This window comes from Numida meleagris, chromosome 5 (assembly GCF_002078875.1).
Source record: "Numida meleagris isolate 19003 breed g44 Domestic line chromosome 5, NumMel1.0, whole genome shotgun sequence".
Lineage (NCBI taxonomy): Eukaryota > Metazoa > Chordata > Aves > Galliformes > Numididae > Numida > Numida meleagris.
In genome coordinates, this window is record NC_034413.1 from 17,082,437 (window position 1) to 17,659,152 (window position 576,716).

A 576,716-nucleotide genomic window follows, 5' to 3' on the forward strand; every position below is an offset into this window, starting at 1 on the left:
TTGCTGCAGCTTTTAGCAATATGGTGTAAAATGCATTAGCTTAAATTCCAGTGTGTATTTAGGTTACATCTGGCGGGATGGCAACATAAGGGAAAGTGCTCTGTGAGGACTTGCCTCTTGAGATGAGTTAAGGATGATGCATGAGGGAAGGCTGCCTATGTCAGGCTCCCAGCATGAGGACTCCAGTAAGGCACTTCCCACTCCCACTGCCTGGGCTGTGTGGCTGTTACTGTGCCATCAAGCCACTCAGTGTTCTCTTGAACTTAGACCTTCCAGGCAGCATCAAAGCATGCAATCAGATCTCACCCTTTAATCTTAATGCTCTCACTCCAAAGCCCAATTTTCAAAAACAGTGTGAGCACTTAGGAGAGTAAGTCCCAATGAAAATGAATGTGACAGCAGCACTAGATGTCTTTGGCACTTCCAGAGCTGTATCTTGACTTCTGCTTGTACAGTATAGCCAGGAAAACCCTTTTATGCCATAGGTGACAGTCTACCTGCAGAGCACAGCTCCTCCAGCTCCTAGAAAACCTTCAGTTCTGAACAAGACAATGCCAAAACAGAACAGATCTCATGTTAGAGATAGACTAGCTCTGAGCAGGAGACTAAAGAAATTCCTTGCTACCAATATTCCCCTCATTTTTACAGCTCAGGAAGGAGAAGGCACTGGCAATGAATGACTCCAGATCCATGCATTAGCATAGCAGAGCCAACTCCTCTCAGCACCCTTCAACATGACAATCTTCAAATTATATACAACTCCTTTTATTTCATTCTCTGCAAATTCTGATGAGTCCAGGAGCAGAAACACATCAGAAAGACTTTTTTTTTCTGTCAGAGATTTCAGAGGGAAATGTGAGATGCATCTATTCTGTTGTGGCAGGAGAAGATTAAGACATTGTCTTTAGATCTACACTGAGAAGTGTATACCCTTTTCCTGAGGGAAAAAAATAGAAAGATGGTATAGTTGTTGGAGATTAACAGATTAGATATTGCTGCTGTAATAAGATACCATGGAGTTCAAGAGAGATGGTATGTGTGCTCAGAGGAATGAGGGAATCTTTGTAAATGCTGATATGCTGTAAATAAATAAATGAAGTATTAATCATCACTGCCATCAAACTCTGGGAGAAATCTATCTTTGTATTATTTGGATGATACTTTGTGATTAGTTCAATCCTGCCATTTTTAGAAATTATTAGTCTTTTATAGCAGGTCTGAAACTCTATGCCAACGAGACTGTGATTTCAATGCATATTAATGGGACAAATGGGGGAGGGGAGAGGAAGTTGATACCATTCCCTCATAGAGCAGAATACTAAATAAGAAGGTTCCAGCTGTGCAACAGGAAAGTTAAAATGGTTTGTTTGGATCATTAATATTGCAATGAAAACTAATTAAACCTAGAGCTACAAGGAGGAGCTCATTAGAGATTTGAATAGAGGCAGCTCTCAGCAGCCTCTTGTTTTAGCAGTTTCTTTTATCACACCAAGTGGGATAGCAAAAGCTCAACAAACAGACAGGGGATAGTCTGAAGAGCTGAGGAGTATGGATGCCCAGTCCAGGAGCTGCAAATCTAAGAGGTAACTGACTGCTGCACGTCTTATGTGGAAAACTCTATGTAAGTTTTGGAGCTCTGTAGGATGCAGCAAGCCCTTCTGCTCAGTCTATCCCCACTCAAAATACTGCTCTCAGCTCTACGTGGAAGCCCAGTAATATGGGCTTATATGAACTTCCTCCTTAGACATTTGTCTCAGGAATGAACACTGCTCAGATTGGCCCTCCCTAAATCTGCCTTACTGCCTCAAATAACCACATCAGCCCCAACTAAGCTATTGCTTATCCATCAGAAGTGCTGGAAACAGTGCCTATATTTCACCTCAGTAAAGGCTGCAAGGAGGAAAGGATGACCTCTTAACATCACTCATAAAAGACTTTGGATGGGAAGGTTCTTACAGGGGAAAGACACGTTACAATTTTAGTAATGTTGCCTAAATGTTGCAATGACCTGGGGAATTTTACTATACTTAAGTCATAGAGGAAACTAAATAAGATACTAAACCAGTGATACTAGACTGCACATATGTAACTCAGATTAGAATTTTACTTGGTAGGTTGGATAACCAAATGCCAAAAAAAAAAAAGAAAGAAAAACAAACAGGAAATGAACCCTTTCCTCCCTTAACATCACTGTCAGACCATTTGAACATAGGGATCATTGAAAACTCCATGATTTTCAAGTGATAATCTTCCCATACACTGAGGTGCTGACTCAGGGATTTATTAATTTTCTTCACCATTGAGCATCATGGAAATAAACTCTGAACACTCTGCTGTATTCACTGCTAGGAGACAGTACAACCAAAGGGGTTGGTAGGAAAACCAGAATAAAAAACACCACCACCACCAGGAACATCAACAACAAATGCCCAGAAAGACATAAAATGGATAATTTATACCAAAGAGCCCAAGAAATGAAAATGGAGCCAAGCAAATATGCAAGAGATCAGCTCCAGCCCAACCTGCATTTCCAGGCAGGTGTTAACAAGGCATGGACCAGCTAGCTACCCAAGGAGCAGAAAAAAAGAATAAAATCCCAAGTGATTGTCCTTGAACACAGCAGTCATGACCTGAATTTAGATGCATGGACGCACACTGAGCCAGATTTATACAAAAATCAGTGTTAGAGATCTAAGAAAATGTAATCTGTACTGTTTCCACTTCTCTGGGTAAGAAATAGGTGAGTTTGTAATGATGGCATTTTTGCCTTTCAGTGGTTTGTAACCCTGAGAACCTAATTCCACTTTCTATTTTCCCCTCTCTGATGCTGTCCCTCAACCAAAGTCCTCAACAGCATAGTTTTGGAGTGAGTAATACCCAAGCTTGAGTGACTGCAGTAACCTCACATTCCCTTTTCTGGTGCAGCTTGCATAGTACAAATTCACATACTTCAAACTCAGCCCTCAAATTCTTCACATAGTGCTTCTGCTCCTTCCACCCTAGACATCAGCATCTTAGAATGACCTCATGTTGCCTCCAAACCGTTGCATCTGATGTACTCTTGAATGAAAACAATGGTGACAAATAAGGAGGAAGGAAAACAAGAAGCCTGTCACAGCCATGGGCTTGATTTCCACATAGCAAAGACGACCAGAGAACACACTGCTTCATGGAAGTTGTAACCAGTGATCACCTTGTATTTTTGTACATTACATAAGAGCTTTTAAGGACTTCTTCAAATAAATCTATGTATCAGAATGCCAAATTTTAAGTGGAAAAGGGGCAGCTGGTGACACCATGTAGGCTATCTACAGATGGACAACATAGAGGAATGGTATCTGCCCAAATCTGGTGTGCTTCAAGGACTTAGTGGGAAAGGAAGTCTTGTTCAGATCCCTCCCATAAGATTAATTTGTGTTGTGATGCAGGAAGAAACTAGTAATGTAGTCAAAGTTGAATGCTTTGGCTGTCATTCGATCACGCATAGTGATGATTTTACTAGCAAAGCGACTGTGCACTGAGATGCTGTTTCTGCTTATTGCTTATCATTAACACTGTCTCCATGGGAAAGATCTCAGGCCTCATCTGTCAGACAGACAGCACTGGTTAGATTCTCTAACCCCATTTAAACATCTAAATCCTAATGTAGCCACATAAATTCCCACCAAAGGAGCTAAAATAGTTCTTCACTTACCTAACTATTCATAAGTGGCTAAAGAAAACAGGGAGGTAGCTAGGAACAAACATATGTCTCATTTCAGGCATTATGATTTGGTGCCCTTCTTCCTTGTTTGTTCATTAACATCTTTCCACTCACTTTTCTTGGCACACCAGAACAAGGCAGGCACCACAGATTTTTGGGAAGCTTCTGCCAGGGCCTGAAAGCTTTCAGCTTTCCACAGCACCAGGCAGAAGTGCAAAATGACTGTCTTCACAGACAATGTATTTGAAGGGAATGTGCATGGAAATGAATGATGAATTTTTTTTAATTTTATTTTAACTTGGTGTTTATGAAGATTGCCTAATGACTTGTAGTGCTTTTCAGTGTTTGTTAAATGCAAAAGGAGAAAAATCACATAATTCCAATCCCAAAGAAAGGCAATTGGCTTGTTTATGCCTATTGTATTCCATTAAAGAGGCAATATCTGCTTTGTCTCAAGAGAAGCCCCAGCTTATTTATGCCTAGTGCTAGGGCAAATTAATATTAGTTAGCACCAAAATTGGATGCAGTTAAGTGTAATGCCATGTCACCAGCATTGCTCAAATTATAAACAAAATAAGTGACAATTACTTTGAGGCAGAAGTGGGTTGTTTAAGTAGCTCTACTGTACGTCCATTCACAGCTTGCCTCCAACAAGAGGATTTCTAGTGTAAAATGCAATGATTGTACATTTGAGGTACAATCTAAGCATACTTGTTGGTTTATAAGAGCCAGTTTGCTATCCACTGGTCATCACTGCCTTTTATTAGTGGTGTGATATCACACCATTCCCTTATCATTTGGTACATAGCTAGAGATGGTCAGGATTTTTAAAGTCTTTTTATCATTAAAAAAATAAAAAAGACCCAAGCTAAACTTTGCTACTCAGAAACTTGCTACTCAGTATCACACACTTTGTGCACCCTTTTTTGATAGCTGAATTCACTAGCCAAAAAAAACATCCCAGGATGCATCAAATTTTTTGCTGTGCCAGTGCAATGCATCATTCTGTCCTCTGGTTACAGCACATCATGAGAATGCAACTCAGTTGGTGAACCAGCCAAGAGGAGATAACAGGGATATGAAGAACCTGAATCACAACGCGGATTGGGCACATCATCTACATTCTCAAAGAGGAACAACTGGTGTTTTTCAGGGATTCACTTCTGAAAGAAGCTCAACTTTTCCATGTTTTATTGAAATATTTCTTCTATTGGAAACCCTATTTGACAGCTAAGAACAGAAAATGTTTCATCCAGAGCAACGTCACATTCCTTAGTGAGTCATTTGGAAGAATTAAATTGCAGGCACTTGGTCATAAAAAACTGACTTCTGCCCGGGCTAAAAGCAGCAATGGATTCCTAGATTTTTCCATACATTGCATAGCCGCTAAAGTTGCAAAGCTACTCTGAGAGAGCTTCATGTACTTATATTGCTGCATACCTGTAGAAGCAGGTAGTAGCTATAAGCAGTTTGTTATGATACCCTTTCTATTTCCTGAAAGTGTGTATTACTGAATGTGTCACTTTTATATTTAAATACACCCTTAAATTTCCTAGATCACCTGTTTTAGTTTGCCAAGCGATAATGTCAGCCATGCTCACTTAAACATATTCTCACCTTAATGAAGTTCTGGATTTCAGAATAGGTAGGCAAACTACAGATAGTTTTTTCCTACCATGTTTGAGATACATAAGGACAGCTGTGCTTTCTGAGAGGTACCTGTGTACAATGGGGGACGGCAGTCAGCACAATTTTTACAAGAAATCAACAATATCTCACCGAAAGGTATATTTGCTCCCCAAAGCCTCTGTCTTCAGAACCAGATGCCATGCCTTTGACACCATCACTCTTGAAATACTAATAAGCTACTTTGTCAGTACACAGCAAAATGCTACATCCCCCATTCACCAGTCAGCGCAGCAGGTGAACTTTTTGCTACCCACAGAGGCCAGCAAATGCAGATTCTTTCAGATCAGTGTGGGGAGAAGCCAGGGAGGAAATCCTCGTTCCCTACCCTTTCTCGGCAAAACAACGAGCCTCTTCATTCACATGCTTTCCTGGATGTCAGCTGTTGCAGGGAAAGAAATGGTATCTCTAGCTGCATTAGCAAAAGTGCTTAAATTAAGGTGGGTTTATCACAGCTGAGTCTACATTTGCTTTTTGTCCTGATTTTAAAATATTGGAACTAAAGGCAAGTTTCTGTCATTATAGTTAGAAGATTCACTATGAAAACAGTTGAATCAGCGTAAAAGCACTTGAGTTCCATAAAACATCTCTTTTGCTCCAGAGGTGTAAGCTACATGTTGATAAACACAGACATACTGTAACAAATGCAGATTTTCCAGGGCAAAAGGAGGCTCTGAGGGCCATACTTAACCCTCTGCCATTTCTCTCTCATTCCCCTGCAGTGTCACTGACAAGTCTCATGTGCCCATCTTTTCCTTGGTTCTTTGATCTGCCGTACATCAGCACAACAGGGCCTGCTGCATGACCTAACACAGCTCTCATTGCACTTGATGAGACTGTGACCATGAGCTGCACAAATCCTCTCCTGCTTCCCAGCTGCCTCATCTCCTCCAACACCACAACAATCCTGTCCTGGGCCAGATTCAAAGGAACTATTTTTCTTTCCAGACACCAACAGCACTAAACCAAGAAAACATGCATGTATAGACTGGAGCAAAGTACCAAGTCACCTCCACTATAGCTACTGAAATCAAGAGCAAGTCTGTCACCTCTGCCACCTTCTGCTCCCATCTACCTCCCTTGGTTCTTCCCTTCAAAACCTAACTGATTCATTAAAAGTGTTATTACAGGTGGACAATTTTATTCAGTCATCCTCTTATAGTACATCCTAAAGAAGGATGATCAGTAACTTTAAAAACTACTGATATCTAACAAATCTTAAGAAGCTGCATCATTAGAATGCATCAAGAGAAGGTAAAGCTCTAAAAACCAAGAACTCTGACTGCAGTGGGTGTCTTATCTGGCTCATTTCACATCTTATTTAAAAAGATAAGTACAGATATATAAAAACATAGGTGTTTTAGAAAAAACAACAGTGGAAGTACTCAGTTTTAGGCTGCGGTATCATTATCTTCATCTTATTTGACTTCCTTATTTCTTTTCTGAGCACCCTTTGGTTTACCATTAACACAGCTATTTACTTTTATCTTCTGGCTAAAGATTGTGCACTGCTTTCCAAGTTAGCAGTAAAATGAACAGGCTGATTTTCAGAAGTAGAGAGTACCTCTTGGAGAGCAGAAAACGTTGCTCCCTGTACCTGTACGGCAGCAGCAGTTTAGGGTGAGCAGGACACAGCTGAACATGGCTGGGAGATGCCTCGCAGTCCTGCACTTCTGCAAAGCATGAAACTCTAAAGACAATATGCAAAGAAAAAAACCCCCAAGATCTCCTCTGTAGTAGAACCACATACTGTTTGAAGTGGGCTAATCTAAATCTTCTGCCTTGACTTGACTTCTGCCTAGTTTACTCCAAATCTATGGTGGTTTAATTTCCTATGAAGTATAACTTCAGCTCCAGATTTCCAGAGCCTCTATTGTTTGGCCTTTTTTTCAGTGACTGCCATGCTCTTGCAAGTATTTAGCCCATTTTACCCCAGTGGTTTCATTTCAGCAAAGTCTAGCACGCCTGTCCTTCTCTGCTTATACAAAGTACAAGTGGAGAGGACATGCAAGAATTTTGGATGGGAACTGGGCATACTTCACCCTTTCTTTCTCTAGCTATGAGTTTTCCCCAGACTATTTACTTTGGCCCCCCACCACGCACACCACCTGCAAAGAGCAAACACAGCCATTTTCAGAGGCTGCTTAGAAACTTTCCGAGTTATCATCATACACTTCAAAGGTATTTTAAGACACAGATGGGTGTATCAGAATGTGCAACGACGACAAAGCTGGGCTGCCTGGGATGTTTTGTTTGTGTCGTATGAAAACCTACACAGGAAAAATTCCAGCAATGCTTTATCAACACAGAGCCCTCCAGCAACTGAAACACACTTGATAACCAGAGGAGCAAACACTAGCAGCCAGTGAGTACTGGAGCCTTCATTTAAGGTCACTCAAGCAGATGCTCATTGCTAGAAAGCCAAGCTCACCCCCAAAGACCTGCCCTGCAAAGAATATCTTACTACAAACGCTACATAACATCGTATTGCAAAACCTCTTTAAGTGTATGGAAATCCACGTGGCCGAAGAAGAAGGACCCCTTTCTCCCTGAGCAGACTCAATCCCCGTCCAGAGCTGACCTTTACAGAAGAGATGCTAGCTGAAGACAGTGGAAACTAAACAAGCAGACACCTCCCTTCCCAAGCCAACATAGCTCTCTAATAGTGTTGGATCAAGCGGTGAAGGACATCTGCCTGTGATGGGGCTCAGTGGTGCAGAAGGGCCCTCACAATGCTGCTGTGCTGCGTACTCAGCCACAGGAGCTGTCTCAGTTGCTAAAGTGCCTGCTTATGCGTATCAGCAGATTTGTTGGGATTATACAAGTTTGTTCTGTGTTTGGCACAGAGGTTGGACAATAAATAAGGCCTGTTACTCCAACTGCATGAAGGGAAGAAAGAGATATGCTGAACAACTGCCTTCTTACTCTGCCTCATTCACCATCTGTTTCAAATGAGGAGAGGATTTGTTCTTGAAGTCACGTGGGAACAGGAGATGGAAAAGGGGACAGGAAAGACTGTATTACTAAAGACAGTTATGGAAACGTGCAGCACATTAACATTTATTATTCCTGATGTTTCCCATAGCAGCAAAAAATACCATTTCCAAAAAGTTTGTCTGAGGGAAATAAAGTTCTTCTAATGCAATTTTTCATGCTGTGTTTTTTTTTGTTGTTGTTGTTTGGTGTTTTTAATAAAGAGAGAAAAATACAAATTAGATTTTCTGGCTTTGTAACACCATCTGTTCAAGCATCATCAGGGTTAGACTGCTGATTTTTCCATAGTGCAATATCTTCTACTCACTACAAGAAATACATTTATACAATAGAGAAGGACATACAGGCAAAAAAGCAATACATTATCCATGTGGGAGAACACATTCTTTAGACAACCAAGCCTAAAGTATTGCAGGATATCTCCAAGAGGTTGTTTTGAGCCAGGATCCGTAGAACCTCTACGGATCAACAACAGGACTGATACGATCACAGTGTTGCATATGTGTGCTCATCAGATCTCCTAAAGATATCTGAACTCACTGAACTACTTCAACCAAATTTGAGATTTAAAATATTTTTATAGTTGATGAAGTTCCTGTAGATTTAAAAGAAAATTCCCACCTGCTGGCCCGCTGAAAGATGGGAAAAATAAACTCTTCCATGAGAAAAAGCAAATCAGATCAGGTGGTCTGAAGTTACTACTAAAATATTAGTTGCTTCTATTAAAAATAAAACAAGATCAAACTACAAAAACAAGCAGAGCCTCTGTCTCCATTGACTACTACTGGCAAGCCTGCTTTTGGAGAAACACAGGCTAACTTTTAGTCTTCTCAAGTCCTTTAACTTGGTGAACTTTTGCCCCGTCTGTTCCCACACATCCCTCCCAGTGACTCACAGACTGCTCTAAGACAGGATTCTGACCTCTTTCCTATTTCCTCTTTCCTTAGCCCAGTCATCCCAAGCACCCTCTTGCCTGTAGATTCTCACAACTAACTGACAGGCCAGCTGGTGGCATTATGAATAGCCTTAAAGACCATTTCTTAGTAATCTTTCCACCTAAATAAACTACTTCATACTAGACTATTTGTCTCCAACTTTCATAAACATGCTATGCAACAAGCTCCACATTGGAATAGGGTTGTCTAAAGACAAATAGGGCTACAAGTTTCTGTAAAATCTTTCCACTAAGCTGTGGGCTACAAATACATGAAGCTGTGCTCTATGCTTCAGGGTCACCAAAGGTCATCCTAAGAACAAATCTGTTGGCCTAGATGCACTACCTGGAGATTGATACCTCTCCTAGCATTTTTTTTTTTTTTTTTTAGTTGTTCAAAACCAGAAAGGAGTTGAAATCCTTTGGTCTAAAGTATCACCTGGTCACCCAGGATCCAAAACCTTGCTTATGGCAGTAGTAAGAGTCTAAAACTCAGTCTAGAATGAATTTGACTGTTTTAATGCACCTTTCAAGCAAACAGATTAGCCACATAGTTTTCTACGTTGATTTGCCAATCCAAATTTGTGTGTTTGCCCACCCGCATTTTATTCCATCTCCTAATGCACTAGTTGAGAGGTGTTAACCCAAAAGACATACAACTTCCCAAAGAGATGCACAGGTACTTTCCTTCACCATAGAAAAAGAAAAAGAATTCTTCCCTGCTGCAGCATAATACAGATCAATCTGGTTTAGAAATGCAAAAAATCCCCTCTGCTGAGAAACAAGGAATAATGACACATAGATGCAGATCAATTGATTAAATAATCCAAATCCACTTGGTATAGAAGAAAAAGTTAGGAAATTCTATACACACAGTTCTACAAACTTATAAGAATTGAGCAAGATCTGGTGCAGGACATATGCAAATTGAAGACTGCAAAGATGAGCTGTGAACAGCTTTGACATTTTCTTTCATGGTGCTGCATGAAATAAACTTGAGAACACTTGTCCCAAGGCTCTTTTTTTTTTTTGCCTCCTTGCACCTCTCTGTGTTGGTAGTAGCGCTAAGCCATAGCATCCCTCAAGAAAAATAAAGAAAAAGTATTTTTAAAAGTACAAGCATGTTCCCTCATATTGAAGAGGAAACAGAGGAGGAGAAAAGAGGAGTAAGATGAAACGTTGAATGGTTTCATGTAGTATTCCTTAATGCCAAGGGAAGAAAGCACTAAATAACTGGTGCAGGCGTGTTTCCCTTTGTTAACACACCCAACATCTGTGATTCTGTTGCTTGCTGAGACATGGAATCCCTTCCAGTTGTCCCAGCAGCTCAGAGTCCTGACAGAGGAGGAGATGGAGAAAATAGCAAAGGAAGAGCAGCTGTGAGTTTTCAAGCATGGTTTCAATTTGTTCTGGATGCCCATAGCAAAAGACCCTCAATTTTTTGGCAGTAACCAGCCTGAACATGTTTTCCTTGATTTGTTCCATGATGTGAAATGGCACGTTAATGACAGCATACCCACATACACCAGATATCCCTGAGATTGCCTAAGATTCTGTGATACCCATCAAGCCAAGTACACAAAACTTTACATCCTTTTCTTCCTAAAATGACGCCAAGAATTAAGCAGACACACTGAAAACAGACTTTGAGCCTTAAGACTGGATGCATGCAATTATGTTCTCTTAGCAACTCTTAGTGAGAGTACAAAAGAATCAGACCAGTGAATCATTTCACCCCGTTTCTGCCTGCAGTGACCAACACAGAGGATGCTATCAATGGTGACATAGACCAGTTGGTGACAGAACACCCTGGTTATCCCCTAAGTTTACTTTCAACTGCACACTTTGGGATTGACATGCACCCCACTACATTGGAGTTCCTTATTTCACTTCAAAAGGTTGGACTGCCATTACTCAAAGAGCATTATTTTCTGTTTAATTTGTTCCGCTGGAATTCTTCATTTCACATTCACTGTCTCTCCAACCTTGCTCATTTCTTTCAGATTCCTTCATTCGTGCTGCCTTACAGTTACAGGTCTTTATATTGTTGCCATACTGAAAGTAACCTGAATTTCCTTCTCTCTTCCTAACACTTTAGTCTGCTACTTTCTTTGCCCAGTAAGGACTTAATAACCCCAAATCAAGCAGATAATCCTATCCCAAGCAACTAAAACCAATGAGAAAACTGGCCCTGCCACGTGGGTAAAGGCTTTGTAGAAAGTGCTCCTAAACACTCAAATCCTTTTTTCAGTTCAGCATCTTCACAGACACAAACAATGCTATAGCAGTTAAAACAAAAAGGGAGCAAGCACTTGCGTACCTAGGCTCTAGGAGTCTTTTAAGAAGGTCCACTTCTGAACTCACTGCAACTGCCCTGGACTTCCCACAGTCATTGGCTCTTGCACTGACCTTACCGTGCCCTGTTTTTTTTCTGGTTTTTATACATCAGAACAAATTCAGCATAGAATCAAAGTTTGACAGAAGGACAGAGATGGAACCTCAGATGGAAGAGAAGGAACAGCACTTTAGTGTGCCTCTAATTACAGCCACCATGACAGTTCATATGTGCAGCAATAAAAATAACCATAAACCTACCTAATCATTAAAATAAAGTAAACAGCTCCTCTCTGTATCATCATACACAGGTACTGGAGTTGCTAATAAACCAGGAAGAGCACTGAGGCACTGGAGGTGCATCTTCCCTATCTCCACAGTTTCTTAAACAACTTTAGAGGCATATTTTTATTAAGTATATGCAAGGCAGATGATCTTAAACCTCAAAAAGAGTCTGTATAATAATTGTGTGCTCTTCTAATGCTCTCCAAAGACCTATTCAGAGTCCATTCTGAAAGACAATAATATATCAAGAACTTCTGCAAACTTCCTTCTAATGAACACATGCCAATTTGAGACCAAGAATTCTGGCCTCAGAGGACAAAATAACCACTGCTCTTCGTCTCTGGGTGTTTTGCTACTTTATTTCAGAGTGATTCAAAATCTAATTAAATTTCTAAACTCTAATGAAATTACAGAAGAAAAATCATTTAGGATTATATTATATACAATTACTCACAGCTGAAAATTACAGTTAGCCTCTTTCACCAGGATAGGGTCTCCTGAGAAATCCTTGTTATTCATATAACATATAAATCTGACACTACTCCCACTATTTACAGGTCAAAGGTAAAAGCAGAATTAATTAAACATATATATCCTGCCCAGTGGCCAAGTGGCAGAGATGGGTAACAGAGGGCTGGTAATGATGATTATGCTTGAAACTACATTTCCCAGTTTGGTCAAGAATTGGAATAAACCTACTCCAAAGTAGGAGATTATTAAGTCTGGCTTATTCTGATCAGTGCCCTTCCTCACTAGAAGTATGCTCTGAATGGCAATAGTAAAGCATACATGCTCAGCAGCGTGCAGCCAGCCAACCAAGCTATCTGAAACATTTTGTGGACAACTGGCAACAGGATAAACCAAGCAGCTTTAGAGAGTTCAGCCAAACACTCACATTTAAATGCTTAGTTTATTCTCTGAAGTAAGAGACCAGTGAGCTAGGCCAGTGGAAAAAAGAAAGCAAGAGGGTTAACATTCATGTTATTTATTCCTTCCATAAGAGGTTCTCAGGAACTTAAGAGCATGGGATCATTTGCTGATGACGTACAAAAACACTGAGAATTTCTAATTAGGATCCTGATATCTTTTACCTCCATCCAGGGTGGAGAATTTTGTTTGGTTTCAGAGTTTCCAACTCCCAGATAAAACCATGAACTGTGAGAGAACAGCAGTGAATTACACGTGTGCATAGCTACACACTCACCATGGATCAAACTATTAACAAATACTGTGGTTACGGGTACCGCATTCAATCAGTTCTACTTACGCTTCACAAAGCAAAGTAAGCCATGAATTACTGCCACCTGAGAGAATTCATGTGTCATCTTTGTTTGTATTTCTAGTGCCTTAAGATCCATACCTGTTGCCTAATACTGTGTTTTCCTTATCCTTTCACGAACACCTGAAAGCCATGAATGTGATTCTTCACTCATATCTTGTCAGATCAACTAAACACTGCCCGTCTGCAGCCATTTTTCTGCCAAGGTGGCCATACACATGCAATCACCAGCATTCGTTATGGCCTACAACGGCCCCATTAAAAACAGACTTCTGGAAGGAAGGCTTTACAGCTGTAATTTTCTCAGCAAAAAAGATGTTTCATCTAGCCTTTAGATGAAAGATTCTGCTGAGACACTACCTCACAAAGAGGAGGAAAAGAAAACATCCAAGAGGTTTTCTCTTAAAACTTTGCACTCGGGTTGTGATTCAGATTATTTTGATTGGCAGCTACATGAGATGAAGATACTAGACAGCAAAAGATTAACCAAAAGCAGAAAGGTATATCAAGAATCAACAGGTAAAAGCAACATGGATACTCTCCATAGACTGCAGGGTGAGTTGGGGAGCAGGCAATTAGGAAGAGACCCATGTTTTTTGTGTCCTTCATCTCTAAGGAATGGACCTGAAGTGACTTCAGAAGTATGAGGTCATTTAACAAAATGTGTTAATATTTAGTTACATGTTTTACCATCATTCAATTTTGCAACAGGTTAACGTGTTTGAAAATGTGAATTTTCATGAAGAAAAAAAATATTTTTTCCACCATGGTCCAACAAATAAACTTTACTCTTATCAGAGACATCATCAACCAATAAGTTGCTGTTTTTCAGTTCCTACCATGTCTGGACATTTTTCTAAGGTAGAAGTGGCACTGATGGGTTTCTTTTCCTGGAACTCACTTGTAACGTATTTGCAGCTGCGGTTAGTTTTTTCCACTCTGTGTTCAGCCAAGTACTCTTCTCCTCAAAATATTATAGTGGCATAAATGTTGACTTAAAATACATAAAAATAAACAGGCTGGCAACAGAAGGTTCTCCTTCTAAGGCAGAAAAGCCACTTGCATCAAACTAGACTTAGAAGATTTCAGCGGACCAATCTACTCTGGTTGGACTTTTCCAGTGCTGTAAAAATAAATGTTAGCATTTAAAACTCCCCTAGAAACCAAATAGCTGAATGTAGCTCTGTTCATCTTCCCCAGAGTATATTTATTATTATTGTTTATATATTGAACTTAAGCCCAAAAAGAGAACTTGTTTGCAAGTTTAACTACGCAGGATGTGACTGTTACTTCCCTATAAGCCACGTGACCTGGCTTTTTTTTTTTTTTTTAATCTCTCCCCTCACTTCAGAAGAACTAAATTCAGAAAATTTGGCTGAAATTGCTCTGTTGTCAAAACTTCACAATGACCTCACTAACAAGCTGGATACCAGTCCTAATGACATTTCTTCTTCTCTTACGTAAGTGATCTATTTTATTTCTTTTCCATCCCTTTAGAGAGGTGTTTTTTCCCCTGCCTTTGTGGGCTTATTTATTTCCCAGTCTGACTGCATGTATGTTGTTTAAGAATTTGTTTAGAACTCTGATCCTTAGGGAAGGAACTTATGTTGGGACAGGGTAGAATTTTGCTGGGTTTTCTAGCAAAAATTTCCTAGCTTGAATGCTAAGGGATCATCCAGAAGACATCCTGAAGTTAAACGCATGCATCTTTGCAGATGAGATGGCAAAGCTGCTGAGCATCCTGTTTGGCATAATGCAGGAAAGTAGTTCAGTGGAATATAGGAAGAAATTGATCCACGTGCATGCTACCTGCAAGCCACTTTTGGTCTCCATGTCTCTCACTTCTAGGATGTTGAAGCTCCTGCCTCAGGATGACACTTCTATAACTTTCAAGCCAGTGCAGGGCTTCATCATCCTCACAACCTGCCACTTGCTTCATGGTTCCTCAGCTACATTTTGTGCAGGGAAGAAGTGAGACACACAGATAGGAAGTGTCAGCAGAACTCACGTTAACATTGGGGCTGAGGTGGACTACCAGAGAGGAAGGACCTGGCAGCAACTCCAGGACAGAAGTTTACGTGTTAAGTTACTGCGATCTCCAAGACATTAGGTAAGGGGGCAGGCACCCTCTGGTGGCAAAAACCTCATTGTCATCAAATAGGCACCCCATGCCACTCTACTTCAAGCAGAAATTCACAGAAAATCACCTGTCCTTGGGGAATCCCACAGGTAGTTTTCCCCACCTGAGGCATACAGAGCAGCCTAGCACTCACTGGAGACATGCTCCTACCTCTGCAAGCAACGCTATCCGTAGGTCTAAAGAAGCGCTCTATCCTTTTATCATCTTTCTCAGTATATGTAGAAGTTTGTCACTTTCACTACCATTTTGTTGGATTTTAAAGTCCTGTGCACCTTCCTATGGATGCTCCCAAGAGCCCAGAGGAATGAGGCTGTTTGTCATAAAGGACACGAGTAACCAGCTGTGCTTATAGATGTGAAGAGAATGTCAGTAGCAATTACTCTCTATTACCAACTAGCTATTGCTCAACAAACAAATGGTGCAAGTCCCATTAATACAGCCGAATTTCCCCAGAGCAAGGAGATGCAGACTCAACAGCTCTTGCAACAGCAAGACATGCAAAAACCACTTGGCAATAGATACAGAGAAAATGCACTGACACGCTTCCAAGTGTTACACAGAAAGGCACAGGCAATGCCATACCTGTGGGCCTTAGATAGAGGGGAACCTGTAAAGGACTAGAGGTGTTTCTGTCCGCTTGTAGGAGGGACTCTTATCCTCATCTGCTTCTGCGGAAGAGGACAGAGGAAGGAAACCATTTACATGGATGTCAACAGTGCCCACCTTACAAAATTTAGATACAGCTTAGAATTTTGCTGCAACAAATACCAGCCAAAGTACCTTTTTTCTTTTTTAAATAATGGTGTAACACAATGGAAAGTGCAGCAATGACAGCAGAGTAGCAAGGTCCCAGGCTACAGCAAGCTAGGATTCACTCAAATACAGCAGCAGGGGGGCACAGAAATAAAGAAAAGAAGCTGTTTACCTTCAGAAGGCCTCAGGTATGCAAGGATCTGCAGCAAGATACCCTTGCCTCCACTGCCAACCCTTAAATGAGGTCTGGGAAGGGGTGGATCCTGGCTCTACCCCTTCTGATCACTCAGGTGCATTGCATGCACCTAGGCTCCTCTGGGTTGGCCCTGCCTTCCCACCAGGTGCTCAATCACTGCTTCAGGCCATGATTTAGCATTTCTGCTACAAATAGTTTTCAGGAATTGTTTTCAATGGAGTCATTGCCTGTAACACCTTCGTTGAAGTCATTCCCTATTTGACTCTCAAGTTGCTCAGAGACACACTGTGAGACCTTTTATTCCACCTCACCTCTGACCTTCCCAGGCATTTTTTTTCTTCCCCCTTTGCTGCTCCAAAGGGGGCCGGCGCTGAACCCTTGGCTACTTCAATGCCACATGGCCAACCACTACCTGCTGCAATGAGAGGGAGGAGGAAGAAAGTCACATGGAAACAGGAGGCAAGAGAAGGGAGTGAGGAAAGAGATGTGCATCAAGAGAGACAAAGTGCATGTTTCTATTACAGCAGGTTACAGGAGATTCAGGCCCACTCACAGTGTGGGGTGTATATATATATATATACATATATATATATATGTATGTATATGGGTTCATCACCTGTTTGGCTGCTCTACCTCTAGAGAGGTAAATCAAATCATGGCTCCTGGTTTAACCACAAGACGCAACATCAACACAATCAGAATCATAGAACAGCAGAACACTCACTCTTCAAAAGCAAAAGGTATTTAAGGAGCATCCAGTAAATGATATTAAATGTTAATTAAAATCATATTGAAAGTATGAATTGAAAACACCCTCGTTAGTCCTGTGGGTTTTCAGAGATTTCCCTCCCTCCTTTTTTAAAAGGAAACTAATAATTAAATCTCAATATATTAAACTGACCTACATAAAATATTCCATGTAAAATATTATTTCTGCCATAAAACACATAATCTGTCACTGGTTTAATTCCATTAGAAAGCATACATTAAGGTCTATGTATTATGACCATTAGGATAATAAAAGTAATACAATATAACTTTTATTATGTTTGAATTTGAAACATTTTTCATATGAGCACAAGGAATAATTAGAGAGGTGGAAGAAAGGTGGCTTTTTTTTAAAATTATTTTTAATTTATAATGAAATAAATTCACAGGCAAGAGCAAAGAGACTAAAAGAGACTGGCTTTTAATCTGGAAAACCAGGAGCTTTGCTTTTTACACCCACAACGTAGTCTTAGTTTTATTTATTTAAATTTTCTTTCCTTTATAACTTTGATTTTGGTCACATTAAACAAACGTCTTTGTGGTCATATCCACAAATGAATTCCTCACCCCTCCCAACTCCCATCTCAAAGCATCATGGGATTTTTGAAGAGAAAATGTTTCGTTTCTGTCTGTATAAAATAAGTTTCCAGGCATTTTGATTATGAAGAACCGTTTGGGGGAAAAAGGACCTTCAGCTGAGAATTACTGCTCCCAAAAGACATTTGGTTTAAAATGCAAGGTTTTTTTTTTTTTTTTTTAAAAGGTTCTCTCCATAACTTTGAAGCTTCATCCATAATTTAAGAATATTTGGGATTAGAAATGTGACTAAGATCAGTAAATAAAAGCAAATCTGTTCAGAGCCACCCAATAGATCAGATTTTTCTGACATAATGGCAGAACCCCCAGAGCTCAAGAGAGATTTTCAGCTATCTGAAATGCAGACTGAAGGTGGATTCTTTAAAGGGACCAAAATGGCTGGTTGTGTGACTTTGGGGAGAAGAGGATTAATCTTCAAGTTCAAAAATGATCCTATTTCTAACATTCATTTTGCTGGAGAAGAAATGAAAGCACAGCCACCAAACCTAAAGAAGGCAGAATGACTGATACACCATTCTCAGTTTTAGCCCAAGTAGATATAGATTTTTTTCTTTTTAAGGTCCTAACAGGCTAATTTACATTTCAGATTTTTGGAGAGCAAAGGTCTATGCTTCTGGAAACTCAGAGGAAATAGGTGAGTTTGTGGAGAGATTTTTCACTTCCAGACAGGAAAGCAAAAAACTACATATAACAAAAAGGAATATATGTAGAAGAATTCACATTCTTTTTATGTACAGAAAATCATACTCTGCTTATGTGCTTGTACTTTGCCTAGCACAGCAAAGTCTTGCCATGGGACTGTGGCCTTAAAAGTTGTTTAATATAATGAGCAAAGGGAGGTCAGAGCCAGGAGTAGCACAGATCCTGCATACAGGCAACCCCTCAGCCTGATAGATGAAGGTGGACCCCTATGTACATATACTGATAAAAAACTCACAATATGCTTTGTAGTTTACACTTAAAAAAACACACACACAAAAAAAACCAAAAAAAAAATTGTCTTCCTAGCAAGGACTTACTGGCAGAACAGTTGAGTTGGGCAGGATGCTGGGGTTGGGTGGGGGAGATGGAGCTGTGCATGTGCAGGTAGGGGAGGCAGAAATATGGGTGTGGGAGTACAGAGTGGGCAGTGGGGATTGTGGAATCCACTTTGGGGAAAAAGTTAGAGTCGTAGCTATAAAACTCAGCTGAGAGCTGGACACACCAAAGGCTAAACCTGTTCATTAGCATTAAACTGCACTGAGCCCCTTAGCCAACTGGTTCGCACGGCCTCATGCTGAGCACGGGCAGTCTGTTAAGCTAGCATTCTCTGCTAACTGGTCTGGCTCAGCTTTGCCAGCCCCTTCTGAAGAAGAGAAAACCAATAAAATAACCAAACAACAACAACAAAAAAAATAATTTTAACTTTGCAACTTTGTGTTACCATATCTGAAACGGTTATTTTTATTAATTATTGGTGTGTATTCACAGGTTTGTTTTCAATTTTTGCAGATTTCACGTATCTTATTATAGGAGTTACTCTGGGAGCCTTTCTAGCAATTGGTTTTATAGTAGTAATAATTTGCATGATCAAAAAACAAATGCTTGACCATGTCTCCAGAGGTAAGAGAAAATACTCCTAATTTCTTATTCAGAGTTCTAGATTTCCTTGTGTTCTGGTACAGCAGATCTGAGCTTTGCTATTAGGAATTGCACTTGTGTTGCAACTCCGGTTTTCCTCTGATGAACTATTTTTAAAGTGTCTGAAGTGCTAGGGACCATAGAAGTGCAGATTCACATTTCAATGTAACTAACTAAGCTATTCAACCTAGTAAGAGAAATAGGATTCACTACACCTTACTGCCTGGGTATCTTTTTGAATAATGAATTTTTAAAACAAAATTCTACCTATTCAACATAAGTTAGAGTCTATTGGATTTGTAGGATGGACAGGAGTACAAGAGTGGATTTCAAAAAGCACCTTTGCACCTCAGGTTGCATGCAAAGCACGAGCTCTGTGTAGTCCATTTTTCAAAACAAAGGAATTCCCCTAAACTTAGCAAATTTCCACCACATTAAAAAAAAAAATGAATTCATTAATGATGTCAATCAGAGAAATGTAGTGAGAGAATTCAGTGCAACCACGCTGCTACAGCATAGGATTGGAAACCACCCATTCATCCGCTGTATCCAGAAGCACTTCCTTCTGTGGCTATATCTTCACATTAGCCTTCATGTGATAAACAAGAAGTGATGTCCCAGCATCCCAAGCTGTATAACTCTACTAATTCAGCAGTTTACCATGACCCAGTACTCCAACAGCAGTCACAGCCTCTTGCTTAATAAAAAGGAGAGCAGAGCAGTCTTAACTCTCAAGCACGGAGCGAAGTAGACCGAGCTCCCTGAGCCTAGTCTATTGGTCTCCATCACAGCATAGATTCTATGCCATTTACAGTAAATGCTGATCTCTTAAAGAATATTTTTGCAAACAGACTCCCCAGGTACCCCACGAGGACACAAGTGATTGTGCAATGCCACTTCCTGAAAGACAAATGGCCAATGTTTTCTTTATTGGCAGTACACAGTGGTCCTAAGGGGAAACTACTTCCTCCTAATTCTTATCAAGCACCTACCCTTGAAGTTGTTCCTCATTACACTCTGAGGATGTACTACAAACTCAAAATAGCTAAAATAAAAACCAAAATAATTTTGAGAAAACTGTCATGAGAGATTCCAGCTGGAAGAACTGAGAAAGGCTTTAGGAATATTACGCGGCACTACTAATATCAAAGAGTTTTGCCTCAGAAAGGATAGCTGGATCTTTCCCTAAATCACCACCTGTTCTTGTTGCATCCTCACCACTTCTGATCAGGCCTATCACCACTCTATTCCTGGTTTCTTAACTAACCCTGTTTTCCTGTTCTCTCTTTAGAGTCAGATGGCAAAATGGATAGAAGGTAAGAGTCATTGCTCCCAGGGTTTTCTGAGGTGCAGTGTGATATGTAAACTGTAGTAACTAACTCCGCTCTCTTTATGCATGATGCTTCCCCACAGCTGTGATTTGAAAGATAACACAACATAGACACAGGTCTCTAGAGGACCATGCTACCCAGTACATCTAGTGGAGCAGCATGGAAAAGGGAAATCCCATTTAACAGGGGTTTGACATGTAAGAACTAGGAAACAAAACCTCAGCGAGATGAGATTCCTTTTAAAAAGAAAACCCCTCAAAATGCTTTTGATCCTGCCTATTTATTTTGTACTATATATTATAATAGCAAGTTCCAATCTCCAACCCTCCAAAACAACAACAACAAAAAAAAAAAAAAGAAAAAAAAAACTATTGAATGAATTACTAGATGAAAGCCAAAGGCCTTGTTTCAAGGGTTCTGAAGTTGGATTCTCTTCGGCATTGGTAAAATTTTTCCGTATTTTCTGTTTTTACTATACTGATATATTTTCATGAGTGCTTTAGATTAAAATTATATATATATATATAATATATATAATATATAATTATATATATATAACTCAGCTCAAATGGCTTTGTCCAAAGCTTCCCAGTCACTATGACTGGACCAGTTCTGAGATCTCCCTTTACCCCAGGCTCTTACAGATCAATTCATGCAGTGATCATTTTGGAAGGGATGCATTTTTACCCTTTACCTTCTCTCCTCCTACCCAGAACCAGAAAGTCCACTGTAGGTTTTGAGCACCTAATGGGCTCACAGATACAAGAGGCAATGCCAGACTGCTTAGGAGATGATTGCTCCTTATCTGAGGTCATTCAGTAGGGCGGAGATGTACAGAGTGGGGAATGTAGCCTGCAAGTTGTTTGCTGGGTCACAGTAATGTACAGGAGTAAATGATTTTTTGTGTTTCTCCAAGACATTTTATATGTAAGTAGAAAAGAGATCACATAAATTAATCAGCATTCTCATGAAGTGAAAGCAACAGCTGTTCTCAGTGACCTAAGAAAAGCCTTTTAGCCTCTCTCAGAGAGGTGGATAGGAGTGCTAACAGGCACATCCCCATCACAGCCATTCCTCACAGAGGCCATACAACATATGCAGACACTCAGCTGAAGATCAAGGCAAGGACATTCTTAGAGAACTAAGTACTTCAGTGTTTTGCTTGAAAGAGAAAGGCCCCAGCCTCTCCCAGGGAGATGCTTTCACAGACTAACCCAGCTAACTCACAAAACCCATTTCCTTTCACATCACAGAGCATTCAATCTGTTTTCTTGCAAGGCACTCACAGTTTCAGTCTATCAACCTAAAACAAATTAGGACTACTGTACAGCCAGAAGACAGAACAGGGAGCACCTAGTAAGCTGTTTCTGGTGTGCTAAGGACAGTATGGACAGCAGTGAATGGGGAGGAGCAGGGGAGAGAGAAAACTAAAGCAAAACAGAAACCACAGACACCAGAGTCTAGGGAAGGAAAAGACAAGGAGAGATGTATCTGGATGAGATACAGATGGCATGATCTATGAACTGTTCCACACTGGATTTTGTTTAACTACCATATGGATGTCTATTTTGTATGATATCTCCTTCAGAGACAGTATGAGCATCCATGATACCTTCCCTCTGATCTTTCTAGGGAAAGCGACTGACTTTGTCGTGGCAGCAAAATTTAGAAGCCTTAATGATGAGCTTACACTGACCTCTCAGATGATTTATCGTCCCAGCCCACAAGCAGTTGCTAAAAGGTAGAAGTTCCCAGTTGCACATTAAAATTCTGGTCTTCAGGCTGGAAACAGGATGCAATACATACAAGTTTTCTGCCTTTGAGCCATTGACGCTGACCAGTGAGAGAAGATGTAATTCCACAGTACGTGGGGGCAAAACTATGTATGCTGAAGACGATGTTTTTCTGTTAAGTGGAAAACAACTAGAAATCCACTGCCTCTTCTTAGTTGTACTTTAATTCTATTGTAGCACTGAGTAATTTACTAATGCCTTTGTTCTTGTTCACTTCAAGGCACCTATGTACTACTCCTTAGTGGATTTTAAAGAAGTTCTATAAAACAGATGCTAATCTGAGGAAACAATATAGGCTTTTACTGGTCTTGAGGAAACCATTGTTTTGTAATGTAAAAGAGTCAGTACATAATGAGAGCCTCAGTAGCTAACAAATACATAATTCATTCTTGTTTACCTACTATAGCAATGGAGTACCACAACTGATAAAACAATGCTGCAGATGATGCAAATGTGTACATTAGGCTCTAAGGAGCTGACGAGGAGGATATGAGTGAGAAAATCAACAACAGTATTATCTGTGAAATGCAGCTACTCTTGAGATAGCACAATTTTTTAGCAAGTACATATTGTGGTTTGTTTTATAAACAAATCTATGCTATTCCACATCTCATCTTATGCAGAACCAACTTGTTTTTTGCACCACCATTCTTCAGTACAAACTATCTAGTCACAAACAATCAAAGGGAAATACAGCATACAAAATCCAATGTCTTTTTTCATCTTTTCTCCTACTGTTTAGAGGAGGACCTTTCCAGAGGACTCTCATCCATATTGGCATCTCTTCTTTGTAGGACCCAACTTGAACCAAAGAATGGTGGAATACGCCATGTTTTAGATTTCAACATTCATCATTTAAGCGGTTGAGGATGTTTGTATATCTCTGAAAGCAAGATGTAAGGGAGGGAGCTGTTCCTAACAACTTGAAAAATGAAAAAAAATGCAAACAAACAAAAAAGCCCACAACACATAAACACCACAACCCCTCTGACCTGAAAACATCAATTTCCTGAAAACTGCATTGAAATATCACAGCATCAACAAAGTAGGAAAAGACCTCCAAGATCATCTAGTCAACAGCCCACAAATACTACTCACATTGAATACTTACATTGTAAATGCTACAGTATTACAAGTACTGTGAATTTCCACAAGAGTAACCAAGCTATATGTTCATTTTATTAAATTTATTTTTTCCTGTAGGTCAAAGGGATAAATTCCCATTTACTCAGGTTAATGGAGACATGATAATCAGATCTAACCTAATTTTCACTACTTGCTCCAATAGTCTAAGGACTCTAATTCATGGCATTTCTAGGCCAGTGGCTTGTCCTGGAAAACCCTTTTGATGAAGCAAAGTCCTCTACCAGAAATTACTTACTCCTAGATTTATTCTAATCAATCACACAGCCATCCTGAGTGATAATCAGTGTATCACCCCTTTAGGACTGGAGAGGAGAACTGGCATATCATCTGCAGACAATTTTCTACTTGATCACTGATGACTGCTCAGGGAAAATAAAAACAAAAAAACCCACCACCTTAATCCAACTGACAGCGTACTTGCTGAATTCATGTTCAACAAAATTTTGTTTTAAATTTCACACTATTATACCCATAAGTGCCTCAAGCCACCCAAATGACTGTGATATACTCAGGTGGATGTCATCCAGAGCAGCGCCATCATGGCCAAACTTACACCAGTCAAAGGAATGCAGAGAATCTTCTCTCATGTTAGAGCCCTGGAACTGAACTTAAGAGAAAACATTGCAAGGTCATGTTTTAAACGAAATCAGATGGCATTCTCATGTGTCACTTTTCATGCTTTCCGAAACCATTAAAGGAGAAGTGTTTCTAGCTCCAAACGATACCAGAAGTTCACTGTGAAATAACTAACACTGTTTACCACTTTATTAAGTCAGGCATATTACATCATGACTTAAACAATCAATTCATAATGGGATGCCCTTAAACTCAATGGAATATTTACTAACACCTGAGAAGACAAAGAGCCTTGAGGCAAGATGCTGTCAACTAACAAAACAGTAATTTAGATGTCAACTGACAATTATTTAATGTCCTTTTTTTAATTAATAGCTCATGTCAGTTTCAAATACCATCTCGGTGTAAGCTTAGTAAATTATAATGCCTAAAATTTCATGCAAGTTTAATGTATTAATAAAAATGTCTGGGCACATTTAATGCTAGCAATATTTTGAGTTAACTACAGTGCATGGCAGCCAGATTTATTCTGACAGAAGGACACAAAGAAAAAGGCATACAGAGACAAGGAGAAGGATGGAGAGACAGAGGACGTGTAGTAAAAAGGAAAAGGCACACATTTGAGCCTGCTGAAATAGCTAAAATAATCTGTTGCCTCAACACATTCTCGGCAGCAACGTATATTAAAACTCCTCATGCAGATCAGTGGATTCTACAGGCTCCCATGTAAATCACTCAGCATAAGATCAGGTTTTAAACGCAATGCACAAGTCATTCTGATATGTTAGGGAGGAGCTTCAGAGCTGCACACACCAAGTACCAAGCATATTGGTGATTTTCTGTTGCTGCCCAAAGTAGCATCTAGATGTTCTCTTGAGTTTTCCACTTGATTTCTTCCAAGTGGCTGACTTTTCTTTCCATTGCTGTACTTTTCTTGTGAAACTCATGGTATGCATGTCAGAGGATTCTTTAGACAAAATGCAGAGGTCTTGAAACTAAACTAAGTACATCTTTTAATCTCTTTTTTGAATAGAAACACAGCTCGGCTAAATTCTATCATCCTTGCATTATTCTCAGCTGGTGGAGCTCTTCCAGTGGGTTGTAGCAGACCATGCCTGTTGATAGGAAAAGTCCTCTTCTTTCCTTGTTTTGACTACACAATATCTGTGCACTCCAGGCATGAGCAATGCACCTTCCTAGTCACTACAGATTTTCATAAATAATAGTAATGTCAATAAGCAATTTCCAGGCAGTAACATACTTAATGACTATAATTAGAAGCAGCTCCATGAAAAACAGTTCTCCTTTCTTCCTACACCCTCATGAAACAGGCATAAGGTGTCTTTCACCAGCAACAAATAACCTAGAGCGGCACATGATGACACTGTGTAGTCCCCACATGCATGAAAGCTCACTACAGCTCAGAAATGCAGGATGCTGGTTTGCAGCCCACAACCAGTTGCATCTCCAGCTGAAAGGTGTTTGTCTAGGAGGCAAGGTTTAATTATAGCCACATTTAGTTTCAGCCAACCCAGTTTCACTGAATAAAGGGAGCCTGCAGGGTTGGGCCTGCTATCCTCTTGTGCTGAACATCCCTGTTTATCAGAGGCAAATTACAATTGCAGAGTGCAACAAGTGTTTTGTACAAACGCTATGCATCTCTCCAGGCTGCTGGCAATCTGTGAAGGGCCGGCAGCTGAGCAAACTCTTGAAGCTCCTGTGAAATGATAACCTTTGAGGCTGAGACAGAGTTCCAAGTCACGGCTCATTGCTTCCATCTAACCTCCCTCTCTGAAACCAAGGAGAAACAATCATTGCATCTTGAAAGCCTCTGTTCTCTATGTTGTTCAACTCTAAAAATATTGCTATGGATTGAACAGGAGGGGAAATCATCCACTTGGAAAATATAAACATCAGAGATGGATGGCACTGCAAAGACTGTTTTTGGACAATGAAGCACAAGTCTGAAAGTTGAGCTGCAGTTCCCTCCAGAAGCTTATAGAACTGTCCAGGCCTATACATTTGGGTTAAGAATCTTTCTCCCATTTTATCATGTTTGGGCTTGTATTCAGTGGACAGGCAGAAATAATGAACATTAACAAAAGCTGATCTAAGTTTCAGAGCTTCCCATCAGATTTAGAGTCACAGAGAAAGAAAAACATTCTATTTTCAAGTGGAGAACAGTTCTTAGTTTTCTTTTGATCTAAGTAGTCCAGACTGGTCTGTAATACCTCAAACTGCAGAATGCATCGTTTGCCAAACAGGAAGACAATCAAGTAGACATGAGTCATACCACTGATACTATTAGCTGAAGTCTGAGCTCAAAAACTAAACTGGTGACCTTGTTTTAATGCTAGGGTACTTTAGAAAGTCTCAAGGAGGACTCCTTTGGAAAATAGGGCCAAAATTCACAAATCAAAATCTTTAAGTAAAAATGCATTTAAAAAGAAGAGACCTCCTCCTTATCTAAATGCATCACAGGGAATGGTGGTGCACAGGGAAAAAGGATTAAAATCTAGAACGCGGGCTGTGCAGGACCTTGGCATTGAAATGCCTTGCAGTGTCTCGGCCCCTGGATCAGCTATCCACGTGTAACACTATATGTCCAGCCTGCAGCCAGGGAGGGATACTGTCTCAGCCACTCTACTATCCATTGAAATCATATCTGCTTAAGATGCAAACACATACTGCTGCGTACTATAGGCAAGTTTACAGGAAAAAGTTCTTGAAATAGCAAGATACCAAAAATACATCTGCAAAGGAATTCTCTTTTGTAGTTACTAATCAGAGTATCTAAGCTTTCTTCTCTACAGAAGATTTTTAAATGAAGATAGGAGGAAACAGGGACTGCTATTGGTTGTTTTAAGCCACGATAGAGCAAGTTTTGTGAATTTTAATTACTTTTCAGTGAAGCAATTTCCTCCTGTGGAAACATGTCAGCCTTGGAGGTGGATGTTTTCTCTGAACTAATCTGATGTTAAGAGGACATATTTCCCAGTAGTAAGGTGTTACCTGGTATAAGGCTAGTTCGTTCTCAATGTTTCATTCAAGCTGTGCCTTGTTCAGGATTTGTTCAGACCTCTGTGTGGATGCTGCCATTCAGTGCTATAGTTCCTCCCTACAGGAGCTATCACCACTTCAAAGAAGCTTTCTCATGCACATTTATGGAGCATCTTGTAACAACAGAAATGAGGAATCAAAGGGAAAAGAATTACCTGTAACTTGCATCTCTGTTCTCTTTAAATTACCAGTCATCCAGGCAACTCCAGCTTCCCTGGAGTCACTGAGGTGCCTGCACCTACCCTTGCTTTCTTAAAAAAAAAGTTTCTCCTTTCCTCTGCAAGGAATATTAATTTTAAACTATGATGGTCAGTGTCTTTTCTTGGGTCTGGAGAAAATGAATCATTCAATAGAATCTTTGACACCTCTATGGTAAAAGATCAGAAAGCTTTCTCTTAACATTCCTTAGCTATATATACCTTGAACTGTTCTATCACCACTCACATTTTCTCCAGAAGACTTTTTCAAATTCTTCCAACTAATGCATTCTCCAAAGAGCACAATCATCAAGTCAACAGGGTTTTCATAAACGATTAGAGGCTTACAAATAAAGGAAAACAAAGCCAGCAAAGACATAGCCTCCGCAACCTAAATCAACTTTGCAAAGAAGGCGTCTGCTTTACCAAATCAATAAAAAATGATTCTCTGTGGTCTGCTTAGATGGCAGAGTTTCCCTCTGCATCGTCACCATGACAAAATATCAGCAGTGAACATCTACTGGGGGAACACGAGTGGAAGACAACTTGGAGAGTTACAGTCCACTCAGGCAGGAGTGTTTTGGCACTTTGCTAAGAACCAGTACAAACCTGCACAAGATGAGACCAGCCCAGCCAATACACTGGAGCAGGTCTGATTCTTTGCTCAGTGCTAGGGATTGGTGAGTGGCTGATAGACTGAAGGTTGCATTCATTGCAGCAATTCTTTGGAACAAAAAACAACAAAAAAATCATGTGCTCTCAATATGCACTCTGGGAACTGAGGTTAATGAAAAATGTTTAAAAGCTATCTAAAACTATAATTATGCATGTTATTGTCTGTAAACATATAGAAACAGACAAAGATGGTCTAAGCAAATCCGTATGTATTTGTGTAATTATATTTACAAAAGAAGGGCAAATAATCCTAGCAAAAATGGCTGTCTCAACTTCTTGCAAATACATATTTGCAGAAACTGTAAATACCCATTCTCTGTTAAGGCAATGGTCACCAACAAATGGAGAAATGAACTGGCTTTTCTACCTGGTTCTGTAACTATCCTGTCTAGCAGAAGGTTGCTCTTCTGAACAACCTTGGCAAGTTACTTTTGCTCAGGCTACCCTTTAAATAAAATGAAATTAATCTTTATAATTACACACTTCAAAACCAAGGACACTGAGCTTTGCACTGTGCTGGGAACACCAGGCTTTAAAAAGCAGTGCTAAGACAATTGGTAAGCACTCTCAGGCCCTCAGTGCCTTTCAGCACTATTCCTGAAACCAGCAAATACTTCATATACCGACACACAAACACAGAGGCAGTATTATATATACACATACATATTGCCCAGACTGTTAGGGTTCATTAAATCCCATTCCAGGATACTTTACCGATGCCAGCTATTAGCCTGATGGGCAGAGCCACACTTCTGGCTATTTTTTGCTCCTTCCTGGCCACTTTCCACATTCTCTAGAAGAGCATCTGCCCCAAGATGCCTGTGCTCTCATCAGATCTGGGGGCTGCATTTGCAGTTGACCTTTCTACAGCTGCCAAACAGACAGGAATCCTTATTCCTTCCTCCTCTTCTGCACAACTGTTCAAGGCTAGTCTTTAATAGCTCTAAATCATTTGATTGTAAGAGCTAGTCCCAAACCTGCCGAGTCAGGAGAATGCTTTCCTGGTAATATTCAGACACCTGTTGGAGGCAATTCCTTCCACAGCCATCGTGGTCTTTGCTGGCAAACCCACTGGCACGACTGACTCCAGCACTAAGCAATTCTGCCTTGCCCAGGAACTGATGCAAACCTGGATCAAAGTTAACAAGTGGAAGACCACACTCTGGGCTGCTGCCAACACTCACCTGGGGCAACTCCTGCCCTAGCTGCTGCAGGGCAGAGGGCTCCCAGGGAGCACCTACCCAGCACCCAGGCTAAGTCTGTCTTTCTTCTGATCATTGTATACAAACACTCACCTCTGTACTTCAGATGTATTTTGTATGAGGCCTCACTGGGTACCACAGCTTTGCAGCCTGGTGTCTGAGCACTAAAAGAAAAGAGCAAGTGTCACAAAACATAACTCTGACTTCTGCCTTGCAGGCTGCAGGTGCCTGGGGGCTATTTCTGAGGGGTTCACAGGGCCTAAAGGCTTTTCACTTTGGTTTAAATTGGGCTTAAATACCCTTCACAGATGCCCACAGCTTCAATAGAAAATTTGTATGGACTTGTAAATAGAAAGAGACAGAAAACCACTGGATGAAATGTAACTAGTATTTTCACTGCATAAAAACACAACACCTGACCCACTCCCTAGTTTGATTAACCGGCACAGAAGAGATGGAGGAGAGTGGTGGAACCAGGAGCAGCTATCCTTTAGTTAGCAGTGCTGCCTTACAAGTCCTTGTGAACTGATTCCTGGGAGCTTCCACTGCTCCCTGGAGGAGAGCACGGTTTGAGTGTGAGCTGTTCCCAAAGGATGGTCCCATCTCAGAGAAGTCCTGCTCTGCTCCCCACTCCCTCCCAACACAGCTGTGTGCTCTGCTCAGGGAACCAGACCAGCTGCAAATCTGCATGGCATAGCAACAATCACTTTCAGCGAGATCAGGCTGTTCAAGGATGGCCAGCACAAGGGAAGCGATGAAATTCTACAGCCAATGTGCTGGGGAAGGCTGGATCACCTTTTTGTGCACCAGCTGGCACTGCCAATTGTGGGAAAGCAGCCTGAGAGCATCAGCAAGAAAGCCATTCTCTGTAAGTGACTTACCGAGTACACGGGACAACTCAGAGAAGAGCATCATCCTGTTGAGCAGTCTTCTCTGCTCATCCCCTGTGCAGATAATTCAAGTTATTTAGGACTGAGCTGCCAATCTCTTTAGAACAGCACTGGAAGACAGTGCCTGTGCCAGCAGCTCCCTGCCACCTCCCCCCAAACACAGGCAGGGGATGGGATCAGGTGAGCATCCCTAAACCTAACCCACTGCTGATTCACTCCAGTTAGCTCAGATCACTTTGCACTGGTCTCATTCTGCATTAATCAGCTGCCGTGGCCAGAAGAAGAGGAGTATTATTCCTTTTCTTGTAATGGCTACAGTTGCAGACAGGCAGAAATTTGTCTAACTTGCTCACATAGTAAATTTTGTGTCTTTTTGTGAGTGTGTGAAGAAATTTTGACAAGTTCGTAAACACTGCAGACATGAGGTCCCCAGTGGTGTTCTCAAGTCTCTCTCCTCTCCAGAAAGATCTGGCACAAGCTGTTAAGAACAAGCTGAAAAATACTGGTGTTTAACTGTGATATCCCAGACCACAGCAGAGCAGTGTCCCTGCCTGGAATTACTTTGTCTGCAGAGTGCCAGCCCGGTGAAGGCAAAAGAGATAAGCTCCAGGAACCTGTGGGCTCTGTATGTTCTTCCATGGACTTCATGCCCATTTCAAGCTAGAAGGTTGCAGATCAGCTCTTAGCTGTTTCTTGCAGACACAAATGGTTGGAACAGGAAATTTCACATTAACAGAAAATTTCAGCACAGCTTCCAAAACGACACATGCGATTAAAATTTTTGTCAGAGAAGGAAAAAGTTTGAGGCATGTTACAAGAAACCCATCCCTGGCTGCCTGATGTCCTGTGAGGTATTTCTTTAGCAAAATCATCAGAAAATGCTTAAGTAGTATTGAAGGAGGGGGACTGAATGCCATCTCCCCACTGAATCACAAGATCTAAGAATATAAACAGCTGAGGGCTGCAAGGCATGATGAGATCTTACTTCCAAGCACTGACACTAGATGGAGTAAAGCTGAATAAAAGATTGAGAGCAATGAAGGAAAGAAAAAGGAGGTTCCTGCATTTCAAGCTGCAGACATGTTGATGTTTTGCATATTTATTTTGAGGAATGCACCAAAAGTCATGATTAATATCTCACTTGCTTCTTTGCAGGTCAAACGTGGGATCAAGCCAGAACAGGTGTGTTTCTGTGTGCACATGGGGCTGGGTAACATCTGTCTGGTTCCTACTGACACCTAGGGAGCCCAGGTCTACCCTGTGTGGGCTGTGACAAGCCATTCAGCTGCCTCAACCTCCTGCATCCCAGCTGCACACCTGGGATTCCTCAACATAAGGCACAGTGCAAGGCTGCTTGCATTATGGCTCGACTGTGCTGCAGAGCAGCTGCTCCGCATGAGCAGCGAGCTCTTGGTGCTGCAGCAACTTTGGGTTACGTGAGCTGATCCTCACTGACATGAGAAGCAGCCCCAGTGGCAATAATGCAAAGCGATTCTCTTAGCAGGATGCTGCTCTGAAGTGCATTGCACGTCCCTGCCTAGCAGCAAAGGGAGCATCCAGAAGTCACACCTCAGCCAGGATCTTGCATTCATTCTGTTAGCTCACTGAGGGAAAACAAGTACCTCCAAAGAGGCAAAGACATATCTAGGAAAGAAAAGAACAAGTGGGAAGGACTTCACAAATGCAATTACAGCCCCAGTAATAATAATTCTGTAGAAATCCTGTAATTTTTCTGTGTAGCACCCAGATCAGCTTTTATAATGATGCTATGGATCATTTTTAGATCAACCAACACCAGAAAGTTATCGTTAACCTGTAATGTTTTCTTTTCTTTTTTTCAGAGATGACACCAATACACCAGAACAGCAAAGTACAAATAAGCAATAATCCTTTTGCCATTGACAGTTACCTGGTCTGAGAATCAATGGATGTCTCTCGTGCACAAACAGAAGTGTCACTAGCAGTAATTCCTTTCTTTGTTCTTTAACTGAAAGGCTAATTGATTGATTACAGGAAGAGCTTACAGTGCATGCTTACTTCCACCACCTGCAGCATAAAGCCTGCAATCCCCAGCAGCATGCACAAGAAGGAAATGTACGAGGAAAATAAACAAGATGAGCTCTGCTCATTAACAGATCCTGTTTAGTATGTGACAAGTGTATGATTGATTTCTAAAATCAATACAGGGTAATCAAAAAGCTAGCAATACATTTCAGCTGCAGAATTCATAGCCGCATGCACATTTCAAATCAGGTTGAAGTAACTTAAAATTCATTCATTTGAGGTTGAAGTAAGACAGGAAAAATGATTTGTGTTAATATGAAAACATTTCATTCACACTAAAGTTATATGTTTTTTTAACTTTAGAATCAATATCTTTTGTTTAACTTTAGATGGTAATGTTAATTGCAGCTATTTTAAATGAATTGTGGTCAATTACAAACAAATGTTTTTCAAATTTTGCTTTTAGAAAATTGAAATTAAGATATTGTTATATACCCAAAACAAAAACTTTCCAGACATCTGAAATGTTCCATTTCAGCTTTATACAAACAAGCCAATCTACCACTTCCAAAATCCACCCATCTTCATTTTTTTTCAATATAAAACAATGCACTAAATTCAATCTGAATTCATGAATAGTTTCAGTCTCCCATCTCCTCCATTCTTGTTCTAGCCTTGTATATTCTGTTCAATTTGTTTTCATCAACACAGCTTTACTTGGTTCTAGTTACAGCCTTCTTACAGTGAAAGCAAGAAGAAGAAAGAAGGGCAACTGCTAGACTCAACTCCAGCTTGGAAAGTCTGTATCTTATGAAAAAGTGTGACTTGAAAAACTCATGGATACCAGGTGCCCCCTGTAATAATGTGTTAATAAGTAATTGACTTCCAGACTGTGAACAGCCACAATCAGCCCCAGGTGTTATAGGCAGAGCTGGTGCCCTGAGTCAGGGGTTTAGACTCAAAACGCTGTCAGAGCAGACATATCAAAATTATGATTCTATGAAGAAGATATTGTACTAATTCTAATTGAAACTGAAATTATTTGGATGTATTTTTGTTATGCCCTTAGCAAGCCAGGTAATTTTTCCGAATGTACACAGGGAACCCTATTACCTGGATTGTAATTTTTCTGCATGTTTTGAACAAGAAAATGTAAGGTTTATTTCAGAGAAAAGTGATCTATTGGAATAATTTCCCTGGATTCCCTAGGTGTCTGTTACCCACTTCAGTACCAGTGCAGTTCATTAGTAGCATTTGCTAATGGATAAACTAAAGCAGTAATGTGATACTTGCAAGTAATTGTGCGTGTGTACATGTGTAAGTGAATAAACCATCTTGTAAGGTATCCGTTAATTGATTTGCTTCCTTTAGTACCATTTTAATTAAGACTTGGAAAAGAAGAGAGCATGTGGTCAGGGAGGGAAGCTACTACCTTCCCTTATTTGTGTGAACAAATTTTTATTTTGCATAATTTCAGTACTCGACAGGAAATAAAGATGAAAATAAACAAAAAAGGGTAAGTTACAAGCAGTAGGGGAAAAAGGCCTGGAGAATTACAGTTCATAACATTGATCAGGCAAAGGCACTGGATTGGAAAATACATAAATCTGCTCCGTGTGATGTAAGGGAAGAGCCAGATTCAACTCCTCCCAAACAGAAAGGACAGCAAATTTCCTGACAATGAAAACAGTTGAAATCTGAATTTTCCTTGGTCTCTCACTCTCAAGGCTATAATTGAAGAATCAGAACATTTTAGTCAAGTATTTTTGCTACTTACAACCACACTTACATGCAAAATAATAAGATTATTACAAATCCTTTTACTAGCTATTCCCAAATGGGAAAACACAAACAAAGGAAACCTACCAAACCTGCTTAATAAAAAGATGTTTATACTCACCTACAAAGAGAAATATAAATGGACTGTGAATTAAAGAAAGGATGAAGAAGTGTAGCACTGTATGACAACATAGACCAGGTCTGGAATACTGAGTACCTGTTAATGCAGAATCATAGAATCATTAAGATTGGAAAGCACCTCTAAGGTCCTCTAGTCCAACTGTTGACACATCCCCACGATGCCCACTAACCATGTGCCTCAGTGCCACATCTCCACATCTCCTCAACACCTCCAGGGACAGTGACTCCTCCGCTTCCCTGGGCAGCCTGTGCCAGTGTATTGCCACTCTTTCTGAGAAGAAATTTGTTCTAATATTCAACCTGAACCTCCCCTTTCACAACTTAAGGCCATTACCTCTCATCCTAAGAAGAAACAAACAGTTCCAGTGGAGGTTCCAAACTTACAAATATCACACTCTACACACAAGGAGTATTAGAAATCAAACCTTGGTCAGAATAGAAGTTCACCTTCTCCAGCAGCCTCTTTGCCACAGTGGCTAGTAACAAATGTCTGCATGAAGTCTAACCACTGCAATCACATGCCTCTACTTTCCTAGAAGATACTACAGGCCTCCAGCATGCTTCTGCTCAGCATCACTAAGGCAAAAGAGATGCTGTTGAGTTTAATATCTTTAGATGTACTTTCCATACTCAGAAGCAGTGGATTCCATAGAAAATATATATACTAAAAAAACAGAGGCTTTTGCCCTCACTGTCATTATGTCAGTGAATTTGCATGGTTCCTACTCTCACAGCGTGAAAGCAATTCCCATACTCCTAAGAAGGCATGTTCACAATTTATAGAGAGGGGAAATGAGACATGGAGGTTCCAAAGTGCTGTGCCAAAGGCCAATGCAGCCTCAGCAGAGCAGAGAATACAGACAATTTCCAAGTCCAACGTGGGAGACCTAATTATTATTATGAGACCATCATTCTTCTTTACTGCTGCCTCCAAGAAAAATACCACTTTTGGAACGGTTAGGTGTTAAGTATTTCACCTTATTGAATATTATTGGTCTCAATTCTCATATTTCAGGCTTTAAGCTCTCGAAGATCCCTATGCCTTCATTCACAGCTGTATCAAACACTAACACCAAAGTCAGTGGTATTGCTCTGGGGTTGAATGCACTGTGTAATACAAACAAGCCCAAATGCTTCACAGGCGACTGGCACAGTGCACAAGTCCTGTCTTCTGCATTCAGTTATAAAAATATCTTCCCTCCTACAAGTCATGCAGTGCTTGCAGGAGGCCAGCGATGTTTCATCTGCGTTCCTTACACTGCTGCTGGCAGCACTCTGTCCTCATGCAGGAAATCCATGAGGCCTTTCACTTTACAGATCAGATTCCACCCATCGCTATCAGAAATCTTTCTAAGTCAATGAGCAATTAAAATAATTACCTTTAATCATATTCTTCAATTACTCCACAGTACCAAGGGAAGACTCACAGGACAGGGACCAGATGCGAAGACATTCTGCTGTGATTAAAACTAGCTGAGTTGTTCCAATGATGATAAAAAACTGACAATTTACCCCCCTGGGAGCAACCCCTGTATGTTTTAAGCTGTCTCATATTTAAAGACATCAGAGTAGCTCAAAAGAATGAATGGAAACCTGTGGGGACCTCTTCAAAAGAGGTGCCACCTTGAAAGGAATTAAAGCACAAAACTGCTGCATACTCACAGGATGAGCAAAGCAGTTGCCAGTGATGGGCGGGCTGGTTGGTGAATCTATCCTCATCCTCCAGGTGTCTCCAGCAGCTCTCTGTCTCTGGGGGCTCGCTGTCCTTACTCCGGCCTCTATATGGGACAGTACTGGTGACATTTTGTCCTGGGGGTAGTGGCAGGTTGGCAGAACAGTCAAGAGACTTGGCCTGGGGATGCCAGGGGAATTGTTTTTTGATAAGCAAACTGAGAACAGAAAGGAGAACTAAATATAAAAAAGAGACCTGACTGGTGCTGGGGAGGTAGAGAAAGTGACTGCAGAGGAACAGACATAATACGTAAAAGCAACAACTCAAGGCAGTGTTGTAACCAATTCAGAACCAACAGAGAAAGCAGATTGCTGCCAATAGACACTATTTAATTTGAAGTTTTATACTAGCTGATACTTTACTTGAGACATCAGGTCTTCAAGGTGTGTGGTTGTGGGAAAGTCCCCTCTAAGTTAAAATACACCATGCTCTTGGGCTTGTAAAGAATAGCTGGAAGCTCTGATCTCTGCTGTAACATACAAGCTCAGAAACTGGGAAACCAACAGTAACATTAGTAATTAATAGTAATAATAATAATAATAATAATAATAATAATAATAAATCAACCAAACACAAAACTTCTAAATTGACGGGGCTATTTTGTGCCTGCTCACAGAGATTTGAATTCTCAGAGTTACAAACGCAAGCTCAGTAAATGGCAGGCTCATACCAGCTTGCTACTGGAGAGGCAGTCACTTCCCAGTGACACGGACCCTCAAGAAGTTGCTGTCCTACAAAGAGCAGAAGTGCTTTTGGACTTCAGTGTCAAAAACATCTGTGCCCAGACAGACCAGCCCACACTGGGCTGCGAGCCTGCAACTTGTTGCACGGTGAGTGTCCCACCTTGGCTCTTCTCTGCTCAGTAATGGAGCTTGAGCCGCAGTGGCACCCCAGCGACATTCACTAAAACTGGGCAGTCCCAGAGCAGACACTGAAACCTTCTCTTAAAGGAGAATTCATGCAGTGTAGCCACCAGCAGTGCCTAAGGTAGATTTTGCTGAGAGATTTATATGTGTATCGCATTCAGAGCTTGTCATGGCTACAGCTGGTTTTAATCCTTCTGTTGAGTTTAGTGGGAGCCAGATGAAGATGTGACTGCACCATTTGTGTGAGACATAGATGTCTTCCCACCGTGACTAAGGAAAAATAGAAACCTCATTTTGTGGCCTTGATTATTCATGAAGTATAAACCAGTCATCGGCCTAGTGGCACCCAGCTTTTTAGATACCTTCCTTGGGGATGCTATTGATCTGAAACAGGAAGGAGCTAAGGGTGGCTGCTGCCACTGCATGACTTGTCTTCAGCAGGACCAAAGAAAGCATCCACAGCTCAGGGTGAATCCAGAATCAGAATCAGGCTCAGACCAAATAACAGCTGCTAGTTCCCTGATCCCAAGCCTTCCTACTGACTTATTTATTATTTCCTCCTGCGTAATTTGTCATAATCTCTGACTCGTCAGGCCAATTAATCATGCTTCAGAAAAAATGAGATTTCTCACAAGGAGATTATCTGTCTCTGACAAACAAGGGATAATTCAATTAGTTTCCTTTTCTAAACATTTATTAACTGGTTTTGGTAAATTAGTCCTTTTTGTAATTTAGCTATAATTTAAGAAGATTTAATATGTCATTAGGCACACAAAATTCTGTGTTAATATAAGATTATGGCTGAGATTTTAATTGCCCCAGAGTCAGGAACTGTATACATAAATGGCCTGATTCCCACATGGAAGCAGCTGATAGGAGCTACACAGTGCTCTGCAGAAATTCTCCTTAAAATCCCTTTTTCCACGAGATAAGCACATGCTTAAGAACTCTGGAGGATGGGATGCTTTCTCTGACTTGGGTAAGAACTGTCAGAGAGAGAAATATTTGTGTATTTGTTTGCAGATCTTCTGCATACTACAGAGTTTCATAGTACACATGGACTTAACTCCCCTCACAGTTCTCAAAGATGCTATTTCCCTAGGAAAAACCTAGTATCTAACCAGCAGCTGATGGTGGCCTGTCAGCTGAGAATGTCCTCTGTTTCATTCCAGAGGAGAACGTCAAAGGGAGCTATATGTTTTTTAGTCATTTTGGATGCTTCCAATTGATACAATGTCATGGCATTAAAGTCAACGTCACTTCATACTGAGGGTAAAAATCAGTCTCTTGCATGCTGGAGGAAGTCAAGAGCAAATCAAAGCACCTGAGTCGTGTGGGAATTATAAAGCATACGACGAGAATCAGATCCAGCGTTAAAGCAATGCTGACTACTTTTTCACAGCAGGGTCACACTGACTTTCTCCAAACTGAAAGCATAGAGTCTGCTGAGGCAGATTCATCCCTGCACCTTGTGGGCTGCAGCCTGGCTGTGGCATGGGTGCGGAGCTTCACACCTAGTCACTGGAGCTGCTGAACTCAGGGCACACCCACTGGGAATCTGCCCTCAGCACATCCTTCCAGATGTCATGTTCGAAAGTGGGAACCCACTATGAAGTGATCGGATTTCTGGAATCTTCCCTTCCAGAGAATTTTGGCCAAGGCAACCTCCTGCCATCATCTTCTGACTATGCTGGCCCTTGTCAGAACTTGACAGAAGGACAGAGGCCCCCAAGGCAGCTCCATTCCAGTCATTTTCACAAAGTCAAGCAGCTGGAAAATGCTCATTCTTCTCTACAGAGTGGATCCTAGTGTCTAAGAAGACACAAAACCCTGTTTGAAGATTTTTCCAAGGCTGGGGTACTCTTTAGATCACTCTTTATAGATTACTCGGCACCTAACTATAGCCACAGCCTTATTTAGCTAAAAAGCCAAGTAAGCACACAACACAAACCTGTTAGGAACCGGACTTCATTAGTTCTGTTGCTCCCAAGACAAATCCGCTTACACTTGAAACACACAGAACACACAGAAGGAAAATGGCCACGATTTAAGTTCAGCCTATCAGGCTGCCATAGCCAACGCATGCCAATTCCATGGTAAGCCACATTTAAGAAAATGGAGTTTTTTACTGCAGGCAGCTGCCTTTCTGACTCCCCATTTGGAATGACTAGTACTCATTTCCAGTTGAAATGACTATGAAAAGCCCCAAAGCAGCATGATCTGATTCTCTACCTGTTTTGAAAACAGACATTGCTAGCACAGCAGGAGAGCATACACCCCTGGCAAAAAGCCAGACATTGTAAGCACCCTGCCATCACACCCTTGTTTAGGGAAAATAAAAACTTTCCTTAATTTTGTTTTATGGTTAACATACTCCAGGAGTCATTGGGTGGCATGCTGTGCACTAGTTTAAAGCCATAAATTTGTATTTGAAATAAACTGTATAAAACCGAGGCTTTTTCATGTGTTGTTTCAAGTGGCAATAGGAGGCATGATTCTCAAGTGGTAATAGCAGGCACTCAGCTACACCAACAAAGACTGGGAGTAACTTGATGTAATTACTGCAGGAAAGAGTAATGCAGACAGAAGGAGAGAGAGCCCACGTATTTTTTAATTTAAAATGTTCCTAGATTTAACTACAACCCCAAACTCAATAATTATTACCACTAAGGGATCTGTTAGGCAAGGACTGCTCTGGAGAAAGCCCAGCTGACCTCAATGGGAATTGTGCCTGAGTAAACTTCCCATTGGAGCATGCAATACTTCTCATATGCTCATACTCATGAGCATTAGCAGAACTCTGTATCCAAAAACTATTTCATTAACTCTCAAAGGTGTCATTAGCAGCAGGGGCAAAGCTTTAAAAACTATCAGGACAGATTCTCTCTGCCCCTTTTTGGACGGAGCAGTGTCCATTAACACTCCACAAGAAGCTGGATGAATGCACAGCCCTGACCTGCCGGGTGCATTAAGCTCTCTTAATTTTTCTCGTCATCAATGCCACTGCAGGGCACAGAGAAGATGGGTGGAAAGGTAAATACCCTGGGGAAAACGGAGTGTTCACAGCACATGTGGGGCTGTGATGGTAGGAGATGTGCAGAAGGAAATGTTTGGCTTGACAGAGGTTCGTGCAGAGTAATGCCGACAAGTTTGGACATCACATTTACAGTCTGTCAGACTTCCAGGCTTGGCATTATCTCAGGACAACATACAGTATCAAGGGAGAACTGAACCAGAAAACTATTCTGCATGAATGCAGAAAAGCGTGAGTAAACTCTCTTCCAGTGAAAACAAACCTTGGAGAAGTCCTGCACAGTCTCCGCAGCTACAAACAATTTTTGCTCTCAGAAGGATACTGGGCAGAAAGTCAATTTATTTCTGATAGAAGTTGGATACAAAATCGAGGTTTTTAATAGTATTCAATTAAGATAGCCAAGATGCGCACAATGGAAATGGATTGCAGAAACTCAGAGTACTGCAGAACATATGAGCAAGATGTTTTTAATGCAAGAGAACAAAATGGATAAAAGGCAAAAGAGTTTGCAACTGCTCTAAGACTTGACAGTTGGATTCTTTTTCTGACAGAGGGAGGAAGGGAGCTGGCTAACCAGGTCCCTGATAAGAGAACATTTCTTCATCGGTGTATAAGACACGCATACACACACACTCAGAGACAGACTCACAAAAGACCCAGATATAAAATCTGGCAAAACATCTGGAATCTGCCAAGCAAAGGAAGTCACCCAGACTTGACTAAAGCTTAAAGAGTGCAGACTGCTCAGATACAGCAGCCATGAGAGTATATAAAAAACACTCCTAAGTTAAGAAATCAAGACAGCCTGCGCGTGGATCTGCAAGACCAAAACATCAGTACGTGACAGCACACAAGCCACAACCACGCCCAGAGCACAAAACAATGTGAGAGCCACAATTCTCAATGAGCTTGCAAGAAAAACCTGGCAAGTTCAATGACAGCAACACCAACACTGCTGCTGCTGCAGAAGTATGAGCAGCATGGCTACAGACTGGGACTCAGCTGCCAGCTGTGGGATGCTTACTAATTTTGTCAGTGATGTGCAAATCAATGAATGCCAGGAATGTTGTTCGCACTACAATGATAATAAAAAAAATCAAAGGTGGGGCCCCAGTAAAGCACTGTATGAATTAGATGTATGGACAGTTAACCTGGAAACAAGATGATTTTCAAAGGCTTGATGAAGAAGGAAAATCTTACTGAAGATTTTAATATGGCAAGTCTGAACAAGACAGAACATTCATTGGGCAAGGAGTGATCAAAATAGCTAGAGGAGACATTAAGGGCACCTTTCAGAAAATTAGGAGGCTCCCAAGAAGTGCTGCACAGAGCAGAAGGGACACGATTGCTTCAAGACAGGCCCCCAGGAAAGCTACTCTGGGAACACGGGGAAGAAGAACCAACCTGGCTGTTGAACATCTGTCTGGTTGCTGCAGTGGGAAAACACACAGAACTCCTGGAAAGGTAGAAATTCCCTGAACACATGCTGATATAACAGAAATCATAGTATGGCTCAGGGAATTATCATTTTTAAATTTAAATCTTAAATGGGCTTTTGCACATTTTATTAATCCATAGAATGTGCAGCATTTAAAAAAGGAAATATCCTAGCTAGAAAGAACTACAGATGTAAGTAATTAGTGGCACATTGCTCACATTTCATCGTAAAACAGATGTTTGTATTATTTTAATTACAATGACTAATATAACATATGCCTTTTATATATAATGTTTTCTATGAGTCAGTCCTTTAAGTATGTTTCAATTTTATTTACTTTCCTAAGTTCAGTGTTGGAGAAGGATAGTATAGTTGTTACATGCTAACTGTTCAAAAAACCAGAAAAAGTCTCTGTGCATTATTGGAAACCTGTGTTTTGGTGGTATGCATTTGCAATTGGTAAGAATGTTATGATCTCCAGCTTCACTCAAATGACTTCTTCTTAATGATAATGTTTCCTTATCCCAGGGATAGGCCACAAACAATTATGGAACCTTTTGGAGCCACCATTGTGTGCTGTGACTTTTAAAAGATAGTATCACACTTCCCTTTTTTCCCCGCAATCTCTTTCTTTAGAGTGATGTTCAAATACATTCCTTTTTGAAAGCCACTTGTGTATGTCACGGCCCATATTATGGTTATTTGCAGCGGTCATTTTACACTGCAGCTAACTTTTCAGTTAAATTGTTAACTGCTTTTGCACCGACTGTCAGAGAGAAGTCTATTTAAAATATAAATAAATCAGACCATAGAATCATGGCAGACATTCAACAAGCTACAAATAAACCTCATGTGTCAACCAGGCAGAATTCAGGTGTGTTCACTCACCTTCCCTTTTTAATACTAGAAGTTCCCTAGGTTCAGATAAGACTTCCGTAAAAGATCAACATGATGTGTGTTGTGAATCCCAGCGAAGGAGACAAATCCTGCCGCTGTCCAGTTGTGTCTGCATGGCCATGCAGGCACACACACACTTTTGAGCCCCACCCATTACCTTGGTGAGGTCAGCCCCAAGCATGGGGCACCCAGCTTACCCCCTCCAGCAACCACTTTCCCAACTGGAAGAATTCTACTCAACATTGCAGATAATGTACATTTTGATAAAATTATTGCTCCAAGTAAAAGCATTGCTTTTTGAAATGTAATCCCACAGACCCATAGAATGCCACAGAGAGGTATTGGCTATATTTACCAAGCAATCCTTACCCTTACCAAGGGAATATTAATTTGGAGAGCCTGAAGTATTTTAACCAAAAAGTGATGCATTTCTATTGGTATTATAAGTTTCACCTGTCTGACACCCTTTCCCTTCCCTTTCCTCCTGTCAGATCCCCAAAATAAAAAATTGATGAAGTACTGTCATGGACCATCTTCTCAAGTATGTTGTAATCACCATGGTGACAAGTTAGCAAATGGCATTCTTCTGTCCCCAAACTCCCAAAGTGTCAGCAAATGCCTTCACCCTGCTGTGAAAACTACCAGTCAATAGAGATGTAAGATAATGTAAGGATAACTACAAGCCTATGTGCATAAGCTCAAGTGCATCAGCTCATCTACTGCTCTCAGCACTGCTATTGTAACATTTGCTGGTATCTTCCTGAAGTTTTTCATACCTGACCTTTTTATAATTTCACATTTCGGTTCAGATTAATATATCACTCATCACTGCACTCAGCCATTGCTTATGGTACTTTTCGTCAGCAATCTCCATCACAACCCTCCACTCCTACTATTAACAACTTTGACAGATTTTAACCATCAGAACAAAAATGTTCTATATGTGGGCTTTCCAGCAGGAGCTGTTTTCTTTTCTGACTGAGCAAATATTAGTCATCTGTTTGAAAAACAGGGAGCTTTGCCAGAATCTGACTTTAAATCAACACAATAAACTTCTAATCTCTTCATAGGTGGGAAAAAAATCAATAGTTACATTTCCAGGGAATAATCTGGCGTTCAGAACTGTCTTAAACAAGTAGCAGAGAATCATTTATACAGGTTTTCTGTCATTTAGAGAGTGAAGAGGAAAGCTCCCTTTTGTACTTGCACAGAGGAATTTTGCAGATGCTTGCTTGTGATTCTGCCCACGTCCCTGCTGCCCTGCACAGACATTGTTCCACGTAGCCATGGAGCCAGCAAACCAGGCAGGACACAGCCAAAAGGGAGCTGGCTGTTGCTTCATCACATTACAATCACTGCGTTGGCTGGGTCACGATCTCTTCCCCCAGGCACTGCCAGTAGTTCAGTGCCTTTCTACAGCCCTCTGCTGAGGCACTTCTCTCCACGCTGCAGGAGGTACATGAGGATCTTTCACCTATTGCTTTGTCATATGAGGAGAAGAAAGCAAGAAAAAAGGATCTGGTTCTTTTTTGTTTTTAATATGTGGTCCAAATTTGAGAATTTATGCAAGGTTACTTTCGAGACAGAAGAAATGCAAGCTAATTTTGTGACATGGCAACCCTATATCTTATCCAAGTGGCCACAACACTCCTAAGAAAAATGTTTGGTTAAGGGATTTATCCAAGAATACGGTATGTTCAGTATGCAAAATGTGGCTCCTCTCATGCTCTCTGCAAAGAATCATTTAACAAATAGCACCTAAACTTCTGTACTTTTAAAAATGACAGATAAAGAAATTATTTTCCTCCTTATTTTTACCTTTAAAGGAAAGATGGTGAAGAACACAATATTCAGCAACTCACAGCTATGTGAAGGATATGCCTTACTACAGCATCATTTTATTTTTATCTTAAAGGCAGATACTATATATCCCCATCTACAACATGCAAAAGACTATTTCTTAAAACATATTCAGTATTTGAAGGATATGAAACTCAATCATTTTCTTTATTCAAAGCTGTGCCAAAAATTCTTTAGACAGATCACTGTAGAAACACGAGCAAGGTAATTTTTTAAGCAGTTCATGGGCCTGCTGGATATTTGGATGGGATTTCTTCAGTATTTCACTTCTCAATGGAAAATATAACCACGTGTCTCATCTGTAACTCCTCCTGAAGCTCAGAAGCCCAAGTCTGGCCACTGCTGAACCGCAGATAGCATGCAAAATTTGTCTGGAGCTTACGGCTTGAACTATCCCTGGTAAAGATCTTTACTGAGAGATTTCTTTATGAGACAGTATGGTTTCATTTCTGATTTAAAGTGTAGAGAATTTGTTTTCAAGTTAGCAGCTGCCAAAGTGTAGCAACCCCATTCCTGATGAGAGAGCAAAAGGCAAGCACATCTTCCAGGGACATTCCTGAGGTTAGAGAAGGATTCCCTGCTTTTCTGACAACAAACTGTGCTGTGGGTACGTGTGTGGGTACTTTGCTTCCAGGCTGGAATGTTTTAAAAAATGCAAAACAGACTTATTATCCAAATCTAATAGAAGCAAAAACACAGGAGAGTCTAGGAGGAGATGGTAGAAAATGGAGATAAGAGAGGAAGGAGCTATCTATGTCTGAATGGGGCAGAGCTGAAATGTTGTTATTCCTTGAGATGTGAAGAGATGAAGAGCCTTTTCTATTGTATGTTCAAGGGCTTAGTATTTTTGCTAAGGGAGAAAACAGAGAGAAAACATGAGACAGAACCAAAGAAGAAGAGGCTAGTAAAGCCCTCTGGATCTCATTCAGTTCAACATCCTTCTGAAAAGCTGCTTGGCCACTCTTAAACTATTTCTGACAGATGTTTGTGTAATCTACATCTAAACTCTCCCATAAGGAGGGCCCCTAAGCTTTCCATTCCAGCCTTTAACTAACCTTGTGGTTAGAAAATATTTTCTGCTATCTAATCTTCCTTCCTGTAATTTAGATCCATATTTCCTCATTCGCCTATCAGTGGACATGGAGGGTTGTTTACTCCCTCTTTTTGCAAGAGCCCCCAAATACCCAAAGATTTATTATACCTCCCAGTCTCCACTGAGCAATCCAACTTTACAGCATTTCCTCACAGGCCATGTTTGCTAGAACTGTGACCTTCCTTGAATAATGCATATGTTTTTTCCCAGCTGTGAGCTTCAGGTCTTTCCAAAGGTGAGAAAGCAGTTTCTAAAGTTCCAGTAGTAGTTTGGTTCCATTTGTTAGACTATGAGCTTCATAGCCAATTTTCCAGGCTTCTTGGAAGGGGCAGATTCTCATGTATCCTAGCTGTCTAGGTAGGAAGAATAATAACTAAAACATAGCGAAAAAAATGTAGTAGCAGTTAGAAGTAATACTTGAGCAGTTTTCGTTCATCTCTCATCTACCTCTTCACCACAATCCACCTTGTGCAAAACCAGCATTCCATAGTCATTCATTTCCCTGCCAGACACTAACTCTGACTTCATCCTCAGTGTGTGGTGGGGTAAGGCCAGATCAGAAATGCCACGAGCAGGCAAGGGGAGCACTTTACTGTGGTATTTCTGGCCTGAGCAGCAGCTGGCAGGCTACGGAACTGATGTGGAGACCTTTATTCTTAAGACTCATCCATGCTAAATTTAATAATTTGGGAAATTCTTTGCAGAAAATGTGGAATGTTTAAGATAATAAATCCAGATATAACCAGACAAATGCTAGACATGTACACCATACCTTCTGATATGAGTTCACCACTTTTGTTATGTGACTTACCATACAAGCTGTGTAGCACCAGTTGAGAGCAGTGGCTGTTTGAGAGTCTCCATGTGGGTTCAGTGCCTCTTCCAGGATCCATTTAACCTCAGAAAGTTTTCCCTCCACAAGCATTGTGCTTTACTGCTACCAAGGCCACATCCAGCATCACTCTGAGCTGCCCTGGTCAGGGAGGACGGGTACACTGGCAAACCTCACCTTGCTTGATGTTGACACAACATCTTGCCAAGGAAGTAAGTGCTGCAAATCATTTGAAGCTGAAAAAGTCACTTTGGAACACAGTACTGTGTGCCTGCCCTGTCCATACTACTCTTCTCGAAGCATTTGCTGACAGCCAGAGACAGAAAGAGGGTGCTGAGCTGGGTGGATCACTGCTCAGTTCTGGGAGAGCCATTCTTACCCTCTTCCATGTGATGAAGAAGTCACAAGACATCTCATAGAGTGAAGATCCAAGACAAGTTTTAAAAATGCTACTAGCACAAGACATGCAGAAGGCACAGACCAAATCCCACAAGGCAACAGATATCACCAACAAGCCATGTCACACTCCACCAGACTCAGTCACATCACTTACTGGGGAGGCAGATGAGCCAAAGCAGAGGCTATCACAGTGCAGCACCAGGGCAGCTCTCTGACCATGCAGCTCTGGGGTCTGCACCTCTTGAAGCCAGGCAGACTGGGATGAGCAGGCTCCCAGTGGGCAGGTCAGAGAAAAGCAGGAGTTATGTTTTAGCCGGGACACATGCCTAATGAGAGTGCATAGCCAAAACCTATTAATGCACTGAAAAGGCTCTGAAATCTATTTTACCATGATGTGCTCACCTACTGCCAGAAATAAGGACAGCTAAAAGCTACATTTTCATATATTTGGAGAACAGAGCTGGAACTGCAATAGAACTTTTAATGAGCCTTAATGACACTTCTATCTAATGCTATATGAAGCTGAGATGATGCCTTTGTGCATGACAATGCATAGTAAGATGCAATAAGACTTAATCGGATTTCAACATCTCGCTCACCTCTAAAGAAGTGGAAAATATAGAAGATGTCTCGTATGATGGAGGCTCTTAACACTTGTGAAACATCCACAAATCTCATTTTTGCAGGTTTAGCAGTACCCCCCCAATTGGAATGACCAAATTTGAAACAAGACCTACAAAAACCATAATAAATATCCTCTCTTCTTATGCAATCCCAAATACAATCAATCATAAAAGTAGCAGCAGAAGCAAGTTTCCTGGACTAAATAATGTGCTCTCATTTAAAGAAAGATAAAAATGGAAAAATCATAGAATCATAGAATGGTTTGGGTTGGAAGGGACCTTTAAGACCATCTAGTTCCAACCCCCCTGCTGTAGGCAGGGATACCTCCCTCTAGACCAGGTTGCTCAAAGCCCCATTCAGCCTGGCCTTGAATGCGTGGCTGGATGCGGCTTTGAGCAACTTGTTGCAGTATCAATTCTCAGGATAGGATTTCATTTATCCAGTGTCAACGGTTTACGGGCGTTAGGCCCGATTCCGTGACGAAGGGGACGGGGGACCCACGGGCCCACGTCCCGGGAAAAGGGGAAAGGGGAAAAGGGTAGGGAGATGGACCTGAGAGCAAAGAACAGCGGCAACAATCTGAGGAGAAACAAACTAATTTACTAAATAAGATATCGGAATGCAAAACAACACACTATAGTACAATATAATTACAATTTAAGCTGATAAATCCAATAGAGAGAGAGAGAATGTCCCCAAAACAAGGTAGGCCTTACTCTACTACCGACGATAATACGGCTGGAGAGCGAGGTGCTGCCAAGACGAGAGACGGCGGAAAAAGGGACGAGGTCTCGTGATCTGCAAGTTTTTATACTGTGAGCTTTTATCTTTTCCCTCTGGCTGGAAAATGGTAACAGAGGAGCAAAGTGCCGTGGGGAATGTAGTAGTCCTTCTCTTCTGAGAACCAGGTACATTCACTACATGATGTTATGATGTGGAGTACCAATAACCAAAAATCATAAAACCATGACATCCAGGAAACATCCCACAAAAAAATTAGATCCTACCATGTACATCAGCAGCATTCATAAATCTGAAAGAAAAGGGGAAAAGTAAAGGCGCCATAAAGGTGCAGTGTCTGTATTGTTGGTGCAGAGCTGGAGCCACAAAACTGTATTTGCCAAACACCAGCCTACAACGTAGGCAGGGAAAAGTACCAGGGTAGAATTTTTAATCCCAGATCAAGTTATTCAGCCACTCTGGACTGTTACAATTCAAAGTTAATTTTGCCCATTAAAGGGATGGGAAAATCTGGATACTGATCCAAGCTCCCTCCATGCTTGGCAACACTGAATAGGCCTGGATTTTCTCCATCTCTAACCACTGAACATTCACTTATAATTAGGATACCCTGGGCCATGGAGTTACCTGCTGCTGGATTCTAAAGACCCGGCTGCAACTGCCTCCACTGGAAGGTGCGGGCAGGCAGGGAGCATCATGCATGAGATGTGGGAGGCAGAGAATGGGGATGTCTGCAAAACCCATGGGACGGCAGAAGCCAGGAGGCTGTGGCTACCTCCCCTGACTGTGGCTGTGTATGGAGGTGGGGGAACTCACCCAGCAGGCCTCAACCTGAGCATGAGACCCCAGCAACACTGCTCCATGGGTACTGGGCTCCAGGCTCCATGGGAAGAAGAGACCTGAGCAGCGTCAGCTGCTCCAGAGCACTGAGCAGGCACTTTCCTCTTCCCAGCAGGCCTGTCCTGACAGGAAACTGGGCTGCGTCGGCGCTGCCAGAGCTGAGGAAGCAGTATCCTGTGGGGCAGAGGCCCAGCTCGCCTGTGTCAGCACATGTCCAGCAGAGCTGGGAAGGTGCCTGGGCTGACACGTCCCTGCAGGAATTGCACTGCACGCTCCTGAGACCTCTGGGATCTCTGGTGCACAGTCTGTGACCCTATCAGGTCGGCAGCATGGACAATCTGGAGAAAACATTTTACAAAAGCAGAAGAATAAGTTTTACAATGCAGCAAAATGGGTTGAAGGGGTGAAAGACTTCAACAGTAAAATAATGCAAACCATACAGTTGCAACCTTTCATCCAAGTTGCCAAAGTATTTACAGTCCCCTTCCAATCACAGCCCCTTCCAATCCAGGCAGAAGGAGTTTACAGATCACCCAGCTGCAGCCCAGGGTCGGGGCCAACTTGAGTCAAAGCATCCCAGAACTCAACAGCAAATCTGAGAAGATGGTGGGGACTATGGTCTGTGTTTCTCCACTATTTGCCATCCTGACTAGTGCTGTCTGGCCCACAGGAATATCCCAAAACAATGGTAATAGGCTTATTTAGGTATGTTAGGTGCTGCATTGCTCAACAAATGCATCTGAAGTGCAGATCAGTGGCAACAGAGAGACTCATGGATCCTGTTCCCAGCTGAGCAAAGCTCACCCTTGGTAAAAGACATACAAGGTCAGCATCACCTGTGCTCATTTATGTCATGACAAAAATAAGAGAATTTAAACTTGAACCATTTCTAAAAGTGTTTTCAGAAATTTAAAAGAAACACTCCTTTAAGAATAAGGAGTACTTCTCATGCTCTTATATTAACAAAAGCATTTCAGTGGAGGAGAAACCAACTAAATGCTCTACACAATACAGAAAAACCACAACACATCCAGAGATTGCAAGCTGCAAATCAGAGGGAACACATTTCATTGAGCTGGCAGGCACAAAAGGCTGGAGAAGTGCAGGTAGGCCTCTGACTTCTGCCTATGCTGAACCACAGGCAAACACATCACAGTAAGCCTTCTCACCCACTGATTGATCAGCTCATCCCACAGCTCATTAGGGTTCTTGATGCAATTAGAGGAATTTAGTGCCACTGGTAATGGGTGGTTGACAAAGAGACAGATACTGATTGAGGCTGATTCTCACAGTGCACCTTTAGGCTGTCTAGGCTCAGGTACCCACACAAGAGCTTAGCTATACCTTGTTGGTATCTTTACATAATATTTTGTATGCACCCTTAAAAGATTTGTAAACTGAAGGAATTTATGATGTGAGGTGAGGCATGACAAGCAGAACAATATAAGAAGATCTACAAAGCCCATCCAGGCCAATACCTTTCCTGCAAGAATGGCATGCAGCGAATGCTTTGGTAAAGAGTACGGAAAATCAGTCATCCCTAGCTCACTTTTCAGTCAGCATTCCAGGGATTTCCTCAGCTACATCTTCCATTAGGACCATCAAAGTAAGTAACTGCTGGTGCAGCTTTTTGTGAATCTGCCTGCTTCTTTTTGAATTAGTTTCTCTCTTTGATAGGATTTTCCTTTGCTGAGTTAAAGGAGCAGATTTGAACCTACAGATCTGCTTCCTTCTATGTCTATTGAAGGCAATGTTCAGCCTCATAAGGATCAGATGAAGCACGTGCTAATTTTTCTGTGATGCATAAAAGCAGACGTACTATTCTGCCTCAGGGATTCATAGGAGAGGGGTGGAGCAGCTAAATTCATACTAATTGCCTTATCCATGCAAGTAGGAATGCCAATGTGTTTGTATCATCCGCACTTCACACAAGATGAATACTAAAACCAGATATAATCCATCATACCTGGTGGTAGAAGGATTAAGTCCTTGTCTCCGGAGATCTGTGGGCTTTCAAATGATAAACATCATCAAAAGAGACAAAGGGAAATGGCAGGGAGAGGCTGCCAGGTACCAGCTTCCCCAACAGAGTTACACACTTTATGCCATACAGAAGCATCACAGGATGAAAGTGCTGGATTAAGATAATTAAGGAAGCGGTGATCATACTCCGTCTTCAGCCACAATGCAGTGATTTAGCAGTTCAGCTGCCCACCAGGGCCTTTCCAGTCTCCCCATTAATAGACCTGGAGGTCTTCACTTTACAGCCCCTCAGTACAAATCGAGCCTTACTCACACATGTGAGAAAGAAGCTGGAAAACAGTGTCAAATGTATAAAACCAGCTCCTCCAAGGGATGCAGCACTGCCGCCCTCACCTTCTGCCTTCTTATGGACAGATTCTGGACAGACCTTCCCAACAAAAACAGTTCAGCTAACTCCTGCCCTCTGATACCAATCAAGGTGGTGACCAGCAACCTTTAGCAAACAATTTTCTTGCTGTTTTCAGGTCTTCACCAGACTAAGGTATCACCAAAGCCTCATCCAATGTGACTGCCGTCTTCACTGAGAATTAGGCTGGGTTATCAGACTGCATACAAGCTGAGGCAAGGACACATCCCTTTTTACCATAGCTACTGCTATATGGCCTGGCACAGAGCTACCAAACAGCTGTAGGTGGTGATGGCTGTGTACAGGAGCCCAGCAATCCATTTGGTCAGTGCCTTTGGAGTATATTCACAAAGGGGTTAGGTTGAAGGGTTCCTTATTGTCTAGAATGTTGTACCATTTGGCAAAATAAGCATGGCATCCTTGGAGTGACACACCTTAAGCTGCTCCATCAATTCAAGGCTTTTTTAACATAGAGTTTGAATGTCAGTGATCAGTATTTGTGCTGCCATAGCAGAGGGCAAAACCCTCCCACCATCAGAGCACCATGTGTGATATCCAGTGCAGGTATGCAAACAGCCTCCAGCATCCATCCCCACCCACACCTGTTGAAGGCCATTCCTCATCTCCAGGCTGCCACCAGCAGAGCCCCTGAAAGGGAGGCAGCTGTTAACTGGAATCTCCTGGAAACAACAGTCCTGCTCCAGCTGAACAGTGGGCATGGCGAATGGGCATGAGAGCCTGCAAAATCACAGATACCTCCAGGAAAGCAGAGGATGCATAACACAGCTGTCCCTGTCCCATGACCAGTTCTACTTGTTCACAAAAAGGCCTTCTGTGTGTGGAGAGGGGAGCACCCCATTTGCTGTCTGCACAGATATGTGTCCTTTGGCCAGATTGTGTGTGCTCAGGACTGCCAAGCCTGCAGACAGAGCAGCCCCCAGCCCCACCTCGTGCTATGCCATTCCAGCGGGCTGGGGACGTAGGAAGGAAAAGGGAAGAAAAAGTGGAAAAGAGGAGGGAGTTGCAGAGGGGGCCGGACGGTGGGAAGAGCAAACAAGTAGGGAGGGAAGGGAGAAAGCGGAAAAAAAGGAGGAGAAAGGGGAGGAGATGAAAGACAAGGGGAGAAGGGAGCACCGGCCGGGGAGGAGAGGAGGGAGTCAGCTCGGCGGAGAAGGAAGGGACGGGACGGGACGGGACGGGACCCGGCGCCCCGCGGGCCATGCGTCTCCTGGCCACGGCGCTGGCCGCCCTGCTGGCCTCGGCCCCGGCCCCAGGTAAGCGGCAGCACATAGCGCCAGCAGCCCCTCCCACCGGCCGCTGCGGGACCCGGGCTCGGGCCGCAGCCCGCCGCCGCGCCGCGGGGTCCGGTAAGGGGCTGGGCAGCGCCCGGGCTGGGGGAGCGGGCAGGAGCCCCGCACGGCACGGCACGGCGGCCGGCTGGGCACAGAGGGAAGGGACGGGACCCGTCGTCCCCGTCCGCTGCTCCCGCATCGTCGCGGCAGCAATGCCCGCAGCCGTGGGTTCAGAGCGAACCCCCCTTCCTGTGCAGTAGCTGCTGGAAACCTTTTCTCCGCCGCCTCCTTTGTCAGGTGGGACAGAGTTCGTACAACTGCAAGCAAAGTTGAGGCAAAGGGAGTTTGTTTGCCTCATTGGTATTTTTTTTTTTTTTTTTTGCCACAGGTTCCTAGGTCCTGTAGGCATCCAGTGGGAACAGAGCCCCCAGACCTCTTGTTATTAAAAACAACCCTCCCTTCAAGCCTTATGCTTCCACAATCAAACGTGTGTCGGCCAAGGTTGTGTCCTAACGCTGTAAAAATGAACAAGATTCTGGATCAGAACTTCAGGGCACAGTGAGGATGAGGAGGGTGAGGAAGTCTCACTCATTCAATAGGGATACGGGCTGGATTTGGGATCTCTGCCTCAGAGGGACAGGAGATGACAGAGGCAGAGGTTCAGTTCAAGTTCAGTCACTGCAGAAGCACTATGAGAGAAGGAGCCTCTGACTTGAGAAACTTGCAGATGCAGCCATTCAACTGAAAACAGCTGGTTGCTTTTGGTGATCTTTCTAGCCAGCTCCTAATTATTTTCACTTAAACAAAGAGCTTTGCTTCTTCCTGGCTCATCTGCTCTTCTTACTGTTTAACTGAAGAGAAATCAAAATAAAGCAAGCTTTGACAGTAATATCATTTCACAGAACAAACTACAGGGCAAACAGAAGCCACCCCACCTGCTTCTGGTCACACAAACCCAAGATGAGAAGGCAGCTACCCTGCTGGCAGGCCTCTCTAGTCCTCTAGCTATCAGCAGGGGCTGAGGAAAAAGCCCTCCTAGCCCTGAAGGCTGGGCTGTAGATTGTGCCTGTCAGTGACCATGGAAGAAGGAAGAGGGACCTATATAATGCTAATAATGCTAAATCCAGGTTGGGAGCTATAGTGTCCAGGAACAACCCCACTTATATGAGCTTTTCTAACAAAAGGAGCTGGGGTTTTCTAGCAAGAATGCAGCTACCGTGACTGCTGGTCTGCTGCTGCTGTTCCAGCACAGAGTGTGGGGACAGCCCTGGCATGGTCAGGTTTCTGGCTGCTAAACTGGTAGCTCCTTACTCCTAACAGTGCTGTAAATGTATTTTGCTAAGTAGTATGGCAAACAACAAAGTCCAAATCTAGCTAATTCTTTCAGAATAGGCTTTTTCAAAATGGAGTTTAAGTTTTAGCGCTACACTTCTGTGACTGCAGTGAGACATGCAGGTGGAAGGTACCAAAGAAACAGCTAAAACGCTGGGATGGGGGCAATTAAGCAAGTTGGTTGCTGATAGGAGAGAGATGTGCAAAGGAATCCTCAAGCTTTGACCAACTCTCCTTCCCTTTTCTATAAATAGTTTCCCTTCTCAAGTAGAAGTAGGACTAAACTCCTCTGGTGAACTCCCCTGGAGTGGCATCATGCTATACTGGGAAGGCAGGAAAAGAAAAACAGTGATTCCTCACTCAGAGCAGGAATCTGAAGTCAAAGAAGCCAGTGCTGCGTTGGCACATAAGCCTGCTCTCAAGTGGTGGAGGAGTCTCCTGTCTTGGCACAGAACCCACTATGAGGACAAACCTCATGTTGGGGCAGATCCAGCAGCAGTTAAAGATGGAAGAAACTTCCACTAGTGCGTGGGAGCCCTGAACAAGGCTTTTCCTTTCCACATGAGAGGTAAATGACCTCTCTCCTCCAACCAGCCACCACTGTTCCACCTCTAGTGGGGGGTGGATAGAGTCCAATGGATTGTTTTCCTGTTTTTTATAAAGCATCACTTGACCCTGATCAGTGTAAAATGAGAGGAGCTCACAAGGAAAGCGTCAGAAATTGTGAAAGCTCTCCCTTCTGCTGCACCGATAGCTGCAGAAGAAAGCTAAGAAGATATGTTTCCACTGATCATACAGGCCTTGAAGCGACTGGCCTTTGCAGCAGATGAGCTTTGCTACGTGAAAGATGCAAAATTTGATACTTCCTTACAAAAGGGCACATCTCCTGAGGAAAAGTAGAAGCCTTATGTAGAAAATACCAATGTTTGTATGAGTGTAAACGGCTAGAAAGGGGATCAGAGATGCTGCATACAATGCTTCTTTATCTTCTCACAGAGGCTTCCATCATCACTATATCTGAATTCCTCCGTGTTTTCTCTTGAGTACTTTTTGGCAGTGTGTTCTGCCTAGTTTTGAATTAAGCAACAATTCTTTTGCTTTTTATTTAGGGATAGTATTCTAGAATTAATCCTAGTCAGCTTTTCCAAACAAGAAGTTAGCATATCATGAAAATGACATAATTGTTTTCCTTTACAGTTTTTCATGACAAGTTCATAATTTCAGCAAAAATATCTTATGTTTTGCATTTACCCAAATCACATTTTTAATGGATTGCTTAAACTTTTGTAGCATAATTATAAGAAGCTTCAAAAAAATCTGAATTTCTGAACTTGCTTTCTGAGCAGCGCAATCTTCAAAAAGGGAATGTCATTTTGATGGCAGAGGCAGCCACCTTATCTTCACTTCTGCCTGTAAAGCACCAAGGCCCTGTAACTCCAGCATGCAATAAGTGAAGTTTTATGCCTGGAAATCTTTGGTGGTATTCAGACTTCAATTTAAATTTCAACATCCTGTTCTACCTGTGTGCTTTCTATAACAGAAAATTATCTCTTGATTTGGAGCTCTCATTAATTGCACACACAAACTTCATGCATAGATAGTTATAACAATAATATAGAGCATGCTTAGCTTTTTTTTCTTAAAGAAGTTGAAAAAGTAACATGCAACTTTTGTCATACAACTTTTTTTCCTTCACATCTACATGGCTAAGATGTCTACTTCATGGCATCTACCTTGAAAAAATACACCTATCAGTAATGCTTTCTATTAAAACAAACAACCCCAAATAATTATGCTATGAATTTTCCAAGGGTTCTTCTCTCAAACAGTTGCAACATAACTTTTTAATTCAGAGGATTTAAGTTAAATTATACATTTAATCTCTCCATCTCACAACTTCTCTGGGGCCACAGTCTCTGCCTCCAATGCTCTTTCAGAAGTAGATAGAAATACTTCACTTGCTTATTTTGAAGATAAATACACGTTTGTGTTTCAGGAGCTGATGTCAACCAGGAGTCTGCCAAAATGCTCATCCCCTTTGTTAAAATGTTCCTAGCTGATGTGCTAGCAAAGTGTCCAGAAATGAAAAAAATCCATCTCCCAGAGTTGCAATTCTCATTAGCATTTCAGTACATAACTGGAAGCTTAATATTCATATTTTAGAGGACATTTCATGCTTCTCAAAGTGTATTGCAGGGAGTCCTTTCTCCCTGTTAAAATATGTTTTTTTCTCTCTAGTGGATGCCATCAGACAAATAATTTCGGGAACACAATGCCACGATATACCACTGGTCAAAAATAGATCAGTCTGTGATATGACTAATAGACACTCTTAACGTACATTCAGAAGGAAATACAACGAGTGTTGAATCCCATGCGTCAGAAAAGAGGTTAAGCATGAATAAGTAAGGTCAGGAAATAAAAATCTTCTGCAATGAACAGCTATGGACTTCTTTTAACCCTCACCTATGTTGACTATTGGTAGAAAGAAAGCAGAGAGACAAACAACTGGTCTGAGCTAGGCTCATGATGACAAACAGAAAAACACGAGTCAGAAATGAATGGGAAAATGGAACAACTGTCTGTCCCAATATAACCTCATGTCACATTTTATCATTCAAGTAATGTCATTAAATCAAATTTGCAGTCAGAAGGACTGATCTGACAAATTTAATCCAGATGATCATTAGGTTATGACAAGAAGAGTATTACTTAAAACAGAGGACATGAGGAACTGTAAAGTGAGGAGTTACTCATGTATGAGGAATTATGAGCATACTGGGAGGTTAGTAGTCTTTCAGTGATCCATCTAGGGAACAGTATCATGTAAGGTTTGCACAAATAATGTCCAAAAGAAAGAAACAAGCACACATTGCTTGTGACTTTGTCAAGTCACCGTATGATTGGAGTAGCATGTAGGAAAAACTGAGGACCAAGTAACAAAAGTGGTGCAGAACTTAGTAAGATAAGTCATGCAGTTGGGGAATTTCTTGGATAAACTAGGAACTGAACCACAGATGACAAAGGAGGGAAAACATTCCATCGTACCTAAATATAAACTATCAAATAATCTCAAAACATAATGAAAATGGACCATGTTGCTCTGGGATACACACGCAAGGTATTTCTAATCAAACCTGGGATGTACACTGACTATTTCACAGGACATTAGAGAGCAACAGCAGCAACAAGAACATTACAATAAAACCAAAATTGAAACTGGAACCAGTGTACAGAAACGTTACTAAAGTAAAAAGGAAAGTGGAAACACTTCTTGACAAGAGGAGACTAACAGAGGTTGGTTTCTTTAGTTCAACAAAGTGGAGGCTGAGAGACCAGATATTTGGAGTCAGGAAGTAAACGGCATTTAAGCTTAAAAGACAAAGTTGGCACAGGAGCATAAGCTGGCTATTAAAACAAACTGGCTTGGAAATTCTCAGAAGGATGCATGTTGCCAGAAGAGCTGGTCACGGAACAGCTTGCCAAAAGATATTCTGGGCTCTTGCTCCAAACTAGCTTCAGACAAGGCTTGTCTAAAGCCTTGGGTGATTGTGAGCCTGCAAAAGCACCAAAGAGTCCACCTCAGCCCTATCTCATTAGAGAACGCAAGAATATTTGAGCAGACTGACTGAAGGAGGGCATCATGCCACCTCTAACTTTCTCAGAGAGACAGAATGTGTCAGGTTCTAGAAGCTGACTGAGTTGCTGCACACTGAACTGATGCTGTCTGCTCACTGGGAGAGAATATAGTGCCGCTGTGCCTGCATGGGGATTCTCACCATCTCCTTTTCCTTTGCAGATGTTTGTGAGGCTTTAAATGTGACAGTGTCCCCCGGACCAACAGTGCGGTACTCTGAGGGAGATAATGCTACCCTTTACTGCCACATTTCTCAAAAGAGAAAGACAGACAATTTGCTGGCTGTGCGGTGGGTCTTCGCTGTGTCACCCACCCAGGAGTATCTGATGATCAAAATGACCAAGTTTGGGTCTGTCCAGTATTATGGAAATTATACTCATCATTTCCACAAGCAAAGACTTCGTCTTCTTAAAGAAAAACATGGAACGATGTACAAATTTCTTATTCTAAGCCTCCAGCAAACAGATCAAGGACATTATATATGTAAAGTTCAAGAAATTGGAAAACACAGGAATAAGTGGACAGCCTGGTCAAATGGTACAGCAGCTACCGAAATAAGAGGTGAGAAATCATCTATTACAATTCTACAGTTTTCCTTGTCCCATGATCCCTTCTTTCCTCTGTCAGGTTCATCCATAAGACATTTGAAGCTAAGTTATTTTTTAGTATTATCTATGAATATGAGAATAAAATTAAATACTCTGCTTCTTTACTTACACATTATAATTTAAACATTATTCAGCCTGTAGTAGAATGTAAAGAAGCGAGATTAGTAGATTTGTTGAAAATAGTTTATTTCCTTTGCCTTTTGCCAGAACAGCAGCAATTCCAACTCTTTTAAACTCATCTACAGGTCTCTAAACTTTGCAAGTGGGAATGCACAACTGTCATTATTATTTAAATACAAAATGAAATAGAGAGAAATTAACTTATTTTCAAATTAATACAAAGGGAGTCAGCCAGAGATAGAAGCTGTGTATTTTAGATCTATGTTTTGTCCCTCTCATTATGTTCATTGTTTAGTTCTAGTCTAGAAGCAGTTTGCAAGTAACATTTCTAGTATAATTCCTGCACTTTTGTTTATACCATCTATAGGCAGAAAACAGAGCTAGAAAAGCAGCAACCAGCCTGTTTGTATTGAACTTCAGATAAAGGTATGACCAGCAACAAGTGAGGATTTTGAACTATAGATCTCAGGAAACAGGCCTTCCCTTTGGGGTGGGTGATCTCAAACCTAACACCACCGGATCTGTGCTTTCAGCGATGGGTGAAACTGGACATTGGAGAACAGACTCCTTTGAAGAGGTGGCTGAGCTCAGCAGTCGTGCTGTTAGGTCTAGCTGGCAAACAAGCCCCCACTTGTGGTTTTACAGACAGAAGAGCTGATTTCACAGAGCCAGCTCTGAAGATAACACCAGAAATCAAGTGGGACTGCTTGGTCCATTGGTCTGGATATTCAAGAGATTAATTGAGCAATCACAGAAAAACTTGTAGGAGAAAATAGTGTTTCATGAAGTTTATGCTGCTGATGTTGTTGCTAAGTTTACAGTTGTGTTTAGACCACAAATGTTATTCCTGCAACTGAAAAAAAACAATCCCATTTATCTAACTAAAGATTTGGAGAAAATGGCCCTAACTCTCCTCTGAAAATAATTTTCCATTGAGAGAACCCCACTGAGGACAGGCTTTTCAAGATAGAGTTAAGCATGTTTATGTAGAGTCTACACTGGTAGACTAAATTCAAAGCACATTCCCTCAGTACCAATTTCACTGGCATCATTCATGTTTCACTGTCCCTTTTTGGATTATACACACAGCAGGAGGACAAATGCAACAGTAAAAAAAAGTCTTTGCAAGTGTGTGATCTTCTGTGGATAGTGCTCAGGTATCACAGGCTTTCACTGTGATCTATGGGAATTACAAGAGCAACAATGTGAAAAACAACAAGAGATAAACAACATCTTCACTTTGACCAGCAATGTTTAAATCCGTGTTAAGGAATCATGGCATTAACACATGTAATTAGTTGATTTTTAGTAGCAATGATGAAAGACTTTAACAATCCGAAGTTCTGTTTGCTTTAGTAACAAAGAGTGTGGATCAATTTTAAACAACCACAAGAAAATCTAAATCTAAGCTACTTGGGCTTACTGGGTGCACAGAACTTTTCCTTCATTGAAGGGAAGTTCCAAGTGCAAAACAGGTAACTCATTCTTGATTTGCCAGGTGCCCAGGGACCTTCCATATCCCAGTCAGTGACTTGGGCTCCTGGACATACCACAGGAGAAGGTGGCCAGTATTAAGGTTATGGTGGAGAGGGTATTCATTAGGAGACGGGACAGAGAATTCATTAACTTCACAGAGGATTCATTAACTTCACAGTTCAAAGAATAGTTTCATGTTTAATTTTTGTTGTTGCTTTCACACTTTTGTTTTTAAATGGAGAGGAGTAAAAGCCCTGGAGCCCAGCATCTGCTGAGCTCAGCCATATTGCATCTCTGGAGATCGTTAAATTTCACAAGCACTGACCCCATGTTGGGTGGCTGGAGCCAAGGCACAGTTGTTAGTCTCACAACTACATAGGGATATGAAATTGAACTTTATTGTATGTGTGATTTAGCTCTACAGACTTCAGGCATTAGCTTGCTTCTCACTCAGCAGTTATTCTTCCCTGCTGCTCCTGCTCTTGCCTAAGGACTGGCATTCCTCCTCCTTCTCTCCCTCTCTCTTCCTCCTTTACCCCTCCAGATTTGGCTAAAATGAGAGACTGAACCACTGTCATGAGGGAACTGGTAGGAAGGGGGACCTTTGGGTCCTAGCATTCAGATAAGACACTGCGATTGTAAAGGATTTGCTACGCACAGGAGGGAAGGCAACACTTTTCAGAGTGGTGATAAAATCTCCAGTTTCCCCAGTGGTAACACTGGAGGTTTTCAAGGAAATTTTCTTCCAAACACATTTTGTATTTTATATTATGATCGGTTACACTTTTTTATTGCAAAGGGATTTAGTTATATTGCAGTTAGACCCAGGATAAAGCAAAAGGAGCAATACAAACTGCCTAAAGCACTTAGATACTTAAATTGTACTGCTTGTGCTTTATCAACTAAGGTAACAGTGTTCAAAGACATTACAGTTGCTGTCTTTTCTACCATTTTGTTCCATTTAATGTGGCTGCAATTATGCACTAATTCAGTATGACATCTTTATGCTGAAGCATCCGATAAATTTTGTACAGGCATGCACATCCAGTGGACGCAGAAACAGCATTTATATTGCTCGTTTGATTCACAAAGGAAGAGGAGGTCACTCCATAAGACAAAAAATTGCAGGGGGAACACAGAAGGAAGAGTCATTCTGCATCTTCAAAAGCAGAAAAAGCCTGGGGCAGTTCAGCACATAGCCTTTATCAGCCATAAAGCATAGCACCATCCCAAGTAAAACAACTTGACAGATTAAGCCTGGGAATGTAATATCTAATGCTATTAACGTATATCCAGATTTCGTTATTTGCTAGCAAGTTTGCTGGTGTGAATTTGTGTAGTACCTAAAGAAGTTGCAAATGGATTTTCTTGCAACATAATTTTTTGCGGACAAACACATTGGTGTTGTGAAAAAAAGTTGAGTTACAGGCTATATAGTTCCTTATTGCTTAGTGGTGGCAGTTAAAAGATTACTTATGTATCTTCCTTCTTCTTTAGGACCTGAATATGTTTTTCAGAAAAGAAGCCTCATTTGAGTTTTCTCCTTTAGGTGTATTGACAATAATATAGTAAACAGAATTTTCATAAAGGAACTACTAAACCCTGGTAGTAAACCCCACAGAAATCCACGTTCTTGCGTTGCCAAGAAGTGTCTCCTACTCCAGCCATGCAACATACTAAATCTAAACTATGGTGGACCTTTTCCCCTTTGCCCATCTTCTCATCAAAGGCATCTATTCTTTTCCTGGTTTTGTCTGGTTAATACTAGCCTAAAAACAAGTCAGTCATCTTCACTGTAGTACAGAAAACATCAGAAGAAGAGTTTATTTGAGGAAAAAACTTAATTATAAATGTGGTGCTCCCACTACCTTCCTATGAGAAACCTTCCTGAATCAGTGAGTAGCCTTCAGAACAATATGGAGCACCTCCATCATTTATAGTTGGGTAATCCCTCAAGTGCATTGTACCAAGTGCTGCACATGGCTTAGGAAGAGCAGTATGTATTCCAAGTGGTTTATGATCCAAGAGAAGAGATTATATGTAGGAGGACAAACAGAAAGTTAGACAGTCCAACTAAAATCCTGCTGGCACGTACAACACAAACAAGTAAAGCTGATCACAATCAGTCTGTCTTGTTGGGAAGTTTGTATGTGTTTCTTATAGGACAGATCCAGAATTTTTTTTTAATATTAGTAGCTTGTGATGTTTTCTCAAAGCAAAAACATTGCAAATTAAATGAATGCAAGACTTTTTTTCCCAAAATGAACAAGTCCTTTTTCCAGTGAATGTATTCTAAAATGCTTGCCAAAAGTCTACTGGTGTGATGCTCAGTAGACTTGTAAAATAAATATTCAAGATGAGCTTCCCATCGTAACTAAACAGTAGATTTCATCAGACCTGAAAATAGTTCTGTATTCACTGAGTTAGCCCTACACATCCCAACTCTACAGGACATGCCTTAATTAACTTCCTTTCCAGTAGGATACTTTTCTGTAGTGATTTGCCCTGCAAACCTCTCTTGGATGCAACCTAAAGGACATCACCATCCTCCTGTTGTATTAGGATGATGGTTAGCAGAAGAATTCATGGATTAACATGAATGAGATCATCTAATCTGATGTCATAAAACAGGTCAGCATGCATAAACAGACAGGCTGAGGAGAGCAGAGAGGGGTTTGGACAGTGATCCTGCAGCCAGAGCATTTGGATTCTGGAACTGGGTTGTACAGTTGTTACAACACTGACATTCATCTGTTTGCTTAGAGCTCTGTACTCTGTTCCTCTTCCAGAGAGGACAAGTCTGTGCAGAACCTGCTGCAGTTTTCCCTCTTACCTGTATTAGAACATAGTCATTCAGTCAGCCCTTTCTCTAGGCTATAAAAGTGAGTTAGTATGACTTGCATTCATGCAAGCTTTCTTCTCACGTGTCAGGAAAAGCCCACAGCACAGGCACAGGAATTGCTATAGATAAGAACATAAGCTATTTTGCTCTCAACAGTCAATGGCCGTTGATATGGCAGTGACAGAGCAGTTTATATAGTTACGATGCTCAACCCAGTCTGTTTCAACTGCTGAGCCAAGAGCACTGGGTATAAGAAGTGTTCTGCTTCTCAGCTCAGATATGCCAGTGTCATATCTGTGTATCTCTAAAAGGTGAAATACAGAAGCAAACTTTTGAGGAAAGCAGGAAGAAAAAGAACTCACAAGCAGCACTCTCACTTTGATGGATTATTTGGGTGCTGTTGTCGGAATTGCAGGGATAAGACAACCTGCCAAAGGACATCCACAAGAGCTGTAGAACTAAGGCAAGCTGGGCAAAATCAAGGGCCTGCAAAGTCAGTCCTGAGGCTGGGGAATCACTACTGTGTTTGTAGAGATCACTTCAGTGCCAAGCATTGTCAGAATGACTTCCCTGTTTTTTTAAAAAAGCTGTGCCTGATGTGCCTGGCTAAAAGTCAATACTCAGGAAATACTCAGAGCTGTGTCCTCCAGTAAAGCTGCCGCTCTTCCAGTTGTTTGTTTTTGTTTTTCCTTTTGGAAACAGACTACAGCATTAGGAAGCTTTCTTAAATAAAATAAATTCCTACTCTCTTAAGCAAAAGTTGTTCAGCTCCCTTCTGAGAAGTAGCCTGTTTTGGGATGGACACACAAATTATAGCCCTAGAGGTAGTAGTTCTGGGTAACTGAGAACAGAGAGCGGGAATAAAAATAGCTACATACAATTTTAATGGCTGATTCTTCCCTGGCATGCTCAGACCATCTTCAAAAAGCCATTACAGATCATACAAGCCTGTGGCCACCATTGTTCTAAAACACAGGCTCTTTAAAAGTGTGTTTCTATCCCCTTCGCTGCATTTAACTTTTGATTGAAGAGCCACACACTGCATCTTTGAAGCTTAAGGTGACAGCAGGGATCCCATCTCACAAGCCATATGGCCCTCACTGGGGATACCAAACTAGATGAGATTTGATGGAAGACATTTCAATAATGCTATTTTATAATTTAAGTGTTTCATTGAAAGTTAATTATCCTTTGAGTTAAAGTACGATCTTGATGCATTGATGTGTAAGGCAGAACAACCTTTACTCCAAGCAATCCCAATGCTTTATGCTCTGCATTTTCAGTTCTTGTTATGTCCTCTTTCGTTTTTTTCAGTGATTCCATCAAAAACCTCTGATGATCCCACTTACAAGAAAAAACACGAAGCTTGGAAGTTTTTTGAAGGTAAAGACGCATCTAATTGCTGTGGTTGCATACAAGATGTTAGCTAGGTCCAACACTGCAGTACAACTGAAGTGCCCCCATTGGACCCAATTCTGCATATTCCTGTACAAACTCGGGCTGTGCCTCAGAAGGCATCCCACAGAGTACCAGGTGCCGGCAAAATGAGAATGGAAGGCTCCAGCTCCAGTTCCTGATGTGTTTGTTACAGTCAGTGGTGGAATGCCCCATGCCTGGCTGATCGTGAAATACAAATGCAGACCCTACTCAGAGGGGTGCTGAGTGTGTCTGAAGAAGTACCCAGCACTGTGTGTTCCCACTGGCCTTACAAGTGCTTCTCTGCACTGCGAGAACAGCATAAAGCTCCCTGAAGTTTCAAGGCAGGCAGTATTTTCTCCGTAGATTAGGGAACATCTGCTCCAAGAGACTTGGAAATCCAGAACGTGCACTCAGCTGGGATTCCCTCCTCCTCCTCCTCCTCCTCCTCCTCCTCTCCCTCCCAACACAGAACACCAGCGAAGCCGCAGTCTGGTGTTCACAGCCATGCTGCTCTCCTGCCTGCCAGTCACTGCTCACATCATTTTGTGTGGAGCCTTACTGTTTAAACCACAACTCACAGACTCTATTGTTCTGCGTATGGGGGGACAGGCTGAAAACGAAGCACAGAGCTGTAGGTCAGGGGTCTAGTTCCAACAACACTATTTTCTGCAAGAACACTTGACCTCTGAGACTTGGTTTCCTCTCTGTAAAGCAGGAAAGAAGCCAGTATACCTCCCTAAGGGCATTTCAAGACATTAATGGATAGAGCATCCTTGAAGTGCTCTATTTAGAGTTCTAGTAAAAGCAGAATAAGTCATCAAAGCCTTCTGCTTCTGAACAAAATACTCTGTCTTGATCTGCCATGGTAGGACTCCTGGCCCGTCAGGTGAGAATGTGCTGTGGAAAATGACTGAAAGCCATAAAGGGAGTCTGATGCTATAGATTGAAAAATAAAGAAAATATATAGATAACAATTTCAAGCCAATGCTGCAACCAAAAAAACAATTGCAGACTTCCTTCCTTCTTCCTCAGTCCCTCAGCACTCCTACATCTCTCCCTAGTGCCACTGTTAAACAGTATTTTCATTTTTTTATTTTTAAACCAGTACAGCTGTTTGAACTGGGAAATAATCCAGCTGAAGTTGTTCTGTTTTTTGTTAGCCCCACCAAAACCAAAACAAAACCAAACCAAACCACCACCACTACAACAACAAAAATAAACAAACAAAGAAACCAAACCTGCTTTCTCCTTCCCAAAACAAACCATCATAAATACATTATAAATACACCTCCTGTTCACGGAGGCTTCATCCAAATTTTAAACTGAGCAGGATACTGTATGAAAAATTCAATTAAGTTAATTAGTTCTGAACAGTTACCTAATTCTTTCAGGCCATGCTTTATTTTAGTCTTGTTGACATAAAATTTTTGTCTTGTAAGCATGAAACATGCAGCTGCAGCACTGAGCCTCCCCTGTGCTTGCCTTTCAGATCTGTACGTGTATGCAGTGTTTGTGTGTTCAATAGGAATCATCAGTGTCCTCCTTTTTACACTTGTAATTCTCTGTCAGTCACTTCTGAACAAGAGGAGATGCACAGGTGAGTGAAATGTCCTTCCTGCTGGCTACAAACCTGTACCAAAGAGGGAGAAGGAGAATGCAGAAAATGCAGGAAAGAAAAATATTTCCTTACTTTGATTTTAAATAAAACCTGTATATGTATATACATATATACATATACATATATATACATACATACATATATATATATATATATATATGTATGTACATAGGTAGAAAAGACCATTTTATTACTGTCGGAAAAAAAAATTGGATTTTTCCTCCACAGATTAATTAGAACAAAGGCATTTTGCTGCCTTTGAACAGCTACTTCACTTTAAATTTGAATTGCGCTTTCCAAAACCTTTCAACTTTCCATAAACATAAACTGGAGGTTGTTAGGACTTCTTTCAAAGGAGACCAAGTGCTGCATCATGAAATTGCGTTTTGACAAGATCTAGCTAAAATTGTGCAGGAATAGCATTTCTGCAGACATGTTTAGAGGTTTTCTTGTGTTCCATTTTCTCATCCCTACCTGTCTGGCTGTCAGCATGCTTGGGAAAATGACGATTGTTATTAGCACTCATTTGTAGCATGCTTTGAACCTAAAGTATCATTTTGTTATTCAGATGTGCATTTTTACTATCGTCTTTCAAGATCAAGGGCTACTATTTCCTTCTTTTCCTCAGAGATGTTTTTTTAAAGAGGCAAAACCTGTCTGAAAGCACCACTGTTACAATCAGAATTGCTACTTCAGATCTGCAGAGTACCCCGTGTGGACTCTGCTTTCATTGCTGTTCAAGAATAGTATGCTTTGGAGACCCCACACTAGGAGAATTGAAATGCCAGCACACTTAGCAACCACCATGCCAGAGGAGAGTGCAAAGGGCCACCTCCAAACGGAAGCTTTGAAAAAAAGAGTTTGGTTAGTGATTCGTCCTGTTAATGACAGGAGAGAATCATGACTTGATGCTTCTTCAGCGCTACGCACGTACCACAGAGGAATGTGTGACTCAGATACACGAGGGAGAAGACACGTAAGCCAAGACATTGATTTCTACAGAAGCCCTTGCCTGACCACAGCTGTATTTCAGGCTGCGGGTCTGTTATTCTGGTAGTGCACTCAGTAATGTAACTCCAGTTCTGTTTGAACCCAACAATAGTGCTTGCCAAAGAGGAAGAAATAAGATCGATGTTATTCTTCCTACCCTGTTAAGTGCTGACAAAGGTTTTGTGCCAAGGGAGTACCCACAGTTAAGTGTGTTGGTCGTGGTGAGTCACCTTGCAGCCACAAGCACTGATTTATCCGTTTTTTTTTCTCTACCCAACATTGGGCTAGATTTTGTTTCTGTTTATGTTTATTTACTCTGGCATAAGTGATTGAGCAGCATGGAGAATAGCTCTCTTCACAATGAGCCAACTGAAGCTAAACATAAAAGTAAAATAGAGTACAAAAATTATATGCAAAAAAGAAAAAGTAATTTCTTCTGATCTGCTAAATTCTTTCTTCACTACCCTAATATCTGAATAATTGCACACTTAACCAAAATTTATTTCGATTTTGAACACTATCCAGTAAACACTGGCAGCATTAAGCATGGTTCCAATGGAAATGTAACAGAATAAAACTTAGCAGATAAGCACTCAGTATATATATATATATAGCCTTTCACCCAGGACCACCTGATCAGATATTTTCCAGAGCCACATTAATTGGCTCAGCATCCCATTAGGCAGCAGGGAATTAAAACAGCAGTGCTCTCTCATTCAGACTGTTAGAATAAGGCATCTCTCCTCAAAACGTATTATCTTACCTTCTTTCCATCCTTGACACTCTGTACCTCCATCTTCCTCCACCATTGGTGAGGTGATGGCTTCCATCATCTTCATCCTCTTTCAAGAGAAGCCTGGCTCTGCTGTTCTCTTCAAAACTATGTCAGGGGCCCAGGACAACCAAAGCTACATCCTTACTTCATCTGCTGGGTGTATTTCGGTCAAGGCTTCCCCCTGACTCTCTCCAGTCACTCTGTCATGGGAACACACCTGAAACAAAGCACAGAAACCCCTACAGCTCCTTCCACTCTCCCCCCACCTTCTTTCCAATTTCCTCCCAGTTTCTGAGCCCTAACACCACAAAAAGCATCACCTGCCCCAGCCCCACCCCAGGCAGACAGCCTGTGGCCCTGTGGCTTTGGTACAAGCCTGCTCCTCACAATCATTGGGTCAAAAGATTAGAGCTTTTGCTCTAGGGCAGAATAAAACCATGCATACCTAGTGATGGTCAAATACATTCCAGCAGTGTGCATGGTATCTATTGATGGCATCAGACCTATTGTCCTAACATGTCCTTCACACATACACCTGGAGAAGATAACAGATAGATGGAAGCCCTGCCTTAGTCAGTGTAGACGTGGAGACCTGGCTCTGGTGTGCTAGCCCCAGTTCCCGTTGCTCTCAGCTCCCCTTTCCTTTAGGTCTGAAATACAGCCCAGAAGGGCCTGTGCAACTTCCTTAGTATAGGAGAATTGAGGTAAGAAAATGTGAAAAATTTCCTGCGTAGAGGAGCATGATTCTCTAAGAATGAATAAAGATAAGAGGCAATGTGTGTGTGCATCTATGTTGCATTAGACAGGGGTGCATCCTTTTTTCTTTCTGGGAAATAAGTTGGAAATAAGTTGGCCCAAGTTAACCAGCAGAGCCAGAGGCTCTCCTCCTGCCTGCTTCTCTCCTGCTTAGCACATGGCCCAGACTGGGCAGAGCACAGAAACCACAAAGCCACAGAAGAGCATCTCAATAACGCTGGCTCCTGAAAGGCTGCAGGAGGGAGGCTGCCCTTGCTCAAGGCTACTGATTCAAAGCAGTATGAAGCAGAGGGATTTAGGCTCTTCACACACACACATGCTCTCAGAGGTGGCTCTGACTGGAGTAGACCTCTTATCTGATCCCTGGAGGCAACCCCTGTATGCCTGAGGCTCCAGCTTAGCCTGCATTAGGAATGGCAGTGGCTCCTGTGGCCGAATGGTTTATTTTGGGCTTCTGGAAATAAATAGAGGCACCGTAAGGGAAATAGAAGTCTTCAAAGTAAAATTACTGGCCTGCTGTGCTATTCCTTAGCAAGCTGTCTCTTGGCTGGGCTGACCACCGGAATGTGAGCTGCCCAGCACTTTCACAGCAGATTGTCCTTGTTATTTGATACATTTACCTCTCCCAAGCATAGCTTTGGGACAGACAGCACTTTAATCCACAATATACGGTACTGATTGGCAGCTCTCCCAGTGTGACCACTTGGCACCTCTGCAGTCCCGGGAGCGCTGGTGTACCTGCAGTGTCCATTTGTAACTCATAAACTGTGTTGGTGGGGAGCCACATTTTCTTTCTTTCTTTTCTTTGACAGTGAAGCATTACCTGGTGAAATGCCCCCAGAACAGGTAAGAGATTACAATTCTCTTTATAGTAACCCAAGGCACCAGTTCTCATTTGGTTTTGCTGTGTACCAACCCTGCCCACAGCAGGGGGTTGGAGCTCAATGATATTTAAAGTCCCTTCCAGCCTAAGCCATTCTATGATTCTATTCTGCTGTGTATGCTGAAGAAGATGAGTAAAGTTTTCCAAAGTGCCTGATTCAGTGGCAGCCCTTTCCTTCACACTCTGGATTGCCTTCTGGAGAAGCCTGCTTTGATCCTGCATGGCCGTCCAGGGTTTCCCAGCATCTCACCAGATGGCAGTGGCCTAAGCCATCCTCCTATGTAAAGCATACCACAATACAACCCAATAAATCCTGCACACAGAACCAGGACTTGGGGCTCAAAAGGAGGTTTTTTAGGCCCACACTCTGTTCCCAGCTGAAGACTCCAAGGGATGGAAAAAACTGTACTTCTGTTGCAGTCATTAATCACCATCCCTTTAAATAGCACTGACTGCAAAGTTTTCGATTGCATGGTGCTATAAAACTGATTTCCAGAGTATGAGCTTCTTCAGATATAAACTGTGCTGGACTAGCAGTAAAAGAAAGATGACAAAAGTATTTTACAAACAAAAAAAGATTGAAGAGGGATACCTCATAATAATGCAAAAGAACAGCTGTTTCTCAGTTTTCAGTGACAAAAAATGTGTTTCTAGCATTGTAGTTTAAATCCAGTATCACTTGGTATCACAGACACTATTTCTCATAGTATCTTTTTAGCACTGATTCTGTGCCAAGTATAGCATGTCCTAGATCCTCAACTAGTATAATTTTTAGTGCTGTCTCATGGGATAATGGCTTTATTCAATCTAACCAACACTCAGATGTAAGCAAAATCAAAAAAAAGCAACAGAGAGTTCAGGAGAGGTCAGTACAAACTGAAGCTTTCATGTTATTCATTGAAGATCTTTGTTCTGTGACCCTAACCAGCCATTGCACCACACCAAAAATGTACAGACAGCTCAGCAGTTTTCATTTCTCCCTGAATATTTTTTCTTTCTCCTTCTTTATTAGCTGCTGGGACAAGGCTTGAAAGAGGGGGACGGGGAAATCAAAGCAGGAGAAAAATGAGACTGATTGAAAACCCAACAGTCAAACTTGATGAAAATGGAGCACAGCAGTCAGATGAAAAGGCTTGTTATACTGCAGAGAATCAGTCTGCCTGGGAATACGTGATGTGGTGTGATACTGCTGTAAACATTAAGCTTTGGGGCTGTATAGCAGGGTGGAAAAAAGCCAACATGATTTCTTCATTGTAAAATGGAATCTCAGGAAGCGAGGGAGTGTGACTTCGTATGGATAAAAATGTGGCTTAATGTATTTTAGCATGGCGAGATATGCTAATGAAAACCCTGATCCTACAAAGGCATGTCAGAAGTGCACTGACTCCAGGGCTTTAAAATTAAGTGCCTATGAATGTGTTTTCAGTATCATGATTTTTGTTCTCTTTTACACTTATTACCTTTTATTTTCCACCCTCTACTCCAAACATGAACCGTCAATTCCTTTAAACACATTAGGACTGTTCTCATACCTAAATTTGTAATTGATATTAGACATGTTATGATCCATATCTAATGCAAAACATTTGTATCCATTCATTCCTAGCCAAGGGTGCCCTTCAAGGCATCACAAAATATGAATTCCAAGTAAATCTCTAGATTTACTTTACTGCTCACTTCTAGCTGAGTGTCAGCCATGCACCAGCAGCGCTATGGTCAGGCAGTGACAGAATTTAGAAGCTCAGAGACAATTTGAAGTCTTAGAGGATATGAGAGGTGTAACATAGCCTCAACTACCCGCACTGCAGGTAGATCTTCACCTGCTATTCCTCTAGAAGTATTTGCTAGCTTGTCTTGGAACTTAATTCCAAAGATTTGAATTCTTCCAAAAGGGCTCAGCCTAGGCTAGGGAGGCTCAGCTCCAATTCCCCAAGCGACATTTCAAGCTCAGTGCAGAATCCAGTGTCAAAATCAAATGACTAGTCTGGTGTCTAAGAACTGTCAGCACTCCCACTGCAGTAATACCTAAGCACCTTAAAATATTTCATATCTTGACATCATAATGATAGCTTCACTTAATCAATCACTTCTGAAGCTAAGTGATTTGCCCCAGGTCTCACAAAATGGCCTTGGTAGAAAAGAAAATTAAATCCAGATTTCCTGAGTGGTACAAAGCAAATGTTTGGGCTTTGGTTTACTATTTGACCAATAGCAAATTAAGGGAAAAAACAAGTTAAGCCAAACCCATTTCTTTCCCACATTTTAAAAATAAATAACTAAATAAAAAATACGGTTATTTTGGGTTTCCCAAACCACTTAATTCTATTTTTGAGGTTTTCTTTAAATATCCTACTTCTTATTATCTGCCTTGTTATTAGATCATTTTGCCAGTGTTCAGATAAAGAAACCCTCAGGATGTGTAACTTTGAAAATGGGATTTTTTTCCTGCCTTTTATTTATTTGTTTTGATGTGAGCTCTCCAGTCCTTCTGCCACTGCTCTTCCAGACACAAATAATTTGAGGTGGATAAAGCATTCACCTCACCAAGCTGTTCATCCCAATGCCTTGGTCCCACACCACTGATCAAACAGTGTAGGAGCAAGTTCTGCGAGACTGAACCAGATCCAAGCATCCAACCCCCCGGCACCTTCCCATACAGCCATCTGTGTGAACCCCCCTGTGCTGCTCAGGGAGGTGGTGGAGTCACTGTCCCTGGAGGTGCTCAAGAAAAGGCACTGAGGGACATGGTTAGTGGGCATAAGGTGATGGGTTGATGGTTGGACGAGATGGCCTTAGTGGTCCTTTCCAACTGTCCAACTTAATGATTCTATGATAACCCTTGTTGACACTGACAAGAGGGAATAGCTGACCAAGACAACCACAGGAAAAGTCCCGCATTTGAAGGGTAGCAATGCCCCAAATGGGAGCATTTTGCCATCTCTTGGGATAGTGTGCTCCAGAATTACCAGCCACAGCCTCCAGGGAAACCGCATTCCTGGTGCCACGGCTCTCAGCCACCTCCCACAGGCTTTCTTCTCCCAAACTCTTGTCTCTCTCACTATCTAAAAGCTCATTAGATCCTTCAAGAAATGCACAGCATGACACTGTTGAAATAGAAGCCGGGAGGCCAGAGGAGATAAAAAAGTAACTTTCTTCCTTAACACAGAACAAGACAAGCTCACAAAGAAGCAGTGTTTCAGAGCCAAGGAGTCTTTTCTGAGCTTCCTTGTTTGGTTTGAGGAGCTCATTTGGGAGACAGCAAGCACAGTTATTGTATCTCCCAGAATCAGTTAACCCTGTACAGCCCTGGCACTCACAAGAAAAGTGTAAGCCACAAATACATTATTCTGTGGCTTTGCATTTTCAGTGTCCAAACAGGAATAGTGAATGCAATGAAATGACACTGAGCCTTTTCATATATCATGCTTAAAGCAGCAGTGTCAGAACAGTAGTATCTTTAAGCTATACATCTGCCTTAATGACCAAAAATACCAAACAAAAAATCACTTCCCTCCCTAGTTTGATGCTCTCTGTCCTTTCCAGTTTGCGGTGTTTGAGCAATGGAGCTAGGCAGGACAGCTTCGTTTCCTGCTGGTTTAAAACAATTTAACATCTTGATTTTAATAGAGAAACAAATGGTTGTTTTGGGATAGGTTCACAGTTGTGCAGGCAGACTTTAAAATTACTTTAATGCAACCCTCACTTTACATAATTGATGTGATTTGTTTATAAATCATGAAAATATTTTACCTCTTAAACATTTTTTAAGAAATTTGGCAGAAAACTTAGGTTTTGGACTGAATACAAGGAACAGAATTCAGCAAAATCAGCAAACCAGATGCTTTTTTTAATCGACACAAGCGTAAATCCAGAGTGATTTCACCAATGATAGTGGTATTCATTTGGATTTACAGCTGTGTAAAATTGTAATGCCTATCATTTTGTTATTCTTGTGTGGGCAATAGCTGAGACATCTTAACTTTGATTAAGACTTTGGCCCAGTTTGAATGTTTAATTCTATTAATAAATAGAAAATGTTTCATTATGCAGAAGAACCTGGAGATGAACAGTATCTTGGGACAAATGACTTAAAATTCAGAGAATTCAGTGCTGTCAGTATTGCTGCTGTAGAGAACCTGGCAGGGTCCCATTGCATGGTGTAATGCACCAGCACAGACCAGGACCATCCCCACAGCCATACTGCATCACCACCTTTATTGTAAATAACTTCTTGGATATAAGGAAGAAAGTTTTTACAGCACGGGTGGTGAGGCATTGGCACAGGTTGCCCAGAGAGGTGGTGGAAGCCCCATCCCTGGAGACATCCAGGGGCAGGCTGGATGGGGCTCTGAACTCCTGATGGAGCTGTAGGTGTCCCTGTTCATTGCACAGGAGTTGGACCAGATGGCATTTAAGGGTCCTTTCCAACTCAAATAGTTCTATGATTCTATCGCACATTAGTTGCCAGCTAGCATGTGGTGTCAGGATCAAATCACTGCAACCTGACTGCATATCCAAGCCCTTCAATATTAAAAGCAGGTTCTATTGTCTCACACTTTCTCAATCAGACTTTCTCAATCTCAAACATTTGATGGTTGGACTAGATGATCTTAGTGGTCTTTTCCAACTTTAAGGATTCTGTGGTTCTATTCTATGCCAAGGGTTAAAAGACAACAACTGTGAGAATTAGGGGATGATGAGTTGTAATTGGCCTGGCACAAAGCCTTCTTGCGTAGGAGTCTATTTATAATGTATCTGTTGTACTCTTCCCTCATACCTACTGGGGCTTTTTCAGCATAGGGAAAAAAAAGCACTTTGCTTTTTCTGTGCATGGCTGAAGAAATGCAAGACCCAGACAATTTGCAACCCCTTCTCAGAGGCTTTTCAGTACCTCCCCAGGTCAGAATACAAGTTGCTGGGCAGGGACTTGCACAAGTGGAAGGCAGTACATCTGCTTGCATGAATTCACTGGCACAAACTATTTGTCGCTGCACTGCCTTCACTTGTCCTTCTGCATTGCAGCTCAGGGGAGACCATGACCAGTGTGACAAGCATGTCCCCTCTGCAGCCCAAGAAGGTGAAGAAAAGGAAAGAGAAAGCAGAGCTGCCACCAGCCATCCCAGCAAAAGGTACAAGATGGAGATGCAGAGAGAGTTCAAACCTGGGCACACTGAGGAGGGAGAGTCGTGTGTGTGGTGACAGGGCACTGCCAGCGGAGGGGAGGGAAAGGAGCTAGAAGATTTCTGTGTGTTAGATCATAAGCAACCAGCTCTCCAGAGCTGTGCTGACCCTGGCTTCTGCACACAAACAGTATCTTTTGCATATCAAATCCTTGAATCCTACTTCTTTATCCAGTGGTTCACTGAAAAATAAGTTATTGGAAATAAAGCTAAGCTCTCATACAAGTGTAACTGCAGGTATTTATTTACTCCCAATCCACTATTCATCTGTGATTTATAAACTGCTAATGCATATGCTAAAAATGACAGTGAATTACAGTAATATGAAATGACCCCTTAATATTTATTTCCATAGCTCCAATAGCCAATATTCCTAAGCCCAAGCTCTTGAAACCTCAAAGAAAATTGATCCTGGTAAGTAATTTTCTATGACATTTTCTCCATATTTTTCTCTCTCAATGTTATTATTGTTATATTGCCAGAACTCCAGGTTCAGAAAAAGCAATTTGGCTTAAAAATCACAGAAGTGTTTTTTTATACAGTAACACTCACTGGCACTGCTGCCCAGAGGGCTGTGGGTGCCCCATCCCTGGAGACATTCAAGACTGGGTTGGATGGGGCCCTGGGCCCTGACCTGGTGGGGGCACCCAGCCCACAGCTGGGGGTGGAACTAGATGATCTTTAAGATCCCTTCCAACCCCACCATTCTGTGATTCTGTGACTTTGTAATGAGATTAATTATCTTGGCCCTTTTCATTTTGAGCACTAGGTTACACTGGATTATGTTTTCCCACTTTCTTTCAGTTGTTGTGCCTGCAAATTTAGCTTGTTCTTGAAAAAAAGTTGCTGTTGATTCTCATATGGTGCTGGGAGCTGGTGCTCTGGAGAACACGGCTGTCCCTGGCAGATCACAGCTGTGCTGTCGCACTGCCTTTGCGATTTTTCAAGTCAGAAAGAGGGGGCCAGATTCTGCCCCATAGTGGTGTAAGTCAGCAATAGATGAAGCTGCAGGAATGAAATGTATGTATGTAGCTCATAGTAAGGTAAAAGAAATCTTGGATCTGGTTTCTGTTGGATGTGAGTTTCTGTTAAAAAACACCGGTGGGTATTTGCCAGACAAGTCAGCTAGATGAGCAGATGTAATGTAGCAGCATCTGGCCAAGACATCTGTGGTAGCAGAGACAGCTTTAGAGCAGTTATTTCAGCTGCCTCCATGGCCAGGCCCCTGCAGGGCTACCTGTGGAGTCAATAGGCTGAGGTGAGTTGGAGCAGGAGCCCAACGAGGTGCCCTGCATTGTTTTTTGGGATTCTTTCTCCCTTTGCTGGCAATGGAGAAGGTGACTCACTCCCTAGCTTCAGCACCTGGGTGAACACGGGTGCTTAAAGTTAGGCCATGTGAATAAACCAAATGCCTCTGTGATGGGCTCACTTTCAGGTGAGGGCTGGGATTGGGAACCTTCCCACCAATTGCCTTGGGATATTCCCTGCCCTTTTACGCGCAGTCAGGGCACAGCTTGGCTACCTGGGCACAAGGCTGTTTTTTTAATCCTCAAAAATCTCTCAGATTTTAAACTTTCAGTCCCCTTTGGGGTGAAAAAATGTTATTACCATCCTGCCAAATATCTGCAGGATAAGAGACTACTTTCCTTCCAGCTGTAATGATTACACAGCTGGTGTCTGGTGTCAGTACTGGGCCTTTTTTCACAGATGGCACAGAGTTGGAACAAGAGACTCAAACTGCAGAGTTTCAGGACTTCTTCTACAGCTTCCCTGTGCAGCCCAAGGAATTACCACACCAGGAGAATATTCCAGAAAACCTAAGCAAACAAGCTTGAATATAAGGAAACATTACAAAATAATTCCAGTGTTTTGGGAAAATTTTTGTAATAACCTAAATACTGGCAGAATTATTTCCAGAGGACATGTACTTCTGGTTTCTTGAAAGATGTTTATAATAAACCAGAGAATTTCTTCTGTTGTTAACATGCTAGAGTGGATTGCAGTATAATTTTACAAGAATACAATAACCTGGATAAAATATGGACATAATCTCAATGAAAATTAAAAAAAAAAAAGAGAAAACCTAATATCACGTTCAATTGCACAGCCTTGAGTAAAGCCTTTTAAAAACTCTGCTTATGTCATATTGCTTTTGCTTTAGCCAGAACAACAATTCTATGCTCCCCTTGTTGCAAAAATATTCCCCATCAGTGTCATTCTCTATTAACATCACTGAGAAATGTGTACAGATAGAGGAAATTGAGATGATGAACTGCAAAAAGGGATGGGTTTTATAGCATGCAAGAAACGCAGAGAGTCATTAGGAAGAAGAAAATTCTAGAGGCCCACAGATTCTTCTCTCTAAGGAATGTTCTGCTACAGCCTTAAGTACTTAGCCCTTTGAGTTGGTAGATACAAATCTTATACTTCCTCAACCACATTTTCTGGTAAACCTTTCATCGCCTCCTAGAGGTTAGTTGTCATAGTCCAAGAGTTTCCGGTGCTGAACATTGAAATGGAAAGGTTTTCACAAACGTTTGCATCACCAAACATAGGAGTTCTTGTGAGATCAGATTCACTGGAGCTAATGGAAAGAACTTGATTTCAAGTTATACCAAATACTGCAAACTTGAGTAAAATTTTTGTTGACTTCATCACCTTCACATTAAATTATAAGGGAAGGAAAGCCTGCACAGGTAAGGCAGAATCCAGGGAATATTCCTGATTCTGCCACTGACAAGTCAGATAGTCATCCCACTTTGAAAACAAATAAATTCTTTCCATGTTACAAATGATCTCCCTGGGCTTAGTTCCCTGAACACGCTGTAAATGTAAAGCACATGGTCCATGGAGTTGGCTTCTGCTGCTCCTGCATTGACTAAGTTGTTAGTGGAGGGCATCTGAGTTCTGTTAACTACCCAAGTATTCATATTGGTCCTGTTTGTCTTCTAAAGCAGAGGGTTTCCAGTGACCGTATTTGAGCTACCTGTAGGAAGCATCTCTCTACCTACTGCTCATGCAGCGCAGGCAGCACTGTTTATCTTGGCAAGGACCAGATCATGGGTGGCTCAGTGCCACATGATTGCTGAGACTTTTGATGATTATTATGTAAACACTTCTTGAGGAAACAGGAAGGGTTATCCGAGATTGAAGGAAATTTCTGGGAGTTGTTTTGGTGACATCTCAGAGATCGGCATTCCCAGTTTTTATAGATGTGTCAAATGGGAAGCTCAGAATTTTTATTTCCAGCTTTGAAAAATCCCATCCTTATTTACCAGTGCAGGCTAAGTGCTGACAGTGTGCTGCATGCCAGGCAGTGCATGTCAGGACAGTCCCTGCACGCAAAGTGCTGACTTTGCAGGGAGCAACATGTTTGAAGGCCTGCCACTTGCAAGCACTCATCCAAAGCACAGCTGTCCTGATTCTGCTGAGTCTGCAAGGCAGAAGGGAGTTGTTTTGAACAGGAACTTGACATGTATTTGACACCTGTGGAAGGTGTCAGCCGAATTAAGCTTATTTCGCATCTAGCTCAGTGTTCTATATCAGTGTGTACTCCTGGATCAAGCAATGAAGAAAGACGCTCCTAGAGCTGCCCGGAAGCTGAACTTTTCTTCACCTGAAAAATCATCTTGACTTTTAGGTTTCAGGTGTACATTTTTCATTGTGCAATTAACCAACCAGACCCATTGCATATCTGAAGCGGTGACTGTGGAGTCCTTCTGGGAAAGGGTCTAGCTGTGCAAGTGAATGGCCTGCAGTCTCAGAATTGCTTCAGGGAACTCTGAAGCACAGAGAAGCTCCTTTTGGTTTTTGCTTGCAGATGAATGTGTGCATTCTAAATGATGCTCCAGACTGTTATCCTACACAAACATGGGAGCAAATTTTCCCATTGCAAGATTATTATGCATGATGAACAGATTTTTTTTCTTGCCCTCCTTTCCGTCTTACAATTAGGCAGTACATCATTCAAAACCACCCTTATGTCGTTCACAGCATGCCAGCTAGGAAAAGCGGGCTAGTCATTTTTTGTGCAACAAGTAGAACTCCTGATAAGTCTTAACCTGGTCTTTTCTTTATGAAAGAAAAGGAAAATGAAATACTATTCAGTAACCTCTGAGACTCCAGATCAGAGAACTGTCAGGTCTCCCTTCCTCCTGCACAATTTTAAATTAAAAGCCACCCTCTGTTAGAGGTTGTTTCCTCCACAACATGTAACAGTCTGTGATTGAAGATCCCAATTTCTCAAGGCATTATTGATCTCCACAGACTTCAAGTAACATTGTACATGTGATATACAAAGAAAAATTAAACATTTTTTTTCCTCAGCTCCGTATGATCCTTGAATATTTCCAGCCTGTCCACATGATCTATTTCTCTGCCAGATGAATAGTTCCTCTTCAGCAGTCTCTCATTAGGATGTGAGAAGCCCATTTCTTCATGAACATCATTTATATTGTCAGGTTGAAACTCGGAACAAGTCATATTCAAAACTGTTATGTCTGCTTTCACACCCAAGAAGGAACAGGTTATGTAAATACAGAAAAGCTCTTGCTGGAATTGTGCTGAGATTTGTATATTTACAAAATCCCACAGCAGATGGTTTTTATGTGATGACACCTTTGGAGCAATAATCATGTCTCACCAGAAAAGTCAAGTCCTTGGGCTTTTCTGAAGGACAAGGAGAAATCAGCCTGATTTCCAGCAGTGTTGGCTTGGTTCAGAATCGAGGAATAACTCTGCCACTGTAAAAGGAATAAAGTATTAGCAAAGGGAAGGGCTCTTCTGCAAAAGCTGTTAAAACAGTCAGAACAAACCTCTGCCAGATACATTTAACTCTATTAATGAAGAAAGGTGAACTATCTCCATTTAGATACCACTAGCCCTACATTTATGGGATTCTGTTTCTTTAAAATAAATGATTCAACGGGACTTAGTGAATCATCTTTGTTTCTGACTTTGTTATCATAACTTCTGTGGGATTCAAAAGCAAACTTCAGATGTGGTGCTGAAAGAGGGCTCATAAATTGTTGTGGATGTTGTTTCCAGTGACAAAGCCTCTCCTAGGGATTAAAAACCAGGCATCTTAGTGGAAAGAAACTATCATTTTTTTAATTTGATAGTGCCACTAAAAGACATACTTTCTACTCCAGGATTTTCCAGTGTCATATTTCTCAGCCTTGCACAGAGAGTACCATGGCTCCCTTGATATTGCAGAGCTCCGACTGGCCAGCGGTTGCATTTCTGAGGGATAATTCATCTTGCAGATCTAGCTTCAGCTTTTCTCGAAGGTCTGCAGAAGTCATTTTTGAAGTCCCTCTCTGTTAGGTGACAATTCAATTTGATCTATAAGCAAAATTTTCTTAACCTCATCCCTTGTTAAAGTCATTCTGCATCACATCCCAAACAACTCCATCACATGCGATTATGTGGACACTGAATTCTAAGGCAAATGTCTGAAGCAGTAGTCAATGAGACACTTAAAACTGAAATGAATTGGGAAGTGAGCCCTTGTCTGTTTACATTTGATGGTAAGCTAGGAACAATAGGGTATCAATATTATTTTTTTTAATTAGGAACTTACATTTGTTTTGCCACTTTCACAATAACTGATGAGGTGATGAAACAGTGAGGCTATAGCAATCTGTAAGTGAAAGCTGGCAGCAGTTGTTTTCATAGAATCATAGAATAGCGTAGTTTGGAAGGGACTTCAAATATTGAAGTTCCTAGTTCCAACCTCCCAGACTTGTTTCCCAGACACGTTAAAATTATGAGGTTAGTATTTGCTTGTTTTCTCTATACCTGTTCACAAATTTGGATAAAAGTAGTCTTAGTTAAAACTTAAAAATTTCAGTCTGACATTGCTCACAGTAAACATCCTTGATGCTGCTAAGGAACAACCCAACTTAGCTTAAGAAGAACAAAATTAACCCATCCAGTCATAATCAGGACATAATCAGAATAATTTTCATTAAAATCTCAACTCATAAAAGTCTTTTCTAATGCATTTTTATACTAGACAAACTCAATAAACACAAAATTGTGTATACATATATTCTAGCTTTTTTTAAATAGCCACTTCGCAGATTGTTTTTTTGAGAAAATGTTCCTTTAACTGAACTCTCTCAAAGAGTTGCCCAAGGAAAGAGCTGTGATTGGAATAAACTAAAATTAAACTGGAAGAGATTTTGTATTTGCTAGAAGATACAATGGAAAATGATGACTCCTCCTAATATATATTTCTGCAAAGAGTACGATCCCAAGGACAAGAACAAAACAGACGCACAAGATAAAGGCTGCATTTTGAAATGTCACTTTGGAACAGAACTCTATTTGACGAAATCATTTCAATATCATTTTAGAACAATAATGTAATTTTTCAGAAAAAGACATTGTAGCCATAGAAATCTCAATGACTTCCTAGGTGGAGAGCCAGAATGGAAAGAGAGAGGTGAACAGTCATTCCCTGCCTCTTGCTCTTCCATCCAAGTGTCAGTCCCACCTCAGACATCAGCTATTGAAAGTCACATTGTTGTTCCAAAAAGGAGGTGGTGGCAGGATTCCAGGCTTACATTGCCAAACTGCTGACCAATCCAAATGAGAGATGAAATCATAGAATTAGTTTTCTCTGCCTGCTCAAAAAAAATTGTGTTTGGACAAACAAACCACTGAAATTAAATTAAACATATGGTTGATAAATGAAGTATGGAAGAACGCACGGAAAAACAACCCTGGCTACCATAGGTACTCTAAAGTAGCATTGGCTTCCATGCACTGTTATTACACGTCCTTTGCTGAAAACTGTATACACTTCACAATTTTGAACCTCCTGTGTGTTTCCTCATATTTTCAATCAAATTATTACATACTAGAAATATGCATAAGGGAAATTATTCTACACATTTTATGGTGTGCTGTTCCTTGTAGCAGTAATTGAAGTACCTTTTCCACTTATGAAAGTACTAATTTTATTTGGTTTTATTGCTTTTCTAGATGTAATTATTTATTTAGTGTGTTTTGGCTTTATTAAATTATGTTTACTATAGGAACATCATAAAAATGTATGAAAACAACACATGAGCCACTACTGCCCAATGACCTGTTTTGGGGAATCTAGCGTTATTTTTCATATCCAAACATAATAGAATAAAGTAAGAATAAAGAGATAATCTACACTGGAAAACAATGCAATTTTGAGATAATACAATAAAACACCTGGACAATATGATTTCATAAATCTTAGTTCTGAAATTTACATGAGTTGGGTGTTGATGTGGCTATTTTAGGACATGCTGCGTTTTCTAAATGGAAACATAAAACAAAACGCAATTAAACAATGAAGGGGAAAGTGTACACAGATTTAGTATGCCCTCAGCAACTGATTTCTACAGAACAATGAAAACATTTCCACTTCAAAAATGTACTGGATCGGTCTTAGGAACAGTGGAGTTTTAATCTAGCAGTGAACAATAGCTTGTTTGTAATGTTTTATCAGATTCTTTTTTAGGAGGCTTTATGTATGCATTGTATCATTCTATTCAGGGTCTGAGGTGATGCCCACTAAAGCCAATAGCAAGACTCCCAATACCTTCAAACAGAGGCTAGGTCTACTAGGCTACACCAAGAATAAAGTCTTCAGCATTTGCAGGTGTTACTGTGATGTCCAGCACCAACTTAGCTTACTTTCACTGAATAGACAGGCAGGTATAGTTTTGAAGTCTGAAAAGGAATACTAAACATATAAAAAAAGGCAAAAACAATTGCCTGTCTAACCCTGAGGTTAGATACTTTCATGCAAGAAAGAGGAGAGATGTAATTAATCACAGCAGATGACTGAGAGCTTTTTTCACTCTTTAACCCATAGCCAGGGTAGCACGGATGCCTTTCCTACCGTTAGGTGACTCCCAATACATGATCATTCAGATTTTCTTTCTGTGTTATATATGAGATCCAGTTGCAGTCCATAGGTTGCCCTTTTATATCGTAGCACCAGAAGAATCCTCAAAAGCAGGACATTGTGAAGTCAGCAGTGAAGCACTCAGTAGCGAATGAGAAGCAGAAGTTAAGATCAAGTAGGGCTACCCGTGCAAGGTAGGGGAAGACCATGCGAAGAACCAAATGCAAAGATTAGAATCCTGCAGATGGCCTTTACTCACACGCACAGATCAGCTGACTGCAAGCAATACCGCTTGCAGTAGCAGCTGCACAGAGTATTTCAGCATCAGATCTACAGAGGAGAATTAAGAATAAATTCATGCTAGAAAAGGGTAAGCTGATCCACCCAGAGGGAAACAATCTGAAACAAAGAGTGCGAGCAACTGTCAGGGCAAAATGAAAGGATTCCAGGAAAGCACAAAAGACAGGAAGCAATGGAGCATGGGGACTGGTTTCAGAGGATATTCAATGTTTATCTTTTTAGCCAGAAGACAATATAATAAGTATTCAAACACCTCTAAAGGAAACAGGAATCATTTATATTAAATCAGAAGGGAAAAGATGGCAGTAAATAAAATGTAAAGGAATCTTGGTGTTGGGAAAACATTGATTTTTTTTTTCCCATTATGATGCTTAAGCACTGTATGGAAACCTTGCTTTATGAACTTTGAGTCAGTTTGCAGCTGGAAAGCTTTTCCTGGTGTCAGAGATGCTTTCCTATGAGGTATAGTTTTGTGACTGCAACAAACTGCGTGCCTGCTTTTTTTAGTCTTCAACATCCAGAGTCTTTGCACTTTACACTTTTCTGAGGAACACAGATTAACTTTCCAGGGACAAACTGGAGCCCAAGGCTCACATATAATCCCAAAGCAACTCCTTTGTCTGCGGCCATATTTTGTGAGGCACAAAAGTTATTTTTATTTCCTCTATTATCTGCATTTAGTGCAGAGTAAACTTGTCACAGCAGAGTAGAACTAGCATGTTTGAGAGAAGAAATACTCTCTATTCTATAGGATATTTAAAGTGACTTTTACATTCAGTGATAATGGCTTTATAACTGTAATTTGTTGTTTGTTTCCTAGCCAAAAATCGCAGAGGAGAATTTAACATATGCTGAACTTGAACTTATGAAGCCGATTCAGGAAGCCAAAGGCATTCCCAGTACGACAGTCTATGCACAGATACTCTTTGAGGAGAACAAGCTGTAACAGTTCATGCCTGTATAAATGTCCTTTGTCTGTGTTCTATTTAATTCTTGCTGTACTGTTTATTTATAAAGATCATACAGATGTCCATATTTTTTTACTGACATTCACGTACTTCTGTATTTCTATGTGACTTTTACACAAAACATAGTTGAAAGTAATCGTAGAAGAAGCAGCTGGTCAACAAGTGACATCCCAGAGAAACACCCTTGTAGTGTTTGCCCCCTCCATTTTAAAGAGGATGAAGTTCCACTTCAGGCATTTTCAGTGCTAATCATTATTCCTTCTTTGACACTAATGTGACAAGTCCAGCTGCAAACATGGACATCTGAGCCACCTCAGAAATACTGGCAGCAAGATCAGTGCACATCGGCCTCCTCCACCAGAGAAAGACCACTGACCAGAAGTTCATCAAATTGCTGCTGTTCATCAGAAAAATATTAATTCAGTAAAACTGAGATGTTTTTCCACAGCAAAAGGAAAGCTGGAATTACTTTTTCTGCCTTCCCCCTGGCTCATAGTAGTTATCAAAAAGTTCCCTTTCTATGTACCCTTCTTATGTACTTCAAATCAAACACTTCAAAATAATCCAAAGGAAACATTCCTAGTTAAACCACACCAGTCTGAGGAAGAATATTTATAGCTTGGGAACATTTTCCAGGATTTGATGTTTTTATAGTTCTGGTTGAGAATAGGAAAAACCTGATAGTGAGTATGAAACTTCCACAGAACCAGGACACTGGTTCTGGCCTTGCTGTAGGCTGGTGCTCCTAAACGTGCAAAAATTTCCTCCCATGGCCTATTAGCAAGCTGCTGATGTGAAAGAAAAATCACAGATCTTCTACGTTAGTGCAAAGCAGACTCTGTAATGCCCTGCTCACTTATCCTGGAGTTGTGTCTCTGGAAAGGCCGTGGCTTGGGAGGTGGGAAACTGGGCTGCAAAAATGCTCTTTCTCTTGCTTCCCCCTCTTGATAGCTGAGAAGGAATTCTTCCTTTTCCTATGATACGCATTGGTGAAAATGGGTTATTCTCTGGCGTCCCAGGCAAGCCAGTCATGAAAGACAGTTGGACTGATGTTTTCAAGCTTCTGAATTTGCAATGCTCAGTCTCCACTCACAGTCAGGGGCTGAACATCCAGCTCCTTTCTGCCCTTGGAAGCTTTAGTCCTTGAGTAACCACAGAGCTCACAGGGACATAAAAGCATGGGTTCTTGTGCTCACTCTCAGGCCCTGGATGTCTGATGTTCAGTACATGCCAGTTGCTTTCCATGCCTGCATGATGGCAGAGGCAGCCCCTTGACAGGCCACTCATTCAGCAGCCTAAGTGTGGGTTTTCAAGTAGCACTGGTGGGCCTTGTGCTTTGAAAATCTTAATCAAGGTGCTCCAAGTACCTTCTTCCTTCACAGGTCAGGCTTTTATAGTGACACAGCAAGTTCATGCCAGGGCTCAGAGCACAGCTGGGAACCGTCCCAGGAAGCCTCGCGTTGCTGCAGCCATTAGCACTTGCGAGTGGAGGGCAGTGGCAGCACTGCAGGGAGGGGACACGCAACAAAGGAGACGAGCAGTCTTTGGATGGCTCCCCCAGAGTAAGCAAGTCCATATAAACTGCTTTTAAACTTTTCTTGACTGAGGACAGAGATTATGTGTCATACATAAACTGTTAACCTTGCAGCCAGGGTGAGTAAATGTAAAATGCAGCCATCTGTTTCCACGATGGTTAAAAACCTCTTTTATAAGAGAAGAATTCAAGACTTGTCAGGGTGGTCTTTGTGTACTGTACTAATTCCACCCCTAGCTCCTCATTGAAGTGGTCTCTCCAAACTAAAGCCAGCTTTTATTAATAAGACTGTTGCTAGTAATTATTTGCATTTTTTATTTTTGGGTTTGTTAGTTGTCAATAATCTTTGTTTTACCTTCTCATTACTGCAAGAATTTAATGACCCACCAAAACAGTATGGCATCATTCCTTATTCTCTCATGAGCTTTGAATTCATTGACCAAAAAAATCGGTGCTTAAAGAGTCATCAAACGTTCAGGGATACATTCTGTAACATTCAGAGTCTAAATATTCAGAAGGAGGTAAGGAAAGCATTAGAAAGTTATAGGACCTATTAGTAATTCCTTTAATTCCTTTGGAATTAAACACATAATAAACACCTAACACATTACTAATTTGGTCACTTAATTGTGAAAACTTCATAAGTTCAGTATATAAACATTGCTTTTGTATACAGCTGGCCATTATGCCCATTGTTCAGACAAGTCCCCTACTGTATGCTTATACCCAGTATTTTAATGAATACCATTCTTTGTGTATTAATATTCTATATATTCTTGCTTATGTTTTATATCTAATGCCCCAAAATAATAGTTAATTGAGCTAAATAAATTACCTTTTTTGTTGAGATAAATTCTCCCAGTCTGTGTAGGATTTATTGCTTGTTAATGATACGAATATAATTTTTCATCTTCTGCCTCGCATTTAGACAATCTCAGTAGGTGAGAATTGAATTTTTCATTCTGCAGAAAATTCCATGATTTTTAAATGTTTTCCATTTGTGACTGATTTAGAGCACAGCAGAATCCTGACAGCTGAGTGACAAGAGGCTGGAAACACTGCTTAGGATAACACCTGTCTTCCTGAGCAGACATTTCCTAAGCCTCTTCTTACACAGCGTCCATCCAGATTTAATAATATCAGGAGAAAGTAAAACACCATCCTTCCTCTTCCAAGTAATTGTACATCTTTACGTTTCAAAGCAATTCACTTCAAAGACTACAGAGAAGAAAATTTCATCGAGTATAACATGGGAGAAATACAGATTAAACTGGATTTAGTTCCTTCTAACATGAAATGCAAGGTAGAATTCACTCTGGCCTAACTCCATCATGCTTAAGCAGAATAGCAGCAGAGCTGAATGTGGTCTGCTGTTCTTTTATGACAGGAGCTCCCGTGAAGACTCTTAATACCTTATTAAACAGTGGTTGAAATCTGCTGAGTCACACAATTTTGGTTACTCCTTCTGTTGTCATTGGTAAAACATGGCCCAGTGCTGAAATTTTAACAAATACAGCTCTATTAGCTTCACCAATTTAGTGTCAGATTGTTAAATGTTAATGTACTGCACCTTATAGCTGTAAACAGAATTAGAGATGTTTACAGCTTTGGTTAAATGCGCCTTGTTCCCCCACATTAAATTTTATTACCGGAATCCTCCACCAGCAAATAGGAGTAAATCATATTATTGTCGCAGGCTGTGTGGGGGTTGATTTTGCAGCCCAAGGAAGGGGAGTTTTTATCACTCTTTATTACAACTTTCTAATTGGTAGGTGTGGTTAGAATGTCATTATCTCTATAATTAAAAGCAAATTATTTGTTTTAGAATAACAGTAACACAATAGTGGGGTTCTCTTCTTTAAGAAGTTCAGTCAACTTATATCCTTAGCTGGGGTTTGGCCAAGTTCTGCTGGCATAGCAAGACTCAGAGAGATAAAACTGTATTTGACCTTTGATATGTAGGTCACATTCTGTTTTGTTTTTCTGTGGGTTTTTTTTGAGGACTTCTCCAAAACACGTCTGGTAAGCAACATCATGGTGCAAAGGTAATTTTGGGTTTCACAGTCTAAACTGCCAGGGTGAAACATATAATTCCTAAATTCTACTAGGTAATGGCTGGTTGTTCTTTTTTGAGTTTCCTGTGCTAATCTGAAATATCCTAATTTGGTGTTCTTTGTTCCACACTTAGTACATCTCCATTTTATTACTTTAGTTGGGAGATACAGTAGATGGAAAAACTGCGTATCAGTTGAAGACTCCAAGTTTGAATTATTCCTCTCAGAACGGAGAAAAAGATGGAGGTGATTATGAGCTGGCAGCTGTCCATCACTTGATGTAAAGGTTGCATCAACTCAGCCTGACTTAACCTGACTCAGTGTGGTACAGGTTGGTCTCACCTGTTCTCAAAAACTCAAAGTGATGGGTTCCATACTCTCCTCATAATCTATTCCCACAGCCCTGATCACTCCATGCCATTGCTCCAACTTGTAGATCTCAAACATCCCCTCTCAGAGCTGCCTCAGCTCTTTCTGCAATTTGGCAGCTGTTGCATATGCCAGCATTCTGCTCAGAGACTAAATGAAGCAACATGCTCTACTGACTGCACAACAATAGGTAGGGCAAGAATTCTTTCTCTCCTGCCACCATATTATGTTAACTCTTGTTCCTCACCAGCATTGCTGCTTTCTTTGCAAAACCCTCAGAGGTTTTTCAGACTTGAACTGCCCCAGTCAGAAATGAAGCCTTTGTTGTGCCTGCAGCTGAGAGCGGCACAGGTTCTTTATTTGAGTAAATAACACAAGTCAGTGCAGTAACTTCTCCCTGCTGTGCAGAACCTCGGACTCTCCTGCATCAAACACCAGGGGACCACAGAATTGTAGAGCATCCTGAGTAGGAAGGGGCCCACAAAGATCATATAGTCCAACTCCTGGCTCCACACAGGACCACCCAAAATTCAAACCATATTTCTGAGAGTGTTGTCCAAATGCTTCTTGAACTCTGGTTAAAATCCAACAGCAATGTTTCACAATAAGAAAGTGAATGAGAACACAACAGTGCATTACTCTGTACACAGAGAACCCATGAGACAAGACCTCCTTTGGGGGGTTTTTTACTTCCTCTTCTGTGCTGGCACTGGACATAGTTGACAGCAGATACAGTACACAACTAATTACAACTCCACATCTCTGAGAAATTAAACTTAGATCGTTTTGGATTATCCTTAGGAAAAATGAGGCCCCATTCCACTGCACTAGTCCCAAGGCTGAGAGGTAAGTGAAGAATCCTGGCCTAAGTACTCAGAGAGGTTCAACAAGGTTGCCAGCCAACTGATATTATTCTATACGGCGCCTCTATGCCTGAAATGGTCCTGCCTTGCAATGTCACTCTGCTCTCACTGAAATATGTGCCCCTCAAATCGCCCAAGCAAACATAACTACACTCACTTCTACCTCTCCTTCCTCCTTGCTTGCTTTCAAAGATCAGTCAGAGAATGGAAGAGCTCTGTCCTGCCAGAGAACAAACTCAAAAGCCCAAATGAGTAAATCATTGTGCACATGATGACAGCAAATGGCAAAGGCTACTTCTATGTATCACTATAAAAAATAACATTAATTGGGATGCTTTGCAATTTCCTGTACAACCCATAATTAGGTTAGATAAGAAACTAGCAGTGTCTAAGTGCTATAAATGTCTAAATTAAGTTATTTTGAAAGTGCCCAGCACTTTGACATTTGAGAGTTCAGAGTAATTGGAGTATTGAAATAAAATTGCTTCTGTTATTTAAAAGGTCATTATCCTCTTCGGGTAGATATACGAGGACTATTTTCCACTCTACTGAGCCGTTCTATTTGGTACAATTAGACCTGCTTGAGTAGATTTCTAGTGGGCCTCCTCCCACTTATCACAGACCTAGCATTGCACAGGGAAGGGCTTGTAAATATACAGCCCAAACATGGAGTATATATTCAGCTCATAATGGGGCTCCGAAGAGCCAAAAGCTGCCCAGAGCTTCAAACAGACATCCACCAGGAACACCACACAATGCTACATTCTGTAAGACAGCAACTGAGTCCTTGCACAACCAAAGTCAACAAAAACCAGGTTACGGGCAGAGGACAGCTTGTTAGACAGGCAAAGGCTGTGGAGCAAATGAGCATTTCACTTTCCCAATCAAACTAACTCCTAGGTTGACAGCAAGTTATTTCAATGAAACTACTGGATTCATTTCTTTATGATCCATGTGGTCTCACTGTCACAGTAAATAAGTGCCTTTTGCTTGCTTACCACCTGTGATATTCAAAGACAGCAACTTACATTACTACATTTTTCATCATATTTTGGTTATTCCAGTAGTGTCAAAATAAGAAGGCAGGGGGTATAAACACTGACACTGGCAGAGATTTAATGTTACCATGTCTCCACTGGAGATCACTGCAGGCAGAAGACCATGGAAAATGGTCTGAACTCACAAGGGGCTAAAGAGCGCTCTCACTGCTCCTTCCAGTGGCTGAATTCCTGCGCTACCTCCCATGGGAGCTGAGCATACTACAGAACTAGAGCAGGTGTGGAAGCATGACTCCTCCATGTCCCTCCTGGCCAGGGAACAGATTACAAGGAAGAAATTAAGTTCTTAAAACCCTCTGCCCAAACTGAAAAAGGAGACAATTTCTGACCTGAAACAAGGTTAAGTTCCCACGTCGCTGCTGCATTCACCCACAGAGATAGCTTTTTCAGAGCTCACAATGTTCTTTACAATTGAGAGACTCATCTAGCATCTTTAGCTCCAGCGTGTCATCCAGCATGCTCACCCTTGTTCTCTACATGCACACGGCCAGCAAGACCCTTGTGTATGAAACACATCAGGTGATGACTGAACACAGATTCAGCTGTTCCCATTGCAAGGCCTACATTTGTTCAGTATTCACTGCAGCAAATGGTGCTACTGGTTGCCAAGATCCTGATGTGCTCCTGAAACTCACTTGGTTCTGGATTCCAGACTCCCATAAGACATTAGCATATTGCTGCTAATGATTTTAGCTCATATGGCCCTCAGATTCTTCCCTTGTGACAGCAATATGAGATCTTGAATAAGATGATATGCTTACGAATTCCTCCTTGTAACAAGTATTGAGATCCATGGATGAAAAGAACCTGGAAGCACTAGCACACAGTGACAATCACGTGGAACTTCCCTGTGGGAATTGCAGATAGGTTTGCATGGATTTTCCAAAAAGAAATTTGAGCAAATACTATTTTTTTTCCATGAAGATACAAAGGATCTGCAGTGCATAGGTAGCCCTGCAAATACTGCTTCACTAGCATTTATTATCCAATAAAAAGCAACAGAAATCAAACAGTATTTAATGCTCACTGTAACATTTATAAGACTTGTATCCCCAAACAAGGAAGCAGCATGGTCTATGCAACAACATACAATAAATAAATAAGTGCAATTGAGGCATTTTTGGTTTCATGGTCCCCAATTAGATTAAACTGGTTTTTAAAGTCACATAAATGTTGAGCTATACTATATTGCGCTTCTTGGTTTACCTAAAGGGCAGAGTTAAGACTGAACCTTAATTTTGCATTTTGTATCCTAATAGGATTGGATTTCTTTTAAAGGTAATTCTCACCCCGAGCTACCTACACCTTGCAAAAGTTGCTTCTGAAATAATTACAACACTCTAGTGATATCTGCATCGTGCTACTTACAGTAGCAATGGAGTCATGCTGAAAGCATTAGCTGTGGAATTGCTCTACCTGCTTATTTTTTAAAAAACATATTCTAGGATCTTCCACTCCTACCTCCCATTAGCTATTAGAGAAGGTATCATATTCTCGCAGATTAAATATCCTTAAGTATTAGAACAGGCTTGGCTCATAAAGACTTTTGATCTTAACTTGACGACTCCCATTCACACACACACACTCTCTGGATTTGTTCCGTGATCCAAAACAACAGTTGATGCAACTTGAAATTCCACTGAAGACGTAAGAAAAACAATGCAAGGTGCAAGGAGATTAGCCTGTCAAATCCATGCACAGTTAATCTGCACCTTCAAGTGGCCTCTTCTTATGCCTGACAAAGCCAGGTTGCTATCTAGAGGACAGGTACCATTAGTGCTGCTATGCGGGCAGCAGAGTAGGTTCTGGAGCCAGCTCTAGGAAAGGGAATGTCTGCTGTTGGCAAAGACAGGCTAAACATTAAGGGAGCAGATAATTAGGAAGCTATCACGATGCCTGATAGGTAAATGAAAGCATGGGTAGCAAGCTCTTAATTACCTTTATGATGTTTCAGCAAAGCTATATTCACAACTGAAAGGAGTCCAAATCCTGCTGTGTGGCCAAATCACAGTTTATTTTTAAGGAATGTGAGGAGAGAAAACTAAAAAAGGAGAGTACTTAATTGTTGAATTCTATGGCAATTGATCTTTCTGCAGTCCTCAGGAAAGCTGGGCATAACCATAGGGTTATTTTAATTTGAAAAACAATGGTGAATTTCAGCCTACTTCCAGTGTATGTTTTCACCAAACACAGAAAGGATGGTATTGCAGTCATCAAGTCATGCACTTGGAGGTTAGGAAAGATAACCAGGGAGGTCATCTTTGCAGACATAATGCAGCCTTTCTTGTATGTCTGCATCGTAAGCTGACCACTTAATTACTATAGGCAATTGCCTCACTCATGATGGAGGTTAGGCAGAGCATGAGGAAGGGGGTCTGTCTCGGCACTCTGTAAGCCAGGAAGCTGTTTGCCATAGGAAGCCTCACTCATTCGACAATATAATTCAGAAGACAAGTCATGGACAAAGCAGTGCCCTACAGGAAGACAGAAGATGGTGTATAGTTAAACAAGATCAGTAAAATCTACTCCAGATTCCTCCTAATGATGCTTGCAAGTTTCTAAGCACCAAGATTTTGACATACAGCATTTCCTCATGTTCCTCAGTCTCTGGCTGTCCAGCACAGCACACGCAGGGCTTCACTCCTGCAGTGCTAAGCAGTCAGTGCAGTGAAAATCGCAGAACTCTTGTGGCTCTGGCTGTCCAAGGGTATGTTTGGTGATATGAACACGTGGATCTTCATGGACATAATGTCCTTTACATTCATCCAGGCTCCACCCTGATCCAATCTGTGATGTTCAGGAAGCCACTCTAACTAGTTCCTCTCAGGCTTCCCTTCGTAAGTTAAGACATACAACTTCTGTACCAGAGCAAGGCGGGAGAAGTGAGGGGAAAGGGGCAGTTATCACCAATATAGCTCCCTCAAATCAAAATGTTAAGGAGCTTGATTTTTTCACACTTTCTCCATTTCAACCAGGAATGTAAATGACATTTGTATTTATTATATTATGGCCTCAGCTTTCTTACAATACAAAATTCCACTTCTACCATGCAGAGTGATTATGAAAGTAAATCCTGATACTAATAGTCAAGATAGCATCACAACATGTCCCAGGAAGAAGGCAGGAGAGGAAAATAAAGAAAGAGTATGTTGACCAGCTGTGTCAGATCACCTTGAAAAAAAAAAAAGGTCAGTAATTTCAAAATAAAGACTGCTCCGTAACATATTTACGGTTGCATTGGATGAAGGCACTGCTGTCAATCTAGGATCTAGGAGTTCTTACCTTAATTTTTCAAACAAAATAACTTTTCTGAAGGCACACATACATTTCTTTCATGCAGGCTGAGAAAGGAGGAATGTCAGGAACAGATATTAACATACTTGTACATCAGTAAGAACAAAGATTCTGCTACAAATTCAGTTAACGTCACTTTGAAACTTTAGTAGTTCTTGATCTCATGATATTAAATTTGGAATTGGTTCATTTTACTAAGCTACACTGCTCATCGGCACAAATCAAGACTACTTTATTTGCAAGCCGTTATTTGTGAACTACAAAGTATTATCTCAAGTTCAGTATTTAAAATAGCATTTAAAATACAGAAGTTTTCCAAGGACAAATACTGTGAATTGTCACTGTCTGTGCATATGTCTGTCAGTGTCCTTCCCACAGCTTTAGAGTCCATTATTTGATTTGAATGAGAGCTGACTGCACGCTCAGTCCAACAGTTCCTTTGAGATCCAGTCCCCAGCCATATGCTTCTGATGTCTTTGCCTCTTTCATGCTCTGAATGGCACTTTTCTCTCCATTCAAAAGGCTGAAAACATGAGTTCCTGACTAGTTCTTCCTACCCATCCACAGACCAGCAGCAGATTCTTCCCCATTCGTCACCAACAAGGAGTTTGGAGGAATTTCTTGGAAAAGAGAGAGAAAACAACGTTGAAGAATAAGAAGCAAATAGGATAAGACTTTCTCCTCTATATGCAGCAATTAGGAGAATGCAACAGGCAGGGCAGCAAGTATTCTCTCATGTTAAGTTTGAAGAACAATGATCTAGACTAGACAAAAGACTGAACTTAGAAATGGATCCAAATTTTCCTGAACTTCAGAGGGTTACTTGTAATGATCTAGCCAGATCAGGCGCTTTTAACCTCTTCTAATCCAAAGAATCTGTAATTGTTAACTAAATCTCCCGGGCAGCTTCAGAATTCAGACTTGTCAGCATATTGAAATCTCTGCTGCATGCAGAGTCAGCAACACTTTCCCACTTTCCACACATGTAAGTATCACATGAAGCGCTCTGCTCTCTTGCTCTCTTGCCTATAGAGAATATAGGGATCATTTTAGCAACTATCAAAATGCCAGCACTTCTGGAGATGAAGAGAGCAGCTGTTTTACAGAACATTGCAACATCATGGGGTAGAAGATAGCAACAAATATTACAGCCAGATGACACTGCAGGAGGGGGATTGAGTAAACTAAAATACTGCTGGCTGTACAAGCAGAGTTTAACTGCAAAGTTATCCTTTAGCCAAAAACTTCCAGATTACATTTCTTTCAGGAGATGCCATCTCCAGCAACTCCTAGGAGTTTTTTCTGTGGTACAGAGACAGCATAGCATCCACTAATCTCTCCAACTATTTTACTCAAAAGCTGCTGCTTCTTCTGGGCTGTCTGCCCTCTGACCACTGCCTGTCACAACACCCCTCATGTAATGCTGCTAGCCAGGCCAGCTCCTACAATGACTGCATTTGGCAAAGAGCAATTCGAACAAAATTAAAGAAAAAAAAACCAAAACTCACAAACAAAGCAAAAACAAAACAAACAAAACACAAACTTCAGAATAAAGTAACCTTTTAGGACAGAGGCTGATGCGTTGCCCCGTGCCCGGCATATGCTACGATGCAAATGACAGGACCGTGCGAAGGACAGGACCATACCTGGACACAGCGAGCGCTGTCACCGCTGGGCTGTTCTTACTTGGCTTTCCAGTCAAGGCAAGGCTGGGATTCAGCTCCCGAAAGAGAACAAGATGTTTTCCACACCTGTTACCTGTTGTGTGGTTTAAAAAATAAATATTTAGAAAGTGTCTGGGGGGCAGCATGGAAGGCATTGTTATTATTTACGGTCAGCAAGTTGTTGAGAACAAATATATTCAATCCCAGCCTGCGCTGTTGCAAAATAGGCCCATCCCAATTTAATTTGTGGCTATGATAGTTACATGTGCTGACGTGTGGCTGTATCAATTGTGTGCTAAATTGGATTTGTGTATTATTGCTTTCTAAATTGCATGCCTAGTTCAGCAAAATTGTTCATCAGTTTTCACTGGCTCTATGCTTAATAAGATGCCCCACAATACCTTGCTGCCAGGATATAATACAGCTCATAATTGCCTAGTAAAAAGAAATTACATAAAGCCCCGTTATTATCAACTTATCTAAATCTGCTCATAACAGAACCAATAATTAAATGCTGAGAACATTTCACATACACACACATACATACACAGACCTAACAACATAATTCAATCATAGTTACTTTAGTCTTCTTAATGACTTGTGTTTTGTATTAATTTTATTTACTTTAATGCGCAGAATGAGGTGTGGGAATACTTGGCCATTTAAAATAATTCTGAAATCATCCGGATACTTTAAGGGAGAACATCACAGCGCTGATCACACTTCAGCGTTTCAATGAGGAACACTGTTGCTGCGTGCATCTGAGACCATGCTTCCTTACACTTGTGCGAGAACAGGTGTGTGCGTACGTACACACCAACAGATGCCTGGTTAATGGATATCTTCTTTTATGATCCTCCATTAAAAAGGCACAAACAGGAGTATCTTGCTGTGCTCCCATGGGCAGCTTTTAAGTCCCAGCTTAAAAAATGGTTTAAGAAGATTACTTTTTTTTTTTTTAATAGCAAAGACAAAAACTATGCAGTTGCACCTGAGTAAAACTAACATGGAAATATCTACCACAGGATGTGAAGAACAAGAGTTTAGAAAATTCATAAAATTAATTAGATGCTTCTATATGTGAAAAGAATCTGCAAAGTGACTGCTGAACGCTACAAGGATTCTGGAATGAGTGTTAAAACCTGTGCTTTGACTTGCAGCAATATCTGATTAGAGACTGCAACGAAACCAAACCAGCCCAGCTACTGCAGGCAGACTGCCTCACATCTGGCATCTCTGGTGTTCTTGCTCCTTCCCTAGAAGCATCTGGCTCTACCTACTCTCAGAGATGTGACAAAAGGCAGGATGGGCATCTGGTCTGGCATTTGCTATATTCCTCTGTACCCATAAAAATTTCTGCATCTCAGTCTAAGTACTTCAGACGCCAAGTTCCACAAACAGCACTTCTGAAGATCTCAGTGGTAATGCCCAATTATCGCATAATATCTTTTCATGCAGATGCTACGTCTACAACTACCTTTACATAAACTGTGTGCCTAAAACTGAAGCAATAGAGAATGTCTAATGAGATTCAGAGCAAGTAAGTGGTGTAAATTATACATGTTAACAACACTTTTTTTTTTTTAATAAAATGCATTGTGAACAGAAGCAAGCTGTGCTATTAGGACATGCCTTTAAAGCTCCCTGGCAGGCTTCAGCTCCTCTGTTTGTTAGAGAAGTGAGCTTGAGTTGTTATTAATACCAGTCAGTGCTGTACCCCCATCACTTTGTTCATCTTGGTTCTGCCCAGGGCAGCTTGGCATAGCCTTGAATATACAACACCATGCAATAGTGCCTACTGCCAGAATCCCACTGGTCTGGAGGAACTCTGACCTTATTTAAGGCAGAAAAGACAACAACCTGACCACTCTGACATCTCAGCACACATTAATACAGATCATCAGCAGATCTGCTAAGGGAATGAGGTATATGGAGCCAGGATATTTCATTTTGGCACCTCAATACAGAAAGGACAGTGAGGTGCTGGAGCAGGTCCAGAGAAGGGCAACAAGGCTTGTGAAGGGCTTGGAGAATATGCCCTACGAGGAGCAACTAAAGGAACTGGGGCTGTTTAGCCTGGAGAAGAGGAGGCTGAGGGGAGACCCTACTGCTCTCTTCAAATACCTGAAAGGTGATTGCAGTGAGAGCGAGGCTGGTCTCTTCTCACTGGCGACAGGTGACAGGACAAGGGGAAATGGCCTCAAGTTGTGCCAGGGGAGGTTTAGGTTAGACATCAGGAAAAACTTCTTTACAGAAAGGGTTGTTAAGCACTGGAACAGGCTCCCTAGGGAGGTGGTTGAGTCACCATCCCTGAATGTGTTTAAAAATTGTTTGGATGTGGTGCCTGGGGACATGATTTAGCGGTGGGTTGTTAGCGTAGTATGGTTAGGTTGTGGTTGGACTTGATGATCTTGAAGGTCTTTTCCAACCTGAGCAATTCTATGATTCTATGATTAGTTTCACAGGTTTATGCAGTAAGGTGGTTTGTCAAGCTTAACAGAACCTATAAAAAACCTCTCAGCTTCAGCCACATCAGATTTACCCATGAGACTAGTGGCCGAGGACTGTTCTGTCTCTCTACGGCAGGGCAGTGGCTACCCACTACTGTCACTGGTTACAGTCAAGCTGTACCGGTCCCTGAGCCCTCCCAGTCACACCACTGTGCTCTCACCCCTTTTCTTTTTCACAGTAGAACAAGACCTGCAGTAGGTCACCCTTCAGTTCACAGCCCACACTGTGGTCATACCTGAGCTGCTTGTCTCTCCCACGGTGCCCCTCTGTGAGCTCGGGCCAGCAGCTTGCCCTGGGCTGGTGGTGTATTCAGTCTTCCACAGCTGTGCCAGCAAAGAGGGGAAAAGGAAAAAAAAACATGGATTACAACAGCACAATCGCATGAGAGACATGGCTGTTTTCTTCCTAGTGAGGGATGAAAATTGGACTTCTGTCATCTGAGCAGAACTTGGAAGCGTTCTCTCTCCCACCACTATGTTACAGTGTGTCATACTGGAGAAGGGTATGCAGGGAGCTGGCAGGGCTTCCCAGTTGGGATGGTAGCCATGATCCCAGTCACCAAGGAAGCCCTCCCACCAGGCTGGAAGCAGAACCGGCAGAGAACTCCTGCTCCTCAGAACATGATGTAATAAACTAAGCTGTGAACCATCTTTCAGAAACTATGGATCCTGAAGGGTTCGGCAGCACTGATTTATGTGAAAGTGAACTTCAGTGCTTTCCTCACCACCACCACCAACCCAATGTCTCCATTTATGAAACAAAGGTAATGATTTTTTTTTAGGCAATGTGATGCCATCCACTATTAAGTACTACAGAAGTGCCAGGCACTAGTTTGTCCCCACGAGGAACTGTTTCTCCTAGAAACACAAAGATATTTCTGATGGGCAGTAACATTTTTGCTTTCAAAAACACACCAGAATGAAAAGTATATTTTCAATACTCTTCCCAAATGATCGACACTCCTTACTGAGGAGGACAAAAGCTGATAAGAAGCAAGTCTTTTAATCCAGTTTTCAGTTTTTTTCCCTATGCTGCCTTGTTGAGAAAGTGGCATGGGCTTTTAGTGGCTCTGTCCCTCCATTCAGGTCTACACTGAATTAAGGATTCCCTTTTCCCACCCCTGCCCACCTACCCTGACCACTCCATCTGTGCTTCCTGTGATGACGATGCTGCGTGTATCCCAGTCCATCACTTCAGCAAAGCAGCAGCAAGCAATACAGCTTTTGGGGCTGCAGGTGGTGTTAACGCTCACAAGAGGCTGGCCATTGACTGTCCACAGGTGGAGGTAGGATCCAGCACAGGATGCAATATCACCCTGTAAACAAAGCAAAAGGCAACGTTTTCAAGATCCTACACTCATCCTTCTCACAGGAGGACAGACGTAATGGATTTAAAAGGATGCGAATCAGCAATAAACTTTTGATTCAAAATGGGGAGGTCTTCATGCATTCAACAGAGAGTATTTAGTAAATTGGACTAGAAAAGCAATGCCCATTCATAAAAGATTTGGCTGACATTTTGAATGACACTTCCTTTTTCAAAATACTTTGAGGCTATGAAATATCTACAGAATATCATGCCCTCATGTCTACTTCCACCCGCCTGTAGTCTTGCTGGTTCTAAAGCATTTAATTGCTTAGCACATTTCATTCAAACTGTCCCAGCACCTCTTTCCTTCACATCCTTGTAAATAGGCAACCCTCAACACTTGTTTTTCCAGTTGTGTGCACTTGACTTAACAGAACAATCTTAGCTCCAACTGCTGGAAAAAATGTACAGACGTGTGGGTCAGATACAGATCACCTGACGCTGTGTCAAAAAAAAAAAAAAGGAAAAAAGCAATGCCTTGTTTCATCCCAACCACAAACACAGCCAGGAGATCAATTTCCTATAAGTGGGCAGGAGAGGACCAAAGGAGGTTCTCAATACCATTCTGCAGTCCTGGCCACACACCACAGCCAGGCAGCCTGCAGACTGAGCAGGGTTCCAGCATAGTGGGCTGCAACCTGAGGTAACAGTCTGTTACTGTATGTCAGGCAATCAAAAGAATCCTCTTCTTGCCCATGAAGAAAGACAATTTTCAAACATAACAAAGGACTCAGAGAACCATAGAGAAAGAGGTAGGCGCAGAAAAGAGTACGGAAAGCTAACTGCTATGCTCTGCCCTTACCTTTTACTCAGCACACAGCCCAGCAGAGCATCAACTGATCCCCAGCTACTGCCAGGGACAGTGATTGTACACAGTCAGTGCCTAGTGCAGGTTCTGGGCCAGAACTAGAGCTTTCAAATTTTACCGATACACAAATAAATGTTCTCTTAAATAAAGACACAGCGTTTACCTCCTTAGCTGTGAAGCCTTTGGTGATTTCATAATCTTCCTCTGCCCCTCACAGGGAGCTTAATGTCATCGCATTTTTAGACTGCTTTGCATTCTAGCAATGACCAGCTCAACATTCAGCAAGCTGCACTTTCAATGCAGAAAACATCCTTTGCAACTGAATCTCTCTTATTCTTTCAGTGAAGGTTCATAGTCTTACCAGCGACTGTACATAAGGAACAAATACACACGTAATCCCTTGGAGCAAGTAACTTAGAAAACCAAAAGCCAATGCTGTAGCTTTAAATAGCCTTATCAAAAGTGCCCTTTGATCAAGATACTAACTGAAATTCCACACAAACTTTTCATTAGTATACATCACTTCGATGCATACTCAGAACTGGTTAAATAGAATAGCGTCAGCAAAGACATTGATTCTGGGAATGGCTAGTGTGCCCTGAAAGCTAGCAATGACCCTCAACAATTAGCCGTCAGACTGCATGGTTAGCAGAGCTCTAATATGACACAGGTTAAGTAGAGAATGTCTGCTTAGTCTTACTGCTGTTAATTTAGTTTTGCCTTTTCTTGGTACAAGCTACAGTGCTCGATGCAACCTCAAATGCCCAAGCAGCTGGAACCTTGCTCTAGTAGACTAAAAGAGATATAAAAGACAAATATACAAGCAATATTCTTCGGAGGTAGAAGGTTGGAAAAAATCACACCAAGTTAAAATCCAATACAGAATATTTTCCTATCAGTATGCACGCAGTTGCAGCCAGGCCCAGGCCACAATAGGATTTTTTCCAGTGCTGGTAAATGCAAATCCAGCCACTGCTATCAGCAGCACGCTCCTCAGCTGACAGGAGGAGAGAAAACAAAAAAACCAACACTGTCACTGCAAGGGTGTGAGAAAGTTGTCAGCTGAGACGGCGGACTGAGGTCCAACATGTATTAGCTGACCCTGGTCTGTTGCATGGATGTCAGGAGAAATTAATGGAATAAAGGAAGCAACAAGGCTATGGGTGAGCCATAACCAATACTTCATGCTCTGTAAACTAAGAGTTTTAATCCTTCTGCCTACCTATCCAAAGATGCTTCTGCTTAGCTACTCAGTCTAAGATGTTGCTTTTAGTGCTCCCCTCTCATCATTAAGAACACTATTAGCAATCTCAATAGAAAGAAAAAAATCAATGTATCAGACTCAGGATGTTTTTCTTTGGGAAGAGTACCCATTAAGTTATCATGAAATGTTCATGGATGCATCAGAAGAAAGATGATAAATGAAGATCTTACTGTTGAATTGTTGATGGCAACAGAAGAGAGACTTGCCCCATGGGCAGGAAGCTGGGTTATGTACGTCAGATGGTTCAGGTCCCAAATGATGCAGGTTCTGTCATCAGATCCACTCACGATGATGCAGTAGGTCACAGATGCAGCAAGGCAGGTCACTGCCTGAGAGTGCCCGTACAAAGCCTAGTGAGGAAAAAGTAACCAAATCAGAGGGTGGCTGAATTATTAGGGAACCACAGTCCTATTCCCATTTATTTAGCAAGAACAAGCAACCCAGTCAGTCTTTGGAGAACTGAAAATGGTATGAAGTGAAAATCCCAAAGGATCTTACAGAATTATTCTTGTCCACAACTTGCAGTTTAGGAAAGTTGAGTCTCCAAAGAGATTAAAATACTTGTCCTAAGTTGCACAGTAACTCAAGTGGAACAATTGAACCCTGTCTTACATTTCAGAGACTACCACAGTGGTTTGTGTGCAGGAACAAATCATCATCTTTTATTTCAGTCAAGAGTGTCTTAAGCAAGTAGAATTTGGACTTGAGAATTATCCCTTTTCAAAATTTAGAAATCATTTTAAAACAAAACTTATCAAATGTCAGTGACCTTCCCATCTTCTCTTTGTTTTTCTGAACAAGCAGTAACATTTTTCCAATTTTTGTTCAGAATAAAAATAGCATTTGTAGGAAAATTTTTGCTTTAAAAAAACCATACATTAATTCCTCTCACATCAACCATTATCCAGCACATATTTTCTGTTTTCCAAGTTTCAGAGTCATACAGAATACCTAGTTTAATCTAACTTTAAACAATGTCATAAAAAACACATTCTTAAGTTACATTTTAGGCAATTTAATGTCACAGAAGTCATAGACAGAAATGTACTGATGACAGTTGTGTAATGCAGCATTCTCAAATGACAGCAGCATTCCTGCTGCATAATCGCCAATGACATTAATTTCTGTAGGACAACAGAGAATGACTTTCATAGCTTTCCTAAAAAGCCTTTTAGGGTTCAGTTATTAACTGCCTTACTGTGAAAAATCAGACCCACTAGTTTTATTGTTGGTTTTAACAGTAACTGCGTACTCCCTGCTGACTTTCTCTGCATGACATAATTACCAAATCTTCAGGGTCTGTGTCAGAAAGCCACATATCTCAAATGATTTTTGCAAACACATCTCATACTCTTTTCCAGTCTGTAACTGTCAGACTGAACTCTTGCTAGCACTTGACAAGATTATTAGGACAATGGTATTCAAACATCAACCCACTGGTACAGGAGAGCTGTAGCAGGCTATGACCTACAGAAGATGTCTTGCAATTGCAAGGGATGAATTTCAGTTTGCAATGTATTCCATTAAAGAGAACCACCAATCTAAAATACTGACAAAAATGGGGTCTCCAACAGTGGTCCTCAGAGGTTGGAAGCATTCTCAACTCTGCAGTAACTTTGACTGGCTGTAGAACAGTCTCTTTACAAAGGGCTGGGCATAACCTCATTCCTGTGCTCAAGAACTAAACAAGACCACCGCAGAAAGGGCTGGGACAGGGCAAGCTCAGGGGCTCCAAATTTCCCCTCCTTCCTCTGAAGGAGGGAAGGAAGCATACCTACTGTGACAGCATCCATACTGCCAAACAAGCTATGCTTCTATGCAAATTTTAATCGAGTCTTTTTCATTTTTAACCCAGATAGACCTCCTGCTTGGTGATGAAGTGCTTTAAATGCAGGCTAAGTGTGGAAGAGAGGGATAGATTTGAGCTCAGTTAAAAATCTCAGCTTCGATCCACCAGTGTTTCAGTGTGCATTAATGCAAAAAACAGTCAAGTGCTGTAGCTCTCTAACATCTCATTATTTCTCTGTGAAGACTTTGGGGAAAAACTGAGAGGCCTGTCTCCACAGTAAATTCACAGATATCAACAAACAAAAAAGAGGATCAGCTTCACTGCAGGAAAGCTCAGTCCAAGAAAATTAAACCATGTTCTGGCCATCCAGCTTAACTGGCTGACACGGGCACAGCTACTCCACGGCTATGTTCAGCACCTCACCGGCAGGCCTGCACAGCAGACACAGCACAGCTTACCTGAGGGTTTCTCCCAGCATGCTGGTTCATTTGGCCCAGAAATTCTGGGGGCTGGACTGCATGGGTTGCTGTGCTCATGAATACTAAGGGAACCGGTAAATTGCATGGATCAATACTAAGGCTATTATGCTCAATCTTCAGTGTTCCACAAAACTGTGGAAGCAGCCCCTGCCTGAGAGGAAAAAGTGACTTTTTACGGTGAAATATAGTTTCTGCACTTTACTACATTCCAAACCAGAATGTGTCAGTCCCATGAGACAACTGATAAGTGAATAGCATCCACTTTATAGCACATCAGCTTTACTTAGGCAAAGCTCACTCTCTCAGGAAAGATGATACCATTATTTTTTTGCTCAGCAAAAAAAAAAAACAAAACAACAAACCAGACACCACGAAACACTGAATGACATGAAAGCAGCATGTAATTCACTGGAAGTCATTTAGGACCATAATACAAATTTACATCTATGCCAGTCATCAAAAACCAAAACCTCTGCAAGTTAAAGAGAAGGAAAAAAATAGATACAGCATTTGTCACTGTATGACCTCATGCCACTTGATGGACTAATGGGTAATATCAGATTAATCACAGTGGAACACATCAGCAAAGCTGATTTTGAATTTTCTTTAACAAAAGAGAAAGGCATTATACTGAAGATAAAAGAGAGCCTCTGCAATGAGCTGCCTGAAACTCAAACAGATCCCCAGATTGGTATCATTTTGATGGTCATGAAGATTACTGCTTATATTTTCTCTACTGCTATTTCTTCCATTGCAGTGTCCATCTCCTGTCTTGGAATACTAAGCAAGGTGATCATAAGGTTATCGCTGAAGAGCTTGTCTCTTATTTTTGGCTTCTTCTAAGAGGGAAACATCGTAAAACTCAAAAAAAAAAAAAATGTCACCCTGAACTGTTTCCCTTCTAATTTCAACATCCCAATATTTCAGATAAATGAAGGTCTTGAAAAATCTCTGGCCTCCCAACAGGCACTGACATTTTCATATTATTTAATGACAAATAAAATGTTTTTGGCACAAATAAAAAGCACTGAAATATTTCCTACATATCCCTCCAGAGCATATGAACAGAAGTGTCTAACACCTGGAGACCTACTTGCTCAATGCATCCCTTATTAATTTGACTAAGAGTAGCAGAGAGGTTTCTGTCTCTTGAATGCTTAGGGAAAAGAGGTCATAGGCTGCCTTTCAGATGTAACAGTACTCCAAATTTTCTTGTAAAGCTGAGAACTTGCCATAGCTAAATTGTACAAATCTTGCATGAGAATTCACTTCTGCAAATAAAACTGCATTTATATGGCCGCTGGGTGACTACAGGTGAGCTCCAAATCAACAAACATCACATGACTGTGGACAGCAAGGTCACAAGCTATATTATTGCAGGGATCCATCTCTACCTCATGAAGTTCTCAATTCAGATAGAGAGAACTATCAAGGCTTTTGCCTAGTCAAGTGTTCATCTCCATCAGCTAAGTTCACAGGCTGTTTTGGAGGTCCTTTCTGCTGCTATAGCAGTACTACAAGTGAAGACAGCAGATGTTTTATTGTCACTGTTTATCATTGTAAGCTTTGGAAATGCTATCAAATCAAACAAAACAAAACAAACAAAAAAAACCAACAAGCAAGCAAGCATTATATGTGACTGTCGGGTATGCATATAAAGCATATAATCAGCTTCTGACTTGACTGCAGGTTTTCACATTATACTGGCAACTATCACCTTTTTCTGCCCTTCTGCTTCACTGTAGCATGTTTCCTCTTCCAGTCATTGGACAGAAAGAAACTTATCCTTTGTTTCTTATCAAATTTCTTTAACAAAAGAGTCTCTCACCTGTCTTAAGCTTAGACGTTTCACTTTGTCCTTTACCAAAGAAAGTTCCCAGACACACACAACTGAACTTGTTCCAGATGTGATTACGGTAGTTGCTGAAGGACACACAGCACAGAGGCACTTTCCCCAGTCTGCCATGCACTCAAATGTAGTCGTGTTCTGTATGAGAAAGCAGCTGTCAGACAAATACTCATCTAGTGATACCATACAGTTTTTAAATGGCAGATTTCATTTTGAGAACTCAGCCTCCCTTTCTTCAAACCCAGGAAAGAAAAGCTCATCTTATCCCATATCTCTGTGTTGACAACACAATTGCAAATTATCTACAAGGGCTCCTCCAAAAGTAACACCTCTTGTTTTATTCTGTTGGCCCTCAATGTCAGATGTGGATGTTGGTGCTATGGCAGCAGAAGATGAACCTTCCCACCAATATTCCATTACATTTTGGTGCCATGTGACAGATGGCAGCGGAGGGGCAGTCTGACAAATGGCATCTGACATGGAAGTGTGTATGAAGCAAAAGTTTGGAACTGAATTCCTCCATGTGGAAAAAAAATGTACCCATTTACAGTTTGCTGCTTGCTGAATATTCATGGAGACCAAACTGCCACCACTAATATTGGAATTTATGAAAAATCTTTGTGATTTTGTATGGCACAGAAAGCAAAATCTTTTTTTTTTCATGTCCGGTGACTGGATATGTCTGTAAAAACATAACAATGTGGCATGCAGTGATACCCAAGCTGAGTAACACACTCTGCTGTTTTGGTATCCAAGCTAACATGCATGTCTTAGTGCATCGTAACGTCGTCCCAAACACACCCCAAATCAGTGTGTTTGTAGCAGAGAAAAGCTGAATCTGCCCAGTGCCCTAGCCAGCAGTGTGGTGACACAGACTCTTGATTTTTAACAGAAGAAGCCAAGAGTATTAACTTCCTAGAATAGGAGACATTATTACATTGAATGAATGCACTGGGCTAAGCTTGGGAGCCAGAGGGGAATTGACAGATGGTTCTATCTATATTCCAGCAGAAAGTTCTGCACAATGAAATTTCTAATCAGAGGCCAGGAGACCTTGTTTTGTCCTTACAACCTATGAAATGAGGTTTCTCCTTCACTGCAATAGACAGCACAATCACTTGAAGGAAAGCTCCATTTAGAGGGGAAACGTCACATTTTTCAGCAGTGGAATGATTTTGCGCTCCACTGGAATATCCAAATTGAGTTTTCTTGAAAAGCCTGACTGCAAAAGAAGTACTGCACAGCACCCTCCAGAACCAGCTCCTCAACAGCCTTTGAAAATGGTCCCCAAAGCAACCAAAGGCCACAACATAACATCCATTTCTTAAACACTTAATTTTTTTTCTTAATTTACCTTTTCAGACCCATAGTTGCCAAAGCAGCAGGTGAAGTCATCAAATCCCCAGCAGAATGTTTTGTTCCAAAGAGGGGGAATCAAAATTTTATTTTTTTCGACGGCCAGAATGCCCTTCTCAGTATGAACAATGTGTCCAACAGCTTCCTTCGGATAGTCTGACAAGACAGAGAACGTATTCCATTCTGTTGTTTTTAGAACACTAAGATTAGCTTACTGCCTTACATGGCTTTGTAGTGAGCTGGCAAGCCCCACAGCTGGGCTCAGTGAGCAGTGGCCAGGTCCACAGACAGAAACCCATTCTGCCACTGAGATTCCAGGCAAGAGTGGGAACTCTCCTTTCGCATAAATTCATGTAGAGAGGGAGACAGGCTCCAAAGGAGGGGATTTAACAGCACTGCCATTAAACTCCTTTTCACTGTCAGACTGCCTTATGCCATGAACTACAGGATGCAGGGCATGACACACCAACAGCCTCTGAATTACAGCTACAGGAGCCTGCTACCACCACAAGGCTGTGTGATGTAAACACCACTACCACAGGATTAAAAAGTACATACTGAAATTTTCCAGAATTCTTCATGTTAAGAATAACAGACTAAGAAGAAGATGTGGACGAAGATAGAGAGGCAGGGAAAGAACATATTTACTTTGCTGATGAATATAAAAAGAGAGAATGATAAGGGAAAACAGTGAGTATTAAGTTTTAATTTGATGTATTCAGAATGCTGAAGATAAAAAAGAAGTTTAGATGTCAAAAAAATCTGCTCTGAACTCTACAAAATACATTTCAAGATCTCTCTTGGATATCATAATTTTGGAAGGACCTGTGTGGAGCCAGGAGTTTACCTTGGTGTCCTTTCCAACTCAGGATATCCTGTGATTCTATCTGAGTACTTTCAATGCCCATTCACATGACACAAATAACTTGCAGAAGGGATCTTGGTACCAACTCATGTTAACTCACACAAGGCTGTGTGACTGTTTGTGTTCTCTTAAAAACCTCAGATTCACCCCGTTTAAGAATTCAGCTCTTATTAGCTCAGAAAACGGAGCACAGCCCCTGCTGCACCTTTTACTGTAACTGGTGAGAGCTTCAGGTTTTGCAGGCTGCTGATAAACGGAGGAAGAATTCCACTTGATTGAAAGGACAGTACTGCTTCTCTTCCTGATGAACTTTTACTCTGAACATTCCTGGGTGGATGTGGTTTAGTGAAGAGCTACAACAAAGGAATGAAATTGAAAAAATGCATCTCTATCAGCCAGGTTGTGAAGGAAACATCTATTTAAATCCTTAATCATAGACTCCAGAACTGTCATACACAAACCTCTCCATTAAATTTAGATAATCTTTTAGAAAAGGATCGTCACATGGTTGTAGCCTGACTACAACCCTTACAGAGATAGGAAGCTACTCCCAGTGATTTGGGAGAAGAGAGAAGACTGTAGATGAGAATTTAAGCTACCTTTATTCGACTGTTCTCAACCCCAGACTAGTGATTACTCATGTGACTGTACAGAAGGAGCAGAACCCAGATTTGGCACCACAGCTGTATAGTATATGCCAAGAACAGTGTATTTAGGGGGTGGAGTCACACAATCTGGAAAACTCTACAGCCCATATTTCAGCAGATTTAAATCCAAGACCATCTCTAATCTAAGTTTCTTGCTTTCAAGTTGAAATACTTCAAGATCAAAATAAATTGTGCTCTCTGCTTTTCTTCCTACTCTCCTGATAAAGTGATACCTGCTTTGGTATCTGTCCAAAGTTGCTGATAAAACCCAGGATGGTGCTCTTAATCAGAGGATCTTTGATGTTGTTGAGGCCCATCTTGTCTCCATAGAAGTAAGGGTGGTAGGTGTTTACTGCTTCCACAGCAGCTGAGCCATGTTGCTTGTGGCCAAAAATCAGGTCTATCCATCGATGGAGGTGTGCACTGACATAGTCACTTTCCAGGGCCTGAAATCAAAGAAGATGAATTAATTCAGTAGAGCACATTCATTGCAGATACATTATCACTCCCTGTTCCCTGCTAGAGACAAATTCTCTGCAGCACTCACTGCTGTCTGACATGACTGCCTGGGTTTCATCAATACACACATTCTCCAATCCCTACAAGGTTCAAGCAGAAAGCACTGCAACACCAGCATCCCTCATGCTGGAAAGGCTCAGGATCTGATTTTTTTTACCACGATATAAGAAATGGTTGTTTTTGCCTGACCAGATCTGCCATCCAAGCTACAGGCATGTGGATTAATAAAACCAGAGGAAATGATTACTACCAGAGAAGACCATAAGAGATAAGGCAGTACACATCCATCCCAACGTGGGCTCCCTAGAAAGCTCAGAGTAATCATAAAAGAAAATTGTGCTTTTAAGACTCAGACAAGTTCACATGCAATGGACACAAGTTCAAGTCAAACTTTTGCCCATCTCCAAATTAGTGAGCCTTACCTATGAAGCTTTACTGAATGCTATTGCCCCTGCCATCACTTGCAATCAGCAAGTCTTTGTGCATTCCCCAATGGTCTTGCCCAATGGTTCAAGCACCAGTGTTAAGCATTATTAAAACTACTTTCTTATCTCCAAATCATTTGACTATATAATACTCCCTGATGCTCAGTTAAAGGTCTCCCAAGCAGGCCATCCTACCCAAAGCACAGCAGAATTAAACACGCTAATGGGATCCAGAACAATGGCTCATTTCACAGAGCAGACAGTGAGCCCACTGCAGCTGGTTTAAATGACTATGTCCACAGCTAAACAGCTCACAGGGCAGGTCAGAGAACAAGTACAGCATACAATTTGTCCCTTGCAAATAACATGAAAACACTTACAAACCAACTCAGAATTCATCCTTATTAATAAAAGCAGTTAGTGCATGAATTACAAACTGTAAATTTTGCCTGGCTTCACTACCAGAGCAAAACAAAGCAACCAACAGAGATGCAACCATGCAGTCACTCAGTATTTCATTGAGCACTGTGACATGCCCAGCAAGGGAGGGAGAACTGTAGTCTAAAAAGAGAGTAAAAAATTACTTTATGCAGACCTAATCTGTAGATTCCTAACTTATTAGACATGAAACAAGGAGCTACTCACAGATTTATCTCAAGATCAATCTTTGCTCTCATATTCCTTAAAGAAATAGCCAGGTTTCACAACAGTGTTGACCTGGATCTTTCTAGTGCTTCAAACTCTGTAAAGCCTCCTGAAAAGGACAACACCACCAGTAACAAGTACATCTAGTCTTGCAGGTGATTTCAGAGGAGAGAGAGGCTTTAGCATTACGGAGTTCAAGACTTCTAACTCTTCACTTCAGGATTAGACAAAGCTTTCCCAAGCAGCCTAATCAACTACATTTCCATGGCAAGACTTCTTGCACCCTCCTGTGCAACATCTGGCGCTAGCTATGGTTGGAGAGAAAATACTGGACTGACTGTACTTGAGGTCTGATCAGGCCTGGCAGATCATTAAGAATATGAGTCTATAAGCATGATTTTCACTTGTTAAACTGCTCCTCTTTGAGATTTCAATTAATTCGTACAAGTCACGTGGCTTACTCATCTGTGCCAATGTTATCAAACAGTGCAGCTCGGTGCAAGCAGGTCTGCAAAACACAACAGCTGGTAGAGAGGACCCAGTACCCACATTACATGCACTGTGGGGGCTTTACTTCAAATTGGATCTAGTCTGCTCCCTCAGGCTGAATGCCACCAGTTGCAAAAGTATACCTTAGGTGCACAACTGGAGCACAGCTTTTGGTTTTATTTCATCCAAAACTAATCTAGTTAACATTCAGAGATCTCTTTACAATGAGAACAGAAGCATGCTATGCATGGATGACTGACAGATCATTACAAAACTGCACCCTTGCTCCAAACTACAAGGCTAAAGCAGATGGTCCCATTGTACCTAAGTGCCTTCAGAGTGGCCAGCATTACGCAAGAAATAAGGAGCAAAGCTCAGTATTTTACATCCAAACAAGCCAGAATGTAGAAGACTATGCCTCCCTATGCTTTTCTTTAAAAAAAACATCAGGAAAAATCGCAGCAGCTCTCAGGTATCTGTGGACTTCTGTTTTCAGTATTTCTTTGTTATGGAAGGACAGCATAATTCCCATATTTAGCTAACTGGAGGAAAGAGATTAAGCACCTTGTAGGGTTACAGAGTGAGCACAAGACAGAGCAGAGGAAAGAACAAGAGCCTCCAAACCTACATACATTCTTTGGAGTCACTGGGGAACACCAAGGAAGAGTTACGTACTTGATGGTGGTGCCCAAAGCCTACATACAGCGGGTAGCACTGAGCTGCTTCCCTACAACTGATGGAGCTGGGCACTCCTTAGGCTCAACTCTTCCTTTTGTAAATGACTGTACTTGAACCAAACACGCCCACCATACACACAATTACAACAAGAATCTCCTTCTTTACAGTAGATGAATTGTCATGTGGTGATAAGCATTGAGCAGAACTCACTGTCTTGCAGTGTGTCTACAGCTCCAAGCCTTTAGATCAGTCTCTAGGCACTTTCTGTGATGCCTAACTCAGTAATAGTTATTATTGTGTACATACAGGAGCCTTAAAAGCCAAAGACTGAAAGTTGAAATGATTTATTGAGAAATGTCCTTGTTACTACTGACATACTCTCATTTCATCAGACATTATCTACTCACTGTGTGCTTGTCAGCCCAGCAACACTGAGCTGTGATCTGAGTTATACATTTAACAGCTACAGAAATACACGGTAAACCAAAGATTAACATAGATTCTGTAAAGGTACTTACAAGTTACTGAATGCAAAGTAAGTTCAACATACTGGCTTAAGTTAGTTACGTGGCAACACATCACAGCATCTAGCTACTAAGCTCAGGGACACTAGAGACTTTCTAATAATAGTAAGCAGCTATTCACCCCACTGTGTAACTTGCAAGATCACAAATTCACCAGCTGATATGCATACACTGCACATTACCAGTAGCCTGTTCTCTTAAAACTGGTTTCATGGAAGAAAACTTTTCTCCAGGATGGATTCACAGCCTGTAAACCAGCTTATATATATATCTGTATATATATATATATATATTTTTTTTTTTAAACAAAAACATGGATAGAAAAGACTTTGCCAAACATGGAACTATAGCAAGATTTCTGACAGCACCCAGATGGCTGCAGGGACAAGGAACTGTGACAAGAGATGAGAACAAATAAATCAAGCAGGCACATAGAGGGAAAGGAGAGAAACCTTAGGTACAAGGAGTGGAACCAGAGAAATCCCACATATAAAGGCATGGAGAAGGAGGTTGTACGTAGTGCCAGGCAAATGAAGATAGTCACCTTCTAGTTCTTCAACATGAAATAAGGTATTGCTAGATATGAAAGGAATGAAATAAAGATTCAAGAGAATAATGAAATAAATATTCAAGAGAAATAATTTAGTAGTACGGATAGTGACAGAAAGCATGAACTCTGAATACAGTGCAGAAGTGCAAAGCAAGGGATGTGAAAATAATAGTAATAATGGCAGTTGCTGTTGATTGTGAAGTAAACAGCAGAGAAAAGAATATTTAGAAGACAAGAATGAGAGCCTGATTTTTGCTCAAAACAGGAATAAAAAGTTGAGGCAGCCATTAAGGATGACAGAGAGAGGATTAAGGAACCAGCATCTGGGGAGCTCAAGTAAGGAAAGGCTTATTTGAAGATATCAAAATAGAGAAGATGACTGCATCCACATTTGTGGGGTACAATCATGTACGAAGAGATTGTAGAATAAATAATGGGCTACTTGCTTTGTCACGCCAATGCTAACACGCAATTGCCACACACCTTGTACAAAGCGACCTTCATGCACTCACAAATGCACCTTGTTTTTTTTCCCAGAAGAAATCCGATGAAATATGGCAGTTACATCCAGAAGGGACAAGAAGTACAACCCATTCCATTATTAGCTCTAACAGAGACCTACACCACAATGTTCAGCTGCAAAATCTGTGTTCAATGCAAAAATCTTCATATAGAATTGCCTTTGCACTCATTACAACATAGAAATTCCGTCACCTGTCCTGCTAACTATGAACAGACACCACCAACTGCAGTAAGTTTCAGGGCGTTACAGCTAGTGGCATTCAGATTGTCAAGGCTGACTTCATTAAAGGCAGGAACATTAGGAACCTCAAATTAACCCTAAAATATTAGATTTTACTCCCTCCCACTCTCTGCCCCCAAAAAAGTAATTGCAGTGACATGACTCAGACAGAGGAAGGCAGTTTGAATAAAAACATAGCTGGTTAGCAATAACATGGAACTGCATGCATGTCAATGTCACATGCATACATTATGTTATGTTCACATGCTCTTATGAGCTGAGATCAGATCTAGGTCCATGGCTTGGATCTAATTTCATCCAGTCTGCAAAGCTAGTCTTGAGTGAATTATCAGGCAGACAAGTAAAGTCCAAAACACAATATGAACTCCACAAAGGCAGGATTTATTTAGGTCTAACACTTTAGTTTGTGACTCTGGCCTTCAGGATTTCATTTTCAGCGGAGACTCAGTTCAGCACTATGGCCCAAAACACCATATTCACTGACCTGTCTGTGCAGGAGAATGAATTTATGGGGATCTCCATCTGCCCAAGGAGGGAGCTGCACATCTCCCAGTACTGTTCCATCCTGCATGCAGCCTGCAGGAATTAAAGGAAGAATTAAAACCACGAAACACAGTCATTGCAAATAGGAACAGCTTTTCCAAAATGGTGAAGTCAAGGTAAATTTAGGTGACTTTCACAGAAGCAATTTCAGGTTCTACAGTATAGTGCCACAGAACACTGAAGAATCTGTTTCTCCTCGTATGTCTGATCTAGTAATAAAGCACATAGAAGATGTAATTAATAGAGTAAAAATATGCACGTCCTCAGCACAAACCATTTTAGCCCTGAATGCAAACTCAGACAAGACAGGCCTGTTGACACAACTTTCTTCTTATACATAATCCCATTGGACTAACTTCCTGCTAAAGCAGACTCTAGGAAAGATTTTGTTCTCAAGTCCTTTGCAATACGATTCCTTTCAGAAGGTAAAGCGTAAGTTCTCAAATCAGGAAAGGAGTTACACAACTGAATGATCTAAGTTAAGGCTTAGGTCTGGGACAGCAAGTTTCCTTACAGAGCAGCAGTGAACAGATTTGGGTTTCTGGATTTACCTATTGCAAAATCTTTCAATATATTTGCTATAAGTGAGATTCTGGTTCCTTTTTTAGGTCTCCTGTTTAATCCATTCAGGTCAATTTCTGGATCTTGTTATCAGCCAGGCTCTGCTACTTGGTCTCCTCTCAAAGATGAAACTGCCCGAATTCTTTACAATATTTTAACAGCCTTCTAACATCCATTTCCTACTCTGCCTTTTTTATTGCATATTTCACTCCACTGAGCTCTTAAGTACAATTTATAACTAGATCTCAACATCACCCTACAGGTCTAGAGACAGTGTACTTTCATTCAGAAGGGTCTGCGATACTGCCTGATACCAGGGATGACGTAGCTGGTTCATAAGGCCTGCAGTGCATCTTTCCAAGTGACACTGAGGTCACAGGTGGCAACATTAAGCATCAGAGACAGCAGATTTTAAAAAGACCATTCATCATTATCATTTAGCAACTAATCCATCTCCAAAAGTCAAATTAATACATGGTTCATAGCCATAGATTTGAGAACCCTTCTAGCACTTACCAAGTTCAAAGTGATTGGCATTGGTGAGGAACTCTGGCAAGTAGAAGAATTCAGGGATGAGCTCCCTGACATCACTCATATTGTCCCTTGATGCTGATTCCCACGTGCTCTTGACACTGTGAAACATCCTGTCTGCAACATCAAAGCTCCCACCCTGTAAAATGGAGACAGACAAAAAGACTGCATTGTGAATATTCTATTAAACAAGAAGCAGATGTAGAATCCCAGCCAATTCTGCGGCAATCACCACATTTGATTAGGTAGTATCTCAAGATCTGTCCCAGATCTGTGTACTACCTCAGTCCTGATTTGCAGATATGTAGCTTATGAGTACCATACAGCTTGGAGACTGTGTAGCTTGTGATAACCTGGAGGCAAGCAGAAACAATCAAGAACTGCTTGAAAATATTAGCATAACCAACATTAATGCTCCTCAATGCAACTCCTTTCATCACAAATTTATTTCTAAGCAGCAAACACAGCTTTGGTGTTTTCATCTGTGACCCAAAGAGTTATGCAAAATCTTAAGTTTAAACTTCTTGATAAGATCTGGGCAAACAGGAAAGGTCCAGTGGGCAGGGGACAGCAGGAAGGGAGGCACAGCATAAAGAGGGGAAGAGGGGAAGAATATCTGAACACAAGGCTGAATTGCTATATGAGGAAGGAGAAACAAACTGCCTCAAGTCTTAAGAGCTTTTGAATATGTTTAGTAACAGTCAAGCACTAAATAGCAGCACCCTTCTTAGCCTTAAACACCATTATGAACCAAGGCCTTTAAATAAAAATAAATCACTCACTGAATGAAGGGTGTATGCCTTATATTGGAACCGTATTTCCTACAGGATTTTCTAGTGGGATTTCAGATACAGAATGAATTTGTGAAAATCCCATGTGCACATCTATACAGGGATCCCCACACTGAACAAAGGATTTATTTTAACAAAGTTTTACAGTAGCAGAAATAGCCCAATAGACAAGCAGTTTCTGGAGGTCATCTCACTGAGTTGTTTAGAATGAGCAAGTCGATTGAGACTACCAACAAAAGTTAACGCATATTCCAGATGTAAAGACCCTGTTGCTGTTTCCCCTGAGGTGAATACTGACAGGACTTCGGTCCAGACTCAGCTCTAAATGATAGCATAGTTCTGCTTCACCTCCTTGTATTTCATGTCCTTCATTCTTATCCCACCAACAACTGTGAAGCCCTCCCACACCCACTGAAGGGACTGAGCAAAAAAGTGGCTGAAATCACATGAGTAAGCCTAGCTGGAGTTAATCCAATACACAAGGTCATCTTGCTCTTGATCATTATTAGAGAGGGACCCTCGGAGTCAAAATTCAAATTGAAATTAAAACAGAGTAGAAGAAGCACTATAAATAAATCAACAGCTAACAAGTATCTCATTGAAGCATATTAAAGGGCTTTGTATATTTAATCTGCACGCAGTGCACTGTGTCTGGTGGTGATTGATGCTTTTTCATCTTTTTTTGCAGCTTTTATGAGAGCTGATAGTAATCTCCTGAGAAACAATATGATTTGTAATAAAAAGATTACCTGTATTAAATAAAAATAATATATACATAGGAAACGCTGTTAGCGCGACAAATCTGGTTAAAGATATTACCACCACGAAAAAATGTGATTTTTTCCCTGGCTGTCTAATTCATTTTAGGGAAAAGTAATATCTTTAAAACTTAAGCCTGTATTATTTATAAAGGAAGCAATAACTGATTTTCCCATTTCCTATATTAATAAATTTATTTGCATATATTTATATCAGAATTAATGAGTTTTCTCTCTCTACGAATGCAAAAAGTGCACTGAAAGGAAAAAACGAATCAAGAATAGCTTTATACCTTTAGATTGCAAGTCAACAAACTCTTACAGCTCTTCTATAGTTAGATACACTAAGTCTGTTTTCTTTCCAGTTAGTAGAGGCCTTAAACTATGGATAAAGAATACTGGTAAAAACATGCTTTTCAAAACTATAGCACGGTATATAAACATCAGCTGGTCAAAGTGATCTCTAGAGTGAAGTTAGAACTCCACACGTTCATAAAACTAAGCAACACTGAGTCTTGGTGGTGCTTTACAGCCAAAGATATCAAAGTATTTCTAAGAAATGCTCACATAGGTGCAAAGACTTACCACACCCTCCGGGATGACATTACCTGCAAGACAGTGCTTAAATGACGGCTCAACAACACAATGAAGAATAAGAAACCTGTTTTCTGTAAGTAAATCAGAGAGGCAAACACCAGAAGGAAGATCAGCCTGCTAGCTGAAATGCAGCAGTGGGATAAGAACAAAAGGGAATCAGAAACATTTCGAGGTTTGCAACCTCAATTTTTCACAAGTAGTACACCCAAGTTCCTGCCTTCCCCGTCATGTGAATTCAGAAAGGCACTTTGGGATTACAAGCAAAGCTTTTCCGATTTTTAGGATGTTGAAAAGATTTCCCAGCTCCTGACTCAGCATCCTTCCATGGTCTTAACTTTGGGAGTACTTTTCCAATCTGCTCTTGACTGAGTATAAAGGTTTCAGATCCGCTGTTTGCCTGACTGCATCTCACACTTAATAATTCCTATGCCACAGTAGGACTCGTCACCTACAGGAAACATGCTCAGCTTAACATGTAGAAACAAAAGAGCAAAGGATTGAGAATGGGAGTTTAGTGAATCCACATACAGACAAAATTTTAAATGCTTCAGATCTTAGCAGTCTTTGACTATTACCATCCACACAGAAATGCCAATTACCTGCTAATTACACAAGTACATCCACAAAGCAGGCTAATAACTTGTTCTGCATAAAAACTGTGCCAGTGAGACATGGAAAACTTTATCATTTACAAGAAGAAAAAGCTGCTCCACAGTAATACATGACTGCAGCTAACATATGGCTCACAGAGCGCAATGGTAACCATTGCCTCAGGTGGTTCACTAACCCATCATCTACTGCTGGTAACAGCTGATATCATAGGGCTCATTACTTAATTAGCATACTGCTTTATTTGTATTAGCTCATTCTGAAAAAGCAGAGAACAGCAGCACAGCAAAGCTCTTGGAGAGCTGCAGGAGATATCACCAGCCCTTGCTGTATGAGCAGCCTGTAGCAAATTCTAGCCCAGCTGCTTCTTTCACGTTGCCCCATAAACAGAGGTAAATTTCAACAAGAGATCTCTTAAATTACATGTCTGATGACCTGTCCTCCCGGTAGACTCTGCCATAACAAAGCACATTACAAAAATGAGGGCCACAGCTGTCTGCTACAGCCCAAGTTGCCCTGCTTGTGCATCACCAACAGTGTGAGGAGAGCAGCCAGGAAATCTGGTGCCCCCATGTGCTGACTGTCTGGGAAAGGTAAATGCACAGCTCGGTTTCCATGAAGTTTAATTCCATGCAAAGTGCTTTAAGCACCAAAACAATGGTGCCAGGTTCAGAACAAGTAAAATCAAAATATTCCTTCTGGCACACTGGATCCATCTCACTCTACTTCTCCTTCAGAGACACCAATCTCATGACTCCCCTCATACCCCGGTCAGAGCCTTCATTCCGCCAGCTCCAAGTGCTTGCCAATAGCCACATTACTGTATGAGCACTTGAGACTTTGATGGCAGGTACTCTAAGTGCATCAGCCCTAAAGTCAGAAGGTAATGCTGAGAGTCATAGTAAAGCACTGACTTGGTGGCTACATGTCTCAGCACTCACAAAATACACCACAGAACCAATAACCCTTCTGCATCATTCTGCTCCATTAAAATGTTGCCACTGAATTTAGCAGACACAACACATAGCCTTCAGTTAACACAGAGTCCACACAGAATGGACAATAGATACAAAATGAATGAATACCTCTTCATTACATGGTCATCATAGTGCGCTCTGTGATCACAGAATGGCTTGGCTTGGAAGGGACCTTTAAAGACCACCTACTTCCAGCCCCCCTGACATGAGCAGGGTTGCCAGTCACTAAATCAGGCACTAGATCAGGCTACCCAGGGCTCCATCCAACCTGGCCTTGAACATCTCCAGGGATGGGGCATCCACAACTTTTCTGGACAGTCTGTTCCAGCACCTAAGGAGGTGTAAGATGGAAGCTATATTGCCCCTTACCTGCAGAGAACAGAAGGTCTGTGTAAATGGCTCCAATCGGACCAGGTAAGATGCCACTATAATTGCTGAGGAATAGTGAGTACAGTAATGGCACTGCGCTGACAGGTCACCTGAAAATTTGACACAAAACCAGATTTCAATCGAAAATGTCACCATTTCAAGTCCATAACATTAATTTACTATGCACAATTCAGTAATTCTTTAATGTAGATGAGTTCAAAGATGTGTAAGAAGCACACCTTGTATATCTGTATTGAACATGCAGTTACAACCATCTCTGTGTGTTCTTTTGTCTTGCCTCCTACCTTTCATTTTCTGATGAATAAGGTCTTTACTTTGCCATACCATCCTCTTATACCACCACGTTAGTAATGAAAAATGATCTTCATCGCCAGAGGCCAATAGTTTCAATGCCTAGTTCCCTCCTCTCATTGTAGCTGTTGTTAGCTATACTGCACGTAGCAGTCTTGTACATGCAGTTTGGCTATCAGAGAAAACTGATGCATGCAACTTAACTAACAGAGCAATCTTTTCTCAGACACTACTTTCTGCTGTTGCATATCTTTCTGCCCAAGGGAAGAGGACAGAATGCAGCAGTACAAGGCACATAAGAAGGAATGTTTGCAAGAGAGTCATTGCTCTTTCAACCTTCAAGCACTTTGTGTGCAGAAGTGAAACAATCTCCTTGGTATGATGCTTCCCTTGACTACAGTTCTGGAAAGACCAAGGGATTCACAAGCATGCATTAAATAAAGTCTCTGCTGTCTGTTAGCCTTCTAAAATGCTCACCTTCACTCTTTTCCACTTCTTTGTAGCGCTGGATGAACTTCTGTTTCCTCTCCATGGTCTGTGCCCCCATGGGCTTTGACAGGTCCCGAAATGTGTCAGGATTACTAAGGTTTAGAGTCTGAAAAGCAAAAAGAGCAAACATGGGATTTTTTAGAACATAGACTAAGGCATCATGGCCATCTCAGTGACACTGGATGGCCGCAAGGCTAATTAAAAGTTCCACCTGTACAAGCTTGCCACATATCCAGTATTTAAATACTCATCTCCAGAATTAGGAAGGGACTTAGAAAGAGAATGGCAACATGTACTACTGAAAAGTCAGCATGTACAAGGTGCTTCACAAATAAAGGACCTACCAGGTACTGAATAAAAGACGTGGCATATTGCAAATTGCTTTCAAAGACTTTTCTGTCTAGACCTCCTTGGCAGGGCACAGAAGCCTGCCCCTGACTACTTGCTAAGCCAGCACAGCCTTCCCTTAAGTAGGTATGCATGTAACAGACGCTTGTCCACCTTACTGAGGCAGAACACATCCCTCAGCAAGCTGACCTGAAGACGAGGCTTAATCTGTAAAGAATCGGTACAGTTTGACTCCACTACATCAAGTTTTGAATCTTTTGTCTAGGCCCTTCTAAAGCAGTGGCATCATGCAACAAATCTTTGCATTATTGCTGATACAGAAAGCACAGAGTCCTGCTAAGCAGCACGCACTGACCTGGGAGTGATAGTCAGCGAGGACCCATGGAAACACAGGATACTGCATGTAATCATTGTAGCTGCGACCAGCCAGTGTGTTCAGGTACATGAGGTAATCAAAGTTGCTGATTTCCCTCTTCTGCCAAGGAAAAGACATTAAAATCTCCTAACTCCACCCCTGAAAATCATGCCTCAAAGGCAACCTCAGAGCTCCATAGATCCCCCATCCACCAGAACAAACATTAAACATAGTGGAATCAATCACCCATTACCATTCAGATCAGCACAACAGCTCTTATGCCACAGTCCATTCAGCAGAATCTAAGTCTTCTTTCTGGCTCTTCTTCAGACAGGCCATTCACATTTGTCTATAGTCACCCCATGCTTTTATGTGGTATCTGACAGAGCGCTTTTGCTGATTTTAGAAGAGCCAAACGCAAACTATCTGTGTATTTGCAAACCCTGGACAACTGCTTGTATGGAAAAAATTCACAAAATGTTACATATAAATCAAGAGGATACAGATTTCTTCAGTGTGTCTTGAACCATCAAGATCAGGAGCACAGGAAAGTTAATGTATTTCTCAGCTTAGTATAAAACCAGTGAAAACAAAAGGTGTACATTGATTTAGATGATCTGTGAATAGCCATTTAACTAGGTGGCTTTCTTTGGGCTCCATTTTAAAACATGCGGAGGATCACACAATCTGTCAGATAGTTGGACCATATGTTTCACAGCTGGAAGAGCAAAACCTCTGCAATAACCAGATGTAAATACTCTGCTCCTCTTGCCAATAACCTCACCTCCAGCTGTGAGAGAATAGCTTAGGCCTTCAAGCACATACACACGCACAAATACATATAACTGTGAGTGGACATATGGGTAATGAGAATCTTAGCTAAATCATGTGGAATGAAGATTTAGTTTACCTGCCACTTCTGGAGCATTGTTTTTTCCCCTCCTGAGTGTTTCCTGGATGGAACAGATATTTGATTGAAATAATTGCTTCAAAATCATAAGAGAAAGTCAATACATTAATGCCTGTGCTCCCTGTGCCCATTCTCATCTCATGACAACACTAGAAGAATACTAAGGTTTCATCAGTGACCAAATCATTTCAAAATCAGAGTGTTGATGCTTAGGTTACTGCTGCAGGATCTGAATTTCATTACTGCTTTCAGTAGGAGGCAAGGCTCTGCCTGGTGAACAGGGATGGCCAGCTTCAGATGACAGATGAGGTTACCACTGCCAATCACTCTCCCTACCTAACCACACAGAGGGAGAAGCTACTACAGCCAGACTGCTTCTGAATGAAATACCACCTCAAGAACAATTAGCTCTGCAACAATTCAGAAACTGACTAACAGGGAGAGAAGATGCCCCTGCAGCAGGAACAGGACAGCTGGAAACAAAGGTGTCTCATTCTCCATATCAAACATTATTTTTGCATAAAGCACTTTGAAACTAATGTAGTTTTGAAAAAGTAGTTTGTTGTGTTGTTGTTTTTTTCCCTCACAATTTTTAAAAATAATAAATACATTTTTTTCCACTTTCTTTGTTCTCAAAACGCAGAGCAACTTCTACTGAAGCTTTAAATCAAAACAAGCCAGCTGAAGGCAGATTCTAAACAGGGAAATGTATTTGAAAAGGTGGAACGGTCAAAGGATCTGAGGAGGCAAAAGTAACACTTCATCTGGGCTGAACCAGGTGTCTTAGAATCAGAAGGGCATAGATTTGCTCTTGCTAGCTGCAAGCAATCAAACTGAAACAAGTGATAGGTTCTTGATTAAAGAGACTCTTTATCTGCCAAAATAAAGAGGTTTGTGACATGATATGACACAACTGGCAGAAGATGCTTTTCCTTTTGAGTACATAGCTTTACACCAAAGCTAAGACGCCAGTTCAGAGATGAAGTTACTAACTTCATGAAGCATGATGGAATCAGTTCAATCACAGAATATAAAAATGCTACAGGAACAGCTAGCTGTTATTTTGCACTCCTATGCTCCGTACTGGATCACACTAGCAGTCCACAAGGCTAGTCTCAAAGCAGTCTCAAAGACCTAAATAAAATACTAGGATGGTCTATGATCATTACAGTTTTATTGAATTTGTGGTAGTAAATTCTTGTAAACGACTTCTCATGACTATGAATCATTCTTTTACTGTCTGTTCAGTCTCGGACCAGCTAATAGTGTACATTAAGGATAAACTGTACTGTTTACTCAACAAAGTAAGTAAGTAATGCCTTCTTTAGGCATTCTTGCCAGAGATAGTTTGGTAAGTATTTGAGGCAAGGATTTTGCGCAGACTGAATAACCTATTTCATGAACAAATATGATACCCTGAACTGGTTTTAGTTCATGGTCTACAACTCTGAAGCTTTGATTAGTTTTCCTGCTAAGCATATGAAACCTAACAATGATAGGTTATATTTATAACAAGCAGGAAACACAAAAAAGTATTATTCATATGTGATATGAGAAGATGGGGCCTTGACTCTTTGTCCAAAAAAAAAAAAAAAAGAAGAAAGGAAGAGAGTACATAAAGGGAGCTTATAAACAGGAAGGAGACTGACTTTTTACATGAGCAGATAGTGAAAGGAAAAGGGGGAATGGTTTTAAACCAGAAGAGGGGAGATTTAGATTAGATATTTGGAGAAAATTCTTTATTCAGAGGGAGATGAAACACTGGCCCAGGCTGCCCAGAGAGCTGTGGGTGCCCCATTCCTGGAGGTGTTCAAAGCCAGATTGTATGGAGCTCTGAGCAGCCTGGTCTGGTGGGTAACAAACTTGCCCACAGCAGGGCGTTGGAGCTCGATGATCTTCGAGGTCCCTTTCAACCCAAGACGTTCTATGATTTTACGGTAATAAAAAACCCAAGAGATTAAATGATGTTCCAATTTACACAGTGTAAAATGGGAGAAAGTCCACTGACTGCAGTTGAGTTATGCTGGTTTTGCACCTCCCTTTCTGAGCCAATAGTAGCTCAAGAATGTAGGAATTCTCAACTGGAAAATGCATCTATGGGCCTTTACAATAGAGAACTACTGTACTACAGTTTCACTGAGTTTTGCTCCACTGGCCTTTGTAAGGTCTCCAATGGCTATTTGCATCTCAGAGCATCTCAAATAGAAGGTACAGGATCAGGATTCTGAGCAAAGAGTATTGCTGGATTAGAGTATTTGCCAAGTAAGGATCAGGTTAGGTTCTTCCCTTCCCACAGGGGCAGACACACTCCCTAGAACTGTCCAGCTCTATTTTGGATTTATGGTTGAGGTAAAAGGCAGGGAGTTACTTCATGTAGAAATCTGCTCAGTCTATCAGTTCTCCAGCATTTTAAAGTGGGAGTATTATAAAGGGAGGGAACTAAAATACTATAGATGAGGCTAAACCGGCCTAGTCTGTATGAATCCTATACAAATATACATAATATATGTTGATTTGTGTGTGCCATTACCCTCTATTGGAAATTTTGCTCCGTCACAAGTCCTAACCCTATAAGAACTCAAGAGCCAAAGCAACCTCCTCTAAGTGGAAACTACCCTATAACTCAAAGTTCAGCTCCTTATGAGAACATGCAAGGCTCAGTGTAGTCATTCTCCCTGAAAGAGCCATGCTTCTGGGCCTTAGGAGTCCAGATGGGATGCCTTCTGAGATCTCACCTGACAACTCACAGAGGCTCTGTGCATTGATTGCATTAGGTGTATCTCTTCAGAAGTTCTTCTTTTCCAGATACTATTTTTAAATAATTGCAACCAGTTACTAAAATCATGAGCTGCAGTCATACAGACAAATTCCAGGAAATTCACATGGTACAAGAGGAAATTGTTGAAACTACATGTTTGAAGGGTCACAGATAGATGAATGTAAGCTGCAGCTCAGAGCTCAACAAACCTTCCCTCCTAGTCCATATCTTACCCGATCTGGCATGTGCTATGGATGGTATCACAAACACTGAGAGTTCTAACATATACATGCAGGCATTTCACACTGAGTTACAGACAAGCAAAATGAAATACCCAAATAACTAAAATGGACAGCTAAGGCAACAAGCTGACAAATAGCTTCTAACCAGGTCCAGATGCTTTTTCTTTCTGCATTATTTGAAATCTAACATTTCCAGACACAACATGCAGTTCAGCTCTTTTCCCTCCAGCCTGAACTTGTATGCTGGAACTACACATTATGCTAATGATCTCCAAGGACCTGGCACTGCTGTTGCTTAGGAACAAAAGTTTTACAGGCTGCAGACAGAGAACTGAACAGAGGCACTGTAGCTGGGCAAGTTCTTTTTCCACTCTTCTTCCCCTCAGTACGCTCACATACACAGTAGTTTCTTGAAGGCCCACCATTTTATTTCAGGGAAGTCCAATTCCAAATTTACAGGAAAATTTAAATTTTTAAATTTAAATTTACAGGAATTTAACGGAAATTGTCCTATGCTCCCCTGCTTTACCAACTGAAAGACAAACTCATTTCTCACAGAAGAGCAGACCAGAGGAAGACTGCACAGTAACAGACCATGAAGGCTCATCTCACACTGCTGAAAGAAAGAAGCAGCTTGTGACATCAGTACCACGGCTTTTAAGACTTCCTAGCTGCTAGCTGGTAAGATCTTAAGCAGGGGGAAGCAGAATTGCTGAGATGAGGGAGTATTTTTGTATATCTTTGGTGGGGTGGGTTGGTTTTATAAGTGACCTTGCATGTGTTGATAGCACAGAAGCGATCTAGAAAAGTAAGAAAATTAAAGAATGAAAATCCTCAGTATCTATTCGTTCCTGGTAGGATTTAGTTTCAAACAGCCTGTTAGCAAGAGACTGCATCTAAAATAGTCAGGGAATTAATCTCTCTTCCACAATAGGTCGTATCCAACAACAAAGAAATGGTAACAAGCTTGTAAGCAGGGAAAAAAAGTGGTCCCCCGATTGGAATTGCCTGGCTTCATGCGACACCATTTGCTGTATGAATGCTGTTTATAAGTGGTACATGAAATAGTTTCTTTTGAGCTGGAACATGTTGCCTCACTGTCCTGACCCCAGAGAGGCTTGGCTGGACTGGGCAGGACTGCTCTGCAACATGCAAACTTCCAGTAGAGAGAACAAACTTTTCCACAGGGGAGTTCAAGATGGGCTCGAGATGGCTCTGTATGGCTTTGGGCGCAGTTTAGTAGGAAGCAGCAGCCAATGGGAGGAAGAGAACCAGGGAGAATCACAGAGGAGATCCTGAAACACCCAAGACAGTATCATGGGCAGAAGGCCCATCTCTTCCTGCCAGCACTATGCTGAGAAAGGAAAAAGAAATGCTGAGGCAGAAAAGACTGCACCAGGGTCCAAATCTGTATTTTTCTAGCACTGAATCTCCTTCCTAGGACAGGCTTAAACTACAATGGGTCACGGCAGGGCCCTGCGCAAGCAAGGAGTAATCTGCGAGCCTTCCTTGGCTCACAGTCCTGGTCTTTATGGTCTAGTCTTCAATCACCTAGAAATGCGGCATCTCATCCAGGGGCAAAGGCTTCCCAGCAGCTCAGAGGGTGAAGGGTTAAGGTCAAATACAAGTGGAGTTCCCATTTGGCACCATTGTTTCTTAGGCAGTGGGGTACCTCTACACATGTACCTCTTTCCGCTACCACCAGAGATGCACTGTGCGCAGGAGATCGAATGGGCGTAATTAATATATGCAGCAAGGAGGGCTCCTGTGATTCCTGAATTTTTAATATCAGTGGCTACAGAACTGGATCCCTCTTACGCAAAGCTAAAGAAAATGAGACATGGCTAAGTAAGCTCCATTATCTCCCAGCTACAGCCCTGCAAAACACTGAGAATTAGTTTACAAGCATGCAGAGACAAGAGAGCTATTCATACTCTGCAAGCTGGTGTGCTGAGGTGGTGCTTCAGAATTCTGTTGCTGATCTCTGTCTCTGGGACTGAAAAATCCTTTTTTTTTTTTTTTTTTTTAAGGTAATTTTGAAACCTAGATTCCATTTTTAACCCAAAACAACCAGCCCTTCGAAAGTGTGAGCACACCTCCAGGACATGTTTAGCTGATCATTGTATCTTAGGTAGGATGCAAGGTACGATTTAAAAAAATCTGACTAAAAGTGACCTGACCCAGGTAGTTAAATCACTTTGAAGTCTGGCCATTATCCAGTGCCTCATACAAAGCGATCTGTCTTCAGGAAAATTACTAACCGGTTTGGACTTGTGAAACTCTGAAAGACCCAGGTTTATTATTATTATTTTTTCTTTTAACAAGCCAGCAAGGGTTATTGATAGAGAAGCACCCAAAAGATCTAAACTACACTGTTATTCCTGACCAGCCTTCCTCCAGCGCTCAGCTCTCCACACCAGGCTCCCTCTAGTGTTCCCAGGTGCACACAGCACAGAGTAATAGCAGCACGGGGAACGAGCATTAATAGAACAGCATAAAAGATTGCGGTGTTGTTTTTTAAATTATTTTTAATTTAATTTAATTTAATTTTTTAAGAAAAGTGTTTGGGATGAAAGTAGAGCAACCTTCTCCCCATGGACTGCTCCCCCCACTAAGCAACCCTCCTCTCCCCCAGAATTTTCATTAAAAAGTTTCAGAAAAAAATCACTAGGAACTGAACAAAACGTTTTCCTTCCAGGATTTTTAAGGATGCCTGAAAAAGTATTTTAAAAGATTATCATTTTGAATTTAGAATAGAAATATTTTTCCTTGAGGTCAATTCCATTTTTATTAAAGGCATATTTAGCTGAAAAAAAGTTCACTGATTAAAACTGAATGTTTTCATCAACTTGTCCAACATCAACAGGAAGTTCAAACAGAAAGAGAAAAGTTGGACCCCAAAGTCACCAAGTTCAACTCAATTTCGGGAAGCAGAAAATCTCTCTCTAGCCTGCCCAAGTGTAAGGCAGTTGTCCTGCAGATCTTTTCCCATCATCTCCTTTAAAATAGGAGATTTGTAATTTAAAAAAATGTTTTGGTTCCTGTACAATCCTGGGCAAATGATTTGAGCTAACATTCACAAAGTCCTTAATTTTCCACAGTAATTTCTTGTTTCCTTCAGTTCCCAGTCTATACTATGAAAGGAATAGCACCGATACTGCTCTTGGAGCAGTAAGTTTAAATATAGCAAAGGGTGAGAGGCCTTTGGATATAATGTTAATACATCCCCGTAATTACTAGCGAGAGACAGAAACTCGTGGGTTTTTAACCTTTTAAATTGTTTTATTAAAAATATCAGAAAAATTCAATTTTGGAACATACCCTCAGGGCAAGACTGACCCCAGTGCGTTACTTCCAGGAGCGCCTGCCTCATTATGGAGCTCCCGGGAAGGCAGAGATCATTTTGCTTTTGCATCGTTTTTGGCTATGGCATGTATCTGAAAGGAGCTGAAATGCCTTCGTTGTAGCCTGAGCTACCCCTTCATGTATTTGCACATGATTAATGAGTAGCCAAAAAGCCTGAAGGGTTTGTAATGAAGCCTTTCTAATAGGGAAATGTACTGTATACAAATCCATATTTTGTCACAATCAGTCATCCATCAAAGCTGCCATTTGCCTCTTCACAGCTAAATGCCAGAGCACCCAGACTATCCCCTGATTAGCCAGCTCAACCCATGCTCCTCTCAGCAAGGGTCCCCCTAGATTTGGGGACCCTTTGTCACTAGCTGTGACTATTATTTGTATTTGAAGATGTTCAGTTATATAGACAAGTCACCAACCGTGAGACTGCGGTGGACTATTACTCACATAGGTCCCCATTCACAGCACATAGCATGTATTTAGTGTCAGTACTGACAAGTCTGACTAGAACACTTACATGCATTATTTGAGGACAAAGCACCTTCTCTGTGGGAGTTCATCTATCCTACAACCTGTGTGGAGTGACGAGGTAGAAGTATCCAGAGTCTGTGCTTGAGAGCCCAGGGAAACACTGAGATCTCGTTTAGCCTACCAATAAGCAGCACTGACACAGCCTCTGTTCAGTCTGCCCTGCTGAAAATATGTGAACTGCAACCAGTTCTGGCAAATCTGTGAGCCAGCTGGGTTTCTGAGATCCCAGTTAAAGAAAAACTGTTATTCATTTGCTTTAAACATTCAGTTTTTCTTTCAGTAGTGTCCAGAGCTGAAATTCTCAGGTCCATTCAACAGGCCATTTAACCAACCTATGCTCCGATGCCAGGCCTGTAAGAAAGGTAACCTTTTGGTCTGCTATAACAAGTACAACGATGCCTTCTTTTAGTGCAGTCCTCAAGGACTGCTTTGAAACCCATAATATATTTCACCTGAGTCCTCATACAGCAAATGGATAATGTATTTCATTGTTTCATTACATGCTGGGCTCAAACCAGTATCTAGGGATGAAAGACAGCAAATTTCTCCCACTTGTAATACTTTTAATTTCATCCTGTAATACTTATATTGCTTTACAGAGCAATGCAAGTGTCATGGTGCAATAAAATTATATTTTTAATTATTAGAATTTCACCTACTCAAAATGCTTTCAGGAAGGCCTTTCAGAGTTGCAACCCCAGGATTGAAAAGTTCTGAGCTTAAAAAAAAAAAAAAAAGACTTCTGAAGAGTCCTACAGTCATGTGTTAATTGATGACTAAGTCATTATTTTGTTTTTAATTAGGAAGTAACAGTCACTGCTTTCAAAGGCTTTGCTGGGGTTCCCCACTTCTTCCAGAGTCCAGTGTGTTTGTCTCTCTCTGAGGAAAGATGGCCAAGGGGAAAGGTCCAAAAGGGAAAAAAATCACCTTGAAAACTGCAAAAAATTCCATCAGGATCTCTTTTGATGGAGGTCGCCGTCTTGACTTAAGTAAGATGGGTATCACTACCTTTCCTAAGTGCATTCTAAAACTGGCTGATGTGGATGAGCTTGATTTGAGCAGAAACATGCTAAAAAAGATCCCAAACAGCATCGAGAAGTTCCAGAAACTGCGGTGGCTGGACCTGCACAGCAATCAGCTTGAAGACTTGCCCAAGACAGTAGGTACACTTCAGAATCTTTTCTACCTGAATATATGTAACAACAAGCTGACCAGTAAGAATTTGCCAGAGGAGTTGAACCTTCTAAAGAACCTGCGTTTTCTCAACCTCGGCTTGAACTGTCTTGACAGCATCCCCCCCACACTTGGGGCCCTGAAGGAGCTTAAGGAGTTAGGTCTCTTTGACAACCTCTTGACCGTCATCCCAAACAGTGTGAAGAGGCTCCCCAAGCTCCAGAAACTGAATGCAGACAGAAACCCTCTCCCTGAGTTAGTAAAAAAAGAAGAGTATGTCGATCCCATAAAACGCATAGAATCGCTTTACTTAGTACAAGAGAAAGACCTATGCTGTTCCTGCCTGAAGGCTTGTCAGGAAGAAAGGGGCAAACTAAAGAAGTTTAAGAACACAGTGCCCTGCCCCTCTAAGAAGCTCAGTTTCCCTTTACTCCTTACGCCCAACTCCACTGCAGTGGATAACCAAGAACAATGGAGATTAAAAGATGAACATCTCTGAAATCTACAAATGCTCTCTATGGACCACGTCCTATAAAATCCAGCTCAAGCTAATAAAAAGCTATCCACCTTCCTCCTTCATTTTTTCTGCAGTTCTCTTCATTTAAAAATACCCAGTTTTAGAAGCAGATCTGAGGTAGTCTCTAGAACTAAATCAGTAACAAAGTAAAGCAAATATACATTTGGAAAAGGACACATCAGAAAGACTAGTTTCTAGCACCTGGCTTGTTCCTACAACATGTTCTACTGTTTGTTTTTATTAAGAATCTTGCGTCTGTCACATGTCCATTGAAGGAGTCTTCACAAAAGTAGTTATTTCCACTAACTATGCTCACACCATTTAGCCCCCAAACATTAGTCTTGTTAATTTTCATTGGGTAAGGCATAGTTATGCACAGTCTCAATGAATACAAAGTGTAGGAAATAGAAGAGCTAAACACCTTGTTATCCTGTTTGCCATACAAAGCCAGACTCTGCTTAAGCAAGCTTTGTGAGATTCTGGATGCTGTACCTGGGCACAGCATTCTCTAGTTTGCATAACAATGAGCACCATTACCTACTCATACTATTTTGTCTGTCTCAGTCTGAGTTTCACTCAAAGTAAGCTGCAAATGGGAAAAGGGTATGGAAAAGATAAATCACCATTTTTAAAGGTTTTGGACAATTCACATAGGCAGTACCTTCCTGCCCCTGATCACCCCCCTTCTACTACACCCAAGAGTCAGTTGGTGAATCAGGGAAATCAGGTCTGGTGCCTCCACAGTAATTTTTAGCTTTCAATTGACATGCATGCATACACACATGCACCTAAGCACATGTGCCATGTTACTTGCTGATAGCACATCCCTCGGACAGACTGCTAACAGCCTGCAAACAGCAATACACAGGTGCAAGGAATGAGCAGATTATAAAAGTAGTTGAGCATGGCATAAGAAGAGGTGCTGGCTATGGACTCAGTAACATGTGGTGACAGCACAGATTTAACTATATTTAAATGAAGAATGAAGTGCCATGGGTGAAGCATTCAGTGGTCCAGAAATATCCAATTATCAATTTCTAAATGGCTAGAGTAACAACTAAGAATCAGAACTCCTACATATTATACCTATGGACTAGATGGAAAAACTTGGTATTGGGTTTCCACAAAATAACACTACCTGAACATCATATGCTACATCAAAATAATTGTTTCTTCTTTCCATCCTTGAGCTCTGCCATTATTAATAGCATGTCTGGGCAAAGAGCTTAGTCTGGTCTGCCTCCCTGTCTCATACAGCACAGGAAGAGCAGAAATGCTATGGAGTGAATTAGCAGTTGCTCCACACAGAACACATCCATCTCCATAGAGTTAACCACCACTTCTGGCTCAGATTATGCTCTAGCCAGAGCTGTTTGCACACTGCACTGACACTTCTTGCAAATTTGACTCAGGGTGAAAGTGTTCACTTCAAAGATAGGTAATGACCTGCAACATGTGAAGTGCAAACAAAAAGAGGAGCACAGCTCACACAAACAAGACACTACAACTCAACAGATCTCAACAACATTCTGCCTCCAGGCGATCATTCCACAGTACATCAGTCAGGCACTTAGGGTTGAATTCCTCACACACCCAATTTAAAAAGAGTTACAGCTGCACAAGTAAGAGGCAAATCTACACTGAACATGGTCTCATTCAACTGACACTGGAAGGAAAGCTTTCTTTTTCTGCAGTGGTAAATCTGATGGACAACAAATTGGGATCTCCACTGCGCAGTTACTGTAACGTGCCAAAATGTCCATACACACATCTGTCATCATCTACTCTAAACATGCAATAAAGAGCCCATTATGTAGAAACATTATGGATTAGCTCTATAACCTCACCTCACTGACTGTCTCTATTCCACACTAACCATCTGTGTAGAGTTTACCAATAAAGTCATAGTAAAGAGGTAATAATTATTAATAAACTATGCACAATCAGCTACTTAACACATTCCTCATGCCTTCAAATTGTGAATGCTGTACACTAGAACACTTTTCAGAGTTCTGGAGACACAAACAACTAAATTTCCAGTTACTTTCTTTTTTTTTTAAGGTACAACTTATTCACGTATTACCTCTTATTTTCTACTGTTATCCAATGTTCCCCGTTTTTTTTACCTTATATTCAGGGACTCTTCTGTTACCCCCTTTGACTTCAAAGCAGGTTGGAAAAAGCAAAATCTACAGATATAAAAGATAACAATCTTTTAAACAGTTATTCATACACAGTATGTATGTATTGCATTTCATACCTGTATATAATCTATTAAATAATGTCATATCTTAACAGTAAATTCTCTTGTGAAGGATCATGGAATCATAAAATGGTTTGGGTTGGAAGAGACCTTTAAGATCATCTAGTTTCAACCCCTCTACTACTGGCAGAGACATCTCCCTCTAAACCAGGTTTGAGGTATCTTTGCCTATAGCAAGGGGATGTCCCAGCATTTCACCAACCCAAAATAAAGTTGCGAGACAACACAGCAAAAACATACATTTAGTGTTAAGGAAGTATCTGTGGGCTGGATAAAAACAGTTGCTTTCCCAGATAGGGCTTTAAATTGATATCCAGGGCTATGACTTATGATCAGGTGGCTTAAGATGGTATTAATTAAATCCAGAGAATCCTCTCTGACATTTACCAGCCTGCTGGCAAAAATGGCAGAAAGGAATACCAACTCGCATATCAGTCTCCCCTCTTTACCTTCACTAGTTTTTGTTGTTGTTGTTGTTGTTGTTGTTTTAATGTCAGACACACTAAACCCATGAAATACATAGGTTTGGTAACCTGCAGCTGAATGGCAAGACACGCAATTGAAGATTAATGCATTGTCTTGAACTACCTCAGCAAGATGTCCCCAACAGGTGCATTTCAGAGCAGGAGATAGTTGCTTTTAGTCCTTAGCTTAGCTGTCTCTGGGGCAGAATCTGGTAATTTTAAGCAGTCACACTATGCATCCAGTTTAGAAAGGAAAAGTGGATAAATTCACATTGGCTTTTTAAGGAATGCTCCATTAGAGTGCTCAGAGATTTTAGGAGCAGAAGGATCTTAGGGAGAGGAAGCAGCACAGCTGCAATTGCATTTCTTTGGGATGCAAGGATATATAACACCACACTACTGGGTGCTAGAATAGTCTTACAGATACATTAGCTCCCTTGATAAATCAATGATTATATAATGCTCCAAAGAATTCACAAGTCAGCAAATGGAAAATTTCATAGCTTTGTTTATGTGTAAGCCATTAAAGACCAAAAAGTTGCAACTGAAGAAGGACAGCACAAAGACAGACACCTGAAGCCAAGATAAACACGGACCATTCACATGGTATTATGAAGGTACTACCTCTTAAATATCTTTTTTCGGTCGCAGTCATGGAAGACAAGAAATCTGGAGTAACCATTTTTGAAGAATATTTCTAAGGCGATCTCCTAGAAAGGTAAATCATTTACAGTTTGAAGCAGTGCAGAGCTAACATCAGTGATGTAAAGAGTCCACAATGGCCTGTCAGATTGTTCAGGGCTTTAAAAACAAAGGCCATGATTTTGTAGCAAGTGTAAAAAAGCATAACAAAATAGGCCCATGTTCCCAATTTTTCCAACTGTAGGAATAGCTCTACTGGGTTGACAAGGATTGTGAATGCTTCTGTGAAGCAAAGCCAAACTTCAGATATTGGTCCCATCACCCAACATCTTCTGCCACTTCTGAAGCATTTTTATCTTGAAATCTCGGTGTGATTAGCATGACACAAGTACTATTAACTTATAAATAGGTAACAAAGATTACAATATGAAGGAGGTATCCTAAGTCAAAGTTTCTTCCAAACAGAAACTGTGCAACTTTCTAAATGAGTAGAAGCCAACAAGTTTGGACTAGACGCAGAAGAATGGGAGTTTATGATGTTTCTCACTGTAGCTTTAAATAAGAAAAGCTGACATCTTTAGCTTCTTTTTTCACCATGTCCCCACACAGGTTAAGTTGATCATTTGCATATACACCCGTAATTTACGCACTGATCAGTCCCTTCTCCACCACCCTCCCCAGAGTCAGCCAAGTAAAACTATAAATGATGCATTGTGTCTGGGAAGCCAGACGAGTTTCAATCCAAAGACAGTAGGTGTAATACAAATCTAAGAAAATAACAGAATGACAACAGCCCATACACGATTCAGAAATGAAATATAAAGCAGAAAGGGTATATGAAAGCAGCTATGACAGTAAACAGCTTGAAGCATTTGATCTGAAGCTCAGCTTTCCAAACCAAGTCTGCTCAAAGCATGGCCATTACAGAATTGGGCTGTGTGGTTTCACAGTGCATTGCTCTGAGCTGGGCTATGTATACAAACAGGAGATCAGCTTCCTGTTACTCTATGACTATTTTAACAACTGATCCACCTGTCCTCCAGGGAAAGCACAAACAATCAGCTTTCTTCTTTTTACACAGTACGTATTTTTAAAGCAGTCTTTGGGTCCCAGTGGAGAGTGCTACAGATACCTGATTTTTCACTTCATTAATAGAAACCAAGGAATCAAATTGTCCCCACCCATATCCCCCACCCCACCCCGAAAAAAAAAAAAAAAGAAAAAAACAGCAATGCAGATTGCTATTTCCTCCCCAACACCACATTTTCACGCAAGGTCCAGTCAACGACTACTTTCACTGATCTCCATTTTTCAGTTTGGGTAACACAAAACACTTCAATTTCTCATGTTCAAAAAAAATCCATGCTTACACATGCATACAAATACTTGTGAAGAAAGCAAGATTCTACTGGTGACTTTGATATTATTCACAAAATGGAGGAAGAGGTGACCATTCTGTTGTTCTGAATGCTCATCAGTGATGTAAGAAAAATGAGCTTCATATGGTTACTTACAACAAGACTTAACATTTCTATACATGTTTGGAGAGTGACCTAACCACTGAAGTTCCCCATATTCTATATCCTGAAGTACATTTCATCTACTGAAATAGACCCTTTCACATACAGCATGGAATATGAACTGAATATCACGGAAAAATTAGACACTTACTGGGAACTTCAGTCAAAACAAGAAGTTGACTTCAAAGCTTATTTTCAAAAACATTGAGATGGACTGTAACGAACACTGTCAGCCTAACAACTAATGGGCCAATCACTCCACTGAGGGGTGTTTTTTTTGCTCAAAGAAACCTCAATAGTTTAAGTGAAAATTATGCAAGTAGCTTTCAGTCACATAACACTGCTGCTGCAGCAGCTTTCACTCAAATGACTGCTCATATTAGTTCCTACCTGCAGAAGAAAACGCATTAGACGGATCTCTTTTATATCATGATACGAGTAACGTGAACACCTGTGGACTCCCACAACATGATCTTTATGACATAAATTGAAAATGAATGGATCACTGATCCTGGAAAAGGAAAACAAATAAAAGCAAATGAATTTTAAACAAAAGAGATCAGGAAAACCTTCATGAACATGGTAAGTCCTGTTTCTAAAGACAGCTGGAATACAGAGGAATTGAAAACAAGGCTAAACAACAAAAGCAGATTTTTTTACTAGTTCTTGAAGTAATAATAAGAACAAAAGTTGAAAAAACATTCAATTAAAAATTTTCTCTACATAAGTCGGTGGAGGCTGCAGGTAGATTTGGAGTGATGATTTTCATGTATGCAAATATGTAGACAGCAGTGTTTTGCGTCTGCTGAAGTCTGAACAGCAGCAAGGGAATGAATTGGATGGAAGAACCTGAAAGCCAGGGTCAAAAGCAAGCAATGTGGACATTCTGCTGTTATTAACCGCTATTAATTGGAATAATTAAGTTATTAATTCACTATTACTGTAGGTGTGTACATGTACTGCAATTGCTGTCCACAGTCTAACCCACAGCAAGCCCCTTAGAAAAGCAACTCAAGTTTTTAATCAGAGTCTATCCAATCGATCTGTAAGTCATCTGATCAGATTGACTGGTATTGGATTTAGTAAGAATCGGATGCAGAGCAGACAGAGTAAAAATACCGAGTTGCTCACTGTCCCAGTGGACCTTGCACATGAACACACAGTATGAGCAAAGAGCTAAGTCTAACAGACTCATTTTCAATATTGATCAGTATCAATAAATCATGAGTCAAAGATGATAGCAGTGTGCCAGATATTAATTACGATTCTCTCTGTCTTGGAGAAACAAACAGAAACTTATGAGATAATGAAGCAAAAGACTCTTGTAATGACTGTTCCATATGAATAAAAGATGGGAGCCAGCCAGAAAGGAACATTAACAGCACTTGAAAAGAATGAAAAAACTGAAACATATGTGTTAGACTGCTCACCATCTCCATCTGTTGGAAGTGGGAGTCCTTGAAGCACCTCTAAGCACCTACAGTGAATTAGGTTAAACAATTCTGCAAACATGGAAAGGATGGCAAACTTCTTGCTGGTCTAATTTCATCTTGAAATCCCCTAAAGTCTGTACAAAATCTAGGGCTGAATATGCCAACACTGAAGTTAACCAAGCAGATATCTGAGAGGAAAGAATCACTCACCTGGACAAGCAGTGCTGTGTACAGCAGACCTCTTCTAGAGGGGACAATACAAAGCATTCGCAGATGTAGAAGTGCTCTCTGCCAAAGAGCAGCACTCCTTCCAAAGCTGTGTGTCCCTGCACAACTGCCACAGAGCACTTGAATGTGACCTAGCACAAAAATAAGCATAATCAAGTCAAGAGTGGGTTACACAAGCAAGAGGGACAGCCGGAGCAACACTCAATGATGCAGAAGGACATACATTTGTACCAAAATAGCCAATTTACAAGTCCGTACAGATGCAGCCACAAAATCACAAAAATCTAACAGTGTATGCCTTTCTGGAACAAGAAATGAGAAAGTTTGATCTCCTTTCCACCCAATAAATCTGCTCCTTCCCCACCTACCTGGGTCTGCATCACTACAGAACATAAAGGGCTTGCAAATGCTGCAGAAGATTTGATTGCAAAACCTTGCCAGCAACAGTGAGGACTCCAAAAGTATGGGGTCGAAACAGTGAGGAAAGAAGTAGCTTACATAAAATAGTGGCATATAAAAATACCTGTATAGAGTACCAAGAAAAGGGAAATATTTTTGAAAGTGAAAACTACATTTAAAAACAAACAAACAACAAAACCCCCCAAGCAGATTCCAGGAAGCAATGAGCAAAGAAAGGATCTAATACTCTTAGTGTTTATCTCTCCATGGTCAAGCAAATCAGCACAGAATAGAAATTTAAGTAACACAAAACTCCTCGCTTTGGTGCTTTCCCTTCTTACATTATAAAAGATGCCACTCAAAATATACCAGACTATGATTCTATTTGCCGTAAAATAAAGATTTATTTTAACACTTTGGAATAGTTAAAAAACCTCCCTTGGCCTCTTAAGATTCACTTTCTTTTTCTTCTTCCGTAGCAAAAAATTGGCCCTTAAAATAGAGGAATTTTTAACCCACAATTAAGTCATGTTGGGAATTTTTCAACATAATAGCTTTGCATTTTATGCTAGTTCATTGAAAGATTTCTTGGGAATGGATCAGTTCTGATAAAAAATCCTTTTGTATGGAACAATTTTTAAGGCTGAGAGATGGTGTAGAAATAAACCAATAAAGAGACCAAAAGAATTTCTAATGATTTGGAAAGCTGGTCTGCAGGAAACTTAAGTTCTGATTTTAAATCAAGCAGTACTTTAGTGCAAAGAATTTTCCTAACAGTTAAAAGCAAGACACTTCTTGTTTGTGTGTGTGTGTTGTTTAAGAATATTAAACTCTTAAAATCTCAGTGATCTTATCTCTATGAAACTTCACCAGAATAGGAGTCCTGTATTATTGTTTGCACATGCAAAAATGGACATGCAGAAATAGCATTGGTTCCAGTAAACCATGTGAAGTCTTCATATTACTATAATGAAGAAACATAGAATAGGTCTGGTTCTCTAGAGCCTGCATGTTTCTACTCAGCTTTCTGCCTTTGTTACTTTGCTCTATTTCTGGAGGCAAATCTACAGTCATCCTTGTCTCCATTCCAAAATGCACATAGGCTTACTCAGGTCTGCTGAAAGAGACCTGCACCACTATACAAGCTTTCAGTCTTGGATGTTAGCATAACTTGGTGAAACTATGAGGTTTTCTGCTTTGAAATCCAGTGCAGAATGAAAATTGTATGACATGGAAAGATGCAAGAATTCAAAATGGTGATTACTATTTTGATCAATATTTAATACTGACATAAATGATAAATTCATAAATAATTCAAATAAAATCTTGCCCCTACATTTAAAAAGAATAATGAAAAGTAACTCTTTCCACCAACAAAATGGAGGAGTTTCATTTTAAAAAATCATTTGTGTAGAAATAGGAGACTGGTTTCATTCTGAAATAAAAAAAGAACTCTAGAAGATTTTTATGAACAATTTTTGATGAAAATTTCTTCTCTCCCTTCCTCTTTCCACTCCAATTATTTTTAGGAGGAACCTAGCATTTCAATCACCTCTTCTGCACATCCCACGGGAATGCCTCTCTCTTGCAATATGCCACCACAGAACTCTGAACTGAAGTGCCCACGTGTACACATCCCATTGCGCAGTTAGAGGCATGTATGCTTGCACTGAGAGTGCTGGGGTATTCTGCTCACATTAGTGAACCACATGGCTTCCTGAAGTAATTATATAGCAGAAGGATTGCTTCTTCCCAAATGGAAGGTAACTAACTGAATAATGAAACAGCAGGCAGTTGCATAAAATAGCTAAATGGACACAAAGTTGAAATCCAGACTTCTAAGAAATCTGCCTCAGCAAAACCAGCACTTTGTTCATTGTGAAAGAGACATTTGACCAATTTAACTCTAACTCTGCTTTATTATTTTGTTCTGTTGCACACATGGCTATCATGGGGCTCTGGGCAGGCAGCAGAAGAAAGGGACAGACAGAAATAGAGTAGATAAAGGAGATTCTCAAGTAGAACTAGGCATGAAATCGTAGGTAAAGGGGAATGGGTAGCAAGAAAAAGGCAGACCAAAAAGGGAGCAGGAAGGTGGTAAGAAAAACAGAAAAACAAAGGTGTGACTCATATGTCTTATCCTCTTAATGCTGAAAAGCAAAGAGCCAACAGGAATGGGGTTTGGGACAACTCAAACCACAAATATGGAATTGAGTATTTTGTAGGGTAAAGCACAGGAAGCAGTTGGGTCAGTCCGAAAACTTTCAGTTTAATGTAGGACTAACACACCAATAAAGCTAAATACACCGGTGTGAATGCACCTCTCCTATTTATGTCTTATGTCCGTCTGGTGTAAGACATCAGGCACAGCAGTTTGACTCTAGCCATATAGTCACAGTAATCAGATAAAAGATTTCAGTGAAAGCCCTTTGACTGTATGCATGGCATGAAATGACATGCTGGCCAGAACAGTGCAGGAGGCAAAGCTGCTACTAGGGAAGAGCAGAGATGAAACAAGAAAGGCAAGCAGGGGAGACCAGGTAGAGCCATGAGATAGGTTGAAAACCATGGAAGAACTGCAGCTAATCACCCAGATAATTTACAGCAGCCAACAAGGGTCAAACTAAATACAACTACTAGAGCTTTATTCTGGATCAAAATTGCATGGTGTGCAATGAGGAAGGTCTGCAGGTCAGCCTGAGAAAGTATTTCCAGTGCAGTGGGAGAACCATAAAACCAGTCTCAGAGCTGTACCAAAAACACTGCCCAAATGAGGAATTCAGATTAGAGATGACAGATCACATGTATGTTTGGGAGGTAGAGATTGTGGAGGGGGCCTGCACGCAATCATTAACACAGTGTGGCACAAATAACCGCTTCAGTACTAGGGCAGGACTGGGACACATTAACAGATCTTGAAGAGGAAAAAGCATGTACCTCTCCTTCTTAAGATTTAAACTCAAAGCCCAAGTACACTCTGCATTCTGTGCTGTCAAACTACTAACAGTCACTGGTGCAAAATCCATTTCTTCGTTTCATGTTAACACCTCCGAAGGAATTAGATATGTTTGCACTGTTAGAAACAGTAGAGTCCTTGGGCTGAGTCAGTTCTTCTCATTTGGAGAACAGGGTTTGTTTTTATTCCAGTTGAGTAACACAGGTCTGACAAAGACCTGTACTACGGAACCCCCACCAGGACAGACTTGTACCTACAAGCCTTGCATCAAAACAGCAGGCAGCTTGAAATTACCACAGATTAAATAAAAACTTTTCTGTCAAAACAGAATTGAATCCAGTTCATCAGCTACTAGAATCATTAATCAATGACGCAAAGCTGACATAAAATAATTGAATAATTACCTTCTAAGGTATTGCCTAAAGCTCTGCATCTCCTGATTGCTCTATTCATTCATATGTACAAAGGAATTAAAGCTAAAGGCGTGTTTTTTTGAGGGGGGCTGAGGGAGGGGGGGTACTCTCCCTTTTTCCTGTTTTTCAGAAGAGCTGTTTGTAAGTGCATCCAGTTGCAGTTGAACAAACAGCGATAAAACCACACCTGTTCTGTAGTTCAGGAGTCAGATTTCCAAAGGAATTACATGCCTGAAGATGCAATCAGTCTTTAAAGGTCTTACAAAAACACTGGAGGAAGTTAGCCATCTCTTCCTACGGAACCCAGCAGTGTTAGTATTGCCCTTCCAGGGAAAAACACAGCAGAAGGAAATTAAAGTCAGAATCCTACCAAAGGAACATGCTTACCCATGTCACAGAGACCCTGGAACACAGCATTTTTACAGCATGTGGACAAAAGAATGGATACCCTGAGTCAGTTCAGAGATCCATCTAAACAACTGCCCTGAGTATTAGTAACAGAAGCTTACAGATGGACTACAGGTAACATGCTAGATATTGAGTATTTCTTCCTCTTCATATATCTTCTCAGAAACCAGTGGCTTAGTGACATCCTGAAGCTCCTTCTTCCTCTTTAATGCCACATCTTGTATTCCTCTATAAATACAGCCATCTCTAATCACTTGCTTGGAAATAAAAACTGTATGTATATACTATTTCTGTCTGTTCTGTTGTGTATCAGGGTGCATCAGCTACAACAAATCTGTCAGTAAAGTCAGATCAATGTTATTTAGAGCAACAGAGTTTAAAATGACCAGGAATATATGAAACAGAATACGTTGCTTTCACAACTTTCGCTAGGTAAACAGATGCGTGCTTTCATGGTGACAGCCATATACGTCCAGCTCTCAATACCACTCACAAGACCTTTCCTGCAATGTTTGTTAGTTTGCTTGTTGTTGAAGACTCATCTTACTTTGCAACAGACACACACGCAGCTCATTAATCACAGCTTAAGAATACATGACAGGTTGTTTCATTCTCCTCAGCAGCTCAATAACCAAGGGAAACTAAATCCGCTAGTCTTTCGTGGCAGGGCTTCCAAACTCAAGTCTGATCACATCTGAACTGTTACAAACATTGGTTCAAATTCCTTCTACTTGGAATTGAATTAAACTATTGTAATCACCAGAAAGATAGTAACAAGCCCTGCGGTCACAACTTTGCTTTGGAAGACCCACAACACAACTCTTTTGCAGGTAGCTTCTATCCACCCCTCTTCTCTCCTTCCCAACATCTGCTGGAGCAAAAACTGCATGCATAGGAGGTGTTTCTGAAGCGTGCACTTGTCAGGTTTTTAACAATTTCCCAAAGGCTGCAGGAAAAGAATATTAGGTATGTGGGAGGAAGGAGATGGAAGAAGGTTCCTGTCTGTATATGGCCATGGGCACTGGAGCTGCTCTTTGTCCTTGCTGTCTGTGCTGAAAGCTGCCATCTGTCCCGGCCCATTGCCAGCATGAAAAGCTGGCATCCCTTAGCTGATGATAGCATCTGGAAGTCAGCACTAATAGGATTGTGCTCATACCTCTTGCACACTCAGACGTCTCTGTCTCACTCCAGGCTCCTCTCAAACAGAAAATGCTGCCAAAAACTAATATGAGTCCTTTAATTTTCTCTTATGCCAGTTCACTTGAGTTCATGCCCTTCCTCATGACTCCCAGGAATAAACACAGCAAAGCTTGTCTACACCATACCCTGCTCCATCACTCTACAGAAGGTGACTGTTAGGGGATTGGCTGTGCTAACTTGAGGGGGTAGTCAGGGCCCTGGAGTTTGTTTGGAGCTCTGCAGAGATCCTGGGAGCAGCTACAGGCTTCTAATTGAAAGACATTTTTCAAAGCAAGCAAAAAACCACAGAAGCAGATATGAAAGGAGGTGGGAGGTATTTGAAGAGTACAAAGTGCCATGGTGAAGAAGTACATTCAGGAAAGCAGAGATCTGATTGAAGATGCTCTGGTTTTTTGGTTTTCTTTTTTTGACACAGTACAAATCAGACCCTGTCTTTTGCACCTAGTAGCACAGCTGTTGGCTGAGCTGGGGTGGGGATGCAGGAAAGCGATCCCAGCAGCCACTCAACTGCAGCAGAACCCTAGACGAGGCAGGTCAGAGGAGTAACCATCTGAATGCTTTGTCCTTCTTCAGGCAGTCCTATCTGAACACAGGAAAAGTTTCACGCTGAAAATGCTTATTAATTTTCAGCACTAATTTCAGCAGCAGGGCAGCCATTAGAGCCTCTGCACACGCAGCAGGGAAGAAAGCGAAGATACTGAGGCACAGAAAAGAGAAATGACTTTTTCCAAGCACTTGGCTTCCCACTCTCCTGCTTTGATCCCAAAAGCCAGTCCCTGTTCCTACTGTACATCAGCACATGCAAAATTTTTTCAAACTAACAAAGCGTCTTTGAACTGGAATGAACTGTAATAGTGCTCCCACAAAAACAGAATGTCTTGGTGTTCTACATAGCTGTGAAATTAATGCAGCGCCCCTAAGATCACTGGCTCCACTAAGTGGATGCAGAGCTGCTGCACACTTCTGTCTGCCCCAGATGCTGAACCTTACAGCTGCTCACTCTTTCAACTGAACCTGTTCTTTAATAAGCTCCTTTCTTGCAGCCACGGATTCCATCCCCTCTTTAACTGATTTATGCTAGTCATTTCTATTATTGTCCTTGGCATCTTCTACACTCTCCCCAGCCCCTCCTTTAAGGAAAGGCATTGTGCCCAGATTTCTGCTAGGTCATGCCCTCTTGTTAACTTCAGATTCATTACTCCAGCCGCTTGGATTTCTTAGTCTCGAATGACTTGCTGGCAAACAGAGCTTTATTTTTTTCAAAAAATCAGTTCCTACACCAAAAATCATTTCCCAAGCCTTTCACATTTTCTTCATCTATTACATGCTAACTGCACATTAACAACCTGGCAGGACTGCTTCAGGCTTGTCAAGATCAGGGAGGCAGTCTAGCAGCTGGGGACTCAGGTTGCAGATACAGGAATCCAGTCTCCCTGTCTCTGCTGCTAGGCCAGAGTTATTTATAAAAGACTGCCCCTGGTTTTTGGTAGGATAACTGATGGGTTAGGTCAGAACAGGTTCCTATTTGCATTTCTCTCAATCAGTTCTACAGCATCACATTATCACTCACATCACATATTACTTCTCCTACCATGCCCTTGACATATACAGTCTCTGTATAATAAAGATATATGTAAAACATGATCTTCACGTGTATACACACGCTGTTATGTTACAGTTCTCCTAAGCCCACCAAGAGCTGTCCTTTTGCATAGCTTTCACAAGTGGTCCCTGCTGGGGCTATTTATAAGGAAGGAGGTAAAGCATCAAAAATACCTCAGCTCCCTGCCTGCCTTTCTCCTTTTATCTGCTGACAACTGCCCTGAACCTCCATTCTACGTGCCTAGACTCAGGGAGGTAAATGTCTGTAGCTTGGCCAAGTCTTCTTACCAGCCACTTGGTTCTTTTTGTACCACCACAGAGCCAAACACAACAATGGCACTCTGCATCTCTAGTTTCACCAGCACCACACGTATTGTTTTTGGCTTTTGGATCTGGCACTGATAGATTATTGAAAGGTGATGGGAACTTGGGGAAACTGGTGTGGAGTATGTAAAGAAACAGGAAAAGAACTGCACATAGCCTCATAACTGGAAATTCTAGTGATAAGTTACCACTGTGAAAGGAAAGTACCTGGAAGCTATAGGAATCCCACTAACTGTAGAACACGGAAAGTGCAGCAACGTGTGTTACAAGGTCTCTGGTTGGAAGAGGCAAAACTTACAGTCAATACAACTATAAATGAACTACTTTCAAGGTATGGATTTGTATATACATACCTTCAATCCTATGCATTGGCAGGGCAGAAGGGAGTCTTATGGCAAACGAATAAGTAATTGTCATTAAAGGCTACAGTTGCACAGATCTGGTATTTATTTGTTGATTTCTGGAATTTTCTAAATCAGAGTGCTTGACTTTGAAATCCAAGAAGCACGTTCCTCTACGGTTACTTCAATACATTTAAGAATAAGAGCAAAAAAAGGACTTGTCTAAAGGCTGAACTTCACATGGATTGGGTGCTGTTCAAACACAGATCATAACTGCTCCCTTATATGATTTGTCTCAACAAATGACTAGTTGACATAACGCCCCACCTGCACCCTGCACCCATTCTCCTGACTTAACTTGCTGATAACAAACTGAGCCAACAATATCAACAGCATTTGATCTGCTGATTTTTGCAAAAAGCCATCTCACATCTGAATATGTACAGTTGTCTATTTAATGAGAATTCAAAAAACCCACAACAACAAACATCACTGCATGACAATATAAAACAACGACCAGTATCCAGACTAGAGCTATCCCTGTGCTCCAGAAATTAATCTAGCAGCATCCAAGGCATCACAATGTGCACTCTGTGCAGTGCAGTAGGTAAGATGGTTCCAGCTGCCTGGTTAAAGTACAAACAGCTCACGAGGCAGCCATTTACAAGGCAGGACTGCAGTGCACTAAGTGAGCACAGGACAGCTAATGTCACCCCCCACTGCTTTTTTTAATACTTCTGTCAGCTCAGAAACACAGTGACTGCTGCTGGAAAAAACATGCCTAGCATTTCTGACAGCTTCCTGTGGAGTTACATGGAGAAGAGACAGCCTAAAGGCGCAAAATGAGATCAGCACACGGAAAACATGCTTCACATTTTCATGCCTGTCTCCTTCTGTTGGGGAGAGGTATGTGGGGGCAGGGAAGAGTAGGAGGAGCAGGAGAATGAATTATGTTGTACAGATAGGCAATGTACCAACAGATCTAATAACATAAGGAAGCCATCACACTGGAGAGCACCAATATGACCCCTGGCCACTGGCAGAATGCCACAAAAATTCAGCTATGTTATTGAGACAAAAATAAATAACTATTTCTATATCTAGGTACAAGCATCACACATCACTGTAACAGCTGAGTCTAAATTATGGAGCCTAACCCCCAACTCCCATTATAGGGTGCTAGCTCCTGAGCCAACAGGGGAACAATGCCACTGGAAGAAAAAGGTACACTGTAAAGATGAGAGAATGAGGTCAGGTCTCCTCTTTGTGACAAAATTTCTCACAGTTCTGCGGAAAATAGCTTTGTGCAGTGTATATTCAACATCAAGGATTTGGCCTGAAGGCACCGTTGTGGGGACTATGCCAAAAGTGGAGGGCAGGTTGTCAGGTCTCTATGGCCTCAGGGGGAAGAATCTGTCCAGTATTCATGGGGAGGTATAGAAGAATAAGTTGTGTCAAAGGACGAGGAAAACATTTACTAGTATTCAGCAGAAAGAGATTATAAACATCACAGAACTAGCATCTACACAAAACTGGCACACCTTTCCAGAGATGAGAAATTGGATCCAGACATTGCTCTGGGCCTGAGTAAAGGTAGGGAAGCGGGACAGAAATCTCAGGTTTGCACAGTTTATCATGTCACAGGCAAATTCAAACAATATTGTCTCCTAGGTACCAGAATACCTTTGTCACGTGCCTGAAATCTTTGTTGTTACTTCACAGAGTTAGTGTGAAAAGCTCTCCAAGAATAGGTCTATATAGGAGTTTTGTACAGTAGCTGGGAAATTGTAAGTGCTCTAAATTAACATATATTGATGTTTTCTCAAGTGTTGACTGAATTCACCTGAACCAAAAACTGAAAGGAACAGGTAGGCCTCCACATCCAATCCACCCTCTGTAATGCCATCTCAGAGAAAGTTTTCTAGCTCATCTTTACTACCTTTTCATTCTCTGCAAACTCCTGCAATATAATTTGTCTCTCCACACACAGTTCCAAGAAGTCTTCCGAATGGAAACTTTCATGTAGAGCAGGGAAGAATGTTAGCTGGTTACAATCCAATCCTTTCTCATCCATCTCCTTTTCTGCCCCATTTAACATCAGCTCTCCTATATCAGTAAGAAAGACATTGCAGTTTTAGTGGCAGCCGGATGACAGCAAAAGCATTTGCAATTTAGACTTTCGCCCAATCTGTTCTACCTTGGGAAATTGCATTATTTATCTGGCAAAAGAAAAAAAATAAACAACAAACAACAGTCAAGAAGTGTGTGACTGCTAAAGTAGGATACATATTTCAACTAAAACCAGGTCTGCACTTGTCATAATTCTGAAGAAATCTGTGTAATCACTGAAGATTCAAACATACTGAATGAACGTATTTATTCACATTTTTGAACTGTGTTGGTCTGATCATATGATAACAAAATAACTAAAGAGTCTGTTCATATACTCAGAATTGGAAATGGCAGTGTTCTAGGAACATGCAATGAACAAGATAGTAGAAGGTCCCAAAGAGAGACAATTCACTTGCATCTTCCCCAGGCTGTGTCCCAAGTTTAGCAAATTCAGACAGTACACATCATTAAAGAAGGTGTGGTCAGCTTTATCCTACAACTTCATATCAAAGTAGACTGTAGTCACTTGCATAGAAACAACATAGTACTTCAGTCATGCTCACAGTCTAAACAATAGGCTCCATTCTCCCTTGATTATTGGACCATGCCATGCTAAAAATTATACGAAAATACCACCACCTATGCCCAACAGTGGACACTAGAAGCTTGACTTGGGGCAGCCATAGTGATGGCTGAAATCCACAGCCTTAAGACTGAGCTGACATTTCTGAACTCAGAGTTCTTTCTCAATTTGTCCTGCCTCTGGAAAATTAGCAACTTCTGTACCATATTTCGCAAGTCTGTTCTTTTTTCATTATTTTAGTATCTCATGTAACAGAAAACCTGGCCTGGAAAAATGAAAAATGTTGACAATCATCATATTTTGAAAAATCTGGTTCCATTTCAAACACTGAAAAACAATTCCACAAGTTAATTTTTTTGGCAATTTCTCCATCATTCTGTCCACATTTTTGGAAAGTCACATTTCCTTTACCGCTTCCCTGAGCTATTTATCACCTGGTTTTAAGACTATTTTAGAAGTAGAACTGAAGTGTCTACAAAATCAGGGGAAGGCTACACTTTTCCTCCTGAGGTTAAGCCATTGGGATCTTTTCAGATGCCCAGGAAAGCAAAAAAAAGCTTTCATTTCTATTTAGCATTTTTGCTTTCAGACCTTTCTGGTGGCAACATAAAAAAGAAATGAAATGCTTATATACCACCTATAAAAATTGTACCAGTGCTTTTTAGCCTCAAACACTATTTTTCCCAAGACTGAACTCTAACTTGGAGCTCCATCCTTCATCTCCAGCTCTCTTTGTGTCTACCCACTACCGTGATGTAATTTAGTCCTAAATGGTTACCTGAATCCACTTCAGCAGTAGGGGTTGTTTCATTTCTGTTTGCTAGGAGAACCTGAAAAGAGACTAGATATGACAACACTGGAATATATGGAGTAAACATAACTCAAATCCTTGCTGCGGAGCAAAACACAGATTTAGAACTATGTTGCAAATAAGTGCCTTGGAAATTCAACTAAATGCATTTTAAAGAACCTAAAGGAAGAATTAGATGTAATAATAAATTTCAACAATTAAGGAAAAGTCTATTGCTTTTTCAAAGATGATCCTCCACAAGGCCTTTTATAGCATAAAATGATGCAGTCCAGTACGCAGAAGACTGTCAGAATTAGAACTTTGCATACAAGCTGAAAATGCCTTGAAGATGGGAACCTCTTGACATTTTAATTGCTTCATCTTCTGATTGATAGAATTTGGCACTTAGACACTATGGAGACAGACAGTACTAAATCCCCCCCACACACAGTTCAGTGCTTAGTTCAAACCACTCTTTTTTTTTTTTTTTTTTAAATCATCCACCAGTTTCAGCAGACCTAGTATGCATAAGACTTTGCTGGATACATTGCAAAATACTATACCTTTGCGATACTGCAAGCAGAAAAATACGTCTGGGTTATATGCTCACTTATCTGGGGAGATTTTACATCAGAAAAGATGGAAAATCATTATATGGCTGCTAAATACGTTGCAGTTATTGTTACTGTCTCCTAAAAAAAGACCAGCTCATTGGATTCCATATGTATGGCACAGCAAATTGGTAAATCAGCTGATGAGACTCAGAGGAAAGTGGGGAATATAAATTCACCGGCAACTGCTACAGAATTTGTGCACTTCCTGCAAAAGCGTTCTACCTCACTCTTCATTCGCATCATTGTCGCTCGGTTGCTTGCCTGCTGAATCCTTCTCCTCATCCGTGAAGGCCCTTCGTAACAGTCAAGAATCCATCGTGGCTCTAAGGACTGTGAGGCAACTCCCCACGGGCCCCGTCTGTAGAAGAGCTGCTGCTCAAGTACCATCCAGTCCTTAGCTGCTTTGCTGTAACCACACTGCAGCATCTGTAGGACAGAACCACTTTGTGTCATTGCTGCATGACTCCTTCCTCCCATTCAGTGACACCACCACCCCAGATTCAGAGGGATCAATCTGCTGAATGGGACCACTGTAGACTGCTGTGGAGCCAGCCAAATGCAGGACCAACTGATCACTGAAAAAGTGCTGTGAGAAATGCTACTAGTCAGATACAGTGACAAATATAAGAATATAGCAAACTTCAGTCTCCTTCAGAATGGCTGTTTCCATGCGATTTCCAGCTCAAAAACACTGAGCCAGAAAAGCAGCATTGCAGAGGACTTATTCACTCAATTTGTTTTCCTGGCTAATGCTCATGTCTAACAGCAACAACTATGCTCAATGAAAACAGAGTCTGAAAGTCTCAGAAGTCTATTGTACTCCCTCTAAGCATGGCATAAACCTAAATATGTATACCTGGGGAGAAGGTGAGGAGGAAAACGCAAAAATATTGCTATGTTTACCTGCACATGATTCCTGTACAAAGAGGCATACAGCTCCTGCCCAGTTCTTCGGTACCGTTCCATACACGACACAAATCCCTAGGAAAAAAAACACCAGAACACATTATGCCAATACGAGGTACTGAAGGTAAACTGTGAGAGGCAGAAGCAGGCATTATTTACTGTGTCTTTTACAACAATAATTAGGGACTATGGCCTATGTTTGTGAGCTTGACAGCTCTTCAGACAGTATAGAGATGAGGCAAATATCTGAGAGCAAGCTGCACACTTACTCCAGGGAGGTGAACACATCCATGATCTTAACAAGGGTCGTTAGTGGAATTACTCAAGAAGGAGAATGAAAACATTACATAGAATTGTAAGGTTTCTTCTTTTGGAGCTGAAATAGTTAGTACTGCAAATAGCACGAAAGACAATTAATTATCTGTTGTTGAGACTCCAAGTGAGGTAAGGATCCAAGATTTGTAACTATATGCCTGCTCCTTGCTGTATAAGCAGAAAGTGCAGACAAAGGAATGGGCCACATCATCTTTCTGCAGACAGGAAACCAACTGTTCCTAAAAATATTTTTGATATTTAGGAGCCTAAGTCCACTTGGCAACAAGTGATTTTCACTATAAATATACTACTTACTGGGAATGTGATGCAGAGATCTCTGAGCTAGCTCTACAACTGGAAGATTGTAGAGCTGTGCCAGTGCAAAAATACACCTACAGTAACTATGTCTACTTCACTACACAGCCCTGATCTCCATCACTACCCAGGTACTTCTGGAAACACACATATCCCAAAGCAGTCTAACAGAACTTTCTTGCCACCTTCCTTTCTAGAATGCACTAGACTCACAGAACAGTGAGTATGCATCAATGGCCATACATTTCATTTGTTATATAATTTGAAAGAATTTCTCAAGCTGGAGGTCTCTGTTCAAGCACAAAACTGATGAACTGTTATCAGGAGATTAAGCTGCATTCCCAACTTTAAAAATGGATTGTTATGTGATCTTCTGCAAGCTACACAATTGTTTTAAGTCTCCACCTCTCCAACCACATAACAATATAATATTAACCTCACAGAGGCATACAGGCTAAAACCCTGAACAACGGTCCACTGTGGCAGGATTCTTATACTCAGGGAACAGGGGAATGAAGCAAGTTTGATTATCTTCATATCTATTCCACCAAAACCTACATCTTTATAAATCACAAGATTTGCACAGTCAAGACCTATACAGAACACAAACCAGAGAATTTCAAACCATACTTCCTATCTAAGCCTCTCTTTTGGAATGATTAGGAGAAAAATTAAGCTTAATGCAATCCATCATAGGCCAGACTAGTATCATCTGAACAGTAGCAAAATAAAATCTAGAGTATTTACTGTCATACTAATTCAACAAATACACATTTTAAACTTCACTCAAAGACAGTCCTCCAGCTTTGAAAATGCCAGATTTATCCTTCTTTTTCTCCTAGCAGTCTAGGAAATACTGGGTCCCAAAGACCTGAAACAAAAAGCATCTGTTGTCATGATATCTCTTGCCTGATCAAAGACACACAGCACACTGAAAGGCTATATATGCAGTTGAAGCACCTAACCACTGCTGAGTAAGCTGCTGCCTTGTTTCACCTTATTTCATGAAGGCCACTGAAGAAACAGCTCAGGGTTTGTAGTTTAATAGACTCTCCTGCACTCATGGGACTGCTCTCCAGTGTTGTAACAAACTTTTCTATGCAAACATAAAGATACGTGCTCTATCCATATCTTCCCTTACTCAGTATCTTGCCCTGTGACTGCTCAGCAAGTGCTGAGGTGAGTTCAGCATCCAGTGACTTCTTATTGTCTTAAATAAAAAAATAAATATCACCCGCTTGACAGTGTATTCCCTAGAAAAATATTCTACTCTGTTACAAGTACAGGCTGCCATGTCTGACAGAACCTGTTCAGAGATTATATAGGATAGGTTAGAGAGCCTCAAGTGCCATGCAAAAGCTCTCATGCCCGCCAGATGGGTTTCTAACAATGGTTAAAAAAAAAAAAAAAAGTTCAGACTGCTGTGACTCACAGCCCAAGTCTAAACTGGCTGTGGAAGATCCAGACCCTCACTTCCTAAAGCCATGGATCAGATGGGTAACTTTTAAACGCGTGGACTCTGTGCCATGCTGGCAGTGATTCCTCACAGCAAAGTGTCTGACTGCTGCTTGCACTGTGCTATAATTAAGTTAACACACAAGGTCTATGTGGTGTGCCGATTACTGCTGGCTGCCAGCCAGGTCCATACCCCTGCCGTGAAGTCACATTTATTGGTGTTTCCCTGCAGGAAGCTCCTGTTTTACACTGATGAAAGTCATTACGTTTTTGTTTGTTTAAAGCATCATTAAACCTGTAATCACAGTTGTGGCCTCACAAAAGTATTCCATAATTCATATAAAACTCCCATAAAGGCTGACCTAGTAAAGCAGCAGCATCTTTGTGCTGTTGAGCCAGGCTCAGTGCAGGAGACTCCAGTTTTTTGTGGACATAGGGTAAAAGCCATTCAGAACAGACAAGCAATTCCTCCATGTATTAGCAGCCATTTCAGATGCCCACAGGCTATTCAAGCAGAGCTGGAGCCCTACTGGCAGCTGTTTCAAAGTTGCACATAGCCTGTACTTCAGTCATGGTCACCAATCAGACCCCCGAGGTCAAAGCCCACGCTGCAAAGACTCTCACCAACTTTGCTGCCCCAGTCCCTTGCCTCTGGAACACATGTAGGGTTCTAAGAAGGAAAAATTCTGCTGGCCTCATCTGGCAAAGAGACTAACCACTCTGGCTTCCGAACGAGCAATAACTAGTCATCTTCAACCAGATGAACACATCCCCAAGTGACCACCCCCGCAAGAAAACCATCTGGTTGTAAAAATGAACAGTTAACAAAATTGGAGATCACTGTGACTGGACAAAAAACAACTTTAAAATATATCCAATAAACACAGCATATAGACTAGGCTATCATTCACCCAGCGTTTGCTCAAAACAATTAGAATATATAGCAATGCTTGATGAACATCTAGCATGAAATTTGCTGTGGCTTCCTAATGAATAAGCAGGATCCATTAAAAAGACAACTGAAATCATATGGTATAGCTGGTTATCGTTTAAAATAGCAACCCTACACAGCAGACTGAATACAACAGTGCTTCAGTTTAGTATTTGTTTCGAACAAAAAGGGATGTACTTGCTTTGATAATTGTTAATATTGTGTGACATAATAAGGTTTGTGTTTCATATATAGAAAAGCAAATCTGAATGCAGGAAATATAACCAGTATGCTAAGGAAGATCAGACTAAAAGGCCGTACTGATCCATCCTTGCCTAAAAGTGTTAAGGTGGTATCATGCTTTAAGTCTTCCTTATAGACACTCCTCTACTTTGCAGCCCTAGGCACTTGCATTGAAGTACAATCGGGTCACTTTGCTGCCTCACATTCTCCAGATAATACCTAGAGCTTGAAAAGATGACAGAATTTACAAGCTGTCTCTCTCTCTCTCTCTCTCTCTCTCTCTCTCGAAAAAAAAAAAAAAAGGGCAACAGAAAACCACACCACCACCACACAAACAACCAGAAGCCAAAACCATTTTTCCTCCTCTTGCAGCACGGAGACATCATGCAAATAAAAACAAAAATGATTAGCATTAAGGAACAGTATAACCAACAAGGGGGAAAATGCTGGAGCAGAGAAAATTAGCCTCCCCAAAAAATCCAGTGAGTGGATTTTCTATCATTTCTTTCAACAAGAACAACTGAAGGACATCTTGCAGTAAGAAGTGGTTGGGAAAAAAATGATTGAGGTGCAGCTTCCAAGTTAACAGTTCTTTACTGGGCTTTGGAGTATTTTACATCTAATTTTATTTTATTATACATTATTAGCATGTGTGTATCTATTTCATGTAACACTCTTGCAGTTTGTAAATATTCAGGCTTTCCATAATAAATTCACAATGTGACTCACACTGTGTAAACTCACATACAGATTCTGCATATACCACAGTTCATTCTTAAAAAATATATTATGTTGTTGGAGCTCCATGCTTCAAGGCTTTCTTTTGTGAATTACAGGCTCTGTGCTTCATTACAGAACCCACATGCAAAAAAGTGTGCACCAAAGCTCTAAATAAAAGTAATGGAGATCTTCAGGTAAAAATATATTTAATGAAATTGTCAGATTGTGCAGAGCAGTCAAAATACTAACAAAACTGCACCTTTTCTTTTACAACTTTTACATACCACTTTCTGCTACTAAAGCGAGGCGCAGATGTCACTGCAATCCAAGCATTTAGATATAAATATGATATGTAATCAATGCTTGGACACCTTAGATGTGACAGTTAAGCATGCTTAAAACCTCTCTGGGCAATGACTGCTAAAGCAGTAAACAGAAAACAAGCATCATTAGAGAGACAAAAAAACACGTGATATTAATGCAAGTTTTATATTTCAGCCATTCACCCCATGTTGCATCAAACAGAGATATGCATTTTTAATGACAAAGAATTCAAAGAAATGTGATTATATTTATAAAGTTCAGTTTTACTTCAGTCACTATCTAAAACCAATAATCGTTTTTAACAGAAAATTCCTGAAACACTATTACATAGCTGAAGATATAGATTAGCAACAATTAAGTTTTGAGGCTAAGCTCTTCCAAAGCACGAATGCTATCTTGTAGCATTCACTTCAGTTCTCATACTCACCGTTTTCCCACAAATCTAACCAGAACTTCTTCCCCCCACCCCACCCTCCGCAAATACGCAACTAAGTCTGAATACGTCCGGCCTTTTCCTGCTCAGTCATGGAGAATAAATCAGCCTCACAAGCAGAGGATTCCAGTTAGCATCCAGAGCATTACAGAGAAGCATGCAAGTGTCACAGTAAATCCCTAAAGCTGGCTGAAGTCTCCAGTTCACTGGCCCTTTGGTACTCAGCTACTGAAGACAAAGGGGATACCATTTCCAGCGATAGCCAAGTCAACCACTGCTTCTACATCTAAAATGGTGAACCAGAGGCCAGATATCCCATGCAAACGAGCCACCCGTCCTGTGACTCAACTACTTTTCAAGTAAGGGACCATGCACTGGTAAGTGAGTAGGTTCAGTACTTAAGAGGAAAAAATGTTTCATTAGACATCAGGTAGTAAACATTATCCTAAGGCAAATAATGTTTTTCTTAGCAGATCAAAGAGTAGTTTGTCCTAGTCCTTGGCAGATACTTTCCACACTGAGAACTGTTTGCACTCGTTTGAATCACAAAATTGTTATTGCCATGTGGATTTTATTGTTACTTTGCCAAAATTCATTTAGCTTTTCAACAGACTGTAGTTCCAGCAGTTAAGTGTTGCATGTGAGCTTCGTGCCTCAACCCGCTAGGAGGCTAATGCACACTGCCAACTGCTCCTAAGGATCATGGATGGATTCCTGGCATTGCCAGTTGGTTGGGGAATAGCAAACTTAATGAGAAAAACCTCCGTATTTCAGTGTACCATAAACATACCCACACACAGGGGTGATGAGTTTCAAGAGGATAAACCCAAACTACAGGGTACATGTGATGAGATTTCTACACTGTGTTGTCAGCGACACTTCAGCAGCACAGAGACTGCCCTACTTCTATAGCAACTACGTATAATATGTATATAAGCATGCACACACATCCCTCTTCAACAGCTGATACTACTGAAGATATGAATTCCTGCGAGAACAGTTACAAGTTATTTCCTAATAGCAAAAAAGCACAATGTAAGGTGAGATCTGTTTTTCATTCCTGACTCTGAGAACAGCTTCTGTGACTTTGGGATAATTCGCTCAGCCTCTTGAGCACAGTTCCCCTCCTGTTACAGAGAAGGTAGCGAGCACTGAAAGGTGAGGCTTCAGCAACCCTGTGATACCAGTATATGCTTACAGCTCGGAGTCCAGAACACAAAGAAACCTCATTCTCCTGGCTTCCAAAATTATCAGTTTTAAAAAATGGCACGCGTTTAAGGGCGATATGATAATCTATAGCTTTTTAGTCCCTGTAGAACAATCCTATATTCCACATGATACTCTGCAACAGAAACTGCGAATGGAGCACAGACAAGCATAACAAAGCTTTATCTTTAATCTGGCTAGCAAGGGTGAGAAGAACATGGAATGATAGCACAGGCAGGAAACCTACGCCTTCATTCAGGAGAAATGTTTAAGATCATCCTGCAGAAATTTCTAGGACCTCTGTTGATTTCCTGTTCTTTACTTGCATGTACCACCATCCAGTTACACTCTCAGTCTTTTCAAACCCTGCTCTCTGATAGAAACTTAATATTCTGACTACCTGAACTCCTATGTGTGCTTTATACTGCTCCCTGCATATGAACTCATAACTTTTTGATAAGTAAAGCTGGTCATAATCCTTCTCCTTGTAAAGATTTTTAATAAAAAATAAACACGATTTAGCAATCCCTGTATAAAGCAATTTAATTCAAATATTTCTCCTGAAATTATTGTAAATGAAATGTTGAAAAACTCCTGAAGAAAACGGACATCTCTGAATGACGAAATATGGAAAATGATTTTTCTTTCCATATATTTTGCAAAGAAAAAACAATTCTGTCTCAATGCCTAGCACTTGTTTCTAGGGCTTCTCTGCACCCAAATAAAACTCTTTTTTCATCCACATTAACACCATTCAATTCAATTGGCATGATCTCTGTTATGTGAAAATAAAACCCTGCAACCAGCAGCTCTTGAAAGATGAAATTTCAATGCTACGAGCTTTAGGCATTAAGCTCCTCGGGCTGAAATTCCATATCCAAGCTTAAACTTAAACCAGACAAGCTTGAAAAAAATACAATAGAAAAAAAAAAAGAAGGAAACAAAAGTCAAACAATTGTCTTCACATAATGTGTAATTAAACTAAAGGACTTCACTGTCATAAGACAGCAGTGTAAAAAAATATTGAAAAATTCCCTTTGAATAGTAGCCAGTAACAAATTTTGGAAGGGTAATGGATCTTGTGTTACAGGTTTTAGATGAACTGTAACTGCTATAAATCAAGAAAGGAAAAACGTTCCTAGGATAGATTCCCTACTGTGGACACTGCAGTGACACATCACCTCCTGTAGCAACTGCTATTGGCTTTGTAGGGGGAAGGACTGTGGGGTAGACAGCCTAATAGTTTGACTTCACCATTATACTACCTTTATATTCTAATTTCTCTATTAAATAATGGAAATTTATTCCAAATATTCCAGAAATTTCCATGATTTGTTTTATATAAAATTACATAGCCCTGTATTTTTTGTTTTCATTAAGCTGTTATCTAGCCTATTGACCTCTTGGGCTATTTCCTTATGATCTTCAAAGTAATCTGAAATTGACAAATGAACAGTACATCAGATAACTGCGCAAGAGGACACAAAAAATTCTTTGTTCAAAGTTAAAGAAACTTTTCCAGCTTGCTGCAGCATACTGTAATTTAGCTTTGAGCCAGTTATTAAACAAGACAATAATATCATAATGGAAATTGTTTAATATACATCATTAATAGCAAAGTGCCTGCTTTTACTGAAGTAAAAATGTGTGCTATGAGCAGTTTTGAAATGAATATTTGATTCCAATCTTCCCTTGTGCATTTAATGACATGCTAATTTACATTTTAATTACTTCCTAAGAAATCAAAGCATTTGTTGACAGTCGAACATAATGTCAACTTCACAGTGCACTGTTGGTAGATGGTTAATGAACTTAATTAGATAATTAGTGATGTTAATTATCCTTCTATTATGAAGACAAAAATGTTACACAAGTAATGCACTTTTCTAAGAAATACCATTATATGTTTGCTTGTTTTAACTCAGTTAACTTGAAAAGCTGGTAAAAGACCGACAGAGTGATTGAAAAGAAAAATATTTAAGTAATAATTGTGGTTATGTTTCAAAATATTTTTTCATCTTTATTTCACATTTGACATTTATTTCACATTTGATATTTCACTGTTGAGCTTGTCCCTCCTTGCATCCCTAATGTTACATACAAATTAACAAGTTCATTTTGTCCGATCCCTCTCTGCTGTTCACCAGCCCCTACTACAGTCGTTTCTTGAAAGAGGCTGTAACAATGCAGGAAAGAGGCAGCTCGTATTTGAAGGCACTGACTCACTACAAGCAGCTGAACAAAATGCTGAGCTTTACATTTTGGGTGATCGTGGCCAAATCTCTAAGTTCACATCCATCACATTGAGATAAAGTTTCTTTCTCAGATATCAAAGAAGTCACTGGCAGCATGTTAATACTTAACGTGCTGGGGCCAAATACTCTCTGCCACAGCAAGAATCTGGAGATCCACATCGGCCTTCCAGTTCAACATTAAACACTTCTGCTTGAGAAGTTTCGTATGAAACTACTCTCTAAAATACAGACTTCCGCATGCAAATATGTGACTCAATAGTTTGTGAATATGACCTAAGAATTTTAGTTTCAAACAGCTTATTTCTCCACATTTTTTTGCACCTGATGCAAAATCAGTATGCACCTGACTGACAAAGCCAGGAGAGAATGAAGCCCTTGCACTCTTTCTCAATGGACTCGTGTGGGGTGAGAATCCCAGTCAGGACTAATCCTGTATCTGTGATGTAGCTACCATTTGTTCCAGGTAAGTCAGCCTTGACACTGTACAAAACAAGTTTAAAGCCTCCTGTACAGTTTGTAAGCGCTAAAGAAGCACCTGACTTTGTCTAGTGGTTTGTTCTAAATCCATAGCAAATGCTACTACTGCTTCAGGTTTTTTAATTTGACTCTTTTTTTTAAATGCAAATAATAACCCACCCATTTCCTCTCTACTAAGCAAAGCTTTCAAGTTTTGACTGGCTTCCTTCACCATTCTCAAATTCAGTAAGAGTTTTGCTCAGTTAGGAACAACAGTGCCTAGCTCTCAGTAAATATTATCTTTTTTTTTTTCACTTTTATAATGGAATTTCAAGCCTTTATCTCTCACCAGTTACTTCATACCACTACTTCTTTTATTTCAGTGTTTCAACAAAGTGCCTGCTGTTGCAGGATATAAGTCTGTAACTAGCAGTAGTGAGTGCAAGCCAATATATGAAGAATTTTCCCAAATGAATACAGAATGTTCTTATAATGGTACCAAACAACATTACAGCACTTTTTAATGTGACCATCACCAAACTGAGGACAAAAATAAGACCACTAGTTAGAAGAGCTATGATACTCAAAGTACTCTTTTTCTACATGAAGTAGCGTGTAGTCAGTATTCAGCACTCACAGAAAATCAGTCCACTTCCACTTTTTTTACTCAAACGTGACACTAGCATTTGGTAGCAGGTTGTTGTTTTGTTTTTTTTAATTCTATTTTCTAAATGTGAAATGTTGATTCAAGGATATCCTTTTAAGATATTTATTTTACTGACATCAGGCAAACTGAAAGCCTACTGTTTGAGCTTATCTCAGAAAATGCTTTATACACAACTTTTACTTTAGGTGAAAGCACTTTCACCTCACCAACTAACATGTTTAGAGTTGATGTTGCCCCAGTTTTTCAAGCAGTTGAAAAAATACAAAGCATTTCCAGAAATTGAGGAAGAAAAAGATGCAAGTAAATACAGGAGAGTAGTTGAACACAATTTTACATTTTACTCAGTATTGTAAGGCCGCACCTGGAGTACTGCGTCCAGTTGGAGGCTCCCCAATAGAAGAGAAAGATGGAGATGCAGGAGAGAGTCCTGCAAAGGATCACTACCATGAGCAAGGATTTGAGCAACTCTTCTATGAGGGAAAGGTTGGGAGAGCTGAGGCTGTGTTGTCTAGAGAAGAGAAGGTTCAGGGGGTTTTCATCAATGTATATAAAATGTCTGACAATGCATGTAAGTATTTGAAGGCTAGGCTGTAAATACAAAGCCAGTTCTTTCAGTGGAACTCAGTGACTGTACAACAGGCAGTGGGCACAGACAGAAAGGGTTGTGCCATCTGAACAACAGGAAACACTTTCTTATCGTGAATGTGACTGAGCACTGAGGCTGCCCAGAGAGCTTGTGGAATGTAAGTCCTTGGAGACACTCAAAAAAATTGGATATGGTCCTAGGCAATCTGCTCTAGGTGGGCAGCAGATTTGAACAAGATGACTTCCAGGGATACCTTCCAACTTCAGCCTTTATATGATCATCATCTTTTTCCTTCAACAGATGCATTTAAGGTAAGAGGCCATAACATAACACCGAATCAAGTTCCAACCATTCTTGGACATTATTTACATGTTTTCCATTACTGACATCTTGACATTATCTAAATTAATAAAAGACTATTTTCACCTACCAATCCCTAGCTGTAAACCATAGTCATTTCTATACTGGTACAGCAGTGCAGAGATACTCTTCAAGTCCAAAAAACTACATCTAGAATAAGGCTAAATTAAATCTGCAGAAGCTTATGAATTGCATTAGATGGGAATGTAACATGTGTTCCCAGCTTACTTTGATACAGAGAAACCCATCTTTTATTTTTCTTATGAAGGAAAAGGACTATGGAAAAGCATATTTTCCTCCCTTTAGATTTTTATCTCTGCAAAGCGCAGCAATCTTTTTCAAATATTGGCTGGAGGGAGAAGTAGGGAGAGGGAGAGTGGAGAAGAATATTTGGAACTGTAGCTTTGCATCTCAATGAGAGGAACAATTTATCAGAGCTACGGAGCTGTCAGCCCTTGACATGATAAGGAATAACATCAAATGAGTAATGTTTCCTTCAGACCCAGCTCCTTTAATTACAAGCCGCTTCCTTGCAGAAGAGAGACAGAAGATGCAGAAACACCAATTTCATGCACTTGTGCCTGAATAATGTCTCCGTGCTGCCTTTTCCAGATGGCAACCTTTTCACTGGAGGAACTAATGATGTGGGCATATTTAGGGAAAAACCAATAACGGAGTCTTTAACCTTCAACAGCAGAAAGCATGTTGTACAAAATGTTCCTTGGGATACATTTACAAATATCAATTACATTGCTCACTGAGGTGTAATCAGCTGTAATAATCAAAATTAATTTTAAAAAATAATTAAACAGACCCCAGGGCAAATACTCGATGCTCTTGCAGTATGACATCACAGTCTACATATGTACCTGGGAAGAACTTGCTCATTCTAAGCAGCAACATGATTTTAAGGAATGAGAAGGATGCTGTGGCATTCTGAAAGACTGCTGCTCAGCAAGATACTATCATCAGGCATATTACTTGGGTATCATAGCCTTTCTGATCAACACACCTGGAAATGAAGCAGTGATCACTACAGATCAAGCTTCAGCCTCTGCAACTCAAGCTAGAGGATTCAAACTCCCTTCACCAGTGCTGTAGGAGACAGACTCTTCAACAGGAGAAGAAAAGACCTTGATAGTTCTGCACTGCATTAAGATGAGAATGCAGAATTCTAAGGTGACCCACTGAAATAGCTCTGAATAGTCTGTCAGTGCAGTGCTGCACTACCCTATAGCTGCTCCAGCCCCAACACACAAAACTAACTGGTATTCTAGACAAGTGTCTAGCAAAAACATGGAAACGATCCTCTCTCCATGTGTAAAGGAAAAGCTTACACATGGAGAAGCTAGTCCAGCTGCATTGCTTCCATTAAAGAACAAAGAACATCGACATTGGCAATGTGAATGCTGCATACACTCCAGACCCACCTTTGCTTTGTATAAGCATGTCTCCTTATTCCTTGACATGAAACAATCTTAGTTTCAATCTTAGTTTCACCTTTAATCCTCAACACTAGGCTAGAAATGAGAGGACAGTACTATGGTAATACCTGATACTTTATCCTAATTCAGTGTCTTAAGAACAAGGTTTACATAGTACTCAAAAGCAGCACCATTAATACATTATATGTTAAGCCTACCTAAGTTCTTTAGATCAGTGACCATATTCACAGCCATGGCTTGATGCTACTATAGCATTACAAATAATAATATAGCCCTGGCTACCATAACTTCTGAGATATCACACTTAGTAGAACATATATTCTTACAGTACTCCATTTTACAGCTAGCAGTGTAGGATTCACCAAGACACAGCAAGCTATAAATGTCATACAAAAGACTACAGCAAATAAATGAAGTGAAAATGCAAAGTGAAAATGAAGTGAAAATAGGTAGGCACCACCAATTCCATCACTACAGTCACAGCCTGGAAACACAAATATCAGGTTTCCACTCAGGTAAGTGGGGCAAACCTATCTAGCTCGACCATTCTCACACTTCATTCCTCATCGTAAAATCAATATTGACAACATAAGTGGCTCATGAAGGGAGATCTCAGTGACTTCCAATCTTCAGTTTGTTACCTGGCTATTCTGTTTTCTACTCTTCCCACCAAAAAAATACATTACACCTTTTCACTTTTGTCTTACTTTTTAAACCTTATTATTTAGAAATCTAATAAAGTTTTTGAACTTCAGAGTTTGTCAGATTTAAAGTTATAGATATTATTATGCCTCAGTTACTTAAAAGTGCTACTCAACCAACAGATAATGTTGACAAGCTGGATTTAAGTCACTAAAGGTGAGGTACAAGAAGGAATATGAAAAAGCATATGGATGATCTCACGCACTATTAACAAATCCGGTCGGCAGCATTATAGGCACAACTTTTGAGCTTCGTTTTCTACACAGACCTGAATTCCTAAGTACTGCACATGCATGCAGTTTTTCCAGCAGAAATCGCTACACATGCACAAAATGACAAAGTTTCTAGGAAAAATCATGTTCTCTTACCCCACATGAGCTACATAATCATTCCATACATGGGCAGATGATCTGTTGGTCTAAAGCTATTTTGCTGCAAGTTAGTGCTGCTTTAAGACTGATCTAATAAACCCTAGATGACTAATTAGAGGCATGTAGGTACCTCTGCGCAGTCCCCAAGAGCGCTCTGAACACTAAAGCAAAAACGCCTGAACTGCCCTCAAAAAGTTCTAGCATTAAGTTAAGCTCTACATCTTCTATAACATTCTCCCGCCTCACTCGCTGAAAGGCAAACCCAAAGTCAAGCTTTCTAGCCCTTGCTATCCAGGAGGTCAGACAAAATTATTTAGAATCGTCTTTTCTAGACTTGAAGGCTAGGAAAACAACCTTAATGGCAATGGGTGTCTAATTTCCAAAGGAACATTCCGACAGACATACCCAGAAGCCTTCCAAATCCAGAAAAATTCTCCAGAACCATGCCAGAGGGAGAGCAGAGACGGAAAAGACAAAAAGCAGATGTTACCTCAGATTTGCATGTTGTTTCCTTCGTATTTCGGCTAGGCATCAGTCTCATAGCTGAAGAGAGGCTTTCACTCCAGGAATTGTGCTTGCTTTGAGACAGGCCTAGTACTGATTTATTCTGAAGAACTCTCTTTTCAGATGCTGTGAGCCAGGAAAAAAAAAAAAAAAAAAAAGATAAAAGATCTTGAAGTTGAGCTTTTAGGAAGGTCCTGTACAACTTATCCATCTTACTCTAGAGAAAATGTAGTAGTGCCTCACTTCAGCTGGCTTGTCCTTTTACTTACAAGAACACTGAATTAACATGTTTTCTGAAAGCCTGTATTTAAAAGTCTTGCTGAGGTTTGCCATAGATCAGCACCACTGGGATGCCCTTCTTCATGCAAATATCCTCCTCATTGTTAAATAGGAAACAACCGTTGAAGAACATCTTTTTTGCAGTGCAACACCAGCCCTACAGCCTCACCAGATGATTACAGAAGGGCTGAGGACAACACAGAGAACAGTCACAGTAGCTAATTACAGAAAATGAGAAGAGTACAATCAAGGAATCAGCAGCTTTACATTATGCACAGTATTTACTGCAATACCTTTGTTTACTAAAGTGAGTGTTACATAAAAAAGTAGAGACCTAGGAAGCTTTGCCAAGCTTTTGTCATCATTTCTTCCCATAAAGGAGTGACCTCAGTTATCTTCATGTCCCTTTCTCTGTCACTTCCTTTTACAGAGAGATCCATGTTGTAAACATCCTCTAGAGTCTGCCGCCTCTGCGAGATGAGCTGCTTCCAGATGATTTCCACTGTTCTCAGAATCTCCTGATGGACTAAGATGACAAGATGAACGAAGAATCAATTTATCAGTAACACATCAAGCAGCAGATAAAGTAAAAACATCTAATTTGGAATAATACTGCTAGAGTCCATGAAGTTGCTCATTCTGCTCACTGCTTCCACACATTTTAAGCCAGACTATTTAGTCTAATACACAAAACCATATATTTCAGCTGCCCGAGTGAAATGAGTGGGAGCTACAGATGATTATTTTTTGGTTCCTGTCTTAGAAAACTATCTCATCAGAAGTTTGATAATCTTACCACATGGAGTTCTAAAGTACCTAAATGCGATTCCTCAAATGTTGGAGATGGTGGGAGGAAACAATCCAAACATGCCAAGTCATTAAACAGTCTGACATGGCAGCAGGAGCTGTACAAGGAAGTGCTGAGCTGTTTTGCTGTCTTTCCTTGCAAATCCGACCAACTTGGAGTAATGCTTTGCAGTAAGGTTCAACTGACAGCCTCCCCAGTGAATCGTGCCTAAATATTTTCACTTTTTTCTCTTAAGAGCCTCATGTGTTTTCCTGTGTATAACAGATGTGGGGGGAGATGTAACAACAAGGAGCTCAACAGACTCTGGTAGATCTTATCGCTATGAGGCCTCGGGAGTCTGGAGACAGGGCTAAAGTGTAAACAGAATGCTCCTTCAGTATGCACAGCTAATGTGGTCACAACTGGGACAGTTAAGGAACCCTTTGTTTGTTATCTATGTTCTTGGGAAGAACTTAAGGCCAATTAACCATGAGCGGATTTACTGCTTGCGAGTGGAGTATATATAAGATGTATGTTAAACACAATAAAGAGGACTTACTATTCTGATGCCACACTGACTGAGAGAATTCTCTAATGGGACTAAGCGCTGACAAACAGATGACAATCTATATGCATCTTGAACAAAGAATCAGAACTATAAATAGCATGTAGCTGTGCACTGATAATGGTCACAACCTGAGGAAGAGATTTCCAAACTTATATCCATTATTCCCAAGGATATGGGATATGAATTTGGAATAAAAACATACTGCATAAAAACAGCCTTCTTTTCCATGATGTGATTGCAGCTCCTATAAACTCTGAAGAGAAAATTCAGCAGTACTTGCACAAGCTGCATGGATAGCTGTCTAGGCCAGGCACTTTCCTACTCTGCAAGCTGAAGTCAACATGTGCAATAAATTACCATCATCTGGAGTAGGCAGGCTGCCCTTCTCCTCTTCACTGGGTGCAAGGAAAATTTGGTGATACGAAGCCAGTTTTGGTTTTGCATCCACACCAAAACCTTCTGGATAGCTATGGCAAAAGAAAATGAGAGCACGTGAGGAAAGCAGACGTAGAACAAACCAAGGACAATGAAAAAAGCTAGAGATATTTCCACTTATCTGCTCCTACATGATTCATGTAGCAGGTCAATATTCCCAGGGTCAATGGCCTACAATACCAATCAGATGACGCTGCAGAATTTACAGGAAATGGAAACTAAATGACTGCCAGTGTGGCTTTCAAAGTTACGGAACATTCATCAAGATCCTGTGGATCACTATTTTCTACATGTCTTATCCCTGCATCCTTGGTGTAGTTATAACTACCATTTACCTCAAATAGCTGGAACACAGGACTGTTCTGAGGTAGCCAGACTGCATCCACCTTTCCTGCATCACTCCTGAGCATCTTGTATGCAACCTCTTTGCTCTGAATTTCTTCACTTGAGTTATCTCCCATTATGTGGGAAACACTGCACTGCCACATCCTAAATCTGATCTGCCTATTTACTCATTCAGTTTATAAAGCATTCAGCACAACAAAGCCACATACTTCAGCACCATGATATTTGTATCATGTAGATATTATTACAGTTTAGAATATTATGGCCAAAAAGAATTAGAGTTGTTGGGATGTGGAGTGTCAGAAAATTTCAGTAGGTAAAGAACACCAAGAATCTCAGCACAGCAGTAATACTCAAAATAAATGCAACAAGCTTAGTAAAGCACCAGACCACTTGTACGTATTTCCAGAAATACTATCAGTAGCTGGAGAATAAAAGATCACAACCCTTCTTAAAATCTGCATAAGTAAAACAGGCAATCACAAAATCTAATGCAGTCTATGAAGAAACCCTAGATGGTCGGGAAGTTCATGAACTGAGAAGATTAGACTTATTCTGGCATAAGGGCCAGAATTAGACAACACAGGAGTCAGGGCCACCTAGATCTTTGTTCTAACCCACTACAGGCACTTGTAACACACTGTATTATTTCAACAGTAAGCAGGCACCACGGCAAGATGTCCCCTTCTGTACCCACAGCTACACATAACAGCACAGAGTTAAGCAGACATCATACTGAGACAAACATTCGTACCTGCCCAAATTCAGCTGGCAAAGGCAGTGCATTAGGCAGATAATGAAATTGTTACTTGAGTTGTAAGTTGCAAAAATAACGTCCCACTGCTCCTGTAGAACACTGAGGGTGTTCAGGACATTAAACTGTTCTGGCAGTGACTGTTGTGGTCTGGACAGGCAGTAGAGGATGGCTCTGTTTAAACAGCTGTACAAGGTACTGAGGAAAAGATCCTTTTGAGAAACAGGGGCTTCTAAGACCTATGAAAATAAGAAACAGTAGTGTACTTGGCTTGTTCAAAGAACTCCCATCACCAAGGATCCATTCCTCTCACTTCTTTTAGTTATTGTAAACTTATTTCAGGAATATTCCCCTGGACCACCAGTTAGGTACAAACTCACTCTTCCTGTAGCTCTGTGAAAGTCTCTTGAAATGTGGAAGAGTACTTTTTTTCTCGTTCAGTAACACATACATAGGCAACAGACAGTGGCACAGGGAGAAGAGCTAACAGTCTAGCTCTGGTTATCATTTACAGCCACAGTGAGCTCATGCAAGAATACAGGTATACTAGCAATAAGCAGACTGCAGCCATTTTCTTGAGAATTGTGGTATCACCACCAGTGTGAAACAGAAAATGTTGACAGTGGTTTGAAAAAATCGTAGATGTGACTCACCCTGGTAATCTGCCTGGCAATGAAGAGCAGGATTTGCTTGGAGTCTGCTGCAAACATTTTGCTGTTCATTTTCTCAATCAGTTTCTGAGCAAAATAAGTAACATTCGTCATGGATACAGATGCAGTTGATTCTGAAGTGCTATGAAGATCACTATTCCCTGGAGAGGACATGAGGGTTGATTATCCCAAAACATGCTGAGATGTAAAATATGTGGTGCGAGATCTGAGACTATCAGAGCTGAGTGTTAACAGATTCATACCAATGACTCAGAGGTGGGACATGTCTAAGAAAACTCTATGTCTAGCAGAAACAATTAATTAGATTGGGAAGGACTGCTCCATCCAAAGGAGAGAATCAGTCCCACAAAATGCTGACATGAAGGACTGGTCCCACCAGTGACTCAGCAAGTAGAGCAGCAACAACTAAGTTAACCAGGGTTGTTTCCAGAAGCGCTATTTCTTATAGGATAAGCTTATTTCTTATAAAGTACTCCATTCTAATGTTCAGAATCTGTTCTCAAAGTAATTGAGAAATACAATAAAATTACAGTAATTTATGTTATCTGGTCAGTGGCAGGAGTAAATGTACAGACCAGACTGCTGAACTGAGTCCTACATATTGTTTCCAAGCCTGCGTAAAAGTTACAGCTAAATAACAAATGTCAGTTAACTAATGATCCGAATCTCACCACTCACCTCTTGGTCTTGCTTTCTCTTCACCTTGGCTGATAATGTGGAAGACATCCATAGCAGAAAGCAAGAGTTTTGTCTGAAAATGTCTCTTCTGATCACTGGTGGCATCCTCTGGATAAGCCTGTATAGTCACCATGTACACATTACTACAGCAGAAAAACACCCAGAAAATTAGACTCTGAAATTCATTTTCAGCCTTTATTCAAGGGCCTTTGATTTCACTAGATCTTTAGTAGTTTGGTAAAAGTTTTGCTCACAGTAACGAGAAGAGGTTCCAAGTGAAGCAGCATAACCTGAGATAGTTCAGATTGCCAAACATCTCCCTTAACCTCTCTAGGCACTGCTTTAGAAAGATACAGAGAAAAACAGCATGAAAAGAACAATAACTATTTCACTTCCATGCTTTAATACTTGGTGTGGGCATATGAAAAGCTGATGCAAGGTGACAAATTATCTTTGGCAGCTTATTCACAGTAACACTTAAACACAGAGAACTGGTGTACCAAGGCAAAATGGTAACTCTCATAGAAAGCTTGGCAAGAGTATATGCCTGGACAGTTACCACGCAACAAATGTAAAGGCAGACCCTCACACCCTAGCTGGGAGAACACAACATCTTACTGTAGGTCTACACTCCAGCAGAGAGCCAGCATAATGCCCTTCTGCACACCAAACACAAGCAAAAGTTTTGCACAAGGCTAGAATGGAGGCTCACAGGTGGTTCCCAAGAAATCTTGTCCTCGGTGAATGTAAACTTTTAGGCACCTGTCATTTGACAAGATGATTTAACTCCTGACAGTTGCAGTAAAGCTTCATATAATTATTCCTATTTGTCTTACTAAGCTAAGTGTGGCTCGGAACCCACATCTGGACTATTGAAAATTTGCTGATTTAATCTTTCCAGTGCTCTGAGTGGCTGGAATTCATAAACTAGGTTCAATTGTTAAAGCATTTATCTATTCTAAGAGGGAGGAAAGACTGTTCATTTTGGGTTATTTGGGCACTGAAGATAAATTGTCTCAAAAAGCAATATAAAGGAATGCTCCATGTGAAATCTTTCATTCTCAGAAGTCAAGGGGTGTTCTAGTGATATGCAGGCATTACTAAGGAAAGGGGAAAGTTTCCATGCCTTTCTTTAATGATAAATCTTTCCTGAAAAATGCATTTGCTGTTGTCTAGAGGTAGCATTCTCTTAGTTCACATGAATGCAGAGTAAGTACAAAAGAAGTATCTTCCTTGCAGATAAGGCTGGAATTCCATTAATTCTGTCCAGATCTGCCAGGAAGTTATGCATGCCAAGAGCTGTGATCCAGCCTTGTCCTGGGCTGCTGAAATTGCTTACTGGATACACCTCTTCGTCACTCCTAGCCCTTCACTAGGCCACTAGCATGTTAATTGTCTCCTGTCCTTCCACCCCTAGTGCAAAGCAGAGCAGCAAAGTCTGAGGACTGCAAAAGAAACCTCAAGAAGAAGCTCTAGTGGATGTCCTTGTTTGTTTGCTGGGATGCTGAGAAGACTGTCCATCAGGAGGATGCGCATAAAATCCCACACTTGTTTCTTGGCAGGGTGTGGCAGGAGTGGGAGAGAAGAAGAATCAGTGCAGCCTTTCCCTTCAGCAATTGCTGGACCATCAGGGGTCAAAAGACCTTCAGAACTTCCCTGAAGATATGGACAGACAAGCAAGGGATTTTAATTTATTATCTCTTTGAAGTTTATTTTTCATAACAACACATTTCTGAAGGGTTTGTGCTGCCTCACATTCACATACCTTGGGTGCTCCAGAATGGAAGGCAACCATAGCCAAAGTTTTCAAGAAGTCAGGACAGTGCCACACTGGGTCCTGAGTATAACTGTGATAGATCAAGCACAGAAATTGTACAACATTCCCTGGATAGACAGTCTCCCAGGTGGCTTCTGCACCTGCAATAGGCTGAACACAGATAAACATGCATCTGGTCAAGGCAGCATTCCACACTCAGATAAAGCTTATCTTTGCTCCTTCACAGGTATTGCTAAGCAGCTAAGCAAACACACCATCACCACAGGGAAGCCAGCAAAGGCACAAGTACCTAACTCCCAGCTTGCAGACTGAAGATGCACCTAATCAGAAAGGTTACATATCTTAATCATGAATGAGCAAAATGGGTGACACTGTGGGTAGAACCCCATCCTTATGTTCAAAATTCTTAAACATGAGCCTATGACATCATCAGCCATGTACATGCCGACATTTTGAAGTCCACGCTCACTGTTAGACTCAGTACTGCTATGAAAGTCTAACACTCACATAATTTATTATGCCATTCACATTATACTTTCCTTGCTTCAAAAGTCTTACCTTGTCCACAATGACTCTAACCATTTCTAGCAGTAAAGCAGCTGCCTCTGCACACAACCCATTTTTGAGGACATTCTCTGTAACATGTTGCTGCAAGATCCACTGCAACATAGAGTCAAGATCTCCCTACATCAGGAAGAGATGTATTTTAAGAAGGGATTGGATTTATGACACATCAAGAACAATGCCTGCTCTCTCTAAGAAGAAAAACAACAACAACAAAAAAACATCAATTCACATCTCCACATCTAACACTAGTGTATTGCCCCCTTCTGAAAGGCATCTTTTGCATTATTTGTAGGGTGGAAAGCCTTATGGCTTCTCAGGACAAAAATTCACTAATTGAGATTTTACTGAGTCCTGACAACATAAGAACAGACAGGCAAACTAATCTGAATTGCCTTCTAATGTGCATTAGCTAAATGGCATTGAAAGACTTACGTGAAGAAATCTGCTCAGAACACATTTCCTTAAATCAAACTTAATTTCCTTCATTCTTGAAGTGTGGATGACTGATTTTAACTATCACAAAAACCAAGTAGTAGTAACTTCCTTGTGAATCCTCCCATACAGAAGGTCACAGAATGTCCAAGTAGTAAAGTTACAGCAGCTTCATGCTTGTCCACTACTTCGTTCTTACCTTGGCTGTTTCAGGCGGTTCACTATGTGGTGTTGCCAGGAAGAGCCCTGCCACCAGCAAGTAGATCTCAGGGATGTGGACATGATCAGTCAGACATTTTTGCAACACAGAAAACCCAAAAATCAAGATGGAGCCACTGTCAGGTACCAGAGGATGAGTTTTTAAATTATCTTTAAAGGAAAAGGAAAACATTCTGAGGAAGTGTCTACAAATGAAGGCCATACTGGAAATAAGATCACTGATCCAACTTTATCCGCCTTTGTCTATGTCCTAGGCCACTTGGAACTCTGCTAGATTCCAACATCAAAAGTTCACAAAACTACTTCAGACTAACAGGTTACAGTTTTTTCCCATTGCCACTTTTGTTACAGGACACTCTCCCTGAATTCTTCCTCTTTTTTCTTTCCTCTTGCATAACCACAGATCCATTGTGGGAAGAAGCTGATAAAAACTACTTAAAAAAAAAGCAAGCTGAAAAAAACCTGAAAGAAAGAGAAGAGATCAGCGCACAAGCTGACAGCTGAACTCCTCACAGGCTTATGATCTAGCTTGATTTTAAGAGACAAAATGACACATTTATCTGCAACTTCTCATCAGAAAAGCCAACTCCATTGCAACCAAGCAGCAGTGCTTTCCACCTTTCAGCACAGAAGAGCTGAGGTACTAGGATAAGCCTGCCCTGAAAAATAATAACAATTCTTACTCTAGTGAAAATAGTGGAAATTCTGCCACTGAGCTTGATTCAAGGGATTGTTTCAGGAGCATTAAACCAGCACATACCCATTAGAATACTCAATCCAGCAGTGCTGTTTTCCAGCCAGCGCCCAGCCACTATTCCTTCCTTGAACTTGTTCAGCAGCAAGCGATTGTGTAGGAAGTGCAGAAGTAGCTTGACTCCTAGCACAACTGTGCTAGAGTGCAGGTAGCTCTGCGTGAACAGCAGAAACCAGTCTGGCCCTAGAGCCAAAAAAACCTCCTCTTGTGCCCTGGAGTAAACAAGGAAATGAAAGTACATGAAAGGAGATGTAGTAAATAAAATCTCCTCACTTTTAAAATCATCTAAGTAATTTAGAAGCTCAAGTTTCTCCAGAAAAATTCTGATTAAAGTTTTGCCACAATACAGACTTACAAAGATTTAATGACATTCGCAGCTCAAGCCACTTCATTCTCACTAAATTCAACATCTTATTGCAGAAAGCTCATTAGCATGATGAGAATGCATATCAGTAACTGATATAAACTACATCAACTAGGTCTTTCAACCTAGGAAATCCAGAATTCCAATTTAAATTTTGAAGTCCAAGGTATGTTAACAAATGGAAATGCATAGTTACAGCATCCAGTAATGTGAACTCCTTTTACTTATGCAAGGTACAACTATAACTGCATGTTTATTACTGTGATTCAGGGACTTAAGTAATCCCACATAAGATTTTCACAGACCATTTGATTTTTCCAACTCTTGTAATGAAGAAGAAACAGCAAACTCCGTGTTCCTTCTTTGAGAAGATTTTTCTGAAAACGTGAAACTTTTTTTAATGGAGATCAGTGTGAATCCCAGATAAATCACTGCCAAGGCAATTCTGAATTCAGCAAAATGGTAAGATCAGACTGACATACAAATGTCATCATTGTGTTTTGTCATGATCAAACATCAAGAAAGAGGAAGTCTAGAAGAGTCACTCTTACCTCCCAAATTCTTTCTACTTACTCAGAGGACAGATGAATTTTGGCTGAGCATATTACATCTAACAGCATCTTCAGTAACTGGTTTCGAAGCCAGATTGTCTTTCCAGATGTTTGGCTTAAGGCTACAAATATCAGAAAGTATTAGAAGTAATGAAGAAACAAAACACACGTTCCATTGCTTTGATGAACAACCTTGTTTGCATTAGACTATCCCAATGGAAATACTTATAACAGTTCTTGCAAAGTAAAAAGATGCCAACATCAGATTTTACACATAAGAATTTCTAGAAAATTAGAAATGACTACTGCTTACATTTTAAGAGCTCTGTCTTTAGAGCTTCTTAAAACTCATCTGAACGACATGTTGAATAATAATCCATAGGAAGCAATCTCAAGTTAACTAGAGAGGGAAATGTAAATAGGAAGCGCCTTGCATTTCCTTGCTGCGATGTCTACAGGTACAAGCTACAGTTATCAGCATCTGCTTAATATACTGTTTAGAGGTGCAATAACCACCCATATAGTCTAAACTGAGAGATCACAGACAAGAAGAGTCAGTTGTTTGGAAGCTCCTTCACACACAGGAGACTTAAACGGATGGATATATTTAGTAGGTCAGAGCTCCATATAATTATCTGCTACAAGTGTAGCAAACCATTCATAGAAAATCCAGGATGTCAAATGAAACTTTATTCCATCCAGTATGTTGGAAGCAATTTCAGTTTAATTGGCCTCACATCTCAGTGTGTATCTGTGAAATCCAACATTACGTGTAGGGTCTGAACAAAGCAGTTAAAGTACTGATGGCTTAGCAGAGAGGAGCAACCTGCTACAGACCAGGACTTCCTGGATAAATATTGTGACTACCACTCCATTATTCTTCACGCTGGGACTTCATAAAAATGCAAGTCTTTCCCACAGTTTTAGGTCACTTGATGTAGCCTGTCCCTTGCCAGTCAACTGAACTGTGTCTCTTCCTGCCACCGAAGCAGGCAGAAGCAGTATGTTACATTGAGAGTTCATCATGCTGCAGGGAAGAGGGGATGTGCTCAGCCATCTATGAGAACATATGCACCAAAGGTAGTTCCTCACCTTCACTGGGCATCTCAGCTGTACTGTCCAGGCAAAGCTGATTTTCATCCACAGAAGAGGGTTTCAAAGTGTAAACAAGGAACAAACCAATCCTTCCAGAGAAAGAAAGAAACAGTTTTGGTCAGCAGAATAAAAAAAACATTCATTTAATTACTTTGAGATAACATACATATCCTAAGGTTCATTAAGAATGACTGTTAATGATGACTGCTAGAAATTCTAATAGTTTCATAAACAGGCTTGAAGTAGGAATGTAGAAGTTTATAACCTAGGAAGTAAACAAAAAGGATGTCCACCTAATATAAGTCATGCCTGTTCTACTGCACAAGAGTTTTACTCTTTATCACCTAATTTTAAAGGACTTTTACCCTGAGGATGGCAATACTAGGTTAAGCACTGTTTACACAAAGCTGAAGACAGGGACAGACTCTGAACTTGGGACATTTAGATACCACTGTCATTACCATTTGGTTTCCAAGCGTATAGTAGAAAGCAGAGAAACCTCAGCAGCTACTCAGGGAGGGAAACTGGCAACCTCTTTTCATTGATAGTTTGCATTAACACTTTATCTGGTTATACAGATAGACGTGACATACACGTTTCATGCAAATGCATATCCTCCTGCCAATGATAAAGGTGTTCCTTGAGGGTCAGAGTATTGTTTGTTCTGCAGGAATGGTCCAGTAGATGTGTATAAAATCTGGGACCAGTAGAAACCCCAGTACCTTTCAGTGCTGTAGAAAGCCTGCTATAGTCTCTGTTCTTGGGCAGGTTAAAGGATAGTGACTATTTTTATCCACTTACTCAGCACCAGTGGGCCTGACAACCAACCAAATTACCAAATAATAATAATTTATGAAATTAAAAGAAATGTTTTCATGCTCACTTCTTAGCATAAGACAAATGTGATTTAAATTTAATAAATCCATTACTCATACCCCTGTGGAAAAAAAAGTAGAAACAGGCCAACTTATACAACTCACAGTAGGAACATGCATACAGACTATTTCACAAAAAAAGTTGGGCTACCAGTAAGTTCATGTTCACTTACTCCACAGTAACGACTTGAGATACTTGTACCTTTCAATAGAACTAATAGCTGACTGCAGAGACCACAGGTTTCAGCGACTGTCACTACAGTTTACTTGGTCAAAGAGAGAGCTTTAAAACAGCTGTCATCTGTGCAGTACATTTGCTTTCTGTTAACTAGGAATATAAATAGGACCATTGTTTGCATTCTGTGGAAAGGAAACAAGTATTGAAACGCTCCACTTCATGAAACCCTGACTATCGCATGTTTAGCCGACATTAATGCAAAACCAAAAAGTATAGTTACTGGGATACAAGCCAAGCCAATGTGATTAAGTACACAGAAAAGTGGGGCCATGTTCCAGTACTAAAGGGCTTGCAATACTTCAGGGGCAGGCTTTAGCGAGACCAAATATTAAATACAGACTCTGCATAGTCCCAGCCATATCAGTGGGACTATTCGTGCCATCATTTTAAGGGCCATCATCCAGCCTGTGTGTTACATAAATGTAAGCTTATGTAACACTGTTTTGAAGGCACAAGAGTCATTAATCAGTGGGGACTCGAGATGCCAGAGATTTGGGGCTCCTAGCAAAGATGAGGTTAGAGATGTTCTATCAGATTTCCCTCCAACATTGGCATGAGAATAGTTCATCTGCAAACTAAGAAAAAGCAATAGACCTGAATGTTACCTGAGAACATCCTTTGTGTTAAAGTATCCTTGCAACAGGTGGGATAGGATAGTGCACACCACAGTGATCCTGGAGTTACTGATTTCAGGATCATTGAAGAGAAAAATGAGCTTGGGTACCATTTGCACCTGGTGGGCAACTTCAGCATTCTGACATCCATCTCTGCATAAAAGCACAGGGACTATTAAAAGCTTTTACTGGAAAGAACAAAATTTGCTGGGTTTCAGCTAAAAGGATTCTCAAGTTGCATTGATATTTTGCACCTTTGCCTTCTTGTCAGACAAATTGAATATGTGTCAACAATGGAGATCTGAAGACTTCTTTGTGTGTTTTCCACCTTTTGCATCTGCCCTCTCCCCAGGAAACTGCTGCATTTCAGAGAGTTCAAAGAAAACAGTATTGACTTTTCAAGCAGTGCGTTGGTGGTAATAAATGCTGTTCTTGTAAAACTCAGCAAGGGACATCAAATAGTTCTGCAGAGAGCTTTCTGATGCCAAAATGAAGGAACCTAGCATCCTGCTCTACTCAGCCCTTCTGCATTGCTACATCTCTTCAGATACATTTAATTCCAGTATACTTTCTAAACCAGTTCTATTTTAAGAAATTTTCCTGGTTGCATTCTGGCTCTAAACATATCACTTCCCTCCCCCCCCCCCCCCCCCCCCATAACTTTCTGTGAGAAGGGAGGCACTTCCTTTTTCAGTGCTATTGAAGGTGTATGTAGGCAGGAAGTCCCCCCCTTTTTTTTTTTAAATTCCATGCCCCTTCAAAGATTCAGATGTCTCTCCCTAGCATACATTTTAACTTTTATTGTACACTTGTAGTTCCATGTAAAAAAGCTTTTCCTAGTCTGGTCTTGCTGTCATCTCAGTGTCTGATCAAATGACCAACTCCACCCCTGAAGTTTCAGATCAGTACAGCTGAATCATTCACTCGCAGAATCCAATCATTCCAACTAGGATAGGGCCCTCCACATCAATCTCTCAGTCTCAGCCACATGCTTCTGATTTAGATACTAGCTGTGTACCTGGAGCACCGCAAGATCTCCACAACATGTGCAAAAAGAGTAAGGTCAAGATTTTCTGGTGCTTTCATCCAAAGCTGAAAGATAAAGGAAAGCAAATATTTTACTACTGTGATGAATTGACAGTACAGTAACCTGTGGCTAATCTCTGAAAGACAATGTGCAGAATTCTTTATTATCCTGCATGTGTACAAAGATTAAATTGTAAATAAAACCACAAATAATATTCTCAGCATTGTATCAATGGTTTCTGCAGTTGAGAAGGAGGAACACAGAGTAACAGGTATATTTTTGGAAGTAAAGAAGTGAAAAGAAAAGGATGCCTAAAAAGTACGTCCACTCACAGGGTACACAATTTATTTATAGGAGGAGCAGAAAAATCACAGCACTCTACTGTGAAATAAAGAGCTAAAATCAAGCCATATCTAGAAAAAGAAAAGAAGCTATCAAATACCACAAATGAAGAGATATTTTATTTTTGGCTCAATAACTTCCAGTCATGTTGTACCATACAGATATTGCTTGGAAAAAGAAATCAGAAAGGTGGAGAGGGGTAGTGTCTGATCTCCCTGCAGGGACAAAACAAGACAATGAGAAGCACAAAGCCACAGACTGCCGCTCACCAAGGCAAGCTGTTTCCACCCAAGTACTGGAAAATCCACCCCAGTGCAAAGAATTCCTGCTTCTGAGACAGCCTTGTGAGGAGCAGGCCCTCAGGCTCTGCAGAAACACTCCAGAAACTGAACCAGGGCACAACACAGAGCCACAGTGCCAGAGCAGCAGCCATTCCAGGAACCAGCACCACACTAGGTGAGCCATGGTGTGAAGTACCATCACACACCACTACATCCCAGATATTGGATCCAAGAGGGGCTATGAGCAAAACGATCTTCATACTATAAAAGTATCTTTATTAAAGTCAAATCCACAGTTTTACCTCAAAATTACAGAGAATATACTGGAATGCATTATAATTCTTGATGACTGAAGACTCAAAACCAAGTTCAGCCGTGCCCACTAGGGAGAACATTAACTGTAAAATCCTGTTGTTTAACAGCTGTGTTTTCTTCTTTAATAGGTATGTCAGCAACTGGAAAAAAAAACAGAACATGTCAAGCATTTGCTGAACACACAGTTGTAACACTATTTTTAAATCCAAGTCAAGTACACAGTTTACCTGGCTGTGACAGTCCTATGTGTGTTCATACAGCATGCATCATGCATGCATCCTACATAAGAATCATGAAGAAAGTAAAGACTGAATTCAGACAAACTTGTGTGGTAAGTGAAAAGTTAAATTTTTGAAGGTGTTTGATAATTGTGCCATTGAGCAGGAACATCATACATGCCATATTATGTTGAAAGTAATTTATGAAAAGCAACATACAAATTGTAAATAGCCATTTACAATAAGTCATTTCAAATAATCACAGTGGGTTTTCTGCTCTGTTCTTTAAGTTGCTTGCAAAGAGTGCTAGTTAAAAAATTATACTGTCCTCTTCAAATGAAAGACATTTTTGTGAAACATTTCTGGTGCTTCAACTTAAGCAATTTTTAATTATTCAAACAATTCCTGGTATAGTGAGAAAAATATTCAGCAAGTCACTACAGTTTAAATAAGTTGGGAGGAATAGACTTCCTTTGAAAATACATATCACAACATATGTTTATCAGTCATCTACTTAAAATAAAAAAAGTTCAGACATCTAAAGAGCAAAATCACTCCACTGCAACATGATAAGAACACTATTTAGTATATAGTAGAAACGAACAACTTGTGCACAATCTAACGTTTATCTACAATGAAGTATTAAGTAGTACCTAAGTATGATAAATATATTCATAGGAATGAGAACCAGTTCATGAAAAATTGACAGACTGGGAACATGGAGACTTAATCACTCATGAAGCCCTAATGTTAACAGTGTTTTGCTTGAAACCACCTCTGCACAATATGAATCTGCTTAGCCTACACAGCACAAATAAAGTAAATGAGACTGAACTGAAACTTCACACTTCAGTCTTAAAACACCCAATATTATATACATAGTGCTCTAAACTTGCCCTTGTTCTCTCAAAGCCCTGAGACAACCAAACTCTTAAGTCTGCACAGCTTTCAGGTTTGAAAGATACTACAGACTCACATTCAAAATGCAGACAGAACTTATTTCTCTCAGCACAATTCCTCATACATAGTAAAGAATGAGCCATAGGAATTCCCTGTCAGCCCACTATGCAGTCCGTAAAGACAAACCTTAGGCTGGATGAGCCACAGGGAAAAAGCAGATCTGTTTGAGAACTGGTCTTTGTGGGAGGGGTGGAGCATGTTGGTAAAAGGTGGAAAACTCACAGGTCTGCCAAGTTGACTTTACCAACTATACACAATATTCTTAACATGAGGAACATGACACCTTCTGTTATTAGATTGTGTCTGACCAAGACACATCTGTCCTCACCTGCTTCAGTAGATATAATGCTAGAGGTTCCCAGAAATCAAAAGCATGGAATTTAGAGAAGAACTGTAAGCACAGGATTTCCACATTCCCCTCTCCAAGATCCCAGAACTTGCACAGTTCCAATCATTAGGGCTGATAGCCAGGACATTCTTGGTTCATTGCCATTGACAAGTTTTAGAATAAGGTCTTCTAAAGGAAAGACAATATCCAGAATGAACAAAAGAGTACTCACCTGGTATCCACCCATGTGCCTCATCAATTTTTCACTCATTGGGCTACTACTCAGGATGGAATTCAGGACTTTGACTGCTGCATACATGGTGTGGTCATCACAGGCCATGGCAACAAGACCCAGGAGAATGGAAGGACCTCCAATGAAGTTCAGACTAGTAGCTGCTGGAGAGGACTTGAATACTCTCACCCCTAGGAAATTGTAGTGTTACTCTGTCAGGAAGTTGTATAGACTATATCTATTATCAGATAGTGATAGGCCCAACTCTTAAAAACAAACAAAACCACACAACACAAAACTCAAACATTAAAGCATTCTGCATTTACCGTATTGGCCCACAGCAACTGATCCAATAGTCCGCAGAGAACCTGAGAGGTGTCCAGCAATATTCTTGGCCAGTAATACTGGAGTTGAACTGTCTCGAGAATTAATCCCAATCTGAAACAAATAAGAGACAACCTTGGAAAAACAGCGGAGTTACTGGGAAGATAAAAAGCAACAAGAAAAGGCTCTAATATTTCAGATTTTTTACTTTTAGAATAGGAAAAAGTGCCCTGCACATAAAAACTGATCTTTTTCTTCTAAGTTGATCATTAGGACAAGCATCCACCCACCAAAAACACTGCACAACTCTATCATTTCGACATGTCAAGTAGGCCTGGCTCTGACAAGAATGCAATAATAGCATATGAAAGAATCTTTGAGAAGGCTTTAAGTAAATGAATTATCAATAGCCCTTAAAACTATGCCATTTGTTGCTGTTTCAAGACAGGCTTTTACTACTGTGTTCACACTGTTCCATCTATTCCTCTCTACAGATGAAATCTAAAACAATTAATAGAGTCAAATTGAAGGAATGGGTAAAGAAGTTGAAATGAATCACTGACGGTATGGATCAAAGAGAATTCACAAATGTTGCTTAGGTAAACCAAACAGAAATGAGAAAACATGTGAAAGAAATGAGGAATAAGGAGAACAAGAGACCTCTTTAGCAACCAGACGGCCATCCACTTCATTGTAAGAGTTCTTTATATCTTGAATCGTAGTGAAAGATGAGCACACAGCATTGATTCCAAAAGAAATCTTCTCTTCTGCCACGAGCTGTGCAGGATTATGCTCACCAAACTGGCCCTCACCTAAAATGAGATACTTTAATCCTCTGAAAGAATTTTTCAAGTTCAGCAAGTGGGATAGAAGAGAGGAAGTTGAAAAATAATTGGAGGAAACCAAAGTTTAGACAGCAATTTAATTTTGACTTAACTAGAATTAGAAAAATCCCTGAATCTTCAACCCAGTGCATGGCAGTTTGCCAGCACAAGCACCAGAAGATATGCTTAGCTTGTCTCCTCTTGTGTCTTTGTGTATATGCTACATCCTATCCCAGTATCTCATGAAGCTCAGAAGTCCAGATTAGAACTTTCTCTGTCTGCTCAGTATAAACAGTCTAGACAGAGAAAACACTTCAGGTATCTTCCACATTTATGTGGGCTTTCTCAGATGTACAAGGTGCAGGGACTCATGTGACAGAATGAAGAGGACAAGGGCAAAAGTTCAGAGCTTCCAACTTATGACATATAGGAAGCTACTGAAAAGTACCAAATTCAGAAGTTTAACAGTTGTAATAATTTCATACATGCTTTTCTTTTAAAAAATGTACATATTACTTTTCCAAGTGCAAGTAGGAATAAAAACTTTTTTAATCTTGCACTTGACCATTTCATAAACTAGAAAAACAGTTGAGCTATGAAACTGTTTAGTAATGGTCAATATAGCCCTTAAAGGCAAACAGAATTAGCACAGTATGTAGGGCTTTTGTGCTGAAACTTAAAAGTCAAAGTTCCCATTTCAAAAGTTTCTCTGGATGTTTTGATGGAGTAGGGAGATGTGAGATACTTCCCAAATGGGGGCAGAGAGAAGGATCATTTCACAACAATCTGATTATGTCTTATATAGTCACTCATGATTTTCCTGCACAAGGACATTGCTGGAATCAGATAGTTATAAAACAGGTTTTGTTCTGAAGTCATCTGGGAAGACCAGCATGCAAAAGAGAACAAGCACCACAGACTTTATGAAGACTCAGTACTTCAAAAAATCAAATCCACCTGACTTCTATTAGTATTTTTTGTTATAGGGATGTATTTTTCATCTAATATCTCTCTCAACCCCACACCTCCTCCTGGACCTGGAGTAAGAGATTGTTTTTTCTTCCCCCTATACAGACATCATTCTGAAGGAGGACTTTCAGCCAGTCTGTTCACTTCTGTTTTAGACTAGCACATCCTTACGTGGGGTTATTCTGCTCTTTTCTAACAGGAGATGATCATCCTATTTCACCTCCGATTTCTAATACAGAGAGGTATGCACTACTTGTTGAACAAATAGTAATCAATAACTGAAATATTTTATCTGCTTGTTTAATAATTGAAGCTAATAATATGCTTTAGCTAAAAAGCCTCTTCATTAAATGGAATGTAACTTATTCCCCTACCCCTCTCTCCCTCTCTCTCTACCATACTTTGCAGACATTTGCAATGACAGATGTTTCTTTCACTGCCATATTTTTCTGTAGTACCATAAATGCAGAAGGTCATTGTTACAAAGCACCTTCCTTAACATTTGTCCTACAGAAACTGCAATCTTGCATCTGAAGGAAATGTTATCCCTCTTTACTCTTCAGCTTTAAAAATCCAGGTAAAATTGCTTCTTGATTCTTCCCCCCTCCTTTTTTTTTTCCTTTCTGTTTTGCAGTATGTAGAAAGATCCCCGTGGCATCTTACTACAGTTTTGCACAACGCCCATTAATGTGGAATTCCAGGCTTTTAGGGAGAGTTTTATGCACAGCTGTAATTCTAATGGCAGTTTACAAATATAAAAAGAACTTTGGCCTGAAAAAGAAATAGTGTCGAAGAAGAATTATCACATACCTTGAAGCTGTACTGCTTGGAAATTGCTACAATATTGTGGACCAAGCTTATTAATCATCTCCATGGTTTCCACAGAAATGGCTTCTTCAAACAAGTATGTAGGGCCAAGGCGCCAAATCAAGGAGGACTTCAGTTTCCAAACTCGAGGAGTAGCTATGAACCCGTAGACATCAATAAAAGAAGAGGGATCCATGGAAATACAACTACCTGGTAATGTCTGGAAATACCGCATCTGCAATAGAGGAAGAATTTACTGAGAGGACTCAGCACACTCAGGGTCCCTTGAGGTCCTGGTCTTGTTCCAAAAGGTACAGCCTGCCTCTTCTCTCCTTAATGAAGTTCATACGCCTCTCTCACCCCTCCACTACCTGCCTCCACAACCCAAAAGCAGTTTTTGATGTTGTTAACAACCGTTGTGCAACTCTTGTTTATTACACAATCTTTTTTTCGCTGTACATATCAAGAAAGTTTGCATCACGTCAGAGACCCCAACATAGGGACCATCTTTTATTTACTAAATGCTTGTTTTATTTATTATGAGCTGTTTCACTGTATGTTAAACATATCTGATATGAATTCTTTAATCAATTGCAATGCTGAGGCCTAGTTTTATTGATGACTTTCAGTCTCATTTGAAGGAAGGCAAATTAAATTAAATTTTCATTCTTGAAATGGATATAGGTCCCAAAAGGCATTTAGAAGACAGATCATTTTTCTCAAGTATGTGAAAGAGAATATTTGAAATTAAGCAGGTTGCTTTTACAAAGGAAGTAGAAAGCACACAAGTGAGCTCTGCATATATTGTGACTGATTTGAAACATGGGAACTGATAGGAAAAGATCAAGGTTACAAGTTCCAATTAATAAAAGGAATCTTAAAAAAAACCCAAACACCACAAACTAAAAAACACCACACCAATTAGAGCTGCAATAGAAATACGCTGCATTTTTAACACTGCCAGGTGGCAGCATTCAAAATCCATAAATCAAATCTCAGTAATTATTTGAGATTAACTTCAAAACCAGGAGCATAATGATGATAGAAACTAAGGGCTTTTCTCATTTGTCCTGTAGATTGCCTTCTCGTGACATCTCACACAAACTAAGAACTCTTTAATTCACCATTTTTCTATGTAAAAACTGAGACTCTTATGCAGAAAGAAAACTGTAAGGAAGGTACAACTGCTTTTCATGAACATAATCCAGGGGTACCTGTAAACCAGGTAAACCTGACTCTCAGGTTGAGTATAACCACTCAATATTGCCAAGTTACCTGCTTACTAGGGGGAAGGGAAAACAAAGAAAATGCACAGCCTAGTTCAAAGCATCAGTGTGAGCTGATAAACTTCTAAACAGTAGTACAGGTATTTCCTACTTCATATGGATTTTTGATTCCATTCAAGTGCAGTAAAGATAGGTGCATCTAATGTAAGCAAATATCATGACTGCACTGAGAAGACATGGTATGTGCACAGGGATACAAAAATGGAATGCAAATGCTAAGCTGTAAGGCACTAGTTCTACGCAGTTCTTACCTTTGCAGAGCCAAGCATCTGACCATTTATAAATGCTGACACAATACAGCTCTTCTTTGCTTCTTTAGCAACTGTCACTGTGAGATGATGCCACTGGCCAGTAATCAGCAGCTTGCCACAGCCAAACCGGACTTGCTCTGGAAATGGGGAGAGATTTTGGACCTCTCCCTCAGGTTCCATGATATCTGTAACAAAAACAGTAGACAGTCAACAGAAAGTCTCTGTCACCTCCCCCTGCCTCTGGAACACAACTATCAAATGTGACAGAAATAACAAGTCTGTGAGTATAGAGTGAGTTGATGCTATTCTGTTCAGTGCCTATAAAACTTACCCTAAAGGGACCTGAGACTTACACAACTTCCAAGACTCCTCCAGCATACAGTGTGCCATACTCCCAAATAAAACCTGCTACCTGCTTCAATGCCATAAGACTAGAGAGAACTAGGACAAATTCAAGATGTTAGCTAAAATGAGAAGCCCCTCGGCTATTCAGTGAGTTAGCTGACAGAAATTCCTAGCACATCCAATAGATAAAATTCTGTAAATTAATTTGTAGTTCTTATAAAAAGTGGCAAGCTGGGATTTTTAACTTCATCTACAGGAATGAGAGCACTCAACTCAGAACTGCACATGAAATTCCCACCTACTATTCCCACTCCATTCCCAGCCTCCTCTAGAAAGTTCAATCAAATCCACATTTGAAGTACCTACTGTACTCAATGAGGAGAAAGGGACAAATGCCAACAAGGAACAAAAATGAACAGGCTTCCATGATAGAAAACATTAAAAGTGAGGAAATAAAATAAGCTGTTTGATTAGGAAGCTAGACTGCTCCAAAACACCTCAGTCCTAGTCTCCAAACCTATCAGCTGCCACACAGAACAGACAGGAACCAGTTGGCTCCTCACATCCAGTCCTCACAGATTTGCACAGTCATATAACTGACGTTCATAAGTTTCCCTAGAGTATCCATTAGTTTTATCACTTCTTGCAGGCCTCAAGATAATTCTCAATACTTATAGCAAACTTAAATATGATCAAGAACTACAGGCTGCAAGAAAACAAGAGACAAAGTGTCATTAACATCCTGGGTACTCATAAAAAGAGGAAATTTTCTAATGAAAAAATCCCAGTTAATCATAGGACAACACTGCAGCTTGACTGAGAAAAGCCTCACCAAGTGGCTGGAATTCTACTTCTTCTGTGGAAATGACCAAGGAACAGTCCTGAGGGGAGAAGCTTACTGAAAAGCAAACAAATTCTTGTTCTGTTCTTGACATGTGCCTCACAATAGTGAGGAAACGGAGTGGGTGACTGTTGTGCACCACACCAAATTTGCTAACCAGAAACCAACAGGAGAGAGTCAGACCACTTGAGGGAGGGAACATTCTGCTGCCTGTAGATAGGAAACAAAAGGTAGTTAGGAAGGTGATTTCTCTCTTCGCAGACATTAGCGAACTTTTTGCTGTTTGATTTGTAGCCCAGCATTAGAATTTGAGGTTTAATTCCCCATCTGTTTTACTAGATTTTACTGCCTATCTTCAATATCAGAGACTGCATACACACACAAGTGTGTGTGTATGTATAATTAAACTAAAATTGACTGCTGAGAAGTTATTACTAGATCCCTATGCCACAGACTTCATCATTTGGGTAGGACCAAGCCAGAAACAACTTTAATCAGAATCCATAATGCTCAGGAAGCAAAAGGTACAGTATGAATAGCCATTTCCCACTAAACCAAATAGAGGATTTTCAACTGTAGGAGAATCCTATCTAACGTTAACTGACAAAATTTCTATTCTGTCCCTGGAAGACTACTCTAAAATCTGGTATTTCTTATGTGTTTTCTTAGTAGCTAGATTTAAATTTACGTTGTTGAAGTTAATGTCAAGATGTAACACGGCTAAGCTGCATCTAATGTCTCATTTTGGAGAGCTGAGTGAGTTCCACAGCTCAGAGCTGCACTGGGACACAGATGGAAGTCTATCAAAGCTCACAGTTTATTTGCTACCATTTCTTACAAAAATGGAATGCCTTTAACGTGCCAGAAAAATCAGTGTTTTCAGAAAGCTGTAGGTGAGGTAGAAAGTACTTACCCATGCCAATTCCACCCGAGACAGATTGCTCTGCACTTGGGCCCAATACAGTGGCCAAAGTAGGGAGGTATAAGCACCTATGAAAGCAAGCAAATACTCTTTCATCAGAAATGGAAAGTCATCCCCCTAAAGGGCATCAGAGTCTTAATACTGCAGAGTCAAGGTAGCAAGACAGAGTCCATGCAGTCAGCAATAAGCTGACATACATTCTCTAGGCCAAATATGTTGGCAACTCTGCTGCAAAGAAGGCAGCTAAAGGGCAAAAGGAATAACTAAGATGAGAGATGTAAATAGTAGTGTCCAGAATAAGATCTTGGAAAGAGTGCAAAGCAGCAAATGAGGAAAACAACAGCAGCAATACCCATATCCTTCCATGGACATGTCAAACTCCACAAATGATGGGGCCAAAGCAGTGCTGTGGAGCTGTAAGTTTCGTGGTGATGTCATGGAGATGAGACTCATTGCAGTCTGGAGTGCCAATGCAGATCTCTCTGACACCCAAGGTGAGTTGCTGAGAGGCACAACTGTCTGAAGAGCAGTTTTATTGTCTGCTACCACCCCCTCTGAACCTAAAAGATGAACAAAGAGCAAAATCAGTTATTACTGCAATGCTTTGCCCATATTCAGTTCACCAGTGCTAAGATCTAGCACTACATAAGTCATTAGCTCTTCAACAAATACAGCCTCAGCAGTCTGCAGAAATTCTCAACAGTGGACAAATGTATAGCACTGAAGGAATCTCAAAATAGTAGGCTGGCAAGATAGATGAGTTTGCAGAAATGACAGACCATCATGGTTTCCCCCCATGTCTTCAGGCAGCTCTGAACTCCAACTCCAGTAAAAAGTTCCCAAGCCTTTGGTTCCATTTTTCTCATACTTGTCAATAGCGTCATAACATAAATGGTTACAATCTACACATAGGAGAAGATCTAAAAAATGACTGCAAAGAATTTAAGTCTCAAGTCTGCACCTTGCTGTATTAGGTATCTCAAGCATGAGAAGTGCAAAATACTACCACAGTAGTTTTTCACCTGAAAAACATAACAGGGAAAGGACTGGGATAGCAAACAGACCACGTGAACAGGCAGACTGCTAGGATATCCTAGGGTTTACAAAAAGCAGTTCTTATTCATGTTTAACTATTTCCAACTGTGACTAGCTTGGAGCAACTCATTCCAATAGCAATTTTCTGTCATTATACAGACATCTATAGCCCAACTACAGTATCAGTAATAGGCTGCTCATTGAGTGCTTACCTTCATTCAAACCTGCTTTAGATGAATCACTCTCCTGACACAAAAGGACCTCAGTCCACTTTGTGTTGGGCTGGGAAGGTACTGATAAAGAACCTCCCAAACAAAGAAACTGTCTAAAAGACGATATAAAAAAAAAAAATACAATCAATACAATATTTGGGAGTAATAGTAACCATGAAAGTAAAATTCAAGACAAGGGAGAACAATTTTCTGATTGGAAACAAAATTTTAAAGATATCTCAAATAAAACAGAAGGAATGCTTTCTATTGCATCATCACAAATGTTTGGGCTTATACTGTCCCTTTCAAATTTTCCTGTTGGAAAAAAAATTAACAAAGGTTTCAATTTTTTTAGCAATGCTTTTTTATTACTACTAATTTTCCCTTCCCCCTCAAAATCTATTGATTTTTTTTTAAATGAACTTCAGTTCAATATTTTATTAAGACAAATCCACTACATATCTGCACTCTGATCTCTACTAGGAACTTCATGCCAAGCATTTGTGAGAATTTAAAGAAAAAGTATGTCCTCAACACAGAAACAAAACTACACTGTATTATTTCTGTATCTGTCATTAACATTGGCCTGAACTAAGTGAATCACTTCAGCTCTTCAGGAAATAGCATCTTCATACCAGGGCAGAGTAATCCTAAATAACTCTAGTTGTTTTACAATTGCTTAATTAGCTATCATTCACAAATGGCTTTACAACCCTTGCAGAGATGATGCAGGAGACTAAACACATACCAGTTTCAGTAATTCATTTAATCATATATCCCATCTTGCTGAATCAAGGCGTAACATGGAGGTCCCAACTATCACGGACTTCACAAAAATATGCACCACTACAGCAAATTCATTCAATTAAATATCATGTGATACCTTAACACATCTGGCTCAATAGACTGTGAGGCGAGCTTCTCAAAAACTCTTGTGAGGGGCAAATGCAGCGGATGGCTCTCGTTGCGGAAGGCGTCCTGACAGGAAGTTATGATAGTGCTCAGCAAGCCAGATTCACACATCACCTGGCGGCTCTTCTCCGACTTCACCAGGGACTGAATATGATCAGCCACAGCACACTGGATTTCCTGAGAAATCTGGAAGACAGATCCGAGGTCAGCAACCAGGAACTAAAACTGTACATGGCAAGTGACCTTGATTTTGCAGTTGCAGAGTCTCTAGGCATAGAAATCTAGCCCCTCAAAAGAACCCTTAAAGCCAGACTCTCACGTGCAACTGTGTGGCTGTTCTACAAAACTGTGCACCTTAACAGTCTGGATATATTCACATCTGAGTAACTGCTCAGCTCTCTGCAGTTAAGCTTTCCTGCCACACCACTGTAGTAGCAAAGGATGACATACCAATCACCTCTCATGCAAACGAGGGAAACACCTAGGGCAGGTTATTAGACATAAGATTCAATACCAATCCAGTTACACAGAACACACCTAACATGGGGAGTCACACTGACATGATCTGTTCCTTGTTTTAAAAGCACTCTTGTTTAAACAAAACAGAACGTAGCCAAGTCCTTAAACACTTAAACATTTACAGGTTTTGCTGAACTGATGTTTTACTTCTTCACTGCTTCTTAATGGTCTTAAAGAAGCATCTGAATTCTCATAAATTATCTTGAGAACAATTTGCTGCCACTTAAGAATGAAGCCTATCCTTTTGACCAAACTAGATTTCACTCAAAAGTAACTGTGCATTATATTTAAAAATAAATCTTTTTATTGTTCTTCATCCTCAAGAGCTCTTTGGCTTTCTGATATGCTCTACTAGGAAACAGCTACATAAACTTTAAAAAAAAGAACAACAGTGATGGTGGCAGGCACACAGATTATGACATTCGGGTTTTATTTTATAACACACACAAAAAAGGAACTTCACTGGATTCTGAATAAACTAGTTTAAGCGTGAAGTGTGATTAAGCTCTTTTGCATACAGGCCCACTTTGGAGAGCTAAAAACAAATACAGGACAGATAAAAAGTTTACAGAACATTTCTTTTTAAAGTACCCAGCAACCATAAACCTTAATTGCAACACTTAGGCAGTAGAACTTATACTTGTGTTTTTGTAAACTCAACTATTTTTTATACCTGAGATTTTTTTCAGAAAAATCTTTTCTCCCATCTCAGACCATTCATTCCTAGTGACACAAGTTCCAATGTGCTTCCAAATAAATACAGAAATCCCCCATCAGAACAAACTTACATCACTGTTCTTCAAAAGAGAGGAACTTAATTCTACCGTGAGTATCAAAATCTCACTATCATCTTTTTGGAACATTTAATTGTTATTTCACACCATTTTTTGACTGGAAAAAGGAAAGCCTCTGAGCACATAAAGCCATGAGAGCACTAATAAAGAAAGGTACAGGTCTTGGCTAAGTGAAAATACTGGTTTACTCTGAAATAAATCCAATAAAATCATAATGGCATAAAAATATTGATATTTTCATCAGCTTAGCAGCTTTGTCAATATTGGCATTGCCTTGTTTTGAATAAAATGTGCTATTTTCAGGGATGTTAGTTCCAGTAAAATGAGATTTTAGTGGAAATATTAACAGTGGTCAGAAAATAAGGCTGTCTGTTTCTATACACATGGATTGATTTTCCTAACACATATTACCTGCACCATGAGTCAAGATATTGAAGGTGCAATTAGAATGCAGTTGGGCTCACAGCTCTGCTTCAGATCAGAGTTAAAAGGGCAAAATGTCAACTAGCAATTTGCCCAGATTGTTTAAGTAGTTCCCAGATTCTTGTTCCTAAGAACCTATAGTTTCAAAATTTGGTAGCTGATTTTAAATCACTGTTACTCCATTTTAAAATGATTATATGATGTGGAAAATGATTAAGAACTTTGAACCTTCAGTGATGAGGATTAATTTCATAAGGATTTTCAATTTTCTTGTGTTTAAGAATGATATTTCAATAATTGAGTGTGCATCTGGAAAAAGAAAGTACACATCTCACCTGAAAAGCTATCGGACCTTCACAGAAAATTAGAGTTAACTTTCTAACATAGATTACACTTACCTGGCAAAGAAATCAAGGCATCAAAAATAATGTTTTCAAAAACTCAGGGTTTTAAATAATGCTTTCAAAAGAAAAAGTGAACATCCATGAGTTTAAAATCCACTGACCGTAGAGTTTGGTTCTACTTCTGAAAATCAGTTGCACATTTTACTCTTTAAAATATGTATTATCAAGAAAAAATCAGTCAAAAATTGGTCATAGCTAAAATTCCTAATGCAGAGTTCCCAGCTGCAAGCACATTCCCGTTCTACAACATTTTGCTGATTATTCTCACTCACTGGCCTTAACAAAGTTTACTTTGCTGGCAGTCTGTATAACTTAGTTTTACAAACTTACAGTATGACTGGTGCTCATGTGCTCCTTGCAAGAAAATAGGAAAAAAAGCACTATGAACTACATACATGAACTTTTTCTACTTTTCTAGAAAGATGGATCTAACTATGTCCATCTTAACCGTACCACATAAATTATCTTATCTCTATCAAGATTTCATCTTCCACCTTGGTAGAACTTGTATCTGATCTCATATCAGCAGAACTGAATATCAGGTCTGCTCCTTACCTTCTAGAGAAAATATAGTACCAGGTTTTGACCAATTGTAGTTAGTCAACAAAGCCTTTCTATAGTTTTTAGAATTTCTTTGTTAATTATGGTTAATTCTGGTACTTAGTTATTGAAACATGCAATAATGCCATAATTAGTCAGTAAATAAGCAGCATTATAAGAAGGAAAAATCTTGTATGTGATCAAACTATGTGCAGTTCAATGGGAACTGGCTTAGACATATTAGTCCCATGGAAGAATAAGACCAGTACCTCTGAACAACGTCTACCAACTCCAAGACTGTCTCTTGGGAATTTAAAGACTCCTAAGCAAGGTTTCATATCCATATGACATTTAAATGATTTTATCATATCTAGAAATTGCAGCAATATCTGTTCTCAGCTTCTAATTTTCAGCTGGACAGTCAGAAGAAATGGTTGATCTGCAACACAGTCTGTTTTATTTTTTTTTATTATTTCTTCTGTGCCAACATACTCAATGTTGCTTTAGCCCATTACTGCTTGGGTCTGACAAGGGTCACCAACCAGAAGCAACTTTGGCAGGAAATGGATATTATTTCTGAGGGTCAGAATCAAAGCACGTTGCTTTTATTGAGTTCCATTAATGTTTCTCTAAAAGCAGGGCTTTCTCATTGCCATTCAAGCAAAACACTTGACCGGGCCTGATTCTGATTATTTTTCAGGGTGACTCCTTAAAAAAAAAAAATCTATCATAGCGCAAAACAAGCTTTAAGACATGAGCTACACTATCTGTTCTTCACCACTGCTCCTAAAAATATATGCTATTTGACTCAGTATTAAACTCAGTGCAAGAAGCCTCTTTGGATTTCTTAAAAGAAAATCTTCATTAAGAAAGCTCTACCCACAGAGAAATTACTTCATCTCTCACAACTATCAAACTGAAAAAAAAATAGCACCATATTTGTTACAGAGGAAAACTCTAGGGGAAATTCCTTCAGTTTCTGCCCAGTAGCTCCTCCTTCACTAAGTCACTTAATTCCACTTGTTGCATCAGATCTTGCCTGACTTGCATGTTCCAGGAAGGCATTTCACAAGTGTTCATGCAGTGGCATACATTAAAAGTAAAGGTATTTAAGTCCAGCATTTTGTGTCATTACCTGGTAGCAACACCCAGTTGCCCAAACAACAGTACACAAGGTTACATTCATTCTCTCAGCATCTTTAAACAGAATTAGTCACAAAAAATATGGGTAACTTCTTCTCCATCCTTTTTTGTGGTCCATTTGATGAACAAAATTTCAAGACATGTTAAATTCTATTGAGTCTACCGAGCATAACAGTAATTCCATTCCACCTGAGGCAATGCTATTCACAACAGCAATACTAAGCAAGCGCTATCAGTAAGAATTTCTTATTAGCTAAGAAAAAAGGAACAAGAAATGAAGGAAAGATGAACAGATTTAAATACAAGATTGAAATTGCTTGAATTTGTGCTCTGGACTTTCATATTTTTAAGAACACTGCCATCTACTGAGGGTCTCACAAGCTCTCACAGCTCAGCCACAGAGTCAACTCTGATGCACATCCTTGATAGAGTTCTCTCATCCAATTAACCATCCTACTTGTTTTTCAGAAACTAATTATTATCAAAATTTCAAAGCTGATGCCTTGGTTCTGTTACAGAGTTGAGATGTGCCTGCAGTTAGCTGCAATCCCACCTTGCATAGCTCTGGATGAACAATCTGGTTTTATTTCAATCTCTCTGCACGTACGCTAACTGTATTCAAATATTTAAGGTAAGACAGCAGAATATAACGTAGGCAAGTTACTGATTCTGATGTGTTCTGTGTTCTGATTCCCTGTCTGTAAGGGAGGGCTGACGAAGCAAAGAGGAGTTTAAGTTAATGCTGTAAGCTTATGGACTGCTAGATCTAAAGGGTCAGATTGTTCTGGCTGCTGGATATATTAGCAACATTTCAACAACTGTCAGTGGGCTAGTTCAGTTCATTGTTTGCTACCATTCATCTGATTTTATAAAAGATATAACAGCCCAGCCTACTCAGGATTGCAAACAAAAGCCACATAGGCAAGACACTAAGGCACAGGTAAAATTGTTGATTGCTTTGAAAGAAATTTTGGCTACTATGTTGCAGATGGGAAATGTAGTACATGAAAAAATACTGTAAAACAAAGTCCTTGGGACTAAAAGGAATATTATTGAAGAGCACATCAAATAAGTAATGGTGCTTGCACTGCTGGTGTATTTGCATATTAAAGAGATGTAGCTGGTGCAGTTTGTGCCTGTGAGTTTGTGGTGTCTCAGGGTCAGGCAGTTCTAGCTGCAGCCACCATAGGTGAACGTGCTTTTTACTAAGGTTCTCCAGAACCCATTCATCTTCACATCAAAAATGTTATGCTTGCACATGGCTTCAGCAGACTTCCTCAGGATTAAAAGAAAGGTGGAAGGTGCAGAATGGGGGCACTAGAAATGGATATAAGGATGGCTGTCCGTATTCAACTAACTTCTGTGCCTGGGTACATAGAATACATATAGTGCCTCCACAAGTGTCTGTGTTCTTTTATCATCTCAAGAAACCATGATGCAGTTTCTGACCATATACACTCCATTAAGTGAGGGCAGTGGCAGAAGTGTTCACACATGCAATTTGGCCAACTAAACAGGATTTATAACATTTTCTTAACTAATTATAGTTTATTTGAAAGGAACAACAGTAATTTTTGTAGTTAGAGGCCAGCTGGACAAGGACAAAGCTTCAACCAACCAGCAGAACTGCTATGCTTATTTTCTAATGGAACTTAGAGGCTGGAGGCATGCTGCTTAAGCCAGCTTCACCATTATATTAGAAACAGAATTTATAGTAACAAACATTCACCTGCCCTGTTACCATCTCTCTACTCGAGTGCAGAAATGAAGAAATCATTCTTACAGGCTTATTTCCCCTGTTTTTTCTCACTCATACCCTGAGGAAATGCATGACCTCACTTCAGAAAGCAGAACTATTCACTCCCCATCTCATTCCTTGTGTATGACTCCACATTCTGTAGTAAAAATGGAACTAAAAACATCTTACTCACTCTTGCCTTTGCAGCATCCTGGAACCCAGACCAATGCGCTGCATCAGATAGGTGTACGAGCGCTTAGTCAAACTGATGTCCGTGAGTTTTTAATTGTTCTTATCTCCACTGACACAGTGAAATTTGTGCTGCTCCTCTGCCAGAACTCCATGGTAAATTCTACTCTTTTCCAACATGGTAATAATAATAAACTCTCAAAAATGAAGCTAGAGTAGTAGTAGTAGACAACCTATATGGCTCATACTCACCTGAGAGTGTCCCTCTTTGTACAACTGTGGCAGCAGCCTCACCATAACACAGACAGCACCTGGATTTACAATGGCACAGTCTCTCATTTCCCACCTGCAGGAAAAAAAACATTTAAGACTTAATATTACCATTAACAGCAGCAAGGAGGGTATGTCCAATGTACCAGCAGAGTACAGCATTAAAACTGCCTGGCAGGAACTAGGCTTAGGCTCAGCATTCATAGCAGTAACTACTCCAGGCACCAGAGGTTCAGCATGATCAGAGAATCATTTCTGAGCGCACCTCCGAACTGGAGCTGTGATGCGCTCTCAGAAACACCTGCCCCAAATGGATTTTGTGAGGAAAGCAAAGACAACACTAACAGACACAATTAGACAGAAAAAAAACGTATCACAATGTGCTTCATAGGCTGTATTAAGGTATAAGAGCTGGCATTAAAATTTTGTACAAGGGGCATAAAGGAGGATAAAAGGTCATTATTAACACCTGTTATTCTAAATGTCTAAGAACAGCAAGTAACATGTAACACACTGCCACACAGTGACAAATAACTCCTACTGCACCCTCAAGAAGCACTCCTTCAAACGCAGTAGCTCATTTGCTGTATTTTCTGTCTCCTTTCGCAAGTTCATTTTCAGCTCAAGCCCACTGTAATCAAACTGACTTCCCAAAGCCTGCAATTTATCCATCTCTAACACTGTAAAATAAATTGCCAGGCAGTGTGTACTGTTTTAACAAACAATTTTTCTAAAGACTTGATCATTGAAGAAATATGGTTACCTCAGAATCCCATAATTTCTTTCATATATGAATGTTATATATTACCAATATGACATGTAGAAAATGTAAAACATGACCTACCATATCATAAACATCTGAAGACAAGAAAATAAGGTCATCCTTTGAAAGATAAATGAAACCATGAAATAGTTAAAACTTTGCAAAGGTTTTCTTACTTTTGAACACTGCCTGGTAGGTTTAGCCCTGGTCTTTTAAGCACAGAACAAAACAAATAAGGAAAATCCGGAGTCCCTGACCAGTACCAAACTAGTCCCCTGTCAGGACTGGATACTCACTCCCTCAAGAATATCAGATAAGTGTATCATTTAAGTCTCAACTCTGTGCTTCTCTGTGGTTTTCCAAGAGGCCTTCATTTGCTGGCTTGCCTCAGTAGGAAAGCTGTCTCCATGTACCAACTCCTTTCTCCTACAAATATCCCAGCCTGAGGGTTATCCAATTAGCCTCAAAATACTACTCCCTTTACCACCATCACTACCACTGCATGGATCCCAAATACACTCTGCACTGGCCATTACTTGTAAGTAAGACAAGTAAGACAGCCTGGGGATAAAATGAGAAGCCATAACAAACCTAAAGAGCCATTAGCACAGTTAATCCATGCAACAGCAGCTGCAGCAACCATTCTGCTGGGGTGGGTACAAAGAGCAGATTCCCTCCCAAAGAATGATCAGTCTTACTTACATAGCGTGCAGCAAGCGGTCTCAAATCACCAGGATCAAAAGGAAAAACAGAAGGTGGTTCAAACATTAACACCAGAGCAGGAACACAGAGGGCCATTTTTCAGATGGAAATGAAAGGGTGAATTCCCCTGTTACCAGGAAGCTTGTTGCATCATTGACCATAGAACAGTGTAAGGGGCTATGAATATTATCCAGTATAAATGCTAGTTTTCCCATCTCTGAGTCACAGGCTCCTAGAACTATCACATCCCTCTCCCCCTCTTCAGGGCATGTTAAATCCATGTCACAGGACAGGGCATCTCAGACCACCAACACTGACTGCACTCAAGTTCCTCCTTTCAATTTGCATAGCTCCCTGCTGAAGCCTTCTACAGGGGGAAGTGAGTGTGGAGTACAGCTAAGAGGAAGCTGCTTTAGGGGAACTACAGGCTTGCAGGAACTCTGAGAACTTGATTTCTTAGTTTTATTTTCAAAAAAAGTTTACTACTGGAGAAGTATACATGCTGTACGTCATGAAAACTGACAGCTTGCCAGAATACATTCAGCCTTGTCTGTATATAGTGATGACTGAGGGACAGTCTAAAACAAAGGTTGAAGGAATCGCCCATTAAAAAGGTTATGTTCAATGTTTGTAACAGCAATTCCAATCAGAAACATTTTTGAGAGGACTGCAGACACAAAGTGGCTTAAGGTCTCAAAAAATTATGAAATGCAAATAATTCAGAAATGATTCATAGCTGAAAGCTTTGTTGATTTCTCATATAGTCTTTCCTTACTGCCATACTCCATTATATCAGGAATGCTCATGACCATTCCTTTTTCATTTTTCTTTAAGTTGTACAAGTAGATGAATCAGTGCATGAGTGTGGGGGCACACATGAATAAGGGAGCATCTAAAACAATTCAGAAGCTTCTGTTTTTATCAGATGATTCGAAACATCTTTCTATATCATTAAAGAAGTCAAAATAAATTGGGGAATACTCAGAGATTAAATGCTAGCTTCAAGTCTCAAATAACCTTTCCTCAGAATGCAGTCCTGCTCACACATTGCACATGCCAGAACCTTCAGCAATAACTGCATAACTCTCAGTCTTCTGCGTCCCACTGCTCCACTAAACATTCATGTTTACCATTTCAAAAAGATATGACTTCTGATGTCTGAAGACCTGGGATTTGGGATTGTATGATTAATTTGTTCTAGGGAAATTTTGCCACACCTTGCCTGTTAACTACCATATAAAATACTACTCCTACTATTATATTTCCTGTAGTAAATCAGAACTTACTTCTCTTCAGAGTTTCCCCATAACCTATAAGTAGAGGCATGTAATTCATTAGCTGGTCTTTTGGAAAAAACAGGATGTTCTCCTTGAGCTTGAGTTCCTTCCTGATCATCACTTGATGCCTCACCAATCTCTGGCTTTATTTCCTTGAAGTAATTCTCCAGATGGAGGGTTCCTCTGGCCATATGATCAAGAAAACTCAGAATCCATATGCAGTTCTTCAGCCATGCTGGGAAAGGTTCTGAAGAACAGAAAGCTGCATCCAAGAATTCTGCAAATGTCCTCATCTTCTCAAGGCTCAGAGGGGTGTGCCATTCTCTTTGTGTCCAGAAGCAGCCAAGTGACCCAAGATCCTCTGCCATCTTTTCAAAGAGGCCGTTCCTCTGAAAGAAGTTGCTGTTTACAGGGTCCAGGTGCAGAGCGGCTGTTATCCCTTGAAGTGTATAGAAAACAAGCTCCAATATGCAATTCTGTCCAACTGCTGCCCACAGCCCACGTGGAGGTTCCTGCAAGGCACCTTCCATGTCTGAGAGAAGAGACAGGAGTCCATTGAATCCGCTGCAAGTTCTGAAAGCTGAATGACTTTTGGGACTGTTCAGTATTCTCAAGAGTGACTATAAACATTGGGAAGAAAGGAAACAAAAGAACAACTTAAATAAGCTGTAGAATATTTTTAAATTACATGATTTTTGTGAAGTTCTTTCAGTGAAACTTCACTATCGAGAACAAAAAACATTGGTCTAAGTCAAGATCACCACTGCGTAACGTTTCTCTTTTTATGTTTCCCCATGTACCTATGGAGTCAAGCATCCAAGATCAGAATGCATTCTCAAGAGAAATTCCATGCAGTGAACCTGTGAACAGTGAATGTGCTCACAGAAATAAAGCAAAGAAATCAATTTCCTGCATTGCTTATTCTAGCTAGTTTGGCTGGAGGTACCATTTCAGACATTTGCCTCTTCTCTGACCAATCTTTTCAAGCTCTCTCTAGAAATCTTGAGTTTGGAAAAAAAAAAAAAAACACTTTGGAAGAAAAAAGCCATGAAGTCAGATCCAAAGACAATTAAGTCCACAGGTTTTTTCTATCCTCACAGAGCTTAAATCAGGTTATATGTTAAGTGTCACTTAACAATACTACTCAGGCATAAAAACCAACGTATTCCACTTGTAAATTTTTAATGCCATGGGCTTGCCATTGCAAAACAAATCTAGTAAAGTCATTAAGAGTTAAAGTAGTGGAAGTAAAGTCAGTGAAAAAAATAAACAAGAGGTTGTTGGGAAACAGTCTACTGCAATTTAATGTAATCCATCCCAGGTTTTTTGGATGTTCCACTCTTTGTTTTGTAAAGATGATGCCTTTCAGGCACCAGAGACACTCCAATTTCCAGGCTGCATCTTTTCACATAGAATGAGATCATTTTAAAAATAAAGTTTTCCTACAGGTATCCAGTGAAAGAAATTCACTTCACAACCTGCTAAAAGGAACAGTTCTAACAAATGCATCTCCCTGTAACGGGATCTACGACTCTGAGAAAAGGTTTCTAGAACTAGAGGGGGAAGAAAAACACCATTACTGCCATTCAATTTTGTATGATAATGTATCAAAGCAGGCAAAGACTTCTGAACAGGGAGTAAATTTAATAACTCAGAGTTGAAGTTATCAGGATGGCTTTAACACATTTCAGAGAAGGTCAACAGTAACCACATCTCCTCCAGCTCTAACTTAGTTAGAATTTAATCGCCAATGAGTTAGTATTCCTCTGCCTTGAATCTATAAAACTGATGTCTGCTGGAAACCCCCTAACTCAGTTAACGTTAACAGAATTTATTTCACATTCCATTATTTGTTATTCCTCATAATTGTATACGTGCCACACTGGAATATGGTACTGCTAATTACATTTGGGCTCAGGCTTTAACAGCTAAATATATATTAGCATATCAATCTGAATTTGTGTGTAATGCAATCACAGTCCCAATAGACGCAGATAATAAATTCATTTGCTTACATTATGTTTTAATACAGTTATCATTTGTCAGAATTAGACACTGAAACTGCATTTATTTTCATATTAGTTTGGACACTGTACTCAACTTCTGCATGAATATTGTTAAGTTTACTGTTTCATATCAAAGCTATAAAAACTAAACAAAGATGCAACAAAGTTTAGAGTAACATGGTATTTTTTTTTTTATCACCGAAGCAGTTGCTATATAGTGCTGAAAAGTGAATTCCATTCACACTTGGTAAAGAAGGTAGAATTAAACTCTAAATCAATGTTTAACACATCACTGCTTTTCACTTTGCTGTCCATGAACTAAACCAAAATAAAGCACATAGATTCTTTCCCCTGTTTCAGTTGCTTATGGATCAAAGACCCTATATAAGCACAATAGAGGCCATGAATTGTTCTAATTTCACCCTCCAGACATCCTCTTTTCCACCAACTCACCTTTGTTTTCTTCCAGACACTGGTGTACCCAAGAGATTACCAAAATAAGGACAGTAAAGCTACAGCCTTGGAAATGTGCGAGAATCAAGCTGTTCACCTCATGCCTACCTACCCAGTTCCCTCCAGCCTTACTCTTCAACCTCCTCTCACATCCTCCCTCCACATCTTCGTTTTCATTCACATTGGTTTGTCCTTTCTCTGTCACATTACATCGCTGCACCTACAAGTGTGCCCTAATATTTGCCACCTCTATTTCTCTGCCCTGCGTTACTAATTAAGTCTTCAAAATACTTCAGTCTGGTACTGAAAGTGCTGACCATAAACACACACACTGATAAAAAACAGAGGAACTGATCCACCAGAATAAAAAACTAGTTCATAGCTCTTTCCTCTTCTGCTTTTACCATCTTAGAAAAACACAGCACTAGGGATGAGATTAAAAACGATTTGCTAATGCCAAGCAGTTTCCAAGAAAACAACAAGCAACTTGGAAGCCATGCCAATTACCTTCAGCAGATCTAGTTTCAGATGTAGTTCCCCTTGAGTAGAAGAACAGAGAGCTCCAATAATAATGCTCATATATTCCTCATAGTTGATGACCGATAGCTGCTCCAAGATGCTGAGAGTAGCACTCCTGTAGCATTCATCATCCAAAAATATCTTGATATATGGCACCATTCCATAGTCCTTTAGAACAACTGGGGACAAATACAGTATCATTTGTTACTTAAACTATCCTTTACTTGTAGTTCTCAAAGGCATATTCTCAGTGTATGGTGCCACATTTCTACAAATACAGAAAGGAGTCAAGAAAGAAGAGCTAGTTAAACTGAAGGACACAGACTGAAGAGCACAAGTAGGAATAAAATGACAGGATGATCAGGGTCTCTAACCGTTATCAGTGGTAGCTTCCCAATACAATAATGCATGAAACAATGCCTGATTAGTTTTCAGCTTGAACATTCCTTCAGTTTATGAACAAGACTTGTTTGTAAGGCAGTTTGTGACAATACATTTACAGCATACAAGACAAATGCATTGAGTGGATTCCAGTATTCAGAAAATCCTTTTCATTCCTGTCTTGCTCTGCTCCATGAGACTCCCCACACAAACCTCTCCCAAGTATGCCAATGCTATATTGTATCTAAATAGGGGAGCTAAAAAATGAGGTGGACAGACTCTTTAGCAGGGTCTTTTGTGATAGGACAAGAGGAAATGGTTTTAAACAAAAAGAGGGGAGATTTAGATCGGGTAAGGTTTTTTGTTTGTTTGTTTGTTTGTTTGTTTTTTACAAAGGTAGTGAGGCACAGGGCATCCAAGATCAGGCCGGATAGGGCTCTGAGCAACCTGATCTCACTGTAGGTGCCCCTGTTCATTGCAGGTGATTTGGATAAGATGACCTTTAAGGGTCCCTTTCAACTCAAATGATTCTATCTATGTATATATATCTAAGTGTGATCCAATATGTGCCTGATCACCTCAGGATTTCAAATAATTGATAACATGGGAAAAAAAAACTGGATGAACAATCATTACATAGAACTCACATGCACCTTTTTGTTTTCCACAACTAAACACCTTAGGGGTATTCACATGGAAGGAAGCAAAGCGACTACTATGGTAAGACTAACTGTAGAGAATGTGGTTATGCCTCTCACTGAAGCACAAAAGCCAGAATGTTTGTTGGTGCTTCTTAAGAGGCATCACGATCACTTATCATGAAGTATCACAGAGGTAATATATCATTTCTTACCAGTGTTTCTCACGCATCCCACAGTAAGGGCAGCCACCATCTTCAGCATTACAGCATTTAATTCCTTCTCAGTGTCTTCTTCCAGACCAGGCAGAGGGGTTCCAGCTATCAGTGTATTGTTAATAAAGAACATTATACAAGATGTAGTTAACGGTAGCTAGAATATCTTAAACCAAAAAAAAAAGAAAACCAATTCTCCAGCAAATTCTAGTTCTATCTTAAATATTACTTATAGGCTACTTGAATTCAAAAGCAAGCAACAAAATACAGACAGGGCAGTGTATAATGATCAGGGTGTAATCCGAGATTGGGAAACACAGGAACCTGCAAGTTCAAAGGCAAACACTTCCAGGATCAGACAGCATAAGGTAAGTTATTTTTAGATCTAAAGACCTTGAAGTTTGCAGATTAAATTTCTGGAAACAAAGAGAGGGAAGCAGTGATCTCTTCACAGTGTGTTCTCGTCTGCCCTTCTTTATTCACGAATCCAATGTTACAAATTACCTATTCAGGCACCCATTCTGTACAATTTACATCGTCAGTAATCTAAGGCAGTAAAATACATCAACTAACTGATAAATGCAAGATAAATACCATAGTTCTTGGCAACTTATCTTGACATTCCTTATTTAAGAACTCTCAAAATAGTTCTCTGATATCAAGAACACAAATCTGTTTCCTTGACACCCACACTCTGGAACTTCTGTTGCAGTTCATATTCAATTTATTGCTTGAAATAAATGTACAAAAATAATTCACTTTCTTGCTAAATTAGAAGTTAAATCTAGTACTTCAGGTTTCTTTTTTTACTAAATGACAATCATACTGAAATTTAAATGAATCTCCCAATTTATGTAGCACAGAAAATTTTATAATGATTTATATAAATTTGCAGTAAAAAAAACCTTTCAAATATGTGAAATCCGTCCCACAAAGCAGGTATACTCAACGGTTACCACATCTGGACTATTATCTCCCTGGGAGATAATTATATCAGATGACAGTGGGTGGCAGTAACTGTGATTGGCCAAAATTCAAGAAACTGCCTCCCATCATCAGTCCTCCCAATTAAGTGTTGTTTTCAGAGGAACTAAGTACTGTGGAAAACTTTCTATACTAGCAAGCTTGCATGTCATAGAACTCCAAGTCAAGATCAGTATTAGAAGCGTGGATGAGCAGTACCCTCCAGAGTAATTTACTGTTCATTCGTAAAGAACAGGGCATGAACTCCTTAGAATACTGCACAGAATGATATACAATTAAGATTTCAGAGGGCACCTTAGCATGGCCTAGTATGACAGAAACATCCCAAATTTAAACTTGAGCCAGTTGGCTTCCAGACAAATCTAGCTACTTGGTATATAAAATTTATAAATTGATAGCAGAAAGAGATGCATTGATTCCTATTGGCATGCTTGCCTCAACAGTCATCATGAATCATTTAAGTTGTACCTGACTTCCTCAGGATTTTGGCTTGCTTCCTTAGAAGTGCCAGCAGTAGGCCTAATAGCCCAGAGTCCCGGAATATGTCACTGAATAGCAGATCCTTCTTGGTAATGCTGAGAAGGCACCGGAGAGCTGTTAAAGTGCAGAATGGCACTACATTTTCCTTTATCAAATACTGAACCTTCTTCAAAATGTCATGGGGGATGTAGGACAGGTCTAGAACAATTGACTCTACCAGTTTGAAGAACTGGACCTGGACCGGATGTGGTTTGAAATGGATTATGTCAATAAACTGGTTGATAGGTTGCAGCGTCCATTCCAGAAGAAAGAAGTTCACAGTGTCCCAGGCCCATATGGTACCAATTGCTCCTAAGATCGTTCCACACAGGTGCTGATCATTACTTTTCTGAAAAATTGACTGCAAAACCTGAAAAGCCTGGAGGTTTTTGACTGTCATTCCTGCAAGACAAACAGGTGAAATACCCTTTTTCGTGTGTGTTCTGTTTTTAAACATCAATTCTACTGAAGTACTGCAACTACAATGCTTAATCATATCTGAGAGCAGAAACAGGATTCACAGACACACATCCTCAACCTGAAACCAGACTACAGCTGACAATCAGTTCATTTTGGTGTAGGTAACATTCAGGCTTCTGCAACATTAACCACATAGATCAGGAGATGTTACCTCATACTCCCTCCTCCATTGAAAGACATACAACAAACAGTTTCATTTTATGACCTGCCTCCATAGCCACACATATATACTGTACCAGAAGACCGTGTCCATTCATAATCAAATTGAGGTAATTGCGGATGTATAATATTGCCAGAAACTTTCAGTTCAGTTTTCCCACAGGTTGTAAGGCAAGTCAGCATGTCCAGAATCTCATTCAGATATGGATCTCCTTCATTTTGCTGCAACCCCTCACATCTGGCAACAAAAGTTGGGACAGTCATATGTTCATGCCTTAGTAATACAAACTTTTTTTGGATATATCACTAGGTACTGAACACATAAGAGCTACCCATTTCTCCCATCTCATTTATTTTGCCATCTTTTTGCTTTGTTTAGCCATCCTACAAACAGTCATTCCACACCCTGGTGGAACATTCAGAATCAGAACAAAATTTACAAACTGAAAAGGAAAAGTCAAGTGACAATGTAACAGTTCTCTGAACATAAGAATGCTATACTTCAGAAATGAGTCTATTTCAATGTACTTTAAAAAAGGTAATTCTCACCAAAATAATGACTATTTTGGTGAGTAAAAAATACAATTTTTATGAGAAATCAAATGCTAGAACAGACACTTCACATGGCTTTTTTGCAATCCAAGCCACGATTACATTTAAAAAGTAAAGGTAGATATATGGTTGGCAAGGGGAGGAATCTCCTGTGATAACTAATCAAAAGAGCTCACTCTCTAGGAAGAGAAAAATATTGTATTGCTTGAGCTTTGTGAATCAAATATAAAACACAGCATGTCTCTCCTAAGTAGTGAAATAGTCTGAGCTGTGATCCCAGATGTGCCATAGTTTAGACTGAAGAGAATGCCTGTCAAAAGTCTGGAACAGCTGTTTATCATGTCATCCTCCTCAGTACTGCATAGAAAGGAAAACTGCAGCATCTGGGCATGGTTTAGTGGCAGAGCAATAGAGACTGGAAGTCAGGAAGATCTCTCAGAAGAAAACAACATTTTATTTTAAGCTAGGCAAGAAAAAAGATTGGCAAAGGAAAAAAACCAATGTCCACTTTCAGTGGGGAAGAGCATGATCTGCAGGATTCTCTTTGCTGAAAAAAACTCTAAACATCAGACAAGGGGAAACTTAGCAAAGTTGAGGAAAAGAGACATGAAACCGCAGCCCTGAGCATCTGTATACTCTTTCCATCTTTCCAGCCTACATCAGTTAAAAAGAGAGTTACAGTCCTTACTGACAAACAGATGTCTTCTCTTACATCAATAAAACTTCATCAGAAATACCCATCTCTCAACACAACTTACTTATAAGGGAAAGTTAGGCAATCCAGGGTAAATAAACACTACCGTAAAAAGAGAGAGAACTTGATCCAACTATAGGTGTCATATTTAGTCCCCTGCAAAAAATCATGAGAAATAATACCCACAGATATCTTTGAATTCATTATCCAAACTACGTATCTCTAGATCTAACTTACAAAATACCTCCTACATATGACATACTTGTCAGGGACCAAAGTTCTTTTGAATATTTGAAAAGAAGTACAAGAACAGGCAAAGTCAGAATGGAAACAACAATCAACAGGAACAAAGATCTGGAAGTGCTCTTCTCCTTTAGTAATAAACCAGAACGAGGCTTCTATACCACTTCCCCAGAAGCACTTAATGTACTACTTTGACATAGCAAACTCCACACTTGATTAGTTAATGCAAATAACAAGAGTAAGAGCTTCTACTTTGTACTACTGATGAGGAGGAGAACTAGCGGGAATTTGTTCCAGTCTGTTCAAATTCATCTCAGTTCTGAAGAATGTAGCTATTTCAGATATAAATTTGGGTGGGTTTTTGTTTGTTTTCTGCACTGCAAGAAGATCTGCTTTCTTTCCCTAGCTGATTGCATTCCTGAGTTAAGAGTCCACCCTAACTGAAACAAGTGTCCTAAATCTCTTTTAATACCAATAATTGATGAAGAACCTTTGCCATGTGTTCAGTAAGTCCCTACCTCACTTACGGACTAACTTCTCCTCTTGGCACCGTAACAAAAAAATTAACCATAGCAGAAGTTATAAACTGCTTCCCCTCCTAAAATAGCAATGAAAGATCTAACATCAGAGCCCTTGTTACTGGTTTTGCATCTACATAGAATTATACCTGTAACTAACATTCAAGAACAGACCACCATGCATTCTGAAAAATGAAGTTTTATCATCTTCTAGAAACCCACAGAACACCTTTATACTAACCTTAGTAAAACTTTTAGCAGGAGTTGGTAGCCATCATTACTTTCAAACTCTGTCAATAATGCTGATGATACAGGATAGGAATCTTTCACAAAGCACAAGACAATACTAACGGCTTCGCACACATCACAAGCAGGCAGTGTATCAGCCAGTTTAAAGAGATTCTGAACAGCTATTTTAATGCAGTCCATGGCTGTAGGGGAGAAAAAAAGCAGGAATTTAAGAACTGATAGTCAAGTCCAAAGTTATTGATAAAAATGGAACAACAAACAAGTTTGTAAAGTTTCCCCAATAAAATAGAAGACATTTAACTCTTTCTAGAAAGAAAAAGCGGATATGAACATTAAACTTATCTCAGGGGTTAAATGCAGAACATATCTGTTTTTAAGCAAAGAAATGTATGCATGCTTTAACCCAGAGAAGCTCACTCTCAAGAATATAAACATCCAGCCCACCCCCCCAAATTCATATTCTGCAACTTCAGCTGCCTCAGTAGAAGGTAAGCGGAAGCAGACATATTTGTCACATATTAAGTCAGTCACATCCTGTACAGAATTCACAGATGAATTTTCTGCTTAATGAGGCATATGTCTTGAGGCATATGCATTTTGATCTAAGCAACAAAGACTAGTTTATCTTGTCTAATGTGATGGACAGTCCTTCCAGTATAGCTTCCAAATTACCAAACTATTCAGTACTTAAAACTATTATTCCTCAATCTCTCACTTTAGAATGCTGACAAACCTCATACACTGAGTCACATTACTTAAAAATAGACAAATACAAACCATAATACATCTTGTGCTTGTCTACATTAGTGTGATCAAGTGGGATGGACCCTTGCTAGTATTTTTCCTTTTGGTGAATGTAGGAAAAATTGTCAGTTTCCAGATGTCTATCCACACTAAACGTTCCAGCGCAGAAAGTCAAGAGCCTGTGCTTTGCAGTTGACCGAGTATCAGATTGTGTAGAAACAAAAATCTACCCCAGAGATAAGTTTCTTGAGAATTCATTCTCAGGGAAACCATGAGGAAAGGAGAAGCCAAATTACTAAACCACACCTTGTAAGTACTGGATGCTGTTTTTGGTCTGAGCCTTTGAAATTGTTCGCAGCACACGGCCTGTGGGTACTTTCCATGAATGGCTACACTGGTCCCAGAGGGAAGCAGCTGCTATAATTAATGACTGAAGCTTATCAGCTGCCAGAAGTTCCTCTACACCTTGTTCCTCTCTGTACATGTTTAGCATTATCTGGAAAGAAAACAAAAAACAGCTGCAATAAACATCTTTGTAAATGCTTGGGAAATAAAGGCCAGCAGCAATGCACAGTCATATACACCCACTGAAAAACAAAGCAGAATAAAATTCTGGGACATGTCACATGTAGCTTACAGGGAGACCGCAGCACCATATCAAAGCCCTCCCAAACATCTGAACATGGGTACTGCGAAACAAGAACTGAGTACTGTGAACCAGGTCTAACTGAGAAACAAAAATCTAAACCATAGGTTACTCCATCCATCAGTAGTTTTGGAGAAGTTAAGCAGGGGATGAAGGGGAAAATTTAAAAATTAAAAAAAAAAATCACAGTTCTTATACAGATACCAGAATATGCAATAACACAACTTTCACTAGAATATTCTGGAGTTTCTCCCAGGTTAAATTATTTTGTTTTGTTTAATAACAAAACAAGAGATTATGCAGTAATCTCAGATTGTTTAACAATTTTCAGTCCTAACTTACTCCTTTCTTTGGCTACTTGAATCACCACCAACCCCAATCCAAAGCCTGAGTGAACATATGAGTACTCAGGGCAAAGAAGCTCCCCGAAGGGTATCTCACCTCAACAAGCATCTCCTGAGTTTCAATCTCATCTTCGTTTCTCTCTCCATCACTGTTTTTTTCCAGAGGAAAAGTGAAGAAAAGGTACAGGCACTGCATCAGAGCAGCTGGAAGTCCTGATCCAATGATGTTCCACATTGTTCTCTAAGTGAGGAAAATAAAAGTCAGCCCCTCCTGCATCTGGCTGTGCTTTCCTTGTTTCTACACACTAAGTGTAGCCATGAAAGCTGAATGAGCTACTTGAGTATTTGATTCTTAAGACTGCTCATTGCAATCATACCACAGCTCTACAAACCTAGATAGGAGAAGCAAACACACTGATCATGCATTGCTATAGCTGTTCCTAGGACTTTCCACCCCAGCTGAACTACAGCTTTGACAGATACCATGCCCTGCATAAGGAGATCAACAGTTGATAAAGCATACAACCTGCGAACTAACAGCTAAAATAGTAGTATTACCAGAGACAGGGCTTTCTCTATCATTAGTTCAAAGGGGGGTACCCTGTAGCTATAGAAGCCTGGAATGATAGAAATACGAGTTCTCCATTCCATTCTTGACCCAGCATAGCAGCAATTTAGCTACAGTTCCTTTTTTTTTTTTTTTTTTTTTGTAACTTACTGAATAACAGTACAAACACTTCTTATTATTGCTTTTATAAATGTAAGGCACACTGTTTCTCTGCAGTATTTCTCAGCACTTAGTTTCTTTCTATTTCCACTAATGACTCTGTACAACTTAAAGAAGTGGCATCCCAGGGTGCCCATTTGGCATGCAATAATCAAAACAAAATTAGCTGCAAACTAAACAAAAGAGTGGGGCTGGTGATATGAAATTTTGTGAGAGTCTGTACTACAAAAAATAGCAACATTTTACACCTGAAAAGCACAAATCTCATTTGAAACTTCACATTGTGTCTAACTATATATAATTTTATAGAGTTCCTTTTGTGACACAGACCAGGCCTACTAGAATCATTTATCTGAATAAGGAGACAAACTGCACAGCTTGATACCAGGGATAAACGCACCCCTCACGCCCCACTAGCAGGCTGTGTTGCTGATACCAGTCTGCATTGAGAGCAGGTGTACAGACAGAATATGACACACTTTGAAGTGCTTCAAAATGACAATCCAACCAGTGTGTTATCAGACAAACAGATCTGTACCAGGTATCTCCTTGCTATATAAGCTGGAGTGACAAAGAAAAGTTGAGGATCAGAGGAACACTGAAAAAAATAGATGCCTCTCTTGTTTTGCTCATCAGGCATCTGAAAGCACAGAGCACTTACTTCCTTCTTTTAGAAATGTCTCGACTATAAACTGTCTCTCACATTCTCTCTCTGACTGTACCTGGGGCATGCTGATGCACAAAACTTTAGGAACAATACAAACATTATAAGATCTATATGTTCCACCTCTTGGGCAGCTACCCAGCCTCTTGAATAACTAAAGAAAAAAAAAACCAAAATAACCCCTTGTAGTTAGTTCTCTTACCAAGTCAGTCTGTGAGAGCAGATACACTGATTTCAGGAGCAAATGGCCATCTTCTACTTCCCCTTTCTGTTGTAACAAATGCTCCAAAGCCAGCCGAGCTTCCTCTGTTAGTACAAAAACATTAAACTTCAATTCCCTAACGAAAGGTGAAAATACTGCATTGATCTTTTCTTAACAGATCTGACAGGTTTTATAAAATTATATTAGCAAGAGCCTAATGAGGTGAATGAAAATACATGAAAGGGTTTTGATCCAACATCAGGCTCAGGATAGCTCATGTAAAGTACTTTTCATAAACTGATGAGTTTCACTGGGAATACCATCTCAGTTTAGGAAGTTTGCCAGGTGAGTGGCGCAAAGAGCACGCAACAGCCAACAGGAAAGCCATGTGGGGCTAGCAGTATCTTTCCCATTACAGAAAGCACTTCAGAATGTTAAGTGTAGCCTACTCTTTCACTGCATAGCATCAGTATTATAAATTTCAACCCTCACATTCCAAAATAAGGTCAGCATGTCATACAAGATCAGATCTTCAGCATAGTCATACAAAGCCAATGCTAGCTGACACCTACTAGAAGATCTGGTTTGCTACATATAGCATTTTCTATTCTTTTTCTTTCCCTCATCTTAAGCGTATTATGCACCACAGAGGACAGGCAATGACAGCAAACCCCCAGTGGATGTGCTATGGGATCATTACCTGCAGATTTGCCATTGACGGTCCTCTTAATCTCCTTCGTCAGAAGCTTGGAAACCTCACTGGCTAGCAGCTGAATGTTGGGGAATACAATTACTCCAGCGGACTGTTCCCAGGCCTGAAATCCAAGTTTCAAAAACCGTTTAAATGTTTCTGATAGGGCATGTCTTTGATGGATTGAGAAGTACCAATAAATACAAATAAAACTAACATTCCCCCATAAAATTCCTGTGTTGTTTGTCAAATGCCTCTTAATGGACTGGCAGAAGCACTAACACTACAAGCACAGAAATCTACCCGGAACTAACGTTTGAATCATGCAATGCATCTGCCAGACAGTATTTACTTTATTTTCTTCAAAGGATACAATCAAAAGTGTGCGAATGTCTGTCATAGCCCCTGTGCCAATAATTATTTGTATCAAAAATCATGCTAATGCTTTTCAAAGTTATCTGTACCTTCTTGTTCTGCTGAAAGCAGACTGAGGAGAAGCTATTTCATTCCTACACAGAGCAACCTGTAAGCAGGTAAGCAGAGAACAACTCAGGCAACAAGGCAAGTGCTTTCATTTTATTTCATTAGAGTTTCACCTAATTGTCTTCTCTGAAAGTGCCTCCTTTTGGGGGGGGAGGGGGTTGTGGGATGGCTACATGAGGGTGAAATGCAGCTGCACAGCATCCCTAGTAATTCATTTTAAACAAACCAACAATATTATTCAAAGGTTCACAACAATGCTACCATTGTGCAAAAGTTCAGTTATTACAGATCAGGCCACTAGCATTTTGATTTAATTCTATGGGTGATCATGCTGTGAGTCAGACACTAACCCTTAAAATATGGTCTCCTCTAAAAATATATTAGTCTTTGAACGTATAAAGATCTGTATCTGGAAGAAAATCAACCTGACTCCGTTCCAGGATGTCTGCCTTAAGGGGAAAATCAAGTAATGTGATGTCAACCTAATCTGTTCTCTCTTCCTCTTAAGCCTGGCTGTTTCTAGATGTTTAAGATTCTGCCACGAGCTCCTTGTCTGCTGTTACCATCTGTCCTTCCTATTCACAGACGGGGGGAACAGGCATCAAAGTACAAATTCCCAACTGTTTTATAGGGCATTACACTAGGATTGCCTGTGCTGAATAACAGACTGTTTCAATGTAAAGGAGAATGACGTTTCTCTCAAGTTTGAGTAGTGCTTAATGGAGAAATGCTAAGTTGAAAGCCATCCATGTAATAAAACATTCTAATACTTTCTGAAGCACCAAGCAGGAAGATGCAGAGGTCACATTAAAATGACTTCCAGCCTACTCCTAGATAGCTGACATTTTTCTCTTTTCCTTCTTCTTGAAGAAGTGTTGGTGAGTAGTGAGCCTCCACATCTCAGCTGGCTCCTGTTTATTGCCCTCTCTCTCTAACCAGTAAAATCCAAACGTCCCAGACAGAGATGCATTAGCACCTGTATGGTTCATCACGGAAAGGAAGACAGAGATGAAAATCCTCAAGGGAGAAAGAGGACTTAAGCAGAGACCAGTTAAGTAGGAAGAAACAGGGTAGTTAATGTAACTAAGAGCTTAATAACAGGTACAACTTGAACAAAGATGTGTTTCCCAGGCCAGATCAGGCCAGACCAGGGACTCAGCACAAAGCAGGAAGCTGTTACAAGAAGGAAGTAAAGGTTATATGGGAAAGGACATGAGGACTCAAAGCTAGGAGGCCAGGTCTTCCACAGTATATTACTACACCAATGATGCAAGGAAAATTGCTCTAGCCATACATATGGTCCTAAATGCCAACAAAGCATTGCAAAACTCATCTGATAAATTTGAGAAAAGGGAAGGTAAGGAATCCCTCTCTTAAAACACAAAATAATAAAAGCATTAAGCTAACAAGAAATGTTCATTTTCAATATATTTTGTAACCATAATATCCTTCAGAAATTTAAAATAATTACTGTGCTTCAGCAAATCAATTCCTACAGCTTGCAATACACTACTTAGAAAAGGGGGAGTGGGCAGTTTGGAGAGACTGTACTGTAGGAAAGCCATCTTAACTGGGATCAATTTATATCTTCAAAGCATTAAGGATGTATTCTTCCCACGTAGCTTCAAGAGGAGGGAGGAAAGGAACTCTGAAAACTGTCCTAGGAAAAACAGAATAACTTCATCCCATTCCAAATGAAAAAGTTGCACCTCATTGTCTCAGAGAAAGAACAGTGCAATCTGTAGTAAGCTATTTAAAAAGTAGAACCATGAAATAAAAAGGTGTCTCACTACAGAAAACTTTAACGTTATCAGTCCTGACTCTACTTTGAAGAGTACTATTTGAAGACTGAGAGGAGAACACTGAGCCTTTGCAAAGCCATAATTCTGAGAGCTCAAAAAGCTGCAGTGAGCTCACAAGAGAGCCAAGTCTGTCCATGCACTTGTAGTGCCATATGCAAGGAGAGAGACTGAGATTCATTTTCAGTGGCAGGCACACACACACAGAGAAACAGTACTATTCTTCAGATATGGCTCTTGGTTCAGGAGAGATACAACTCTACACAAACAGATTCAGAAGATGAAGCTGTGAAAAGTGAAAGTTTTACTAAGTCATTACACAAAATATGTAGGACAATTCCGATTAAATGTAAAGATCACTTCTGCATCTCCAGGCAATATACTCATCGCCTTTTCAGACCTTTCAATTCCTTTAGTCTGTACTGCTGTGGATGATGGCAAGCTTGCATTCAAACATAGCAGAATCTTTGCCGTAGCCCTCACCAGATCCTACCAGCAACTCAGTCTGCACTGAATCTGTTTGCATCACACTGATACAAAGGGTTATCTCATTCAGTACTGTTACCTGGCACCAGCACCTATAGCATTTTCAAAGACCTACACTGCACCAAGATTTACATGCTTCACAGACCCATGCTTCATCTAGCTGAGTGAAATGCTTTTGACTGTCTGGAAGTTATTTCCCTTTTGCCTCTATGGACAGCAAAGATTTCATAGCACAGAGCAAAGTGTTCCCTGCACACACATTTCAATACATTCTTTGTACAACTGCCACTTTTTGTGTCCCACACCGCTCTCATATAGACAAGTACCAAATCTAACAACATTTCTTCCTCATCTGCTCATTACTTTTTAGAAAACTGGCTCAGGTACGTAGGGAATGGATAGGTCTGTGTTTGGTCACCTAAGAACACTGAAAACACCGTACAGACAGATAAAATATGCCATCATTAAAATATGGTTCATGAAAAAACAAGCTTTTATTTTCTTTCTGAAAGGCTTACATAATGAGAGAGTGCAAAATCTCAGACTCTACACCCATAAATATAATAGGTAATTCAGGAGAAAAAACTATCCTTCTATACTACATGGCCACAATACATTAAAGTATGCACCAGGTTTTCTGCCTTTCTCAGGATTATGCTATGCTCTCCTGCCACTGTATAGGTCACTCAGACAGCTCGCTTCATTTTTCACACACTAACAAAATCAACCAATGACGCTCCCATTCATTAAAAGACTCTTCTAGGTTCACCTTTCAATATTGCCACATTAGAAGTTGTTGGCTGATGAGAGATCTAGGGAACATGGCAGGGTAACCTATTAGCTGAAGTGTTCTACTTCAAAGCTCTTTTCTCACCCACAGTATGACCTTCCGCTTTTCATGCTGCAGTTTCCCTATCTGTAACGACACCTCTCTCAAGCGCTAGAATTAGACATCAGTGCTGCTGTTAACCCCAAAATCCTGCCTTTCACGCTGTACCCTTGCACTTCCCCAAGCTAGCCGCATACCACAGTCACATTTTCCCCAGACTGAAACTGTGCTCAGCCTCCGCTAAGTAAGAGAATAGTGGAGGCATACATGAAGTATCCACTTCACAGGGTACTCACCTTGAAACACGCTTCTACCATCAACATATTCCAGCAATGAGTAGAATTTAGCCATTCACATAAATAAAGCCATGCTCCACTATACACTTTTTTCATGCTAACACAGCAGGTTGGTTAGATGAGAGATGAACAAGAAACTGTTTCCTCAGGCTCTCAGTGAAATCAAATACCCACCTGCCAGCTAGAGATCATGCACTAATCAACTCCATTGGCAGTTAGGGTGGCCACAAAACACACAGAAGCAGAATCTCAATGTACATCCTTGGCATCTATATCAAAAACAATAAGTAGAACAAACCTTTAAGAAGAGGGGAAGAAAGTCCAGCAGCCTTCTCTGTTGCTCCTCTGGGATGAGAAATGGAGCCACCTGTTCATACTCTACAAATTGTCTGCCTAGAGTCTCCCACTGGAGAGTATGACTCTGGGGCATCTTGTCCTTTCCGTGTGCAGGCTGTTCTGGCACCTCTGATTTATCAACATCATCTGGGCTTTGCTCTTGCTGTCCTGCTTTGCAAGGTGAATCCTCCAGCTGCCACATCAGCTCAGCTGCTTTGTCCATGCTGGAATCAGAAATGAAGTTAATGACATTGTGTTATTTACAGTTGGCATCATCCCATACTATCCCATTATCTTGAAAAAATAGACTTTGATAGTCATAGTGATTGGAGTTAGCAAGTTCATAGGCATGGAAATGCTTGCAGCCACTGATTCTTTTCTACTTTTAACGGCTAAGCACACTGCTCCTGGACAATACCATTATCACCTTGCAATCATATGAATGAGCTCTCTCCCAAGAGACATGCATGTTTTTTTCTACACAACTCATACGGGCTTTGGCAGGACAAACTGATAAACCAGGTAGGAAATCTGGATCTTAGATCCAACTTTGCTACTGAGTCAGTCTTCAAGTGCCTCAACTGTAAAAGAAAAATTGTAACTACTACCATAATCAGATCTACAACAGAAAAGCACAACAGATCCTGGTTATAAATTTCATTAAGTATGAATGCTAATCACTGTGCACCACACTGCCTGCAGCAAGCTGATGGTCCCACAAGAGACCTAAACCTGGATGCAAATACTGATCCTTCACACTACAGAGGACGGTAACTCTACTGTGGCCTACACTCAATTCTTCACTAGGAAATGGAGGGCTACGAGATTTTCATCAGTCTCCAACGGTATCAGTCTGGAACTTCCTACCTCAACAACAGTTTGTGTTTCACTGCTGTTGTTTTCCTTAATTATCTGTGTCAGGACAACACATCACACTTTTTCTACTCACAGGGCTGACTGTAAAGAGTAAACAGGAAGACTGTTCCTCGTGACTGTGTGGGAGAAACATTTGTCATATGTTATGCTTTGCCCTGCTACAGGATTTCAGCCCACTTGAGTCATCAAGAAGCTGTACCATGTTCTGAAAATGCCTGGGTACTGCTCTACAGAGTCAATGAGAGCATAGCTCAGAGACAGTTTTTCAAGGAGGCTGCAACCACATGCCAAGTTGCACCATTCTCTTATCTAATGGAAACATCTTGCCTTGGAAACTACTCTAAGCTTAAATCAATGCTAAGTAACAAGTAACCCACTCCCATCGCCTAGATTCACTTTGATCATTTGTATTAGAAGCTCAAAGTCTTTCACAGAGGCAGTCATTTTACAGATGATGAAACTGGTGCAGAGAGGTGAAATGCAGTGCTTATGGTTACATCACAAGATCAGCACCTGAGCAATCAATGACGCTACCTGAATAGAGCCAAAAATATTTACCAGTTTCCTCTCTTTCTATTCACAGTTTACTTAGCAAGCCTTTCTTCCTGTTTGCACAGCTAGGAAAAGAGAACAGCGCTGCCCCTCTGCTGGGTGAGAAGATGTAGGCAAGAGAGGAATCCTCAGAGGTTCTCAGGGCTGAACAAACCCAGGGACCTCCGTCGCTCCTCATACACCTTACCCTCTAGATCTTTCACCATCTTCATAGTCTTCCTTTGGACACTTTCTAATAGTGATATGTCCTTCTCATGTTGTGGCACCCACACCTGCACCCAGTACTGGAGGTGAGGCTGCACAGAGAAGAGCAGGACACACCCTCCCCTCTCCACCCCAGGGTGCGGGTGGCCCTTTTTGCTGCCTGCACACACTGTTGACTCATTCAACTTGCCATCAGCCGAAACTGTCTCATCCTTTTCCATGGGGCTGCTCTCCAGCCTCTCATCCCACAGTCTGTACACATACCCAGGATTGCCCTGTCTCAGGTGCAGAATCCAGCACTTGATCCTTTTAAACTTCAGGCAGCTGGGGATTGCCCAGCCCTCCAGCCTGTCAAGATTTCTCTGCAAGGCCTCTCTGCCCTCAAGGGAGCCAACAGCTCCATCCAATTTAGTATTATCTGCAAAATTACATTGTGCGCATTTGAGATCTGCATCCACATCATTTATTAAAGCACTGAAGAGAACTGGCCCTAAGATGGAGCCCTGGCAACTACGTAAGATACTAACACACTGAAATCTTTAATCTCCAGAAGTACATGAAAGCAAAATAAAAATTAGAATTTACCTCCTTATGTACTCCAACTGCTGAGATCACAACAGACAGATTAAACTAAATATCAGATCCATTGCATAGTATTAGTCTGTTCTCTCCACTTGCATATTCTGTTTTATATATTCTTTGTCCTAATAGTCCTTCCTTGGATCTACAGTGCCATTTGGGCTTCTAAGTCCTTCACATTTTTCAATCCTCATGGAGGATAATTATTCCCCTGTATCAATCACCACGTCACAAGGCCTAGGAATCAAGCATCTCTGGGAATAAGGGTAAATTAGATAATTTGAAAAGGTTTAATCTGTTGACTTTCTGCTACATCCCAACATTTGTCCTAATCCTCATTTTAAATTAAGGGCTCCTTTCAGTTTTGGTAAGTTATAACTATCACAATGATAGAAAAAGTGAGTTTGAACAGTAATGATTTTAAAAAGACATGAAAGTGAAAAATATACAAAAGAAACCTAATGCTATCATTTAGAAAGTGGTGTCAGGTAACAGAGAGGAAGTGGAATTTACCCCTGTATTTTCCCTTTTGTTCTAAATGAAGCTTGTGTGAAATCACACTGCAGTTTGGCTTTGTCTTTTCAGACTGATAACATAAAAGGGAAGAAGGGCTTCACCAAAGCTCACAGAGAGACAAGCAATGTTGAACTAAAAGCAATACACTTGACTGAACAAGCATTATTGTTTTTTAAAATACACATTTTTAATTAACAATTAATTGTATTTACCTGAGATTTTGACTCCCCCCACAGTTTAAAGGATGATCTCATAATGCAACAAAAATCCTAGTTTGCACCACAATCAAGAAGTTTTCTTTAACATTTAAAATCATTTGTTATCAGAGAAGGGTCTCACAGTAAGATGGTTGACCAAAACACAATGAAGTCTGATACCAAATTTCAGAGTGTCTGCAAAAAAAATTTAAAAAGGAAATTTAAAACCTAGGACTCTGGTGGCTGTCAGAATCACACAGCTCACAGCACCCAAAGAATCCTGCAAAGCCTCTTTACAACCCCTTTCCTCTTCTGGGCGGCCAAGATAAGCCTGCTTGTTGAACAGTCATGCTAGTCAATTTTTTGAAATGCTAAAAATAGCTATTTCACTACCTCCCCCAAAAAACTGTCCAATGCTGTAATATCTAAGCTGTGGGAGGTATTTCATTTCTTTTACTAACTGATTTATCCTACAAATTCAATCACAAATTCCCTCTTTGTAGCTCATACCATTCTGTCCTTACAGGTATCAATAACAGTGCCTCAGAACCAGCACTGTGCCAGACTATCTACTATTTTACTTCTGTACCTCCTAATCACGCCTGTTCCTTCTACCAAACTTGCACTATCTCATATTTAAATCTTTCAGTCCCAAATCTAGGGATCATACTTGATATATTATTTCATGAGACAAAACTAAAAGGCACACCAACAAGATTTATACTTTGATGTCACACTATTTACCTTGTCCCTTATAAGGACTGCAAAGATTTCCAAAAATATGCAAGATTCAGCTTCCTACCCATCTTTTCCAGATTCTTTTAACTGTAAATTGTTTGAGAAAGGGATTTGCTCTTCATAACTTCTGGCACAGCACTTCATACAATAGAGGCCTAACCTGGTTGATGATTTGAACCAAGCACTGACAAAATGCAAAAATACAATGGAGTTTTGAAACACCTGTCGGCTTAACGAAGGTTGAATGATGTTCAGAGAACAAAGTGCAGTTCAGTAGGAAACAGTCCTCACTTTTTCAGCAATATAATTTCAGCATATTTCAAGAAAGTGTAACTCTACCACTGCCAAAGGAGTCTCCTTAATTTACACTAAAATATAATTTGTCCAAGCATATCAATATCTTTGAGTATATTTAAGTTGGACAAGCTTCTGCAGTACAACCTCTCAAAATCATTATTTCAGTCTCGAACACCTAAGAGCATTTATCTTTACTTTTAAGAGCATTTTCATGTAATTCAAAAATGGACATAAAAGTGACTTAAGCTGTCTCTCATGCGCTCACTCTTTATTTTTTTCCTGTTTTTAAAAAGTCATGTCTAGATATCTATTTGGGAGCAGTTTCTTCTCTGATTTGTACATGCCCCTAATGAAGCCAAGAGAGAAGCAGCTCAGGTATCAGCAATACGTGCTTTTGAGGTGTTCTCCTCCCTGCCACTGAAGAGTAAAGAGAGCAATTCTAGCTAGTGACAGATAAAATAGTTGTACAAACTCAAAGGAACTAGACCAGGGCAACTGTGTATGTCTCAAAACAGTAGCTCATTAGATAAGGACCAAATCTAATGAGTTTCCACTAACAGCAGCAACAAAAAATACTCTCTTAGCATTCCTAGAATGAAGAATGCAAGCAAACAGCTCTGCTTTTTCTTCCAACTTATGCTGCTTTTGCTGTTAGAAAATGATTCTACCACAACAAACCAATTGCAAATCATGCTGCAGTTTCTTTCAACAGTTAAATCTGTTAATTTTGCTTTCACAGAAAATAGCATGACATACCTGGGCTCCTAGATTCAGCAGCTCCTCTTACAGTCAACAACCACATCCAGACAAAGAGAGCATCACTGCTTCTGTCCTATTAGGCACCTTGGTGCACGCCGTAGCTCCCACTCTGTTCTTTGAACTTTCCACTGTGAATCACTTGATGAGCTGCTGCGCTTATTTCCTGAGGAAAGCAGAAGTGAAGAATAGCAAATGAACCACATGTTCAGGACCTACCAAGCTCCCAAAACAACTTAATTCAGCTGAAACACAAACCTATCAGGCATTGCATCCCTCTGCCTAGATCAAGAGTAACCAGGAATTTTTCCTGCATACCATATTCACAAAGAAAAGTGTGTGAGGAGTTTTACTTTTGTTTTTAAATTGAAAGTTTACCAACTACAGGAATGTGGCACCACAAAACTCACACTCTGCACAGCTTCTGCACAAAGCACAGTCCTTCCTCAAATGCAGTACTCTTAAAATAAATGTATGTGCAAGCTGAGTTGAATATTCAAATCTGTGACCTCTCCACTGAAGTGGTCACAGCAGCTATTCAGATTACGAGGCAAACAAGCACTGTAAACTCCACTGACAATGTAAGGAAGCTCTGATTAGCCATGAGGTGGTAGAATATGTGGTCTCTTTGATTCTTTTGTTCTTCATGATATATGTGAAAGGCTCTAATTTGTTTTTAAAGGGGAGGTGGTGTTTAAGCAGTTTTATGGAGGAAATTTATTTTCCAAAACTGCTTATGCTAGAGAATTTTAAAATTACCTTGAGAATTAGTGGGACTATGGCATTGCAGTGACTGAAACCTAGGAGATTTTCCTCTAGGTAGTTAAATCCATCAGTTTTCTGAAAATATTTCCTTCGCTCAAATGCTTGAAAAAGCATTCAGGAGGAAAAATTACTTTCTGTTCCAACTTAAACTCACAGCAGTACTCTGACTGGAAACATCTAACGTTTCAAAATGTAGAAGTAGCAAGGCCTGAAGGGATTGATTTCAATGCTGGATACAGTTAGGTCATGAAAGTGATAGGACGATGCCTGTAAAACACAGGGACCTCTCTCAATGCAGTGATGTTTCTAGCATAAACAATACTAGCAGATTGTTCTCATCCTTTATTGTAGAAATTTTTCAACAATAGAGTCGGCAGCAAAATCATGGCTTTAGTTCATCTCTATACAGATTATATCAGAAGTTAAGCAGCTCTTTAACACTGTGTAAACATATGAAGTTCTCAGATCCTAACAAAAATACTCTGCTCCAGACTGTACAGACTGTAGTGTTAAATTGACCAGGATTTGGAAAGAGCTGGGGTTGTTCCCCCTGGAGAAGAGAAGGCTCTGGGGAGACCTGAGAGCAGCCTTTCAGTATCTAAAGGGGGCTGTAAGAAAGAAGGGGACAGACTCTGTAGCAGGGTCTGCTGTGATAGGACAAGGGGAAAAGTTTCAGACTAAAAGAAGGGACATTTCAATTGGATATAAGTGAAAAAGGTTTTTACAACAAGGGTGGTGAGGCACTGGCACAGGTTGCCCAGAGAGGTGGTCGATGCCCCATCCCTGGAGACATCCAAGGTCAGGCTAGACAGGGCTCTAGCAATCTGATAGAGCTGTAGGTGCCCCTGTTCACTACAGGGGAGTTGGACTAGATGACCATTCCAACTCAAATGATTCTGTGATTAGCTAGACAAATTGTATTTGATTGGAAAATACATGCAGATATAAGTTCACACTCTGAAACAGCTGCACATAGGGGTTGTAGCTCCAGTGAACGTGGCAATGGCCACTCTGGTGAGCTCAGCTGAGAGCCACATGCTCAGGCAGCTCTGAGCAAACACAGAGCATGTACCCATGGAGCCTGCTAAAGATTGTGCCAACACGGCCACTGCTTTCCTGCCTTCGGATGCTCACCTATTTGCCAATACTTTCCTAGTCACAGTCTAAGTCAAAATCAGTAGTGAGATGAATAGAAGCACAGAGACACTGAAGAGAATATGAACATCATCCCAGAGAGGACACCATTGTTTTCTCTTTCCCAGCTCATAAGCAAGTCTCAGTGTTACCACCAGTGATCCATTTCCCCCTTTATTGTTGCTTTAAAAATCACAGCATCACTTGCAGCAGCTCCTCCAATGCTATTTGATCATTGACCATTATTTTTCAAGAGCCTTCTCCTACCTTCTGGTGCACCCTCCCTAGACACTGCCTGGATACAAGCAGCCACAACGTCATTGGCAGACCTTTAATCCATGCAGCAGAGGAAGCATCATTTCTTGTTTTCATTCTGCACTAACTGCTGATGGGGCTGAAAGTCCAGAATTTCAACACACCCTCCCACTTCATCTCTGCTTCACTGGAGCAGAACAGCTGTAACCAAATTATCTGCAGTAAAAATAACACAAGAGGTAAAGGCAAGCTAATAGCTAACGCAGTAGGAAGTGGTGCCACGACTCCCCTCATCAGTGTAAGCCATTTACATTAATTACCCACGCACCCACAAAAACTAAGGGGAACAATCCTTACTTTCTTAGACCTTCCCCACACCCCAAGTCTCACAGAAAAAAGGCACATCTCCTACTCACCTGCATTTATATCTGTGTGCACAGAAGATAGTACAAGGGACTCCTCCTCTTGGTAAGATTTCAAAAAGCCCACTAATAACCTCCTAGACTAAGGAGCTAGCTCTGCCAACACTGGTTATAAACAGCCCGCTGATAAGAGCAGCACTCCAAGGAGATCCTGCACAGCTCAGTGGAGATGAGATGGCACATGATGTTGATAACAAGTCAGACATCAGTGTCTTTTAGTCCTCAAAAACTGCTGGAACCAAGACTGGCTTAGCCTAAATCTCCAACTACAAGACAAATACAAGGATTGAAATAAGTAATCTTGAGATTCAGCCTCTCTAGTCCTTGAATGTCTCACATAAGCTGTGCATAACACAGTCACAACTGCACCAAATGCAGCACAGCTGTCAATCTAAACAGGCAAGCCTGAAAGTATACAACAACCACTTAAGCCCTGTTACCATTTCTACCACTTCTAGATTTTCAGAGCAGGGATGACACTGTCCATTCAATCTGATCCAGAAGTAGTGCATTTCAGGAATGGAAGAGGTATATGGATATTCCTATTCAAGAAGCTCTGCACATCCCACCCAGCATTGTCAAGAAAGTAACCTAGATGCACCTCCCCACGCACACATAATTACAAGTACCCAAGCTTGTGTAATCCAGAATGGCCTCACAAGACCAAAGTCCATCTGAGTGTTTCCTAAGGTTACGCAACATGACAGAAAGCAGGCATTTCAGCTACAGAAAAAGTTAGCTATATTAAAACAGACAAAAAGAAAGAGTGAGATTCTCCACAGCTGTCATTCTTTTACAGCTAGCTCCTTCCTGTCATACACCTTAGCAATCATGCAACACCAGGCAGCCTCAGGCAAGATCTGTAGATAGCCTCTCTCACACCGCCAAATCACATCCTCTATGTCAATTCTTGTTAAACTTCTCTTCGTCACTTCAACCTCCACACACAAGAGGAATACCACTTCATGCCTGTGCAGCACTGAGAGCACCCACAGCAGCGTATCTTAGCAAGAAGTATGGGTAGCATCTTGAGGCTGGAGTTCAGTGTCTGCTGGTGTCTCCTGAAATGCAGTGTGCACATTTCAGCACCATTAGGTTCACCAAACAGCTTGAATGGTTACACCAAGATACAACCAAATGTTCTGCAATCTTTTGTAGAGTGGAAACAGTAGAGTTGAATAGGCTGATAGTTCAACCCAAATGGGATGGAAGTCTGCTGTAAAGCCCTTATTTCTCCCCCTATCAAGTTTCTCTCTCTGCAGGCATAGCAAATAAAGTTCAGCTCATGTTGTTGAGACAATACACTTCCTGCCTCGCCTTCATAGTCTTCAACTGAGAAAAAAAGTGTGTTAAACATCTCTTTCAACACAGCACTGTCCAAAATTCGAGCTAGTTGTAGGGCTTTGTTTTTCACCCTACATCGTTCCTGCTAAGATACTGTTCCATTTCATCTTTCTCCCCTCACTTCAGTGAAGGAAGCTGGCAGTAAGAGAGTAGAGAAAGGCAACACAAAAATTTACACCATTTGCTTAACTACAATTTTCAATCATCAGCAAAGCTTCCCCAAGGAGTGACAGAGACACATCACCAAAAGAAATGCCTGCAGCCTGCCTGCTCCTTGCCTGATGGCTCTCCCACTCACCCAGGAGGCTGAATAATCCCAGAGGTGATAGAAAAGGTGGTGGAGTGTCAGCATGGCTGTGTACCATGGCCTTCTCGGTTCCGGCAGCCATGGGGCACAGGTGTGAGCCAGGCAGCAGGGGCCCTGATGGCATGGTCTCTCCTTGTGTGAGAGTAAATCCAACAGCCTTCTTCTTAGAAGTCAGCCTAGAGCAGTGGTTTTCAAATTTCAAACTGCATTCTTTTGTTTCTGGGCATAACTGAACACCACCAAAATTATTCCAGCTAGTGAAACAATATCAACTTCTAAAAACACAAGAAGAAAACAGCCACATATAGAAATTAATTTGTAAGAGATGTCAAAACATTCTTGTTTGAACAGTGTCAAGCCAAACATTTAGATCAAATGAACAGATTTTTTTTTCCAGAAGAATAACATTATCGAATCTTAAAGTTCATCTGGGAAGTTGCTATTTTCACTAGATGCCACCTACTGATCAGAACTATGTTGTGCAGGAAAATGTTGAAGGCAGCTTGATTAAACACATGATCTCCACACTGGAAGGCACATTAATCTAATTAAGACTGAAGAAGTTGAAAGACTAATGCAACATATAATGGCATGCCGTTTTCGCCCCTCCTGTACCTCAGACTAACTTTCAGCAACATGGTACAGAGGAATTAATTTTTTTCAGGATTATGAATACTCAAATTAAAGGATCACGCTGCAGAAATCGTGTAGCAAACCATTTACAAAATGGTAAGTTAGACCTGACCACCCACTGGAAACCAACACTCTCAGACAAAAACACAAGATGTAATTACATAAACATACATTGTTCAAGAGCTGTTTCCTCAGAAGGTTTACTTCTCTCACTCTGGAGAATGAGCAAAGCTTCTTGAGAACACCACTTTGTTTAAGCCTCAGAAATCTGCCCTACTTCCTTTCCAACACCCCCATTTGTTCCCTGCTCAGCCTGAAGCAGCCTTTCTTGTCAGAAGAAACCGGGAGCCAGAAGGTCAGGCTCAACCAATTATGCAAAATCCTTGCAATGCACGAGAGCAGCCATTTTCCACCTCTGACATGTCCCCTGCTAACAACATTTTTTCCCCCCTTTTGTAGCTCCCAGTTCTATCTATAAACTACTGCTCCTGACCTTGCTCTCCTGTAAGCTGTACTCCCAGACGGATTTTGCATCCAGAAGGGCTGCTTTCCCGCAGTGATAACTACTCAGGTACCTTCAAATAGCTAATGAGTGTGCTTATTGAGCTGTCAAACCTTACTCATGGATAAGCCTGGCTTTTCTACAAATATTCTTCTAGCTCTTAGAAGTAGACTCATGCATCTTCTCCACTTTATATTTCTTTATGTACAAAGCTAATACCACAATAACACTTGGTTGCTAGCTTTTACTGTTTTACAAGATTCAGGGCGGAAGCAGAGGGGACAAACTGATATAAGCAGTAGGTTTGCTACCTGAAATGCTCTTGTTTAAAAACCATCTTTGAAGCTACGTAACTCCTTGGGAAATGTGTTTTAATCTTTTCCTATGGAAGAACTGCTTTTATGGCATTCAGATGATTGTTCTAGGCTAGTATATAAGAGGGGGGGAATAAAAAAAAATCAAAGCTTAATTTATAGCCAGATTCTACATTAGTGGTTTCTTTTCTACTTTTAACAGCCTATAATGGTACTGAAAATTGCTGCTTCTGCTACTCAGCAACAGAAATAGCATTAGAGCTGGAGTGAATGCCTAGTGCTAAACATGTGGAAATAATCTGTTAAAGAAGTAAAGTCAAACAATAAGAAACTAGTCATTAGCAGTATTTTTTTTATTATTATTTTAGTGTATTCAGCAGAACCTGAAAGCACAGCTCACAAATTAGTGGCAGAGACTGCTGCCACGTGGAGTTGAAGAGGAACTGGTCAAAGAAGCTACCTTACATAGAAGCTCACCACAAGAAGGAAGTGCAACAGGCTCCTCAGCAGCTACTTGTCAGATAGGAATCCCTTTTGCTGTACTACCTTTCCAGGGTGGAGAGCAGTAGATCAGAGCCAGCACCCCAAACTCCTTCTGGAAGGCTGCAAATTAGGATGCCAGTCTAGACAATGGGTCTCTGGGGCTGTCTCTGCTTGGAAGAATTGCCTCTCTATAAGCAAAGGAACGTAAATGGCAGAGTAAATGGAACGTAAATGGCAGAGTTCACAAGGAGGTCTAAGGAGTCTTACTAAGAGTAAGAGTTCTCTCTTAAGAGTTGTTAGGCTGCACAAAGAGAGACAGCAGCCTCGAGGTGAGACTTATACAATTGTTTCATAGCTCAGTGCATCTATCATTCATTATACAATGTGTAGAGGGATGTGCGCTTGCCTGCTACTAAGAAAGCAGAATGTTCTAAGGTCTACCTTGTGCAAGTGAGGGATAAACATGCATTCAAAGTATAATCTGAAAGGTTTATGCCTTCTTCATGTAAACTATGCATCAACAAAACTAGTCCCAGATTCTACCTTCAGAACATTGACAGAGTCACCAGCATCAGTATAAAAAACCTGGTCAAAGTCGGTCCCCTTACTTCTGTCTTAGTTTCCACAGTTGGAGGAGTAGCTGAGATCGGATCTATCTGAAAAATCCTGAATGCAGGTTTATGATTAAATATTATCCTGGCTAGGCCAGGATCTGCTGGTATTTTTATTTCTATTTAAGTCCTTATCCTTTCCATTAAACTTTTATTTTTCTTAATTGTTATTCAGGTAAGAAAAGAATAAAGATGAAAAAATTCAATTAGCCTGCCTTTCACCCATACAGACATTCCTGCAAGAGATTCAGATCTCTTCGTTTCCCATGCAGCTATTTCGTTCATACACACCGTAAACATAAAACCATACCTCAGAGCCTTTTATCTCCCAGCCCAGCTCCAGATGTTACCCAGTTGGTTGGTGGGTTGGGTCTCGGAGGTAGCACCAGCAGCCTTCGTTCTGAGAATCAGCGTCGGCACCTTCCCCTCCGAGTGTCACCAGGTGGCAGTACAGCAGAAAGGCTTTCAAGTCTGCTGTCGCAGAGCAGTTTTCTTTGCATCTTCGATTGCCTTTCCTCAGTCCTTTTTAAATAATGAGACAGGAGAATGCATTACCGCACAAAATATAACAGTTTTATTTCCTGAATTTACTTTCAGCAATTTGAGCATTTATAGGATTATACTTTCATATTCCTGCCAGCCTTTGGAATGGATAGGTTTCAGTCGGGCACCCACTTGGATCACAGTAGTTTCTTTTGACCCTCCCCATTCTAGGGGCACAGAAGTGACCACTTCTGCTGACCAGCACGCAGCAGAGCAAGTAAAAGATCGTGAGTAAATAATGGAGCTTGGTGTGGAAGCGAATTACTTATAAACTTGAGCAGCTTTGGCAAATAGTTTCAGAGAAAAAAATAATCGGGGCAATTAAAAGAAAGGTGGCTATTTTCCCCCCCAATATTTTTGAAACAAACCTAGCTGTTTTGAAAAGACATTTTGCATTTAAACATTGAACAAACATGTAAGTAAGGTTAAATAAATCATCACATAAAACAGCATATACTGAGAATCCTGAGACAAACGTAATTTGGAGTGAGTTAAAGTAATGATCATGTCTTTCAGAGGGTTATTTTGTTGTTCTTAAGTAACAACAACAAAAAAATCCTATTCACACAATTGCCATGAGAAGTTCAGGTCTGTTCCTGTAAATCCAGAAATACACTTTTCAGAGTACGTCATTTCTTCACAAGCTGTAAATTCCCCGTGGTAACACAAGTTTAGGAACCATCTTCTTGAGGATTGAGGACCATACTTATTTGTGCTATGACATTTCTGATTTTGAAATGTGTTATTTCGCTGCAGACTCATTACACTGCAGCTGTTTGAGTGTATAAACCTGAACAACTCACACAAGAAATTGTACTTGAGAAGAGATTCATTTAGATACACAGCTGGATAGTTCAAATAGGTCTGCTCCACATATGGATACTGGGGAAGGGAAAGGAAAGGTGTGTGTCAGCCACCAGGAAAGAGTAATTCTTGGAAAAGAGATGTTGATTACCAAAATTAGAGCACTTTTATTAGAACTATATCCGATCTAAACTGAATGCTGATTTTATAAGAACATTATCCCTAAATGATAGCCCACCCCAGAAATGCTGATATCATTATTTAAAAGAAAAAAAATGCTTTTCACATTTTTCAATTAAATTTTGACCCAAAAGTATTTACAATTTTCAGGTCACAGTTTTGCTTAGTAAGTAGAAGTACTTGTTTTAAACCTACTGGATAGCACATTTTTCTTCTGTGCATCTTGGAAAAAAGTTACAGTCTAAGCAGTCAGTATTACAATCTGCAATTTACAGGCTGGAAAGCAGAGACATTTAAAACTGAAGCGACAAGCCCAGGGCCACAATGCCAAGCAGTGAGAGAGCCAATGATATTACTTGGGCCTCCAAGATCTGAGTCCACTAAAGTCATTAAAAATTACAGTTCAATTTTATTTTCTTCACCTCTGCTTAAAATGATTTGAAATAGAAAAAAAAAAACGCATCAGCGTTAAAACAACATAACTTCTGATTTTTTTCAGCTCACTTCATTTTTCACCTAGCCTCCAGTTTTTCCCCTAGTTTCATTTTGAATCAGATCTGCCTAAATAACTGTATTTTTGCCTGAGACAGCAGGAAGAGACACGTTCCCAAGGATGCCAGTCTCAGTCCCCAGTGTCTCAAATATGCATGCACTGCTCTTTGGCTCCTGCTGCTAAAAGAAAGAGAAAACAATCCATTCTGCAGCGATAGCATTTAAGTTTTAAATAATGCATTTCTGTATCTCCTCTCTGAATCGAGGACCTCATTTCTTCTAGGCCCACAGATAGAATAAGTGATTGCCCAAGTTATTGCTTTTTAATGCAGCTGATTCAGGAAGTCCTGCAGCTCCTAACTAAAGAATATATCGCTGTCAATTCTCTCAAAGGGGCAGGAAGGGTCTGGAATTGTAGAGGAATGGATTAGTGAAGAAAAAAACAACACAGTAATCTCGCCAGGCTTTCAAATCCCACCTGCCCCAAGAACATCAAAGCAATTCAGAACAATTTTGTTGGGATATCTGAGTGAGAGCAGTCTGATGTCAAGATACAACTGGATGCATAGCTGTGTAAACAATACAATTAGAATCAGGGAGGTATGGCTGTGTGGACAATACAATTAGAATCAAGAGACTCAGGGTAGACAGCAGATCTAGCCCAGATTTAAACACACATCCTTCTTTTACTGTGAAGTTTGAGGCTCTGTGCTTTGCTCACCGAATACAAAAATCCAAATAGCATGATTTATTCCAATAATTTCTGACCTGGCAGGTCAGATAAGCATGTATTTTGATGCAGGGCACGTGAACAGACAGTCATGATTTCAGTTACACTAATGCCATTCTTCATGGGAGGCAATTAATTTCCTGATTACAATGCAGAGAAACACTTTGGTTCAGGGAAATTCAGAATTCTTTTCATATTTATTTTCAAGAAAGTAATCATATATTTGAAAGAGGCAGTGATAAGGGGAAGACCCTCATCCGTTATTTCCCTGTTTTGATAGGTTTCACTCCAGTAGTAGGTCTGTTAGATAAAGGGCATCAGAAAAGCAAGGGTTGAAAAAAGTACCATTTTGTTAGAGCAACAGATATAGCAGCCAAAAGCAGGTTTTCAGACAGACTCAAAAACTGTGGAGAGAAGGTTGCTCTGGAGGTCATTTACGCCAGCCTTCTGTTTGGAGCAGGTCTACCAAAGAAACTAGACTAGTCCAGACTTCCCAAAAGACTTTGGACACTTGCATTCTGGATATCTGTCCCAGTACTGCCATACAATCTGGTGAAAAAGTTGTCTTTAGTCTCCAGCCCAAATTTTTAAGCAAAAAGCCACAGGCATTGTTTTTTTGTCTTAAGTTCTACTCCTACTCCCAAAGAGCTTTTTATTACATGATCTTTGAAACTGTCCTTTTACTAACTGATTGTGGGCTGCTACCAGATCCTTCAGAACAGATATAAAAGGAAATAAGAACTGGGAACATGGTTCTCCTCACAGTTTATGATGTCCAGAGAAGTCTAGAGTCTTTGGATTTGAGAGATGTATTGTTTTAAAGAGTTTTCACATTGATAATCTAAGCCTTGCTTGCTTCCAGTGAATGAAAGTGCACTGCAGAACAAAGTCAGAATTTTTTTTTTTTTTAAACAGATAAAAGTTGTCTAGGCATTCTTTTGTCTCCTTTTCAATTAAATTGCATAATGACTTGTTGGAAATGCAGTATTTCTGATAAGGTATTGCTTTTCAATAGTATAGTGCACACATTCAATATGATCAAAGACCATGATGCATATAGTAAGATAAAAAAAAAGGCATATTAGCATCTTTGATATTTGTCAGCAGTAAACAAAACAACAACAAGAAAATACCAAGTCAGGTTTTCCTTATCTGCTATGAAGAATATTACACAATTCTCTTAAAGCAGGTCACTTCAGCAAAATACCTAATCCTCCTACACAAGGAACACACTTTTAAATGAAGTCAAGTGGTTCTCATGTAGTTCAGAGTAGTAGAAATCTTGCAGGGATATAGGTTCCTTTTATGTGTGTTCATCACTACAGAGGAGTGAAAAATGAAAGCCATCTTCAGCTGTTTGCATTATGTCTGCTTAGTAAGCTTCTTACCTCATTGAGGTCTATGACAATTGTATTATAGCCTTCTCTCAGATTGTGGCTACTCCCTAGAGAAGCCTTCTTATAGGCTAAAACAAGAGATGATGTTCCTGACCTACTTGTGGAACATGACTAGATGGAAAGAAGCAAACAGTAAAGGATTGATAGAGATACTCAGAAATTGCCTAGTTTCATTGTGCAAAATATTTAAAGTTATATATAGTTTATACGTCTCCACTTTATCCATCATTACTAAATATCCTTCCATGAGGTCACAGTTCTGCCTTCGCTTAATCTAGAATTGTTTGGTATACTTACTGCCTCCTTAGAAGCATTACCTCCAGGAAACCCAAGATATCAGTAGACTCATGTGTTCTCTTAATTCCAACTCAAATATAAGGAAGTTACTCCATTGATCTCTTGGCCATACATAATCCCCAAACTCAAGTTTTTCCTAAACTAGTAGTTTCTTCCCCAGAAATACCTTTGAGTTTCCAGCTGTTTCCAGAGTAGATCTGGAGCATCTACACAGCAGCCTTCTCCACCGTGCATTATCAGGTTACCATGTACAAAAGACTATTTCTAAAGGAGAATAAGAATTTTCTCCTCATGGAGAAAGTATTTTTTACTGCCTCCTAAGACCTCCAATGAAAGTGCTGATCATAAAAAGCTATAAGACCAGTATAACATTATGAAAAGCACATAATTGTGGCAAGATCCCAGGCCACAGCAAGTGAGGACCCACTCGCACATGACAGCAGAGTACACAGAAATAAGATAAAGAAACTCCCAGATAGGTAGGGATCTCCAGAGGAGATAGCCTTTCCTCCATTGCCAACCCATAAATGAAGCCTGGAAAGGGTGGATCCTGGCCCCACTTCTCCCAGTCACTCAGATACATTGCTTACACCTCAGCTCCCATGGGTTGGCCCTGCCTTTCTACCAGATGTAGAATCACTGTTTCAAACCATGACTCAGCATTTCCACTACAACCAGTGATCATTTTCATGTGGAAAAACAGATGGAAGCATCCTCAAGAGGTTTTGAACTGGTAATCAATTAGCCTGGAAGTAAGGGTCATACCTATCAAACTGAAATCCCTTCTAGTCATTAGATACTTGAAATGATATCTATTCACAACCCAGTCTTCCGTAAGAGATTTTCTGCAGTTCCTATATACACAGTTATTCTGGCTTGCCTTGTAAAGACAATGCAACAGCAGTTACTGATCTGAAAATGCACTCCATGGTCTTTCTTGCTCTTTGGACCCTTTTCCATAAATGCAATTTTATATAGTAAGAGATTCTAACCAAAAAAAGTTGCAATCTAAACAAACTCAATCTGGATTTCAACGTTGCCAAAGTCCACAGTGATTAGATCTTGGGCTTTGATCCAGACCCATCTTGCTGATGAGTAAGAAGAATATATCTATCAGCTAGTTACAACAAGTCCTTGGCCTGTCTATGGTAGCAGAAGATGAGGAGGAGGAAAGAAGGCTATGCCTCATAGTAATTGGTGGGTGACAGCATGTTGTGCACTCAGCCTGGGGAAATAGAGATCCATTCAATTCCCCCACACAGATTCAGCAACTTCAGTGGCCCACACACTCTTCTATCCCAAGCACACAACGTATTTCATAGCCTCCAGCCATCAACCTTGGCGCCAGCAGATGAATCATTTCTTCTATGAGTGTCCCCACTGCAATAACTTATTACCATCCTCTGCATTTAGATAGTACTTGCCAGTCCCAAGTTTCAAAACACTGCATGGAGGCGTATAGGGCCAGGGGCTCAATATCTGGTGTGAGACCACAGAAGATGAGTCAGCATTACAGCTTGAGGCCTTTCCTCTACACTTTACTCAAGTTTCCTAACCTTTAGGCCACATTATCTGCCTTTGTTGTGTGTTAGCAATCAGTGGTAAACACTTGTGACATACACAATACATTTTCTACATTCCAAGTAGGTGACAGATAATTATTGAACACATTTATTTTTAGCTTCAATTAAGAAGTAGATAATAGCTTTTCTCTAGTCTTCAGTCAGCTGATTCTTATTTTCTCTCTCTCTAGATGGTTATTGCTCTGTGACACAGCCATTCTAGATTTGAACCTGCATAAAACATAACCATAAAAGCAGTACTTTCCAACAACAGGTGAGCACCTTAACATTGCTATCTCAAGTCATCAGGAAGACCCTCTCTTACCTCAGATCATCCAATCATAGAAATCTTATTGCCTACAATCTTATAGCTTCCCTAATCTTTTTTTAAGAGGCATAGTAAACTAGATCCTCTTTAGCCTAGTTATAGAACAAGATTGGCAGAAACCAGCAGCAGCCCTTTTGTCCTCTAAGAGAAAAGGAGGAAAAACAAAGCAGTATAGGGCCCTCATTGGGCAGGGTCAAGCCCCCTAAGACTACCTGAGATGAGTAGGTAAGACCTTAAAATAATAGATTCAAATTAGAGTCCAGATTATTAAATAAGTTCATTACTGATAAGGTATATCTAAGAGTAGACCAGGAAAGCCACCCACAGATCATGGTCAGAATTAGGTTGCAATTAAGATTACTAAAATCAAATACTATCTAAAAATCACAAAGAAGACACACAACCAAACTAGCAAGCTAATCCACAGATTACAGCTAAGACTCCAGTATCTCAACATAACTATGCTACAGATCAGTACTCTTACAACCTAGTCCAGACATACAAATTCAAGCCTGAGCTTAAGTAGAGCTCAAGTAGAGCTCCCGGGCCTATGGAGCTTAAATAGAGCTCCTGGGTCTATGAACAGACAGTGTGGGGTGGAGGCCACAGGTGAGATGGGTCAACTTCACTAAGGCTATTAATGCACTTGAGGGCACTGTAACTAAACTTAAATTCTGCATTCTTTAGGTTACAATTAGTGTTATTCACAAGTATTTGAAATTATTAATACCTTTGTCATTTGGAAAAAAAAATCTGATTCAGAAAGCTTGATAGAGATGCTAAGCTAAATTAGCTGTTACTAAACTTTTTCTCCTCCGTTACATCATCTTTTAAACAGTGTCTTTTTGTATAGAAAGCTGTATATGTGTTTGTATGTGTGCGTATGGAAGGAGCATCTGGTAGTGGTGTGGGAAAGATGCAGGTGGAGAGGTGACCTTGATTGTAGATAAACCAACATGCGGAATTAGCAGCGCATCCCTAAACCTACTCTAAGAGTGGGGCGCTCTGGGATGTGATTCTGTGGTGATAGTATAGCTCAGGGTGACACAACCCAAGAAATCAGATATGGGTAGAGGCTCTGAAGCACACAGGAAAACTAAGACATATGCAAATCATTGAGATCTGTTGCTCTAGCTATCCTACTCAGTGTAAGTTCAGTATATAGGCTTCAATAATTAAATATTCCTGCAAGCTCTGGTATTTTTTTTTATGCTTGTTGGGTTACCTTTCTGTGTTTCTTTCGGGAAATATTTTATTAAATTGTCAGAGTATAGCACTGCAGTCATCAGTAGAACCACGTGCTGGAGGTGTTTTTTCTCTCCTAGCTGGCAATTTGTAATAGCTTTTGCTTTCCCTGACAGTTTATTTGCCCAAAATAGTACAGCTGGGAGATTCAAATACAAATTTCTTATATTTAATCTGTGGAAAATATGGATTCTTTCAACTTCTTAAAAAGTGATACAAATGATGTTTGTTTTGAAAATTACTTTAAGAAGCACTGATAATGTTCATGTCCAAGCAAAAAATTTCAAGTAGGAACAAATGGAATACTTCTGTTTACAGTGATTACTTTGTTTTCATTTAATAACAACAACAACAAAAAACTTCAAAGCTAGCATTTAGGGTTGAACTTGGCAGTTATTTGAGTTTTTTCATTTCAGTCATGAACATGATAATCAATTATTTATGTATATATATAAACGTCCTTCCCTAGAGAGGAAATCAAAACTCTCATGGTCAGTGACTTATCTGGATAAAGTGTCACAAGTTTCCCCCATGGTTTAAAGATCAATTACCTTTATTTCTTGTTATGTGTTTCTGTACACACCTTCTGGTTTCCTGATCAAACTGCAAAATGATGCATCAAATCAGGCAAGAAAAGCTAATAAAAATGGAGAAAGAAAGATCTGCTGGATGGTGGGAAGAATGACTTTTAATCTAGGAGCTGAGGTTGGATAGGAAGCCAGAAGTGTAACTTCCCTCAGTTCATGCTCTTGCTGTCTATCCCTGCTGTGTCAGGACACTTGCTGAGCATGTTGTCAAAGAGATCACTAGTGCGCTTCTCTTCACCATGCTGAAGACCAGTTAATAGAGATTATTAGTGTGGAGGTAAATTTAGGAGCCCGTGTATTCTAAACAAAGACAGCTCTTCACATCCCACTTCCAGCAGTGTGTAAATCTGCGATAACAATCATGAACTCAACAAATTTAGTCATTTCTAGACATTTGGAAAAGCAGGAAAAGGTCCAAAACACCTCAGCCACTGCTGCAGCCTGCAAACTGAGAAGTACAGTCTCTGCAGATGGCCAGAGAACCTCTTTCACTATTAGAGATATAATTTCATGGACAGTATTCAGGATCCAAGACATGATGAATCTTCTTTGCAGAACAGCAAGCTGCCAATCTCGGATGCTTTTTGTCAGCAAGACTCAGCAATACAAACCTGCAGGGCGTGCACTTTGCCAGGGAGATGTTTACCTGCTTTTCTACACTGCAGAAGGACACACTACACAAGAGATGGGATTCGTCAGGAAGGGGGGTTATGCTACGAGCAGCCCAAGGGCAGGATGTGTCAATTACTCAGTTGAATTAAATTATCATCCAACTATGTATTTATAGCTTATGCATACTACTTAACAGTATCTATTTCATCAACTGTCTTTTTTGCATTCCTGACTGCAAACTTCGTCTCCTACCCAAGTTGAGGTGATGGAGACCTTAGAAAGGAATACAAAAACTGATAAAGGATAAGAGACAGAATGATGTCTCTGCCTTGAACCCATCCCACCAGTGCAGGGAAGAGCTATTTTTCTTCACTGCAGTAACTGTGTTTCAGCTCCCGGCTCTCGCCAGAATCCCTCCCCAGAAGGGCTGCACCCCCTGTGTGCTCCCTGCACGCCGCACTCAGCAGGCAGCTCTCAGCGGCAGCCCAGCACGCCTTTGCCCTGTGGACCAGAGCACTCTGTATTTCTTCTAAGGCACCACCTTATCAGATGCACAAGCTCCTCGGCGTGTGCTTTGTGCCCTTATTTCCCCTGGCTTGAGCTGGGAGACATTCATCTTCTGATGCTTGTCGAATCGAAGTATCTTTTGAGCGCGACAGGAGGAAGGTGCAGAGGGGGGATGTAGGATCAACGCTGCTCCATGAAAGAGGCATATTAATAACACTGATGCACGGCCAATTAGCAGGAGGAGCCAGGTCCACCCCTCGTGTCTGCGTGCTAGTGATTTATCGGCAGTAATTACCGAGGCACTTAATGCTTAGTTTGGATGGGAATTAATTCGAGGCCAGATAAATAATGCATTACGGTTTATTTAGCCCCACGTGAAGCGTCGCCCCTGAGGCAGAGCTGGGAGCGGAACAGCAGAAAACGGCGGGCGATGCGCGGGGCGGCGGCCGGGCGGGAGCATGCTGAGCCCCAGGATCCGGCAGGCCCGGAGAGGTGAGTCCGCCCGGCGGGGGGGGGACGCTTCCCGGGCACCCCGCTGGCCGAGGGGAGGGCTGGGGGAAATGAAGGGTAGGAGGGAGGTGACCTGTCTGGCAGTCGTCTGCAATGTCAGGGCAGCACAGCATGGATAATTCAAAAACTGAATTCTGTCCTGGGACTTGACGGAATCTTCGCACCCCCGTGGTTTTTGGTGATGCTGTGTTCCTAATGATGAAATTCTTGATAGAGGCTGGAGACAGGTGTGACAAGTTTACCTGCAGCATGTTGGAGAAGCAGTTTGCTCAATCCCTAGAGGGCAGGAAACAGAAGGTGGGGAAAGTCACTCAGTGTGAGCTGTGGGCAAAAACAAAGGAAGGAAGGAAAACCTGCCCTGGGTTTGCTGCAGCTGCTTAAAGCAGTCATTCAGACCTGCAAGTTGTAGTGCATGCTGTTTGCAAAGTGACCAGGTAGAGCTGGGCACAGCTGGTGCCTCCATGCTGGCTATCCTGGCAGAGAGGCTGTGGCAGGGGAGGTGCTGTGTGATCTCCTGCTGCAGCACCAGCTCCTTGCTTGACATGGCATTTGTTGAGCATCACTGCTGTTCGCAGCCTAATGGCAGTCTCAGGAGGGTATCTTCCTGCCCATCAGAAACAGAACCAGATTAATGTCATTTCAGAGCTAAAGCAGACAAGTCATAAGGGTATGTAAGGATCTGGTTTTTCTTCAGCCATGCCAGCATAAAAAAATAGGAAAGTGCCACTGGTTCCAACTGCTGTGATTCTGAGACAGATTCTTTCAGCAGAATATCACTTCAGATAATACACGTGTAAAAGCAGTGTTTCACTCTGAACAGCCCTTAATTACCAATAGCCTATTAAATAACAGTATCTTAGATGGCTTCCTGCCATCTGGATTGTATATTAACAATCTCACCCACAATAAATTCATGTGAACTTCTACAAAATCATGCTGCTTAAATAGAAGTTCAGCAGGTCTTTTGTAGGTGCTGCCTCTTTGCCATTCTCCTTCTAAGGGGTGCCTCACCTTCCAGTCTTCAATATATTTATTATCTATCCAGCATTCCTGTTTTATTAATGCTTTGATGACTAATTGCCAACTTATGAGACTAAAATGGTACAGGAACTGTGGCAGAACGGGTTACACAAACTTTCACAACTATATGCTGTACTTTCACATTCTTAAATTAATCTAGGAGAGAATATATTATATATACTGAAGTCTATTTGTGGGACAGATATCCCAGATGCCTGCAGGTTACTGATGCTCAGGGGACAAACTGTTGTGTGCCTTTGTGATTCAGTTTCAATTTATAGCAGTATATGTTTGGTTCATTAATTGCACAGTAGTAGGTTTATTTCTAAATGATTTTAGAAGTCACAGAAGGAGTTGTCTTGACACCTTTTGAAACTTAATTGTCCTACTTTTGCAATGCTTTGACCTTTCAAAGGTTACCAAGGCCTAATCCTGCAAGGTTTTTCCATAACCCTTATTCACAGGAGCTGTAAATAAGGAGTGCTGAAGATGCTGAATTCCTCTTGAAGGTAAGTGTTCCATTTTGCAAGACAGACATGAATATAAAATGGTCGTAAATGCTACCTGGACTCTCTGTTGAAATTGTTAATGAATGTTCAGGTGGTAAAGGGTAAGCAAAGGAAGTACTGAAAAGGGCTGTGAGCATCTTTTGCTGGCAGTGAGAATCAACAAGGTCTGGAAACCTCAAGCTGTTGAGCTTTGCTTACTTTGGAGTAGAGGCAAGCTGTTAGCTCTGCCAGTGAAGACTTAGTTGTGTAAAGGAGGCAGTGTGATTTCTGTAGGCAGACAGAATAAAGAGAAGGGATGGGGAAGGATGCTCTGGGTACAAACCGTGGATTCACTTGAGCGTGATAGGAGTCAGGAATTAAACTGAACCTAGAGATGTATTTAGTGTAAATTTCTTGTGTTTGGATTACTAAAGCTACTGTGTCTGCATGTGGTTCAGGATCCTTGCATCTGTGCAAGTAGGTCCTGGGTTTAATGACTAAGTCTTTTCAGAGCGTTGAGTCTGGACTTGAGCCTGACATCTGGGTTGTAGCTCTTAATATCTGTGAAAGGCATGGCAGAGAACAAAGATAATTTGCTTTACTAGAGGTAACTGTCAGTATAATGTGGAGCTTGCCATTCCATCAGCATCTGTAACTCAGACACATGCATTCAAGAGGTACATTATGTTTTTATAAGGCCTAGAAAGGTGTAAAATCTCACAGACTGAAAATCTTAATGTGCTTAAATGAGCCTTCTGCAAAATCATTCATCCTGGTTAGGCCTGAATGGATTTTGCATTATTTTTTCATTTACAGTGGTTTATGTACAGCAGTTGATGGAGTCCAAGATTGTGAAATAAGTGACTGCGATGGAAAACTATCTCCTATTTTCACATTCTTTCCTGTCACTTACTGTGATGCTACACAGAAATGCTGTCTTCCAGAGGCAAGAGAACTTCAAGTGTGGAGAGCATGGAAAGCAGTTTTCAGACTCTTTCAATCTCAAGGAATACATTTTTTTTTTTTTCATTTCTCTTTATGGTTTGAAAAAATGAAGCAAAGCATTTGTTCCTTGGCTTGGAAATTCTTAAATAGGCTATACCTGACAGTTGCATTTAAGTGGGTGAGGAAATGGAAGCCAGACTGACTACAAGTTTGTGTATTTGTTCTTCAGTAAGTGTTATGATGGGATTGCCCTCCATAAGCAAGAGAGTTAGCCTGCTGACATGATAGGTTCCTTGCAGTATTCCTGTCTTCAGCACGGGCTGTCTCAGTTGTGGCGCAAAGAATAAATCTCTTCTTACTGGGACTTTGTGCTTGTGGGTGCCTGACATTATTGAACTGCCTACTTTTCTCGGATCTATTATCTCTGTTTGGCTGCACATTCATGCATATGTTAAGACTGGAAAAGATGATGGAAAACATTTTGGCTAGCTAGCCTGCTGCAGGCAGGCTGGTTTTTCTTCAGGTATTCTTCAACATGCCTGTAGTAGAACTGCATTTTTCCCCTCATTCTTTTTTCCTTCTCTCAAACTCATCATAATTCAGTTTTAATGAAAAGTGGGCGTTAGCGTAACTAAAACATTTCTAATAGTGATGTATAGTAATCTTGCCAGGAGGAACTTTAGAGGGTAAAGTATTATTATACCCCTCTGGGAGTGTGCACATGTACAATGTAAGCTTCATGTGTCTGCAGTGAGGACAGGTAGCTTTTAATATTCAGTGTTTTTGCAGTGGTGTCGTATTTTTAATGAAAGTGCTGTGTCTTTGATTACAGGAGCATGAATAACCCTATACTTTAACTGCTTTCTTATGGCAGTAAGGATACATGATTGTATGATATGTCTGACAATCTCTATCCTAATAATTTTGGAGCTGGTTGGCTGAATCCAGACAGACGTGAAAGCAGAAAGGTGTGTCAAGACATATTTGACTCTGATAATCTATTTTATGTCAGTCCATTACTTAAGTGGCCAAAACTGCACAGCTATATCTCAGAACTTCGCAATTCATAATGGATTTACATTTGCACATGATACACCTCACAGTTAATATTTACACTCTGTGGAATAGAGAAAACTCGAAGGCAGAACTAGGGCTTGTTTCAAGTTTCCCAAAGTTTAGTGTACTGTGGAAAAAATATGGAATTATCCTTTTTTCTTACTCAGCAGCTTTTCACTGGACATTTTCTGTCATCCAAACACATCTAGCTCCAGAAGAACTCAGGAGCGAAGAAGGGCTTAGATGTCTGAATGCAAACTTGCAGCCTTAGTTCTTGAGCAGATGAAGGGCATCAGGTTAATAGAATTAACATCCTGGTATAAAATTGGGTTTGTCTGCAGGAACTTTTTTCTGTACCAGAGACTTGGAGTGATTGAGGTCATACCTTTAGAAACTTCCTGTCTAAAGGAAATTATTAATCACTTCTTCAAGGCTGTCTTAATCACAGCAGAAGGCTTTCAGAAGCTCTCATCTAGCATAGGTTTGTCAGGCTTAGGAATAAATTTTGATGATCTGTAACACGGAAAAATGAAAAGGTCATTTTTAGACCACTGAAAGTAACTTCTCTGTCAGAAGATGCTGCTTATTCAAAACCATACTTGGTCTAGCGAGTTAGTAGTCCTTCAGTGTCACTGACATGCTTCAGGTACCAGGGGTTAGAACTCATCTAAAGTATCAGCAACACAGTTCCAGTAGCAGGCACAGATAGCAGGACAGTCTAATGAGCAAAGATGAGATGAGGCCCAACAAGGGAACAAAAAAAAAAGTGGTTAAAGGAGATTTCAACAAAAAGGAAGAAAAAAAGAAAAAGCTTGAAACAGTTTATGAACTAAAAGATATGACAAAGAGAAAAGGAACAGTGAAGTAAATACATTTATAAGGTCCCGGAAGCAGCTGAACGGTCTCAAGTGTACCCTGGCTTCTCTGTTTACTGAGGCATCAACCCTCCTGCTTCTAGCTTTTCTCTGAGTTCTCCACAGAGAGGAGGCAATCCAGTTACTCTGTGCACAACAGTTCAGTGTCATATTTCTATTTTCTTCTGGTGTACATGCAGAACTGCTGGCATCTACCCCCTTCACTCCTGCCACGTTAGTGACCTCTCTGAACAGGTGCCAGCGCCACAGTGCTGAGCAAGCCCTAGGCCTCAGGGACTGCCAGATGCAGGCTCTTCAGGCCATACCCTCTTCAGAATCCTGCTGTGTGAAGAGCTTTTGTTTCCCTGACCAGTGAGAGGCAGAAAAGGGGAACTGCTGCTCTTCTAGTCCCCTTCACCAAACCACAGCCTCACAGCTGCAGCCTCTCAGCTTTGCAAAGAGAAGCTCATGCTCCTCCACAGCCCCTCTCAGCAGCTCTGCTTTGAGGGGCTGATTTTGCATGCTGGCGTGGTCAGCACCTGGCCACCTCCAGCTACCAAGCAAGCGATAGCACCCAGCCTTGTACTCCTCCAACCAAAGTAAACAGCCCTAGAGCTGTGAACTCCCCCAAACGTTTCCCTCAGCTCCTGAGAGCTCACCAACACAGCTGGGAGCACACCTCCCTGCCAGGGAGCAACCGCTGTGACTAGCTGCAGCTGGTAGGGGAGAGCCACAATTAGAGGAGAAGCCCAGCTGCAAGGGGGAGGCCTGCTGCAGCCCTTCTTTAAAAGAACAATCTTTTAGGACAGGAGAGGTAGTTTCCGGAGCTGTGGTCTAGAGAGATAGGTGGGTGAGGGGCTAGGATGAAGTGCTAGCAAATGTGATTTGGTTCATGATCCACAGTTTGTAAACTTTTGCAGGAAGGACTCTGTGAGGCGCTGTGGGGGTTGGTCCTACCTGTGGTGTGTATCTTGGCATTTATCTCCTTGCTTTGGAGAAATGTGAGGTGATGTTGCTGAGTTGAGCTTAAAATACTGAGAAAACAGTGTAGGGGAAGCTGAGGCAGGTATTGGGGCTGGACCTTTGTGCGCTGCTGGGTAACAGCTTGTGGGCACTGCAAAGATAGAGGGAAAGAGTAGGCCCAAGCTAGAGGGTAAAGCTTGGAGTGGATAACTTGAGGGGTATGTACAAAAAAGACCAAAAAACTTTGGACCAAAAATCTGTGGCTTAACTCCAGAGGGTTATTTAGCTTCCTGCTGTTACTCAGAGGTGTGTCTTTTTAAGAAGGACTTACGCTGTTCAAAGGGGGTAATCCCTCTGTTGAGGTGCCTATCTCTTTCCACTTCGGGTTCATGGTGTGACCTGAAGCACTGCCTCTGGCTATTGCAGTTTTCTGCCCTGGCCCAAAGGCTCAGGCAGGAGATCTTTCCTCAGGAAAGGCCTTGAAATTCTGCAGGCTTATTAGCTACAGGTGGTCTGAATTAGAAATAATGAACTATGGCCTCACCTTGTGAGGGAAGGTATGGAGCTCAAAGAGTGGCTGGACTGCTGGGGGGGAGAAAATGTGAGAAGGAAATTAAATAAATAACTGAAAAAGCCATATTCTATTTTTTTTTTTGTAAAACATCTGCTGGGTTAGTGCAGTATGACAAAAAGCACACTGGAAGTACTATGAATGCTAGCACCTCTCTCCTGAAAGGGCTGTCACCTGCTACTTCCAGCATTTACATAAATGTATTTCTTTTCATTGCAAGGTCTGTATTTGTGATAACTAAAAGGTGAGCACAGCAGTACAAACAGCACTTGCTTTCTTCAGTTCTATATGTTATAGGCAAAGGTAGTTTGAGACAATTATGTAGACCCTCCCACACTGTGGTGGTGGGGAAACCCCTTGAGGAGGCTGCAGTAAGAATCATCTGGTGAGCGGGAAAAGATCTGTGCCTAGGCCTGCATGTGTTCAAGGTATTTAAAACTAACGTGGAGGAGGGAAACTGCTGCAAAGAGTCTTTCTAATGTGTGTTCCTTCCATGGTGCTTCTCTGTGTCCCTCATGGCCAAAAGAATAAATTAGCCATTATGAAGAACTAAAGAGAGGAGGTGTTAGGTGTTCTTTGGCGGTGGGAAAAAAAGCTCCTCAGAATCTCTTTCCTCTTAGTGCATGTGATTAAAATAATTTATGCTCCAGTAGGATAGTTGTCTTTCTGAATTTGTATTGATGTTCATAAAAACAAAAAAACTCACAAATCTATGCTGTATGAGTTAAATGTCAAGGAAGCTTCATACAGTGGTTCTAAAAACGGGATCTATCATGATTTCTTTTAGAGAGCTGTAGGTAAGGGGTTTCATACTTGAACGCTTACCCTTTGTGGACTTAAGTAATGTACTTATGCCCAGAGTATGAGATATGTAGGAGTAAGAATTCCCAGATTTCTTCTACATTTGTCCCCCAAATCAGTAACCTTGTTACTAAGTCAAGTCACTGAGTAACCTGTTGTGCAGAGAGGGAAACGGGCACCATTTGTGCATTGGAAACAAATGCAATGAATTTTGAAGCAGGCACATTGAACTGCTGGTATAATTCCCTAGGAACTGTGTGGGAATTAATACCTACTTCTTGTTTGGATGAGATAAATGAAGAGTATGAAGTTATGGTGGAATCTGGGGAGGCTTCACTGCTGAAAGTGGCTGAGCAGTGTTGTCATTTCAGTGTTACTGCCAGTTGCCAACAAAAAGCCCTGATGAAGTTTTCTGTATCTCTAGTTAGTATTTTTTAGTTCCAAGTAATTTTGGGAATGTCTTACAGAGTGTGACAGACAAACAATTCTAGTCAGTGATGCTGGCAGCTACTGTGGTATCTCAGTAATATGGACCATGTGGTTGGTGTGTCACAGGTAGCAGCAATATGTTATAAACACACAGGGGAATCTGAAGTATACGTATAGCTTGAGCTGTTATGCTGCAGCAGACCTGGGTGCTGTATGTGTAGTGCTGAGGAGCTGCAACCTTGATTCCACAGTGCTTGCTGCTGGACAAGTTTGGGGTATGGTTCCTGATGAAGTATGAATGTTATGGCCAGAACTCTTTGTTAGCCACTCAGTCCACTATGGCTGGTAAAGCTGTTAAAATCTTAAAGCCATACATATTGGGAGGATTACAAGAAACTTTCACTAATGAGTGTCTAACCTTATCGCTTGCTTAGGCCACCCTGATGAAGAGGAACTGTCCTGGGCTTCATCTTCATATGTTGCTCTGAAAGTAGTGCCTCCTATTTATCTCCAGAGAAACTACAAAAGGTACAAAGAGCACAGTAACTCTGCTTGATTGATCAAATTCTCAGATACAAAACACTTTTTCAGCGTAGTCATCGCCATTAGCTGTACATTTTCACCAGCTATGAACAAGAGCCTGCATGCCATGCTTGTCAAGACCTGCACCAGTGGAGGTGACCCACTGTCATCGCTGCTGAAAATACCGCCCGCTGCCTCACTGTACTCACATCCACTGTTTTGTCTCCATAAGTGTTCAGTAAGCATCAGTGGGTGCCTTTTTCCACATGGAGGAATTCAGTTACGCAGCTTTGTTTCATATTCACTTGCATGTCTGATGCCATTTTGTCAGACTGCCCCTCTGCTGCTATCTGTCACATGGTAACAAAGTAGAATTGAGTGTTGGTGGGAAGGTTCAACCTCTACTGCTATCTGCCTCTGATGTTGTGGGCCAACAGATTAAAATACCAGGCATCGCTTTTGGAGCAGCCTTTGTAGGATATATAATATACTTAATAAATTTAGTTACTAATATACATTTTTTTATTTTTATTAAAACAGTAAAAGCAACAAATGTAAAACTTGTGGGATGTTTGACCTTGTTTTTGCGCAACTAATGTGTCAATCTGGTTTGATCAAAGTGGTTGCAATTCGTAGCGAGTTCTCAAGGTGCTCATCAGAAATTTTTAATGAAATTCTACTTTCCCTGTGCTTCATCCTTGACAATAGTTATTCACAAATGTGCGTTCTGCCAAAAGTCTTGACATGAGTAAGGTGTGACTGTGAAGTGAGGAATATCTTTCTTTTATAAAGCTTATTAAAGAGATATGATCAGATTTTGAGTTGAATGTCTGATTGCAACTCTATATACACAGTTTGAAAGAATGTATTTGGATGAAAATGGAGTTGTGAACATACAAAAAAAAATTGATAATTTTCTTGCAATCTTGAAACATATTCTCAAGTTTCCTTATCAAAATGGAAAGCAAAGCTGCTGCTATTCACAGGACTGTGCTCAGCCAGTGTGTCAAAATGCTTAAAATTATTTACCATAATTCAAGATAGCCTTGCGCTGCTCCCTCCCTGTGCCGTGGTTTCAACCCAGATATGGTTAATGGTGCACTGATGTTCAGTTGGTGCTGGGGAGCTGCTGCCATAATGGTGTGGGGTAGGGAGAGGGCTGCAGTGGAAGCTGTGCAGGGTTGTTGGTTGGACATGTCTACTTTTACTCCTTGTAGAAAGGATGCAATCTGTTTATAGAGTCTTCTGTCATCTGATTTGACTCACTAAAATAGTAGGGAGGAAACAATCTAAGATCATTTTCTGGCACTCCAGAGAGTAACTGTTCTTATAGAAAGATCTGAGCTTATTGGTGAAGTATAGGAACATAAGGTTGGGTGAATCAGAAGGAAATAGGAGTGTGGGTGTAGGGAGAAGGGAGTAAAACTTCTCTCTTGTGGAAGCAGTAAGCTGTAGCTCAGTGTGGTTGCCCAAGGAACTACAGAGCTTTGCCAGCAGTGGGATGTGAGTTTAGCAGTGCTTGTCAGGTAGGCAGTTCTAGCTACCCAGATGGAGATGATGGATGGCTTTCAAGAGATGCTTCCGAAGTCCCCTGTGAGCAGTGCTTGGCATTGCTATAGGCTTGTAGTGCCCTTTAGCGATAGGGGCATGCTTTAGAGTGACTCAGCAAATGGATGTAATCTAAGTGCTCTTTTGTCCTCTGAACTGTCTGTAGTAGTTCCAATTGGGAATTATCACAGCATGGCGCAGACCTGGATATTAAAATGGATTTTTGCTGGGAATAGATTTCTGTACTTAGGTTGCCTCTCAGTGGTCCATAACTTATCTTTGCAATAACAAAGAACACAGTAGATTGAATGTGGGGCTCTGCTATACTGATTGCAGGGTTTAGTTATGATTAGTAAGAAGAAGAGGTAAAAATATCCTTGACTTTTTTTACCTTTTTCTGAAAAAGCAATAAAGTCATTGAGTCTCTCTTGATAATAAAGCTAGCCCGATCCTACTATCTATTAAGATAGGTTAACACCTGTAACAATTTAGCCAGCTTGCCGGTCTCTTTCAGTGCTTAACAAATAAAGCATGTAAGTATTGTATGAGTGACTAGCGTTCACTTAATAGCAGGAGCTTGTGGCTCTGTAACCTTGCCTGAAAAGCACCAAGTATTGTTTCTTGCCTTTTGTATGTATATTCATTGGCTTGATGAAGACTACGCTAAATGGCTTACTATGATTTCTCTGGCTTCCTCTGATTTCTGGGAGAGAATGGAGGCCAGTGTTAATTAAGAAAAACCTGGGGGAGTGAAAGGCAAATTTTAATGGTTGTACTGTTTTGTACATTCTTTTACAGAGTGCATATTGCTGCACTATCAGTAGCAGAGTAACAGATACTGAAAAGAAAGCCTAACCATTATGCTCCCAATACTATATCGTTGTTGGTATAATATTCATGCTGAAGGTTAAAGGGCCAACAGTTAGTGCACTGAGTGGATGAAGTCTTTCTTCCTTGAACTAACAGTTTTCTTTTTACAAGGGCTTAACTAACATGTCCGATGTGCGTTTTTATTTGCTTTTTACGGATGTGGTTGTGCTGCTACTCCATGTAAACTGAGAGCAGTAATGAATGAGTGCAGCAGTTAAGACTTAATGACTCTTCATTCAAGAGTTAGTTTATAGTAATTGCCTCTGTTACCAAAAGCATCTACTGTCTGTTCTACGAAGTGTATGCCTTTGCCCTCAGTCTAAACTACTGGGTCAGTAGGGAGATCTTGTGGGTTGTCTTCATAGGGATGTCTACATAACTAATTATTTTGTTTTGGATTAATGACATGCTTTGGAAGCAGATCTCCACTTGCAAGATGGTGAAATGTCATGGTTATTTTGAATACTACACAAAAGACTAATTCGTTTATGCAACTACTATCAAACTAGCATGTGTCTTGCCTTCTTGGATTCTGGTAGTGTTCTGTAAATGAGTAATATATGTGGAAACTGAGAGTAGTGGGTCCACATGTTTGACAAAGAAAATCCTGCATATTTATTGAAGATTTGAGCATCAGATCTGAGCTAGCTCTGACTCTGGAAAAGCTATAGGCAAATTTAAATGAGTGTTGCTCTGCCTGAGCTAGTAAACACTGAAATAAGCCTGAGTTCATGGCATTGCAGTCCTGTACAGTTTTCAGTACCTGAAGGTGTTATGTACCCAACAGTGTTGTGTGGGTGTCTAACCTCCTAGCTAGTGGGAAATCTTGCCTCCTGTTCTGCCAGCATGCACACCCTTAAAATATGCTGGTATGTAGAATTTATACAGTCTGATTCTTCAAAACTCCTTGGCATGCATGCAGTTCCTTTGTCTTTCCCTGTTATCAAAGAAGAAGCTGGGCATAACTTAATATCCAAGTATGTGCTGTGAAATATTCTACAGTGCATCTGTAAAAGTAGGATTTCTGAGCTTTTCTAATTTATCTGAGGTTTTCAGTTGTGTCAGGTGTATTCTTAATTCTTCCAGCACAAGGATGATGATGTACATGCAGTCATCCTTCAGGTTCTCTGTTTTATTCTGGCTGATCTCTGAGCCCTTGTGGCTGGGTCTACTCACCAGACTGACTGCAGCCTTTCTGTGTTGCAGCTGGCACTCTTGGGCAGGGTTTGTTTTGTTCAGGGGATGTGCAGGTTGTAGTGAGTCCATCTTTCTTGGAGTTTTTTGATGATGTGAGATTGTGTTAGTGTTTCACAACAAATTCAGGAAGGGTGGAAGAACATAGCACATTGTCTTGGCCTTAATCATGTCCTGCTGTTATGGTAGTATATCTGAATGTAATATATGTCTTCCAGGTTACAAAATGAGGGCAAGCGCTTGGCTGTGTAGCAGCTTGATGGTTCTGTACAGATTGCTACTCTGTTTGGCTTCAGGGAACAAAAAGCCATTGCCAGTTTAAATAAACTGATATCTTTCTAGTTGCCTAGATATCTTATCAATGATCACTTCAAGCATTCTGCCTTTAATTTCTTTGTTGTATTTCAAGATGATAAATTCTCAAATTGTTATGGAAGTGTCTTGGTTTATTTTGTGCTGACTGGCTGTTGTATCTTGGCAATCAAGTGCGAACACATGTGTGCTAGAGACAGAAAATAAATCTGAAGAAAATAATTTTTCCCAGCTTCTTTGGAAGGAAATACAGTATCTCATGGTGTTAGAACATCTTTTTTATTCCAACAGTATATTAAAGAACTGACAATATTGACTACAGTATGAGATCTCTTCCCTTCAAGACTAGTATTTTAAATGAAGACTATATCAGAAATAATATGTGGTGTCACTATGTCATTAGGATGGAAGACCACTAGAGCAAAGTGTGCTGGAGGACAGGTGGTCAACTAGAAGTAATTATAATGGCTGTATTGATTTAGTCTAATTGCCTATGAAGCTTCAAAGAACCAGAGCTTTAATTGATATTGAATTGCATTGATTTAATTGATTTTGATGTTCCTGATTTAGTAGGTTCTCACTGACTATTCAGATCTGTAGTAGGTGTTCAGAGCTCTGAGCAGGGAGGGCGGAGCAGAAGAGATTATTAAATGCTTTCAGGCAGGATTGAGCTCAGGAAACAGGATGATATGGATAAAAATGAACTGTAGCAGAGAAAGTTATCTCTGGTTATGTGCATGCTTAAGGTAGACAGTAGAGGTCATGAGAAAGTGGTGATGTGCCTATTGCCTGGAGGCAGGTCTGAGTTGCAGAGGAACTCTGGTAGATGTCCATGGTGCTCTGTTAATGGAGAGAGGCAGAGAAAGAGTAGTCTTAAATAGCTTCAAATTGAGATGGGAATAAGGATTACTGTCTCCACACGGAACAGCATCTTGTCTCTGCCTTGGTCAATCCACTCCTTGGGGTAGTCTCTGAGCTTACTATTAAAGACGTGACAATAAAGTGCAGGATTCTGGATGTGGAGCTTATTTGGTGTAGCCTAAGTTTTGGCACAGATGAAGTTGTCTGTCACCTGACTGTCTCTGCTCATAGTCCCTCCTCCCATCTTCATCTAGATATGAGAATGTCCATATGCCAGCATTACTTCCTGTTGGAGGGCAGGTTGCTCGGCAACACATAGCTACTGATTTACTAATGATTTACGATGTAATCTTAGATGAAAGGGGCAAGTTATACCTGCATGGAATGTGGTGTTTCTAGTAGAGTTCTGTACTTAACAACATGTACTGTACACAAAATTAGCTTGGGTAACGGTATTGTTCTCTTATATGCTTGGTCGCATAGACCCTGTATCCCTGGAAGCATATATGCTATATAAGATGGTGTGTTGCTACAATAAAGTTGAAGCTGCATGAACTCACATTGAGTGTCAAGCTTCCCGCGCTACAGGAGGGTAGCCCTGGGGAACGTGGGGAGTTTCCCAACAACTTCCAGTCACACAAGTATTTTCATGGTCTGCAGTTCTGATTTTTGCTGTTTAATGTGTCATCCCAAAAAGATGTGTGGCTCACTGTTGGCAGGTACCAGCTATGGAACAATGAAGACATGAGTCTACATGGTCCGTTGTAATCTTGATGTGTGGTAACTGTCTGTTTCCATGCATCTGAGTGGGTATGTCCTGCAGTTGGCCTTTCAGTACTGTTGCTCTGCATAAGTGAACACTAAACCGCTTTTCCAGAGGGACCTTGAATTCTTTCTGCACTGATTTCTGTTTAGAGCTTTTCTGTGTGGCTGAATCAATAATCAGTTCATGAAAATGTGAAGACTAAAACCAAACTGTTTGGAGTTACTGAAAAAGCATTACTCAATTAGAACTCTAGAGCATGTGAAATATTTGCTGATTGTGAGTCTGAGTTATTGATTTGTTTTCTTCTTTATGCTTCACTGTTCAATAATTCTGTTAAATAGGTGAGCACTAAGAATATGTATCTGCCATTAAGAATAAGATACTTGATGAACTGGATCACGTTACTGGAGCAGATATTTTGATCCCAGTAATATGGGGAGACCATACTCATCTGAAAATTTTCTTCTGACATCTATGCAATTATTGTACTCTGTGAAGCATGCAATAAAAACATCAGTGCTGTTATTAGCTATAAATAATTCTTCCTCCTACAAATTTCTCCCTGATCCATGTTGTTGACTTACAGATGAGATTGCTAAGTACCTCTGTAATGAAATTAACTATTACAGTTGCAACTAGAAGCTCTAAGGAAATGGAAAGCTAAGACTGCTTGAAGAATTAACAACCATTGCAATTGACTAACACATGATGCCGCTTAAAATAAAAATATGAGGATATATGTCCTCTGGTGACTGATCATGAAAGCTTAAACTCTTCCCTATAATAAATTGCTACTAGATAAGGCTGTGAAAAAATAATGCCAAAGAATATATGAGAGAAGACTGAGATGTATCAAAGCTTGATGGTATCTTTTATTGGGTCTTTGTCAATATATATGATAAAATAAAGGTACTTTCCAGTTAAAATTAATTTCTGTTGGAGGAAGGGAAGGAGAGGGTTTGTCTAACTATGCAAGTCAAAAAAAAATAAATTCAGAAGGTGCTGGGAATCACACACTTGTTCTGGAGAGTGCTGAAGTGCTTTAGTGTGGAGGTGACTGAGTTACTAAAGTGTGGTTTTTCGGTATTATCAGACCTAATTGGTTAGGTTAATAGTGAAGACATTGTCTGAGAAACATCACAGTTCCAATCTGAAAGGCAAATTCTTGGGATAAGGTATGTAACATGAACGTGGAAAGGAATCTGAGACTGCCAATACACGCACAAATGACAGCTTGGTCCTTGTAAAACGTGGCCTGAGATGAGGAAGAGGTTTTTCCTTCAGCATAATTCTTATGTATCTCTGCAGTAGAGATTTAAATGTGAAAAGTCTGAGTCTGTTTTCTTACGGCATGCATACAAAATAGGATTCAGTATTGGGAGCGATAGATTTGAGGTAAAGTTGTCTGTGGTAATTTAGTAATCACCTGCTAGAGGGCACTGTGTTGCCAGAAAGGGATCTAGGAAGGCATGAGGTTGTTGGGCAGCTTCGTGGAGGAGTGGTTCTTTGTGTTTTGTTGGAATGAAAATTGCTTTCTGTTAGAGCTCAGGCTACAGGGAGTAAGCTTTGAGAATAATCCTGGATACATCAGCGCATGATTTTAAGTGAATTCTGTATTAAGATTTTGTTTGTTTTGGGTGTGTAAAAGTAATGATTGAGCAGTACTAGGTTACTCTAGTGTACGCTATGTTTGCTGGTAGACTTCACTAGCGTGAAACTAAGGGTTCAGATTAAATTTAGTAAATTGTTTAAGCCAAAAATAAGGGAAAGATGATTCCGAAGAAGCTGTCAACGGTTCTTACAACATTTTAACATTTTAATCAAATCTTAAGAGTGAAACTGAAAATGAGAACTTATTGAAGCAGGAAACAGTTATAGGTTGAGCCCTGATTTTTCTTGACTAAGGCACAAGACCAAGCTTAGTTCTCTTGAAATTATTAGGCAGTTGTAAATTATGCTGTAAATCAACTGTATGTATGAATGTAGACAATGAAAAGGAATGTGATCGTGTTTGTATTAATGAAAAAAATGCCCTGGGATAGTAAATAACTTATGATTAGATACTTCATAAATCCAAAGGAAATAGACTTAGGAGATCATCTAACCCTTCTGTCCTAGAGGACTGGCTTGCTGCTTGCAATATACAATCAAATCACACTAGCTTTATATGACCCAAACTTCATGTTGAGGCACATACAAGACTAAGAGGTGATCGAAGACAGCCAGCATGGTTTCACCAAGGGCAGATCATGCCTGGCCAATCTGGTGGCCTTCTGTGACAGTGACGACATCGGTGGATGGGAGAAGGGTGATGGATGTCATCTACCTGGATTTCTCCAAAGCCTTTGACATGGTCCCTCACCACATGCTTCTCTCTAAATTGGAGAGGTATGGATTTGAAAGGTGGACTGTTCAGTGGATTAAGAATTGGTTGGCTGGTCGCAGCCAAAGTGTTGTTGAAATGGTTCAATGTCAGGGTGGAGGCTGGTCATGAGTGGTGTCCCCCAAGGCTCAGTCTTGGGACCGGTGCTCTTCAACATCTTTATCAATGACATAGATGATGGAATTGAGTGCACCCTCAGCAAGTTTGCAGATGACACCAAGCTGAGAAATGCAGTTGATACGTTGGAAGGAAGGGAAGCCATCCAAGGGAACCTGGACAGGCTGGAGAAGTGGGCCCATGTGAATCTAATGAGGTTCAACAAGGCCAAATGTAGGGTACTGCACTTGGGCTGGGGCAATCCCAGGTATTTATACAACCTGGGGGAAGAACTCCTCGAGAGCAGCCCTGCAGAGAAGGACTTGGGGGTCTTGGTGGACGAGAAGCTGGATGTGGGCCAGCAGTGTGTGCTGGCAGCCTGGAAAGCCAACTATGTTCTGGGCTGCATTAAAAGAGGAGTGGCCAGCAGGGAGAGGGAGCTGGTGTTCCCCCTCTACTCAGTTCTTGTGAGGCCCCATCTGGAGTGCTGCGTCCAGGCCTGGGGCCCTCAGTACAAGAAAGATACAGAGCTCTTGGAATGAGTTGAGAGGAGAGCCACCAAGATGATCAGAGGGCTGGAGCACCTCTCCTGTGAAGAAAGGTTGAGGGAACTGGGCTTGTTTAGCTTGGAGAAGAGAAGGCTCTGGGGAGACCTCGTTGTGGCCTTCCAATACTTGAAGGGAATGTGTAAACAGGAGGGGGAATGATTGTTTATGAGGGTGGGTAGCGATAGGACAAGGGGGAATAGTTTTAAACTGAGACAGGGGAGATTTAGGTTAGATATTAGGAGGAAGTTTTTCACACAGAGGGTGGTGATGCACTGGAACAGGTTGCCCAAGGAGGTTGTGGGTGTCCTGTCCCTGGAGGCATTCAAGGCCAGGCTGGATGTTGCTCTGGGCAGCCTGGTCTAGTGGTTGGTGAGCCTGCACTCAGCAGGGGGGTTGAAACTCTACGATCTTTGAGGTCCTTTTCAATCCAGGCCATTCTATGATTCAGTGCTTTTAATGCAGGCATATGGGATGAGAAAAGGAGGGGAAGGGCAGTAGGTTTTTCTTATTCCGAATCCCTTCCTAAGATTTACTTATTTTTCTCTCTATTTTGTCTTTTTTATTTGCTTTGTGCTTTTCTGCTTTAAGGTCAGACTAGAAGACTGAGGTGATTTTAATCAGTCTGGATAGCTACGTTATCTGCATGTGACTATTGTTTTTTTTTAAGTCTTTCTAGTTCTGAATTTCTTTTCTTGTGGCAGCTGTTCTCACTGCCTAGTCACATTGGTAAGTAATTTTGTATGGGATGAGAATACTTTGTTCTTCCCCTCTCTTCTGTCACACTTACTGGGTAAATATTGCTTTTGGAGAGAGCAATGCTGTTGTTGCGATGTAGAGCTGGAGGGAAGTGATGGCTTTCTATGAAGAAAGATGTACTGTGAACAGTGGAGCCTTGGTGAAGGTATTGTGCCACTTAGGCTGCTACAGTGAGCAGTGCCAGAAGGTTATTTATCCTGTTTCACTGTCATGAACTTCAGTGTACACCTTGAAAAGTAAATATATATTGAAAAAAAAGAATGCACAGAGTGGTCTGTCCTTGCCTGAGAAGGAAGTATGGATCAGATTAGCCTCTGTGTCTTCTTGTCCTTAATTCATTGTTTCACTTTATAATCTTTTTCAGCCCGATCAAAGAGTTTGGTGATGGGTGAGCAGATCGGGCCTCCCTCCAGACCTTCTTCTCCTAACCCTCAAGAACGTGTGGTGAAGTGTGGCTGGCTGAAGAAACAGAGGAGCATTATGAAGAACTGGCAACAGCGGTGGTTTGTGCTGCGTGGAGACCAACTCTTCTATTATAAGGATGAAGAGGAAACTAAACCTCAGGTAAGACGACTATTTTTTTCTTTTTAAAGAACTGTAGGGCATAATGGTTGTGACTTCTGTATGGGTCACAGTCACTGTTTAGACTGAGAGCTCCCTTCAGTTGCTCTAAGCGCTGTGACTGTTCAAAGCAAGAGACATTTCAAGGAGACTTAACTATCATGCAGGCAAGTAGTAGAGCTTGGGAGAATGTGGGAAAATGTTCCCTGGATTGATTATGTTTCCTGTCAGTTCTGTGGCTTTCCTCATGAAGAAATCTAGTTGCGGAAAACTCATTGCCTGAAATCACAGTGATGTCAGTGCCACTTGACATGTGTACTATTTCTACTTCAGTTACCAACTCAAAATAGCTCATAGTAAATAGTAGTGTGTCACTGGCTATGAGTAAGGTTTTCCAATAAAAGCTTTAGCTGTCAAGAGGTTCTGTTACTCAGTCTTCTAAACTGCTGCAAATGTTCATGAAAAGCAAAACATAGAGGATTTTTTGCCCACTGAATATTGCTTGCTTTTCAGCTTATTTTTGTTTCCTGTGTGTCTCTTACTGTTTCCATACAACCTATCTTCATAGTACTTGGGCACCTTTCACGACTGAACGGAGCATTTTGTTCAGTGTTTTTTGTCTGTCATTCTAGGCTGCCTGATTGCTCTTTTCAGGAACTGCAGGCCAGATACAAGGCTTATTTCTCCAGAAAATGGCTGACATTAGTGTAAATAGATAGTTCTAATGCTGTTCTGTGCATTTGTTTTAAATGTATTTATTCTTGCGGCAAATCTTGTCTTGAGCTTAAGGCTGTTAGTCCAAATTTGCTCATGGGCAACTGAGATGCAGAGACTGTGATTTGCCCATGTTCTCATGAGAAATCCTGAGTAGGAAAATGAATCTGCATCTCTCAAGTCTAGTGCTTTAGTAACTTTGTTCTTACTTAGTGTGGGCTGCCTTTTCCTTCTATGTTTAGCTGAAATTAGATTTGGGAGCTAGAAGGTGCGCTATAAAAACCTTCTGAAATTTCGCACGTGTCCATGCCAGTAGTCTAGTCACAGGTCTCAGTGGAAGAAGTTTATGAATGATGACCATTTTGTTCCAGGCAAAATGCACCAGCCCGAGAAGACTTTGGGAGGAGAGGCTTATAATTTAACCGCGAAAACTTGATTATTTTACCTGATAATGCTTTGGGTGTCTTTGCAAACTTTGTTTGAATTTCTATGGGAATAGCAAATACGAAGGGAGTGCTGGGTGTAACAGGAGACAGTATTGAAAGAGTGAAATGTTCCTTCCTAGAAGGTTTTGCACAGTCCTCTGAACTGGAATGTATGATCTGTTTTCCTAAAGGTTCAATGCCTTGAATTCCAAGTTGTTGATGATCTGCAGGGAAGAGATGGTCTGGAATCAATTGCTTTGCAAACTTAGACCTTATCAAGGAAATGGCAAAGCATGCCAGTTTAATGGAATTGAATATTCACAAATCTACAATACCTGCATTGTCACAAACCTCTCAGTACAAGAAATGTTTAAAATTAATCTTCTAAATATTCCAGCTTTTGGCAAGCCTATGAATGTGAATACTGTCCCCTAATTCAGTTTGAGAATGAAATGTATTTTATGAGAAACCATTTAATTGTTCAGCCTTCTATGCTGTTGATTCACCTAAGCCAGTTCTTTATTGAAACAGTTTTCGCATGGATGCTTTTTCATTATCCCAGTCTGACCTCCAAATCTTAATATAGTCATCTGCGTGATTGGAATTTGACAGGAAGAGCTATGGAGTTCCAGACTGCTGAGGTGAGAGTGAAAAACCTTGCTTAGCTGGCTGAGACTCATTATCTCTCAATCCATTGCTAAGCAGAAAAAGGTGAGCCAGCTGCTTAGGGCTAGCTTGTGTGGGTAGAGCATGTGGGTTTTGTTATATGCCAGTATGCAGGACTTGAGAGTGGGCTGTGTGTTTTAGTGTATTGTATATACACCTGGGAGTTATTGCTGTTCTATGCAAATTCTGAGGGGAAAGAATCTAGGCTAGGCTTTGTTCTGTCTGACTTGGAGTGCGTGTCTGACAGCAAAAACTAATTAGTGGGCCAGGGAACAATTTTTTGTTTACTTCAATACAGGGGAGTGTGAGTGAATGCAGGCTTATATTTCTTAAATTTTGCTGACTTAGAAACACCATGGTCCAGTGACATTGTGGCATACTATCTGCAGAGGTCAAGGGCTGAAGCTATGTTGAGGTTCACGCTGGATCTCTACCATACTGGTCCATCCACTTCATCATGATACAGCTTGTACTGTTTCTGCTGTGGGCCAGTTGGATCTCTCAGTGGTGTGTCTGGCAGCTTCATGCTTTCATGTGTTCCTTCTCTCTCCCATCACCATCTCCTGGCTTTTCTTGCTGTTGATGAGCACAGGCAAGAGTGTGCAAGCGTGAGGTATCTCTTGCAGAATGGAGAGCTGAGCCCAGCCTCCCTACCTTGCTGAAGCTATTCATTAATGCTGTATGTTTTCCTTTGTACTTGGCTCCTAGAACTGGGGGGATATTTTGTATAGCTCCTTCTATCTCCTGATGATTGGAATGGGAGCCTTATCTTCCTACAGATGGCAGACAGTCTGACATGCGTCTTGACTCCCATGAAGTTCATATGAGCAATTTCTACTCTTTAACAGTTCTATGTATATGAGAAAGCCTTAATCTTGACAGATTACTATTATACCTTCAAAAATCTGTGTGCTTATGTTGTACAAGTAACTGCTAAAGTCATTGATGTTCCAAGCTTTTCTACAAAGTGTTGTTGATAAAACACAGGACTGATTTTTCTTTAACGGGGGAGTGTGGATATATTTGTATTCATGTACATGTTTATATAAGCCTCTCAGATATCATTAAAGCCCTAAATAATACCTGTGAGTCCCTCCCAGGCTGAGATCACAGCTGCATATGAAGTGGTTTGGCCTCTCCCTGGTTCAGTTCATAGCAGTTTAAAACACAGATCTGGTTAGATTTGTTCCACATCTCTGTAGGCCTTGAACTGGTACAGAAGGTTGTCACCCATAGGGCAGAGTAAACTCTGCATGGCAGAGTGACATCAACTCATCCTTATTTGAAATATTTCATCTCAAATGCATATCTCCAAAATGACTTAAGGGGAATAGGGTGGCTGATAAATGTACAAATATCTTGGAAATTTATTTTCTCTTTCAGAAAGCATTGGTATGTATGGAGCTGGTGGGAAAACTTAAATTTAAGCAATCTTTCTTTTGCAAAACGTGACTAATTTTAGTCTCTTATCTACAGTTAGGATTGTTGATTCTGCTACTAGGTCTGCCCCGTTAGGGTTTAAGAACAGATGTACCAAATTAACTTTTCTGTTAAATGAGGGGAAAAACTAATAATTGTTCCTCTTCTGAGGCTAAATGAGCATACTCATAGATCGTATTTAATTCTTCATTCCTTTTGTACCTGTTGTATCTGGCTGAGCAGGGCTTATAAAGACCTGACACTTCGTATTTGCACTGTGGTAGAATGCAGAAACAGATTATTTCTATTATCTCTGAGCGCTCTGCAGGTAAGAAATGACTGCTACTTTTTCTACAGTGTTGTTGCAGTGTGCTGCTATTGCTGTTCTAGTGTATTAACAGTGCAGTAAGAAAGCAGAGTGTGTTTGAAGAGGTGGGTTGCATTTAGTAGTTTCTGAAGCACACAGGATCAGAGGAAGTAGAGGAAAAACTGTATAAAACTGGTGAGTGATGCAAGAGTGAAGACCTTCCGTTAAGATGCCTAGAATATAGCAGAAGATATTGTAGGTCAATAAAAGAAATATACTGCAGGAGTTATGTAGATTCCAGGGAGTATTACGGAAGGTGGTTTCAAGTGTTAAATTCTTCTGCAGCTGTAAAGACTTCTGCAAAAATACTTGTGCTTGGTACTCCTATTGGTTAAGTGTGGTACTACAGTTTCCATACAGTGAAGAACAGCAGGTTAGAATGGGATGTCTTCTCAGCATTGTGTTCCATTGCTGCTTGCTTATAGGACTTGCTGGCTTTTTATCAGGCAGTACTGACTATGGCTTGTTATAGCTATGTGAATGAAGCATTAAGCCTTGACTTTACTCTTAGTGTGAAAAGTTTACATGCCTGTAAAACTGTGCTATTAGCCATTATTGCATGTGTTTGCAGCAAAAGTGAACAGAAGGGCTGGGGCAGGTATTTTTCCTGCCTGCCCCTCTCTCCCTCTGATCCCTTATGAAAGACATGCTCATGGACAACTAGCAAGAAGTCAGGGAGAAGACTTTACCATGAACATAAGATAATTGCTGAAAATACTGCTTTTTTTCCTCTAATAAAGCGGATGTTAGTGGCTGCATGCTTAAATTTTCTACTTACGTGATGTTATAGGAAGGGAGGAGATGGTTTCTTTGCTAGTATTGGTCTAAATCCTTTATTTTTTGATGGCTTATGCAGTACCAGTTGCAAAGGAACCATGGCTGCACAAATGCAAAAATCTTCCTGAATCTCTCTTTGAGGTACCTTGACTCAAAGTAATGGCAAGTGCAACCAGTTTGAATATTGTGATTTTCTGCTGCCGCTGTGATTTCTGTTCTCTGGCTGAGTTACTGTTTCAGAGCTGAATGACAAGAATGATGTCATGTGAGAAAGGGAAACTACTGTAAGCCTTTTTTCACCATGGAATAAAGCTTTCAGAACCTCACTCCATCATCAACGGTAACTAAATTTCTTGGTGGTAGGTGGTAGAAGCTTGCTTGTGTTAGGTATGGAAGTGTTAAAGAACAGTGTGAGAGTATTAAAGGAGTTTCAAAAAAATCATGCATTTCAAACTGTTGCTTTTATGGTCTTAAGTTGTGTGGTACTAGTAGAAACATGCTGTAATTGAGTAATGTAATGGCATGACCTACAGAGACTTCAGATGTGCCTGAACTGGCCTGATCTAGAATAAAGAGGTACATAAGCCAACATTTCAGGAATGGGGAATGGATAATTAGTGTTTAATGCAGTGAACACTACCCAAGTATGTCTCTCTTAAAGTGTTAACAAATGGAGTTCATGACCAACTTCTTGCTGTTTCATGTGCCTTTTTTGTGTGTTGTTTCTATTCTAACATCCATTTCTTCTGTTTTAGAGAACAATGTTTAATTGTAATAGAAACACTGTTCTCCCACTTGAAATAAGCGGAGAGTTGAGGACATTGTAATTGTCAATATGGAATCAGCTCTAGATTTTCTGCTTCTCTTACTCCTTTATGGATCCCAAGGGGAAGATTTCTTGCTCGACAGGCAGGAATAAAGCTTATGGCTCAGATGAATTTCTTATTCAAGTTCTTCAGTATACCTGTAAAATATTCTCATAGCATTTGAGCTAAGTGATTTCCTAGTTGAAGTAGTGTATTAGGCAACATATTTCACATAGTCATTGTTCTGACTGTCGTGCCTCTAACCATAGTTGATGAACAGAGGGAACATAATTGAATGAGCCAGACTAAGTCCCTGTACTGCTGCTTCTTGATGAGTCAGTACAGGCATAGTGACAGCCTGTGTGCTACCATTGCCATCCACACACGCATTATAGGCCTATTATTAAACCACTTGCTACATCTGCGTGCGTAACTGCTACATGTAAATTTCATTTTATTCTGAGAACTGAAATGGATTTTCCCTTCTGAGCCTGAAACATTTATGCCAGATGGATGAGGATATTGGCAGCATCTTACATCTTGCACGCACTTGGTCAGGGGTTCAATCCATCAGTATGGATAGGATGTTACCTAAAGACTAGGGAGACTTGAACTTTGTATCATCTGTTGTTGCTCAGGACCTTGTGAGTGACAGCTGGGTTTTGCAGCTTGAAGATGAGCATCTCAAAAAAGCACAGTGAGAGCTGGGCACTTCATGTTTGCTGATGCAGCTCACTTGAGGAGGGAGCTACCTCAGGTAGTAATAAAGAATGTTGTAAAGGTGTTTAACACTTATTATTGAATGTATTTTTGTATAGCATGGTATGGGAGCATGTCCTTACTACTCTTGTAATAGTTGCAAAAATAGGATTTGCATCCTACCTGAGGTAAGAGGATGTATCTCAAAATTGAGATGTGCTTTTAGAACTCATAGATGGCTGATGGTTGGTTGGGCTTCTGGGGAGTGATGGGACATGGATACAGGCATCCTGCCATGGCCCAGGAAGACAATGTGTCCCTGAGAAAACTTTGTTACAGGCTGTGTAGAGATTTTTATAATCAACTGATTTGCTTCACCTCTAAAGATACTCATCCTTTTTAAAATCTGTTCTAAATATTAAGCATGGCCTGCAGGTTTGTATGCAAAAAACTAAATCAGTGGCTTAACTGAAATTCCCTTTGATCTTCTGCCTGTTTGATTATTTACATGCACTCTGGAAGGAGATCACATTCTTTTATTTGACAGTCTGATGAAGTGTTATGGCAAAATTTATTTTTTTAAGAGACACCTTAAAAGTTGTTGTCCTTTTCACGGCTGTTTCATTGCATATTTTTATGCAAGAATTGTGCTTCCACGTTCCAGGGTGAATTATAGCATTGTTTTCAAGGGAGGAATATCTGAAAAGATGGAGCTATGGCATACTGACAGGGGAGTACCCTGGATTTACTGGAGTGAAGGGGAGCTACTTAGTAGTTTCAGTGCGTGAAGTTAAAGTTGTATGCTTTGTTGTGTTGTGTAACATAGTTACAGTTGAACAGTCCTTTCCCTCAGACTGACTTCTGTGCTGAAGGCTAGGGTGTGAACTTGGAGCTATTGCTTTTCTGGAATATTTTCATAGGTGCCTCATGAGGAAAGGGGAAAAGAAGGACTGACCTGCAAAGAGCTTTTGATGTTCTTAGTAACTCTGTCAATATATGTGGTTTTTAAAGTAGCTGTGAGTTTGCTTCTATTCCCAAAGCAGGAGATAGCATATGCCCATCCTCAGTTTCCAGGGAAACAGAAGCTGCTCTGCATCTAATTCATTAATCTTTTCCTCAGTATTGACTTAGTATCATAAAAAGCTTCAGTGCATCCACAGTGGGCTTGAATTGTGCCTGCCAGAAAGCAGCAGAACTTTCTTCAATGTGTTCCAGCCACTGGGCTCTGAAGATGAAGCTGCATACAGTACCTCTCTGCACCATTTTGGAACAACTTATGATGCACTGGCATTTTATTCTGCCTTTCCAGTGTTTTCTTTGGAGTGATTTCAGCATGTCTTCTAATCTCAGTGAACCTCAAAAATAAAAATACAGAATAACATGATTTGGTGGGAAGCATACTGAAAGCTTATCCTGTTGGCTTTCATTTTTAACTCACAAATATTCTAGATAATCTGCTCAGTATGAACTTAATTACCATCCTACACTGTGTCCTTCCCCACTCTTAACTTGTCTCTAATTTAGGGACAAGAGTTGGGCCCTTGGACTCTGTTCTGCAGTGGTATCTAGAGGCCTTGCTGGAGTGTTAAACTTGCATCTAGTCACTGAATAAAGATGGCAATGATGTGTTCTCTCTGTAAAAGACTTCTATAATGAGACACCCAAAAGGGGAAGTGAGAATTACAGGGTGCTGCATGTGTGGTGTGAGGGCGGGGGGAGGGTTGTCGTCATAACACACAAACTTGGTGAATGTTTTTATCTGTTACACTGGATTAGTGGAGAACTCCCACTGAAGTTGTTAACAGGAATTAACTAGCTGTTAGATAATCCTTTCTTGTAGCTCAGCATTTCAGTGCTTCTTCCTTTCCATGGTCTGCATGTTCCTCCACATCTGTCCTCTCAGACTATCCACAAGTTTTCTGAGTATTTCTTGCCAGTAAAATCCATCTAGTTGCTGTCTGTTTTCCATCCAGCCTAGGGTGAGCTTTACAAGACAAAGGAGAAAAGCTATACTTGTGTATGTGTGACACCCTACTAATCTTTCCTGTTCTCATAATCTATGAAATGGTCTAAGCTTACATAGCTCCAGAAAATTGCTGGTTTTAGTGTTCTTGGATATTCATAGACTTGTATAATTGCTGAATATCCTGAGTTGGAAAGCACCCACACAGATAATTGAGTCCAATTCCTGGCTCCATGCAGGATCACCAAAAAGTAAAACCAGATTTCTGAGAGCATTGTCCAAGTGCTTCTTGAGTGCCAGCAGGCTTTGGGCTGTGACCACTGCCCTGAGGAGCCTGTTCCAGTTCCTGACCATTCTCTGATGAAGAACCTTTTCCTAATGCCTACCTGACCCTCCCCTGGCGCAGCTCCATGCTGTTCCTTTGGTCCTTGTTGCTGTTACCAGAGAGCAGAGCTCAGTGCTGTCCTTCCACTCACCTTGTGAGGAAGCTGTAGGCTGCCCTGAGATCTCCCCCAAGTCTCTTTAGGCTGTGGAAGCCAAGAGACCTCGGATGTCTTTCCCTCAAGACTGTATGCTCATGTTTGACAAAGTGCAATAGTTCCTTAAACTTTTTTCCAGTGGTCAAAGGGGGGTGGATACTTCTCCTGCCACTGGAGATGGAGAAGCAATTCCATAGCAGTAATTTCGTAAGTATTAGAAGCTTACCTGATCTTAGTAACTGTTAGGCATGGCATTAAATAATAGCAGGTCAAGTAACTATTAAAATGAAATTGTACCAGTAGACAATTGGTGCACTCAGTTCACATCGGTTTTAAGAAAATGACAAGAAACAAACGATGTGTGGTATTTTTTTCCTCTATGTTGCTTAATGGCACTAATTACAGTGACTTGGAAACAGGTCAGTATCACTATGGATGATGTCTAGCCTTGGTGTTATCAGAGGCCTAATCATGAACTTAAACATTCATTGTCCTTTGAGAATACATACAATTCTTATGTGCCAGTTTATCTATGGTAACTTTGTTTCAGAGTTGTTTTTTACACCAAACATTAACTGGAGAGCAGTCATCAAAGATATCTTCAGAAGGAAAGCCAAAGTTTTACACGTATTCCCTGTTTTCTCTGTGAGGTTTGCAATTTTAGAATTCTGGGCCTTGGTCTGAATGACAGATGGCCAGGAGAGGCTAGTTTCAGTTCACATTATGAAGGTACCAAACAACAGAGTTAAGTCTTAAGCAGTTTGGGGTGTGGCTGCTGGCAAAATATAAATGTGTAGGACAGCTGAGCAGAAATCTGATAGGCATACCCATGTGTAAGTGCTGGCTGTCCCTTCTCCCTAACTGCTCCCCTTCCCCCCCCCCACACACACACACAAAATAACACCATCATGGATGCTCCCCGCATGAGAAAGTTGTGAGCCTGTTGAAGCAAGTCCAGAGGAGGGCCACAAAGGTGCTCAGGGAGCTTGAGCGCTTCTACAAGAGGCTGAGAGAGCTGGAATTCTTCAGCCTGGGGAAGAGAAGGCTCTGGGGAAACCTTACAGCAGCCTTTCAGAACTTAAAGGTGGGCTACAGGAAAGATGAGGAGGGACTTTTTGTCAGAGAGTGTAGTGATAGGACAAGGCATAACAGTTTAAAATGAGAACAGAGTAGGTTTGGATTAGATATGAGGAAGATATTTTTTAAGGTGATGGCAGTGAGGCACTGGAACAGGTTGCCCAGAGAAGCTGCAGGTGCCCCCTCCATAGAAATGTTCAAAGCCAGGTAGGTTGGGGCCCTGGGCCTCCTACTTTATTCTATTGGCCTGCAACATCAAAGGCGGATTTTGTAGGATGGCAGTAGGGGTTGAATCTTCCTGCTGATATTCCCTTACATTTTGTTGCTGTGTGACAGATGGCAGCAGAGGGGCAATCTGACACAGTGGTGTCTGACATGGGGGTGTGTATGAAGCGAAGGTGTGTCACTGAATTCCTCCATGTGGGAAAAATTGCATCCAGTGATATTAAGCAATGCTTGCTGAACATTTATGGGTGCCAAATAGTGGATGTGAGCACGCTGAGGCACAGGATAGTGCATTTCATTAACAGTGCTGTCATAGCAGCTGTGAAACAGTGGGTCATGTCTGCTGGTGCAGACTTCTACAAGCATGGCATGCAGGCTCCTGTTCTTTGCTGGTGAAATGCATAGCTAATGGTGATGGCTGGGTTGAAAAGGAGTGTGTTGTAGCTGCGAATTTGCTGTAACGAATAGTGTTGTGCTCTTTGTATCTGTTGTACATGGAAACAAGTAAGAGGCATTACTTTCAGAGCAACCCACCTTGGGCAGTCTTTAAGGTTCCTTCTAACCTCATTCTATGATTATTCCATAATTTGTCAAAGAAGCGGCAGTAGAAATTTTTCTTTGTTCAGCTAAATTTGAGATGTTAGTGTAGCCAGTTTGTTATCCTTAGCATGGATTCAGAAGTGTGTAACTGGGGGCAGAGTTGTGCCCTGTTGTTGTGCTCCTCAGCCCCATCCTGTAAACATTTTTAACAGTGGCTGTGTGAAAGGCAGTGTTATGAAAATTAAGATCGGTGCTCTGGAACCAGCTGTTTTTCGGAGACCAGCGAAGAAAAAGAAGCTTTCCACTAGCATTCACCACGTCACTGCTTTTCTTACTGGACTCTGCCTTCACAATGCCTGGTATGGGACAGGACTTCTCAGTTGGTCTCACTAAGGAGAAGAACTACAATAATGCCTTTAAAGTACGGCTATGTAGCCTCTGAAGATTTTCTCTCAAGGAACAAACTTTAAAGAGGGTAAAGTTGTTACCAAAAATTAGATCTGAACCTCCAGCTTACTGGAAGCTCTGTAACCCATTGCACACTACGTGAGTTGTCCAGTCATCTTAGGGATGGCAACCAATGCCTGAGGAAGAGAGGAATAACTTAGTCATGAAGTGAGGTTTATTTCTGGGGCATGCTTTGGCATATATCAAGTTAGACCTTGAGGAATCAAACTGATTTAATCCATCATTAATTTACTTCCCAAGGACGATTGCTAATACAGTCTGAGTGATTACTGGGTAAGGACACATCAATGTGTTCAAATTTAGTAATGTCATTCTACCAGTGATAGCAGCTGTCAGAACTGATACTCTCCCCCTGTGAAGATGAATAGCTTTTTTCTATCTTTTTGGTTCTGTTTGTTTAAAGTGCTTTATACTGTGTGAGACAGATTAGACAGCTGTAAGCTGGTTCCCTGTTACTGTCTAGAGAGACATGTTGTCCCCTAGAAGGAGTGGTTACAGTAGAAATGCTCTGCATAATTCCCTGAAATCTGTACCAAAATGTGCAAAAACCTGATCTGAAGATCTTTGCTACATGTGCACCTATGACCTAAAAATACTTTCCAGAGATGGGCCTACATTGCAGCTTTGCTAACTTCCAAACTCCTCAATTTGGAAAAAAATGCTTTTAAGTCAAATGAGTTTCTTTTATGAGAGAGGCAGACATACCAACTAAAGACTGAAATTTATCTTGGTTTATACCTTATATTAGTTAATTCACGCAAGTTGAGATGATAGTCAAAGTGAACATTCTCTTATGCAAGCCACCTCTCACAGCTTACAGGGCTGCAATTCTGGTTGAGTTAATTAGAACTCAATTTTAAATTTAATTGAAAAATTAAAAGGTGAAAGAAGAGTAGATATGATAGGGGATGAAACTTTTCTAAGGAATAATTAGTTGAGGAAAGAAAGAGGAATTACCTGTATATGCTCAGAAAGATTATTTGATCAGAAGCGTCCAGAAAGGGCAGATAAGCTACATGCATGATTAGCTCAATTCTTCTTTGTGCTCAGATGCAGTGAGGCTGGAAAAGAGAACTACTTAGTAGAAGAGTGGAGCTTAAATTTACAGTTGCTGTTATGTTTATCTTTTCTTTACCCTTTCCATGGCCCTTCCCATTTCACTGGTGTTTGTGTCCCTTACAGGGTCTCATTCTACTGCAAGGAAATCAAGTGAATGAGCTGCCGCCTAATCCTGATGAACCGGGAAAACATCTCTTTGAAATTGCCGCAGGTAGGCCAGCAAGTCCTTTTAAATCATCAAGAGAAATTGAGAAATAGGACTTGATTAAGTTATTTGCTGTGGTAGTCTTTCTTTTGGATGGAACTGCTGCTGTTGTTCCTCATGAAAATAGTTGAAATGCATTGCACTCCTAGATTTTTCTGTTTTGAGGGGGCTCCTAGCCAGCAGTGCTGTGTGGTCTCTCACTTTAGTGTGGTTTTCCAGTTGTTGTAGGTTATAGTAGAAGTTGCCATGCAACACAGAGCTTACGGAAAAGAGACATGCAGTATCTGGATGTAATTTGTTTTTATGTATCCTGCTAAGATTTTAAAAAAATTAGTAGTCTTTGAATATTTGTTTTTTTTGGACTAAAAAATTAAGAGAGTAGGTAAGCTGCTGTGGGAAAACTTTATTTTTTTTTTAAGGTAGAAAATCCCATTACATCACCATAATTTTATATGGTGAATGATTCTGAAATTATTTTAGCTCCTGTGTAAACATTTCCTGTGCACTGTCTTCCTATATACAGGATATATTCAGAGTTCCCTGTTGCGGCCCAGGAGCAATTGTACTCACTTGTTTCAGTTATAATTATATCTTGGTGAGGATTGTCCCTGCACTTAAATTTGAGGGCAAATTTGAATTAAATTTGAATTTTGGGAATAGCTTCAGGTGGTAAGATCTGCAGACAAGAAAACTCTGCGCTGCTAGCAGTGTTAGAAAAGAGGAATGAGAAAGGCATGCCTCTCCATACTTGTCTACCAATACCTGAAGACAGAGTTGCTGAAAACAATGAAGGAGATGCAGGTGACTCAGTTACACTTTCACTCGCTGGCCATTTTCCATTTTCTCCTGCCTGCACTAGCTGTCCATGCTTCTTAACACTTTGTTTCTCCACAGTGTTGATGCTTTTGTTAGAGTAGATTGGAGGGGGGGGGGTGGGTAGAAAAAAGCCTATGGTAATTTCAAAAGGAATGCACAAGACAGGGTACACTTGTCCATATACTTGTCCAGGGTATACTTCTCCACACTTGTCCAAACTCAGTAAGTTTGCAGATGACACCAAGCTGGCAGGAAGTGTCAATCTGCCTGGGGGTAGAGAGGCCCTACAGAGAGATCTGGACAGGCTGGATCTCTGGGCTGAAGCCAATGGGATGAGGTTCAACAAGACCAAGTGCCGGGTCCTGCACTTTGGCCACAACAACCCCAGGCAATGCTACAGACTTGGAGCAGAGTGGCTGGAAAGTTGTGTGGAGGAAACGGACCTGGGGGTATTAGTCGATGCTCGGCTGAGCATGAGCTAGCAGTGTGCCCAGGTGGCCAAGAAGGCCAATGGCATCCTGGCTTGTATCAGAAATAGTGTTGCCAGTAGGAGTAGGGAAGTCATTGTCCCTCTGTACTCAGCCCTAGTGAGGCCCCACCTTGAGTACTGTGTCCAGTTTTGGGCCCCTCACTGCAAAAAAGACATTGAGGCCCTGGAGCATGTTCAGAGGAGGGCGATGAAGCTGGTGAGGGGTCTGGAGCACAGGCCTTATGAGGAGCGGCTGAGGGAGCTGGGATTGTTCAGTCTGGAGAAGAGGAGGCTCAGGGGAGACCTTATCGCTCTCTATAACTACCTGAAGGGAGGTTGTAGTAAGCTGGGGGTCAACCTCTTCTCTCTTGTAACTAGTGACAGGACGAGGGGGAAGGGCCTCAAGTCGCACCAGGGGAGATTTAGGCTGGACATTAGGAAACACTACTTTTCTGAAAGAGTGGTCAGGCGCTGGAACAGGCTGCCCAGGGAGGTGGTTGAGTCACCGTCCCTGGAGGTGTTCAAGAAACGTTTAGATATAGCGTTGAGAGACATGGTTTAGTGGGGTTATTGGTGGTAGGTGGATGGTTGGACTGGATGATCTTGTAGGTCTTTTCCAACCTAGCTAATTCTATGATTCTATATAGGTAAATACTACTGCCTTGGAGGCAGATATGCATTTATCTGTGTGTTAGGAGTTGTTTTCTTGCCATGTAATCAGGCTGGGCATAAATGTCTATGTTGTATGGTCTTCTTAACACAGTATCAATCAGTGCAAGAAGAACAGACAGTACTGAAAGGCTCTCAGTTGTACAAGCAGGCAGAGTTTACAATAACTTACTGTCATGGCATTCTGTTTGACACACAAGAAGCTACTCTGAGAGAAGGCACTTTCCTTTTGTCTTCCTTATTGCTGCATGTTATCTGGTAATGCTCCCTTTTCTTTATATTGTTCCATGCCTTCTTAGGCTGGGCCCTAAAAACAAAACAGCAGGGCATTGTGCTCACAGTGTTGCTTACATGGGAGCATCTCCTAGAGAATGGTATTAATTGCTTGAACATGACAGATCTCATGTACTATTTCCCAAAGGTTGTACAACATAGTATTCTAGCAGTACTGTGGAACTGGGATGTGAAAGCACTTGGATTTTCCTGGTTGTGAATGTATCTGTGTGTTCTGGCACTAAAGACAATTAACTGAACCACTGGGTAAATGGGTATTCTTCACTTCTTGCCCAGCCTGTTAGGTTTTATTTCTGTGGGCTGCAAAATAGTTCTCATGAGCCAGAAGTGGTGGTTGCTTCAATGGAGTCGGCAACAACAATGCCACGTGGCTACTTGAAAAAGGCTATCCAAAGAGATGGAGAAAAGCAATACTTGACAGCATAGTTTTGAGATCCAGGACATCTGTGTTCAGCTTTTTGTGTTCAGTTTTGTCATTGCTCTTCTTTGTTTTCCTAGGAACAACTATTTACTCTTAGTAAACCACTGTCCTGCCAGCAAAATTCAGATGTTTTCTCTACCGTGTGGAGCTGAATCTATTCGCGTCTGTAGGGAGCTTGTTTGCTACACAGATAGCAAGTACTGAAAAATGCTATAAATAGCCAGTCAACACAGAATGTGACTCGACACAGACATCACCGAACAGCGTAGCCCAAAGGAGTTTCCTATTCTCTTCACAGTACATTTATGCCAAAATCAGCCCAGAATAAATACCTTTTCTTTCTTGCGTGTCTTCTGAAATGATTGCTTGCCAACCTGCGGAACACCCACGTAGTGAACGGTTCTTAAATGGATGCCAGATAGAAAAGGGAGCACAAATCATCTTGCAGGACCCAAAACATTATTTTCCATCAGTTCCCATCTTTTCTTGTGCTGAGTGTACAGCCGTGATCATACTGCTGCTTAATTGTGTTTCTGTTCTCCCAGTGTAAACTTGGCACTACATAGTTTCAATAAGGGTGATAAGATCTCTCAGTATTTTTAACTAAGTTGAGGATCTTGTTAGTGGAAGTACATTCCATTACTGTAAATACAGATATGGGATTTCACAGTGCTTATGAGATGCAGAACTTTAACAAAATTCAGAACAGTGCTGTATTCCTAACGTTTCTGTAGTGTCCGGCTACCACCTTAACTGGCAAAAAGAGAGGCTGAGATCTATCTTGTATTTCTTGACAAGGAAACGTCTCAAACTTTGGACTGTAGCACCAACTACCTCCAAAAACCTACTTTGTGTTCGATAGCTAGAGTTTCAGCATTCTTGTTACTAGAACGGTTGCCTGGAGCTTACCACCTGTTTTTCTGCTGTCAGCTTGCCAGTGGGTGCTGCTTCCTCAGAGTGCAGGGACTAGATTAACAGCAGTCCTGCGCATTACAGTGTCCTGCACTGTAACAGAGCCTGTATTGATTTTCTGCTGAGTAACAAGAACTAATGATGGGCATTGTGTATAATTCATGTTTCATCAAGTTCATTTATAAGCTGCATAGTGCAGCTTGGAGAAGGGTTAACTGGGGACGTGAGAGACTGTAGAACAGTTCTGCAGTCAAACCAGCATTGTATCTGCTGGCAACACTTCCTAAAACATCTCCTTTGGCAGAAATATTCTGTATCTTCTTTTCTGGATAAACTGTGCATTTCTAGACCCTTTTTAACCTGTTCGTGCTTTCTTCTCCCACAACTAGTAAAGTTCAAGGTGGAATGGCAGGGTAAAGCATGGACACTTCACCAATTGCTCTTACATTCCAGGGTGCATTAGCATGTGGTGGGGGGATGTTTCTATAAAATTATTGGGGTGGTCTGAGGTCAGGTGCAAAGTTCAATCATTTGGGGATGATCTTCACATGTAGCAGCTAGTATCTCTGAGAATGTCCTAGAGGAGTATTGATGAAGCCATCACACGCTTCTGAGATTCAACTTTCTAAAAAGTTGATGGTTTTAATGCCATGTGGCAAATAGCCTGTCTCATTTTAATGATTTGCTCTTTGCAGCATTAAGAGAGGAGATACTCAAGTTCTGAAGAATCAGAGATCATTCTCTGATATGGGAAGGAGTCAAGGGTGTGATAAAAAGATCCAGAAGGTAGGAAACAAGGACTGTCTTGATAAGTAGGGCATGGATTATTAGCAACATTAAGAACAGCTTTTCTTTGTAGAAAACTTGATGACTTCAGAAGATTTTTCTATTCTCTTTAGAATGGATTCAGTCAGTCTTTTCATGAAGAATGAGAGGGGAAAGATTCAAACATTAAAATTGGTCCTTCGTTAAGCAGCTACCTTAATGGCTAACATCCTCACCTGTGCAGGAGACCCTGGTTTCTCTTCCACCAGGTTTAGGCCTGGACACTGAACCTGTCACCTGTATCTTCCATCATTACTGGTCTTAGTGGGACAGATGGTTTTGCTTCACTTTTAACTCTGAAATTATTCTAGAGTAACACCCTTCTTGGAAGAATGTTTGCCCTTTATTTTAACAAACTGGCACGTTGTGATTGAAAGCAGCTTTGATGAAAAACTCTCTCCTGATTCTTAATGGCAGCTTGTTTCTTGCCACAGTGTTGTTTGCTGATGTTAGCAGTGACAGCACTTAGCTAGATCTTTATGTGAGAACTAAGAGTACAGTGTTGTGGTAGGTCTAATTTGATTTTGCTGGAAACCACTGCTGAAGGGATTGATCTTGCTTTTCTCCTTTCCTCTTTGCATCTTCCCCAATATACTCTCACATCTCTCACTTCAGCTGTTATGACTGGGAAAAAAAAAAGTATCTTTGGAACCAGTTGACCAAACCAAGGTTGGTAGAATATGCACTTGTGGGTTCCTTCATACGCTCCCCTTGAGTAACACCACCAGCCCTCTCATTAATGAGGCAATTCAGTCTCCAGATCTGTTGTTTCAGGCTTTTCGTAGACCTAGCCAGAGCAAAGGTGCTTCTGTTTGATTCACATTTAGAAGGCTATTTTCAAAGCGTAGAACTCTGGCACGCTGTTCAATTAATTATCAAGTCTGAGCTCAATATGAGCAAATTGCCTTTTCAAAAGGGACCTGAATTCAGCAGTGACTCCTTTAAAGATGGAGCTTGTTGTATTCTGCCAGTAGTCTGAGGCGGGTTGAAATGCCTCATCCAGGAACTTCTTTTTAGGGTTTATGTAGGAGCTGTTTCACTGCCGTTTAAAAAACAAAACTATTTAATAGGATATTAATAAAGGTAGAATTGGAAGATGGGAGTACTAACTCTTAGAGGAACTGTAATCATTGACCACATGCTCTGTGGGGAGTGCAGCTGGGCTATTGGCAGTGTCTTATAGAGCAGTTCTAGTGGCAGCTCATTTGTCTTGTCCCAGTAGGGTGAATAGTGCCTATAAAACACTGCTTTGCAGTACGCTTCTGTGTCCCAGGTAACCAACAGCAATTAAGTTATTTTTGTCACCTTTTTATCTCAGTTCCTGTTGAGATTATGTGTAATTAAAATACCTGGAGGAGTAATTAGAAATTCAGACGTTTATAATCATTCTATATTTTCTATCATTCGATGCGTATTGCAATTCTATCAGCAGGAAGCTGAGTTTGCTGCTGGTAATTAATGTTTTCTCCTGAAGCCTACAGCTGACTACTGACTGCATATCTGGATATGTGATGCTGGTTTTAGAGAGTTTTATTTAGTTTTCTGGGATTCATCACTTAGCATAGCAAAGAAAGTAGTTCTGGGTCCTACTGAAAAGAATGAAGCGATATTATTTTAGTAGAGCACTGTGGAAATGCTTATCAAGCTTATGGACGTCAGTGAGTATCCATGACCGGTAGGAGAAGATTGATCTGCAGTGGAGCTGCCATTGCTACTGCCTGATCTTTAATTTTTCTAGAAGTCTGGAGTGCAACTAAAGGCAGAATATTTATGTCACTAAATGTGGTAACTATCTTATGGAACGTAAGCTAAACTTTCCATTTATTAAGGGGGGAGAGAACTAAAATGTTTTCTCTGAACTGCCTTTGTAAAAGATTGCCAAGCACAACAGAATTGCACACCTTCTTTACTAACAGTCTGGAAACTTATTTGTTACTGCCTTGCAATTTGGGTTTAAGACCTTCAAGGTAATACCAGGTACATCTGAATACCAGATACATCTGCTGGGCTTTTATCTGCTACAGGGACTCCTTACATGCAAGATGAGCGCAGCCTGGATCTCTTTGGGTATGTGTATTCTGTACTTTCATAACAGAAAATGCAAAAACTGTTGATACTTTGGCATCTGCTGTTGATACTTGCTCCATCTGCTCCTGAGCACTAGATGGTGCTGGTTCTTTCCACCTTGTGCTTGGAAACTTGCTACAAGCTTTGGCATATCCTGAATCACTTGAATGAGAGTTCATCCTGCAAGAGGAAATCAGCCTCTCCTTGTTTTTTGGTGTCTCCTCAAAAGCAAGTCAACAAGTGAGAGTTTCTAAAAATGCTGTTGCCTATCCTGTGAAGCTAATACTGTGACAGAATACAGCATTGCATACATTTGCACACATTTGCCGTGCCATGAGCAACTTAGTCTTCTTGGATCCCTAAGATTCTACTGCAGATTTTCAGCTGCAGTTACAGGTGCCAAAATCAACAGTCTTTGAAAGCATTCAAGTTCAAGTTCTTCACCTGTTTCATGTTAGGATGGATTTCCTTCTTGTGGAAGAGCAAAGCGTATTCTGTATGGATATGTACAGTAATGGCTGCATGGGGAAACCACTTGAATCTAGGCCTCCACTCTTTTAGGTAAAACAATCCTCACCTGGGGCTTACTGGCTATTTTGTTGTATCTGTCTGTTTTTCCCCATCCTGAACATGAGAAACTTATTTTTCAGAACATCTATCTTCATTTTTTTTCCAGTTTGAAGGAACAGGAGTTTTCTTCCTCTGCCTGAGTGTTCAGGTAAGAGTTTGATCAAACCTCCCACTGCATTGTTTCTTAGGGATTTGACTGAAAGACACTAATTGTCTTCCTCAGGGCAACTCCCTTTCTCCTCTACTAAAATTATTTTATTTGCCTGGAAAAAAAAAAAATAGTTTTCATGGCCTGGCCAGACCTTTACAACTTTATTTAGAATCAACAGAAGCACCCAGGGGCTGTCAGTATTTCTAGGTTTGTTGTATAAATTGACTTGAGTTGAGCAGCTATTGTTTGGGAAAGTTAATGGAGGCCTTGGCTTCACTTATGAAGACATTAGACACTAACAATTCAAATCTTCTCCAGGCAGGGCATCTCTTCTTACTAATCTCCTGATCCATGCTGTCTCTGAATCCTTGACTGCACCATGCCACTGATGAATCTTTCTTGAAAGACCCTCAAAAAAGAGACTGGAACTTTGCCATCTGAATTCATATAACCTTTACTGATTTCAGTAATGTTATGTTAGATCCAGCGGTGTACACAGAGATCAATACTCTATTACCTACTTAAGGCAGGGGCTTATTGCTGTTTAAGGTCTTAATACAGTATCCAGACTTCTATATAGATGCACTACTAGGCTCCTCTTCCTCCTGAGGGCTGTGATGCTCTCTGATAGTTATGAATGTTTTGGCTCATCTTGTGTTGTCAACTGAAAACATATTGAAGGGTATCAAGGGGCACCTGCAGCCAGTTAATTGCTTCCCCCCCCCCCTCCCCCCCCAATATGCAGTGCCCAAGGCTTATGTTCGCATTTGGCAAGCAAAGATTCTGCTTCATGAAATAAACAAGCTCCTGCCTTTGTTTCACTGGAATTGTTTGATCTGTTGCCTACATCCATCAGTGCTCTGGGACCTTGGATAGTTTAAAGTGATCTTGGAAATGGGCTGTGACAGCATGTGTGTTCTTCTGTCCTGGAATCTGCATCTCCAGGAGAAACTCTACATCTGATCCCTAATCAGTAGCACCTAGCTATCTTGAATGCAAGCACTAGCTTTCAACAAAAACGCTGTTTCTTACAGCTTCAATTGCAACTGCATGTGGTCTGCTACAAAAGGAGCATGAGGGTTAAGGAACTTCATGAATAGCTTTTTCTGCAAGCGGAGATCGTTAAGACGCAATTTCTAACTGTTCTAGAGCAGTTTTCCTTAACCCATTGTATTTCAGAAAGTCAAATATTGTTTGCATTGCATTTTGTGTGGGCTGCCCCTTGAGTGTAGAAATGTGAGTCTGTAAGACACTGTTACTGGAATATACAAGGCATCGGTTAATCCCATCAGGTTGGCTTTTTAGTGCAAATTAGGAAGGATCTTGAACTCATCATCCTGAGATGTTCCAGAGTAAGATCTGAATATTTTGCCTTAAGGATGATATATTTAGCCCTGAGGAGCGTGTAGTTAGTAGAAAGATAAATATATTTAGCATCTCTGTGCAAGAATAGCTTTGTTTCATAAAGATATGATATCAGTCTGTCAACGTGATCAATTATATGGTGCCTTCCTTGTATTTCTTGCTAACTCCTCAAAAATGAAGTCTTCAGTGCTGTCTTTCTGCTTGTGTGCTCTGATGCTACTGATGGAGGTTAAGCTGTGTTCTGCACCAGAAGCAGCTGTATTCCCCTTTTGCAATAATTCAGATGAATTCTCTGTTTTATGCAATGTTTGTGATACCTCAGATAAAGATACTCTAGTGGATTAGCATGAAGTAAAGCAAAATGAAACATGATAAATGGCAATGTAGTTTATAGAACACAACAAATTCTAGAGGTAATAAAGATGAGTATTAGAGGTCAATGTCAGGATGAAGAGGGAAAATATTAAGCTAAAGGGAACTTTATAACTTAGATCCCCAAACCACAAATGTTTTACTAGTTGGAAGTCTTACTGAGGTGAGTTGATCTCTAAGTCACGCAGTATTGGGCCCTTTATTTGAAGTTCATCTGACTTGCCTTTTGCTAACCAATGGGTTAATTCTTTTCCCTAGCTGCCCTGACAGTCAGTTAACTTTACTGATAAAGTGTATTTCAGATTAAGTTGGTAGTCTGAGCTAAAGAGGCAGATTTGCTTGCTCTTTTCAGTAGATTGTCCTTGACTGCTTTCTTTTTGATTTTCTGCACTTGACCTTTTTAAGGGTCAACATCTCTGCTAAGTGGTTCCTGTTTTGCTTCTTTCTCTCTTTCTTTTTTAAACTCTGATAGTAGAAGTAAATAGCTGAAGTTTGAGGGGATGGATGATGATTCTTGGAGGTTTAAATTTTAAAAAGAAAATGATCTATGGATCCTGAAGCTGGCAGCAGATGCACGTGTCTGTGGAGTTCATGCTGCTTTTGTGTTTGGTGTAATGGCAGGAACAAAAGACAATCTCTTTAGTTTGTAAATGTAAAATTTTGTGGATGGGGAACTTGATTTCTGCTCTACTCGTGCTGTTGTTATCACAGAATAACTGTAATATATGCAGCATTGAGTGACTTGTGGGTTTACTCTGATTTCTTACCTGACATGGGGTGCCGTGGATCTGAGTATGTGTGGTATGCAGCAGGTGCAGGCTACGCAGAATAGACGAATTCTACCCTGTACCCTCCTTCTTCCCCCCACAGAAGTGCTTCAGACACATTGTATTCATTGAAAATAGAGCAAGCAGTAGGGCTGGTCATCTCTAGACCAAGTCTGGAAATCACATAAGTGAAAGAAACCAAAATATTTGTTTCCCAGAATGCTCCAGAAGGGAAATCTGACACCTACAGACCATTCCTTATCTAAAGAATAGAGAGGAAACCATAACCTGAGAACATACTATGTCATAACAAAGCTGTTAGGCAGCACTTCTGCTGTGACTGAGGTAGCTGTTAGTGCTGGTGGCTGAACTGTTCAGTATAATGTGCTGACTTGAAAATGCTGTTTGGAAGTCGTTCTGGGGAGCAGCGGTAAGAAAAAGAAAACACGTTTCCTTTTCACACAGCCCCCACAATAGCACAGTGCAGAAGGAACAGCAAAGCTGATAACCTGCTACTCCAGCATGTGAATAAAAATCTAATTGGTAAGCTGCTATCTGATATGTTTATGAAGCTGTTTGTGAATGATGTCCTAATGCCAATTGGAAGTAGCAGCTGGCCTGATGTCAAACAGCTGTGACAATTCACATGCAACCCACTCTGTTTTTTGTCTGAAATACTTCAGGAATAAACAGTGTGCTGTCAGTGTGAACCAGCTTGCACTGGGCTGTCTAAACCTCACAGAGAGGAGGAGGAAATAGGGCAGAGATGCATTGCCGACAGCTGAACACTTAAGATTTATGCTTTGTTAAATAAGTAGCCATTCCAAAAAGTAACAGTAACTTAGTGCTACTTGTAAATGCTTTCTTTAGCCTTCATGTGCTACTTCAGGTATTTCCAGAAGCAGTGAGTAGGTATGATGACTGAGGGAGGAAGGCTCAGGTGTTGGAGTGCTTATATGCTTCTTTTTTATAATTTTTGAGATTCTTATCCTACACACGTGCCCTTACCCTTGGGTACAGTCCTATAACATGACTGCCACAAAACACTTTCCACAATTGATCTTGTTCTTAAGATTCACTTGTGTTATGCAGGAAGTCAGAGTAGGTCATGACAAAAGTCCCTCTTGTGCATAGTGTTTATTCATAACTTAAAAAGGTGCAAGTTACTTGCAGGGAAACAAGCTCACTTGACACCTGAACTGCTGGAAATGCAGGCTCTGTACTTTCTGAAGGACTAGTGCAACATGAAGAATGGGAAAGTGTGAAACAATTTAGTTTCGCTGGGACAGCCAAGAGAAGTGCTGACATTAATCAGCATAGAAATGAAATGCATGCAATTTTATTACTTGAAGGTGTCCCTGGGAAGTGGAGTTGGAAAACTAAGGAATTAATTGTGTGTTTTCAAATCAATAAATTATTAGAATATCAGTCTATTTCTGTCAATTCTTGTTGTTCAAAGAAATTTATGCAGAAAGAGATTGATGTGAAATCTTTGACATGTCCAGAATGTGGGTGGTTGGTTTTTGTTTCCTTGTTTGTTTTTGTGATTAAGCTCTTCTAATAGATCCTGTAGATCCTTGCATATTGGATTTACGTGTGTTGCAGACATGGTTAGTGATTCCTCCTTTCTGATTACTATGAAGAAATTAATTCTCCTGTGTTAGAGTAACTCATACAGATCCCGTTGGTCTGGTTAAATGTCTTTGGCTAAAAGGGGAGGTTTTGTAACAGTTTTGCTTGAGACCTATTTATTAACCAGCGTGACTGTATTTTGTTCATCTATTTGTTTGTTCCAGGAATAATTTAACTCCTTTTCCTAGTGACCTACATACGGGTTCCCGATAAGTCATGCATGAGCTTGTCATTGCTTTTCTAAGGAGTGCCTGGATGTGTCCATTGTTACGTAAAGAACATTATACCATTTTACATAGCATTGAAGTAGCAGGGCTGAGATATGCCAGTAAAGAAGCCTTAAACTCCTTATTAGAAATTACTTTGGTTTTATTGCTTTAGCAGTGTGTTTCTAAACAAGTGTAAAACCTCTGACCTTGAAGAAACATAGTTTTTGTGACCAAAAGGACCTGAAAACGCTGTATTTTGAACCAACCTTTTTCATCTTATTTTCAAGAACAATTTTTTTAAACAACCACATCAACTTGATGAGTGCTGAGAACACTTACTGAGGTGTGGTTAATCTGTGTTGAATTTAGTGGCTTTTTTTCTCATAAACTTCGCAGTCTCTGTAGTACCTATCACAGTGGATTCTGCTCAAGATACTGTTTTGTAAAAGAAAAGCGATAAGGCAGCTGGGGTCAGGAGTATGTTCTGTTTAGTGTAGCATGTTCTGATAAGTGTAATCTTGCTAATTTTCTACAAGCACTGTAATTGAAATGAATGTGATTTCTTCCATTAGGAGGACAAAGTTCAGGTTGCTTATAATTATGGAAGTCTACTTTTTAGCAGACTGTTTATTTTCTCATAGTTTGTGTTTTCTGTCTCTGTTCTGGCAGGTGCACAGCCCAGTGCACACACATTCTTTTACAGTCTGACTTTGAATCTCAGCCAGTGGAGATGGATGTATTTGTAACTGCAGGATTAGGAAGCGTGTTCTACATCCATAAACCATTGCTCATCTAACTGAAGTCCACTTAAGATGTTGATAGATCGATGTCTCCACCTGGTACCAAAGATGCTGTATATTGTGCTGAACTCTTGAAATACTGTTGCTAGTTCTGGGATTTGCATTTAATCACGACATGTCTGACACTCGTGAAAACTTTGAAAAGGGTGTGTGTGAGATAATAAAGAAAAGAGCTTTGAAATCAAAAGAATACCACATTAGAAGAGGGAGTGTCTGTGAGGCCTTGAAGAAGAGCTGTGCATTATATTAAAGGATAATATTAAAGTTGTGCTGTTTCTCTGAATTTGGTGTTGTGGATTTAATATTTATTTCTAGCTACATTGGTGTGAGAATCGTCTTACCGCAGGAGGGGGCATCTCTTATTAGGAGAGGCTGGTAGAGTTGGGACTATTCAGCCTCGAGGAGACTTGGGAGGGGGGAATCTTACCAATGTCTGTAAATATCTGAAGGGAAGGTGCCAACAGGATGGAACCAGGCTCTTCTCAGTGGTGCCCCGTGCCAGGGCAGGGGGCAGTGGGTACAATTTGGAACAAAAGAGGTTCCTTCTTGAAGATCAGGAAGCACTTCTTTACTATACAGGTGACTGAGCACTGGCACAGGTTGTCTGAAGAGATTGTGGAATATCCTCCTTGGAGGTCTTCTGAAGCTCCTTGTGTGTGGTGCTGTGCACCCTGCTCTGAGTGTCACTGCTTGACATGGACCCAGAAGTTCCTGCCAACCTCACTTAAGCTGTGATTCTGTAATTTGCACTAAAACTGTGTGCTTTACTGTCCTTCCCCTATGGTCTGCAACTAGTGGGGAGCTGGGCAAGAGCAGCTACAGATGCATGGCCACTGGCAAGAAATTATTCATCACTCAGGGTAGGAGTTGTTGATGTTGGCCAGTGTGCTTATCTGCACTAAGAGGAAAAAAAAGCAGAGCAGCAAGAGCTGTCCTAGCATACTCCTTCAATCAGTGCACACATTGTATTTTCACCAACAAAAATGGAACAGTAAGGACATCAGCTTTGCCTGGAACAGGTGCAAAGAATTCATTATAAAGTAGACTTTGTCCGTGGGCAGAGCTTGACTGGGGATTTTTTGTGCTTCCTCAAGCACTTTAATGCCAGAACTGTAAGAGTTTGCTAATATCTCTGATATCTGACCCTAAAGAGAGGACTTGTTAGAGTTATAGGATTTACTCTAACACAGTGTGGCTGAAGGTATATAGGAACTTGCAACAAAGCCTTCTTCGCTTGTTGTTGGTTGCACCTGAAATTTCTTTGTTTTGAATTTGCATAGGAAGCTGTGAGCTTGTCTTGTACATCAGATGGTCTATTAGAATTCATAGGCTCTGTTTCTTTTAATATTTTTTTTTCACAGGTTCCTTTTTATTTCAACAAGTGTTTTAGGTCAGAGAGTAGTTTTTCTTGAATGGAAGGAATAAAGAAGATGGGCATCTGGAAAAATACCTTTTAAAACATGGTTGGCGCTATGGAAAAAATGTGAAAAATGCTAGTGCAAATGATCCATATGTCCGGTGTTATGGCTTCAGATGCCGAAATTCTTTTGGAAGCACAGCGATTGGAGAGAAGAGGAAGGAAATAGACATCAAATCAGGATAACTTTTCATAAATTCAGGATCTCACCATTTTCTGGACTAGAAACTTTTTAATAGGACCAGGCTGTAAGTTCCGAAATGCTATTCCTGACTCACCACCTAGGTGACTTTTGTTCTTTAAGGATGTGCTACTTTCTTTAAGCCCATGATGCCTCTCTTACTGTGACTGTGTCTTGTTATTCCCTTTAGCCAGACTAGGCTTATGTGTTGTATGACCTGTGAGAAGGCAGTGAGTGAATACAAAATTTGTACTTGTATATGCAGTACCTACCTCATACCATCTAGTGATGTATCTACAGTGCTAACTTGTGTTCTTTTGTGGAATTAGAAATACCTTTAAACCGCAAAGATCTGATTCTTCTGTCAGCAAGTTGTATTTCAGACTCTTACTAGGCTGGAGAACTGGGATTTGCAAAAACATTTCTTTTACAGTTTATATTAAAGGCTTTAGAAGTATGCATTTAAAGGATCGAGCTTGAGGATATGGGATCTGCAAGATGGTTTAGACTAATCACAGGGGAAAGAGGTTGTGAGGGAGGTAACATATCACCTTATAACTAAATACCTACTCTCTCTGGTCTTAAGTACTTACAAGAGACGAAGAAGGTCTTTAAGGGAGTTACAATATTTGGAGATACACAAACCAAGGCTGAGCGTAATGTACTCTTCTACCTACATTATATTGCCAAAATACTCTTTACTTCCTGAGATCCACTGGATAGTAGGAATTCTGTACTAGCTTAGGGTGCATCCATTTAAAAATGCTGAGGTGGAACTGTAAGCTTCTGGAATGACTTTAAAATTAACTTTTTTGAAACCATCTTGAAATATCTGCAGACTATTAAATTAGCCAACTGAGTAGTGCTGTGCTACAGTGTTAGCACCGTGCAGCACTATTTTGACACAAAGTTTATTCAGTTTGAAAAGGAGAATGTCTAGTCCTGGGTTTCTTGAAACACGGTCTTGATGTTTCCAGTGTAAAACTGGGAATTTGGCACTTGTCTAATGAAAGGAGGCATAAATCAGGAATTGGAAGGACAGAGTTTTGTTAATTTTGGTGAAATTGTTTTCTGCTTTGGGGCACCTAGGATGAGTTTTTGGTCTTTACTGGAGCAGTTAATGCCTTTTGCTGCCCCACAGGAGCTCCCTGTTTATCAGGCAAAACCTGTCTGTAGGTTGGAGATGTGTTTATGATCTCTGCAAAAACATCAGCACGGCCCAGTAACTGCACTGTCGCTTTCTTCAAATAGACAGTGATGCTCTAATCAGATAACAGTATTAATAAACTTTCTTCTCCTTTACCCTGAGCAGATCCAGCCAGAGCTCTCCTGCATAGTGATATGCAGTAGCATGGGTTGCCTACCTAGTACTCAGTAGATTTTCTGCTTTTGATTTTCAGTTTTTACTGCTTTGGTGGTTTACGTCATTACAAAACATCTACCTGTGGCTTCTTTCTTATTCATTTTAATGAAGAAAACTTCTTAAATCTTGCTGCAGTTCAGTCCTGTACAGCCCTTCCCTGACCTTTCTGTAGCCTGTGGGTTCAGTAGTGGAGAGTCACAGGGTTTTCCCAGTTACCTGGCAAGACTGTGCTCTAACTTACCACGTGTCTTGGTAATCAAGTAGGGGAATAGTCTGGGTTGAATCTGATTTCTCACAAAAAAAACCCTCCCCATTAAATAGAGCCGTTAGCAGTTTACTAAATCCTTGACTTCAGAAATCAGTGATGTGAGGGATTTGATCAGATCAAATGATACACACTTCTATTGTCAAAACTTGATTAATTTTAATCTCATTCTCCTGGATTTTGAACACAGATATTAGTATAAACGCCCAGCTTTTCACTGGTATGTCACCTCTGTATTAGCTGGCTCCAGTCTGTTCTTTGTGAAGTGGAAATCACTTGTTTTCTTATTAGTGGTGCAAAATATTGCCAGTATTTGTATTCTTCAGACCAGTTTGTGCCTTAGAGGTTCCGAGAGAAAACAAACATTTTGTAGTCCTTGTCTTATGTCTAAGAGTTTGAAAATCAGCATTTGCCCTACTCTAGAGATGCAACTCTGCCTTTGTGATTGGGGAATCATGAAAAACATTTGTCTCCTAGTAAGAGAATAGAAAATAAACATTGCATCTGGAACGAATTGTTGAAATAGAATAGCATATTCTACTACTACTTTTTTTTTTTTTCCCCTACATATAACTTTTTGGCTTAAATCTTTGTTTCTGGTTTCCAGATATTCAACTTGGTCCTTAAATAGGAAAGAGCGTTACTTGTCCAGCTCTGTTTAGCAGCCAGTTTTCCTTTTCAGAGTAGAAGCCAATGCGCTACCGTATTTCTTAAGAAAGGAGGGGTCTGTAAATTTAAAATCAGGAATTTCAGATAGCAAAACAGAGAGCTGTAGCTGGAATAAAGTGCCAAGTATATGGTTTGGAGTTTGTTTGTTTTAGAAAAACTTAGGGCTTAGAAAAACTCCGTCTGCACCAATTTGTTTCACAGGGACTTGTTAAGAACTTGATGTTTTTGAAAGATCAGCCAAATTGCTTAGTACTTGAAGTAAAGATTTAGACATTGAACTCTAGGCTCCTGTTCTTGTAAATCTTACTCTCAGGTTGGTATGTGCAGTTAAAGGCTAAGACATACACCATTAACCATGCATCTAGAAGGTCAAATTACTAAGAATTATAGAAAACCTACTTCTTACAGCTCATGCTGTACGCACTGAATTATGTGCCCTAACAGAAGTAAGTCTCAAAATCTTTCCACAGGTTACGTGGGTCTTGTTGCTCAAAAAACTTTGCCCACAGCTCTCAGAGCATTCTCTTCTGCAGTGCCTGCCCTGAAAGGGACTTGGTCGTTCTTTCTCTTGCTTGTGACTTCTAAACTTAACACTTGACCCAAGTGCTGTGCCCTCTTTACCTGTGAGCTGCTGGCTAAAACAAAGCCCCAAAGGGACCAAAAAAGGTCCCATGCCTGGCTGCAATGCTTAGGGGTGTTGCTGCTTCTGGACTGCAACATGCAGGGTCCATGCTGCTTTCAGTGTAGTGCTGCAGGGTCTGAAAACAAACACTGAGTGATCAGAGAGCCAGGAAACATCTGTTCTATGCATATTGCTCTTTTCTTATCCCAAAACAAAACTCTTATCTTGTCTCTGTGGCTAGTGATTTAGTTAGGTTAATGCAATTACAAGGAAGTGTTTAAAGGTGCCTTCTGAATATTGCTGGAGCAACACTGACCTCGGCAAGAATGCAGGGTCCCCTCGCTCTCAATACCTATCAGTCTCTGCAGGAGCTGCCGGAGATGCATGGCTAAGTGTTTACTCTGGGAGGAGCAAATGATAGGACCCTTTCCTGTGCCGACATAATTTTCCAAGAGGTGAAACGGCATTCCTAGCATCTTTTTACGTGCACTGAAGGATGGCATTTAGTGGCTGCTGCCCTCCGGCCTTCTGAGAGCTACGTCTGCCTCTCGCGGCTCACACATCAGCCAGAGGAGCTGAGCATGCAGAGAGCCGCGAGGTGCTAAGGGCTGTCCCGGGGCTGGCCGCAAACATAGGCGGCAGAGGGGAGCCCCGGGGAGCCCAGCTGCCCCCCCTAGCCGTGCCGGGCCGTGCCATGGGGCTGCGCTGCTGCGGGGGCTGCGGGCCGCGGCCTGGAGGTAACGCACAGCGCTGACACGAGGGGGCGGCGGGGGGGTTGCCCGGCCGGGGCTGAGCCGCTCGCTGCTCCTACGGGGTATGGTGACACGGGGCACGGAGCCCTTTTCCCCCTGTACTTGGTATTCAGGCAACGGCAATCCCTTGGAAAGATGATATCAAGACCATAGCGGCTCATTTTGAGGGGATGGGGGGAGTCTTCTTATCATCTCCGAGTGTATTCTTACACTGAATTCATTGTGTCATTCCTTTCTTTTTCCTCCACAAACAAGTGTAATTTTTGTAAGGGGAAGTAGTTCTACTTTTCAAAAGATGGTCAGTGTTGCAGTAAGTTTCCTAGCTGACGTTCTTTCCTCCTCTATTCCCTTTTACAGTCTTTTAAAGAGAGCTGCTGTAAAGAGTATTTCTGTGTTGGTATTTCAGCTAGCCTACTGAGCTCAGGATCTAAAGAATGAAGTATGCTTGTGTCAGCTTTGTGCCGTTGGGCAAAGCTGCTGACATGTGAAGCTGTGCCGTTCTCTGAGAATTGGGATGGTTGGGATGGATAATTGTTAGGCTGCTCTTTGTGAAACACCCAGCCTTAAATGTCTCAAAGTCTGAATGTGTAATACCAAAACATTTTGAGGCCTTCTTAAAAGTCTAGCCTACCTTTTGTTGGGTTTTGTCTTATTTTGAAAATATATTTTTAAGCAGCTCCTTTGAAATGGTATAAATCTTTCCCCTGGTTTATTCTTCTAACCAATACAGAAGGTTGAAAATTGATTTGTGAAGTCTATTATGAAACTGAACTCTGAGACTTAATAAATCTCAAGTTCATTATAACTTTGCTGTTTGCAGTAGTATGATCAGGAAGGTAAAATGAAAGTAGCTTGTGTTTTCAGTCCCTGTGGGGAAGGCCCTAAGCGCAAAGCTGTGATTTTTATTCTAAATTGAGGCAAAATACATCCTTGTATGGTTTTGTTGAAACTCATCTCTTTCCTTGAACTTATCAGTAAGTTTATTTTCCAGGTACTTTTGAAATACTCCTAGAATTTCTAAAATACAGAAGAGACTGGGTTTCTCAAGTGGGTTTTACACCGCTTTATTCCTGCAGCTTCAGTGGAAGTTGTTTTTGCTCGCTTGCTCCTGTGGCATCGTTTCACTCAAGTCTTTGTACATGATTTCAGAGGATTGTTTGGGTTGCTGTTGCAATGACCTGACCATGAGCTTCAACTAATCCCACTCTGCTGTGGGGAATCCTTTTGGTAGGTGCGGGATTAGAGGTAGGGCTTGGGGGCAGGGTGCTGATAACATGCTTTGAGTTCGTATTTGCTCTGTCAGCTTTTTGTCTAGATAAGCTTTTAGCACATCAGGCGTAGATAGGAGTAACTGATGAGTAGATTCTGATTCCTTAGAAGAACTGGAAGGATGAAATGTCAATCTCCCTGAATGCAGCTGGTTATCTGCAGCTATCAGAGGGGTGGGAGCTTGGGGAGATTTACTTTTGTTTACACCTAGAATGAAGTTAGAGTCTCTTTTCTCTCTCTTCTTTTCCCACAAGCTCATCTCCTTCACTGGGGTCGGGGGAAACTAAAGACCTTGAAACAGTTGCCTTAATTCCATTACTGGATTAGAAACATCAAAACAGCCAGGAGTAGGGAACCCTTGGCAAAGGCAATGTTTCTTTCTGTTGCTGTAGTAGAGTTGTCCTCCTGGCTGGAAGTACCAAATTCCTGGGCAGGAATACTGGGTTGTTCCTTTACGCTTTCCTTTAGATTCAGTGGCTTACTGTCTGCTAGATGATGATGATTGCTGGCAGGGATTGGAATGGAACTAGAAATAATATCCTGTTTCCACCTCACCCATTAATACTGTTAGCTCCTATGTGCTTGTCCAGACTGGAACCTGAAGCTGGGGAAGTGTTTTCTATGCACTGTTGTTGATTACTGGGCACTTTCCTAATACCTGAACTTCCTTGTTTCAAAGCTATTATATCTCTTTTCTTGGCATTTCTGACACTAGCAGTTTTTCCCATTAGGGATGAGAGTGGGGGTCTGAAGCTGAGAATTTCTGGTACATGACTTTCTGGTGATGCAAGGTAGTCATGGTTGTACGTGAACATTTCATTTACTTTGTTTAATCTGACCATCGGTTTGGATTGCTCAGTTTAAAACGCCAGTCAGTAGATTCCAAACTGGGGCAGACGGGAAGGAAGGAGGTGAAACCAAGTTTTCAGCCGAGCGGTGTTTGCCCTTTTGTAAGAAAGAGATCATTGGGAAAATCGTGCTTGTCTGAGACATAAAAGCTAGCTTTTTTTTTTATGATGGTTGTGCTTTGTGTAAAAGGAATAGAAAGAGAAACCTTTAAAAAAAAAAAAAAAAAGAAGAAGAAGAAAGAAAGAAAAAGACCTCAATAACTTTCCATTGCCTGAACAAAAGGGCAAGGCTTTTGGAGAAAACTATACTTCAGAAACATCACTCCTAATGATTGTAAAAAGTAAGTAATATCTTACAGGCTGCGCTATTGAAACACTTCAGAATTGTAGTCTTAGAATTCATAGTACTACCTCAGAGTTAAGGAACAAATTTTCCTGTCTAAATTGTTGTATGCACTTATTTTTCTGGATTATTTTTTCAGCCTCTGTAGTAACTAGAAAGATACATTCTAACAAAAGACCAGCTCCTGTTGTCAGACGACTCTTGAGAACGTTTTGACTATAATCTTTTGCCACTGGCTCTCCGATGTACAGTTAGGCTGTTCAGCTATGTGAAGCATACAGTAGCACAGTTTGCAGTATTTTAGAGCTGTGCAATCGCCAGATGAAAAAGTGTATGTGTAAATGAGCTTTTGTGCTTATTGCTTTGCCTGCCTTCCAGAAGCATTTCTTCCTTTGTGTGGTAGGACCTAACAACCATGACAACAAAATGTGTTGGGGCCGGAACATGCATCAGGTTAGCATATAAGCCTGTTCCTCATTTTTCCAAGGTGATTAGCATGCACAGTAACCATAGTAACCGAAAGGACTTGGGAGTCTTATGAGCATTCTGCATCTTATCTGAAAGGGTGATCTCTGGGTGAGCAGAGCAGAGAACATCGCCTGCATGGATCTGCAGCTGATGTTCCCTGTTGTGATTAGCACCAAGTTGCTTTATTCTCCTCTTCCCATGTACCTATAGGTTATTACCTGCACATTTTGGAGAGGCTGAGAGTGCAGCATGACTTGAAAGTTTCTCCTGGAAGTTTTTCCTGAAAATAAAAAATTAACTAGAAACTTGAAAACGTAAGGGGCTTGTTTTAAAAAGAAACACTATCCTGAAGCTATCTGGCCAATTATTACACTTGTCTAGACATTTTTTTCTGTGACTGTGTCTGTCAAATAAAAGCAAACATTAACCTTTGACCTAACACAGCAGCAAATCTGGTGCTGAGTTAGTAGATGGAAAAGTACTGCTAACCTGTATGGTCGCTCCAAAGAGAAGAGAAAATACCTGATAGCATTTCAGAGGCTTGATCGTAAGGTTGGTCTTTTGTTTAATTTGTAGAGTGGTTTTGGGGCTGATCATGGAAGGAATTGACTGGTTGCTAAGCAGAGCTGGTTGCAATTCCGTTGTTGAAACGCTTCAATAAAAATACTTTAATCAAAAGTTGTATTTCTACAGCTTTTGATTGCCGCAACTTGGAAATATAAATTTTGATTTAAATGTGGTTTATTTCTTCCTGTAAAATGAATACTTTGCACTCAGTAAGAGTGCCCTACTTTTACTTGTCATTGTTACCAAAGGAAGTAAAAGTCAGTTTGTACTGTGTTGCACCCTGTCCTCTAACAATGAGCACAAGGTGTATTAACACAAATGGGACGCAGCCTTGCAGAAAAGCAAATGAGGGGCCAAACCTAGAAATGAAGCTGCTGAGATTCAACAAAGGAATGGACTACTGCCTGTATATAAAAACGAGGAACGCTGAAATATAGCTACCTGGCAGGTAGCAGTACAGAGACTTTTAATGTGTGATAGTTACATTAGTTGAAATGCTTAGGTTTCTTTTCCTTGCCAGCAGACTGGGTGCCCCTTCAATGAACTGCCTTTTATAGGTTGAACTACCTGCTGTGCTTAATCTGTACATAACTGAAGCTAACACCTGAAGATCTGATAGCATCTGCTCTGTACACAACCTCTGGCTCCTATTTACTGTCAACAGTCATGTTACTTGATCTAATTTCAGGTTCTCTTAGTGGGAAAGCTCTTAAAAGAAGCCAGACCCCTGACGTGGCATTGCTTCTGCACCCCATTACCGCATTACTCACTTGTAACAGGAAGGCATCCTAAACTGTATGAAATGGGATACTCTCTTCTAGCTCGTTTTATATCCTGTTTTTTTTTTTTTCCCTGAATACAGTATACGTGTACCTATAAGCTCTCCCAGCCTGTCGTCCTACCCCAGGTAGGACTTGCATTCATTGCTCTTGGGACTTGAAGTGTGCAAACTAGCTGACGTGTAATTAAATGTACTGTAGAAAAGGCTTCTTGAAGCTAATAATGCTAATTTTATTCCAAGTGGATAATTTTATTAAAATAGTGACTTAAAATAAAAAGGCATTACAGAAGTCTGTACTTGGAGGAGCTTAGTGTTCTCAATCTTTGACTAGCCATTCTGACCTCAGCTGGCAGGTCAGAAGGTACAAAATTCCATTTTTATTAGACTGTCTAGCTTTTACTTGAAATATCTAATAGAGAAGTCTCCATGGTTGTCTTTGCAAAATACTTCAAGCAAAAGAAGAGGCTGGAGTCCATGTGAAATTTAGTGGTTGATTTGAGCATTGAAATATATATGTAAACAAATGAAATGCAGGTATGGAAATATGGAGCTGTAAGAATTGCTTAAAGGGGTCATCTTATCCAGCTCCTATGCTCAGACCAAATTATGTGCATGTAGACCATCTCAGACAGATGACAGACAGCTGTCTTAAACTGCTCATGGAAAGTTCCACCTGCAAGTGGAACTTGCAGATCCAAGCAAGTTTTCTTTTCAGCTTCTTCAAGCAGCCCTGTTAGCAGATGCTTTCTCCTAATGCCTCTATGAATCTTTTGTTAATGCTTCTTTTATGGTGACAACTGTTAACAGACTGCAAGGCTAACAGAAATCCCAACTTCAGTCTCCTTTTGTCGAAGCAGATCCACAGTTTTTCTTCTCTTCCACAAGTTGCATTTTAAATCCATCACTCTTGCAGAGAATCAGTGGAGAGCAGTAATCAGTCTATCCATGCCTCTATCTGGTGTGCCAGCTTAGCTTGCCATGCTAGGTGAAGCCTAACCAGGACAGAGAAGATCACAGAAAATCTCGTGGCTCTGTTAGTAAACTTCAGAATCAGTTACGTTTCTCCAGTAGTTACGTTATTGGCCTGTATTTGGTTTGTGGTTCACCTTACTGAAAAGCTAAATGAGGCAGGTTATTTATTATCTTAATTTTTTGGTACAGGGAGGGAAAGTAACTTGGTAAATGCTGCCCAGTAAACAGGAGAATGAGAAGATAAATTCTTGTTTCCTGCTGAACGTACTGTGAATAATTTGTTGCTTATTTCATTGTATTCTTGTATTCTATAAAAGCTCTTTTGAATTAGTATGATATGACAGTATGGAAAAACTTTCAGTGACTCAAAATGTACGTTTTTATTGGAGGTGGAATCAATTACTTAACCTGCATAGAAATATTTTACTCGAGACTACAGACAAACTAAAAAAAAAAAGTTCAATAGTATTACTTCAAACTTTTAAAATCTGTTATTATATTTTCAATTCAAAAATTCCATTCTCAGGTATTCTATAGTAACTTCCCTTAACACTTAACATGTTACATTTCAGCAGTTTTTAATTAGTTCAGTCACTTGTAATTTTTGTCCTGGATCTGAAAAAGTCAGTGGAACAATGAAATTGAGAAAATACTTGTCACACTACAGATGTTTTGTTCCAGTTTCTTTTTTGCCAGGAGAAGGATCCACCAGGTATTGCCCTTGAGGCCTCAAGTGATATTTTAAACACAGAGTGGAGGTTTGTTATGCATGGTTAACTGTGACAGTGCTATCTTCTCTGCTTCAGAAGTGCTCAGTAGCCTGTGGACACTCTAAAAATAACTGAGCAATTGGAAATCAAAGCAGGTTGGATATTTCACATCCATTTGCACATCCAATTTGGCGTGGAGTGTTTATGTTGCTGTGTTGACAAGTAATAGTATTCTTGACAGCAAATACAGGTAAATAATTGGCTGTTGCTCACTGGGCTGATGCAGAACTTGCTCAATTTATATAAATGAAGTGAATGAGTTGACTTTTTTTTTATAACCAAACTACGAAGTGGAGAAGAACCCTCTATATCAGCACATGAGAACTGAGCAAAGAAGAGGTGTGGTTGGAAGCTGGCATAGCAGTATTTTTTTTGTTGGTTTTGTTTTTATAAATGAATTTAAAAGAAAAAAAAAACATAAGCAACCAAGATTTTTGTACCAGGCACAATTGTCAGACTGAACTGGAAAGTAAGGGAACCCTTGTCTGGGTACAAACCCAGTCTTGGAGCAGCTGTGAGCTGTACTGAGCACAGTTCTGGAGCACACTGGGTGCTCCCAACTTTTTCTAATGTAGTGAGGACGAGAAGTTTGATCTTTTCCAAACAAACAAGCCATGAGTGACTCTGGAAGCAGGGCAGATCTTACCTGTGCAAGTGAAAAAGTTGAGAGTATATGAGTAGTATCTTCTCTGCTGTGTCTCTCAAGACATCCTGGGAAATGTTCTCCAGGCTTGCTGTAGTCTAACTCCTGCACGTATCATCCAACAGAAGGGATTTTACAAAGCAACCCTCTTTGTTTTACAGTCTCCATGAAGGACAGTCTTGTTGTAACTTGGACCTATTTGCTGACTTAGGCAGTTAATGCTTTAGTTTCCTACTCTGTGAACAGCTGGGCTTGTTATTATCAACTGATTTTACTGTAATTAATATTTCATACTTTGTTCAAATGTTAACACTGGGTGCCTTGCATCTGTTGCAGATGATCACATTGCTGTCAGCACCTGCTGTAAGCCTAAGGGTCTTTCAGATGAATTACTGACAGTGTTCAGGGATGTAACTAATTTAACAGAACAAAAACAGACACTGTGTTTGCTGAATGTTTATTGTTGGGATAATAACACTATTTTATTATTTTTTATTCTCAGTAAGTATAATGTCAGCATCATTAACAAATACAAATCTAGCAACAACAAAAATAATTAACAGCCTTTTCAAGAAAAGATGGTATCTAAGGATTTGAACATCTTGTTTTGATTTTCAAAGTTATCTTGTGGTATAGTGTAGATGTTTATATGGTAATTGATTCCATATAAGAAGGAATGCTGCTTGAAAACCTCACATGCATCCTAAAAGTCATTTCCGTAAGGCAGGCTTTCCAGCATCTGAATAGGTTAGGGCCTAAACTAGTGCTTTTTTCCATTATCATTTGGGTTGTCCAAGAAGTTTAGACTGAATTCAGATCTTCTGTGAATCAACAGCTGTTGTGCTTCATGTCTTGCATAGTTCTTAGCAGCGTAGCAATTTGGGGCCTGTGGTACTAGTCAGGTGGTTGTCTCTGCTTTAATAAATCTGCATTTGAAAGCATAAAACTGTTAAAGGGAGCACAACAGGAGAATGAGATAATAATAGGTGGCATTATAGTATGAGAAGTCTAATTATTTTACCTTTTTTTCCCTGTGTATTGTGGAAAAAATGTTCAGAAATTGTTCTGGTATTTGAGGATGCTTTGTAGTAACAGGCTTTTCATTTACTAATTTAAAAACTAAAACAGGTGACTTTAATTTTCAGCAGCTGTCTCAATCTAGGCAGTGAAATAGCAGCCTGATAGGTAAGTTTTGCAACTCTGTAATCAGTGTGCTTCTGAGAGAACTGAGGCATTAAACTTCTTTTTAACCAAGAAGAGGGTATGCTGTATAAAACATTATACCAGGGGTGTACTGTATCAGTCACCCCCATGGCTGTGGTTTCTGTTCTACAGTTGGCAGATTGTGTGTGAGAAAATGGGCTGGAGTTTGCTGTAACTTGACCTCATAGAGAAGACAATACTGTCCTCTTGCTTTTATGGGAATTTCTTGGCTTAAAATGTTGGTGGGAGAGGGAGCTCACAGCATGCTTGCTCTGTCAGAGGCTTTGACAATAACCAATTGAGTAAGCTTAGGAGGACCCAGACCTGATGAATTTCACTGCTGTTGTGGGGACAGCAGGGATTACAGAAGAGCCCCTCTGCCCTCCTTGGCTTTGCAGCAAAAATTTTCTCTCTAAGCTGCTTAAGTGTGCTGACGTCTCAGGGTAGAAATGAATATTCAGTCATGCTGTGTTGTCAGATTTAATGAACTGAGCTGAGTGAATCTGAAAGCGAATCTGTCAAGGAGCTGAGAAGTGAATGAGATGGGCTATTTTAAAGTCTACCTGTAAATTAACTCAATTCTAACAGATCTCTAAAAAGGCCATTGCAATTCAGGTGGGAACTGTGATGTATGTGCCAGTTTGTTGATATCCTGTGACTTGAGCTGGCGGTTGAGGCCTGTGGGCAGACATGGGTCCTCTTGGCTGTGTGTCCTTGCAGCACAGAGAAGTACTGCTGGTTATATGAGGATGTGAGGGAAGAATGCCTGCAGCAAGAATGTCTTCCCCCCCTCACCCATTCCTCATCCCAGAAATCTTGTATATTGTTTTGGCTGTTGGATAGGCAGCACATGTACTTTCTCCAGTTTGAGTGGCTACTGCAGTATCCCAAATATCCCTGTGACTATCTAGCCTTGCCTCCCTGTACCCTTTGTCTATCAAATCAGAAAGCAGAAGTGGAGTTGGTAGGGAAAGTCATTAAGTTATCTCAACAGACTGTAAACATTCTGTTTCTATGAGGTTGCTGGGATATGCAGTGACTCCTTAGCAAACTGCTGCCATCTAAATGAGAAATGCAAAAGACCATATGTCACCATTTCCTTTTTTGCGTATGTTCTTGCCACTGAGATGCTGACGAAAGCTGAGATTACAAAGTAAGTAAGGGTATATAAGGAAGTCCAGTGGTTAGAGCACTGGTTTGGGAGACTTGCTTTTCATGCCCTGTTGCTTTAGTATCTTAATTACAAGGGGCTAAAAATCTACTTTGTTCTAGAAAAAAAGGATGTGATACTTACGAAAGAAAACAAGTGTAATGTTTTTTTTTTTAATTGGTTTCAGTGATCTGCCAAAATCTAAGACTTCAGAAGATGTTTTTGATTATGTGGATTGGGTGTTCTTTAAGTAATCTTGATATGTGCTTAAAAAATGCTAATGAAGTAATTTCTTTAAACATAGTGAAAATGTACTACAGCGGCGTAGTTTTCTGCCCTGAAGTGTTCTGCTTCTAGGGTGTTATGCACTCAACAAGCTTTTGCTGGTTTTCTGCATCCAGTCTTGCAGCCTACAGCCAGTGTCCAGCCCCCTGCCTGTGTAATTGCTGAAAATCATTGCCACACTACTAAATTCAGATCTAGTATTTAACTTAATATTACAGCCTCACAATTCCTAGCTGTATTTTTTTTATTATTTTTTGAGGGTGAGAATATGTAGATTTTACTGTTGGACGCTGTAATACTTGTCCCATGACTTCATTAGAACAGTGATCTTTTTGAATCCCTGTTGGCACAAACTGCACATGCTTTCTGGATGGAGCATTTCCTGTCCCATGGCAGCTGCTATGCTGAACACCTTAATTCTCAGCAGGGAACTCCAGGGCACCAGTAGGAAATAAAGTATGCAGCCAGGAGTGTGTCTAGTTTGCTTCCCAGCACAATCTGCTCTCTAGGATGCTCTTATTCGGAGCTACTCTGGGTACAAGGGGAAGTGCTAGGATGAGAGAAGACAGCACAGTCAGTCCCTTGAGGAAACCCTTGCTGAGCCTTCCCACTTGCCATTGCCTCCTCTTGCTCCATGAGGACAGGTTTTCTTCCAGTCTGGAGGGCCTCTTCCTGAAGTTAAAGTATTTAAACACCTCCTGAAAGAGGTGGAATCAGAAACTTCTCTCTCACTGACTGAAGCATATGGCTCTTTTTTGTCCAGTTCTTCAACTAAAGCTTTGAAAAATCAGTGCTTTGGCTTTCTGTGTGGGAAAATTAGTGTGTGCCAATGTGTGTGCCTTGCTGATTAGCCCTCTAGGGCAGACATCCTTCAGCAGAAAAGAGTCAGACTGAAGGATGGTGGGAGGGAGGGTTTTGGCTCCATCAGTTCCTTTCTGTCTGCAGCTCTCAGGAATGCTGAGAAATCATATGCAGCATTGTTCCTCTCGGCATATTCTCATGTGCTTTGTCCAGCCTGGCTGTAAGCAATTCAAGTAACAGGCATCCAGCTCTCCCTTGGGAAGCAAAAAATAGTTTGACCATCACTGTAGGGAAGAGAATGAGATTCCAAGGAAATAAGAGGAATCTGTTTGAAAACAGAAGCATTGTGAAGGGGCACACAGATGTTACTCACATGGGTGTATAAGTCTGAGACTTGGGACTGTTTTATTCTTACTAGCAGTTGTCCTAGAGCCTTACGATAAAATTCTGTTTTATGTTGCAATTTGCTTTCGTGTTGATTCTGGAGTTGCAATATTGGTGTTATAGAATGGTTTAGGTTGGAAGGAGCCTTAAAAATCATTGAGCTCCAACACCCTTGCCATGGGCAGGATTGCTAACCACTAGATCAGGCTGCCCAGGGCACTGTCCAACCTAGTCTTGAATGCCTCCACAACTTATCTGGGCAAATTGTTCCAGTGCCTCACCACACTCTGAGTAAAGAATATACTTAATTCCTTCAGGACTCTGGGATGCGTGTTATCTGGCCCAATAGACTTGTATACATTCAGCTTCTTGAGGTGGTCTCAGTCTTGCTCTACTCTTACAGTGGGAGGGATTTCGTTGCCCCAACCCCTACCTAGAGGTTCAGGGACATGAGAGTCATGGGAAGACTGAATGTCAATCACCTCTCACCATGGCAAAGAACTTGTTGAGTATGTCAGTATCTGTTGAAGCCAGTTCTCACTTCAGAGGAAGTACACTCTCCTTTGCCTGTCTCTTCTGACGAATGTATGTAAAGAGTCCCTTCTTGTTATCTTTCACTGACTTTGCCAAGTTCAGTTCTGTCTGCACTTTGGCATTCCGGATCCCATCTCTGCATGTCCAGATGGCATCCCTGTATTCTTCCCAGGCCACCCATCCGCTGCCTTTATGTTTTCTTCTTATCCCCTCAGTTTGACCAGCAGGTCCTTGCTCAGCCATGCCAGTTTCCTGCCTCCTCTCCTTGATTTCTTGTGCTGGGGGATGGAGAGCTCTTGTGCTCTCAGAAAAGTGTCTTTAAAACACTGCCATCTCTGTTCCATTCCCGTGTCCCTAAGGACAGTTTCCCAAGGGATCTCATAATTCCTTAAACAGCCAGAATATTGCTCTCCTGAAGTTTAGGGTCCTAACTCCACCTCTAACTTGAGGCCCATCTTCCTTGAGATCACATACTCAACCAGGACATGGTCACTGCAGCCCAGATTGCCTCCAGTCTTAACCTGTTTAATGATTTCCTCCACACTGGTGAGCACCAGGGTGGTCTGTCCAATACCTGGACCAGGAATTTATCTTCAGCAGACTCCAGGAGTCTTGCATTGCTTGTAGCTTTCTGTGTTGTTTTTGCAGCAGATATCCAAGTGGTTGAAATTTCCCATTAGGATGAGAGCCTGTGAGCTACTTCTTGTAGCTCAAGCCAGAAGGCCTCATCAATAGGTTCCCCTTGATCAGGTGGCCTGTAGTAGATCCTGACCACCAGATGTCTTTTTGTTGGTCTGGTCCCTAATTTTAACCTACAAGCCCTCAGTCTGGTCATGCCAGTTTCTCAGAGGTGGTTCTTGTGACCCAGCTTGAAAGAGCAGGGATAGGTAGTAGTCCTCTGGCTTTATCACACCTGGCAGCCTCTTCCTGATGTCCTGAATGCAGGCCCCAGGTAGGCAGCAATCCTCTCAAGATAGATTATCTGGGTGGCAAATGGATGCCTTGTTGCCCAACAGTGTGGAGTCCCCAGCTACTAAGACACTTTTTTTTTTTTGGCATCACTGGTTCTAACTTGGGTCCTTGGTTGGACCATTTTAACATGACTGTCCCCTTCTGGTTCTGAGCTATTATCCACACCCTCTTTTCTTTCCATTCCCAGAGCTTCTTACCTACTGGTTAGCAGGGCTTCAGGAGCAAGAGAGAGGCTCTTCCTTCTTTTCCAAGCAGAGACAAGGCTCCAGTCTCTCTCATCCCGAATGTTTTTGCCGTCTGTCTCCTTAGAGTTGGAAGCTTGCTTAGCTTCTCCTTGCAGGGACTTAAGACAGGGCTGTTGGTCTGCCCTTCTCACTGTATGATACCACACATCAGTCTTTCTTTCTGACTGCTGGATGCTTCTCAACCTGGTGATTTCCTCTCACAACCTGACCACCTGCTCAAAGAGTTTGTCTACTGTATATGGTAGAGACACACTTCAATATGAGAGAGAGGTGCAAAGGGAAGAGGAACTTGAATTATTCTCCTGAAATAAGGGAATGGAGCAATAAATGTTTGAATGTAGGAATACAAGTAAACCTTTGGAAGTTCTTGGCTTCTGCTGAATAAAAAATAAGGTGCACTCTCATTTCTGGGCATAATTTTGAAGCTTATTTACCCACTTCACATATCCTGCTCTGAGCATTACTGTCTGAATTATGCAAAACAGAAGGAAAATAATACATGAAAAAAATCTCTGTGGCAGTAGCCTTTCTCAGACAATGGATAAAACAAAGCATGATCAAGGCTTGTTTTCCCCATCAGATCAGTTTCCCTGGACAGAACTGTTGCTGAGCCATTAATTATCGAATAATTTAAGCCTGTTGTTTTCTTTTTCTGAGAACGTAGCAGTTGCTAGACTGGATCTGACCCAAGGTCTGCTATTCTGTCTCGTACAGAGGTTAACACCAGATGTCTCTGAAGTGAAAGGGCTCTGAGGAAGCAGGTGGGAGCTAATCTACCCCTATGTTAGGTTTTACTGTGTTTTTTAGCAGCTAGGGATAACTTAGGTTCTGGAAAAGTCAGTTTAATATATCTACCAAATGTCTGGATAGTCTTGCTAGTACAAGGAATTAATCCTTTTTTAATATATTTTCTTTATTCTTTTTCATTTTTTAGTTTGCTACCTCAACAGTTTTGTTCTCCCACTGTGTGGCAGAAGGGGAACACATACTCCTGTTTACTGCACTATCACTTCATCTACTGGCCCTTCCTAGCAAGAAGCCAGAAGGCCCTTCCCTTCCTCAGGGAAGTCGTTTTTTTTTGGTTTTTTTTTTTTGTTTTTTTTTTTTGGAAGACCAGTTTTCATCCTTGAAGCCACCTCAGCTACAGTGGTACTAAGTGCTATTTGCTTTTCACTTCTAGAGAGATGACTGTGCTGAATAGTGTTAACCTGTTGTTGCCTAAATGCAGCCTGGCCACATGTGGAACTACAGGAGACATAGTGATTGCTCTATGATTACTGTTGAGTTTCCTGGCATGGGCAGCTAGAACCATTACTCAAGTTTCCAGAGCTGCATTGCTTGAAGAGACCTTCTGCAGCAGCTGCAAGTCTGCAGTTGTTCAGTTCTCCATTGATTCGGAGCAACATAAAGGTAGGAAGTAAATGTTGCTGCACATTTCCATAGGTTTTATGTTTGGTTTTTTTGCCTGTGTTCAGAAATTCAGCTGGAGTACAGATCTTGCATGTTCCTGTCTTACAGATGAGGTTGCTAAGAAGTTAAGGGACTGGCCTTCAGAAATACAGTTCAAAATGCCTTCTGAAGTCAGTGTGAGGTATGAGGGCATGGCACTTCTGAAAATCAAGACAAAAGTAACACGTTGAAAGTTGTATGACATGCTCTTAGCAAAGTGTGGGAGAAAGCTTGAGATTCCTGTCTTCCAGAATAGATCGACATTGCATAGTCTGCCCATTAAAATGTGCTTGAATGCAGTGCTGATATACGTCTTAACCTTGTGTTTTGCTGCATCACAATGCAGGTTTGTTTCTGTCTGCTCAATTGTGGAAGGAATGCAAAACCCTCAAAGGAAGGAGAAATCAATGGAAACTTCTGTAGACTAATCTAAACAAGTCCCTTTGCTGAGAATTAAGAGGTGCATAGACTACTCATTCACAGGGTGAATACGTGGGATAAGTTTTGATTAAATTAAATATACTGAGACATTTCTTCTTAAATAGCAGTAACGCTCCAGGGGTCTTGGTGTTCTTTCAGCCTGGAACACTGAGAAAGTTTTGCATTGAAGTGAAAACATCCTGAAATAACTTGCTTTTGTCCAGATTTTAATTTCCTTTATACTGTCCATAAAAATCCTTTCTGGGTTAAAGTGTAACATGGTTCTAAACAATAATTTAATACCACCTGGGTAAGTGGCAGTCCATGATGGTAATGCCACTAGGTGAGCTGAATAATGCATATAATATAGTTGAAAACAGATCTCGTTGCTTACAGCACAGTGGGTCTTGCTCCATCTCTTTCCTTTTAGCTACTTGCAGTCTAATTGCATCAGTGCAGTGTTAAAACTGAGCAGTACAGCTGTGCAGAGCACGAAATCATCTGTGCATGCAGCTTCTTGACAAAACCTCTGCTGCCGTTAGCCTTCCGTGTGAGCCACAGGACGCTGGGATGCTATATTTATCGTCCCAGGAAGTAGAGTTTACTGGTCTAAACCTGTGTCATTTTGTAGCACAATAGATGGGATTTATCCTCAGTCAGTCTTAGTGAAAGCCATCAAGGCTGCAGTTGCCAGTTATTACTGCTTGGCTTCCTGGGGGGCAATGTGGTGTGATGACAGCCTGGGAGGATATGTCAGTCTCAGTAGCGGCTGTGTCACCCACAATGAGGTTTTGATATTTGAATGATTTAATAAAAGGCATGCACCTGCAGCTGTGACATGGCTAGCATTCCGTATTGATTCTATAGTGAATATTCTTTATGTGAATAAATGTCTTGGTCATCATCAAAGTGTCAGGGTTATGAGGCCTGGTAATCTGACTTAAAAATAATCATAGTAAGGAGAATCTCCCTTAATGTGAAATTGGGCAGGTTTGTTTTTCTTGTATAGGTTTCCTGTTCTGACTTCCTTGCCTAGGGGCAGCATGTTGTGTACAGTCAGCTCTCTGAGTTGCAGGCCCAGTAGTTTTCTGGCAGATCTGTTATTCTGTTCCAAAACCAAATTGCTAGTTGTGATCAATATGGACTAGATAACAGCTTTCAACTGAAGTGTCCATCAGTCTGCTCCTCAGGGAGTTTCATAATTACTACCACTTGTGTGGGTTTGACATGCGAGGTGTGTGCTGAGCTAGTCTTGGTTGCAATACAGAATTCAGTAGCCGTGAGAACTTTTGGAATTAGTTAAAATATACATTAAAAATATTTTGCCTTGTGTGCATTTCAGTGCTTTCAGCGTCTCTAGATGCGAATGAGCATGGAGCAAAGGGCACCCTCAGAAAAAGCAGGGGAGGCAACTTCTGCCTGTGGGTCTAGAAGAGGCAGGGACTTCTGCGCAGGTGGGAGATGGAATGGAATTTGAGTTAATTGAAGTGAACAGGAAAGCCTGAGACATACAGTAGTTGAAGTCCAGCTTAGAATATATTACAGGGTGGAGACTGTATGTTTATATCATAACTTTGCTTATTGCAACCCCCAAATATAATCATACTAATGAAATTTTCCTGAGATGTATCTTTTCCAACCTTAATGATTCTATGATTCTATATGTAGAGATTTAGTCCATGTTCAGCATTAGACTTAAACACCACATCATCATCAGTGTCAGGTTTATCTTTGCAAGTCAAATATTGGTTCATTTTGTGCAGCGTGTCAAGAATGGCTTAGTACCAGCTTACACCTCAAATGATCTGTGCAAAGGACTTTTCTTCCCACTGCTTCTGGCTTTTCTATACCTTCCATAACACACGCATCACAGCTTCAAAGTAGCCATTCTTTTCCTACAGATTGATGTGTACATTTAAAGTTAATGAGCAACTTTATTTTTATCCTTTGGTTTGACCAAAATAAAGGGAGAATCTTCTTTGTATAACCTCTTCAAGCACAAACAGAGAATATATTTAAGCCGGTAAAGTCTCTGATGTTTCCCTCATGTGCTGGAGGGTTTTCTCTGCAGGACGATGTGGTAAAGAAAGATAGTGGGTTTGGGGGAGAGCAGAATCCAATTCGTGTGTACAGGTCCTTGCTCTTGGCAGAAGATCAGATACAATTGTCTTTACAGCAATTGAAATTTTTATTGCCTTCCACTGGTTGGGAGTAAGGGTTAGAATTGGTGTCAGAAAGAAGCAGCTGCTCGAAGGGTATGTCTTCTGCTGCTTGTTTGGTTCATTCTTTCCTGGACACTCTTTCTCCAGTGCCTCAAATGAAACGTCCTACTATGCATAATTCAAACTTCAGTCAAAGCTTTCAATGCGTCTGTTTTCTCACCTTGAAATTGTGAACTCCCTTAAAAATAAGACCAAACTGAGGTAACTGAATATTATCTCTCCTCTGTGCTCTTCTGTTCTAATTGTCACTAAATCTAGTCTCTTTTCAAGTGTGCTTTTTGCTTTTGGTATTAGGATAGAGCTCTGTGATTACTGGCTATTGAACCACTTAAAATGTATGGCCTCCTCTTACTTTCTAGTTTCTCTAACTCATTAATCGGTTATTGCATCTGGGTAATTTAATGTGCCACGTGTGTGCTAACTGTTGTTATATTGATGTTATCCTAATGGACCTGCTGGGTTGTGTATTTGAAAATAGTTTTGTCATGATTAATTGGACACACCCAGCAGTGCTTCATGATCAGAGAGCTGAGGCTGCTGACTTCTGGTGAAGATTTTCTTTCTTTAGTGTCCACAGTGAGGAGATGAAACTTTGTTGGTGAAATCTTGGTTCTTAGCTTGCTTCTTGCCTTGAAAAAGTTTGAAGACCTGGAGCCTATCATAGTGTTATAATCAAGATGGCTTGAATAGAAAGCAGAAGCCGCCTCCTCTAAGGCATAAATTGTTGAACTTCAATCTGAAGCTCTAGGGATCAGTAGCCATTCTAGGAGGCAGACTTTTTTTTAGCAATACTTGTAAATGGGGCATAATCATTAGTTTGCCCAAACAATTCTGAATGAACCCCATGTGAAGATGCCTTTGTATGTCCTCCACATCTCCCTGGTTCTGACCAATCCTACTGTGTAGTTGATAGAGGATTTGAGGACCAATATAGTGTGCATCACTTGAAGGGATGGCTTCTCAGATTTGGTGCAACTCCAGAGACCCTTTGTGAAAATGACTCTGTCTGTGTAGGGGGAGCGTTACTTAAGGACCAGAGTCCTTGCCCACAGCCTTACTATGCTTAGCACAGTGAGGCAGGTGGCAATGAAACTTGCAGTCTGTAAAGAAAGTAGGAAAGGTATGTGTTTGGTTATGGTTTTGTAGTTTGGTTGTGTTTTTTATTGTTGTTGCTTTTTTTTTTCTGGTGGTTTTGGTGTTTTTTCATTTGTTTGTTTTATTTCCCTCAAATCTAGTGAAAATAGAGCAATGCTTCTGCAGGCCCTATAACACTTCATAAATTCTTCTGTAGAGCTGAAGACTTTTAGCCTAAGGTAGGCCAAAAATATATGTTGGAGAAAAGACACCCAGGAAAGTTTGTGTGCTGTATATTGTGGAGACTTGGGCATTCCAAACTGACGACAAGCTCTAGATCAAACTGCTTCAGCTAATGACAGGATAAAAAGTCATGCTAAAGGTTAGTCTGGAGTGACACATTCAGTAGTCTTTATATGACAATGAAAGAAGGGTGCTGCCCTCAAGTACTTTTCTTGTGATGTGAAACTACTGAGGTCCCCTCCTGCACTGGCTTAAAATCGTTTTAGGCCTCAGCTATTATTTTTAATGGACTGGTTACCTAATAGTTATATGCGTGTTTGAAAGGACTCCTGCAAGTTTTCTGGTGTCACTTGTTCAAAATGTTGGGAGATAAAAGCTGCAGCAGTACCGCTCCTCCTAGTGTTGTGCTGGGCTTGGCTGCTCTTGTCCTTAAGGACAGTCCTTACCTTTCTGTAAGGCTGAGATCTTCTTAGTCTGACATCAGAGATATCTAGGGTTAGAAACTGAAAGTCCAGGCAGTCATGAAAATGTTCAGTGTTGAAATGTGTCTCCCTACACAGTGTGTGAGAACATAATGTCTACTACTGTAAAGACATTCCAGTCTTGTGGGAGACATCTAGATCAACTATTTGAATAATTAGTGCATAAATGTTACAAAAAGGAAGGAAAGCATGAAGCAATTATGCCTGTGGTATGCTGTTCTTCTCTGCTTTGTTTATTTCTTTCAACGAATCTTTCATGGTTAAGTCAAAATTCTACAACTGACTAAATGGTCCTCATTGCTTTATTTACGTTGGATTGCCTTCCCTTTCACATTCATTTCAAAAGCATTTTAAAGAAATTTATAATACAGGTTTTTAGAAGAAAAAATTACCACCTAGAATGAAGCCTTTGAACAGTGTAACTTCTGCAGTAAGAATAAAATTGTTGTAGCTAGAAGTGATGTTTTCATTTTTTCTCTAGCATAAAATATGATACAGTAAAGACTGGACAGTATCTAGTTGCTGAGGGATACATTTTATTTTTGGTCTCTGGCCTGATTCATCCATCTCTAGACTGTTGGCAGTTGCAGTCATTTCAGGATGTGTCCGTCCTCTGCTTCGATACACTTATTTTCTGTTCCCAGTTCTCGAGGGCATGTTGGATTAGCTTGCAAAATGAACCTGTCTAATGGAGGGGATTTGACAATGGATGTATATAGCTAATACAAAATAGGGGAAACAGAGCAACTGTAATGGAACCTTTCTGAGAACATGCTTATTCTTCTTTTGAGATGTGTATCATGAAAGACGCTTCTTGTTGCAGATGTTGACATGCCATGGTTCTTAAAATCCCCTTCTCTGAGACCCCAGGGATGCTGATGTTGGATTCAGTTCATGGATCCTGTTCTGTTGCTCTGCGACATTGTCCTTGCTCGCTGTTGTGGCAGTAGACACTAGAGTCCTGCCAAAAGCGAACTGATAGTACAATATTGGGAGTGAAAATGAAGACTACGTTATTGATTTTTTTGAGTGATATCGTTGTGTTCCATGTAATAGAAGGAGGTAGTAGAGAGCCTCCTTTTTTTTGTAATAGTTATTATTTTTTCTCTTCTATGTTGATTCAGCAATGTGTGTCCACTCATGCAGACAGTTGTTTATTGAATATGTTTAAAGTTTATGGGTTTTTGAAGGAAAAAGGTGAGCGTTTTTTTTTTTTTTTTTTTTTTTTGCCACAAGAGGGAGTGCATGAGAAATGCCAGGCGGAAGAAATTGCACTATGACAGTTTGGCTCATATCTTCATTGTAGGCCCCACAAAGGGATAAGGAGATTTTTGGAGCTGAGCTCCTCCTATCATTATTCCCTTATTTTTTGGGGGGAGCACAAATAGAAGAAATGGGAAAAGCCTGCTCAAACCTTCCCTGATCAGTATTGCCTAGCAGTTCTCCCATGAACTGTGAATCTGTCTTGGCTTGAGATGTACATTATTAAGGTTTTATGAATCAAACTCGCAAGTTAATTTATTCAAGTCAGTCATAGAGCTGGGGTCGAGGTTTGGAGCCCAGGGAAGAAATAATGGTTAGAACTTAGTGTTATTTCTGTCGGGTTGGCACTCTATTACTAAACCCTTTTAACTAAATGGATATTGATTTTAGTTAATTCACTATCCAACCAAGGCATGCTGATATGCTTTTAATGTACTCTGACTGTAGTTATGCTGAAGGGCTACATCTATTTAACTGCATTGGTTTTTATGCCAATTTAGTTAAATCTTTGTAAAAGTGAGTATTGATGAGCTCTAAGTGTTTCATAATGGGATTTTGCATTGTAAGCTCTTTCTCCTATCAGTTCTGGTTTTACCTCCTGTTCAGCATTTCAGCTGGCCTTCAGCAGTGGCATTCTCTTGGTTCATTTGTTTTATAAAATTCACCACAAGACTGATTGATTGTTAACACTGTAAGAATCAACATTTCAAAGTTAGAAAAGGAAAATAAAAAATAAAAATAGCTAGCCTAAAGCAACTTTCTGCTTTACTTCTTCTTGCTGAAGACGTTCTATTATGATAGATGTCTCAATCACAGAGTTGCTTTGGCTCAAAGTAGTCATTTATATTTTCTTTTGATATGTAAGTTTAGTAGAGACACCTTCCAACCCCTTGGTATAGTGTTTAATTTGCAGAGGTCACAAAAGGCATTTGCAGAAGTTAATTGCACGCGCTGCTCAGCAAACCTGAGTTAGGTGGTTTATAAAACAATGAGTAGATCTGCTGGGAATGTGTATGTTTGTATGGCAGGGGTCCATGCTGTGGGTAGGGGAGGTGTATGATGAAGAACGGAGCAATGAGTTCCTACTGCTGGTGCCTATTGTGCAACTGTGAGCACACTGCTCCCTTTGTCTGTCTGCAGTTCCCTGCCTGCCCGTTCTCTAGTCTGTTGTGATTAGCTCTGCAGGGCATGGACCGTCTCTTCCTGTGGTCTAAAAATGCTGTGCATATCCTCGTTAGCTACCGCTCCTTCCTTGCACTATTTTTAGTTGTTGTTTGTCTCAGCCACTTGTTACCTCTAAGTAGTAGACAGCAGACTGCCAGTTGCATGTTTGGACAGCACCTAGCACTTTGGGGCCCAGACTCGGTGAACACGTTTAGTTACTGCCGTGGTTATATTTCCACTACGGCTTTGTATTTGGAGTGATGCACCACAATGGAGTTCTGTTATTGCTGAAATTTTAGCTGTGGCATCAGTGCCAGCTGTTTCAGTGGAGTTATGAACCATTCCTCAGCACATCTCAGGCACTGAGTTCATAACCTAAGATGAGAAAGTCAAAGTCTGAGGCATAATCTGAGAGGCAAATTGTGTAGTGGCATGTAAATAAGCAAGTTAAATTCAGTTATTTCCTGAAAACTGAGGGGGAAAAGAAATCTACTTTCTTTAGCCATAGTAAAAATATTCACAGTTTGGACAAGCATATTAATTTAGGGCATTTCATCCTGTATTTACAGCTTTCTTAAACGGTCAGGACAGCCTGAGGTTTCAAAAAGATTAATCCAGGGATGCCAAGCATACACTGCACAGGCCAGAACATTCCCCTACCGTCCTATTTGTTGGTGGTTCTTCAGATGTGGAAAGGAAGTGGGTCGAGGTTTAGATGAGTTATTCTGGTAGTCCTATCCCTGCTGCGCTCCTACCCAGAGGCTCCACGGATCACTTTTTTTTTTTCCCAGTATGTGGAAAGAGGAAATCTTTTGCGTGAACAAAATTCTAACTCCTCCTGTGTATGCAGTGGGGGCACATGTATGGATGTGTTGGAACGTGCATGGAATTCCTGCTTATGAATTGATATGTCCAAATCCCGTTATGTCATCTGTCACTGTTGTGTGACACATACCTATTATGTGATAGATCTGTAATTGCATGATAAGGATTTGAGAGGGGGATACAATGCTTAAGGGCTTCTGAAAGAGGTGTTTTGTCCCATCTGGATGAGTGGTTGAGCGCCACCACATTGCATTGTGTTTTGAAGTTAAATCACACAGAAGGCTGTGAGCTGTCTACAGACTGGGAGCCTTGGGTGGCAACCAGGACGGCTGACTACTCTTCTTGCCTCTCCATGTTATCAAAGTTGCCACAAAGTGAACTTCTCAATCAAGTTAGTTTTGTGAGTTAGAGGGCATGTGAATAAGGAAAATGGTGTCGAGGTGGTTGAAGTGCAGCTTTTCACTGACAAACTGAAATCTGTAACAAACTATTTGTTCATTTGAATTATGGTCCTCAACTCCAAATAGACTTGCTGGGTTTGTTTTTTTTTTTTCCACTTGGAAACAGCTGCCTGTTTTCATGTTAGCTTATGGGAAAATCCAGTATTTGCCCTATTAGAAATAGTCCTGATCTGTTCAGATAGCTGCACCCATTCAAAGGGCAGCCCAGCAGACAAGGCGGTGGCAAGGAATTGTGCCAAAGTCTACGAGGAATTCCAGCTGTGAGGAAATGTGAGAGAGCAGTCCCTGGGTGCCCAAGCATTGCTTCCTCCTAGCTATCGTTTCTTTCACGGCTGTGGGAATGTTTAAAAATTATGGACAGCTAGGGAGGAGGGGAAAAACATCCCTGTGACTTTGAAACCTTTGGCTGGAAGCCAGATGCATTGCTGTGGGTAGAGATTCAGCATTGCAACTGCAGCCATCAGAGAGAGATTCAGAAATGACTGGGTTTATTTATTTATTTTTAAAGTGTGCTTAATTCCAAGTTTCTTTCTCGGAATGTTAAGTCTTTGTTGGCATGCCAAGGCCCAGGCTGCCCTTTCTCACTCTTCTGGATCTAACTTGGTCTGTGTCATATATTCCTCTCAGCTGTTATTAATAGAGATCCCTTCATTTATTTTTCATTCTCTTTCGGCTATTCCCACACCACTTTCGATGCTTGATGTACATGAGACAGCTGAGACAGAAGCAAGGAAGCTGGGGTGAATAGAGGGGTTAGGTTGCTGTCTCCAGGAGAGAGTTCCCTGACAAGTTTGAATCCCAATACCACTCCGCATCATCTAGGAGCTTTTAGAGTCTTGCTTGCAACAACAGTATTTTCAGGACTCGTCAGTGAATGAGATGACTCAAGCTGATCTTCTCTGAGTCTCAATTTGAAGTGCTCTACCCATGTAACTTCTGTTCTTTTTCAGTGCAGATATTGCTTTGAGCACAGGAGTTGGGATCAGTGAGTATCGAAGGTGAGCAAAATGTCACTGCTAGGATTTCCTGCTCTGAGTCCAAAGAATGTCTAGGTTTGGCTTGTCATCAAAAAAGAATATTTATCATTAGAATTGGATGCACATGATTTTGGCAAATAAAAAGCTAAAGTTAAGGGAAGGAATTTTAAAGACTGGAGTTTCTTAATGTACGGCTGCAAGTTTGGAAAATAATATGTGAAATGATTTGAAAAGACAATTTTCATTCTAGAATGTTGTTTTCCATATCACTTAGAGTGGGCAGCAATTGCATGGGTATATTATTTTCACCTGAAAGGAAGAAATTTCAGAGTACAGGGTTTTTTTTTACTGCTCCAAAGTGATTTGTGGTTGGATGGGATTGTTCTGAGGAGAAATGCCAAACTGTATAGTTTGGTATGTCCTGGGTCTGTTACTGTGACCCTGCATGTCTGCAAATCCTTGAAAGCTGCTGGCTACAGTACACAAATGAAAATATCTATGGATATGATCATTCAGAAAGTCTGTTACTGCTGTGCTTAGACTGCTGCTGGTGAGGCTGTCTGAATAAAATTGGAAGAGTAATCCAAGAAAGACGGAAGGACCTGAGACCCCTTTGATACATTGTGGGCTATCCATGGTGTGCTGCGTGTTTGTGCTTCCTGCTGAGGCCTGTTGGACACCCTGAATTGCAAGCTTCGAAAGCAAACCATGCTGCTTAGAAGAAGAGGCAGCCTTGTTGCTTTTTGGCTATCCGCAGTTCTTGTGCTGGGCTGCTCACGTAACGTAGGTTGTTGCCAATTCAGCATTGCCACACCTATGGGAATGGAAAGTTTTGTTAGGTTTGCCAGCTACCCTGAAAATATCTGAGTATGAAAGAGACATTAGGATGAAAGAATCTATTTACTTCTCAACAAATGTATGTATTTTAAATAGCTTTTGAGAAGATCCAGGGACTTCCTGCTCTTTGTGAATTAAGGGGGAATTCAGTTTTGGTGCTCTTTGGGTGGAATTGCCTCAGTAGTTTCTGCAATGCTGATGGCCTTTGTGCATGAAAAGGCAGAGCCGTTGTCCATCCAGACAGCAGGCAGTGTGCTTGGAACTGGCCAGGAACTTACCTCTCAGGAGGTCATTTGCTTCTCTTAGAGGGAGCACTCCTTCCTGGTCAGTGAAGTACAACAATCAGCACAACTCTTAAAACTGAGGTATACTTCCTTACAGAGTTAAAAATAATAATAATAATAATAAAAAAATAAAAGTTTATGTATTTAATATATATAAAAGAATATAAACACTATAAAAGAATGCTTTGAGGGACAGGGAAGGAAAAAATCCTTATTCAGTGAAGCCATGGACATCAGTAGCAATTTATGCCAAGTTCCCTACTGTACAATGATACCGTGAAAGCAGAATCTACTCACAAGTAATGAGGTGTGTAGACTGTGACCCAAGGGAGACTTTTCCTTTTACTAAGACATACTTTTCTTATTGTGCCATGTTGATTTGTTAATATTGTAAGAATTGAGCCTTAGAGGTTCATTTTTTGTCATGAACTTGTAAGTGGTGCGTACATGTTGTAATGAAGGGTTTTAATAAAGTTGATTAGGAAGTATGCTTGACTCTGTGCCAGTTACACCACTTGAAGCTGGAGAGGCTGCTGAGACAAGAACCTGTTGTGGCTTCTAGTGAGGGCTAATGAGAAATGCAAGAGGCATTTGGAAAGAGGAAGGTAGTTGGAGTTTGGAAAAATATGTATTCTACATTGAATCATTATCCTTCTGTTCTGTTGTTTTCCCATAGCACAGTGTTTTGTGTAAGTCCAAAATGCAACCCTGGTTGCTAAAGGTGGGAGTGACCTTGCAGGAACCTAGGATAGCTTTACCTAACTGCTTATATTAGTCTGCTAATTTTTTGTATAATAACAGAACAGCTGTAAAAGCCTGTCATCTTTTCCACATATGCTTTTATGAACTTATTGCTGGTTATCAGGAAACAGGGCTGAGGCAGAAAGGTTGAGTAGTGGTGCACTGAATTGCTCTCTGTAAGTGGTGATATGTTGAGTTTGTGGCAGGGATTAAGACCGATGGGTGCTGTGTCCCTGTTCTGTCCAGCATCTTGTAGCCACTCCTTTCATTGGCAGCTCTGTCTCCAGCCCATAGCCCCAGCTGAGGGGAGTGTCTTGGACCTTCAGTCCTAGTCAGCTGGTAGTTTGATTGAAAACTACAACTTCTGCTGTTCACAGAAATCAAGATTTTTTTACAGTTTCAATAAAATCAGTTGATTCAGACGAGTGGCAGGGAAAGTGTCCTGCCATACAGCTGGAAAGGCATTCAGCTGGGACTACAGTGTATAGTACTATGACAACATGCAGGTTCTCAGAGCAAAGTAATGTGCTGGGAGGGTACTAATGCTGTGAGGTCTCTTATTTTGCAGCTCAAATAGTGCTTTCTTTACTGCTTTTATCACATACAAATTCCTTCCTAATTATCCATTGTCTGTCATCTCGTACAGTTGCCAGGATTAATTTTTCCATAATGTAGCATTGTTTTAATATAAGATACTGTTTTTAATGGGTTATATCTCTAGTGGCTATTTTTGTCTTTGTATCCAGTCTAGGATTCTTTGCTCTACTTCGCTGCGGTCTGCAGCACTTCTACTATCTTAAATGTTATTGCACTTTCCTACTTACTGATCTTCATAAAGATGTTATCTGAACACTAAATAAAACATTACAAGGTGTATTCTCTAAGGAGAGAGAAAAGTTGGATGCATCTGAATGAAGTAAACCTTAATGCAAGCAAAAATGTAGATATAACACCAGAAGCACAGCTGTGACTAGAGCCTCATGCTGTGTGTCTTATCTCAAGGGATTTAATGTGCACTGAACAGTTGACAGTCTGAGGCTGTTTCGAAAATTTAATTTGATTTTGGAGCTGTTAGTAACAAAGATGCAACCATTTGATTAAAGTACTCTTCTGATATAAATTAATTTTGATGTTTCAGATGTATTAAAAAGAAAAAAACAACCAAACAACAAAAAACAATAACAAACCACCCCACCCCCTCAACGCTTTAAACAGCAAGTTTTATTTTGACTCAGATATGGCCTGCTTATATCATGGCAATTTTATGTTGGATTAGGTTATCTTTTCTCCTGCAGCTGGCATAAAGCTGATGTAAACTCTATTGTGTGTTCTCACTAATTTGACAGAAATGTGGTTGTATCTGTGCCTGATCTAGCTCAGTCATGCCTTGTTCAGTGATTTGGTAGCTTACTGAGCCAGCATTAATTTTTGTGGAACTTCTGCCATGTTTAGCAAGACAGAAATAGGAAGTTGTCATCTTCTCCATCTTGCATAAGGAGAGCTGTGGCAAGGGGAACAAAGCCATGTTCCAGCAGAGTGCAGAATTGGTGTTCTGTTGGCCTTCCTGCCCTCTCCTGGCTCCTGCACATTGCTTCTCCAGCTCAGTGTGCTGTGTGCAATAATGCCTTTTCAAGGAGTCCTTCTGACAGTTTGTAGTCCCTCTGGCAGTGTTTGTTTTCCAGGCAATTTAAGTTACTGCATAAGGAGTCCAGGAGCCACAGGATATGGTACTCAAATGAGCTCTGAGCATGTTCCTCCTGCTGTTTTGTTTTGTTTTTTTCTCCTCTGCTTATTTTATAATCTCATTGCAGCAACCCAATCCATTTTGCTGAAATGCTTTGCTATTTGTAAGCCAGTGTTGCCTCTGAAATCAGTCACATTTCCCATCTTTCTATTAATTAGTCACCTTCCCATCACTTACATCTTTGTTTGGATGAGGGGTCTGGCTCATGCCAGTAATGACACAATTATTCCTGTTTCCTTTCTGCCTGCTTGTAAAAATATAGGTTATGATAACATTAAGGTTTATAATTAGCTGGAAATGTTGTACTGGCTGGGAATGTAAACTTGATCCCACTGTTCAAAGGCACTGTCAACCCGTGATTCTTCTTTATGGTAGAGTTAGCGCAAGGTTGAGAACAGTTTAGTGCCCCAACAGCAAACACACTGTTATGTGCACAGATAAGTACAGCAGAATCAGGGAGTCCAGTAAAGATGACAGAGCTGTGCTAGGTCCTGCAGGCTAAGCAGCAATCTTAGCTCTGTTTGGTGGGGTGCTGGAGTGAGCCAAATACCATTAGCATCTCCCAGCATTTCCAGACTTGGAATTGGCCACTGGCCTTAGGCTTGATGCTCTGATCCAAGAGCCATCTTGTTCCCTGCTCCTTTTGCAACAGTGCTGAGGACACTTTCAGCAGTGACATCTGTGGATGAGCAGTGGCTTCTGCAGTGGCTCCTTGACCATCAGCGGCGGGTAGACAGTGCACCAGGGTGCTTGTTTTGCACTGTCAGCCACTGTACAACGTCAAGATAGGAAGTCTGAAGCATATTCAGCTGATGTACTACTTACTCATAGTTGCTCTAGTTAGTGTATTGTAAAACATCTGAGGAAAAAAGATGACTCCAGAAAGTTTTCTCACACTTCATGGCTGCAGCAGCACACTTGGAGCTCCTAAAAATAGCCAGCTGTGGCTCAGAGCCATTAACAGCAGGGCAGAAGGTGCTGACATCCTGGTGCTGTACTCTGAAACCTCGCTGTGTACGTGTACTGGAGGAATGTGGAAGAAAAAGCAAAGCAAATAATCTAGATTTAGAGGGTAGAAAAACATTTTTGGAGCAGTTGTCTCCATTCTGAAAGGGAGTCCGACGTTTATGGTGCAGTCACACCAATGGACCCAACTACACTAACAGAATTACCAAGATGCCGACAGTCCTTATCAGTGAAGTTGGCAGTGTGGAAGGTGGAGCTGTTATGTGGTGATGGATCAAAGTAGTTCAGAGCACAGAGACTGTAAATGTCTCCTGCTCTCCATCTCAGGCTCCACTGGGAAAGGAGCTATCTGAGCCCCTTTAACAGTGTCAGCTGCAGAGTCTTTCCTGAGCAGAGGAGAACTCATAGGGCTCCATCCAGAGACACTTAAAAAAGCAAAATTCTTTTTTTTTTTCCTTACTTATGTCTTTTTTTCTAGGAAAATAATGATCTTCAGGGGGGAAATTTGGGAAAAGATATTGGTTTAGGCTTCCTTGGGAAAATTAGAGAAGTTTAAATTATTTTTCAGCAAAGCAACTACAAAAAAAATCATTTTGGGTCATCCCAAGACAGTTTGCTGACTTCTAAACCAAGTGTTTTTTCATTTAGCTTTATACTTATTGCTTTTGTTTAACTTTTATTTTGCTGTTGATTAGCTTTTCTATGAGAAACACATACATCAGCAGAAAAAAAGAAGGTTGAAATGTGTGCAAAATTTTGTATTTTAAGTGGTTTTAAGTTTGGTCAAACTTATTTGCACTGAATTAAGAAACACTTCTGGTCTCCTCTGGTCACCTCTTCAAATGCTTTTTTCTATTCCTTTCTTTTTTTTTCTTCAGTTGCAGAGCTTTCATTTTCATTTCTTTTGGCTCTGTTCTATTGTGGAGATGACTCTGTGTAGCAGATCCTGAAGCTGACTGTACATTACAATACTCCTTTGTGGTCTCTAGTACACAGAACTGCCTTAGCAGAATATCTGCCAGCAGTTAGGTATCAGTTATCTGTCTTCACATAACGATTTTGCTTAGTGTGGACTGAGGGATAAGTTTTGACAGTATATCTTCAGCTTTGTTAATTTAAGCTGTAGGCATGCTAGAGCACTTCTTTGGTCTGGGCTGCTATCCCTGCATCATCCCTGGGAATCCTCCTGGTGTAAATGTAGCTCTGGAGCTTATGTAATTGGTCTAAAGCTTTCATCTGTAGTTTATGCACAGGAAAGAAATGGGGACAGATCTTCAGCTTTAGGTAAATTAGGCTTTGCTGATATCATAAGATCTGACTGACTTCTGCCTACTGAGAATGTGACCCGCTGTCATTACTATATTTATTTCCCCTGCTGCACCTTGAAGTAAAGGCAGCTTTAATTTGACTGAATTGGCCTGTGTTCTGGTTGGGACAATTACTATTGTAACTGACTGCTCTGAAGAGAGAGTGTTTTCCTACTGTCAGCTCAGGTAGGGAGAAAGAGAAAGCCGTATGTTGAGTCCTTGTTTTGAGAAAGAATCGTCTGAGCAGAAGGGATTCTGGTCTAGACTTGGGGCTAAAGTGGGGGTCAGGTCACAGACAAGCAGCAATGTTAACCCTTTGGCTTATGATGGGAACCTGCACTGTTTGTTTCCTTGTGCTTCTATTTTAAAGGGAGAAGTTTTGTCTCAGCCTCCTGCCCAGTGGAGGGGTGTGGAAATACAAATACTGAAGGTATTAGCACCTTGATGTCCCAGCTGGGCAGTAGCCTAGATTTCAGCTTCTTGAAGCCAGTGAGTTGTCAAGGCAGACATGAGGTACTTGAATGAGCATAACAAGATGATAAGGACTCTGTTTACCAGTGTGACTTACTTAGAGCAGTACTCAAAACACCCGAGGAAACGGGAAGAAATTGTAATTAAAGGCAGCTTTGAAATTCAGTAAGTGGTTGATTTGCATTGTACCATTTATTACTCTCTTTTCCTTTGCCTCTAAAAACCTGAGGTGGTTATCATGGTGAGGCTGGGATCACCATGCTGCATTATGTACGCTTGAGGGACTGGAGCAGCAGTTGTGTAATGGGGATGAAAATGAGAGATCACTTCAAGGAGAGAAAGAGCCTTTCTCTTAACTGCTGCCTCGGACTTCCATCCTCTTGATGGCACACATGGGGCAAGGCTGTGTGTGTGACTCTTGGTAACTGGCAGTGCTGGAGGATGCAGCAAGAGGCTGTGTGGTGATAGAGGGTGATTGTGGCTGTGGAGCTCCAGGATGAAGATGCCTGCACAGAACCTGTGCTACTAGCATATGTTGCACATACAGTCTTTTTGTTTGGCTCTCATATCCCTGTCTGTTTCCATTATCCTGTTTGGGGCAGAGAGTGGAGACATCTGTGCTAAACTTCTTTGGCTAGGAGGACTAGGAGTGGAATTACACCTGTGCTGAGGATATAAGCAAAGGCTCCTTCCCTCTCCTCCTAATGCTTGCAGGTTTACAGTGATTTATTCTGTCCTCTTTTACCTCGTGTCACTGAAAGCACTTTGTACTCAGTTCCAGAGTAAAAGTGTATTACTCTATCAGTATGTTCTAACTAAGCACTGTAGATTTCATACTTAGTGCCGTACTTATGTTTTTGTCCTCATTTTGTTTTAGGTACCTACATAATTTCATTTGTCACTTCTGAAGAATATGACAAGCCCTCTTATCTATATATAAACTTTTTGTTGCAAACATATGGCACTTCTCTCTCCACTGTGCTGATCTGCAAGCAATTGTGAAGTCCCACACTAAGTGCAGTAGTGATGTAAGGGCCTTTGCTGTAAGGATACGGGTAACTATTGAGCTGCTAGTCCCCCACTCTTTTGAGCATGTTACTCTCAAATTTCATAGGAACAATCACATAGGAATACAGGTTACTGCACTTTAGAGAAACATACAACTTCCCCTTAAAAATCCTAGCATCACAGGGAGACGAAGCAGCTTAGCGATGGCTGTATGTTGCTGTGGCTGAGATGTGGGCTGGACTGGTGTATGTTGAGATCCTGAGTGAGGAGGGAGGGCAAGGATTCTTTAGCATGTTTACAAGGGAGCCTGACACAAAAACTTGGCTCTGGACTGTTCAGAAAACCTGAATCCACCTACTTTGAGATTTGACTTTACAAAGGTCATAAAGACAGACTACTTGCTCAGATGGCAGAAATGCTTAGGCCTGGATTTAAATATGTCTCATCGTGTGTGTATTCCTTTAAAAATCCTAATTCTGAGTACCATGGCTATGTAAAACTTGTAGCTTTAATTAATAAAAAAAACCTATATATATTATTTTTACTGCTTTAAGCTACCAAATAGGAACTATGAAGGCTCAGAAACTGAAGATAAATAATAATGATGGTTGGAAGCCAGTCTCATGAGTTAGTCAACTGAAATTTGTGGAAGCCTGGGGTGGCAATGATTCAGAGGCCGGATTCTATGTGAGCTAGATGACAAACAAGTCATTGCTATTTCAAAGACATGTCATTTAAAAATGACGTGTATCAACTGGTTGTTCAACGCTTTGCTCTTCAACTTAAGAAGCCCTCTAAGCAGAATAGAGAAAAAGAGACACACAAGATACGTAGAGTCTGTTGCTTTTCCCCCTCACCCATTAAACTAAAGGAGAAAGGAAAGGTGAGCCAAATTCTGTAATCTTTATGCAGGGAAATTCCCGTCAGCTTCAGCGGGAGAGTTGTTTCAGTGAGAAGTACAGAGCCAGGCCATAGATTGCATTACTGTTTATTTATTTATTTATTTATAGAAGTTAATATCAGATATTTACAGACTACAGCCACAGGGTTTTGTATAAGTGGCCAAGGGGCAGTGACAGGCCTGTAACTCAGCGGACTTCTGGCAAAATCGCGTATTCCAGCTTTCAGTTTGTAAATCCTTACTTTGTTGGAACACATTTCCTTGAACATGACTTCAGAAACACAGCCAGTGCTGCTTGAATATGCCCATAGTGCAGGCATAAACTGTGCAGCCCTTAAAACCTGTTCTGCGGTGGGACAGATGAACATGAAAGATCTTAGTGTTCTGCAAATGAATCAGCCTTAGCTTATCAGTGAGTGCCTTGATTTAATGGAGCCATAGTATGTTAATGTTAACACTGCAAACAAGCAGTAATGTTGCAGGCAGCCATGCTAACTAGCTACAAGCATTTAAAAGCCCAGGCATGAGCTCTTACTTGGCTATCTGGCCATAATTAATGATGACAAGTATGTTGGAAAAATAATTATTTTGCTTGCTTTTAAAGACAATTACTTGCTCAAGGCAAGTGAGGGGGTGGGATTTATGTGGTTGTAATAAGCATATGGAGATGGCATCTTCCCAGGAGAATATTGTAGCCACAGGATCTTTTTAATTGACCTGAAATTCCTTTGTTCTATAGATACAATTTATGTATGTGGTTACAGACTAAAATGACCCTACTTGTATTAGGGCAGGCTGCATTTTAAGCTGCTGAAAGAAGAAAAGGCAGCTTTTATTGGCCTAATCGTCAACAGACAGAAATTTCTCCCTCATCATTTTGTGGCTGGACAGGCAAGGAGAAATCTTTTTTAAATGGGCACCCTGAGAGCTTGCTTTTTCCATCTGATAAAACAGAAACAGCTGATACGGAGGCAGGCTGGGCTGAGCCTTGTAGCAGTCAACTGGTATCCCTCCTGCTTCAGGACTCACAGAGCATGGCAGCTTTTGCCTCTAAGGACCATGCCATCTACTGGCAAGCACCACGCTGGGCTGCAGAGCCCTGGCCTCTTCTAGCCTCAGGTTTGGTCTTGGAGACTGAGGAGGAAGCTGCCTCTCCATCACCTGCCACTATGGTACTGGGTGCTGAAGGGCATCTGCTGCACTCAGGTCCTCCTGCTGCCCCACTAGTCACCAGCGTCTCTTGCATTTAAAGGATATGAGAGCCATGTGGTCTTCCTACATAACTGCATCATGAGTTGTAACAGTAAGGAAGAGTATTGCTGCTTTGTTCTCTTTGGGTTTCATGCTAACTTTACCCAGGTTGGAAATTACAGCAGAAAGTCCCCCAAGACTGTAACTTGGAGAAAAATTCCAACTTGTGGCCACAACTACCTGCTTTAACAGAAAGCCACAGATTTTGTGCCTGTTGTGTGTCACTGCACTGTTTCACTACAATGGTGACATCTTCAGAGGCTGCAGAAGAGAGAAACGGAACCAAAAACCCTGTGTGTCGGTCACTTACATACATCCAGAAGGATGTCCCTCTATCTTATTCCTTTTTTTATCAATAGTACAGAAGATCACGATCCCTTTCTCTGATTCCCATCTTGGAAAATGGGAGAGAGGATGCTGACTTCCTTAGTAAGGCATTTTGAAACCTAAAACTGAAACTTGTTACAGAAAATGTAGTATTAAGAGTCTTAGGCACTTTTCTCTGCTCTGGCTGGCCCTCTGCTAACAGCAAAGATTGCATGTTCTGTGCACTCTGCCATCAGTGTCAGTTTGTGTTTTTTGAGTGTTGACATGTAACAGAAAAATATTTAGATTTCTTGTAGTCGCAGTTATATCTAGTCCTTTCCAAAAGTGTTACTATAGGAAGCAGACTGAAAGCTGGGTGAATGATGCATTTAAGGGTTTGGATTCAGTTCAGCCTGTTCTTGGTGTCTGCAGATTTTTGCCTGGGTATAAATTCTCATCTGATCTCTCTCTGTTCTGGTTGCTCATTAGAAAAGGTTGTGCCAGAGCAACAGAAAAATACCAGAGGGAGAAGACTAAACAGTTCCCCCGTTATGAAGATGCAAGGTCTTAGAGTCTCTCAGAGTAGTCTGTGTCAACAGGAGGTGGGGAGTGGAATAGAGCCTGCGCTTCATTGCCCTGGATTAGAGAGAGAAATGTTTGTTTAAGTCCAAAGTTCTCTCTGGAAACTGCAAGTCTAACAGGAGAGCAACCTCTGCTTTTAGCTCCAAGGACAGGGTTGGAAATGAGGCAGAACATGGAGGTACTGGAGCTGAAAGCAGTAGGATTTTGTGCAAGGTCATTAAACGGCCAGTTTTCTGTGCAGCTGGGAGGGATTACTGCATTAGTCTAAATTTGACCCTGGCAGAGAAGAGAATTCCCTTGGGGTGCTGTGGTTTAACTGGGTATTTCTTTTTTTTTTTTTTTTTTTTTTTTTTAAATTTACTGCGTGCGAAAAGGCACATTTACTTCAGCAGAGGCTTCGGCCTGTCAGTGTCTGGGAAGCATGTTGGCTGGCAAAGGGGAAGCTGAAGGAGAAAGGGGATGTTCCATGGGCTCTTTTGGCTTTATGTCCTTTCCCATGTACCAGACAATGACAGTGGAAGGAAGTGGCGAGTGGGCGAAGGATGAACTCTATGAGGATAATGCTGAGTTTCTCCTTCAAAATAACTAGATTCTAGGATAAATCTCTGATTTGGGTCTTTTGGAGGGAATGAGTCGTAGCAGAAAGTTCCCCCGGATGTTTCCATGGAAAGATTTGAATTGCATAATAGTGTTAGATAAGAAAGCAAATTTTGAGTTGTATTCTTTTATTTGATGACATGAGATATTAGGATCAGACATTATTTCCAGATTAATTATAATGTAGGTTATGTTCAGTAAACCAATTCCTTCTCTACTTACACATTGTGGTTTCTTCTAGTCTTCAGAGGAGAAATGTGTTTCAGCTAAATATTGTCTGATCTCGGATGAAATGGATGCAGAATCTCAGAATAGTTAAGATTGGAAGGAAACTCTGGAGACCATCTGGACCAAACCCTATCCCCTAGCAGGGCCACCTCCTGTAGATGCATGCACATCAATGTGAGCAAGATTATTGTTGTTTTCTGGAGCAGAAGTTGTTGTGCTACCTCCCAGGGCAGGACAGTAACTGGCTTACCCTTTCCCCCAACCCCCTCCAAGATCCATCCTAGGGTCCAACCCCAGCCTGCAGCGGTTCACAGGTGGCAATCACCCATAACTGATGTGGCAAGGGAACTTGGCTTGGTGTGATGATGCAGATGCAGTAACAATGACGTGTATCTAGCATTGCAGGATTTATGAATGCTGAACTGTGATAAAATTTTTCAGATTGCTTGCAGAATGAATTTTCCTTGAGTATGGAGGAAACTTGGCTTTCCAGAATGAGGTATTTGCGCACTGACAACAAGTAATTCAAGAGAAAGCCCTACTACTGGCTCTCTATGTCATGCAGTGCAGCCTTAGTTTATACAGTCTTCATTATAGTGTTAGGTATTCTTATATATTATACTAATAGTACTAGTTACATTTAGATTATTTGCTTTGGTAGTCTAGAAGGCTGACTTCAAATCCAGTTATGCAAGAGGTTATAAGTGTTGCCTCCATCAGGCAACTGGTTTACTTGCATCTCAGTGCAGTGATGACTTGGTAGTATACCAAAGACTGGAAGTAGTAAAAGCCAAGAGCTGAAACACTCATGGAAATTCAGATCTTTTGCTTTTACACATTTTTCCATGACAAGTTCCTGGGCTTGAGAGAGTGTCGTCTCATCTTCTGGTCGATACACCCAAGCTGACTTGAGGCATAGAGAAACTGTGCCAGGCAGTAGCTGCAGCTGAGTGAAGTTTGGATGGATGTCTGGGAGGAGCACTGGTATGGGTAAATGCCATTGCCTTTAAGTGTCCTGCCCCAACGTTATGCAATTAGAAAGGATATGATGTCAGCATCAAGCTGCTTTAAGTTCTTCAGGAAGGCAGCAGAAGCAACAAGACTGAATTTCCAGGGTGGATCATCTTGGCTGAATAAAAGCAGGAGATATTTTGGTGGTCTTTGATCTTTCAAAGCAGTATGGCAGTGTGAGGGAAAATAACCAGCCGTGGTCACAAAGTACAAAGCAAAGAGGTAAAGCACTTGTTCTTCTCTTAGTACCCACTGCCCAAAGGCCTCAAAAATTTTTACAAATGCAAATGTGACAGCATTGTCACCCCTCTTTAAAAGACAGGGAAACTGAGTCATAGAGTAGTGGGATTACTACCTGGACTGAAAATCTCCTGATGATTTAACTGCTTAGCAAGGCTTCCTTTTTTTTTTTTTCTTTTTTTTCCCTAGTAATGCATAAGGACAAAATCAGGGGATAGCCCACTAACATGATATGAGAGTTTTATAGCAATTCATTTTTCATTCTGGACAAGAATTAGTTAATAGAAACAAGTTTTTACGTTATCCAAACCTGATGGGTTTTTTCCCTTCTCAGCATATTGTTGGTTGCTGTAGCAGCTGAGTAATGCAGAAGTTCTGCCTGAAAATAATGCTTCCTCCTTATATGATATTGCACATATTGTCATGGAAATTGTCCTCATTTCCCCCGAGCACACTTTAAATAACTCAAACAGCAGTGCTAATGAGCAGAAAGATATCTGCAATCCCCACCGTGCAACTTGACATACTTTATCCCACTCTGAATTCCCCTTGCTCATCATTGAACATTTTAAAGATCTGGTATAATAATTTGCTTTCTCGCTTTGGTCCAGTCATTCTGCTTTTAGCACTTGGTAATAAAAGGTCAGCTTTGGCTGAAACCTTAGTGTTGCAGCCATGCCATTTTTTACAGCTAAATACCTTAAGAAAAGCAAGTGTCTCCGAAAGGGTAAGTCATCTTTTTGGTGTATTTATTTGGTGTTGTCTGTTTTGCTTTAAATTACAGTAAAGGATTTATTTTGAATTAACAAGCAGTGGGAATGGATCTATTCATACTGCCAGTCGGTTAGCACAGGGGTTTTATTATGCTGTACACATTTTTGGTTCAAGATACACTGTATGTTATTATCTAGCATTTTACATTCACTAAAGCCGACTAAGCGAGAGATTGCTTAACCCTTTAAACATGGAGCATATGTTTTGCATGGGGATAGAATATCTAATGCAGAACCAGACAGGAGCAGAATCTGTGTGTATTTGTTTTTCCTGATAAGTTAGGTAGGCAGCTGGGTAATGCTCCAGTATTTTTATTTTTGTTGACAAAAAGATTTTTTTTCATCTGCAGTGAAATAATAACTTTAATGGCACTGAATGAAGGAAATGCTTGCTTCCTCCTAGCATCTTTTGTTTGCAGGGTTACCTAAGTGCATGATTTTGTGTAGATTTTTAGCTTGCTGTTGTGTTTGCTGTGTGGGCTTTTCCAGGAAAGGTGATTGTTCTACTTCCAGGTAGATACAAAACTGAGAGCGGTTTGCTTCTAGCACTATAAAAATTAACAATGTGATTAACTCCTAATAGAGAAACACGTTCCTTGTATTTTTCTTGTTCTGTTGTGTGTCTCTTTACTGTGAAATTTTTCTAGTCAGCAGTCCAAATAAGGGTTCTGCATAAGGGAAAAGGGGCTACTTGTAGCTGAGACATGTATCACTCAAGGGGATCTGACGGATTTGACTTGCTTACCTGGCTAAGGATTTATGTTGTGAATTTTCCTTAAAAATCATTCCTGAGGCATTGCTAGAAGGTGGAAGTGCAGGTTTTCATTTCAGGTTTCAAGCTGAAGAAAAGGTTTTGCAGGAATGCACGTTTATTTTCTTTTTTTTCCTGAAGGATTCTTATTTAAAATGGGATTGCACAGGAAGTGCTAACAGTTAAGACGTGAGAATTGAGTTCAGCTGACTTGTAGTCGCTGGCACCAACTTTCAATATTTTACTGAGAAAAACAAATGTGTGTGTGTACACAAATTTACACAATCATTAGGATTTTTTAAGGATATAATCATACCAACAAAGTTTTTATTAGAAAGATGGATATAAAAATATATCTTAATTCATTTGCTTTTTTTTAGAGTTTTGTTGTATACATACATGTATATACCAGTCTACAAGGGGGCATAGGACGCTTTTTGCTCCCTCTATTTGCTCTTCTGCTTCAGGCACTTGCCTGAGTGGTAATTCTTTCCCTTACTATATGTGTCATGATAGCAGGGTCTCTGTAGATAGATGCTGATAAGAGGTGCCTGCCCTACTTGTGTATGAAGTAGGCATTGCAGGAAGGGGCTGTTATATGGCCAGAAAAGGTAAGGCTATTCTGTCAGATGCAACCTGAAGATAATTATTTAGTTCTGATGCCTTTTACGATGGGGTGTGTGCATCCTACTGAATGGTGTCTGTTGGCTGTAGGCTGTTCCCGGCCCGACTGTGGTAAGAAACTGTGATGTATTAGACACAACAGGGTGTGGAGGCTTGGAGCTAAGCATTATACATACAGCATAAGTCAGTGTGGCTCTAAGGGTTACACTTGGAATCTGGGGAGCAGTCACTCACTGCTTGATCCTTTGCCTAGAGAGCTGCTACTCACTGCTGCTTTGCTGCAAGGATTTGGCATCCTTGGGAGAAGATGTTGCTGCGTGAGAGGACTCAGCCCCATGAAGCAGCAGATGGGAGTATAAGCTGTGGCTGTAAGTCAGGCCTCAGTGGGACTGCATCTGCTAGGAGCCATCATCAGTGCCATAGTGCAGCTGCTGTGATCTGCCTAGCCCTGTAGCTCATCCTGGGGAGGATGACTTGTGTGTGCAGGGAGAAAGGGAGGAACAGCTTGGTACCCAGCCTGTGCAAGGAACAGGGGCTAAGAAATGATCATTTTAAAATCAGAATCAATATGGACTTAAATTGGAATCTTAAAATGTTGCTGAGGCAGGCTTAGCCTAAAGCAACCAGACATAACCTCAGTGAGTTATTACCACCAGGAAAACCTTAAGCTAACTGAGCACCCCAAATAGATTTTTCCTAAAAGCATCTTTCTGGACCAAAGAGGGTACAGGGTGTTGCCTCTCTGAGCCTGCTTCCACCAAAATCTTTTTGATTTGTGAAATCTGTCTGGCATGCTGTCATCTCTCCTGGTCCAGGCATGCTGGGGATCCTGTACTGTTCTGGTGTTTGTTCTGCTCTGTGCTAACCTTCCTCCCCTTGTTTCCAGGACAACCTGGGAAGGGAAGTACCAAATCACTGAGGCAGAACTGATGTGCTGAGGTAGGGAGTACTGAGGTAGCTGGGTGTATCCATGAGCAGTTCAGCATCTGTCACCCATGTTGCTTTGAACAGATTGGACTCCTGATAGTTTTTGAGGCACTTCCCTTTCAGTGACTTCAGGCAATCCCCTGTAGCTCCTTTCCAGAAAGCACTGCATTTGCAGATTTTTTTTTTTTTTACTGTGATCTAAGTAGGGAGATTTCCATTCTTCCCAGTAAATAAACGTGGTCGTTAAAAAGGCATTAACTGATTATGGAGTGCCCTAGGCATAGCATCAAAAGTACAGTTGCATAAAAGCTATGGTAGCCACAGGCTCCAGTGGGTCTGTCCTTGCTTACTGTTCTCTGTGCTTGTGAACAAAAGAGCAAACCAGCAAGAGCAGTGATGTCTGTGTATGATCTCTTTCCCACAGGTTCAGATGGCCTAGGGACTGGAGCTGGGCTGTGAACAAAGTTGTGGCCAGAAATATTGGTCATGTGGGATTCAGCCTTAATAAGGGAACTATTCCAGATCGATACAGGAAGTGGCCAGTAGAGCTGGGAACTAGGACGTGATTCCCCAAATCACGTTGCCTGAAATCTCAGGCAGTGCAAGGTTTCCACTCTTAGATTTTTGGACAAGGTTAGCTCTATGTTATCTGAAGACTGTTTCCCCTCAAGTGACCTTTAGTCTCACTGTGCTCCATTTTTTTCTCTTCATTAGCAGGCCAGGCTAGGAAGCCTTTTGGATTAGCTCTCTGTGTGGTGTTTTTTTTTTTTTTTGTGGGGAAGTTGAGAGAGCTTTGGGATACCCCTGAAATAGCACAGGTAAGCCAAAGCACAGCGTTCTCTCATGTTTTGCTTTGTAAACTGTGCTGTTCCTATGAAGATTTCCCAAAGGTCTCATTTGGTGATGCATCCTTAGCCTACTCCTACTCCTCTGGTAAAACTACAGTAATGACAGGTTCTGGAAAGACACAAGTAACGACTCACTTGTTTCCCCTATTGCCAGTATTTAGCAACATCAAACTCCGAACAGTTACACCCCCACCCACATTAAACAAGACATCAAAACAATGAAAAACATTTATCACCACCTGCAGCCTGTTGTTAAAACCCACTGTTCTCTCCTAAGCCCTCCTACATTAACATTTCCGTCTGTCTTTGGCCGTCCACTGAGCACTGGCTCACAACTATTCAAAATTGGAGTGTACAATGTCATACAGTTAGAATTTTCTCTGATCTGGTGAGTCACTGTTGATTTTCACTTACCCTTGACTTCTAGTGGAGAAAAAGAAGTTTCAGCTCTGGCGAAGCCTTTTCCTCTTTAATTCAAAAATAATAATAATATTGCATGTTTTATTGCCAACTGGTTCTTACTTTGCTGCAGCTGTAGATTTATAAGACTTCAAAGCTGGATGATTAAGACATTGCTTTTGTTTGTAGCCAGGCAAGCCAAACAATCTCAACTTCAAAGGAGGGGGCGTTCTTTAATGTTGTGGGCTTCCTCTTCATGCTTAGAAAATGAGGTTGCTGAGGACGATGCCACATGCAGCAAACAGGCTGCTGCTCCGGGAGGAACTGTTGACTGCTGCCTGGGAAGAACAGAGCACACCCAGCAACATCAGGGTGTTTGATGGCTGCTGCTTGGGTCTCTTTGCATGATAACGAGCTATAGGACTTTAAATATGTTCTGTTGCTATGCTCAGAGCTTCTCTCTTGGTAGACCCCCAGCAGTGACCATACTGGAAGCAAGATTTAGGCTTGAGTTCTGCTGTATCACCTATTCCCTGGGCTGGATTTTCTTCCTCCTCTGATGTAGTTGCAGTGTGGATGATTTTATGGGCATTGGGAAGAGGCTGTCTCAGTGAAAAGAAGTGTTCAAGCCCTACAACATTGTGGTTTGAGGGGAGTAGAGACCAGGACTGGAGGTGAAGGTACTCCACATCTGACAATCGTGTTGAAATGGAGCCCTCATGATTTGCTTTTGTGTTAGTACTTTATGTGGTCAGCCATGAATCACCAGTTCAACCTAGTAGAGCTGAGGGAACAGCAACGGGGTAGCTTCATTGTTAGAGGGACCTAGGGGTCACGGTGCAGCTTTATTTCCTACTCTGCAGCACAGACAGTGTGGTATGACCCTGTCTATTTTATTAAGTTCCTTTTCCATGTATATGGTCGTTGCTCTAGTGAAGAAAACAGGACAAAAGCCTCATGATGAGGCAGAAAACGGGACTGGATAACTGTTACTTCTTGAACCATGCAGGGTATTATTTTCCAGGAATATTTCACCAAGAAATTAGCCTTAAAAGCCCTACAAATGAATTAATTCCATACTCTGGCAATGTAGTGAGGTGCAACACATGACGATGTATCTGGAATCAAAGCAAGTTTTGGTAGATGAACCCCCAGACAGAGTGGGTTGTGGATGCATGCTACTGTTGAGCAGTTGGTGACTCTAGGAAGCAGAATTCTGGGTTCCTTGGGCCTGTGGGTGTGAAAGGAACTGGCTTGGCCCCAGAGAGACATGGCTGTAATTCAGCAAAAAACTTGCAGAGCCATGTGGCTCTGGTGCAAGCATCCCTCATCAGTATTAAAATCTGAGTGGAACTGGAGCTTTATCCAGCCAGTATCTAGGCACTGGTGGGATCCGGGCCACTCTCTCTACAGGGCTCTGGGATTCACCAGCCAAAGAGACTGCCAAGAAACGCAGTGCTTCAGAGGCAGAGCTGGCCAACGCACCGCTGTGCCTCTCAGGGAGCCATGCGTTCACTGCTGAGAGATCAGTGACTTCAGCATGCGAGTTAAAGTTCTCCAAGTAGAGGATGTGCCAGGCAACCACTGGGGCTGCTGAGTTGAGGGAGCAGCTTTTCAAGACACACTACATTTCTAATTTCTAAATGTGGCTTTCCTCCTTTAAAAGCACTGCTTTGGTGGGTAAGTGGCCCTTCCTTCCTGTGCTTGGGGGAGCAATTTTCATGCTGTTCAGCTTGCTCCATCTCATTTTTTGCTTTCTGCTTTCTAGGACTGATGTTGACTTTGCATTTGCATCCCATAGACCTTCATACAGTATTCCTTTCTGTGTGATGATCAGTGTTGGGTTACTCCAAGGTGCCTGGAAGGAGTAGATTTGTTTTTCATTTCTGGCTCTGCTACTCACTAGCCAATACCATCCTGCAAATAATTTAGTATCCCTGTATCTCAGTTCTGCATTGGTATGTAGGAATTTCACACTGTGGAATTTGAAAACTGTTTTTTTTAGAACAGAGTAAGCGTTTTCCTGCTGATGTGCAATATAACCTTAGGAAATAATTTTAACCTCTGTGTGCCTGTTTCTCCTTAGTTAAAACCGAAACACTGGTGTTTATTTCTGTGACAAGTATTCAAGCAGTGCAACATATGTGATTTCTTTTAATTTAAACATATACCAAAATAATTTCCATTTGCATGTCCTTGTTATAAGATTATTTGCAGTGATGTTACTGTTTCTGATCTGAACTGTACTGGAGATCTGTAATTGGACAGAGGAGTAACAAAACTGGATTGGAAGAAGTTGAGTATTAGTATAATGTATATGATATGAAGAGCTATTTATGCTGCACCTCCTTTTGGAAATCAGACTTTGCTAATATTTAGACTTTAACATGGACAGGCTTAGAACATCTGCAAGCACAGAATGTTTTCATGTATGTATTTGCATACATGCGCACTCTTTGTAATCGTTTTTCTGTAATATTTTCATACCTGTGTACCCGTATCACCAAAGTTAATTTAAACAAGAGAAGAGAATTACAAAATCTCCTCTCCGGAAGTCTAAATCTCTCTTAGGTGCAACTGGATAGTACAGCAGAGACCAGATTGGCAAGGCATCAGTATATTGATATCTATGTGTTTTCACTTTCATGATGTGGACCACTGAAATAAAAATAATAGTGAAAAGCAACCTTTGTCTTAAAAATCGGTTACAGTCATAAGATGCGGAAGCTTAAAGCTCTGAGTTCATTTTCCCCTCCTTATATGCTCTTTTAGGGGCTTTCAAGTTCACACTTGCTCTCAATAACAAATAGGGAAGGAAAGAGGAAGCAGCTGCCACATGTGCCCAATACCTTCTGTTACCAGACTGGGGTTCAGACAAATCGTGAAGCCATCTGTGACTTTTTCCAGCCGTGTAGACCATTAGACCAAATGGTTCTTCTGTTTCCAGAGCTTATCTTCTCTGGCTCCCTGTGTATCACAGTATCACTGTAGATACATAATTCATTATGTGGAAAGCCACTGTTTTAATCTAATATTAAAGAGGCAGCAGCTCAGCAGGTGTCCCCAAGGGAAGGAAGGCCGTATGCTGCTGGCAGCAGCTGCTGGCTTCAGGCTTATCAACATTTTTTTTTGCTATGAAACGGAAGCTGGAAGACTTCTTAATATACCGTGCCATTGGCTCAGCATATCCCCACCTTATGTCTGTTATTCTGCCTTTGACTGCAAAGACAAAAATTCTTGTAATGCACTGTTTGTGATGGCTGCATGCAGTTCTGTGCTCTCAGGAAGGAGTGAAGAGAAGGAGGCTCACAAGGTGGATGCACTCTGCTGCCTTCTCTCATCAGTGCACAAAGTGAGCTAAATGCATCTGTGGGGCAGGGCCACTAATGTCAGCATGGTCAGAATATCCTTCCTGCTCCTGGAAGCATAAAAATAGCCAAATTCATTGCCTTTAGAAAATATGTTAAGCAATAAGGCTGATATTCCACCACAGTAACCCAAGTGCTAAGATTTGTGTGGCCTAAATCAGTATAATTAGATCTAATTTGTATAGTTAATGTCATTGACAAAAGCAGCCCAACTAGCAGCCTTGGAGTTTAAGTACTGTATCACATCATGCGGCAAGAAAAGTTTTACAGTTTCTTGAGATAACAATTCTGTCATCTTCTCTGTTTGAATGTCATAAAGCATACTGATGGTTGGTTTTCCTCAGAAGAATATGTGGGACCTAAAGTGACATCTAATTGCATGCAATATACCTGTCCATCCCTTTACCTGGTACTTGATCCTCAGCTGAGAGAAAATTCAGCCTCTGAATATTCCAGGTTCTATATAGAGGCTCCTCACAGGGTAGCCTTTCTTGCTATATCAATAACTTTGGGGTGTAGTTACAGAGTTTGGCCTGCCGATGTGAACATCATGCTGCAAATATGTTCTTGCACTGGAACGAATTTGCTGTATGTACCTGTGCAGACTTCAGGATCTGTGGGATGTGTTCCCATGACTTTTAGGTCCCTCTAGGTTGCCTTGTTAATAAACCAGAGGCTTACAAGGCTTATGATTTAGCTTTGGCCATTAGCCTTTGCTTGAAGAACAGAGTTGTGTTACTCTGTTGGCACGCCTGCAATCTGTTTTCTGGTTGATACATTTGTAGCACAAATTGCTACAAATTAGATAGTAGCATCAGTTGCTTTGGAAGACCGTCTGGAAGCGCACTGTGGATCTAGGTGTCTGCCCTGGGCTTTATTACTTGTGTGTACAGTGTAGAGGTGAATATGTTAGCTGGCAGAAGAGACTATGCTTATGTGCAGGCCTTTGGCCTATTCTGTACAGGCATTGAGATGGAACACAACAGAAAGGTGCATCTGTAATATTCTAGTATGCTGTGAGTGCTGCAGACTGGACTTCCTCTGGGGAATCAATTGAGTCTTAGAGAAGAGCATTCTGTGCAGTGCTCCCTTGAATTTCAGTGGGGAAAGTCCACCAGCTGAAGACATCTCTTAGGATGAATTGTTCCTTACATACCAGGCTTTTTTCATTGCTTGTTTAAATCATATCTAAATCTTAACATTTTCAAAAAATGAAGTTACATCCGCTAATGATTAACCACTTCAAAGGAACTTTTATGGACTTTTTGATAATGCTATTAGCAAGGAGGAATATGTCCATTGCCACTGGGTGGAGAGAATTAGAATTGATTTTTCTATAGCTTTATTTGGCTAGCAGTCCATTGACAGTAGTCCTAAAGCACAAAGATTTGAGGCCCTGCTTTGTGCATCAGCATAACTTCAATTCCAACAGCCATCCATGATTGTGTTCCAAGTGTCTGTAACGCTTAACACAAGTGACAAGTACCAATTGTCCTTTTTGCCAAGCAGCGCTACTGTCATAAGTGAAAAGTGATGTGTGTTACACAGTCCTGTTTAGAAGATCCATTGGTTAACCAATACACAGCCAGATACAGGAGACTGCTACAAAACTGCTATTCTTTGCAGACTGTAGGAAGACTTCGATCAGAATATCTCATATAGTGTTTAAATTCTGCTTTAGATCAGTAGTGCTAGGTTTTTTCCCCAAATATGTCAATATTTTACAAAGGCTTACAGTATATATTCTTTTGCATTTCAATTCCTTTTCTGCACTAATGCAACACAAATAGCTTCATTTTTTTTTGAAAACAAAGTCTGTAAGTGTTGAGTCCTTAATGATAGTCCATGTATTTGCTGCTGCCAAAACCATTCTTGTAAAGCTTCAGTCACTTCACTGAATAAAATAATGTTTGTAATTGGTTGGCTTGATTTTCTGAAGAACTCTGTATTCATTCTACAAAGAAACAGAGTCTCTACTGGCTTAGCTGAGAGCACTGCTCTGCAGCTGAAACTATACCAGCTGATGGCTTCACCTCAGTTCTCCTTCGTGCAGAGTCCAGAGCACTGGCTAAGATGGCAGACAATGATCTTTAAAGAATTTTTCACTCTAAGTTTTATTGTAGAGTTAGGTGCGGAGGAAAAGAAAAATCGGGCTTATGAGGAGCAAGGGGGAGCAGAAGATAGTTTTAGTGAAACTTATTTAGAAGGCATGAGAGATACTTCACTGATAGGAATGAGCATACCTGGAAATTGTGAGCACAACAGTCCCAGAAGAATGTAGAAGTTGGATATTATCTTTCCAGTATGAAAACATCAAAGAAAAATAGATCTGATTTTACTGTTCTGATGGTGTAGTAACTCAATGCTCATCAGAATTTAAAATTTCCCTCAACTCTTGTCCCTGGTGTTAAAGATTTGAAGAAATTTATGAGAGCTAGAGAGCTGGAAAATTGCTTGTGGTTACTTGGTAATGCATAAAAATTATCCACTCATCTTCATTCAGGTTTTTCAAAGCATGGAAGATCGTCATCTTTGGTCAGGAAGGAATTTCCTCCTTAAAATAGTGTGTAAACATAACCACAGTTGGAATACGTAATTTGATACATTCCTCAGAAGTGTCTAGCACTTGCTGCCTCGGAGAACCACACTGAGCCATGTGGCCTGCTTTACATAGATGTGCCACTATTCTCTGAGTCTTTCATTCATACATCTGTGATTTTGTTGTACCCTCAAATTCATAGTTGCCTTCTGTGCCTTCTGCAACGTGTCCTGCAGGGGCTGGCATGCTTCTTCTGCCAATGGGCACCCAAGTGCATGCCTTCTGCTGGCCTCGGAAAACAGTTGTCCCTTCAGTCCAGACCAAAGGGTAGTGACACACAGGATCAGAAGTTTGCATAGCTTAGGTAGTTGCACACTTCATCATTTTTAAGGGTTGAGTTCATTGCAGTTTTGTAGATTTTGAATGTATTGAGGAAAGGCTGAAGAGTTAGTTTTCTGGAGTGGGAGAAAGGAGGGTGAGGGAAAGCATCCTCCTGTTGGTATGAGGCTGTCTGTGGAACATGCTGGGGAAAAAGCTGTGCAGCCTTTTCTCCCCCTTGTCACCCTCACTTGAGACCACAGACTTGCTTTTGTTGCAGGACTGGGGTGTTTTTTTGGAGGGGAAGAAATATAGATAGATACATTTTCTTCCACTGGGATGTCTGTACAGAAGAACAAAGGTTGTCTGTCATTTTAAGACATTTCATAAGATAAACAGCCTTCCAACACATGGTGATATGAAATGGGCTTTGAAGGAGGGGCTTTTTGCGAATGAAAGAAGCTGAACCACAAATATGCCTGGGCTCCCAACACCTTATTTTCCTATTTGGCAGAGTGACTGATGCCAAGGAGCCAGATACCAACGTTGTTTGCCTGCCAAGCAACAGGTATCAGCAGAAGCAATGCTATACCCTATATTTTTCTGCTTTGTCATCAGGTATTGCTTCAATACATAGTGACCATGATGCTGTGCACTGAAAGCTCCGCCTAAGAAGCTGGGATTTCTGCTATGATGAGGGTTTGGAAGTCAATGTGTTTAGTCTGCACAGTGATTTCTTGTCAGGAAATGTGATTTTAATCAAGCCACAGGGGTTTAATTGATTTGAGCAAACTGTCACTTATTTTACAGTCTCACTCCTGAAGCATCATTGGAGACAATTAGAGTGTAGATATTCTAGCATTCCCACTCAGGATGAAGCATGCAAGTCACAGAAGGGGCAAAGTGGTTTCATGCAGCTACCAGTAACTGGTGGTTCAGTAGTTTCTCTTTGTGTTATTGTTGATTAATTCCTACCTGTAATGGTTCTTCTGGCTTCCTAAACCAACTGTGACCGTGTTGGAGGGGTTTCCTCATTTGCTGCTACCCAGTAGAAGCTGTTACAAACAAATCCCAAAATAACAACAATGCTTCTTGTTCATAGGGATTCTAAACGCAGCTGGGGTCATGTTTCACAGGCTCGAGAAACCTCTCTGGTCAGGGAGCCAGCGTGATCTTAGTTAATGGTCCTTCTTTTTATGGAGCAAAGTAGTTGTGGTCAGGAACTGGAGGGATTGGTGCCTGAGCTGCGTTGGTGCAGTGTCCTTGAGAAAAATAATGTACTCAGCAGATGTGTGCTATGCCTGGGCTCATCTCAGCCCTAATTATTGGGCTGCTCCAGTAGAGATGGCCCTCCTGTAGTTCGGCGCTCAGCTTAACTAAGTTCAGACTGTACACTACAGCCACAGTGAGCAGCACATCCCAGGCAAAACAGTGATCTCCTCCTGAAATTTCAGGTTCTTGAAAACAAAGAGGTTATTTGAAGTGAATAGAAGCATTAACTCGTTCCTCTAGTTTAATGAGCAAGTCTAGATCAATGCAAATGACACCTACCAAGAAAGGAATCTCTAGGCAGGAATTAAAAACAAAACAAAAGTGAAGTTCACTTGATACCATTTTTATGTATGAAAGATGAAAGATCTAACCAAAACTTTTATTGCTTACACTTTTAGAAATCATACGCTTGATCCTGACAACTGAAGCAGAATGCTAGCCACAGGTTTTTAAGGGTTTTCTGTAGCTTATGTGTCAGTACAGAAAATCTGTAGTGCTTCTATTCATGTTAAGTCTTGTCAGAATTTTTGTATAAGAAACCATAATTCTGAGTCCTAATCTCTTTGCTGGTGCTTCTTTAAAGCTGTTTAGTGGTATTTGAAATTCACTGCCATACTGGTCTGAAGCCACAGAAGGTTTGGGGAGGACAGATGACAGTGCTTTTGGGTTAGGTTATGAATGGCAGAGGCTTTAGATTGTTAGACTGCCTTTGCAGTCATTATTCTCTGGGACAAAGTCTAAGATCTGAAATCTAAAAATCACCTTAGGGACTCAAGAAAATGCTTTGCTACAACTTCTGAAAATTTGATCATCAACTTGTAACTAACGTTAAGCCTGTGGATTTAAAAGTGTTTAAGGAAATTAGGATTCATATTTGACTGGGAAGTCAGTGAGAGTTTAGTGATACTTCTCAATCCTGCTCCAAGAAAACTTAAAGCATGTCTGTTTATGAGCTGCACTTATTCTATACAGCAAAAGGTATTTAAGATTTCTTTTTCCTCATTGCTACAACCAAAAGAATCTCGAACTGATTCCATGCTATGGAAATAAAATAACCTGCACAAAAAATAATGCATGTTTCTTTAGGAAAAATTAAACTGAGACCGAATAAATTGGTTTTGATCCAAAGCGTATTTCTTTTATTTGTATGCTGTGCAAGCTTTTAAAAATGTGATTCCAAGTTTGCTCTCAAAATGAACCTCAAATTTGGGTATCCCATATACATATGTATGTGTGTGTATGTATATGTGTGTGTATACATAGGTGTATATAAGGGTCTGTATATAGATAAAAATACAAAAAACATTGCAAGAAGATGTCACTGTTCACTGTACTGCTCAATTCTTCTGTCATTCCCTTGTAACTCCTATCAGTTTTCCCTGATTTTTGTCTCCTGCTTCTTGGCTCTTTCAGTTTTCTCTTTCTGCTTTTCCTCTTGTAACCTAAATGGAGCATTTCCTATTCCCTGAAAGTTTTTCTTCTGTTAAAGGATCGTCCGGAAAAAGAAACAACAAAACAAACAAGAAGGAAAAAACAGCAGAAAAGATGTAGAATTAACACTGAGTGTACTGAAATTTAAACTGCATGCTTTAGAGGGCAGGTTAACCCCAAAGTTCAGATATGTTGCACTGTTTCATGCTCCTAGAAAATCTGGGGACAAGGTAGGGGAAGAGGAGAGGAATGTTCAGGACGAAGGGTTAGCCAGAATCAAAGGCAATGGCTGACAAAATGGAGTGCAGTTTCAAGTGACTAATCCAAGCACTTTAATGACCTCTTGCTTACTTACTAATATTTCTTTCATCTCTTTTCATAATCCGAAGATCAAGGCTATTATTTTTTTTCTTACTGTGCAACGAAAGATTCCCCCTTCCCCCATTACAGCTGCCCTTCACCTTGACAGAATTCATCTGCCTCATTTTTCGGCTTCTTTCATTATAAGGGGATCTTAGATCCTTGAATCTGAACCTCACCTTTAGGACAATCATGAAGAGCAGGTCAGGGAAGATGAATCAGTGCAATTGTTCTCTTCAGCTATTGGCTGTTTTTGTCCATTTGTCAAGATCTTTGTTGCTGCTTGTCTGCAATCAAAGACTGCCCGTCACTACTTGCTGTAGTATTGAGGGCAAACACGTCCTTTGAGCCTTGCCTTACCCAGCCACCAGTACTTTCATAACTCAGCCTTGGAACTGCCTTTTACCTCCCCATGAGCTGCAGCAACATGTGCGTGGCCAACTCAGTTTCACCCTACTGGAAATGCCACTCTGCTATCCACACCAAAGCACTGCAAACATGTAAATATATACACATACACAAGCATTTATAGTTGTGTAAATGTTCAGTGGAGTTGGTGTGATGACAATATACAAACACATCAGTAGGCGGAACTATGTAAGAAATGGGGGAAAGGCAAACCAGATGTGGTGGAGGAGGGAGGGAAAATATCTGAACAAAACAAGAAGCTGCCAACTTCAGCAGAACCTGAAAGCAGCTTCACTTGAGAATGTAAACGTTCCTCTTTTTACACACAATGGGGCAGGACCACCTCCTATGTGGAAGTCCAGTCCTGTTCCTGCTGAATTTCTGTTTCAGTACTGAGAAAGAGGATGTAAGGCTTAGCTCCACAAATAGCTCAACGATTCTAAGGTTTCGTCATTGGAAACAGCTGTATAAAGGAGATGCAACTGGAGTGCTGTTCTGAGATCTCTGGGCAGGAACACAGGCAGGACAGGTACATATGGCATAATGGTAGTCTTAAGCTTTGTGCTTTCCAGTGAATGCATACCAAACCAAGGATGGTTTAAAAAAGAAAAACGTCAGAATTTTCAGTAAATAGGGCTTTGAAGTCTGGATTATGATTCCTGCTGCTGCTGGAGTGCTCTGTCTGACCTTTGGCAAGTTACTTAGCCGTAGCCTTACAGTGTTCTGGGCTATGGAGAGAGCTGAAATAATGGCTTATTAAGGATTAGGACATGGATGTCCAACCTCTTGGCTTGCCTGGGCCTCACTGAGTGAAGAGGAATTATCTCGGGCAGCATATAGAATTTATAATATAGTTAATGTATGTAAGCAACAAATCTTTTTTTGGTTTAATTTTTTATTAATTTTTTAAAGAGAGTAAAAAAACATCAAACTAGTGGGGTATTTGACCTTGTTCTTGTGAAGCTAATGCATCAGTCCCTTGTTCGATGGCAGTGGTTGCGATTCTTAGTGAGACAAGGTGTTTGTCGGTTTTTTTATGAATTTCTATTCTTCCTGTGCTTCATCCTTGAAAACAGTTCACACTTGTACATTCTGACAAAAAGAGATGACATGAATAAGGAGTCATTGTGAAGCAAGGGATATCTTTTTCTGGTAAGAAAGGTATTTAAAAGTCTAGTAAAGAGACACGATCAAATTTATGAGTTGAATATCTGATAGCAAATCTATGCATTCCATTTGAAAATTCACAGATAATGTATTAATGTCAACTGAAAATAGAATCGCAAATGATTATTTTGGCAATCTGGAAACCTATTATAGAATTCCTTTCTCAAAACGGAAAGCGCAGCTGCTTATTTTTCACTGTTCTCAGGTCTGTTTAGCCAAAGTATCAAATTGCATTAACTTATTTGCCATGACTTGAGTTAGCACTGTACTGCACCCTCCCTGTGCCCTGGTTTCAGCTCATACAGCGTTAATATCCCACTGGTGTTTGGCTGTTGTGAGCTATACGTGCGTGCCCAGGGCCAGGCAGACCCACCTCCATGATGGTGCGGGACAGGCAGCAGCTGCAGGGCAGGCTGGGCCAGGCATGCGCTACTCGCAGGCTGGGAGTTGGACATGCCTGGGTTATGAGGTGGTATGCTGCTCTGAGGCGAATGCTATACAGCTGAGAGCAGCACCAGATGGCTCTGAGGCCGTACAAAATTCAGTTACACAAACCACTTGAGCAGACAGCGTATGAGAGCAATTCGCCAGCTTTAGCTTATATGGGCCACGAAGAGAGAGAATGCTCATGCTCTGCAGCTAGCAGCCTGGAGCCATTCTGTTCCCTTGAGATAAAGATACCTACAGGTGCATATAAAGCAACTTTACAAAGGTACCTTGAGGCAAGGACAGTGAAGCACTGAAGTCTGCTGAGATCTGAAGCCCTTTTGGTGGCAAGCAGAAATGCACCAGGACCCTCAATCTTTCTAGACCATCATATTTTCTGTATGCATTTGCTTGGTTGGCATCATGCTTCCTAGTCCTGAAGTTGTTAGCTGTTCCCATACACCTGTGATGGAGATTAGTAATGCTGACAGCTTGTTTTATGGATACAGGTGAAACCCAGCACGTCTGAAATGCAGCAAGTCTGGGGGAGGTTAATGCCGAAGTTGTTGGACTGCTCACTCCCGGAGTTAAGCCCCTTGCTCATGCTGCATACATCGAGGTGGTTGCGCGCTGTGTTGGCAGACAGTTTTATTTTCCTCTGATGCAGAGCTGAAAGTAACTCTGAGAAGGGCTGGGATGCCTGGCAATCAGGCAATCCTGAGCCACGCAGAGCTGGTGTATGGGTGTGTGATTAAAGATCAGTGAGAAATTCTGTTCAAAGGAATGGAAAGCCTTCATCTGTTTAGAATTGTTAGCAGACTGTTCCTCGCATCGTGGTGCTGAGGAGCCAGAGCCCCATTTGATTTGTGCAGCAGCAGTGCTTTTGTGCTGCAGAGCTGGAGGCTCTTAGCTGCTCAGTGCGGGCTGCGGCTCCCTATGGGGCAGAAAAGAGGTTTTGGTGCAGCGTCTGACTGCGAGCTTTTGTCACTGGGATGCGCATAATTAAAGTTCCACATCCAAACATTTCTAGGCAGAAGGATTTAAAACTGATTCCCACTTCTTAAAGACAAGTGTACTAGAATCCATACAGTGCTTGTGTTGTTCAGTTGTGTTCTTTCAGTTCAACTGTGAAACTACTGTTTTGCGTCTGGACTTGGAAATGTGTGCATTTATGAATTTCCAGTAGTGTTCTGGGTTTCTAAAGAAGGTGTAGTGAAAGGGAAGATTTTTGTTTTGTTTTTAAGAAGATCTAAATATTTGAATGTAGCTCTTTCTCATTCTTGTAACTACTAAAACTCTAGATCAGTTAAGTTCTACAACAACATAGAAAAAAGCACCTGAGCTTTGCCCTTTAGGGAGCTCTAATTCTGCTCATTGACTTGGTGGTGTAGTGAAAGGAGCTAGAAATATGCAGAAAGGAACACGACTAAAAAGTCTCTCCCACAGACAGCTTACAGTATCATGACCTTGCTCCAATTTAAAGTTCAGTGGGAGAAAGCTAACCACAGAGGAGCTGTATGTGTACTTTTTGGCAGAGTCTAGAGACTAGGTTCTGCAGCATGCGCGGGAATCTTTTTTTTTTTCCCATCCTGTTCTTACTTTTTGCAGACTCTAATATAAATATAAATATTTTTCCCTAAATGCTTGCATGAAAAATGCCCAAGAAGATTTAGAAGGCAGCTGGCGGGTCCAAAGTAACATTTTACATTTTAGGGGCTGGAGAGCTGGAGTCAGGTCCCCGTGGTACAGTGATTCAGGGGGAAAATGCTGAGATACCACTTCTGCAGAAGTTCAGTCAGATGGAGTCTTCATCTTCCACTGCTTGTTGTACTTCATATGGCAGTCTTTGCATGCATTAGCTTGGCTGTTCTTGCTAAATTTGCAGTCTGTAGTTCATTCTGAACTAAGCCTCTTCTTTTTTCTTGTACTTCATGGTTTAGTTGGGCAAGACTTCATTTTTAATTTAGGAACAGGATCTGTTTTATCTTGATCAGGCTCAATTGTTTGCTGGCAGCATGGCCCATACAGCACATGAGCTTACAAATACACGGATGCTCTAATAGACTACAGTAGAGCTAAACAGCCCATTTTGCAAGGCCAGGATATATCCAAATCAACTGTCAGCTATGAATGCCTTGATTATAAGGTTTGCAGTTGTGAAGTTGTGGAGGTAACAACAATCATTGCTGATAATAATAATAAGGCTTTAGTGCTAAGAAAGAAACTAAGGGGATAGCTGGAAGCTGTCCAGAATGTTGTGTGTCTGACTAAGGTGAAAGTGGCTAGTGAAGTTTTACTTACGGAGTGAAATAAAGCCAAGAGGTGTCCGTTATGGGGTGAGTGGAGTCCTTTGAAGTCTGGTGCTCAGTTGCCCATCTCATTTCACTGCGGCACTGAGATGACTGAAATTGTGTCTCTCAACCAGGTCTATTGGAAAGTTGGGTAAAAAGAATTTCTGGAGTAGAGGAGAGGCCCTGCAGAGGGCCTCCCATGACTTTTGGCTCTCTAGGTAGAGAAAGGAGAGTTGGAATAAATGAAGAAACAAGTTTTTGGAATGTTTGGGCTTGGCAGTGCACTGACATGGTAACCTATCAGGGCCTGGCAGAGGGCCAAAGGAAGAACACAGGTCTAGGTTGCATACTGCTTTTAAAACTGGAGTGGATACTGGAGCTGGAACACAGCTTGGTGTTCAGTGCCTCTCTCTGGCAGCTATTCTACTTTGTGTATCTTAAAGTGTGGTTTTGGGTGCCACAGTTTAAGGACAAAGTGCTATTAGAGAGTGGCCAAAGCAGGGCTACGAAGAGAGTGACGGGTATAGAGAGAGCAAGGTGTGTGAGGAGTGTGGCTGAGGTCCCTGGGTTTGCTCAGCCCAGAGCAGAGGAGCTGAGGGGAGCCATCATGGCGGCAGCAGCTACTCACAGGGAGCAGAGGGGCAGCGCTGAGCTCTGCTCTCTGGTGGCAGCGACAGGGCCCGAGGGAACGGCATGGAGCTGTGTCAGGGGAGGGGCAGCTGGGGGTTAGGGAAAGGTTCTGCACCAGAGGGCGGTGGGCACAGTCCCGAGTGCTGTAGTTCAAGCAGTGTTTGACAATGCTCTCAGACATAGGGTTTGGAATTTAAGTGGCCCTGTGTGGATCCAGGGGTTGGACTCCATGATCCTTATGGAGTCCCTTCCAACTCAGGATATTCTCTGATTCTGTGAATACGAATCATTCACTAAATTCAAAATGGGAGACTGTCTGGGAGGACGCTGAAAAGAAAGAACTGAAATCTGGATATATGTGGGGAAAAAAGATCCTGGCTTTTATTTGTTAAGCTGCATGCCTGGTTCCAGGAGGCCTGTCATCTCTTTTCTTTCCTGAAAGACTGCCTTAGTTTCCTTTGTTCATTGAATTGCCACAAAATCCTTCCCAGCACACTTCACACTACTCTTTTTTCTTTGCAAATCAGCACATAGTCTATGGGTGTTGATAGGCCAGGAGTCACTTAATTGTGAGAAAAAGCAATTCTGTGTCTTGCAGGCAGCTTCCAGCTTGCTCTTTCCCCCAGATTAGTAGGATTTATAAGGCACATGTATAAGTCAGTTGTGCAGAAACCACTGTGTGCTGCTCTTATCTCTGGATCCCATAGACAGGCAGCTTTGGCTGCTCAGTGCAGACTGGCGGCTCCAGCTTACTGCGAGGTACTGGAAGCTGCATAAGCTGGAGATGGCAACGGTACAGCAGCTGTGATGTCTCTGTGGCAAAGCCAAAGGCAGTTTCCATAGTGACGGTGAAGCTCCAGGCCACTGGAGATGCAGCTGCTGCATTGGACAAGATCAGCATCCTCTTTATACATAGGCTGCTCCAATGAAGCTGTTAGGTGTTCGTGTGGCCTCATTTGGTTGTATTCAGCTCTGGGATGTGAAATGAGGGGTGAGGGGAAGGTTTAAACTGGCTGAAGTAAGTGCTTAGGTTAGAAAACAGAAAAGAAAAAAAAAACACAATGTAAAAGTGTTTTAAATTTTAAAGCATCCTCAAATGATGGATGCATGAAACAGCTTGAGCACACCTAGTATTCTGGTCAGTACTTTCTGTGATATTGCATGCCAATGTTAATAGCTCCTAAGGTTCTTATTTCAAGTTGGAGAGTCAGATTTGAATTCCCAAGCCCTACTTCCTCCTCCAAAACATTGCTGCTAGATTGGATCCAAAACCAGAATGTGTCTCTTTCTATATCGAGACTATACATTTCCAGGGACTTGAGTAAAGCAGATGGTCTTGCAACTTCGGTGTCTCAAACACTGAAGTGTCCTAGGATTCCCTTGGTCCCCCTCCTTTTGGATCTCTCAGAGCCTCAGCACTGATATATGAAATTCATTTTGAGCTCCTGCCGGGTCCTACAGACTGTGGTCTCCCTTTGTTTACTGCTGGGGCAGCAGGCACAATATCTCCAAGTTCTTGCACTGGAAACGCACATTTTTTTAGTTCAGCTTTGAATTCTTATCAACCTGTTTTGTGAGTGCTGCAGCATATGAGTAGGAACTGTGTGTAAAACTGCTCGATTAAAAGAATCATTTGATCATTTTGACCTAGAATTTTAGTAGTTTTAAACATTAGTTGTTCTCTTCTGAGCTAGAAGATGAAAGAGGTTTATATTTTGTCTTTCAGGTGGTGCAGGAGACCGGGAAAAGATGCCTGTCAATCATGAAGCTTTCCTGCTCATGGCTAATTCCCAGAATGAAATGGAAGATTGGGTGAAAGCCATCCGACGGGTTATATGGGCTCCTTTTGGTGGAGGTATTGCAAATAGCTCACATGCACATAAATTAAAACATTTGCCTCAAGGTAAAACATATTCTTGTGATACTAGGATATGTGTAACACTGTAAAATCACTGACATGCCTAGATAATCTCTTGATTGTCTAAAGTGTTTTACAGCATGGAGATTGGGTTAGGCTTTTTTGCCAGGGGATGGAAGGGAATGGAAGCGGATGTCATATCCCTACTGTATTACCCACAGTCAGAAATGGTGGTAATAACAAAAATATCACTATTGCCAGTGCCCAGTTTCTTAAAGCTGATAACTGTTCTGTGGCTCTTTCTTATCCTTATGGATGTAAAAGAGCATGTCCAGTTATCTCAGGTTTCCACCTCCAGAGCAGATGCTCATCTTTAACCTCCTCACAGCCAGAGGCAGCAAAACTCTTCATTTGGTCTGGGCCTGGTTGAGAAGACAGAGCTTCCTCTGGCTTCACTGTGGGAAGAAGAACAGGGTCAAGTTGAGAGAACACCTGTTAAGTGCACCATACTTGACAGTCCCTCTATTTAAAATGAACAAAAAATCCAGACTCTGAATATTGGTACCGTACTGTAGTCTTCTCAAGTCTGTAGTCAAATTCTCAAGTCATAAGATCAGATGGGTGTTCTAGCAGTGTGGTACAGAACAAGAGTTCACAGATGTTTTCTGCTGGGTTCACTGTTGGTGGTAGCAACACTTTGAAGTGGCTTCTGAGCTACTGATGGGCGTTCGTGCAGATAGTGATATCACCTGTAGATAGCGATATCAACCTCTTTTAAGAGGTACAGATAAAAAGTGCCAGATAAGAGTTTGGTAATACAATTAGCTTTGCTGAAATTAAATTACTAGTTTTCCTGAATCTAGGGTCAAAAAGTGACCAGAACGCAAACGAAAAAGGCTGAAGCAAGCTTGATAAGAAGATCCAGTGTTTGTTAGTAACGCTTTTCTTTTTCTTTTAAATAACTCTTCTAATTTTGACTCTGTATAGTGGCTTGGTTTGTCTGGAGAAAATATAATCTCTAGTGATGATGTAATTTTTTCCTAGACCTTTCTTCGCAGAACGGGTGTACATACAAAAGGTAGCTTGTACCTGATTCGGAGAGGTCCCATGAAATGCTGTTGTGCCCTGGGTAGTATAAGCAAGCTCTTTTCATTAGCAGAAACAGATCTACCGTGATTCCTCCTCAAACATGAGTATATGCTTGTTTTTCTTTCTCAAAGGGGCTTCTAGATACCAAGCTTAGGGTAGATCCCTGAAGTTCCTCCACTGAAGTCTCAGAATCTGTGGTGTATGTATTTTGCAGCTTTGTTATAGATATCAAGTTAATGCTGGGAGGATAAAGGCGAGAATTAGTCATGGTAAATAGTGTACTTTTCAGCAGCTGACCTCTTCTTTAGGGCATGATGTTTTCAGCACCACTCGTATCTGTGCAAATTTCTTTTTTTTTTTTCATGTCAATATTGATGTTTTGTCAGCCTCTTGGGATAGCTGCAGAGCAAACATCTTACTTAAAGTACTAAAGTAAAATAATTTGCAGTTCTGCGATTTTAGAAACAAAACCATAAGAATGGCATAAAAGCAGAGATTGGTTTATTTTTCATTTTAGTTTCTTTCTGGAGGCAGTATTGCCCTAATTAATCTTCTGTCTTTCTTGACCTCTAAACTTATCTTCAGTGGTGAAGAGTAAAATTTTTGTTTCCCATTGAATGAGGGCAGATATTTTTACATACTCTTACTCTATGAAATATCAAAAACATAGATTGAATGAATTGTGGGAGTGAGGCTACGTTGGGGGAATGTAGCAGCTGCTGTTTTCAGATGCTGCAGATTTGATCCATTTCCTGTTGATGTCAGTGTAAAGACCACTACTGATGTGGATGAGAGCTGGCTTAAGGTGCCCTATAGAAGTGAGGCATAATTGAAAAGAACTGAAATCGTGTATTGAGTTTTTTCCTTTTATCTCTGGATCAAAACTACTTGAGAACATGGCTGGCCAGTTTGGCCTTAGCTCTCTGCCTCGCTACTCAAATTCACCAGCTTGGCTATGTCTGCTATGCTCTGTAGTCAATGCTACATGAGCAGATTCTTATCCTATGGTTTCAGCACTCCTCTGAACTGTGTACTATCTGCTGTCAGCAGTGGGCTTCTCCCACCTTGCAACCATGTGTTGCCACCACATTTCGTTTTGCTGACACTAGTGGTTATGCTGTGCAGGTGGAAATGACCTGGGAGAAAAAAAGTGGGAGTGAATTAGTTTTGAGGTGAATTGGCTCCTTTGCCCAGCTGTGCAGGCAGGAATAGCTGCAGTTCTAGAACAGTGAGGGTGATTGGGTGGAGAAAGGCACGCTTGTTCATTCTGGCTACAGCCTACACTTCACTTGGCTTAAACAAACCATGGAACTGCATCCTCAGTCTCTCTGCACAAAATGTTTATAAGAATGCCAATAACTAGGAAATAGTTAAAACATCCAAATCATTGTTTCTAAATGATTGAAACTATCCCTCCTCAATCAGAATCAGAGCAGGGCAACTTCTCTGTGAGTGAAATCCCAGCCTACCTCAATTGTGGGAGGACTGTAAACATAGCTGTCTCTCTTTTAATTGAATAATTTGAAATCTGCTTTGCTACCACTGCTAATTTGAGAGCCAAGTCTTATCTATCGACACTTTTTAATATATGACGCTAAAGGAATGGGAGTTAGGAATTATAATGCAGGCTTCATTATTAATATGTAAATATCCAGCTCTGGAGAAGGCTGATATGGTGTAAAAATGAATCATGCCAAGATAAAATGAGAGGCTTAGCCACACTTTAATCTTTGCTGATGTATTGAAGAAACACATAAATCAAAAAGATTGAAGGTGTCTTCTTACATGCTGAGGTGGACGCATGAACTATGTTTAAAGGTGAACAGCAAAGATTTTTTTTAAATAGAAAACTCTCCAAAGCTGCTGAGGATCCAAAATCATTAATAGAAGACGTGTTCAGGCTTAAAAGCCATGAAGAAGTCATGCTTTCAAAAATACTTGAAATGTGGTCTTAAAATCCTACAGTTCCTGACTCTTTTGAAGAAGAGATGCCCTGTTTATGGAGAAAACAATTTTGAACCATTTCCCTAAGTTTCAGGCTCCTGAATTCTTGAGTCTAGTCCATCTCATTCAGAACTGAGATTTGAGAGTAAGCTGTATGTTTTGAGTTTATGTCTTCAGGAATAGTATTTATTACAAAGCCTTGATAGAAGTGAATTTTGGAACACATTCTGACAGGGCGTGTTAAAATTGTTTCCTCTGATTCTTCTTACCTCCATGAGGTACAAATTTTGCTCTGTGTTTCTGTGTGTCACTGGAAATTTATCTAGAAAAGTCGCTCTGTGCCTTACAGTCATGTTGTTCTCTGGCTGCTTTTTAATACGGAAGCCTTGTAGTTGTGACACAGTGCTAGAAAAATAGCCTGGCCACAGGCTTTGGTGAGAGTGAGCCTGCCAGCATACTCTGAAATGGGATGTATGGAAAATACTGGGAGTAGCAAGGTGGAGAGGGGATCTTTCCTCACTCTGTAAATCTGTACTGGGGCTGTACCTCCAGTCTGAAGAAATATGGCTACTTTAAGGAGGTCCCTTGCCATCTGTTCTCCTCTTACTTTTCATGGCTTCATGCCTTCTTCATTTTTGTCTCGTATAAGACTTAAAACATAATGTGTTTCAAGCTGGATTTGGGCCAGGCAGTACAAAAGCTGAGTTTTTCAGTGTCCAGAGCTGAAAGCCGTGAGGTGTGTGTAGCACTCTTACAGCCCAGCACATGACCAGCACTGTGTGGGGATGGAATTATTTTGTGTTAATCTTGTGCTGTGTTTGTATGTTTCCTTCTGTTTACTTGCTATTTCTTGCCATGAGCAGTTCCTTGCTCCTCTGCCAGAAATACATGTCCCAGCCTCTTTCTTTCTCAATTACTTTATCCTAATTCCTCCTCCTCCTCCTCTTTATCCCAAGCTTTCATCAGTTCCGTGTGATGGAAGGGGAGTAAAAGAGTTGGAGGGAATATGCTTCCCTTAGGCAAACAAGGAGAGCTTTACCTGTGAAAGCATAATAATTCTGAAGGAACTCCATGACCTTTTTCTCCTATGAGAAGGAATATTTCTGAGGAGTAATAATTTTTAACCGAAGGGTCTGAAAAAATGTCCACTGGGGAAGCCACTCTGCTATCATTAATTCCAGTCCATTTCTCCATATGGATAAGGCTTGACATGTGGATTCTTCCTTCTGCCAGCAGAACAGTGCAGAGGAAGATCATGCTGGCAATTAGGACCTTATGCAGACAGTGTCTTATACATGAGGAGAGCTGAGAACCAGAGAAGGATTCTCCGAGGTTTAATTTAATACCCACCTCAGTGTCATTATTAGTAGTGTAGGGGTAGTCCTACGTAAGCCTAATGAGGTATCCTATTTTTACATAAGTAAATGTGTTTCAGATAAAATCTGCATGAAAGAAAAGTTACTGTTTTGAAGGATCTGACATTATTAGATGCATGTCCACAAGGATGCCAGACTCTTTAGGAACTCTGGTATTATGCTAAGTCTTGTGAGTTTGGGGTTTAATTTTTCCACCTGTAAGATGGGAATTTTCCATCATGGTCGTAGAATTGTATTTGTGGATTTAAGATGCTAAGATATCATAGAAATAAAGAGCAAAGAGGTGACTTCCGCTCTTATATCTGCCCAGTATGAAGACTGAGAACAAGTTTCTGCTCCCTGTCTGGTTAGTGGGCTCCCCAAGAGCAGCAGACTAGAGGATTCCTGCCTGGGCCTTAAGGAGCCCCCTCACTTGGTTGCAGGGTGGGCTTCTCTTGCTCGGGCTCCCACAGGTGTGTGGGGTGTGGTACTGGGTGTTTGTTGTGCCTATGTGCTGTTATCTCTGCACAGAGACAGCTGGCGCCAGGTTCAGCTTATCAGTGTTTGCTCTTCAGTGTTGTCTCATAGTAGGAGGTGGGCCCAACTGAGGGGAGAGAAGGAGAAAAATGATAGGGGTTGAGTTCAGTTATCTGCCTAGGACTAGGGGATGCATGAATCATCTGTGAGGTGATGCTGGTAAGCTTTACCCCAGGCAGATGTATTACAGGCAGTTACACTTGTGGATATAGATGCTAAGATGCAGAGCAGAGTTGAAGTTGAGTGCAGGTCTTGGTGTCTGAACTGCTCACAGCAGAGAAAGTTTTAAGGATCTAAGATCTTTCTCTGAGATCTGATTAAGTTACTTTTTTTTTTTTCTGACCATCAGACGTATCTGGGATTTTTATTGCTTCTTTATACCTAATGTATTCCATCACCATGACACAACCTTGAGGTAGAATAAGGCTGTTGTCTGCATTTCTTGTCAAGGAAGAATCTGAAGTACTGAGCAATCAAATAACTTGCCTAAGGTCGCACCGAGTATCTGTAAAAGAGCTACTCTGGAGGCATCATTCAACAAGGCAGATAGTAGGATCACAACCCTGGGACTCAGGGGAGCAGTTGTTTTAACTTTTCAGAGATATACTTGAAAGAGTCCCATGGGATAGAGTTCTGGAGAGAATGGGGGTCCAGGAGAGCTGTTTGATTTTCAAGGATTTTCTCCTCCAAGCTCAAGAATAGTCCACACTGATGTGCAGGAAATCAAGCAAAGGTGGAAGGAGCTGGATTAAAAAGGAGCTCCTGACAATGCTCAAGCTTAAAAACAAAGCAAGAAGTGGGAACAGGGACAGGCGAACTAAGAAAAATAGAGAAAAGCTGTCTAAGAATGCAAGAATGGACTTAAGAAAGATAAAGTCTACATGGATTTGAATCTGGTGAGGGATGTGACTGTCAACAAGAAAGGCTACTTCAGTTATATCAGCAGTAGAATGAAGACCAGGGAAAATGCAGGCCCACTACTGAAAGAGATGGGAGACAAAGGACATGAAAAAGGTTTTAAGGTACTCAGTGTCTTCTTCACCTCATGTTTTACTGCTAAAATTTTCCTTCAGCAGTCCCCAGTCCCTGAGGCCAGTGGGACAGTCTGGAACAAGGAAGTTCTCTCCTCCCTGGCAAATAATCAGGTTAGGGAACGCTTAAAGAAAATGAGTGTACACAAGTCAATAGGACCTAATGAGATGCATCCACAAGTGCTGTGGGAGCTGACTAATGGCAGTAATCTTACAAAGAGCATGTGATTGTTGGAGGTCCCACTCCCATCTTCAGTAAGAGCAAGGAGGACCTGGGAACTACAGTCTGGTCACCCTCACCTCTGTTCCTGGGAAGGTAACAGAGCAAATAAACCTAGAAGTTGTTTCCAAACATACTAAGATCAAAAAAGTGAGTGGGAGTAGTCAGCATGGATTTATGAAGGGGAAGTCGTGCTTGACCAACCTGGTTACATTACAGATGAAATGTCTGTCTGGGTGGATAAGGGAAGAGCAGTGAATGTTGTTTATCTTGACTTCAGCAAGGATTTTTACACTGTCTTCTGTAAAATCCCCATTTAAGAATTCATAAAGTATTCACTAGATAAATGGACACTGAAGTGTATTGGCAACTGGTTGATCTGCAGTGTGTGAAGGATTGCGATCAGCAGCCCAAAGTCCAGCTTGCAGGCAAGTAAGTCATTAGTGGTGCACCCCAGGGTCTGATGCTGGGGCCAGTACTGTTTAACGTCTTCATTAATGACCTGGATGATGGGATGGAGTGCACCCTCAGAAAGCTTACTGATTGTTCCTGGGAGGAAGAATTTATGCATCAGATGGTTTTGCCATCATTCAGAGATACCTCAGCAGGATGGAGAAGGGAGTGAACAGAAACATGAAGTTCAACAGAATCCTGCACCTAGGGAGGAATAACTGCAGGCACCAGCACATTCTGGGTTGACTGGCTGGAAAGCAACTTTTCAGAGAAGCACCTGGGATGGTGATGGATGACAAGTTGAACACGAGCCAGCAATGCACCCTTGTGGCAGTGAAAGTCGGCAGGGTCTTGTTCTGCATTAGGAAGTGTGTTGCCAGCAGGCTGAGAGAAGAAATCCCTCCCTGAAAATCAAGACAGAACTTCTATTAAAAGTTCTTTTTAGGAAGGATCTTGTACTCCAGAGGTTGCACAACTGATAAGATGTAAAATATATTCAAATGTAAGGCATTCTCTTTCTCTTTCTCTCTCTCTCTCAAAAAAAAAAAAACAAACCAAAAAAAAACCTTTGAAAAGAATATTGGAGAAGACTCCTCTTGCAAAGAAGATTACCTCTGACAAGAGTATGGAGGATTTGGAGAGGGTTTAAACCAAGGAAAAAAAAATTTCATACAGTGCCCAATTAAATTATGAAACTCATTGTCACAAGATGTGGAAACAAAAGTAATAAATGGGTTCAAAATAGAATTAGACATGTCTGTAGAAGGTAGGTCCACCAGAGCTATCAAGCAAAAAGGTCTGGATGTAGTCGTTAACTTCATATGTATCTCGTATTGCTAAGTGCCGTTTTACTTTTGATAAAATATGGCGGTGCTTGTGCCTTCTTTCTCTTCAGTAGCAGATTGTTGTCCTCTTCAGCTAGCGAGTGCCATGGAGAGCTCAAAGTGGCTGTGCAGTTGTGCTGTGGTGGCTGCTGTCTGTAGCACTTCGTCTGACCAGTATCTCCTGCTGCACCGGCAGTTGCTCAGTGAGGTTGCTCCTGTAAGCATTAGATTTGTGCTTCATGTCTGAAAGGCTTAAAACACCAATGATTCTCACTGTGCATCCTCCAGTGTATGATTAATGGGACAAACATGTTCCTGTGGTGTTTCTCAGCTTGCAGGCAAGTATTTTAATTTCTGTGTTATTCCTTTGATGAATGTTACAAGAATCTGTGCTTACTGAAGGGGAAGGGTACTCTGCTCCTTAAAAGTTGCAATTTTAACCATTTACGAGCTGAAAACAAATTCACCCTTTCTTTTCCCATTTCCTTTCCAGTTGCTCTTCTTTTCTTCTCCATCATCAGGTAATCAGCCTTGCAGTTTCCTCTTGCTACCTTCTGAGTTGCAGCTCAGGGAAGTGAACATTAAGCCCTTGACCTCTGCCAGAACTGTTCCTGAAAAGTTGGCAGATTTACTGTTTTATCTATTTTATGAATTGGAGCTAAATGCCATCCCCCTCCCCCCCAAGCACAGATGATCAAGTTCAGATGTGGCTAGAGCTTAGACCATAATCTTATGCTTGAGTGGTGAAGGTGTAAGTTATATTTTATATTAACTGGGAATTTTAGTTGGATAGTGGAAGCTAAAGGTAAACGTGGGAAATTAACTAATAGATTTCATCATTGATTGAGTTAGGAGAAGCAACAACATGATGCCATATATGATTTACCTGCTAGTAAGTTTTACAATTGTAGGTTATAGGTTAACAAAAGTATTTATGGTGAAGTTCAATTTGAATAACGTGCCCATGCATTCAGTTTTGATCCTGTCTGCTTCTCAGTGACCAGTCATTCTTAGGATATCAATCTCTCAGGTTTGAAATATGGAAAGGCTTGAGAGCATAAACTTGCTAATTTTTCTGAATGGATAAAGGGGGCTGTTATTACAAATGTCAGTGGTGAATCTAGATTGCTGGCCGTGCCATGTTTCAGAATGATTAGAAGTCTGGGCAGTTCATTTCATTCTTCACCAGAGACCAGTGTGAGGTTGCAGCCTCCATGATCCTTGCATTTGGACACACAGCTGGAGTTCTAGTCCTTTTCTGGTGGCAGTAATTATACTGTCATAACTATTTTATACTTACCAGCACTCAGAATTTCTGTAAAACTTCTGTGCAGTGGGGTGATCAACATGCAGCAGCACATTTAGAAGGGAAGTTCTACGAGTCAGATGTGTTCTACGGACAGCTTCATATAGGTCTATGGAAGCGATCTGTTAAATGTAGGCAGGTGTATGCAGGAGTTGGTAAATAAAAAGCTCTGTAAATGTTGTTCTTATGTTGTGAGAGAAAAAAGTTTCTTGGGGCACATTTTCCCAGATCACTGCTTGCTAAAAGGCACTTTTTGTTGCTCGTGATGTTTTGTTCTCTAAATCCTTCTTGCCTTTGTTTAGAGAAAGATAGACCAATAAACAACAGGGGTTTGGCTGTGGATTGAGAATGTTGTGCTTGAGTGATGTTTAGGTCTGTTTATCATCTTCTCTCTGTGAGCAAACAGTTTAGAGCAATCTCAGTTTAGAGCACAAACTGGGCAGAGTCCACTGCAGGGTAATTTACAGTGCTGCTCAGTGAGTTCCTTTCCTGACATATTTTGAAGGGATGGGAGAACACCATGCACAGGTTAGGCTGAGTTTGTTGTGAGACAAGGATGAGCACTGCTGTTTGCTAACCTTTCAAGCCAGAGTTGACTGGTTTATCAGTCAGCAAGCAGAACCTATTTATTCTTTAAAAATTTCATTTTATCAGTGAAGGTTGAGACCCCAGCCCAGAGCAGGGGAGTCATTTTTGTTCATGGGCAGATATTCTCAAATTGTTTGGAGAGGGGAAAAAACTAGAACGAAAATTTTTAAGTGTCGTACTATTGGAGGCTTTCCTGCTGGCTTCAGTCCTGTGACTGATTGCCTGTAACTGTTTCACTGCCAGCTTTCAGCAGGTACAGGGAGGTGCTCAAGTGCCCATGTTTGCCTGGGCTAAGGAATGAATCTGTGTAAGGCTCAACGTACCTGAAAATTAAGGAACTTCAACTCTAACTTGAATAATTCATCCTTTCTGCACAAATGGGCAAAATAATTTCCTACATCTGAGTCTCTTCAGACAGATCCACTTGAGTATATCTGTATACTAGCTAACGCTATGTGTAAGCCAATGTTTAAAAATAAACCACGCCCTCTGGGCACTTTGCTAGAGCTGTACAAGCCAGCAAGTTTATTCATAATCAGAGATGGGGAGGAATATTTTCTGAGTTCATGCAGGTTTACCGTTGCTGTCTGTTGCAACCATATTCAAGACTGAATTTGACCTGAGTTAGATGCTAACCCCGAGACATGCCTGGATTTTCAGAGGTTGTCTAAGCTATAGTGAACTTCCCAGCCAGTCTCAAGGCTTGTAGTGACATGTAGAGGCAGGATCATAGAATTGTTCGAATTGGAAGGGACCCTTAAAGGTAAAGGTCATCTGGTCCAACTCCCCTGCAATGAACAAGGACATCTACAGCTCAATCAGGTTGCTCAGATCTGTGGCCAGCTTGACCTTGGATGTCTCCAAGGACGGGGCATTCACCACCTCTCTGGGCAACCTGTGACAGTGCTTCACTACCCTTAGTGTAAAGAAAACCATTTTCCTTAGATCCAGTCTAAATCTCCCCTCTTTTAGTTTGAAACCATTTCCCCTTGTCCTATCACAACAGGCCCTGCTAAAGAGTCTGTCCCCTTCTTTGTTACAGCCTCCTTTTAGATATTTCTGAAAGGCCATTCTCAGGCGGCCCTGGAGCCTTCTCTTCTCCAGGGGGAACAGCCCCAGCTTTTTCAGCCTGTCCTCATAGGACTGGTGTTCCATGCCTTGGGTCACTTTTGTGGCCCTTCTCTGGATGCGCTTCAACAGGTCTGTGTCTCTCCTGTACTGAGGACTCCACATCTGGACACAGTACTCCAGGTGAGGCCTCACTAGCACAGAACAGAGGGGCAGGATCACCTCCCTCACCCTGTTGGCTACGCTTCTTTTGATGCGGCCCAGGATGCTGTTGGCTTTCTGGGCTGTGAGGGCACAACTGCTGGCTCACATCCAGTTTGCCATCCATCAGTACCCTCAGGTCCTTTTTGGTACTATTCTTTCATCTTCCTTCATGAGATCCTCAGGTGGCACTTGCAATTTTGATGGCAGTTGAGCAGTTTATAAGCAATGTGAACAGCTCGCTGGACTTAACTGCTATTGTTGCAGTGTTTGGTATAATTCTGCACCACCAGAAATCCAGTGATTGTGTGAGAATTTTGGGTTTCAGCAGGATCTAAGTGCAACACAAAAGTTCAAAATGTAGAAGACAAATTTATATATATACATTTATCTGTACATGTGTTATATATATACACACGCATCTATATTTTTTATTCCGGTGGCATTGTATTCTGTAGTTTAAGTCATGATTTTTAACAGAAGGCTTTGAAAGGGATTGAGAATTCTTTCATATAAGGTGATAAAATGCTAATTGTGGAATGGTAGCCACACAGCACAGTGTCAAGTTTTTCTCACAGGACACCTATAACTGCAGTGACAATCTGCAGGGAACAACAATGAAGCAGCTATCATTTCCTGCTTCAGTTGTGATGCTCACATGAGCAAGCATGTGTGTGTGCATCTTGCCTTTTTCTCTCACCAGGGCCGTATTTGCTCTTTCTTTGGAGAACAGTTTACATTGTCTTTGCCATCTCTCACACAACTCAGGGTACTCCTGCAAGGCATGCTGATGTTTAACTGTGCTTTGAGTCATGCTGTGCCCTCGGCCGCAGAGGACCTGTGAATTTCACATGTTGATTATACTTCTGTTACAGCGGTATCCATGTTAAACTCACTTTGTATTTCATTGGATGCCTCCTTGTTCTTGTAATTTGAGAGATGGAAAACAGAAATGGAGAAGGGAATGGAAGAATGAAGGTCTGCATTTGCTGTCTCCTGAGATCCCATTCCAAATGTTGAGTTCCCAGCTCTGTAATGTTACTAGCAGATGTGACATGTTTTGAGGCATCATTCCAGGGAATAGTGCCAAAAATCCTGCTGGTGTGTCAGCCGTTTGAAAGACTTTCCCTAACCTGCAGCCTCAGTGTTCTCCACAAGGGAAGAGAGGACAATAAAAGGGTGAAGAATACCCAAGATCTCATTTCTACCTTTTATTTAAGGATCTCTATCACTTACCAAATGTCCTTTAGTGGACTTCAAGAATTGTCTAGTGTTTTGTCTGGGGCTCTGGTATCTAGCTTTGAAATACCTTTCTATTTAAGGTAAACCTAGAATACCTAAGGATTGCCATACTATTATGCTATTCAAGAACTAGATCTTTTGATCCTGGTGTTGCCTTTTCGTAAAGTGAGAGCTTTTGATCAAATCGGAGGATGTAGAGACAGAGTCTGAAATCAAGTTTCCTGAGCTGCGGGGCAGTACTGTCTCAGTGACTGAAATCTCAGTGTTCGACCACTGGGTCAGTGCCTTCTCTGACATGTATTTAAGCTGAGCCACAGTGTAGTTAAGCACATGGTAAGCCAGGAAGTTCAGATGAGTGTGGTCTCTAGAATGGCCACAGACACGATATTTTAATTATTGAAACAGATGAGCATTTGCAAACAGGGGTTTTAATTATTATTATTTATATTTTTATTATATTGGTTTTTATATTATATTTTATATTATATTGGTTTTTATTATATTGGGTTTTATATTATTATTATTCCAGAGGGAAATGCATAAATTTCTCCAGACGATTAGTGCAAAGGTTCTGGGGAGTGACTGCTGCCTATCTGCAGTTATGCGCGTGCATTTTGTAGAAGGGATGAAGGGCTGACCTCAGTGTAACTGCATGGGTCACAGTGTGACAGGCATTGCTCTTGACTATGGGCCACTTACCCTGAGCGCAGGAGCTGTGTGTATGAAAGTTTTCCTCCAAGGAAGTCCTGGGGGCTGGCTGACATGTAAAGAGCTTTTAGTTCCTTCCCCTACCAGTTATCCTATCCAGCTGTGCTATTTGTTGTCAGTAGGCAGATTCTTCATACAGGGCTAAAGCAGAGGCTGTAAACACACACACACACACACACACACACACAAAACAAAACCAAAACAAAACCAACAACCACCAAACCTGCACTGGGTCAAAGTCTGTGGTTTGTCTGATGCTATGTCAAACTTTCCAGCGAGTTCAGGAGCTGGAAGATATCCCCAGGTGGGGATGGGGAGAAGTGCTAAACATGAGGTTTGTGCTTCTGGTGCTTGGGGAGCAGCTCAAAGGCCAGAACAGGGCACTGGGCTGCCCGCAGCACAGCTAACGCCGCCTGTATCATGAAGGGATCGAGAGCGTGGCATGCAGACAGCAACTGTTGCTCAGCTTTTTCAGCTATCTAGAATAGATCTGACAAGCAATTAGACCATGAATATATTACAGAGCCGATGGGGGATGCCTTTGTTAAAACTTGTGACCCATACTTAGATGCTGTTTACATTGGCGGCAGCTTCGAGGGTGGGCAAGACCCTACCTGCCTGTCTTTCTGCTCACTCCTTCCCCTTGCCGAGCGAGCCTGGGAGCTCTGCATCTCATTGGATATTTCAAATGCTTTCTGCACAAGTCATAATTAATGCTGAGTTGTGGAGCTAAGACCAGATGTGCTGCTGCGATTATCTCCCAGGGCAGATCGGCTGCTCTCCACTCTGGAGCGCTGGGTGAATGGAAAGCTGCCAGTGCTGGGACTCAGAATGTGTCTGATGCCTGAAGTCAGGACTTTCTTTCTCTGCCGCTCCTGCTGTCTGACACTGCCTGGTTTCTGCTTGAAGCTCAGCGCCTGTCATGTAGCGGAGTGCTGCACAAGAACGAGAGGTATGAGATGATTTTGTAAAGCTTAGGTTTGTTATGGTTTTCTTTTCCTGGATGAAAAGCAGATATTTGAGCTTAGACTCAGACAGAGGCTGAGTATCTCAATAAAGCAGCTGTCCTCACAAAGGGGAAGGAGTGGGAAAGACCCAGGCTGTGGTCAAAAATACTACTGGGTGCCAAGCTAGCATTTGAGGGTGGTTCGGGGGGAAATAGTTGCACTTATTTTTAAATGGAATAGTTAAATGAGTTGGATGAGAGCGACCATGTCCCAGTATATGGAGGCTGGTCTTTGTGGGGAATGGGCTTAGAAGACGCTGAGTTCTGCCACAGACTCGTTTGTGTGACCTTGGGCAAGTTATTTAATCAGATTCGTCTTGTTTCCTGATTATCTGTTGTTTCCTTTTCTTTCCTCCACTTTTGCATGCTTTGTCTGGCTGGACTGTTAGGAGCTATCTTTTAGGGGGGTTGCTCCAAGCACCTGGCATGGAGCTCCGCTTTCAGTCGCTCTGCAGTAATTCACACCGTGTGTGCTTGGGTGGGCCAAGGGAGGGCAGGAAGAGCTACAGGTTTGTGTGTGCTTTGTGCTGGGAAAGCGTGTGCACTTCTGAATGTCTGCCCATGGCTTTTTCTCAGAGTTTTCATGTGTGAGAGGGACAGATAAATGGAAGCCTAAGCATGAATGTGGGAAGGTAAAAGCAGAAGCTTACCTATGCAGGTGAGCACGTACACAACCTTTACATCCACAAACCGCTGTCTGTGAGGCACCGCATGCATGCGCGGGTGTATGTGCTGTATAGCAGCATCCAGGTGTGTGCCTGATTATCTTCCTGTACATCTTTTAGCGTGTGTGTACTAACCTGTGCCTACAGCTGATGTAGGTGTGTCTGGACTTTTCCCTCTTTAAGCACTTATGGAGTACTCAGTCCTCTCTGCAAAGAAAATCCATTCGAGTACTGACTTTATTATCACTTTCTTCAGTTTATTTTGGTTGAAATCAGAGCTCTGATGAGGAAAAATGAAGCAGGGAGCATATATTTTCCTGCCCACAGCATGTCCAGACAGCGTAGCTGAATGTATAGGCTTTGTATGCCTGGAGCTGGTGGGTGAGCTATTCAGGCCAGGACAGAAAGCCTGTCTGTGTCTTAGCACATCATTCCTGGCTTGCTTTTTCCACAAAGAGCCACCTAAATCTTTAAAGAACAGAGACAGCTTGTTGGAGTAGAGGAAAGAAATTCTGTAGCCCGTTTTTATTTTAGTATCTCTTGAATCTTTCTGAAATTCAGGATGTAGTCCCAGCCATGCTGCTTTTTTTTTTTCTGCTTTCAAACCAAACAAAAGGGCCCAGCTATAGATAAGGATACAACAAGGAAGGTTAACCCTTGGGTTGCCAGTAGCTTTTGGCTTTATTTCTAGCCTACCCCTGTACGGGAGTGTGACCGGATGGCACTGGCTCCCTTTCTTCTGAATGAAGAGAGACTTTAATGTCTTCCAGCAGGCTCATCAGATGGAGTGAAGAACTGCCAAGTTCTGTCTGAGCTATAGCCCCAGTGATTAAAACCAGGCCTGTGCCTTGAGGAGCCAGCAGATGAGGCTGTGTGCAATTAATTCCACGTTAGTTTTTCCTTGCAAAGCAGGGCAGCCCCTGTCCAGACCAGCAATGCTATCTTATCTGCTGGTTTCAGGCACATTTAACTAAGTTTTACAAGCCCTTCTGAGACCTAGCTGAAGTGAGATGATTTATAGAACTAGTGGGACACCACCTCCTCAGTCTATCCTGTTCAGCCCTACGAGACTGAAGTAGGTGAATGTGCCACGTGTCATGCTAGTATGGTTGTGAGAACCCTAATGGTAATTTTCCCAAAGGGAGACTTTGTTAAGGCCCCCCAGGAGGTGCCTGGAAGAAAGATTTCTGCATGCCCAGGACTACTGTCAGCAGCTCCAACTTGCCTTTGGCAGCCCCTTTCCAGCCTCAATCCAAAGAAAGCTTGCTCCTTCTCTGAACCCTAACCCTAATTTACTCCTCTAAGCCATGGACAAGCTCTGCAGCCATGGCACAGAAGAGTGATTTCTCCAAGCCTGACATCCCTGCTTGCTTTTGGCTGCCTCTTTTCATCCCCATTCTAATCGCAGTTCTTATGCTTTCTCACTCTAGACCCTAACCCTAGTAGTCCTCCTACCAAGAGATATGGCCTGAAAGCAGACTTTCTCTGCACAGTGACTGAGGGGTCCTTGTCTGTGATTTAGTAAAAAAAAAAAAAAAGAAAAAAAATTATATAGTGTTAGGACAGAGAGAAAGAGAAAGCATGGGGCTGCAGTGTAATGGGCTGCAAAAGAGAAGTAGGAGTTACCAGCAGACTTGACTGGGGAGAAATACTTCATCTGGGCAATGCCTGGAGGACCTTTTCTAGCACTTAGCTCCTTGGAAAATTATGGTTCAGGGATGAGGGAAAGAGAAAACATAGGTTTGCAAGTGGAGTTGGGCTGGAATGGATCTGCCAAACCGAGGTGGAAGGCAGCCAAAAGAGCTGGGCTGGGAGAAGTCTTTCATCCTGGCAATGGCTCGAGGGTCTTTTCTCATCACCTCAGCAAAAAACTGACCGAAACTGTGAGGGCATGTCACTGACCGCAGGCCAGACAAGACTAGGGGAAAGCAGGCAAAGTTTCACACTGCGAGTGGAGATCACATATGCAGTAGTTCTGTGCATATGCTTGCATATGTGTGTCTGACATGGCCTCTGTCCTTGCTCTAGATCAGTCTAGAACACCAGAACGTTGGCTTCTGGAAAACCATTAACTATGCGCTATACTTGGGGGAGTGCAGAGCATTTGCCTCTTTCCCAGTCTTTCTCTAGACACAGTCTTTGAGAAGCAGGGCTGTTGTTCAGCAAGGAGGAGATTTGGGAAAGCAAGGCTGCTGTTCTCTAATTGCCATGCCGTCTACATAGCCTGACCTCCCTGCGCCTATGTGTCCTACCTCTAGAACAGTGAATATCATGTATCATTTTGAGAAAATAGATGGGTTTGGTGGGAAGAAGCCTGGCTCAGAGACTGATGATAGGATATGGAAGGGATTTTTTGTTGTGTTTTGTTTTTTTTTCATTTGATAGGTGTATAGGTTGGGGTCTGGGCCAAGCTTGCTGTAACTAAAGCTGAAGAACTTTTGGCTGAAGGCAGCCTGTGGCCCAGGAACAAATATGTAATTCAGATGAAGGGGGAGAAATGTTCTCCAGCAGAATAGCACAAAGGAGGTTAGAGAAGTCATGTGTTCCTGCTCAGATTTCATAGCAGAGGGTTCTGTGCTGTACCTTGCAGCTCCTTTTACCTGGATTATTCCATGTGCAGTGATATGCAATGTTGAGAACTACAGAGAGGCCAAGATGAGCAGGACTTGGAGACTTTACTTTCTCAGCTATTATCTGGATTCAGACGTTACTGGAGAAACTAGGCTGAGAAAGTTGTTCTTCCTTGGGTACTTGACATCTGTAAGAGCCCTGGAAGCCTTTGGATAGTGCTGAGCCCCAAATACCAAGCAGTTCTGCTGTGCTGCTTAGCTTTGCCCGGTCATGGCAACAGGGATTACTTGATGAGATTACAAAGCAACCTGTGCAAAACCAGGAAAAGATTCCTTGTCCTGGAGTATAATTTCAGTAACATCCATCTCAGTGAAAACTCATGAACAGATTAGAAACTAGAATTAGTAAAACCTTTACTTTGAAAGAAAAACAATACTTACAGTGATAAAGATAAGTCACTCCCATACTCCAGGGCATGTTTCCCACCAGGATAAGGAAGGAATTTCCTTCAAGATTCTTCATGGCCCTCTCGTTCTCATAGTGCAATGCAGTTGTGCAGACTGGAGTGTAAGAAAGGTTTCTGTCTTCTGACATATAACAAACCAGCAGGGAATGGAAAGTGGGCTTCAGGATCCTTCTTGCACGTTTCATTCAGGGAGTTGACACTAAAGTCAGTGTTAGATTTTGTTTCACTGAGGGTTCAGCAGGGTTGGACTGAATTCAGAATGAAGGTAGAATTTGATATAGAGATCTCCCTTGGAGGATAGTGAATGGTTGCAAGGAAACTTCTGCTATGAGTTGTCAGCCTGCCATGGGTATAGCACTAAAATAGAAATGAGAAATATGGTCATTAGTAGAAAGGAAATGAGAGCCCTAAAAATGGCCAAAATGACCAAACGAAATGCAGTATATTCACACATGTGCATCATTAAACACTGCTTGGCTGCTGATTGTGAACAGAGTAACTTTGGTATTGGATGCTGCTTTTTTTTTTTCAGATCTTTATGATTGAGTGCTAAGTGCATGATCTCTAAAGTGCTTTGATATCAGTGTAAAGTTACCTGTTGCTTTGAGCAATCTTTGAATATAATTTCCTATCTGAAACTGAGTAAATCTTGAGATTCTCACACTTTCTGAATACCTAATCTCCAAAATAAGATTAATTTGAATGCTATCCTCCTTGACTCCTCCATACCTTGTAGGGTCCCAGAAGTAGGATTTCAGAGCATGACTCACAGGCTGTCCTTTTAGATGAAGCTGTCTCCTAGTGGCAGGGATTGAACTTCTGGATCTCGCAGCCTGAGGCTCTTCTGCATTGTCAAAAAGATGTGACCCCAATAGGGCATTCAGCTGCTGTCATTGACCAGGAACTCCAGTTTCACCAAAGAGTGAGCCAGTGCTTCATACTTGCTGGTACATGTCTGCAGTAGGTCTGACCTAATAACTACCTGTGGCCAGCCTGCTTTTAGAGTATCTGATGTTTCTTATACTTCCAAGGTGCAGGAAGTAAGACATGTTTTAGTAGGAAAAGCAATGATGTTTTGCATATCTGTGTTTTATTTTTCTAATTTTCACTTGTTGATTTTTGTTAAAGGAAAATAAATAGAAACCTAAAGCTTACAGTAGGTGGAAAGTGAGAGCAGGTTCACAAAAGCCAGTTTTAATGTGGACAACTACGTTCTGTCATGCTGGCAATCCCCTGGCAGGGGGGTTGCTACCTGTTAGGCTGGGTAGCTGCAAACTATTAAGCACTAACTGTGTGAGCTGTGGGTGCATGTAAAAAAGCATTGTGTCCCATGCCTCTGTTTTGGCATTCTTAAGACTGAAGATGCAGTGGAAGTGTAATTACTTAATTCAGGTTCAGCATAGCTGTAGATAACCATAAGCATAATCTCAGCCCCACTTTCCTTGTGTATAGTGAGGTATAAACCATCTTAGGGCAAAGGGTAGTTTAAAGCACTCTTAAGCAGAAAAAAACCCACACTTGGCATGTAATTCTACTCAGTTTTAAAAAATATTTTATTCTTCAGAGTCTGTTAAAAACTGGACCTTTGTTCAGGTTCATCCAATCCATATGAAATAATTTCCCTCATTACTCACCCTGAGCAATAGCTCATGAAGAGTTGCAGCTAACACCTGAATGTCTCTCTTGCACTCTTTTGGCAGGGATCTTTGGACAGCGATTGGAGGACACTGTGCAGTACGAGAGGAAGTATGGCCAGCGGTTGGCCCCACTGCTGGTGGAACAGTGTGTGGATTTTATTCGGGAGCGAGGTCTTACAGAGGAGGGGCTCTTTCGGATGCCTGGCCAAGCCAACCTTGTCAAAGATTTGCAGGATTCTTTTGACTGTGGAGAGAAGCCCCTCTTTGACAGGTGAGTTGACATCAGCAAATTCAGACTGCATTCCTGTGGCATGTAAAGTCTGGCAGGAATAGCCTGATGGTGGCTATCCTAGTTACGTGTTCTCTTCATTCAGAGTGCTGCTGAGGCTTTCTCCTGCGTGGTTTTGAGTGCTGAGGCCTACATTTGGTTTAGTGCTTGAGCAGGGGGAGAAATTGAGCTGAGCGCAACTTGAAAGGCATTGCTGGATGTGGGTACAGACTACTCAGCAGTTGGTGGGATCCCTGGCTGTTTTATGTGTAAAGTATGGAGTTGATCAGCATGTCATAGCCAAGTATTTTCTGACCGCAGAATTCTCGGCCAAAATGAATTTTTTTTTTATCAAGAATTTCAGCATCTGAGGTGGAATATTTATTTCAAAGCTGAATACATCTTAGAGACACTTGTGTTCTGTTTTGATTTTTTCAGTAAAACTTAAGTCACATTTCCAAAAGAAAAATGTCAGTTTTGCATTTTAATTCCCTCTGCGGTACAGAGAAATGGTAGCTACCTTTTGGTCTCACTTTCCATGCCAGTGTCAGGGACCAATGAGAGCCAGTTATTCTGCAAGGGAAGGTGACTCGGGAGACAAGAGCATTAACAAGTCTGGCAGAGGCAGAGGACTCGGCACCCAGAGCCCACTTCTACCATACCTGAGCCAGGTACGCAAGGCAGATACACTGAGAGCACTGAGGCTTGGGCACAGTCTCATGATCAGCAGGCAAGTCCACAGTGATGATGTCCAAGGTCAGGCTGGGAATTCCATCCTTGAGTCAATGTCCTGGTCCGGGTAACAGGGTCTGTGCCAGTCAGTCATGGCTGAGAGGCTGTGGGAGCTGTAGCTCAGACATAAGATAAATGGTAAAGATTCATCTCATTGTTCACTCCCACAGGAAGAGTGTTAGCTCTAAGTTCGGCCAGGGAATAGGGCATCTCTCAGCTGCACCATCTCTACCTTGGTTGTGAGCCCAGTCAAATAATCAGGAGGATGGATACTCCCAGGGCCCTTGCAGCCATATCCTGTCCATCCTCTGTAACTTATGTTTCTTTCCCTCTCATATGTGCATATGCTACCTAGAATGATGGTTAGCATTGTTCTGACCTGAAGAGCCCTTTGAGAATTTTGCCTTGACCCTGAGAGAGTACTGGAACTTTAGGGGTGCTTGGATCCAAACCCACTGCATAGGTCTGGTTTAAAATCTATTACAGGTCCAGGAGTGGGATCAGATTTGAGATCTTTACTTGGAGACCAGGCTCCATTTCTTGCTGAGACTCCCTAGGATGGATTTCCCAGGTGGCACTGGCAGTTTCTGGTATATTGCCAGCATATTAACTCAGGGGATCACTTTCCTCTGGACCTGCAGCCAATCTTGACTTTGTCAATACTGTACCAACCTACTGCTGCAGGAAGAAGTATAGCTGTCCTGCATGGTAGTGCTGGGTTTGCACTCATCCTGGGAAGAATATCCTTTGAGTTTATTGTGAACATTCTTCTAATTCTTCCCTCGCCTCTGCTTCCCAGGCCACCCATCCTTCTTTCTTTGATTCTTAACCACAGTCTGTATTTGCTCTCTAAATAGTAGTGTCAAGATATTTTCATGAAAAAAAATAGTTGAAATTCTCAAATTGTCTCACTTCATCTTTTCTTAAAATCTTTTTTTTTTTTTTAACTAAACATCTGGATGCTCTGGTTCAGTTAGAATTGTATAAATTCATGTGGAATTGAACAGAGTTGTTTTGGAAAACACTTATTCTGGAATAGAAGTATCTACAGATGGAATTAATTAGGATCAACAGTCTTACCTTCATGTCTTACCTTCTAATCTATTCTAACTTCATCGTCAAAAGACAAGGCAAGCCTCCTCCCAGCACCTTTATTTCCATAGGCATTTGCAATGGTGAAATAGATCAGTGAGAAATGTCACCTTTAACAAAGGCACTGAAGATCTCCGTGGAGGGATGCATGTAATTTGGGTAGCTGATCTGAAATGCAGCAACTCGATTTTCAGCACAGAATTAGAGGAGGCAAGCCTGGTAGCACCTGAGCAGTGTGACTGTTGAGGGTCCCCTACCCGTTGCCTTTCTGCCCTCGCTTCCCCTTGAAGCCACCATGACAACTGCAACTTGCAGGCCCAGCTCTCTGATCCTTTGCATTAGCGCTCACAGATAGGGAGAAACAATTCCACCTTAGCTAAGTGAAATACTTCTCCTCCTAGCAAGCACAATTCTCTCTGTGTAACTGTCCGTGTATGGCCTAGAATAACTAAGCAGTGGCAAATATTTTCTGCAAGTGTGAAATCCATATTCTTGTTCCCAAATCAGATGCAGTGAAGGAATACCCTTTTTTTTCTTATTTCTGGTTGCAGACAGTGCAGTTTGAGTCTGTGATAAACTCAACACTGCTTCATCTTCCAAATGCTAGAGCTTACCAGCCCCACGATAGATCTACGATGATTGATAATTAAAATATTTACTTTTGAAAGGCTTGGGCTTCCAGTTTGAGTTTTAAATGCATATGTAGGTATTTAATGAAAGGCGAGGTGTTGCTGTTTGGAAGCTCCTACAGCAGTCTGCTCCTAACGCAGATCCACGTCGCTGATGTTTTGGCTGGATTTCACTTGGCCTTGCTGGTGAAACAGTAACTCCAACCCATGGACCTGAAGTTGTAATGTGGGCTCTGCTGCTGAGTGATAATCATATCCACCATCCATGCCTGAAACTTCATACCAAGAGAATTAAGGTTTATTGACCTCATCTGTAAAGTATTTGTAATCAACTGAAGAAAGCCACTATGTAAAACTCTGATATTCTCAAATGTGATAGAGTTATTGAATAGAAATAGCAAAATCAGTAGCAAGTGGTCAAATATTGGTACTTATTAAACTACTGGCAGCTCTTTCTGGTAATTTTTTCAATTTTCAAAAAAAATTTCCAAAGTTTTAAAGTTTTGTTTCTACTATCAGTCAGTATGCATGCCTGTGTATTTTTCTCCTTTCCTAAGCTTGAAAGTTATTGGCAAGCTTCAATAAAATAACAGGGATTGAGGTTCCTCAAGAGAATTGAATCAAATGCTCTTATCAGAATAGAATAAAAATAGAAGTGCAAGTCCCTATGTATTTTGTCCTTGCACTGATCTCTTGCAGCTGCAAAATATTTGGTAGAGTTCATTATGTTTCAAACTACTGTTTAAAAACATACTAAATAGATTAGATTCAGCTTTTAAAGAAGTGAGAATTTGAGGCTGTTGTTTACTGATGTGTTTTTCTCAGAATTTTCTAAAGGCTGTAAGAGCAGTAGTGGGTAGTGGGGAGTCAGTGACACAAACTGTTTAGATTTCCAACATTTGTGAAGATAAACAGAGCTGTACAGCAGGAAGCTTGGAATGAGGCACTGTCACAAACCAAAAGTTGGATAGGTAATGCAAAGGTGTATCTTCATCATGGCATCTGGTACCTCAACCCCAAATTGAAAGTAAAACTGAAGAAGAGAAAGAAGCCCCTGCAATGGAAGAGTATTAGGCAGAAGTGTTCAGTTAGAGGATCAGAGATTGTCTGATTGTGTAAGGATGCAGAGCTCTGTTGTCAGCACTGTGTGATCACTGTGTTCTGCACTGCACACCTTCCTGACCACACTGACTGAGGAACCCCAGCACCACCCTACCTTAAGCAGGAGTATCCCTTCACTGCCCACGCTGCTTGAGATGCATTCTTATTTTGACAGAAGGGAGATTTTCGTGCTCCCCAGGTAGACTGTAATGCCTCATACAGACGTGTGGCAGAACAATTCCACTTCGTGTACCTACTTTGTCCCTAAGAGGGACTTTCATCCATCCTGCCTGAAGGCATCAGGCTTTGGGGTAGCGTGGGTTTCTAAATTTCCTTCCTTCTTCTGTATTGCAGCAACACGGATGTTCACACTGTGGCGTCCCTCCTGAAGCTTTACCTCCGAGAGCTGCCAGAGCCTGTCATCCCCTTTGCCAAATACGAAGACTTTCTTTCTTGTGGACAGCTACTCTCAAAAGATGAGGGAGAGGTCAGTGGTCATTCTAATCTGCCTCCTTCTACCTTGAGGGTTGTTCCCAAGACCCAGTGCAGTACAGCTTCCTTCTCATCACTCTTTAGTCCTAATTTAAAGTCAGTGAAGTTCCTGGGAACCTTCCCCTGAATTTTCCTGAAGCTATGAACTGGGCATAAGTGTCGTAGGCTCCTGTTTGAAGCAGGAGCTATTTTGAAGTCAGTCTTGTAGCCTGGTGATTCTTTCATCTGAACAGTGGTGTTCTGTAGCATAATCAGTAAGAGGTGCGAGGTATGAGATCTGGGTTCCATTCCCTGCCTTGCTGTTGACTCATTAGCAAGTTGTATGAAGTCACTCCCTTTTTCTGTGTTTTCATTGTCAAATATGGAAACAGCATATTCTGCCTCCCAAAGTTGTTGAATGAGATGTTGATTGGTGTGATGGTCTTTGAATTTCTTAGAGGATAGACACTATAAAAGGACACAGTATGATACTATCCCAAAATGGGGGAAGTAAAGCTATGAATACTTTGCCTGAACCTTCAGTTCTTTTGTTTGATTTCCTCTGAGAAACATCAAGTCTGTAGCAATCATGGAAATTTTGATGCAGCTCTTGCAAGGAGGATAATTTACAATATGATTGATTGGTCTGTTCTATCCTTCTTGCTCCCTGTGTGGCGATGTCTGAGCTCTTTGCTGACTGCAAGGGCACGTTGAATCTGGACTAATGTGGGCGGAACTGTGCTGCCTTCTGAAGTGAGGTTTAGAGTTGTAAGCCTTATTACTTATGTCAGCTAAAGAAGTGAAGGCCTGAGGGCTTGTAAGTCACAGCCACAGTTCTGTCCTTTTCTGTGTGTGGCCTCAAGGGTATACTTACATCTCTGTCTCTGGTGGGGACTGTAACAGCTGTTCCTTACTGAGAGCCTGGGGTTCACCTTTAGTTGAAGTGGCTTTGGGGAGATCCAGTCTTTGATGATGCCCATAAGAAGATGCCTGTTCACATGCATCAAGTGCAGCATATCTGACAATGTAAGTTTTTTTTCTTTTTACGTGCAGAAGGCAAGTTTGGTACTATCTGTACGCACACGATCCATTCTCTAGCCAGCTCTGAGAAAGCAATTATCTGTGCTATCTATGCATGACTCAACGTAACACCACACACTGATGCGCATTTGTGTCCTGGACACAGCCGCATCAGTGTGTCAGTGCACTAGTGTTGTCTCTTAAAATGTACATGTATGTGTCTACTGGCTCCGAAACTTGCTTGTATATTAACAGCCAACTTAGTCGTTGCTGCGGGGCGCTATGTTACAGACAGCAGAAAGGCTGATCTTGTGAGAAACAACAGCATTCCTAAGGCAGTGGAGCTGGTTTCATTTTGGTCATACAGAGTGCAGACTGGGAAGTTTTGAATCCATTAGGCACTATTGCACAAGAGTAGAGGCAGTGCCAAGTTGGGCAAACATAATTGTATATCTTTGCTCAGCTTATTAATGATGTAGTTTTGTAGTTTGCCTGATTTTGCCTACACAGGTTGCAGCAGTTTGGGAAGCAGCATCTGTGTTAGTTTTGTGGGAGCAAGGCCAGGCTGGAATGAGTTGTAGTGAAAGCATTGTTCTCTTTGGATTAGAAAGGAGATGAGGAGGACCAGATAGCTGAAATGAAAACTTAGAAAATACAGTACTGCTGATAGCACAGAGTTGTCTCGTTAAAATCGCAGTAGTAAACAACCATTTATTTGGTCAGGAAATTCTGGAACCTCAACAAGGGCTGTTTACTTTTTTTGGAAAGGTGGAGTGCTCGCACCGAGGGCGGAGAGGCTGTACGTGCACAGTAGCACGTGGAGCAGAACGGAGCACAGTCATAGCTGCCTGTAGGGCTTGCCTTGCCTCCCGCATGGAAAGTCCCCCTGATGAAAAATGTGGTTTCATTGAAATTCAGAGAATTTCAAAGTCAAATGTTTCATTTTGAAAATGTGTATATGTATATACACCTTGAAACAAAATGCAAACCACTGTTTGAAGGTTCTCATTTTGTTCTCATTCTTCATACGGAAGTTTTGAATGAGACATTTAGACTCAATTATGATTTTCATTAGTTGTAACCCCTCCCAAATAAAAACAGAATTACTTAGAGCAAAATAGCAATTCAGATAAAAGAGTTGGCACTTCATACTGCTGCACTGTGAACATAGATAGGAACTATTGTGACCTTACCTTGGCCTAATCTCCATTTGCATCAAAAAATACCCCAGCATTGTCCCAGGCTTCCATTTTTCATTCATTGCTGTTCATTTTCATTCACTAAACCGACTAAACTCTGGTGCTGGAATGCAAACAGAAACTTTACAGAGCCCTTGAACTGTGCTGAGGCCTCCAGGTATCTCAGCAGCACCGCAGCATTAAAAAGATTGGATTCTGATCCCAGCTGGTTGTGAGGAGGGATTTAAGAGTGAATGAAGGATCTTCAAATCTTCAAAAACTCATTTGAGTCTGAGTTGGTGTGGCAGTATTTTAGCCTTCCCTGCTGCCTGTATTCTAAGGATGCCCTCAGCAGCTCAGTGGACTAAGCCACTGGCTTTGGGATTTTAGAAGGAACTGAATTTGGGTGCACATCTGAAGTGCTGCTAGTTTTCCAGCCCAGCTAGACCAGAAGTAGCCCTGTTAGTGCCAATCTCTTACACACATTGCAAAATCCTTGGTTATAGGACACCTCCTTGGAAAAGCATGTACCTATGGTAAATAAGGCAGCATTTTTAAGGAGTTAAGAGTTACTATTGCAGAGTACCATCATGGTGAATGACAGCACAGTGCCTCTATTGCTTGTGTGGCTGCAGCCATAAGCCATGACCCGTACTGTGTTAGCTGGTAACGCTGCAGCAGTTTCTAGCTCGCATTTTCCTTGTTGCTTGTACTGTGGTTTCACTAGGCTCAGCTTTCTGGCATCTGTTGGTCAGGTCGGTGGGCAAAAATCAGGAAGCTTGCTCTTTTTTTAAACCTGACAAGTGTTTGTGCCACAATGAATCTAAAAGATCTTCTCGTAATCCCATGTTTGTGTTTCCTTGGGACAGAGCATGGATGATAAATTTGTACAACCTTTTTTTCTTTCAGATAGGGCTCGTACCTTTAGATCATGCTTCCAGCTGCCTGCATTTTCTGTTACAAAGCCCTCTCTTGCACCCAGCGAAGCTGCGATATTTTAATTCAGAGCACTTGAAACACAGTGCCAAATGTCATTCTGATTTCTGTATTTGAAATAAATTGGGTTACAGAGAAAACTCAAAAGAGAGGTTTGTTAGCTCAACTGTATCTAGTTCAAACACCTAACTTAAAAGCTGGATGACCCAAAAAACTGACTTTAACCTTCACACCAGCATCAGCTTTCCTTGATTCAACTGTTTTCAGAAGTTCAAGAAAGAGGTTTGAGATTTTCAAGAGACTGCTCTCTTATTAGAGTCTCCGTTGTTGTCACTGTTAACCGGCATGATTTTCACCTGGAGGAATTAAAAGAGACTTAACTACTTTTAAGAATTCTTTTTTTAAATTTCAGTTTTTTATTAGTTGGAGGACTCTTTTTTTGTCTACTGGCAAATTCAGAAGAAAAAATTGTTTACTTTCAGGACATTAAGAACGGAGGCAGGAATATACAGACTGCTTTCTGGATCTTTCTGACATTCTGGAGCAGAGGAGTCATGAAGATCTTGCAGGAGGCTGCCCAACAGAATCCCTTCCCTGACATTCATTACAAAATGGAGGAAAGTTGGAAATGAATGTCCACATGCAGTTCTCTGGCTTGGAACCAGCTATTTCTGAAACTCCTCTAGCAGTCCTCCCTCATTAGTTAACAGCTATCATTCTTCACAAATGTGTTTGGTTATTTATCTTCACACAGGCTTGGTTGTCTCAAAAAATGAGCAAACCTCCAGGGTAACCACAGCATTGAAGGAATGAGTAAATAATGGTGGGACTGTGGCAGGACAATAGCCTTCTGAGTCAGAGATTTTCATGAGATGATTTAAGTAGCTTCAGGGTTTTCAGTCATTTGTCAGGCAGATCTCTCATCTTACATTTTAATATAAAGACAGAAAGTTTATGAGGAAGTATGTCATGGCTCAGAATGACTGCAAATGGAAGTAATTAAAAAGGAGATATCTGAACTGGAATGTTGTCAGCTTCTTAAAGAAAAGTTCTCCTCTGCTCAGTTCAGTGTTACTGCACCGTGTTTGTGGTACGCTCGATGCCTCAAAGTTTGGAATAGGCAGGGCACTGGAAAGGTGTATTTGCTGGTCCACTTACATCAGTACCCATGAGCTGACTGAAGACCAGCAGGCTTCCCTGGATAAAGGTTTTTACGTTAAACCATTACAGTTGACAAGAGGATTTGCACTGATTTGGAAAACTGAATCAAGTTCTGGGTTTGGGGGTTTCAGTATTCCAGTCTGTGGTCTGGCTTCAGGAATTCTGCAGACTTTTTTTCTTGGACAAAAGGTTTTCTTGGTGTTTGAGGAATAAGCATGCTGACTTGGTGGTTTTCCTTTTGTTGGAGATGGACAGCCCAGCTATTTTGGGGGGTTATTTTCTTTTTTTGTCTTTTAGAAATTTAGAAAAAATGCTTTTTTCTTCTTTTTTTTGGACTGGGGAAAGATCCCAGTAATGATGCATCTCTAGGTGGGCACCTCTGCTTGCTGTGCCAACAGCACTCCTACAGAGAGCTCTCTTCTCACTCTATCTAGTGTAAATACACAGTGTGAAGTGGCTCTCTCTTACTGTGACCAGTGATTCTACCTGAGAGGCAAGGAACAGCGAAGGATGATACTTACTTACTACAAAACCTTCTTGTGCTATCATCTGTTGATTCACAGGTTTGACTCCGGAAAGAGGATTTTACAGCACTGAAAGAGAGTCACGTATGCTTTGCATCATTTGTATTAATAGTTCTCCTTTCTTGTTTTTCTTGTCCCTCAGGGTACCCAGGAACTGGTTAAACAGGTGAAGAATTTGCCCCAAGCCAACTACAACCTCCTGAAGTACATATGCAAGTAAGTGAAATTAATTAACGCTTGGAAAAGTCACTACATTTTATGAGATTCAATCTTATATAGAAACAATTTGCTCTGAAAGTTTGAATATTCAAACACCACTTACACATAACTTACTGCTCCTATAAAATATGTGGAGGTGGATGTGCAGCCGAGCAAATTGCTGTCACTCACAGCCTTGGCAGCAGGCGTCAATGATGCTGCTGTGTTGTACTGTTTGTTTCAGAAACACTTAAAGACCAATAAAGAAAGGTAGTAGTTCCAGACACTGCACAGTTGGAGGATTTATAACACAAGCTGAACAGCAGACAGAATTATAATGGCCGGCCTGGCCTCAGCTCTGATTTGGAAGTGGGGTCAGGAGTGGCTTGAAGTACCAGGGACTCCGCAGCCTTTTCTCCCTTTGTCTCTCTGCTGATCATGCCAGTTCAAATTGGGATGAAATGGTCTGGGCGCTGGAATGGACTGTTCGCCTAAATACAGTGTAATTCACTTTATCTTGTATTGTGATCTCCATGGTAAAGTCCTTTGCACATCTGCAGCAGGCAAATGCTGACTGACATGAAGCCCATGCCTTACTCAAGAGATGACAAGCCCTTCCCAAGGGTGGACAGCATTTTTGAAATGTACTTTTGAATGCTTTGAAAAATGTATTGTGCCTCGCTGTGTACTTCTATAGTTTGGTATCTGAGCGCTGCAAAACATAAAAGGAGAATATGGAGGGAAATATAATCATGCATGTTTCTAAGTGAAGAACTGAAGAAAGTAAAGTAGATTTCTGTTCTGACGTTGGGAAGAAAACAGTTCTTGGGTCTCAGCACACTGAAAGCTTTATAAACAATAGGAGGCATTCAGAAGTTTGCCAGCTGAGTAGTACAGCGTGATGAGGAAACATTTTGACTGCTAAAACCCCTAAAATCACCCAAAAGTGAACAGCAGTTCATTAAAAACAAAGTACAGGCAGAGTGAGACTGTTCAACTCTGAGGTCACTGAGACCTGTTTCTTGCTCCTGTGGGTTTTCATGTCAGATTGTCCTTTTCATAAGGAGGCTAATTACAAGCTATTTTGGTGTTTCTTACGGCCTACTATAGCTCCTACTGGGAGGCTGTTCCAAATTGCAAAACATTTAACTTCTAGAAACATTCTGTTGATTGCCAGCATATGCATACAGTTAGCCAGTCTGTCTGCATTTCTTCATGTGCTATCTTTGGCTCACATAAAGTCTTTTTCATGTGTTGATGTCTGCCCAGCTGATGCATTCACAAGAAGCTCTTTATCTGTGTTTTGTCAGATTCAAGAAATAAAGCTCTTCCCACGGGCTGCTTAGTTCTAGGATGAGAAGATCAGTGAAATGTCTTTTTTTACTTCTATCTGTAAGTGAAAACTGGCAGAAACCACTCTGTGTAAATGGAAATTTCCCGGAAGATCTTTATTTGCGTATCCAGAATTACCTTTGGCAGAAGATATCCTCTCCTCTCCTGTTCACACAGGGGATCTGGGGATTGAGTTTGAGTATCTGAGCTGCAGTTAGTCTGTAGGAGCATTTTAGATCCCAGGCTATATAAACACAGGGCAGGACTGTTTCTGCCCAGCATGCCTACAATCTGAGAAGTGACTGACTTATTTCTCTCCTTCTATGATTTTTCTGGGGGGGCTCTTCAAGGTTCCTTGATGAAGTTCAGGCTCACTCCAGCGTTAACAAGATGAGTGTTCAGAACCTAGCAACAGTATTTGGACCAAATATCTTACGACCCAAAATGGAAGATCCAGTGACCATGATGGAAGGTAGGTACTCCTCTTGTGAGATAACACAGCATCTCTATTTTTGGAGCTGCGGGAATATGATGAAAAGCACTGGACATATCACTGACTGCACAGTCAGCAACAAGTCAAACAATTCCTTTCATCAGTGCCTGTGAGTACCAGTTTGGCCACTGTTACCCACTTGCCACTGGTCTGGGAGTCTCTCTTCTCCACAACACGGAGATGCTTCTGCCCTGTCAGATGCTGTTGTGTGAAAAACTTTCTGAACCTACTGTTAAAATGAAAGGTCAAATGTTCTTCAGAAGAACCATATTCAAGTACCAAACTACTGCTGTTTAGCACTAATGCTTTTGGGTGCATTTAGGCAGCTTCCAGCAATGGAATCCAAACCACAATGAAAGAGGTACTGCAGTTCTTACTGTGCTACAGAGGTTATACCTAGGTGTCTTAGACGTGTTATCTTGCAAGCAGACTGTGAGTGGGTCAGAACTTCACAGAATCAGAGTAATAAGTCAAAAATCACTATTAATTTTGGATGTTTGTACAATGTGTTTAAAAAAAAAAACACACTCCAGTCATATTTGCATATATATATTTCCTGAGTTGTAAAGGGAAAAAAAAGAAAACCAAACCTGTAGCAGAAGTAACGTTACTAGGCCCTAACTAATTATGGAGCTGCTCTGGGTACATTGCTGTTAAGTGTGTTCTTTTGAGATGACAGCTTTTATCTGCGAGGGTTGGGATAAGGTAGAAATCCAGTCTATTATATTCAGGCTTTGCTGCATTTGCTTGTTCATTGTATCCTGTTTGTGCTAGACTGCAGGAAAAGGTGAACTCCAGAGAAAGAGGAAGCGGAATGATGGAATGACATATACTGTTTTAGTTTTAAAAGAATGAAAAAAATAGATCTGTGACTGAAAAAAACTCTTACACTCTGTAGTTACTTCTGCACTCCTCGAAACTGGGCCTCTGCTTTAGGAAATAAGAAAAAAAAGCCCAAATGGGACTGAGAAAAGATGAAACAGTAAAACAATGAACCTCAGTGCACCAGACACTTCAGACTTGGTTGCAGGCGTGAATGCTCCTTTCTCCTGAAGCATATATAAAAATATGAAAATTGTCCATCTCTGTATGAGTCAGCACATGCAGAAACAGATGCTGGGTTATTCAGCAGGGTAAAGGTGGGGATAGCTCAACTCCCCGCACCCACAGACATTAAGTACGAGTTGTAGCTGAGGTTAGTGTACCTCTTGCTGTCAGGCCAAGTCTCCTGTTATATTCAAGTCCTTATTGTAGAACCCTGGATATTAGTCTTATTCTCTATTTCAGATGGTAAGTAAACCTAGAATTAATTACATATTTGGTCTTCTTAAGGCTTTTCTCTTTTGTAGCAAATACTTTGTATTAGGTTTGGTAAGTGGTAAGTCTGTAATGGTCTGCACTACTGAAAAGCGGTAACAACTCATTCTGTGGACTTACATAGTTGTTAGTACACTTCCTGCACTTGCTGTATACTTTCTACTTCGTTTGAATGTTGTGAGAAGCTCCTCTTCTAATCAAGTTGGTCACCTTGTGAATCTGCTAGCTGCTGTCTACAGTGAGGTAGCTGCATTTGTGGTTCTTTTGGGAAACTTTGTTCCAGTAGAGTAGCCTCTATGGCATCTTATATTCCACTTTACATGGTTTACTGGTACCTATGTTCCTGCAACACGTGGTTTTTGTTTTGCTGCCTTATCTTAAAGTACGTAACACTTGGTTGCTTTAGGCTGTGACCTACATTGTGTTCTACCTTAAAATGTAATGTTTTCCTTTGTGTCCTTCTTAATGAAGAAAACCTGTCAGTCAGAACCTGTTTTCCTTGTTGCTTTCACTTTGTATCCGGGAAGCTGCATTTATCTGGCACTCTGCAGCAGATATTTGAAATCTCATATCCACCTTGGACTGTATTTCCGTGTGTTTCCTAATGAGTACTGTTTCATTTCAAACTGCTGAATGTTTTACTAGAATTGTAAGAGGATTCTACGAATAGATTGATGGTACAAGAAGCATCTCTTACCCCTTGTGTGCAGCTGCATCTGTCATGCAGATGTCATTCATACTCTTGGCAAGTTTCTCTATAGAGTTCAGCAGAAGGCCTAGGCTGAAGCTTCTGGTGCTTTGTAAACGCTAGCTCTGGGCCTGCAAAGACCGTGAATTTTGGTGCAGTGTAGATATACTCAAGCCGGTGGAAGCCTGCTAGGTTTGGAAGCTGGACAGAAAGATGCTCCATGCTAGCTGACACATTGGTGTACTCAGGATCCAGCATGCATCCCTGCACAGAGCTGTGCTGTCCTGTAGAGTTGTGCATGCTGAAGTTGATGAGCCCCATGTACCATGGTGTGGTACAGACATGCCCTGTTTTCCAGGTGTCCTCCTCCTCTGTCATCCTCAAAGGTGTCCTTAAGCAGTCCAATTTATTAATCATTATGCTATCATTATGCTATGCTAGTCAGCTGCATTCAGCAGGCGGACAGACGTCTGCGCCATTCCTATTCCTCATCTCCAGCAGTGGGAGCAATTCCTGTCTCTCGCAGTCCTGTATAGAAAGGCCCATAGAGGTTTGTACTGATGCACTGCGGGGCACGGTGCCCACACACCTGCCCCACAAGGAGCTCACATGGCACCCCACAGACAGGGAGCATCAGGCCTTCCACATCTCATGGAATTCTTGCCTTTGTTTTCTCCCACAGGCACCTCACTAGTTCAGCACCTGATGACGGTGCTGATAAGTGAACAGGGGCGAATCTTTGCTGTTCCTCAGGCAGATGTGCCAGGGAGCCAGCTGGAAATCAGACCCGTGCGTCCACGCAACACTGTGGAGTGGATTTCTGAGGAGGATGGGGAGGACAGCAGGTCAGAAAGCAATGTTCCCAGCCCTGCTGATCTGCCTTCTGGCAATGCTGTGGCACTGGAGGCCACCACTGGACCTGTGTTGAAAAACACCCCTCCGGAGCGCAGCAGCAAGTTGACTCAGCCTGCCACCAGCCCCAGCAAAAGAGTGCAGACACTGCCTCCATGGAAATACTCCTTCCGCCAGCAGGGAGCACGGTCTGTGAGCCCAAAGCTGGGCAGCTCATCCCTTGATATCCCCAACCTCTCCTCCAGTGGAAACTGGCTGATGAATGGACTGTACTCTCTCCGAGGCCACCGCCGGACAGCCTCTGGGGAACGAGTTAAAGACTCTTGTTCTTCTCAAAGACTCTCTACTTATGACAACGTCCCTTCGTCCAGCCTCTCCCTCAGCACACACAGTATGGGCAGCACCACGTGGTCTACATCGTCGTGTGAGATCTCCGTGGTGGACTCGGTCAGCAGCTGCCCAGCCTGTCGGGCCAGTGACTCCTCGCCTTTAAGCTCTCTCCAAACCGAGTGGATGACTCAGGGTTCACTGTCTCAGAGTGAGGTCAAGACTGCAGATCTGGAGAACAGCATCGACAGGTTAGAAGCCTGCAGCAGCAGCAGTGAGCAGAGCAACCTAGCTCCAGCTTCCAGAGACTCTGTCAGATGCTCTAGGGCCTTACAGAGCTTGGTGGTAGAGCTTAAGACAGAACTGAGCAAACAGAGGACTGAGTACGAGACCAGTATCAAAAGGTAATGTCACATGCAGGGTGGAGACAAGGAAGTCTTCTGTGATCATCACCTCTGTTTGAACATGGGTGGGGGCTCCCAAGCTATTTGGTTCTCGGACCGGTAGTTTTGGAAGATTGTAAATTTGGATCTGGTCTTTCCTCACTGCTCTGTGAGTCCAACTTTTCTCTTTGACAGAAGAGAAGATCAAAAATGGGATTTCCATTACACAGGAAATTGCAGTATTGCTCAGTTGGTTTTCAATGGAAATGGGAACAGCACAAGTTATTACCAGAGTCTGCTCTTTGTCAGCGTTCTGGGAGAAACAGCGAGGCAAGCATCTGCCTTGTGGGGAGGGAAAGGAACCTAGGGCGGTCTGTGCAGGTGCTGAGAGCTGTGTCAAGTCAATTTGAAATTCAAGGTTTTATGCTGCTTTTCCCAAGGGAAACTTTCTTTAGAAAAATGGCTTTGACTATTCTCTGCTGGTTTTGTTGTTGTTGTTGAGATTGCATCTCAGTTATAACTTTTTCAGTAACCATTTTGTGCTGAACTTCAGAAATCAAAGCAGCATTTCTAGACGCTCAAAGCAGTCCTTTGCTCATGCAGCATGGTACTGACTCAAAGCAGCAGCAAAATGCTGCTTGGGCAGCAGAGCTGAACTTGGCCATTCTTTGCCCACTCTGATGTTTTTCAGGTCTTCAGGAGAGGTGTGTGTGAAGGCAGGGCCTGTAGGAAGTAGAAAGTACTCCCAGTAATTAGGAAGAGTCCTATTTATTCGTTTGTGTGAGTTGGTGTATTCGTTTTTATGAATTTAAGTGCTCAACGGAATGATTTTCAGACAAGTATTTGGGAAAATACGCACACGAAATAAATATGGTTATTCAAAGGAATTAGATACGTTTTAATATAAAGGCATGTGCAAAATTGCACACCATGTCATAATACAGAAGAATTGTCATTGGCCTGGGCACCACTAATGGTGCTTTGCATTGGAGAAGGGCTGTAGGCACCTTTCTTACAAATTTCTTTCTTCTCAGCTCTTTTGTTTCTGTGTGTTTAGTTAGTGTTATACTCTCTAAACTATTGGAACTCTGGTTCCATTTACATGTCTCAGTATCCAACCAGTCTGTTACGCACGGTACGAAAAGCACACATGACCGCACAGCTTTAAGCTGTTTGCTGCTACATCGTTTTTCTTGTTATTTATCAAAAGCTGTTTTGGAAAGCTCTGGTCTGAACTCTGCGATCTCGACCAGTGGGCCAGCTGTTAAGGTATGAATCTTACTTGTAACCTTCATGCTGTATTTTATGGTTTGCTGTGGCGGTGGCTTGCCAGCCTCTCCAAAGCTGGTAGGGAAATGAGAGTATGTTCGTTGCATTTAATCTGCAGGACTGCCCTGGCAAGCCTTGTTGCAGGGATACAGAGTAACAAACAGAAATGAGATCAGGCTGCAAAATTAAGTGTGTACCTGCCCATTCTACCTGCTGCCTGTGGGAAGAGATGGCTTTCCGTATCAAGAAAACTTTTCCAGTGGCCTTCAGCCGTTGGGACCCCTGGGAGGGACCTGTTTGTCATTCCTGCTGCATTCTCAGCTGTTTCAGCTGTAACAAACACCTGTCTTTCCCCTTCAGCTGGAAAGGGACAAAGAGCAGTTAGTGTAACTGGAGGGGAGGACTACAAATTGGCCAGGTCTCCCAGGGCAAAGTAGCCAAGAGGAAAATGCCTAACGAACGGGTGGTATTTTCATAAAACTAGGCAAGATGCAATCACTGCCTTTTTGTATTAAACAGGATGATTCCAGCTGTTTGAGATTACAGCCCTAAGGATCTTGCTGTTAAGAATTTCAAGCCAAGTTTTTCAGCTCTCAAAAATTTTGCAGTGTTTTTACTGCAGCTGCAGCAATTTAATTTCCTTTTGACTACGCATGAAAGTCTGCTCCCCTGGAAAGACAGGAGCTAACTACAGTGAAGGAGTGTGGCAGCTTAGCAGGAATGTTTGGGGCTGCCTCACTGGCTTTATTTTACTGAAGATAGTTTAGTCCCCAAAAGTAATAATTCCTTTCCAGTTGTACGTGTGCTTGTGTGGTTTGTAGAACTCAGTCTGTGTAGCAGGGCATGTTTTAATGAAGGCATATGAGCTTTTTGTTGGCACACGTACGTGGAGGGAAAGCAAAGTCGGTACCTGCCTGGGGCAGAGGTAAGGAACACTTGCTGATGGAAAAGCTGTTATTTATCATTATCAACTGCCCATTTTCTCCCTCTTAGTCAGAGAGAGGCAAGTTTTATGGCCTTCCTGTAACCAGTCTGTTCCAGAGCATTTCTCCCTCAAGGTTAGTATAATTATCAGGCATTCTCTGTTGAGTTTCAGTAATTCATGTTTACCACCTGGGATTCTTAAGAAACTGGAAATGTCCTAAAGAGGACTATCATTGTGTATGTAAAATGTCTGTAATACTGTGAACCTTTGTATTCAGAACACGGGCAGCATGTTTAGGCTGCTCTAGCTGTCTCCTAAAGCTTCACAGAAGGAAAATGGAACTGGTAGCACAGATCTGTAGGATGTAACAGAAATGTAGTAAGAGGTGTGGGGGCCTGCATTTTAGCTTCAGCAGAGTCCTCCTGCATTACAAAACACAGCTAGCTGTGTGATAAATGTCTGCCAAGATTGGCAATTTTTTCCAGATATTCCACGTTTCTGTTCATCCCTAAGTGCAGCTGTTGGTCTGCTGCACTTCATGATCAGTGCTCATGGATGTGACTTTGTAATTTGTTGTGGAGGTAGTGACAATGATAATAATGTTGTTCTTGGCTGCATGTGAAGGAACAGTTTATGGGGATGCATTGCATTGTCTCAAAATTGCTTCTTGGTGGTCACAAAATGTAATTCGTGTTCTTCTGAGAAAGTCATAAAGGTCCAGTTCTTTTTTTAGATGTTGTTGTGGAGGCTGCACTTATCCTTTTTGAGTGTCACAACCCCGTGTAAAAATATCCCACTCCCAGTTTCAAAGGGAAGCCAGGCACCTCACTTTCACAGCTGGGTATTAGAATGTTCGTTGAGCCTATGATTCTTCTATTTTCTCTTTGAAGTAGAGAGTGACACCTTTCCCAGGAAGAGCCCGTTCTTAAAAATCACTGTCTGAGTCCTGTCTGGATGTATTTCTTCTGCATTAACACCACTACTCTGTCTTGCAATTAGGAAACATGAGTGGGAGGACAGGAAGTGATGTCCCTACTGCGCTTTATTTCAAATCCAAAAACATGAACCTAATTGACCTTCAAGGGTGTTCCTCTGTACTGGATACCTTACAGGGAAACACATGAGCAGGATAAAAACAGGTTAACTGTTTATTTTGGAAATTATACATCTGAACTCAACTAACTGGTGCATTGAGTTGTATCTCCTCAGACATTCAGTCTGTTCCCAAAAAAGCATTGCTTTGGAAGACTTGACTTGCTTAAGCGTATTTTCTCAAGATACAAATAGAGTGGGATCCAGCTTTCAAGGAGTCCCTGTCCTTAGACTCAATATTAACTGACTATAAAATGGCAATTGGTGCTTTCATTTAAAGCTTCCTCTTAGAATTAAGGTATTTTAGCTCTAAGTTGAACAACTTGTACTTATCGTAGGTATCATAGCAGTATTCATCATGCTACCTACTTAAAAAGCTCTTTTCTTTTTTTCTCTTTCCTCTCTCTCCCATTTGGTTTTAAGAATTGAAGAAGCAAGTGCAGACCTGAGGAAGCAAGTGGTTAGGCTAGAAGAAGAACTGGACCAAGAACGAAAGAAATACACAATGCTGGAGATTAAACTGAGGAATTCTGAACGTGCTCGGGAAGATGCAGAGAAGAGGAATCACCTCCTGCAGAAGGAAATGGAAGAGTTTTTTTCAACATTAGGATGTTTAACTGGTGGGAGTCAAAGTGCTAAAGTCCCCAAATAGAACAACCTGACGTACATCACAGAAGATTCTATTTCTGGCAAAACCAGTGCAAATGCACATTTTGTTGCGTTATACTCATGTATCATGAGTAATTCTACAGTGATTGTGCTCTCAGTGACACGTGCTCTGTTGTTTTTTCATGTTCTATAGCATTTGGGCCATCTGGGAAAAGACTGCTAAACATAATGCTTGAATGTTTAGATTTCAGATTGCCAAGAAGGAGTGGGCACACTTGTGATCCGCAGGTCAAAATGTTCCGGTCTCCATCGCTGTGCTTGTTCCACCTTTGGATTCCCCACACACTCCTTTTGCTGGTTCAAGGACAAGGGAAAGGCATGGAAGATGGGTGAGACCTGGGAGGACCGCAGTCCTAGAATGTCACCACATTCAGTGGGGCTTAGCATATGGATTTAATATGAGGTTTTTTCCTCCCTATTCTCTACATAATGTTTGTTCAGATTTCTCATTCCTGAAAGTGGCATTATTTTATCAAGAGGCTTTGAAAACAATGTCGACCGAACAGCTGCAAATACTGGAAATTTTGACAGTTTCACTAAGTTATCCCTTAGATACCAAACAGTTCCACTGCCTCACAAAAATATGACCTATTAAAGTGTATGTGTTTAACAACCAGACTGGTCACAGAAACTCACTGGAGCTTTAAATATGCACATTTTGCCCTAGGTATCTTATTTTTACATTGAGCCAAAAATAGAGCAGCATTAGCTGCAAGAAAAAAGAAATCTCATATGAGTTGGTACGTAATGATCACACATCAAGTTAAGGAAGGAAAAATTCTTATAATCAAAACACATCCAACTGCTGTGGGTATTTTAACTTGAATAGCAAAACTATTGTAAGAGAAATCAATGCAGTTAGTGCTGGAGAAGGGGAAGGGTGGGATCTATCTTTAGCCTTCACAGGACAACAGCAATTGATTTTTTTTTGTTGTGAAGAAGTTTATGGGGATATGAGAGAACAGAAGGAGAACTGCAAACAATCCAGTAACCTAAGTTCACTACTTCTACAGAAAGAACATACGCTATTAGAATGAAGTTGTAAATCCAGTAATTACCTGTCAGGGCTCACTTCCCTTCAAGGGACTTACTGGAGAAGTTCTGCGTAACATTTGGAGTGCCCCGAGTCATACATAGCCTGCACCCAGAACACTGTTTCACCAGATCCATCTTGAGCTGGCTTGCCAGCCCTTGCGCTCACCCTACTGCTTGCTCTCTTTTGGCAGAAATCTTTGACAGCTGAGGCAGCTTGAGAGTCTCAAAGGAGAACGGTTTTAACAGAAAAGTGCTGCGACCACACGAACTGCCTAAGAACTGGTATAGACTGCAGTGAAGGTGCTCGCTTCATTTAACTATTTTTAGAAAATGACCTTTTTTATCTTGCCCAAAAAGAATAACTCATTGCTTGGTAATAACCTTGGAATGGACTTTTCGCAGTAGCAGCAGACTGCACACCTTCTTTCACTGCTGATGTTCTCCTTATCTCACAGATGGATGAACAGAAGTTAATTTGTTTCTGCCTCACTCTAGTGCTTCTCCTTGCCACAGAAATGTAAACCATTTAAAGTGAGCAAAAAGAAACATATTAGCCTAATATTTCCTGGTTACAGCAAGGCAAGCAAAGTAGTGAAATATAACTAAGCAGTTTGGGTATTTCAGAACAGTTTCCATGAATGTCCAGCTGCACTGGATTCTTTACTACCCCCGTGGAGAAGCAGTGTGGCACAACCCTGACTGTTCAGCAGGAGCAGCCTGCCACCTGCAGGCAGCAGCATCAGCCTTAACCCCCCCCCTCCTTGTATTACTGACAAGCACCACTGCAGATCACATCCTTCCAGGGTATTACTACTGGACGCAGCACATCATCAGCTTACAGGAGGGTCACAGCTGAGCCTGCAAGGAAGACAATGGCCTGTTTAAAACAATTAAAAGTGTGAGGAGCAACTCCTGTTGTAACTATGAATCTCAGCTGGAACATCACAGTGGGTTTAGACAGTATGAAGTCTAATGCCAGTCCTCAAAAATAAACCTCGGTGTCAGAGTATAGCCTGAGCTAGGCTGTAAATAACTCTCTGCAATTAAAATACCAGGCTGGTAAAAAGTGACAGCCTGGACTACCTGAGGCATTCAATCCAAAGTAGCAGAAATCAGGCTGTTTTTGTACCTTCTTATATTCTTATCCTAACACGAGTACTTTTCATTATATCCAGCATCCTGACAGTCTGCGTCCCTTAAACAATCCATACTGCCTTACCTCCTGTATGTTTCAAATGCAGACTATGCTATTTAGTTCCAGCACACTGCAATACTAACTGAGCCATGCTGACTGGGAGCCTAACAACAAATATGTGAAGCAAGAACCAAACAATACTTCTTGCTAGCTCTCAGAGAAATCAAATGAGTCATTTCTCAGTATTCTTTGAGTACTTAGAATAGTAGACGGTTGATATCTGTAGCCAAAGTGAGGAAAAGGTCCACCCATCCCAAGTCTTCAACTCCAAGACAGGAACAGCTATTAGCTGTGTTGCACTCTACATGATCTAGCAGCCAGAATAAAATTAATTCTTGTCAGTTTCACAGAGCAAACTGTATCCACTCACAGCAATTAATGGAACTAGCCTCCAGTTAACCGTTGTGCTCCAGAAGCATCTATTCCTCTTCTTTTTAAGTAATAGATGTCAGGTCATTTTGAAGATGATCCACTGCAGTAAGCAGGCTGCAAGAAGTTGCAGTCTACCCAGTTCTTGCTAAAATGTACCTTGGCAGGAAGCAAACTGTAAAGCATGGTAAGAGACACGTAATGTTCATTGCCTCTCATGAGCAATTTTGCAAGAAATGAGGATACACTCGTGCTGTTGGACATCACCCCACAGATCACCATGACCTTATCTGAGGAGGATAATAGTCTCTTTATTGCCAGCAGCTGCTGTTTCTGTGCTCTTTTCCCACCACTTCATCTGCCTCTCTCACAGATCTAAGAGTGCTCCTTATTGTACAGACCTTTAGCTTCTTCCAGCCCCTCCCACAACCACCATTTAAATTGCAGCCTTAACAACAGTTTACAGGTTTGCTCATCCTCATAAAACACAGAATTGGGTAGCTTCCTAGCCTGGAACATTATGCAGGAAAAAAAAAAAAAAAAAAAAAAAAAAAAAAAAAAAGTAAAAAAAAAACATTCGGGAAAGAAACCCAACAAGCATAGACTTGAAAAAAAAAAATCCAAAGCCAAATAGTCCAGAATAATAAAAAAAATCTGTAGGTCTCCATGGCATTTCTAGTATGAAAAGGAAAATCAGTAATGCTAACTTACTGAACGATCTACATTTGCCAAATAGGTCTATACAAAGCAGCAGCACTAGGGAGAGTTTCAGCTCTCGGTTTATGAGACAGAACTACTGCCCAAGATGATACAAAATGAAATGAATGCAGCCACGTCCCTGACAGAGCTAGGACTGACGCAGGCCTTGCTCCATATTCCTGTTTTACTTAGAACCAGCCTCACTTTATGCTAACATCGGCAAATAAAAAAGAGCATCTCTGAGCCTCACCGCTTTCCTAGGAGAACGCCTCCTGAAGGGCTGCTCTGGAGGAAGGAAGTGGGCTGCACTGTACTGCCCACGGCCACTGCACCTTCCCCTCAAAAACAGTACGCAGAGACAACGTAGCAGCATGCAGCCAAACACAACTTGAGGGCATCCCGAGTCTTCGTCTTCTGGAGGCATTCAAGGCCAGACTGGACGTGGCTCTGGGCAGCCTGGTCTAGTGGTTGGCAACCCTGCACTTGGCAGGGGGGTTGAGACTCGATGATCTTTGAGGTCCTTTTCAACCCAAGCCATTCTATGATTCTATGATTCTATGATTCATTTAAAGCAACTCTCAGAGCCTGCTGGAAATCAAGGTAATGAAATAAATACAGTATGCCAGGATTTAGCCCTGGTAGTGATCCCAGCGCAGGAAGTGGTCCTGTCACCCAAACTAGCTCTCCAGAAAGAGCCCTTCAAAAATCAGGTATCTTAAGGCTTCTCTGGCAATCAGTTTTGAGGATTTTCTTGCTAAAGGCCCGAGCCCTGTGCCCTCACACACTGGAAGGCCCGCAGCTTACCTTTTTGATTCTGTGATTCTTTCTACCACAGAGGGGCTCAGCAGCTTCATTACCAGCAGGGCAGGCAGGCTGCAGTTGGTAGCAAAGAAGTGAGAATGGAAGAAACACAGCATTTTTGCCCACAGATGAGGTCAGACACAGAACATAAATAGCATTTAAAGCATTTCTCAGGAAAGGCCAGCACTAATACAACTCCAGCTGCAGTCTTACTGTCAAGTCCATGCTGTGTCATTCCAGCAATGAAGAAACACTAAATGCATAGTGGTCGGGCTTTTTTTTTTTCCTTTTTTATTTAAAATATCGTTATAACCAATTAACATACTAGATAACAATGTATACATTCCAGTGGTGCACATGTAATGACCTATGGCATGAATGACTGAAAAAACCACAATGCTCTCAGTAATGCCCCACCAACAGCTTATTTGGAGGGAATCAAGGAAAAACAGGAAAGGTATCAAATGCGGGGAAAAAAAATAATAGTTCTCCCAGTATTTTTAACGCTGTACCTTCCCCTTAGTATTTCCTGGGACAAAACAAAGTTAAGAGTATACTTTAAAAGGGGCAGAAGGAATGATCACAATCATTAAGGTGTTTTTTTCTTTCTCAACTTTAGTAATAAAAGTTAAAGAACTCTCAAAAATAGACTAAATATTGGGCCTACAAAAGTAATTCATCTGTATGCAAAGCTTACCAAGAATTATTCCTTTTGTAAAATGTAAAGGATGAGCTGACATTACTAGTAAGCTATTTTTACCTACAAAACCAGACTACAATAATAAAATCACCAATTTACAGCTAACACAATATTCTAGATGTACATTATTGTACACAAGCTATATATTACACATGAACATCTTACGTGAAATCTATAGGAAACATACCTACTGATACTGTCCCAACATTGGCCAATAGGTTCATTTTTCTAAAGGAAGTGTATTTTTCTATTTCACATTCAGTGTAGTTCCAATAGCAAGGGTTAGCTTTGCTTACTTAGAAACGTAGATGGTTTGTGTGAGGTAGATCAAGAAAACCTTGCTTAAAATTTCAACGGCAAAAGTGGAAACAATATTATCTGATTTATAACACATCCATGAAGCAGAGAGATCTGCGTTAGGGAGTAAAAGAGATCAACTGAAGGAATCACATCGATCCAGTGCCCGTAACTAAAGATAAATTAAATGAATTGAAAATTCAGGGAGGCAGTAGAGTCTCATCACAAACTTCCATTAAAACCCTCTTTCTAATCCTATGCAGACAGCTCTTTCAGCTCCAATCCTCAAACCACATCCGGACAGATGAACCAACAACTTGACAGGCGAATCAGATGTAACAGTGTGAACAAGCTGCTGTCAACAGCAGATACCGGATTCCTGGATGGGTAGGAACTATGTACCTGTGCTAGCTCTTTAACCATCATCTTTATGCAATGTTGAGATTAATGCCACATGTATTAATGCTGAAGCATTATATTTGTAGAACTGTCAGTCAGGGTGCTGAGTTGTTGCTTTCTAACTGAATAGCCTTTATGTTCAGAGAAGCAATTTTCCATAAAACAAACCCACGTCAATGTCATTCTGCTTGTACACTGAAGCAGCAGAGGGTGCTGTTGCCACAACCATCTCATTTACAGCTCACTACATCCTCCTAAATACACACGTGCATGTTTCTGTGTGCACGTGGGGCAGGGTGGATTACCAGTTTTATCCCGACATTATCTTGGTATCTAGCGAGAATTCTCACCCAGAAAGATACGACTACACATACAGTATAGTAAGATTCTTCTAAACCAAAAACCCAAGCTGCATGGTGCCTACACAGGGAAAAGTGCCGTGTCTCTTCAGGTTAGCTGAAGCAGAGGTGGCCTGCTCAGTCAGGCTGCTCTAAGGTTGTTCAGCTGATGCTCTGGCAGTCCAGCTTCCCCCCCCACACACACACTAACACAGACAAATCCCAGTTCTGACCCCATGGTCTAGCTTCAACCAAAGACATCACAAAGCAAAAGACATCACAGAGCAGAGGTACAGCACACAGTAACAGTATTAATCTTCCCCCCCTACGTTTCCATCTATTTAAAAACCCTGAGGAACCTACTTCTGCAAAAGGAGAGGAGCCTTTTTGTTCTTGAAGCCTGCCACAGCTCTGGCCATAGAAGGAGGGAATTAATGTTCTTACTGCCCAGCTTTTAACCTCACCTGCTGTGAAATCAAACACAGCTCACTGTAATTCAATCCCTACCAACTCCAGTGGATTGGAACAGCCCTAGAAGTGGAACATTGCATGCACTTTAGTAAAGCCTGTTGTCATGAAAAGATTTTGACATCATATACTAAAATAAAGCTTAATATTTCAAGAATAATAATTTTACAGTGTATTAGATAACATACTAGCTAGCAATAGAAAATACAAAACCAGTTGCACTCTACCTATTTGTTTGCTGTTTGTGGCAGTGTACAGCTATCTCTGAAATCATTTTATATTTCAGCAAATAAAAAGAGATGTTAAGACTTGACCACTGTTGTGACAACTTGGTTACTGAGAATCTGATTCGCTTGTCTTTTAAATTTGCCTACAATGTGATGAGCTGGAATAAAAAAGAAAGCAACACCACTATGAAGACGATGCCAGAAGTGAACTATAGGTTCCAGCATCCAGAGCGCTGACCTTAGTGAAATAATCACTTTAAACATAGCTCACTTCATACTGCAATGGGTTGCCGAGGACAGTCCCAGCCATTCATCAACACTACATTAAAAGAAAAGAAAAACTCAATTCTTCTTAGGGATTATGAACAAGATGAAATTACTATTGATAGCGTGCTGTGGTAAGAGTAGACTCAGCCTATTTATGTTGAAAGAAGAAAATAACAGAGTAAGATTCACTCAACATGCATTTTAAAGCAATTTTTCTTTAGGACACTGGAAAGTGATAGCAAAAAATCGCTCTGAAGTTTCCAAGTATTTCAGTCACTGCTGCAATCCAAGGGTGTCCAAAATCAATTGAAAAAGGGATTAGATTTACCAAATCCTGTTCTTCTACACGAAGATAGCATCTACACGAGTTGATTTTACCAATCTTAACTTTATACACTGGGTTAACCCTTACATAGCAAAGTAGTACTGTTCTATGACCAAAAATTTTGGCTTAATTCACAGTTTAAACTTTGATTTAAAAAAATTACAAAATAGACTGTTCTATTGGTCTCTGTTCAAATCGAGCAGATTTTCTATGTTCCAGTGCGAGAAACATCCAAATAAGTCCTGCCTCTTCTGAGGTAATGTACAATTTGGCAGGATCCCATACAAATAATTGCCTTAACAAATGTGGTTTAGAAAGGCAATATTGAAATATGCGATACAAATGAGGAAACCAAAATTACACACACCAATAGCACTTACCAGCAGTCTAGCCAGGCCAGGGAAACAACTGTGCAGTTTATCAATTTAGTTATCTTTGAAACATTACCACTCCTTGTACCCTGCATTTTTTTAAAAGACATATTGCATATTGAAAGTGTTACTGTCACTTACATTGTTCTGAAACTTGCTGCAAGGATGAATTTTCCTCTTCCCATTCTAACTACAAAAGACACTTAGCCCAACAAAGTGAAGGAACCACACTGAAAAGCATCAGTCATTCCCAATGACCTTTGTAACCAGTCATATTATTTGCTTACGCTCTGTGCCTGGCAAGACTTCTGAAATTTTTAAGCTCATTTTTGTGAGCATTACTAATTTAAATTCCTCTTTACATTCTAATTCACTACACAAAATATGCATCTACACATGGCAATCAATTACACAGCCTAGCTTCACTAAAAATCTGCATTTTCCAAAGGAATAAATTCTGAATGATTGTTTAACTCAAACTTAAGCCAGTTATACATAAATCATTCTGTAAATATAAAATGTAAACAGTTAAAATACTTCTGTGAGGAGCAGCACCATTTTACCTGACTATTTAGTAACTGTTCTACGTATTTCAATATATCTTTTGTTTAAAAAGTGTATTGAAACCCGGAGCTTCAGTGCTGAAAACTACTGAATATTAATGACTTAAAACGAACCATTATGAAGATTTCTGCTACGCTGGTCTCATGGTGAAATGAAAGAGATAAATATTAATTTATACAGCACTATTTCTCCCTCCTTTGGATGGCATATATTGCTCACTTAATGCATTAGCTACAGAAATCCTGAGGTTCTTCTACCACGTCACGGTTTTTAGCGATCAGTTACTTTCGGTGGAGAAAGAATAGCTGAAGTTTTGCCCCAAATGCATTCATGTCCTTTCCTCTTCTCCCCAGAAAGCACTCACCTTTGCAGACAAAAGGAGTAAGAAACTAAACTCCCAAGAATCACATACTACACGGAAGTACAGCTACACCATATTTGTTTTCCCTGTTGGCAGTCTAGACATCCTGGATACACCTTTGTTTTGTGTACAAAAACAGGCTACAAGCTAGAAATAAACAGTTTATTTGCATTGCAATGTATTATTCATGAAGTATCCTCTTGTTTTATGGTGATCACGAGATTTGGCATGCCACAATTCTGCAGAAGACATAACATCCCTTTGTTAGGCTAGACGTTTCTGCAGCCTTTAAGATAGGCTTTGCTCTCTTAAGATCATAAAACCATTGCAATGAAGTTACTTTACAAAGAACTGTGTACGGTTTCTCTAACAAAATTCATTAATTGTTGCTTTTACTCAAGTATTATAGGCAAGTGGCCAAAATGAAAGAGCAAACTGTTCACTGCCAGCACCACAGCAGCACGCTGCAAAGAGCCTACAGCTGGATGCACCAAACTCTCCCCCTCCACCTCAATATGGGCACATGACCAAGCATAAAACTTTGAAGGATATCATGAACAAAACATCCAGAATAAATTCTAATAAAAAAAAAATTGAAAACCTATAAAATCTTAAATAATACATGATATGGTAATGACCACAACATTAATATGTGCTTTGATAAAACAAATCTTACAAATTCAGTAAAAAAAGATCAGCAGCATAATAGTAAAGCAAATATGCAGATTTTAAAACCACAATAAAAATTATCAGGTTTAATATTTTACAGTTAATTACAGCAAAAAAAGTGGCTGCTTTTAACACAACTTACAGTTTAAAATTACAGCACTTCATGATGAATTCTATGATTATTTTTGAAAAAACACTCAAAAATACCACCAAATTTTAAAGGTGCCCTATTAATGACTAAAAGGAACCCCCTCCCACCCCCCAAAAGACCAAGTAGTCATCTACAGCAACCCAGAGGTCCAGCTGAGGTTTCTAGACTGCTGTCTGTATCAGAGGCCAATGTTGGATCTGTTGACATTGAAGACACATCATTGACAGATGACGACGAAGATGGATGCTGAGAGCCATTGATCATTGCTGCACCTGTGCTATGAGAAACAAAACAGCAAATCAGTTGCAGATACAGTTGCATGGCTCAGCACTTGCATTAGTCTGTCTCTTCCTAGTAGCTACTACTTCTCCCCGTTTTGGCAAGTTTGAGAACATGCATCTCAAACCATTGTCAAAGTAAATAAAATCCACAAATCTTAAACATGTGGTGCCTTATGAATGCTATGTCAAGAACCACCGAACTCACATGACAGGATATCTAATTACAATAAATGCTAATGACTGAAGGTTAAAAATCACAGAGATAATAGTACACAAACCAGGGGCTAAGATATCCTACTAAATGTTGAGCACCAAATTAGACTATATCTACATATTTTGGAAAAGAAAATGGCCTGTTTTTTCACCAGATCCTCCCATTTAGTTTGGGAAATAGCAAGCATCCAGCTGCACTGCATACAGCCTGTTTCAGAATTGCAGCAGTTCAAAGACGGCACCAGTAAACTGAGAAGAGTCAGCAGCAGCAGCTAACTCTTGTCATCTTGCTCTGAATTTCAGCAATGCTTTCTCAATATATTCACTAATTTTTCTGTTTAGAGGAATTATTCAAGACAGACAATCTAGAAATCCTGTTTTATTACTTAATAGATGTAAGTAGTGGTTCTATCTTTACACCAGCTACAAATTACGTATCTAACCAGACTATGGCAGTGGAAAACATTCCAAGAACTCTACAGAGTACATACTGAGATTCTTCTAAAGGACTGAAATGAAGCATCAATAATAGAGGAATGTATCAGATTAATAAAAAGAGATATTCCACCAAATAATGCTGACTCCATACATTCCATTCAAATAAGCACAAACTTAAAGAGAATACTACAGGTTACCAGTCATTCAGGGGTCGCATTTTGGAGCCAGGTATAGTTGGATATCTTGAATAGCTTTACACTCTCCTGACCTACAGCTCAATGTAGTTTTGTACTGTGCTTTTATTGTAACCAACCTAAAGGGGCTGGCTGCCCGCGTATAACCCCATTCTTGGTTCTTTCCTCCAGGTCCATGACTTCCTTGTATATCAATTCTGAAAATGCAGGGAAATAAGGCAGAACATTGAATTTGCAAGCAAAAAACCACTCAATTGACAATTTATCTCCCATTAAAATGCACATCTAAATTTCTTAGTTTTATTACTGTTTAGAATTAGTTTTGAACAACAGGCTGTAGGCTACAGAATAGGCAAGTGGTATAATAGCCTACAATTCTCTTCTGCCGGAGCTACGATAGCCTGGCACTCTCAAGAACACACTGACATTGCTCTCAGACTTTTGTCCAGACAGTCTGGGGACCTGAGGCTAAACTAAGTCTTAGTGACTACTTGGTAGTTATCAGTGGTGTCTTTGGTACAGAAGAATCAGATCAGCAGTCTTCAAAAGATCATGCAGGCTGTTCTACAGAGGAAGTTTCTTTGTCATTAATTCATTCTCATCTTCAAAAAGCCCTTTCACACACGATCTCTATTATTTTTGTCATGATGTTGTCAGTCTGAAGATCTGGAAAAAACCTCAGAACTCTTAGGATTCAACCTGCCTTTTTACTCTCAAAGGTGTTTGCCTGAAGAAGTTAACTGACCGAGATAGTCTTGGCAAGTAGTAGTTCATTAGGAGAGATCAGACCACAAGCTCTTCGAAGAGACAGGAGCAAAAACCACAGTGAATGAGTCCAAAGCGCACTGCCATCCTCCCAACACATTTTTGCCACTAAGTTTCTGCAGTAACAATAGGTCACCATGACAGGGAGTACAACATTGTGTATAAATGTAAGAAGCAACTTCACCTCCCTCGTCCTTAAAAATAAGTTACGAGTGCTCCTACAGTGCCTGTGACATGAATCATACAGCCCTTTATACTGGCCAGAAGGTTTCTCTGCTAATGGCAGCCTGTCACCCAGAAAAGACTTCCGCTGTGAATCTTCAGAAGGAGCAATAGAAGAACAGGACTAAACACGTTCAATGCAGATCATAAGAACTGATTTGTCAAGCTATTACTTCTTATCTGTCATTGGTCAACTCATTTATGGCTTGGAAGAAAAAAGCATTTAGGAATTACAATTTCAAGGGTGGGAGCAGTCTCAAAAGTAAATTCTATATTGCTTGAAATACTTAGCTTTTACTTTAGCAATTTGACTGCATATCTGCTGCTTCAAAAGGGGAATATCTTTGCATGGAAGGGGGACAGCAAGAGAATTTCCACAATTCTCTTTGTCTCTGCCTTTACAATTAAAATCCTAATAGCTTTCATTTAATAGGTTTCTAACGGGAAGTGATTGCAAGTGTGGCAGTACTAGATTTTATAGCCCTGTGTCCGTTATCAGCCAACACAATGAAACTGTCAGAAACATTCCGTGAAACATTTTTCCTCCTTTTTAAAAAAAAAAATAATTATTATTTTCCTTCTGGGGATAAAAAGGGTGTACCAATCTGATATTCCTTCCTAAACTTTTTCAGTACAAAGCATTAGATTGGTCAGTGCACTAAATTCTTGCTGAAAGCAGCCTTCACAGCTCTCTGGATCCATCGAAACTCAGTGTTACCACTAATCCTATTTAAAGCACATAAAGCACAAATAACTAAATGAAGTATCTGAGATAGAGTAAGCAAGCATCCTAAATAAAAGAAACTTGCTTATACTAAGTGAGAACGATTATGGCCTAATGCACTTAAATGCGTACTGGAGATGGGCTCTCAAGAGCTAACATGTGGCAAGAAGCATGTGGCCCCACAGTGGGAGAGCTACACACCTGCTCTAAGCTCAGTGAAAATTGTAATGATCAATTCAGGCATTTGTTCTGCCTTTCACTTAGAAATGACCAGTACCAATCCTGGAACACGCTAAATCCTCTGATACGTTAAATCATGTGATGAAGGTCTGCAGTGGTCCAAAGGAAGGCATTCTTTTCAGAGCATAGCCTAGCTAGTACAGTGATGACAACAAAAGAGTAGTACATTTTAGGAAGGGCAGTTAAATATTGTACTCCTACAGTAACTCAATCATTTACTTACATAAAGAATTCTAACAAAAGTAAGACATGATTTCTGAAGAACTATAAGGGCACACAATATCATCCAAATTGTTAATAGCAGCAAAGGAAAACATACAAAATCAATAATACATATATAAAAGATTTCTCCACTAGAAGTGGAAGTTTCATTCATCTTAAAACTAATCTTCATAGGTCTTCAAAGCACAGTGACTGTCTCTTAGTTCATAAAGTCCAAGGGGTACAGAAGGTTATAGCAAGGTTATGGATTACAATACATCAAATGCCAACAGATGCAGAGGCAGATGGCATTTTTTCATAGCACCAGGGCCTTTGCAGTAACACATTTTTTTAGAAGCAATTTCCAAATGAAACAAAAGCTTTACAGGTAACAAAGATGTTCCCCTTGTACTTTATAAGTATAAAAAAAATATACAAAACCAGTATGTCATGGTTTTATGATTTTCGGTAGTAGCGATGGGCAGTGTGTACAAAGGGCAGGGACAGTACTAAAATCTAAAGCCATATTCTTAGAGGTAATTCTTATGTCATACTGTGAAATGTTCCACACTTCAGCCCCGGTACTTTCTCAGGACCCTATGTATGAAACCACTGCTACCTCCCACATGAGCTACAACCTCACTATTTTGCCCATTGCTAACATTCCTTATGGCTTCCTCTTTCCATACAAATAATGCTAAGGTGCTAATATTCAGATGTACAACGTTCCAACTCCTTCATCTTCTTTCACCTGTAGCAGTTTTGTCCAGAAGTGTTTCCCTTCCTAAAAATGTTGCTTTACCATTTGTGAAAGGTGACTGAAATGAGCAGGCTTACAGCTGAGTGAATTTCAGCTCCCTACAAAGACTCATCACCTTTACAGAAGACGTTTATTGTCCTGACAACCAAAAGGTCGTGAAGCACTGATCTACTCCCTCGCCATTCCAAGCAGTTTGTATATACAATGATGTTGCTCAGAAGAATCTTAGTAACACTAAGCCTAGGAGCCCATCTATGCCAAAAACCTTTAGGATACGTAAAGGATCATTCTTACCTTTCCATTCTTCTATCGTGTGCTCCCTCTCATCTAACTGCTTATCTGGTATCTTTGGTGGAGGCTGAAAAACAAAACTAACTCATGATAAAGCAATCAAAAGGGACAGAAAAACAGAACACATGAAAAGTGGAAATAAGATATTCAGAGTAAGAACCTGATTTAATAATACTGCATTTGCATGGTCAAATAATCTCTCATGCTTGGCTCATTTTCTAGATGCTGCTTCATGTTTTAAACTTGTTCTTGTTAGCTCATTTGCTAATACTACTGTAATAATTAAAACAGAAACTGAACAGGCTGGTAACAGAGCTCCTAACTGCAGTGGTCTCAAGCACAAGCCACCCTTTTTACCTATTTAGAGTTAATCATTTTCTCTCTAGATATAATAGATCAGCAGAATTCTAATTGTACCATTTACATCAAACATCTTTTCCTGTTCTTAGTGGGCCATCACCAACTTACTTTCTCTTAAAGATAATGAGGTTTTTACTCATAAGCTGAAGTTATTTTTTCAAGAAAGATTTTCAATTAATCTCTTTGTTCATTAGTGTCAATAATACAAAGCTTGAGATCTTGTGCTCAGATTTTGCTGAAACACTTATTTGCTAGTTTAAGAGTACTATCAACTGCTGTAAATAATGAAAGTATTCCTCTTGCCCAGGAGTAAAAACCTGGAATCCTATCACAAGCAATCAAAGCACGCTGAAACAACTGCAACTCAGTAAATCAGAACTCAATATCAGAGACTTCAGATTCATTACTCCACGAGTAGGAGTTTGTATGCAATTACACACGAAATACACACACAGGTACTGCAGCTACATGCAAGTCTGTGCTCATTCCTATTACTAATTCTAATAAACATGTCAATCATCGTCAATAAAAATGATTACTGCTCAGTTAAGCTTCTAGTGAAACATGCAGATCACGAAGTAGTCTTCTCTGAAGCAGTTACACAGAGCATCAAAACAAGCCTGCTTTGATACAAGCTCTCCCTAATTGGAAACCTGAAACAAGAACTTACAGCTTCGGCTTCTGACGGATCATACCAAACATTGATGTACGGGTGCTGCAGGGCTTCATCCACAGAAATTCTTTTAGAGGCGTCTATAACCAGCATTTTTGATAACAAATCCCTTGCTTGACTTGCTGCAAAAGTGAAATTTTCTACTTAGACTAGTGCCATATGCACATACCTGTATTTCAAAGCTCCTAAAGAGAGAACACTTAAATAACAAACTCCATTTTATTACTTATACAACCCTCACACTATTTGAGGTTTAAGAAAATGGTGCATTTGATGAAAGAAGCAAAATGAAGAGACTAACATTTTGGAAAGATTTTATGGCTGTGTACAGTTTGGAAAAAAAAATAAAACGTTCCATGGAAGATAGTTCAACAGCAACTATACATAATCCTCCTACAAGCAGGCAAGGGAACACCAATAACAGTACGCTTCTTATTTATCAAGCTTGTTACTGCGACAAAAATTCTTAAATAGTAATTTTAAAAGAGAATAGGAGCTAGACAACTAACAGAAGACTGGAAAGTAAGTTGTAACACAGATTTCTTTTTAAAAATAGATGACTGGGAAAAAGTGGACATCAACAAATAACTGCTTCTTACTAAGTTTTTTTTCTCTAATCTCTTTTCTTTCTCAGACAAACAGGTTAGAGCAAGAAAGCACCCTTTATTTTTGCTTAAGCAAAGATTGGCTGAAAGATGAGGAAGGATAACTCCAGCTAGGCGAAAAAGCTTGATGGCTAAATACAGACAAGAAACAAAATGCAATAAGAAGGAAAAACATACAAATACACTTAAGACAAATACTACAGAATTGGCCACTGAAATGTAAGGCTAAGTAAATCAGCTGGATGGAAACATAAAGCATGCCACAAAGCCATCAAGTCATTTCTATACAACATCTGACTGCAGCTAACTAAAATAAAAGGTTGCTGGAAGTTAAGTTTTCTTTTAGAAAGGGATATTCAAATTCAACTAAATGCTGAAGTCATCACTACGAAGATTGAAAGTAATTGTATGAAGTAATAACATTGCACCAGATTGGAAGCAGAGAGATAATGCCTTTGAAGTGCTTGAGAGATAAATGCTGAAGAAGGAAAAGCGTTGGTTGTGATGATCCAAAAGGAAATAACACTTGAAATATGTTATGAGTTTCAAGGTATAGCTGAGATTTGTATTCTGTTAAATTAGTTTTCCATGGGCAAAGTGTTTATATATAGTAAATAGGACAATCTTGGATAAGGAGGAAGAAGAAATGAACACATCGGGTCGTATGTTTGCAGTACATGATGCCTAGTACGATTAGAGCAAGGTACACTAAGGAAGCTGTAGAAACCACGTTCAAGTAAAACCAGCTACACATCATGAACAGTTTAAACACAAAGGGTTCACAGAGGTGAATCCTAAACATCTGCAGTTTTCCATTTTTTCCCCATGGATTAAGTTCTGCCACAAAGGCCTTACATGGTCACATCTAGTGACAGACATGTCTCACCAGGGTTTCAGTATATTCCGGCCTGGGCATGGCATCCTTACCTGCAGGCAGTACAGCCTTGGCTGGAGTAGCAGCGGACAAGAACCTATTACCCCACTCTAAGTGAAAAGCTGTTTTTTCCCCACATAAACTGTAATTATTAGTCACAGAAAACACAGTGAGCTTTAGAACCATAATTTATTCAAGAAACTAAAGGATATATGCATATGATGAATATAAAAACTTTATTTTCATCCCTAAACAAAGAACATCTGCTGTGGCTATGCAACATCTATTCCTCTCTTCTCTCACTTTTCTCTAAACCACATCTGTCATTGAGAGGAATAGACTTCCTTTTCTTTATTCAGATACCTAAGGAATAGGAGCTGCTCCAGAGAATATGAGAAAGTGACGGTAACCAAACCTTAGTACTTCTGTCTGCTCCCATGACATAAATATTTTAACACTTAAATCCTTAGCAGGATGATTTTACAGCAAACAAAACCAAGATTCATTTCTGTTCTGTACGACACATCTTAAAAACTTTTAAAATATACAACACTCAAAAGACAGACCTTACCTTTAAGTTTGTTGTGTTCAGAATCAGCTGGGAAAAGGACATCTGGAAAGAGTTTCTCAAAGCTATATCCAGCATACTTGGGTCTGTTCTCCACGTAAGTTCGAACTGTAGGCTGTAATTTCTTCATAAATTCAGGGCACGGTGTTCCTAGCTGTTCTATAACTTTATTCCATTGATCAATATCTAAGGTCACACAGCTAAGAAAAACAGTTTCTAATTTTCAGCTGAAAATTTACATTAAAAACACATGGAACATCCAACAGAGAAAAAAAAACAGAAAATTTTCAAAAAATCTCAAGTTCATCATTAATTAGGAGTATCTTCTCAGAGAAAACAGGGAAGCAAAGCAAGACTGTGTCTGAGTAGCAAAGGCAACATCTGTTTTACTTGAAATCATAAGAATTAACTGGCAAAGGATATACTTCTGCAAGACAGAGAAAGTTAAGACTCCCAAAATTTCTTAAACTCAAATAAAGGTGTTTATGTTTTTTTTTTTTTTTAAAAGACATTCTGCAGAAGAATTAGCTTCCTGTTCTAAACTTGTACTCCCAGTACTCCAACTACTAGGCATCATCAAGGAACTGGAGAGAGTCACCTCATGTAGGTGCTTTGTCCTTCCGCCTCACCTTGGTAACTCAGCTGAGTTCTGGACTCTACCAAATAAGTGATCTCACACTGACAAAACACAGTGCATAGCACCATGGGCACATTAAGGATTAAATCCTGGCGCATACAGGTCAACGACAATTTTGTCAGTGTCTTCAATGAAGAAGTGAAAGACTTTCAAGGCCAAGGAAGGAACATCTTACCTGAAAAGTTTACACCAGTTAGGGGACAATGACTAATTCATGGCAGAAGAATTTAATACATGCTACTAAAGAAAACAAAGCAAAACAAAATTTGGCTCAGGAATTTCTGGTTGCAGATGGTTACACACTGGGAGAGAGCTCCAGTAAAATTTCACGTATGCTTATTTCATTCATACAGTCTCCCCAGCATTTTTTTTTTGGCTACTGCCAAAAACTAGGCACTGGGCTCCCTAAGCCCTCACGTGGATCAGCAGGCCCTCTCTTATGTTCTTAAAACTTAAAGGACTTTCAAGTTCTAGAGTGCTTTAGGAGAGTTCTTGAAGGAAAAAAAAAAAAAAAAGATATTGCCTGAATTGAAAAGTCACACTAGCAACCCAGATTCATAAAGCTAGCATGGTACAGCTAAGGCAGTGACAGGGCATTGTGAAAGTACGGAATCCCTGGATCTCCTCGTCACGCCGCAAAACCTTTACCCAGTCCTCATGCCCACGTAGTAATGTATTGATTTTTAAACAATTAACCTGCAACAAAAGCAGGAAAGATTTGTGATGACATCTAACAAACTAGAGAAGAACTGCCAGTGAAACAGTAAGATGCCAAATTCCAATTCGATTTCCATCAATTTTAGTGAGGATCCAGAGTTTTCAGCTCTGTTTGCTCATAGCAGATCCTTTGTCTGAAGCATTTGTTCACATGACCACCCACGCAGACACCACTGAACCATTCATGGAATAGAAAGACAGGAGCACCAGATATTTCTGAAAGCTGTTTGCAGGATCATTTCTGCATACAAAAATAAAAAACTCCAAAGGACAATCATTTAAGCTGGTTAGGATTTTTTTTTGCAAACATCTCCTATAAAACAAACAAACAAAAAAAAAACAACTGATGTGCTTGGGTACTAAACAAGATTATTAAGTTATTACATAGAAATGAGCTCCAAAGCAAAAACCAATGCATGTGAACCAGTAAAACATCACCTAAACGAACAAAAAAATGTCTGCCTTAAATATGACAACATCCAAAAAATCAATGGATAGACGCTATATCAAACTGAAAATAAACAAACCAAAAAGGAAAAAGGAAAAATAAGCCTGCTCACCCAAGTGGTATTTTGTTCATCTTGCTAGAATTCTCACTTAGCATTAATTTCTAAAGACCTCTGTACACGTTAAAGCTATCTGTGTTGTTGTTCTGCTCTAAATGGTATAACTGTCGATATTTTTTGCAGCAACCTGGAACCGAAATTACAAACTTGCAAATGGTATTTTGAAAAGGCAGTTTAAAAGCAGTATTTTAAAAATTAGAACCACCTTAACCTGGAACTAAATCGCTGCAGCATCTTTTGACCTTTTCAAACTACATCCTAGGCCAAAGGTAAGGATACGATCTGTACCAGGAAATAAAACACCACCTTTGATCATTTCTCCCATGATGCACCCAACTGACCAAATGTCAACTGAAAACAAAATGCAATGATATTAACAGAAAAGATAGTTATTAAAATAAAGGAAATCAAAATATCTAGACGCACACACACACATGAAGTGACCATAAAAAGCGTGTGTAATGAAAGTGAGTGAAGGTGAATGTATGCTAACTACAGGACCAGCAGAGACTATGTCCTACTGCTAGGTGCAGCCCGAGTTAAAATGAAGTCCTTAATTTTTTTTTCCAGTGTTATCGCAAGAAAAATTCATGTCCATTTAATAAAAAAAAAATTGTACAATGTGCATTTTCATGACATAACATCAATAAAAAGGTTAATCACTTCCTAACTAATTCAACCTGCTGCAGCAGCACAAGGATACAGTCCCTTCCTGGAAAGAGGATTTTGTGGCAAACCATTTCGCCCATAATGCACCCCACAGACCATAAATCCACTATGTTTGTAGCACAAAAAGAAGGAAAAGCAAAGCAAACGGTCATTTAAAATTAAAAGAAGCATAACATGACTGCATTCTATAAACTGCAGAGACAGCACAGGAAGAAGAGCGAGTCTTTATATTAATCAATGAAACCACTTTTAAGAACACAGTATATAAGGATTAGCTTTTAACTGTCTCAAATACAAGGCAGAAAACCATCCTTTTGTTTAACAGTGCGAGAGCAAGAGCTATAGCAGAGAGAGAGATACACACGAATCGCGCAGAGTAAGGCCCATCTTCAAGTTCTGAGACTTGCAAAGCTCTGCCAATAGAACGTGACAGATCTCCAAAGACAAATTTATTGAAATTATTTTCACGGTAGTTATAGGAATCATTTTAAGAGCAGCAAACTAAACTGATCTTTCAAAATACGGGGTACTTGAATAGTTAATACTTTCAGGGGCAGAATTAGTTATTACATAGGAATTAGCATTTGCCATCAAGTATTACCTATAGGTCAGATTACCATGCGTATCTCTCTCCCCTTAAATAAGAAGCAAATACAATCAGTAAAAGATCACTTAGAATTTTAGAGGATCAGTTAATGACAATATTAGTACGTTCCTAAGAGATTTGCAGTTAAAATTCTTTGATTTAAAAATGTTTCTCTAGTTATGTTGAAATAACATACAAACAAAAAGCTCAATAGCAGTGTCTTTTATACAAAAGATAATTTTCTACAATATCTTAAATCAGAAGATGTACTCATAGATGCACAAGTTTACTTTTTACAGGTTTGCCAATTTTTCCGAAGTTGCACCAGAGATACTGTTAATTCTGTATGCAAATATTTTCTTGAAGTCATAATTATGCATCTGTATTATGATGATACTTTTATGTCAAACATGAGACTAGAATTTCAGTTACGCAGAAAAGAAGGGGATTTAAATAAGAACCGTATACTAAACATCACATGTAAAAGTTGCAAGGGAGCTAAACAATTTCAAGCAGACAACATTGCTTCTTATTGAAAACATTCCTTCCTTCTTATGCAATAAGTTCCTCTAAAATAGTATTTAAATCGTATGGTAAGAGATCACAACTGTACATATTAATAGGTCAAAATTAAGGGCCTGGTTCATTTAAAAAATGATTTACGATTAGCACTATTTTCTCTCTGAAACACTTTTCAAGAACAGTTTACAGAAAGTACACATTCTGCTGGCTTCACAAACCAAAGCATACTCAAATCTATTGTAAATAATGTGTCCAATGTGATGAAAATGCTTCCCATGACTGCATGGACAGGTCTGGTAAGAGAAATAACACGAGTCAGTGATTTATCTTTGTGTATCATAAGACTTCGGGGGCTAAGAGAAACAGTAAATACAATTCCTCTGTTCAAGCTACAAAACAGAACAAATGTAGAAGTTAACTCTATCATCTGTTTGTTTGGGCTATTCACTCTTTTTTTAAAAAAAACACACACAGATTTCATATGTACATACATAGTACCAAAGATTAGTGCTCTCTCAGTCATCAGTACATGCACTGCAATCCTCCCGCATCTTGTCTGAAGAGGAAGTTCAGCAGGGAACTGAAACAGCATAAAGATGCCAGATGACCCTGAATTAAATGTTAGCCTCTTTTTAACTGTTATTTGTTGTCCATATTCAATATTTAATTCTACGTTAAATAAGTTAACCTTTAATTTAACTATGGGTTTAGAGGGCTGCAACAGGCATCAGTGTCAGCAGGCATGGACCCTGGGTGGCCCATGGGTCTTACTACAAGTGCATCCTTTCTACTTGCCCTGCTGCCCTCTGCAGCCTTACTGCGCTGTCAGTGGAGCTGCACAGTAAGAAACTCATCAGGCAGCAGCTGAGAAGAGGAACAGTTTATGTAAATAGCCTCTTAATAACAACAGAACATACGGAAATACAGGCTGCCTCCTGAATCAGTTAGCCAACAAATTTACATTCTGCTAAAAGTGTCATTCTCAACTCAATGACCACATATTCAGGTTTGGGGAAGATGGTATATAGTTTTTCACATGAAAGTAAATCTGGATTTACATTCTGCTGCAAAATACAGCTCATTCTTGGCTTAGGGAAGGGGGTTGTCACTAGCAGGGTCACTAGCAGTAACAGGGTTCTCTAGAACCCTGTTGTTTAACTACAACAATAACCTCAGCAGTATTTGAATGGAAAGAACGTTTCACACTTTTGCAGCTCAAAATGACTTAAATGTTATGAGAAAAATGTGAACTAGGCAAACTATGGCAGAAAACCTGAGACCTCCATCACATCAATTCCTTCTGTAAGGCAGCTGAATGACAGTCTGCAGCTTTAGGTTCTTGTGACTATTGCCTCTTAGCTAGCCAATGCAAAGCCTTCAGGGAAAAAAAAAAAGAAAGAAAAAACTTAAAGCTGTGCTTTCCACAGAACTTCAGCAGTTAAAGAATTGTAACTTTATGCTTGCTTCACTCAACCTCTGCCTTGAAAATTACAGAAAAAATAGCCAACTGCAGAGGCCATTTGAAAGACTCTACAACCTATCTGGCAGACTAAGGATCCAAACAGAAATGTAAATCACAGACTTGCAGAGAGACCTATTCTCATTCCTTTGAGCTGGCTTCTTCCATTGTCACACTGATAGGAGTTGTTCTTCCTGGCTTTCATAAACAATAACAAAACAGAAATCAGTCTCTATGAATGTAACGGTTATAGTTTCTGTATAATCTGAACTTGCCCTTATGCCATGCAGTTGCCAGGGAAGTATGCAGACTACATTAAGAACCCTGAAAAACACTGCAAGCCTCAGTTGTGTCAGTAACCAGAGGAGCCATACACCTCTAGGACTAATAGATAATGGGTTTAAAACACACTCAGCAAATGGTGACCCTTGTGCACGATATCTGCGTGAGGCAGAAGCACCACGTGAGGTGAACTGACAGCGGATCAGTGAAATGGCAACAGAACTGGAGCCATAAATAGAACTTCAGGAAGCACGTGTTCTGCCGGTTTCCTAAAGGATACGAGGCGTTCACTTGGAAGATTGTGTGATTTTTCCTCAAATGCTATATGTTTTCCTTGTTTTCTTAGAGGATACTGAGAAACAGAGGGCCAAAGACGGAGGAGGGAAATGTAAGCAAGCAGAGGGACAAAGTAAACAAATTTCCCTGGAACTCATCATACACTTCAAAGAATCTATAATGCTTCTTAATGGTGCTCTGCATTTTTCTTCAGCAGCATTATTTAAGAACTTTGTGCAACAGTTTTAAAGCGGGCTGGCTTTAATAAAAATAATGCCATGGTAGGTGGCTTGAGCTTGTTTGCTCCCTACTCTTGAAAGGCTTTATTGAATATAGGTTTTTAAACATTAAGTTTGGGACACACAGTTGCAGTTTATGTCCTCATTAGGGATAAAATCAGGCAAAGGTATACCAAGGTATGTGCCACATATTAAGAACATGTATTTCCATTTCTTCACGAATGAAAATAAATCTACCAATGATTTTTGAATTTTTAAACAAACAAGGCCCTCAATTTTTTCTCCTATTAAATGTAAACATTATTAATGGAATTAGATAAATAAATTGGTGTACCCGGAATCTGCATTTTGGTCACATGCCTAATTTATAAAGTTTTTACATCTCGGAAAAAAAACATTAAACATGTAAAATGTGGCGTGCCAAACAAAAAAAAATAAAGCTATGCCAAAGAAAGACTATATTTGCTGACCGTTTTCTTTGTATCCCATCCCTAGGATGACCTCTGGTGCTCTGTAGTAACGAGTCACTACATAAGGCGTCATCATAAAACTAGTTCCTGCAGTTCTGGCCAGTCCAAAGTCAAGAATCTTCAAAGTGCAGTCTGACTTTACTACTATATTACTGGGCTTTAAGTCCTTTAAAAAGAAACATCATATATGACCGCTAAGACAAGCACAAAGTACTCGTTGGTTCACATTTTTAAAAGATAATACTGCTAACATGAAACCCCACATATATGACTAGGTCATTTCTATAACTGCAGTTTATATTTCCCCTTGCATTAGTTCAGCAGACTATAGAATTAATTCCCTTCTTGTGCTTGAAGATTCATATAGCAATTAAAGAAGGAAAATACAACTAGTGTTACAAGATATGCTAGCAATGTGTGAAATAAATTGAGGTTAGTATGAAATGTTAGCTCTGAGAAAAGGTCTAGAAACTGTTCACTGGAACACCAGTTATTACTACAATGCAGAACACAAGTAACGTGACAATTGTAATAATCATCGTGAAATAAAAATCATTAGAATTATAACATAAATGCAAAAAGCAGAAGATTTCTTTGTTGGCTGGGGCTGCGTTACCTCTTTTGAACCAATGCAGATATTTCTCTGAACAGGAAGGAAATGCTCATGCTCACATAGATTTAATTTCTCATTTAGGATTTGGTTCACGTTATACCAAGTTTGGTGACCAAACACAGAAGGGCACCAGTGAAAAACTGCCAGATACTTAACCATTAAATTAGAGTGAAAAATTATATGCTTTCAGAGGTTCTAAGTTGGAATCTTGGTTAACTTTACTCTCCTTATTTCAACTTTATAATTGTATCGGCAGCAGGGGGTTTGCAATGTCTATACAGACATTCTCAGTCATTATCTCAGGATATCTTACACACATCTGAATGTCACAGAGCAATTATTACAAGCAGAGTAGGTTCAGAATAACTTTGTCATCATAAAATAGTTCATAACACACAAGTCATCCCATACAAGGTTGGATCCTTTCTGGCTACCTCTACCAAGATTAATGAGACAAAACAATACAATGTGGCCAAGGACTTTAGTATTTCAGCTGTAGGCATTTGATAGCTAGCTCTTTCTTTCATTATTTCTTAAAGATGCAAAAGTGGTAATCTGTAAGATTTTCATTTGTACTTGTATGTCTATCAACAAGCCCCTCGGAGAGCTAAGCTGCACCAAAGACAGAGAGGAAACCAAAAAAGAAGACAGAGGTTTTGGAACAATAGAATTTTAATTGGTAATTAAATGTCTTGCATACTTACATATTCACACACACTTTCAAATCACACACACAAAGACTCTGCAGACAACTCTGGCTTAAAAGATTCTCAAAAGCCATGAATAAATTCAAGTATTATAAGGTATTTCAGCTATTCAAAATGCATATTTCAGATTTTGCTAAAATCCTGTTTATTATAAGCTTTATTTTTGTACAAATCTATTATCTGGAGGATGTTCATTGAAGAATCCCAGGTGTGTGCTGCTAGCATTAACTGTATTTGTCCTCCCCAAAGCTACAGGATCAACACTGAAAGTGTTAAATAAAGTTTCCCCTGGCAAGAGGAAAAACACAGTGAAAACAAGAAGTAAAATTTAAAGAGTCATATCCATCCATAATTTCTGAACACTGTGTTTCTCATGAAGCCTAGTAGCATGTTTTCACGCGGAACACGGAATTCCCGTTGTTCAAAATGATGGAGGTGTGTGTTGACTTACACTGCATTTCAGATTCATCCAAGAGCAATACCTCATGTTTTAAATAAACGAGGACTCAAACATTCCTGTGAGAGCAATTAACTTAGCTAGGCTGTATAAATACATCCAGAACCTATAGCAGAAGACATATCACCTAACCTTAAAAATGTAAAATAGCACTGCCTAGAAATCAGAGATATTCATAGCAGTCTCCCCATTAGCCAGGCATACAGGGGCATCTCTGGAAAGTAATTCATGTTTTTTTAATCAGCTAAATTTTTTGGAGAAGTTTCTTTCTCTTTCTAAAGAATGATTTGTGTGAAGGGCTTCCATTAGTAGGCACCTTTGTTAAGTGCTCAAAATTAGGCAGAATACAATGTTACAGAGCCTCCATGCAAGACTAATGAGATAGGTTGTGTCCTTCAGCAAGTTAGTGAGGCGTGACCCCGCAACTCTGATTATTCATCCTCCACAAACTGCAAAATATAAATGAATGTGTACTTGTAGGCTTGCTGGAGACTGTCTCTGCAAAATATTTTGAACACCATAGCGTTCATCTGTCAACATTTATTAAAGTCAGCGTAAAGATACAGTCAAGTCTTTATCAACCTAAATCTTTACCCAATGCCATGAGAGCTAAATATATCTCCTGCAACTTCTAGGTGAAGCATTCCAAAATTCTTTGTGTATAATGTCTGCCTTGCTCCATGCCTCTAGTCTGCTATAAGAAAACACCACACTTACTTGCACAGCAGACAGCATCCAATGTTATAGGCACATATGGAGAATATTTTAGTTTCAGTCATCTGTCAAGCTTTGAAAAAGTTGCTGAGATGCTGCGATCATCTCAGCTACGTTAGGAGCTGAACGACAAAGTTAAAAGACATATGAAACTACCAACAGCAAAAAATGCTTAAAACTTTAAAGGACACTAAATAAGTGCACTGAATTACTACCCAGAATGCTTCAAGGGCAGGCACAGCAGCGCAGACTACGCTTAAGGAATAACAAGTTTCAAGAAAGTAACTAGATCTAGACACTTGGGACAGTGCTGCTGAAAGCTCAGAAGAGAGGCATAAGAGTTACTACTGAAGCCATGTGTTCCATATGCCCCTTTTCAAGCACGTCCTCTTTGCCTTCTGAGGTCTTGCTCAACTTGTTCCACAGAAAGAATTTTGACACATCACACTTTTAAATTTAAAGGAGCAACACAAAGAGCAAGCAAGCAATGCAAACATTTTGCTTGAACACACTAAAGCTTCAAGCAAAGTCAGAGAGCAAGTTGTCAAATGAAAGTCTACCAAGAAGACATGCGAGTGAAATGTATCTGCCCATGTCCTTCAAAATCATTCATGCATACTATTTACATAGCAATTGTATCCATAGACAACCTCATTGGAATGGGCTACCTCTAAACTTGGTATTACTGCACAACATGAAGCACTTCAGAACTCCACCCATATTTACAGAGGTAGGAATTGTATCCTCCAAGCTGTCCTTACTCCCCGCAGTTGCTTCTTTTCTATAACAGTACAAACGTTTCCATTTATTACTGATTTCTACAGGCTCAGTGATTCAGCGCCTATTTTACATGAGCACAAACTGTCCTTGAAGCAAATGTCTGCACTTGCACTTAGCGCCTGCCTGCACTAAGATCCATAGAAAGAGACTCATTATCTATTCTAGTACATCTATAAGCACATGCAGAGTAGGAAGGGCAGGGTGCAACAGCTGGGTGGTGCTTCTGCCTATTATCCTTTCCTCAGCTCTTTCAAACACAGTCATCCCAGGGCAAACTGTACATGTGAAAGAAGCCTTCACCTTCCCTCCCTGAGCTTCTCATTAGAGTGAGGCAGTAGATGTGTACTGAAACCCGCTGAACAAAAGTGTTTGGCCATTTACATTTTATTTGCTATTCATACAAATACCCCAGTTTTCCTGAATGAGAAACAGCAGACTGACAGGGAGTGTCACACTGCCAGTTCTAGCTTGCAGGCCATTCCAGGATGAGGTAGACTACTCAACTGGGCAAGCACCTCAGCACAGTAATGCGGCAGTAGCATTCAGAATTGCTACTCATGATTTTGCTGTGTACATCATCCTTGAAGGAGACTACATAGTACTGACTGAAAGTACTGTGCATGTATAACTTTAATTAATTTTTCCTGCATCATTTCTCTCTACAAAAAAATTACAATGAAGAACATAACACTGTAAAAATACAAGTTTACAGTTTCCCAAAATAATAGAAAGCATATTGGAAAAGTTATAACTAGGCAACCTCAAGAAATCTTCACACTACACATAAATATATGTAAGATGTTCAACTAGAATAGCCGATCTTAAATTCAGAATGTCCTCACTGGATTTAACACATACAAGCCATTAGAAAAGTATCTGTCATTTTTGCCTGCAGGCAACCTGAAGGAATGCTTTGTGACACACAGGTGTATGAAAGCTCCACTCACAGGTCTTCATCATGATCTGTTTGTCTGGAGACTTCAAATAATTATTCTCTACTTTGTTAGTAAAAGAGTTGAAATAAATTGGGCAGTTCTTTCAAAAGATGGAATTTCAGGTTTGGTTACCAAAACAGCAAGGGCAGAGGTGATTTCAGATATTCTTTCCTGCCGCAACTACTAAAACTGAACGTGACAGAGAACTGGAGAAGGTAATGCAACTCACTGCTATTTTTTTTTTTCCACGCTGTGCCGATTATTTTCAAACCTAGGAAGAACATCCAAGAGGTTCATTCCACAATTACAGAGGAACAAAGGAAGCTTGATGATTTCCTTTCAGCTTTCTCTCCCTGTCTACGGCATAGGCTACAGGGCACTATTTGTATACGCATTTCTCATTTTTTTTCTGGCTCTTTTAAATAGAATCATAAAATCATTTAGGTGGGAGAAGGCCTCTAAGATACACAGGGCAAAACTAAGTGCAATGAAAAAGTAACACAGAAAGTCACTTACCCTATGTATAATTCCAGCTGAGTGAAGATGTTTGATGCCACACAGCATCTGATAAAGGAGATAGGACATTCGTTCATGGTCTAGCTCCATCTGAATCACTTGGCAGAGATTTGCATCCATGAGCTCCATTACTATGTAGCTTATAAAGAGAAAATAGAACAATCAGATAATGCTGCCGATTTACTGTATTCTTTAACTTGTTCATCTTTCCATGTTAATATTTTTCAAGTTAATTCACAGCTTTAGTTGAAATCAAACTTACACATCTTGAAATTCTTCCAGGGATTTTTGTGGTGTGAACACATTCAGTAAGCCGATTATCTGGAGGAAAAAGGACAGGAAGTATAATCTCATCACAGCAATAACGAAGTTGCAAAGCAACATTTCAAAACTGATATCCAGCATCCTGACACAATCTTCCTGGTATTTACTGAAGCTCCAGATGCTCAGAGTGTCAACCATGCCTAACATGCTGTAATAGATGCTAATGATTTTGTGAGAAGTATTTTTCCTACAAAAATCATACAATCTAAAAACATTTTGGGTGGATTAAATGATATCTATCTCTAAAGCTTAAATCCTGAAGAAGTTAGTCAGTCTTTCCTTGCTCCCTACTTCAAATCTGAAGAAAGATAATTGAGATTCTTATTATGTATGATGAAAAATAAAATGAAAAAGTGGCAAGAGAGAAAAACTACCAAAGAGATATCGCTTTGCCATAGACAGAGGTGAAGCAAGAAATCCATCCAAAAACAAAACCAGTAATTTTAGAATATTTTCCAGTTGCTAAGAATGGATGAGATGTGCAGCAGCAGGTCAAGATACTACTCATCAAGAGTCAGGCAGGCTTGCAATAGTTTATAATCACACAAATTATGCTATTAGGTAAAATTTCCCTAAGAAAATCCACATATAAACCACTTATGTCACAGAAGTAAGTTTACTATGACTCTTCCTTGCCAAAAAGCCAGGGAGAATTTTATCTTGCTGAAGGGAGATTAAGAGAGAAGGTGAGGAAGATGGCATACAGCTGTCATTTAAGACAGAAAATACTAGCCTGCTGTAGTCCAGATCTGATAAATCTATCACTTTTTCTCTTCCTATATCTCTAATCAGCTCTGCTCCACAGCTTCTCAAGCATCAGACAGTTCCTGCTTGTCACAATGTAAGATTCCTAACTCATTCATGCATTACAAAATAAAGAAATAAATAAAAACTATTGCAGGCTTTTTCCTCCTACTTGTTTAGGAGAAGGAATGGAAACAAGAACACAATTACCACTCTGAGTATTCTCATTTGCCACCTGCCTGTAAAATGCAGCAATGTAACACCGTCTCCCTTCCTGAGTCTGAAGGAGCAGTTTAAAGACTGGACAGGTATTAAAACTAGCCTGCAACAGCTGTTCTCGGATCCTTTTGTACTTAACACAGACATACAGCCAGGCTCTGAAAACCACTATAATCTATACACAGAACAAGCACCTAGTTGATTCTTTAATATTTCAAGCAGAACACTCCACTTACATTTTTGTGATTAACGCACTTCATAAGAACAAGCTCTCTGTAGGCTCTTTTAGCATGGGTTTGATTCTGAAATGGCCGGCTTAGTTTCTTGATTGCAACGTTTCGCTCAAGGATGGCATCATAAGCTGCACTGTAATTAAAAATAACATTACTTTATATCAGTGTTACCATCAATTAAGCTGCTGCAGTTTCCACTTTTCCAAATACCATGTATCAAGTCTGCATATAAACAAAGCTTCCAGTATTAATCAGCTTCAGGGTGAGTAACAGCAAGGTGTTCATGTATGCTAAGCAATACAAAATTTTGAAAGATTTTTCAGATTCATAGTCCCAGCACACAACAATCACCACTAAAAATTGCAGGACCTCTGTTTCCAAGAATGCCTGCCGAAAGGTATCGAGCTCTTGTCACTCACTAGTGCTGAAGAACAGACTGCCTAAAAAGATCCAAAGCATTTTAAACATACAACCCACATCATTTTTATGTATAATCTTCTCACTGAAAGGTAGGGAGAAAAAGAGAGGAAAAGTAGGTTATACATAGGTCCCACGCTCTCATTTATTATGCAGTATGCAGCTGTTTAATATTAAAACACCAAAATGCTAGGAAAGCCCTAACATCTTGATGTCTTCAAGGAAGAATGAAATTTTGTTTGCAGATAGATGCCAAGATTGTTATATGATTCAGTAACACAAAATGTTTAACCGATGAGGACTGTTATTGGGGACAACTCCAATACATATTTCCATGACAGGAAGGCAGGGATTTTGTTTCTGCAAGAAGCAATACAGCAGCTGACTACTGTGCAGACTCAGGAAATATTTGTCAGCTAGTAAAAAAGCCTCAGCAGGGAAAATACCATTTTATTGTCTCTTACTGAGAATGGTATACAAAACTAATGAAGAACATCTGCCAGTAAATGGTCAGCATTTACCAAATGCAATTGAAAATATGTTGTCTATACAGTATGTAGACTTGAATGATTTTTTTTTTTAGCATCGTATAACTGTATAGTTATAGGAAAAAAAAAAGAAATTGGAAGAACATATACTGATAACTTTTTTTTTGTTTATATTTCCTCCACCTACCCATAAGATACAGAATATCTTATGAAAGAGAAGCAAAGAGGAGATCAGGAAAAAATGACAAACATCTTTATCTCCAGTACATAAATGTAGTCTTAGAGTCTGTTTCAGTGCTAAGATATGGCTGAGCCTTTAGGACATCTACTTCATATCTACTTCAGCGACAGGACTACTGGGAATGGCCTCAAGTTGCACCAGGAGAGATTCAGGTTAGATGTCAGCAAAAACTTCTTCTCCACTACAGTGGTCAGGCACCGGAATGGGCTGCTCAGGGAGGTGGTGGAGTCACTGTCTCCAGAGGTGTTCAAGGAACATTTAGATGCTGTACTGAAGGACATGGTTTAGTGGGAAATACTGGTGATAGGTGGATGGCTGGACTGGATGATCTTAGAGGTCTTTTCCAACCTTGGAGATTCTATGATTCTATACTCTTCCACATTAAGTTGGATCAGTGAAAAAAAAACAACAACAAAAAACAACTCAACCCAGATCACAAGAATTACACAGTATTTCCTTCACACACAGGCAAAATTTAACCATATGAGTGCTCCAGTTCATTTCAGGGCAATCAGAATGGTTTAATTGAAACAGCTTCATTTACCGTAAGAAGTAATTACATAGAGTGATGCTGCAGTGATTGCCTGATACGTTTTTGAATCTCAACTCTGGGAAGGGCAGTAAATTTGGAAAACAGGCAATAACACATGACTGAAATCAGAAACGCAGTGACAACATCTAAAGCTTTTGCAGACTTTTCTGTACCAACAGACTCCAGTCAAACTCCTGTCTATAGCCTCACTACATTAATACACATGGAAACAAAATTCAGATTAGTTTTTCTGCTGCTACTTACAGACCAAATAATCTTCTTGTGAAAAGTTACTGCTTCAAAACCGACTCTTTTTGGTTGTTGGACTTCAAGATTTCATATGCACTGAAAACACTGCTTTATTACTATGCCAGCTAAAACACAAGTATGAATTCAAAGTCCAAAGGTATCACACATTCTCTTAAGTGCTAATCAATGCAGTAAAGTGGATGCTGGAAGAAGTGTTTGAGAGCATTATGCTTTCTGCTATCTTCTTCTTTGATGTTTCTTTTGTATTTCTATGTCACTAGTTAGCATCTTGAAGTTATAGTAAGTTGGAAAATATGTAATTTCCTATTTTTATCTACATCCTTTCCTTGACCATTCAAAAAAAGTCTCAAGAATCTTAAACCAACATTTAACTTTGGAGTAACGTTGCTTTACAGGACATAGTGCCTACAAACATATAGCTGTCGCTAATCTTGAGTCAACTAGACACTCTTCAGCCCACATGGTAGAGCTCTCATTCGAGTTATATTATCAAGACATTTTCTGGAACTGCATTTATTTACAGGTATTTATATATTACACTGATAGTCTGCATCACAAGTGCTCACTAACTGGCTATACACTAGTATAAAACTAAGTGAAACAGATCTCTAGCAAACTATTTTAAGAAGAAAAAGCATGTCGAAGCATCAAATATTACATAAAGAGTGTTTCTGGCTTTTGTTTCACGGTAAGCAGTGTGCTTAAGATCAGGATTAGTTCCTTTATCCAGGCTTTTCCTCATTAATTTATGGGACTCAGGAAACCTGGATGAATTTACACAGAATGGCACCAGTTTTGAAGCAGGAAGGGACATAGGTCAAAACAAACAGCAAAAGCCACTGTTGAGGAAAAATGGCAAATGATTACCAATGCTGTTCTTCACATAACGTATAACTGTTAAGGCGCTCCAAAAATTCTATTAACAGAACCTAGAAGTATGTTCATACTTTGAAGAAACCTTACCATACTATTCCTTGTGCTCCTGATCCTATTGGCTTTAAGTTCTGATACCGTTTCAATACAGTGAACGTAGAATCTCCAATTTCAACACTGTAGAAATTGTTGTCACGCTTGCTTCTGCTCATGACGGCAACTTAGGTAGATTGCTTCATCCAAATTTTGTTCCTGGCCTGTAATGAATTAAAGAAAATTAAGATTTTACAACTGCATTCAATACAAGAGAAGGAAAAATTCCCTATAATATATGGAAGACGCTTCTCACAACAAGCCCACATGCAAACATAAGCTCTTTTTCACATCTGCAGGAATAAGAAGACACGTCTGAAAAGTTTTGTTTTTAGGAATGTTCCTCAGACAGGATTCTAGAATGGAAAAAAAAACCATAAAAAAGAATTGAATGATTGGTAGCAAAAGATCTTACATGGCAGTGAACAGAAAATAAAAAGGTTGGTGACGTTATTCACAGAACCCAGATTTCTGCGAGGACCAGAGTCTCTCCAGAAGTCCCTTACAAACTAAACTGTTGTATGACTAATTCAACAAGATACAAGAGTGACAAACCATCAATATACTTTCCAGACACTGAAATCATGAAAATATTCTTGGTTACAACTGCCAGGAATATCCGTCACTGACATGGAAATACACAGTTAATCAAGGACAGAAAAGGAAAACTGGCCTTGTCAGAGACCTCTCACTATAGCTCCCAGGAAACAAAGTAAAAAGCAGGACAAGAAAGAACAGTGTAAGATGAAAAGGACTTACACTCTACCAAAGAAATCCCATCCTGGTATTAAAAAAGGAGAAACAGTATCTTAATGCATGTGTCCATAGGAGAAAAAAGTCAAATGCACAGTGGCTTTTACTGTACCATTTCCTGTTTCTTCCTTGTCAGTTGTACCCTTCTAACTTTCTCTTTACATGGGGGTTGGGTGGAGTTGCAACGCATCTAGTAATGTAAATTCTTGTTCGACCATAAGAAATTTCTTTATTTCTTCAAAAGTAATAGCATGCTATCTTCCTTTGTTACTAAGGTATGCAACATTTTCCTATATTATTTTTCATCATCAGTCCCACAGTCCCAAACCATTTTATAAATAATAGTAGCATTTTAGCATGTAGCAGCATATTGAAGTCCTAGAAAAGCACCATCAGATTAGGATTTAATAGGCGCTTCCTGCTAACTGGATTCTTTAAATTGTTGTTAAATAAAGTGCCATACACTGCATCTGAAGAATATGAACAGTTTAAAATGTACCTTAAATTTCTACTGACAGCTGAAAAACTCAGAATATCTCAGAATATTGTACTTCAATATACGTCTGCATACAGAAACTCTGGAGTCACATTTCTAAATTGATGTTCTATCTTTTAAATACTAATACACAGAGTGTTTTGCAACCTAAATTGCAGCAAAGGAAAAAAAAAGTCTACTTTGGTTTAAGATATTCCTTCTTGCCATAACTCATTATCTGAGGGATTATAGACAGTCGGCATAGTTCAAAACATGAGAAGGATAAAGATGCCAAACAGTTTAGCTGAACATTCTGTTGTCCAATTACTTTAGTAACAGACCTGAAAAATCCTTAAGGTATCTAAACATATGCTTGAGCACTGGCAACCACAATGATAGGAGCTGGCTTCCTTTCCTACCATGCACGAAATCTGCTTCCACGAACCTCACATGAGGTTACAGTGTAGCCTTACACTGGCTGAAGCAGAGAAAGAACTCAAATCACCCCAGATCAATAGATAGGACAGAAAAACACTACCAATAGAACAGTGACCGCAACACAGAAGAGAGATTAAATAAGGAAAGAAGGAGAGGTACCCTGAAGTGGAGAAGCAGGAGCATCTCCACTCGCATCTCAATTATCATTCCTTCTTTTGCAACTCCTTGTGCCATACATCAAAAAACATCGGTCTTCGTTATGTCAGCAAGAGGTATAGTTTACCACTTCAGCTAAAATGCATGCTCTTCTAGCATAAAACCGATACACTTGAGAAGAGTTAGCTCCCAGAAAAGCCATTTCTTGCAAATTTTTTATGGCAAGCCAAAGTGAGATGTGAATCAGTCACTGGGAGGCAGTGAGGAAGCACTCAAGTCAGCAATGAGAAGTCTCAGAACACTGGTAGCACTTCCCTTTGCCTCCTTTTCACCTGGCCATTACAGCTTCCTTAGCCTGAATCAACTCTGACATCCACTCTGTGTGTGCTCCCACCTCCAAGTTTCATCATTTCTACACCACTGAGAATTTAAGCATCTCAACTTTCTGAGCGAGCTTACTTCCACTCAGTGCTTTGCCCCCACTCAGCTCAGCCTCCTTTGTGTCCACCCCTCATGAAAAGAATCCTCAGCAAGCGTCTGGTAGTGCCCAGCTCCGCAAACACAGCTCCTAAAACAAAGTCAAAAGGTTTCATTTCTTCCCATCCACTAATTGACTTGTGCCTAGTCTTATGAAGTCTAGCTTCAAAGATCCACAACACCAGAAGTTTTAGTCTTTAAATATTAAAGTAGTTCTAAATGCAGAAACTGGCAGACTTTCAAGATTCTTACACAAAGTATCCCCACAGTATCTTTCATTAAAACATGATTAAGCTATATCAGATAAACGTGCCTGCCTGAAATTTGACATTTTGTTCCACTTTCTAGCAATTTTGACGCACATACATGAAGAAAAGCAGGATGCAGGATTCCAGATTTCTATTATTAATGAGGAAAGTGATAACGCATTTGTCCCATTAACTGTGAACTTGCCAGAACACAATTGCTGTCAGCAGGGGAAGAAACCAGCTAAACACTTCAAATTTCCCCTCATACATCAACTACCATGCTTTTCCTTGTACGTATCTTGCCTGAGCAAAGTTCAGTATGTGCCAGCCTCTTGGTGGCAGCCCACAATTACTCAAGGTAAGGATATTCTAAAATGGGACCCAATGACATTACGGTGTATTTTGGTACATCAATTTCATAACTCTCCATATTGTTGTAGGTAGTATTTACTCAAGAAAGCACAAGAAAAATGCTGAAAATAGAAATAACACTATTACCCATACAAGTAAAGTCCCCTCATCTTAAGACTGTGCATAATTGTTTGAGTCCACTAACAGGAACTAGAATTAATTAGTTTTGCAGGAGACTTAAGATGGCCAACAATTTCTGCTCATCGCTTCTTTTACAGGGTCTGATGAAGCTGTAAAAACACGATAGTGTTAAAATACTTGGACCCACTGCACTTGTAAATGTCCTTCAAAATTTAAAAGACAAGAAGCAACTAAAAAAAAAAAAGACAAGCAGCATAAGTCTGTGACAGTAAATATTATGGCTAACCTCAAAAAGTATGGCCACTTATAAAATGTTTCATTGACACTTCATTCTCCTCCTCCTCCTCTTCCTCCTCCACAAATGAGTAATACTGACAATCAAGATTAACCAAACTTCTTCACCCAGCTTTAATTTAAACATATTTAAAACAGCAGTAAGATGTTAGAATAAAAGCAACTATGGACAGTAATGTTTATGTATGTATATACACAGTCTTCTGCCATTTACCTCTGTTTAAAGAAAGACCACGTACCCTGGTGTTTCTCAGCAAGACTGTTCTACATAAACGTGTTCAATTCAGAATATCTGTAAGATAACACACTGCTGTATTTTAATACTAATTTCAAACGTTGTGTATAAGACATAAAGCATCCAATTTATTATTCAAGACACAAGACAACATATGGACAGCGTATGCTAAATTTTTTTTTTCCAGTACCGCCTAAATACATCAGGTAAATAGAGGATTTGGGGATGGAAAGGTGGAGTGGGAAGGAGACATAATCCCATGTTCTCACAGCTTTTGCTTAAAAAGTCTCACTGTCGGTGCACTAAAAACCTTAGTAATGGCCAGAGACTTGGACATAAACAAAATCGCAACAATAACAAATACAAATGATAGAGACAGATTCAGTAGATTTGTCTATGAAGAACACACAGACTGACTTTTTTTTTAGAAGACTGAGAGATGCGATGTTCGTGCCAGATCCCACTTTACTGGACACTTTTTAAACCTATGATCTATACCGGACAGTGCTATAACAGAGTCAGCAATGCAGCAGGGCATCTGCTCAGCACACCTCCATGCTGCAACGTAAGTTAATGTGTTCAAACCAGAGCTGGCATCAGCTGTGGCTCAGCTAAGGTTTATGGCTATGCAGAGCTGGTGGTACACTCAAGGTTATTAGGAATGTGTCACCATGTCACTGAGGCTGGATATTTGGGTGATCTAACATTTTGCTTTTAGGGCCCTGAGAAGTTTAGGTGAAACAGCAGGCAACTAAGACACCTCTCCCAGCTCAGAGAGGCCCTAAGTGCTGTACCCCTGAGTTAACTGCAGAAACTTTATGTATCTGCGATTAGAATTTAATTGGAAATCTGCACTTTCAACTAGACATCTGAGTATTTCACTTCAGTGCAGCACAATCATCAAATAATGCTCTCTTGGCTATCGCACCTGCTAGCCTTTGCATCAGCTAGATGCCAACTCTGTGCTTTTTCAATCAGAAATCATTTTAAAAACAACACATGTATAATAGACTTCCATGACGCAGTGACCTGAATGCATGCATTCCAGGCACACAGAGGGAAAGAAACGGAACAGGCTTTATGGAAGAAAGAATCTCTCAGTTTATGTAAGAGCATGAAATATTTTATGACCTCTTCTGCACTCTTCTCTCAGAAGAGGCAGTAACAGCTAACAGGAAAGCTTCAAAGGTTGCCTTGTAAACTGACAAAAAGCATACATTTCAGACATCTCTCTCCCTTTGAGAAAGAGAAGTGGAACCCAAGAGATAATTTTCCCACAAGGGACACGTATATAGACTGCATACTGCCAACTTAAAGGGTGGGGAAACATATGCTCTGTACAGCTAAGTCTCTAAGACTGCTTGTTAATTGCTGTTTTATACCTTTGCTAGGCAACAAGAAATGAAAATCAAGGATTCATACCACGCTGCATTTGGCCACACAGGCCATAGTGCACAATGCCTTATTCTCAGTATCTATTTACATAACAAATTGCTTGTATTCAGTTGGATCCTACTGTGGTAAAGGAGAACAGTTAAGAAGACATTTTCATACTCTAATACCTTGAAATGTAATAAAATACACAAAATGAGAAAAATCATTGGAGGGAACAACCATCATTAGTTACAAGTTTTCTACAGCAATTTTTTGCTAAGAGCAAGCATAAATGGGCTTAGAAGAAGAAAATTAGGACACTAAACCAGCAAAGAGTCTGCGAGGCAAGACATGACTTCAGTACAACACAAGTATCAATGAAGACAGCGATCCCCACACTGTAGATCAGAGGGCTCTAGGAAAAACTGGTTTACATTTAAGAAGGCAGATTACTATAGAAGTTCATCGTTTATACAGTGACAAAATGAAGATAGCGATGGTTAAAGATGCAGAAATGGAAAAAGGTAGTTTTAAAATAAAATTACATAAATTAACATCATAATGACAAAAGATAGGTATCAATGATAATTCAATAATTCTACTTAGAAAATTCCAATTGAAATAAGGGTAGCTAACGCCACAGAAATTAATATTCCACAGGAATCTATGACTGATTTAGAGAAATGTGTAATGGACATCAAGAGTACTTGAAGTATATGTTAAGATTGCTACTGAAAGCAAAACAAATGTGCAGAATAAATATAAAGCTCTTGCATTCATGATTTTTTTTTATTTGTGAAAATACAGATCAAACATAGCTGATTTGTATGCATCTTGTGTTTGTGAATGCTTGTCTAATTTTCAGCTGTCACCTTTAAAGGCTTCTGGACATCTGCTAAATGGCGTATTGTAAATGGAGCCTGGTTTTCAGACAGTTAATAAAACAAATGCTTGAAATGCTCAAATTCAGGAAATGAGGAACAAAAGCATTCTGTTTCTTAAAGGTAACTTCAAAGCTTGCTTAGCTACTCACAGGTGTAACCAGCGTTTTAATGTTTTCTTTTTCCACACCGCCCTTGGAACTGACAGCTGTACTCTGCAATACTTCAAGCTCTGTTAAATGCCAACAGATAAGGAATTTGGAAAAGAGCATTAAAATCAGCTGGGTAATACTGTAGTATATATTACTAGACTATCACAAATGCTTAAGAAGCCTGACAAATCTGAATCCTATTCTAAAATGAAATATTCTTATTGTTGACTATAGGATTTTCTTAAAATTCTGCATAGCTTTCAAATTCTGTCTTCACAAACCAGATGGTTTTAAGTAGAACAACTTGCACACAATTGCCTAAACTACTCTTCATGTTGACTTACATTTGATGAGGTCCCTAGATTGCGCGTAATTGATACAGAAGCGCCTCACAGTTAATCTAACGTAAATCTGCATTATAGGAGTGCTGTGCTTAGCTTCTGCCACTCTGACATGGTGTCTGACATGGGAGTGTGTATGAAGCGAAGGTATATCACTGAATTCCTGAATGCAGAAGAAATGGCACTCACTGACCACGCATCAATGCTTGCTGAACATTTATGGAGACCAAACAGTTGGATGTGAGCACAGTGAGGCGGTGGTGGTGCGTTTCAGCAGTGGTGACAGTGGGCCGCCTCCGCTGGCACAGATGTTTATGAACATGGCATGCAGACTCTTGTCCATCGCTGGCAAAACCACATGGAAGAATACTGTTTGGTAGCTGAGAATTTGCTCTATTGTGCTCTTTTTATCTGCTGTAGTCTCTATGCAAATAAAAAGGAGTCATTACTTTCAGAGCAACCTATTACACAATGTGTATTTGTGAAGATTGTGAGCACAACAAGAGGCTCTAAGCAAAGGAGGAAGCATGTCTTCCTTTTGACAAAGGTCAACTAATTACATTGCTTGGAAAAGAGTATTTGCATAAAACTGCTTTGATGAGCTACTTGTAAGACACCTAAAATTCTTCTAAATTCTTAACCTGGCAAGAGGTTTATACTTATTTCTATCAGTTGTCAATAGAAATTCTAACAAAAACTAAAATTCCACTAAACTTAGGTTAGCATTGTCAATAAGAGGGTCTCAAGGATTTGTCATCAGTTCTTGAAAGCGCCCCTCACAAAACAAGATTGATAATTGGATTTTAAACTCTGGAACAGATGTCTCTCCCCATATCCTAGTTCTGTTTGGAGCAGACAAGTAATCCTATCACTTCAGCATATGGGGAGCTTTCTTACAACCACTGTAATAAACAAGACCCCAATGATCTCCAGGTGCTTTGCGTCCTATATTAGCAGTGACTGACACACACATCTCTCCAGTCTCCAGGTTGCTTTGGCTTTCTGGCTCCACACTTCTCTCCACAAGCACTGAAACACGTGATGTCCATTCCCTGTTTTCTTTTTCACCTCATAAATATTTGCCTCCAGCTTTAGGATCAACCTAACCTGTCTGTGGCTTCCAGCAGAGGCTTCCCTGAACTTCCTCACCACTGAGGCAGTTCCTTCCATCCTCACAAACTCCTGACCTTGCACTTCACCCTAACAGAGAGAAGGAACTGCATCTCAAAAGCACTAAGTGATAGCAAACAGGCATTTTCATTTCTCATTGTAATTAAACTGATCTGCTCCTGCTTCTAGCAGCTTCTGTTGGTGAGCGGCTGCACAGAAGCGGCAGTGCAGAGCGTGGGCGAGTGGCCTGACTGAACCCAACCACCAGCACTCGGGATCCTCCTCCTTGTTGCAGAGGGAGGGAAGAGAGAGGAGAGTTCCTGCCAACCCCTCAGACAAGGCTTTCTACAGGGAAAAGGAACAAGCTAATTTCCCAAGCAGAGCTCTCCAGTAGCAGCTGCTGGAAATGCAGCCCCTTGAGTTTTGCCTCCTCACGCTGTTCCTGAGCAAGGAAAGAGCAAGGAGGCAGTGGACGCGTGGCATGGTGTCACTGGAGCCAGGCAGGGGTAGTCACGCAGGCAGGGACCTGCAGCTGGCATGCAGCCTAGCACTGCTCCCGTCGGGCACAGCTGATCCATACCGCAGCGTCTAAGCCTGAAGTGAATGTTTCCACAAAGCAGCTGGAATTTCAGGAACCTCATCTCTTTATGTTTCACAAGCTGCGCTACAAGTTTTGTACCAAAAGGAGGGATACCTGATGAGCACTATTCAAGCACTATTTTCAACTCCATGTTTTACACACCACTACCTGAATTCCCCGCCCTAACTTATGTTCAAACACAGGCTGCCAGAAACAACCACCAGCTCGGCCCCAGGTTGTGCTCACTGGTGCCAAAGCATTTTAACAGCTGACCCTGCAACTGGAGAAACCTGAAGCTGGAGAAAGTGCACAGCACCAAGTGATTTTAGTACCAGGCAATTGTAAGCTTTTCTATTTCCAGGTTTGGAGCAACTCCAAACTTTGTGAAATGCTGTCAGATGTAACTACCATAGTAGAGGTTCTTTAATAGTATGGAAAGACCTGTGATTGGCAGGAATAAAATAACAGTAACTAAGGGAGTTAGTTACAGATACTAGCACTTGTCTGGGAATACATAAGTGCAAGATCACACCCAAACACTAGGAAGCTGCAAAAACAACCCCTGTTGTTAAACATTGCTCCACTCCCCAGGGCTGCTGGCCAGCTGGCACAGACAGGCCCACCCTGCTCCAGCAGGGACTTCACACACAGCTCCCTGCAGAGCACAGCCCAGGCCAACACAACCACTTTGCGTTTTCCTCAGAAGCTCAAAGTGTACATTTATGCAAACCAACTAGCAACATTCTTTGAAGTGGTTTGAAAAACTGCTCTGTCTGGGTGGGGGTCAGCAGCACAAGCTTCGAACATGGTACCTGCATCCACAATATTTGAATATCCTCTACATAAATATCGATAGTAAACTGCTATGCACACTTCTAAAGAGGATTCTCATGTTGTGAAACATCTCTTACAAAATGTCCAAAATAAGACAATCAATATGCCCAAAATAACACAATCAATATAATTTGTGTTGCTTCTAAAGCATTCATTTTAAAATCCAATCAAATCAGTAGAGAACTATGTCAGATACATAGACACCATACATTTTGCATAAGCAGGAAAATGAAGAGCAGAATAATAAAGGTATCAATACATTATATTATTCGCAAATTATACATGACTTTTGCAGCAACTCTCATTTCAAAATAGGTATCTTCTGCTGTTTATCAATAAAGCTCAAGCTGAGAAGATTTCACCCAATCCCCCTTCTCAATCTTATATCACTTTCTCTCTACAATTCTGTCACATAATACCAGTTTATAAGCTATAGGCCTCCCACTAAAAGAAAAAATAAGAGTCCTTATGAAGAGTTATAGTATTACTTGTTAACAGCACAGCGATAATAAAATAGATCACCACAAAGCACAGGAAAAAAATGCATGAGATTGTATGTTTCTAGTTATCTTATACACATTCATATGACTGAAACCGACCTTGGGCACTTTCAGGGTGACTTTTTTCTTCCCTTTATGACAGTCCCTAAATCAGCTGGTTACAAAAGAAAATTATACACAGACTTTGGGCAATTGGGTAAAATATAAGTTCAAAGAATCACAGGGGTTGGAAGGGACCTCTGGAGATCACCTTGTCCAACCACCCTGCTAAAGCAGGTCCTTACAGCACAGGAAAGCATCCAGACGTGTACTGAGTATCTCCAGAGAAGGAGATTCCACAAGCTCCACTGGGCAGCCGGCCCAGTGCTCGGACACCCTCACAGAAAAGAACTTCTTTCTCACGTGCATATGGAACTTCCTGGTTTCCAGGTTGCACCTGTCACCCCTCGTCCTGTCACCAGGCACCACCAAAAAGAGGATGTCCCCATCCTCTCAACACTCACTCTTCAGGTATTTCTAAGCATTGATTATGGACGCCAGGAGCTCTAACTTGGTAACATGGGAAGCCATATAAAAAAATCAGAAACAAGATTCAGAAAACAGAAAATTGAGAAGGTAAGTCAAAATAAATAGGACTGTCTAGAAATCAGATTACTCATCCGAGCATATCCAGTGAAACCAAGACCTACAGACAGCTGCATGGGCAGAGGCCAGTACCCTCGTGCCATGCAATTCCCCATTTAACAACCAAGCTTTTAAGAACTGCTGCAACTGAAAATGAACCAGCAAATACTTGCTCTGGGAAACAGAGGGTGCAATCTTAACTGAAGAAATGAACCACCCAGTACGCCTAGCAGATAGATGCTCTTCCTTGTCAGCCTAAAGACAAGGAAAGAGAAAACACTAAGGGAACGCATGCTATCAGCTCCATGCAAAGTGAAAACTTCTGCTTATTTACCATTCCTTCTGCTGTCTCTCCCTCCCTCCACTAAAGGAAGCAAGGAAGTCTGCCGGTATATTGAAGGGGAGAGGAAACCTGACACTTCCTCACCATCTGTGAACAGCAGGCACTTGGGGCTATGCAGATTTCCTGGTTTCTGGTATATATGTTTAAAAAAAATGCATATATTCTGAAAGCAAAGCACATTCTAGAGAGTGACCAATGACGTTTTCACTTAAAACATTCTGAAAACTGTACTAAGAGTTTGGTAGATTGAGATTTACCCAGATTTCAACCGAGGCCTCAGAGACCCAAACCAGCAACAAAGAAACACACAGCACATGCCACCGTTCCCGCACTTCTCATGGTCAAGTCTGCTCCTGTAACACGAGCAGCGAGTAAACACAGCTGCCCTGGAACACCAGCACACCCTCCCTGCTAAGTGTTTCCCCGGGCCAGCAGCACTTCTTTCACATACGTATCCTTACTAAGTTATAAATCATTTCTCATTCCATATATCACAGAACTATGTAACTATATGGCATTCTGAACAGCTAGCTTTCCAAGCCTTTGTACTTTGTGTTGTGATAAGGGTGTATCACAGAGATCAACAGAAGAGGTCACACAGAAAGACATATTTCTAATGCAACACAACGCAGAGTTCTTCTCTGCTCTTAAGCATTTTTTAAAGAAGCTATTAGACAACAATCAGTAGAGATTTCTTAAGACAAATATCTTTGTTCGCTTTTAAGATAGGTTTAAAATTCACATGTCATGTGGATATAAATAAAGAGGCAGATAGTCTGTAATACTAAACAGCCTGCAAGCCAGCATTTGTAACCCTGAAGGTTCTCATCCTACTTCTCTTCTAAAGCTTTTATTTTTTTAAGCAGATTCTAGAACGGGGATTTTAATTCATCCTGAAGAGAATGCAGCTGGTATCTTTTCTCAAGAAGAAACATTATCAGAACGAATACAGATACATCTACCACAAAATTCTCACTCTGCAGACACTCTGCTGTACTACATTTCATAGGACTGGATCTCTGCAGCTGCTTTAGTGAAACGTCACGTGAACCTGCTTCTCTACAGATGGTTCCATGATGAATCCCATTATCACAATATATGAAAGTCACACTTTTCCAACTGTCTCTTGTGGGTCAGTTTTGCCACAAAAATCATAAACTAGAATGGCTCCATCAGAAGAAAACTTGTGTAATTCTACAGTCTGCCATGGAAGCTGTTATGACAGCAGATTAAAAGACTATTCTTAGCAAAATTCTCTTTTACAGAAATAATAGGATAAGGCAAGGATCTTCCACTTCCTTAATCCTTTTTCAAACAAAGATAACACAAAAGGACAGTAGATGGAGAGAGGCTCAAGGTAAACATTTTTGAAGGGCTTAAAATATATAAGCACTAAACACAGCTGTGAGGAAAGAGCAATTTTACAGACAGCAATTAAAAACACTGCTCTGTTTTCTATAGACTATTTCCAGTTTTATGGCAGGGAATATTTGTTACTAGCATTTTTGTTGTTATTTTTACAATGTTAAAATCTGAAGATAGTGGAAATTCCATGAAGTAAGACTTCAAAAAAGCTGGGAAATACCGAATTCAATAGTGTTCAGAAGTGCAATCTGAAAACAAGTTAAAAGTCCCACTTAAATGAGAACCCTCCCACATGACTGGAACTACTGCACTTCAGCAAATGTAATTCCATATTGCATTATATACTTCCCTTGTGGGCAGAATCATATGTCATAGCTTACTCAACTTACTCAGGTATTTTAAAAAGCTTAACAGTAATCTAACTTGTAATTCATGAGCAGAGAACAAGTTATCAATCTGGGTGCTGTTTCAGCTACCTACCTAAAGGAATGGTATTTCTAGTCATAGGCCAAACTGACAAAAGTTTGCCTGCATATGCGAGGTCTCTACCCATCCAGAGACTGCTAGCAAAGCAGTAACACAGTGTCAGAAGGCAAGCCATCAGCAAACACGATTCAGGGTGCTTCAACCAGATCTGCACAAGGCCAGAATAGAAATGTTGTTTCAGGGTTACTCTGGGGTAGCAGGAAATGCATGTTCTTTAACCTCTTCTCTCTGAAGTATCCAGAAGCTAAGTGTTTCAGGAGAAGATGCAGACTGAAAGATTCTCTGACTCTTTTAAAAGAGAGGAGCAAATAAAACATACCAAGTAACCTACAATGCTCATTAAATGCCAAAAGCGAAGAAGACAATTGCTACAGAACACTAAAAAGCAGAGAGCAGCATAACAGCTGGGGGAAGTTTTCAGTATGTTTTAAAAGTGCATTAAAGAATCACATCAAAAGTTTGACCAAAAATAGTAACTGTAAAAGGTTTTAATTTTAAATCCTAGTTATAAAAACTTAGAATCCAATTACAAATGTGCTACTTTCACTAATTCATTCATTTATCTGTTAAATACAAGCAGATTAAAGTGCTACGAAATCCTGTCTCAAGTATTTGGCATTAAATACCTCAGCAATAAGAGCGTTAGGATGGAACAAAGAACTCCAAAACATATCACAGCCACAGCACTTACAATTCCTTCACAGATCTTGCCCGTAAAGCTATACAGTACTGCACACAATCACTTATTGGTGGGGGGCACTGGGATCTTAAACTACATTTCAATATAAAGGCATTGCATTCAAGGTCATTTGTGGGAAATGACACTGATGCACTGGATTCACTACAAGCAGCAATAGAGCGGTATCCAACTTCTCTTTTTCCTCTTGGACTTCAGTAGTGCCTGGTGCTCTGTCCCACCAAAAATAATGCTAAGACAGAAGTTCTCAAAATAGGAAGCTCAAGAATTCCCATTCTTTACTCAAGAACAAAGCCTTCAGAAGCAATGCATTGCACTGCATGCTAGTGACACACTAACAGTTGTGATGAGGAAACTTCTGAGGAAAAGTAGGAAGAAAGAACTTCAAATAAAAGAGGAGAGGAATAAAGGAGTTCTCGTCACACCAAGATTTTCTGATTTCCTCTCAGCTCCATGCTAACATCAATGAGACCCTTGTATGGCCAACATAAGCCTCTTAGAAACTGAACTTTTTCTGTTCCACATCTTGACATACAAGTGGCACAAGAATCTTGCCATGTTTCAATTTAATAAACAGTGGAAGAAACACTGGCTGTTGTTCAACAAGAAGGAGCTTTGCATTGCAGGAAGCCATGCAAAGAAAGTCACTCTGCTGGAAAGCTTGACTGCTTGTTAAATGAACCACTATCACACACAATGATCTTTCTGTTACCGCGCATCTCCCGAATATTCATTTTTGGCACTAAAGGAAACAAGAGGATTTAGCCCACATCTTGCTAACAAAGTAAAGCTTTTTAGGATATCATGTTACCACTCTTCCATCTCCAAACTGCCCAGGATGTCGTGTTTCTCACCATCCAAAACACAGGCACAATGAACAATCACCAACTGATCCATGCTGACCAGCATGTCAACCACCTCATTCACTTTTTACTGTTTCCATAGTAAAACTAAAGATTAAATGCTAGAAACAGTGTTTGTATTTTTATACTTAAGACCCAGGAAGCATCATTAACTACTGTAAATTTCGTTCTGGCATAAACCTAGGCTCTGAAACTTTAAAGAATACATTTAGGGCCTGCAGAAATGCACTATCCCTGACACCAGATTTCCCACAGAACAATCTTAGAGCCACACATTAACAGCTGTGTGCATGTGTTTAAGTATCTATAGGTCCAAACCCCAGGACAGCTGTTTTCCTAAGAGGCAAAACACTCTGGGATGTAACTCCCTATTCTGCTCACCTCCCCTTCCTTTATGTTCGACATTAACATCATTAAATGTACAAATGCATTAGAATTAACAAACAAAGAAAAAAAGCTGCAAGATGATGTCTCCTGAAAGCAGAACAACCGTAAGGCCAAGAGCACAAAAGGATTTCTGGACCAGATGTGGCTCCTCTTTCTCTCAGCTGGCATTAGCCCCACCACTTCTCTGCAATATGAACTGGGCTTGTCACCAGCTGGGAATCAGACCTGGTCTGCTCCATGCCACCATTTCCTGAAGGAACCGTCACCCACCCAGCAGACGATCACAGTCCTGCAGCAGCGACTGCTAACACACTCCTCCTCTGCAGAAGGCAAGCCTGGACAAACTTAAGCTGGCTGCAACGCTGGGTACTTCAGGCAGTTCTGTCAAAGATGGGGTTTTACATTCACCACAGTGAACACAGGCATGATAGGCACCATAACCTTTTTTTTTGTTCTCTATGTTTGCCTGCAAGCACTTTTGGCCTAATCAGCTGGAAAGCTCAGTGTAGGGCAAAGAAATGCCACTGTAGCCACTAGCAGACTTGAAAGAAGATATTTATCACATCTCACTGTTTTTTCCTCCACAGCTTCTAACGGCCTGGTTTATCTACATCATCTGTGCCTTTGTTTCACTAACTACCTTAAGCTACCACAAAAATAAAATAAACCCACGAACAGTAGAATCTTAGTATGGCTTGGAAGCAATGCCTGGGGATCATCTATCTGCTCCAGACAGCCATACCTTCAATTCTGTATTTGTATAGGGCTGTTCAGGGCATTGCTGAAAGTCTCCACAGAAGGAGATTCTATAATGCCCTGGGACCTTGGTAATGCTCCATACTTCATCACAGGAAGATATTCCTTTCACAGCCAATTGAAATTTCTGTTTTTATAGCTTATGAGCCTTGTTCTTTTCACCGTGCACCTTAGTTAGAGCCTAGCTCCACCATCTCTATGACCCTTCTTAAAGGCAGCAATTACATTCCCACCTGTGCCTTCCTCCAGCTGTCCCCATCCCTCCTCCACCCCCAGCACCTGAGCAGCCCAGTGACAGCCACTCCCTCATTTGTCTTTGAGTGTGTGAACTCAGAACATGTGTGAACTATAAAGCAGTACTATAGCAGGAGTTGGGCAACTGCCCCACAGATGGGAACAACTCCCTCTCAGCACCTGAAAGCCAGGCTCTTCCTGATTTCTAACTGGCCTTCCATGCTGCCTTCTGATCAGCTTCTCCTTCCCCAGGATCCCCAGGCCCTCGGCCACAAGAGCTGCTCCCCATCAGCGGCCCCCAGCACAAGGATCAGTTTATGCCCCTAATGCATACAAACACATACATCCACAGAGCTGGGCACTTCTCTGAGAACACAGCCAGAAATGTGATACCTGGTGATCATTTTTCTCATTTCACTACAAACAAAACACTAGATAGGAGACAGTTGAGGTTTTGTTTAGAAAACTGAGATACAAGATAAATGTTTAAGAATGAACAGATGCAGACTGCAATGTCTGGAGCACACATTTTAGCCACAGTTCATAGTTAAGAGTAAATACCAAGATATTTGCCTGTATGCTTTTAGGCTTTATAGTTAAAAATAGCTTGGTACACGAACATAAGTAATCAGAGACTGTCAGATTTGCATTTTTTTTTTTTAAATAAATACTCAGACTTCACAATTACAGGGAAAAGGTTTTCCAGCTGCTATAGAATTAACGTTTCCCTTTTTTGTTTATTTGAAGTGTATGCATATGAGCACATATATAGTATTTGCTTTGTTTGCAACATAGACGATCATCAAAGTATACTTTTTGCTGGTCACCAGTAGCATTAGTCTACGGTTTCCAACTGAGAAAGATTAATAAGCATCCCATCTGTTCACATATCAAGCAGCATTTATCCAACAATAAAACTGACAATATGGACAACAACTATGAGGTTTATTTTAGTATCATGCTTACAGGCAAACCATTTGCACAGAAAAAGAAATAAGGATTAGCTATTAACCACTTAGGAAAAAAGTGCCTGAAGTTGAGAAGAAATGCATTACTACTAATTATAAGCTTAGTACACCAAGATTATCATCTCTTCACACACGAATTTAAGAAAAATGCAGGCAATAGAAAAGCTTGACAAAATATTTTACAAAACAAAGAACAGCTGAAGTAACAGTACTGTGAACAGAGGTGCTCAGGCAGCTCTCTTTGTGAGGACTATCTGTGCTGACAAGGAACCAGACCAGTTTGCCGCTGTCAGCTCAGCCTCGTGAAGGAGTTCGCACCCGAAGTCTTTGCACAAATGTCCATGGCAGAAGCAAGGAGCTATGCACTGTTGGCTGTTCTGGAAATAGTGAACTGGAGTATTCCTTATGCTACGCAGACTGGGAAAGACTTCCAGCACACAAAATGAGACTTGCTATCATGCCTGGTGCATTCACTGAGCTCACACACCAATTTTTATATCAACTACGGAAAATTTAGGTTCTATTTTTAAAATATACTGAAATTCTCATTCGTTTTGATTTAACAGTTCAAATTCAAATTCCTTTAACTGAAGGGCATATCATACAAAGCTAAAATTATTACTATTTATTCCCCATATTTTTAAGTCAATGTACTAGCAATGTACTCCACCCATCACCAAGCGGCCCTGAGCTTCTTGGCACCACTTTCAAATTCTAAGACCGAACATTTCTTAAAACAATACCAGTCACAGTTGAGCAACGCTACAGTTTTGCCACAATTTTTTTTTTAAACAGATAAATAGTACTAAAATGCCACTCAATATTATACAAACAGCTTGAACTCCTCAGCAAAATGCAAATGGAGTTCCACGTTTTGAGTAAGAGCTGGGACAGAAAAGGAGTAGGGTATTCCACACACTTTTTTCCTGCAGACTTCATCTATTACTGAGTTATAATGGGCTGGAAAAAGCTACAGCAAGGGAAGTTCTAAACACTAAATGAACAGCAGCCTCTACCAAGCTGAACAATCTGAAAAGATAAATGCTAAGTATTTCTGAAGTACCACAAAACATTAGTGGGCATTTGTATTCCTACACATAAAATATATCCTACAATAAAAAGAAAACATTAACCATTTTATGTTAATGTTCCTGACATCCAGTTTTTAGTCTTAAGTACTGCCTCACCAGGAAAGCGTTTCTTCACAAATAGTATTTAAAGACAGTAGAAACACAAGCAGTTATCAGTCCTACAAAGCCACATCTTCAGCTTTAATTCAAAAATTTACTTACTCCATATTTTCCATAAGGGCCCCCTTATTGATACTTACTTGCTTTGAAATGATTAATAGACAGACATAGAAGAGAATGTCCACCCACAGTTAAGTTACTGGCTCAAAACCTCTAGATCAATTCTCACTACCTAACAAAGAGAAACAGAGACAAATTTGAGCAGCAAGCCCAGCTGAACCTCATGAGGTTCAATAAATCCAAGTGCAAGGTCTGCACCTGGGTCATGGCAACCCCCACTATCAGTACCAGCTGGGGCATGTAAGGATGGAGCACAGCCCTGTCAAAAAGGACCCAGGGGCAGTACTGGTGGATGTGAGGCAGCAATGTGCCCTCGCAGCCCAGAAAGCCAACCGTATCCTGGAATGCACCAAAAGGAGTGTGGTCAGCAGGGCAAGGGAAGTGATCCTGCCCCTCTATATATATGTAAGAAAGAAGGGACAGACTTTTTAGCTGGGTCTGTTGCAATAGGACAAGGGGAAACAGTTTCAAACTAAAAGAGGGGAGGTATAGATTGCATATAAGGAAGGGGTTTCTTTACAGTCAGGGTGGCGAGGCACTGGAACAGGTTCCCCAGAGAGGTGGTGGGCGCCCCGTTCCTGGAGACATCCAAGGTCAGGCTGGACAGGGCTCTGAGCAAGCATATCTCAACACAAGAAGTCTGTCCACTTGCACTGCATTACTCTTCTAATCTGTGAATCTTCGTGCCCGTGCACAACTGATAGCAACACCAACTTCAGCAGCCTCCTTGTCTTCCTACCTTGTAATAGCATACTTGTTTGCTTAGACACAAGGGAATTAATCAGGCTGAAAAATACTCCACAAGGAAGAACTTACTTTTTTTCAGCTGCATCGGTTATTTCCTTGATCTATTTTGCCACACAGCAGCCAGCAAGGAGGAACAGTGGGGAAAAAGACTGCTTAAGCAAGATAGCCACTGAACGTGAAACTATGGTGTGATGCTACAGAAACAGAAACACTTGTAATTGCTTTGAAAATGAAGATTTTAATCAACCAATTCACTGATACAGCAGTCACTGTTAAAAAGAACGTCCACAAGTCAAAATGACTATCCATGTATTTTCACGCAAATAGATCATATATATGGAGCAATGTCCCCTTAAATGTAAAAGATGTAAAAAATGATCTTTTCACAAGGAGAGCCAGACAGGCCTTTATCATGTTTAAAGGTAAAGTTCCATCTCAATCTAAACAAGGTAATTACTGAAAAAGATTTGGAAGTTACATACTTGGATGCTTAATTCAGCAAAGTATAGATTACTTTTTAGAAACCATGAGTGTGCTCTGATGAACTTCACAGCAGGAAAACAGTACAAGTAGCTTCAATTGGATTTTTAAAGAGCTTTCAAGAACGAAGAGGTCTTTCAATAATATAAACAGATTTCTGTTTCTACAGGTTTTGAATGAAGAACGAGGTTTTTTTTTTTTTTAAGAAAACATTTACAGCAAGAAAATATTCAGTCTTTATTAAAAACCTATGACGAAACGCAGATTGATCGGCAAAAATATATAGCAAAGAACATTACATACATACAAAATAATATATTTTAAAAAACACTGTAAACACACCACACTTTTTCCCCATGGGTGAAGAGGAGAAAGAGAATGAAGTTTAAGAAATGGCATATCATACTCTTCATTAGACCATCGAGAAGGTCACTTGCATTAATCAAGAACACTGGACAAAACTTCAGAAAGGAAGAGGTATGTATGCGTGTACTTTCTATGCATCTTTTAAACAATAACCATTCAAATAATTTAGGCAGTTGAAGAAGATAGGACAAAATAAAACAACAAAGTAAATATAAAGGGAACAGATAACCAAGTAGCCAAAAGAAACCACAAGCAATAATTTCTGGTATGTTGCAGGCAGACAATGAGTTCAGACATTGAAATCCACAAACACTTGTTTATTCCCTATATTTAGGTAACAATTAGACAATGTAACAAGTTTACCTAAAGAATTTGGAAGGTTGTTACATCTGCTCTCCTACACGGCCAGCCAAAGCCTTGCTCCCTAATGAACTGGAAGTTAAAACACAAAAGCCACACAAAAAGGGCAGCTGTACTTCTACCTAGAACAAGTAGTCCCAAACCACAAAATTCAATACTGCAGTAGAGGACTTTTTCTAACGTTGCTGACCTAGAAGTCTCCGTGAAATATATGGTACTTCACAAGATTACTTTGAATCTTGTGACTCAGAGGCATCACTGGTTAAAAAAGCTTGGGAGACTGGCGGACACTATTAACATTCCCTTTTCAAAGTTAAGGCAACAATTTCACACAGCATCCTCTTCAACTCTGGATTAGTTTTGGTTAATAGATGTTTAATTCTTCCTTTCTCTGTCACACTTTCACCCAGTTGGCCCTGGAAACTGACAGTTGGGCTGGAATGTGCCTGTACGGGCATCATATGTGTTGCAACACTCCCTACCAGAACCAAAACCATCAGAGCTCCTGGGCATTCAAACACTTAAGGGAGGAAACCGAGAACACAGAGCAAAAGCTACAGCAAAGAAGGGAAACTGATGTGGGATGACCACTGCTCCTATCTAACCAGCCTATGCTACACACCTTTGAATCAAGTGGGGAATGACAAGATGGCTGCCCCACACGTTGAGAGCACAGCATGAGACTACTCGAAATTCAACACATTTTTCTTTGCTACTATTGAAGAAAGAGTTTTCCTTTGTTATACACAAAGGATACTCAAATTCATCAGCAAACTCGTTTGGATACTATCCTTAACAAGGTTGGGCCCAGTTTCTCTTCTTGTAATAACATTTTGAACTAGTTCAAAGTTATCTATCCAACATATCTGCAGATATACAGATAAAGTAAGATGCATTAACACTTCTACATGTGCTTCTGCCCTAGAAGCACCTCTGTTGGCATCTCCAGAAGCAAGGCCGTATCTCAGCACCTCAGCTGTGTGCCATTACAGTGAAGTCTCCACACCTGTACACAGAAGCCAGCTGTAATGTAAGCTTGCTAAATGCTAGAAGCACATGCCTGGGAGGCAAGCAATACCTGCCTTCCACAAACCAGTACAGCACCCTTTGTGTTATCAGATAGGCCAAAGCACACAGGGTTTTTGGACTGTCGGAAAGACTTCAGCAAGCCCACTCTGAGTGATACAGAAATTCAAAGCCACGCTATCTGCTGCATAGCTGGGGGAACAAAATAATTGAGTGGGACTTGAATCTGTGGGCCAGGCTTTGCTGGTGGAAGCGCTGCACAGAGCAGAGCCTAAGAAGGCAGGCTTCGGGAGCCAAACTGGATGCTGTTAATGACACGGAGGAAACAAGGCGCAAAGAATATTTGCAAAGAGACAGCTCACTCCTTTTACAAGGAATATGAGAACTAAAAGGCAAAAGAATCGAAGGCACTGCCCACCTCCGCCAAGCCCTATAATCGGAGCAGTTACGGGAAGCGTTTTTTGCTTCAGGAGGCTTTTTGAAGGCAAGGTCATGGAAGTTCAGCACGGAGGTGGCTGCGCACGGCCGCGTTCGCACCTCCCCGCAGGGAGGGCCGGGCAGGCGCCGGGCTGCCAGAGCTGCCAAAGCTGCTGCCCCCCGCCCGGGGAAGAGGAGGAGCCCGGCGCCGAGCCCGCTGCCCCTCCTGTCACACCAACAAAGAGGCCCCCGCCATTATCCGCCCAGGCACCTCCAGCCGCCCCCGCACCGCCGGGCTGCGGCGGAGCCCAGCGCGAAGGGAAGGTCACGGGCACGGCGAGCCCCGCGGGAAGGGAAGGGCCGGGCCCGGCCCGGCCCCACCACGCTTGCTCCCGGCCCGCTGCCCCCGCGCCGGAACGTAAACAAAGCGGCCGGGCCCGACCCCCACCCCCGCCCCCGCGGCGCTGCCGCTCCCCGCGTAACCGCCCGGCTCTGACTCCGGCCCCGCTTCCCAACCGCCGCCACCTCCACCCCTCCGTAGCCCCGGCCACCGCGCTCACCGCCTCCCGTTCCCTCCAGTCTCGGCCGCTGAATAATGAGCCGGGGCCGGGCCGCGCACACGCACCGCGCTTCGCCCGCCCGGCGCGGCTGCGGTTGCCCGCCCCCTCCGCTCGCTCCGCCCGCGCGCCCGGCCCGGCCCCCGCTGCCCCTGAGCCGCCCCTCTGGGCACAGGCGCCGCGGGATGCCTGGGCTGCCGCTGAGCCCGGCCTGGTCTCTGCGGGGCTGCGCTCGGTGCCATCTCTTTCCCAGGATTTTGCCCTGTGCCCGGGCCTGCCATTACAAAATTGCGTTTGTCAAGTGCTTGCCTTCATGCTCCCTGCCAATGCTTTGGCAGCCGACCTTGGCACTCGAGCATCCGTTCCCTAGCACTGCCAGACATCCTGCATGGCCTTGGCAGTCCCAGCCTTCCCCTTGCACGCCTGGCACAGCAGCGCTTTATCTCATTGCTGGGTGTCTGGATGGTGTAACATCTTCTTCTTCTGTATCTGGTTTGGCACTGACTGTTCTCTAAATGTTAACCGCCTACTTGTGAGATTTTGAGTTATTCATTACCATCACCTTTGGCTCTTGACACCTATCAAGGGTACTCTCTTTTGTTTTTTCAATATTCTGTTATTCTTCCTTTCCCTTCCCTCCTCTGTTTTTTCCTTTTCTCCCAGCAGTGTCCCTGTTTACAGACTCAGTGCCCTGAAGCCACGTCAATATGGCTGAAACAAGCTTTTGAATACTTACACTGCCTGGTACTAAAAAAGACCTTATGAATAGTATTTTAAAATACATAAAATCTGCCAGTTAGACACAGGACACAGTAAAATGGACAGTTCACACCTTATGCATTGTCACACATTGGAATGGCTTATGCCACGTTTTTGAAGGTACAAAATAATACAGTGAGATTGTCCTTCCACACTGCTGTAATAAGGAAAGCATAGATTTTTACCTAGTAAAGATACTGCTTCAGGATGTTCCAGTCTTACCTGCTACTGTGGAGTCAAAAGCTTCACTTCAGCAAAACTGTATATTACTCATAAGCCCATTTTTATGGAAATCTGCACTCTCTGAACCTTAAAATTCTCAATTTAAGCAAGCCCATTTCCACCGCATAAGTTAGATGTGGTTCCTTTACAGTTCCCCACAGACATACACGTGACGATTTATAGGAAAACAAAATAAAACAAAACTGTTGCTCAGACTGCCCCCAGGCCTCCCTGGATCCCACTAGGCTGTAAGCATGTTACCAAGGTAGTCTCTCCCACCTCACCACCCATTATTTCCATGAGACAGTCCCAGAACTGACTTAGCAAGCTTTTAGGTTTGAGACTTCTTGCTGAATTATGTTAGATTGTGGTCACATATTGCATTCCCTGCCACGTTTATGTGTGACAAAGGCAAAACTCAGCTGGCACAAGGAATAGTATGAACCCCCCAGACAACGCAGCACAATTTAGTCTGGGTAGATCATACCCATCTTCACCTGCAGACAGACTGGCCTTGCTGATTTTGGCTGATGCAGGTTTTGGTACCTTCACATGATTCCTTCTATTGGCAAAAAGACTTCCACTGAAAGAACCAGGTGGGGTGAATCATGTTCAGCCACTATGGGTATTTGCAACAGCTTGTGGCCTTGCAGATCACTGATGTTCATCTTTTTTGGGGGGGAGAGTTATTGTTCCTGATCGTCCTACTTGATGTAAGACTGCATTAAGATTTGCAAGTAAAGAAAGATATCAGTCCCTTTAAGGTATGAAATGGTGCTTTGCTTGGGATTCAGATTTGTCACATTTATTTTTCAGGGCACAATCAAAATCTCATTAAGATTTTATAGTTTTCAAAGTTGGCACTTTCTAACAGAGAGGTATTTCTAAGTGACTTTTTAACTCCTCAGTTTGGCCGTCCAAGCAACATTAGTCTTGGATTTGGATTGTTACTTTAAATTATGCAGTTGTTGAGTGTCTAATAAATATTTTTATAGAAAAACAGTGCCAGAAAAATCTGAATTATGTCAAAATACTGCAATCTTTCTCACTTCCATACATAGGTATAATGGCATGTTTATGAACATCATATTAAAACGTTTAGATCCAGCAGTCATTAAATTGTATTAGGAATGTAGCACTGTCATTTCTGAGTATTTTCATTAAGTTCTTATCAATTACCACATCGCTGGTAGTAAACACTGTTATAACACATTGATACTTAGAAACTGCAAAGCAAACAATTCAGGCTGAAATCTATGGAGTCAAGGCAATGAATCTGAGTATCTGACCCAAATTCCATAGATCAAAATATCAAAAATTAGACACTATGGCATAAAATTCAGTTCAAAACTACATACAATTGTTATTTTTTTCACAGAATTTCAACAGTAAGGAATAATGATTTATTTTTGCACCAGAATGGACTGGTATAATATATTCAGTAACCCAGTAAGCTCCAGTTGAGTGGGACTGTAGTGAACAGACAGTATGTAGCAACTCCTTAAAGCACAATAGCTGTTTTGCAAGTAAATATTTAATTATGCCTGCAGTCATTTTAGACAAGCTCGAAATAGAAACAAGATATTCTAGGATGCCTGGAGCATGAGCAAGATAGCAACATTTAGATAAACAGGTAAAGAGCTGCATGTATTGATTTCTTATAAAATCATTTCAGTTATCTATTTAAATACATTTTTTTTGCAAGAATGCTCCATCCAAGTTTTTTTCATAACCAATTTTCAATAAATTGCATTGCAAAAAGTTGAAATTCATCAGCTTCTCAGCCTGAACCACCTGTGCAAACATGCAGCCATTGTAGTTCTACCATCTTTTATTTTAAACATTTATATATCATCATCACATAGGCACCTAGGTATCTTGCAGCAGTGATAGGCATCTTTTGTAAATGAATGAGACAAACCATCTCCTTGTCTCGTCCTGCTCCCAAGAGATCAGTAGGAACTGTGGGTACGCAGGGGGCCAATTTCTCCATGCTATCACTTGATAAGTCCCAGTCAGGATCAATATCCATGTGCTCTTATGAAAACAGGTTGATAAATATTGTTTGCTAAGGGAGATAACGTGGAAGCAAGGCCCAGACTTTAGAACATGTTAGAAAATTCCAGAATATAAATGCTTACATGAAGTAAATAAAATAGTTTGATAATATCTTTACTTAAGCATCTTTCTACCTCTGGTTTTGGCATAAAAGTTCCATTTCATATGAGGAAGTGAAATGAAAATGTTCCAGAAACTAACCAAAGCCAAATTGAAGAAATGCAAACTGAAAAAGTGTAAAAAAATGAACCAAGTCACACCTTCTAATTGTTGATAACTATAGCAGGCATTAAAACCATGCAAATCAAAAAGTATGTAATATAACTATTAGCAAATCAACTATTAGCAAATAATCATGAATTAAGTTTTTTTTAAGTTGTTATCAAAATCAGTTGAGTAGCTGCTGGCTTTGGCAAATATAACAGAGGGAAAGCAGCCACCATGGGGCACCATGCGACAGGTTATAAACATGACTGTGAATGTGGGACCGTGTTCACGGAGTACTTCAGGGTGATTTCAGCTCAGTAAAAGTAAGCTTTCTGCCTGTCTAATCAAGAAACTGTGATCTCTGAAATGTCATTAATCCCATTAACCCCTTCTTCTCTGATCCTGCAAAGTTCTGTCTGAGTTGCCATCATTCCAGGAGCAGTTCACACAGATGAGCTGGCACACCAAGTGAATTGGAAGCGAAGTGTGGACAGTCAGTGAGGCATACCCAGCCAATTGGAATTGCTTGTGGAGAGAAGTGTAGTTTAACTACTAGGAAACAGTGCTTACACAACCACGTGCCTCATATTTCTATACACCGATATTAACACAGCACAGTGTTCTTCATTTCACTATTCAATTGAAATTTTGCATGGGACAGGTTTTTATATAACTTAGGAAATGTTCTTGGGGCTTGAAATTATCCGAGGACAACATTACATGGTGGGTTCACTGGGCTGGATTCTGGCAATATATTCTCTCTGTCACAACCAAAAATATGTTTTCATCATTTTCATCACTTCGACTGTTGTAGAGAAAAAATACTTTCACTCCATAAATAAAGTGTTAATCTGATATACAAATATATGTCTGAATGTATGCAGGCTTCTTTGTGGTGGCCAAGAACAAACTAAAGATAGAATCTCTTTTCCAAGAAAGAAGAGATTTTTTTTCCCTTCTGTGCAATTGCTGCAGAAAATGGCTATTTTAAATGAAACTATACATGATGCATATACATGGCATTCCATCGCTGTATTTGAGAAACCTTTAAAGAAGTTTTACTCTTTCCCTCAGATTAATGGCATGAATTTACAGTTCTTATTTAGAGAGTGACTCCATTGCAGTCTGTGAACATTTAGCCATTAAAAGATGTCAGCTAGTACCTTATATCATGAACTACTTGCTTCACACCCTTTCTTCTTGTATCCTAGAAAGATGTCTTAAAAGACATCTCATAGGAATATTGCCTATCACTGAAATACTTATGGGATCAGCAGAGCTGCAATCAGGTATTATAAACACGAGCTACTTGTTCAGTCATGTCTTACTGCCTCATATCGTAACTTAAAAGCAGTGAAAGAATCAAAAGGAAATTAAACAGATTGTGTTAAAAATGAATTTTTAATTCAATTGGGTCTTACCGATTCACAGATCTTTCTAAAGATTTAGAAACCCCTAGGGGTCTGATGCAGCCTTTGCCAACTGTTGTTCTTAAGGAAAACCAGTTAGTGTCACCAGTGGCAGGTAAGAATTGAATTATGCTGTCTTTCTGCCCACTTCAAAAACAAATTAAAAACAAACGAACAAGAAGCAACAAAACACCACCCTCAGGTTAGTGGTTTTTTGATCACCTTAGGAATTATTTCTCGGAGAGAAACGGGGTGTTCAGCTATACGTATTACATACTGGCTTCTATTTTTCTTCACAACTGAGATCACAGCCATAAAAATAAAACCAGGTTCCTCATAAAGACACTGATGTGAAATACCCCTGACTGCAAAGACCAGCATAGGAGCATAGACTCACATCCCTATATTACTTTGCTAACCTAAATATAGATGACTGGATCAACTCCAATCTGCTTAGAAACCACATGGAAACAAGCCTCTAACTAGTATATATACTGTGTATAGGGACGATGCATGGAAATTTGATATCAGAAGTAATTAGGTTCTACTATATGACTTTGAGCAGACTTGAAACAAAAAGAGAGATTCTCTTTTTTTGAAGGTTCAAGTGATCTCCATTTAGCTCTGACCAGTCAAGCAGTTTATGGCCTACTCCATGGGACTCTGAAATAAAAACTGTTGAAACTTAGCAGAAGCACTGTGAGACTTCACTTTTTAATAGAAACCCCACGTTTGACCCGTGATTGCAGTATTAACAGCCTGCATGTACCGTCAGCAGCTGAGAAGTAAATAATAATCCTCACCTTTATGTAAACTTTAAGAGCTTCCCACACTTCAGCCTCTGTAGGATGAAAAGGCATTAATGTCAGAGAATAATTGGATTCTAACTCTTGCCAGGTCTCAGAAAGCTGGACAGAGCATAAGGGAGATCCTAAGCCTCTATCCAGCAGTTCCTTCACTAGGATAAATGGTCTTTCATCTTGTTAACCTTCTTTCATAGTGATCTAGTTACATAAACTTTGCCACAATCACATAAATGTCACCTCTGCACAGTAAAGGATACAGTAGGTGAACTGAATGAGTTCAGATGAAGCTCTCATATTGTCTCAGTTTATGAGCCTGAAATATCACTTTAGTTCAGACCAGTACAAGGTGAATATTATTCTGAAATGTTTCATTTGAATGACTATTTAGAATCAAGAAGGAACCTTGGATAAGTATCAGATTTCACAAATCCAGAACAATTGCTTACATCAACAGAACTAGCACAGTTTTGCATCAATGTAGATAGGTCAGAACCAGGCCCATGCTTTCACAAGAATGGTAGCAAAGTCTTTTCTTATGGAAATAGAGTATAAATTACTTTTTCACTTTGATTAGTTGATCAAATCAACATTTCTACCTGACTTAATGAGAGCATATTCACACAACACATTATTTCTAGTAAAATGATTCAACAAGCCACACGCCCTATTAACTCCACAAACAGCATTATACACACGTCTACTTAAATCAAATTTGGTAGATACAAATGCACCCTAATAAATAACTCCACGTCTCCTGCCCATTCATTAGCTGCAGAAAAAAACAGCCACAAACTTCTGTGTTGATTTTTCCTGCTAGTATGACTGTCTTGGATGATCAGGCTGAATACATTCTGAGGTGCATCAGTGCTCAGAGTTTCTCTTTATCACCTTTATCTTTTAGCTGATCTGTTGGCATTTGGATCCATTTCAAGTTAAAAGGAAGGGTAATATCAGTGCCAGTGATTGCAGGAAATAGTCCCTGCTATGTTGTTGCTAAGATTTAACAGTAACTGTTGGTTTGCTGATTCCAAGATGTAGTGTTTAAAACACCTCAGATATGAGAATTTTCTATCTAGTTTTATTTCTACCTGAATTCCTTGCAGATTTATTTAGAAAAAAAATGTATATTTTACTGCTACAAAGACAAGGAACTAGTGAAGAAATGCAAAAAGATGAGTGATATGCCTGGTGTGAGAATTTAGCAAAATGGATGTTTCTGTGATACTTTGGATAAGGCAATATTGTACTTGTCACTGTCAGAGGAGAGAGGTTTTCAGCAATTGAAATATAAGGTGATGAAAGCCTGAATAAATGTTGCTTACAGATAGATAAAGAAGAGCATAGCTTGTAAATTTTATTCAAAAGCGCATGTCAAGGTCCAGATACAATGGAAGGGTTGACTGAAGAAGAAGAGCAAACTGAAGATGAATCTCAGCATATGTGCTTGGGATAACAGCGACTAAAAGAAAAAAGGAGTGAAAAGTAAGGAAATGAGACTACGTAAGGGCTATTTTGGCCATGTTGACCAAAATAACAAGTTGTATGAAGACGAGCACAGAGGCCATCCAAGGTTTTCAGGTGAACATGAAGAGAGATATCTGAAGAGGAGACATCTGTGAGGCAGTAGCACTGAGATGGTAGCTGATATTGCATTTTCAAATCACACTGAAAAAGGGAGAAAGAATAAACAAATTCAGTTTTGTGGAATGCTTATACAGTGTTGGAAAGAGAAAGTGAAGGATCCTCCAACAACTGCCTGGAAAAACACTTCTGAAGGACAAGAATCAGGAGTGCAGACAGTGAGAGTCCAAGGAAGAACAAGACGTAAAGAACATGTCTGAGTGTTAGCTGATAAATCAGACAGTATGAGGATCTGGTGTAATGATGACTTTATCTCTAATGTTTGCATAATCTGAATATTTTCTTGGTGTAGCTTTTGGCCTTTTGTGTCTTACCACATTTTCTGCTGTCATCAAAATATTGAGCGTCATTTTTAAAAATAAGATGCTGTCTGCTCTGTCTGAACATTAATGTTACAATAAGAGTGAATATTTGCCATTGCAATGCATAATATATATTCTGATCATTTCTTCTTACTTTTTTTTAACACTTGGAAGTAAACTGAATGAACAAATTTAGACTTTTTGGAGGCAGAGGAATTTCTACTTAGCTTAAACCAGAATATAACTGCTTTGGAGACTGAAACAATAAAGAAAAATGCCAAGAGAAAGAGAAGTGGGAAGAGTGGAGGAACAATCGATGTGAAGACCTTTTTAAGTAAGTCCAATAGAACTTTTATTTTGCTAAGATATTTTTTCCACTTTCTTATGCCCAGCACGGTGTCTTGCAGTATCCCACAAGCTCTGCACTCTGCAATAATTAACCAGAATTTTTCAGATGGAGCAATACTGGGAAAAAAAATCCCTTCTTTCAGGTATTTTTTTTTCTGCCAGACAGACGCAACAAAATCTTATCCACGCTGTTGATTCAGTTTGAAGGATCATATAATCATAGAATCATAGAATTGCTCAGGTTGGAAAAGGCCTTCAAGATCATCAAGTCCAACCACAACCTAACCATACTACCCTAACTCTAACAACCCACCGCTAAATCATGTCCCCGAGCACCACATCCAAACGGTTTTTAAACACATTCAGGGATGGTGACTCAACCACCTCCCTAGTGGGATTTTGCTGTTCATGAAAGAAACATGCACCCCCTCAGCCCATCAGTCTGTGCTTTGGTGTATTCCTTCTCTCTGGATTGGCAGAGGCTGAAAGTGACATCAGTCTACAGGGCTTTAGTTTTAATGCTCCCGTGTGCGTCAGGTAATCCAATTGAGTTCTTATATGTCGACAGACCCAGAGGTTTATTCTGAGCCACTTCCTCAAAGCTCACTCCGTTACCTGGTGGATGAATTATCAGGAAAAAAAGAAAAAGAAAAAAGAAAAAGGGAAAGAGTGTAAATGGCTTCAGCAGCCATGACGTTGCCTCCAACTTCAGACCAGGCGCTGCTAGGCTGGGCTTGCAAGCACGAGAAGGAACTTTATTGTTTACTTGCTTAGCCACTTGCCAGAACATACAGTGCTTGGTTACAAGATATAAACAAAGCACTAGAAAGATAGAAAAAGAGAGAGAGAGAAAGAGCAAAAGGCAGAAAGAGCGAGGGAGAGAAAGAGAGCAGGACAGAAAGAAAGTAACAGAAGTCCAAGCAAGTCCTGAATATGATTGTTGTGAAGTTTACAACTATGAAGAACTAAACAACTGGTATCAGACACAAATATAGAAGATTAAAGATTATTCTGGATGCAGCATCTGTCGAACTTGTACAGGTAGGTTCTTACGTATTTCACTTAATCTCATTATCAATTAAATAAGTATTACAGTGTTCCTCTTCTTGCTTTGTAGAGCGGTATCTAATATTTACAGTTTGTTTGTTTGTTTGTTTTATAATGAAATTTACATCATCTCTTTCAAGCCATTAGCTAATTCCAAGTAGAGGGATGCTTACCTGTATTAAAAATGGCAATAGTGGGTTGGTCAGATTTTGCTCCAGCATACCAATGCTCAGCCGCTCCTGGAGTTAGAGACATTCACCCATGAGAGAATTTCACTCATAAAGGTACAGAGTTCCTCAGCTTATTTTTTATTTTCTATTGAAGGTAAAGATACAGAAGCAGCTAAATTGTTTCTGCTTTTCTGGCAAGGATAAGTCTTCTTTTGTATAACACAACTTACATGATTCTAAAAAAAACTGTTAAAATACGTTTTATATTAATGGATTTACACAGAGTACTATTTAAAAAAACAACAGCACTGGACTCCGAGCCCCAGAAAGATGTGTTTCAAGTGGTTACAACTTGGGACTAAAGAGTCTCAGTTAGGAAACTGGTTTCCTAATTTCTACTCTACTGCTCTCAGTTCATAGGCAGGTCCCCACTTAACAGTTTGCAGTTTCAAACACAAAAGCAGCCTTATTTTATGGAAGTTTTTTCATATGCTTTGTAAACATTACTGATTTGGAACTTTTAGGTGGAAATTCTGGAGAAATGCAAATGCTATTTACATCTGAAGTGTAGATAGAAAACTGCATCATCTGCAGCAGTGTGGTGAAAGAAGGTTTTTCTCAGGTGACAGTGCCAGTAAGAAGCAGCAGCAAGCTCAGAAGCTTTGGCTATCTTTGCAAACAAGTGTACAACAGTGACAATTTCAGGACCCCAAAGCTAACTCCATATTCCCTGTCATACATGTTAACTACGGGCAAACCATAGTAGCACTGACTTCATTAGGAGTAACTTGCTTGAGAAGCTCTGGAGAGTCTCTGTAAGGCCTGTGAAGCACATGCTAAAATCTGAGTGCTTGGGATTTCATTTTTTCTTTAGCATATGAAGTAGCTAGAGCTAAGTGGGCTCAGGTTCTTCAGTGTGAGGTTGGTACCTTTTAACCTCAGCATCAGCCCACCATTTGACTCTTTGTTCCCAGTTCCCACCTATGGATCCAGGCTGCTTCATTGCAGAGAATAATGCCTAAAAAGGGATGTAAGCCACTAAACATAAAAGAGAAATTCTACCATGGTGTTTGAGTTCTACTGTCATACTATTTCTGGCACTGCAGCAGCAGACAGCATATCTTTGAAGCTTTAATCCTTAAAGCATTACAATATAGACAGCTGTAGATTCAGTTCTAGGCCACTGTTGAATTATGCTCCCTTGTAAAATGAACGTTTTTATGAAAGATGTATGAAAATAAAATAAAGGAATGGCAGTATTTCTCCATCACAGATCAGTATTCTGTGAGGTCCTTCGGGTTTGATGTCAGCCAGGGTGGAGGTGATAGAGTGTATAAGCTTAGCAAGAGCAAACATAGCACCACTTTCCTTTGAATGCACGTATCCAGTGAGATGATTTCATACATTTCTATTGAATGAGTACCTATTTGCATACTGACTGCAGACAGCCTGATATTCTTGGAAATTCATAGGCAGGTTCCTTCTGAAGGAAAGAGGAAATTGGAATTTGGTCCTGTAAGCTTGATTTGGTATGGTATTGAATATTTCTACATTTTCCTTTGGCATCAGTAACATACTGGGGGCACGGTGTCTTTGAGGAACACTGTCCATAGATCATGTACTAAAGGCACATCTTTTTTTAACACCCTTACCATTCTGCTTGTGAAATTCACTATGGGTAGGCACAGAAGCACACCCTGCAGAACTCAGATTTCAACTCTCCCCTTCAAAGATGCGACTTTCTAAAAAGCAGTCCATGAGAAGATTATGATTTCCTAGCAATGACATTTGGCTCTCTTCAGAAGTGAAATTTTATCCCACTTGACTGCTGAATATTTTTAATAGTTTGGTTAATTCTCCTATTGATTAAAATGCATGTTTCTAGAAAGGAAATAAAATAAACTCACTGACATTAGAGGGTGAAAATCTATCATATAATGAAGGCTGTATCATGACAGTGAAACTTCTGAGGCATAAACTTTCTAATAAGAAGTTGTACATTTGCTACAAGGCAACTCCCTTTCTGATTTGTCAGTGTTAACAAATTTGGCTCCTCCTATCTACTCCATTTGAACAGAAACTTTTAATATTAAGTGTTTATTCAAATTAAAAAACCAAAAGTTTCAACCCTGTATTTCAGAGAGTTGAATTTCATACAACTTTCATGGGATTTCATGGGATTTCATGGGATTTGTCTCTCTGGTATGCAGAATTCAATGTATTCTCTCAAAAATCATAGTAACAATTGTACAATGAGTCAGAGTATAAAATTTGCATATGGTACGTATGTGAATAAATCAGTTTATGATTGAAATGAATTTTAAACTAGATCTTTACTCTTTTCAGTCTCTTCCAAATATTAATATACCTAAAAATTATTCATATTTCATAGAAAGCAGCATTGAAATAAAGTAAGCTGTACTTAAGCAAGGTAATTGTCAATTATATAGTGTTTTACCTGGTTGTTATGCTTACTTTCAGGTTAAAAATATGTTAAGAGATTGTTATTAATGATAGCATGATTCAAGAATTGATTTAATTTTTTTAAAGGGTTACTGCAGTGGTCCTATGATGTATTATGTATACAAAAAAGTCAAAGTTTATGATAGACATTGAAAATATAGAAGTACACAGTAAAAGCATCTAATATTCCTAGATTACTTCCTTTTTTTCCTCTAAAATATTCATATATTTACAATTAAGATATTACATTTATTTTCAATACAGCTTTTCTGCATTTCCCCTATGATTATCAGTAACAGTCATTAGTTTGCTGATAGAGAAAAACATTCCCTTAAATCAATTTTAACTACATTTTAATATATTTTCTATTTCATAATTTACTTGGGCTTTCAATTTTAAATATTATAGATGAATAGTGCCTATAATAGCTATATACTTACTTGTCATTTCTTAGTAAATCATTTCTATATTTTATTTTGATAAGCACAAATTTGTCTCTCATAAGAGCACCGTTCTTCAAGCACAAAATGCAGCCTGAAGCATTCAGCCAGAGCTGCCACCAACACAGCAGATGGAGTCAAGCACTATCAAAAACTCACTGTGTTTTTAATGTGGTCAGCGTAACATGCTTACAGGCTGAAGTGATCTTCGTTCCTCTGTAGCCAACTGCACATTGCAGCATTATGGATTATTATGGATCAGCTGCAAAACAAAACCAGGTTAGACTTCTTACTGACAGACAGCTTGGTCCCAGCTTTCAGTGCCTCCTCAGTATCTCCCGATTACCTCGTCCTAGTCATTCTGGAGGCTAACACCTCTCAAATCTCCACACAGCACTACAGACTACAAGGTTTGGACTTTTTTCAATATAAGCAGACAACTGGTAGCCTTGAGGAAGAAAGGATCATGATCCTTGTGAAAACTGCTCATTTAATAGCACTCAAGTGCGCACTTGAGTGGGGCAGAATTATTTTACTGATCCAAACTTGTCTCCTTGTCCTCTGTGCAGAACCAGAACCAGGTTAATAAATATGTTCCATGCAACAATCTTGTTCAGCTAAGAAAAGCAAGCTCTGTCTTCCTATCTTGATCCAGAAATGATTCTGTCCACCAAACATTTAATCTGTATACACACTAGGATAGTTTTCTCACATCAAAAACATTTTCTACATTCACATGTGATAACTGTGTATTATTTAAGTGCATAAAGGACTGCGAGAGAAGACAAGGCAAGTATCTTTCCAAAGCTGCTTCCCATGGAGAGCAGAGCAGTGGTTCTGGCCTTGGCCCAGGTTCGTGTCAGCGCAGCAGGGAATTCCAAGGGAAGTGGGGTGGATGCTTGCTGCAGCTGTTCCTCCTGCAGATGTGCCTGCAGAAACTGCTCTGCCTTCATCATGCCACATCATCAGACTGCTGGCTCAGGAGATATGATTCATAAATTCTACAGGTTTACTGTGGAATTACCACCTGATGATTTTAAAACTATAGCTCCATCCAAATGTTAACATTGGGCCTATTTTAATCCCCTCTAATTTTGTATTCCAAGTTTGATTTATTGAACAGCAAGTCCTAGGATAGGCTGTAAGAGCTTTCCTCTGGGTACCTGGAATATTTGATATTTAAAAAGCATTTGTCCTGCCCTTCATCAAATATTATTTGTGTTATTTGTGTTTTAATTCACTTCTAGTCTTCAATTAGTTTTCTATCCCTCTTGAAGTTTCTGAACTCTTGTGTCATAAAGATGTAAAGATACAAATTCATCACTGGCCTTCTCTTAAGCATAAGGCATTTCAGAGAAGCATTACCAGAAGGTATTCATCTTTGAGGGGTGGAATCACAGAGGAAAATCAAGAGATAGGATAGACACGCTGATTATATCTAGCTCAAAGCCCTCACCTGGGTATGCCAGAGTATTTGCATAACTGAAACTGGGGATATTCTTTAAAATCAAGCTTTTTATTTCAAGTACAAAACATTGAAACAATTTCGTTTTGAGAAATATGCCCTTAATAGGTACATTTAGAAGTGCTGGCACTTACAGATCTCCCCCTCTCCCATATGCAGACAGAATACTGAACAGAAGCTAAGACTTGCTGCTGCTGATAGGAGTTTGCCATAGAATTGAATGGATCAGGATTTCATGCTGGGGCAGTGGTACACAAGGTTTTAACAACAAGCTCTGTGGGACCTCTGAAAATATCATAGCAGATAGTTCTTAATGCTCCCCTTACTACCATCTGAGTTGCGTAAAGAAAGAGGTGACCCTGACTCAGCCTGCAGGGGTTGATAGTGTTCCAGAGCTGAGGTTTAGACATAAGGCACAAGACACTCAACAGCCAAACCTTTTCAGCCCTTAAAGTCAGTCTATTAGCCCTCTAAAACCCAAGGAAAATGTCATTTCAAGTTGCCATCTTTCCTGGCATTTGGTCAGCTTAAATTTGAGAACAGATTGCTCAGTGTACTCCAGAATACACCTGAGGTTCTCTGGCTTAAGTTTCAGCTTCTAAAAAGTTTTTTCCCCATTTCATCTTGCTGCCACTGATACAAGTTTTACCATGGGCTAAACAGAAGCTTGCTTGTGTCCCCTTGGTTTTACTCAGTTACTTCTAGGAGGTGATTTTAGACAGGCGGGCAGGGACTGCTAGATATAGCAAAGGAGTTGGAGAAAAACAGCTGAAAGGGAGAGAAAGCTAAGAAAAATACCATATCTCAATGGCTAAAGACCAGCTTTTCCTAGACATGCATGTAATTTTACTGATGTATCCTTCAATACAATGCAAGAAAAAACAGTTCCTGGCCTCTGAAAGTGGTGGATGGAGATTCAGATAATCCCACACAGTGTAGTGCTTAAATGACGCAAAATCAATACCAGCCATCTTTAGTTATCTGCATGTGCAGTAGGTATGCACCAGGTTGCAAGTACTGTTGTGTGCAGACAGCTTTTTCTGGATATAGAAGTGCAAACGGAAGAAGTGAGTCCTTAGGCCCTGTCCCACTTGCCTGTCACTCCAAGTGTCCCCTCACACTCTCAGTGGCTTTGAGGCTGAGTGGGAACCTCTCAGGTCTGTAACAAATCCTCCTTGTGTGGCCTCTCACTGGCTCACTCATGTCAAAACCAATTAGTTCGTCTAGTGGATGGCCTCTGATGGATATTTATGTTCAAACCATACATAGGCAATGCTATTTCCTCAGGCACAGTTGTTTACAAAATCTACTGCTGTTTACACCGCTAAGCAATTTAAAAGCTGAAAGGGATACCCATGTATTTTGCAATATATAGGATAGAATAACTAAGCTGAACTAGATGTCCAGACAGAAGAAAGGCAAGAACTTTGCAAGAACGTTTTCCAGACCATGAAAATTGAAATGCATTTCTGCTGTGATAGAAAGCTTTCAGTTCACAGAATGCTTGGTTCCTGCCAAGCATTAGTCCTTTGTTCTTCCAGTTGTTCTTCAAGAAGCCTAAATGGGGCAAATGTGTTCTTGCTTCATGCCTTTAAAAGTACACCAGAGAAAAAAATTGATCCAATGTTTCTAAAACCTGATTATGATTCCTCCTTCCTCACCATCTTATTCGCTGGTTTGTCCTGTGATCTCTCTTTTTCATCTCATTTTTCACTATCATCCAGGTAATGGATTAATACTTTGATTCTGCAGAAAACTATTTCACAACCGAACTAATTCCCTAGTAAACTCTTGCTGATAGATTTCTGTGAAAAAGGGCTGTCATTTAGTTAGGAATCCAGATGTGTCATTCCCCTCGCAGATGTTTAATTCCCATAACTCTGTATGACAACGGAAAGTCAGTTTCCTCCCTCCCCCTCCACCCTCCCCAAAAATATTGCTCTTTTGTCATCTTAATGCAGTCAACAAAGCAGCAACAGAAAAGATGAAGGTTGACAAAAGCTAAGTTGCTCACTTACACTTTACTAAGTAAGACTGCCAAATATAACAAAGCCAAATTGCACATTAAGTGACCCTCACATATAAAATTACTCTTGTGTGACTGCTATTAAGTGTTAAATTCAGATGCAAGGCTGTAGTTCATCATCTTTAATAAGCAATTCCATTTCTTTCATTGACTCTAAATTTCAGTCACTGCTTGGAGGAAAGCATGAACATAGGACAAAAAATATACCAAAATGGACTACAAGAATTTGAAAAGAAATGTCATAAACAGGTGGATGTCTCTGGCAAAATGATAGGTTAGCCTCACCTTTCATATCTATGCAAAAAGAGTAGATCAAATTTTTGCAGAGGAAAATTATTGACTTGAGGCTGCCTACGTAATGAATGAATATTTGTTGCTAAGATGAGAACGGGGGGACTGTTTTAGGTTAATTTGCCTATTTGGATGGTATTAATGATGCTTCTACCTTCTTCCATAGAAGTCAATGGAAGATTTGTCTTTGACCTCACAGATAAGTACAAATAGATGATGAAAGCCCTTTGCTACTTTTCCCCAACACTAAAACACTAACCTCTATATCCTGGCTAAATTCCAAAGTGGGTGATTGCATTCTGCTGTTCTGATTTTTCCCTGCAGACTCAACTAGATCTAGCATCACTTCCCGACGTGTAGTGTTACAGCCAAGTGACAATCAAGCCCTGATGTGAACAAGCTAGTCCCTTTTTGCAACGTTAGCAACCTATTTCCTCATTGCCCCCTAATTTGTCTGCTTTGCTTTAACACTTCTAGCTTGTTTGAAGGTCAGAATTGTTTGGTTCTGGATCACAGCTTTTACTGAATTAAAATACTATCATTATGTACAGGGCTACAACGATAATCATATCCTTTTATCACTTTAACTCTCTCATCACATGCAGAGTCTAGGTTGGTTACAAATTTTTTTTTTCCCCAACCATTCACAGTTATATTTTTGTGAAACATCACATCATGCTGTTCTTGAAAACCAGAAGTTAAAAATACAGCCCACAATTACTGGGAATTCTGAGTGTGTTTGAAAATCAATTGCCAATTTGCTTTTGAAATAACATACCACTTAACTCTACATCATGTTAAAGCAGTAATTTATTATACTTTTAAGAGATTCTTATTTCCATAGCCATATAGCTTAATCATTTATATATTTTTTTGAAGAAATTTGCACATCACTGCTAGCAGAATTCATTTAATTCACATTTAGCAGTGGTCTGAGACGCTACTTCTACCCTTAGAAAAAACATTTACTACCAAAATTTAGCAGCTCTGACATAACAGCCATTTTCACTTCGTCTCTATAAAAGTGTTATGTTTGGACTCCAGATAACTGCTTTTTGAGTAATTTATACTACTTAGAAATACCAGCACTGAAATGATTTTTGTATAAGCACTTCCATCTAAAATAGAGGATTCAGTGCTTCTTCTTCCAATAAAGTCTTGAATAAAACAGCAGCAAGTATTACTCATATGGAGAAGCCATACAGATTCTAGCTCTGGGGATGTGAATTGATTGCTTAGTCCCAGTACCACAGGGTTAAGTGAAATGCTATCACAGTAATTTATTATTAAGGGAGATGGTGATGGCTTAGATTAAGAAGATTTGTCTGTCTCTTATAATTAAGGTTAGGTTCTTAAGAAGCTTTACTATCTCTTGAAGGCGCACAGGCTAAAATTAGGACTCTGGTTCTGTTTAAAATGTCACTAGGTTGGTCTGTAATCCCACAGTGGCTGCAGCAAGGGATCATTCTTCCAGGGTTGTGCTTCCTTGTTTGGAAGCTAGTGAACCAGGACAACACCCCATGAAGCAAAGTCTAAGAAGTCTATTAATCAACAAAAAGTTGATCCTGCAGAACATTGCAATGTTCTTGTAGTGGCTCCTTGAAAGCTTCATAATAAATGGTAGGCAGGAAAAAAAAATCAGCTGTAAGACACAGTTAAGTTCACTTGCAGGCAGAGAGTAAATGGGAGCAGTAAGCGGGCTGTGACCTGACGGTGAAGAAATGTTGGGGGGAAGATGTGTTTTCATGCTTTGAGTGAAGTCATTTCACAGTGGCACTTGCAGTCCTGTACATAGCAGTAGCATTCTGGGCTCTAGTGTCTTCACTTTGTTGTCTACAGAAAATGATAAACTCACAAACTAATATATGGATCACTTCCTACTTTTCTCACTAAGCCTCTATTTATACAGCATACAATATAGATCACTGTTACAGGATAGCAACAGCAAAACCAAAATTAATTACAAAAATGTTAGCAAATTTTAACCCTGGATTAAGTTTTCCTTACAGACGTGTAGACCTAGAGCAGCTCTGCCTAGATTAGTACATTACTGAAATGTGAAACGTGTGAAATCAAACCCATTTATGAAGAACAAAACCTTCTTTTACAATATTTGGTATGGTAAAACATTCTGAGGAATAAAAGCTTTGACACTTCAAGTCACAAGGAATTTTCTAGTTACCTGAGACTGGAAAAATACTCTTCCAATAGGTAAGATATTAAATTATGATTCAGTGCAGGATGCTTTCCTCTAAATGACATGATGCTTCATTGCAGCTGAGAAAAAACATGGAGATTGTGAGAACCAACATTCTCCTGCACTACACCAGTTCTTATGCCTTTGTCAGTTGGACAGCATTCTGAGAACCACTGAATTGCTATTCAGCAGCACGCAGAGAGAATTACCTTTCAATTTGGTTCACTGAAATTAAGCAGGTTTATATGTATGCAGGTAAGAATGAACTGCAAGTTCCAAGTCTTAGCTGTCAGACCAAGAAAATGTTCAATCAATGAACCCAGTAAGTCTACAAGCTTTTACTGATCAACCTGCTGAGCAATGAATGAAACATAATTGCTGAATTGTTTATAAATCCTTCATGTTATAGTACATCTCTTTTGCTTTGTCATTTTTTCTCTTAGATTATCACAGTTATGTTTTATAGACAAGAGCACCCAATTAAGCAGCAAAATCAATGCCCTTCCATTCAGATAACTGCTCACAAAGTCTGAACAGAACATAAAGTATTTCCTGAGTAAAAATGATTTGCCCCACGTAATGTTGTGAATTGTTTAAAACGATGAGTAAAAGGGCAGAGAAATAAGACAGGAAGTCACTTAGACTCCTTTATTTACTCTTACTCAAATGAAGACATGGATAAACTATTTCTGCCTTTTGTGAACAAAAAAGCAGAGTAGTTCAAAAAAGATTTCTTACTGTGAGAGAAGGGCTCAGCTGTAATCAGTATGGCTTGCTACCAGCATTTCAGTCTACTCTAGCTGGTCCAAGTCTGATTCTATTGCAGCAGGCATGAGCAGCTCCTGTGCAACACTGGCCGAGGTCCTGTGGGCAAAAGGAAGCTCTTTGGAGGAAGAAGATATATGGGCACTCTTGTACCTGTCCACACTGCAGCTTCTGGAAGACCTTCACAAAGGTGAGCTGAAAAGTGTCTCACTGTTAGAAACTCCTTCTTAAGCTGTTTTGGTATTTTGATGATTGCTTTGGGGAGGTTGTTGGTTTGTTGTTGTTGTTGTTGTTTATTTGTGTTTTTTGTTTGTTTGTGTTTGGGACAAAAAGCACTAATGGCAACAATAGCATATTTCTAATACAAATGAGAAACCTTTCAGTGCAGCTAGGTTTGCATGCAAACTGCTTTGCCAACATGCAGGTCTTCACACAGCCACTTTTTTCTAAATTACACATCAGCAATAAATTAAAACAGAGCTATAGTTGATGGAACAGCACAGAGTTGTCCTTCCTAATGTCTGAATAACATAGACACACAGAAAGTGCAGTGCTAGCTAGAATAATGTCCTTCAAGTACTGAGAGAAGAAAAGGACGAGTAAGTTCACATGACTCCTCCATCACTCAGTAAAAGACTTTAAACAAGTGATATGTAACTTCTGCTGTAGCTGGAGGTGTGAACTTTTATTAACTACCAAGTTTTATTGGACTGGACAGCTATAACAGGCTGACTGAATCATCAGTTCTCAAATATCTAAGTGTACTACATGGTCTCCAGAGGTCCCTTCCAACCACTATAATTCTGTGATCCTGTAATCTATCCACACAATACAGGCACTAGGAACATGCAAAGGATTGCAACAAGGAGATGCCTACTTGGATAAATTCAGCTCAGGTTCATCACAGCTTACTAACTCTGTGTCAGACACTAAGCCAACTCTATACCCTTCAGATCTCATTAAAAAAAATAAAAAGGGACTTGCTGAATGTCTATTGAATTGAGATAATCAGTATATGCTCTCTGTGTTGCACTAAATTTAGGATATTATGATCAGAAGATGAAGAGTAAAACAAGAAGTAGGGACGCAGAACCAAGCTGTTTATAAGTGTGGTGCAAGGCTGCCCAATCATGACTTTAGGGAGCTCGGAAGCTGAATTCCCAGTGATCCAGTTTCTTGGAGGGCAGCAAAAGTAAACCGTCTCTGCACAATAACAGCCCAGTTAACTAAGCTGTATCTCTGCTACACTTCTCATAATTGCAGCTTCATTGTTTCTGGAAACAGATTCTTCTCAGGGCAAATACTGCCACATTCGTGCTGCACTGTGCTTGATCTAATAAATCCTGCTAGACCTGGCATTAGTTAGTACCAACTGGCTATAGCAGTATTTCCAGTGTGCTTGGGCACTGACTGGTCAGGCAGGCATTCTGACTGGTTGGCTGGCCAACATTACACAAAACCAGGTAATCTTAATTGAGACTAAAGATCAAGGTGGCTATCTGTTTCTAAAACAGACACATTTCCTAGCATGTGCTAGTTGTATTCAAAAACAACATCACAGAAATGGGGGAGGATCAAAGGAAAAGGCAAGCTGATAGTTTTAAGACCTTTAATTTTCTAAAAATTGGAAATAATGTTCCCTCTTAACCAAAAGCTTACTAGGTGATAGCACTAAAAGCAACACATGGAACAAAAAAAATATCACCGCAGAAATTTGTACCATGGTCATGTAATTTAACAGAACCTAACTTCAGCTCTTTTGCAAATAGCACCTTCAAAGTATTTGTGCTGTATTAGAAGAAGTGTTCTACTTTTCTGACATTTTTTTTTGCGCTCTACATCTACCAAATATAACAAGATCTCAACCAGAATCTGCAGACGAGATGTGATTTCTTAGGCTTCAGAAATCTATGAAAGTTAATATACTATTTTTATATATGAAATCATGAGAGATAAAAATCAGGTCTTTAACCATCACTAAATTCCAGGTGACAAAATCAGCTAGGCATAAAAGAACATGACTACACTGACTTCAGGATATGTCTCTGGGAAGCCTCAGCGATGGATTTAGCTGTGCACTGGGACCTGAGCAATGTGATTTTCTGAGCTCACTGAATTCCATAGGAATAGCATTATCTTTTTTAATGTTTTTCAGACCCTGCCATCTGCGTGATTTGTCCATGGTCAGTACTACTGTCTGCTGAAGGAAATTTGTCCTTCCAAAACAATGCATCTCAGACAGAAGCTATCCCTTTCAGCGCACCAGAATTACTCCACAGACAGAACAAAAACCAGCGCATTGGACTAACAAAGGTGAGGTATACTACAAAACAGATCTTGAGAAGACCTTGTGAAGACAAGGTTGTGGGGTTTAATGCAGTGTACCAGGTACCTACTGTCAAAATTTGTTTCTAATCATGTTAAACAAATCAGACTACAGTTATAAAGATTTATGTATAAAGATTTCATAAGGAGTTTCCCTTTCTGTTTTGGCAGATGTTGGTGTATTCCTTAGGAATGACCCTCTATTGGTCAGCAGACTATCAGGTTCCTCCAAATCAGGCCAGTAACATAAACATTTTCATTTTCTTTTATTCTGTCTTGCTCTTGTTACATTCAAAGAATGAAAAGCGTAATATGAAGTGTCAGAAAAATGGCTTTTTGTTTTGGACCACTAAAAAGTATATGGCTAATTGAAATGCTTGTGTGAAAGTCCAGATTTCATCAAAAATACCAATTCATGCAGAGAAGGAATTTAGTTAGGCCTCTCATCTTTCCTTTCTTTATTTTATTTTTCCTTTTTGAAAAGCAGAACTGTTTCTATCAGGATTAATTTTATTTTTCTTTTAAAAGAAAAGATTACTTATTCAAAGACCATAGTAATAAATTTCCTAAAAGATAGGTAGGGCTTAAAGAAAAACATCATTTCCACATGATTCTGGTGTTCAACATGTGCTTTTTCTAAGAATGGATGAGATGATGGAATAAAAACTTCTGGTCACATTCTATTACTGAGTGAAACTTCACATCTCTTGCTTGTTCATAATCTTTTCAAAAATTTGTAGCACACATTTTGCTTCATTTCTGTATCCACTCTTTGACTGCATGCTTTTGACTCAGAAAACGCTAGCTTTTACAGGGTATACACAGTATAAGGGAAAAGACTCTGTAAATTAAATGACTCTTGAAAATTTCAGTATTTGGTCTCTATGGCAACAGTTTTGGCTGGTATAACTCCTTAACTTTTTTTAAGCTAATGATACCACACGTCCTGCTTGCATGAATCTTTATGATGCACAGTCTAATTAGCAAAGACATGGAGCAGATTGAGCTGCTGGCTGTCACCTGGAAGCTTCTGTATGGGCTGCTGACCCTCCTTGCATATACTAGTTCCCTTCAAGGCTATCCTGTATCCCATTAGAGACTCCATTTAGTGCTGTTTTACTGCCTGTCCAAGATTGTCCCCAAGTTTAAATGAAGTTTGTGCCCATTTCTCACCCATGATGAAAGCCTTACTGAAGTTCCTGATCCCAGTTTAGACAGGATTTCAGACCACTGTGAAGTGTGATTTAACTGTACCTCCATGTTGACTCAGTCCCTCCAGCTGAGTGACCAATTACACAGTCTCTTGCTAACGCTATGTGAAGATCTGCCACATAAAAGACTTTCTCCTGAATCAATTCTGGAAGCATGTGAAGCACATCAGAAGGAATCTTCTTCCTTACCAGCAAATATCTACATAAAGAAAATGGTCCAGTTTGTCCTGGGAAGTGTCAGTGAGGTAGGAACTATTCTCGTACTTAATGATCTCCTTTTCAATGTATACTTGTAAGAGTTAAACTGAGATTTGCTTCTAGGCTTCTATGCAGGAAATTGAGTGGGTATGTGTATAAGCAAAAGAAGCAACAAAATCATGTCTCACACCACACTCCTGGGAAATTATAGAAATCCAGCTTTTGCACTTGCAGTATCTTCTTTCCTTAGGTTAATAACTGAAACTATCATAACCTCTACAGACTTCATATTGGCCAATAAATGGACTTTACACTAGAGAGATTTTCCCATTACCACTTTGACTTCAGACTTTCTTTGTGATATTCAAAGGAAACACTTTAATACCACATCAAGAATTTCACTGAACTTAGCTGAGCTGAGCATTTACAGTACAACCCTGCCTGACTATGAAGCCTTAAGTAAGTGAGCACCTGAGTCGTTTTCAAGACCTGCAGTATCAGCAAACAATTTTTGTTGACAAGCTGAATGAAACTGAAACACATTGCAAATATTTCTTCTGCTTTCAAAAAATATTGCTTAGTATTCTGAGGGGACTTCTTCCCTTGTGCTATTACTCTGTTTCCCACTGCAACAGAAGGTGTTCCGTAAACACATCTAGCACAAAAGCATGAAGCCCTCAAAAGTCGGTCCGACTTTGTGAAGCCTGCCTAAGAAAATGAAGTTGCTTACAAAATGCAAATCAGCAGAGGGCAAGGATCGCTTCCTAACGAGTGTCTGAAGTCCACGTATCACATGACATTGACTTGCAGTACCATTGTTTTCTAGGTAGAACGAGTAGCCACTGAAGAGAGTATAGTTTCTCAGCTTAACAGAAGTCATGTGATAAGGAAGAGACTACATGAGAAAATACCAGATACCTCACCACTGTTCTCCCAGATGAATTTTCACCAAGGTAAAGTAAACTTCTAATCTAAACTGCCTAATATGGATAAAAGACAGCTTTTTCTGAGCATCTCCCAAGCTAGGTGAATTGTCTAACTTCATGTTGCTGTGATTATATGTAGTGTTGAATACGGTATTTATTGCTTTATATTTAAATGACTTAATAATGGAAAGACTCTGAGGCAAGTCAGCAAGATTTCTGTTCCTTATTTCCTCAAAGAACAGTAGCCTGAAAGCTGTGAAGCAATGATAACAAATCAGCTTGAACATATTTGACTCTTAAAGCAGTTTGCATAAGAACTGCATATAAAACAAAAGTGCTTTCAGCACTGCTTCTGTACTCTCTACATTCCAGTGTATTTTCAAAGATCAAGAGTGGAATTCTGTGAAGATCCCATTAAAGAGGATATATTTATCCTTCCCATTTGATTACTCAAGCAAAGATTTGTGGTTTTTTTTAATATTTTAGTTCCATTTCTCTATTCAAAACATGTTTTGTAATTTCACACATGTATTGCTGGAGTTATTTCAAGACAGAAGGCCAAAACCTGCTCAGCATATATATAAACCAACATACACTAATTTCACATTTCATTTGATTAAAATCAAGATTTTATTATCCCTCAGTAAGTCTCCAAATGTAACTAAATATGGACTTCAGGTTCAGTTAAGTTCTTTTTTCTAGTTCTTTTCTCTTTTTATGAAAATTAGCCTGTTCACTTCAACAGAAATCTCTGGGCTTGGGACAAGGGAAGGGTTGACTTTGGCTCAAAATATACAGGTTTTTTTGGATGCTCAACATTAAGCCTATAGACAATTCAATACCTACGCAGCAAATCACAGATATTTTCCATTAATTTCAGCTAGAATTAAGCACATGGTTAAATTTCTATGCAACGTCTCTATTAGGTATTCATCACAAGAAAAGGAGATTCTTTTGAAAAGATACAGCCAGTGCACTCCTTAAATCATAGTGATTCAGGAACTGAGCTTACAGGTTCATATTTGCTTAAGCTGGTGAAAACTCTGTTGCTGCCAAAAGGGTTGGTCTCATCTTCAGCTGCCTATTAGACTCAAATTCCTGGATCCAATGATTACGTATCTGGAATGAGTTCTCTGTTTTCTAGCGAGTCAGGTGATATGGCTTACACTTGCTTGAAGGATTTAATGAATTGGTATGTCAATTACACTGAGAATGTGTGAGCAAAACTTTACAAGGCAGCATTTCATTTCTTTTCTTTCTTTTTTTATTTAATTTCAGTTAGAAATGATCAGCTTTTGAGATTCTGGAAAAGATCAGAGGCTGGCCCCATCCATTTGACTCCCACACTTTAGATATTTATAAACACTGATGAGATCCCTTCTCAGTCTTTTCTTCTCAAGGCTGAACAGAACCAGCCTGTTATTAATGGAATTTTTGCAGCCAATTCTGACAGTGGATTGCGCCTGGGCAACATCCATCTAGCACACAGAAAGAGTAGCTTATAGCTGAAGGTTTTTGGCCTCCAAACACAAGAATGAAGATCTTCTTTCTAGGCTGTCTGACTTTGCAACCTTTCAGTTAAGCATGCAGAATGCAATTAATATATTACATTTGTTTTATTTGGAATGGTTGAAAACTGTGATAACTATTTTGAGACAGAATAAGATTATGGAAGGCCAGAGGTAGAATTAAGTTACCAAGCTTTATTCAGTCCTTAAGGAACTGAAGTTAGGGTTAGAAGACAGACAGACACGGACTATGTAGAAGTTAGTCAAGCCAAATGTTATTTATGCTGTCATTTATCATGGAGATACAATGATTTATAATTAAAGTGTGTGATTCACCATATTTCCTTTCTATTTCCAGACAAAGGGTCCAGACTAATGAATTATAGTCGGTCAACAGAAGATTACAGACAACTGTCCGTGGACTACAGTGACACTAATAGCATTTCAGAAAGTACATCTTTGATACTGTCTAACCGAGGACACAGAAGAGGTAAGATTTTCCTGAAAGATTATGGTTATTAAACTATGTACTCTGCTTTTTGTGCCCTGAAATGTGAAACTACCTATGTGAGGCTAGGTGACAGGTGCTCTTGTGCCCTTGTAGCTACATGACTATGGAGGTATGTTTGACTAAGCATCAGGGAAGAACCTTTTATACTGGATTCCTTTTTACCTGTGTCCTACCAGGCAGCACTGTCACCTCTTTCTTGCTTTATGCCTCTTTGCGAGACGAAGTTGTCCAGCAGATCACAGACAAAGCCTGACAGCATGTTTCTGCCACCTGGTGTTTTGAAACAGATGAGAAGCCATGCAGCTACCCCACATACACATGTGATAGCAATGTCAAGACGGCAGCATAAAATTAATTGAATCTATGAAAAATACCTGACACTTGAATGGTGGGGATTAATGTTTTTTCAAGCCCATTCATAAACAAAGGATCTAAAACTGAGAGCTAGAGAAAACAAATAAACAAACCACATTTTGTTTTGTTACCATTTTCACCTAATGCTATTGTATATTTCCTGCTCCGCGTGTTGCCTCCATTGTGCTAAATGCCAGGTTGCTACGCTGCTCTTCTGATTTACTTTGTCTAGAGGCATGAGGGTTGGAATTTTAGCTGTATTTTCATCCCTTTTAAGGCAGGAACAGCATGAATGAAGATGCTTGGCAGAGGATCTGTTCAGTGAAGACACTGTGGTAGACATCAGTCAGGGTCCATTAGTAACCAAAGTCCTATCTCCTGCTGTGGCAGGGATTCAGATGTGCTCTGTAGCATGTGTGTGTCTTTTATCCCAGAAATTTATTTGCTAAAGCAATAAATCTAACATCTACCATATCAGTTATCGTGCAACAAGGTATGCACACCAACTGTTAAGTTCACTGATGCTATAAATAACAGATTACTGCTGAGTTTTGCTTGCTTTTTTTCACTGGGGAGCATTAATTTTGGTTTCTGTTATACAGCTGCTGACTATCATGAAATTTGTAGGAACATATTACCCATTCTCCTTCAAATTCGACAAGTTTAAAATTTACTAGGCAGAAATGAAAGGTATAGAGTCTGATCTCAAAGGATTAATTTCCTTCAAAAACAGAGCAGAAAACTTGGGAGCACACTGCATAACTGGAAGTCTGCCAGGAGATAATCTACAGAGTGAAAGAGAATATATCCTGGGAAAAAAAAAAAAAAAAAAAATAAGTTTGCAAGTCTTTGTAAGTGACAAGATTGAAAAAAAAAAAAAAAAAAAAAAGTAGAGCAGCCTCTCACCACTCTGTTCCAAAGAAGAGTAAAGGCAAGGGTACTCATGCAGCTTCTGTTGATACTCTTTTCCTGTGAAAGGTACTGCTCAAGAATTGCATTCAATATGACAACAAATAAAAACCTGTAAGGTACCATGGCTGCCCTTCTGCGGCTCATACATGTTAATCATATACCTAGTAGCACGTGGTGAAAGCAAGCTCAGGAGACTGTTTTGAAAGTCCTTTTCTTTTTTTTTTAATTTTGATCATAAACTTGGGAAAGGCTCATTCCAGTAAACTTGAGTGTGTTCCAATCTTCACTGAACCATTAGCAGCTGTTGGTACTCAAAATGTTGTAAAAACCTCTAAAAATACAGGAACAAAACCAGAATGTGAGTGCTTGTTTTCCACAGACATTATCGTGTGAGATAATGTATTAAAAAATGCATTCTTCTGCTAAAAGAAACATTACCATCTCGTAGAACATCATTATCAAGAGAGATCAGTATCTCTATCCAGACTGGACTTTAGAAGCTCGCTTAATATACAACAAATTAATCATCTACAGAATCAACTTCTCTGAAGCCTGCATGTTAACCCTAAACAGCAGGAATGTGTTGGGTTTGTGATCAAAGCATGGCAGTCTGGCCACTGAAACTAGTCAACTTGTCCCATGGCCACAACAGCTAAGAGTGAGAAAACTAAGGGAAATGTTATGCACACGTCACAATATATACACACAAATCTGTGAGATCTGTAGTCTGAGTAGATAACTGTGCAGGCTTTCTCATGAAAAATCATGTCATTTTAGAACTTGGGACTGTACCTTAACTTTTGTAATTAGACCTGAGCATTACGTTTATCTCACTTCTTACATTTTGTCAATACCATCTGCAGCGTAAAAAAAAGTTTATGCACATTTTAGCAATGCGACTTGATTTTGTACACCTTTAAATTGCAGTTGGCAATTGGTACACTGAAATTTATCGCTGTGTTTTCATGCTGGAATTCAGAGTGAAGTCTCGAGCTGTAGTTACGGATACTTTACCTGGCAGAAAATCTGTCCTATCTTAGCTCAACTTACCAGCTCTATCGTTCTGTCTATGTGATAATTTGATACACAGTTCTTGAAATCAGATCAGTGAAATGATCCAAGTGGAGACAAATTTAACATTACCACTCCTCTTTGAGGTATTTAGAACAGCTCTGATGCTACTAAAAATGTTAGTGAAACTACCACTTGCATAACCTTTTCTGGTTCCATCTCTATTTTTTATTTTTTATTTATTGGGACAAAGAAATGCCTATTCTTTATCTAGCAGCATAGCAGAATGAAGGTGAAAAAATTTACAAATCTTATTTGCTAATGACTCAAACTATGCTATATCCCTATGAGATTTTTATGATGTAAAAACATTTACATTATACTCGATGTAGCAAATAACCAGAGGATTACGTATAAATAATTTTAATTTCAGTGATTTTTATATTCTGCTCTGATTAAAGCAGACAAGTTTCATGGCTTATTTCCCCAGATTTTATACCTGGAAATAGAAGAAGAAGGTAATTCAGAAATTACTAAAAGTAATTTCTGAAGAGCAAAAGCTGTTTCACAAATTACTTGAAAGCATATGAAAACAATGGCATTGTACATACGCAGCTATCTTCTGTATTACATTCTCCTGAAGGGTTATGAAGAGGAAGTAACAATGTCTACAGAACTGGGGAACACTGCCAGTGTAGTATTCGCATAGTCTTATTAAATAGTTATTTATCATGCCCAGGCAAGGCCATAAGAGAGAAAGTGGTCAGTCTATACTTTCTCCTTGTTCTAATTGTCCCAAGAGTGCTGCTACAATTTCTTCAACCGTGACACTTCCTTCATTCCTTCCAGGGAGAGTTGCGCAGACACACAGGTCATGGGATCCCGCCCTTAGTGGATCAAGGACGCAAAGCAGCTACAAGCTCTTCATAAACAGGTAATCAAAACTTCTATTCCTGAAGACAGAGGATGTTTAATTACCAAATGAAGCTGAGAGCTAGTGTGGCAATGTCATTACTGGAAAATACCTGGATCACCAACTGAATCTGTTACGATAACAGATATTACTTACATAGAATTAAAGTGCACCTGAGCTTAGTTTGGCTCTAAGCAAAACTGTACAAATGCTTTAAGGAAATTGAGCTCTGGCCCTGAACAATCCATACAAAACAAGCACACTGAAGTTCTCCACTCTCACTCTTCACCACTGTGTTCTGCCAGATGTTACTGGCCTCTCAGAACAGCTGCGCAGCTATTACACAACTGCCCCTACTGCCAAACTCAGACACTGTGGAAAGGAAAAACCTGACACAATTTCCACAGATGAGCAGTGATAAAAAGGTATGAACAGTCACTGCTTCTACTGGAAAGGCATTTTGCAGAGTCCTTATTTGTCTACATTCAGATTTTGGATCTGAGTCTTGCCTTGCTCTCACATCAGCAGAGTGATGTGTTCTACAGCAGTTATGCAATATTGTGCATTTGCATGACTGTAATTTTCCATAGATTATTTTCATTTCCATCTCAGTTCTCAAATAGAAATGAGATGACTGACACCTCACTTGTGTCAGTCATCTCCAGACCTGCACAAGCACTTTATTTAGGAGTTACAGGTAACTTGGGTACATAAGCAGTAAAGACCTCTGCTCTGTCATGAGAATTAGCCTCATTTCAGCCTTGGGAATGTAACAGTAGTCTTGTACATAGGCAAGGGCAGCAGAGAATTGTACAGCTGATGCTAGCCCCTTTTCAAAAGCCAGGTGAACACCATTACTGCCAACTAAAAGTTTTCTAGACTAGGTGTTAGCATCACGCAGTTGCAGTCAAGACTTTGTAAATGAAGAAGAGATGTATGTACTGTCAGCCTCTCCTGTCTCGCAAAGACCAGAATCCCATGGTTAAGCACAGTATAATCCCTACAGACATCCCATTTAAATCGAGTTCTTGACCCAGTTAATCAGGAGTTTCTTCTTTTAACCATGACATGAGTAATTTAGGCCCACAGGAAATGCTCAATTTAGATCAACTCCCAATTAAATGAATCCCAAATAAACAGTTTGAACTTCCTGGTAAAGCAACCATGATAATCTGATCTATGGGTGATACCTCATTGTACCTCTAAACCTGAAACAAGCAGGATGCATTATAGTAGCAGCTTTTGTGAAGAAAGTACTGTCTGTCGAGCTACACATATACATATATATGTGTATACTGATACCTATATATACATCACGCACCTGGCAATTATATCAGCAAAAGATTTATTTACTGAGAGTTTTTGGAGCAACTTCTATGCTTCTGACTACCACTCTGGGTATCACTTTGACATCTGTGATCTAAAATCATGCTGACAAGCAAATGTTCCCCTCTTCTGCTGAAACATGATCACTCTTTTCCGAATTTCCAGCAGATTGTTTCCCATAAAACTTCAGGATCTGTAACCCTCACTTTCAGTTGTAAGCACCTGCAACTGAATTTCCAGCAAGACCTCTGATTCTGTTCCACATACAATAACAACAACAGAGTTGAAATAACTTGTTTGAAAACTGCTGGTTCCCTATGTTGGACAGCCAACACAAAACTTAGTGGTTTGTTTACTGTCTATAAAGCTTACTCACATAATCACACACCGTAAAGTGTCCAATCATCATAATTTACATCTCACAGTCTAAATTTAAGCTTACCAGTCTATGCAGGGCTACAGCCTATACATAAAGAAGACACAGGTGCCAAGTCTGGTATGTGTCACCCTGCAAGATTAATAACGGGAAGTGTTTGTCTCAGGAAAATGAAGTCTTTCTAATACAATCTCTTGACCTGTGAGCTAATAGCATTTTTATACCCACAAAAGCCACTTCAGGTTATTTTTAGGGATATTTAATAGCAAAATGATCTTCTGAGCTTGAATTCATTGAAACGACAATACTTACATATTTGTATAGGCAGAGAAATATAAACTACACCAACAAATTTGTTAAAAAGCTTTTGAAACTCCCTACCTCTCTGAAGCAACTCCATCACATACACAACAAAAGGATACAAGAAACAAACAAACAAAAACCCACAAAGCAACAAAAAATCCCTTACTACTTTTTTTTTTGGCATTTCTTAAAAATATAATTAACAAAAATCCATGACCACAAAACCTTTCCTTCTCTACTGTGTAATGATTCTTTCTTGATTAGTAAGCATATATTAATTACACTGTAAGCTTATTCTAGGCAGGCATTTGTCTGTTCATGTGGAAAATACTACTAATTTATGGGTTAAAAGTATAGTACAAAGACAGCTTTCTGATCTGAGATTTCACACATCTTTTAATTAAACTGAAAACTCCCTCAGTTCCTTAAGACATTAATTTATTCCAATGAATTAGTATTCAAATAATTTAATTCCCGTTCCGGGAAAATTCTGAATAATAACAAATGTTATTTTCTGAAGCTGTTTTGTTTCAAAAAATATTAAATGAGGTTTTGATTTCTTCCTGTAGATTTCCCAGAAAGTCCCAGAAGTATACGCGGCTAACTGCTGTGCCTGTTGGCTTCCCTAGACTTAGGCCAGCTAGAACTGGCTCACCAAATGAAGAAAAGAAAGGACTGTTACTGAATTAAAGAATAATTTTGATTTGTTTATAAATTGCATCATTAATATTATATCTGATAATTTCTTTTTCTGTAATGATGACAACACGTAACAACTAGTAACTGACATTGTCCTGGTTATCATAAGATTCTGTCATCATTGTACCCTAAGCTCTTTGTCCTCAAGCCTGTGTTGTTTTGCTGCATGCTGGATATCTGTCTCACTATGACATCTCCTTTGAAGGTCGGTCAGTGCTGTAGAAGAAATCCCTGGCGGAGCTCACAAGAATAGCAGACACAATCTGCTGAGTTTAGGCTCCACCTTCTCTGTGTCTACAAAGGACTACACAGCAGCTGCTACATCACAGAAATGTTTGTTCCAAAGGAAGGAAAAGGTGACTAATGAAAAACGCATAAGCTGATCTCAAAATGTAAATATCACCAAAGAGAAATTTTTCATTCAATTGTCATTCATTAACAATGTGCATATTAGCTACTGAGTCATCACTTTAGCTGATTCTCCTAAACTGACAGAGTCTAGATTAGTCATGGTCCAGTTGTGATAACTCAGAACTAAAGACAGTGAAAGGTCCTGTATGTAAAGACTAAGCAAAATTAGGCCCCAGAGTAAATACATAGGAGAGAGCTCCAACAGATGGAAGCCTTAAATCAGCATTTGCACCACGTAAGACCCTGAAGTCATTTAGTTGCAGCATGCCGATCAACAGAAATGGGTTTCACTGGTACCATTGTTAAGGATCTTCATTATATTAAAGAGACATTTATTACATTTCTAAATTGCCCCCTTACAGTTTTCAGGTCCAGAATTTATTATTTTGTCTAGTGAACCACCAGTGACCTTACAGCTGCCTGGATCAATTGTGGTAAGTTCAAACATTAAGAATTTAGATCTAATTTTATGATCTTTGAGGTGGGACTCTTTCTGAGTTTCATCTGAGTCCCACCGCAGTACTCTTGTTATGTCCTCTTCCCAAACCAAGTCAGAGTTCCTGCATGAGTACCGAGACTTGAAAGGAGGCAATTTAATTCTCAGTGCTGCATAATTATCTCTGTTGCAGAGACTGTTGTGAAAATAGCTGAATTCATCTTTCTCAGCTAAGAATGCTCACATTAGCACAAGACCTCTGAGACTAAGATCATACAACAAATTACCAGGGTGACATCTAGTGCCAATTTACTGGACTCCTCCAGTTTGCAGGCATACCCTTTACCTTTCATAAGATAAAGCAAAAGTCTGATGGAACACAGCAGTAAATATTAGAGAAAAAAACTGCACTTACCTTCAAACCTAGAATAAGTTGTTGCAGAATCTGTTTTGTCGAGATTTCCTGTTTTTTGTTTGTTTAAATTTTTGTTTTTGTTTGTTGTTGTTGGCTGGTTTGCTTTTAATAGAATATGTTTGGGATACTGTTTTATGATAGTGGAGGCAGGGAATAGAATAGTGTTGTGACCGATTCCATCAGGTTGTGCAGGGACTGGAGACCAGGGCCTTAGCAATAAAGTGCTGTGGAATTTGCACATTGCATGTACTCGGTACTTATTCTTTGCTCTCTGTTATATGTTCTTAGACTAAGAAAGGAAAATCCTATTTGTCCCAAAGGGATCTCAATGTGATTCTACTCAATGGTCAGTGCCTTGAGGTACAATGTGACATCAAGTCCAAGGCAAGAGATGTTTTCAATACTGTGGTGGCATATGCAAGCTTGGTGGAACATTCCTACTTTGGCTTGGCTTACCTGAAAGGTACTGAAACAGCTAACTACGGTACCAGGTCTCTCCTGACAGCGTAGTCCATTTATTAATGAATTACAGTAAGATCCTTTAAGATCCTCAGAGGAAAGCAGATCTAAAGCTTAAGCAAAAGTAAGGTATGTTTATTTAAACTGTATTGCACTGATACAAAGCATGTCTACTTTAATACCGTGCATGAGTACAGCCATACTGACACTACCTGATAATCTCATGCAGAAAAGGCTCTGTCCAAGTCATGCACCAGAATAATGCTTAGTTGTGTTGCCCCAGCAGAATTCCAGGAAGCTCTGTACTGTGCAAGGCTGACTGTCAGTGCTCCCAGATGTAATTTGGAGTGAAGAACCTGAATAGTTAGCAGAATTCAAGCCTCACAGATTCTTGAACGATTGCTTAGACATCATACCAATCCATATCTAACTGTTGTAATCCTAAATTACATGCTAAATATCATCCTAAATTCTCTGTTACAGCAGCAATAGACTAGTCCGTAACACTGAGAAGCTGACCTCAACTGATATCCACGATCCACTTTTTTATCGCTAGTGATGTTTTGAACACAGGCAGCAGAATTTTCAGCTACTGAAGCAGTTTTGGGCTCCAGACTTACCACAAATTCTCATTTCAGGTAAAGAGTTTTTCTTTTTGGATGATGAGACCAAGCTCTACAAAGTGGCCCCAGATGGCTGGAATGACCAACCAAAGAAGAAAACCTCCATCATCAACTTCACACTCTTTCTAAGGATAAAATTCTTTGTCAACCACTTTAATGTTATCCAGTAAGTGCATGGTTCTGCTGGCTGCTGGTAAAACAGTGGCAGGTAGGCTGAGTGGTCAAAGCTCATTTTGTGTTCTTAATCCCTTCTGTGTTCCAGGCACAGCTTGACAAGACATCAGTTTTACCTGCAGCTGCGTAAAGATATTTTGGAAGAACGGTTATATTGCAATGATGAGACTGCCCTGAAACTTGGTGCTTTGGCTTTACAGGCAGAGCTTGGCAATTATGCTTCTGAGGTGTGGATAAATAATAAAATATTTCTCAGAGGTCTCTGTCAACAGCTTTTACAGCTTTTGCTTGTCACGTAGTTAAAAAAAATGAAATGTGAATAGTGCATAATTTCAGCTAAGTCCTTCAGTAATCACATTTCAGATTTAGCTTAAAGAACTACAAAATTTGTCTGATTACAAAGTAGTAGGAAGCCAGATGAATTTGGTGGTAAATATGGCAGAATGATGAAAGATTCTTGGTCCTTCATAACTGGCAATGTAGCCAAGGAACTCCAGAAAATATGAAGAAAAACTCCAGTATAGGCACAGCTTGGATATGCAGAGGGGTTTAAAGGGATTAGAAAGCATGGAAGAGAAAAATAAACACTCCAGAATTCACAGAGATTTTGTGTGTAGGCTCAGATCCACAAGCTGCAAAGACAGGAAAGTTGCCGAGAGTGCATCTGAACTTGTTCTTGTAGTACAAAGTTTCCAGAAAATATAATTCCCATTCTCTGTCGTATCTTCAGTTATGTAAATCAGTGTAGCTCTCAATGATCTGATCCATCCAGTCCGATCCAGCCTGACATTCGGTTTCACAGCTACAGCTGTCAGCTGTAAGTGTAAGACAGCTGGCTTGCCTGTACGCACACCTCTTTTCTCCCCTCTGCACAGCATAGTGTGTGCCTTGAGCATCTGGATGAGCACAGGTGCAGGAGGCATGTTTGGCTGTCAGGACACACTATCTGCTGTTCCCTATCTTCTTTTAGGAAGTGGCAGCAGGATGACTTCAGCATATGGGTCACACTGAAAATGGAAATGCATCAAATAAGAAAAGTCAAGACAGAACAAAAGGCTCCTGTCTCTTCTGTCTTTTCATTTTTTTTGTCCCCCTAAAGGTACATGGAAAGAGTTATTTTCGTGTTGAAGACTACATTCCAGCAAGCCGAATAGAGAAAATGACCCTGGCATACGTACAGCGAGAGCTTGCTAAATTACATCGTATGAATCGCTCCCTATTTGAGGATGAAGCTGAACTAGAATTTTTAAAGGTAACTTACCACACACTGAAGAGTATTTATCTATTTAGTTTGTGGTAGCAAGTCTTTATTTGCCACTGTCCATTATTTTCTTGTTGTCTAATTCAATGGACTTTTGATGTGGTGAACAAATTTGAATATTTAACACAAAACTCAAAATTTCATTCTGCTGTAGGCAGTGTCACCATTATCAACTTATACTCCATTAAAGTATAAGGTTTCTTTTTATTGATAGTTTATAAACAGTTAATGCATATTTCAGGGTATTTTCAACATCTTAAGAATTGATGCAAGCTTTCAGCATTTTAAGAACATGCTGTCTAGGTTCTGGATAATTATAAATACAACTATTGGATGTGTTAGAGAGAGAGGATTGTAAAGCAGAGGAATAAGCACTCTCTTGACTTCTGAAGCTATAGCGGATGTTCAGACATTTTCTAAACAAGCAGTGATTGGTTGTTTAAAAGCATGTGTGAACCACAGAAGAGAGGAAGGAGTTAGCTGAAGTGTTATCGCACATGATTATTTATCAAGAGTGTCATGATGATGGAGGATTTAATTTTTTTTCTTCATTTCTCCTCCTCTCCAAACTTCTCAGCTTTCCATAAAATGGAAAACATCAGGAAATAGAAAATGAATAAATAACAGAAGCCATTTTGCTGCAGTGCCACATGCTTTTATTTATAGCATCATTTTAGTTCAGTTCTGCTTAATTATGTTTGTTTATCATCTAACACTGTCAGTAGAATTGAAGAAATAGATTGAAGCTTAGCCTTAATGACAGTCCCATCATGCATGGCAAATCCAATGAAGGAAAGCAGCTTTGTTAATATTCGTTTCAATGAATAAGTCTGTAGAAGGAGCCAACATTTTGTACACAATGAGAAAGATGGAGCCCATGGCAAGAACATGCGAATTCCAAATATAAAAGGGATTAAAAATTAAAACCTAGATTTGGATAGTGATAATGGATGTCCCAGTTTTCAGGCCCTGAATATTTGTGCTCTGGATTCTTTCTGAAAATAGATCTTCTTAAAGTGTTTTATTTTGGACACTGAAAATATCTACTCATGGTTGAAAAGACATTTGGAAATTCTGCATGGGCTTCCAGAAAAATGGGGTATTAGGATAAATTAATATTGATTTGTATATCACAAAAGAGGCCAGAAAATCATCCTCATATTCTGCAGTTCTGTGAAGGGTCTAAGTCACATTTTAACATTTTGTGGCCAAGTGTAGGAGGTAGAAAGACAAGCATCTAGAACTGCTGGGTGTGGTTCCTTGGAGTATCCTCTTCTTGCTGTTAGAAGGCAGGGGCAGAAGCTAGCTCCTCAGTCCCTTGAATAATCCAACTTAACTTTTTTCCCAGCAATGAGTGTTGTGCAAGAAAGAAGCCCACTGAAGATCTGTTAAAAAGTCTGGCATTGAAGGAAATTCTAGGGAAGTAAAATTCCCTCAAAAGTCACTACCGTATCTATATGAGTAGCCTTGAGACACAATTTATCAAATCCCATAACTTAAGGTTCATTGCAAAAGAAATTTATAATGTCTGGTTTTAAAACATGACAGCAGTGAAGGAATGGATGTACGTACTTGAGTGACTTTGTTATCAGTAACAATGCCAGTGTAGCCCTGGCACCAAAGTATCAGCAGTTTTACTAAGATCAGCATATCTGCTGTACTCTGTGGTTTCTAGTTTTCTTGGGGAAATAAAGACATAGAAAGGAAAATAGAAACAAGGTTTAGCAGTAGTTGAATGGTATTCATCTATTCAGAAATTTATGCAAATGCTAAGTAGCAGTAATACCAAGCAACTCAATGCCACTGTAAAGTTTAAATTATTCTGCAGGAAATTTACATAATCCTCCTAGTTCTACAAATGAGGTATGTGGGAAAGTGTTATTTCAATTTTATTGTGGAAAATGAACGCATATGGTAGCTCCATGACATACCAAAGTCAGGTGACGATTCTGTGAGGCAGTAGGTATGAAAATCTGGGAAGGGTTTCCAAGCCTTTCTCAAGAGAGTGAAAGAACACACTGTAAAGGCACTCAAAACCATTTCCCCTCCCATCTACCTACCATTTTTCCTCATGCCTCTTTTTGAAAAACATGTGGTAAGTGCTCTTTTTCTCTATTAGGTAACTCAGCAGCTTCCTGAATACGGAGTGCTATTCTATCGTGTGTCTCAAGAGAAGAAAGGAACGGGAGGGGATATCATCTTGGGAATCTGTGCCAAAGGCATCATTGTATATGAGGTCAAAAATCACACAAGAATTGCCAGTTTAAGATTCCAGTGGCGTGAAACAGAAAGAATTTCAGCTCATGTGAGTTGCAACCAAGTGAAATTCTCTGCTCTACTACTTTACACTCCTTCTGTCTGTCACTTTGATAACTTTCTTCCATTTGGGGTTAGAATTAGACTAATTTTGTACAGACATGTCCTTTTTGAAACCAGTCTAAAATCAAGGCATGATCTGGATGTGGATTTCAGGATAGCCAGTTCTTAGTGAGGGTTTGCTTTGTTTTTTGGGGTTTTTTGTTGTTGTTGTTGTTTTTGTTTTTGGTAGATGCTGTTGCTGTTTTTTTGTTTATTTTTGACAAGGCTGAAGTCAATTACTACAAAATTGAATAAGCTGAGTACTACAGAAATAATGCCAAGCCTCTTTATAGAATATTCTTTATTCACTCCTCTCTCATCTTTACTTCTCTCTCTCTATATTCTTTCATTTTTCCTTTCTACATCAGGTCACGGGATCTTGACTGCCTTTTTTACAGATCTTACTTTTTGAATCCTTATCTCTTAGTATATTCAGTGTCTCCTAAACAAGTATTGGTGACAAGATTAAAACTCCTTCTATCTTCTACCAGAGGTGTGCCAGTGTACCATCATACAGTGCCAATCTTCATCACACATCTCCCAATCTGTTTGCTCTCTCCAGATGGCCTTTCTGACCCTTGAAGATTTTTTCATTTTCACATTCAACTGGTTTAAACAGTTTAAGAACTCTAGGGACTGTCAACGGTTTACAGGCGCTAGGCCCGATTCCGTGACGAAGGGGACGGGGGACCCACGGGCCCACGTCCCGGGAAAAGGGAAAAGGGGAAAAGGGTAGGGAGATGGCCCTGAGAGCAAAGAACAGCGGCAACAATCTGAGGAGAAACAAAACTAATTTACTAAATAAAATATCGGAATGCAAAACAACACACTATAATACAATATAATTACAATTTAAGCTGATAAATCCAATACAGAGAGAGAGAATGTCCCAAAATCAAGGTAGGCCTTACTCTACTACCGACGATAAGATGGCTGGAGAGCGAGGTGCTGCCAAGACGAGAGACGGCGGAAAAAAGGGACGAGGTCTCGTGATCTGCAAGTTTTTATACTGCGAGCTTCTATCTTTTCCCTCCGGCTGGAAAATGGTAACAAAGGAGCAAAGTACCGTGGGGACTGTAGTAGTCCTTCTCTTCTGAGAACTAGGTATGTCCACTACATGATGTTATGATGTGGAATACCAATAACCGAAAATCACAAAACCATGACAAGGGACAAATTTGCCAAGCCTATCAACCTGATCCCAATGCAGTCAATGTCCCAAAGGCTTTTGACTTTCAACACAGGTCAGTTATGAACTCACAACTGTTGAATGGGCATTTACTGCAACCACAAGAGATGCAGCAAGGCAGAAATTTATGTAGACAAACAAACAAGATTATACAAATGAACGTTCGGTGCTTCAGTATAATGACTGATATGTTATATGAAGCAAGCTGTGTTCTTTTTTTTCCTTTAGAGAAAGAAATTCATGATTGAAAGTAGCTTCAGTGGCAAGAAACACACATTCATTACTGATACAGCAAAGACATGTAAATATCTACTGGACCTCTGCTCAGCCCAACACAAATTCAATGCACAGATGAATTCCAGGCAACTTCGGCAAACTTCATCAGGTGAACAGTAGATGTACTTTCACTGTAAGGTCCATAGAACAATGTTAAGTGTCATATGGGAGAAACGAGCTACAAAGACACGCTTTAGTTAAGCTGAGAATCAGAACTTCCACATCAGCTTCACTGTGTTACAGTTTCCCCTTTGCTGAGTAGAAAATAACGTCTTCTATTTCACTGAAAGCTAGAAGTGTGCAAGTAAAATTTAATGTGCGCATGTGAGTGGAGAGGGGTATTCTGCTGATAATAACTATGTACCTAACCTCAGTTTTACGAAAAGCATTATTACATTACCCTTCACAAAACCTGCTGAGAATTATGAAGACATGTAGTAGTCATACCCCAGTTGCAACCTGAAAAATGTTCCACACAAAGATTAGCAATAGTGGTGTTAAGATGTGCTGGAGGTGAAGTTAGTTAGCTGGACATCTTTGCTTAAAACAGGGATTCAGACCTATAGTTCAGTCCCAGGACAAAACACTAAACTTACTGCACAGCAGTCACACTCACTAGATTGCAGTTGCTAGCTGCTCTTATCTTCCACTAGGTTTTGCCACGTCTGTAGAAGATATGACCATTAACTCCTTAGACTTCAGATTTTCCATTCTTTTAAGACAAAGTTCTTCTTAACCCAGAGCAGTTACATAGCACTTTTCACATGCAGTCCTCAGCATGCTCTGTGAATGTGGGTAAAGACTGTTATGGGGAAACAGGCACATGAGAAACAACCTAGCCTAGGCTGACAAGCTGGCATCACTCTTAGCTTCAGTGGAGCAAAATGGGTTTTCACTAGCTGAGGACTCATCCATAGCCTTGAACAGAATCGTGATCATTTACAGCCACTGAAGATTTGACCCAATGGATCACAGCAAGGGAGGATGGCAATGAATTTGTACCATAGGATATAGCAGGATGACTAATATCTTGCTTCTTTTCCACTAAAATTATTTCATAAAAAGCAAAATTCCACCTGCACAAATTTGTTATCACAGAAAAAGATGCTAGGATGACATTTAGGTTCAAGACACATTCTTTTTACTTGGGCTCCTGTAGCTTCATAAGTAACTCAGTGGGACTGCGATTTACTGGCACATAAATGAGGCCTAATAGCGTATCTTAAAGTTTGCTGAGTCACATTTGCTTGTAGTAATATTTCTTAATGAAAAATAATACATTCCTAGTAGAGCAAAATGATGGAGAGCTAAGAAAATCGTAACCCAGGTCCTGGTTACAAGCTCCTCAAGTCACTGAAGCCAGCCAAACTCCACAACCATGTGACTGCTTCTGAGGCTCAGTGCACTTGCTGCCCCAGAAAAAAAGGCTCCATGAAGGCAGTGACAGACAGCAGCTCAAAGTGCCACCTTTGCCACCACAGGGAGTCTGCAGGAGATTAGTAGTCTGTTTCTACATGAGGGAAGCTTTTCCTCCTCCTGCACTGTTCATATGCATAAGCCACAATCTCTTCAAAACTTGCTCACCATCCCCTGCTCTGAAATCACCATGGCAACGCTCAGGCTGCACTAATACCACGGGCAGCAAGGCCTGCTGCTGCCTTCATGAATGTGTCTGATCAAAGCCACTGAGGATGAGGGAGCCCAGGTTTAGTGCTGCAGAACTGCATTCAGGGTAGTGTTTGTTAGGACAAGGTAAGGACGGTCAGCTGGCATGCGCAAGCAGAATGAAGGACAGTATTTGTGTGAGCCTGTACCAAACCGGGTTCTTGCTTTACCTTCAGACATGTCTCTAATTGCCTGCTGTCCTTCTCCCCTTTTAAGCAAGGAGTGCCTTTTCCAGCACTACCTTGTTTTAGAGAAATAAAATCTTTTGAGGGATAGATATGTAAACTGCAGAGCCCAGACATCATTAGCAGTTGTCACACACAGGTGGAAAACTGGATACCAAGCACTACCACAAAGACAGGCTCTCACTCAGCTTCGCTTGTGCAAATCTCTCAGAGCAAAGAGCCAGCTCCACGGCTCCTCTTTCATCATGTGTTAGTAATGCTCCTGTCTTCTCAGGTATACATACTTGGTGCAGTGGGCCTATGAAAGACAAGGAACTACCAGCCTGGCTGATTCAATCTCTGACTGACAGAAAATTCTCCACACAAAGAACTTTAACAGCATGCAATTTATAGAGATATTCAGGTGTAAATTATGTAGGGCTGTACGTTTTATCTGTCAAAGTGGATTCATAGTATAATTCATAGAAATGGAATCTACATACAGTGCATACTCCCTATTAAATAAATGGATTGAAAACTTTTTCACCCACTCTAAGGCCTAGATATTCTCAAGTATATCAGAAAAAATGTATCTGTGATGTCAATCTTTTTGCAGGCACGTACTAAAGGTTAGTCGGGAAGCAACATTTAGCTTTAAAAGATGGGATAATGTCAGTAGACTTATCTTTTCCTCCTCTCCCTATCTCCCTTCTTATTCAGAGGAAAGTAAATTTATGGAAATAGACAAATCAAATTCTGCATATGCAGCTCAGCATGAGCACCTTGCCCTGATTCAGAGACTATCTCGTTCAGAAAATGTGCTGTATGGGACAAACCTGGAAAACCTTTCTGCTGGGATGATGAGCAAGTCTTGTGATAACCTCAGTGTGGAAACCAACAACAGGACAAGAGACAAAAGCAATCTTGGCAGGTAGGTTTGCTCCTTCCACTAAACCTGTGGAAGAATACTCAGTTATAGACAACATCACAGCAAACCTCTACAACTAGATACAAGGAAGACTTCTATTTTGCAGTGCTTATTCAAAAGTCCAAACCAGGACTGGGACTCCTTTGAACCAACAACAGTGTAAACACAGGCACGAAGCTAAGAATCTAACAGATAAGACCTTGAAAAAGATTAGCATTTAAATTTGTACCAGATTCAGGACTTGAGCACTTACAAGCATATGAAGATGGATGAAAATAAAGGACAGTTAAAGTGAAGTCTTTAATAAATGTATCTCCTCTGGAAGTTGCAGTAGGTGAACTGAATGCATAGTGGGAACTGTTTTTGGGCAGGCCTTACCTAACCAATTCCTCCATGTCTAAAGGTGCAAATCACAAAGAACAGTGTAAGAACTCCCTTTTCATTTACATTAGTACACTCACCAGTGTAGGCGTTTACTATAGCTGCACACAATTTCAAGGCCTTTGATGAATACCAGTGCCTTTTGCAATCCTGAGAATTAGAACAGAGCCAAGAAGAACATGAACTACCAGGAAAACTTTCAGAAACAGTCTGAATGGACTGCAGGACTAATGAATCATGCTGAGGCTATGCTACACTTTCCTGCTGCCTACATTCAGCTCAGAGAAAAACACGAGGATATCAGTCATGATGTGAGTAGTCTAATGGCAGCTGTTATTTGGAAGCAAATGCTGGCAAGGATAAACTATCTCTTTCCTACAATGAAATGTGGCAAGCAATCAGAATACCGGTTGAAAGGCTATAGATGTGTATTCCTAACTTGGTTCTGACAGGCTAATAACAGTGACCAGTGGTAAATACCATTGCTGATTTGTTATTATAACACAGTCTTCATTTTCTGCCATGCAGATCCACATCAGGGCTATCCCAGTCAGAAACGCACATCAACTTGAATGGAAAGCAAAGGAGTTATGACTACCTTTCTATTCATTCAACTCAGAACACAATCAGTGGTGAGTACAATAATCATAGAGACAGTACTTCTCCATAACTATGGTTTCAGTAGTAGAAGATGAAATCATATTCTATTTACATATTAAAGAATAACCTTTTGCACTTCTTGCCCTGTAAATTAACCTAGAGCTTGGCAATACAAGCTATTTTCTTTCCTTTTGCTACTCCTTTCATCAGGATGAGTGTTAAGGGATTTTGATAATGAAATTATTCCATCAGTAGTGCCTCAGGCTCCTCAGAGAAGTAATTCAGTACACTCAGGACTTTCACATGAGGCAATGTCCCTACTCTTGAAGGCCATCATGCAGTTTGCAGTTGAGATATACAACTCAGCAAATAGTGCATGAGACAAAACAAGTTTCTATTCTATTTATTCGAAGTAATGGTAATGTTGAAAGCAAGTACAAAAATGTATTTAATTTTTGATGTCCCAGTTTTGCATGCTACATGAATCTCCTGTCTCCTTGCACTCATCTGCATTTATTCTAGCTGTTTTGTTTCTGCAGCACCTGGATCACCAGCCATCCAAAAAGAAGTTTTGCTAAGTGGTCTAGAAAGAGAAATTATTTGTGTCAGCCTAAAACGTGACCCTAAAAATGGTTTTGGTAAGTAAGGAATGTGAATTTTGTATTTGCTAATGGGACTGTCAGGTCCTGGTGCAAACCCTGACGCTTGCTAACTCCTGAGCAAAATTTTAACCTTCTTCACCTGATTTATTCTCCTTATAGAATAAGACTACCAGTCTTTGCAAAGGACATTTTGGAGACTTAAAATAACTAAGTGCATAAATCAAATATGTTAAATAACACACTATCAGATTGCATCCTTTTCCAAGGGATGAATTCAGAGAACTAGCGGGTTCCACAGCTGACCATTAATGCAACTGAACATCAAATTTCTAAATGGTGTGGGCCTATGTGGCATGCCTTGATTCCCAACCCAATTATTCTACCAGTAAGAGGAGTATTTTCTGCAATAGGCAGAATATTTTAAGCCAGGATAGTGAAATTAAACTACTTAAAAATAAATCAATTTTCTTAGATGTCTTTTCTATGTTCATTAGAAGTTTACATGACCCACCTCAGGAGGTCGTAAACCACACAGTGTAAAACAACGTTCTAATTTATTTTTACACCATATTCCTTCTGTGGGTGTTATACACATAGCTTATAAGTCCTGTAAGAAAGAAGTTGGATTCTTTTGAAGTCCCAAGACAGGGAAGTATTCTTACTGAGATATTATACTTAAGTAGCAGCCACTGAAGTCACTAGCGTGCTTAAATTATAGCATGAGTTTAAAGCTCTCCCAAATCAGGACCTTGGTAACCCATTCTCCAGAACTTACCAAAAAAAACCCCTTATGCCACTGGAATAAGACCTCTTTGTGCTCCTAAGTTTCATCTTTTATAATACTGCTAATGTCTCTACATTGGTATGCTATCTCATTTTTGCAGGTTTTGTAATTATTGGAGGAGAAAATGTAGGAAAATTAGACCTCGGTATCTTTATCGCTTCAATCATCCCTGGGGGACCTGCAGACAGAGCTGGAAATATCAAACCAGGTCATTGTCCTTAGTTTTTAATTAGAATTAAAATACTTCCATGGTTTAAAGTTAACTATTCTGGGCTTATTTCCCTCTTCTGATGTGCATTGTTTTTTTATTCTTTTTTTAAGGGGGACGACTCATCTCTGTGAATAATATTAGTCTTGAGGGTGTTTCGTTCAATACTGCAGTTAAAATTATACAAAACTCTCCTGATGAAGTTGAGCTGATCATCTCTCAACCCAAAGGTATATAAGAAAACATTTTTGCTGGCTCTATAATGCTAGCAATTGACTCAGGACACTGGTATTTATTAGGCACTAGAATGGAGTAGCACTTTCTTGCCTTTCAGTCCAAGTTAATCACTACAAGTTAGCAGTGAAAATCATTTTAGTGGGTATCATGAGACATCTGTTCTATAGTCAGTGTGAAAAAATCTGATCCATTATGGGCTTTATTCTGCATTGCTAAATATCAAGGGAATTTTGTCATTTCTTTCTATGACAGAATTAGTTCTACAGCCCATCTCTGAATCAGAATGATTGTCATAGTCCTCTGCAGTGATGAAGCAAATACATTTCTACACACATAAAACAGCAGGGCTCCATTTTACAATGGCTAACTCATTTTTATGAATTTGATCTTACAACTAGTTGATTTGGGAAGTTATTCCACCATCCTGTGTTGAGATACAATGATGCTTGCCTTCACATTTACTTATTGTTAACATTCATTGATGTCTTTTTGGGTATGGTTTTGCAGACATGTATGAAGAAGGATTAAATGAAGAAAAGAGTATATCAAGGGGAAACAGCACTAGTGGTTCTGAGATCTCTTGTGTAGACAGTGGAAGAAAAAAGATTCAAGACTGTCGTGCAGCTCTTCCCAAAGAACAGGCCGTAAATATAGATGAACTTGAGAAGGCTCTGTCTTGGAGTTTAGCACCAAAACTGGGCCCAAAGATTCCTGTTCTTTCAGCAAATAGCCTGGATGTGGAGGTAACTGAGATTCTGATGTTATTTAATAACGTTATGGCATGTGTCTTAACAACATACAAACCATATTAAGATTGGAAAGTAACTGAGAAATTAAAAACTGAGGAAAAGAGGAAGAAAACCTTGAAAGATGTTGCTTGTTAAATCACGCTGGAATTGTTGAAATTATAGGTATACTTACAATGAGTGAAAAAATGGAGAAACTGCTCCACAAAATGTTACTAAAAATTGCCCTCCCTCTTCCAGTGAACTACAAAATTTGATGATTTTCTTGCATTACATTTAAGTTTTCAACTAGCCACAGAACAGTAATATTTTATGTTTAATTTTCTTCTATTAAACAGCCTCCCTATCTACACTCATTTTATGCACACTTAGACAGATTATATTTTGAGTAACAATAGTGTAATCCTGAAATAACGTCAGGGATATAAATCCTACCACTCCAGGCTTACAGTGACAGCAGGATCAAACTCTTTGTATCTTCTGGAAACCTTCTTGCTTTCTCTATTTTTCTTTTTCTTTTTTTTTCTTTTTTTTTCCCCCCCTAATTATGTATATATTTTTCCTAAGACACAGAAGCTTCATTAGTGTTTATATTTTTGAGACAGGAGGCTGATTCTTCACGCTTACAACATCCAGATGAAAATGAATCAAATGAAACCTACACTGTGGAGCTTGTTAAAGAAGATGGGACTTTTGGAATCAGTGTGACTGCAAGTGTTACTGTTCATCTTTCAGTGTGTAGTTCAAACTGTAACGTGAACAAGAAACATGTAAAAACATGTAGAGAAGTGTATTTATGTGGAAGAAAGGTAGAATATAGGCCAGTAACGAGAACTGGTAGCATGGCACATTTCAAACCTAAGTATCTGACTGACAAATATACAGTACCAGCTCTGCTCATTCCCCAGTTCTTACCCACAGAATCTGTGCGTGTGTGCCAGCATAAAGCACATGGAGGTACAAGCCATTTTCAGCCTTGCTTGATTTGAGAACAAGACCTACCAGTGAAAGCGGAGTTTTTTCAGGGAGGGAAATAGCCAGAGCCTCTAGAAAATGCAGTGATACGAAGTATCCCCCAGGTCTTGACTGGTTTTCCTCTGAGGTTCCTGTAACTCAAATTCTGTGTCTACACAAGCAGATCATGTAGGACCATGGGACAGGCTCAAGTGGTGCCCACAGTCACTGCTTATGTTTTCACACACTTCCCAGTATGGCTTTGGAATGTGCAGGGGATAGGATTGGCCAAGAACTATCATCTCATGCTGGGAAGACAAAAGCTCAATTGTATGGACTCAAGATGAGCCATGTGTTTTACTGCAAATGCCTGACCAATTATATCTCCAAATGCACAACAAATACAGTTCTTCATATGTTTAGAGGATCAGAGAAAGAAGCAGTGAAAGCTGTATGTGCCACATTCAAAAAATAATTCCTTGTTCTGGCTATCAAGACTGAACTTACTCCTCCAGGCTGAGGTGTCTACAATCCTTACTGAAATGGAGTTAGAAGCAACAGATTCATTGCTTGACTTAGAAATGGAGGGCTCATTTTTCATCTGAAATTGACTAGAGGATGTAGAAGGACAGAATAGGATGCTGAGGTTAATTTGGAATTCCTCTGTACTGCAGGTTCTTGAGTGTCCGCACAAGGTCAAGTCCAAGCTTTATATATTGTCTGAAAGGCCAATAGTTGCTGAATACATATTGCATAGTTTAGAAACTAGGATAGAGGGTGACTGAAAGATGCAACCAGATCTTTACAGTAGCACAGGAAAAGAAGTGTGCTGCATTTTCCTGAGAAAGTAAAGCATGATTACTGCCTACGGAAGTACATTACAACTAGATGGGACATTAGAGTGACATCCTCCTTTTTATTTTTAATATATTTTTTTAAATGTATTTTCTGAAACAGTTGCTTTGCAATGCACATATAGGATTTTTTTTTATTTTTATCAGGGGAAGAATATGTGGAGACTCCACACTAACATATGGAAATATGTTTTGCAGGGTGGAATTAACACTAGTGTGCCTCATGGTGGGATATACGTGAAGTCAATTATTCCCAGGGGACCGGCAGATAAGGATGGACAAATAAAGATAGGTAAAAAGTCTGGCAATGAAACCCCGGGCTGCAGAATTAGGTGTTTGCGTGAAATACTTGCTACAGGATGATGAAATATGCTTGAGACTGAAGACCATACAACTGCAAAACATTATTTGCAGTCCATCATTCCCCAGCCTACCACTGCAGTTTATGTGGCTATTCTACTGAGGAACCTGGAGTCTCATACCAGCACAGCTTCCCTCTGTCACTGCAATTCAGAGTAGTGACTCAGACATCTACTTCTAGTGTTGCTGTGATAAGCAGATACTATCACTGCATCAGTTTGCAGAATAACCCTGTATGTTTGCAGTGTTACTAACAGAATACCATACAACAAGCAGTATTGCTTTCAAGCAAAATAACTATCTGAAGCACGTAAGCATGAAGACCTAATGCAATATGGGTAGCCTTAAAATTTCCATCCAATCTGAATCATCAGCACAATCATCACCCTTTATTTTTATTTCCCTCAGGTGATCGTCTGCTGGAAGTAGATGGAATCAGCCTCTGTGGCCTCACACACAAGCAGGCTGTGGAAAACCTTAAGAAGTCTGGACAGGTTTGTGTAACAGCGAAGCATTTGATAAGTCAAATAAACTGTACTTACTATGAAGCACACTAGCAAAGCTGGGCCAATATGAAACCCTTTTCTGTCCCTACAACTTTGGCTTACTGTATACTATGTAAACAGGAACGGTTCTTCATTTTTTTAGATTGCCAAGCTGGTTCTAGAAAGGGGACACCATCAAGTAGCAGATCCATGCCTGAGTACTAACGACAGAAAAGAGGACCAATGTGCAGTTGTTTCTGTGGCAACATCCTTCACAGATGGCACCAAGGACTACTGCTTTTTGACAGATGGTGAGAGAGGAGAAAAGGAATTCAGGGTGACTTTCTCTGGATACTTATGACGGGCAAGAAAGGAATAAATAAAAATTGTTCTAGGATATTTCTACAGGTTGGAAGGAAAACTGCACACCAAGCAAAAAGACAACGTGTAGTATTAAAAGCACTATAAAAGTTAATCCTGAAAAAGAAATGTACTCAGATTTACAATTGATACATGTGGTTTAATTTATCATAGACATAAGTACTCTATTTTTCAGCTTTCCTGAGAAGAGGCTGTCAGGAAACATTCCTTTCTGTACACTCACAGCACTCTCAAGCAAGAAGCAGCTGTGCTGATATTGCTCAGCTGTTACCCAAAGGCAGCACAGCTAGCACATCTGCTGATGCTGTGTCAGCAATGAAGCAAGGGTGAACCACTGCCCCACAGCCAGGACTGGAAACTGCCATCACATCAGTTCTTGAAAGAAGATTCAGAGGTCACTTTCATTGATCAACAAATTAATGCCCTCTCCCTTATTGTAAAGTTGTCCCATAATCACCACATCTGCACCATACTTTACCATGGGGCAATTGCTTCTCCACATTGTCCCCAGCAGAATGGAGTTTGAATGTAGATGTGATTTTTGGGAAATGGCTGGTCTCTTGATCTTGTCTGGAAAGAACAGTAGCTCTGTTTTTAGCTTATGCTGGTTTGTGCAATTCCTGAATTAACATCAGACAGCTACAGAATAGTAAGTCCTACTCAAAATCTGCAGAAGAATGTCAGAAAAGGATAGGATTTGAACTTTTTTTGTATAAACTGCTTCTTCCTTTGAGGGCTTGTACCAGATGGCATAAAGTCCATGACCACATGGTGGAACAGAATTCAGTTCTTGCCAGTCTGTCCATCTGAATTCTAGGGTTCATGCAAGCTAAAGTAAGAATAAAACCACCTTTTGTTACTAGTATCAGAAGATATACCTCTGCAGAACACAGGAAAAAGGTCTATAGAGAATATAATATATACCATTTCCTTAAGGAGTGCCTATGCCACTGAGCCCACTCTTTTTCCTATCTGTCCTTTGAACAGATAATACATTTGAAGTCAAACTGACAAAGAATTCTGGAGGCCTTGGCTTTAGTGTTCTTCAGATGGAAGAAGATGGCTGTGAACATCTTGGAGGAGCTATTGTCAGGATCAAAAGGCTGTTTCCAGGGCAGCCAGCAGAAGAGAATGGAGAAATTGAAGTTGGAGACATCATTTTGGCTGTGAATGGGAAACCTCTTCGAGGACTCTTGTATCAGGTACAAAGCACTACTGTCACTGGGCCTTCTAGTGGGTAATGTACTAATAAAGACATGGGATGAAACTTCTTTTAAACTTAACTATCGCTGAGGGGGGGCAGAATTTGCGTATAATGATTTTGATTTCTATGTCAAAGTCTCCTCTACAATTTTTATGGAGAATTCCCTTTGTAACAGAATTGTTACAGAGAATATTTATTGCTATTTAATATCTTGCTTTCCACTACTGATGCACAAAATCTATTGTTTGATGCACACTGGCTGTTAATTAGTTGGAATCTTTGATGCTCTTATGCATAATAGAAACATTATTCCCTATGGTCATTTGTTTAATAACATCATCCTAAATACCATGCCTCAGATTCTAGTCTCTATCAGGTGAGGTAAGTTTAGGGCAACTTTTTTGCCTAGAATGAGCAATTCTATACTCACATGAAGAAACTAAATGGTAGAAAAGGATTATATGTGAATTTATTTGCTGGTAAAAAGACATGTACTATAGGCTGAGAAAAACTGTATTCCATAAGAAATCTAATATTCCTTCTTCCTGATTAGGATGTCCTGCACTTGTTGAGAGGAGCTCCTTCAGAAGTCACGCTACTTCTCTGCAGACCACCAAAAGGTGTTCTTCCAGAAATTGAGCAAAGTGCCCTGGTAAGATAAAGATTCTGTCAGTGAACTTGCTTCTGTAATCCTGGAAAAACACTACTACCTTTTCTATCCAGCCTTGAATAATGCAACCTTGCCTTTCCTCCACAGTATCCCATTCCATTCCTTTCTCTTCCCATCTGCAACTCAACCTCTAGAGTTCAACTGCAATCAAAATAGAAATCTGACAGATTTGAAATATGTTCATCCCAGTGCAACAACCTTCGAGTTGCAGTACTGTCGATGAAGTGACAAAGCACGTGCCCAAGCACATCTTCTAAAAATGTTGCTTCTAAAGACATTCCACTAGATCCTCAGCCAGAAGCTGTAGATACTCTCAACTGCAGCTGTTGTAATCTGTGGGCTTGAGATAGCTCTATTACTCACCAAAGTGGGAAGAAAACAGAGCTTTTCCTCTTAACAAACTTAAATACATGAAATGATGTTTTCAACTGGTTATTTGGCTTCCTACTGATATCTAGCAGAATCAGCAGGAAAAAACAAAACAAAAAAAAATGGGAGAAAGTGCAGTAGAGAATAAAGGTAGTTTTATTATTCCTACTATTCATGGACACATGCACAAGTACTCTCCTATCATGAATATGCACTTGCACTATTCTTGCTCCATGCAGAATAGCCCCCTCCTGGTTACTGTCCCAGCAGGACTTATAAGTGTTGTCCATGGACAGACAGAAATGACTGTCAGAATCATCTCCAGAAAACAAACCGGTTCCTTTTGCTCTCCTGCAACATACTTGAATACTATTTAGTTGGTTTGGCCAATTACTTTAGTTTGTTACACAGGAATCAATCAGGAATCCACTTCTACACACTGAAGAGAGTATAGACATAAAGTCAGACACAGTACAAAATGAAATAAAAAGAGTCCTCCCCTAGCAAAGAATTCATTGTGAGAAGGGAACTTGTGTAGTAGTTTCCTGACTTGAACTCCTGAAGAATGTAGAAGATGAGCAGAAAAGCAAAACAGTTATTTAGAGAATAAGTTCCTTCCTCCACATTTTACTCCAGTTAGCATTTGGTATTTTCACACTAAGATGCTTATTGATAACTCCCCTGCAACTTCTTTGGTTTCTAAAGGAAAGAAAATGAGAGAGAAAAAAATCAGTTATACTTACCTTTCTGTTTGTTGTTGTTGTTGTTGTTGTTGTTTTTATAGACTCCAGCACCATCTCCAGTTAAGGCATTAATGGCAGAGATGCCAGGCAGTCCAGAGGCAGGAAATAGTTTAGGCCCATCTACCAGTGATGGAGGTAGCACCTCTCAAGACCTTGAAGACTGTTTGGATTCTCCACTGGCAGCAGATTTCAGTGAGCCTCCTGAAGAGGAGAGCTCAACTTACGAAGACCAGGAAGCAGAGTCTCAAGAGAATCCCATCCAGAGACTTATGCCTCCCAGGGAAAGTTCCTATAAGGATCTGTGGAAGTTTCATCAAGAAGCTGCCAGTTCTGAAGAGTTCCACTCCCTAGAGGAAGAAGTGAAGCAGAACTGCTACTCACCATGTGATCTTGGATGTGCTGAAAAGTAAGCAATACTGAAATCCACCCTACAGCCTTTCCTTTGGCTCTTAGAATTTTGAAAGTGAATTGCTTAGAGTTAAGTATGGCACTCTCTGCTTTGAGTTGCTGCTGATTACTGAAAAATTTGCTTTACCATCTTACTCTGACTATCCTGACCTGCTCTGTCTGTTTACCTTCTTCTCATTGGAATTCTGCAGAAATCCACATTGCAAAACAGTTGAGTGCAGCACTAGTGTAATAATTCATGTTGTTCAGCTGAATCTGGCTGCATTTTGAAATCAGTGGAAAGACTCTTGTTGACATAAAAAGGAACCAAACATTTTCTTATTTCTTGTATGATCTTTGAATTTTCTCAAAGTTCACTTAAGTAGGCACCAAACACTTCTTATTGTATAATCTCTTAATTTCAAATTTTTCCAGAGAAAATTAAAACACTCTGAAGACAAACTGTGATCATGGAGAAAAAAAAGTTATTTTCCTGTCTTCAGAAGCAAATAGAAGCCCTGAGCCAGAGGAGTTATGCAATAAAATGCAGTGCAAATGGACTCAGCCTTCTTTTACACTCTTATGGATGTACCAGACACTGGCATACAGAAGATGATCCATTCCATTTTAACCATTTTTCTCAGTGCAAAATATAAATTATTAGAACAGAAGGGATTGGTGGAAATAAAAGTTAAATGCCTAACATAAACCTCTAACTTTTAGCTTTTACAATTTTCTCTAGAAACTCATTTCTATTTTTCACACACTCACTTGAATCTTTTTTTTTTTTAACTTTTGACATCTAGCAAGCTCAAAACTAGTGAATCACAGATTCCAGTCATTGTGGAGCCACAGTACCAAGTGATTGCAAGTCCTGTGGGACCATAACCGCTATTTGTGCTTCTAGCTCTTCCCTAACGAGAGAAGAAATTTCATTCACACTCATAAGTGAAGCTTCTACTTGCATATATGGTTTTCTACTGCCAAGATTAAAACCAGTTGAAATATGTCTGTAGCAAACACACTTGCCAAGAGATACAGTTTCATCAAAACTAAGTTTCTTGTGGGAAAATATCAGCTGAAAGAAAAACCTTGGCTTCTTCCCAAGAAAGAAGTTCTGAAATAAATGTTTTTGTTTGGTATATTTTCATCATCATTGAGTTTCAGCTTTTGCATTTTCAAAAGGCATACAGAGCAGTTTAAGTTGTGTATCTCAAATAACGTTTTAAATGTAATCTCAGTTTAAATGATCCTTCCATGTATATATATGGTAATATAATGAAATAGGCATTAATGAAGAAATTCCCCTTTCTTTTCTTCAGATTGCTCAAAACTTTTCATGCAAATGTAGAAGTCTTCCAATACGAATTTTAAAAATTTATTACTCAGGGTGTCACACGGAAAATTTATTCCACTTTTACTACTGCCAACAAAAAGAACCTTCAAAAAAACTACTTTGAAGAAATTCACCCCATAGTTTTCACACGGAGGTCCAAGTTGGGGATCACCCAGACTCCAAAGGCTAAGTCTAGCGTGTCAGTGCACATTGTGCGTGGGCCTGCAGGACCAAGACTCATGCATTTCTCCTGCTGATGTAGAGATGGGCTGGAAGCTGTGCTGAGATTAGGCCACTGCTGGCTCATTGCCTTGAGCTTCTGTAGCTCTGCCAAACCCCTTTCATACTCTGAAGGTCAGTCAGCACTTCACTGATATGCGACAGTTTCTGTGACACTCTCCTCGACCAAGGTTCATTGAACTTAATCCTTTATTTCCTGTCGCATGAAGAAAGAAGCTGACTGTATTTGCCATTATCCTTAAACATTTATTTTAATTATACATGTTGTCTTTCACAGTATCGTAAATGTCTTCAGCTATTAAAGTACATAAGCTGCCAGTTTCACTGCCAGCTTTGCTGTGCCACTGAAGATGCACAACTCATTTCTTCCCTGCATCAGCACAAGCTAACAGACTAAACAGCCTCTTGCACTGAATGTATACAGCATGAACCTACTAGTTTTTCTCATCTCAGTCAATGTTTTAAAAGCGCCACTGGAGGATATTAGCTATATGCATCCAAAAAGCATGTTTTTCTACTTTTTTGTACTTTCTTTATGACTGTAGACAACTTTTGAAACAATAACTTAACACTGGGGATCTTTTGTGATTTCATACCAGATGTGCAGTTTAAGAATAAAAGCAGCTAAGAATGTGGCTGAAAGCTATTTCTCATGAAGAAAAATGCACATATAAAAATTGTAATAGTGCTGCAGTGTGCATACCACTTATCAGATAAGTTAATTGTTTATGGCAGATGAAAGAATTAATGGTCTAGGAATTACCCAATTATTCTTTTAAAGAAACAACAAAAGTGCTAACTAATGCCTTAAAAAAGGAAGTGTGTAAGATTTTGCAGACTGAAAGCTTTTAAATATTTTTACTAGCTTTGCAAAAGATTATTTCCTAGTTATTTCATAGTCATACTTGAGAGACCCAGACAGCCATTTAATACCATAACTAGTATCCTAGTTAAAACCGGGTTGTGTATAAGCAGTAGATTTTTCAGTGGCCACCTAATAAAGGACATGGAAGAAAATCCCAGCACTACAATCTTTTTATTTTCCAGCCCTGTGTTTAATAAGAATGATGGTGACCTATCAAACAGAAATTGTATGTCTGAAATTCTCTCTCTAACCCCTATTGATGAAGAGTATCTCACCATCAGCTCAACATCTGTGACCTCACTTTCACGAGGAGGAAGCACAGAGACTCTCTCCACAACCTTGGTGACCCCACAACCACGTGTCTGTGGCCCTTTCTCATCATCCCTGTCTGCTAGAGACACACAGAACAGTGACAATGAATGGGAAGACTTGGAGGAACTCGAGGAAGAGAAGGAGGAAAAAGAGGATTGCACTATGGTATGTCATTGGCACCACATTATTAACAGACAATGACATGGGAAAAGAGACAGCTTTAAGAATGTAGCATTCTTAAAAACAGTTTTAACCCATTATCTGTGCTAGTTCTGCATGACCTTTCTCACTTTCCAGAAATGCCCAAAATGAAGTAAAGCATATCCTCCTGTATGCCCAGCTCTCCAGAATGCTTTACCATTTCCTTTAAGGCTCTCTCCTCGCTCTTGAAATCTTGCTATTTCTTTAACTTACCATCATTCTGCAGTATTATTCCCAGTGTACAAAGCCCTAAGACCTGTCCTTAAATTAATGGGAATCAGCTATTCGGTAATTTTCGCATGTTTTAAACATGTGCAATATCACTTTGTTACAGCACTGTAATGAAATATACACTGTAATGTCCCAGTAAGAACCTACGACTCCTGTACTAATTCCTATTCAAAATATAGGGATCAGTCCTGCCAAAAGCTGAACATCTTGCATTTCTGCTGACGCTAATGAGCTCTGAATTCCTACTAATTTGAGAGCACTGAGAATAAAATTTAGGCCCAGCCATTTCCTTTAGTGGGAAAGCAATAGCAACAGCAACTGCAGTCTCTGAACCCTACTGTTGTAACACTTGTCAACTCTGAGTGCTCCATGCCATTTTTATACACTTAAAATGCCAAAATTCCAGTGCCTGGTGGCATTCTGTGCCTTATTAGGTCCTGTCAATCAATCACCATGAAGCTCCATGAGGTATAAAGAAATAAAATTAATTCTGGAACAATAGCAGTGACAGATCAGAGAAATCCTTACGTATGCTGCTTATTTATACCATCTGAGCATCTGATTCCTATTTGCATATAAAACAAAATGGAAGATGTTAATGAAGCAACAGAAAAGCCTACATCAAACATATCCTGTGTTTGCTTTAATAGGAAACAGAGATCTTTGTGACTTTGACAAGGTCAGAGAACAATGGTTACGGATTTTCAGTGGTTCTTAACAAAGTGGACAACTGTCTTTATGTTGATGAAATCTTGCATGAGCCTGCCCTGTCAGATGGAAGGCTGAGAAGGGGAGACAGAATCATTATGGTACAGTAATCCTTTGAATTTAAAAAGAGGAGAAAGTATTTGCAGATCAATGTCATTTAGCTTTAGCAATTTTTCTTTCATAGGATCCAGTTTATCACATTTATGCATGCAAGTGCAAATGAATCATATAATAAATATAATTCTGCTGACTTCAGTAGAATAAACTTCAGCCTCAATGGATTGTACGACCAGGCAAAAAACAAGAATCATCTAGCAGTAGTGCTCTACAACTGATACACTAAATGTCCTCCTAATTAAGGGACATAAACTACACTAATCTGGTAAAAAGGGGACACATAAAAGATGCAGGACTTATGTCCTATGTAACATATGAACAAAGCCTGTTTTGAGGCTTGTCTTCAATTTTTCAATTAGACTTGCCTTCCTTGCTTTTTGCCACAAGACCCTGAGTTTCAAGAAAACAAAGGTAATTTTATGAAAACAGTACAGTCAGGACAACAAAAGTTCAAAACCAAATCTTACTGCAATTGTAACTGTTGTATTCACAGACATTAAGTGCCACAGCAAAGCAATGGTATGAGAATGAGAACTAATTCAAGTTTATATGCAATATTTGGGGTGGAGGGAGAAGTGCGATGATGGTCAATGAGATCTATGCTATCACTTCAATGGTTTGTCATTTAGGTGAACGGAATTGATGTCACACCTTTACAATGCAATGAAGCCCTGACTTTACTGCAGAGCTCTCCTCCTGATCTGCACCTCGTGGTTGGTCGTGCTGGCAGCAATCCATGTCCTTCTGTTAGGCCAGATGACATTCCAGAAATCACTCTCACAAAAGGTGCCAATGGACAGCTAGGTGTGTAGTAAATACTATGCATACTATTTTAGACAAGGATTATAGTGGTGGTATGATAATCAAAGGCAATTGTGGTCTTGGATCAATATGATCCTGAATGACCTTGACACCATCATGCTCTCCTCCATCAACACGACCATGGGCTGGAGAACTTTCTTTTTGATAGGAGCATAAAGGAAAGACAAATAACTCTTATTAGACCAATTAAGCTATTGGAAGAACTATATCTGTATGATCACACTACCAGCTGCAGTTTCTGGTCGATCTTCAGTCCCATATTTTTATGTTATTGAAATACAGAGAGTTGCTAGAAGCTGTCCATTGTTAGATGATGAATGTCTACTACGAACTGATATGCATGAAGTTCTATTTGGAAAAAAAAGCTTGGGAAGGATGAGCCACTGGTTAGGGTAATAGTCTGGCATTCAAAAAAACTCTGCTTAAGTGCTTGATTCATCAAAGACATTAAGTTTCATATACATTGTGCAATGCAAGAGATAAAAGAAATCCCCAGTGTGAGTATCTTATTACTACTGGAGAATGAATACAGAGCGTACTGCACACAGATACAACCGTGGACCCAGGAAACAGCATAGCTATCTTTACTCTGATACAGCATCCTGTTTCCAGTTCAGAAACTAGTTTCTTTGGAAACTACTGGAATACCCTTGCGCAATACTGCTTTGTACTGGTTAGGTATCTCCTTATCCGTCCTGCACTTTCACTCCCTGCTTAAAAAATGGAAATGATAGCACACCCTACAGAAGACACTGCAAGGCACTTACATACTCTGGTAATGAGGGAGTCTTATTCAAGTACACAGGTGAAACAAATTACATTAGGTGAAACCACAGAATAGCTGAAGCATACAGATGGACAACACTGTTTAAGATTTTTAATATTTTGTGAACATCTAATCGCACTTTACTCTTGCTGTCTTACTGGGGCAAAATTGCTGTTTATAGCATTGGTGCTCTGTTCAGCCTATCTTTCAATGACCCACATCTATTCCATCAGGCTGCATTTCACTGACAATGAAATTCAAAACATGCTACCACAAAAGACTTTTTATTATCTGCATTATTCTAGGCTTGAAGCTGACGGGAGGAGCTGGAAGCAAGCTACAAGGTATTTATGTGCTAGAGATAGTGCCTGGCTCTCCTGCCAGTGTGGAAGGCAGTCTGCAGCCACGAGATCAGATTCTGTACATCTGTGGGCTGTGGACTGAGGGCATCAGCCTGGATGATGCAGTGAGAGTGTGTGAAGCTGCCACCCAGAATGTCCAAATCAAAGCAACAAGGTAAATCTGAGCAGATAGCTGGAGCATACTCCGTTTCAGTCCTAATGTTAAAGCAGGTTTATCAGCAAGTCAAACAATAAAACCAAACAAGAAAAATGCTGCACCTCACAGGTCCAAAGATGTAATCTGGTACGTGACACCCATAAGGTATCTTGACTCCTTGTAATCAGAACTAACGCAAAAGAATGGGAATGTAGATAAACTCACATGACATGCATCACAACTCTTCAAATTGCATCACCAAAACACAAATGTGAATCCTTTAACTGCCTCTGATGGGAAACTCTGAGTTACTTCCAACAGCGAAACATTTAAGAAAGATATTGAAAATCCAGCTGTCATTCTGCAGCATATGTCAAAATGTTCATCCCAGGGCTGCTCAGGAACCTACAGTTAAGAATTCTCCCTCTTCAGGCTTTAGGAAGCAGTTTTGTACTGAGACAGATAGTATAACATATTCTTTCTTTCTTAGACCAATGTAATTAAAATGTTTTTCATTGTTGTTAAAGATAGCGTATATTTATACACTGATATAAATGCTCTTTAGAAAAGCACCATTAAGAATAACAAAATCTTAGAAATACAACTGTAATTTAAAAACTTTTTCAGAAATAGCTTTCATATGTGCTTTTAAAAACATGCAGCTCTTAATGGCTCACATATTGCACTTTTCTGCCTCCAGAAACGGCAATCCAGTGGTTCCTATAGAGCAAGAAAATAGTAAGTAAGGCTAATGTTTTTTGGACTTGAGCTCAAGATTTGCTTCTGATTTTGGTATTAATTTCTTATTGATTAATTGCATTAAACTTTTATTAATAGATTGTAACTTGTCATTCAGTATTTCTGTTAAGGTGGAACCAAGGATCTGAAGAAAAATGGACAGCTCTTTACAGAGAGAAATAAAATGTATAGTTCCCTTTAAAAATATTTATTTAATTTCATCTATATTTGCTTTTTGTGCAGTCAGCTTCTGTTTTTATTAATTTGCTAATTTTAATGGGAATTTTATGTAGTCGTATTTCAACTTCTGGTTTGATTAAAACTATTCTGCAGTAGTTTTCCAGTGTATTTGAGCTACTTTTTAATATGATGCCACAACTTAGCCATCTTAGACTGACTTTTTAAACTGATATCAATAACAAAAATGAACAGAACCACAATCTCTTTAACTAATAAAGGAGCATTCATATCAGGGGACTGTATTTATTACTCTATTTCTCTACTAAGATCTGTAGATTCCAGGAGATTTCTCAAGATAGTTTAGCTATGATCCACCTCTGATACAGATTTATTAACTGTACAGTGGGTCAGTTCTTTGCCTCTTTAAAAAAAAGATTCTTAATTTTTGTAAAGCGCTTCAAAAATATACAGTAATTTGTTGTTTGATATTCTGTGTGCTACCATCTCTGATAGAAGCCTTCATTTGATATATTCTCTTAGTTATAAAAATGCATACTGAAATGGCAAATGCAACATGAAATTCAAAAAAAAAACCAACAAACAAACAGCAGAACACATTACATTCTATAGTCCATACCTTAAGAGTACTTTCTGGATGACAAATGAGATTACCAATATATGATAAAGCAAAACTCAAAAGTAGAGGTCAGGGCAGGGTGGAAATCAAAGCCAAATCATTGTCTTCTTGCATAGACAGCTCTGCAGACAGTGATAGAACCTGCTTCATCCTCTGCCTGAGCACTGCCACGTGTCTGGAATGACTCACTGTGATCTCCAGTTCTTGCTATCATTTTATAAATAGCAGCGAATGAGATGTAATACCTCTGCAGTTCAGGAAACAATTATTTCTATCACTGTGCAACTCAGTAAACTTAATCATGCAATAATAACTGCCTCATACTGCCTTATAAAGCATCAATATTGGATATTGATGCTTTGTTTCATGATCTAAGAATGGAGTTTACATTCCCTTGCATACATGAAGCCGAGTGAGAGGCCTGTCATAACAAACCTCCATCTATGCTTTTAGGGCCGCCTGCTGAGACAGAAAAAGACAATACTTGTCTCTCAAAAGAAAACCTGAATTCACAAGACCAGCATCTGCTAAATAAACACGGTAAGGAACCTGACTTTTCTGATAGAGTTTATATAAAGTGTTGAGTCCTCTCTTCAAAAGAAACCAGTAGGTGGTACTGGAAGTACTCGGGGAAGATTAATTCTTAGTAAACAGAATGGCTTCCCTCCGAGTCTCAGAGAATGCGCATACATCATCTGTTTTCCAGCTGGTGTCTCTGACCCTGTAACATGCAGCTCCCGCAGCTTGTTTTGCAAACTGCTCTCTGGGAGACAAAAGGTTCACATGGATCATATGCAGAAGGCTCAGTTCAGGTGCATTACAGAAGAAGCAGTATGCATAAGCCCAGAGGAAATTTTACACATCAAATACGATATGTTTTATTATGTCTCTATCTATTATCATATTGAGTGTAGACCATATTTCAGCAGTGAAAACTATTCTGCTTTTTCACAGAGAAACATCTGAAGGAAACAAATTGTGATGCTCAACAAAGCACTCCCAATTCTCCAGAAAGTAAGGTAAGGGACAATTTTATCAAGCATGAAGTTTTCCATCAAGTAAAGTGAACTATAGTGACTGAGATTATTTTTTCAATAGTGGCATTTAATGTATTTACTTCATCCCCATTTTCTCTGAAAATGTGAACAGAATTAATCTGGAGAGCGTACTGTGTTGAACTGCCTCAGCGTGCGCTGTCCTGTGTACGCTCAGCACTTCCTGGGGTCAGGCCCTTCTCTTGTTGGCTTTCTGTACAGTACCACTACCTTTACAGTCTGGTAATAAAACCAGGATTCACATGATGTAGCCTCTCCATTAGATCTTCATAGTACTCTTAATAGCTTCCATGATTAATCCCTAGCTTAGAAAGAAAGTAGTGAGGGAAAGACAGAACATCACAGTGTAAGGTTCTGGAAAAAATAAGTCTGAACATAATGAGGAAGTATTTCCCACAACAAAGTCAAAACATTCCTTGAGACCTGAGATTCATGTTTCAGTATGAAATTCTGAAATTGAAAAGAGAGTAAAATTACTCCAAGCCTTCGGAGTATTATGCAGTGTTGACATAAATCAGAGCGGTTTGGATTTAAAATAGCAAGTAAGAGTAATGGTATTTTTGAAATAATAAATTCTCAAAACGCACAGGTTTGTTCTTTGGGGGGAAAAAAATAAATTTCCATGCTCAGCATACAATGCTTCAAAAGTGCAAACAAGTGCAAACATTACTTTTGTTTGCGCAAACATGTGGAAAGTAATATTACTTGGAATTGCCCGTTTTGGGACTGATAATTCATGAAAATAGATTTATTCATTTTCTCTTGGCCGTGGTTTACAAAATATGGCTGTCTCTTGTTAAAATTAGACCTCCAACCTGGCAGAAAAAATGGAACAATTTTCTGACTTTTGATTAAGTCATCTCTATTACTGCTTCTTCCACACCATTTAATCCATGATAGCTTGTCTGTTCAACTCACTAAAATAATTTCTGAGGACGATACATGCTCCATTGGAACCAGTCATGCTGCAAATCATAAACATTAATCATAAACATTTCTAAGCTGCTGCTCTTTCTGACATAATGCTTGACCCTAAAAAGGCCACTGATTATGAAAGTGAACGACGTGCTAAAGCCAAACAGAGAGGTATGCTGGGGCTGCAAGGTTAAGATTTTCATTACAGAACAATAAAGGAATGGAGTACGTACTGAGTTAGTATCACACTTGAGATAAAAGTGACTGGCTTGTCAATGAAGGTGATGTATTTGATGTATTATAAAAGGATTACATAAGTACATGTTTCCTTGCTTTTATGAGATCATTTTACTCTCCAGCAATTATTAAAAGAGTTTGTGGAAATAAGGGTGCACTACTTTAATTTCAACACATACATGTAATTGCTATAAATCAGTGGAAGCTCTATGTACCCATCCAAGACAAGGATATATCCCACAATTTACATCAGCCAGGGAGGACTGTAAAGCACAGTAGAATTCTTTCATAATAAAAACACACATAAAAAGAGAGCTCTGAATAAACTCCACCTTAAACTGTGTCATTTTGTATTGTAGGACTTCATTATTAAGATAGAATTGGAAAAAGCAGAAAATGGAAGCCTAGGATTTGCACTGGTAGGTGGCAGAAATGGCAGGGCTATCCTAATAAAAGCCATCAGCCCAGACAGCATCGCAGATCTAGATGGGAGGCTTCAAGTTGGTGACATCTTACTTAAGGTAAGGTTTCCTCTTCATTATTTTGGTGATGTACTCTCATGGTATAAAGATGCAAAGAGAGGAAGATCAACTAAGTTACTAATCCAGGAGAGAGAGAGGACTCCCGAGTTGCAGGAAAGATAAAGAAAATGTGCTCAGTGCTGAGATATGTGTTAAAGAAAACCTTTCTGTTAAAGGAATCTGGAATTACTTACCATGGTATTTTTCAGGTAAATGAGACTTTAGTGTCTGGTCTACCACGCCATACAGTTATAGATTTGCTGCGCAAGGCTCAAGGCACTGTTCAACTCACTGTCTGCCGAAGGGCAGCTTCACGTTGGGCTTACTCAAGCAACCAGAGAAACAGTATACCATCCCCTCCAAATGCAAACACAGAGCCTGGTAAGCAGTTAAATCCATTAAGTACATATTAAAAGTGGGATTATAAGGTGTCTAGACTCAATTTTTCTACTGGCAGAACAATTGAATAACTTTACTGTTACTCCTGATTCATAGCCATAGACAAAAACAAGTTCTTGCAGCTCTGGGTAAGCTCTCCAAGACATAGGACCATAGGGAATGATGCCCAAGACCCTCAGAAGTGTTTTAACTCAGCTTATGTTTATGATGGTTCCTGGTGTGCGCTGATTTTAGCCAGTTTTATGCAAATCAGTGGTGGGATTGTTGCTGGAGAGAAGGTGCTGTGAATCCTGAGCAGCTGTGGTCTCCGGGACAGCCAGACAGGGAGTGTCAGAAGACACTGGAAAAGGTATGGTTATTCACAGAGACCTCAATGAATCTGAAGTAAATAAAGAGAGTGTATTATTTAAAATTTCCTATTTCTTTTCCAGCACTTTAGAATTGAATAGTCTACCAGTATTATACTACTGGTGCCTCAAAGACTCTTTGTGAGGATGACAGAACTGTGCTCAGTTCAGGCATGAAAGGAGGATGTTAACTGCCCCATCTTTCTAGTTTAATCTTGAGGGTAAATGATGCCAAAATGAGAAGGTCATACAGATATAAAAAGCCTGATTAAAGTTCTAGCCACATTAATGGCTGTGGAAATATTCCCATTCACTTCAGTAACACTAGGCTTTTCTCCAGTTCCTCAAATTCAAGGAACTAGCTGTGGGGATATGTATTCAAGACTCACATGACATCTGTGGATTAGACTGCTCCTGTGAAATTTAAACTCTTTTCGCTGGACCTATAAAACACAGTGGTATTATGTAAGAACTATCGTCATAGTAAATCTATGACATTTGTCTGTTAGTGCTGTAAAGAATTGGGCTGAGTTAGGGAAGGTTATAAATTCTATTGTACATTTTTTACAACTCCTACTGATAGTGGGTATAGTTCAGTATCTTCTGGCCACCTGAATTATTCTGACTCCTTCAGTGGTGATATATGGCATTTATGCTGTTTTTTTTACCTGTGAGACCATCTAGCAAAAGGATATTTTGTGCTAGTTTTGGGCAACATATCTCAAGTGCCTCTTCCAAAAACAAAGTCCTCTGGTGAGGGTGGTACTGAAGAAATGGATCTCTATTTTCACACTATAGGCATTTAAATTTCTTTTTCTGGTATTCAGATGATCACAGTGTTGAGAGAAGCCTAGGAGCTCAACCTGTTTTCACTTTGAAGGAAGAATCCAACTGGATGTGCAGCAAGGTGAAGACTAAATTAGGCTTGTAGATGTAGATGTTATCAGGCAATGTACTTGTTTGTTTGTTAACAAAATGGGCTTGGTGCAGTGCTGGCAAGAACCATATCTTATTAATGAAAAAGATTAACATGAAGGAAGTGTGCTGCAGTTACCAACACATCTAATATTGGAATAAACCAGGGGATTCCACTGAGCTAAAGGTATATGATAAGAGCATAGTACATATGCTAAAAAGGGAGGTGGTGAAGGAAGGTTACATAAGCAAGTCTAGTTCTGGAACTTCACAATTTTGGAATAAATTCTTTATTAATTTTTCCATTCCTATGGTATTTTAAAAATATACTTTGAAAGTTTGCTATTCATCAAAATCTGTTAACTCCAGTGCCCCCAAATTTCTTCAGACATGGTTTTGGTTTTGAATCCTAGTAAGTCCTGCAAAGACAATCTGTATCAAATTTTACAGCATCTGTCATTTTTGAGTTTTACAACTACAAAACCTCTCCCCGGAAAATGTGATAAACATAGTTTTTTTATCCTCCAGAGCAAAAAGAAACCCTTCCAAACCCTGCCTCAACAAATATAATCAAAGTATAAAAAGAAAAATGGGAGAAATCCTTGAACTGAATAAGCTGAGAAAATCTTGAATGGAATTTGAGAAAGCTTTGAGTACAGTGCTAGAATGGATGTTGGAATTAAATTGTTAAAGATTGGTGAAATGTCTTATAAAAACAAGGTCAGATCTATGATATAATGAAGAAATATGCCAAGGGAATGATATTAACCAGAGGTACAAGATACTATTAAGGTTACAGGTACCTTACGAGACTGAGTTAGCAATGTATTAGTGCATACTTCTGGTTTTAAGCTTGTAGTTAAGTCTAGTCTGCAAATGCCTAACTTTAAGCAGATGCTAAACTTCTCTGCTGAGTTCATTCCACTAGCTCTCTTCTTAACCCTTTCCAACTTGCCTTTAATGGTGTCCCATGAATAGAAACTATATAGAGCACAGCTGCCACCTACTCCAAAGCTCTAGACTTTAAAAATGACAAACTACAAAACAAATCAAAAAAAAACAACCAACCAACCACACAAACAAAAACAAAATCTTTTCCTTGGCAAAAATAAGACAAAAATCCACATAGCATTCTCTAATCAGCATAGCCAGCAGCTGAAAAAACTGGGTAAATTAATTCACGGTTAAGTATGAGGCCATGATTTCCCCAGTTCTTATGGGGAAATAGAAGCATAAAAGTGAAAACATAAAAATAAATAGAAAGTAAAAGTGGCAGCTACTATTAAGATTCTGTGAGACATTCGGTAGTTTATGCTACATTATATGCCAGGGTGGTTTCTGAATTGAATATTAAACAGGGACAGAAGATGAAGAAACATCACTCTGAATTAAAATTTAAATAATCAGCTGTCAAGTGCTACAACTCAGAAGGAGCCACTTCCACATACTGAAGGAAGATGTCCTGTATCCCTATCTAAATGCAGGACCCAGTTATCATCCTCCAGGCCTGAAAAATAGCCACCAGCGCTATTGCTTCTACTCCATCTGGAGGCGGATCATGGATCTGCCTTCTCTGTTAGCTGAGCGGTTCCTCAGTAGAATAGATGCACTCTGCTTCTAACAGCTGGCCTCGTTGTGTCAGAGATTAAAAAAAAAGGAAATTAATACCAGAAATTCCAGCTGAAACAGTACTGCTTTCTGCTGCCAAGAGCTGGGAGGTGAAGAGCAGAGTATGACTCACGACTCTTTTGACCGAGCCTTCTTTATGAGATCAGAAATTTCATCTTTTCAAAGTTCAGCTACTCAGGTTAGATTGTAGAGATTTCTGAACACTGCATTGTTATGAAGCTCACAAATACAGCTGATATGGCTTATTAATTTGAGTAGATACTGCAATGCTAAATCAAAGTTAAATATACTTTTTCCCCTGCAACTGGAAACTATTTTCAATTTCCTTCTTGAGTAAAAAACACATACTTATCAGTTATAAGAAAAAATACTGAATAAAGTAACCATATTCTTGATGTTTCTTTGTACTGATTTTTCACAGCTGTTTCTTATCATATAACTACAGGGTCCAGAAAGTACATACTGTTCCCCTCTGCAAGGTCAATTTGTTGGACAAGATTATCAGGGTATCACCAGTAACACTTCAGATGGGTAAGCCTCTCAAATATAGTAAAATTACTAAAATAAACAGCATAGATAATTTATTCTTATATTTCCAGAGCTGCCCAAATATGATGTACAAATATACTCGTGTCCCAAATTATTTTAACACAGTTCTATTGAAATGCAGCTCCATCTGCAGTAAGAGTGGCTAAATAGCTTCCACACAGCTACAAGAACAAAAGCAACAGAAGTTTCTAGGTGTAACTGCAGCTCATGCAGACAAGCCTAAGGCTGTATTGATAAAGATGTTTACTTGTAGACATTTTAGAATCAAGAGAATTTGAGGATGTTACTCCTAACAAAGTATGTGCATATGCAGTACAGGAGGAGAAGAATTTTACCTCAAATGTACAGAACAATAGGAAATCAAAGAATAATGTAGCTTTGACAAGGGCAGTTTTGTTTATGACAAAGATACAGAATATATGAAATATAATTATTTTACTTATCATTTATAACCCACATAAATGTAAAAATTAATAAGCATTTACATTTAAAACTTAAAATTTTGTTAGGAGACTAGTTGGCCAATCTTTAAAGGACAAAATTATTGAAGGAGTCTTAGAGTTTTTCTGCAAGTGAAAATATCCACGTGAATACAGGCTCAGTGCTACTTGCTATTATCTCATCACTAACATAATATTATCTTTTTGTATACCAGGGAATCAGGTTGACTATAATTAAATAATCTTGCTCTAAGTGCAAGATGTGCAAATGCATCTATAGCTAATACAAAGTTATCACGTATAAGGATAACATTTATCTTTTTTTTCTCGTTGTTTTGCAGAAAGACTAGCTTTCTGGCCCTTGTCCTTTAGCCTATACCTCTTTATTACCACTATTTTCTGGTAGTCCTATTTTATGCTTGCAAAAGCTTTGTCTAACTTGAACATTCACTGCCTGCAATGGTTACTGATCTTTGTGAAGCTGTTACTTAAATTGTTACCTCATTCTTATTCTTAACAGTACCTTTTCCTCTTTCTTATATTATGTACTGCAATCATACATTATCCTATCCAATGTAAGGCTATGGTATGCTTTAGCCTACTCAAATAGTTAAATGGCAGGTCTGCAGAGTACTTGAGTTAGCCATTATATGAATATTTAACCCATTCTGCATTCATTATTGTTGTATTCTGAATTGTAGATACATCATCTAGCAAGAACATATTTAAGTGCTCTAAAATTCTCAAAATATTTAGAGAATATTTTTAGAAACCCTGAGATAAGCCTACTTATCTATGATTGCCTAACAATTCAAAAACTGTGCCATACATGAAAAACTGTCTGTAACAGTCTTTACTTTCATTGGAGCTTTCTGGCAGCTTTTTATACAAATCATTTGTCCCTGTTCATTGCAGGGGAGCTGGACTAAATGGCCTTCAGAGGTCCCTTCCATCTCTAAGGTTTCTATGATTCTATTATCTTCTCATCTCTTTGAAAAAAATGTATATAGACAAATAACATTTTTCACTATCTTTATTTGCAAACACTACTGCAGACAAAACAATGTCACTAGTCCTTGAATTTATGTTCTTCAGAGGTCATTGTAATTCTTGAAAATAGTTGCACGAGAAAATTATAAGTAACAGAGAATAGAAGAAAAACAAAATTTTTGCATGGTCCAGATGAACATAACTTTGGCCACTTCCATAAAACCACTCAACTAATGCTGTTTTACAGATCACAGAAATACGCAGGATATGAAGGCTGCAGAAGAGAGAGTCAGCAGTCTGAGTCAGATAGCTGGAACAATGAAGATGACGATATGTCCCACAGGACTTCTATTCTACCTAGAAGTAACCAGAAATGCTCGTTTCTTTACTGTAATAGGCCATCTACTACACATAACTATAGGGAGATCAACACTAATCCCACGTATACAAGCTAAGAATTTCCTCTTTGTATCTCGAAGGCCAGATGACATAGGTCACAATTTTTGCCTCTGATACATAGAAAGGCATCAAATCATTGCCACATCCATATGAAGATGACCTACGTTATGAGTTCTCCAACTCTTTTGGAGAACTGCTAGAAGGAAGGAACATGAGGCTGAGCTTAGTTAACTGAACATAGGGGAAGCAGCTCTACCGGCCACCATCCATTTTCCACCACTTTGAGCACCTGTGCTTTGGAGCTCCAGTTTCAAAAGAATGGAAAATTTGGAATTTATGTTTTATTTTGTTTTGTTTTTGTAATGTTATATATAGTGTCCTTCCCCAAAGGAAAATATCTGAATACCTTGATTATACTCGATTAGGTGCAGTCTGAGCAAGTAAGAAGAAAAGTAACTTACTGAATTAATTTCAGAAATGAAATGACATCTGTTCAAATAGTTCATAGTGCAAAGAAATGGCAAATAATTGGCTCTGTGACTGAAAAAAACATATGAATGTTGCAGTTTGGCTCAGACCTTATGTGAATTTCCCAGTGCATAAATGAAAACTTAAAATTCTTAGTTTGTACTACAATTAATAAAATAAAAACAGATGGATTATCCTGCAAGAGATACAGTAAACCAACTGGACCTTGTAGAAGGCCTTCTTCATACAAGAAAGGCAATGTCAAAGAAGGCATTGACAACTAGCAAAAATTTCAGCAACATGCTCCAAAATGTGGCTATTATTACTGAATGTAATAGGTGCTTGATAGCATTCTCCTCTTTTCCCCCCAAACTCAAAAAAGTTCACTAAATGAACACTCACTGTGTATTAATGTCTGTGTACCTGGATCCACAGCTGCATAAATATGTCCATATGATTCTTAAACACTTCTCACTAGGCTTTCATGATTAGTTTAAAGCATTTTCTTGTTCAAAATACTGAGAAGGGCATCTTCTCTTAACGACAAGAAAAGTTCATTACTCAAAAACAGCACAGAAATCAATATTTTAATGCCAACATACACTTTTTTTTGCTTTGGTCATATGTAAGTAATCAACTTATAATTTGATTAAAGTCCTCCAACGAGGCACCTTACTCAGGAGTGAAAATATACAGGGGGATCAAAAAGGGTTTCAACAGAAGACTTGATATGTTATATACACAATAGCAATGGAAAAATAGGTATATGAATCTACAGGGATTCGGGCTTGGACTCAAACTGCATAATTATGGATGTATAAAAGCTGGCGATTTCCTACTGCTAGAGTTGCAATGACCCAAAAATTGGAAGTCTGATGAATAAATAGCAAAAGAAAGAGGTGTATGAGAAATAGATGTATCAGGAGTGGGGGATTTGTGTTCACTGCCACTCTGAACTAACTTGTTAACAGAATCACTTCTGCATCTGTGAGGGTTAGAGAGCAGAATGTGTCTTAGAAGCTCAGGTATTGAAGGTGCCAGCTGTAAACAAAGAGGAAAGCTGAGCATGTACAGCACTTTTTCAATGGGGATTCGCTAAAGCTAGCAAATACGTCTTACAAGAAAAAAAAGAAAACACTGCTTCCAATCTTCAGCCTACAGCAGAGCAGAGGAACAGATCATTAAGTTTTCTTTGAGACAACTGGCATGTTATTCATTGCCAGTAGTAGCCTATGTCTTGTAAGGGCAAATTCTACAGTTTCTCTACTTTGAACTACTTCTTTTTTTTTTTTTTTTTTCTTTTTTACCTAAGAAACTACTGCTTTTATTCTACAGAAGTAACAGAAGTTGCTGATACGCCTACTTTTTCAATTGCTGTAGCAGAATAGTGATATTACTGGAGATTTAATGTTTATCTATCTTCTTAATGTAAGTAAAGGATCAGAACGTTTACTTCAGGATGAGCAATTAGTAAAACTGATTCTTGGTTTTGGTGCACCAGAGAGACTTCACATCTTGTTACTGAAGGGGAGTGTGAGGTAAGATGAAGAGAACAGATGATTTTCAGGGAAGAAAAATTATTTGTACCAGTGGGGTGTGGCAACAATAATCTTCAGGAAACTCCTGAAAACATGATTTCCTGTGAAGACCAGAATCTCCTATACCAATATAAACTACTGATAAAGTTCATAATTCTGCAATAATTATTTATTTAGAACAGACTGTATTTAGAAACTGTAGAAAGCAAGGATTTAAAATTCTTGGGTATTCTTCCGAATTCCATGAAATGTGGTGCTGGCTGTATCCATGATACTGACTTAGTCTTCTTTCTACTGTTAAGTAAGCAAGTAAGCCAGAAATACTTTTTTACATTTCACTTCCACAGTATAAACACTGAAGTGTACTCAAATTCTGCAGTCCCTTAGTTTTTAAATCCAGAACTTTATGCTATGATCAATAATCATTAAAAACTTTTTTTTTAAAATTATGTGTAGGCAGAACCTTTGTTTCTGAAGATGAACTGACTCGTTTAATTAACTTTAAATCCTCACCAACCGGAGTACATCCAAGGACTGGCATCAGACATTTTATTCAAGGCCTTCAGTCACGGATTGAGAATCAAGAGGTCTTTAAAGAGTTTATGGTAAAGTGTAATTCATTTTTAAGATCTTTAGCACAGCTAAGAAAGGGACTTTTAGAAACCTTCACCATACTTTATGGGAGATCCAGTTGTATATCTTCATTGACTCCACTGTCTCAGAGGATTGTTTCAGCTAGGATAGGGCTTCTGCTCTGTTTTTTGAGTGATGTTGCAGTATTTACATCTCCTCCTTTCCACACAGGCCAGGCTTGCTTAGACTATTCCCTGTCCAAAGACCTTGCCTATATGGAATAAAAAATAATACACAGAAGTACAATACAAATCAGTTTCATGTAGATTAACTTCTTCCTCTTGTCCCCTCAGCTCTGCTGAATGGGTGCCTAAGAACCCTCCAAGAGGCTATATTAAAGCAAAAAACACGAACGCTTAGCCAATGAAAGAAAGATGTTTTCCACAATGCTTCAGTGATCCATGAAAATTGTTGCCACAAAATCCTATTGAGGTCAGGGACTTCGTGGAAGTAAAGAAAAATAAAAATAATATAAATTGATAATAATAATATACAATTACATCTGATGACATAAATTATGAAAAAATATAAAATTATGAAACCATATAAAATCTCTTGCTTCGATGTATGGAGTATTTAGTATTGGAGGTTATCAGCTAATTCCTACAGATTATTTCATAGTTCTTCAACACAATACTGGAATTTTCATTAACGAATGTACTCATCCATCAGTGAAATAGATTACTACCAGTTTTTCATAGTAATCACAATGTTATCAGTTTCTTCAACTTGCCTTTATATCTGACTTTCTGAGTAAAAAATCACAGATTCATGCATATAGGATTTGTTGACTTCCATGAAAAGCTCAAGGACATGTATATACATTCTACTCATTCCATTCCATTACTGATGTAGGCACAGCATGATATGAACCAAGTCATGCATCTGCTCATAAAGCATAAAGATCTCAACAGGAAAAGCACTGGTTACAAAGCCAACGGATATTTTATCTGAGAAAAGCTGTAGTAACTGATTAATATCTTAGAAATACCATTGAATGTATTTCAGTCCATACTACGCTATACAGTGGCCTACTGTGAGGGCCGAGCATTGTACAGTGCAAATCTAAGTGGTAGAAGAATGAAGAAAAGTGAAAGTAATTCAAAACTGTGAATGAAATTAATTTGCACCTTCTTGCTTCCTGGCTACGCTACTTTGTGTTACCCTAAATCTGCTGTAAAGTTCTTAGGATTATGATGTTCACTTAATATCATTAATGTTGTTCCCTGTATCCATCACTTTCTCTGTAATTGAAAAGTATTCACTGACATTCATTATCTGCTAACAGTGCTGCAGTTGATTCTCCAGTCAGTTATGAATAATGACTATTTGGCCAAGACACTATTCCAAACTTCTATTTCACAACAATATATAAAAGGGATCTATAATTAAAGGGTCTGAGGATATGGGTTGGAAATCTCATTTAAAATCTCCAGAAAATTTCTGAATAGTGAAGAAACTACAAAGCCATTTGAACTGTGCCTAGAAGTTAATGGAAAAATGTGCTGATTCTCTCCTTTAAGAAGTCTGTCTACCAGTCTTGGGTCACAAATCAGTAAAAGTTCTTCATGAAGGATATGAATGTGGTGTGACTATTTCCCTTTGAAATAGGCTTTGGAACATGTGAAACCAATAGATGACTGCAGAACTGGCAAAGCACCAGAAAACCGGGATAAAAACAGATATCAAGATATTCTTCCATGTAAGTATGCACACTAGGAAGAAGATACAGCTATAACACTGGGATTAGGAGGTAAAGCCCACCACATTCTTTTGTCACAGAAAGCTCTACTAATAATGAAATTTGTTGAGATTTTTCCTGGAGTGTAAAGCTCACATAAGGTTGTCTGCATTACACAGTAAGTGCAACTGTCATGGTGCTTCCTTCGTTCTGTCATATACCGTTCTAGCACATTTCTGTGGACAAGTGTAACTTGTACTATACTAGCAGTTCTTTAAATCTACAGCTTTTGACATAGTTGAATTCTGAAAAGCACAGCGGAAATCACGGAGATATGTAGTTCCTGAAAAGATACAAGTTTATTTCAGAAATATTTGAAAACATAACAGCCAACGAAATATTTCAGTTGCTCAGCTCTGATCTGAGTCAGAATTCTGATTAGCAGTGATTAATGTTAGTGCAGCTAGCCAAATGTGTTCTAAAAAAACAAAGGCATATTTTACTGCTAGAGGCTGAGGTTCCCCATCTCCTAGATGCTGGAAGTGGCAGAGCTCCATTTCAGATCTACAGCTGCAACAGCAACTTTCTGTTTCTGTCCAGATGATAAGACACGAGTTCCTCTGGGAGAAAGCAACGGCTACATTAACGCAAGTTATATTAGAATGAACGTTGGAGAAGAGGAACACTTCTATATCATAACTCAAGGGCCTCTGCCTTCTACTATGGCTGATTTCTGGCAGATGGTTTGGGAGAGTGAATCAGATCTGATTGCCATGATGACAAAAGAAGTGGAGCTTGGAAAAGTGAAAAGTCATCGATACTGGCCAGAACCTCCACATGACTCCATAGATCTGGCTAATTTCCATCTCAGGCTAGACAGTTACCAGATTTTGGAATACTTCACAATTAGAATAATAGAAATGATCAACAAGCAGGTAAGTTGAGTATAATTAATATTTTCATATGTGAAGAAATTGATTTGATATCTTACACGAATAAATACGGACATTATTTGTTTCTTCTGTAACATCTGCTCACTATGTTCTTAGGAACGTCTGAAAAACAGGAAAATAAGGTAAATGAAATACTGCCTCATTGCTTATTGCACAAGGAGTGGATCCAATATTATAAACATTTGGACAAGAATGTCCAATAATTATCCTTTAATATTCACAGAGTTGTTGTGTTTTTTTGCAGAATTGCTTATTGTTCTTATCAAATCAGATCATAAGGACTGCCATTCATATTCTGTAACAGTGGATAGAAGGAAGGATGAGAAGTTAGTTTTCATCTTAAAATTTAGAAAGAATGATAATTTCTTTCTTTCATGAAATGACACAAAACTACAAATCTAACAGCAAATTTTTGAAGATACAACAAATTTAGAACCTAATTGTAAGAACACTGAAACTGGGACAAGTCTATCACTCTTGCCTCCATATTAAATAAAACCTTGCTAAAATTTCTGCAGGCCAAATTGATTGATGGAATAATTTAAAAAAAATTAATTGTGTCAGACTAGCTTGGTATCTGTCTCTGTCAATAAAACTATTTCTATGATGAAAAAGTGCACCTTATGTTACTGTGTGAAACAAGTGTCGGATAAGGGTCTGTCCAAAAGATGATGGGAAGATTGGCCATTATATGTGAATGGGCTCTTACCTGGTTTTAATTAATTTTTTATTTTTGCTACATTCATCTTGTACCAGTATCAAATTACTATAGTAAAGCACAAGTTTACTTCACCAGAAATCCAGACATTAATTCAAATTATTCTAATGGCAAAAATCTAGGTAGGTTTTTACATTCCGCTTATGGTCAACAGAAATCCATTGCCATGCTAACTGGGACTTTGGAAGGCTTCAGTCCTTAAAGTTCCTGGCTTCTTTTATTTTTAAGATCTTCAGTTGCATAAACAATCATTTTTGCAGAATAGCTATTGGTTGGACTTGAGTCTTTACAATAGATGTTTTTACCAGCATGGAACAATAATATAACTTTTTTTCATTTAGTATTTTTGACATAAGAAAGAATAAGGAAAAATAAAATATTATTTCCTGATTTATATATATATTATTTATATTTACATGCATTTGTCTGTTTGGTTTTTACTGATTTTTATTTAGCTATATTACTAATCTTTTAGTCAATACACATTTTTGTTTTCTTTGTTTTTCCAGACAGATGAGAGGCGAATTATAAGTCATTTGCAGTTTACCACTTGGCCAGACCACAGTACTGCCAAACTGTCTGAGCAGCTTGTAAAATTTATTTGTTATATGAGAAAAGCTCACAGGAGAGGACCTGTTGTTGCTCACTGCAGTGCTGGGATAGGAAGAAGTGGAGTTTTGCTTTGTGTTGAAATTCTTCTGAGCTATATAGAAAAAGATCTCTGTGTAAGTACCAAACAAATAATTGTTAAACATTACAATAAATATAAATATTACTGTTATGGATGTCAAGAAGATGCACAGGTATCTTAGAACACAGTTAATTCCTGGCAGAAATAATTCTCTAATTTAATTCTCGCAAAATGGAATAACCCCAGCTTTGTTATTTAAAAAAACAGAGATAATAACCAAAATTACATTATTTGTAAAAGAACTGAGCCCCAGATTTCTCATCATAAAATGTTTCCATCTTTTTTTTTTTTTTTGTATAGTTTGAACACTAACATAATAAAAACTGTTCTCTTCGAATAGTTCAACATCAAGCACATAGTGAGAGATTTGAGAGAACAGCGGTTTGGCATGATCCAAAGTAAGGTAAGTTCTCAGTATTCAAACTAGATTACGTCTTCAAAAAGCTTCAATTTGTGGTACATATCCTTATGCTTGGATCAATCTGGAGTTCAAAGCATAACCTCAGCCCTCTTGTGAGGAAAATAATAGCTTTCCAGGCAAGTGTGTCCATATTTAAATATGGAAGGTCTTTCTCTTACTAACTGAAATTAAGAAAGAAAGGAGAAAAAAAACTATATAAAAACAACCCCTAGTGTAGCTTTGAGGCATTTGAATTTCACTACAAATTGTCAATATAGTACATATACAGGGATCCTTTTCTCCTTTTGGCAAAAATAATAGGAGAAATCACCAACAAAACAGGTGAGACTCTACCATGCAAAATTGCAGCCTTTAGCTGAATTCTTGCAATTGTTGAGCTATCATTGCCCTTCTACTGCTGAGCTAAACATACCCCCCGGAGAGAGTTCACAGAGGAAAAGACAAAATGAATTTAACTCAACTTAGAGCAAACAGGAGGTGGGATGAAAAACAAGACAAGACTAAGATATGTTCTTCTCAGAGGCAAATATTTAAGCACATGCTCCAATATACCTTAAATTGAGCACATGATTAAAATGAAGCAAGTAGATAATCTCCATCAACCTCAGTGAGACTTAAGCTCATGCTTTCAGGTACTGCACTGAATAAAAAAGAGTTCCTGAACTTTTATGAGTGATAGAAAAAAAAGATTGAGGGTACTCTTAAATATATATATTTTTATATCTGCGTTACAAAGTTGCTGGTATTACAAACAACACTACAGCCAGTCTATACTTTGTTATCTAGATTTTTTTGTTGAATGTATTTGGATGTTTCACATTGATGTCTCTGTATGCAGGATCAGTATTTATTCTGTTACAAATTTGTGCTGCAAGTCCTTCAGAACCTTCAAGCAGTGGATTCCTATTGACTGCAATGTGACTCTTCCCTGGAATTGTCCTCCTCGGACTCCAGGGACCATTCAGCTATTGCTTTAAAGGGATGTCAAGTGTTATATTACATGCTCTAATAGATTACTCTGATTCCTAAGACATTTAAAAACCTTGCTTAACATGCCCTGGGTAAGTCATTTAAATCTCGTCTCAGAGTTTGGAGAAGGAGCCAGTCAGAACTGCAGCACTGCTGTTAAAATGTCATGGACATCTTGTGTGTTCTGTGTAATAACATTTAAACTGCTAAGAAAATATTTTTGAACTCTGACAGGGAGGTAGCAGCCTTCAGAATTTGCTGTCCACAGGGCAACTAAAAAGATTAAAGACTCTGCTGGTGTTGGTGGAAGATTTGTTGTCTCATACATACAGCATTCTTGGCTTCTGGACTGCAAATCAATATTTATATAGTAGATATGCTATTGTGTGGAGGGATTCAATTTGTTTACCTTTTGTTGCTTGAACAATGTGGAACCATTTCCAGTCACTACTCCAGCAGAGGAATTCTGACCACTATCGCTAGATATCTTAAATCAAGAGATAGACAGAAACATAGGATGCCTTTAAACCTTAGCTATTTATCTTAAAAGCGAGAAGAGAGTTGTAATTATTGGTGGCATATTCTTATTTTCTAGCAATACAAACAGCTGTAGATAGAGTCCGAATTCTTCCATTCTGCATCCACATGAAAAGGAATGCAATATCAAACCAGACTCTGTGTGTATTGTGGCACACATATGCATTTCATCTTCCACTGATGCTTTCTATTGATCTTTCACTCCACTGAATAATCTTGTCATTCTTAACTAGGATCTGAATCCATCTATGGGAAGACTCATTGGTTTCAGAAAGAGCCGAATCAGATCTTTAAATTAGAGTACATAACTCTCTGTACAGTTCGCTTCTCTTGTAAAAAGAGTTTTTGCTATTGTGAGTTTGGATTTGAGCAAAAACATACTGTTCAGGTTTGTAAGATTGTAGCTGTTTCTACAGTAGTAATTCTAATTCCTTTACCTAGACAGTGGTATACACAGAAGTGGTATTATTAGGTATGCATCGGGAGAGTAACTTCAAAACATAGGAAATGACTACAGCATTTATTTAACTGAATTGTACATATTTTTAAAGCTTCCTTGATTTCAGAAAACATTAAGAGACATTTGAATATATAACTGCAGTAGAAATAAGACAATAAAATAGCTGTTTATTTTCATTATGAAAGAGAGGTTTATGGCTCAGAAAGAATGAGGAATTAAATACAAATTAAAAGCATGACTTTTAGAAAAAGCCACAGTTATGCAATTATAATTAAGGTCCAGGGCCATTTTTTGCTTTCTGCCCTCGGATAGTCTGCTGGAAGTCAGCAGAAGATATAAATAGGATTTATGACATGAACCAGATGCTAGTTTCAAGCATTGTGACACAGATCCAGAGCAGCTTTAAATCAGTGGGGTAAACCTGGACCTATAATGGTATAAATATAAACAGAATTATATGTTTTGTCTTAAATTAATTGAATTTGAGCCTTCTAGGCTCCGTGCATTCTGAACTTACTTTCCTTATGTTGCATATAAAGGACTATTTGCACAATTTTGTCAAGCATCATCAGCCAAATTTTACTCATAACGTTGTTACCTCCATTTGCTATTTGGCCTTTAACTTTGATTTTAATTACTGTACATGTACCTCTATGCAAGACAACACTGCACATAAATGCACAATTCACTTCTGTACCACAGCAACTTTAAAATCTTCTCAGTAAAAGTATGCCTGTACTTTTTGCAAGGGTGTTTTTTCTGTGGTTTAAAACAAAGATTCTGGATTTTGAAGACAATCTTTGTGGCACTGTTTGTTCCTCCGCATTTGTGCATCATCTTTGCAGCTGTTTGTCAGAAGTGTTTCCTGTTTTACAAGGATATTAAAAGATTTCTGAAAACACTGAATTGCATTTCATTTTTTTTTTTTATGAAAAAGCTATTTTAATATTAACCGCAAACCAGAAAGAGCCCATGGGAACAATAATATTTTGTTAATGAGGGTTTATAAGTAAACTTCCTGTTAAGGCAGATTTTCTCATGATAGTCCCTTTTGTAGATTCCCCTGAAGCAGAGACTACAGACCTGTCTTGTTTTCAGATGGGAGAGAGTTGATTTTTCCTTCATAGAGTCTGGCATGACATTGTGTTTTGTCTTTGGGATGAAAAAAACGTTGATAACACACCAATGTTTTAGTTGTTGTTGAGCAGCACTGTACAGACCAAAGGGCATTTCAGCTTCTCAGCTTCTTGTTCTATCTTGCCATTGAGGAGGGCTGAGTTGGCACAAGGTATCAGAAGAGGACAGAACCAGGACAGTTGCTTAAACTGGTCAAAGGGATATTCCAAACCATGCAAAAAAAAACCCCACGACAAATGGTGGGGACTTGGCTGGGCGGACAGCTACTGGTGAAGACTGACTGGCCATTGGTTGATGAGTGGTGAGCAATTGCCCATGCATCACTTGTTTTGTATTTATAGATATGATTATCATTACTATTATCTTTTTGTTTCTCTTCATCTTCTGTCTTAGTAAATAATTTTATCTCAACTGCTGAGTTCTACTTTTTTTTTTTGTTTAATTTTCTTCCCCGATCCCACCGGAAGGGGATGCCTAGCTGCCTGCTGGATTAAACCAAAACATGACATTTGAGGCATTTGGCCATATCCTATGTTCTCACCCTGTAGGAATACAGCAGTTCAGTACTTTTAACCAGAAACCACGGTTATGATTCCCATAATGACACCCTTACTCAGACTGAACTTTGTTTTCTACTTAGAGAAATCTAGGAAAACTTACTTTTTATTTCAAAAAAATATTTATATCTAGAGACTTTTATACTTAGAGAAATTCTTTATTTACACTCACTGGCATCTATCACAGAATCATAAAAGCGTTTCGGTTAGAAAGGACCTTAAAGAGAATCCAGTTCCAATCCCTTGTCATGGGCAGGGACACCTCCCACTAGATCAGGCTGCCCAGGGCCCCATCCAGCCTGGCCTTGAACATCTCCAGGCATGGGGCATCCACAGCTCCCGTGGGGCAGCCTGTTTGCCTTTGAGCCTCTCCACCCTTATTTACTCTTATTCATCCATTCAGTATATGACACAGAATTCTAAGATCACAGCTCACAGAGGATAATGGGGAAACTTTAGAAAACTTTGTCTTTCTTCCTTAAGATGCCTTTGATGACTGCTCTCCAGTTAGGTTTAGGTGCAAAGAACAGCTCTGATATGAAGTTACTGTAGATAAACAGGCACATGAAAAGTGTATTTCTGAAGGAGGATGAATATTTGAGTTTTGAAATAGGTCTCTGATGGTGGCAGTGCTTGGGTATGACCTACAGAGGTGCTCACGTATTACCAACTGAACTCACAACACACCTACAGTTCCAGCTTGCACCTCTCTGAGATATGTGCTTACAAGTATGGGAAAGAACAGAATCTTCAGTGTATGTAAAACTAAATACAAATTTGTAGTCAGCCTCAGTAAACAATCTAGTGAACAGCCTCAGCATTATTTGTGCTTTTAAAAAATGCTGATTAACAGTGCAAAGCAAAGAAATGATGACTTTAATGATCAGCCGCATTTATCAAGAAATAAAGTCTATCATACTTCCATCCCCTTTTAATTCAATAATCCATATTTCTTCTAAATAAGAAATAAGATTGTTGCTTCATGCTTTATAATTCCCTGGACAGTTTTTCAATGTACAACTGTGATTTACAACATACCTTCATATACCTTCAGGCAAATATCACACTGGCTATAATTCAGTTTTGTAGGTTTGCTGTCATCTAAATCTATAGCACTGCTGCATATATAAATGGATTTTTGTAACAATAGCTATAAATTTCTGCATACATCTTAACATTCAGAAAATAGGAGCAATCATTACAGTGAGCTGTAGCAATGGTAGCAAATAACTACATAGGGCTTTGATTCATGAACTCTGGTTCATGAGTCAAACAATTAAAGTTGCCATGCTGTACTACAAACAGCAAAGACTGAAGAATAGGCAGAAATTCACTTCAGGTACCCTTGCAACAGAGAGAGCAACCTTCAAGTAAAAAGCTGCAATTGACTGATTGGTCCGGGATTACCTTAAATCACAGTGTCTTCGGCCACCAACTCCTACACTGTTTTTCCCATACTAAGCACAAATGATTTGTATTTCTTCATTCTTTACTCGTGCAAAACTCTCCGAGGGATTGAGACTCAATGATACATATTCATATGTAACAAGAGATAGCTCATTCCTTAAGATCAGAAAACGGAATCACACTTCTCTAGCCCACTGATGTGACATCATTTAGCAAAGAAATTGATATGAATGGAGTTTTCACACATCCTAACAAATAACTTTTTGCTAACTATCTTTAGGATTGGACTTTACGGCCTTACTGAACAACAAAATCTTCTGTGACAGCAAAAATACAGAAAACGCAAATAACGCCAGTATTGCAAAACGAGAGCTAGGAAATACTGCCACCTATGGGCTAATCACTACTGCGACAATATTAATTGCAATGTCCCCTGCATCGTCGAAGCAGAACTACTCCACCAGCTCTCACTGACACTCATTCAGGTTTCACCAAGATAGTCTAGGCAGCAGACAGTGATCTCCCTCCTGTCCGGCCAGACAAGTGCTGCACGCTGCTGACAGCTATACTAGATAGTATGTATACTGCTGCTGGTCCTATAGATCCTAATATAGTGATAATGAAATCGTTTCAGGGAAGGGAAGGTATCACGTGTCTAGAATTCTGATAGGATTAGTGCAAATCTAGACCAGAGCCTAAGTTATGAATAAACCTGCTCTTGACTTTAAAGAAGGAGTGATTTTGGAATTAGCCATTTTTATTTGTTGAAAATTATGATTAATGGGAAGTACCACTGAAGTTTTACAAGAACTGGTTTTACAAAATGTTCTGAGCAGCTGAACCTAATTTATCTGGGGTATAATTAGGATGTGATAACTCCTGTCAACATGTTTCTTTTATTAAGTATGTGGCAAATTCATCTGCAGAATGAAGACTGGAGATAGAGTCATATATCTCAGTACAATGATCTTGATCATTGTACATTGAGGCATATGATCTACATACCATTTAAACTGTGCTGCACATATGGCTTAGCCCAAGGCCTGCATTGTCCTGTGAATATTCCTTGGATCCATGACAAAATTAGCCAATCAACTGTAACAGAGAGCCTCTAGGTAGCTCCCACTTGGTACTGGTGATTATGCCACTTGCATGTCCTTGCCTTTATCTAAAAGTGCAGCAAGAAGTTCGCTTTGCATGTAAGTGTCCTTTTTGTTTGGCAGTAGAAATGATCAATAGAGTTTTCTTGTAAGAAAATCCTGCAGGACACAAACGGGGTAACAGACCAGGTCTGCACCTGCATGCTGTGCCCCAGTCAGATGGCTTTTCAATGCCACAGAACTTTGAGGTCCCACCATCTAAATGGATCTAAGATTATCTGTATCTCTTTCTTCATAGTGTTAGCTGCAGTAAATAGCATTTTAAATGATACTGCAAAGTGTCTGAGTGCCTTTCTTACTGTAATTGTAATGGAACAGCATCTCCTGGTGCAAAACACTCAGTTAATTGTGAGTGGTAATTCTAACAGTTGTTGGATCGCATAGTTGGGATCAACGTAAAGATTGCCTGCATCAACATCAAGATTGCTTGCAAAAACAACTATTACTGTAACACTAGAAATAAAAGATTCCAGATTTAATCTCTACACAGAGAAGAAAACCGCCCTTAGTGGCTTATGAAAAACTGAGAGTCCACTATTAGAATGATCTTTTAAACATCCAGTGGCATGTGTGATGGAAGACAATAGCACTTTCAAAAGCGTGTATAACAGTACAGTTTGCACATCATTTTGTACTAATGTAACTCTGTAGGTTTGGAAATAAGTTTGTGAAATCTGAAGATTTGGCCTTGTTTTGGTCAGTTACTTATTGAACACCAGGAATAACAGAACTCCCTACTTTATTTGGGCTTCTTCAGACCCAAAAGCATGGAACAAATTCCACAGATTCACAGAACCACAAAAACACAGCATATTTGAAGGTAGGAGGACCACAGGAGAGATCAAGTCTGAACCTCCCAGCTCAGAGCAGTGTTATCTAGAGCTCAGGAAAGAATCCAGTTGAGGTTTGAATATCTCCAAAGTTGGAGACTCCGTGACCTTCTGGGTAACCTGCTCTGGTATTTGACAATCATTAGCATAAAAAGGTTTTTCCTCTTGTTTAAGTGGAATTTCCTGCACTTCAATTTATACTCATTGCATCTTGTCCTGCTACTGGATACCACTAAGAAGAGTCCAGTTTCATATTTTTACTCCCTCCCATGAAGGAATTTTTACATATTGATAAGTTCCCCTAGCCCTTCTCCAGACTAAACTCAACCACTGGTTGCTCAGCTTCTCCCTTTATGACAGGCATTCCAATTTCTTAATCATCTTGGTGGCATTAATATGTCAATACAGACTCAGAGAGGATGAGGTCTCATCCAACAGTTAGAAGTCTGTTGAAATTATGAGATGCAGTGTTTTGGCACCTCCTAGCAAAAGACAGTTGCTGTTTTAATATCACTTATGCACTAATCAAAGCCTGAGAAGATAAGATTGGAGTTTCATAGAATATGCAGAGGCTGGAGTACCTCTTAGCTATCAGTCTTCATGATATGTCAGTGATTAGCTCAACTTTACAGCTAGTCTTGAATGTTTGGTGTCTTTTCTTGTACAACAGAGTTCCGTAGGTTGCTCCTTCCTGCAGGAAGTAGGTGGCTGCTCAGAATTCATTCCCCTTTCTGCACAGTACCAGATACACATGTATGCCTGAAGGACAGTGGGCTTTTTGAGATCCTGCTCTGAGTTTTACAGCTATTTAGCTTGCTCATTAAACCATTCAAAAACAAAACCTGAAAGCCAGCCAAAGTGCCCTGGAGCAGCACACCCCCAACCAAGTGTTGACACAATGGGTGCTATACAGTAGCTGTGCAGCACCCAGCTCATTACACAACCTAGCAATTAACCCAAGTTGCCTATGCTTCCTCCCCTCCCTGCACTTGCTCTTGAGAGATGACAACTCCTTCTCCTCCTTCCTGTTCAGCTCTGTTGGAAAGGGCCCCCTGTGATTGTAGGCTTTCCTTTCCCTTCAAAATGCTGTAAAAGAGCTTTTAACTACTTCTCTCATCACCCCCTTCATGGCTGAAGTAGATTTAGCCCAGGCAAAGCACCAGCTGCAGAACCTCTTGGTTGATTCAGTGCACCTAGCAATAGTTTCCAGGGCAGAAAAGACATGCTGTGAGCTTGTTTAATGCCAGCATCCTTGGATGCGTGACAAGGACGCTACTGGAAATAATGAACATTGGGGAAATGTAGCTATAGCAACACTAGCAGTCACAAAGCAAATCCCCACCATAAGAGCATGGAAACTACTGTTACTGTCCATACAGAAGTGCTGATAAAGCAGGAACTTGGACTAAAGCATGCCTGGCCTGCAGTCTTGCCACAACTAGCATTACACATGAATGTGTATACCAACAGCAGACAGAAACTTAGATCACACACTCTTGGAAATGTCAGGTGAAACAGCAGATCCAAAATTGTTGATTATTTAGAAGGAAATCCCAAATTTCACTCAGTTGGCTCCAGATTTTACTGTAAGTTTAGCACCAAGTCATCAAAGGAGCCATCTATTGATAACACTGTCACCATGGTAAAGGAGACTGCCAGCACTTCAGAAGCAAGAATGGAATGTTGGTCTGTCACTGAGTAGTCCTGCTCCCATCCCGCTTATTTTCTCCACTGAAACTGGGCAAAACTTGTAGTTGTGTACTCAAAAAAAAACATCCAGTGCTTTCTGACTTCTGTTGGAATCCTAAGCTAAAATAACTGAATGACTCTTGAGGAATTTTGACTTTCAGGAGATAAAAGAGAAATAAAAAGCCTTTTTATTTAACTTGGAATAGCACTACACATACTCTTTCAGAACTCCTGGGTTTCTCTTTTCACTGTATTTATAATTAATTGTAAGTCAAGTTCCTTAATAGTATCATGCCTCATTTCCATTGTCTACTGTTTTGCCATCTTAGAGGACACGCATGAGCCATGGGTAATGCTTGCAATGTTGAGGAAGTACTCAGGGAAAAGCTGATACACAGCACAAAATATCCTTCATATTTGTATTCTTCAGTAACTGTATATTCCTCTTCATTACTGTATGCGAGTTAGGGTTATGTGTAGCAAACATCTGTCTCAGTTATAAGGAAATCTATGATGCTTCATTTCAGGAAACAGATATTTGAAATGAGTTATTTCCATTACATGTCCGTATCTCCTGGAAAGAGTAGAATTCTGCTAATGTATGATTTCAACAAGTAGGAACAACATAGTTATTTCACAGCTAGAAATCCATTAATAGATCCTAACTTGAACCATTTAGCACAGACTGAGCATCATGCCTTTCACTTGACAGCAATTTTAGATCAAAAGAACTGAAATTGTTCCTGTAGTCAGAATTCAGACAAAGCCTGGGTTGCCAGCAGCAGTGGGATGACCACACCTCTCAGCTCAATACAAATGCTTTACTGCTTCAGAGCAACATTGCTTTGGGCAACAACAGCTTTTTCCAGAGCAGTCCATGCCAAGTCCTGCTGAGATTTTCACTCTCATGGAGACTTCACCACCTACTCTCCATCTCATCAACATTCACTTAGATCCCTAGCTGAGCGTGGGTGGCTGCTGGGTTATGTTCTCCTGCCAGACTTTGTCAGTAGCTCAAAAGGCCAGGTTAAATTACTCATGGAGTCCTCCTGGGTACTCACATAATACTGGTTTGAGCTCTATCAAAGTATCTGGTGAAATTCAATTACCTCCTTGAAGTATTGAGAAGGACACAGAATAAGCCTGGAGCGCTGTCAGGAAGTAAACACATTAAAACTATCCACTGAACAAAACTTTCCATCTTTCCCTTTTGTCAACAGTTTTCTTGTCTTAGCTGTTTGGTTAACAGAGCAACACATTCACACACCTGCCACCATCATCCCACTGCCATTTCTGATAGTGTAGTGTGAATTCTAGTTTGTTGTAAAGTCCTTGAGGGATCCAAAGCACAGCTGCACGATCTCCACGTGGTCAATACTGCACTGGTCAAAGGCCTGTTAGCCCAGCTGAAGACATTACAGCCTTGGGCAGGAATACTTTTGACAAAGCTACTGTTCCCTGTAGCTTCTGTCCAAGTTGTCTCAAAATCATTACAAAGATAGGGTCCTTAGGCTCATCACTGTGTCATAGCTGTGCCATGAACACCTCAATTTCAGCAAAACTCCTGTTTCCCACATTATTGTTGGTCAGAGAAGCTAAAGTAACAGGCTTAGCCAATGCTAAACTCTAAACAACATATTTTGTTACGTTAAAAGCTTAAAGCCTGTCCAGGTAGCTTTACGCTCATGCTGTGTTCTCACTGTGCCTATGTAAATATCCATTAACTAGACCAGCTCTCAGGAAGGCCCCTGTCTGTGTGTAGTTGTGTGTTTGTATGAACGTGAGGCTAGGACTAACTGAGTACTAGGGGGAAGGATACAAATGATGACCTGTCATAGGGGAAAATCACCCTGTGAGGATGTGCATGATGGGCCCACTGGAGTGAATTAGGTCACCTAGTGCTGTCAAAAACAATAGGGCCATAGCTCATACACTGAATAGCAAGCAGCCTCCCATAGGAATGTCTTCAGACAATTGGCTCTGCTAATAAGGTTACCAGCAGTGATGTTACATTCACAGCATTGCTGCAGAGATGAGTTGGAATGGGAGAGGAGGCAAAGATCTGAGCTGAAAGCAGGCAACCTGAAGCTTTAGTGTGAGGCTTTCCCCCACATAGCTAAGAGGAGATCTGCTTTGCACTTGACAGATTTCACCCTGAAAAGCTGCTTTGTCCTCTAGACTAACTCTTTTTTACTGAAGTATAAAATGGCAAATAGACTCAAGCAATGGTCTGTGATTCTTCAAACTTACCAGTGACTTTAAGGTCCCAGTTCAGAATTTTTCCAGAAGTCTTGAATTTCAGGAAGCCCTGAAGTACATCCACATGCTGGATTCTCAGTAGTGGCTGAAACTGTAGCATAGCTTTCATGGCCACTTCCAGAAACGCTGACCATCATTTTACTGATTTCCTCCTTCTACATCCATTCTTTCCCATTAGAAAGTCCTAAAATGGGATGGAGAAATGAAGATACTGACTGATAACATTTTAGACTCTTTTCCCTTTATCAAAAATCTCACAAAACCCTTGACAAACACAGAAAATCCTTTGACAGTTGGTCTTATAAGGAATATACCATTTCAACATCTAAAATATACTGGAAGAAAATTTTATCTTTGTTGGTTAACACTTGGTCCACCTTGTGAAGTTGCAAGAATGCTGTGCGCAACTAGTTCCAAGAAGTGTACTTGAAAAAATGTGAGAGTGAAGGCAACAGTGTTTATCTTTCCAGAATTATGAAGTTATGGGAAAAAGTAGGAAAACTGACACAAATACATATGCATACAGACCCAACAGGATAATTAATTCAAACTTCAAGCACAGAATCACTCTGAATTTGACATTAATTTCGCTATTTCTACCATCACTCTCTTCAGGAACTTCAAACTCTTAGATATCTAAACTATATAGTGTTCCGTCAGTGTGCATCATTACAGCATTACGTTTTTTGATTTTGTACTCTTCTGATTCTGCATATAAAATCAATAGCAATTTATCATGGCTGTGGTTTACCTGTATCTTGTCAAAATATTTTTAAAACTGATTTATGAATTACCTGAAACTGAAGGAAACTGCACATTTATTTTAAAAAACCCATTTTTGTTGTTAATAAACTTTTTCTGCTAGAAAAAGAACATTTCATCAAAACTTCTTGAAAATGTCTGCCATTGATTTTTCACAATAAAACTGCAAACCCAAATCTCCTATAGGTTATATTTCATTATTTCTTTCACAGTTGAATTCCTGAGAGAATTCTTGTCATGCAGAGCTCTCACCACAGAGAGAACTGATGGCAGATGGAAGTATAAGGCTTGTGATTCTTCCAGTTCCCGCCAGATGTCACCAAGCTCTCGAGGATCTCTGGAGCTTGGGTAGCGGAAGCTTTCTGCTTAAGTGCCAGTCACAAACGGTGTTTTTCTCTGTAAAAGACAGCAGAGCAAAACAGCTAACCTAAGGAGCTTGGGACAGAGCCCTTATTTGTGTCAGTAGCTGAAGCACTGCTGAATTGATACTGAGCCAAAGCTGCTATGATCTCACTGCTGTTGGGTAGCTTGATCCAAATGGACTCAGTCTCTCTGCTCCTCCTACTGGGGAATGCTACCACCATTTTCTCTCTCTCCTCTACCTGACATACCTGGCAGAACAGGTAGGAGCATAATAACATGCACAAGAAGGAAGTTTGTGTCACTGTGTGGTTCACTTCTGAGTTTTACTGAGTGCTGAGCACTGTGGTTTCTTGCACAGTAGAAATGCTTGAGGTCTCACTACTCAAATATGTGTGCTCCCAAGAATGAGCCAGCTTGCCAAGAGGCTCTCCTCAATGCATCTCAGTTGGCAGAATAGCACTCTGAAGACTGCCATCAGAGGAAATGTTCAGTCTCAAAGAGATTAGATGGGCAGACTAAATAGGATGAATGGAAGTTGACAAATATCCAAGATGTATGTTTGAGAATGAAGAGGCTGTACTGGAAATGAATGGATTTTAATGAGAGAAGAGAAGGAAATTCACCATGAATTGCAGACATCTATTGTCCTGAAAAGGCATTGTTCCCCATGGCCCCAGAGCTGACACAAAAGGCATGCATTCCATGAGGTACTGTTGGGACTGGCTTGACAATGGCAGCTTGGGCCTGTATAGTACCTTTCATGGAGGGCCTCAAATCATTTCACTCCTGAGATGCCGGTAGCATTATCCCTGGCTTTTCACAGACATTGAAATACACACTGAGACAAAATGACTTGGCCTCATGGTGAACAACTCCCAGAGCTGGGAAAGTGAATCCTGGTCAGTATAAATGAACCTCTGGCCTAGTGCCTCATTTCCGTAATGTCGCTCCTGGGGAAGCAAAGCTGCTGGTTTCTATTGTGCCAGTGCTCCCAAATGACATTGTAATGAAGAGCTCCTTGTCCATAAGAATAGAAAGCCTGTTTGTCCAGAGTAACTGGGAACAGTGTGCACACTGCTCCATGCAGCATGCACATCAACCAAGGGTGCACAGAAGAGCGGTCTTATTCTTTGGTGCCCAGGCAAGCTGACACCAGCCACAGGGTGATTCAGATAGAACGTAAGACTCATTTGCCAGCCCTGGGACTCATCAGGTCATCCTGGTCTTGCCTCCTGTCCACTGTAGCACTACAGTTGTCAGCATTACATTTGCCTTCTGGCCTACCAACATCAGCATCGAATCTACAGTCAGAATCTCCTCACTGTTAAGGTATGAGTTGTCACTAAGAGTTGTGGGCATCTGTTTAACATTGGTAATAACTGCAGGCTGAACACACATAAACCATTCATGGCTCCTTGATTATAGTTGTCCCAGTTCTGCTTCCCCAGGAGGAGAGAGAAATTCTGGTCTTAGCCTGGGCTTTATCTCTGCTATTTTTCCTCCATCACCAAACATGATCTTTACTGTTATCACAAACCCCTCTCTTCTTCAGGAAATGTCTTTTTGACTTCAGCTGGATCAGTAATGGTATCAGAGCACTTCCAATGCTTCATCTCTGACAGAAAAAACATTTCTCTATCTGCCATAAACATCTTGCTTTGACACAGATACACAGAAATCACCAACATTTAAAAGGCCAGATAGACACTGTAACCCCTCTCATTCTGGTACAGAATCAAATCCCTCTTCTCTCCCTCCCATTGACACTTTTTGTCATGTCTGTCCATGCCAAACCCTACCTATACACACGAATAGGAAATGACTATGGGAATTGCTACCTTGGAAGCATAAACCTCTGCCGCTTACAGAACACTGCTGCTCTCCTCTGCAGACATGATCGTAGCTGACACACTCAATTTGCTCACTCACCAGCCAGTCTTGACCAGTTTGTGATACAGCCCGTGCTGCTGAATCTCTACCATTTGTAGTAATTAAGTTAGCTTGATTTAGTAATTTAGATTTAGTAATTTTGCAGCTACTTGCATTGCAATCAGATCCATGACCATGATGTTGGTGTGAACTTGAAGTGCCATCTGAACTTTTTGCCTGTTTTTTTTTTCACTAGTGGGAAATTTTCCATTTTTGGGGCTATTTGCCTTATCTTTGGAAGGAGATCAAGCCATAAGACAGAAGAAGTGTAGCCAGACTCTGATCCACTGGACACTAGCTTCTAATCTAAAAGTATTTTACTTGAGTGCTTTCTTGATACAATTGTCTGCTCTAGACTGCCCTATTTCTCATTTGTTAATCACAGCTGGCCGCCTTTTCTTTTTCAATTAAAAAATAGATGAAGGGAAAAGAATTTAAAAAGAAATCAACAATGAATTTCAAAATGTATCTGAAAAGCCAAAACCTCTTTGGTTTCCCAAAATCAAGACAAAGCTGCAGAGGCCCCCAGGAAGAATTCTTGTTTCCAAGTAGTTCAATAAGCAATTTGTGCCAGGGATGACTTTAATTCTTCTCTAAAAAAAGATTCCTTAGAGGGCAACTAATCTTGAATGGTTCTGCCACAGTGAATATTAATTGAGAGAAATCTATTTCACATATCACTGCTATGACAGGCTCCCAGAAATAGGTGCACCTATCATGTCTTGGGCTTATTAAGTTTGGTCCTGCTGTCAAGAGGCAGTCCTGCTTGTTGCCTGGCCCTAAAACAATGATAAAGTAAAAGAGGAGAGATTTAGATTAGATGTGGGTTGAAATTTTTACTCAGAGGATGGTGAGGCACTGGAACAGGTTGCCCAGAAAAGTTGTAGATGCTCCATCCCTGGAGGCATTCAAGGCCAGACTGGATGGGGTCCTGGGAAGCCCACAGCAGGGGGGTTGGAACTAGATGATCTTTAAGGTCCTTTGCAACCCGAACTATGTGATTCTATGATCTCTGTCCAGATTTTAGCTCTGCTGCCTCTTCCAGCACAAAAGAAAGCATTCTGAACGCTGACAGTCCCTCAATTGGCCATCTTATCTGAATGAGGATCACTCCAACTGGGACATCTAGCAAACTCAAAATAGCTGCACAGTACTGCAAATAAGAAAGGCAATTCTGAGAAATTAAGCCTAAGCACAGCTAGCTGCCTCCATGTCCCCGAAAGGGCTAAGGCTGGGGGAGGGGGAGAAATTACTAGTTTCAAACTATGCTTATTAACTAGACATTTCATTTAAATTGTACTTAGCACCTGCCTCCAATTACCTGGCTTCAAGGCCCATACGTGACAGAAGCTGGAGCTGTGATTAAATCCATGCTTCATACTAGTGAGCCATTAAGCCAAATCAAGGCTTGCCGCTCCTTTGAAGGAGATCATTTGTCTTCATTAGAAATGGCCATCCTTGATTGCCCTGACAGGAGCATCTCTCTGCAAGATAATAAACCCTGTTATTGTCAAGAGGTAAAATAATGTATTGCAGTTCCCTGGAGAGTGATTTGTATTTATTAATGTTCTCACAAATTACTGTACCTTGATTAACATGTGACTGTGACAGGCAGCAGGGGTGCGCTGCTCATCATGGCCATTCATGCAGGCTACTGTCTTTCAAATGATGAGATAGTAACAGAATGTCAGGGAACTGCCTCTTGCTCCTTAATGATGTCTTAGGTCTGTCAGGGCATGATGGACAGAGACTTAGCCAGGTTGTGAAAACCTGACTAATCACATCTCTGACTGGATCTGAATCTTCAGTCCAGACACAGAAGACAAAAAAAATCACCCTCTTTACTAGTAATATAACACTTCATATTCTCATCCACTACTTCAGTGGTGGGGAAGCAGAGGAAGAGAAAAGTAAATTGACTTGATCAGAATAACTAGGGAAGCCAGGAAAAAGGCCAGATACAGAATTCAGGTCTTTTGAATCTACCATTTGGCACAATGAAAACTATACAAATCCCACTGTACTTCTGTGACAATCAAAATCAAACTAGAATTAATGTAAATTGTTCTGCAATGTTATCATAAGCAAACCACCTCCAGAGGCCTCATAAATGGATGACAGGAAGCATACAGAAGATTCAGAAGTAGATTTATATCTGCAATACCTAGTATAGAGGGACTGTTTAGCCAATCTTGGGATTCCACCTCTAGCTCTCTTCCATCCAGCCCCCTGTAATTCAGAGTTTCTAGTTTGAGACAACATCCAGTTCTACCTGAAATAAGCTCATTCAATATCCTGCCCTTAAGATAATTTACAGCAAGCCGCTATGCCCTTTCACTTTCTGAGGCAACACATTGTCACAAAATCACATCTCTTTGCCCTAGATCTGCTTTCATTTTGATTTAGGTTGGTTTGTTTAGCAATAGGGATTAGTACATTAGTTTAAGAACCAATATATTAGTTTAGCAAAAGGAATCCACAAGTGATAGTTCTAAAACTTTCCATTTCAGATTTAGAGGGTGAACAGTCTTGTTTTCCTCAATAATTTTGCACTGGGAACATAATAGAATACTTTTATCTTTTCCCTCAATGATTTTGCCTTGCAAGAAGCACTGGAGTCACAATAGAATACTTTTAACTTTTGCCTCAAAACATGCAAGGACATCTTCCTCGGGTTCCACATATATTGCTTTTTAAAAGTGGCTCACTATTGCCTAATAAGCAATGGAAATCTTCCAGACTGGGGAAAAGTGGATGAAAGTGGGCCAAAGGCTTCAGTGATGGAACTGATGGCGAAAAACAAGGAAGAAGTAGGTGGGCAGTCGACCACCCTAGATTCCACTGAGCATGCCCAAAGGGACATTAGCATATATTTACGAGTCCTTGAAAAAGAATGAGTATGTATGCCAATGTACTGCATATGCATGTCTTAACTGTTCAAATGGAGAACCTGAACTCTAAGAGGGCACACTTGCTTGTCAAGTTGCCCGGTACGTATCGTGAGAAATCGTGCTTTCTAAAACCACATTGGAATTAGAGAGTTTTCTTCCTGGATTTCGGATGACAATTTGTACTATCAAATTTCTGCTATTTCAGCAGAATTCAAACAGGGAGGTTTGATCCTGTTCATTGCCAATGGAGGAAGTTGAAAAAAGGCAAAAATGCAGAATAAATGCAAAAGGGTGACGATTTAGGATGTAGCCAACTCCTATTCTCTCCTCTGTTTTTCTAAGTCAGAGTTCTCTAGGGTAACATTGCCAGCTCTCCCTAAGACCAGAACCAAATTGAGCTAACGATCCAGTAACAGAGAATTGCAAAAGCCATAACCAAATTTATGATCTAACTGCTCCAAAGCAAAGATGGGAATCGTCCAAGCAGACAAGGTTCACAGCCAGTCACGCAGGCACTAGAAGACAAGAGTTGCAGGGCCAATGAACTTAACTGTGCCATGGGGCGAGAAGAGGCTATTGTCATCCAAATTAGCACAATCAGTAACACTGCAAAGCGTGTGAGAATTTTGGTTGTGCAAAATTGCACAATCTTGTCATAGCACATACACTGCTGTGGGACAGAACCTTCTAGTGGACCCATCACATGCCTGTCTGTATATTTTTTGGTTCTGTAATAGAAGAAAGCACTTGGCTACTAAAACAATTCAGTTAGTCTGTCTCATCACTGCCTCTAAAGCTGAGAGATGCCCAAGAAAGAGAGAAGTAGTGGCCAGCAGGCTAGATAAACTGCCCTTTCAGGCTGAAGTTCCATCACATTCTACACTCTGGATCTCTTTGATTTTTGCACATCTTCACACTTGTTTAAGCACACAATTAGACAGTCATTTGTTTAGAACTTATTTGCTAGTGACATTAGCCACATGGAGAAGTAGTGATCTTCAAATTCTTCAAATGTTTCTTTAAAACTCTCTTCCATGAAGATCTCTACAAAACATTGGGCAATGGTTAGACAGTTAAAAAGTCCTCACAGCTGTTATAAGTACCCCACTGTGTCAGTTCACAAATAGTCTGAGTTCGCTACAGCCACCTCTTCAGAACATTAAACCTAGCAGCTCAGAAGCTTTTATTTTTGGTGATCAAATTGCCTTTCACACTGCTCACAAAAACAGCCAGCATTCTCTAACTACTGTTTATCACACAGATCCTGATTGTTTCACTCTCACCTTGTACATCTTTCCATGTAGTTCACTTAGCTGCTGGTTTACAATTGCTGTATAGATGTCATATCAAACTACTTGCAGAATTTCCAGTGGAAGAGTTTCATTGCTATCTGCTAACTTCAACAAAGTAAGGACCGCCTCAAAACTATTTGAGGGAAAGTCTTTTCCCATAAGTACAACTTTTAAATTAATGAGTTTCGACTCAATAATTAGTATTCATTCACTTAAGGCAGCATATACATGTATTTGGGTGAACACATATATTAAATAGTTTAAATATGTTGTCTTATAAAATATCTATAATAATATAGATTTCTGAAGTGAAATTTTCTATAATCCTCTTTCTATGCCAATTTTTGAAATGTAACCTAAGTACCACCTAGTAATCCAGATCACTAAGCCTGTCTCTATTACAAAACTCATTCTTGTAAATACTAGCAATAAAAGTGTTATGGGAAGGCATATCTGAACATACTCAAAAGAATACAGACTGAGTATTCTTATTGTATTTTACTCCATCATCTGAGCTCTTTGACACAAGAAGGTGTCATGGTTTTGTGATTTTCAGTTATTGGTATTCCACATCATAACATCATGTAGTGGATATACCTGGTTCTCAGAAGAGAAGGACTACCACAGTCTCCACGGTACTTTTCTCCTCTGTTACCATTTCCAGCCGGAGGGAAAAGATAAAAGCTCGCAGTATAAAAACTTGCAGATCACGAGACCTCGTCCCTTTTTCCGCCGTCTCTCATCTTGGCAGCACCTCGCTCTCCAGCCGTCTTATCGTCGGTAGTAGAGTAAGGCCTACCTTGATTTTGGGACATTCTCTCTCTCTGCATTGGATTTATCAGCTTAAATTGTAATTATATTGTATTATAGTGTGTTGCTTTGCATTCCGATATCTTATTTAGTAAATTAGTTTGTTTCTCCTCAGATTGTTGCCGCTGTTCTTTGCTCTCAGGTCCATCTCCCTACCCTTTTCCCCTTTCCCCTTTTCCCGGGATGTGGGCCTGTGGGTCCCCCGTCCCCTTCGTTATGGAATCGGGCCTAACGCCCATAAACCGTTGACAGAAGGTCAGACAACTGACAGGTCGGCAAGAAGTCTGACTCACTCTCATGTAGTCTGTCAGTGCCTAAGGAAGAACAAGTCTTCTGCTCTCACAAGCTCCCTGGATTCTTCATAATTTCTTATGTGAAAAGTAAAGTTTTTTTAATCTCTCTTGATGTGTGGTGCTCAGGGACATGATTTAGCGGTGGGTTGTTAGAGTTAGGGTAGTATAGTCAGGTTGCGGTTGCACTTGATGATATTGAAAGTCCTTTCCAACCTGAGCAATTCTATGATTCTATAATTCTGTGTGTGGCTGAGAACATCAGAACACCATTCATCAGAAGCTGGGTGATCTAGCAGAAGCATTTTCCTTGGGATGTAAGGTTCACATGGCTTTGTTCACACCTGTACCGATAAAAACGGGGTAGTGCTGCATGTCTTCTCCACACCACAGAATTCTGGATTTTTCTCCTCTGACTTTGAGATCTTTAATTAGACCATTACACCAACCCTCTGTCATTTCCTTTCTGTCCAAGAATCCTTTGGTATCCTGTCCTGTTATCTACAAGACAAATGTGAATAACGGTCTTGATTAGATTCATAGTGCAAAAAACAGATGTGAGAGGCTGCAAAGTGTATACATTATGAATAGTATTACAATAACATCTTTAATCCCTTAATAAGGGCACTTTAACAGGGTAAGGGAAGATAGATGGAGGGATTTTGCTGCTGTATTCAGAATCCCAAAGAATGCTCTTAAACTAACAAATGTAACCAATGTCATTACATATTCGTACTTCATATGAATCTTCATACTCCATGAAACTTGCATTGATTTCCAGATATTTTCAGAAATACCATTTCAGTTTTCCTAAAGGGTTCTTCTTCATATATGAATATATTTTGAATGTGACTTTAACAACAACATACAGGGATAGCTATAAATTGAAAGACAGCTGAGAACAGTCAACACCTTCACACCTTAACTGAGCATTTTGGGCAACATGTTTCAAGATTCTTCTCACAGCAGCTGCCATGAGTTCGCACAGTTCTGTTTGGAAAACCTTCACGTGCTGTGTAGATTTGGTTGGAAAAGCTTGCATGCGGCCAGTAACAAAGAACATGCATCCTAGCTGATGGCTTGGCATGTCAGTACTTCCTAGAGCTCTGGAGGATGCCTGCTCTTCTTGAGAACACCTAAGTCCTTCTGGGGAACAGGCCTGACTCCCATCTGTGATCAGAAGCAGCATGTAAGAGGCTTGTTTTGTGATATTGCTGTTCTGCCTCCAGACCCAGATGGAAACCAGAAAAGAAACATCATATTTCAGTAGCTGAAATAATCCATAAGTTTGGGTTATATTTGGTACTGAAATAGTGGGAGGAAAGTGGGGGGAGAGAGGAGGAGAGCTGGCAAATAATTTCTTCCTGTTCCCAGCTAGACTTGGGTTATGAAAAGAGGTTTGCTTGCTTTTTTTCCCTTCTAATCTAAGTTGTCCGCTTAACACATATAACAGAATTTAGCACCACTGATGTCCACGGCTGTTTGCTGACACTCACTCCTACCCTTGGGATTCTCTGGCAAATCAGCAGTTGCACTCTCTTCTCCTCACAGGCAGCAGCAGCTGCCAGAGAAGGCTACAGAAACCTAGCACAGCAGAATGAATTCCCCTCTTGATTTTACTTGAATAAATCCAGGACTCTGGACTTACTCTAGATTGCCCCATGGTATGTCAGATTGAACTAGTTTGCAGTACTTTCTACAAATTCCACCGCAGTGGGATGAAAAGTTGAGTAAACAATGAAAGGTTGCGAGTACAGAAAGAAGTGTTCTTAAGGAGATGTATCAACAGTTTGTGGGCTGGTTCGGCCCGGTTCCGTGACTAGTGGGGCAGATGGACCCACAGACCCACGCCCCAGGAAAGGGAAAAGGGAAAAAGGGTAGGGAGATGGCCCTAAAAACAAAACAGTGGCAACAATCTGAGGAGAAACAAACTGATTTACTAAATAAGATATTGGAACGCAAAATAACACACTATAATACAATATAATTACAATTTAAGCTAGTAAATCCAATAAAATGAGAGAGAGTATCCAAAGTTAAGGTAGGCCTTACTCTAATACTGACGATGAGATGGCTGGGGAGAGAGATGCTGCCGGGACGAGAGACGGGATGAGAAGGAAGGTCTCGTGATACGCGAGTTTTTATCTTTCCCTCTGACCGGAAAATGGTAAAAGGGTAGCAAAGTCCTCTGGAGAATGTAGTAGTTCTCCTCTTCTGAGAACCAGTACATACAATACATGATGTTATGATGTGGAATACCAATAACCAAAAATCATAAAACCATGACAAGATGTTTTAGTAGGACTTGTGCTTCATGCTTAAAGGTGCAGGACATCTGACACACTGCTGAATAAAAGATGCAAGAATATGCTGGAGGAAATAAATGACTAGCTTTTTATGCACCAAGCTAATATCAGAAGTCAGCATACTGATCGATCCAATTGTTCAGAACTGTAGGGTGAAATAAAGATCTTTAAGTTTCTTAAATTCCCATAGCAGAGTTATCATTAGCACTCCCTGTACAAGTGTAGAAGGCAATGAGTGGAAGAGTTCTATCTACACAGTACATTGCCCAGTATAATAGGTCTGGCACAAGAAAGAAACCAGATATTCACAAAAAATGGTTGGTAATGTGTAATAGCCTTTTAGTATACAGGAGAGGAATGCATAGCCCACTGCTTCCCTTTCAAGTGACAATCTGCTTCCAGAGAGAGACAATCTTCTTCTAGCCTTTGCCTCTTAAGATAGGCTGCAACATGTTGGTCTAATCTTATGAGGAGTGGACAGGGTAAAAATTGGGAAAGTATTGGTCTAGGTCACAATTAAATCACCTTATTTGAACCTGTGAACACAGGACTGGTGGGATCGCCCAATTCACCTGAGTCCATCCTGCAGCCGTGGACAACCAAGGAACAATTGAGCTGGCAGATACATGCAGGCTCCTTTGCAATATTTCCAGCATCTGGCTGGCCTGGAAAACCCCAGCCTGTCCTGTGGAGCATTACCACAGTGCTTCCACAGAAGAGAACACTGTTAATTAAAAAAGGACCATGTGAACCCCGCTTTTCCAAGCAGCCAAGATGAGCCACAGAATCCATTTGTAAACTGGAAAGCCCAGAGTCTGCATCCATTTGGGTGAGGTGCTGGCAGGTGTATTGCTGTGTGATGGCACTGTCAAATGAAAAGAAAATTGCCTCCCATCAGGACTGAGATTTCATTTTTGTTGGGTGCTGTGTAGTCCCTGCCTTCTAAAATTAAGATAAAGATATGGAAGTATAAAGGATCTGATTCAATAGATGTTTGCACTGGAGACATCCAATTACCAAAACCTGGTCCCAAGCATAGTTTAATCTTACAGTAAAACTATTTCCCTTTTTCCTGAATTCTAAGAACAACCAGGAAAACAAACAAACAAACCACCACCAACAACAATAAAAACACTAACATTTAACTCACATTTAAGGAGGCAGCTTAGGTCATAGGTGACTCAGCATACCCCTCCTTGTTGATAACAGTGAGACTATAATCTATATTATAGATATATAACTATTATATAACTATTAACTATAAGTTAATACATTAACTGACAGTGCAGTTCTGAGTGAGGGCTTAAATTTCTCCTCTCCTTATTCTCCTAGACAGACAAGTCTTCAGAGGTAAATGTTGTAAACCTCATATCCCAGAATTTCAAGCAATATATTTTAGTGTTGCTATATTCCACTAGTACCTTAGAGAAGTCAAGGAAGTTGCAAGTCCTTAGCACTGTTCAGATCAAAAAGCAAAACAAAAAGCCAGTCCAACCATTTGTACGATTTTACGAAACATGAGAAAAATTCCTAAGGATTTCCAATGTTTTATACAGTCATTGGCGGCTCTGAGTAGTGTCTGGTCATATGTTTTGAAATATAGGAGCCAGAGCTTTCTTTATATTACTAAACTGCAGATCAAGTTTTGGCCTTTTCACTCCTACTATGCTGAATCTATATACACTATATGCATCCAAATCATAATTGTAAAGAAGTCTCCTTTTATTCTAGTGAAAAGGGGATTTACAAATGTCCGTGTAGGAGGCCCTTCTTACCTGTAGTATTCAAAATTCTTCCTTTGGCCTTCCTCCACTTTGTTTGAAATGGCATGCAGGAACAAACAGGCATTAGCCAGTCAGCCCCATTTCACAGCTTTGATCACAGCTTGTAAGTGAACTTCAAGACAGCTAATCATTCTCCAAGTGGGAAGCTCGCCATCTCCAGTGATAAATACCTATATTTTGTGACAAGGTCTATTTCCATCTGTGCTGAGACTTCCTAACAGCACACATGTGGCAACTTGTGCACCACTGCATAATGAATTGGATTGGAGAAATTGAAAAGCTTTTCACTCCTTCAATATACAGAGTGGGCACAATGCCAGACCTGAGATAAGGAAAGGTGCCTAGTTTCCAGAATTTTGTCATGATTTACTTCTACTAAAACAGAAAATGTGCACTCAAATACATATATATGTGTGAACATATACAAAACATGCTCTGCACTTTCTTACTTTAATTGAAAATGGCCAGATTCAGGACGGTTAACTCCTATCTAAACCTATTTTTCAGGAGGAGGAGGGAGGAAGTCTCTTCATTCACTTCCACAGCCTTGTATTCCACAGAAGTGGGTCAACAGCACCAAATCAATAGCACCAACTGCCTCCAAATCCCACAAAGCACCCATGGCATTATACATATTGTCTACAACTTCATGGGATTTATCTGATAAAATTACAGCTGATAAAATTAATAAAGACAAACATCACAGCATGATTAAGAGCAGATGTAGACTGACTTTCAGCCAGACTCACTTTTGCCTTTGCAGATGGATACACGGCCTACATTCACTTCTCCAAAGCGTTTGGGCATATCTACGCAGTAGGGCTACATTATGACAGCGAATAAACTTAGAGCTACATTAACTGTCAGCATGGGCCCAAGCATACTTCAAATTGAGGAGACAAGTTAGTCACTACATTCTGCCCAGGAAAGCATCACAGCTGTGTTCCTCCAGGGGAATGGCACAGGCAAGCAGCCCAGGTTCTACATACTGTGCGCCCTGGCTCCTGGTAGTACCTGAGACTCCAGGAGAAAAGGAGTGTCTACCCCCTGTGAAGGAGGAAGAAGGGACGAGAAACTAGGGGAGAGTACAAAGAAGTTGCGAGGATATGCAGGGAGAAAATCAGAAAGGCAAAAGCCCAGCTTGAACTCAACCTGGCCACTGTAGTAAAAGAGAACAATTTTTTTTTTTTTTTTTTTTTACGAATATATTAACAGTATGAAGAGAGCTAAGGAGAATCTCCGCCCTTTACTGGATACAGCAGGGAACACAATCACTGAGGTAAAGGAAATGGCTGTAGTTCTCAATGCCTTCTTTACATCTGTCTTTAATAATCAGACCACTTATCCTTGGAGTAATCTATCCTCTGACCTGGAATTCTGGGATGGGGAGCAGAATAAATCCCCCATGATTCAGGCGGAGACAATTAGAGACCTTCTACTCCATCTAGACTGTAACAAGTCCATGGGGCCAGATGAGATCCACCCAAGGGTGCTGAGGGAGCTGGAGGAGGTGATTGCCAAGCCACTTTCCACCATCTATCAGCATTCCTGGTAAACCATAAAGAGGTCCCAGAGGATTGGAGGCTTACCAGTGTGACTCCCATATACAAGAAGGGTTGTAAGGAGGATCTGGAGAACTACAGGCCTGTCAGCCTGACATCAGTGCCAGGGAAGGTTATGGAATAGATCATCTTGTGTGAGGTCACGTGGCGTGTGTGGAACAACTTGGGGATCAGGCTCAGGGAGCATGGGTTCATGAAAGGCAGGTCCTGCTTGGCCAACCTACTCTTCTATGCTCAAGTGACTGGCCTGGTAGATAAGGAAAAGGTGGCTGATGTAGTCTACCTAGACTTTAGCAAAGCCTTTGACACTGTCTCGCACAGTATTTTCCTGGGGAATCTGGCAGCCCATAGCCTGGACAGGTACACCCTTTCCTGGGTAAGGAGCTGGCTGGAGGCTGGGCTTAAAGAATGGTGGTGATTAGAGTAACATCCAGCTGGTAACCGGCCATGAGTGGTGTTCCCCAGGGGTCAGTATTGGGGTCCACTGTTTAATATTTTTATTGATGATCTGGATGAGAGGATTGAGTGCACCCTCAGAAAGTTTGCAGATTACATCAAGTTGGGAGGAAGTGTTGACCTGAGGTCAGGAAGGCCCTACAGAGGGATCTGGATAGGCTGGATCAATGGGCTGAAGTCAGCTGCATGAACTTCAAGAACGAGTGCCAGATCCTGCACTTTGGTCACAACAACCCCATGCAACGATACAGGCTTGGGGCAGAGTGGCTGGAAGACTGCAGAGGAAAAGGACCTGGGGGTGCTGGTTGACACTCAGCTGAACATGAGCCAGCAGTGTGCTCAGATGACCAAGAGGGCCAAAGGCATCCTGGCTTCTATGAGAAACGGTGCAACCAGCAGGAGCAAAGAAGCGACCATCCTCCTGTACTCAGCTCTGGTGAGGCCATACCTTGAGTACTGTGTTCAGTTTTGGGCCTCTCATTACAGGAATGACATTGAGGCCCTGAAGCATGTCCAGAGAAGGGCAATAAAGCTGGTGAGGGGATTGGAGCACAAATCTTATGAGGCGTGGCTGAGGGAACCAGAATTGTTTAGTCTGGAGAAGAGGAGACTCGGGGGAAACCTTATTGCCCTCTACTACTGCCTGAAAGGAGGTTGTGGTGAGGCATGGGTTTTTTTCTCCCAGGTAACTGGTGATAGGATGAGAGGGAATAGACTCAAGTTGTGCCAGGGGAAGTTCAAGCTGGATATTAGCAAAAACTTCTTCTCTGAAAAAGTGATCAGGCACTGGAACAGGCTGTCCATGGAGGTGGTTGAGTCACCATCCCTGGAGGGGTTCAAGAAACACATAGATGTGGTACTAAGGAATATGGTTTAGTGGGCAACACTGGTGGTAGGTGGATAGTTGGACTAGATGATCTTAGAGGTCTTTTCCAACTTTAATGATTCTATGATAGGGTAGTTAGGTCAGGGAGATTGCTGTACTTACTCAGGAGTTAGGCAGTCCAGCAGAATGCCATATAACCTTTGGGATGCCATATAATGCAGCTAACGCCATGAAAGCTGGTGCTTCTAAATGACTCAGTGTAACACCTACATCAACACAGGCTGAAGCTGGACTGGGCTTTGGATATGATAGCTGTCACTCAGCAAGACAGTTTAACCACGTGCCTTATTGCTTCCAGTCACTGAAGCTAGCTGACATGTTGATAGCTTGGGATATCTGTAGCACAGTACCACATGAGATAACTACACGCCTAATATCTCCGAGTTCCACATCTGCAATGCAAGAGAGTTCTTTGTCTAATTGGGATATTAGATGCTAATGCATGATCAACTTAATCTAGATTTACATGTGTAGCAATGAGCAGGACTAACGTGATGGAAATAGCGTTACAAAAGGTGGAAGGAAAATACAGCGCTCACCCGGATCGGAAGATTCTGGGCTCACAGGAAAAAGCTCCCACCAAGGAGGGATCTCCTGGAAGAAATCCTTCCTCAGGGGCAGTCAGCCCTTAAATGAGGCCTAAGAGGGGTGGAGCCAGGCTCCACCCCTTCTGGTTGCATAGGTGAATTGCCTTCACCTGTGCTCCCAGGGCTGACTGGGTCTTTCCTCCAGGTGCTCAATCAGTGGTTCAGGCCATGACTCAGCAGTTCCCATACAATATGCTATAACAGAACTCAGAACTTGAATATCGTGTTCAGTTGTAGAAATATAGGTTTAGGCTCTCTGATAAGGAAACAACGTCAACCTCAAAGGAGCTTCACCTGATTTATCCCACTGCGTGAAGAGCACAAACTAAACTGCATGCAGATCTGGCAGTGCTGTAAAGCTGTTACCCTGAAAATGAGACCACTATTTACAAGATCTCTCTACTTAAAAATAGTGCATCGTACTGAACGTTTTGTACCTACTCTCAGTACAACGATTCCCTCAGGTTAAAAAGAACAAACATTCCCCTCTATTTCTGGCTGGTGATACCTCTTGAAGAACTGTAGTAAAATGAAAGTTCAAGAGATATCACAAAACACAGAGCAGTGATTGCTAAGCAATGAAAGCTGCACTTATAAACTGAAGCAACCACTGACTTTCAGCAGCACAGGGAAATCTCATAGCTGCAAAGCATCTACAGAAACAAACAAACCCCACTCTCTGTAAATTTAGAATTTTAATTATACCACGCCTATGAAATCCATGATATTGTTGGAAACACAGACTGAAAATGTCTCACAGTCACTTTTTATACACAGTAACCTTTGCTACGAAGAAAAAGAGAAAAGAAAAGAAATGAATTATTCTAAGCATGCTGAGGATAGGAGGAGGAGGGAGAGTGGATGGGTGGGACCCAGATGGAGTGTCTCTTCCCTTTAGAATTTGTTGCACATGTCAGCATTTGACAAGCCAGTGGTATTGTTCAGGGCAGATCTTATTAATTACTGTTTAGTAGGTGGCAGATGATAGCACCCACAACTGCAATTGTCATTGTGTCACCAAACATCCCATTTCATACACTTGCCAAAGCAGCGGTCTTTATATGAAAAACAGGATGCGCGAGAAATAAGCAGATATCTGTGATGACCTACAAGGACTGCCAAGGGAATCTGCTTCTCTTTGGATTCTACACACTGTGATTTTCAATGCCTTAAGAGCAGCCCCTTCTATCCCACTTTGTTTCCTGAACTAACGGTTCTTACATTTTGGACAATATACTTCACCATCTTGCTAGATAGGCATGATAAGCTTTCATTTACATAAACCTGTACTGCTAATATAGCAAATATTACTCCACAACATCAGAATCTAGAGGTGGAATTCAAAGAAAATGCTAACTTTAAATGCTAAGGTTTTCAGTGTTTTGAACTGGGATGTTTATTTATAGAAAAAAAAAAAAAAACATCAACTCCACTGTGCCCCCCTAAAAGCAGATGGAAAGAGAAGTCAACCTATACTGATGAAAAGAACATTTCAGTACTTTGGGGAAAAAGCTCAGGAAGAGATCATACAAAGGAAAACATTAGTCTTGTATTTACTGGCCAAGTCAGTGGCAGCTTGGGTTATCTGCAGCAAACATGCCTGTGAGATGTGCCCAGAGAAATGTCAGGCTTTTCCAGCCCGCTAACTCATAAACATAATTCTGGTCAGTAATATTGATTTTTCACATGTCTATGCCAGACTTCTTTGCTTAGCCCTTCTGTTTTCCACACAGCAAATGGTTTCTGCCAGCTGATGCATTCTGATACAAGTCCAGGATCAAGTCGGAATGTGATACCAGTTCAAGCCAGTGTGCCCCACAGGAATGAAATCTAAAGGGACCATATAAGCAAACTTCAACATGACCTTGTTCAGCACGCTAGAGGAAATATTAATTTCTAATATTGCTAATATTTCTCTGGTAATTGTTGTCTCTTTAGTTTCAGGAACAAAACTAATACAAAATACTAATTATGGTTTTCTGCTTGGGTTTTGTGACAATAGGTCTTCTGGAGGTGAAGAAGAGTTATATGAGTCATATGACCTGGACTGTAAGTAGATTCCAGTTTTTGAATTCTTAATCAAACTCTGGTTATTTAGAAGTTCACCCATTACTTGCAGACCAGATGGGATGAAAAGCTTTCAGCTGCGTTGGCTGAAAGCTCATACCCTGAGAACTATTTGTTGTATTCACCTTTTTATTGCTAAGTTGTTCTTCCAGTTCTCAGCATGTTTTTCTGCTGTGTTCCAGGAACAACAAGAAAGATCTCCCACTGCATACTCAATGCATGAAAGTTTCCATGCTTGTAACCCAACCCCATAAAACCCAAAAAAAGTCAAGCTGGTGGCCAATGATTTCATTGATATTTACAGAGTGCTGCTTAGGTTCTAGTAAGCGGTTTCTTTACAACAAATTTCTCGCTGACTGATCATGATGAACGACATCACATTCAAGTTGTTCTTTGTCATAAGATCCACACATGCTGCTGCTGCTGCCTGTTTTTACTCCTCCAACACACTGCCACAACCAGAACCCTGTGTTGCAGAAACAGGACTGTGGGTCTGACTTTTTTTCAGTCAATATTGTTTCATGCAACACAATTAGTGTCTCATAAGAGAGTAAAGGATGAGATAACAGTGTGCCAATACCAGCTGACTCATTACAGCACACATTGTGAATATAATTCGACTTACATCCTCCTTGGCTTCTTGCTTCACTTGTAATTTGATAAGAACAACTGTAAACTTCCAACTGGAACTGACTTATCTTTCAGGTCCCTTTTGTTTTGGCACCATTTTCTTTTACTTCAGAGGCATAGGCAACCCCTTTAATATCCTGGGTGGGAGCAACAGGATCCCTCCTGCTGTGGCTGTCCAGATACATTTAAAAACAGTTCTACATCTCCTCAGTATTTATTAAGAGGTCCCGTACCTCTGTCTATACAAACTTGAGCATTATACTGAGATCAACATCTATAATGGTTTAACAACACAGTGATTTCACAAGTCTGCATACAAAAGAAGGGCCGATATATTTTAAAATATTTTTTCTTTCTCTTCCTTTGTATTGAAAAGTGTTTTTGGAAATCTGCACATAGGAAAAAAAGTAGAAAACAAACAAGCTGTCCAAGTGGACAGACTGGAAATAATTTTGGTTTGTAAGCACAAGGAAACATTTAATCCATCTTTGGGTGATACTAGGCCAAGTGAAATATGTTGAAAACAAAGCAGAGAGATTGGACTTTTATGCAGAGAGTCCATACCTTCAAATAAACGTGACATGCAAAATCTATAAAGATTGCAGATCCCACAATGAAACAGTAAAGAAGAAATTTCATGTGGTTTTTCTGGAGAGAGAATTACTACTTATCTCAGAAACATACAAAGAAAAAGTGCAAAGACTTTTTAAGTGGGAACACAGAAATGACGTTAGCTTCAGATCACTGGACAGAACATAGAGACACAATAAGTGGGGCTTTTATCCCCCTTATTAAAAACTATCTAAACAATGACAAGGTAACATTGATTTTTTTTTTTTTTAATGGCACATACCGAAGATGAAAGTCTTTTTCATGTCAGGCTGGTGGAGTATGAAAACAAAGCCAAACGAGAGGAAGAAAAGAAAGGTCATTCAGAAAGAATAGGCAGTGGGCTGTGAACTATGAGCAGAGAGTGCAAATTAGGAAGAAATTCTGGAGTATTTCTGTGGCTGACCTATTTTCTAACACAGACAAACAATGTGAGATTAAAAATCACCCTCCACTGCAGCATAGGGCCAGAACAGCAGCAGAGCACTCAGGGTTCATGTCAGCATGCTCCAGTCCACATGGTGGAATCTCCCAGCACATCACAGCAAGGAAGCAGATGGATGCTGTCTGCCCAGCGTGCCAGTGCTGCCTTGCTCCTTTCCTTTGGATAGTCGGTTTTCAACCTTACTCCTCTCCGCATTATTACGCTGAGTATCTGACAGAAGACTAGAGAAAATGTTTTTTAGACACCTAGCTTGACTTGCATTGTGTAGGGAGTTCAGCTGCCTATTTCAAGGCTGCAATTCCATGTTATGACTTGACATCTAAGGTACACATTGTAACACTGAGTCTAACCTGCATTCTGCTTGGGAATTTAACCACAGTCTGCAAGTGCCTTGGTTCTCCATTTGTACAATGGGTATTAGTAGAGTAGTATTACCTAACATCACATGAAAGAGCAAAGGCATTAATAAATTGTGAGATGGCTATGCTGAAAAGGAATGGAGCTGCATTAATGTCTTCAATACGTGACAATCATATTGAAGAATGGCTATGGATTTACCAACAGATAAGGTACATGCTGGCAGAGTAAAAGGGAAAATATTTCTTTTTCCAGAGCCCCTGGTTTTAATTTCTCCACATCTCCAAATGCTTCCATTCACTGCTTTCAGTACAAAGTCCACTAACATCTGCATGGAAATCTTTGTGGTTGCTGTTTTGCTGTTCAAAAGCACTTTCCATTCTTGTCAAATGGTTTATGAAATTGAAGACAGTCATCCATTCAGGTGCTCCTTCCTCCCCACATCATTTTGCAAGTGCTGATCAGTTGCACTTGCATCTGGGATTTCTTTCTTTATAGGCTATGGTTAACACATGTTTTTCTCCAGCTGGGAACTGGACATGTCTTTGCTAATGTCACTCAGATGCTCATTTACTCCTACATGAAGTTCTCCTGGATTTTTTTCCAAAGTAGCATGGTTATCATTATCTCATCTTGCCTTGTGCAAAGGCCTGGGTAGGTCCTCTGTTGGTAAATGTTATACAGCTGCATGGACATCAGTGAACTGATACGTACCCAGAGGAAATTGATAGCTGTTTTCCCATGCATTAGATGCCATTTGATTTGTTCCCATAAACTACTATGTGGTAGATCCAGTCCACAGACAGGACAAAAACTAGAAAAGCATGGCTTTGGTTATTCTGGGAAAGGGAAGCATTAAGCTAAAAAATAATAATAATTTAAAAAACGCACAGTTGCAGAGGAGAAGAAAATTAACCTCTCATCCTGCAATCCTTTCACTCTTTTTTATGAGATATGAAGTGGGGTTGTCAATGAATTTCAATGGCTTTTGACATAAATGTAAAGAGAGATTATTGTATGCAATACATAGTCAGATAGCAGCGTTCTGTGCTGCAGGGGCCACAGAGCAAAGCACTGAGAAAGGGTTTTTCAATGGCTGGATGTAACCGCAGTGATGTGGTCTGAAAAAAGAGAGGATAATCAAATTTCATGCTTCAGGACATGAGCTGATTATTTTCTGAGCCCTGCAGGCTACCACACCCTCTCCAGCACCCAGACTTCTGCCGGATGCTCTGCAAAGGCTTCAGCCTGATTCTCCAGAGGCACAGTTGAAGAGACTAATTTACAAAAGAGGAGGAGAATATACTCTGATCAGTCTTGGCATTCTCTTCCAATCCTAAGGACAAAACATCTATGATGTTCTAAAGGTTGTTTCTGAACAAACTTTGCTGGAAAACAAGAATGCTATGGATGTGTGTGTATGTGTGTGTGTGGTAGAGGGTTGTGCAATTGTGGCTTTTTTCAAATTTTTTTTTTTATTAATGTGAAATTTTGTTTTGAAATGTAATTTCTATGAATGAAGTGCAGGCATTTTAAAAGATCAAAGTGAAGCAACGTTGTTCAACTACTGAAACAATAATTCAAGAAACCTAATCATATTTTTTTCCATTTCCAATAGCAATTTTCTAGACTTCACTTCTTCATCCCAGTAAGATGAGAAAACAACAGGGAATTTATAGTTTTCTTGTGGGATAGAAAAACAAATCTTCCTGTTATTTCGGCACTTGAGCGAAGACAAATACAGCTACTGAGACACAAGGAGACAGGGTCAAGGCTCCAATCTGTTAAGTATCAGCAGATCAGGGAGACTGAAGAACAACTGGAACACACTCTATGTCTGTGGAGACACTGTTGCTCCTGACTTGAGTGGGATTCTTGTCTATTTTTTGAAAGAGTTGGGTCAAAAAATATTTCTGTCAAATACAATTTTAATCAGTCCTAGAAATACAGCAGCATCCCTGCTAATAGCCTTGACTCACAAACATACTGACATTAAAAATAAAAGCCAGAGTTGTCCTTGTCCAGTACTTTCTTCTCAGACATATGTACTGCTGACAGCTGAGCTGATAGAAATCAGCATCCTTACAAATGATATCTTGGCATATCAAGGAAATTAACAGAAATGTTGGTTTTCTTTGGTATATCAAACTAACCTATGACAATACAGCAGATGTTCAATGATCAGATAAGCTACTAATATACAATGGTGTGAGGACTCTGAAAGTGGTAAGAAAATTCCATGCGAGAGAAGTGAAGCAAAGATAAGCAAAAATAAGCTATAGCCTCAACATATGAGTCAGGACACCATGAGAAGAAGGATCTGGTAGACCTGTGTCTGGCAACACAAAATCTGCTCTTCTGACTACCAATTCAGCACTAAACAAAGCCAATTTCTTTCTTTTGACTATAAAATATGAGGGCTGCTCCAAAAGTAATGCCTCCTATTTCACTACGTTTACCCACATCAGGTGGATGTTGGTGGTGTGGCAGTAGAGGTTAAACCTTCCCACCAATATTCTGTTACATTTTGTTGCCATGTGACAGATGGCAGCAGAGAAGCAGTCTGATGCAATGACATCTCACAGCTAATTGTGTATGAAGAAAGGTGTGTCACTGAATTCCTCCATGCCAAAAAAAATGGCACCCACTGACATTCATCAATGCTTGCTGAACATTTATGGAGACCAAACAGTGGATGTGAGCACAGTGAGGCAGTGGGTGGTGAGCTGCAGCAGTGGCAGCAGCAACAGTGAATCACCTCTGGTGGTGCAGACTTTTATGAGTGCAGCATGCAGGCTCCTGATCGTGGCTGGTGAAAATGCATAGCTAATGGTGATGACTGCATTGAAAAAATAGTGCTTTGTAGCTGAGAATTTGCTCCATCAAATAGTGTTATTGTGCTCTTTGTATCTGTTGCAGTTTCCATGGAAATAAATAAGAGGCATTACTTTCTGAGCAACCTATGTATAAAGTCTTGTCCAGTTTCTCTTCTCATTTGATGTGGGAGAAAACAACAGAACAGAAACAGACCACTGCAAGTCAGTGTGTATAACTTCTAAGGAGGTAAGGGTAGTATGTGATTTTTTAGAACCGGACTGTTATAAAGATACTGCTGACAGGCAGTGTCAGAGCAAGGCTTGCAGGCTTTTCCATGGTACGCATTAGTAAGTGCCAGAGAAACAAAAGAAGATACTTTTAACATTTGGAATATTTCTCAGGTTCTGTTCTGAATCACTTTGAACTTCAGAGGCAGCAATCTCTTGCTAGGTCTCAACACTGATTAAAACAGGCTAAATGAGACATTGTGAGAGTAGTTTCCATTTCAAAGCACCATGAATTTGACTCTGCCTAAGTAAATCTAGTAAAACACTAGAACATGTTGTAAAAGTTGTAGGGAAAAGAAGCCTGTCATTCCATTTCACATTTCTTCTGTACTGCCCTCCAAGTCTCTAATTGTGCTCTGTCCCCAAAGTCTGTCCCAGACAATGTCTCCACAGCCTCCTAGCCTCTGCAGGAGCAAGAAGCTCAAGTCCAGCTCTCATGGACTCCAGCAGAGGCTGGAAAAGCTCAAATATGGGTCTAGCTGTCAGTATGTCCTATTTCACGTAAAGAAAACTAGTATTGACATTTAATCACTACTGAGGTGAACACAGTTAATTTGTTTCTCCTACAAACCTCTTCTGGGTAAAGTCAGAATTTCCAGAATTTTTGCTGTTTGGACAAGAGAAGTGGCAAACTACACGATCCTTCACATTATTATGTGCCAGGAAAGGATCTTGGTGAGAGAAAGGAGAGGAGACATCTGCGGTAAACATGGTTTGGAATAAGCTTCCACTAAGAGCCTCTGGCAACAGATGAGAGCCTTCCACCACAATATCATTATTTCCAGTTAGCAAATTCAGATTTCATGACTGCTCTCAAGAGACCACTGTCCTGCTACCATGAATCACCAGCATCACTAAGCGACCTTCTGGAAGTCCAACTGCAAGTCTGTTCCTTGCATTCAAGCAGAAAATAAGGCTTCATTAGCCGCTCTTCATGTCAAAACCACTAGCACAAGTAGTGCAAGGCTTACTCATTTCTTTGTTATAAGGTCTACAAAATCATACGTGTTCAAGAAACATTTAGATATAGTGTTGAGAGGCATGGTTTAGTGGGGTTATTGGTGGTAGGTGGATGGTTGGACTGGATGATCTTGTAGGTCTTTTCCAACCTAGCTAATTCTATGATTCTATGATACTATATTTTTATTCTATCTTCCTCTCCATCATTCATTTTTTTCCTTTAAGTATTATCCTTACTACTTCAGGAGCCCACAGCTCCAACTGAGATCATTGTAGTACTAGGCTAAATTGTCAATGCACACAGTAAATCTCCACTGTAGACTTAACCCCGACGTGCTGGTGGTTGCCCCACACCAATTTGTGTCTGCACAGCAACTGTGTGAAGTTATCAGTTTAAGCTGGCAGGCCTAACTGAGGGGTTCCTCCTCCTAGATACTTTCACACAGCCCTTTCTCCAAGGAATACCACCTTCTCTTTTTTCTCTCTGAACATCTCAGAATCCTTCATTCCCTTTCTTCCTAATCAGAGTCCTTATTTCTCATCTCCTTTACCTTCCTCCCACCTATAGACGTTCCCCTCCTCCACATCATCTGTCTTCTTTCCTAAACTTAAGTAACAGCCTTTCACTCCTCTTCCTACTGCAGCTCTGCACTGACAGCTCACATCTGTTCCTTCCAAGGCCTCACTATTTGGCTGGATTGCAATGATCTTTTCTGTCTTTGTCCTCTCACAAACTCCCACAACATTACAGAATCCTCAGTGAGATCTCTGTGCTTTTCCCCTCACTTTCAGCACGTTCTGTCCTGGGCCCTGTGATTCTGCTTGAGAGATGGGCTGCTGCAGCATTTTCCCTCCTCAGAAGTTACACATACATAGGGGTCTCTAACAAAGTGTTTTGAGGCTAGGAGAGGAGCCAGCTGTCCTCCTCACACTCTTTCTCCTTCTAAGCTCTGCATTTCAGAGGCCATTACCTGCAAAACTGATTTGGAACTATTTTCAAATGTTCTGGGCAAGGCCAAGAGATACATGCTATACTTTTCACCTAGATGAACTGAAAGATGAGGTACCCTTCTCCATGTGTGCCTGTCTTTGGCTCCTTCCAGAACTGGCACAAGGAGCTGGTGTCATGCTTAGTCCTCAGTCCCTACAGAAGCTCAGCTGATGCAAGGAGATGTAGCAAGGCAGCCACATGGTTTTTATTTCTCTTTTATCAGTCTCTGTCATAAACCTCTCCCACTCCACAAACAATTGAAGTCAAAGAACTTCATCTAAGACTTTCCATCCTTTATTTTCAAAGGCTCTGCTCTCTCAACACTGTCCAAGAGATCCCCACAATGAGGTTCCCCTGGGTCAGTTGTCAGTTACCGAAACTGAGCTCAGTGCCGTAGGGTGGCAGTCTGAGGGTGACCTGGCTTCTCTGCAGCCTGAGATACACTCAGGAAGCATAAGATAAAGGCTACTCTATATGTGTACTTTGGACGTTTTAAAAAGAATGATCAGCTTTGCCAGGAAGACAAAATAAGTTTTCTGAGTTTGTGCTGCAGCAAGTACAGACTCTTTTTTTTTTTTCTTTTTGAAGTGACTTAAAACATTTCAAAGCATTTATCTGCCACCATATGGTTATATGAATCTTTGTACTCCATTCCCATTTTCTTTTTATTTTCAACCAAGTGTTTCAGATAAGACCAGGCAGAGAAAAACATGAAATGTTGTTTTTTTTCTGGATGCTGAAATGTTTTGATTGAAACAATGATGTTTCTAAATACAGTTTTCTTTCAGAAATATCATTATCAGTGTGGGTTTTTTTCAGCTGTTCATTTACTTTGCAGTGAAATTAAGTGTTGACCTTTTCAGCTAGTTTTTATAACAAGGCATTATGACTAAAAGGATGGAATAATCAGACACAGAACACATTTCCTCTGTCTTTTGTCTTTAAATCCCTCTATACATCTGACCAAGAGTACTCACATTATAGGCTAAAACCAATGTGAAAATTAATGTCTGTTTTTAAGTTGCAGAGGATTAGCATGCTGATTAAGTAAAGTGTACAATCCTGAATGCATATTTTTCAGTGCACACACACAAACTCTGATCATGTTAAAACAACAGCGGGGTTAGGTTTGGGCTCTTTAATGGGCTAAGCCAATACTTAAATCAGTGTTTTACTACTGAGGCACCAGATTGGGCTGTTGTGGGCTGGCTTTTTCTCAAAACCACATTCACCAATGTTTCTGAGCAGTTCACCGTCATGAAGATTTATCCTCATACTATTCCCTTTTGCCAAGGGAATACTTAACCTATCCTGGAGATGTGAAGCAATCTGCTTATGGTCAGAAATTTGATTCTTTTCTCTGGAATTCAAGGCCAGACTCCACTCAATTCCTTCTGTTCTCTTTTGAACAGGTTTCAGCTCGCAAAATTCTTTATGTCACATATTTTACCCACTTTTAAAAATAAAATTGAGAAATCTCTGCAGTGTGTATGTGAAAACATTTATCTGCTTTTTTGTTAACTACTGTGATCGGTGCACCAAGTTACTGAGATTCTCCTGTGTAAGAGTGATCACTTCTCATTGGTTTGTCCCTGCCAAAAGCTGGGATGTGGGGTGAGAGGGAAGACAAAATGTCCTCCCCTGAACCTGCTCACCATCTCACCTTCCCTGGGAGCACCTGCTTCACCTTCTGAATGGAGCTTGAGCAGAAGCGAAGCAGCCAGGGCTGACAGCTGAGATTTGTGCCATGGCTGCAGCAGAGGGAGCCGTCCTACCGGCTATGGGGAGCCTGGTGGCAGGGATTTGTTCCCTGCTAATTATGAAGGAGTATTTCCAGAACAAAGTTCAGCAGTTACTCCCTTCATCAGCGACATTATTTCTGTTGTTCTAGACTATCTGGACCACTAGTATACACAGGCTGTAACGAAGCACTGATTTTTGCTGAATAGTAACTCTTCCACGTGTACAAATAGATACCATGCGTAACGAGACATTTTTATCTCTCAGACCTCTATCCTGCAAGTGAATTCTTTAACACTGAAGTGCCTGCTGCTCTAGGTACCAGCTGTCAGACACCAACCCAGAGATGCTCATTACCTCTTAAAGAGGGTACAGCTGCATGATGACACTGTGCTACACAACCTGACTGGGTTCTGCAGATGGTCACCTGGTGGTGGGATGGGTTTCTGCAGGCAAGAGCCTGTGCTACATGGAAAGCTGCAACTTATTTTGCTCATAGGATTGTGATTTACTACTGCCTCTATGTAAGAAAGCAGAAAGAAGATGACAAGGAAAGGGCTTGCAAGGAGCTCATCTTTGATGCATTGCACTGGATCTGCAATAGCAACATGGTGAGTGAACTTCAGTATATAAAAGAGAGGAAATTCTTCCAGTTCTTCGTGAGATCTTTTATCTTTTGTTTCTCTAATGTACTAGCTTTATTGGGGTTTGTTAATTCTTGGTCTGCAGAAAGAAACAAAATAGAGAAAGTGTCCTTTGTGGAAACTGTAAAACAAAGTATCTTCCCATTCCTTTCAAACAATGGTTTAAAATTTATCTCCGGTGTCAGAGAGAAAGCCTGCAGACAGGGAGATTCCACAGTCCAGCTGTATCCTGGCCTACACAAAGTGGGATGCTGCAGATGAGGAGCCCCTCTCCTCTCCTTACATGGAAAATGCTGGATGCTAAGCCCAGGAGGATGGTACTCAGCCTAAAGAATATGTAGGTGCTCAGAGTACCTACGAACAGGGAGTTCTTTGGTAGAGTAGATTAAGTACTAGAAAAGCAAAGTGTATTAAGTTCCTTGCTCACCAGACATGTAGGGATTGGCTTTTATCCACCATCTCTACATACTGTGTACATAAAATCCAGGGGCATACTGCAAGCAGTATGTTAAGAACAATAGATCTATCTTGGTCTATTCATATGTAGCACAGCTGATGCTATTAAACAGTGATATCATCAACTGATAAAAATCAGCTCTTGGATAAAAAGCAGTGGGTTCAAGCCAGGACAGAAGCAAAACAGAAACACACTTGGGGAGTAGTTGGGGAGACATTCCTCTTCACTGAGGTATTGCCACTTCAGCATCCTCCTGGTCTCCTCCTGCCTCTGGGCAGCAGTGGCCAAGAATAGTCTTTATATATCACAAGCTGGCTGGTAGGATATATCTTTCTTCCTGGAGCCAGTCAAAGCACAATAATCCAGGATTTTTTCTGCACTGCTGCAATACCTGTGAACAGCACACGGGCCACCCAGGAGCTCCAGCTGAATCAACAAAGCATAGCAACTTGCCTCTTTCATGGTAAGGGAACGACAGATGATGACACATTGCACTGGAGCTATACTGGCTTGACATGGACCCACTTTAAAGCCCTGACAGTGATCTGAAAGGCTCAAGATATAAGCTATTTACTGACAACTAATGGTAACAGCTATCAGTGAAAACAGTTAGGCTTTGCAGGGGGAATAAAGCCAACCCAGGAATCTAGTGCTTATCATGGTTTTCTGAGACGGTCAAAATATATTCTGTTCTGTGGAGAACAGGAATCGTGAAAATTTTAGGTCCTATTAATCACGAAAAACAAGAGATATGTGAAGAAATTACTGTTAAAAGACCAAATTATTTGCTAATTTAGATTAAATTTAGCGATATGTTTAGTTTGAAACAGGTATAGATGAAACAAATGGGACATTTGAAGCATTTCAGATTTGATTTTAAAAAATACTAGTTCTGTTATTCTGCACTTTTGAAAGTGTTACTTTTTCAGTTGACCTAAAGGGTTGAACGCTTCAAGGCAAATTCAGATTTTGCAAACAAATAAATATTATCCGTTTATTGCACAGCCTCTGGGCATTGGATGTTCAGAATGCGCTTTACTTTTCTCCCCACCCTTTCTGATCTGTTCTCTCAAACTGTGACATTTTTGTCCCTTGATTGTGAACATGGTGACAGCAATGCATGTGCTTCCTACTTCTTACCACCTACAGAAAAGGTAAATCACAGAAACTTTCACATGCACAAAACTAATACAAAATAAATCTGGTTGATCACATATTTTTCTAATAGCTTTTTGGCTTGGTTGCTTTAAGCTGAATTATTCAACTAAAACGAGCAGTCTCTAGCTGAAATGACAAATTGCTGGGCTGTATAGTTGGATTCCCATCTCAGGCTGGTGTAAATCTGGAGTGATTCCACTGGAGTCCAAGAATCATTCCAGGGACACCACACTTACGCAGCTGGCAAAGCACAATGGCGTACTTATGGCTTTGGGCAGCCTGGCTCCTCCTCTCAGAAAGAGAGAAAACAGAAAAGCTGGGCAAGTTGCACAGCTTCCTAGCAGTTACCTACGTTATTAAGATGCTGTTCAAAGACAACAAATCATTAGCCAGAGGTGTTCCAGTTTGACAGGAAATCAAAGAACTCGAGAGATGAAGATGACACAATAGATACATCACTTAGTTTCTCCTGCAAAACACAAGAAGCTTCACACAATTAAACTTTCCCCACCTTTTTCAGAGGAGTTCTGGACAGCCAAATGGCTCTTCCTTTCTCATCCAAGTCAGCAGCTGACACCCTACTGTTATTTAGAAGTCTGTCATCCCAGCCCTCACTCAGTTCCTAAGATATTCATATATTGGATGTAATCATTCTTCCTCATTATCAGAGAAAATTTCTACTTGTAGATGCTCTCATCTCACTCTTCACAGTATTATTTAAAGCCAGCTTTTCGGTATACTTCATTAATTTACTACATTGTGATATTGCGTAACCTGGAACAGATGTTCAATTTCACAGAACATTTACTTACATTATTTAAATCAATCTCTGTTTGGCAAAAATGTCAACATATGCTTAGTTGTAAGCATTCACTCAGAACCTCCACAGAGCACAAAAGGACTGCTGGAATGGGGCCTGCCTCCAGCACTATTTATACGGATAGAGACAGTTCTAGCATGGCTCCTGGTTATTCAGGGTGATTCATTTCAGAGCAGAGCTTTACTGTTAATCCTCCAGCCTTCCATAGGAGAAAAACATTAACTGTGCCATCTAGATTTAAGGCAACATTTAAAAACACGCAGCAAGTCAAAGCATATCCTCGCTAAGCTTTGTGTACCTGTTCTTCTTTTAGTCTTATTTGGAATTTCAGCTCTGACCGAGGCCCAGCCAATGAATGCTGCCCTTTTCCCTCGCTGCCTGTTGACATCTCAGCAAGAGCATCAAGCCTCTGCCACTTTGTAGTGTCACACACACACTGCAAGTGCATCGAGTGAAACAAGTCACTCCTAGCCAGACACAGAGTGTTTTGTGGAGGAGATGGTCTGATAGCTGGTACCTGCTGAAAAAAGGGCTTAGGGACTTACTGGCGTATCAGCCTTACACAATGCACAGTTCAAAATGATTTTTTTTCTCTTAGCATAATCTTGCTTTCTTAATTTGAGCAAGCAATCCTACAGATTTGCAAGCATGCTGTTCTCGTCAGTAAGGCAAGCCCAGCACCCACTTCAATATGATTTTCTGGAGTTGGAAGAAAGCACTTCAAGCAATTCTTTTACACAGAGCTCAGATTTTATATTATCTGTCACTTGTATGTGAAAAAGATTGTATATAAATAGTTTCATTCCAGTACAAAATTGTACCTATAGGGAAATGAAAATTAAGTTCCATAATTCTTAAGAAATAACTTCCACACATAATTCTCTTGAAGACCAGTGTGTTTTAGTAATCTGAGTATTTCATTATATAAACCTGAGTCTCTAATAAATTAAACTTAAAGCAAAGCTCTTTGACCAGTATTTTAAACATCGTTTACCATCTCATCTATAATTCTGTTTCTAAGCATAAATAAAGCATATTCTGCTGGGCAGTAGATATCCTAGTACGTCCTAATTAATCACAGATCAACAAATAAGCAGGATAAAATGACTGCAATGTCTTCAACTTGGAAGCAGCTTTTTGCTGCATTGTTATAGAAAAAGCTGACAGTATCTCATCATTAATCAGTTCTCAGAAAACACCTTTACCCCAAATCTTAAGTCACACAGAATTCTGTTTCTTACCTACTACACACCTTTTGCGTGCTGAAATTTAACTTTGTGATTCTTACATGTTTCTCAGGCTGCAGTGCTGAAGACATGAAATCTTCATTAGTAATTAAAGTTTGAAAGAATCTATTGCCTACTGGGAAGATGGACTAAACATGCTCTCTTTTCAATCTCCATATAAATCCACCAAATAATAATTATAATAAAAAAACAGATTAAAATAACTTTAATCCCCATGGAAAACATCACAAACAGGTTGCCCTTGCAACTCACTGCTGCCACTGTCATACATAGTCCCTGTCCTCCCACACTATCCCATAAAGTCTCGGTCTTATCAAGTTCCCATTCACCCTCCAGCCAACTATCATTGATGCCAGAGGGAACCTATGGAGATATAACATCTCTCTGAACACTGAGCTCACTGATAGTAGCAACTGCTGAATCCTGACTCTCCTGGAAATGCAGAGCAAGTGTTTGCCTTCACAGCTGCCATCTCTTAGGAAAGGAACCACTGTGTTCCCATATCCCATCTTCCTACCTACAGCACCAACTACATCTCTACAGTGATTTCTGCAAAAGCAAATCTTGAGGGCTCAGCTCTCTGACTGTGAGAGGTGATATAATTTCAGGCTCTGTCATGAATTTAGAAATTCTTGCAACTGAAATAAATAAATAAACAATCCCAAATCTATACAGGATTTTGGATTTTTCACCTTAGTAAAAGTTGCAGCTGCTCAAAATTTCTCTACAGTCTTGAAGAGATTTATAGATCCATAGTTATGGAGAGGCTTGAGTAGCTATGTGGAAGAGAAACTCTGTGGCACCAGCAGCTATGAAGAGTGGATTTCCTGAGATGTAAAAGACAACACATCTCCTGACGTCAGGGTTAGTTTAATTTTTCAGATGTTCACAGCCGACAATAGAGATGGTCAGGACACAGAAAAACGTCCCCAGCTGTTATGTGTTGTACTTTTTTTTCATTTACCAGGAAAGAAGAGGCAAACAGCACACAACAGTAAAGAAAACAATAGTGACTTACTGCTCACATGCAGATTCCAACAAATAATAATGAGGTGTGTCTGGACCAAGAAAACAAGGAGCCCAGGAAAAGGAAAGAAACCCATCCTGGGAAGCAATGCCATAATTTTAAAAAATTTTGCTCATAATATATCTGCAAGGTAGAAGCCAAAGAACATAATTTGGACTTGAAAAAGCTGGACTGGTTAAAATTAAAAGGTACCCCAAGGCAGAACTAAGAATAAGCACAGGAATCCCTATTGGCTTTAAACGACTAGTTGCATAGTAAATATAATAAATGTGCACACTAATCTATATATGTATATAAATGCATGGTGGAAAAAGAAATGGCATTCAATTGCATTACACAGCAGAGCAAGTAGCAGCAATTCACACCGGAATAGTTGCCAAGGAGTGTCTTAAGTGACTTCTAAGACGGTTTCTGCTGACTCTGTGTGTGCTCTCTGCATCTATCAGCCTGTATGCAATGGGATGCTTCCAGCAGCCAGAACAGAGAAAGTCATGCTCAGCACTCTCATGGCATATGGTGGCACTGAGCTCCAGAGAGCAGTGTGCTGCAATGCAGAGCCCAAAGTGCCCCATAACTTAAACCACGGAGCATGGAGACTGCCTGGCGTCTCATCCTGCATTGTAAACTACACCCTCTCTAAAAAAGCAACTCAAATCACTGTAGTAGTGACCATCCTTAACGATGGTAGTTGAGGTTGCCAATGCTGTAGAGGGAGGAGGGAAGATGGAGGGAAACAAGGGAAACTCATCCAGTTTATACAAACTAACTGAAATAAGAACTGGAAACCAAGAATCTCATTCCCTTTTTGCTCCCAGCACATGCTGATTCTTCTCATAACAGCTTTTTGTCAAAATCTCGAAGTGCAGCATTGTTTCAACTGACATATTTCACAAATATCTGTTTGGAATGTTTTTTTCCAGGAAAACATTTTTCTTCTCCCCTTTAAAACTTGTTTTCAGCTAGAAGCAGCTCTTTGCTAGAAAGGTAATTTTATGTCATAAAATTCAATTTTAAAACACCTTAGAAGGTTCTAAAAAAATAAATACATGTTCCCTCTTACCAGTAATGTTAGAAAAAATTTCAGGGGGCAAAACATGTTTTGGTTTATGGAAAAAAAAACCAACAAACTAAATAAATGATTCACAGGCCCAAGCAGATCTCATTTCTTTTTGCAAAGTGTCCTACACTCCTGGTTTCGACTAGGCAAATGGGCTTCTTTAGTAGGCAGTGCACAGTGCTAGCTGCTATCATGTGTTAATCCTGGCATACCTGAACCCTGGCAACTGTTTTTTATAAGTGGATCTTTATATTAGATCTTTGTGAAACCACAGAATCTCTTTCCCTTCCAAAGCTCAATAAACAGCTTAGTCAAGGTTTTGACTATCTGCTTCATTTAATTACATATCCCTTGATTTATGGTTCAGGAAGGGCTGTAAATGAGGACATCACATTTGCAATCCAACCTCAAAATGTTTTCAAAATCAGCAACAAAAATCCTTACAAGAAGTCTTACGAAAACAATCCCCTGGGGAGCCAGATGCAGCGCAGCCTAGACGGTTTCTGTGTTTACTGAACAGGAGAGATGAATGGCTGACTTTGATTTTTTCATAGGTGTGCAAATAAGGAGCATTAGACTTGCTTATCCTGAAGTGTTTACCTTCATCTGTCAATGCTGGGAGCTGAACACGAGGCCCTGTGCACCAGGAGAGGCATGTGCCAGGAGATATAAGGCTGAGTTAATGTGGCTTGGCAGCACTACATGGTACCAGAAAGGGACGCTATCAATCCAGAGGAGCAGTAGGCCGCAGCAGTCATAAACCAGTTTCTAGATGCACAGTCAGCCCATCTCAGTCAGACATCAGTCCCCAATAAGCAGATAAAACAACAACAAAAGGAGAGGCAAAAACCTGAAGAAATTCACACCAAAGCCCTGCTCCCAGCACACTCAAATGTGGGATACTGTCCGCCTAGATCTGCAGCAAGCTGTGCACTCTGTCATACCCCCCCAGCATATAACTGGACAAGAAAAATGCCAGATAGGAATAATCTCAAATAATTAAGATCATGAATAGCAATTTCAAAAGAAGCTCTGGGACATGGGATCAACGCAGAGTCCTTCCGTGTATATAATCTTGTATTATCCAAGTTGTATTTTGGTCCACAGAGCAAACTTTGAAACTGTAGGGGACTTTTATGATCCACTACCCAAATCCACCCAATGATTCCCACAACAATGCTATAGCACATGGTTACGCTGTCCTGTAGCTTCTAAAGTTAGCCTGAGTATCTTTCCAAATACCTGCAGGTGACACAGAGCCCACCACTCTTTGGCAAGTTATTCCATTGGTGAATTATATCCTATTATATAAACTGTCAAAATAATTCTTCTTAATAAGATATTAAAACAGAAATCTCTCCCTTTTGTGTATGCTTTCTTTTAACCTAGGTAAGATTAAGACTTTGAGCTTATAAGCCTTTTGATCTAAGGCAGGTGTTCAAGACTTCCAATCATTCTTTTCAAATTTTAAAGGACTTGGAGAAGAGACACAACATCCTTGAAGGAAATAGCAAAGAACTAGTCCTACTTTGAGCTGGCCAATAAATGTCTGTTTTTTTCCAGTCAGAAACATTCTGCTGGGAGCTACTGGCTCACCCTCAGGCTGTGCAGTGGTCGAGGTGAAACTTCAAGCAAGGAGCCAGTGTGCACAGTGGGACCTCTGACCAATGTAACTCAGCAGCTGCAAGCACAGGCAAAGGTCTCCAGCTGGCAGCCATGACATAAAGAAACACAGCACTGAAGTTTCTCCTCTAGAACAATCACATCAAGTACGTAAATGTGATTCTCACAAGTCTTTGGTAAAGTTTTTTTTGATAGGACATTTTGGGATGTTAATATTGCATGGCAATGTATGATAAAAATAAAAATTGACATATCCTATGAATTCTTGTTTGTCTGTCAGCCCTAGATATTTCAGTGATGGTTTCATTAGGGTTACAAACAGAGGTAACAAACTTCCCTTATCCTTCTTGCCATTCCTGAGATGATATTCTGGCAGCAAGCAGAGCTTTAATGCAGGAATTTTAATACAACTTCTTCAACTGCAAAGGTTTACTTAAGAAAAATGCCCTTCTAATGTTTCTTTCTAAAAATCAAAGACAATATTTCTGTCTAGTTCATCTTGAACCAAATCACTGGATCCACATCTCCCCCAGAGAGAATGCAGAGACAAATCTTACCATTCCCACGCTGGCTCACTCACCCTTCAGCTGAGAGGAAGACCCGGGCCCCTTGCAAATGGCTGATGAACTGGCTGATGGGCAGGAGGGCAGACAAGAGGCCAGGCATCACGATGGCCAGTGTACACCTGCCCTGATGCCATGTGGCTCATGCACAAAGCACTCTGTGGGGACTCGCTTTGTGCATTGCAGTCTGGAGATGCAGGCACCCTGCTTCTGTTCTCACACACTCTTTATTAAATGGGCTTTTGTTAGGCTTATGCTTAAAATTAATGCAGCCCAGTGAAGTACCAGCTCAGTGATTCTTCCTTTGATGAGTGCAATGCAAAACTGGACAAGTAATTAGAATATCTCACCCCTACAAGTTAATGTATTCCTGAAGTTCAAAGCACTGTACAATAATAAACAGCTGTTGCTGATATTACAGTTATTTCCTACATATTGAAATGCTTTTGATTCAGATATACAGGAAAATTATAAGTTTATCTACTGGTTATGCTGCAATAGGAAAAGCTGCATTTTACCATTCCCTTAGTACCAGCCACTGTGAGTCAAAAGCCTGTGCAAAGCAGCTCTTCCCTGGTACTAGGGCCCAGGCTGCCTTTCTGCATAGAAGAGACTGGGTTTAAATTCAGGCCTCATCTTTTTTTTCCTCCTTCACAGAAGAACCAAGAGCCTTCACTGGAGCTAGGCCAGTGCACTGTGCTGAGGCACACATCCCTTTGCCCTCCCACAAGGGGCAACAGAGAGATAGCTGCGAGATGGTGTCTGGCTGACATACTTCTCTAATACTGGGAGCAATCTAGCCTCCAAAAGCCTTCTTTAATTTCAAAGTAGCAGTGGAAATTAGGTGAGGTACCTTTAAGAGCACACTGCCATTTCAGGCAAATGTCACTGATTGCTGATTTTCATATTATGCCATGAAATAAAAACAGCAAAAGCAAATATAGCACAAGACCTACAATTCCGAGCGTCAGTTTCTAGGTCTTGCAGGAGGAGAAAACATTACCTTCAAAAGTGCAAGATGGAAGAAAATAAGCTCTGAACTTCTTGCTCTTAAAAACTCTATGGATTCTCTCAGTAGTCATGAAGAAGACAATTTCATCGTTTTTCTGTGTTTGATTTCTGATTTTTGAATTTGATAACACTGCGTATTTTCCTAGTAAGGAATAGAAAAATTCACTCCTGTAAATACCTCTCTTGCTTGCTCTGTGTACCTTAGGTAGGTCATCCTCACCATCCTTGACACTGGATGCTCTCCCAACACCCCTACCAGCTGCCTAATGATCTTGCAAGGAAACACCAGAACAGGTTGGCCCCTGGGAGCATGCTGGATTCTGGCATGCTATTCCAAAAGTCTCAATTCAGTCACTTTCTGAATATGCCTTTCAGCAGTCTCAGGACTCTATTTGGTTCAACAGCCTACTAGAGACCACGTAGCCCAGCCTACTAGATTTTACATACAACTCTAATGTCTCTAGCTCAGCCTTTTTTATTGGTAGGTCAGGGCAAAGGGGGAAAGAAAAGCACTGAAGAAATTTGATTATACACTTTTCTCTCTCTATCACTAAGTTCTCCAACTTTGAAACTTCTTATTCAAATAACTTCAGATTCAATCAATTTATCAGCTGCCTACATCCCACTCATGCCAAAATTGAAACTCAGCAGAGTATGAATGAATGGATTTGTGGAGGAAAGCAAAGAGTGTCCCCTGTTGCTCTGTAACAGATAACCAGTGATGCGAGTCTAAGATTCTGAGTTAGACTTAACAGAATGGTATTCACTTAAGAAAAAAATCAGATAAAGCATCCAGTTCCACTTTTACTTTTTGACATAGCAAGAGATTTTCCCTGCCTCCCATGTCTTCCAGTAGAAATACACAAGATGCATTGAGGGAAGCAGTATTAACTTCATTGTACATCTAGGCACAGAAAGACCAAGTGAATTATTCCTTCCCTGTAACAGAGGGAATTTAACTCAAAACTACTGAATGCTATGACAGATCTTTATCTGCTTTCCAGTCCATCTGCATCTTGTGCTTTATTTCTTATCACCATTTCTAAAGCTATTTTAGACCTCTTGTAGACAAAAGATAGCAAAATATAATCTATTCTTATTTATACTACAGTGGACTTTATAAAAGGAATAAAAAATATTACATTCAGATAATTAAGAAGTTATAAGCATTTCTTATACTGCCAACTGATTTACTTCTTTAGAAGTCAGTGAGCTTATTTTTCGTGTGCACTGCAGGGCTTTCATGAGCTGAAACTTTATCGTTTCCAGAGGAATGAATCCAGTCCCTTTTGACCCTAGACATATCTGTATCCTAACAACTACACAAAACAATAGCAAAGTGTGACTAAACGTGAATGGCAATGTACTGCTGACAAGCTCTGACCATTAACATTTTTCTTTCTGTTTAACTCAGCAGGCGAAAGGCAGCTAACAGAAGCCGTCTGCTGTTATGAGCACTCACAAGCATTTCATTGTGAGCACGCAAAGAAAATGAGTGCAATTCTCTCTAAGAATGCTACTTCGTAGGTTTTCATTATTTCTTTCCAGATTAATTGTGGATAAATGCAAACAGCATATTTAGAAACAGGACACTTTCTTCTGTTGAGATCTTAGAAGCCTGCAATCCAAGCAGGTGAAATAATTGAGACGTACAAGGCCAACATCTGCTGTGCAATTGTACTAATATGATTAGTTTTGCCATGGTGTTACTAAAAGAAGAATATAGTCCTTTTATAGCTTAATTGAGCACATTTAGATGTTAGTGAAGTCTGAACGCAATGGGAAACATTCTGCAGGGGTCAAGAGGGACTGCCCCTCACACTAGCATACAGCCTTATTATTAACTGCTATCATGATCAGCAATCCTCCTTTCTGGTGCAAGTACAAGCTACTCTGGTGATACAGAAAAGCTATGTCCACCCTTGCCTGCAGTTATGTCTGCAAGGAAAACAACGAGCCCTACTCAGTTCTCTGGAAAAATCATTGTAGGTGCCCATGTTCAGGAAAAATTCATGGCACCTAACCACGAATGGATGGAAGAATACGTGTGCCATCCAGAATATGAATTCTATTTCAGACAGGGCTCTGTGCTTAGCATTTCCAACTGTTTACTCTGCATGGCTTCCTGCTCACAGCACTGGCTGCTCTGACTTCTGTTCTGTGACATCTGCCTTAGTCCCCCTGTTGCGCCTTAGTAATTAATACTAAATTCTGGATTCCAGTGAGGAGACTTGGCACTTACAGTTTTGGGATTACAGTACCTAACTTTTGGGCATACAAGTCTGGGAATTCCTTTTGTGCCTTGACTCCTTACAATCAATAAGACCAGTGGCTGTTTAGTACTCCCTTCTGTAAAGTCACAAGATCAGCCCACAAAAACTATTCCAGACAAATTAATCAGCTAATAAAGCATCATTCCTAAAAACATTAAGCCACACATTTCTCTGTTTACAGATATGATAGGAATCGGATCTAATGAAGCCTTGTGCTGCTGTAAAATGGTATTAGCACTGAAATCAGTGTAGATGTACTGATAAAGATCTAGACAGTAATATTAATTAAAACATTTTTTCAGAAGAAAAATAAAAGCTGTACAGCAATGTTCACTTATAAGAGAGTCGCCTCTGATAAATGTCACGTTGTAGTTCTTTGAATTGTTACTGGAGAGTTCTATGGAACTTAAATATAAAGAGGCAAGTTTGAAGTACAAAAAATTTAAATAAAGAAAAGCAAATCCCACGCTTGGTGAATTATGGAGAGTCCGTGAAGGGCAGTAAGTGTGAGAATCCAATCCCTGCTCACAGAAAGAGCCCTACTGTATGTTCCTACAAATATTGATGTTTGAAATCCAAAGCACATGTGATGCATTAGCGTGAAACAGGGATTACATACATGCTGCTCTCTGCCCTGCAGTTCAGGAAAAGTCTTTATGTAATGAAGAACTGAAAGACTTATGAGGGAATCCAATGGACTGTTATCGTGTAAAAATATCAGTACTCTCCAAAGTCAACTCACAGTTGCTCAAATGTATGCCGGTATGTGTTTTGTTTTCCAATAGGCCTGAGAGAGAAGGAGCTCCATTCATGTCAGACCCTGTTAATCTCATACCTCCAGCTCAGCCTGTGTGAATGAAACAGTGACTTGCGAAAGCCACTGCTTTTCTTTCCAGTCAATTCTCAAACATATAAAACCTACCGCAGGAGATCCAAACACACTCAAACAATAACAGGCAATTTTGCCAATTACAGAAACTACTTGTAGGCAATAAGAAGGGAACTTTTCATTCAACTAGGGGCTCTGATTTTGGGTCTTGGAAAATTAAGAATGATTTCTTGATGCTTCCTTCATCTGTTTCTCTTAATAGCTACCTGCATCCTCTAAGTTTTAACTACACAAATGCTTCAAGCAGTTCTTAATTTAATATTTTAAAAACAAAAATCCGACCAAATTTAAGAACAAAGAAGAACAAAAAGTGTAGCAGCGGAGCTCTGAGTTTGTGTAGTTCCAACATGTTATCGATGAAAACATTATTTTAGTGGGCCCAGAAAAAATAGAACCAAACTCAGAGTTTCACAGAGGCCAAATTCAGTGCTCTTCTGAAACACTTTAACTAAGCAAAGCTGTCATTCATAGAATCACAGAATCATAGGATAGAATCACAGAATCACAGAATGGCTTGGATTGGAAGGAACCTTGAAGATCATCCATTCCAAACCCCCTGCCCTCGCCATGGGTGCCAACCACCAGATCAGGCTACCCAGGACCCCACTGAACCTGGCCTTGAACACCTCGAGGGATGGGGCATTCACAGCCTCTCTGGGCAACCTTTTTCAGTGCCTCACCACCTTCTGATTAAAGAAGTTCCACCTAATATCTAATTTAAATCTCCCCATTAAATTAATGACAACTCAATAACAATTGTAACTGCTCAAAAAGTGCTAAATAATAGCTACAAATAAACCTTCATATCCCCTTCAGCTACAGAAAATATTCATCTCCAACATTTTGGGATGGTTTGTTTGCTAATCATGTCCTATCCCACATGCTAAAATCTCACTACCTCTAAATAATGCTGCTACAGAAGTAAGACTTTAGTTTCCAAGATTTTCTCAGAAACTGCTTGCAAATCCTTGGATCTGTTAGAGATCTCTGATAAGACATGATTGCTATTGTCACCTGCAAAGTTTAATATAGTGCTTAACCATGTACTAGTATGGCAGAATGTTTTAATCCATTCCTGTTCTGTAGCCAAGCTAGCAAGACCATCTATGCTTCTGTACCACCTAAGTAAGCCTCAGCAACATGTCACTGGCATGGAAAAGTAGTTAGAGACCTGAGATAATGGGGTCTCTAACAAAGTGAGGGAATTGTTGAGTCATCTGTGCAGGTTTATATCTCCCTTCATTTATTAGTGTCAAAGTCCTCATGAAACACAATCCTATAATAGCTGCAAACAAGTCAAAGGCATGAAAGTCTGCGCCAGCTTCTTTGTTTTCTCTTCGGTTATGTTTTGCAGCCTCAGAGAAAGTTTTCCTCTTGCATCCATACAGACTGTCCATCGCTGCAGACTGAACAAGCTGGGCAGTAAGCAGCCTGCAAATACTCACAATGATGCTGTGATCTGCCACTAGACAGCCTGAGGCACATAAAATGATCACTCAGTACACTTCTACCCCTGATTTACAAAGCTGAGTCTCATAATTCTAGCAGTAAAGATCTGCTTAAAAAGATCCAAGAATTTCCAGATCACACTGAGAAATCACCTAGTAGAGCACCAGATTCCAGAAATCCCAAGCCTATATCTTTCCCTGCAAAGAAATGAGTGAAGGAAAGATTTATGCAGACTTCCACTTAATTTATACTTTGTGAATGATCTCCAGAGATGGAAATCTGGAGAGACAGAGCAAGACTTTTTACATTCCGTTAAAATACTTAGGGTTTGGTGTGCTTCCATTGAAGACTCAGGACAGAAACTATACTGAGTCTGTTTGCATTTTGTGAAGGTCAGTATGTTATTTGTGACTCACCAGGTTAGTTCGTGCTCTACTGGATTACAGTGGTCTCATTACAGCTTTCTGGCACTACAACAGAAGTCCACTTCCTTGGGCAGAGAAGTTTCAAAGGAAAGGAGGAAGTGCAATTAAGTTTGCCACCCAGCTCCAACTAAATTTAAATGGAATTCAAATAACTAAATCTCCTAACCCACTGTGGAAACATCCTTCCAAAAAAAGTAGGCTTAGAGGGATAATTTGGGTTCTACCCAAGTCATGTTTGGGGACTGAATGCCAACATTTGCATGGAATGGGAGGAATAGCTCAGTGTTACAGAGAGTACTTTTGCTCAAACCTGCTCCTATGCCTGAAAAAATGTTCAAGAAAATTGTGGCCAAACATCAGCAAAAAAAATAAATAAATAGTGCAGTAGCAAGATATAAAGAATGAATAGAGATGACTGTAAAAGGTTTTCTCACTATCAACTTTTCTCTGAGTCAGCAACATTTGTGAGTGCATTGACAGAGAGGCATCCTACAAGGAACAGCACAACAGGTGTTTGATCACCACGTTTGAGGAGAAGAATCTGTGTTATTGTTGCTACCAAGGAGCACACTAAGCATGCAGCATCTGAAGGCATCAACACCAACACATGTAAAAACTTTAGGTTCTGGTTTCATTCTGTTTCCCCAGAGTCCACCAACTTCCTCATGAATGACCCTGATGACAGTTTTTACATTTGATTGGACTTCTAAAGAAAGAGCTTGTTTGTATATATGTGAATTTAGTAAAAGTGAAGGGCAGAAAAAAAATTAGGATGGCACAATCCATTCTGTAAATTCTCCTTCTGGAATAAGGTTCACATTCTGGGCATTTTCCACTAATAATTTTTTCTTAATTTAAAGCAAAAGTTTCTGTGTTTTCAATTACCAGTATTTAAGACTATCAAGTACTTACAGAGATGAAATATTAGTTTGGCATAAAAAAGTACTAAAATATTTCACAATGGTGGAACGGACACATTATATGCAACATAAGTTCTGACCTTGACACCGATAAATTTCTGTAGCTTAATAACTCAGTGGCCCCCAATAGTCTCAAAGCCTTGTCCAGAGCTCCACGGAAATTGCACAGAATTTCAAGTCCTGCTAAAAGTACTATATGCCAAAACAAGGGAATGTAGCAAAGGAATGATGGGAGAAGAAAGTAACCAGCTTTGCTTTAACAAGAGGCAATTGTAAATTGAAAAAAAAACACTCTATTACAGTTGGCTTATTCTACAAAGCACAAGAATTTTATATTCTTCATAATTTGCCCTGGATGTTCACATTCATCTAACTGTTTCCGAAAACCTAGTAAACTTTTAGTCTCCATGTCATCTGTGCCAGTGAGTTCTTCAGATCAATCATCTGCTACACAACTTTTACTGTGGTGCCTTTTGGTTCTTGGTTTCAAAAAAGTGTCCAATATATCTTCACTAACTTTTTCCCTAAAGTTTTACCAGGCCTTTTCTTACTCATTGCTTCTTGAAATTTACAAGTCTGAGGACTGCAAAGTCAGACTTTGTCTGCTTTTTGTAGCTGTGCTTGAGTTCACAGAAGATTGTTGTCTTGTTTGCTGGGTCTAAATTTGACCATCAGAACAAAAATTATTCACATGTCAGTCTGTGTCCGACCTCAGAGCTCATTTGTAGTCAGTGGCTGGAATGAGAACTAAAATATAGGTCACGTGGGCAGCTGGGTCAAAGTCTTGCCCCAAGCCAGCAAGGAACTACAGATGTAACCTCAGCCTCTTTACATACAGAAGATATTCCTGACTTATTAGAATAAATATTTTCAAAAATAAATAACCAACATCCATAAATAAAACATGATACTCCATGGGCAAGAAATAAGCAGAAAAAGCAAGGAATACTATCTGAACTGTCTTTTTGTATGTTCTGTACCAGTCTAGTAGCAGATAAAAGTCCAAAGAACACCTGAGAGGTTAGAAAAGGATAAAGGATGAAGAACTCTGGACAAATAAAGACATGCCTAGAAGCAGCAGGGAGAAAAAATAGTGGGGAGGGGCAGTACTTGGACAGTGCAAGTAGGGTAAGGAACAAGAGGAAAGGAGTATATAGAACAGGGCACCAAAGTAAGACAACAAAGGAATAATCAGCAAGTGATCGATGACCAATTTATTAATAGACAACAGAGTTGTTTACTGTGGCTACTGCAACACAGACTCTTGCAGACAGGCTCACAGCCTCTCTATGATCACCATACATAACAGGAATTGCTCCAGCCTTATTGCTACTACTACCATCAGTTACTCTAGCTGGGTGGCCCTAAAACTTCCAGGAACTTGGTGTCTGTAGCTAAGGAAAGCCCAGGCTTCCTAGCTACAGTACTGAATGCTTTTACTTGCAGTCTGGCTGGCAGAAGTACTGGCTGCTGCAAGATGGGCTGAACATCCCTCTGCCCATTGCATGGAGACAGTTGCAATGCATGAGACAGCTCACCAGTCAGAGGGGTTTAAAGCCAGGATCCGAGGGGGCCTGACAGAAGCAGAAAGAAGTAGAAGCTTGCGTGAGTATTAGAGCCCACTCCTCCTGAATCTACAGGCATCTAAAAAAGCTCTGCCATCTGTACATTAAGCTCATAGGAGATAAGCAGAGGAAGGAGGGGTTTGAATCACATGTGCTGCAAAGCCTTTGTGAGAAATCAAAACAAACTGTAGTGCTGACTTTGTCTATGAAAAACAGCAAAGCCTCAACCATGCTGGAATTTCGTAAAAAAATATTGAATTGATTACTGACCGTAACTTTTTCAAACAGCTTCCAAACAGCAAAACAGACCTTGGCATAAATAAAAGTCTGCTCTCTTTATTGAATCCTTATATAGCAAGCTTCAATGCAGAAGGAATTCTTAGCCGCAGAGACATAAGGCTGGACCTTTGCAGCAGGGCTTCACTCTCACAAGCAATGGAAGCTCTTCTAGCAGATGGGACACAGCACACAGAACTGTGGCTCCACAGCTTTGGCCTCCTCTTAAGGCCAGCCACAGTTGCTAAATGGGTGGCTGTCAGCCTACAACAATACAGTGTGCAAGGAAGGTGAACGTATCTGTTTTGCACTGTGGCTGCATGGAGGATGATTTTCTCCCTTGGCCCTCCAAGGTAAGTTTGCAGGAAGCCACTGTAATCTGGCATCAGTCTTCCTTTCCTGGTCAAAGATCAGAAGTGATTCACATGGTACTCTGATCCTCCCAGCTGATTTCCCACAGACATTCTTCCCTTTTAAGGATTGCAGTCAATGGCCCCTACAGCATTAGTCTTCTCTCTATGGATTTTTCAGTTTGTCAATTTTGGGAACTGCAATTGGGGCACTAAATAAATATATAACAGCAAAAGTCAGTCCTCTTTCATCCATCCTATTACCCATCCAGAAGCCAACTTCTTTTCCAGCTGTTCCTCAATGGTGCAGCTGTCTCCTCTGAAGAAAACAGCCACTGACCATGCTGAAGTCCCGTTCAGGAAACCTTCAGTCACTTTAAGCTTTGTTCTCACATTGATTAGTGGGTTTCTTATCTGCAACTTCTGCATGGTCTGCAAAAATCCAAGCTAAGGAAATAATTTATCTCTAAATTAGCCCATAACCATATATAATACAGCATGGATGCACACAGAAAAAAAAAAATGGCCACGTTGAGCACAGCTGGAGCATGAGAACTAATGTGCACTTCTACAATATTGAAGCATCCAAAACAAAGACCGCATTTTAAAAGTGATTTTTCACCCTAAGCAGTACAAGATGATCAATAATCATCTAATACACATTAGCCACAGCAATACAATTTAATTTTTTTAGGATACTTACAAGACTTCGCCATAATTAGTTGATAAAACTGAAATTTCATATGCTAAAAGTCTGCCAGAAAATTGTTGTTATTCCCTTTTCCACACTGTGGTAAAAAGGTTAGCTCTTTCCTACAATTAAATTAGGTGGGCAATCTTGTTTTGTGGGTATGTTAAAAGTTTCTTTTTTTCCAGAGAGTTCTGTTGAAAAGAAGAGATGAAACTTAAAAGATTTGCTCTCTTGTCAGAAATTAGCTTTTGTCTTCCCCACTAAAACAAATTCAAAGTTGGCCAAACCCAAAGTCATTGGATGAAAAAACAAATATTTGCTTATATTCAGTATAGAGCTTGGTATTTAAATTCTACCTGAGTATATTTCAAATAAGAGATTTATCAGGACTTTTCCCACAATTGCTTTTTCAGTCTGCAGGCTAAAGCATAGAGCCTCAGATTATGAGAAATGTCCCTCTTACATTTGCAAGGCTTAATTGTGCCCAGGTGCCATGGAACAGAAAGCACGCTGGCATAAATGCAAGGAGAGAAGACCACAGGGAACTGTAAATGACCCAGGAGAGAAGGACATATCACCAAGGAGGTCAGGAGCAGGAAGGAAATTGGACCAGGAGTGGTGAAGGAAATAATGATAATAATGATGATGATGATGATGATGATGATGATGCAGAGGCAGGAAGGCAGGAGCTGAAAAGTAAGTCAGAGGAAATCTCACACTTGGAGTAATAAACAGAAGTATCTGTAACCAAAGATTTCCATTATTCATTATTCCTTTTCTTTTAGCAAGCATTCTCAAACAGTGCTGGCTATTTAATGTCCTGGAGCTCTGGGGACTACTGGTTTGTTTTCTTCATTTTGTCATCATTACCATTGCTTAATAAAATGCCAGGTATTCAGAGAAAGGCTCCATGTAGAACCCACGGGCTGCACAGGCAACTGGCTGGGAAGAAAACTGAGGCTGGGCTTACATCTCCGTGTTACTCTGCTGTATGCTCCTGTGCCTGCATTCATGAAAGGCATCAGCTCTTCCCTGAAGGAAGTGGAACAGAGAATGAGCGTTCTCGTAAACAATATCTTGCTGGCTTCCACTGTACAAGCAACTAATTTTTAAATATAAATAATGGAAATATAGGCCAGCTAAAAGATTTTGCTACTCTTTCTCCAGCTAAACACAAGATGGATGCAGCACACATAAGAGGCCCACACAGTCCAAGAGATTCTAACAGACTATTTCTAATTGTTCTACTGCTGACTAAAATATGTAATAAGCAGGTGCACACTTGGGTTTGACAGCTCCGGGCAGTAGTACACTTTCAAGTGTTACTATAACACGGGTAGTATCACAGCTGGTATTAACCTCCTCCACTAGGAAACCTTTAACAGTACAATGCCGGTCAAACAATGAAATGTGTAGAAAAGTGAATGGGCAGAACTACTTTCTGAAGACCTCTGTTCTTTGCTGGTACCATTCCAGCAATGGCAGCTGGGATGCCGCTAATTTACAACAGAGGTAACAGTAAAAAGACAAGAATGAACAGAGTAACTAATTTACCAATGCCTTAAGTTCTGATCTTTTTGCAGTCTTCGCCTGCCTGACACTAGTCCTCCCACACTTGAAATGCTATGATTATTTCCCCCAAAAAATTTCATCATCTTGGATATTTTCAAAATTAGGAAGTTCTATAGGGGTGATAGCAGCTGAAAAGGTCCCATCACAGCTACCTAAATCTCAGTGTAAAATGACACTGAATATTCTAAATGTGGCGTTTAAAAGCTATACAGGTGTTCAGTGACCTCATGGTGTATTCAGGATATCAGAACAAAGAATATATTCACCTCAGAATTATCTGTGTGAGCTGGATACTGCATTAAAGACAAAATTGTTTGTTGTTTTTCTCTGTCTTTATTTTGCTATGTCTACACTTTAAATATTTATAGAAGTGTTTATGCATGCCTCTAACTAAACATCATATTTTCAGTTGTATGAAATACTTATTTAAATACAGGAAAATATTTGGTAAAAAGAAATTATGACCATCAGTATTAGATCAATATGCATATTCTATTGAATAACCACATGCATCAGTACAGGTTAGGGGCTGACCTGCTGGAAAGTAGCACTGCAGAGAAGGACCTGGGGGTCCTGGTGGACAGGTTGGCCATGAGCCAGTAGTTTGCCCTTGTGGCCAAGAAGGCCAATGGCATCCTGGGATGCATTAAAAAGAGTGTGGCCAGCAGGTCAAGGGAGGTGATCCCAGTCCTGTACTCTGACCTGGTGAGGTCACATCTGGAGTACTGGGTCCAGTTCTGAGATCTCCAGTTCAAGTAAGACAGATAACTACTGGAGAGAGTCCAGTGGAGGGCCACAAAGATGATGAGGGGCCTGGAGCATCTCTCTTATGAGGACAGGCTGAGAGACCTGGGACTGTGGAGCCTGGAGAAGAGACAAATGAGATCTTATCCATGCTTATAAGTATCTAATGGGTGGAAGTCAAGTGGATGAGGCCAGGCTCTTTTCAACAGTGCTCAGCCACAGGATGAGGGGCAACGAGGACAAACTGGAACACAGAAAGTTCCACATGAACATGAGGACAAACTTCTTTACTTTGAGGATTACAGAGCACTAGAACTGGTTGCCCAGAGAGGTGGTGAGTCTCCTTCACTTGAGACTGCCTGTGCTCCAGATACAGTCTGTTAATAGGTTTCCTTAAAGCTGTGTTCATCCTTTTGTTCTCTATTTCACAAAAGCTTTAGGCTTCCTGATCTACTCATTTTATGATACATTTTTGTTCAAATCTTAACCACTTGCAGTGGCAGTCTCCCAGCATACACACTGCCCTGTGCTCATATGTGCCAGGCTTGAGTCCTGGATATGTGGCTACTTGATTTGTTTTCTAGAAGCTTGTTACTTGGACATAATTCTGAAAAACTGGAATGTCAGCCCAGGTTTTTTGGCAGTGAGCCTCCACTTTCTGTTTCCGTAGGAGGCCTTTACTTTCCCAAGCTTCTTGTCCCACTGGTAGTTTTATAAAAAAGCTCAGCAGGTCCCTGGAAGTTCACAAAGCCTTCTTCATTCACAAACAAGCTGCTTGCAAGCCCCTGAACAGAATGGCTCTATCCGTGACGTCTGATTGACCTTCAAGAACTGCACACATGACAGAAAAAATAATAATAGTAAAAAAAAGGGGCAGAAAGTTTAAGGAAATAGACAAATGAAGAACAAGGAGCCCATCGGTGTGTTAGTAATGTGTTGAATGTGAGAATTAAAAATATAAATATCATGATGAGCTGTATTTGCATTGCCACAGTCTGGTTAAAAGAAAGAACCCCAGAGCTAGGAACTGACGCCTCTTGCATCCTTAATAGCTTCTATATAAAAATTGTCATTTTCTTTGTATGATTAAAATAAAGAGCATCAGCAAAATAAACTCTCCCCTTCTTCTTGTTTCTTTTAGTGAATCTGCAGCTGATAGAAGATGCCAGTTTAACAAGTCTGCAGACAGAGGCTTTCTGTCTACAGAATATGTACAAGACAAGCAGTGGCAGGGAGTGAGTCTCTGCCACACACACAGCTCCCTGAGACCAAGGAGACCACCCCAAGAGGGAAAGGCACATTCAGGCCTCGGCCTCCCCACTGACAGTAGTGGGGTAGCCCATCAGTGCCATTTCTCAGGGCAACTTTCAGAAAGCCTGGAGTCTGAGCACTTGGAGACAATCTCAAGTTAACAGTTCATTTAGCACCATTTTCTACTAGGTACTGCTGGCAACTGCTCTTGAGAGTATAAGACACGTCTTTACTGATCTCACCTGCAAGGATCATTAAACCTATTGCCACTTCTAGTTGTTCTGTCAGGTGCCATTCTCTGTCCTCCCTTCATTTACCTAATTCCACCGATCATTGCTCCAAACTACTTTGAATCATGGTCATCTTTCAAAACAGCCTGAACCCTATTTTACCTTTCCAAGAAAGTTCACTTGGTCTCCTTTATATTGGTATCTTTGTCCCTGCTCTCCATTCCCAGCTGGTACTTTGCTTATCTTCCAGTGCTGCCATTCACTTCAGGGGAAGTGCAACAGGGCAGCAAGGACTTCTTTGCTTTGAGTTGTAGGCCCCTGACTGACACACTCTCGTTTTCAGTGATTCCCAATCCCACACATTTGAAACTTAGAGAAGTTTTAGCGCCACTGCCACCCTACACACTGCCTCCTGACTCTCTATGGCAACAGCTGATGTTATTGCTGTGACTTTCACAGCTAATTGTAGCTGCTGGAGTAGAATATTCAAGCAGAGGGGAAGCGAGCTTCTTTCCAAACCCCTGCTTTTTGGTATTGGGAATAGGAAAAAGTATTTCCTTACTTCTTTTCTTCCACTTGATCTAATGATTCATGAAGTGCCAAAAAAGACTTTCATTATATGTTTCATTTCAACACTTTGAGTGACATGATGACTTACAAGGGTGGCAATGGAACAGAGCTCAGTCCTGACTAGGAGTGATTTCCAGCTAGGATTGGATGCTAGCTGCAGATAGCCTTATCTTAGATGAACTTCTGCAAGAGATATTCAATTTCCAACTGCTGGGAAAAGTATAAACATTTTAGATAGCCTAGGTGATAGTTCATCATCAAGATAATTGCTAGTGAATTAGTAATGGAAACCAAACTAGGCATCATTGCTATAGAAGCAGTCACTCCAGTTTAACATTAAGTTATGCTGGAAAGGCTCTGTAAGGAAAATGTTGGCATTTCTTACACTGGAAATGCTTTGTGGATAAACAAGGACTTTCATCTTTAGGAATGTAAATTCAGGATGTCTCAGCTGTGTTCTAATAACAAGAAAATTACCTTACAGACCCAGAAGGATAAATGTAAGGTCAGATAGCAAGCACATCAGTGAAAGCAGCCAGTGGAGATCCAAAGAAACCCAGATCACAGACCTCTTTCTTAATGCTCCTTTTCCAGGCTGGTCTCTATCACTTATGTGTTACCAAGCACAACAAATTTCCCCAGAAGCATGCAATTTACCTCTGAGTGAATTGACAGTGGGCACTGGAGACCTGATCTTGTTCTTGCTGAGTGCAGACTATATCATATTCAACATACTGCCAAATGGAGGCCTCTCTGACTGAAAGAAGATATGTTATTGTGTCTTTTTTTTTTTTTTTTTGTAATTATTTTCATGTCCATGATGTAAGGCACTGCTGTCTTTGGTTGTTATTTCAAATTAGGCTACTAGGGGATATTTTGGAAAAGGCTGCTCAGGGAGGCAGTGGAGTCACCATCCCTGGAGATGTTCAAGAAACATAGTGATGAGGCACAGAGGGAAATGGGTTAGCGGACAATATTGGTGGTAGGTGGATGGTTGAACTAGATGATCTCAGAGGGCTTTTCCAGCCTTGGTGATTCTATCATTCTATGATTCTAAGTAAACAAGCTATGATTTGTTGCTATTGAGACTGATTTTAAGTCAGCACATGGTTTGTCCAAGATGGTTAATAGGTACCTAGGCAGGTTTTCTTTAGTGCAAGAAATATACCCAAGTCTATCATTGGGCACTAACATCAACTAGAATGGAGCAGTCCTCATCAATGCTATTAGCTTTACTCACCCTGTAACAGGATGTCCACATCCTAACTGCTTATTGCTAACTGCTAACTCCCGAACCATTCCCAGGAATCACACAGGAGAACTCCGGGTAATGAAAGTGGAACTGTGCCATGAACTTTACCAGCAGTCAAACCATACAGAGAATTGAGATTCAGTTCTGAGAAACACTTCCTGGCACTGCTTGCTTTCTAGTAGATGACGGCTATGAGGATCCTTTTATTGCTATCTTAGCTAGGCTGAGGTACCATTAGCAATGTGTGTAAGTTTTCCCACTGTGGACATGGATCCTGGGTACCGAAACATGTTCCTTTTGCTGTCAAAGAGATCTCTGGAAGGTATCATTTCCTTCCTTGATTCTTAAGAATGTAAAAATTTTCATGCTACAGTCACATGAAATAACCAGGTCTTTCTCCCCATGCTTGCTGTGTCTTTGATTCAGGACTTACTGGCTTCATGTAGTTTCTCATAGGTAACTTCTCTCTGTTTAAAGACTCTGATCCTTTATCATTAAAAATGAAACAAGAACCTTTCAAATGATAATCATAGTATGTAATTTTTCAGTAGATATAATCTTCCCTGAATCTATATGAACACTGTTGGGATTTCGGAGGACAACTTGAAGGCAGTAGTTCAGAAAAGGAAGCATGAAAAAAGACTTTTAATGAGTCAACAAAAATCACATTTTGAGACCACCTCTGATATTTTACAAATTTTGAGAAACATTTGCACTGGAACAGCGCAATATTGAAAAGGGTAGAGGAAATGGAAGCACTAAGCCAGCTGCATAAACAAAGAACAGTGCTGGGAGCTGGAAAATGGGGAAAGAATAAGCTTAAAAAAGAGAGTAGTAATGGACCATCAATATCTATAGGTACCAAGCAAGGCCCTCACAGAATAAGACAGTTCTTCCTGCACTTGTTTTAATCTTGGCCCTTTCTTTAAATGAATACTTAATTCAACAGTACACTGCATTTGCCAGTTCATTCCACTATGCTTGTAAATCGTGTTTTCATCTTCAGAGCTGGTAAAGGCCAGAATTCAGGCAGACTTCTGGCAGAGGGAGCGTTCTATAATTCATTCTGTAAATCCAGCTGCAGCAAGTGTTGCTTTGATGACCAAGCAGGGAGCTCACAGAAATCCCGCTGCTAGGATGCTGGCTTCTCTGATGTCAACAAAAAATCACCTGGACATCATCTCCTTCATTTACAAAAGGTGTCCCAATACCAGATCCCTCCAGAAAGCTCAGCACCATGCAATATCACAAATAAAATCCCTGCCACCATGAATACTTACTGAAAATAAAAACTACTATTTTCCATTGCATTTTTCCTCTTAACATCCAATGATACCAAACTTCAGTTAGTCTTGGTAACTATTCATTGCAAGCACATTTGGTGAGACTCACATGCCTTCTAATCATCCAGTAGACGTAACAAATCCTTATTATTGAGGTACATTAAACTGAACTGATTTTCACTAATATGCCTACATATTCAGCAGAAAGCAAATGAAGCCTGATCTAATTGTCTGGCTCCCAGAGGTGCTGACAGGGTTTCATCCAGACATTCCCCCAAGAATTGAGTTTCTTCTCTCTATCGGGATATGACTACAGTGAGTTCCCTGATGCAGTCATTAGCTTGGATATGAGAAGGTACAAAGTGTTGGAAACAGACCTCTAAGCTTGTGCATGTGTGAAACACCCAAGGAATCCACCCAATTCCATCATGCATGGAATCGAAGAAAACTGCTAAATTCTGGAGCACCCTGACTGCACATAGAATAGCTGTTTACCTAACAGCTACTCACAGCAGAACATCAGTATCTTTACAATTCTTTCCACTTATATATTTTACACACACATTTTCTTCTAGCTGTGGTTGTCCCTTCCATTTTTATTGCCTCTACAATTAAGTCCCTACAACTTCCAGAGCTGGCCATAAAACCAAGTATAAACTTGGCTGCAGACTGCTTTGTAGCTTCTTAGGATATTTTACCAAAACAGGAAGGATATGAAAGTGGCTCAGAGTATAATACAGGTGACAGCAGAACGTGCAGTGCTACATGAGTCACCTACTCAGGCAGTCCACCAACTTTTATTAACCTGTACACCATTCGAAAAGAATTGTCATCCCTTCAGTCCTTCTAGGAAACCATCAGAGGTTTTACAGAGCAGTCATTCTGTCAAGGATCTTTCAGCTGCAGTAACGTATCACCTTCAGCCTCAGAACCACTGAGTTTTATAGTTTTATTTCAAGATTGGAATATTAAAAACTGCTATGCAGTTAAGTTACACATGCAATCAAATAGGGCAAAGACCGTGCTTGAATTTTATAACAGACATTTTTACCCTCTCAGTTCATGGTAATGCACTAAAACTGTTCCCCAAGGCACTGGAAAAAAAGATTCTATCTTCTTCAGGAATGTGAGTAAACTGAAATGCCTGAGACCTCAGCAAGCCTGGACAAAATTAAACAGCACTCTGACCTGGTCACAGTTTACCATTTGCATATTTGTGGACAAGAACGTGTACATTAACTACCCTCACATCAGAATACAGAGAGAGCTGGTGAATGCAACTATCTTGATGAGAATTTGAAGACTCTCACTAAGGCCAGTAACTGCGAGCTTTTATGTAAAACTTAAATGACTGTATTTTGTAAGAATTTCAATTTTACAGATTGTGAAGCATACTGGTTTGTTTTAAAAATATTTTTATGTTATTGGCTTGTTGTTGTTGTTGCTGTTTTTTCAAATAACTACACAAATTTCAAGTCTTTTCTATGGTTCAGATCTCCTTTTGAAACCCAGGCTGTAGCCTTTACCTGTTGGAACTCTCTCAGCTGCCTGGGAACAAAGACCAGACACACCTCTGATTTTTCCAGATGTTCAGCAGTAAGAACCTCACAATTTTCAGCAGCTTCAATCCAATTTGCATAGCTCTCTGATGTTTTTTAGCAGAGGTTATGCACACATCTGCTTTAATGTTCACTTCCAATCTCTCCTTCTCTACCCCCCTTCCTCCATCTCCTGGACAATCAGAATAAATAGAAAGGTCATGAACCTAACTGCAAGCGTCTCTTCCTGCTTCTTGTGTGGTTTTCACCCTGACCTTGATACTCTTTTCTGTTTCCCTAGTGGCACCTCATGCTCAGGCCACCCTCTCTTGCTTTCTTAAGAACAGGAACAGCAGAAAGAGGAAAAGAAATTCTGACAATTAGAAACATACCCGGAGATTTCCTGCCTCCAATGCCTACTGCAAAGAGGCTGCTGTTTCTCAGTTAACAGAGAGTAAAACAAGAGCAAATTAATAAGCTTAGCAAATTGAGGACAAATTGAATATAATGGGGCCAAATTCATCCCTCATGTCTTGTCTTTGAGGGCAAAAGAGGGATACATTTATCTTGACATGTTTAACTGCTTTTTAAGGACATATGAGGATTGTTTGGGGTTCTTTTTGTTGTTTCTTTGGCTGGCTGGTTTTGTTTTGTCATCTGGTACTTGCTGCTTACACTGATGTGTTAATGTTTTATAAGTAATTACTGTTATCATATTCCTGTAGCCAATATGATAGCGAGTGGAATGACATGATGAAAGGTCTGAGTTACTCTCAATAGGGAGCGAGCCAGCCACTGAACCACTCCATGACCCAGGACAAGTCTCTTCAGTTCTCTGGGCCTTTCATTATCTCTGGCCCAGGTCACCCACTCACTGCAAGCTCTTCAAGATAGATGCTATCTCTTCATTGTACTTGAGTAGTTACATGAGTTTTCTCCGTATTGACTAGGTGAAGTTAATGGCTGTTGCAATGAAAAATTTTATGGCTGGTTTACCACAGAGCTGTAAGGAGGACAGTTCCATAGTATTCAGGTGCACAGATCTGCTATGTAATGCATTCAGCACTAAGAGGTGTTGGGAATACTGTCACCTAACAGACCTACTTGGCCTCAGGAAATAAATGCTTTTGGCTTGGAACTGTTACAGAGCTTAAATATGCAAATAATTGGAAAGTCCAACAAGAGTTTCCAGTGAATAAAATACTAATTTTCATTAACCACATTTGAACAGTAAGTTCACTATTATGTAAGTCACATGGAAATGAAAAGTCTTAAATCAGGTGTGGAAAGTACTTGTAGACAAACACTTTTTAGCAATAAATTGAAATGAAGCAGCGATCGTCCTGTTGTGGCCTAGGTGGAACATTCGCAAGTGGTGCACACAGAACTGGCTATTCACATGGTTCTGGCACTCCTTCCTAGTTTCCTGCTGTTAAATTACATTAAGAGACTCTAAACATACTTTCTTAATATCCCTACTCCCTGCAGGGAATTATTGTGGTTGCCACAAGAACATTACTTGATCATGATGGGGCAGGAAAAGGGCTCGGTACAATCCTGAACAAACTATCCATGCAACCATCTCTGGGGTCCTAATTCAGCCTGCTGTCTCTACTCAGCAAAATATGTAGCCTCCCTGTTCAGCTTACATAAGAGGTTAGATAAGATGGACTGCAATGAGAGCAATCACATTTTTATTTTTCCCAGTGATGTCAGTGGAGCACTGAAGTTTACCACAGGTTGCACAGCTGGGATTTTAGGCAGCAAGCTTTGCAGAGCATGCACTTTTTATTATTATTTTATTTTTTCTAAAATACCTCTCATAAAGAGGGTCTGAGTTTTATCTGTGGCTCTTACACTGCTACTGTAATATAGCATCACATCTGCATAGAAATAAAGACACATTAAGAGATGGAAACAAAAAGTTACAGTGTCTGAACAGTTTGATCACTGCAGCATTTTGATGCTAGGCAGTGAACTGCTATGCAGTTCAAATTAAGTTATTTTCCATTCCTTGGTCTCAGCTTACCCTCAGCACATTTGTAGAGTCACTATTGTTAAACTTTGTTTTCCAACTCATGGCAATACGTGCAACAGAATTAACTCTCAGAAAATGCTACTCAGTGAATTAAACAGAGAAAAATGTGGCTATACCACTACTGCTGAGTTTGCTTATAACTGTAACAGGCACACTGACAAAAGAATAATCATCAGTAATTTTGCATAAAAAATACCCCAACCTCTGTTCGAGTTAGGTTTTCTGACTTAAACACACTTGCCAAATTGTCATATTTGTACATAAAATACAAATCAGCAACCTCATAAGTGAGACATTCCACTTAGAAATATCTGCAGTAATTCCCAACCCAGTGGCTCAGCCACAACAGCTGTGAGAAACGGCCTACCGTCATGCAACTACACCGGGTGGGATCAGGTGGATCCAGTTCCTCTTGGAACCTTTTTGAGCCCGGCTTAGTTCAGAGCCTTATTTGCTATAAATTGGTAAATGGAAATAGATCTATTTGTATTTAATTAGGGGTTTATCCAGGAATCCACTATATCCATTCTTCAGGGGTTGTGGGAGTGTAGTTGTATGTGTTGGTATAATCATTCTCACTTCTAGAAACAAGAAGACAGGAAATCCCAGCACAGGGCAACAATGTTTCTAAGGATTGTCTTCAGAAAACAGGTAGTAACCTGAATCCCTGCAGTTCCAACTATCAGCTTGGAACTGTAGCAACTGCAGAACAGGCCAGCGTTCTGTGACAACAGCGCATGATTACAAAGAGCAAAAATGAGGTGTTTCAATCCTTGACCTGTCTGCGCTGTTTTATTCTTGCCCTGACTTCTGTCACTGATCTCAGCCAGTAGAAAGCTTTGTACATCTCAGAACGGAATTGCACACAGATCCTCCTTCCCATTGAATCTCAAATCAGACATGAACAAGGCAAAGCAATTATTAGGTTTATTTTGCTTATAGTCAGAACTGCTCCTCACAGCTTTCCTTTCCATGGCTCTTCTAGTTACTAACTTGGATAAACAGACTGTGCCTTGCACATTCCCCTGGATTCTCAGACTCACACAGCCAGATTTCAGCACGCATTTCTTGTTCAGGGTGTCTTATTTACACTTTCCATGTCCCTTCCCAAGTACTAACTTGCCTGACAGAGCTGAGGAGCTGGAGGGAGTTCAAAAATCCAGGTTACTTAGCTCCAGGAGGGCTGCAGACTGGCACCTCCAGAGGGGGCTGATCATTCAGGAGGAGCAACTGGAACACACTGAGCGGTGCCTGGAAAATACTTGCACAGTTTATCTGCTGGGTGTGAACTGGGGAATTGTAGTGGCATAAAATTTAAGGTTTGTGATTCTGAAGGCCTAAGATTGTTATTTAAAGTAATGGGAACAGTGTGTCTGAATCCTCCAGATGACTTTGAAAATCTCAGTCTGAGACCTGTTTTTAGCTCAGTAGATTCTCCTAAAATACAGAGGTTGTACTGTGAGCTTTGAAACCCATTACCAAGATAAGGATGAGAGGAACCTAGAAGAGCACATCTGATGAGAAAATGTGACAGCTTCTGGAGAGTACTAGTGGGGAGTATTCTCTTTTCCTTCTTCCATTGTTCCAGTCCCCAAAAGGAGCTCTGTCAAGGAAGATATGAGGCTGCACATCTGTGCTCCACACTTACATGGGCTATCTAGCATCAGTGATGACATCAGCTCTTTCACCAGACATTTCCAACCCCTTCCAGGCAAGACAGGCTAGTACAGCAGCCTTGTCAGATCTCAGCAAAGGCAAACAAGGTTCTATCTGAAGCTCAGTCAAAATCAGAGTAATGATCAGAGTAAATCTTTCAGTTCCATCAAGACTGTAAAGCAAAGCTGGCACACAGCTGACCTCTCATCATCTCTGTGAGCAGTTCAGATTAGATCTGTGAACTATATGTTCCCAGACTGACAGAAATGAGATGCTAATGTAATGTTCTGTCACGATCTTCATACTTATTTTTATAAATGTCACCCTACAAAGATTTTCAAGGCAAACGTATGGTGTCTGCTCCATTAGCTGTGTATGTTCAGGTATTCCATTCACACTCATTAACCTGTACAGTCCAGTTTTGAAAAAGTATTCTGACATCTCTGTGGTACTCAATACCTTTAAAAATAGAAAACAAAGGTGTGGATTTATAAGTCTGCCTTGTAAGCAAGTCCTTCTTCCCCTGTGCCTGGACTAGGGTTCTAGACTGCTGGTCGCAGCAACAGCAGCCTCACTGGAGCAATGAAGTTCAGGAGCATCCTGCTGGAAATAGATCAGAACTTCTCAACTCTGTTGCAGAAACTGGAGCTCCCCTTCCTAATAATTCCTTATAATGTGGGACTGAGCAATCATGAGAAACATTATATTGCAGCGATACGCAGCAAGAGGAAAATGAAAACGTTCTCTGATTAGTTTTCCTTTGGTCCCTGAGCTAACCTCATCTTGTTGCTATTGGATTCCGTCAAGGCTACAAAATAGCCAGCCCCTACAGCACATTGTCACAGTTCCCCAGGTCCCCTCTCAACTCTGGTGGTGCTTGGTTATAGGTAGATGTGATGCTTTTTAAATGCGTGCTGCTGGCATCTATCAACCTGAGTTTGGACAAAACTGAAGACAAAAGAACCTATTGGCTGCTATGAAATGCTTTTGTTGGTCTTTAGCAACCTCCATGTCTGTTTAGGCTCCCCTATGCTAGGTCTAAGCCTCTGCACTGTTCCCACTTGCTCTGCAGTGGGGACCATAGGACTGAGGTGTAGGAGAGATTGCACTGAGTACCCCATGCAAGATGGGCTCTTCCCCACACAGGTGGAAAACAGTAATAAGAATCATACTCCTGCTCTACTGCAAAAGCAGAACATGGAGTGGAAGGAAGGAGCTGGATGTTAGTTTGGTTTTGAAATGAATTTTAAGCCCCTTTTTCTACTGTAATGTGTTATTCAAGTTGTGGTGTTTTCATATCATATCAGAAGAATAAAAACACATAAAGCCCTTTGCTAATAGACAATAAAGTGTAAATTATGATCAGCTGGAATCTTTTCAAACTAGAGGCATCTTTTGGACTTAAAAAGCAAGCTACTTCCATCTGAGATGTAGTAACATGCAGCTATTGACTTTTCTATTAACAGCATACTGTCACAATAACTATGGAGCTGAAAGCCAGATGTGCTGTACCATTGTAGAGCACAGTTTCTCAATTCTGCTTCACACGTCTCAGAACGTGGGGAGCCAATAAAGAATTTGCAGTTTTATTGAAGGCATCTAACTCTGGACATCTCCTAAATGCTAATTTACATATATGCATTGTGTTATCAGCACATGGAAGGTCTCACACAAATCACCAGGGTTGGGTTCTGAAGATCTCATCAGGCCTTCGTTGGGATGAGGTTTGTTTTCATGAGTTTTCTGAGCACTGCAGAACTTGGTTTTGGAAAATGTGTGTAAGGGAAACAGAGAGAAACACACACACACCTATCTCTGATTAGCATGAGCTGATATTCTGATACAAGTATATAATAATGCACACAAAGCTATGAACACATGACATATAAATATAAATCCTACACAACAATATATGTATAAATTAGAATAAGTTTATGCAGGGGTACCCCTATGAAACTAATGAAACTAATAATGAAGTAAGAAAATACTTTTGATGACATTTTTGTATGACTAGACTAAAGCTTGTTAATTAATGAAAAAAGAGCCTTTTCAGGATAAAGTTATTCCTGACAAATGAGACATTGCATTTCCATACAACAATTACCTTTGTGCATCACGCACTGTGGGAGAGATATACCAAGGAAGCTAAAAAGACCTGCTCATCCTTTTGTCTCTAAACATATATGGTATGTTGCTCCTTGCCATATGAAAGAAGAGAAGGCGTATCAGTGTGCAGTCCACTTACCTCATCAAGAATACAGCTGCATCTGGCCAGGGCTTGTACAGTGCTTTCAAAGGGAGTAGTAAGTCCTAGCTGGAATTCTACGACTGTTTTATGCAGGAAGTTGAGTGAGATAAACAAAATGACCTGTTCCCATCTTTAGAAACAAACTCTGGGAATCCAGATTTCTCAGTTTCTAAATTAAAAGGTGACTGCACAAAGAAGGGAAGGGACTGCTTAGAATCATGCAACAGGTCTGCAAAAGATGGGTAAGTAAAACCTTGTTGCCATGATTCCTGTCTGACTATCTTGCATCTTGTTGCATTCAAAGCAAAATGACAGCACCTTTTCATAGTGAAAACAACTGCCTTTACATGAGCTTATGCTGCCATATTTCTGATTTTCTTTGTTTAGCAAGTTTCAGAGGTCTCCATCATTTTAACTGATAAAGCATAGTTCTATATAATTCCAGTTATAATTTTTCTATTATATGATCAAAACAATTGTATCCTCATAAGATTACTGCAGTTGAAAAAGGCATAATGCTTTTGACTATACCCTCTACCTTTAGCCTCATTGTGGCATTTCCTGTATCATGAGACAACCAAGAGAATAATTAATTATGCTGTACTTCCTTAGGAACTTCTATGCAAAAATCTCAATCCAGTGTAGAGAAAATGAAATTCTTGTTAGGAATACAGAGTTGTTCAGTTTAGTGGTAGAACCATGACTTGAGACACTATACGGAGCATGGAATTGACCTAAAGTTCACTGACACTTGCTCCTGCGTTTGAGCTCAGGTGGGTAGTTGAAAATGGCTCAAACTGGGCCTAAGTGTTGTGCACCATTTGGGTCCCATGGGATCTTTGCTAAATGATGCTTAATCATTGCAGTTTGTTGCAAATGGTTGAAATTCACTGTGGATCTCACTTTAAAATAAATAAAGTCATTTATCTCTTGCAAGAGAAAGGGAAAAACAGACGAGGTCCCTGATAGGGGCTAAGACATTTGACAGTATACTCTTGTACCAAACATCTTGCTTCCATAAGCAGTTTTGTATTTTTTTTTTTTTAAGAGACAATAACTATCTTATCTCAGCTGACATACAGGTTATTCCACAATACACCGCACCCTTACCCAACCAGAAATACCATTTTGCTTACCATTCACACCTACAGAACTGAAAAGCAATCTTGAGTCTTCACAGCACATTCCAGCGTTGCTGCTTTTGCAGTAGGAACTTTCTTTTTCCACTCCAGCTTCAGCTTGCCTGTATAACATAGGCATTGTGCCCTGCAAAGAGAGAACAAAACAAACTTTGAGGTTCCTTTAAACTAACACAACCATTTCATCCTTCTAGCACATGCCAGTGCATAGATTCCCATTCTGCAATTGATATTTATTGATCCAGATTCATACAATCCAAGAAAAGCTTGACTGCATTGCCCTGTGGTAAAATTATAAGGGGAAAAATTGGAATGTGGGGGAGAAGGCAGGAGGAAAGCCAAGCTTTTATAACTCTTTGTAAACCTGGTTTATGCAAGCCTGGCCAACCCAGGGTCTAAATGATCTGTTACACTTAAGAAGTGGATGTGAAAGGCAGCACTGTTGCTCAGCTGCTGGTGCCCCACAGAATCAAAACATTTCTGCCGAGCTACAATTTAAATGGTCATACTCCAACTAATTATGGGAAGCAGCCCCTGTGAGGAAGTATGCTTTCCTTCTCAAAGCACTTTACCTTCAGCAAGTAAACAGTCCTAAGTATAATATTAAAAGCACTAAAGTTTATACGCATTTTTATTTTGTGCTAATAGAGCAATTAAAAACACACGCCACCTCAGATTTGCATTTTCATTATAAAGAAGTTTCAATATTTTCCTGCAGATTCAGATCTATCTGCATATCACTACCTGTCAGGAGAATACAGACCTCTAGAGCCTTCATGCTTTAATTAACATAATATTTAATTATTACACTTAATAAATTGTCATTAATTTATTATTATTAATCAATACTTAATTATTGCCTTGGCTCTGGCACAAGGCTCCAAGGAATGAGCTGGACATAGCTCAGCCTTTTCAGCTCTCCTGCTGCCACCTGCTCCTCTGCCCACCACTGACATATCTGCTGCACTTCTCAATCTAAGTTCTTTTAGGGATTAAGCTAACCTCATTTATATTCTAAACCTTAGATCTAACTTTATTCCCTTATTCTCTAAAACATGAAACCACATTTAGATCCAGCTCCACCTTTAAACTTTCCGTCTCCTTCCTCCTCCATTCCCACAGAATGCAGTTGCTTGTACATCTGGCAGACAACAAAGCCATCCTGTTAGAGACTCATAGACTTTCTAACACTGCTGAGTAAACCAGGAGACACTAAGGAGACTCATGCTTGCCATCATGTAAAACGTTCAAAGAAAGATTCACGATTGTGAGAAATTTGAATGGCAGAGGACAGAAAGATGGAACATTTACACCTTTCTATTGAGTCCATGGAAAGAATTGCCAAGCACCTCATGAATCAGAGCTGCATTTTTCAAAAGATACATCCACTCAAAGCAAGAAGATATTTCAAGGTCTTAAGCTCCTATTTATCACGGTTTATGTACATTCAGATTCCTGGAAAAACTCAACAAGGTATTTACCTTATGTAATTACCCACAGAGGTGCTTGGTCCCAGAAAATCCAACCTAATTTCTGGACATATAAGCTTTAAAATTCTGAGAATTCCTTCAATAATGCACTCAAAGGCTAAAAACAAGCTTTAAACGATGAGCGCCCTCACACATCTTTTCTGCAGAGAATTTATCCATCCTAAAAAGAAAGTCCAGAGGTCTGTTGAAAAAAAGTTGGCAAGACTTAATTCAAGATTGTTTTTTCCAAATTTCACGTAGGTTAGTATGATAGGCTCTAGTCTGAGGCTTAAAACTTAGGATGCTCTCCTCATTGGATCATCCCATGTCCAAAGAAGTGATATAGGATACAGTAGAAAAAGAAGACCAGACACTCTGTGAGCACGGTTAACAACTGGAGCAAATTTCTCAGGTCATAAGTGGATTTTTCGTGTCTGAAGTTCTTCACCTGAACACTTGCAAATATGCAGACTGGAAGATATGCTTTAGTGAAGCAATAAGGTTCTTGGTCTTAATGCTTAAATAACTGGATGTGATTCTCTGGCCTGTTGCACCAACAGGCAGGCTTGAAGATCTAACGGTCTCTCCTGGCCTTAAAATCTGTGAATCTAGAATTACACACTACTATAAAACTTACGTAAAGGAAGGGAGAATTGAGGCCAAAGAATTACAAAGAGTATTTATAAGCCTGCTACAGTCATCACTAATGTACGTATAATTGGCAAAGAATTTACATCAGAGGCCAGTGGTAACACATGCGTTTACTGAAGGCTTGCACGTTTCATTATAAGTGAATTACTGAGCATATCTAAGCCATTTATTGCGAACTGTGACAAACCCTAAAATAAAGTAAACACATGTGCAGAGGTTATTGATGTGGTATGGCTGTTCTGATATTTAAAGGCATTATAAATGATTTGCAAGGTATTTAATAAAAGTGACCTACATTTATATAGCCCCTTTTATCCCGAGGTATCCCAAAAATTCTGTGCAAACTGTATAGCCTGCCATTGCATTCCTCCAGTTTGCCACCAGTGTCACTCTTCTGAAGCCAGTTGAGTCAGAAGGCCGTCATGCTCAAGTAAGAAAGTGCCTAGACTGGTCTTGCATATGTAAATGGTGAAGTGAAGGGGAAGCAGCAAAAAGACCTTTCTAACAAGACCTCAAACCAAGTACTAACATTCCTTTTTAAGACTGTTTTGTGATAACAAAGTATCACTGCTGCTGTACAGAGATCTTATACTATAAATGCAACACCAAACTTCTCCATTTTTTTCAGCACTCCGAAGCTAGTCCCCTCTCATTCACACCAAGGAAAATCCTAGCAGAGATAACATACCTGTGATCAAATTTTGGAAGGCACAGATTGTGGAATGTCTGCATTGTGTTTTTTTCAAACTGGTCATTTCCTAGACCTCTTTGGATCACAGTTAGGCTAACCATTTTACTGCTACGCCCAGAAGGGTTGAAATGTCTGCCAGGTGGTAACAACACATAGCTGATGGATGCAGGCAGGCCTGGCAGGGACAGGCACAGGAACCTATTACGTTCAGCTGTGAAAGGATTTGCAAAATGGAGCTGCAGCCTCAGGAACTTGCTAAATGCTAATGACAAATCATTGAGAGACTCACCATGTTCTTGGATAAACACTTCCTTCAGTGTCAAAGCTGACTTAAGTAGTTTTTCCCTTCCCTGCACCTGTTAACTTTTGCTATCCATTGGTAATCGGATTGCTGAAAACTGCTGCATTAAAATGAAAGCTTTCACCATATTTTGATTCTAGTTAATAGAGTTGCTCAACAAACTGTTGGGATATAACTGAGGGGTTGGAGCATGACAGCACAGGAAGTTGGGCCACAACGAAGGTGGGGGGGGATACCTGACCTATATAATTATACCAATGGCAAATTAACATCTTTTGAGCGTTGGCACATTGTTTAACATCAAACTTCATTGGTGTCTTCTTATCTAAAGGCACTCAAAGGGAAATTCCCACCGCACCCAATGGCCTTTGAACCAGGCCCCAACAGTATATGTCACGGTATAAGAGCTGTATCCCTTTCTGATTACCTGATTTTTTAAAAGAAAGAAAGAGCTGTTTAGAAAACATTCAAACTCTCCAGAGTATAGATCTGTCCAACCACTGCTATTTTTATTGTCATATGTTGTGCTACTTACACCTTTCAATTTCCATTTTTATTTTTATCTCTCAATTTCGTACTGCTACCCATAGATTTATTATATAGATTCATGTGGGTTTACAGCTGCCTCACACAGACTTTGAAATCTCAAACACTTGTTTAGACTTTGAGCTTGTTTATTCTAGACTACAATGACCAAATACACTCTCTGAAGCTAATGCGATTAACTTGGCCGAGCTGATTAGGAAACAAGAATGTCAAGAATTCCTCTTCCAGATGTAGCCTGCACTGCTCAGAACTTTCTCTAGCAGAAGCACAGATCCCAAGCTCCACCTAACTTCATATAGGTGGAGAAACTTCCAAGGTATAAAATTAAGGATGCACAAAGGGGGGCGGGAGAAGGCAAAGTTTGCCTTAGACATGTTCACACTTAACGGAATTAATGTTTACTGATTCAATGGAAGCTAAAGAGGCAGCCACATCGTTTAATGTGTTAAACTTGCAGACCTTTGACTCTTTTATGGTTAATTAGCCCTTAGCTTAAGAAAGCCCCAGGTCATAGAACTTCCATCAGCTCTGAATTCAAAGCTTTGCCCCCTCTCACCCTGGCAGTTTACAATGTAATGATGATTGATAGCCAGATGAAAGCATTAGCTGAGGCCTGTCTTTTTGCATTGTGCTGGGAAAGAAGTGTAATGATCAATAGCTGCAATGGTTTCAGAAACTATTTTAGTTGACTGTGACCTTAATTACCCACTTAAGCAGGCTTTGGTCAAATTGATTTTATACTGCTTTATACTGCAGCAGGTTAAAAATTAACCCTACACTCTAAGATGCATTTTAGGTTTTTCCCTGCCTTGTTATCTAAAAAGCCCCTAGTCAGTATGATCTCAAGCTGACATTCATGAACTTAAGTAAAAAGGGGAAGTGATACCTCTCACCAGTAACAGATTTCTACTATAAGAAGATATTGGGCCAAAT

The 576,716-nt window shown here is 40.4% G+C and overlaps 7 protein-coding genes and 2 long non-coding RNA genes across 36 annotated transcripts; 6 read left to right on the top strand and 3 right to left on the bottom strand.

Moving 5' to 3' along the window:
• On the top strand, positions 14,533–33,516 carry C5H10orf128 (chromosome 5 C10orf128 homolog). 3 transcript variants are annotated; one of them, XM_021399444.1, is made up of 6 exons: positions 14,533–14,675; positions 18,256–18,303; positions 19,161–19,271; positions 20,581–20,605; positions 31,315–31,341; positions 32,001–33,516. In XM_021399444.1, exons 1-6 carry the CDS (start codon positions 14,621–14,623, stop codon positions 32,044–32,046), a joined length of 312 nt encoding a protein of 103 aa, XP_021255119.1. In that variant the 5' UTR covers positions 14,533–14,620; the 3' UTR covers positions 32,047–33,516. The 3 variants fall into 3 exon arrangements, with proteins under 3 accessions (XP_021255119.1, XP_021255118.1, XP_021255120.1); XM_021399443.1 differs by lacking the exon at positions 20,581–20,605; XM_021399445.1 differs by lacking the exons at positions 14,533–14,675; positions 18,256–18,303; positions 19,161–19,271; positions 20,581–20,605 and adding an exon at positions 21,152–22,361.
• Positions 50,952–91,643, top strand: VSTM4 (V-set and transmembrane domain containing 4). Of its 2 annotated transcripts, none has more exons than XM_021398009.1 (8): positions 50,952–52,102; positions 57,252–57,650; positions 63,450–63,518; positions 65,044–65,151; positions 68,506–68,539; positions 73,599–73,705; positions 74,112–74,170; positions 75,464–75,599. In XM_021398009.1, exons 1-8 carry the CDS (start codon positions 52,048–52,050, stop codon positions 75,575–75,577), a joined length of 945 nt encoding a protein of 314 aa, XP_021253684.1. In that variant the 5' UTR covers positions 50,952–52,047; the 3' UTR covers positions 75,578–75,599. The 2 variants fall into 2 exon arrangements, with proteins under 2 accessions (XP_021253684.1, XP_021253683.1); XM_021398008.1 differs by lacking the exon at positions 75,464–75,599 and adding an exon at positions 82,771–91,643 and having other exon boundaries at positions 50,958–52,102.
• Positions 91,777–222,451, bottom strand: WDFY4 (WDFY family member 4). 5 transcript variants are annotated; one of them, XM_021398004.1, is made up of 64 exons: positions 222,349–222,451; positions 215,269–215,434; positions 213,493–213,672; positions 210,516–210,777; positions 206,334–206,448; positions 205,634–205,737; positions 204,138–204,281; positions 203,357–203,546; positions 202,299–202,488; positions 200,128–200,288; positions 199,361–199,813; positions 197,909–198,013; positions 196,663–196,853; positions 193,706–194,316; positions 190,937–191,030; positions 184,906–185,120; positions 184,023–184,135; positions 183,128–183,335; positions 182,767–182,843; positions 181,845–182,063; positions 180,668–180,852; positions 179,134–179,365; positions 177,191–177,342; positions 176,533–176,644; positions 176,207–176,397; positions 174,456–174,608; positions 173,522–173,595; positions 172,495–172,656; positions 170,774–170,865; positions 169,704–169,803; positions 168,773–168,978; positions 167,993–168,162; positions 167,353–167,478; positions 166,783–166,944; positions 166,476–166,673; positions 165,018–165,135; positions 164,322–164,479; positions 163,669–163,907; positions 162,492–162,601; positions 161,114–161,305; positions 160,487–160,626; positions 147,210–147,287; positions 146,529–146,732; positions 145,681–145,732; positions 144,147–144,313; positions 134,547–134,695; positions 133,294–133,414; positions 131,366–131,451; positions 130,141–130,203; positions 119,434–119,476; positions 118,524–118,643; positions 117,809–117,926; positions 117,020–117,129; positions 112,904–113,057; positions 111,768–111,859; positions 106,924–107,136; positions 106,249–106,396; positions 105,177–105,334; positions 103,802–103,960; positions 99,876–100,055; positions 97,398–97,580; positions 96,501–96,588; positions 93,737–93,848; positions 91,777–92,710 (listed from the first exon to the last, which is right to left on the bottom strand). In XM_021398004.1, exons 4-64 carry the CDS (start codon positions 210,774–210,776, stop codon positions 92,644–92,646), a joined length of 9,588 nt encoding a protein of 3,195 aa, XP_021253679.1. In that variant the 5' UTR covers position 210,777; positions 213,493–213,672; positions 215,269–215,434; positions 222,349–222,451; the 3' UTR covers positions 91,777–92,643. The 5 variants fall into 5 exon arrangements, with proteins under 5 accessions (XP_021253679.1, XP_021253680.1, XP_021253682.1 ...); XM_021398005.1 differs by lacking the exon at positions 222,349–222,451 and adding an exon at positions 215,679–215,700; XM_021398007.1 differs by lacking the exon at positions 222,349–222,451 and adding an exon at positions 215,527–215,683 and having other exon boundaries at positions 146,568–146,732.
• On the top strand, positions 122,579–130,124 carry LRRC18 (leucine rich repeat containing 18). Of its 2 annotated transcripts, XM_021398012.1 has the most exons (4): positions 122,579–122,818; positions 122,925–123,114; positions 124,464–124,576; positions 127,128–130,124. In XM_021398012.1, the coding sequence occupies exon 4, from the start codon at positions 127,214–127,216 to the stop codon at positions 127,994–127,996; it is 783 nt and encodes a 260-aa protein (XP_021253687.1). In that variant the 5' UTR covers positions 122,579–122,818; positions 122,925–123,114; positions 124,464–124,576; positions 127,128–127,213; the 3' UTR covers positions 127,997–130,124. The 2 variants fall into 2 exon arrangements, with proteins under 2 accessions (XP_021253687.1, XP_021253686.1); XM_021398011.1 differs by lacking the exon at positions 124,464–124,576.
• Positions 222,746–372,733, top strand: ARHGAP22 (Rho GTPase activating protein 22). 10 transcript variants are annotated; one of them, XM_021397808.1, is made up of 13 exons: positions 222,746–222,808; positions 228,235–228,317; positions 231,691–231,814; positions 233,317–233,361; positions 249,180–249,379; positions 261,184–261,271; positions 334,421–334,597; positions 353,527–353,734; positions 357,640–357,772; positions 362,718–362,791; positions 364,456–364,577; positions 367,286–368,186; positions 371,875–372,733. In XM_021397808.1, exons 5-13 carry the CDS (start codon positions 249,200–249,202, stop codon positions 372,101–372,103), a joined length of 2,112 nt encoding a protein of 703 aa, XP_021253483.1. In that variant the 5' UTR covers positions 222,746–222,808; positions 228,235–228,317; positions 231,691–231,814; positions 233,317–233,361; positions 249,180–249,199; the 3' UTR covers positions 372,104–372,733. The 10 variants fall into 10 exon arrangements, with proteins under 10 accessions (XP_021253483.1, XP_021253481.1, XP_021253482.1 ...); XM_021397806.1 differs by lacking the exon at positions 233,317–233,361; XM_021397807.1 differs by lacking the exon at positions 233,317–233,361 and having other exon boundaries at positions 334,421–334,549.
• MAPK8 (mitogen-activated protein kinase 8) lies at positions 380,685–425,790 on the bottom strand. 5 transcript variants are annotated; one of them, XM_021397817.1, is made up of 12 exons: positions 425,674–425,790; positions 404,342–404,508; positions 401,434–401,563; positions 400,173–400,231; positions 399,911–400,049; positions 395,189–395,354; positions 390,965–391,036; positions 388,769–388,951; positions 386,716–386,840; positions 385,689–385,752; positions 382,602–382,679; positions 380,685–381,628 (listed from the first exon to the last, which is right to left on the bottom strand). In XM_021397817.1, exons 2-12 carry the CDS (start codon positions 404,461–404,463, stop codon positions 381,483–381,485), a joined length of 1,284 nt encoding a protein of 427 aa, XP_021253492.1. In that variant the 5' UTR covers positions 404,464–404,508; positions 425,674–425,790; the 3' UTR covers positions 380,685–381,482. The 5 variants fall into 5 exon arrangements, with proteins under 5 accessions (XP_021253492.1, XP_021253494.1, XP_021253493.1 ...); XM_021397819.1 differs by lacking the exon at positions 390,965–391,036 and adding an exon at positions 391,389–391,460; XM_021397818.1 differs by lacking the exon at positions 425,674–425,790 and adding an exon at positions 421,738–421,813.
• On the top strand, positions 413,884–415,766 carry LOC110399326. The gene is made up of 2 exons (XR_002439105.1): positions 413,884–414,299; positions 415,518–415,766. It is a non-coding gene; the product is annotated as an uncharacterized LOC110399326 (long non-coding RNA).
• Positions 434,222–503,205, top strand: FRMPD2 (FERM and PDZ domain containing 2). Of its 7 annotated transcripts, none has more exons than XM_021398796.1 (47): positions 434,223–434,463; positions 444,348–444,476; positions 446,442–446,599; positions 446,783–446,848; positions 447,882–448,067; positions 448,847–448,973; positions 450,813–450,944; positions 454,092–454,176; positions 457,065–457,215; positions 457,633–457,704; positions 458,410–458,584; positions 459,219–459,369; positions 459,466–459,604; positions 460,477–460,629; positions 462,758–462,943; positions 464,414–464,570; positions 467,011–467,221; positions 468,128–468,231; positions 468,739–468,837; positions 469,686–469,793; positions 469,907–470,023; positions 470,538–470,773; positions 471,382–471,486; positions 472,783–472,876; positions 473,353–473,438; positions 473,593–473,740; positions 474,798–475,012; positions 475,568–475,666; positions 476,838–477,202; positions 479,807–480,101; positions 481,019–481,177; positions 481,823–481,997; positions 483,087–483,297; positions 483,980–484,017; positions 485,288–485,374; positions 485,789–485,853; positions 487,401–487,562; positions 487,772–487,943; positions 489,136–489,215; positions 491,298–491,383; positions 493,079–493,194; positions 495,693–495,841; positions 497,481–497,571; positions 498,151–498,485; positions 499,731–499,946; positions 500,253–500,315; positions 501,172–503,205. In XM_021398796.1, the coding sequence occupies exons 2-47, from the start codon at positions 444,353–444,355 to the stop codon at positions 501,241–501,243; spliced, it is 6,621 nt and encodes a 2,206-aa protein (XP_021254471.1). In that variant the 5' UTR covers positions 434,223–434,463; positions 444,348–444,352; the 3' UTR covers positions 501,244–503,205. The 7 variants fall into 7 exon arrangements, 6 of the variants coding, with proteins under 6 accessions (XP_021254474.1, XP_021254475.1, XP_021254471.1 ...); XM_021398798.1 differs by having other exon boundaries at positions 479,906–480,101; XM_021398797.1 differs by having other exon boundaries at positions 444,351–444,476.
• LOC110399690 lies at positions 495,848–525,394 on the bottom strand. The gene is made up of 3 exons (XR_002439335.1): positions 525,355–525,394; positions 511,330–511,522; positions 495,848–496,080 (listed from the first exon to the last, which is right to left on the bottom strand). It is a non-coding gene; the product is annotated as an uncharacterized LOC110399690 (long non-coding RNA).

What these genes read in the sequence shown, in the direction of transcription:
- C5H10orf128 (XM_021399443.1), top strand. Translation starts at nt 14,621, where the DNA reads ATGACCTCACTAACAAGCTGGATACCAGTCCTAATGACATTTCTTCTT. An exon ending in GACATTTCTTCTTCTCTTAC is followed by an intron (nt 14,676 to 18,255) that starts GTAAGTGATCTA and finishes TTTACATTTCAG; the next exon opens with ATTTTTGGAGAGCAAAGGTC. An exon ending in GTGGGATCAAGCCAGAACAG is followed by an intron (nt 31,342 to 32,000) that starts GTGTGTTTCTGT and finishes TCTTTTTTTCAG; the next exon opens with AGATGACACCAATACACCAG.
- VSTM4 (XM_021398008.1), top strand. Translation starts at nt 52,048, where the DNA reads ATGCGTCTCCTGGCCACGGCGCTGGCCGCCCTGCTGGCCTCGGCCCCG. An exon ending in AGCTTGGAAGTTTTTTGAAG is followed by an intron (nt 63,519 to 65,043) that starts GTAAAGACGCAT and finishes CTTGCCTTTCAG; the next exon opens with ATCTGTACGTGTATGCAGTG. An exon ending in GTGAAATGCCCCCAGAACAG is followed by an intron (nt 68,540 to 73,598) that starts GTAAGAGATTAC and finishes TCTGCATTGCAG; the next exon opens with CTCAGGGGAGACCATGACCA.
- LRRC18 (XM_021398012.1), top strand. Translation starts at nt 127,214, where the DNA reads ATGGCCAAGGGGAAAGGTCCAAAAGGGAAAAAAATCACCTTGAAAACT.
- WDFY4 (XM_021398004.1), bottom strand. Translation starts at nt 210,776, where the DNA reads ATGGACAAAGCAGCTGAGCTGATGTGGCAGCTGGAGGATTCACCTTGC. An exon ending in AACACAAAGGATGTTCTCAG is followed by an intron (nt 170,866 to 172,494) that starts GTAACATTCAGG and finishes TTTCTCTGGAAG; the next exon opens with GATTGGTTTGTTCCTTGTTT. An exon ending in TGGATTGAGTATTCTAATGG is followed by an intron (nt 168,163 to 168,772) that starts GTATGTGCTGGT and finishes TTTCCTTTAAAG; the next exon opens with ATAATTTAAAAACTCATCCT.
- ARHGAP22 (XM_021397806.1), top strand. Translation starts at nt 231,781, where the DNA reads ATGCTGAGCCCCAGGATCCGGCAGGCCCGGAGAG. An exon ending in TCTCAAAAGATGAGGGAGAG is followed by an intron (nt 357,773 to 362,717) that starts GTCAGTGGTCAT and finishes CTTGTCCCTCAG; the next exon opens with GGTACCCAGGAACTGGTTAA. An exon ending in TACGAGACCAGTATCAAAAG is followed by an intron (nt 368,187 to 371,874) that starts GTAATGTCACAT and finishes TTTGGTTTTAAG; the next exon opens with AATTGAAGAAGCAAGTGCAG.
- MAPK8 (XM_021397817.1), bottom strand. Translation starts at nt 404,463, where the DNA reads ATGAGCAGAAGCAAGCGTGACAACAATTTCTACAGTGTTGAAATTGGA. An exon ending in CAGCTGGAATTATACATAGG is followed by an intron (nt 395,355 to 399,910) that starts GTAAGTGACTTT and finishes TTCTTTTTAAAG; the next exon opens with GACTTAAAGCCCAGTAATAT. An exon ending in CACGATAGAAGAATGGAAAG is followed by an intron (nt 382,680 to 385,688) that starts GTAAGAATGATC and finishes CTGCATTTTCAG; the next exon opens with AATTGATATACAAGGAAGTC.
- FRMPD2 (XM_021398796.1), top strand. Translation starts at nt 444,353, where the DNA reads ATGAGCAGCTCCTGTGCAACACTGGCCGAGGTCCTGTGGGCAAAAGGA. An exon ending in AGCGCATTGGACTAACAAAG is followed by an intron (nt 446,600 to 446,782) that starts GTGAGGTATACT and finishes CTGTTTTGGCAG; the next exon opens with ATGTTGGTGTATTCCTTAGG. An exon ending in ATCAGGTTCCTCCAAATCAG is followed by an intron (nt 446,849 to 447,881) that starts GCCAGTAACATA and finishes ATGTTGACTCAG; the next exon opens with TCCCTCCAGCTGAGTGACCA.